Source organism: Ambystoma mexicanum, chromosome 7p (genome assembly GCF_040938575.1).
Source record: "Ambystoma mexicanum isolate Mex_15411 chromosome 7p, UKY_AmexF1_1, whole genome shotgun sequence".
Taxonomy (NCBI): Eukaryota; Metazoa; Chordata; class Amphibia; order Caudata; family Ambystomatidae; genus Ambystoma; species Ambystoma mexicanum.
Window position 1 is genome coordinate 12335738 of NC_090939.1, and position 576716 is coordinate 12912453.

At 48.2% G+C, this 576716-nt stretch overlaps 1 protein-coding gene across 4 annotated transcripts; it reads right to left on the minus strand.

The window, feature by feature from the left end:
- Positions 1-120611: 120611 nt before the first annotated feature.
- Positions 120612-471082, minus strand: U2AF1 (U2 small nuclear RNA auxiliary factor 1). 4 transcript variants are annotated; one of them, XM_069635669.1, is made up of 9 exons: positions 470927-471082; positions 444033-444120; positions 333575-333641; positions 221736-221807; positions 221088-221137; positions 195852-195950; positions 168537-168670; positions 153576-153668; positions 120612-120842 (listed from the first exon to the last, which is right to left on the minus strand). In XM_069635669.1, exons 1-9 carry the CDS (start codon positions 470968-470970, stop codon positions 120704-120706), a joined length of 786 nt encoding a protein of 261 aa, XP_069491770.1. In that variant the 5' UTR covers positions 470971-471082; the 3' UTR covers positions 120612-120703. The 4 variants fall into 4 exon arrangements, with proteins under 4 accessions (XP_069491770.1, XP_069491769.1, XP_069491772.1 ...); XM_069635668.1 differs by lacking the exon at positions 333575-333641 and adding an exon at positions 334816-334882; XM_069635671.1 differs by lacking the exon at positions 221736-221807.
- Between the last annotated feature and the right edge of the window lie 105634 nt (positions 471083-576716).

Sequence of the window (576716 nt, forward strand, 5' to 3'; positions counted from 1 at the left end):
GCCCAGCACAAGGCCCAGGAAGCCCAGCACAAGGCCCAGGAAGCCCAGCACAAGGCCCAGGAACCCCAGCACAAGGCTCAGGAGCCCCAGCACCAGACTCAGGAGCCCCAGCACCAGACTCAGGAGCCCCAGCACAAGGCCCAGGAAGTGCAGCACAGGGCCCAGGAAGCCCAGCACAAGGCCCAGGAAGCTCAGCACAAGGCCCAGGAAGCCCAGCACAAGGCCCAGGAAGCCCAGCACAAGGACCGGGAACCCCAGCAAAGACACATCCCAGCACAAGGCTCAAAAACCCCAGCACAAGGCTCAAGAACCCCAGCACAAGGCTCAAGACCCCAGCACAAAGCTCAGGGCCCCATCAAAGAAACAAATCCCAGCACAAGGCTCAGGAACCCCAGCACAAGGCCCAGGAACCCCAGCACAAGGCCCAGGAACCCCAGCACAAGCCCCAGGAAGCCCCCGCACAAGGCCCAGGAAGCCCCGCACAAGGCCCAGGAACCCCAGCGCAAGACCCAGGAAGTCACAAGGCCCAGGAACCCCAGCACAAGGCCCAGGAACCCCCAGCACAAGGCCCAAGAAGCCCAGCACAAAGCCCAGGAACCCCAGCACAAGGCCCAGGAACCCCAGCACAAGGCCCAGGAACCCCACCAAGGACACAAAGCCCAACACAAGGCTAAGGAACCCCAGCGCAAAGCTCAGGAACCCCAGTAAAGACACAAAGCCCAACACAAGGCACATGAACACCAGCACAAGGCGCATTAACCCCAGCACAAGGCGCAGGTACCCATGCACAAGGCGCAGGCACCCGTGCACAAGGCTCAAGAACCTCAGCACAAGGCTCAAGAACCCCAGTACAAGACACGGGAACCCCAGCAAAGACACAAAGCCCATCACAAGGCTCAGAAACCCCAGCAAAGACACAAAGCCCAGCACAATGCTCGGGAACCCCAGCACAAGGCTCAGGAACCCCAGAACAAGGCCTGGGACCCCAGCACAAGGCCCGGGAAGCCCGACACAGGGCCCGCGAACCCCAACACGGGGCCCGGGAAGCCCAGCACAAGGCTCAGGAGCCCCAGCACAAGGCTCAGGAGCCCTAGCACAGGCTCAGGAGCCCCAGCACAAGGCTCAGGAATATCCAGCAAAAGGCTCAGGAATATCCAGCAAAAACACAAAGCCCAAAACAAGGCTCAGGAACCCCAACACAGGGCCCGGGAAGCCCAGCACAAGGCTCGGGATCCCCTGCACATGGCTCAGGAGCCCCAGCAGAAGGGCGCAGGACCCCCAGCACAAGGCTCAGGAACTCCAGCAAAGACACAAAGCCCAGCACAAGGCTCAGGAACTCAAGCAAAGTCACAAAGCCCAGCGCAAGGCTCAGGAACCCCAGCACGAGGCTCAGGAACCCCAGCAAAGACACAAAGCCCATCACAAGGCTCAGAAACCCCAGCAATGACACAAAGCCCAGCACAATGCCTGGGAACCCCAGCACAAGGCTCAGGAACCCCAGAACAAGGCCCGGGACCCCAGCACAAGACCCAGGAGCTCCAGCACAAGGCTCAGGATCCCCTGCACAAGGCTCAGGATCCCCTGCACAAGGCCCGGGAACCCCAGCACAAGGCTCGGGAACCCCAGCACAAGGCTCAGAAACCCCAGCAAAGACAAAGCCCAGCACAACGCCCGGGAACCCCAGCACAAGGCCCGGGAACCCCAGTAAAGACACAAAGCCCATCACAAGGCCCAGAAATCCCAGCACAAGGCCCAGGAACCCCAGCAAAGACACAAAGCCCATCACAAGGCTCAGAAACCCCAGCAAAGACAACGCCCAGCACAAGGCCCGGGAACCCCAGCACAAGGCCCTGGAACCCCAGCATGGCACACAAGGCTCAGGAGCCCCAGCACAAGGCTCCGGAACTCCAGCAAAGATACAAAGCCCAGCACAAGGCTCAGGAACCCAAGCAAAGACACAAAGCCCAGCACAATGCCCGGGAACCCCAGCACAAGGCCTGGCTACCCCAGCACAAGGCTCAGGAACCCCAGTACAATGCTCAGAAACCCCTGCAAAGACACAAAGCCCAACACAAGGCCCAGGAACCTCAGCACAAGGCCCAGGAACCCAAGTAAAGACACATGCCAGCACAAGGCTCAAGAACCCCAGCACAAGGCTCAAGAACCCCAGCACAAGGCTCAAGAACCCCAGCACCAGGCACAGGAGCCCCATCAAAGAAACAAATCCCAGCACAAGGCTCAGGTACCCCAGCACAAGGCCCAGGAAGCGCAGCACAAGGACCTGGAACCCCAGCACAAGGACCAGGAACCCCAGCACAAGGACCAGGAACCCCAGCAAAGACACATCCCAGCACAAGGCTCAAGAACCCCAGCACCAGGCTCAGGAACCCCAGCACAAGGCCCATGAACCCCAGCACAAGGCCCATGAACCTCAGCACAAGGCTCAGGAACACCAGTACAATGCTCAGAAACCCCAGCAAAGATACAAAGCCCAACAAAAGGCCCAAGAACCTCAGCACAAGGCCCGGGGACCCAAGCAAAGACACATCCCAGCACAAGGCTCAGGAACCCCAGCACAAGACTCAGGAAGCCCAGAACCAGACTCAGGAGCCCCAGCACCAGACTCAGGAGCCCCAGCACCAGACTCAGGAGTCCCAGCACAAGGCCCAGGAAGTGCAGCACAGGCCCAGGAAGCCCAGCACAAGCCCAGGAAGCCCAGCACAAGGCCCAGGAAGCCCAGCACAAGGCCCAGGAAGCCCAGCACAAGGCCCAGGAAGCCCAGCACAAGGCCCAGGAAGCCCAGCAAAGACACATCCCAGCACAAGGCTCAAAAACCCCAGCACAAGGCTCAAGAACCCCAGCACAAGGCTCAGGAACCCCAGCACAAAGCTCAGGGGCACCATCAAAGAAACAAATCCCAGCACAAGGCTCAGGAACCCCAGCACAAAGCCCAGGAATCCCAGCACAAGGCCCAGGAACCCCAGCACAAGGCCCAGGAACCCCAGCACAAGGGCCAGGAAGAAATCGCACAAGGCCCAGGAAGACCCCGCACAAGGCCCAGGAAGCCCCCGCACAAGGGCCAGGAACCCCAGCGCAAGGCCCAGGAACCCCAGCGCAAGACCCAGGAACCCCAGCACAAGGCCCAAGAAGTCCCAGCACAAGGCCCAAGAAGTCCCAGCACAAGGCCCAGGAACCCCAGCACAAGGCCCAGGAACCCCAGCACAAGGCCCAGGAACCCAACGCAGGGCTCAGGAACCCCACCAAAGACACAAAGCCCAACACAAGGCTAAGGAAACCCAGCACAAAGCTCAGGAACCCCAGCAAAGACACAAAGCCCAACACAAGGCACATGAACCCCAGCACAAGGTGCAGGGACCCATGCACAAGGCGCAGGGACCCATGCACAAGGCTCAAGAACCTCAGCACAAGGCTCAAGAACCCCAGTACAAGACACAGGAACCCCAGCACAAGGCCCAGTAACCCCAGCACAAGGCCTGGGATCCCCAGCACAAGGTTCAGAAACCCCAGCAAAGACACAAAGCCCAGCACAAGGCTGAGGAACCCCAGTAAAGACAAATCCCAGCACAAGGCACGGGAACCCCAGCACAAGTCTCAGGAACCCCAGCAAAGACACAAAGCCCAACAACAAGACTCAGGAACCCCAGCAAAAGCCCGGGAACCCCAGCACAAGGCCCGGGAACCCCAGCAAAGACACAAAGCCCAGCAGCATCCCAGGGTGTGCACACAACAGGCGGCAAGGAAGCTGCACATACCATGGAAGAGGGGCCAATTTCTTACAGCCCTTGTTGTATATATGAGGTAGGTCACATCTATCAGTGAAGTGTGAGATAGACTTTTTGTTAAGGGAATTCTTGATTCACCTTGACGTATTAATTTAGACTTGGATGGGGCGGTGGTATAATTAATGGTATTTGGAGAATGCCACTGATTTTACTCTCCACCTAATTCAGGATTTGCTGAAACACAGCGATAATTACTGCTGCCAAAAATGTGTATTTTTACTCTCAGCTCAGAAGTGGAGGTACAAATTCCAATTGAGCCAGTTTGCTTTTCGTTTTATTTTCTGTACAGAAGGCACGGGAGGGGCTTCCCTACACTACAGCGAATCGGGTTGTTTTGCAATGGACCATGTGAAGTCCGGCATCTCTCTGTGTGGTGTAATGCATAACACGTTCCAAATGTACCCTTTTGTGCACACACAGTGTACAGTCCTGGCGAGAAGCACTGCTGCGCACTATCGATCTCCACTGTCACATTGACGGTGAGAATGTGGTGCAAAACCTGACGTACCTACTGGCAGCGGCAGTATTTCTGGAATACCATCTCTGCTGGTGGTAATGTGAAACAGCACCTGCGGGCAGGGGGTCTGGGGGTAACTTCCGCTTCTGAAAATCCACTCGACTCCATGTGACTATGAGGGCCTGAGTGCATGCACTTTAACAAGGATTTCCCAGCTTGGAGACTGCACCTTTCACAGCTACTAAACCAACCAGGTGCTCTTTTTCGCACCAATATGTGAATTTTAGAAAAGTAGTGCAGGCCAGTATTCCCAGTTCATATGCTACAAAGGAACCAGTGCGGCGCCCCTGTACTCCAAATGGGGTGCCCTGCAGTCCCCCAGGGGACAGGTATAGCCAGGACAGGAAGTTAGGAAAGGAAAGTTGAATTTAGAAGTGTGCCCAGTAGCCTCTCTATACAAAGTTGATTTTAGAAGTGTGTCCAACTCCTTCGCTGTGCAAAGCTGAATTTAGAAGTGTGCCCTGTAACATCTCTGTGCAAAGTCGAATTTAGAAGTGTGTCAAACTCCCTCTCTGTGCAAAGTTGAATTTAGAAATGTGCCAGTAGCCTTTCTGCGCAAAGTTGATTTTAGAAGTGTGTCAAACTCCCTCGCTGTGCAAAGTTGAATTTAGAAGTGTGCTGAAGTGGGAGAATGGGATAACACCTTCCCCCCAGTCTCATCCAGACCCTGGCCTAGGGGATGACGACCCAAGCACCCCCCACAAGAGGAGTTCGAACAATTCCCTTCCTTACCAGATGACAAAGTATCCTGTTTCAAAGGCATACACATACGAGGAGCATGCCCACTAGCACGCCCTGGTCAAGCCGATGCATGCACCACGGACCAGCTCGATTAGACATCAACCACGAAAATCACCATAGTTAGAGATGCCATGATGACATAGCCAATGGACAAGAGCACACGTGCCACCATGCACACTGGTCTCTCACACCCCAACCCACACGAACAATATACTCAGTGCTATGACGTAGCGGACTGACATACCCACGGACATGCATGGTTGTTATTTTTCACATAGGCCTTCTACAGCACCGCGGAAACGCAAGACCCCTGAAGAGCTTGTGTATATGCTTGCTGATGCTTTCTCGCTACCTATCACTATGAAGATGCCACCATGTATACCTAATGCTGCGTATGACACTTTGTCACCCCGCGACCTCCATAGTATGGATTATGTACCACCACCCACGAACTAGGCCCAAGTAGGCCACAAGCAAGAGTCCGCAGGCAGGAGCCTCGCAAACAAAAATCCTCCCAGAAAGAAAATGCAAGTGCTGACCATGCAGAACGAGCCCCCAACGAGACCCCACAGCCAAGGCCACGATGTTGCAACCCGCATGCTGCGCGCCCAGCGCCAAGGTTATACCTGCAGGTGCCAAGCCCTCAGAGGCAGAATACAAAATCTAATGCTCATAATTCTACTCCAGCTACGGTTTCCCCACTCGTGACCAAGCCAAACTGACAAGGTTCCAAGCTCACCAGACAGAGAACCGCCAGGGTCCCACGTCTGGGACACAATCTGCAACAACGAAGTGACAAGTTGGACACGTGCAGCGATCGGAAAGACATGCACACCAGCCCGTAAGCAGACCTGTCCATTATCTACCACAAACACATAGTTGCACATTGTTGCTAATGTCAGGTGCACCGCGAGCTGGGAACGGTGATGGTCCCAGGCTTGGGGGCTCGCGGGAGAACCAATCAGAACACAAGGGGCTCATCACTGACGTCATCACTCTTAGCCAATCACCAAGGGTCCCCTTGTAACAATTCCAATGTAGCAACTGTTATGGACAGCCCAAGTGTACCACCTGACCCGTCCTTATCCACTAACATTTCCTCCCATAGGGTAACTATACTAACCCTACTGCTCGGGGAACCAACCCGAAGTGGCGATAGGTTTTGTGATAATTTACCCAGGTGACGCAAGTAGCGCGTCATACTGCTGTAAAAAGGACCTGCGAGCCCCACTAACGACGAGAGCGTATCCCTGCCATTACTCTAATAAACAGCAGTAATTACCTTGCTCCTTGTGTGTGTCTCATACTCCTTTTGGGACGCGGGAGGAGTTGGGGCCTCCCCAGCCCCGGAGGTCCGCGGACGGCTCTGCCGGCCCCCGGGAAAGCACCCCAACAAGTTGGAGGCACTGCTGAGATCTGTTTGAGGTCTATTACCCTGAGAGCATCGTTCCATCGTTGCAATAAGGCTACCAGGCAGCGCGGCCCCCTCTGCCGTTGCCCCCCTTTGAGGACTACAGGACCATCACGGAACTGCGAGAAGACCAGACAGCGCAATCCAGATATTGGCCCTTGGGAGCCGACTTGAGAAGTATCCCGCCCGCGGTTGGCGAGTGTCCAGACGTGGTCCAGACGAGGGGAGGTGGCGAGCTACTTTGGAGGGGTGCACACAGTCGAGCGGCCCCGGCTCACGAGGACTTGGTGAGTATGACATACCCAACAAGCAATGTAATGTTGTGTGGGAGGGGGGAGGAATTGTGAAAAGGGTGGCGGGAGGTGTTTACAGTGTGTTGCAGAAGATTTGATTAATAAGTGATGATAGACGAGTGAGCGGTAGCTGGACAGGCACGAGGGCCGTCTTCTACCACATCACAAAGTGAATTGGGTGGAGCCGAAAGGTACCACATGTGGTTGTTAGAAGGCATGGATTTGTCCAGATCGCTGGCACCTGTAGGGGAGGGGTGTGGCTTTCCTATGAATTGGCGTTATAGATCAATGAGTAGTAGACGAGGATCCATACTAATTGAGTGTTGAAGCTCGTTAGGTAGATGAAGTTTCCCCGCAGGAAGTAGCTAGTTTTTGTTCCCGAGTGCGGAAGACGATTGGCTGGTTAAGCTCCCCGAGAGAGGGGGGCGTATCACACGCGAGGCGACGCAGTGTGCGCAGTCCGATTGTAATAAGTAATTGTTTGGTGTATCCTCCACTCCTGGCGAGGTGGGAAGACAGATGTGGGGTTTACAGGGGACAAAAAGGTTAAAACATATTGCGTGCTTTTTGATCTTATAAAGGTTTCTTACCGGTAATAGTTTGCAGAAGTTGGTGACGTCACCCTTAGGGCTTGTATAGGACACTGCGACCATCTCGTATTGATCATGGGGTGGCCAGGGATAGGAAGTGGGAAAAGGCAGGATAGAAGAGGTGAGGAGGCCGCGCATGGAGAACGCCAGCAACTCTCAATAAGGGAGGGGCGAAAAGGGGAGAGGTGGCCGCGCACGGAGAATGCTGGTCATGCTCAGCAAGCGGGTTGAAAAAAGGGGAGGGAGAGGTTTGACGAAGAAGGAAAGGTGGGGCGGCTGTAAAAGCATGCCACACTGGGGACGCAGCCACAGGGGGCTTCGTGCGCCACGGCCGCAGGGGGCCATACTAGTGACATCAAGGGGGACAAATAATAAAGGAGAAGGAACTGTATATTTGCAATTTTATTAATTTTCAGCGGACAGTCGGAAGTACCCGGTATACAGGGCCAGGTAAAGAAGGTTGATATTGGGAAAAAGAAAACTGTAACATGGCCACATAATACGGGTCGGGGTCTGGAGTGAGGGGAAACGCTTTAACTACATCCCTCCAGCACATTTGCACGTCGCTATCACCACACAAGGAGAAAATTATAAAGTACAGCATTGACTGGACACAAGGGACAGACAACAAAATACTAACACTGTGGCCGCCTAATGGCAGCTTTGACTCATACACCCAACACTCACTATTGACATACATACACAACACGTACAAAGGAAAGAAATTAGCTCACCATATAAAAATGTTTAACTTATGGAAGATGTTCCAGGGCGCCAGGCCAGGGGCAATGGGAATGTTTACTATGGAAGGGGCAACAGAGGAGAAAGGGAGCAAAGAAACGAAGGAGGGTAAAGAGGAGGAGGAGAACGGAGGGGGCGTGGACACGGCGAGCAGCAATGCACTATGCATAGAAGAGGGCAAGAAGGAGAAAGAAGGATCGGTTACAGTATTGGAAGCAAAGGTGAAAAAGGAAGGGACAGATGGTACGCCTCTGGCGAAGGTAGTAAAGAAGGAAGAAGGAGGGTTGTACCCAGTAACAGAATTAAGAGAACAGACAACAATTAACAGCAGCTGAGGGGTACTCAAACCCCGCATACAGCCCCCCACCATATGCCCCTATATCCAGCTACCAGAGGGAGGCGGCGGCGACAGGCACGATGGACTTAAACAACACACAGGCAGGCATGGGGGGAGGGAAGAAAAGTGGGGAACACATGGATAGCAGCACAGGTGCTCCTAAAGTTCTGAGGGACGACGCTGACAGGGCAAGAAGAGGACGCAGTGAGGAAGGTGAACAAGGAAGAAATGGACGACACACAGACAAGGACCGAGGTGAGTAAGACAAGAGAAGGCCAACTGTCACAGGTAGAGGAAGAAATGTTGGAGGAAAGGTTGGCTGAATTAAGAGAAGTGCGAAGCACTCTGATAAGACAGTTCGAGCAAGAAACACGAGGAAGGAAGAAGGAAAGAAAGGAGTGTAGGGATGAACAGGCGAGGATAAAGGAGCGAGGAGAAGAAAGGAAGAAGGAGGAGGAGCGGATAAGGGCAATAGCAGAAAAGGTGTCACGAGCGGAACTATGGGAAATGAAAAAGAAGGAGGAAGAAAAGGACAGGGAAATGGAACTGTGGAAAAGGAAAATACTATCTGAAAGCGCCAGGAAGTATGAAAAAGGTAAAGTAACAGAAAGCATACTAAAAAGGGAAGGGGGAAACTGGGGGAGAAAGGAAGAAGAAGAGAGGATATTAGCAAAGGTAAGTACAGAGGTAATGGAAGAACTACGCAGAAAGAAAGCGGAAATAGGTGGTGAAATAATGGGGAAAAGGAAGAGGAGAAAGGAGATAGGAGAGTGGAGCACAGGGTAAAAACATACACACGCCAGGACTCGGAGGTGGCTACAACGTCATCACAGGGGGCAACTGTTAAAGGAGGTGAGCACAAGGAAGCGGATTAAATAGATTTTTTTATTTTTTATTAAGTGTATTTGGTTTATTACAAACCTTTCACAATTTGAGAAAATAAATGTCATTTCTAACAAAGAGATCTAACTTAAATAAGGGAACAACATAAGAAGGTACAGAAGAGAGTTCAAACAAAGTAAGCAAACCCTTAACAAGGTAAATCATTTTAAAAAAGAAAATTTCAAAAATGTAAAATTTAGAATCTAACTTGAAAGAGACCTTTAAAATACACAACTGGGACTTAAATAATATTTAAGTATAAGTTTCAAACACATTTTACAGTAAAATAGTACATCTCTAGCTACACCCATTGATTCTTCCTCATCGCAAAGGTCCAGCTTTTTAAGGGTTTGTTCCAGGAATTTGACCGTTACAAAGTTTATTTTTGGGGTTCGACAGTCATATATTAGACTCCACCACTTCTCCGAGTCTAAACCACATAAGTCAACAATATTACTGTTTAAATACAAATTTTTGAGTTCTCTTAACTTAGGGAAGAAAGGTACCAAGTGACTGAGAGATTCTTCGCTTCTTTTGCACAGTCTACACAGTGTTCATACCTTTCCTTTGGTATATCTTGCCTTAGTGGTTTTATTTCGAAGGACATTCAATCTAAAGCGCAACAGCAGATCTCTTTGCTTGCAGTTTGGAAATGTTCTCAAGTAGTTCGGTATAATAGACATTACACCCCAATTAGTTTTTGAGAGTGTGTGGGTTTTTCACAGTGCTCTTTTTGTTTGTGTTTGAACAGTCTAAGGCCCATAACATTCGTTTGACGGCTGTTGGATTTTCTGCCAATGTTCGAATTTCCAAGGTTAGATTTTTTAGAATTTGTTCATTGTCTCTTTTCCAGTCTTCCACTACCTTTTCTTCGAAATTGGTGTTTTCGGAAAGTAATTGCGGAGGCATCAGGTTGGTCATTGTTTTTCTGTACAACATTAGCTTATTTTGGCAGATGTGTACCGTCATTGGTGTTGCTTTTGGTATCGGTAATATATTTTTCCAGAAAAGCCCTTCTAGGGTGTTCCAGAATTCTTCTGAGATATTCATGCAGGTTTCCGCTCCGTATGTTAATGTTGGTATGACTTTAAGCCTGTAGAATGTTATAACAGGTTGGAGGGAGAACTTTCCATATCTTTTGTTAATGATTTTTGCTTGAGCTGTTAGTTGTTTAGTTTTCGTCTTTAGCATCCTTTTCCAGGGCTCTTCATTTCTTATTCCACTTAATTGGATGCCTAAATATCTCATTTCATTGCATGGGTTTATTAGTGTTTTGTTCACCATCCATTGCTCATTCTTGCTTTTTTTCCATCGTTTGTCACCGAATATCAATATTTCCATCTTGTCTGCATTTATTTCTAGATCTTTTTGTTCTATATATTTTTCAACCTGATTTAACGCTCTTTGGAGATCAATTTGTATGTGGTCTAGTATTATCAAATCATCTGCATATAGCAGATGATTGACCGGTCTGCCATTTATTCTTGGTGGAAAAGTTCTACTATTTCCTAGGCAGTATTGTAAGTCTTCACTATAAAAGCAGAAAAGAGTGGCTGCTAGCGGGCATCCCTGTTTAAGGCCTTTTGTTGTTTTTATGTCTTTTGACAGGGTGCCATTTTGGTCTAGTTTTACTCTTATGGAAGTTTCAGCATGCAATTCTTTGATTGCTTTTAGTAGATCTATAGGACATCCTTTTGAGGCTAGTTTTTCCCAAAGACGATTTCTATTTACACTGTCAAAGGCTTGACGTAAATCAATGCTGGCTGTGTATAACTTTTGTTTGTTTGTATACAATCTTTTTTTCATCAGACCCAATATCAGAAGATTTAGATTACACGCTACTTTTTCAACGAAACCTGACTGCTGTTTATCATACATGTTTGTGTCTTCGATCCATTTTTTCAGTTGATTTAGCAGAAGGGTGGCAAAGATCTTCCCGACACAATCCAACAAGGCAATCGGTCGGTCATTTTTAGGTTCCATCCTATTTCCCTTTTTGAAAATAGGTACGATGATTGTCGACTTCCATGATTTAGGGATTTGTCCTCGCTTAACGATTCTCTTGAACAGTTTTTCACAAAAAATTGCCCCTTCCTCAGGATCTTCTTTTAGTACCGCATTCGATAGGCCATCTGGCCCTGGAGCTCTTGAGGAGCTTGCTTTTAAAATGAACAGCTTTATGTCTTCCTTATCGAATGGGATATTCCAGGCTCTTGTTTAATTTTCTTCTGTGTTATTTTCAGACTTAAGTTTTTCCGTCTCATTGAACAATTTTATGAAATGTTCCGTCCAAGCAATTTCTGATATTGGGTTCATAAGCGCCGTTGCTGTTAATTGTCTTTCGTTTAATAAGTCCCATAATGTCCTGCTGTTTGTGTTATTCTTTGCTTTTTGCATGATTTCCGCATCCTGTTGATACAGCTGAGATTTATGGGATTTCTGCCAATTTTTATATTTTTGTTTCCTTTTTCGAATCAGTTCTTTTATTCCCTCACTCTTTTCCGTTTTTAATGTGTATAGATCTTTTCTCAGTTGTTTCTTTTGTGTTATCACCTCTGGATCATATACATGTAGTTTTTTAACTTTTAGTTTTGTGAATTTTCCACTGCTTTGTTTGAATAGCTGTAGAGATGTATCATATTCTACAGACCTTTTTTCTTTGTCTTGCCACTTTTCCAGATTTTTCAGTACAGTATCAAAGTCACTTTTTTTCAGCCTTAAACGATTTAATCCATGTTCCAACTCAATTTTGGTATCCCATATTGGGTTTACTCTGATTTTCCAGTGAGAGATTACTGCGATAATTGGTTCGTGATCGCTATGAGTTGATGGTATTACTTTGAATTTCCGCTAACAGCTGTTCAGAGACAAACATGTAATCCAGTATGTTACTCACATTGCCATTAGTCCAGGTCTTGGATGGCGGTATATCTCCTTTCATGTTTCCATTTAATCTGTGGAATCTCCTCGCTTCCATTTCATCATTCCACATTTTCCCTCGTTTACATTTTTGATTTATTACATTTTGTGTTTTTTTTTTATTTTCAAAACAGTTAACATTGAGGTCACCGCAGATGATAATATTTAGATCTTGGTTTGCTTCTCTTTTGCTATCCACGCATTATTTGATCTATGAATTGTTCGCTTTCATTTGTTGCAGGCTTCCAATAAACATTCAATATTAGCAATCTTTGTATACATTTTGGAGTTTCCGACTCAAATTGCACTTCAGTGGCCTTATGTTTGGGTTGATGTTTATCGATTCCAACACCGTTATTCCAGACCCATTTTTAATTAAGATTAATAGACCTGCAGAAGGTCTTCCAAGTAGGCCTCCTTTAGCTGGGTTACATAGCACAATATATCCTTCTTTACAGGGTGCAATTTTGAGCCATGTTTCTTGTAAGCATATTATTTCAATGTTGTTTAAGGATGGATTGAAATCATTGAAAAGGTGACGGAATCCTCCAGTATTGCAACTTCCTATTTTCCATTGATCTGCTTGTGCATTTTTGGATGGCTACAATTTCGGTTTTATAGCAAGAATACCAGCTAGCCAATTCCAATACTTCGGGTCGTCTTTGGGTGTTTGTGTTGTGTGTTAGAATCAAACATTTTTTGGGTTCTTTTTATAGTTATTTTTATTTTATTTAAATGATCCTTTTCATGCTTTTGAATTTGGTCTTCATTTCCATCTTCCTTTGTTTCTCGATTCCTTGGTTCTGTGATTTGTCTTACTGGTTCAATGCTGCCAACCAAATGTTAGGGAGAATTCTCTCTTTAGGCTGAATTTCCTAACCTAGTGAGTCCCCGAGCAGCTTTGCTAGATTTCTGGAATTTGTTTTTTTCTCCTGACAAGAGTCAGACTCTTTTTTCCCACTCCTGGACATGATTTATGGTGTTCCTTTGACTGCTAATGTGTTTTATGGGCTATGGGGTCCTTTTCTCCATAGGGTCTCATGTGTTTTTACTATCTGTGTTACACAGCACCCTCCGTGCAGTGACACAGGGGTGTCATAGTGACACCCCACCATAGACTCCATACCCTGGGACTGACTACTGTCTCCCAGGGCATGTAAAGTCACCATTGGCTTTACTAGTCCCAAATTAATACAGAAACCAGTACAAACCATCATATTGTAGACGTACTGGTCGGGGCAATTAGATTGCCCCGGGGTCTGTTAGTCGAGGTGGCACGTCTCCATCCCCCCTGATTGAGTTTTGGCTGGTGGCAGTGGAAACTACTTTTTATATTCGACCGCGAATATATTCCTATGGGATTTTTCCATTGTTCGAGGCTACCAACTTTAATTATTTAATTCTCATAGCCTCGAACATACCGCCGGTTTATTTATTTAATATTAATTCGCCGGTTGGTATTTTTGGCCAGGACTCGATTCTAAAATGGCGTTTGTGGTCTCTTCTGTGACTCCAACCCAAGTCAAGCCCTTTGTTCCACCTTTTGGCGGGCTTCTAAACAGAAGCCTCCAAAAGTGGTGCCACTCTGTCTGGGTACCGCAGGGGTTGTGGGAGGGGGTTTAGGCACCCTGGACTGAGTTACCTTGGTAACTCAAGTCGCACTCTTGTGTGATTGGCCCAAGTGGTGAGCCGGCCGGCTCACCACTTAGCATGTTTGATTGATAGCTAGGCTGAGTGAATGGGGGTGTGCTGCATAAAAGCAGGGCTTTGGGGACTGGAACTTCAGAAGTCGCCACAGGACCTGAGAATCCGATGAGGGAGAAGCTGAGCCGACCTACCACGACGACACCACCGGTGGAGCCCTGCAGAACCGACTCACCACTTCCAGACGACAGAGAAGATCTCCCGGCTGGAGAGGCTTCTTCCCCTGACTGGTGGGCACAACCAGTTTACCTTCTTCTCTTCGCACCCCAGACCGGCTCGTGGTCGAATTGCCCGTGCCAAGCACCCCGGCAACCGGATATCCACTTACCACTGGACCGCGAATAAAAGGACCGCTCCTTTTACCTGAGAATTCCGCGGCTGGTTTCTTCCCTGGCAGTGCAACGGACTCCTGTCTTCCTCCCCGACGAGATCCTCTCTTCCCCCGGACGAAGCACCGACTTGCATCTGCTGCCAGGAACAACTGCCCCCGCTGGAGTATTCTCACCACTTTAAGGTACCGTGTCCGCCCGGCCTTCCTTTCTAAAGATTGCTACAAGGTAATAATAACCCCTTAACCTTCTGGACTGGGCCGGCCGCCTTGACCCTCTAACTGGTCCCTTTCTTTGGTCCAACTCCTTTTTGAACCTTTACAAGACTCTTGTGCACTGCAACCGTGTGACCTTGGACACATTTCGTTTTGATCCTCTTAAATTGGATCCGGCCTACTGACTCTAAACTCACGGTGTTTCTTTGCCTTCCTCTCTTGTTGTGTTCGTGAAAAAGTGTTGGGATCTGTTTCAATTTATTCTCTGCTTTTCTCTCCCTTTTAAAACAAATTATTAGAGTGCCATCTACGTTAAGCGCTCACCGCTGTCTGAAAATAAGTGGGGCTTTACTTAAGACTTGTCTAATATTCTGCTAAGGGAGTGTATATCTTTTAGTGACCGTGTTTTTGAATTTCTTATTATTAGTGCCTGTGTGTTGTTCTAGATGTGGTTTTAAATAAATAATTATATCTCTTTTACACCAAGCCCTGGTCACTGTTTACTTGTTCTACTGTGGCCTTTTGACCTATTGTGAATACTCTGTATAGTGCCTAACTCTTCTTGAGGGAAGTCTGACTACTCAGCCACAGCTACGAAGAGAATCTGTGTGGTACAGACTGCTACCAAGTGGGTTTACTGCCAAACACCTGTAGCCCTAAATCTTTTGCAGTGGTCCCAGAGGGAACTGCACCGGTTTCTGCCTAACACTGGTGGCAGCAGTGGGATTTGTATTGAGTATACACTTTAGAGTGCTTTTGAACACTTTAGGACAACTAACCACAGAGCTTAGCACTAAAAAGCTGATTTTCTAACTATGTCTGCTATGGAGAGTTATACCCTAGAATCATTGTCTGCCAAAACAGCCGATTGCTTAAAAGTATTGTGTAGACATAAGAATCTCTCTGAGAAGGGCAAGAAAATGGAACTTATAGAAAGATTGTTAGAAAACCAAGTCTGGGAGGTACAGAGGAATCTACCCCTCCAGCAAATGTAGAAAACAGTGATGGTATTGATCTGAATCAAAGTCTTGATAATGAGTCAGAAGAGGAAAGTGAACCTAATGAAGTTAGCCACTCTGAGCCTCTGTCTGCCTTGCCTACTGTACCTACTGGGCCTATACCAGGTCCTACATGTAACCCTGCTTATTTTGAACTTGAAAAAATGAAGCTTGAATTAGAGTACAAACGTTTTATTGCTCAATCTGAAAGAAACCAAGAGCTAGAGTTCAGAAGAATGAATGCCCAGGCTGAGCAGAAGCAAGCAGAGTTAAGACTCAGAGAAATAGAGCTTAATCATGAACTAGAAATGAAAAAGTTGTCTGTGGAAAATGCTTCTCTCTCCTCTGGTTCCTCTAGGAGTTCCAGTCCCCAAAGACCCCGGATGCCTAAGGAATTAGTGGGTATGTATGAACCTAAGTTGGATGTGTTGGATTGGTTAGAAATGTTTGAGTATAATCATGGGCTCCAGGACATCACAGGGAATGAGGTACTTCCCTGGTTGTTCTCTAGGCTTCCCCCTGTTGCAACTGATGTGGTAATGGAGTTGGGGGAGGTGGATAAGAAGGATTATGAATGTGTGAAGCTAGCTTTGATAGCTAGATTTGGGAAGACCCCTTCCCAGTACCTTAAGCGGTTTAGGACCCTCAAAAAGCATGATGGTACCCCTTGGGCTCCCTGGGTGAGTGAAAGTTTGAAAAACATAGAGGGATGGATTAAGGATTACAGAGTTAACACTTATGAAGGAATGAAGAATCTTGTAATGTTGGAGTCAATTTATGATGCCTGCTCTCCTGAGCTCAGACAGCACTTGGCTGATTCAAAGGAATTAGATTCCAGGAAGTTAGCTAAGGCTGCTGACTTGTGGGTTGCCAACAGGGCCACTCACAAGGATTCTGGGGCTACTCAGAAAAAGGATGAGGGGAAACAGCCAAAAAAGGACTCCAAAGAGAATTCTAATCATTCCAATTCCAAAGAGGGCCCCAAACAGAACCAAAAGGGTAAGCCACAAGGGAAACCAAATCAGGCTACTGTACCTCCTGGTGCCAAACCAGAAGGAGGTCAGAACAAGCCACCATTCCAGAAAGCATTTGGTAAATGCTTTGTTTGTGGCTCTACTGACCATGTGAAAGGAGATCCCAGATGTAAGGGCAAACCTTCAGGGGTCCAGCTTGTCTCCTTAGCCTTCGCTCCAGAGGAGGAAGTACAAATGGCAAGTGGAAACTTTCTATTACTGGCTGATGAACCCATCGGAGTCTCAGCCAGTGTTTCTTTAGTGTCTCTGGGTTTATGGGAACAACAGAACTTAGATGTCTATAATTTTATCCCAGATAATACTAAAGAGTATTATAAGGACAGTGTCCAGGTGAATGGTCAGGAGACTCCTGCCATTACGGACACTGGGGCCAGCATAACTGTGGTGGACCAATCGTTTTTTCAGGCTGAGGATGTTGCTAAGGCACCCAAACGCCTCACCAAGTTAGCTGGAGGGCCTGTGCAGATGCTTCCCCAATTACCAGTTCTCATCCAGTGTAATGACATGACTGTGAAGATACCTGTCAGCATACAAAGTGAGGTGCCAGGAAGGGTTCTGTTGGGTAATGACTTGAAAAATCTTGGAGTAGTGTCACATACCCCCAGACCTCCTAGTAAAAGGTTACAGGAGCTCACCAGACCTGCAAGGGAGAGAACCATGAGAGGTACTCCCAAGGAGATGATGAAGAAAGAGATCACTCCTGCTCCACTGGAGATGTCAGCTGCTGTCTCTAAGAAATTAGAAACCTAAAACTTCTAAAAAGAACCTCACAGCCAGCACTCCAGTGCAGCCAACAAGGACTTCCCCTATTTTATCCAAAGTTACACCAGTAACTCCCCCTCCAGCTGAGGCTGAGAGGGAGGTACAACCCTGTGTGGTTGAACTAGACTCTGAAGAAGAGCTGGTGGAAGGCCAGGAACTCATTGGAGATCTGGATCCTGTTGACCATCCTGAGCTGCAGTCTTTACTGGCAGAAGGTGGACCCAACAGGGCAGACTTCAGTAAGGGACAGAGAGAATGTCCAACTCTGGAAGGTCTTCGCCACCAGGCAGATGCTCAGGCTGAAGGGCAAGAGCCTGGGAAATATAGGTTACACTGGGAAGATGGCCTCTTCTACAGTGAACCAACAGAGTCTGCACCTGGGGACAACAAGCGACTTGTAGTACCCCAAGAGAACAGACCACAGTTCTTGCAGTTAGCCCACGAGATTCCTTTGGCTGGTCACTTGAGTTTCAAGAAGACTAAGGAAAGGCTCTCTCTCTACTTCTATTGGCCAAAGATGGGGGCCGAAGTAGAAAAACACTGCAGGAGCTGCCACACCTGCCAGACTTCTGGTAAGGTTGGCTCCAAGAATGTGGCACCTTTAGTGCCTCTCCCAGTTGTGGGAGTCCCATTTGAGAGAGTAGGGATTGACATTGTTGGTCCCCTTGACCCTTCAACCTCCTCAGGCAACAGGTTTATACTTGTTGTAATAGACCATGCTACTAGGTATCCTGAGGCAATTCCTATGAGGACTGTTACAGCTCCAGCTGTGGCTAAGGCCCTCCTTGGTATTTTTTCCAGGGTCGGATTGTCTCCATAGCTGATCCTATATCGATCATTTTGCTGTTCATTAGGGCAATCATCGTTGATTGATCTCGTAGGTTTTCATTTAAGCTTTCGTATAGTTATTGTTACTGAGGAAATGATAGCTTCCTGTGATTCGTTCAACCACCTCATTTCTTTCGGGGTCCTATTAACTGAAGAATTTTTAAGCCTTTGTGGATTATTCCCTTTATTTCTGATGCTCTCATTTGACCTATACTCCGTTGATGATGAAGAGGAGTCATCCGATGGCATAGTCTCCTTCTGGTGGTTATTCGTGTGAGGTAGAACATTTTTGATTTGTTCTTGTAAAGCTTTTATTTCTAGGGCACGTGTTCTATTTATCTCTCCGTCTTCAAATGACTGTAGCCTTAGACTTTCAGATTCAAAACTCATTTTGGTTATGATGCCAGTTGTCAAGCATCTGGGAGGTCACTCTGTGTGTTTGAAAAAGTGCTCTGGACAGAAGAAGATTTTCACGGGCGTTTGGGAGCCCATGACTCAATCAGCGACTCTTCCACACTTTGCTTTGGCAATCCTCCTTTTTGAGTTGTTTCATTTAAGATTTTTTCTGAATTAGCAATCTTAGTACTGTCTTTTTCTGGGGTCAAATTAGTTTTTTGCAATTCTATTATCTCAGCCGTATTTGAGAGTAAATCAGCATCTGTTATTTCCAAGGTGACATTTCCTTGTGAGATAGAATTTCTGTCATCTATGGCTATTATTGCTGTTGGACATTCTTGGTTTTGGTTTTCTTTTTGCATTTTGTCCTTGTTTAGGATTTTAATCGCATCAATTGAGGCTGATTTTCCATTGAAGTGCCATCTTAATGTTCCTATCTCGAAACTAGAATGGCACCTATTTTTCGCAAGTTTGATCTGCTTTTGAAATCCGGATAATTCCAATCCTTTAGATTGCACTCTTTCTATATAGGTGTTTTTATTTTTTGTACTGATATTTTTGGTGTTTTACTGTTCATAATGTCTTTTTCTGTTTGCATACATTTGACTTTGCTTTTATGTTTGCTTAAGGCTTCTTCTGTATATGTGTTTTCAGGTTTCTGCGAAGATACAGGCTGAGTTTTTATTGCATTTGTGAATTCGAATGTGGGTATATTTTCCTGGTTTTCCACACGCTCAGGCAGCGAGGCAGTGTTCTCCCCACTGCAAAGGCCCTCCAATGCCCGCTTTTCCAGAATAGCACACACACCAGCTTCAGCTCCACACAGCAGCGAGCACGGCCCGCTCTCCATGCCTGCAAGGGGCCGGGCTGACTCGCCTCCAATGCCGGCCCCTCCCACAACAGGAAGCAGGCTGCCCCTCGGCTCGGAGCACGGGATCACGCCGACAGCTTCCCCTCCATTGCTCGCCTCCCGCTCTCTCTCACAGCTCACCGCAGAGCGTGGACTCTCGGCGGCGCCCTCACCACAGGTCTCCCCCTCCCGCCCGCAGCACATGGGCCCGCAGCACGCCACAAATGGCGGGCCCCTCAATAGGTTTGCGGGTATCGCGGGCAACGCGGCCTCCATGGCCGCACCTTCACCCGCAGCATCCACAGCCCCAGCCTCAGCCCCAGGGCGCCCAACCCCGCCAGTGCACAAATCACCCCCCGCTCCGCCCACCCACGCCGCACCATCGGCGCCGCAGGGCGGACAAAAGACCTCCTCACAACAAGCCACCGACTCCTCAGAAGCCCGGCAAGGCACAAACACCGGAGAGGAGCAGATCTCAGGTAGGATTTTGTGATAGTGATAGCATTTGATTTATATGCAAAATGCAACCTTTATTTGAATGTAGCTTTGCATATGTACTTGTTTTTTTGATTTGCCTTTCAAAGCCTTTCTTGACAGTCTTTGATAAAGATATGGTAGGTGTTGGGGCTAAGGGCATGGCTAAAGACTGCTTTTCAACTGGGGTATCAGAAGTATCTAGAGCACGTACCTTACTCCGAGTTCTTGAATACATCTCTCCCGATATTTCATGGTCCATTTTCTCGCACATCAGCGAACACTCGGCAAACACTCTGCTGCGCTCCCCGTCTGTGAATAGTCTTTATGGGTTCCAAACAGTAGAAACAAAGAGCAGACTGCAACAGACTTTCTTCCTTCATGCTAAGGGTAAGAGAGCTTCTCCTTCTCCACTGCCAATAGATTTAAGGACGGTAACCGTGGGGGGAAAATGAACAGAGTGGGGATTGTCTTTTCCTGATGGATTTTGCAGTGAGGAGGAAGAATGTTTGGGAAAAGGTGGAAGAGATGGCAATAGGGACAGTTTAGATAAACTGTACATCACACGCACTAACTGCGAGTCACAATGGGCATGCGGAAGAAGAAAACACGTGAAGGACAGGTAAGAGAGGTAGCGAGGAGAACGCCACAACCATTAACACCGACACCAGTACAAACAGCACGCCCACTAACACCACGCCCACTGACACCCACCCCTGCGTACACCCCATATGTCAGCAGACTTTGGGACCTACCAGGACGCAGGCAGGAAGAACGGGCAAGCACGCCCACGGTGAGACAAGAGGGTAACAGGAGAGGGAGGAAGGATGAAGGAGACGATAGAACCAACCACTGTAATATTGATATAATTACAGAGTTACCTGACACAGAGGAAGAGGATGAATACACTGACATAACCCCACAGGCACTGGGGGAAATGGGGGGATACAATTTAATGCCACTTCTGGAAAGGGGAGGGGCCAGACCACAATATGTCCCCTGGAAGCATGCCGATAAAGAGAACATAAAATGCAGACTTCCATCACTAAATGGAGGAGCTGGGAAGTGGATATATGAGATGGAAAAACACACTGCGGGGCAAAAGCTAGCGGTGGGGGACGTCAAGGGGCTCCTGATCTCAATACTGGGGAACGCTGCAGATGACATTTGGAAAAGGGCAGGCTTCCCAGGGGTTACAACAACAGACACGTCACATGATGGGGCACCATTTGCTAACTGCAGACATGCGCTGTGGCAGGCATTGAGGGTCCAGTACCCAGACACGTCACACATAGGAGCAATAACGTCACGCAAAATGCGTGAGAATGAAGATCCTGTTGATTACATCCAGGAGAATCAGGAGAAGTGGCGCCTGGAAATGCAGGAGCCCTGGGACAAAACACTAGCAATTTTCTACCATATATTAATACAAGGGCTCCCAGACCAAGTGCAAAGGCAGCTGAAGAAAATAGTGGGAATGTAAGTTAAGGCCTGGCCAGAAATACAACTAACTATAGTTCACCACTGCAGGATGTGGCAAGAAAAGATGAAACAAAAGGAGGAAGATAGGAAGGCAGAGGAAGCAAAATTGGTACAGAAGAAATTGTCAAAATATGCCATGGAAGGAGCACTAATAACTACACCCGCCCCCATATAGGTTACGGCTGCACTAGACACAACACAACAACAAGCGGCACAACTACAGCAGCCAGCACAAATAATAACACAACAGATGCCCCCACCCCCACCATACACGGCATACACAGGAGGAGGATATATGCAGATGGGATATGGGTATTTAAACAACTACAGGGGGAGGGGCGGCATGATGACAGGGAGGGGATACGGCCGCCCACACAAAAAGGGGGTGGGTTCCGGGGCTACTACACAAACGGACAACAAGGATATCAAGACAACACGGGGGGTTTCCCATGGCAGACCAGGGAATCACCAATATGCTGGATATGTGGGATGGTGGGACACATGTCACGCACCGCAGGATGAGACAAATACACGTAGCATGGGGAGAAAAGGTGCAAAAAGGGTCTATGGGGGAACAACAAGTTTACCAACAACAACAAGAAACACAGCAATGTCTACCACAACAACAAGCGCCACTGCAACAACCCCAGCCACAAACACTAGCCTACCTACAACAACCACAAATACAGTAGGCACCATTACAGCCACAGATACAGGAACACACATACACACCACCACAGCAACAGGGGATAACAACACAACAAGTTCAAGTACAACCGGTACAGCAGCTCACAAAAATACAGGTCAATGTAGTATCAACAACTGATGCGCCCCTACAGCAGACACAGCTAGGGAAGGTGACAATATTGGGCCACAACCCTTACACAGGAAGCGGTCAGTCACTATATCCACAATAGGACAGCCCACAGATGTCTTTGATGTGTCCCATCCTATCGTTCACACCTAATAGTGCGGAGGAACCACGCATACAGGTGGCGATAGGTGACAAAACATTTTCCTTCCTAGTTGACAGCGGGGCCACTAGGTCTTGCATAAGGGAGGGTAAGTTTCAATTGTCAGGCAAAGCTATGCACACTCAAGGATTTTCTGGGGCTGGAGGGTTGGTTCCCTTCACTGATAACATCTCCTTATCTATAGGAGATCACGACATGTCTCTTCCGCTTCTGTACTCGAAGCAGTCACCAGTAAACATACTCGGAAGGGATATCATGAACAGGTTGAATATGACCATCTCCTTCATGGAGAAGGGCATAATTTGCTCTACACCAGGCATTAACATGCTCACAGCATGACAAATACTGCAGGCGTACTGTGGCCAAACAGTGGCCCGGGCTGAGCCAGTAGATGTAGACCTCTTCCAATATGGGACAGACATGGCAATAGCATGGTTGCCCGGCATTGAGGGCAACATTTGGAGGAGGCCAACAGCTTACCTATTCAGACCAGAGACACAGCAAGTGAAAACGAAGGAAAAATGATTTCAGTAAGCATAGAGAGCGTTATGGCTACTGCAGACTACATCGCAGTTCACGCCCAAGACAGGGAGGGGAGGGCCCGGAGAGCAGTAATAGCACTGGCAGAGGGATGCAGGCTTACACAGGTATCTGATGAGGAGCTCTTCTCAGACGACAATGGAGAGGGAGCGATGGTGTTTGGAATGAGCATCAACATCTGGTTGAAAGTAACATACAAGCAAGTGGCACAAATAATGGCTATGGCCCTAGAGGCACCTGCCTCTACGCCAGTGCCATTTTACGAGGAAGACATGGCAGCTGTACCAACATCCCTGTGGACCACCAGCCATATGACGTTGGCTGCATCAAAAGCATTGGAGGAGTACAAATAAAAGTGAAAAAAGGAGCAATGCTACAGAGGGTGAAGCAATACCCACTATCAAAAGAAGCAGATGAGGGCATATACGAAACAATAACAGCCCTAATAAACAATGGTATATTAGTACCATCAGAGTCACCATGCAACACAGCTGTGTACCCTGATCGCAAAGCAAAAGGGGGTCTTGGCATTTTATCCAGGACCTAAGACCTTTGAACCACATTGTAGAGGCAGAGTACCCCATAGCCGCTAGCCCAGCCACCATACTATGTGAAATACCAGCAGATGCATCACGGTTTACCGTGATTGACCTCAAAAATGCTTTCTTCTCAATACCTCTGCACCCAGACTCACAGGACCGGACAAGCTTCACATACCGCAACACAAAATGGAAACACACAAGGTTGCCCCAAGGGTACTGTGAGTTGCCATCCATCCTCAACAGAGTGATACAAATGGATTTGGGAAACATTGAGATGGAGAGCATGGTGCTGCAATATGAGGATGACAATCATCTGCAGCACCACAGAAGAGAGGTGTAGGAAGGACTCAGTAAAGATGCTTACAGTGTTAGCTGAGAAGGGGTACAAGGTAGACAAGGAGAAGTTACAGTACTGCCAAGAACAGGTGCTCTACATTGGTCAACTCATTTCACAGCATGGAAGGAACATTGCACCACAAAGGGCATAAGCCATAACAAACACACCACAACCACAGACAGTGAGAGAACTACAGCAGTTTCTGGGCCTATGCAACTACTGCAGGGCATGGGTTTTTGACTACAGCTCATAAATAGGACCCCTTCTAAAGGCCCTCAAGGAAGCACAGAAAGGGGATAAAACGTTGGGATGGACAAGAGAAATGAAAGAGGCATTTGATTAATTAAAACATGCTATCTCAACAGCATCAGTACTGGCCACCCCAAGCTATGAGCATCAATTGTTCATTTTCTCACATTACGACTCAGCAGTAATGAAGGCAGCACTGACACAAAAAACAAGCATGGGACACACCCCTGTAGCATTGTACAGCGGACACTTGGACCCGGTAATGTTAGGTCACTTCCCTTGTGAACAGAGCCTGGCCGCTGCAGCATTTGCGGTGGAAAAATCATCGTCAATAACAATGGGGTGGCCTACCACACTATTTGTGGAACACGCCCTCTTTGCCATACTGAGCAAGCCCAAATCGACATTGACCACACAGAGGGCATCAGGATATGAGATTATTTTGTCAAGACCAGAATTAACGATTGTTAGATGCAGTAATGTAAACCCAGCAAGATTTATAGCAGAGGTAGTTGCAGATGGTGACTACACTCATGATTGCACACAGGCCATTGACATTTACTCCAGCGCAAGAAAGGTTGAGGAAAATGCCTTAGAGGGGGGTGAGATAATGTACATTGATGGGTCCTCAACAATTGACCAGAGTGATGGGGTAAGGAGGACAGGAGCAGCAGTGGTCAGGCTGACAGAGGATTGGATGTATGTACCAGTTAAATGTGTCCAGCTACCACAACATTACTCGGCCCAAGCAGCAGAACTTGTGGCCCTAATTCTGGCACTAAAAGAGAGCAATGACAAAAGGGTAACAATATATTCAGACAGTGCATATGTCACATCGACAGTGGACTTGGGGATAATAAAATGGCAATGAAGGGGGTTCAGAAGAGCAGATGGAACCCCAGTACAACATGCACTCCTACTTGCTGAACTGATTGAAGTAATAAATGACCCTAAAGAAATAGCCTTGGTCAAATGTCAGACACACACTAACGGGGATGACCCTATCTCAAAAGGTAATGAAACAGCAGACGCACATGCCAAACATGCCTTGTATTTTGGCAAAATATGGACCCCTCCCAGAAAAACACAATGATAGGGGGAGGGCAGGGGCAAGACAAATGTTGATGAAGGAGGGGTACAAACATCCCTGAAACACAAATTATGGAATTACAGGCAGCAGCACCTATGGCAGAGAAGGAGCTATGGGTCAAAAGAGGGTGCACAATGTCCCCCACAGATGCATTATGGCGTCAGAATAATACAGGCAAAGTAGTGATGCCCCTAGCTCTATTGAAAACAGCCCTGGCTCAACTACACCATCCCCCACACACAGGAAAGGAAGTGATTGCAGCATGAATAAAAGAGGCCTGGTTCTGTCCCGAGCTCAATTCACACGTCACAAACTTTATCAGCAATTGCCTAACCTGTCAACAGTTCATGACCGGTCACACGCTGCAAGTGATAAAAGGTACTATACCCCGGACAGAAGGACCCTTTCTGCACTTACACATTGACTACGTTGACATGATCAATGTATGTCAAGAATACAGATATATGATTGTGGTGGTGTGCCCATTTTCAAGGTGGATAGAGCCAGGACCCTGCTCTCATGCAGATGCCTTCAGAGCAGCCAAGTTCCTGGTAAGGGAGGTCTTCCCTAGGTGGGGGTTTGCGAGGTGCTGCGGTCAGACAATGGCCCGCACTTCGCAAATGAAATGTTTGAACACATAACTACACTGCTTGGCATGAAACACAAATTTGCATGCGCATACCACCCACAGGCTAATGGTGTTTGTGAACGCCTGAACGGCCTCCTAAAGGAAGAGATTGCAAACATTCAGCAGACAACTAAGAAAAGCTGGTTGTACTGCCTCCCCTTGGCCCTGTTTGAATTAAGGAATAAGCCAGGGTCAGATCACCACGAGGTGGTGACTGGACGTCAGATGCTCCTTCCACTTACTCCAACATCAAGGGCCATGTCAGACTATCATACCTATGCTAATGTTTTTGGTGACGAAATGTATGAATATGTGTCTTCCTTGATTACCAGTGTCGCCTTTATCTCTCAACAGCTCGAGCGGACGCAGGGCGGGTCGAAAATCACCCAACAAGAAGATATAAACGAGGAACAGGAACAACCACTAAACTGGACTGTTAAGGAGGGAGACAGCGTTCTCCTCCGCAACTTTAAAAGAAGGTGGAACAGCCCCAGATTTACAGGGCCCCACCAGGTGGAAGCAGTAGCTCCTAGAGCAATTACATTGGCAGATAAACACGTCTGGAATCATCTGTATGACGTCAAGCCCTACAAAGGTCAGACCCGCCCTTGCGTTGACAACAGGGCCACCACAACAGAAGACAACATGACAGTAACAGCAACCAACAACAACTGCAACAAAGCCCCTATCCCCTCCCAAATAACAGACACTGCCAAAGGCTCAAATGAACAATTGCCCATAGCCCACCCCATGGTAACGAGATCCCAGAGCAAACACACTGCCCCGCCCAGCCCCGCCCATGCTACAACCCAAATGAAGGACATTGCCTAAACAAATTGTCACATTGCACAACACTTGTAGACACGTGCATGTTCTCTTTCTCTTTTTTGTCTCCCACATGCAGGCACCGTGCACTACTGTTTATGTATAAAGAAAAGTTGCGTTTTGCCCAGGGGTAAATGCTACCCACAGACGACAACACCCCTGAAGCACTGTCACACCAATTTGTATATGCTATAAAAAGACAAAAATATCTAAAAAAAAGAGGAGGATACGTGTGTATTACAACACGTTCATTTTGGCCATAGAACAATCATTCCCACATCTCCACGAGCACTTACCAGCTGTGAGAGATAGGTCACTGTGATTAGTGTGGGAACTGCTTTCGCCTGGGCATTAAACGACTACTTGATAGGTAGAGCTTGAATAAAAAAATACTAACATTAATGCTTATTTTTAGAAATTTTCAGGCGGGCCACTATAACATCAAAGACAATAAGCTGCAGGACTGCAGCAAAGGTTAGAGAAAAATGCCAGTGATATTAGCTATTGTAATAAAATGAATAGGTGTGTTGGTTATCACTGGACTATTGGCTGCCTCTGTCTGGCAGACACACTATGCTTATCATGTTATGGCTGCACCCAAAACTAATTTACCCCATCCCACGGCTACAACAGGTACGGTGTCAGGTGGTACAAGTAACACAAGAGGTAATGGGAACAGGGTTAAGCGTAGTACCTCTATGGATAACAATGGGGTGGACACATACCTCACAGCATCAGCACACGTCTCAAATAACATGTGGTGTCAGCACATGTCCCAAATTGGTAAGTAGACAACTAAGGACAACTGCTATGTGTGCTCGCTGATCCCATACGCCATGAGCGCATCGAGGACATTTGTAGCTACTGAAGTGCCAGCAAGAACAGTAGAATATCTGATATATCTGGCGATGTTCCAAACAAAAGGACGATTTCAAGGAAAAGTAGTAATTTTGCATTGGAAGACCAGGGACCCATACCCATATGAAAATAACTTAATCAAAACGCTTATGATGTACAATAGTTACTGCCAACATACTCAAGGGTTCTGGTATGTGACGGATGGTCCTGACAAAGGAGAAACGAAGAAAGTAACATTAAAATACTTACCGTGCGATTGGTATGCAAGCGAAATTGCTGGTGAACCAGGTTGCTGGGAAAAACCACTGATAGTAATATATGGGAAGATATATACGAATGATGGATGGACAGAGGGAGTTGTGGGGAGCAATAAGGTGACATCCGCAAAAGAAAATGTGGCCAGAATAAATGAAATGAACCACAAATGCTGGACAGAATGGGTACAGAGTGTACCACTATTAACATGGCTGGAGAAAGACGAAGACCCAATAACTATACTACCACTAATTGCACCCACGCTGTGCTATCAACACACCGGCGATGTTGATGTTGATGTTGGAAGTAACAACAATTGTAACAGTACAGTCCTGATACCTGAGGTGGGTGCCGGCGCAGCAGTTCTAATGGACCACTATTGGGCATGCGGAGATAAGGCATACCACAGCTTACCACCATCTTGGAATGGAATATGCACTATGGTACACGTCAATGTACCGTCTCTGGTTGTGCCTCAGAAACATGTCAACTTTGGCAACTTCCCTAAAATGGACGAAGGGAACAAAAGGAGGAGAAGATCTGTGATGATTGAAGACGGTGCAGGAAGAAACGGCACAGACATCTTGTCAAGAGTGAAAAGATAAGGAGAACCACTGATGGGAAACTACCTGTGTGGAAGATCGGAAACAGCACTAAGTGACATTCCTGCAGGACACAGACTGTTCAGCAGAGCAGCAATGTTCTTCTCATCAATAATACATACAGGACTGCAAGCATATGCAAATGCAAAATGGCTTCAAATAACCCGATGGGAGCTAATGATGGCAATAAATTCAACCATCAATGGATTTAATGCAATAAAAGAAGAATTGAGGGCAGTGCGAATGGTAGAACTCCAGAATAGATATGTGCTGGACCTCCTCACGGCAATGGAAGGAAGAGTTTGTGAAAAAATTGGAAAATCATGTTGCACATTCATCTCCGCTAACGAAGCGGACAATGGAACACTTACTGAGGCAGTATCACAACTCGCCATGGTGCACTCAAAAATGGTAGAAGAAGCCACAGGAGTAAAGAAAGATGGCAGTTGGTTTTCATTTTTATGGTCATGGATGCCTTCATGGCTGTCAGAAGGATTGAAAATAATAGTACGATGTATAATGCTGGGAATGGCTGTATTGCTTGGAATGAGGTTATGGAAAGCAAGAACAGCACGAACAACGGACGAAATGATGGAAATTATCGGCATGCCCCCCCTACTACCAGCTGATGATGACAAACACACAGACATCATTATAAAAGAAAGAGAAAGGTTGCGCAAGCAAATACTAGAAAATCACTTGGACCCACCATCTGTGAAGGTAGAGAACCCGAGGAACCCAAAGAGCTATGTTGGAAAGTGGGTATACTGCAAACCCAGTGGTGGCTGCGTCTATATGTATTGGTCATTTGAAGATCCTGTCCACCACAATGGACACCTGCCTGGAATAACGAAAATATGGAGGGTACGCCGAGACAAGAAAATGTACAATTCGACCAGAGTGGGGACTGAAGTGGGAGAATAGGATAACACCCTCCCCCCAGTCTCATCCAGACCATGGCCTAGGGGATCATGACCCAAGCACCCCCCACGAGAGGAGTTCGAACAATTCCCTTGCTTACCAGATGACAAAGTAAACTGTTTCAAAGGCATACACGTACGAGGAGCATGCCCACTAGCACGCCCTGGTCAAGCCGACGCATGCGCCATGGACCAGCTCAATTAGACACCAACCACGAAAATCACCATCGTTAGAGATGCCATGACGACATAGCCAATGGACAAGAGCACACGTGCCACCATGCACACTGGTCACTCACGAACCAACCCACACGAAGAATATACTCAGTGCTATGACGTAGCGGACTGACATACCCACGGACATGCAATGTTGTTATTTTTCACATAGGCCTTCTACAGCACCACAGAAACGCAAGACGCCTGAAGAGCTTGTGTATATGCTTGCTGAGGCTTTCTCGCTCCCTTCACTATGAAGATGCCACCATGTATATCTAATGCTGCGTATGACACTCTGTCACCCCGCGACATCCATAGTATGGATTATGTACCACCACCCACGAACTAGGCCCAAGTAGGCTGCAAGCAAGAGTCCCCAGGCAACGAATATGCAAGTGCGACCATGCAGAACGAGCCCCCGAGAGCCCACAGCCAAGGCCACGATGTTGCAACCCGCATGCTGCGCGCCCAGTGCCAAGGTTATACCTGCAGGTGCCAAGCCCTCAGAGGCAGAATACAAAATCTAATGCTCATAATTCTACTCCAGCTACGGTTTCCCCACACATGACCAAGCCAAACTGACAAAGTGCCAAGCTCACCAGACAGAGAACCGCCAGGGTCCCACGTCTGGGACACAATCTGCAACAACAAAGCGACAAGTTGGACACCTACAGCGATGGGAAAGACATGCACACCAGCCCGTAAGCAGACCTGTCCATTGTCTACTACAAACACATAGTTGCACATTGTTGCTAATGTCAGGTGCACCGCGAGCTGGGAACGGCGATGGTCCCAGGCTTGGGGGCTTGCGGGAGAACCAATCAGAACACAAGGGGCTCATCACTGACGCCATCACTCTTAGCCAATCATCAAGGGTCCCCTTGTAACAATTCCAATGTAGCAACTGTTAGGGATAGCCCGAGTGTACCACCTGACCCGTCTTTATCCACTAACATTTCCTCCCATAGGGTAACTATACTAACCCTACCACTCGGGGAACCAACCCGAAGTGGCGATAGGTTTTGTGATGATTTTCCCAGGTGACGCAAGTAGTGCGTCATACTGCTGTAAAAAGGGCCTGCGAGCCTCACTAATGACAAGAGCCTCTCCAGATGGATACGGTCTGAGCGTATCCCTGCCATTACTCTAAAAAACAGCAGTAATTACCTTGCTCCTTGTGTGTGTCTCATACTCCTTTTGGGACGCGGGAGGAGATGGGGCCTCCCCAGCCCCGGAGGTCCGCGGACGGCTCTGCCGGCCCCCAGGAAATCCCCCCGACAGTGCCCAGTAGCCTCTCTATATAAATTTGAATTTAGAAAAGGAAAGTTGAATTTAGAAGTGTGCCCAGTAGCCTCTCTATACAAAGTTGATTTTAGAAGTGTGTCCAACTCGCTAGCTGTGCAAAGTTGAATTTAGAAGTGTGCCCTGTAACATCTCTGTGCAAAGTCGAATTTAGAAGTGTGTCAAACTCCCTCTCTGTGGAAAGTCAAATTTAGAAGTGTGCCCAGAAGCCTCTCTGCGCAAAGCTGAATTTAGAAGTGTGACCTGCAACATCTCTGTGTAAAGTCGAATTTAGAAGTGTGTCAAACTCCCTCGCTGTGCAAGTTGAATGATCTCGTCCATCTTTAGTTTAATTGCATATAGGAGTGTGCCTAATAGTGTGCCCGGTTGAATTTAAAACTGTGCCTAATTTCCTCCCTGTGCAACCTTGAAGTGGAACTGTGCCTAAGAGCCTCTCTGTGCAAGACTTGAACTTAGAACTGTGCCTAATATCCTCTGGGTATAAATAAATAAATACATATTTTAGAATTGTACCTGGTAGCATGCCCGGATCAAACTGACTAGTGTCCCCAATAGCCTCTCTGTGCAGAGTTGAATTTAGAAGTGTGCCCAATAGCCTCTGTGTAAAGCTGAATGTAGAAATGCGCCTATTATAGAACAAGCCATAATTTCCGCTCTGTGTAAAATTGAATTTAAGAGTACACCGAACAGCCTCTTTTGTGCAAAACTTGAAGTCCCAAACGTGCCCAAATATCCCTTCTGTGCAAAGTTTAATTTAGAAGTGTACATAATCTCCCCTCTATGCAAAATTGATTAGCACAGCTATAATTAGAAGTAGACATAATAGCGCAGTACGCCCAATAACATACCCTAGTTGAATTCAGAAGAATCCCTAATAGCCTAGTATGGCACCTGCTTGAATCTAGAAGCTTGCCCAATAACGTGCCCTGATTGAATCTAGAACTACAATTAGAAAGTCCTAACTAAAATCACCCTGCTCAGTGAATCCCAGAAACCAAGACTAATCTCACCCAGTGATATTGCCAAATTTATAAAGTCCAACATAAAGTGTAAGTTGCACCTGAATCTTCGCCTAATAACACATACAAACCATGAGTGCACCCAATCCACCAGGATTGGCCGGAAACGTCCACAGTGATCTGCCTCCACTCTCCGGTCTGCCTTACCTCCCGCTGCACCCTTCCCAATTCCCTTCACCCTCCTTCACACCCCCCACCCATCCTCTGTCCAAACACCAAGCCAGAGGGGCAAGATGGCGAGCCAACCACCCTAAGACAGCCTCTCCCCTAAACCCCGCCAACGACCAGCCTACGCTGATCATGCCCACTCCCCTCAATATCATACCGGGCACGACCGGCTCTGCAATCATCCACCTCCCTCCTCTCCCAATAACCCCCGCCATCATCCCCTCCCGACTACACCCCTTCCCCTCCCTAAAAACCGCACAGCTTGCCCTAGCAAGAACAGAAGCCACATCCCTCTCCCCCGCTGAACCCCCGACGCTCTTGCACACATCAATCGCATCAAAGACACTAAAGAGGAAACGTATCTGGTCTCCCTCAATCCCTCAGCACTCATCGCCTCCCCTGTCTCGACTCACCACCTCTTTCCCCCATTCACCACCATCTCTCCCTGCCTCACCCTTCCTGAAACCCCTCTTCCTCGACTTCTCTCCATCTACAACTGAAACTCCTAACCACCCACACCCCAACCTCAAGTCCCCCAGGCCAAACCCAATCTCCCTAACACACGCATCCATCCACTCCCACCCGAAACCTGCCAACCTTGCTGCTCGCCCACTCTTCCCACCGATCATCAACCCCACCACTCTCCAGTTTCCACCCGCTCCCCCCAACCCACCTCGGTTGCAGCTCCGATACCAACCTCACCTACCGAAGTGACTTGCATCCTATTCAATGCCCGATCCGTAGCAAAAAACAGACACAGAATCTTTGACCTCCTCGCCTCTGCCAAACCAGACCTGGTTTTCATCACCGAAACCTGGTTCTCTGACGACTTTGCCCCAATCGCCAACGAAGCCTTCCCCCCTAACTATTCCCTCATCCCACTGAAACGACCCTCTAGAGGAGGGGGAACAGCATTCGTCTTCAAGTCTCATTTCCATGCCTCAATCATTGACAAACAACCTTCAATTCCTTCCTGCGAATCAGTCCTCGTTAAACTACCCCTCTCCCCGTCGTTCTCACACAGTTTCCTAATAATCTACAGACCCCCAGGCTACGATAGACAATTCTCAAACAACCTCTGCGACTCTATTGCCCCCATTCAACTAAACCATCCCAACCTCACCCTTCTTGGAGACTTCAACATATGGCTCGACATCCCCACCAACCCTATGACTCACTCTCTGGTTGACGGTCTAGACGGGATTAACCTCCAACAACACATAAACAGCCAGACTCACTATAAAGGACACACTCTTGATGCCATCTTTAGCACTCACAACCAGATACATCTAAACCCCCCAAACCCCATCATCTGGTCGGATCACTTTGTTGTCTCTTTTGCCATTCCCTCACCCAAACCGCTCCCCTTACCCAAACCTGAACCTCCGAATCTACGCAAATGCTGGAAAAAACGAATAATCGTTCCCAACCTAGCTGACGCACTCCTCCATTCTCCTCCACCTATCTGCCAACTCAATAAACAACTAACCCCTGACACCTTCGACTCATGGCTCAACGCCTCACTAATGCGGCTTACACCCTCTTGCAAACCATCTGCCCGCCGTGGCCTCTTCCCTGGATGGTTCACACCTGATTTGAAAACCACTAAACAACTATATAAATTCCTGGAACGTAAATGGCCAAAAGACAAAACTGAAGAGAGCAGAGCCAACTTAGCCCGACACCTTCATCAGTACAAGGCCGAAATCCGGAAAGCAAAAAAAGCCCACTACAACTCCCAAATCCTAAACTGCAAAAGCCCCAGCAAAGACCTCCACAAAATCATCGCCGAATTCACCAAACCGGCATGCACTACCACCGTCCCGACCCCCTCACAATCACTGTGCGACTCGCTCTCTCTCCACTTTTACGCCACAGCTCTCGAAAGAACAAATGCGCCAACCACCAAACTGGCTCTCTTACATCCACCAGACAACCCGCCCCCATACCGGCAAATCCACCGCCTGCAACCACTACCCAACCAACGTTGGACTCCTTTAGTCCAATATCACCCGACCAATTTCTCAAGGTTCTCTCTGCCCACAAACCATCCGGCTCTCCGCTAGACCTTTGCCCAGCCACAACCCTCAAAGAAATGTTCGCTTCTACCCGCGCAGGAGAACCCGCAAGATCTATCATAAATGACTGCCTTTCCACAAGTATTTTTCCCGATGCATTCAAAACAGTTCATGTCAAACCTATAATAAAAGAAAACCTTCCCTTGACCCTCTAGAGCCCAAAAACTACCACCCCATCTCAAACACCAGGTTCCTTGCCAAACTCATCGACCGAACCGCCTACACCCAACTAAATACCTTTGTCAAAGCCAACAATATCCTTGACCCTGCACAATCAGGTTTCAGGGCCCGGCACAGAACTGAAACCACCCTAACCTCAATCTGGGATGACCTTAAAATCACGGCAGACTCTGCGGGATGCGCAGCATGAATCCTTCTCGACCTATCCGCCGCCTTCGACACAATCAATCACTCAATCCTCCTTGACCGCCTCCACCCCCTAGGAATTTGTGGAACCGCTCTCAAATGGATAGCCTCATTCCTCAAAGATAGGTACCAAATAACGATACACTCCACCTATTCCTCTCAAGCCCAACCAGTCGACACAGGAGTTCCACAAGGAGCATGCCTATCTGCCCTCCTGTTCAATCTCTACTTGATCACCCACCAATAATTCGTTCTCACACCATCCTGTGTTACAACTACGCTGATGACACTCAGCCGATTCTAAAACTCCTGAACTCAAAACCCAACCACCGACCGGACCTCGCCGCCTGCCTCCTCGACATAGAGCTCTGGATGACCCAAAGCCACCTCTTGTTAAACCCCTCCAAAACCGAAATCATGGTATGTGGCAACTCCGAACTTCTTCCACACCCACTACCCTGGCCATCTGCCATGGGCAACTCACCGACTCCCTCCAATTTAGTAAAAAAACCTTGGATGCACCCTTGACTCCGACCTAACACTCTCGCGTCAAGTCAACAACGTCTCAAAGTCCTGCCACTACCACCTTAAAACTCTTAGGCGCATCTTTCCATATCTCTCCTTTCCCAACAGACTCTCCGCATTCCAATCAATTGTTATATCAAGACTAGACTATGCTAACCCCCTCTACCTCAGAGTCCACATTTACCAACTGAATAAACTTCAAAGAGCACAAAACGCTGCAGCCAAACTGCTACTAGCGCTCGGAACAAGAGACCACATCCCCCCAGCCCTTAAAACTCTGCACTGGCTTCCAGTGGCCCGAAGGGTGACTTTCAAAACCTTATGCATTTCTCATCGAGCAGTGCATTAAACCGGACCTCAATATCTTCAAGACAAGCTAAAACCCTATCACCCGCCACGTACTCTAAGATCAAGCTCAGCCGGCCTCCTAGTCATACCTAAAACAAACTCGGTCAGATTAGGCGGATCATCATTCTCAGCCTTGGCCCCCACACTGTTGAACGCAGTCCAACCCCGCATCCGCCTAACTGAAGATCTAATGTCTTTCTGCAAACTACTGAAAACTTGGCCCTTCCCCTAAAACCAACCCGTACGCAATCTAACCCAAACTGAACAACAGCATGCAAGAAAGTGTCAACTAATAACCGCTAATGTAAACTAAAAGGATAAACAGAATAGAACGAGTGAAGTTGATCAAAGCAGTGAAGTGAATAAAAAGAATAAATCATACAAAACAGTAATGAGGTTTAAATTATTATAATGGGTGCAACAAGTACAAAATGAACAAAATGGACAAAATGAATAAAGAGAAGAGGATGGAAAGATGAATACAAGAGACTAATGAGTGCTCAGACTGATGACACCGACTGTACGAATGCATCGCATAAATGGAAAATACAGAATAGACGAGTCAAGTACATAAGACAAGTGTGGGCATGAAAAAGATAGAGAGCATGGAACGGATCAAGTGCGTATGACGAGTGACATGGCCTAAAATCGATAATGCACGGACAAATGAATCAAAGTGAATGGAGCGGATGAAATCATTAGAATAAATGAAGCGCGTGGAAGAGATGAGTGCGCTGTGCAGATGAATCCATTGAGCAGATTAGTGTGTTGACCAGATGAGAGCCTAGAATGCATGAGTATGTTGTACGGATGAGTGTGCTGAGTGGATAGGGTGTAGAACAGATTAATGTGTAGATCGGACGCGTGTGTCGTGCGGATGAGTGCATAAGTGCAGAGGAGTGTGCAGAACGCAGGAGTGCATATAGCAGATGAATGTGCAGAGGGGACGGGTATAGAGCGGATGAGTGTGTAGGGCGGATGAGTGCGTAAGTGCGGTGGAGTGTGGAGAACGCAGGAGTGCATAGAACAGATGAATGTGCAGAGCGGATGAGTGGTTAGAGTGGATGAGTGTATATAATGGACGAGTGTATAGAATGATCGAGTGTATAGAGCAGATAAGGGTCTTGAGCGCGTGAGTGCGTATAAGCGAACGACCTGGTAGAGCAGATGAGTGCATACAACAGATGAGAGCGTGAAAAGAACAAGTACATAGAACGAATGAGTGCCAGGAACGTAGGGGCGCGTGGAGCGGTTGGGTGCACAGAACGGATGTGTGCGCAGAGAGTGACAGGTGCACAGAGAATGTTAAGCGCGCAGAGCGGAAGAGTGCGCGGAGCAGAAGAGTGGGTAGAACAGAGGAGTGAGTAAGAACGGAGGAGTGTGCAGAGTGGATGAACACGTTGAACAGACTAGGGGGTAGAGCAGACGAATGTATGAAGCAGATGACGCGTAAGAGAGGAGGGGTGCCTGAGAGCGGAGGGATGCATGACAGCGGGTGAATGCGTCGAGCGGGTGAGTACATAGAGCGGGTGAGTGCGTGGAACGGGTGAGTGCGTGGAGCGGGTGAGTGCTTGGAGCGGGTGCATGCGTGGAGCGGGTGAATGCGTAGAGCGGGTGAATGCGTAGTGCATGCAGAGCGGATGAGTGCCAGGAACGTATGAGCACGTGGAGCGGTTGGGTGCGCAGAACGGATGTGTGCGCAGAGAGTGATAGGTGCACAGAGAATGTTAAGCGCGCAGAGCGGAAGAGTGCGCAGAGTAGAAGAGTGGGTAGAACAGAGGAGTGAGTAAGAACGGAGGAGTGTGCAGAGTGGATGAACACGTTGAACAGACTAGGGGGTAGAGCAGACGAATGTATGAAGCAGATGAGCGCGTAAGAGCGGAGGGGTGTCTGAGAGCGGAGGGATGTATGACAGCGGGTGAATGCTTCGAGCGGGTGAGTACGTAGAGTGGGTGAATGCGTAGAGCGGGTGAATGCGTGGAGCGGGTGAATGCATAGAGCGGGTGAATGCGTAGAGCAGGTGAATGCGTAGAGCGGGTGAATGCGTAGTGCATGCAGAGCGGATGAGTGTGTAGTGCATGCAGAGCGGATGAGTGCCAGGAACGTATGAGCACGTGGAGTGGTTGGGTACGCAGAATGGATGTGTGCGCAGAGAGTGATAGGTGCACAGAGAATGCTAAGCGCGCAGAGCGGAAGAGTGCGCAGAGCAGAAGAGTGGGTAGAACAGAGGAGTGAGTAAGAACGGAGGAGTGTGCAGAGTGGATGAACACGTTGAACGGACTAGGGGGTAGAGCAGACGAATGTATGAAGCAGATGAGTGCGTAAGAGCGGAGGGGTGCCTGAGAGCGGAGGGATGTATGGCAGCGGGTGAATGCGTAGAGCGGGTGAGTACGTAGAGCGGGTGAATGCGTAGAGCGGGTGAATGCGTAGAGCGGGTGAATGCGTAGAGCGGGTGAGTGTGTAGTGCATGCAGAGCGGATGAGTGCCTAGAGCAGATGAGTGCCTAGAGCGGATGAGTGCCTAGAGCGGATGAGTGCCTAGAGTGGATGAGTGCCTAGAGCAGATGAGTACTTAGCGCCATTGAATGCCTAGAACGGACAGAACGGATGAAGTTTGTGGAAGAAATGCCTAAGAGCAGAGGGGTGCATGACAGCGGGTGAATGCGTAGAGCGGGTGAGTGCGTAGAGTGGGTGAGTGCGTAGAGCGGGTGAGTGCGCAAAGCAGATGAGTGCATAATGCATGCAGAGCGGATGAGTGGCTAGAGCAGATGAGTGTCTAGAGCAGATGAGTGTGCAGAACGGATGAGTACGTAGAGCGGATGACTACTTAGGGCCGTTGAATGACGGACAGAATGGATGAAGTTTGTGGAAGAAATGGTGACATGTAGACAGAACAAGTGATGTAAGTTGATGGAACGGGTGACGTATGTGGATGGAACGAGTGACGTATGTGGATGGAACAAGTAACGTATGCGGGTGTAATGGGTGAAGTATGTGGATGAAGGGTGAAATATGTGGATCAAAGGGTGAAATATGTGTATAGAACAAATTAAGTTTGTGGAAGGTACTGGTGTAAAATGTGAAAGGAACTGGGAGTATGTGGATGGTACAGGTGACATACGAGGATCGACTGCATAAAACAATTGGAGTGCAGCAGACTGGAGTGCGTGGAGCGGACTGGAGTGCGTGGAGCGGACTGGAGTGCGTGGAGCGGACTGTACTGCGTGGAGCGGACTGGAGTGCGTGGAGCGGACTGGAGTGTGTGGAGCGAACCAGAGTGCATAGAATTGAGCTACTTACATGGAATGGTTTGGAATGCATGGAACGTCTGATGAGCATGTAACCCACCATCTCACATCACCACGCTTACTCTCTTCTTTACACCACCATTCAACTAGAACACAGAGATACTATTGCACCATTCAGGATAACTGTTCTCATACCAACATCTGCCTAATACTCCCCATCACTCTAACTAAACACTGCTGTTACCCACCCCCAGCCAGGCGTTCTCTTCAGGCCTAACGCAGCCACAATCAGTCTGGATAAATCCTGCCAGAACGAGCACATACTCTTGACCTCTCAACCACCACACCTACCGCTAAGAAGCAGCTATTACACGAATACCGCACCAGCTGCACACATATCCGGTGCTCACATGCACCTTTGACTCTACTGACCTGAACTTCGGTTCCCAAGGGCGTTCAACCTACCAGCGCCTTCAGACCATACCAATGGTATGTAAGGTGTTATATAAATGCAAAATAACATAACATAAGTGGGGCGCCCTGCAGCCCCCCATGGGACAGGCATAGCCAGGGCAAGGGGGGCACCCTGCAGCCCCCCACGGGACAGGTACAGCCAGGACAAGCGGGGCAAGTACAGCCAGGGCAAGCGGGGCGCCCTGCAGCCCCCCACGGGACAGGTATAGTCAGGACAAGCAGGGAGCCCTGCAGCCCCCCGCGGGGCAGGTAAAGCCAGGGCAAGTGGTGCACCCTGCAGCCCCCTGCGGGACAGGTATAGCCAGGGCAAAGGGGTGCCCTGCAGCCCCCCACGGGACAGGTATAGTTAGGACAAGTGGGGCGCTCTGCAGCCCCCCACGGGAGAGGTATAGCCAGGACAAGTGGGGCACCCTACAGCCCCCCTCAGGACAGGCATAGCCAGGGCAAGTGGGGTGCCCCGCAGCCCCCCCCCTCCGCGGGGCAGGTATAGCCAGGACAAGCAGGGAGCCCTGCAGCCCCCTGAGGGGCAAGTACAGCCAGGGCAAGTGGGGCACCCTGTAGCCCCCGCGGTACAGGTATAGCTAGGACAAGTGGGGCGCCCTGCAGCCCCCCACAGGGCAGGTATAGTCAGGACAAGTGGGGCGCCCTGCAGCCCCCCACGGGACAGGTATAGCCAGGAAAAGTGGGGTGCCCTGCAGTCCCCCGCGGGACAGGTATAGCCAGGACAAGTGGGGCGCCCTGCAGTCCCCCACATGATAGGTATAGGCAGGACAAGTGGGGCGCCCTGCAGCCCCCCACGGGGCAGGTATAGCTAGCCCAAGTAAGGCCCTCTGCAGCCCCCAAAAGGACAGGTATGGCTAGAACAAGAGGGGACCCCTGCAGTCCCTCGCGGGACGGTACAGCCAGGACAAGTGGGGCACCCTGCAGTCCCCCACGGGACAGGTATAGCTAGAACAAGAGGGGACCCCTGCAGTCCCTCGCGGGACGGTACAGCCAGGACAAGTGGGCCCCCCCCCCTGGACAGGTATAGCCAGGGATAGTGGGGCGCCCTGCAGCCCCCCATGGGACAGGTATAGCCAGGGAAAGTGGGGTGCCCCGGTGCCCCGCAGCCCCCCATGGGGCAGGTATAGCCAGGACAAGCAGGGAGCCCTGCAGCCCCCCCACAGAGCAGGTATAGCCGGGGCAAGTGGTGAGCCCCGCAGCCCCCCACGGGAGAGGTATAGCCAGGGTAAGTGGGGTGCCCCGCAGCCCCCCACGGGGCAGGTATACCCAGGGCAAGTGAGGCACTCTGCAGCCCCTCGCGGGACGGTACAGCAAGGACAAGCAGGGAGCCCTGCAGCCCCCCACAGGGCAGGTATAGCCAGGGCAAGTGGTGCGCCCCGCAGCCCTCCACGGGAGAGGTATAGCCAGGGCAAGTGAGGCACTATGCAGCCACCCGTGGAACAGGTATAGCCAGAGCAAGTGGGGCACCCCACAGCCCCCTGCAGGACAGGTACAGCCAGGGAAAGTGGGGAGCCCCGCAGCCCCCCACAGGACAGGTATAGCCAGGACAAGCAGAGAGCCCCTCAGACCCCCCACGGGACAGGTACAGCCAGCTAAGTGGGGTGTCCCACAGCCCCCATGGGGTAGGTAAAGCCAGGGCAAGTGGTGCGCCCTGCAGCCCCCCGCAGGGCAGGTACAGCCAGGGCAAGTGGGGTGCCCGCAGCCCCCCATGGGACAGGTACAGCCAGGGCAAGTAGGGTGCCCTGCAGCCCTCCACGGGGCAGGTACAGCCAGGGCAATAGGCTTCCATGCCATGGGAGTCGGGCTTGACCTGCTCTCTGAGATGGACGGACCGCCAAGAAGCCCCTGTTTGCCAGGAACATTGCGACTCAATGGGGTCTCGTCACAAGCCCCCTCCCCACCCCCCAACCCGTGCCCTGATATTGACCTATATGTCTTCCAGAGCAGGGAGTGGAGGACAGCCTCAGCTGCCAGTAGCAGCTGAGTCCCTGTGTGTACAGCTGGGGAGGGTACAGAGCCCAGGCAACCTTCACCTGGCTGAGGGAACAGACCTCAGAGCAAATGCCAGCTCCCAGCCCGTGTAAGACACCCCCCGATGCAAGACCTTCTCCTAGCAGACACCAGGTGACTCCACGACATCCTCATAAAGAGACTAGAAGGACTAGGGATAACAGACACCGCCTTACTATGGATCAAATCCTTCCTAACTAACAGAACAGAAACAGTATGGATGAAACCTTGTGAATCCAAACCTAGATATTCCACGTGTGGAGTACCACAAGGATCCTCCTTCTCCCGCTTCTATTCAACATCTACATGTACCTATTAATCAAACTCATCAAAAAACACAGCCTCACATGCTACAACTACGCCGACGATACTCAAATAATCTTCAACATACAAGACACCCGAGAAGAAAACACCACACTAGAGAATTGCCTTCGTGAGATATTCAACTGGATGAACCTCAACCACTTCAAAATCAACCCAGGCAAAACAGAGATAATGATTGTTTCAAAAAAGGGAGAAGACATTAGCTGCATCCCTTGGCCAAGAGAGCTCGGCACCACACCAGAACCATCATCAACTGTAAAAAACCCAGGGGTCCTGATGGATAACATCCTCACTCTGGAGCCACAAGTAAACTAGGTAATCAAGAAATGTTTCTTCCTCCTGCGAGCAGCAAAAAAGGATCCTACCGTTCCTTTCGTTCACCAACAAAACACTTACCATCATCGCTCTCATCATGTCCAGAGTAGACTACGCCAATAGCCTATACCTGGGCATGCCCAAACTCATTCTAAAAAAAACTACACCGCATACAAAATGCAGCAGCCAGACTCCTCCTCAAGGTACCAAGAAGAGAACACATCACACCTTCACTAAAAATACTACATTGGCTACCATTAAAACAGCGAATAAAGTTCAAGTCCATGAGCATCACGCACAGAGCAATACACAACCAAGGCGCAGAATTCCTAAGCGATAAACTACGCCTACATCAACCGACAAGAACACTGAGATCAAGCACCGACATCCGCCTGGAACCAAAACCCTATAACAGAAGAATACTTGGAGGATCCTCTTTCTCTCACCAGGCCCCGGAAACCTGGAATGACCTACCTAAGAATATACAGAACACAACAAACCACCTAGCATTCAGGAAACTCTTCAAATGATGGCTCTTCACAGCGTAACCACAACAGCGACGCACTAGAATGGCCACCCCATTAAAACAACAACGAAAATAACACCAACCTCGGCCACTCTCAAATGGACAAACACTGAACCCAAAGAACTGACCACACGACAGACCATAAGATATCATGGGAAATAGCCACAAAAGGAGGCCTCCAGAGACTGATCACATACTGAGACCCAGACGAAAGCCCTAAATGACTCACCCACTCCCCCCAAGACTTACCCTATCCAAACCGGCAGACGCATTTAGATAGAAAGTTTGAGAGGAGTCCGCCACACCAGCCCAGCACCCAAGGAGGAGAATGGACACCCAACCACATTAATCAATCCATCGGCATTAGAACACCTACAGAGCTGACTAGAATAGAATGGTGAGGAGCAATCAGAACACTAACAAAGCGCGTTAGAACAGCACAGGGAGCGCCCCACACAAACAAAAACCCTGCCAGGCGTAGCCCATTTGCCCACCCCGATGAAATTGGGAGGATTGGCGAGTGCCACACTCGGACAGATTTCTGAACTTCTGTTAATCTTCATACAACCGACTAACAAAAAACTCAGCATTTCTGCAGACTTATCTCACACAACCATCTCTCGCACAACAAACCGCACGCACTTCACAACACTGCAACAACACATGAGCAACACCAACAGCACACGAGGACTGACATCGATCCAATACTCGCACCGAAGCTCAGCACCCGGTGTATACCGAGTTGGAGCTGCCAACAGAACACCACTCCTCTCACTATCCTACTCCCGCTCCACCTACTAACCCATCCCACCTTCTCGTTTGCAGATCTGCCAGAGCGCCTGGGGACCAACTCCGTTGGTGACAGTGCGCGGTACAAATACCTTTAACATTTAACAAACATGCTGCCTGCAGACTCCCGATGTGCTGAACTCTGTTCCCAGCAGACATCCAATACCCCAGCAGGTACCAGACACCAGCTAATGCATGCCCTGAGCTGACATCAGACACCCCCGATACAAGACCTCCTCCTAGAAGACACCCGATGTGCTGAACTCTGTTCCAAGCAGACATCCAACGCCCCAGCAGGTACCAGACACCAGCTAATGCATGCCCTCAGCTGACATCAGACACCCCCGATGCAAGACCTGCTCCTAGCAGACACCAGGTGACTCCCTACAATCAAACCTGCTGCCTTCAGACACCCGATGTGCTGGATTCTGTTCCCAGCAGACATCCCACGCCCCAGCAGGTACCAAACACCAGCTAATGTATGCCCTCAGCTGACACCAGACACCCCCGATGCAAGACCTCCTAGCAGACACCAGATGACTCCCGACACTCAAAGCTGCTGCCTGCAGACACCAGACACCCGATGTGCTGAACTCTGTTCCCAGCAGACATCAAACACCTCAGAAGGTACCAGACACCAGCTAATACATGCCCCAGCTGACATTAGACACCCCCGATACAAGATCTGCCCCTAGCAGACATCAGAACCCCGATGTGCTGAACTCTGTTCCCAGCAGACATACAACGTCCCAGCAGGTACCAGACACCAGCTAATGCACGACCTTAGCTGACATCAGACACCCCCGATGCAAGACCTCCTCCTAGCAGACACCAGATGTGCTGAACTCTGTTCCCAGCAGACATCCAACGCCCCAGAAGGTACCAGACACCAGCTAATGCATGCCCGAGCTGACATTAGACACCCCCGATACAACTCAGCTGACATCAGACACCCCTGATACAAGACCTTCTCCTAGCAGACACCAGAAGACTCCCGACACTCAAACCTGCTGCCTGCAGACACCAGACACCCAATGTGCTGAACTCTGTTCCCAGCAGACATCCAGCGCCCCAACAGGTACCAGACACCAGCTAATACATGCCCCAGCTGACATTAGACACCCCCGATACAAAACCTGCTCCTAGTAGACACCAGACACTCGATGTGCTGAACTCTGTTCCCAGCAGACATCCAACGGCCCCAGCAGGTACCAGACACCAGCTAATGCATGCCCCAGCTGGCATTAGACACCCCCGAGTCAGCAGTGTCTAAAGCTCGAGGTCCAACAGCGATTTCTTTTTCAACATAACTCTTAACATTGTGCAAGGCTTTTACTTATCTTCAAGAAGTGCCTCAGCTCCCCTAGACTTTGCTCAAGTGACATTGGCTGTCCTGGCTCCCTGAAGACTCTTCTAACCTCTGACTTTGTGTTTAACTAGCCCTCCAAAAAGTCATACATACCTTACTTGTATAGCTGGGAAATGGTTAATCTACATTGTATTGGGGGTTCAAAAGTGCTTACCTGTTTGGGAAACGTGTTAACCATTGTTTCCTTCCCTAACCTTTTATTTTTGCCTCCACTTCAGTATTACCATTTAGGTGTGAAAAGTGATATATACATGTGCAGAGTGTCCTAGTTATTGAAGTCATCTCAGGGTGGAGGAAATTCTGGGTGCCATCCCAAAAGGGTATCTACTTACTTTATTCAACTGAAGGAATGTATTTTGAAGTGTATAGTCTACTGTTGCTGATTGCTCCCTTCTAAAGAAGGCTTACTGTACTGACTGTTAAATTAATAAATAATGGTTTAATGAAGAAACCTTGAGTGTAAGTGTTATTTGAATACTTGTCACTGTGTAATGACCCTAGAGCTCACATTGACCCTTCTTGAGATAAGCCTGGCTGCTCTGTCACTCTACCAACTTGCGTAGTACGTGCTTATACGAAAGGTTGGGTTATCTATGGTCAAGAGGGCAAGGCTGGTGCAGTCTCCCACAGGGTACCGCATACAATCTCGCCTAACATTGCGTAACCCCTGTTGCGGTCCTGGTGTCCAGTTGACTATTTGGAATGGTATTTTCTTGCCTAGTCACAGTTTCCATGGAGTCTGGGCCCTGCCCACGGTGGCGGGCACATGCCTGTAGCGCAGTAGTGCTTTCTAGTCACCCATATGTGCAGACCAGTGCTTTGGGAGTCTGAGCGCCCATTGGGTTCGTAGCCAAGCTAAAGGGCGGCAGACTGAGACCAGTAGAATCTTTCACTGAACCTCACAGAGGAACCACCGAGAGGCGGTGCTCAATGCTTCGACTCCTCTTGTTCTTTTTGCACAGTGGGGGGAGGGGGGGTCGGGGGGTAAGGCCCTCCTCCACTTTTCAGACACAGGGCTCTAGGAGGTGGCTCCTTACTGGGCCAAAGCCCAGGGCTTCCTGGGCTGTTGAGTCTGGTGAGGATATTTCTCACTTCGTCTCGAAATTCTGCACGGACACAGGGCACTGTTGATTGCCTTCCGAGAATCCAAATCCCTGTCATGCCTGTGCGGCTTGGAACGGGCACCAGGGGACAGTGAATCGGGTAAGTCGTTTCTCCCCTGCGGTCCAATGGCTCGGGATGAACCTGGTGTTGTGTACTGCGTACACCAAGTACGCATGCGCGGGCAGCCACGGGGCTCGCGCATGCGCATTAGTTTAATAAAGGCGGTGCCCGGCAGTTCGCGCCGGAGACCGGAGCCATCACACGTCTCCGGCGTGTTGTCCTTGCATGCATGGGTTTGTGTGATTGTGTGCGTGAGTAACGGCTGGAGGCCGACACCAGCATATACAAAATTGGCGACGAGGCGGGATCGGAGCTGTTCTTCCTGTTTCCGATGACACCGGCGAAACGAAACACAACTCCGCAGTCGCGGACCCGCTCTAACAGCTAGCGGCCATTTTGAGTGCTCACTCACGACGACACACGCAGTGGTTGCGGCCCGTTCTGGGTGCTCATGCGCCATCTGCCCGCTGCAAGCAGTTGCAGTAATTTTTGGACACTTCACAGCCCAGCTGAACCAGGGCTGTGACATCAAAAGGAAAAAAAAAAAGGCAGAAGAGCCAACAGGTAAACTCTGCCACAGTTGGGAGTTGGATCATCCGTCAGCCTGCCAAGACAATACAGTGAGTACCTATCGTGATGGGTGAAGAAACCGATGATGAGGGCGCCGTTGCCCCAATACCGCGCAGAGTGCGCACCACTTTGGCTACCATGCCCGAATTTGATACTACGGGGCCCCCATCTAAGCTTGGCCCAAAATGGCTCACATGGGTCAAAAGACTGGAAATGATGTTCAGAGCCTCGGGGGAGACTGAAGACGAAGCAAAGATCGCCATCATGATGTACTCTGCAGGCACCGAAGTCCAGAAAATATATGACTCCCTTGACACTCCTGTGGCAACGTATGACGCTGTCAAGCAAGCACTTCGGGATCACTTCCTACCATTGGCCAATGTTGACTTCGACAGGTTTGTCATGGGGGCAGAAAAACAATGAAGCGAAGAGTCACTGGACCAGTTTTGTGCCCGTTTGAGACACCTAGCGAGCTCCTGCAGGTGGGTCAACGAAGAGGAAATGGTCCGCAACCAACTGCTGCAAGGTTGCTGCTCAGGAAAACTGAGGAGACAAGTCCTGAGGGAACCAGGGCTGACCCTCTGGCAAATCCTGGACATGGGAAGAGCGTATGAGCTGGCGGAGGCCAGAGGATCTAAAATGGACGCGGCCACACATTCCAAGAATGAGGAGGAGGCTCTAGCAGTCGGACGGTTCACACCTGGGAAGGCCAGATGGACACCGAAGAAGGGTGAAGGATCCACGACTTCAGGTACACCTCAGTCGTGCTCCTACTGTGGATATGACCTCCCACACAAGGGTGAATGCTCAGCCAAATCACGAACATGCGGCAGTTGTGGGATACCGGGACATTACGCAAGGATGTGTAGGGCCGCCATGCCCGTAGCAGCAAGCAGAGGACCAGAGAGGGCCGGTAGAGGAGGCTCTCGCACGGCAAGGGGCATATCCTCCCTTGAACAGGACGTGCACGACCTAAACATTGCCGAAGAAGAGGAAGAAGAGGAGGAAGAAGTTTTCTTCATTTCCAGCATCGCAAATGGCCCCGGCACCAGACGAAGGCCCATATGTACGGTGGACATTGGAGAGATTCCCACCCCAGTCCTCATTGACACGGGAGCTTCAGTCTGTGTACTGGCGGACAGACATTACAACGCACTGGCAGGCCCACCCATCCTGTCGCCCTCCAAAGCCCAGATATAAACTTTTGGTGAAGATACCCCGCTACCCATCCAAGGGGTATTTGTGGCCCCAGTGACCCATGGCCAAAACAGCATCAAAGCGAGGTTTTTTGTAACCAACGTCAGTCCGCACTCTCTTTTAAGCTGGGCAGCATCTGAAGCACTCGACCTGGTTTATTTCACGTTTGCTGTATATCACACAGATCTGGACAGCCTGCTGACACGCTTTAAGAAGCTCTTCAGGGGCATAGGGAAACTGAAGGCGGAGCCAATAAGGCTCCACATTGACGAGTCAGTCAGACCAACAGCGCTGAAACATCATCGCATACCGTTTCATCTGAGGGCTCAGGTGGAAAAGGAGCTACAAGACCTGGTGGAAGGAGATATCATTGAAAAGGTGGAAGGGCCCACCCCGTGGGTCTCTCCCATTGTAGTGACTCCAAAGCCCAAACAGCCTGGGGCTGTACGCATTTGTGTGGACATGAGACTTCCAAATCTAGCCATAAAAAGAGAACGTCATCTTACTCCCACTCTGGACGACATCGTTGGTGAACTTCAGGGTGCAAATTTTTTTTCGAAACTAGACCTGAGAGCGGGTTATCACCAGTTGGAGCTCCACCCAGAGTCTAGATATATTACAACCTTTACTACACACGAAGGACTGTACCAATGTAAAAGGCTCAGTTTTGGAATTTCCTCGGCGGCAGAAGTCTTCCAAAATGCCATCAGGGGGGCTCTGTCCGGACTAAAAGGAGTAATAAACATGTCAGACGACATCCTAGTCTTTGCCAAATCTGAAGCGGAGCACATCAAGCGCCTGGAAAACACTTTTCAAAGGCTCCACAACCTTGGCCTGACACTGCACCAAGAAAAGTGCGAATTCCTGAAGGACAGCCTGGAATTTTTTGGATTTGTCTTCCATGTGGGAGGCATATCCCCTGACCCTGAGAAGGTGAGAGACATTCGAGAAGCGTCACCTCCCACGTCCCCGGCAGAAGTCCGCAGTTTCTTAGGGATGGTGAGCTACTGTGGGCGGTTTATTCGAGACTTAGCATCTCTCTCCGAACCCCTGAGAGCACTCACGAGGAACGAAGTGGCATGGACGTGGACTGGCAAGGAACAGAGAGCATTCACGGCCATCAAGGACGCCCTGTCTGAACAAGACACCATGGCGTATTTCAACCCAGCCCGGGAGTCCGAAATCATAGTGGACGCCAGTCCAGTGGGACTTGGGGCGGTTCTCGTGCAGGCGGATCAACAGGGATCCATGCGACCCCTTGCATACGCCAGCAAGGCTCTGACAGACACAGAGAGAAGATATTCCCAAATTGAACGCGAAGCCCTCGCAATACTATGGGGCTGTAAACATTTTAGATTATATATTCTGCGGAAACCAGTTGTTGTGGTAACGGACCACAAACCCCTACTGCCCATCCTGGCTGGCGCTTCGTCCAAACCGCCACCTCGGATAGAGAGGTAGATGCTATCCCTCATGGAGTACGGGGTGAAACTGGTATACCGCCCAGGCACGCACAACCCTGCAGACTATTTGTCTCGCCACCCCGGCACAGGAAGACCCAGAGACACTACGGAGGTTGCAAACTGTACGGACACCATTCACATGGTTGTCGAGTCGGCGCTTCCCATTGCCCTGACAAGACAGGAAATTGCCAGCGAATCGAACTCGGACGAGGCGTTTCTGAGAGTAAAGGGGGCGGTAGCCACAGGAGCATGGCGGGAACTCCTTCTGAATAATGCCCGAAGAAACGCAGAAACGCAAAGGGACCTGCAATTACTCTGGGGCGCACGACACGAGCTGTCCGTGACTGCTGATGGTCTCCTGCTGAGAGGACACCGGATTGTGATCCCCAGGTCACTTGTGCCGAAGGTCCTTCAGTTGGCGCACAACGGACACCAAGGGATGACCACAATGAAGGCACGTCTCAGACTCAAAGTGTGGTTCCCTGAATTGGAAAAGAAAGTGGAAGAGTATGTAAGGGCCTGCATCCCGTGCCAAGCAACGAGCCCGGCGGAGAAGGGACCCCCGATTCAGTCCATGGCAAGGAGCGATTCACCCTGGGGGACAGTACATGCCGACTTTGGCTCAACCGGAAGAGGACTACACTTCCTAGCAGTGACTGACCAATGGTCCCGATATCCAGAGGTGGAACTGGTCGAGTCCCAGGCCACCGATCACACCACCCTGGCCTTGGACAAGATATTTGCTACCCATGGTTTTCCCCTTGAGTTATGTTCGGACAACGGGTCACCTTTCCAAGGACAATCATTTGCTCGATACTGCGAAGAGAGAGGCATAAAACACCGAAAGGTCACCCCACTTTGGCCAAGAGCCAATGGAGAAGTGGAGCGCTTCATGCGGACACTAAACAAGGTGTTTCGCATATCCGAAAATGGTGGGGAAGACCTCCGACGGAATTTGGACGAATTCCTCCGGGAGTATCGCACAACACCGCATCGATCAACTGGAATAGCACCGGCTGAGGCACTTTTCAAGAAGATCCCAAGGGGACTCAAACCGGAGTCAGAGGGGAGACAACCACCAAGTACAACTAGAAAGGTCATGGAGGAATGAAAATGAAACAGCGCGGAGGAGACTGCCAGAAAAACAGATCGCGGTCGGGGATACCGTGTTGGTACGAAATAGAAGAGCAGAAGGGAAGCTGTCGACAACGTATGAGACCCAACCACTGGGAGTAACACACGTGAAATGTACAATGGTCACCGCTGCCAATGCCAGAGGAACTGTCACCAGAAACGTGTCATTTTTCAAGCGCATCAAGGCCGCGAGTGACGAGGAAACAGCCGAACAAGTCCCGGAACAAGGGGAAGACACAAGGGTGGAAGAAGCCACCCCAACTGCAGATCACGAGACATCGGAGGCCCCTAGTGACGGGGCACCCCGGTACCCGAGCAGGGCCGGACGACGACTTCCCCAGAGGTTCAGAGACTTCATCATGGACCCTGCACCATAGATGGGAAAGGTGTCGTTGCAAATCCGAAGAAGGAACCAGGTTGTACTTCTGCAGTCCGTTGTTAATTGTTAGTGTTTCTGCAATGAAGTGTTAATTGTTTATTTCCGGGGAAAAGGAGGGATGTTGTGTACTGCGTACACCAAGTACGCATGCGCGGGCAGCCACGGGGCTCGCGCATGCGCATTAGTTTAATAAAGGCGGTGACCGGCAGTTCGCGCCGGAGACCGGAGCCATCACACGTCTCCGGCGTGTCGTCCTTGCATGCATGGGGGCATGTGATTGTGTGCGTGAGTAACGGCTGGAGGCCGACACCAGCATATACAAAACCTGGTAGGCCCCACCAATACAGGTGCAAAGGGACCGCCAATGTTGCAACTGGCTCATGGGCACACAGGCTAGTCAGACAGTTGCTGGGGGCACCCAGCAAGGACCCATATTGCTGTGGGCACACAGACATGGGCAGTTGCAGGCTCACCCCAATTGCCGTGTTCACGCGGCAGGAGGACATCAGTTGCCGGGGGCTCCCGGGCTAGCAACTGGCCTGGGGGCACCCATGTTACACACACTGATCTGGGGGCACCCAGTTCAGTGGTGGCCGCAGTACTGTGGTCACACTGCATCAGCCTGAAGCCCAATAAACGAGACGTGAGACAGAAGTGCCCTTCACGGAGTCTGCCACCGTTCTGGGGCGCATGGGAGCACCTCGTCTTGCTGACGGTTGTGATCTGCCACTCGGGGGGATGTTGGATACCGAGACTGTTCTCTGGTTGAGCGCCTAGTCGCGGTTTGCTATGCTTCTCGAGCTGTGCTCCTGGCACAGTAGAGGTGCTTTCACTGGGGGCACGTGCTGGCTGGGGCTCCTGTTATTGACAGGCAGTCATGACACACATTCTTAAAGGGGCAACAGCACATCCATAACCCCTCATGCATTGGCTGTAGGCTCCACAGGGAATCAATGCGATGTGTGAGGGGCAGGGGCGTTGCTAGGGGGGGGCTAAAGGGGCTATAGCCCCTGATCTTTTGGTTGTAGCCCCGGATAGAATCTCAGGAGCTACAGCCAAAAGACTAGCTAGCCCCCAGTCCCAACAGTTCTGACATCAACTTAGCCCCGGGTCTTTTCCAGACCTAGCAACTCCCCTGGTGAGGGGCCCTAGAAATTCAATCCTCACCGTCCACTTCTGGACTCACTGTGATAAGCCACGCGACATGCTGTGCAGGGGGCATGCTGGGTCACTGACGCCCGGATGCAACAGCTCTATTATGACTGTATTGCAAGAAAAGACCCCCAGCATTACAGGCACAGCCCCAACAAGTCTTGCTGACCATCAACTGCCCCAACATAGAATCCTCAGTGAAAGTAAACAAGCAAACATCACAGAATACAGAACAGCGAAGTGGTGTAACCTGCTGACATCCCTATATTCCAGCAGAAGCTAGAATGCACACATCAACAAAGCTAAACAAGCCAACACTGTAACAGGGCTCACCTCAGACGGCCCGCTAAGGAGGGCAAAGCAAGAAGCTGTCACAGGCTTCACAGGAGCCACAGGCTTCACAGCACGCAATGTGTGGAACCTATCCAAACAGGCTTCACAGGAGTCCCAGGCTTCACAGGCTTCACATGAGCCACACACTTCACAGGAGTCACAGGCTTCACAGGAGTCACAGGCTTCACATGAGCCACAGGCTTCAAAGCACTGCAATGCATGGAACCTATCCAAACAGGCTTCACAGGAGCCACAGGCTTCACAGCACTGCAATGCATGGAACCTATCCAAACAGGCTTCACAGGAGTCACAGGCTTCACATGAGCCACACACTTCACAGGAGCCACAGGCTTCACAGCACTGCAATGCATGGAACGTATCCAAACAGGCTTCACAGGAGCCACAGGCTTCACAGCACTGCAATGCATGGAACCTATCCAAACAGGCTTCACGGGAGCCACAGGCTTCAGAGCACTGCAATGCATGGAACCTATCCAAAAAGGCTTCACAGAAGCCACAGGCTTCACAGCACTGTAATGCATGGAACCTATCCAAACAGGCTTCACATGAGCCACAGGCTTCACAGAAGTCACAGGCTTCACAGCACCACAATGCATGGAACCCATCCAAACAGGCTTCACCAGAGTCACAGGCTTCACATGAGCCACACACTTCACAGGAGTCACAGGCTTCACAGCACCGCGATGCGTGAAACCTATCCAAACAGGCTTCACAGAAGCCACGGGCTTCACAGCACTGCAATGCATGGAACCTATCCAAACAGGCTTCACGGGAGCCACAGGCTTCAGAGCACTGCAATGCATGGAACCTATCCAAAAAGGCTTCACAGAAGCCACAGGCTTCACAGCACTGTAATGCATGGAACCTATCCAAACAGGCTTCACATGAGCCACAGGCTTCACAGAAGTCACAGGCTTCACAGCACCACAATGCATGGAACCCATCCAAACAGGCTTCACCAGAGTCACAGGCTTCACATGAGCCACACACTTCACAGGAGTCACAGGCTTCACAGCACCGCGATGCGTGTAACCTATCCAAACAGGCTTCACAGGAGCCACAGGCTTCACGGCGCTGCAAGGCATGGAACCTATCCAAAAAGGCTTCACAGAAGCCACGGGCTTCACAGCACCGCGATGCGTGGAACCTATCCAAACAGGATATGCAAAGAGTCTGTGGGTCCACGGAGGACACCCAGCACCACATTTGCAACAGCTGGGACGGTGCCATCAAGACGCGGCTGCAGTGTGGCGCCCCCTCCCGCACGCCCCCGGAGGTGCGCAGAGAACGTGCGGCACAGGACCTGCCGAGGCCGCACCTGTGCTGGTAATTACTAGAAAGTTCTACCTCTAGGCAGCTCTGCATTACGTGTAGGCGCTTTGGTGCGTGGCGAGTGTATGGACAGGAGTGCTAGCCCCGTTTCTAAGGGCTGTTTCGATTTTGGCAGGTCATCCATCAGAGGCGGGGTGGGTGAGTGAGTGGGTGTGTGCCAGATCTTACACCATTTGACAGAGTGAAAGCCTTGAGAAAGGGATTTGCCAAGAGCAAGCCACCTGGGTAATTGTTCCAGGGAAGGCTGCTGGGTGCACACTAGTTTACTGCCTGCGCCCAACATTATATAAGCATATACATAAAGTCAGTTCTACAAGCCAATGCCACCAACTCCCGACCGCTTGCACAACTCCTCCCCTGGGCCCCAGCCTCTTTCCCTGCTTAGCCCCTACCCCAGCAGCATTGACGGCAATGCTTCTGCTCTGCTGAAGGCAAATGTTCTCTTCACAGCACCGGTCCCTCCTTTTGTATGGGCTGCCACCTTTTTACTTTTATTTATTTATTTGACCTCATCTGTCATGGAGAAACTGACATGTCCGTCCAGCTGTCATTACTGGGAAACATAGTGTCCCCTAGTCTTAATAAATGGTTGCCACCTTTGGTAACGCGTTATCATTGTACAATGATACAATGCATCTTACAATGGGGTACACTTTTCTTCTGTTGCTCTAGACTAACAGAGGCTTTTTGGTTACTTTAGGTGTGCCTGAGGGAGCAGCTGGCGTATTATTTAGGTTTGGCTACCTACTGTGGCTAGTGTCCAAACACAGCCATGCCACAATGTCCCTTGGCCTTCTGTTCTGGTCACTAACCCTTCTTCCTGACCTTATAGGCACTTCCAGTGCCCTGGAAAGCAGGGGTTTTGGCGGGCTGCTGGGGGGGGGGAGGGGTGTGCGTTTGCTGCCAGGAAGTGGGTTGGGACTGTCTGGTCCCAATGCACAAACTGGTTTCAGTGTGTCCGAATGATATTCATGAGCTGTGCCACCAGTAATCCTGATTGGACCACTGCTGGGGTGGGGGTGTGTGTGAGCCAGATCTTAGATTGGCTAGTGGGAGTTTCGACTCTTACCTGCCTTTTGGATAGGAAGAGGACCCCTGCACCCATTCAAGAGACACCCTGGAGGAAACCTGAAGGAGCGGAGTATCCTGTACAACTGCAAGACGTGTAAGGAGACCGGCAACCCATTGGAAGAAGGCTTGGCAACCAACTTCCCTGTCTTGTAGTTGATCTCCAGCAGTCCTGCAAAGGAGCTGCGACCCTTGGAGTGGAGGGAACATCCATTCTCAACGTCAGCTCAGAGACCTGTAAAGAAGAACCTTCGGAAGTGCCCCTGGATCACCCAGTGGCTGACCAGCTCAGAGTTTGGGCTTCCGTGCTGCAGATGTCGCCGTTCTGCGTTGCCGACTCATCCCTGCAAAAATGTCTGGTTCCAGCATCCAGGGGACCAGAGACAGGAGGCCAGGTCCGACTGTGACAAGTGTGCCCCCCTACGTCCCTGTGCATCAGAGTCTGTCATCCAAAACAGTTTCTTGCATCCAGGTATGTGCCGAGTAGGCCCTGCATCAAGTTCTCCTGTATTCTTCATTCTGAAGAAAGTGCAGCAGCATTGGTCGCTGAGCGGAGAAGTGCTCAACCCTGCAACCCCCAGGCATCAGGGACCAGAGCTGAAGTAAGGAAACGCATCCTTGGACCCTCTTCTGTAGACCTGCCAAGTGCTAAGGAGAATCGGAGTATGGGGGCTGAGTTGTAACAGTACTTACCTTAACACGCATTCCAAAAGTGGAGGATACTTATTCACTAGAACAACGTGTCCTCTACCGCTTGAATTTCTTCATTGGACCCCAGAAACCCTCCACTGTTTCCTGCCTCACACATCTGTGTGGAACTTGGGTGGACTTTTGGGCACGAGGCCCCATACATTTTCGGGATGGACTTTTAAAGTTAGTTTTGTATCTCTGTGGACCTGGAGTGCTGCATACTAATATGTGCCTTCCTTTGCAGGGGTGTGTTATGTATTTTGCCCTACTCCAGTGACTGCAGATATGCATCTTTTAGTTTGTGTGATATTACATGCTAGTAGTCATTTCGCATAGCATTATATGTCCATAAATAAATTTGTATAACTGTTTGTCTAAGCGCGTTCCTTGACTTTTCACTGTGTGTACTTCCCAGGTTCACCACTCCCGAGACTTTACCTTGACCACTCGCCTCGTGTCCTTGACCTGGTTTGGCTACAGCTTCCAGAGTTTCTCTTGTCGCAATATAGGTTATCCTTCTATACATCTGTACACCAGGCCAGAGAATAGAAAATCAGTCCTAACCGCAGAAGACAGCTCCTTTCAGTCTAGTTGCAGCTCGCCATCACCACCGTGCTGCCTAAGAGCCAAGGCTTGCAATCCAGGCTCTCCAGATCCAGTTTCAGGATCTGGTTCACTCACATGGGGCCAAGCACTGGTGCCAATGAGGAGCCAATCAGGGCAGTGTAGCAGCACCACTTCGGGATGGCAGGGATGGAAATACAGAGCAGTGAAAAGCGTCCCCGAATCAGGCCTTATTAGCAACACAAGTGACATGGGTTTTGATGTTTTTATTTGTATATCTGTTTTAATGGGCGGGTTTTAATTTGAGTGGTTTTATTCGCTCTACTTTTTGCCCTAGATCTGTTCCTTTCTTTGATTATTATGCGTTTATACACAAGTGTTTCAAAGCGCAACCGTGCATGGGAGGGGAAAACAAGACAAACATTCTTACTAGGCATGGGACATTCAGATCATGAAGATGCACAGTACAGGAAGTGTGTGTGTGCGTGCGTGCGTGCGTGCGTGTGTGGGGGCGGGGGGTGGGGACCAAGTGCGCCCAGCCCCATCAGAACATGGGTTAAGTGCAGAGAGATACCACTCTCAAGGGTCATAACTGAAGTGCAGAAGTGATGCAGCAAGTGCAAGGCCTGGCGGCAAGTGCACAAGACTGGCGAGGAAGGCTTGGGACCTGTGAGGCTCTGAGGGTACACCAGGCAGCCAGACAGCAAAACTGAGCAGAAATAGAGGAGAGAGAGCAGAAAGAGGTGGTAAGCAGGGGAGGGAGAAGGAGGCGGCGAAGAGCAAAGTCTTGAGAAGTTTCCAGAACTTAAGGATATCAGGCTCAAGACGGAGAGAGGCAGGGAGGCTGTTCCAGAGGGAGGCATCTACAGCAGATAAAGATCTCCCGCCCCCCCACAAGTCTCTGCTTGGAGAAGCGGCTCACCTGCAGAGAGTTGGAGGAAGACGACCGGAGGGCTCGGGAAGGTGAGTATTTAGGAAGAGCGTGTTGCAGATGGAGTGAGCCCAGGGCCCAGAAAGCCTTGTGGCCAATGCAAAGGGTCTTGAACGTAATCCTTGCAGCCACGGGAAGCCAGTGGGGGTATTTCAGTGCCGGAGAGATGCAGTCCCTGGGCTTGAGGCCAAGGATATGTCTTCTGGTTCTGTTCTGGATGAGTTGAAGAGGACGGAGGATAGAAGGGAGGTTGAGAAAAGTGCTGTTGCAATAGTGCAGCCTAGAGAGGACCAGGGCTGTGGAGACAGTGAGCCTCTGAGGAAAAGTGAGAAAGGGTAGAATACCTCTGAGAAGGTGCAGTGGGACTTTTGTTGGGCTGGAAATGAAGTAGAAGTAGATGCATGGCACTAGAAAAGCTCATAGCCCTCGACTCCATTTTGTACTAGGCCCAGAGGGGATAAGCTGCAGGCTCGCGCTGTTCACAATCCTGGCTCACAAGGCTTCTCAGGAGCTCTGTTGCCATGGAAGTCCACTTCCCCCCTTGCCCCTTCAGTGTTGCGAAAATGTATTATCTTGAAAAGGAATGTCCCCTGCAAGAGCGTGAGACAGCACCAGGTTCTGCGCTGCATCAATTCATCTCCACTAAACGGCCAATAGGCCTCTAACCCCCACCCAGCCAGGTTAGAGCCAGCCCCACACCACTGACCCGACCCCCACACCTTTGCATACCCTGATAAGCAACCAACTCCCATGTTCCAACCCCCATCAAGTGTCCGGCAAAGATCTAAGCATGTGTGGCTGTATTTCTTCCTTGCAGCAACACATATCCCTTGTAACACGAGGCACCAGGAGGGATAAATTAAAGATCAAACACCGGGTGGAGACCTTGAGTGCGGGAACTGTGGTATCAATGAAGCCCTGAATGTGTGGGTCAGTGTGACTATCTTATCCTCCCTTCCCCCTGGCACCATTTCACGTGCTGCCCAGGTGCCTGCCACAATTCGTTAATATTCAGGCTTAGCATGTCTAGTTCAGATAGGAACAATGTATTAATGTGTAGCTTGACCTTCACCGTCAGGATGAGCCCAGCTGACCCATATGGATCCAGACTAACACAGAAGAACTAACCAATTACTGCCTGGCATCCCCTATGGAGCAGGCTCATGTGTAAGGTGGCACCCATTTTGTACCATATGTATGACGCGTTTGGGGTTAAGCCCATCTTTGTGACTAAGTGTTAGAGCGCTCTCGAGCAACAGAGCCCTTTGCTGACATTTGTAGTATGTACAATTAAACCTTCTTATCCTTGCAACACTATCTTGCGGCCTATTTCCCTGGCGGGTTGTCTTATTCTGGAGTGTGTGTAAAAAGGTACTTGCCTTCACTTTTTAGGGATGTCCGGGAGACGAGGAGAGTGTGGAGTCAAAGACGACCCTCAGATTTATTGCCTTGTTGGTAGGTGGTGGTCCAGGGCCAAGGCAGGCTGGCCAGAGAGAAAGAGGGAAGACGGGTGGAGGGGTCCCGATACGGACAATCTCTGTCTTACTGGCATTGAGGTGCAGGTCGTTTGCAGCATACATGACTGAATTGCAGACAGACGGTGAGGTGTATGGAAGAGGTCAAGGGTAGCCTGAAGGAGAGCTGCGTGTCATCCGCCTAACACTGAACGTTGGAGGTGAAATTGGCTATCCTATAGGCCAGGGGGGGGTATATGTAGCCATTGAAAAACCAGGGGGATATGTTAGATCCCTGGGGCACACCACACGTAGAGAGAGTAATGAGTGGAAAAAGCACCCCAATTCCACCTGCGATGGGCGGTCGGAGAGAAAGGAGGTTAGCCACACCAGGGCCTGATCAGTGATGCCCAGGGTATCACAGAAACGTGCAACCAGGGTGTTGTGGTTCACTGTATCGAAAGCAGAGGAGAGGTCGAGTCGAATGAGGACAGAGGGAGAGTTAGAATTAAGATTCGAGAGCAGATCTTCATGAGTGTTCAGAAGAGAAGTTTCTGTGCCTCTGCATGCTCTAAAGCCAGACTGGTGGTCATGGAAGCAACCAACAGATTCAGGGCGGAGGGAAAGCTGAGAAATAGCCAACTTCTCCAGGAGTTTGCCCAGGAAAGGAGCGATAGAGATCAGGTGATAGTTTGCCAGAATGCATGGGTCAGCAGAAGGCTTTTTGAGGAGAGGGTGCACAAGGGTGTGCTTAAGAGCAGTGGGGAAAACTCCAGTGGCGAAGGAGAGGTTGCAGAGGTCGGTCAAGGCTGGGGGGAGAGAGTCAATGTTGTCTTTGATGGTTTTGGAGGGACAGGGGTCCACCTGTTTGGATGAGGCTTTCATAGACCAGACTTGTCTAGTGACCTCCTCAGGTCTGACATGGGAGAGAAGAGGGACAACAAGGGAGGGGTGGGTTAGCCAAGGGGGGGGTTAACAAGAGATGTTGGTGTATGAGGTGGTGAGGAAGCAAGAGGATCGGATATCTTCTGTTTTTGAGGTGAAGTGTGCAGCCAAGGCCGAGGAAAGAGCCTGGGTGGGTGCAATGGTGCAGGAGGCTGCGGTAAGGGTGGCTAGTTCCTTGCAGACTTTGAAAGGTTTGGCCGTGTTATTGGATGCCGCGGAGATGCAGGCTTGGATAAAGACCCTTTTCTTGGAGCGGATGCAGAGTCTATGCTGCCTTTGGAGGAGGCGGCGGCAGTCCAGTTTGTCAGTGGGTGCGCCCGAGGAATCTCATTTCCGTTTGTGTGCCCTGCACTTGCGTTTAAGGGCAGCCAGTTTGGAGTTGTATCAAGAGTTGCACTTTTTGAAAGGCTTCAGTCGGACCCTCATGACAGGGGTAAGAATATTAAAAGTGTTGGAAACGGAGAGGTTAAGGTTAGAGAGGGCTGTGTCAGGGTGAGAGCCAGCCACAGGAGTAGAAGAAGCAGAGTAGGTAGAGGCAAAGGCAGCCACTGACACTTTTCACGGGTCGGATGACCTTGTAGACGGGAGGCAGTGCCGGGCTTACCGAAGAGGAGAAGAGAGCATCAAGTGAGAATAGAGTGATCAGTCAAGGAGAGACTAGTGGCGAGAGGGATAGAGGGATGTCAGTTGAGATTCGAACATCGAAGGTGTGGCCAGCGGTGTGCGTTGGGCCAGAGGGTAAAATGGAGAGGGGGAGAAGGAGAGAGGAGAGGGAGAGAGAGAGAGGCAAAGATTGCAGAAAGGCCCCGAGGCGTCAGGAGAGTCGAGGTGGATGTTGAGATCACCCAGGAGGAGGAGTTGAGAAGAGGAGCCTGGTTTTATGGTGTTTATTTTGAGCTGGCGTGCATTGCACTGCTTCTCCACATTTCTTTGGTCTGCTCCCGTTTGCTTATGGGCCAAAGTCGCAATATAAATGAATACATACATACATAATGGCTTGACAGCAGTGCAACAGCGGTGGCTCTTGGGAGCTGGACGCTTAATTGGCCATCACCGGCAACCTAGGAGCGGCAAAGATGATTTTCAATACGCAAATGGCTACTTGCCAGCCTTCAGCTCGAGCCTGGGAGCGGAAACGCAGTCCTCATTTCCCACCGTATTGTGGAAACAGAGAAATTGATATGAGGCCGGGAAGCCCAAAAGGAAACACACCAACACAGGTTACAAAGGACATACAAAGCGCTTTATTGCAAAGTTACAAAGTTACCAAAGTCAATTGACATACGGATAGCTATTCGGCCCTCTGACTAACACGCGAACCTTCAACGTAAGGTTCGCACTGAAAGTGGGAGAGACCGGTCATCGGGATGCTTGGGTTTTTATACGTTTTGTCCTGCATTGGCCAGCCCTCTCGCAAGTTAACCATTCTTGGAACCGTGGCTAGGGTTCGTAGCCAGGTCGAACACACAATTTACATAATTTGATCAGTTCCGCTGATACAGTTACATATTTACACACAGGTTAAAGAGAGGACAAGGTCTTAGTTCGTGACCCTAACAAGTGGCCTGCGGACATATTATTTATTCACGTGCGCGGAGGTCACCATGGCCGGAGTCTTACTCAAAATGTCATTCGGCCTCCATTTTGTGATTCAGGGTGACTTCCACACTGCAAGAGTACCTAAAATGGCGGCTAGATCCAAGATGGCGGCTTACACAATACATTAAGGTCAAAACCTTGCCGCGGAACCTATGTACATGGTATTCTTTAGACAGCTTGGCGTAGGCCAACATACATTTAAACAATGCGATTGGGGTCACAATATTATATCTATTTCCACAGACCCTCCTTTTTGGCCTATGCCAAGTGCTAATACATCATTTCCTACTACTTTCGAAAATAACTGAAGGCATTATCATCCATAGGTTCCGCATCATTGTCCGAAATGTCAATAGCCATAAAGTTGTTCATAAGAACTTCTTGCAACATGAACTCTTTAGATGCTGTCTTCGGGGTGTATATCTTATGCCCTATTGCGCTCATTACCTGAGCACAACATCCCCCCATCATTCCACATATACTCTGGAGGCATTGAAAACAACAGCAAAGAAATAACAGGATCCCTAAAATACCTAAAATGACAGAAAGCACCTTCCACCCCCAAGATCGTAAAGAATCCCAAAACCAAGTACTAAGGTTCCAGTCTCCTACAGGGATATGAACTTCAGAACTGAGAGTGTGTAAGTTCTGAATTGCTTTAAAAATTGTTGGCGAAGAATCCGGTACGAAAACACAACAAGCGGACCCCACTAATTTACATACTCCACCTCGTTCTGCCAAGATGACATCTAATGCCATTCGATTTTGAAGTGCTACCAATCTTATCGCCTTTTGCTCTAAGGTCATATTGTAAAGTATGTCCGTGGTCCGGTTGATCGTTTTCTCCAACACCCTCGCTAATCCCCTAATGTTTTCTGAATTTGCTATTTGTCCCCAAAAGGGCACTACTGATTTGGCTATATCCCCGAAAACTTGTCCAAGGGTGTCTCCATTACTATCCCGTCGCGGGCGAGCCTTAGATACCTCTAAGGTACTGGCTATAAATACACCTGGTAACAATATCCCTAAATAACAAGTCCCCTGCCAATCCTTGGGCAACCAGGGAAAAGCTAAACTACCACAAACAAAATGAACGGGTCCCCCTACATACAAAGGCCTATTTTCCCCAGTCAAGTTTACAGTATTTACACAAGGCCCGAAGTCTCCCATTGGCCTAGTGCCATTTCTTTGTACACAGAAAGGAACAGAATCAGGACTATGATTCACAGAATAAGAAGGAGGCATGGCATCCTCATTGCCTATCGGAGCCATCTTAAAAGAAACTAGATTTTGAAAAGGAAAAGATAGTTTATCAGACGGCCTAATAGAAGCGACGTTAGGTTTACTTCTATTTGCGAAAAGCGAGCATCCCAGGGGAGTCAATTCACGTTTTTCAAATTCGTTCAAATTAGTCCCATCGAAGTTCCCTGAGATGCTATCATTCCATCGGCCAAAGAAGAGTGCTCTAAGAGAGGCATAGCAAGAAGTTGTTAAAGGTAAGGGATGTATATACCATCCCAGTCCCTTGTTCCCATGTTGTGGTAAGTGAGTGCAGATCCAACAATTACTCTTATTAAAAATAGCATGCATAGCATTCATCACTATCATCAAAGTGTTATTATGATATTTCTGTCTATGCCGAGAGTACCTAGGGGACAGAGTGTGAAGGTGTACAGAGGGAGTCAAAACAGTTGGTACGATTTTGGTCGGTAACAGAGGCTTCAAAGGATACATTTCTTCAAAATACCAAAGTCCCACGGCAGCAGTTGCAAAAATGACAATAATCAGAACGAGAACACAACAGTACGTTTTCGGGGCCCAGGCACATTGTTCATTGTTCGATTTGGTCACCTCCTTATCTAATAGTTCAATACAGGGAACAGCGGTGAAGGCGGCAGGCATCATGGTCATCCCGATCGACGGCCCCAATGTTCGTTGCTGGCGGCACTTCGGCCGCGCGATTTCTGAGTCCTTCCCAATCCTAGCCAACAGAACCCTCCTTTTCTTTGTTCGAAAAGAGAAAGACAACAGTACTTCAATCACTCTTTTCCTTCCAGATGCACGACACTCGTGCGGTACTTCTATTTCCGTGGTCGAAGGTTGTACCTGATGGTACCCAAGTTTGTTGAATCCAAAAGCAAAGTATCGTCGCTCCCTGAGGGGAGCGTCGTGTCGGTGGCGACGGAAGTCGCAGAGCTCGAAACAAGATTTTCCGGAAGTGATTGATCAAGGGAGTGCGGAGACAAAATGGACGGCTCCCCGAGCTCCTCAGGCTCAGAGAACTTCTCCGACGCACTCACAACGCTGCCTGCTACTCCGAGATCAGAGATTGTAGCACCAGCGAGGGGTTCTGTTTCTTCTGTAGCGTGTGGCATCGGGTGAGGGATCTTCTTAACATGCGTTGCATGTATCCAGTTCTTCTTTCCTGCCACCCGCACTGCCGTCCTGGTGACCAATAATACCTGGTAGGGTCCGCGCCAGCGAGGCGCAAGACAGGAAGAACTCCCGTAGGCCTTCACCAGGATCCAGCTACCGGGTAGTATATCGTGTCCTGGACCCGTAAACCGTACAGGTAAGGCAGCATTCACCTGGTGGTAAATGAAATACAGATTTTTAGTCAATTGATTACAGTAATCTATGAGCAATACATTATCCACATCCCTCAGGGCTTTAGGCTTAGGGAGACCCCAGATATTAGCAGGCCTTTCCATTACCACCTCGAACGGAGAGAGCCCAGTTCTAGTCTGGGGTGTGGTGCGCATAGCTAAAAACACAATAGGTAAAGCATCGGGCCATTTTAGTTTAGTGTCGGCACATGTTTTCGCAAGTTTGTTTTTTAAAATACCGTTGTGTCTCTCTACCAACCCCGCACTTTGAGGGTGCCTAACTGAATGAAAACGTTTCTCAATCCCTAGGGCAACACATATTTGCAACATTACGGCTGCGATGAAATGGGGGCCGTTGTCCGACCAAATTATCCTCGGGAGCCCAAATCGAGGGAAGTACTCTATCACCAGGATCTTTGCGGTAGTCATGGCGGTAGCATCTTTGACAGGGAAAGCCTCGACCCATTTGCTAAAAGCACAAATGATGACAAGAACATATTTCAAGTTATTACATCGCTCCATTTCAATAAAATCAAGATGAATGGTTTCAAAGGGGACAGAGGGGGGCCCGAAACTTCCCCTTGGAGTCACTGTCCCTTTACCCACATTGTGCTGCAGGCAAATCATGCAATTCTGAACATGTCTCTTTGCAGTTTCCAAAATTTTATCATTCGCCCAAACCTGCTGTAATATCTTCGTAATTTGCTGGGCACACACATGCGTTGGACCGTGTGCCATTGTAATCATTGCTAACACATAAGAATCAGGAAGCAACCATTTCCCGTCGGATGCGTCCACCCAACACCCTTCATCATCCAATTTTCCCATCCCTTCAGCCCACTTCCTAGCCTCTTCAACTGAGGCATCAGTCTGCATATCTCGCACAGACCCAATGCCTTCATCTATTATACAAACATCTCTCACTTCCCTCGAGGTGTACATGTCTGTGCTAAGGTCTGTGGCTGTTTGTCTAGCTATCAAATCTGCAAAAGCATTTCCTCTGCCCACATTGTCTATGACCTTGCGATGTGCTGCACATTTCATGATCGCTAATTGTTCAGGGAGTGAGAGCGCTGAAAGCAGTTGTACTATTAAGGGACCATGCTGAATCTTGGTCCCATGTGAGGTCAGAAACCCTCTTTCCGACCACAGTTTTCCGAAGTTGTGAGCCACCCCAAAGGCGTACTGGCTATCCGTATAAATATTAACTCTATGCCCTTGGGAGAGCTCACAGGCGCGGGTCAACGCTATAATCTCCGCGGCCTGCGCGGAGTTATGCGGAATCCTTTTAGTTTCAACGATCTTGTTCAAAGTAGTAACTGCATAAGCAGCTGTAGATGTGCCATTCGGAAGTTTGAAGCAGGAGCCATCACAAAACAGCTCCCCTTCCGCATTCTCCAAAGGAGTATCTGAGAGGTCTATCCTGCCCTTTGTTTCTTGTTCGGTGGCATACAGGCAGTCATGTGATCCTTCATCACCGCGAACAATATTTTGCGGGAGAGGTAAGAGTTCAGCCGGATTGAGAACACAACACCTTTTAATTTGGATATGAGGAGCAAATAGGACTAATTCGTACCTTGTCAACCGGGCAGAGGTAAGGTGTTGCGTTTGAGTTTTATTCAATAGAATATCAACAGAGTGAGGTACTATCAAGATTAAATCGTGGCCTAGGACCATCCCCTCACTCTGTTTTACAGACGCAGCTGCAGCAGCAACAGCGCGCAGACATCGCGGCAAAGCGCATGCAACAGGATCGAGGGCGGAGGAATAATAGCCGCACGGCCTATTCTTCCCTCCATGTTCCTGTGTTAACACAGACAAAGCACATCCATCACATTCATGCACAAACAACACAAAGGCCTTATCGTAATTTGGTGTACCCAGAACCGGTGCTGAACATAGCGCGGTTTTGAGAAGCTCAAATGATCGTTGATGTTCCGATTCCCATGGCAGTGGCAGAGAAATGCCCTTCTTCGTCAAAGCCAACATCGGTTTTACCACTAGTGCAAAGTTCGGGATCCACAGTCTACAGTAGGACGCCATCCCTATCAGGGCTCTGACTTCCTTCTGTGTTTTTGGGACAGACATGCCAGAAATGTGTTTTATTCGTTCAGGTGCCAATCTTCTCCCCTCCTTTGACAGGAGGTAGCCTAAATAGGCAACCTCCTGGCAACAATATTGAAATTTTTTAAGCGAAGCTTTGTGACCATTTTCAGCTAGATGAACAAGCAACAATATAGTGCCTTCTTTACAAGCTTTCTCAGAGTCTGCAGCCAGGAGCAAATCGTCTACATATTGAAGCAGCGTGCAAGTAGGTGGCAATTCAAGGGTGTCGAGCTGCTCCTTTAAGGCTCTACTATAGATACTAGGACTTTCAGTATACCCTTGAGGTGCCCTTGTGAATGTAAACGAGCGCCCCCCCAAGGTGAACGCGAACAAATACCTGCTCTCCTCATGTATCGGAATACTAAAGAAGGCGTTTTTCAAATGTACGACACTAAAGTGTGTAGCCGTAGCAGGGATCATTGTTACGATCGTAGTTACATCAGGCACTATTGGAAATTGTGGGGCTACCACTCGGTTAATAGCACGAAGATCTATTATAAACCGGTACGGAATTGCATTGTCGCCTTTCTTATATACTGGCAAGATCGGGCTATTACATAAGCTACCTGTTATCTCTTCGATCACTCCACGATGTACAAAATCGGAGACAATGCATTTCAGAGCACGCTCACCTTCAATTGAAATTTTATATTGCGGAATGCGCGGTAGCTTAACCCCATGTTTCAAGACTATCTTAACAGGCTCGATGTGCAATATCCCGACATCATTGTCGTCTATTGCCCACAAACATTCCGGGACAGTGTCAAACTCGGGAGGTAGAGGTCGGGTCAAGTACTGGGAGTTAGAGGGTTGCTGTGGTGAAACTGTTAGTCTTATTCCGTCAGGGGAACAATGAATCACTGCATTCAGTTTCTTTAACAAATTCAACCCTAGCAAATTTTCTCCGCAGTTTGAAGTAAGAAGAAAAGGGCACTGGTCTGTGAAAGGACCCAAAGAAACAGATACCGGCGCAGAAACCGGACAAACAGTTGGTATACCAGAGAACCCTATAGAAATGTTTGTTTGCCCTGACAGTGGGATGTTTGGAACCCTAGAATGGTCAATGGAGCACTTTTGTGCTCCAGTGTCGATCAAGAACTGATGTTTCCTATTCCCCACCAATAATTCAACGTAGGGGCCCTTCTGAATAACGGGAATAGGTAAAGGTTCCAAACGCTGCTTCGGGCAATCCTAGTAAGACAGAACTTCGTCAAAGGGAAGTTCTTCAGAAAGATAGGCAGCAGAAGGGTGATCGAATATATTTCTCGAGTCCATACTCAGAGTCTGATTTTCCCGTGAAAAAGGTTGCTGGGGATCTTGCAGAAGCTGACCCCTATCAGGGCTCCCTGCTCCGGGGCGGCCCCTTGGTCGCCTACCCATACCACCAAATGTGCCTCCTGACCTCTGACGAAGGGCAGGGCACTGTGCCCGCCAGTGACCTTCCTGGCGGCAATAAGCACACTGATTAATATTTATAGAATTTGGAGGAGTATTTCCTCTTGGAATGTACTGACCTCTAATCTGTGTCGTACCTCCTCTGGGGTTTCTGACAATTTGCTGCAACAATACCTTAGTCTTTAAGTCACCCCTTCTTTTTTCGATTTTCTCTTTTTCATTATTAACCCGATTCTCATAGTACTGGGCCATATGCAAAACCTCCGACTGAGATTTTGCCTGCCAAGCGCTCTCTGAGGACATAATTTGTGACTGGATGTCGGGCAACAATCCACGTACAAATTTGTCCACAAACAACCTCTTCCCCGACTCTGTGCCTAAATCCTGTCCACTGAAGTCAGAGAACACCTGTTCAAATCTATTAAAGAATTCAGTAGTACCTTCAGTTTTCCCTTGGACGCAGGCCGTAAGCTTGTCCCAAATAATCCTTTTCTCTAGGATTATAGTTTTTAGTTTAGCAACTATTCTATCGGGTAAGGTAAGTATTACCTGGGGTGGTTTCTCACCAGCTGGTCGTTCCCCATCTATTCTAATCAGGTTTACCCATGTATCCCCTAGCCCCGGCACATCATCTACTGTCCGTACCTGTTTCCATACATCAACTGGCAAAAGCACTGGAAACAATAAGTCCATGTCACTTAAGGTGAACACAGAAGACTGTAAGACGGATTCTATTTCTTTATAAAACCCTGTCGGGTTTTTCCTAATATCAGGGACTGATTGTCTAATCGTGTTCACTTCCTGTCGAGAGAACGGGATGTGAACAAACTGCGATACGTAATGTGCAGGGATATCCGTTGCGGGAGTACCAGCCGCCGCGTCGGCGGGGATTTCTACTTTTGGGACAAGGGTCGGAGGGACCTCTCTCATAGGCAACTGAGATATAGGGACCTCTGACCGCTTACTGAGCAATAGGGCCAAATCGAGCGCTAAAGCAGCTGTAGAAGTGTCGGGCGAAAAAGCTCTTTTACAAATACCCAATAACTCTATGGGGCAACCAACCTTCTTCCTTATACATTCCTCCTGTAAGTGCTGTACCATCACTTGGATTACCTTTCTTTGCATCTCTACCGTGTATTGACTATATGTGTCATACACCTCATCTGGCGGTATCGATGAATCCGAAATCCATCGAATCGCGTCTTTGGTACAAATTCGTACTTCCTCAGGTGCTGATCTTCGGCACGAAAGGAACCGTTTCTGTACATATATCCTATCGTCCTCATCATCCTCATTTTGTAACCTTTCAAAATCCCTCCTAAACTCAAACAACCTATCAACATGTCCATATACTTTCTGCTCTGTATCCCTCGAAAGTGCCAAAGCATTCAGATCTCTCACCCCTTGTGGGAGATCCGAAGTCTGCAATCTACCCCACATTACACCCAAGTGAATCCCCAGTCCTTCAATAAAAACATTTTTCTCGGGAAAATCGTGCAAATTAGATAATGTTGAAAATACATCAGTTTGATCACCTTTTTCCATGCAATGCTTAGCCCAAGCAAATAGTTCCTGTTTCCTGTCCGCAGGAACAGTACTACGAGTCACAATTGTTGACCCTGCACCGGGATCTGTTTTAACGGACACAGGACTCCCCGGAATCGAAAGTGTAGGTGGACTTGACAAGGGTGCAGGGGAGAGAGGCAGTGTAATAGACAGAGGAGCGACAACCAAAGAACTAGGAGTAGTAGGCTGCGCAGGGGGAGTAGGAATAGCAACGGGAACAATAGCAGGAATGGGCAAGGTGCCCACAACAGGAGCATACGGAGGTGGCGCTGAAGAATCAGGCCTCCGTTCGTTCAATATTTTCTCAATAAACTCCTCGGAAACATGGAAATCTTTAGAGGGGTAAATTTTCTGGACCCCGAGCGAGAAAGCTCTATCCATTTTCTGGGCTTCTTCTAATCGTTTTTCCTTGTCGTACAACAATGCCTTTTCGGCATTTGTTTTATGACGACGTGCATGTTTATCCCTACTTTTAAGCTGCTGCAATGCTTCCTTTTTCCAATTTTGTAACACATCAAAGGCTGCTGGCCTAGCCTTTTTCTTAAGCAAGATCGATTCTAAGTATTCAATACGGGGGATCTCGAAACTACCATTGATTGGCCACTGAAATTCGGAGGCATTTCTGGTCTGTCTGTGCCAAATGTCATTAAATACAATACTACCAATGCCATACTTACAGTACATAGTACACGCCGGCGACCCCTCCTGTGGTGCCGGATGGCTAAATTCCAAAGATTGTCGATCGCTGCGGAACAGAACCCTAAAGCAGCTAGACAATTTCCCAGGCATTTCTCAAAGAATTGGTGTTACCTGGTCCAATAATTGTGTCTGCAGATACAATACGCCAAATTCAAATTGTCAGGGTTAAATTAAGAGCCGGGTCACGACTGCACCTGACCAAACCTAAGGAGGACCGTACGGTTTACAAAGGACTTCAACTAACGAATTTTTACCTGCGTTCGGTGGTTTCGGCAAATTTGCCCGCCTCGGAATTGGACCCTCGTCAAGATGCCGTGTCAGACCGCACGACTATCGCCCAAGGATCGGATCGTGCAGCGCTGCCGAGGTATCGCGTCTCGATCGGTCGGGCCCGCAGAATCACACCGTCCGATCCCGATTCGATAGTCTGCGTCAACCTTCGATGATCCGGCATCAATCTTGAGGGTCCCTATTCGGGCGCCAACTGTGGAAACAGAGAAATTGATATGAGGCCGGGAAGCCCAAAAAGAAACACACCAACACAGGTTACAAAGGACATACAAAGCGCTTTATTGCAAAGTTACAAAGTTACCAAAGTCAATTGACATACGGATAGCTATTCGGCCCTCTGACTAACACGCGAACCTTCAACGTAAGGTTCGCACTGAAAGTGGGAGAGACCGGTCATCGGGATGCTTGGGTTTTTATACGTTTTGTCCTGCATTGGCCAGCCCTCTCGCAAGTTAACCATTCTTGGAACCGTGGCTAGGGTTCGTAGCCAGGTCGAACACACAATTTACATAATTTGATCAGTTCCGCTGATACAGTTACATATTTACACACAGGTTAAAGAGAGGACAAGGTCTTAGTTCGTGACCCTAACAAGTGGCCTGCGGACATATTATTTATTCACGTGCGCGGAGGTCACCATGGCCGGAGTCTTACTCAAAATGTCATTCGGCCTCCATTTTGTGATTCAGGGTGACTTCCACACTGCAAGAGTACCTAAAATGGCGGCTAGATCCAAGATGGCGGCTTACACAATACATTAAGGTCAAAATCTTGCCGCGGAACCTATGTACATGGTATTCTTTAGACAGCTTGGCGTAGGCCAACATACATTTAAACAATGCGATTGGGGTCACAATATTATATCGATTTCCACAGTATCGCCCCATTTGGTGCAAAGCTTGCACGGAGCAGCCATAAGACAATGTAAAAAAGTAAAAACAGCAAAGGTGGAACAAAAAGGGAGAGAACTGATGATCAAAAGAAACCAAATGCACCACAAAGTACAAACATGCCAAGCACAGGAACATGGAAAGATCAAGAACTCCTAGATCAGGCGAGCAGAGGGCATTGTGGGGGCAGGCTGCTGGCCCCAGCAAGCAGAGCACGCCTCACTTTGCAGCCTAAGCCTTGTTTTTAAAAAGGGAAACCGGACTTATCTGTGTACACGCGGTTTCCCAGTACCCCGAAGGATGACGGTAGGACTCGCAGAGGGAAGCCCAGGAACAGGAGGACGACCCTGATGGGCGAAGAGTAGGGGATGCTGGTCATGGTGCGGATTGAAGTACCAGCCAGGACTGAAGGAGCACTGGTGCTGTGCCAGCCGAGGCCCCCTGTGGACACATTGGCATCATGCCATGGCTGTATTAGAGCCAGACCTAGCCAAGGCGCTCCAAGCATTAGAGCAGCTAAAACAGCTCCCAGACATCCTAAACCAGAACGCTGCATTGCCAGGGAGTGCAAATCTGCAATGAAGGCGCAAATCAGTGCAGCTGGACCCCATCAACATTGATCGCTTGGGCATACATGTGAATTCGCTTTTTCCTTGTAAACACGTCTCCATGTCCCTAATCCTTGGCAAACAGACTATCCTTAAGGTTTCCCTGGCGAATGCAGAAAGTGCTAGGAAATTGTGCCAGGTAGAGGTCTACACCTCCGCAGCCGCCTAAGCACTCAACCGAACTAGAAAAACTAGAGCAAGCAAAGTCTCTGCTACCACTGGAATCCCAGAGGATGCAACTTCCGGATTCAAAACCTTACTTGCCAAATATTTACGGAAACTGAAAAAAAGAGACGCTGAAAAGTAGTAGAACAAAATGGCAGCCATGGTGTAAAGCGGAGTGAGGACGACGAGTGTTGCAGTCTGTGGTCCCTTGCCCCAGTGCCCCTACACAACGCTGGCCCTGATTTCTTGCTTTGATCCCGTCCTTGGAGGGGGCTTTTCGGCAATACCGGAAGGCGCTGCTCTGCTGCCACATTATGGCGGTGGCTGGAGGCTGCAGCGCACATTTGCTGCTCCATGAGCCCACGACTTGCCCACTTGGGCCTTATGTATCCACATGGATCTATACAGCAACTGAGGGCCGCGTTTGGCGCCCTTTGATTTAGAAAAGCAGTGTTGGGCAATGCTGCAGGGTCTCCCAAAGCGAGGCAGGGTAACTGCTGGTACCACCCGGCAGGGCCAGGGGAGCTCCTTCCCCCAAGCCTGCTCGCCTCTCCCCCACATACACAGAGACACGCAGTCTCCCCCACTACAAAGCACAGGAAGGGTAAGGGGTGAACAATCCCCTGACCCTTCCACAAAGCAACAGGGTGCTAAGCACCCAGAGTAAACCAGCAGCCAGGCAGGGAGGAGCACAACGATCTGCTCCCCCCACCCTGGGGGGCCAGACAGTCGGCTACAGCCGGCCTGGGGGTTGGCCTCCACCCCAACAGCTACACATCAAAGACCCAGGGCTACCTCTGGGTCTTATAAAAAGAGCTGCACAGCTCACAAAGAAACACAAACTCAGGAGGTTCGCTGTGCACTCAGCATCTTCCCGTTGTCACCCAAACCTATTTGAGCAATTTTTATAAAGTTCACTGCAATCGCGGCGTCTTTTTAAAATCTGAACATAGCCCTGTTCAAAGTCAGAGCCAGCACGAGAGCGGGGAGCCCCATCCGGGCACTGCGGCAAGCCAGAGAAGAGGGGTTTCTTGGGCCAGACTGAGGGGGGAAACCAAAGCAGCCCCTGGGCCGGGCTGCGCGGCAAGGACAGGCATGCACAGGCATCCACAGGCATGCGCAGGCATGCGCAGGCATCCACAGGCATGCGCAGGCATCCACAGGCATCCACGGGCATCCACAGGCATGCACAGGCATGCACAGGCATCCAAAGGCATGCACAGGCATGCACAGGCATCCACAGGCATCCACAGGCATGCACAGGCATGCGCAGGCATGCACAGGCATGCACAGGCATCCACAGGCATCCGCAGGCATGCACAGGCATGCGCAGGCATCCGCAGGCATGCACAGGCATGCGCAGGCATCCACAGGCATGCGCAGGCATGCACAGGCATCCGCAGGCATCCACAGGCATGCACAGGCATGCACAGGCATGCGCAGGCATCCACAGGCATGCGCAGGCATCCGCAGGCATGCACAGGCATGCGCAGGCATCCACAGGCATGCACAGGCATGCACAGGCATGCACAGGCATCACAGGTATCCACAGGCATGCACAGGCATGCACAGGCATCCGGCCGCTCGTTTCCCCTTGGGAGCCAGCCCGCCCGCCCGCCCGCAGCAACGTGCAATGGGCTGAAACACGGGCTTTGCTAAACCTAACAAACGCGGGGGCCTTTCAGTTTAAAGCGCAACGATTGTTTTCACAAACCGCATTTTGCAAACGGGTTTAAGTGCATTTGAAGACACAAAGATGCATCGTGCACAGTTTCAAGGCATTTTCGAATGAACAAAAGACAAATACTTGCAGACCCACGAGTGCCCCATCAGTGAGGATATTAGGCGTGTACATGACAAGGGCAAATACATGTTTTGAGTAAGGTATAAATCCCAGATCTTGCACAAACGCACATACCAGCCAATTTGTGGCGGCTTCGTTAAACGAACCTGGTTACAAATCTCATACAAAGGCGGCACAGCTCGGCAAACAGACTAACAGTGCACGACGCCCGACACAAACACAACTATTTGTTTTATCAAAACGGTATTCGTAAATCTATATGAAACCCACAGCCTATAGCGCAGGGGAAAGAGAAGGAGATACCTGAAAGCACGTTGTATACACATGAAGGCAAGCAAACAATTCCAGGAGCATGAATACTCACTCACAAGACACAAAGATAAGCAGTACCACATAATGAAACACGGGCAAGAAAGCAATGGGTCAGAATGCAAACCCGTGCAGGCTGTGCAGCAAGCCTGCGGGACTGCACAATGTCACAGCGGCACTTTTGCTTGCAACAAACATGTTCTGCCTCATCGCAGCACGCAAAGCAGCACGCCACAAGAAGTTTAATACTTCGAATTCAAGGATGAAAGAAGCAAGCCACACAATAGTTTTGAACAAAAGCGTAGTGTCGTTCCTGAGTCAAAACGACACATTTTGCGAATTAAAGAACACACTCCTGCACGAGCATAAATAGGTGTGATGCATAAGCATGTTTAGCCCCCAACACAAGCAGCAAAACAAGCTTACCAAGGGCGCATCATTTAGAGAGTATCGGGAAACATCTACCCATGTCTCTCAGAAATGAAACAAGGCGAAAGCTCGGAATACACCTTGATACGGGGTGCAGCATATCAGTTACCAGCCGGGTCAGATAGCGCAGTGAGTAGAGCCCTCGTGGACATCAGTACAGAACCTATTGGTTGCAGTTTCAAATCCTGGCAGGTTACATAAATGAAAATACTGTTAGTATTAACTGTGGCCCCCACCATCCCAGAGCAAGCAGGTGAGGGGCAACCATCCATAAAAAACAGTCTTGCCCGGAAAAATAGCAGCAACAGTCGCCATATACAGAGTAGCGCACAAACTTCACTACAGGGGGGGGCAACACCGGCTACAGTGCGCCCCATTTGAGAAAGCTGGAAGCATGACCAGTAGCGGCAACCCAAACCTTCACCTAAAAGTGCTAGGGGGTTGCCGCCAGTCAGACCAGGGGTCAATCAGTACCATGCAGGTGGCAAGCCACCCACAGACAAAGGAAAGCAAAAATGACAGAGGAAGTGCAAAGTCCCAGCCATGAGACAAGTTTATACACACAAGCCAAGGCTATCAGCATCAGCCAGAAGAACAAGTTACTCTCTTACCTGGTAACGTTCTTTCGATGGGATGGTCCGACGAAGTATTGCATATCTTTGACAGTAATCACCACAGCCGTGCTTCTTTGGAAACATTTTCGGCGTCTGCGTCCACGACGTCGATGCGCCGTCCCCGAGGACCTCCTCCGACGGCCGCGTCACCCGATGTGATAAGTAGGATGCACGACGCCCGTAGCCTCAGTTGTAGTTTTTTCCCCCAGAACGTGTGACCAGTCTTCTGCCAGTCAGACACACAAGGCCTTGCGGAAACGTAAGCTGCAATCGCATAAGAAATTCTGCAGCAGGGAAGGTAGGGAGGGAGCGATATGGAATACGTCGTTGCACCATCCCATCGAAAGAACGTTACCAGGTAAGAGAGTAACTTGTTCTTCGAGGGGATTGGGTCCTCCGACGTATTCCATATCTTTGACAGACTCCCAAAGCAGTACCAAAGCAAGGAGGTGGGGAAAGAATTTAGAACACAAATTTAGCATGCCCAATCAAATTGCGGAATAAAGGACTGCCTTGCCAAAGGCCAGATCCTGTCCTCGCATGGAATCGAGGGAGTAGTGACGTACAAAAGTATGTACAGAAGACCAGGTGGCTGCATCACAGATGTTACGAATAGGAACACCCCTCTGCAGGGCAGTAGATGCAGCCATACCCCTGGTAGAATGGGCCCGCAAGCCAGCCGGTGGGTCCTTACCCGCCAAGCGGTAACACTCAGAGATAGCCAAAATAATCCAGCGAGACATAGTCTGTTTCGTCACAGCTCGTCCCAAACGCTTTCCAGCGTAACCAATGAAGAGTTGATCGTCCACTCTGACCCGGGACAAGCGTGAAATATAAAAGCTCAACGCTCTCCTAGGATCAAGCCTATGGAGCCTCTCCTCTTCCTTACCAGGATGTGGAGGAGGATAGAATGCCGGAAGAGGAACCTACTGGCCCCAATGAAATTCCAAAACCACCTTCGGAAGAAAGGAAGGACAAACTCGAAGGACAACCCTCTCCTTATGAAACACAGTGAAGGGTGGCTTAACTGAAAGTGCCTGTAACTCACTCACTCTGCGAGCGGAAGTGACCGCAACCAAAAATACAGTTTTCAGAGTTAACAGTCTCAAAGGGCAAGAATGCAAAGGCTCAAACGGAGCACCCATAAGAAACTTAAGAACAAGATTCAAATCCCAAACTGGCACAAGAAAAGGTGACGGAGGGAACACATTAGTGAGCCCTTTCAAAAACTGAGAAATTAAAGGAATCTTAAAATAGGAACATGCTTCGGACGAGCGCTTAAATATGGACAGCGCCGCCAGGTAACCTTTAATGGTCCCCACTTGCAAGCCCCTGTGGGCCAAGGAAAGCAAAAAAGACAGAACCATGGGAATGTCACATTCAAATGGATCCACATTCTTAACTCTGCACCAGTCGCAGAATTTACGCCAACGGCAACGGTACAGAGACTTTGTTGCCGGCCTTTCTGGCCGAGAGCAACACCTCCAACACGTCTTCAGGGAGGTCCCAATCCTTACACCTCAACCTTTCAGAAGCCAAGCGTGAAGGTTGAGGGATCTGACCTCTGGATGGAGAACCTGACCCCCCCTCCCGTGAGAGCAGATCGTCTCGGTAGGGAAGACGACGTGGAGGGCAGATGGACAAGTCGAGAAGGTCCGCGTACCACGTCCTCCGGGCCCACGCCGGAGCAATGAGGATCCTCCGGGAACCGAACCTCCGTAACCTCCGCAGTACTTATGGGATGACGGGGACTGGAGGAAACACGTACAGCAGTGGGAATGACCACTCCACCACGAACACGTCTCCTAAGGCTCCTTTTGGAGGAAATTCCCACGAGCAGAACCTTTTGCACTTCCGGTTGACACTGGAGGCGAAGAGATCCACTTGAGGGGTCCCCCAAAGGGCGAAGATCTCAAGGAGAATCTCCTGAGCCAGCTCCCACTTGTGAGAGATCGTGCTTTGCCTGCTCAGAGAGTCTGCCGTCTCATTGTCGTCTCCGGCCAGATGAACAGCCGAGATCGAAACTTCCTGCTGGATGGCCCAGATCCCGAGCTGCATCGCCTCCCTGCACAGAGGAAGTGACACTGCCCCCCCCTTTTTGTTGAGGTAGTGCATGGCCACCGTGTTGTCCATCAGAATCAGGACACTCTTTCCTCGCACAGTCGGCAGAAAAGCCTTCATGGCTCGCCTGACGGCCCTCATCTCCAACAGATTGATGTGGAGACTGGACTCCGACGGAGACCAACGACCGCTGACTGTCAACTTGTTGGCACGAGCTCCCCATCCCGTGAGGGATGCATCCGTCACGATCGTCACCTCCGGCCAGGGCAGCCAAAATGGGGCCCCCTTCATCAGATTGCCTTTGACGGCCCACCACAAAAGGTCCTGGGCGACCGAGGGCGGCACCTGAACAGGGTCCGACATCCTGCCAGAGGACTGAGACCACTGGAGCTTGAGTGCCCATTGCAAAGATCTCATCCGCAACCTGGCCTCTGGCACCAGAAGAATGCAGGATGCCATGAGGCCGAGCAGTCTCAAGAACTCGAACGCTGGGCGCTGGCAGAGTCTGGGTAAGTTGAAACTTGTGCACCATCTGCTGAATGTGAAGAGCCCTCACCTGGGGAGGAAACCAGCCCCAGGGATGTGTTGAGCACTGCTCCGATGTACTGGAGCCGCTGTGTTGGCGTCAAATGGGACGACTTTAAATTGAGGGAGAAGCCCAGCTTGTGAAGGGAGTGGCAGGTGACGGACAGATTATCCAGGACTTGCTTGGGACAGCTCCCCCTGATCAACCAATCGTCCAGGTAGGGGTAGACGTGAATCCCCCCCTTTCCTGAGATGCGCTGCCACCACCACCATGAGCTTGGTGAAAACCCTCGGGGTGGAGGTCAACCGAACGGCAGGACCCGAAACTGAAAGTGCGAGTCGGCAACCGCGAACCTCAGGTACTTCTTGTGCTTGGGATGGATCGGCACATGGAAGTAAGCGTCCTTGAGGTCGAGAGACACCAACCAGTCCTGAAGTTGAAGGGCCTGGAGGACTTGAGAAAGAGTAACCATCTTGAACTTGTCCTTCCTGAGGAGTTTGTTCAAACCGCACAACTCCATGATGGGTCTCAATCCCCCGTCTTTCTTCGAAATCAATAAATAAGGGGAATACCATCCCTTGTTCATCTCCGCTACAGGCACCAGTTCTATGATGCCTTTCTCCAGCAGGGCTTGAATTTCCTGCGCAAGGAGCGGATCCGGACTCTTCAAAGAGAGGTTCCCAGGTGGATTGTCGTGAGGCCTCTGCCGAAAGGGAAGACAGTAGCCGTGGGTTATGATCTCCAGAACCCACACATCTGAAGTAATGCCACTCTACAAGATGCTGCGCCAGCCTTCCCCCAACCGGCGAACCATGGGACCTGGCCTCATGACTGAGTGGTAGCGTCTGCGGCGTTGCCTGAGGGCAAAGAGGCAACTGCCCGAGCAGCCTTGGCACCTCGATTACCCTGTTTTCCACCTCTGGTACTCTTACGGTGGCCTCTTTGACTGACAGCTCCTCTCGCTTTACTGAAGGACGTGTAATAGTGAAAGTAACCTCCTCTCCATTGTTGTCCCCTAGGACGAAAAGGCGGAGGTTGTCGAACTGCAGCGCCCAACGACTTCACTGCAGCTTTGGAGGTCTGCAACTTCTCAAGGCTCTCGTCAGCCTTGCTGCCAAAAAGATGTTCACCGTCAAAGGGCACGTTGAGGAGCCGGGACTGCACATCAGGAGCGAACCCCGACTTCCGCAACCACGCAAACCTGCGTATTACGGTGCTCGCCGCCATGGACCGGCTGACACAATCTGCCATGTCCAAACCAGACTCAACGGCCTCACACATGGCATCCTTGCCATCCTGAACCATAGCAAGGAAACCATCCCGTTCGTCCCCTTCGGGAATATGTTCAGCCACTAATGCAACACAGTTCCACAGAGTGTGTGTGAAACGAGACAAGGCACATACGGAGTTGGCCGCCTGAAGCGCCATACCCCCTGAAGAAAACACTTTCTTCGCCCAGCCATCAAAACGTTTGTCGTCCCTATCCGGAGGGATGGTAGGGTACGACGCCTGCTTTGCCGGGGCCGTAGCCGCCTGCACCACCAAACTCTCCGGAGTGGGGTGCCTGGACAAGTAGCAGGGGTCGCTACTGGCTGGATGGTATTTTCGCGACAAAGACTTGCCCACTGCCGGGAGACTCTCTGGAGCAGTCCAAGCCACCGCCACCCTTCTCTGCAGAGCCATATGAAACGGCAGTACCGGGTCAGTGGGGGGACCAAGATCGAGGATGTCCGTGAGATCATCCTGGACAAACTCCCCTGGGGGAGCCAACCATCCCAAGTACTCGGTGACCCGAGACATAAGGCTCCGGTACGAAGAATCGGCATGAGTGCCAGGCTCAGGCCTACAAAACTCCACCTCCAGAGAGGTGTCCAGTCCACTGGCATCATGCAGTGACTGCCTCAGGTCATCAAATTGGCTATGGCCCCAGAGAAGCTCATCTGGCACCGTAACCGGAACCAAGCCCTCATCACCCTCTGAAATGTACTCCAGGCGGTGAGAGGAAGACACCTGGGAACCAAAGCTATGCCTGACCTTAGTCAGAGCCTTTCTAGGGGCTACCCCCGTGCCACAGGGCCCCTCCGACACCACCGCCTCGAAAGGTGTCGAGGGCGCCGAACGAGTCGGCGTTGAGAGAATCGGCATCAACGTTGCGTGAATCAGCGTCGATGTCAGCCGCAGCGCCGCCAGCATCGGCGGCGTCGACACAGGCCTCGAAGCCAGAGCTCCGAGCGTGTCCTTCCTACGACCTAGGCGCCGACAGCGTCAATGACCCCCTCCGAGGCGGAGCCTCGAGAGAGGTCGTCGACGACCTCGGCCCCACAGGCGTCGACGTCTTCCTCGAAGACTGCACAGGATCACGCGGTCAAGCGCGTCGAGGACCGGGACCTGGAACGGGCATGGCAAGAATGGTTACCCTTGTCCGAGCGGGACCTCTCCCGCGAACCGTGCCGAGCACCCGAGCCCGAAGGCGTGCGAGCGGTGTCTCTCGACCGATCACGACCGACCCCACTTGGAGGCGCGGACGGACATGTGCCCTGCGATTCGAGAATCGCTAACAACTCCTTCCCGAAGGAGGCCCATTCCTCCGGTGTCACTTGCATGGTGGAATAAGCGACCCACCGACGGGTGGAGTCCTCGGAAGAGGACGGGGAAGGCGACCGATGCAGGCGCTTCCGGGAATGCCTCGAAGAGGCAGAGAAGTGGCGAGACCGACTCCTGGAAGGAGACCCACTGGACCTCCGACGATGACGCGGAGAGTCACCTCTCGAATCATCTGTCGAAAGCCCCGCAGACCTCGACTTCCGGGGTTTAGACACCCTACCTACCGACAACAACTTCTTGCGCTCCCGCAAGGCCTTGGCCGTGAGCGACTGACAGTCGACACAGTCGTCTGTGTCGTGGGCCTCCCCGAGGCACCAGAGGCAGGCGTCGTGCGAGTCCGTTACCGACATCTTGGACCCACAGTCCCCGCATTTCTTGAAGCCCGGACGCGGGTTTGAAGACGAGGTAGACATCGTCACAAACAGGCTTTTCACAAAAACCGAACAGGTTCAAAGAACCGAGAGGAATACAACAGAACTCCAAAGAGTCGAGGCGTACCGAGATTCACGAAGCGAACACGTTCACGGAAAAAACAGAACTGAGGCTATGGGCGTCGTGCGTCCTACTTATCACATCGGTTGCCGTCGGAGGAGGTCCTCAGGGACGGCCAATCGACGTCATCGACGCAGGACGCCGAACGTTTTTCCGAAGCAGCACAGCTGTGGTGATTACTGTCAAAGATATGGAATACGTCGGAGGACCCAATCCCCTCGAAACAAAGGCCATGAAAAGAAGAACCCGTTGAACGGGATCTCCAACTACAAGCAGCTATCCAAAATGGTGCTTGCCAAATATTTCTGTGTATGCAGAAAAAACACAGAACCCTGAAACGGGGTTCAAAACACACAACTAAGGAAAACCTGTACTCAGGGGACCCAGTTGCAACAACACTGCTGAGGTAGTGCAACAGAACCAGACCACAGGCACGACAGGGGGCGACGACAATACAGCAAAAGAGCACAGAAGCATTCAGGACATCGGGGGCTAGTGGTAAGGAGCCAGGTTAAGAAGGGCCCATGACACCAAAGTCACCACAGCAGAGTAAGCAAGAGAGACCCCCCACATTGCTCCAGAAGACACAGATTCCGCACACCCACTGATGGTCACCCAACCAGCCAGGGTCCCAAATAAACACACACGCAGGCAGACCAATAGCAAGCCCTACAAACAGTTCCAAGAACTGAAACAAACAGCTAAGACAGGACAGACAACCAAACAGTCAGGTAACACAGCAAGCAGAGCGTTTTGCAGCTTAAAAACCCACACTAGAGGGTGGTTCCAGAGCCCAGCTCAGGCCATACCAAACACAGCACAACAGCCTGCATAGATCAAAAGAGTTATCCGTCTCATATGGCAAACCCGCACAGAAAAACAGAGCCGGGCCTATTAGCACAACTATCACCACATTTTAGGGGCAATAATAAATACGCATAACCAAAGTGAGAGCCGAAGGATTACAACAAAACCCAGAAACTAAGGCGCCAACAAACGAGAAGTGTTCTAGACCATCAGGATCCCCCCGCAACATGAAGGTAGTACACAAGTGGATGACCAGTTTCTCCAGTGGCTTGAGGTGGCTGAGACTGGAGCAGAAACAGCATCAACACAGGTAACAGGACAAACGAGCACAAACCAGGGGCCAGAATAAAAGCCCAGGCTTGCTGCCAGGCCAGCCTAGATAACAGATAGAGGATATATTTCCAAAATATAGTCACACCCTCCAAAACGGTACAGCTAGTCAGATACTGCAGCAAGTAGAGCGCTCACATTGACATCGGGGCAGAGCCTGTTGACGCAGTTTCGAACCTAGGCGGGGCCAAACCCAGCCTTTCATTTTCTCCAAGGTCGATAAATGAGCACCACACACCTTGGGAAATTAGCAGCGCTCAGATTCCTGAGGGTCCGTAGCGCCATATAAATACCAAAAAACAAAACAGGTGATGCATGTGCTTCCAGAACGCAATAGAGAAGGAAAACAAAAGAGGTAGCGGAACATACAAGAGAAAAGGGTGTATGTTGTAAGACCCAAGGAAAGACCATTAACACATGGGTAGCATCACAAGTCAGGCTGACAGTACACCAAGATGCCAGAGAATAAGGCGACAGCCCACCACGCAGCAAAAATGCACAGAAGAAAATACGAGCAAGAAATAGAAGAAGGCAAATAGCCAACCACCGAGGGCTGTGGACTGAAAACTGCAAAAATAATAAACAGTGGGGAATAAACACCACACAACACAACAGGCAAACGCCAGGCAAACGCCAGAAGGCCGGGGCCAGAGTGCTACAAGTAAACACGGAACCGGGAAACAGGTTCAACAAAATGAATAAGCAGTGGGGAAAAAGCTCCACACAGCGCAATACAACAGGCCAACAAACGCCCGAGGGCGAGGGTCAGGGAGCTACAACGGAACTTAAAGGCAGGTACAAAACAATATTTTGTTAATAAACAAGAGTATAACAGGGGTGGACCGCCCCCTAGAAAACCCGGGAAATTCCATAATGGTTACCGAACCCCGGGGCACAGGGGGGAGTTGCCCACGCATACAAGATAAAGGTGCCTCAATCATTGGAAACATGTCCCAAGGTCCAAATTGAACAATTAGTCCTAGGGCTCCCCTACCCCTGTTCACAAATCCACCCCGGGTGGATAAAACACCACACAGCACAGACAAACGGGCAAACGCCACAAGGGCCGAGGCCACGCTTCTAAAAAGCATTTAAAAACTCAATAAAGGTTTTTTAAGATAAATAATCAGGCCAAAGCCACAAAGGCCCAGGGCCACGCTTCTAGAAGCCCAAAACTATAAAGTTGTTAATAGATAAACAGGCCAACGCCACAAAGGACCGGGACCAGAAAGCAGCCAAACTAGCAGATTAACTTCAACTGTTTGGACGTATGAGCAAACACTGGAAAACAGGGGAACCAAGCAGGGCTCCCCGGGAACATGCGCAAAACACTAGCACAAGTTAGGAATCGAAGTATAAAGCAAAGCACAGCGTATGGGCCAGAAGGCTCTGCCAAACAGGGCTATATATAAGTACTGCACCAGGCACGATCAAAGGAATAGCCTAAACTAAAAAGGGAACAGACAAGGCAGCAGGGAAGAAATAAGCAACTTTTGGGGGAAACCTGGACAGCCGCTAGCCCATCCAGGTTGTGGCGGCATGAGCCAGAGGGGGTAACCTCAGGACCCGGTACCCAAAAGTATGATATTATTAGGATGTGCGATTATTGTTATTGTTTCCATAACCATATCTGTAACAATACAATCCTACGGCCGTTTATTGCCAACACTTGACAAACGTGTAGTCTAACCTTTCTCTGGGGAGGGACTCACAACCACCATCACAAAAAGCACCAAGGTAAGTTGCGTGCACCTGGGTCCAGCAGTTAGAAGCGCGTGCCACGCCTGCCGCCCATATAGCTCCCACCGCACTGTGTGGCCTTGCGGGGTGTCAGTGCGTGCTGCTAGGCCATGCCTCGCTGCTACTTTGTGGGGGCATTCGCCGTCTCCATCTGCATTGCAGGACTCTGGAACTATTGCTCTTACACGGAATTAGTCCACACACCGAACACCTGTGAGTGCATATCTGCGCATATGTCCATGCGTTGAGATTCTGCCTTGTGACGGTGGTGGAGCGGTCCTCAGCAGGCTGCGGTAACAGCCAACCCAGCTAATCCTCGCTACCTGGCCGGGGACTGTGACCCAGCTAATCCTCGCTACCTGGCCGGGGACTGTGACCCAGCTAATCCTCTCTACCTGGCCGGGGACTGTGACCCAGCTAATCCTCGCTACCTGGCCGGGGACTGTGACCCAGCTAATCCTCGCTACCTGGCCGGGGACTGTGACCCAGCTAATCCTCGCTACCTGGCCGGGGACTGTGACCCAGCTAATCCTCGCTACCTGGCCGGGGACTGTGACCCAGCTAATCCTCTCTACCTGGCCGGGGACTGTGACCCAGCTAATCCTCGCTACCTGGCCGGGGACTGTGACCCAGCTAATCCTCGCTACCTGGTCGGGGACTGTGACCCAGCTAATCCTCTCTACCTGGCCGGGGATCCTCTCTACCTGGCCGGGGATCCTCGCTACCTGGCCGGGGACTGTGACCCAGCTAATCCTCGCTACCTGGCCGGGGACTGTGACCCAGCTAATCCTCGCTACCTGGCCGGGGACTGTGACCCAGCTAATCCTCTCTACCTGGCCGGGGACTGTGACCCAGCTAATCCTCGCTACCTGGCCGGGGACTGTGACCCAGCTAATCCTCGCTACCTGGCCGGGGACTGTGACCCAGCTAATCCTCGCTACCTGGCCGGGGACTGTGACCCAGCTAATCCTCGCTACCTGGCCGGGGACTGTGACCCAGCTAATCCTCTCTACCTGGCCGGGGACTGTGACCCAGCTAATCCTCGCTACCTGGCCGGGGACTGTGACCCAGCTAATCCTCGCTACCTGGCCGGGGACTGTGACCCAGCTAATCCTCTCTACCTGGCCGGGGATCCTCTCTACCTGGCCGGGGATCCTCGCTACCTGGCCGGGGACTGTGACCCAGCTAATCCTCTCTACCTGGCCGGGGACTGTGACCCAGCTAATCCTCGCTACCTGGCCGGGGACTGTGACCCAGCTAATCCTCTCTACCTGGCCGGGGACTGTGACCCAGCTAATCCTCGCTACCTGGCCGGGGACTGTGACCCAGCTAATCCTCGCTACCTGGCCGGGGACTGTGACCCAGCTAATCCTCGCTACCTGGCCGGGGACTGTGACCCAGCTAATCCTCTCTACCTGGCCGGGGACTGTGACCCAGCTAATCCTCGCTACCTGGCCGGGGACTGTGACCCAGCTAATCCTCGCTACCTGGCCGGGGACTGTGACCCAGCTAATCCTCGCTACCTGGCCGGGGACTGTGACCCAGCTAATCCTCGCTACCTGGCCGGGGACTGTGACCCAGCTAATCCTCTCTACCTGGCCGGGGACTGTGACCCAGCTAATCCTCGCTACCTGGCCGGGGACTGTGACCCAGCTAATCCTCGCTACCTGGCCGGGGACTGTGACCCAGCTAATCCTCTCTACCTGGCCGGGGATCCTCTCTACCTGGCCGGGGATCCTCGCTACCTGGCCGGGGACTGTGACCCAGCTAATCCTCGCTACCTGGCCGGGGACTGTGACCCAGCTAATCCTCTCTACCTGGCCGGGGACTGTGACCCAGCTAATCCTCGCTACCTGGCCGGGGACTGTGACCCAGCTAATCCTCGCTACCTGGCCGGGGACTGTGACCCAGCTAATCCTCGCTACCTGGCCGGGGATCCTCTCTACCTGGCCGGGGATCCTCGCTACCTGGCCGGGGACTGTGACCCAGCTAATCCTCGCTACCTGGCCGGGGACTGTGACCCAGCTAATCCTCTCTACCTGGCCGGGGACAGTGTGCCTAGTGCCTTTACCCAGCAGCAGCGGCGGCTGTGCACCACTTTTAGGCAGTGGCTTGCTGTGTTTCAAGTCTTTGAGCCGCTCCGACTTGTGGAAATATTATAACACAAGCATCTGTTTTCCTGCCACTCTGGATTGGCGCATTACTTCCCTTCTTTAAATTGGTGTCAGGGAAGAAAGTCTGGTTCAGTACCTTAAGCTGCTCTATGCTTTAGGAGTAAGCAAAGGTTACTGCCCTATTGCTTCAATGCCTTAAGGGGATTGCCTACTGTGTGGACAGTGTAATCCCTAGTTGTGAGCAAGGTGGCGACTGTGGGCTCAGAGCCTTTGAGCCGCTTCGGACTCTGCAATCTGCGGATATTTTGTATTTTATTGTATAGCGAATTCCGCTGGCTATTAACAAGGAATAGCCCTGGTTTCACTTAAGGTACTCCAGTGCGCATATTGGGTTTTGCCCATATGTTGAACATGCTGTCTCTTAGGAGTGACACTGGTCAGGGCGCAGACTGTTGAATGGGGGTGCTTTTCCACTCCCAATTAATGATTAGGAAGGGGGTACTAAGGAGCCACCGCCACCTATCATGGAAGCAGCTCATGTGTAGGGGCCGTGATGGAATTGACAGATGTGCGGTGCTCAAGTGGTTTCCATCAGCAGCATCTATATTAGTTTCTAGGAAGGTGGTGAGCTTCAACGCTTCGACTGCTCAACACTTAGGCCAAACCAAAAAAGATATTGGACCTTTAGGTTCTAACCACCCCCCGTACTCATCTACCAAGGGACCCTGTAATGTGTTGAGAATCAATGGTTTCTTCCCCGCCTCCACATCACGTATATCCAACGTGTTTGTGTTTAGTAAAACCTGTGGAGATCCGTTGTCGAAACCCCAAAGATTGCTTGAGACTGGAGGATCCAGTTTACCCTGGTTTAGGGGGGCCAGGGGGTGAATGGGGAGGTGGAAACAAAAATGATGAACGGGAGAGTTTTTGTATAGAGGACTTATTTCATATAGCAGCAACAGCAGCTAGGGAGCTCCTAAAGGACATTATTGATTTGGACATGCCCTCTATTTTGGGTGAGTCAACTACCACAAGAAACTATAGGCAGAGGTCTGGTGCTGGTATGTTTGAAGGGTCAAATAACAGCTCTCCTTTGGGCTGTGGGGTGAAGGGGGGTCAATTCACCAACCCCAGTTAGGGTGTGCCTCTCCAGGGGGACTCTCTAAATAAAGGGGCTACTCAATTTGCGCACCCACCACCATTAGGGGAGGACCAGGCTGATCTTAACAAGGCATATAATGCTTTGCCTAATCCAGAATCCACTCCATGTCTATAATCCAGAATCCACTCCAGCACACCAGGTACTCCTGAGAGGAGGCGGGGATGTCTAAATCCACTCCAGCACACCAGGTACTCCTGAGAGGAGGCGGGGATGTCTAAATCCACTCCAGTACACCAGGTACTCCTGAGAGGAGGCGGGGATGTCTAAAATCCAGAATCCACTCCAGCACACCAAGTACTCCTGAGAGGAGGCGGGGATGTCTAAATCCACTCCAGTACACCAGGTACTCCTGAGAGGAGGCAGGGATGTCTATAATCCAGAATCCACTCCAGCACACCAGGTACTCCTGAGAGGAGGCGGGGATGTCTAAATCCACTCCAGCACACCAGGTACTCCTGAGAGGAGGCGGGGATGTCTAAATCCACTCCAGTACACCAGGTACTCCTGAGAGGAGGCGGGGATGTCTAAAATCCAGAATCCACTCCAGCACACCAAGTACTCCTGAGAGGAGGCGGGGATGTCTAAATCCACTCCAGTACACCAGGTACTCCTGAGAGGAGGCGGGGATGTCTAAATCCACTCCAGTACACCAGGTACTCCTGAGAGGAGGCGGGGATGTCTAAATCCACTCCAGTACACCAGGTACTCCTGAGAGGAGGCGGGGATGTCTAAAATCCAGAATCCACTCCAGCACACCAAGTACTCCTGAGAGGAGGCGGGGTGTCTAAAATCCAGAATCCACATATTAGTTACTAATTTGCACATTAGACCTAACCTAGCCTTAAAGACTCCGGCTGACACCCAGGATAATATGGGGTTGGGTGCTAACGGGGCAACTCTCTCTCTCTCCTAGCCATTCCCTTACCGTGGCTACTATCTATCAGCCACCTGGTCAAATCTCTGCCTTCCTCTCCGAGTGGGCTGACCTCTCCTCCTCACTCCTGTCCTCAACCACTCAACTCCTCTTTCTTGGAGACTTCAATATCCATCTCGATGCCTCCTGTCCTCCCTCCGGACTCTTTCGCGACCTCTGCGACTCTCTCTCACTCTCTATTCTCCCATCTGGGACAACCCATTCTGCAGGGCACACTCTTGATGCTCTGATCTCTTCTGACCTTCTCCTCTCTGTCCCTCTCTCCACTCCTCTCTCCTGGAGTGATCACTTTCTCCTATCCTCCCACCTCACCTTCCCTACCCCACAGGCAAAGCTACCCTCACCACTGCCACCCACCTTCACGGTTATCTGACCCATGAAGCGCGTGTCAGTTGAGGCTTTCGCTACCACCTTCTCGCCCCTTCCTCCCCCTTCGGCTGACTCCCACCCTGACACAGCCCGCTCTACTCTCCACTCTGCTATATCTGATACCCTCGATATCCTTGCCCCTGTCATGAGGATCTGCCTGAAGCCCAAAGCCAAATGTAACTCCTGGCATGACTCGGATCTCGTCACCCTTAAACGCAAGTGCAGGGTGGCAGAGAGGAAATGGCGTGCTTCATGTTCATCCTCTGACAAACTGGCCTGCCGCCTGCTCCAAAGGCAATACCGGCTCTCCATTCTCACTAAGAAGAGAGCCCTTATCCAAGCCCGCATCTCTGCAGCATCTAACAATTCGGCCGAACTTTTTAAAATCTGCAAGGAGCTGGCCAACCCTGCTGCAGTCTCCACCTCTCCTGTCCCCTCCCAGGCCCTCTGCACGGCACTGACCTCTCACTTCATTTCAAAAACTCAGGACATCCTGTCCTCACTCTCCTCCTATCACCTCCCCCCCCTCTATTCCCTGCTCTCCCTCTGGCCCTTCTGCAGCCACCCCTCCTCCCTCCTTCTCTGCCTTTCCCCTTTTATCTGCTGACGAGGTTTCAAGACAAGTCCGATCTATGAAAGTCTTGTCAAAACAGGTCCACCCCTGATCTTCCAAAACTATCAAGGACCACATTGACTCCCTGGCCCCTGCCCTGGCTGACTTCTGCAATCACTCCTTCGCCTCTGGAGTCTTCCCATCCCCCCTCAAGCACTCCCTTGTGCACCCCCTTCTTAAGAAACCCTCTTCCGACCCCTCCTGCCCGGCTAACTAACTCCTGGAGAAACTGGCCATCTCCCAGCTTAATCTCCACGCTGAATCTGTTGGTAGTCTTCATGACCATCAGTCTGGCTTCAGAGCCACCAGAAGCACGGAAACTGCTCTCCTGAACATCCGTGAGGACCTGCTCTCTAACCTTGACTCTAACACCCCTTGTGTTCTCATTCTGCTCGACCTCTCTTCTGCCTTTGACACTGTCAACCACACCATCCTGATTAACCGTCTCCGTGATAACCTGGGTATCCCTGGTCATGCTCTGGCGTGGCTGACCTCCTTCCTCTCCAATCGACCCTCCCAGGTCCAACTGGGTTCCTTCCTCTCGGACATCTTTTTCTCTACCTGTGGTGTCCCCCAGGGATCTAACCTCTCCCCCTGGCTGTTCAACCAGTACCTGGCACTTCTTGCCCCCCGCATCGCCGCTCTCTGCCCCTACTTTCAGTGCTATGCGGATGATACCCAGCTCATTTTCAGGCTACCCTCGGCCTCCTCTTCCCCTTCCCTCATCTCTGACGGTCTCTCTGCTATCCATGAATGGTGTACCGCCAATGACCTCTGCCTTAATGCCAGTAAGACTGAGATTCTACTCATCGGCACACCCACTCCCTCCTTCCCTGCAGCTCTCTGGCCGGCCTCCCTTGGCCCTCTTCCTGCTCCTACCTGCAAGGCAAAAAACCTTGGGGTCATCTTCGACTCCACATTCTCTTTCTCTCCTCACATATCTGACGTCTCTAAGAAGTCACACTACCAGCTACACCTCCTCAGAGGTATCCTTCCCTTCCTCTCCTTCCCCCACAAGCTCACTGTCTCCAGAGCCCTGGTTCTCTCGAGGCTGGACTACTGTAACAGCCTCTATCTAAATCTTCCTGCCTCTACTCTCTGCCCTTTGCAATTTATCCAGAACAGGACTGCAAGACTTGTCCTTGGTCTCAAGCCCAAGGACCGTATCTCTCCAGGACTGAAATCACTACACTGGCTCCCAGTGGCTGCGAGGATTAAGTTCAAAACCCTCTGCATTGTCCACAAGGCCTTCTGGGGCCTTGTGCCAAAATACCTTCAACTCTCTCTTGCGAAATATCTTCCTTCTTGAGCTCTTCCCTCATCCACCTCCAAGTACCTCAGGGTCAGCCGCTTCTCCAAGCAACGAGGTGGGGGTAGATCTCTCTCCGCAGCAGGGGCCTCCCTCTGGAACAGCCTTCCTGCCTCCCTGAAACTTGAAGAGAACTATTTCCGGTTCAGGAAGCACCTCAAAACCTTCCTCTTTGCCTCCGCTTTCTCTCCCTCTCTCCCCCGCTAAAACCACTGAACCTGCACTGAATCTGCTACCGGGCCACTCTCCGATCTCTATCCTTGGCCCAGCCACTCTTCCCTTAACTGCCTACCTGCACTACGGGACTGTCTCTGTATCCTACAGCCCCTTCTCCCGGCACTTACCTTGCACTTGCCACCAACTGGCCCTATTATTTATCTTGCATTCTACTAACCATGTACAGCACTTTCCCCCTCTCCCTTCCCCTTGCACTTGCGCGATCTGAATGACACCTGGCCTAGTAGGATCGTTGTCCGTCTCCCCTTGTCCCCCCCCCCCTGCCTCGTCGCACCTTGAAACACTTGTGTATAGGCGCGTTACAAATGCCATATCATATCATTTAACGAAATTATGTTAATGTTAAGAGACATTTGTACCATGCACTATCACCACCGGAATGATCCCCTGGCGCTCTGGCGGCTCTTAAAGAGGAAGGGAGGGGTGGTTAGTGGGAAGAAGCTGGAAAAGTGCAATAGAGCAGTGATGTGCTGTTGGCGGACTCAGCCCGGTGGGTCTGTTGGCTGGGCCTGGGGTGTTTTGCCGCCAGTATTCATTGTGTACTGTTGTGGGAGTCTATGTGTGTTTCTATTTTGTTGTTGCAATGTAGTGAAGTTTTTGCGGTTTGTTGTGCAGTAGGTTTGTGGTTGTGTTTGGTTTGGAGTTTGAGAAGTGTATGCTGAGGGGGAAATTGTTAGTGCAATTGGTTAGTTAGCATCTTTTATCCTGATTTGAGGCGCTGGGCTTCTGTAATCTCCCCAGGTGGGGTTCGGGAGCACCCCTGCACCTCTGTCCTGATCTGGGTCCGTCAGGCCTTCGAGGTCCCTTTCACATCTGACCCCCTCCTCCCCCAGTCTTCCCTTCCCACTCATGCGGCTAGCCCACCTGCCCATTTCCACAGCTCAGATAGTGGGGTGATTGCTAATATCTCGATAATTCCACTACACTGTGGTACCTGGGGCAACTAAGGGGTGAGTGCGGGTGTTGGGTAGGATTAGGGTGGGATGTTGACTCCATCTCAGTTTGGGTGTCGCCTGTGTTCCCCTCTAACCCGTGTCCTTCGTCGAGGTGCTGTGGGAGTTTCTCCACATAGGGAGATGTCCACAGTCTGTACTGGGCGTTGTCCGTGTCCACTCCAGTTTATTCATCCCTTTTCCTTTCTGTTTCGGTTTTCTGTTCGAGTCTGTGGTGTTGAAGAGCCAGGTTTTTAGTAATTTCCTAAATTTTAGGTGATTTTTGGTGTTTCTCATATCTTTTGGGATGTTGTTCCAGGTTTTTGCAGCTAAGTTGTAGAAGGAGGTGCCTCCCAGTTTCTTCTTGAGGTATGGTTTAGGTTCCAGGCGGATTTCATTGCTTGACCTTAGGGGTCTTGTTGGCTTGTAGATTGTTATTTTCTTTTGTAGGAATTCCACTCCCTGTCCACTGATTGCCCTGTGCATTATGAACATTGTTTTGAAGGTGATGCACTGTTTTACTGGGAGCCAGTGTAGGGTTTTTAGTGCAGGAGTGATGTGTTCTCTTCTTGATAGTTTGAGGAGTAGTCTGGCTGCTGTATTTTGGATCTGTTGTAGTTTCTTCAGGAGGTATTCTGGAATTCGAGGTAGAGGCTGTTTGCATAGTAGATATGAGGGCGATGATAGTGAGTGTTTTGTGCGTGAAGAAGAGGAACGGTAGAATCTTCTTGCAGTGTGGAGGAGGAAAAAGCATTTCTTGACTGTTGCGTTTATTTGTGGTTCTAAGGTTAGGACTCCCAGATTTTTTACTACCTTAGATGGTGATGGTGCGGTCCCCATTTCCGCTGGCCACGGGATGGCAGTTTCGTTCTCTTGGTCTTCGGATATGATCATGATTTCAGTCTTTCCTGGATTGATTTTCAGGTTGTTGGCAGTCATCCAGTTGAAGACTTCTTTTAGACACTTAATTAGGGTTCAATGATCAGCTTGGGCGTCATTTATTTTGTAGATGATTTGGGTATCATCTGCGTAGTTGTAGCATGTAATGTACTTTCTGAAGATTCGGATAACCAGAGTCTGGTAGATGATGAAGTACAGTGAGGATCCTTGTGGTACTCCACAGTCGTTAACTCTTGGAGTGGATTTGAAGGGTTTAATCCATACGGTTTCTGTTCTGTCTGCTAGGAATGATTTAGTCCAGAGTAGTGCTTTGTCTGTTATGCCTGTCTTCTAGTCCTTTTGTTAGGGTGTCATGACTGTGTTGAAGGCTGCGGAGAGGTCGAGTAGAATGAGGGCTGAGGTTGTGTTTGAGTCTGCGTTGGTTTTTAGGTTGTCCCAGATGGATAGCGGTGCTGTTTCCATTCCTCTTGCGGGTCTGTAACCGACTTGAGCTTGGTCTAGCAGGTGGTGTTTTTCTACGTATTCTTGGGTTAGTTTATATAACGTAGGTTTCTAGAAGTTTTGCCGGGTAGGGAATGTTTGAAATAGGCCTGTAGTTAGAGCGGTCTTCTGCGTCGCCACATGTGTTTGTTAGAAGTGGTTTGATATATGCTGATTTGAAGGTCTTTGGTACAGTTCCTGTTGCTAGAGAAAGGTTCATTAGGTTTCTGTAGTATTCTGCTGGCGTTCCTTGTGCAAGGATTGATTTGTAGATGTCCGGGGGACAGGGGTCCATGTGTGATCCAGCTTTCTTTTTTTTTTGTTTTAAAGAATTTTATAAAATTTATACAAACCAACAAAACAAAAAAAAATACAACCAAACACGCAGTGCAATTCTCAACCAATACATGAACATCAGTCAGTCTTTGACCACTGCCCCCGCAATCCCCCCCCCCCCATTACGAGCCTGTTTGTCCTCCACACTCCGTATCCACTGCATGAGGCAGGGTATCGCTTTCCTCGGATTCCGCTGGATCCAATGTTGTTCCACATACTTCAGCTATTAATGATTTCCATGCCATCAGGGTACCCATTTCTTCCTCCCCCTACATGCTACGTGCCTCCTATCATACCACAGTTTCAGCCTCTGCCCATTTCTGCAATTCCCTCCACCACACCTCCACCCGTGGTCCGTGACACTTTTCCCATCCCATAGCAATCCTCCGCTTTGCAAGCACATATGCCAAGTCTTTCAATTTCCCAACATGTTTAAGCTTCCGTGACCTGGGAAACCCTCCCAGCAGGCAGGCCCAGGCCGTGTCTATGACGAGCGTGACCCCTTTTCCAGCTAGTTTTTGTGCCACTCCTCTCCAGAAACACTCGATTACTGGGCATGACCAAAACATATGTGTCATGTCAGCGTTCTCCACGTCGCACTTAGGGCATGCCTGTCTCCCAGCCTTTCTAAACTTAGATATCCTCAGAGGGGTCATATATGCTCTATGCGTTACATACAGTTGAATTTGCTTCAATCGGGCATTCCTTGATACTTTATGGTATCCTAAGGCACGCTCCCACATCCCATCATCCATCTGGGCTCCCACCGCTTCCCAATCCAATCTCAAATGCGTCAATTCTTTCCCAACCTTAGTCATTACCATTTCATACAATCTCAAAATCTCATGCCCTCCCTCCGCTATGTCATGTATCGTTCCCATAATGGAGTCTGGTTCTTCTGCCAATACGGTCTCAGGCCACATTTTCCGAATTTTCTGCACCAACCTGTGATATGTAACATATTGGCCCCCATGCAATCCCGCCTCTTCCCCTAGTCCTTCAAAATCCTTGATGGTCCCCTCTTGCCAGATATCCCCTAACGTTACCAGCCCGACCTACTCCCAGTAGGATCTGACAATCACCCTTAGTTGCTTGTCACCCCCTGCCAAAGCAACTAGCGGTACTTGCGGGGAACACGGAAGCGGGTCCCCCATCATCCGGCATGCTCGGCGCCACATTTTCCACCCTAGCATCATCCTCCCCAGGCGCTCCTTCATTTCTGACTCAGGCAACCAGATAATTTCCTTCAAGTAGAACGGGGTACAGTCTCGCCCAAACAACCTAAATTCAGGGGTCGTTTCATCGGAGAGCCATGTGGCCACATATTGTAATTGACCTGCTACATAATAAACCTCAAAATTAGGCAGTTTGATCCCCCCTTTCTCATGGAAATTCTGCAACTTCCATAGCGCCACTCTGTTCCGGGTGCCATGCCACAGGAAGTCTCTACACAGTCCGTTCAGTTTAACAAAAAACCTCTTGGGAATCATAGATGGAATATTACTGAAATAATGCAGAAGCCTAGGCAGGACCACCATCTTAAGCATCGCCTCTCGTCCCATCATTGCTAAGGGCAGCTTCTCCCAAAACTTCATAGATTTACAGACTTTTTCAATAGCTATCTCAGTATTATGTCTAGGTTCCTCTTCCGCCGTATGATGCACATCTATTCCAAGATAGCGGAAGGAACTAACCGTCCATGGTATTGACAACACTGGTAATCTTTCTACAGGGGCTCTTCCCTTATAACTACCCAACGGGAATATGCTAGATTTTTGGGGATTCACGCTATGCCGGACAGCCCCGCGTACCTCTCCATCACCTCCAGAATATACTGAAGATTTTCTTCTGGGTATCTCAAATATAATAACAAATCGTCCGCATATAGGATACCAGGTGTCTTCCCCCCCCCCCCACCTCAATACCTATCGTGTCATATTGTTGCCTGAGGTATATCGCAAGGGGCTCCAGAGCCAAAATGTACAACACCGGGGACCAGGGGCACCCCTGTCTAGTGCCCCTACTAAGTTGCCATCTCTCAGATATCACTGCTCCCGTTCGAACCCTGGCTAGCGGCTCACTATACAGCATCTTCGCCCAGCTGATATAGCCTGGCCCCACCCCATACTCCCTCAGGGCCGCCAACAGCCACGGCCACCTAACCGAGTCGAAAGCTTATACAGCGTCTAAAGACACAACCGCCATTTCCCCTCCATTGTTACACCCCCATTCTACCACCCAATGGAGTCGCTGGTGATTGTGAGTTATATTCCTGTTCGGGACATAGCCCGTTTGGTCTGGATGTATTAATTTACCAATTACTTTCCGCAATCTGTTTGCCAGGACAGCCGTCAATATCTTGCCGTCCTGGTTCAGCATCGATACTGGCCTGTATGAGCCACAGCTATGCCCTGGTTTATTAGGTTTGGGGAGCAGTATTATGGCAACCGTCCCACTTCAAACCCCTCATTAAGCATTTCTAGCAGTGGGGGGAGGGAGGGGGGGAGTAGTCCTCTCTATATGCTTTATAAAATTCACTAGGGAACCCATCCGCTCCTGGGGTCTTACTGGTAGGCAGCTGCCCAACAACCTCCTCCAAAGTAATCGGTGCATCAAGCTCTTCTCTTTCTTCTGCACTGATCTTGGGCAATCCTATATCCTCCAAACTTTCACGTATCTCGTCCTGGCTGCCCCCCCCCCCCCGTCCTCATACAGTACCCTGTAATAATCCGCAAATTCCCTATTGACTCCCTCTTGGGTGTCTGCTACCTCTCCATCTTCTCTGGTTATTGTCCTAATCAGGGCCTAGGTGCTTCACTCTTGTACAGCCACGCTAAGAGGCGGCCCGTTTTATCCCCACCCGCATGCTGTCTCTCAACATACTTTTTATAATTCAGGTTGCAGAGCCTATCCCAGTGTCCTGCACACTGCTGCTGTAGTTTAAGCACTAGCTCCGTATCGACATTCCCTTTTCTTAATTCTCTTTCTAGTTCATCTTCTGTTCTTTGTAGGTCAGCCAGTACCCCACCCTGCAGTCCTTTTGATTTAGCGATGGCAATCCCCCGCATCACCACCTTGAAGGCCTCCCATAGTGTGCCCACCGAGTCAACACTGCCTGTATTCACCTCGAAATAATTGATAATCTCATCTCTGATATCCTTTCTAAAAACCGGATCTTTGAGCGCCTCTGCACGGAGGCGCCTTGTCGGAATCTGCGCCCTAGGGCGGCAATATTGCCACCCCAGGACCAGGGGCGAGTGATCCGAGAGGACCCTCGCTTCATATTCTACTTGTGTAATCTCTACCACTACATGTGGCGTGGCAAAAATATAATCCAGTCTCGTGTGCAGCTGCTGCGGGGCTGAGTAGTGCGAATATTGCTTCTCCCCAGGATGCTTTGTTCTCCACACATCCATCAACCCAAAGTCGTCTAGTAGCGTCTGCAATGCTTTAGCTGCTGGGGCGGGCCTATTAATCTTGTCATCAGATCTATCGGCCTTGGGGTCCAGTACATAATTGAAATCCCCTCCCCAAATCACCACACACCTACATAGGTTGGTGCACAGGGTCCTGAAATACGCCACTGTGTTCTGATTAGGGGCATACGTGTTTACAATGCACACCTCTTTATTGTCATGATGCCTACCTCCAAGGAGCCAGGTCCGACCCAGTGACCCCCAGAGGCAGGCATCATTTCCCCCAGGGGAGGGCCAGCGGGCCCAAGCTGGGGCCCTTTGGACGCAGTCCTGGCGCCTTAGGCGCCAGGCTCATAAAGCTAGACATGTGTTCAAATGTTTTAATGTGCACTTACCTGATGCAGACCATGCTGCCACATCCAGGCCCTCTTGAGGCCTGAATGGAACTACTTTACTTGTGGGACTACTTTCCACCCGGGTGTGGTCAGGGAAGGATACATACCTGATCGGAGGAAGGATACATACTTGGGACTTCTTCCAAAGCCATTTAAACCACACCCGATCAGCAACTCACGCTTCGCGTTGTTCTGCTCTTCGCAGCTGGACGCTCACCGTGTCAGCTCCTGCATCTGGACTTCAGCCACGCCTGTCAGCATCCTGGGTCACCTGCAAAGGGAGACAAGAGACCTACCAGCTAATCTGCACCACGGAGACATCACCGACGATCCTGAAAGGGAAGACATCATTTTTAAAAGCATTTTGTTACGATCGCTGCAGCGCTGCATTTCACTCACCTTTCCTGGGTTCCTCCATCTTCAGCAGCGATCATCCGGATACACAGCCACTTCCCAGAGCCTAGAGAAAAAGACAAGAATAAGAGGTGAGAGAAGGAAGGGAATAGGAAAAGCTCAGTTTCCTTCTAAGACTTACCTGTTGGGTCATTCCCATTTCATTTCGGGTCTTGCTGCTTCCAAGCAGGACCCCGGCCCCTATGGGGAAAAAAGACAAAGACATTAGATGAGCGAATGCAAAAACATTACCTGAGCGCTCATCTATGACTTACCAGATCTTTACTGGAACTGCACGTTTCACTTTGAGTCGGTGCCATATCTCTGGCATTCCAAACCCCGGCCCCTATGGGGAAAAGATATCAACATCAGCGCTTTATTGCAAGGAGTTTCCAAAGGAATCTTCATTCATCACCTGAAAAAAGACAATGAACATTATTATTTAAAGCTTGAACTTTTGAACTTGCAACAGAACTTTTACAGCGCCTTACCAGTATAATCAAGCTTACCTGAACTCCCATCCAACCTCAATCCAGTGAAGTAACTGGGTTCAACGCGCCCCTGCGTCAGAAGCAGGATGGAGAGCTCGTCCTTTCAGACCCTAAGGTGAGACTTCACGGGGAATCGTGGAAGGGTATCGTGGAGGGTTGGAAGAGAGTGGGCGGCTTGAGCATAACTCAGTCAGTAGGTAATACTCCCTTTTCACGCACAGGGGAATATTCCTGCGAGCCGGAGAAGCCAGAGTAGAGGGCCCTTCCTGTCCATCTTCAGAGTCCCGAAGCCAGACCTGCGCCTCCATGGGAATCAGGTGAGCGTTATAGAACGCGAAGCCTACCCACAATTTCCCACCCGGGCGCTATGGAGACTTCCGAGACTGACCAGCTGGCCCAGCTTTTGGGGGAATTACGGGCAGAGGTGCACTCAGCCCGCCAGAAGACTAACGCTCTCAAAAGAGAACTGATCTTATCTAAGGAAAGAACTGATGACCTAGCCAAAAGGTTATTACAGGCCCAGGCAGGGCACACTCCTTTACCTAATTCCGGAGACATTTCCACATCAATGGGTTTGAGTAACCCGGTACAAATTAATCTACCTGGACACATGCCTTTGGCCCCGCCTGAACGTTTTGCGGGGGATCCCAAGAAATATGCCGTCTTTATGAACCAATGTCGTTTACACTTTCCATGCAGACCCGGAGCCTTCCCTAACGACCAGACCAAGGTAGCCTTTATACTATCTTACCTCAGTGGCAGTGCTGCCGATTGGTCTATTTCATTGGTAAATCAGGATGATCCCATTCTCCAGAATTTTCAGGGCTTCCAGGCCAGCATGGAAAGATTGTTCGCTCGACACTCTCAAGGACAGGCCCTCGAATACGAACTGCTATCCTTACGACAAGGTAATCAGGATCTTCTGTCCTACATAGCCACCATTAACAGACTGGTTGTGGAAACTGGATGGCCAGAAAGCAAAAGGATCACATTGTTTCATCGAGGCCTGCGCGGAGAGCTTAAGGATGTTCTAGCTCAGATAGTAAACCCACCCATGGTCTGCGCAGACTACATTGACTTGGTGGTTCAACTTGATCACAGACTTCAAAATAGAAAAGCAGATCGGTTCAAGTATGAAAACCCGAGCACTGATCCAAACCCACGCTACCTCCAAGAGTACCGACGTATCTGAACCTATGCAAATCGGTGGTGTTAAAGGACCATTAACGCAGAAAGAACGAGAGAGAAGGCGACAAATGCAACTTTGTCTGTATTGCGGGACTTCCGGTCACTTTCTTCGAAATTGTCCAGTTAAACCACCTAAGAAGGTGGTTGGAGCTACTGATAACGAATAATTGACACCGATTCGGGAAACGACCTAGCCTGGCAAGCGTAGGGGTCAGCTTGCCGAGCTTGAAAACTAACTCTTTGACCTCGCATTTCGTCATGCCAATGGTGCTCGTGGACCCAAAACAGCCTCAGCAGTTGCATGCTATAAAAGCATACATCGACAGTGGAGCTATTGGAAATTACATAGACCGTGAATTGGCTTCCAGGATTAAGCTTCCTCTCCGCCCGAAAGTAACCCAAGATGTCATTACTACAGTAGATGGAACCGAAATAGCCTCAGGGCCTGTAACGCATTCCACTGTTGAAGTGACACTGGTGGGTCAGGATGGACATCGGGAAGCAATCGTGTTTGATGTGATCAAGGCCCCACAATTTCAAGTAATTCTTGGAATTCCTTGGTTAGAAACACATAATCCCAGAATTGACTGGCGAACAAAGAAGATAAGTTTTCCTGATTGTGAACCAACTTGTTATCCAAGAAATCCAGCTATGGGTCTAGCCACAGCAACTTCCACCCCTGTACAGCTACCGTCAGAATACCAAGAATTCCAAGACGTTTTTCAGAAAGAACAGTCTAACACGTTACCTCCCCATCGGTCTTATGATTGCCAGATCGATCTGGTACCCAATGCTCAACTACCTTGTAGTAGGATTTATGCTCTTACGGAACCTGAGAACCTGCATTTGCGTCAGTATTTAGATCAGTACCTAGCCAATGGTTTTATTCGCCCGTCCAAGTCTCCTGTCTCTTCAGCTCTGTTCTTCGTGCCAAAAAAAGAAGGCGACCTTAGAACGTGTATAGACTATCGCGCCCTAAATCAAATAACGATTAAGAATCGTTATCCTCTGCCCTTGATCCCTGAGCTTATCGACCAGGTGAAAGACGCTTGTGTGTACACCAAGTTAGATCTCCGAGGAGCTTATCACCTGGTGCGCATAAAAGAAGGCGACGAATGGAAGACTGCATTCCGCACCAAATTTGGGCTCTTCGAATATCAGGTGATGCCCTTCGGTTTGTGCAATGCACCTGCCGCCTTTCAGTACTTTATGAATGATGTTCTTCGGGAACTTATCGATGTCTGCGTCATTGTTTACATAGACGACATCCTGGTTTACTCTTCTTCAGAATCTGATCACAGAAAACATGTTAGGGCAGTTCTTGAGAAACTGCGCCAGCACAGACTATTTGCAAAACTCGAAAAATGTGTTTTTCATACCACAAAAGTTGAGTTTCTCGGATTCATCATGACACCTCAAGCAGTCCGAATGGACTCGCGAAAGGTGGACGCCATCCTCAAATGGCCATCTCCAAGCTCGGTGAAGGGAGTTCAGAGCATGCTCGGCTTTGCCAATTTCTATTGAAGATTCATCCCGGAATTTTCCCGAACAGTCCAACCCATCACCGCTCTCCTAAAGAAAAACAAACGCTTCGAATGGACTCTTGAGGCCGAACAAGCCTTCCAGGACCTGAAAACCAAATTCACCTCTGCACCTGTATTGAAGCACCCGCACCCAGATCTCCCGTACATAGTGGAAACCGATGCTTCCAGTTCGGCCATGGGAGCTGTCCTGTCGCAAATAGACCCAAAAACTAACCAACTACACCCAGTGGCCTTTGGTCCAGAAAATGTTCTCCTCCTGAAATCAACTACGCAATTACTGATAAAGAGTTACTGGCCATCAAATCTGCTTTCAAGGCTTGGTGCCACTACCTTCTCGGGGCAAGACACACCATCACCGTAATTACGGACCACAGAAACGTACAGTATTTAAAGACGGCCAAAGCTCAATCTTCACGACAACTCCGATGGGCTCTATTCTTTGCGGAATTTGATTTTGTAATTACCTATCGCCCTGGCTGCAAGAATGGAAATGCAGACGCCTTATCCCGGATTGGCATGGAAGAACCTAATTCGAGCTTAGAACCTGTGCCCATCATACCTGAGCAAAGAATCTTAGGCTTAACTTCATTGCAATCTATTGAGGATATTCAAATGCAAGTAAAACAACTTCTAGACTCTTCAACCTTACTGGAATGGAGTCGAAAGGGTCCTCATTACACCGTTAAGGATGACTTACCCTTCTTCCAGGAGCGGTTGTTTCTGCCGAGTAAAGAATTGCAAGAACTTGTTATTGCCCATCATCATGAATCTTTAATGGAAGGACACCCTGGTATCGCTAAAACGGAGGAAAAAATCAAACGCCACTTCTGGTGGCCTTCTTGGAGAAAAGACAAAGTCTTTTGTACTGTCTTGTGGAATTTGCGCCCAAAACAAGGCTCAAAAGAAAAGGCCAGCCGGCCTACTTCAACCCTTGGATATTCCTCCGGCGCCATGGCACACCCTGTCAATGGACTTTATAACAGATCTGCCTCCTTGTGCTGGTTACAACACAATCCTTGTAATTGTGGACCTATTCTCCAAAATGGCCCACTTTATCCCTTTAAAGGGTTTGCCTTCAGCTTCCACCTTGGCCAAGGAATTCCTGGAGAATATAGTTCGCATACATGGTTTCCCTTCCATATTAGTCTCGGATCGTGGAAGTCAATTTATCTCACATTTTTGGAAAAAGTGTTGCCAACTAGCACAAATAGATGTGCGGTTATCCACCAGCCACCACCCCCAGACCGACGGACAAACCGAGAGAACCAATCAGACTCTCGAGCAATATCTTCGGTGCATGTTACACCAATCTGAGTTAAATTGGAAAGACATCCTTTGGATCGCAGAATATGCATACAACAATTCAGTGCATTCAGGAACCGGACAAACCCCCTTTTATACTTTGTATGGTCACCATCCTCGGACCTCTGACCTAGATCCACCTCTGACCCTGGAAATGCCCGCAGTAAATAATCTGCATTCCACAATAACCCGAGCCTTCAAAGAAGCTGCAACTCATTTACAGCAAGCCAAGAAAAAGTATAAAGAAAACGCTGATTTGCACCGAAGTAAAACTCCTCTTTACCAAGTAGGAGACCAGGTATGGCTAGCAACTAAACATTTACCCCTCAAGGGCCCGCGAACCTTCAATCCCAGATTCATAGGACCTTATCCCATCAAAGCTATAATCAACCCAGTGGCCTTTAAACTGGATCTACCGTCCAACATGCGTATTCATCCAGTTTTTTCATGCATCACTTTTGAAGCCAGTACAACCAGGAACCCGATTGTCCAAGCCTCCAGATCCAGTTCAAATTGAAGGGGAATTAGAATTCGAAGTTAAAGACATTTTAGACTCCAGGGTGGTTAAGTCGAAACTCTTCTATCTTGTTGCCTGGAAGGGATATGGACTTCAAGAGAGATCGTGGGAGCCTAGTGACCATGTCCACGCACCTCGATTAGTACAAAGGTTTCACCGGAGATTTCTGAACAAGCCCAAACCCCCGGAGGGAAGAACCTTGGGAGGGGCCTTGAGGGGGGGGGGGGGTACTGTCATGATGCCTACCTCCAAGGAGCCAGGTCCGACCCAGCGACCCCAGAGGCAGGCATCATTTCCCCCAGGGGAGTGCCAGCGGGCCCAAGCTGGGGCCCTTTGGACGCAGTCCTGGCGCCTTAGGCGCCAGGCTCATAAAGCTAGACATGTGTTCAAATGTTTTAATGTGCACTTACCTGATGCAGACCATGCTGCCACATCCAGGCCCTCTTGAGGCCTGAATGGAACTGCTTTACCTGTGGGACTACTTCCCACCCGGGTGTGGTCGGGGAAGGATACATACCTGATCGGAGGAAGGATACATACTTGGGACTTCTTCCAAAGCCATTTAAACCACACCCGATCAGCAACTCACGCTTCGCGTTGTTCTGCTCTTCGCAGCTGGACGCTCACCGTGTCAGCTCCTGCATCTGGACTTCAGCCACGCCTGTCAGCATCCTGGGTCACCTGCAAAGGGAGACAAGAGACCTACCAGCTAATCTGCACCACAGAGACATCACCGACGATCCTGAAAGGGAAGACATCATTTTTAAAAGCATTTCGTTACGATCGCTGCAGCGCTGCATTTCACTCACCTTTCCTGGGTTCCTCCATCTTCAGCAGCGATCATCCGGATACACAGCCACTTCCCAGAGCCTAGAGAAAAAGACAAGAATAAGAGGTGAGAGAAGGAAGGGAATAGGAAAAGCTCAGTTTCCTTCTAAGACTTACCTGTTGGGTCATTCCCATTTCATTTCGGGTCTTGCTGCTTCCAAGCAGGACCCCGGCCCCTATGGGGAAAAAAGACAAAGACATTAGATGAGCGAATGCAAAAACATTACCTGAGCGCTCATCTATGATTTACCAGATCTTTACTGGAACTGCACGTTTCACTTCAGGTCGGCGCCATATCTCCGGCATTCCGAACCCCGGCCCCTATGGGGAAAAGATATCAACATCAGCGCTTTATTGCAAGGAGTTTCCAAAGGAATCTTCATTCATCACCTGAAAAAAGACAATGAACATTATTATTTAAAGCTTGAACTTTTGAACTTGCAACAGAACTTTTACAGCGTATAATCAAGCTTACCAGTATAATCAAGCTTACCTGAACTCCCATCCAACCTCAATCCAGTGAAGTAACTGGGTTCAACGCGCCCCTGCGTCAGAAGCAGGATGGAGAGCTCGTCCTTTCAGACCCTAAGGTGAGACTTCACGGGGAATCGTGGAAGGGTATCGTGGAGGGTTGGAAGAGAGTGGGAGGCTTGAGCATAACTCAGTCAGTAGGTAATACTCCCTTTTCACGCACAGGGGAATATTCCTGCGAGCCGGAGAAGTCAGAGTAGAGGGCCCTTCCTGTCCATCTTCAGAGACCCGAAGCCAGACCTGCGCCTCCGTGGGAATCAGGTGAGCGTTACATTTATTCTCTACCACCCCTTTCATTATAACCATCCGCCCCTCAGTGTCTTGCTGATGTCCAGTTGGCTCTGCTTTGGTCTGGTTGTCTTGTGGTGTTGTAGTGTGTGTGGAGGGCTGTCAGATAAAAGTTAGGTCTCTGTGGGTGGTATTTCCGGCTGATGTTGTCGACTCGTTTAGTTGCTGTCTAGAGGGGATAGGGGAGGTGGATTAGGGGCTTTATCGTTGGGTGTTCTCGGTAGCTCTCTTTAGTGTCTGTCGCCGTGGTTCACTGCAGTGAGCAAGAAGTGAGGGCTTAAGGAGGATATCTACTAGTTGAAGGGTGATTTAGACAGGCGCAGCTAGGACATATGCCTTATGAGGTGTTACCCGTAGGGGTTCAAGACTTAACGACACCATTAGTTACTAATTTACACCTTAGACTTAACCTACCCTTAAAGACTCTGGCTGACACCCAGGATAATCTGAGGGTTGGGTGCTAACGGGGCAACAAACAGCATTTAACGAAATGATAACGATCTACATTCTTGGAGGGATTTGTAAGGGGATTGGCTCCAACAACAGTGCTGACAAATCGTGGTTATAACAAATGAGTACATGGAAAGATTCCCTAGCCTTAATGCCAGTGTCTCTCTTGTTCTTGAAGAGTTCTCCATAAAAGAGAACACACAGCAAAATACTTTAAAGGATCCGAGTGTTGCCCTGGAGCCTAGGGCCAGGGATATTACATATCATCTGTAGGGTTAGCGCCTGCTGCCATTCAGCAGGATGTGCACGCTACAGATTTCCTCGATAGTCCCTCGGCCCTAGTGGAGGCTGCAGCATGTTTGGATGCCCTACAGGTCTACCCAAGGAATAAGATCTTGACGAATGATATTGCTCCCAATATAACAGCAATAAACCAATAGACTTGGATAGGAGATCTCCACCCAGGGTAAAAAAAAAACCTAGGAATAAACAATCATCTGAAAAAAACGAAAAATATGTCTCTAATTAAGCTTAAAGGGCAGAATTCTAATCTAAAGGCTATACGTCAAATATCACGGAAAGATTACTGTACTGATATTATTGACACTGGGAAAAGGGCTCAGGGGCCAGGATGTTCGAAGGAGTTGATTGATACCCATTGTACTCAATCAGTATTGCTTGTGGGTGATGAAGAGATTGAAGTGTCTCCTATTGTGCCTCATGGACCGGATGTGGCAGAGTCGGGGTGACCTTGCCTGAGTGTGCGTAGACTAAGCAGACCAAGTACATTGCTTTTGGAAAGTTCATTAGCACTACGCATGCTCAAGTCTCCACGGGCTCTTAGAATATGGTGAATCTTTTGGACAATGTGGGTGGAAGAGGAATTCAAGAAAATCAAGAGGTCGACCTCACGGTCCCTTGATGGTTATACAAACTAAGTACAAGGGACAAGGCAAACCACACAAATGGTTGGCCAGCCATGTGCAGCCTTCAGTTGACATGGTGGGCGAGGGCGTTGCTGTAGCCTCCATTCATTCCCCACCACGAGCATCAATGGAGGAGTCTACACAATTTGCTACCAAAATTGTAGGGTGGGTCATCAATAATCCTTCTGGCAAACAGACTAGGCTTAATAGATCTAGTGTTCTGCCGATTTTCAAAATGATCCCTATCTTTAGACCCATCACATCAGATGATATTGATGCCATTTCCTTGCCAATTTTGGATACCTATTGCATGGTCAGCTATTTCCATTCGGAAATAGTGGCCAATTTGCTGTGGGGTCAGAGAGAAAATCTGGGGTTTTTGGGGTATGATTTAGTGGGATTGAACCCACTGTATGGTCAACTATTTCCATTTGTAAATAGTTGACAATATGCAGTGGGGTCAGAGAGAAAATCTGGGGTTTTGGGGGTATGATTTAGTGGGATTGAAGAGTATTATGGGGACCAAGACTTTCCTGGTCCATAAAACAATAGATCTAATACCTAAAGAGGTTTTAAGGGCATCTACAGATTTGGCTTTGAGGGATCACAGGGACATGTTGACTTTAATCTCTAATTTGTTTGGTAATGGCCAAGACTGGTCATGGATAAAACCAGCGCCGAAAACATTTCTGAATATTAGACAGGGGTCAGGGCATACATAACAATAGCAAGATGGAGGTGTTCTCTTGGAACACGTGCAGAGGCACAAATTTAACAAAATGTATGGCTAACCACAATCTTCCGCACATTTTTTTGTTTCAAGAGACTATGCTCCAATCGCATTGCTCCCTCCAGGGTTTTCATGTCAACACTAGTCCAGTGGTTAGAGGAATGGCAGGCCGACCAAAAGGGGGCCTTGCAATCGCCATTGACTGCAATCTGGGGATTAAGTGGGATCTTATTTTCAGTAATGAATGGGTTTTGGCTATTAAGCTAGATTTAGGTATAGTACAACTGCCGGTTTTATTGGTCAACCTATATTGGAATCCAGTGAGTGTTGGGATAGAGAATATTCATGAGTGTTTGAACAAGATATTTCAAACTTGGTATATGATGGGTTGGGGGAAAGAATAATTGCTGAAGGAGACCAACTCCTATTGTGCGCAGGGTGCTCAGTGGAATGATGCAATGGTTACGCCTACTCTTTTGCATCATAATGTTTTACGGGGCATGGGGTGGGATCTCTTTCTTTCAGAATGGGATATGTTCTTGTTGGACTGTTGCCCATCCTCTCATCCTGTATACACTTGGAAAAGAGGTCTTCAATCTTCCAGGATCGACTTTCTAATGGTCTTGGTTCTTATTGCACTTATTTGAAACATACCAACAATGGTCTGGGGGACCATTTCTCTCGTTTACCCTGTTTCTTCCTTTCTGTACCTTCTCTGTAAGACCTGACTTGGTAGGACCCTCAGTGAATGGGAGGGGGACTGTCCTTAAGTGGAACCAAAAGTTGGTGGCCAAATTGAATAAATTGCTGACCTTATCTTTGTCTACTAAGACCTTGTTCTTCGCTGATTTAGGCTTGGCCGATGGCTACTCTAACTCCCATTAAAATATTATTTTGGCTTGTATTAAAAGAGTCACACGTGAATGTCCACATACTACTATCAAAAACTATTTGGGGGGTGACAGAATTGTGAAGTCCAAGGTTGATAAATGTAGGAAATTGTTTTTTCTGAGAAGACAATCCCTTGATGACTGTCTATTTGGCTATTAAAATTGAAATCTGCCAAACAAGAATTTGGTGAAATCACTTCAGATCGAATTTAGTCTTTGGAGAAACCAATTTACGTAGGAATCTCTCTGTAAGGGCAGGGATACTAGATTCTGGTCAATTATCAATCGGACCCTGAGTACTAGTGATGGATTGCCCGATACCAGAGAAAACCTGGGTGGACTTTTACGAGCGGAAATATTCTCTACCGGATAAGTTTGGTGGTAACAACCTAGGCCGCGTGGAGGAGGGTACCTGTCCGTGGGACAAAGAGGATATCCTGTGGGCTATCAGTAAACCTAAACCATCACGTGCTATGGGTCCTGATGGTACACCACCTTTCGTTTTGAAAGAATGTCTGCAGACTTGATCAGCTATTTTGAAACCTATGTTTGACCAGATATTTCTGACACATTCCATTCCACACTCTTGGACTCAATCTATCATCTTACCTATTTGGAAAAAAAGGGGACGTATTAAATCTGAATAACTATAGGCCTATCACCTTGATTGATGCGATTAGCAACGTTTTTGCTATACTCCTGAGGGATCTAAACCTAGTAGTTAAAAAGTATAGCATATTGAGTCAATTTCAGGTTGGCTTTAGGCCTGATCTGGGGCCTCTAATCTCACAATTCTGACCCATTTGAGACATCAAGTGCTTCATACACAGGTTGGAGATGTAATTATGGCATCACTTGAATTGAAAAGTGCCTTTGATGGAGTCATCAGAGCAAGACTATGGCAGTAATTACTGGAAATGAATGTTCCCAGAAAGCTGGTCCAACTCCTTGCCCTCCTACACCATAACACTTCTATTTGTGTACGCTTGACGAAGGAAGGCTCCCCGTCACAAGATATAAGAACGTATGTAGGGGTGAAACAGGGATGCACCTTAGCTCCTATTCTCTTTAACATGTACGTGTGTGATGTAGAAACCGTTTGGCAAGGACCTTCAATCACGCCAGCGAGGCTAGCTAACATCAAGCTGGATTAGATGGCCTTTGCAGAGGATTTTATTCTTTTTGACAGAACCCCTAGAGGTTTGAGACACAAGTTGAACTTATTCTAGGATTATGCTTTGGCCATTAACTTACTACCCAATGCCACCAAGTCTTGGTGTTCTCTGGGGGGCAATAAAACTAAAATCAGGACCTGGGTCATGGGGGAGGAAAAAGTAGAGCAAGTTTTGGTGGCGACATATTTGGGTTACAATTTCTCAAATAGGGTCTCCATGGAATCTTGGATAACTAGCCTCTGTGAGAAGGCGACTAAATTGGTTTCCCAATTTATATTTCTGTGAAACAGAATGTGCAAGGTTCCCTTGCTCCCATTAAGGCGTTATCTTGTCAAATTCAAACCTGTAATCCTTTATGGTCTCGACATTTCATTACATGAGTTGGGTAATTTGCTTAACTGTATCCAAGGAAAGCTCTGGAAGGAGGTACTGGGATTGCCTTTGGCAGTCAAACTCTGTCATTAGACATAAACTGTGACTCATCTCACTGAAGGTTCGGCATATGTGGAAACAACTATTCACTTTTATGAAAATTCTTGTCCCTTCTGCTAACTCGTTATATGAGGCTTTGCATCGGGTGATGGAGATGCAATCAGTTATTTCCCTGAATTTTTTTTAAATGAGGATGCTTGGCATACTGGACTCTTGTTGAGTCCATAAGTGGGGTCTACAGGTAAAGGATGCTGGAGGCCAGGAGTACTTCATGTTTCTTTAATAATAACCACCCAGGCTACATCATGTCAACTGCGGTGGGTGGAACACGTACCACACAGCATTCCACACAATCATGCCCAAAAAGTCCATTCAACAGTCGAAGTCATCGGAACTTCCCATCGAAAGAACGTTACCAGGTAAGAAAGTAACTTGTTCTTCGAAGGGATTGGTTCCTCCGACGTATTCCACATCTATGACAGACTCCCAAAGCAGTACCAACGTAAGAAGGTGGGAAAAGAATTTAGAATTTTAGAATGCCCAATTAAATTGCAGAATAGAGGGCCACCTTGCCAAAGGCCAAATCTTGCCCATGGATAGAATCCAGGGAGTAGTGTTTTACAAAAGTATGGACAGAGGCCCATGTGGCTGCTTCATAAATGTTAAGAATGGGAACACCCCTCTGCAAGGCAGTAGAGGCAGCCACACCCCTGGTAGAATGGGCCCGTAAGCCTACCAGAGGGTCCTTACCCGCCAAGCGGTAACATTCAGAAATTGTCAAGATAATCCATCTAGACAAAGTCTGTTTAGTAACAGCTTGTCCCAAACGCCTTCCAGCGTATCCTACAAAGAGCTGATCGTCCACTCTGACCCGGGACATGCGTGAGATGTAGAAACTTAAAGCTCTCCTAGGATCCAACCTATGGAGCCTCTCCTCTTCCTTACTAGGATGCGAAGGAGGATAGAACGCCGGAAGAATGACCTTCTGGCTTAAATGAAATTCCGACAACTTTTGGAAGAAAAGAAGGACGAACCCTAAGGACAACCCTGTCCTTATGGAACACTGAAGGGTGGCTTAACAGAAAGTGCCTGCAACTCGGAAGTGACCGCAACTAAAAAATACAAGTTCATGATGGGTCTCAATCCCCCGTCTTTTTTCGGGATACAGATGATCCAGGACTTGCTTGAGAGAGCGCGCCCTGATCAACCAATCGACCAGTTAGGGGTAGACGTGAATCCCCCCTTTCCCGAGATACGCTGCCACCACCACCATGAGCTTGGTGAAGACCCTCGGGTGGAGGTCAATCCGAACCGCAGGACCCGAAACTGAAAGTGCGAGTCGCCAACCGTGAACCTCGGGTACTTCTTGTGCTTGGGATGAATCGGCACATGAAAGTAAGTGTCCTTGACGTCGAGAGACCAACCAGTCCTGAAGTTGAAGGGCCCGGAGGACTTGAGAGAGAGTAACCATCTTGAACTTGTCCTTCCTGGGGAGCTCGTTCAAACCACGCAAGTCCATGATGGGTCTCAATCCCCAGTCTTTTTTCGGGATAAAAAAATATGGGAAGTACCATCCCTTGTTCGTCTCCGCTACAGGCACCAGTTCTATGTAAAGTACTGAGCAAAGATCCATCAGTTACAATCAAACAAGAAATCTCCGCGTGTACCAGATACGCATGCAAACGTGATTGGATTTCAAATAAGGAGGAACTTTTCCTTAATACATCAGAAGAAAGAATACCAGCTTTTTATGCACTTCCCAAGCTCCATAAAGACACCACCTCCCCTCCTGGGAGACCAATTGTATCTGGCTGCGGATCCATCCTTGAGCCACTCTAAGTTTATTGACTTCTTTTTAAAACCACTTTGCCAACTGACTCCCACCTATCTCAAGGACACAACATCCACTATCAACCTGTTTAAGCACCTAACCTTTGATAGTGAGACCGATCTCTTAGTGACCCTGGATATAAAAGCTCTGTATACCAGTATTCCACAAACGGCAGCCCTTAACTGCATACAGGATCATCTGACTCATCATATGGAACAAGAACGTGTCCCAGTCAACTTCATCCTGGAACTATTGGAAGTAGCACTAACCAAGAACTTTTTCATGTTTGATGATACTTTCTATCTTCAAGTTGCCGGGACAGCTATGGGGGCAGCCTTTGCTCCCAGTCTCGCCATAATTTTTATGGCAGAATTCGAAGCAATCCATGTCCTCACTCAGCAGAACCCTTTCTTCAACAACATCAATAGATGGTACAGATACATTGATAACATTTTTGTCTGGAGAGGCACAACGGACACACTTATGGCCTTTTTTAAATGGCTTAACGCCAGATCCACCGACATTCAATTCACCATTACCAGCAGTGCCACAACCATCAATTTTTTGGATCTTACTATCACCGTGGAGGAGGGTAAACTCACATGTACCCTCTTTAGAAAGGAAACTGATAGGAATTCCCTTCTTCACTACCGGAGTAATCATCCACAAAGCCTCAAGACAAATCTCCCATTCGGACAGTTTCTTAGGCTGAGACGCAATTGTTCAGACATTCGCCAATATCAATACCATGCAGACATTTTGGAATCTAAACTCTCAGCGCGAGGGTACCCAAAAAAAACTACTCAGAAACACCAGAAAAAGAGTTCGCTGTATCCTCCGCGAAACACTGCTTGAGCCCAAAAACAGACACAGAGAACACCAGAATTACTTGTGTTACTACTTTTGGACCAAATACCAATAGGATTAAGAGCATTATCAAGCAGTTTTGGCCCCTAATCCATCAAGTCTTATCTGGAGAACCTCTACCACGAATGGCCCTCAACCGCTCTAAGAACATCCGCGAATGGCTAACGCATGCCAGACTTCCGAAGAAGACCCCAAGAACAGGACTTTGGAATCTAAGAGAAATCATTTGCCATTACCCATGCGAGACCTGAACGGTCTGCCGCTTCACTGACAAGATAAAGACCTTCAAAATTCAAGGCAAAGATTGGATGTTACGCCAGCACACTAATTGCAAAACTCCTAATGTCATCTACGTCATCGAATGCCCTTGTGGCCTCCGTTACGTAGGCCAGACCAGCAGACCAATACACAAACGTATTGTGGAACATCGGTCTAGGATTAGATGTCGGACGCTTCCAGCACCACTGGTCCCACACTTCCTGGAACTACAGCACAACCAGGACCAGCTCAAATGGTGGGTACTTGAAAAGATACAGAATTCGGGGAATGTGACCAGTACCCTGAACTACAAAGAAGCGTGGTGGGTGTTCAAGTTACGTTCAATTGAAACAGGTCTCAATGAGGCAGCACCATTGGATAACCGGCACTACTAAGGGGTTGCCCAAGACTTTTCTGTCTCCCAACCTCTTTATAACATGCCAATCCCGGCAGTCCTCCCATGCCACAATTTGCTTCCCACCACCTCATTACCCTCCCTTCACGGTAACTAATGAGGGGCTAGGCCGACCAAATGGTTCTCTTACTCTCTAGTTGGGAACATGTGTCTGACAATGCTTTATCTGTTTATAAATGTGTTCCTCTTACCTAAACTGTTTAACTGCTTTCGTGTAGAGCCTACTATTTATTATTTATGGTGAATTCATAGGTGTACCACCTCATCTCACATTTGCAGCTTCCAATGTTTAGCTTTGTTGTTCCCTGTTCCCCCCCGCCCTTATCCCCTCCCCCACCCCCTCCTTCTGTTGGCAGCCCCTGCTTCCCCAGGGCCTCTGGGTACCCGGAGTTTCGGGCCCGTTTTCCATGAGCAGTCTTTCACACTGCTCATTGCCCTCCACACCGACCACAAGCCCCATGGGACTGTTTGAGACGCTGATAGCATTGGCCCTTCTTGCATTTCTGGGCGCTAGCACTGGCACCCATCCGGTACTTTTTCTGCAGCAAACACGCCTTGCTGCCGAGCCTGGCCTTCAACCCTTGTTTTGAGGTGTATTTCTGTGTCCTGAATGCTTCTGGACCCCCAGGATCCCCTCACCTCACATAACGACTGTGGTGTGCCAGGCAGCCTCCACTTGGTCCTTCTCCAACGCGCTGCGACCAATGCACGAGAACATTGGAGCAGCGTCACTCGCTGTCCTGGACTGCACATGTGCGCGGGAATAGTGCTATTTTATATAGCGATGCCATTGCGCGCGGGGGGGGGGGATCAATGCCGTTTTTCGCGATCCCTTCTATGCACGCGCACATGGGTAGTGTCTCGTTGCACGGCTCTTCCGTGCACTCTCAGCCCATGTAAACAGCCACCCACTGCCCATCAGCCCCACAGCTTTGACCACGGATAGCTGTTCCTTAACCTTGAGGTAACAAGCTACCCCACAGCAGAGGGCACCCGCTATTTTTGCTCTCATGTTTATTCTCCTGTGTGTATTTCCTTTTACACACCAGCCCAGCACACAGGCTTGCTCCTTTATCATGGCATTATTTCTGCCTTTCTTTGTTTGCCCTCTTTTACAGGACACACCACCTGTTCATCCTTACAGGGGTGCCTCTTTGGAACCATGGCCCCATAACTCATCTCTGTTGGGTCTACATTCCTGCAGCCCTCTACCTGCCGAGGGACTCAGTTGGGCCTCGATTTTTCCTGGGCCCCACTGGAAGGTTTTCAGTCAACACCTTTGCCAGGTAGGAAAACAACCTTCCTACCGTTTCTCAAATAAAAATATGTTTTCTAGTTTTCTGTCCTTATGGGCTTTACCAGCTCTGATATACACATTGGTGTCTTTCAGATACAAGGTGGGGATTTCTGCCGCCTTCCAGCCGCTGATTTATTACGGCTTTTCGAGACGGGACTGCTGCACTCTCCCCTCCGCCCTTTTCTTCTCTCTCTCCCCCCCCCGCCCGGACCCAAGCTTCAGGTTGGCCACATACATATTTTTTCTTTGGTTTTAATGAGAGCTCCCCTCTCTTTTAGCCATACAGGTCATCTATCTGTATGTAGCATACTGTTACCATTTTCAGGTACGGGTTTTCTTTGTGAGTCTAACACTTCTCCCCTTTCCTTGTTCTTGTTTATCACCTATAGGGAGATACAATCCTCTTTTGGCCCATATGAAGGCACCCACACTAGAAGCCGAAACGTTCTAGGGTCCAGAACCACCACTGTTGACCCAACATACATCTTTGGGAATTCTTCTGTTTCCTGACGTAGACCGACTGAGGATTGGTCACTTATAGATCTGCCTACTAGTGTACAACTATATAGGATTCACCATTGATATTTTGAGGAAAATTGTTCCCCGCCTATATGTAAATGTACACTACTCTACTAACACTCACCACTCTGTCCTGCTTTATTTGTGTTACAGAGCTCCCCTATTGGGAAAATAATTTGTTTAACTTTTTTTGTGACTAAAATTAGTGTAACCCTGTTGCTGGTAAAGAATCTTACCATGCAAATGATGATGCTATAAGCAATTTTGCTTTCAGGTTTGAGATTTATGCTCCATTACTGCCTCTACCTTTTTGCTTCTCCATCATATCAGGACACTGCATTTTTGTTTCTGTTGTTTTGATAAAGAAAATAGAGTGCAATAAAATTCAAAAAAACTGCACCATATAAAATTGGTTTCTTGTAATAGAACTTACCTATACAATACTAATCATACTGTCTTGTTCTCACCCCCCCAAGGGATGTTAGATTACATCACTAGGATGAATCAAAGGTAAATTTCTGCATAGACCAATTTCTTTTTTATAATATCCACCACATACACAAGTTATAGTATGGTGTAACTTTGTTAGGCGGCTACCCCCTTATGTGACACATTGCTTACTTCAGCCTTTGGTTCCGCCATTATGGGCTGCCCCTCTAGTGTACCTACCAGTTCTATGGCGACTTTCTCCAGCAAGGAGTGGATCCGGACTCTTCAAAGAGATTCCCTGGTGGATTGTCGTGAGGCCTCTGCTTGAAAGGAAGGCTGTCGCCGTGGGCTATGATCTCCAGAACCCACACATCTGAAGTAATGGCACACCATTCTACAAGATTTTGCGCCAGCCTTCCCCCAACCGGCGAACCATGGGACATGGCCTCATTACTGAGCTGAAGTGGCTGCAGCAGTGCCTGAGGGCAAAGAGGCAACTGCTCGAGCGGCCTTGGCACCTCGAGTACCCTGTTTTCCACCTCTGGTACTCCTATGTTGGCCCCTTTGACTGGCCAAAAGATGAGTATTATCAAAAGGAACCTCCCCTCCATTGCTGTCCCCTAGGACAAAAAGGCGGTGGTTGGCGAACTGCAGCGCTCAACGACTTCGAGGTCTGCAACCTCTCAAGGCTCTCATCAGTCTTGCTGCAAAAAAGATGGACACCATCAAAGGGCATGTTGAGAAGCCGGGCTTGTACGGCAGGAGCAAACCCGGACTTCCGCAACAACGAAAATCTACGCATCACGGTGCTCGCCGCCATGGACTGGCTGACACAGTCTGCCATGTCCAGACCCAACTGAACAGATTCACACATGGCATCCTTGCCATCCTGAACGAGGGCAAGAAAACCATCCCGTTCCTCCCCTTCGGGAATATCTTCAGCCGCCAAAGAGACAATTCCACAGAGTGTGAGTGAAACGTGCTAAGGCACAGGGGGTATGTAAAGCAATACCCCCTGAAGAAAACACTTTCTTCGCCCAGCCATCAAAATGTTTGTCGTCCCTATCTGGAGGGATGGTAGGGTACGACGCCTGCTTTGCCGGGGCCGCAGCCGCATGCACCACCAAACTCTCCGGAGTGGGGTGCGTCAAGTAGCAGGGGTCGCTACTGGCTGGAACGACTTGCTCACTGCCGGGAGACTCTCCGGAGCAGTCCAAGCCACTGCCACCCTTCGCTGTCAAGCCATATGAAATGGCAGCACCGGGTGGACCTTGGTCAAGGATATCTGTCAGGTCATCCTGCAGAAAGTCCACTGGTGGCCCAGACCACCCCAAGTACTCCATCACCCTCGACATGAGGCGCCTGTACGAAGATTCAGCATGCGTACCAGGCTCAGGCCTGCCCAACTCGACCTCCGGGGGGGGGGGGGGGTATCAAGACCACTGGCGTTGTGCAAAGACTGACGCAGATCTTCCAACTGGCTATGACGAGATAACAGGTAGTCAGGAACCTCATTCGGTACCAAACCTTCCTCACACCCTTCATCCACCATAGAGATATAATCCAGAGGCTGGAATAGATCCCTAGATGAGGGCACAGAAAAAGGTTCAAATACAGGCCCCACTGACTTCAGAGCCTTCCTCGGAGTTTCCACCGATGCACGGGGTACCTCCGGTAAAGCCTCCACAAAAGGCGTCGAGGGCTTCGATGGAATCGGCGACTAGCGTGGCGCCGATGGCTTCGACACATGCCTCAAGGGAGGCGCCCCGAGCGTGTCCTTCGACAGCCCTGGCGCCGATGACTTCCTCGGAGGCGGAGCCTTCATAGAAGACCTCACAGGTTCCGCCGGTCTCGAGGGCGTTGAGGACCTGGAGCGGGCATGGCTAGAGCAATCCACCTTGTCCGATCGGGACCTCGAAGGCTCCCGATGATCGCGCTGACCACCTGAGCCCGAAGGCGTGGACGGACCGGAGCCCTGCTATTAGAAAATCGCAATCATCTCCGTACGAAATGCATCCCATTTCGCAGGAGAGGAATGGCTTGTTGGGACAAGCAACCCGCCGTCTGGCGGAGTCCTCGGACGGGGAAGGCGACCAGTGACTGCGCTTCCGTAAGTGCCTCGGGGAGGCAGAGGAATGGTGGGAACCACTCCAGGATCAAGACCCCCCTGGAGTTACTCCAATGACGCTGAGAGTCGCTCCTCAAATCGGTCGAAAGCCCAGCGGATTTCGACATTCGGGGTTTGGAAACCCTACCTACAGTAAGCTTCTTCCGCTCCTGCAAGGCCTTCGACGTTAACGACTGGCAATCGTCACAGTCATCAGTGGCGTGGTCCTCGCCGAGGCACCAGAGGCAGACGTCGTGCGGGTCCGCAAGTACCATCTTGGAACCGCAGTCCAGACACTTCTCGAATCCCGACCACGGGGTAGAAGATGACGAAGACATGATATCTTCAAACACCAAGTTCGAAGAACCAATAGAAGTATACAGAAGAACCGAGGCGAGCCGAGATCTCGGAAGGGAACACGTTTGCAGAAAAAACAACTGAGGCTACGGGCGTTGTGCGTCCTACGTATACCATCCGGCAACGTCGGCTCGACGGAGGCCCTCGAGGACAGCGTATCGACGCAGAACATTTTATGAAGCTGCACAGCTGTGGTGATTACCTGTCATCGATGTGGAATACGTCGGAGGAACCAATCCCTTCGAAAGCAGTACTTCCAAACATAACTAACCTACAGAGGGCTGGACCCAACTGCCTCAACCACTCTCTCAAAACAACAAACACTGATCACCTTCCACTCCCCACCGCCACCAGGCAACCTCAAAGCTGCCACCTTTGAGCACAAATCGACCCCACCTTGGGCAACCACACAATAAATAAAACCCTCAACAAACTCTTTGCTCCTTTTATTTACCCCTGCCACGGGTAGATCCTGGGGCTGCCACCCCCAAGCTCAAATTCCCCACATTGGGATAAATCAGGTCCTGCCCCAGCTAAGCGGGAACAATCTGACTTACTAAACAATCAATCCGGGGCAATCTTACTAAGACACCAAAACCGCACACACTTGCCAAAACACAAACGCTCACTCACACCTCATTCACACAAGGGCCACAACAAACAAATGAATTCCAATCCAAGTACCCAAACACCAATTCCAGCTTGGCGGCCGGTCTAAACTGAGCCATCAGCAGTCAGGTCTCAACCCAACACCACAACTAACAACGGAGAAGACCTCCAGCAACCAGATGGAGAAGGAAATACATAGCCCTAATTTCACAGGTGTTTACCACTGACAATGACACTCCCTGCGAATTACTTTAACACAATAAGAAAAGCCTACCCAAGCAATATCATAACTTGGATGACATGACACTTGGTAAAATTTGGGGTAGCCTACACCCCAGAACTCCACGTCAGACAAGAAATGAGGTGGTCCCCACACTCTCGTGCCGCGAACAGCATGCAGGCAGCATCCTGCCAAACACCCATTCCTAAATCAGTTACCTCTAAACCACAACTGCAACATTTAGACATGAACCCAACATGCCCCTACACCTCAAATGGGTTACCACTAACCCTTGCTAATACTCTAAGGCATGAACCCACATGCCCAAACACCATCAATGGGTTGACTACAACCCATGCCAAGACACCACATGTCTTTACACCATCAATGGGTTGTCTACGACCCATGCCAAGACATCAGCATCTAACACTACTGTTCATGCAGCGCACTGCATACTACACAACCACACACTATATAAATCGGTCACCCTGCCCATGCACTCAACTGTATCTATCAAACAACTCATGCACTGAATTATACTAGCACAGCAAACACATTTCACAACAATGGTTACCCCATAACATACCAGGAAGTCCTGAAACTCCCCACCAATGTTTTACGGCATGTATACATATATCACATTTCCAAAAATGTACATTCGCTCACATCAGGTTTGTTCTTGAAATTAACCCTAAAAGTCCATGTTTCAAAATGTAGAAACCTAATCAACCTGAAATTCCTCAAAAATGTTATTCTAACTACAGTAAATATTGCTGACTAACTCACTCAGTAAACTGCACCCACGGCTCACCAAGTCCAGAACTAAAACATGTTGCAAAATTCAGTACATAATCTAAGCATTAAGGAGTCCATCAAAAAACTGCAAAGCCTCAAAACGTTACTCTAATCATGCAGTAAAACATTTTAAATAGCTCACTAGATTGCTACACACAGACCACACAGAATCATTCCAGATACATCTCTTGAAACCTCCACCCTTCAAAACAGTCACAAATCAAATTCACTCAATACTCATCGCCCATACTCCAACTAACGGAACCAGCAAAGCATTAAACTCTGGCATTTCTTATAATACCATAAGGCATCAGCAGATAACCTACCCAACCTCAACTGGATTGCGTAATTATTGCCATGATCAGACACAGTTGAAGTACTTAACCGTCACAGTACATTGCCGCAAAATACGCCAGACTTCCTGGGCGTTGCCCGTCCAGATGATTCACCTTACATTTGACCGTAGTCACTTAATCCCCCGGGCACCCGCCAGCTGATCGATCCAGCACCCGACCTTTCCTTGTGCGCAGCTCACCAGGTCATCCAACACTTCCGGATACATCCTATGTGAGCACATCGCGGCACAGGCCCTTTACTCGACGCCTCCCTCCTTGTATTTTTACCCACGCATCCGCAGCACAGCCAACGACCCATACACTGGGCTGCGACGGAGAGAACCTTCTCCAGAACACTGGAAGCTTCACGTTCCGGCAGCTCGCCAACTCCCCAGGCTACAACTGTGACGTCACCAATAGGCACCAGCCTTGGAGGGAGAAAGAGCTCCAGCTGCCAACCGTCACCTTGATCAGGTCTGCCCATGGTCCACAAGGCTCAAAAAGTCAAACATCATTTCTCCTTGCATCTTTCATATGTCCCCACAACCTCGATGCCCTTATACAACAACGGTACAAATTCCTTTACAGCCTCTGGCATATTTAAACTGTCTGGAAGCTCAATAGTCATTCATGGCCCTGGAATTCCTTACAACCTTACACGACTGGAAATCACTTTTAAAACTCAGTGAATTTTTGCTGCCACTGGCACACTACCACTCACGGATTCCAGTTGGGACAATCTCCAGTCAGTGCACTGCTGACTCCTGGAAGACTACCAGGAGAGCCTCCCTTGACGCCATACGAGGCAGTCTCTCTCTCTCTCACAACACTGGGAACCGTTCACTGCTTCATTCTGCTTCTCCCAGGGTGCTATACTCCTTTCACGGTTTTTCACTCTGAAAACCTCACAAGGCAACCTCTTCGCCCCTGGGTGGTGGGACAGCTCAATATGGGGGGGCAGTGGGGTCCCTCCTTTTTAAAGTCTCGCTTGATCCTGCGCTGCACCCCCCGCAGCAGTCTCCTCTTCTCTTTTCTCTTCACTCTCTCTCTGGCCCCAAACACACAGGTACCTTCTTTCCAGGGTTCTTCAAGACCAACTCGTCTCCAATTTATGTTGTGACCCCAAGTGGAGTCTACAGGTCAAAGGATACGCTGGAGGCCAGGAGTACGTCATGTTTCTTTAATCAGGTGACATCAGGAGGTTCATCAGATAGATACAGGATCAGACCAGAACCCACCAGCTCCCACCACCCAGGCTACATCATGTCAACTGCCCTGGGTGGAACACTTACCACATAGCATTCCACATAATCATGCCCAAACACTCCATTCATGACATCACCACTCAAGCACCCAGCATACATGCAGGCAGATAACTAGCAACCCTAACACCTCTCTTCCTTCAGCCAAGAACCCCCCAACTCCACCATAGGGTCATCTGCGCTCGATTTGATACAGCGTCCTAGGGTGGTTAAGACTCATCTTTACAGGGCTGACTGGGTCCAAACATTGGATGGCATATCTTATGCAACGTATGTAGAATATTCAAAGGTTACACACTCCAGGGAATGTATACCTCTTTATATCCAAAGTTTTCTGTGTGAAAAAATACGCACTGCTTACATGCATTTCAGACTCAATCAATTTCACACTGCTGAGAGGATAAAACATTGGAAAGACTACACTACATACCCACGAAAACATCTTGATTGTAGATTTTGTGGTGGAGAAGACACCTATGAAACTTTGAGACATCTGCTTACTATATGTCCATATTTTGTAAACATGTAGACTTTGTTTCAAGGAGCTAGGTTGTGGCTCCACTGAGGGGTTTACGAATATGCTTTGGTGTCGACTTATGTGGGGCACCAATGTTTCTCTTATTGTGGCTTTGAATAACTTTTTTAGTTTTGTATCAAATGTGAACTGGATATAACGAGTGAAACAAGTAATGTATGATTTTGTCATAAGTACAGAGTGTAATGCAATGGGTTTGTCTTGTAAATCTTTTTTGGTCAGTTTTAGCTTTTTATATATGTTATGCTAGTCTTTTATTATGTTGTGTAAGGTTTTCTGTAAACCATAAATCAAACCATATAAAATAAAAATAAAGCAGGGGTGTCAAAAGCCTCTGCAACATCCACAAGGCTTTCGGGGGCCGGGACCATACTACATCCAACTCTCTCTTCCTAAGCATCTTCCTTCTCGAGCGATCTGCTCATCCACCTCCAACTCCGAGGGTCAGACACTTCTCCAGGCAGAGTGTGAGAGGGGGGGGGGGGGGGGGGGTTTGATCTCGGTCCTCAGCCCCTCCTTGAGTAAAAATTGTTGCCAGCCCCCCTCTACACCCAAGAAGCCAGAACTGCTTAGATTGGTAATTAAAAGCAGTCACATACTCACTTTAAGAGCCTTGCGCCCCCCGTGGACATCCTTCTGGCCCCACAGTTGGTAGACTAACTATAGCATACTGTAAAAGTACATTCACAAGATAGAGGTCTTCTCTGCAGCTCTGAGAAAGGTAGACTAACGGAAGGGATCTAGAAGGTGGGAGAGCTACCTCCCTCAGGCATTCAAGCTCTGGGGGTGCAAAAGATCGCCTGAGACTGCTCTGTGAAGTCTTTTTAAAGTGTACTGTTTCCCCCTGAGGTACACAAGTGCGTGCAGGGGGCGACAGGCACATCCAGGCCTGTTGGACGCGATGGACGCAGTAAGTGGTGTGTGTGTATATGTGTTTTCTGTCAGTGCTTTTGTGTGAGTGAGGGGAGTGGGTAGTGAAGTGAACGGTAGAGCGGGAAGCAAAGTTGGGCGGGGAGCAAAGGTGGGTTAACTTCCCTGAATTAAGAGTAAAGGAGAGGGGATAGGTAGCTAAAGAGGTCCGTGGTGAAAAAACTGACATTCCAGAATATTGTGTGCTGCACCAAAATCGGCCAACAATAAACATTAATTTTTTAGCGCAACCATCAATATTCAGAAATTCACATAGAACCACTGTGGCCCCCGGCTATGGTACATACCAGCTCATCAAGGGCTCAAGGAGGTACTAGTATGGTTAATCCAGATGGCGGTCCAGATGGTGCTTTTAGAAGCAGCATAAACTGCCAAGAGAGGGACACCCCGCACCTTGTAACCATCTGTTCCTGCAACACTAGGAGGCCACTTGTATATGCTTATGCAAAACTAAGCCATCACAACCATGTTAAAAGAGGCCGGGTTGGAGGTTATACATTGAATGCCACAAACACATTTATGCTCAGAGCTACTAGTAAAACGGACAATGAATGATTGAATAATAACACCATTCTTTGTAGCAATTTTAATGCAAAAACGTATTAGAATACAGGAATGATTTAAAAAAATTCAAACAAGAAAACAAGATACACAAAAAGTACAGGATCACTACAAAGATTTTATTCAGAAGCCCATCTTAAAAAAAATATCTTAAACCCCACCCCCCCCCCCCCCCGCACCCATCCATTACCAACTGGTTTGATCATTGACTACAGCAACTTCTAGCAGACACACAGTAAAAATGAATTGGTTCAGAACCGTCCCGATCGCTCTCGAGACCGCCTTCTTTCTCGATCTCGTCCTCCGGCACCTCCCCCAATGCCACCACCTCCCCGGCCACGGTCTCTGGACCTGGTGCGACGCTCTCGGGACCGGGACCTAGTTCGATGCCTGTAAAGTTAAGAGACCTTTTAGTCAGCAGAAGATAATAGTACATACAACATTCAGGAAGCTTAGCATACATGAGGTTTAGAAAGATGCAGTAACGCATCAGGAATAACAGGCAGATATGGACATGAAAAGCATTGATAAAATATACAGCATGTATTCGCAACAGTAGATACCCCAACCCACCACAGCAACCCGAAGGCTAGGATTTCTAGGCAGCCACATACCAATCTAAGTCTTCGTCTCATAACTGCAACCTAAATTGTGGTCTCCGGCGAAGTCTGCCTTTACAAAATGACACAAATAGGATGGATCCGGAGCCCTGTGACCAGGGGTCTAATGTGGGCATGACCACACCCATGGCATCCCAGTCGAGTGCCCCATGCAACAGTCACCAGCCGGTTCTACAGAAGAGTACGAGTAGGAATCTGGTGAAAGGGCCCGTCGTCGATTCTGTCCCTCCCATAACAGAATTGCCCAATCTTTCTCTGATGAGCCCTCATTGAAGGCATCATCAGTTGCAACTGTGTGCCCCCGAGAGACCCTATGTCTCTTATGGTCAGGGTTCCCTAAGGCACCAGGTTTTCCTGGCTGCGGTGGCACTACTGCTTGGTTTGATGTACCGTGGGTGTGTCCCTACCGATAACCTGTATAAATTCAGTACTAAGTCCAACAGGCAGAAACCATTCGGAAAGAAAAAGTGGGATACGAATGTTTCCATATATAGTCACTGCTACCGCCTGCCTCGCGGAGAGAGAGGGATATATTGTCAGAACCAGGCATATAGTGTACATAAAGGGTGTATGGATTTCTGGTCTCAATGCAGCTCAAAGGATGCCCATGAAGAAGCAGCTACCGTGACCATAGAAAGCAAATCTGTAAATGGGCGGAGTTACCCACTCAGAACCCTAATTCCTATAGAATGAGGGTTGGCAGACTTGCAAAACACCTGGTAAAAAGTCAGCCGCACAGAAAGGGGTGCATACCCCAAGAAGGACCACGACCTTGGATGGTGAACAGCTTCCCTTCACCTTGTTGGCACACAGGGGGTGCACTAGCCTACAGGGAACGCTGGAGATTTCCTAGTAGGCCTCCACACCCTGGCCCTCTTGTGTGGTAAGCCATTTATTTTCTCATAGGAAAAGGATTGGGCTTTATGAAAATGTGTAATATGGGGCCACTTTAAAAATTATTTCCAGGGCCTCTTTTGGTTCACAGTCCGCCCCTGCTTGCACAAGTTGCAAGCACCTAAGGAGTCTCCCCACCCCCTCCCATGAAAACCAGCATTGCTGCCCAGTCCCTGCAAAGATCAAACACAGAAAAAGCACTGCACACAAAAAAGCTATACGCTTGTTATCCCACAATCCACAAACCCTAGAGCTTCAACATATGCCCCACCTCCAGCGGGGGTTCATACTGCACATCACTGGCATCCCTATAGCAGGCGTTCCTGCCAGGTCCACTGCTGTACAACTGGAAGCACCACTCTTGGCCTTGCCGCCTTTAGCTCTAAGTCAGAGTTGCAGAAGAGCTGCACTCTGCCTTCAGAAAGGCAACAGTCGCTCCAAAGCAGGGCATTTAGGCCTACATTCCCCAGTGAGAGACATTGCAGCATACAGACTGCAAACCGTAGACCTGTACATCTCTCCCATTGATGCCTCTGACAGAGTGAATTCGGACTAGAGAGGTACCAACTGTACGTGAAGGACGTGTCTGACATCTACTTTGGAAAGATCACAAGTAAAGCCTCAACCCAAAAACACCATTCTGAACCAGATTACCCAACTGTAAACTGCACAAACATCTTTACTGGCAAGCCACAGGACTATTTTCAATCAAAAATATCTGTGTGGGCATTCCATTATTCGAAGTAATATGATCTCCACCTATAATCCACCCCGATATACTCCAGAGAGTCGCGCTTGAATGCTTAACCGCAGGTACCACCAGGGTAGGTGTAGGTTTGGACAGTTCTCCCACCGCGCCCCCATATGCTGGTTACCAGACTGGCAGATATATTAAATGACTTCCTACGGGAAGCTGAGGGGACGGCCTACGGAATACAGTAGTCACTTTGTGGGGTACATATACCAGCCCCAACAGAAACCCCCCTACAACAAAAACCACATTTCCACATTTCACCCAAAAGCGGCTGTGCTTTCTTTCCCTGGCACAGGGTTGGCAAGCTTTAAACACTACCACCACAAAGAATCGCTGCATTTGCTTCTTTCATCTAAATCAAGCAGAAAATTACCTATGCTCAGAACGGCATCACCTTTTCTGTTCTGTCATGCTGAATACTTAAGCTGCACACATGGCACCCAAGACTGCTTTGAAATTTACTCTTGATTTCATTTTTCACAAAGTTATGCCCTTCATGGAAACCCCGCCCCGCTATATGTCAATTACTAAGAATTCATTTTCCAAGTACATCCCTGTGTACAGAAACTGACCAGAGCTATAAGAAGCCTCCAGAAAGCAAAAGAGAAGAAAACCGCATTTTGTCAAATGAACACGAGGAAAAAAAAAAAAAAGAAAATGAACCTGTGTAATCCTGCTTTTGCAAAGCAGTGAAATGACATTTTGAAAACTAAATGGGAAATAATATTGTAGCTTGCACAGGAACACAATAGTACATTTGGGAAGAGGGGCTGCAAAGATGAACAAGTTACTTACCAACTGGTAACGTTCTTTCGATTGGATGTTCCTCCAACGTATTGCTCATCTTAGATGTATTCCATCCAGCTTTGCAGCTCTTCGGAAATTTTTTCGGCAGAGGGCGCCGTGCGTCGATGTCGTCGAGTCAATGGTCCCTCGAAGGCCTCCGTCAAGGGTGACGTCATCGGGTATATAAGTAGCACGCGTGGCGCCCGTTGGCCTCAGTTCTGTTTTTCCCCTTTTTATCTTTGATCTTGTACTGTGTAGATTGTGCCGGCAGACAGGTATCAGCCTTGCGAGATTTGAGATGGCAATAACCCGGAAAAATCTACAGAGGGGTAGGCTGGGAGGGCGATGAATACATTGGAGGAACATCCAATCGAAAGAACGTTACTAGTTGGTAAGTAACTTGTTCTTCGAGTGGATTGTGTCCTCCAACGTATTCCTCATCTTAGATAGACTCCCAAAGCAGTATTTTGTATAATTTCTCTGGAGGAGGGGTTAGATTTTTTCAATGCCCTTAGATGGCGGAATAAAGCACTGCTTTTCCAAAAGTCAGTTCCTTAGACTGGGAAGCATTCAGGCTATAGAATTTTGAAAAGGTGTGTAGTGAAGACCAAGTTGCTGCTTCACAAATGGACCTTATTGGAACACCTCTTTGAAGGGCTGTCGAAGAGGCGATGCCTCTGGTGGAATGAGCCCTTAACCCTTCTGGTGCGTCTTTGTGCTAGTCTGTAGCATTCTTGCAAAGCACGATTCAGCGTGAAATTGTCTGTTTTGTCACCGATTTACCCAGTTTCCTTCCTGTGTAACCTATAAACAGCTGGTTGTCCACTCTAAGTATGGAAACTCTAGAGATGTAAAAGCTTAAAGCTCTTTTTGGATCCAACCTGTGTAATCTTTCCTCCTCCTCAGAAGGATGGGGTGGAGGATAGAATGCGGGTAAAACAATTTTCTGACTTAAATGAAAATCAGATATTACTTTCGGTAAAAATGATGGTTTAACCCTCAACACAACTCTGTCCTTATGGAACACAGTATAGGGTGGCCAAGAAGACAGTGCCTGCAATTAGCTCACTCTTCTTGCAGATGTTAAAGCAGCTAAGAAGGCAGTTTTCCATGTTAGTAATCTTAATGGACACGTGTGCATAGGCTCAAAAGGAGCACACATTAAGAATTTTAGGACTAAATTGAGATCCCAAATCGGTACTTGAAATGGGTGAGGAGGAAACACATTAGTGAGTCCTTTTAAGAATTGTATTATCAAAGGAATTTTGAAGTAGGAGCATTCTTCCGCGAGCGCTTAAAAATGGAAAGCGCCGCAAGGTAACCTTTTATTGTTCCAATATTCAGACCTCTATGTGCTAGGGTCAGAAGGAAAGATAGTACTTCCGGAATAGAACATAGAAAAGGATCGACATTCTTTTCTCTGCACCAGTTGCAAAACTTTTTCCAACGGCAACGGTATAGAGACTTTGGTTGCTGGCCTTCTTGCCGAAAGCAACACCTCCATTTCATCATCTGGAAGGTTCCAAACCCTGTATCTCAGCCTTTCAGATACCAAGCATGAAGGTTTAGCGTTTTGACCTCTGGATGGAGACCCTGACCCTCTATTTGAGAGAAAAGGTTCTCTCTCTGAGGAATACGTACTGGAGGACAGATGGACATGTCTAGAAGGTCCGGGTACCACGTTCTCCTGGCCCAATCCGGGGCAATTAGGATCGGCGGCTCCCGAAGCGTCTCAGCCTCCTGATGACCTGAGGAATGACGGGAATCGGAGGGAAATCATACAATAGCAGGAAATTCCACTCCACCACGAACGCGTCCCCCAGGGCTCCTCTCGGGGGAAATTCCCTTGAGCAATACCTTTCGCATTTTCGGTTGATACCGGTTGCAAATAGGTCTACTTGAGGGGTTCCCCAAAGGGCTAAGATCTCTTGAATGACTTCCTGTGCCAGTTCCCATTCGTGGGACACGGTGCTCTGCCTGCTCAGAACATCTGCCGTCATATTCTCTTCCCCGGCTAGATGAATTGCCGTTAAAGAGATTGCTTCATGAATTGCCCAATACCAGAGCTGCATTGCCTCTCTGCACAGAGGTAGCGACCCTACACCACCTCTTGTTTAGATAATGCATGGCCACTGTGTTGTCCGTCATTATGAGGACATTCTTCCCCCTGACAGATTGCAGGAAAGCCTTCAGTGCTAGTCTGATTGCTTGCAGCTCCAGAAGATTGATGTGTAGTTTGGACTCCGATGGACACCAACGACCGTTGATTGTCAAATCGTTGGCATGAGCTCCCCGCCCCATGAGTGAGGCGTCCGTCACTACTGTGATCTCCGGCCATGGTTGCCAAAAAGTTTCTCCTTTTAGGATGTTCTCTGTCCAGGTCCACCATAGAAGATCTTGTCGGACCTTGTTCGGAATCTGAAGAAGATCCGTCATTTGACCCGAGAACTGGGACCACTGAGTCTTTAGAGCCCATTGAAGGGATCTCATCCTCAAGTGTGCCTCCGGCACCAGGAAGAGGCAGGATGCCATGAGGCCGAGCAACCTTAAAAATTCGTAAGCCTGGAGATTTTGGGCATTTTGGAATTTGGAAACCATCTGAAGAATGTCTTGAGCCCTCGACTTGGGAGGAGAGCAATTTCCCAAGGATGTGTCTAGTGCAGCTCCTATGTACTGAAGCTGTTGGGAAGGTGTCATTTGTGACTTCTTGAAATTGAGGGAGAAGCCCAGTCTGTGGAGGAAGTGGCAGATGACTTTCAGATGATCCAGTGCTTGCTCGGCAGAACGCGCCCTGATCAATCAATCGTCCAGGTAGGGGTAGACATGAATCCCCCTCTCCTGAGGTGCGCTGCCACCACTACCATTAACTTGGTGAAGACCCTCGGGGCGGAGGTCAATCCGAATGGCAGGACTCGAAACGGATAGTGTGAGTCGCCAACTACAAACCTCAGGTATTTTCTGTGCTTGAGATGAATCGGCACATGAAAATAAGCATTCTGGAGGTCCAATGACACCAACCAGTCCTGAAGTTGAAGGGCCTGAAGGATCTGTGAAAGGGTAACCATCTTGAACTTGTCCTTCCTGAGGAACTTGTTCAAGTTTCTTAAGTCCAAGATGGGTCTCAGTCCTTCGTCCTTTTTGGGGATAGAAAAATACGGGGAGTACCATCCCTTGTTCTTCTATAGCACCTTTCTCCAGTAGGGTTAGTACTTCCTGCTGTAGGAGCGGGTTCGAAGACTTCAACGGGTGTCTCCCTGGTGGATTGCTTTGAGGTTGCGTTAGAAAAGGAAGGCAGTAGCCTTGGGCAATTATTTCTAGAGCCCAAACATCTGAAGTAACGGCTCGCCATTCTTGCAGATGCTGCGACAGCCTGCCTCCTACAGGTGTTTTGTGATGCAAGTCCTCAAAGTGGTTTTGTGGCGGTTGTTGCAGCCGCTGATGGCAGAGAGGCTGCAGCTGGCGCTGGCTTTGCACGTTTTCCTTGTCCACCGCAAGTGGCCTTTTTCTGGCCCCTTTGACTGGCCATTCCTCTCGCCTTTCCATATGAGGAGTAGTAACGATAGGATCGTCCCCTCCACGATCGTCCTTGCGCATGAAAAGGCCGAGGTTGCCTAATAGCAGCTCCTAAAGATTTGGCAGCTGCTTTTGAGGTCTGCAACCTCTCAAGGCTCTCGTCAGCCTTGTTGCCAAAAAGGTGAGACCCGTCAAAAGGCATGTTCAGAAGGCGGTTCTGTACGTCCGGTGCAAAACCCAACTTCCGTAACCACGCAAATCTGCGCATTACCGTGCTAGTGCCCATGGACCTGCTTACACTATCCGCAGTGTCCAATCCAGATTGAAGGGATTCCTGCATGGCTTCCTTTCCATCTCCAACGATGGCTAGGAACCCTTCCCTTTCTTCCCCTTCTGGTATGTGCTCCGTCGCCATTGCGATGCACTCCCACAGAGTGTACGAAGATTTTGCCAAGGCACATGTGGAGTTGTCCGATTTTAAAGCCATACTCCCAGCTGAAAATACCTTCCATGCCCAGCCATCCACACGCTTATCGTCCCTGTCTGGAGGGATAGAAGGGTACGCAAGTTTGTTAGAAGCTGTGGCTGCCTGTATGACCAGACTCTCGGGAGTTGGATGTTTTGACAGATAGCCGGGGTCGCTACTGGTCGGGCGGTATTTTGAGGTGAGGGATTAATTTACCGGAGGAACAGAATCCGGAGTTTCCCAATTCTTGGCCAGCCTATTTTGCAAGGCTACATGAAAGGGTAGTACTGGGTCTTCGGTGGGACCATGGTCCAATATATCTGTTAAGTCATCCTGGATGAATTGGGCTGGTGGACTAGCCCATCCCAAGTAATCTACTACTTTCGTCATTAATTGACGGTATGATGGACTGGCATGCTCTCCTGGTTCTGGTCTGCCAAAGTCATTCTGCCATGTGTCAATGCAACTTGCATTGTGTAAAGATTCCAACAAATCCCTCATTCTGCTTTCTTCTGAGATCAAGCATTCTGGGACATTTGGGGTGCCATATTCTAGCCCAAAAGGTACATTTTCCTCATCAGATCTCTCCTGTTCCTCAAAAATTCAGGGACTTGAAAAACTCCATCCTGGGGAGAGGCTTGAAAACCTTCTCTGGGAGAGGAGGAGGAAGAGGTGTATTACAGGGCTCTTAGGCTATTACAGGTTTTGTAACCTTATCCTTCTCTTTTCCTGGCTTGGCTGGAGCCTTTGGCGCTGAGGGCTTCGGCGTCGATAAGGGCGTCGACATAGTGGCCGTCGACAGGGTCTGCTTCGAGGGCGTCGAGGCGGTCTTCGAAGATTTTCCCTTCGAGGTGTGATGGGTCTCGGACGGCGTTGGTGACCTCGAACGGTCCACTCGACTCAAGCGTTTTTCGCTCAGCGTCCTGGAAGGTTCCCCTATCCTTCCTTTTTTCGATCACCCGGTGGCGCACGAGTGTTGGAGCGATGGCGCTCCCGGCCGGCTTCCGAAGAAGGCGCGGACCGAGGCTTCGCTTTCTCAAACACCGCCATCATTTTGACCCTGAATGCTTCACACTCTTCGTAAGACGAGTGTTTCGTGGGGCATTTCATTCTTTTCGGTGACTCGTCCAACGACGAGGTGGAGGGAGACCTGTGGTGTCGTTGCTTTGATTTTTTTGACAAAGACGACGAGCGATGGGAATCGCTTCGGGACCTAGATCGATGCCTTTCGCGTTGAGGAGATTTCTCCTCACGGGATCTCGACTAGACGCTAGAGGCTTTACGATCGTTTTTTTTACCTACCTCTAGCTTTCCTCTCCTTTCTCGCAAGGCCTTCCCCGTCATCGCCCGACACTTCGTACAGGTCTCCATGTCGTGGCCTTATCCGAGGCACCACAAACACTCTTGGTGCGGGTCTGATCGACATTTTTGAGCCGCACGACTTGCACTTTTTGAATCCCGATCTCGGGGTCGTGGTCGGCGTCGATGACGAGGACATATTTCGTTTATTATATATTATTCTTCACAGAACTCGAGGTGCGCCGAATGTCTGAAGCAACGTATACTGCGGGAAAACGGAACTGAGGCCAACGGGCGCCGAGCGTGATACTTATATACCCGATGACGTCACCCTCGACGGAGGCTTTCGAGGGACCATCGACTCGACATCGACGCATGGCGCCCTCTGCCGAAAAAATTTCCGAAGAGCAGCAAAGCTGGATGGAATACATCTAAGATGAGGAATACGTTGGAGGACACAATCCACTTGAAATATGTATATTGTGGTCTGTGTTTTCCTCCCAAAAATAAAAAGAACAGCCTGGCTGAGGCTCAGGCATTCCGGTCAGACCAGTTTGGTTTAAAGGCCAATGTTGCACCTACCCGTGAACTGATACTGCCAGGGCAGGGGCCCTGTTATATGGACCTGTGGAGTGTGATAATTACAGGTTGCCTCAGACTGCCTGGCAGACATGCTCCCAAGGACAAAGGAAGAGTCCAGCCCTGTGTTTGCCTCAGTAGTGCGAGTTCCGCTGCATTCAAACTGGAGGACTTCAAAAGGGAGAGCCATGGCCACCCCTGTGCCAGCTGACCATGGGAAGACATTTTGGCTGGGGGGTTGGAAAGACCGCCCACATTTGGGGACAAATCCAGCCCATTTGATTTAAAGACCTTTTACATTAAGGCATTTATCTGAATAAGCAGCAATGTGAGATTATGACCGCTTTAATGTACATTTTGGATAAGCAAAACAAGACTGTCTTTTCCTGGCATGTGGTGGACGTGAATGGCAGTAAAAAGGCTTTTCGGGGGAAAGTGTAAATGGCACAGATATTAAATTTGAAGAAAATATGCCAGATACTATTATGCATATATGGAACTATTTGTAGCATTTTAGATCAAATGTTTCTCGTGAAAAACTGCGAAATAGTGCCCAAAGGGTGAAGTAGCATCGCACAGACCTGGCGTTTGAACCGGCACATTCCTTGTAAAATATGGGATCCGACTACTGTAAATATAAGGGTTTTGGTACATAACTTATTTTGGTAAAAGTAACTGTGGTGAAACAAAGCAAGTCCAAAACTGCACACACAAACTGATGTCACTTCCCTGGAACCAATCCGCCTGCAGGGAGGTGGCGATATCCATAGCCTGACATGAAATTCAGGACATTCAAAAATGTTCCCTGTAAGATTCTGAGACTCGTTGCCCCGCTGTTCCCATAAAGGAGCGCCCAGCCGCTGCCCAAGTGACCAGATCCTTGTTCCGCTGTCTAGAGACCCGGTTAGCTGTCCAAACTACCCAACTCAAGTGCATTTTATAAGCATCACCCTCCCCAGTACCAACAACTGCATACCCTGCTCTGTTACCTTGCATTCTGTCCAAATCCTATAAAAACCCCATCTGAACCCTAGCAATTTTCCAAATTGTCAGCATCCTCTGTGTATCCTGTTCTTAGTAGAATCTGTGTTAGTCTCCATGTTTTAATTTAATTCTTGCAAATCATTTCAGCTATCTGTGCAAGTTCTTTGTACCATTTTTGAGAAAGTAATTCCCCAATAAAGAGGAACGCAGCGCAAATTGGTTAAAATTGCAAATTAACCTCCTTGCGTGCAGTGTCTTTCTTTAATAATCTAGCTGTTAAAAGATAGTCTCAGTAGAACCTGTCATTGTACCATTAAAACAGATTTTGCCTGTGAAACCCATACTGTCACCCCATAAGAGTCATCCCTTCACTTCAGTCTCTTATCTGTTGTGCTTTTGTACCTCACCAGAAAAAACGATTTCCAATTGACTGTTTAGCCCATTTCCTTAGCTGTTTGCTTTTTTGAATCTTTGAAAGGTAAGAAACTGCAATTCTGCCACGTGTGATTTTTGCTGCATTGCTTTCCTTTCCAAAGGTGATTTTCTCACCTATATTCGTTTTGTTTTAGTAGCTTGCATGCTTTCTTGCCTCTTTAGTACAGCCACATAAATTCCTGTCCTATTCATTCTACCGCACATGTAAACTGAACTCTAACCAGTGAGTTTTGAGTGCCATTTTGCTTCCTTTTCAAGGGTTTTTCATTTCGTATGGCCTCCCATTCTGGGGTGGTAAATCAACTTTAAAATGTTTCCCTCTTATCTGTGACCCCTTGCCACTCCTTCCCACCCACACAGAATTTAGCAGGTGTTGGGGGAGTGTTGCAGGAGGAGTGCATAACATCGATAGTATGACAAAGTGATCTTACTTATCTCTATTTAAAACCTCTGTATCTGATGTTAGAAAGTTACATTCATTGCATTATAACATTTTGCTGTTCCTCATCACCCCACTGGTGATTGCTACCCTGAATTTGATTTGTTTGATTTTGCATTTGAATTATAAAAATAAATATTTCATTATTACACAGCGGCCTGGTTCATGGTCCATTGCGACGCACGGTGTTTGTCAGGGAGGGTGGACGAGACTGGTTGGGTGCCTTCTCAAAGCAGAATCCGAAATCAATAAAATTAAAAGCGTTTGCTGCGCGCCGCAGCCCTTGCCAGTGGAAAGAGTCCTGGTCTGGAGTGTGACGTGTCTTTAAATCAGTTACATTTTTCTCTTACGACCCACCCCTTCGGACCACTCCATAGGGATACTTTGCTATGGGGAACTTTGTCTGCACCTAACAATGAATAGGAAGAAGCCATCTGCAGAGTGAGACCATGTCCTAGGTCACAGTCCCACCTTCCTTCCACAGTGCATGGGTGATCACGGCTGAGACTGGAAGAACACTTAGCTCTGCGTTGAAAACATAAAAGGAGGCCAAGGAGCGAGCAAGCATGCATGCTTGGGGGCGCAGCCTCTCTTTCCAGTCGCCTTCTGCTCACTGGAGGTTCCATTAAGAGGCAACTAGACCCAATGGGCAGTGTTGTATAGCCGCTTTCACAAGCAAGTGACTGGTTTGGAAGTACACCCTTCTGGGTCGACCTTTGTGGTCCACTCTTTTAGAGTACAGAAGGTATTCAAGACTTGGTTGTCGGACTCCACGCATTTCTCCAAAGCTGATGTGAACACTCTGTGCTTTCAGTACCTGTGTGATGCCAGAGGGAGCAGACTGTTGGGGAGAATTCTCAGAAATGTGCCAATTCCCTTCTACCTTAGAGACCCCCCAGCTCTTTTGCTGGACTCTAGCACTTTGTTTTACCTGGAGAGAGTGAGACCCTTTTTTCCCACTGTGATTTCTGAACTTTTGTTTTTCTTTTTGTTGTGGAGCCTGATAAACTCCATAGGCATCATCTTTACATTGTGACACACATCACCTTCAGTGCAGTGGCACAGGGAAGCCTTTTAGGCTGCCCCAAGGTTTAAACACCTTCTCTGGGATAAACTACTGTTTCCCAGAACAGTAAAGTGAAATGGACTTTACTTGCATTTGTAACTTTCTAGACCCAGCACACACTAGCTTCTAATAGGGTGCTGGAGGGGTTACCTAGTATCCCCTCTTCTCATGTAACATTTTGTATGTTACCCTATCCTCACTGAATGGCTGGTGGCAGTGGGTTACTTTTAACTACCGTGGTGTGCATTTACCACGGGCTGCGTTCGCAATAAAGCACCCAAGAGTGCCATTTTTGTCAAAATGGCCCGGACTTTTTTCGCCATTTCTTCTTCGATGTGATTTACTCTGCGCGTCAAACCAGGTTTGGTCCCTTTGTCGTTTTGTCTTTGGCAGTATTCACGAGTGAAGCCTGCCTCTGGCTCCAGGGTGTCTGGCGGGGGCCGGAAGCGAGGAAGGCACCCTAAACTCCCTGTGCTTAGTATCCTGGGAGACAGGATTGCACTCTTAGGTGATTGGCTGGCTGGCTGTCCAGCAAGGACAGCCACCCTGCTGGGTGACTGAATGGGAGAAACCTGCATAAAAGGCAAGCCTTTTTAGCAGAGGCGACCACTGGACGAAGGAATCTAAAGAAGAACTTGAAGAGGACACCTGCTGCAATTCCTGGACCGTTGGTTTGCCCGGTGAAGCCCTGCTGCTGTGCTGAAACTTTAATTTCGTTTCGACTAGAGAATCCCTGCAAGGACTTCTACCCTTGAGTTGGTGGGACTAATCAACACCAAAGTAAGCCACCTGGACATCCTCTCGGAGCTGGTTGAAATTGCACTGCAGTTGCTGCTGGAACCGAATAGCCAGGGAGAGAAACACCAGATTGTGTGCGTTGCTTTTAAGCTGGCCAAGAGCTCCAGGAAGATCCTCCGGACTCCCAGGAAGCAGGACTGACCAAGCCTGAACCACCTCAACAGAGTGCTGGGCCCCAGATGCAAGGAAAGCCCATCTCGACAGCCAGGAACCGCTATGTTGCTATTTGCGGTTGGTGACCGTCCCATTGCAGTGCAGGAGTCCCCAGACGTCCTCCCTCTTGTCCCCATGACTGAGGCCCAGGAACACCAGGACCTGCAGAGCTGCACAGGAACAGAAGCCACCTGCTACACTTTTCTTCAACCTAAAGGTACTGTACAGTCTAAGAGAACTTACCTCTTGTTGTGTAACCTCACTTGTCCTTGTTGACGATTTGTCTTGGTTGCATCTGTAGAGTTGCTAACAACTTCTTTACTTCACAAGCCTAAACAGCTTGCGGCCCTGCTTTGATTTCTTCTTTTCTACAAAGACTTCTAAAACATTGTGCAAGACTTTTACTTACCTGCAATAAGTGCTTCAGCTCACCTACACTTTTGCCCAATTGACTTTGGTTTGGCCTTGCTCCCTGAATGACGACTCCTCTCTCTGACAGTGTGTTTGGTCTTGCTTCCAAGGAAAGGGTTAACTTACTTTGCACTGGGAGTTACCAAAAGTACTTATCTGCTCCAGAATGTGTGTGTGATCTCTTGTTCTGTTCTAATAACCTTTTTCCTTTGGCTCTCTCCTAAGTCTGATTCTAAATGCAAACAGAGGTATATTAATGTGCACAGTGTCCGAGTTACTGAAGTCACCTGAGGGTGTAGGTAGTGTCTGTGTGCCATCCCAAAAGGGTACTTACTGATTTAGAAATATTAAGAGTGTGCATCTTTGTGTGTATTTATGTGTTGCTTTTATATTGCTCCATTCTGAAGAAGGCTTACTCTGTTAAATTAATAATTGTTTAATCAAGCAACCTTGTGTGTAAGAGTTTATTTGAATACTTGTCACTATGAATCTCTGTGCAACTCCCCTACCGCTCACATTTCCCCTCGATATATGCCTGGCTGCCCAACATGCTACCAACCTGTGTAGTACAGACTTATAACAAAGGTTGGGTTCCTAGTGGCAGGAGGCCACAGTTGTTGTAGTGCACCCAAAGGGTACTGCATACAATCTCGCCTAACAGACTAGTAATGTGATCCTAGTTGTGTGATGCCAGAGGGAGCAGACTAGTTGCGTCAGTACCTGTGTGATGCCAGAGGGAGCAGACAAGTTGTGTCAGTGCCTGTGTGATGCTAGAGGGAGCAGACTAGTTGTGTGAACTGATGGAAGTGTCCCCATTCGACAAGCAGTCTATTTTTGACTTGGCCACGAGGATTTGCAGCCCCAGAACAATTCTGGAGTTTCTTTTCCGGGAGAAATCAAACACCAGGGCAATGAAATGTGAAATGCTGCAAACGTCTGTATGAGCACATCCCAAATCCAGCGCACAACCAGGCACTTTTAGTAATTGCACTTTCGCTCTCAGAAAGATCCACTTTGCCTTCAGAAACCTCAGAAGTTACCTTCCTAATTGCTGCAATGCCGATCTATAGATCTACTTTGGCTGAATCGACATGCACCCAAGCTACCAAAAATACTATCCTCTTTCCTGTAACACGTTTGACACCACCCCCATTTGGTTTATCTTTGCCCTTTTTCCGTCACCACTTTAACACTCCCTTTTCCCAATACCCTACCGGGGTCACAACACGCCAACTTGCAGACAAGCCTCAGTGGTTTGAAACCACCATGGTGGTGATTTGGCACAGTATAAAAGATTACACAGACTGGGAAGAACACCAACGACAAACCACACAGACCTGGCAGAGGTAAGCTTAAGACACTGTAGAGGTGAACTTTAGAAAGAGAGCACAGGAGGCCACTTGCTGAAGAGGGGAGTGCCGAGACACACAGCAGCCTTCCTTAAAAGGAGTGAGGGGAACGAACCAAGATACTCTCAGGGCAGGCATCGAAGGAGGGAGAAAGCAGGCAGTGATCTCCAACATCCCATGCAAAGTCTTTTTGCAATGAAGGAACAAATAAGTGGGACATTCTTCCCCAAGCAGCCTGAGTGCACAACACTAGTGCTTATCATGCGATATGGGCAGCTTTGCAATCCCACCACTAGAAGCAAATGCGGAAGCAGTTAGTAATTTAGCACGCCCCGATAGGTAATGGAGAAACACATTCTAGTTTTAGTCATTACATGTAAGCCCAATGATGGGTCAGCACTAAAACTAGTCCATGACTGCAAAGCTCACATATAGGGGACAGAGGGCATCAGGAACATGTGCAAGGGGTGCTTACGGATTTCATGTGGACCCCTGCACTCACCCTAATGAGCATGTGCGAAGGGTGTGGAACCCTGCACTCACCTCACAAGAATGTGCGAGGGGTGTGGACGCCTGCACTCACCTCACGAGCATGTGCGAGGGGTGTGGACGCCTGCACTCACCTCACGAGCATGTGCGAGGGGTGTGGACGCCTGCACTCACCTCACAAGCATGTGCGAGGGGTGTGGACCCCTGCACTCACCTCACAAGCATGCGCGAGGGGTACTTACTGATTTCATGTGGACCCCTGCACTCGCCTCATGAGCATGTGCAAGGGGTGCTTACTGATTCATGTGGACCCCTGCACTCACCTCACGAGCATGTGTGAGGGGTGTGGACCCCTGCACTCACCTCACAAGCATGTGCGAGGGGTGCTTACTAATTTCATGTGGACCCCTGCACTCACCTTGTGAGCATGTGCTAGGGGCAGTGGACTTGTTAGAGAGAATTCTCATTTATGGCTAATTTCACTCACCTAATCAGTCCCTCAGCAGTTTTGCTGGATTTCTGGGGTTCATATCTTCCACCTGGTAAGAGTGTGCGCCCTTTTCCCACTCTTACATGTGTTTTGCCATGGGTCTTTCTACTTTTTGTCTGATCTTGGGCTCTGGAGCCACACCACTCCATGAGCCCACTTTTTTGTGCGTTACACAGCACCTTCAGTGCAGTGACACAGGGTTGTCTTTGAGACTTCCCAATGACTCAATTTTTCTGGGGCTGACTACTGTCCCCCAGAAACATGTAAAGTCGCCATTAACTTTAGGTAGTCTCTTAAAGACAACAGACCCAGTACACCCTATCTTACATATAGTATTGGAAAGGGTTAATTCCTACCCCTTTTTGTCTGTGCCTCTTGGAGCTTGGTTTCGCTCTCTTAACATTAAGACTTGGCTGGTGGCAGTGGTATCTACCCTAACTTTTCTACCGCGATTATACGAAATAAACGTGGTACTGTTTTAGGCTATTGTATTAGCCTCGAACATAAACCCGCTTGACCAAATACTTTTTATTTTGGCTCCGGTCGGGTTTAGTCGACATTTCTTTTTGTTAAAGTCCTTCTTGTGTTTTACTTTTCGCACCAAACCAGGTTTGCCTTCTTTGTTCACCGTCCTTTGGCAGACTTCTGCCCAGAAGCCCTCCTTTGGCGTCGGGGTGTCTAGGTGGGCTGATTGTGAGGGAGGGGTTTAGTCACCCACTGCACAGGGTCTCCTTGGAGACCCAAGTCACACTTTGTGTCGATTGACTGACGGGGTTGTCCAGGCCGGACAACCCCCCTGCAGAGTGATTGACAGCCAGGCTGTGTGAATGGGGGATTTTGGCATAAAAGGCAGGACTCTGACATCCAGCACGAGTCGCCACTGGAATTGCAAGAACCGAAGAGAAGCAGATAAGAAGACGACTGCTGCAACTCCTGAGTCCCGGTGAAGCCCTGCTGCAGTCCTAACCTATCTACCCTTCAACGACAGAAGATCCAGTCCGAAGTCTTCTTCCCTTGAGCCTGCTGGGATCAACTAGCTCACCTTCAACAGCCAGAGGATTCCCTTCTTGGTCGAAATCGCTGCACACAGCTGTAGTGGTCCGGATAGCCATTTAAAGAGCCTCTCCTGTTTTAAAGAAGGGCACATTTTATTCACTGTTGCTTCGCTGCTGCTGGCTTCATCCCTGGGTAGTGCAGATCGCTCCAGACGTTGTCCTTGTCCACACGACTGAAGCTCCAGGAACAGCGAGTCTGCAGGAACTGCCAGGAACAACTGCCGTAGCACTAGCTTTCTTCAAACGAATAATGAACTGTGTCCGACTTTGAGGAATTGGGGTGAACCCTTTTTCCTCACCAAAAAGGCTTGTCCTTTTATTCCTTCCCTCTTATAACTTTTGCTTCCCCTCTTGACAACATCCAAGTACACCTGGCAATCTCGAATCATGAACTGTTCTAACCTTGTGATCCTCGACAACAGGAATCCTGTTACATTTGACACTGGTGCAGGCCCATTGACTTATATACATTTTAGAAAGTGTCCTCTGATTCAAAAGTATTGCCTGTGATTTTTATCCCCGATTCTCTTGTGTGAATTCATGTGCTAAGTGTGTTTGACTTTGGTTACATTTCTTCCCGTGGGTACGCTTTTCTTTCGTAAGACCGAACTGTCATTACTGTCAAAAAGTGATCGCGTATTAACCCAGGGTAACGTCTTTGTTTCACAACACCGGTCTGTCAAATTCCAATGTACTTACCTTGAATGGATCTGCACAAGGGGAATTGGTTCTGTGTAGTATATTTGGAGTGTGGTTTTATTGTAATAGAAGTGAAGTGTTTTGTGAACAGATGGTTTAAAAATAAATGTACTTATATTTCTTTTAACCAGAAACCTTGAGTTAGTGTTTGCCTGAGTCACAGTAATTGTAGACCTTTGTGTAATATCTACTACTGCTCATTTGCTCTTGAGATAAGTCTGGCTGCTCCGCTATTGCTACCACTTTAACAGTGTAGTACAGGCGTGTACCAAAGGTGAAATTGTATTAATACTTGTAGTCTTAATTATGTGCAGTGGTCCCTAAGGGCACTGCATATGATTCTGCCTAACACTGGTGTACAGCGGTGGGATTTTTAAGTATAGTGATTACACTTAGAGTACTGCTATTACGTTGGGTCAACTAACCACAAGGCTAAACACCACAGACATCTATTAACTAACAAATCATGTAAAATATGGAAAACTACAGTGAAGAGAGCCTCTTAAACTACACTGCTGAGGTTTTGAGAGCCATGTGTAGAGGACTGAGCCTCTCTGGTAAAGGAAAGAAATCTGAACTTGTTGCTAAATTATTGGGAAAACAAAGTCTGGAGAGTGGGTCAGAAGGGCCGACCCCTCCAGCAAATGTGGATCCTGATGTTTCTGATTTTGAGAGTGTTGGATTAGAAGGAGTGGATGAGTCTATGTCAGAAGGCCCTACCACTCCACTACCTGCCCAGAAATCACAACCTCTGTCCACAGGGACCCCATCAGGTACTACACTCACTCCTGAATTTATTGCCCTTGAGAAAATGAGCCTTGAATTGGAAGCGAGACGTATTGAGGCACAAACTGCCATGAAACATCAAGAGTTAAGGCTCAGGGAAATGGAGATGAAGAAATTGTCTTTGGAAAATGCTTCTCTCCTAGAGTCTTCTATGTCTTTCAGCCCTAAGAGTCCCTGCATGCCAAAGGAAATGATTGGTATGTATGAGACTAAACTTGATGTTTTGGATTGGTTAGCACTGTTTGAGTACAATCATGGGATTCAGGGTATCACAGGGAATCAGTTGATTCCTTGGCTTCCCCCTGTTGCAAGTGATGCTGTAATGGAGTTGGGGGAGGAGGATAAGCAGGATTATGAGTGTGAAGCTAGCATTGATAGCTAGATTTGGGAAGACCCCTTCCCAGTACCTTAAGAGGTTTAGGACCCTCAAAAATCATGATGGTACCCTTGGGCTACCTGGGTATGTGAATGTTTGAAAAACGTAGATGGTTGGGTTAAGGGTTACAGAGTAAACACTTATGAAGGTATGAGAAATCTTGTTATGTTGGAGTCAATTTATGATGCCTGCTCTCCTGAGATCAGACAGCACTTGGCTGATTCAAAGGAAATAGATCCTAAGAAGTTAGCTAAGGCTGCTGACTTGTGGGTTGCCAACAGGGCTACTGACAAGGATTCTGGGGCAACTCAGAAGAAGGATGAGGGAAAGCAGTCAAAGAAAGATGATAAGGAGAATTCCAATAACTCCCATCCAAAAGTGAGCCCCAAACATAACCAGAGTAAGCCACAAGGGAAACCGAATCATGCTAGTGTACCATCTGGACCCAAACCAGATGGAGGCCAGAACAAACCCCCATTCTCAAAGTATTTGGGAAACGTTATGCTTGTGGATCAACCGACCATGTGAAAGGGGATCCCAGATGTAAGTAACCTTCAGGGGTCCACACTGTCTCCTTAGCCTTCTCCCAGGTGGATGAAGTACCTATAGCCAGTGGAAACTTTCAGTTACTAGCTGATGAGCCCATGAGAGTCTCAGCTAGTGTTTTAGTGTCCTTGGGTATTTGGTAACAGAACTTAGATGTCTATAACTCAATCCCAGATAATACTAAAGAGTATTACAAAGATAGTGTTCTTGTGAATGGTCAGGAGACTCCCTGCTATCAGAGACACTGGAGCCAGCATAACTGTGGTTGAATGTTTTTTCAAGGTAGAGGATGTTGCTAAGGCACCCAAACACCTAACTAAGTTAGCTGGAGGCCCTGTGCAAGTGGTTCCCCAGTTACCAGCTCTCATCCAGTGCAATGACATGACTGTCAGAACACCTGTTAGTGTGCAGGGTGACGTACCTGGGAGAGTTCTGTTGGGTAATGACCTGAAAACTCTTGGAGTTGTGTCTAGTACCCCCCAATCCCCCCAAGCCCCCCAAGCAGAAGGAAGCAGGAGCTCACAAGGTCTGCAAGGGAGAGAACCTTGAGAGGCTCTCCTGGTGACTTGATAGAAGAAGCTATCACCCCAAGTCCACAGGACGGACTTACTGCTATTGCAAGTAACCAAGAGACAAAGGGGAAACCCAAGTCTATCAGCAAGAAAACAGTAAGCACCCCTGTGCCTACAAGGACATCACCAAGACTGTCCAAAGTCACACCTGTGACTCCTCCACCAACTGAGGGTGAGTGTGAGGTTCAACCCTGTGTGGTTCCATCAGATACTGAGGACTCAGATCTGGAAGAAGATCTTGACCCTGTTGAACATCCTGAGCTGCAGTGTTTACTGGCAGAAGGTGGACCCAACAGGGCAGACTTCAGCAGAGGACAAAGAGTGTCCTACTCTTGAAGAGCTTCGACTACAGGCAGCTTCTCAGCTCGATGGGGAAGAGCCTGGGAAGTATAGGTTGCACTGGGAAGATGGCCTCTTCTACAGTGAACCGACTGAGTCAACCACTGGAGACTGCAAAAGACTTGTAGTACCTCTAGTTAACTGACTCCAGTTCCTACAGTTAGCCCACGAGATACCGGAGTCTGCTGCAGAGTCTTTGGCTACTGATACTGCAGGACTCTATTTTGCTTTGTTCCAGGAATTCAGAAGACTTTTTTTAGTCCTCTTTCTATCTCTGCCAATTCCATTCATAATCCCCAGGAAGCCGCGGAGTCTGCTGCAGAGTCTTTTGGTCTTTAGGCTCTGCAGGCTCCGCGGCGCTGCTCCGCTCCTAACAAAGAACAAGAGACTTCCATCAAAAGAAACCCCTGAGCCTGGCTTCAATAACTGACGAACCCTCTGATCCGCGTTGAGTACCGACACCTCCCCCTCCCACTTGCCTGCCTTCTTCCTCGTCTCCCCCCCTTACAGAAATGCACGTATTGAACTACAAAATCTGTCCTGCCTGTCACCCCCGCTGCCTCCCTTCGACTGATTCCATACTCCGACGTAAACAAGGGCAAACTTCCCCGCAAGTCTGTCTCTCCCTGCTTGAATTTTCCCGCTTCCACAACAAACGAATAGGAAACCCGCGCCCGCCCGCCAACTCTCACCTGTGTCTCTTCTTCGGAGCCCGGCCTGCTGCCCTCTGCCCACGCACGCCGGCTCCTCTGATTCAGCTGCGCGCGGACCAGCGACAAGCCTGTTCGCTCGCTGCCTGCCTGCCTGATCCGTGCCGGTGGACCCTGCACGCTGACAATTCAATTGCGGGCAAACAAGCCGCGGGCCTGTCGGCTTGCCGCTGCACGCTTGACGCCAGCAAGCCCTGCACACCCATACGCCTACTCCCCGGGATTCCCGCATAGCCTGCAGGCGTCTGATCTCCCGCGAGCTGCACAGGACGCGTAACTGATTGCATCCCAGCTCCTTACTGAGGCACCCCGTGAGCTGCGCTCCGCCATCCTGCATTCACGAGAAAGGCTCCATCTAGTGGCAATTCCTTGCCACTGACCAGCTGAAAGACCTCAATCCGATACACTGCTTAGTGTCCACCCAAACACCGCTGCATTGTGCCTCAATATATTTCCACACAAGCGGAGAGGAAAAAAAAAAAGACAAAAATAGAAAAGAAAAAAAAAGCTAGAATCTTGCGCAATAAAGATCCTTCCAGGACATCTCATTTAAAAATCCACCTCCTTCAAAAATCAAAGTGCCACACAAAGAGCCTCGCCTCCTAACCAAAGAAGCAGCCCTTTTTATTTTTAAAGAACCTAACTAAGAGACTGCCTGGACTCTTCTACCCCCCTTGTGCCACAATAAGAATATTCTAAGCTCTCACAAGACAAGAGAACACAGGGAGCAACCTCCTCTCTGCCTTGCATCACATGTTTCGCTCGCTGCAAGAACATCATAAATATTAACAGCTCAGGAGATCTCCTTGCCTCAACAACACCATAAACAACAGCACAAGTGATCTCCTCAGGGTCTCCCCCTTGAAACACTTGTGTATCGGCGTGTTATAAATGCCATATCATATCAGGGTGCCGAACTAAGAACCTTAACAACTAATACAAGGCAGGAGACTGCAGGGGCTTTCTCCCCTTTGATCCTGCCCACTCTACCCCGTACTAACGGACAGACGACCATCGAAAGTACACTATAATAACGACGATACTATCAAAAACAGGAGACTGCAGGGGCTCCCCCCCTTTGATCCTGACCAGACCTCTGTGCTGCAACAGACACCCTCCAGCGACCACCTGAACTAACCGGAACACAGGAGACTGCAGGGGCTTGCTCCCCTTTGATCCTGTCCTAGGCGCTACATCAAAGCAACTCCGATGACCCAGCTCATCACCCTGATCTGCACTGTTTTCATCTAAAGTGCTCACTCGCTCTTGAGCCTACCGGAGCACAGGAGACTGCAGGGGCCCACACCCCTTTGATCCTGTCCCGGGTGCTGTAACAAGGAAACCCTGACCATCAACAACCCTTCTAGCATCGCATTAAGAGACTCACTCACCTTGAAATGCAAACTGGGACATTTCCAACATCAAAACTTGCAAAAGCACTGGAGACGACAGGAAACCACCTGTCTCCCTCAATGCAAAAAAAAAAAAAAAAAGACCATGCGACCTAATACAAGGCTCAAGGCTCAGAGGAAAGCTGCACGCGGACCCCTCACAAACAACAATGGAACAGGCATTCCAAAAGAAGAACTAACAAACTTCTCACCGAAAATCGACCAATCCAAAACACCTCAGAACCACAAACCCAGGAGAATGAAATACACAAACAGTCTGAAGATATGGAACAGACCCTCTCAGAAAGTCTACGCGAACCTTCACCATAACCAGAATGTGGACAAACCAAAGACCTGATCCAAACAAATCAAGGAAAGCAAAGCATTCAAGACCATCAAATCCCAACTACCTGGGACCAAATTGAAAATCAGCCAATAACAGAACAAAACGACCAATCCAACCAACCAATTTGCAAAACCCACACAGAGGATAACGGGACTGTCCGAGCTAATAAACAACCAGACATGCAATTTGAAATAAAAGACACAAACGGAGCGAGATAACTGCAGAACCAATCCTCGCAAAAATCCAGCCAAATCCGCCAATGGCCGCTGCCAATGATCCAACTAGAGACACATGCCCAAACAAAATGCCAAATCTCCCATCAGCTAAAATATCAACGCCTACCCAGAGCCAAACTGACAACCCCAGGAGTGTCAATGGCAGGGATGACAAAAAAAGAAAACGCGAAACAGGCAAAACTACAGTGTCTACAAACCCACACTGCTCAAAAACTGGTAAATGAACATGTCACACACCCCCTGAATCCAGCGACAGGACAAGCAGCTCGTCTATCCTTAGACATCACTGAAATAGAATCTATCATGAACAGTGCAGAAAGAAGGAAAGAAATCTTTGGCGAGCCAACTCATTTGACAACTCCTTCCTGCACTTCGATGCCGCTACCAAAAAATTCTAGCCAACAGAATTGCGAACCCAATGGAAAACAAAGCCCACGCAGAGAACTACAGCCTCTACATCTCAAAATAAAAAAGGAACAAAAAACAACCAAATTTGAGTACGACGTTGAGGAATCCTTTCACACGCCAGCGCAAGGAAACGGCACAAACTACCCAACCCCAATATCAGGTGGCACAGGAAACCACTTTTCTCCAAATGACGGCAATCAAAACCAAAGACTTCCGACATCAATGTTAGAACTACAAAACATGCTGCTGGCAGTGGTATCCCAATCCATGGTACCCTTCCTCAAACTTCATGAAGCGATAAAAGATAATATACGAGACCAAGCCACTCTCCTGGCAATGATACACACCAAGCAAATACACACAGAAGACTTCATAAAAACAATCGGAAAACGTCTGGACTCTGAAGCAGAACAATCTCGCACCTGGCAACAAAGACTCTTTGAGATAGCACGATGCGACAAGGAAGAAAAGATTCAATTCACAAAAGAACTTATGATTTTACTCAAAAACAAACAACAGCAAGTGCCATTACCGCAGAACACACCAAAAGAAAACACACCATCTTGCATGATACCAGAAAAACTGAACCTTGATCAAGCTAGATCTACACCAAACAAACCCTCAACGTCTTAATCGACCCAAATAACAAACCCATCAAATGCGTGTAAAGAGAAAATAAAACCGACAAATGACTCAAACACCATGATCGGCAATGACACTTTTGGAATCTTCGGTCCAGCAAAGAAAACCGACAAAGAACCAGCAAAGAAACCCACCAAACACACTCAAAAGCAAACGGGGTCACCTGTCAATACCAAAGCTGGTCCCAGAAAAAACATTTAAAAATTCAACCACAGAAAAAATACCCAATAATCAACCAAAGAAGTCCATAATGAAACATCCGGACCCACAAGCAGAAAATCTAAATAAAAAACCAGTAGCTGCGACTACGCCAAAATACAAGGACTAAAGCTCGGAATCAGATCTACTCAACCTAATGACGCACGAGGACCTACCTACACAAAAAAAACAAAAAGCCAATTAAATGACTCAAGTCTAATAGTCATCAACGAATACCAACCAAATCACTCTGTTAGCTACACAATTTCATGCGAAGAAATTTCAGACAGATCAATGACCAATTTAATCGACGCTCCAAGTAAACAGTCAACCTATGATGAAATCTCCTCAACCTCACTTCTCAACGAAACAAGCAGTAGCACCAGAGCCAGCTACTCCCCAACCCATCCAACGAAAGAAAACTCTGGACTACAACACCCGAGAGCACGCACAGATCTGTCTGAAAACAAATTTTTCTAAATTCATTTCAGTCAACAGAATGCCACACAGTACAAATAGAAAACATCATTACTAGGCCTACCAAAATGGTCCTAAACAGAGTGAATATTCTAATTCTCTTTCAAGCAATCCCAAACCTCATTCAAGTGCGTTCCAGAGACATTGACCTGGTCATCTTTGTAGACGAAAACTCTGACAAAATGTTGCTAAAACTGCACAGCAAAACAACTATGGAGCGAATCTTAACTTCAAGAGACACGCTAGACAAGCTGGGTTTTAGCTGTACGCTCGACATCAAAGCGAAATACGAAGAATTCAACAGAAAGGAAAACCCCAGAAACGCCTGCACATCAAATCATAGTCAAGAACATCCGAGAAATCAGTCAAAGGAGAGACATAACTACTCAAACAACCTTCCAACTGTGTTCGACCACTCCAAGAAGATCACAGGGCATAACTCCAAAACTGAACATACTGACGCCACTAACAACAACGGCGACCGCCAAGTCAGACGACAGCATACTCTAGAAGACAGTATACACAACCAGGATGAAACAAGGATGAGCCACAACAACGATCGTCCGATCAGATGTCAGTATGCATCGGAAGACAGCCTAAACTACTCAGACACTACAGAGCTGAGCAATATCTCAACCATCAACCGACACATCAAACAGTTGGACCCTGTGCTCATGGAATACACGGGGAAACTCCCACTTGTTTAATGACCCATCACCCGAATTCGACTCATACCAGATCATTTGTTTTCAAGAAACCTGGCTCTCCAACACTCCATGCTGTGACGGCTTTCTAGCCTTCCTCAACCCAGCCCCGACAAGAACCAAAGGAAGACCCTCATCAGGTCTACTAACGTTAATCAAGATTGACCCTGCATGGTCTATACTGTACACAACAAACATCAACCCGTGGATACAAAACACAGTCATAAAAATAACCACAAAGGAAGGCCTAGATCCTGCTACATCGACAGCAAAGCACGAAAGAAAAACTGCAATCATGAATCTGTACTGGAATCCAGCGGCAATCAACAACAAAGCGTTCTTGGACGGTGTCTTTCTAACAGTCAACACCCTCATTTTCAAACACACAAGAATCGAATTTATATTATGTGGAGACTTAAATCTACACCTATGGCAAAAAGACGGACATCCAACTCCTAACGAAAAACTAACAATCCGTGCAAAAAAAATGGATCAAAGAAACCAACATCCGTAACCTCCTATCTATTGATTATTCTAAAGACGAAACAGGCAAGCCCCTTTCCACCTGGTCCTGAGGCAAATCATGTGCCATAATGGACTATATTTATCTTTCCAAAGAACTAAGAGCTGCAGTAGAAACAACAAGCATAATTGCAACAACAAAGAGCGACCCTAAGCAACTTGTCGTACATGGACAAGACATACCGCGTCAATCTCAGCCTAATCGTCCTACCCCGCTAGAAGTCTGTACAGCTGGGAAAAAACTTTGCATAACCCAACAAGTGACAGGCTCACTCACAAGACAATTTATGTAAACTACTCTACCTGACGATCAGAAATTAAACTATCAATGGTTACTTCAACCTCACTACAAACCAGCCAAACAGCAAACTTTACAGACTCACCGACACTCTTATAACAAGGAGCTTGCTGAAAGGAAAAGGGCACTGAGAAACACAGTGCGGCAACTGACAAAAAAAAAAGATAAGGAATTGTTCGGCAAAATAAAAGCGGTTAAACAAATCTACAAAAACTGGATCAAAACGCAGAACATGATGCTACTACAAGCAGACGCAGAAGCAATCTTAGAAACTTACAAAACACACAATCTCCAAGACTTATGGAATCTTCTGAAGAACAACGCAGCGCATCTACAAAAACTCACAGGAAACGTGACTGAACAACGATGGATTGAACACTACACAAAAATAACTGGAAAAAATTCACAAAGACAGAACATTAAGTGGACAGTAAACTGCAGCTATCAAGAAATCCTTGAGATGATTCAAAAACTCAATATATCTCATGCTCCAGGCCCTAACGGGACATCGAACGCAATGATAAAGAAAGATCCGCACTCTTGGGACAATCTCATGAGAAAAATCATGACACTCAAACAATCAGATACCTACATCATGGAAAACTGCGACCATTGTACCTATTCACAAACAAGGCATGAGGGACAACCCGACAAATTTCCGCCCAATTGCGTTACTCGATCCGTTAGGAAAGCTGTTTGAGTTTTTTCAAAAGAATCGATGCAATCAGTGGGCAACGGAAACAAAGTGATTTGCAACAAGACAAACTGGCTTCACCTCAAATGTCGGGACAAATAACTTACTATTGCTAAATCTGATAAAACACAAAGCAATCCATAAGAAAACAAAAATCTACGCGGCTTTCTTAGACCTTCACATGGCCTTTGATGGGATATCCCGGCAAAACCTCTGGAATAAACTTAAAAAATGGGAATGCCCCAACGACATACTAGGCCCAATCAAACAACTTTATTCAAACACCTCCATACCAATAAGACTAAAAGAGAAGGTCACACACCACCAAAAATTAAAGTTGAAAACGGACTAAAACAAGGATGCCCTCTAGCAGCTACATTGTACAATTTTTATACTGCAGACATCAAGACTCATCTACAGTCCGACGCCCTCAACCCTCCAAATATCAACTCAACACCGGTAAAAATCATGACATATGCGGACGATATCATCCTCCTGGACAAAACACCATCAGGCCTACAAAATAGCCTCAGTCAACTAAGTCTCTACATGAACCACAACAAACTCACCATTAATACAAAAAAGACAAAAATCATGCAATTGTCCAGACCGACCAATAACAACGGAAAACAACTAAAAATCTATCTAAATGACAACCAGCTTGAAGAAGCAACAACTTTCAAATACTTGGGCATCCATATCAACCAATCCAAATCCGAAAAAGAGTACTCTGAAACTGGAACAACGGATCCAATCTTTGGCAAAACAAGGATGTGTGATCCAGCGCAAATTTGGCAAATACTCTTTCAAACCAATAACATATTACAAGCAAAAGGTGATTCCGACAATAGTCTATGGAACAGAAGCCATGATACACCCAACAGACTATGGCTGGACAAAACTAGAAGCCCTCTTCTGGCATAAGATCCTGCAGCTGCCACCTTCCTTCCCAATGCCTAGGATCAGACACGAAATAGCAGTACAGTTCATCAGCTCAATTGTCTTATGGAAACAACTAGACCTATATCGCAAGCTCCTCACCGATGACAAAACACCAGCAATTCAAATCTTGAAGTCAATACAATCCTCGCCAAGTGGAAACACAATTTGGACCAACTCATGCAAATAGAAGAAATCTCACATGAAATGCTTACGCTGCGCCCTCAACATGCAAAAATAAAAATAATGGAAAATGACTGGATAAAAACCCTTGAGGAAAAAACAAAATACACCCTCAACTTACAATGTGAGACAGACATCAGATCCATTAACGAACTACCAGCCTACCTGACCATCTTTCCTGATGCCAAAATGCATGCAATATATCTGAAAGTCCGAACAAACACTATACCAACACGCTTCTACCTAGCCAAAACCAGACAAATCGCTCCAACAGAACATTTTTGTCGCTTCTTCTCAGACACTCAAAAATCTGAAACACTGTTCCACCTGCTAATGGAATGCAACGATCTCTCAGAACAAAGATCTAGATTTGGCAGCTACTATAAGATCGGAGAACAAATGATGGAGACTGAAGAGAGATGGATGGAGATGCTTAACGGCAGATCGCAAAAACCCATCTTGACAATATGCCAATTTCTACAGGAAATTCTAAGTCTTGGCAAACCTGTAGTAAGTTAAAAAGAAACCTTGGAAAACTGGAGGCAAATGGAAAGTTAAAAAAAATTAAACTATAACATTTAAAAAAAAAGACAAAAAAAGAAGACCAAGGAAAGGCTCTCACTCAACTTCTACTGGCCTAAGATGGGTTCAGAAGTAGACAAATTCTGTAGGAGCTGTCACACTTGCCAAACCTCTGGCAAGAGTGGAGCCAAGAATGTGGCACCCTTGGTGCCTCTCCCAGTGGTGGGAGTTCTTTTTGAGAGGGTAGGGATTGACATTGTTGGTCCTCTTGATCCTCCAACATCTTCAGGTAACAGGTTTATCATGGTTGTAGTAGACCATGCTACTAGGTACCCTGAAGCAATACCTATGAGAACTGTTATGGCTCAGGCCCTACTTGGTATTTTTACCAGAGTAGGTTTTCCTAAGGAAATTTACAGGGGATCAAATTTTATGTCCCACTACATGCAAACCACGTGGAAACCCTGTGGAGTCACTTACAGGTTCTCTACTGCCTACCATCCACAAACAAATGGACAGGTGGAGAGGTTTAACAGAACTATGAAGAGCATGATAGGCGCTTTAGAAGAACCCCTTAACAGAAAGTGGGACCTTCTACTGCCATGCCTTCTCTTTACATATGGAGAAGTCCCTCAGGAGGGAGTAGGTTACAGTCCCTTTGAACTTCTCTATCGCCATCCAGTCAGAGGTCCATTGACCCTGATCAAGAAGGGGCTGGAGAGTGCTCCTTCCCCCAAGCCAGTCAGAGTGACGGACTATGTGATAGGTCTCCGGAGGAGAATTTCGCACATGATGGCAGAGGCAAGTGATAACTTGAGGGCTGGTTGAGCTCTGGTCAAACATTGGCACGACCAGAAGGTTAACATGGTTGAGTTTACTCAAGACCAGCTTGTTCTTGTTATGGTGCCCACAAGGCAGAGGGCCTTGCAGGACAAATGGATAGGACCTTTCAAAGTTGTGGGTAAACTTGGAGAGGTGAACTATCTGGTGGACTTTGGGAGCCTCCTTAGGATTGCCTGAGTCACACCAACCGTTTGAAGGCTTATGTCTCTAGACCTGAAATGGGAGCTTTGCTTCTAGTTTCAGCTCAGGAGGAGGAGGATAGTGAACCTCTGCCTGAACTCCTCAGGGGCTTACCTTTAGATGAGAAAGTGGAAGGAGTTAATCTTTCTTCCAGTCTAACATCTGACCAGCAGGAGGAGTGCAAATTACTGTTAAATCAGTTTGCCTCCCTGTTCTCACTTTCACCAGGCTTGACCCCTTGGGGCCAGCATGATATCCTCACTGTTTGTCTGTGAAAAGCAGGGGGTACATAATGTCAGACAATGTCAAAACCCATATAAGGAATGAGGTAAACAAGAGGCTTGATCTCAGGGTTATAGAGCCCTCTACTAGCCCATGGTCTAGCCCAGTTGTGCTTGTACCAAAGGCAGGATCCAAAGAGATGAGATTCTGTGTCGACTATAGAGCTCTAAATGCAGTCACAAAGACTGATGCCCCTCCTTTACATAGGACGGATGAGCTGGTGGACAAACTTGGTGCAGCCAAGTACCTCAGCACATTTGACCTAAGGTCAGGCTATTGGCAAATAGCTCTGACAGACCAAGCCAAGGAGAAGACTGCATTCTCCACCCCAACAGGCCTCTACCAGTTCAAGGTAATGCCTTTTGGACTAAAGAATGCAGAGGATGGTCAATCAAGTTCTGAATGGGATGGAGGACTTCTGCATGGCATACTTGGATGACATTGCAGCGTTCAGCCCTACATGGAAAGAACATATTGATCACCTAGGATATGTTTTGCAGGCTCTTGTGCAGGCCCATCTGACCATAAAGGCAAGTAAATGTCAAATTGGCCAGAACAAAGTGGTCTATCTTGGACATGAGGTAGGAGGGGGTGAAATAAGGCCATTGCCTAGCAAAGTACAAGCTGTACAAAACTGGGCCACCCCTACTACTTAAACCCAAGTGAGAGCCTTCATAGGTCTCACTGGGTACTACAGGAACTTCATAGAGAACTATGAGACCATAGCTTCTCACTTGAATGTTATCACCTCTCCAAAATTTCCTAAAAAGATCAGATGGAATGAGGAGTGCACTCAAGCCTTTGAAGGCCTGAAGAAAGCCCTTTGTCAAGCTCCAGTCCTAAGAGCTCCTGCCTACCACCAGCCCTTCATTGTACAAACTGATGGTTCAAATGCAGGTATAGGTGCAGTCCTTAGTCAACTGGATGAGAAAGGTAGGGAGCATCCCATGTGTTTCATCAGCAGGAAGTTAAAGGATCCTGAGACAAGGTGGGCAACAATAGAACGTGAATGTTTTGCTATTGTGTGGGCACTGAAGAGGTTTAGACCATATTTGTATGGATCTACTTTTGTTATTCAGACTGACCACCAACCCTTGAGATGGCTGATGCAAATAAAAGGGGAAACCCCTAAACTACTAAGATGGTCAATCTGCCTGCAAGGGTTTGATTTTACCATTGAGCACAGAGCAGGAAGCCACCACCAAAATGCTGATGGTCTCTCTAGGATGTTTTTAACTGACTAGGAGGTACGAGATCCACCCAGGGGGGGATTAAATCCTCCTGTTCCTTAGTCTGGGGCGGAGGGCGAGTGTTAGGGAGACGGAGGACCCAATCCCCTCGAATTCCTCATTTATGGCTAATTTCCCTCACCTAGTGAGTCCCTCAGCAGCTTTGCTGGATTTCTGGGGTTTATTTTTTCCAGAAATAATCTCTACTACTGCTCTTTTGCTCTTGAGGTAAGTCTGGCTGCTCAGCCATTGCTACCACTTTACTGTGTAGTACAGGCTTGTACCAAAGGTGAAATTGTATTATCACGTGTAGTCTTAATTGTGTGAAGTGGTCCCTAAGGGCACTGCATGTGATTCTGCCCAATCGGACCCCTGCACTCACCTCGTGAGCATGTGCGAGGCGTGTGGACACCTGCACTCACCCCGTGAGCATGTGCGAGGGGTGTGGACCCCTGCACTCACCCCGTGAGCATGTGCGAGGGGAACGAGGGGTGTGGGCCCCTGCACTCACCCCGTGAGCATGTGCGAGGGGAACGAGGGGTGTGGGCCCCTGCACTCACCCCGTGAGCATGTGCGAGGGGAACGAGGGGTGTGGGCCCCTGCATTCACCTTGTGAGCGTGTGCGAGGGGTGTGGGCCACTGCACTCACCTCGTGAGCATGTGCGAGGGGTGTGGACCCCTGCACTCACCTCGTGAGCATGTGCGAGGGGTGTGGACCCCTGCACTCACCTCGTGAGCATGCACGTAGAGAGCTCAGTGGGTTCCCAGCTAGGCTTGCACTTTATACATCTCTGATTGAATTTTTATAGAGTGCTACATCGCCCATGGGACTCAATGTGCTGGAACAGACAATAACTGAAAACAGTCATACACCCCTATACAAAGTGAATCCAAGCCCTGAAAAAAAAGAACTCGTCTGGTTTCGTATTAAACTAAAGTCTTCACACCCTTTTTGAAATCAGCTAAGGAGCTTGCTTGCCTAAGCTCAGGCGAAAGTTTATTCCACATAGACGGCACCTGAAAATCAAACATGAAACCTCCAAAGGTTTTTGTTTTAAACCTTGGTTGTACGAGTTTGAGAGGATCACAGGATCGTAAACATCGACCCGGCACGAGGGTAACATGATTAGCCAGATACAGCGGCGCTTCGGCCATTATGACAGTTATAAGTGATGGAGAGTTCCTTATGAGTAATCCAGTGTTTAATCGGGAGTGTAGACCTCTCCTGCCCTCGGTAACATGTTCGCTTCTAGTAAGGCTACAGACGGCTCTAACTGCCCCATTCTGATCAACTTGCAAAGCATGAAGGTTAGCCTTAGCTGTGCCTATAGTAGTCCAGCCGCAAATATTAGGGCTGAAGCCAATAGAGAGCTAAGGGTGAATATGATAGAGTAGTTTAGTAACATTCCCACTGGATGCATGAACCTATGCAACATGTGGTTTCATAGACAAACTGGCATCTAAAATAATGCCCAGAGTCTTCACCTTCTTAGATACCTTAATCCTGTCACCGCTATGAGGAAACGTTAATAGTCTAATGCCATTTTACTGATCTTCTGCCCAGAGGCTCTAATCGGGAGCTCTGTCTTTTTTAGGTTTAATGCTAGGGAATTGGTGCACATCCATTCCTGAACAGCCTTATATACTCTTATTAATGGCAACTATATCTTTGCTATAACTGCATAGTTCAAAGACAACCTGGGTGTCATCTGCATAGTGGACACCCAGAAAAGGCATGGTGTAAAAGTTGAACAGTAATAGCGAAATACAGGATCCCTGTGATGGATGTAGGAAGTGAACTTGCACTTTGCACAGCCACTCTCGAGTCCTTGGCTCCAGAAAGGAAGCAATCCACTGTGTGCCTTATTGGAACAATGTGCCTGGGCACTCAACCCGGAGATCAACAAAGTGATCCACCAGGTCGAACGCAGAGGACAGATCCAGCAGCATAAGCAGCGCTGGCTTAGCTTGATCAGCAATACTAGCAATGATGGACTTAAGGTTCAACAACGTGTCTCTGTTCCATATCTACATCTAAAACCCGATTGTCTGGGGTTAAGCATGTTGTTGCTTTCAGTAAAACCCCCGAGTTGAGTGTAAGTAACAATGCAGAATTTTCAATAATATTTGAACCTTAGTGATTGGCTGATAATGTTTAGCAATATTAGGGTCCAAGTTGTTTTGCTTCAAAAGGGTAGTGATCCATGCTTCCTTAAGAGTCCCTGGAATCGTAATTAACTTGTTCAGTCACCCAAGGAGCGAGGGTTTCCATGCAAGCTTTAAAGATGCTGGCAGGGCAACTATACCACAGGCACGAAGTAGGCTTCATGACTGCCACAATTATGTCATACATTAAGATCCAAAAGCAATACCCCCCACCCCCTCCTTGGAATCTAACACTTCGAGGCCTTCAGTACTCACTTTTTCCGTCTGCGACCGTACAACTCTCGCCGAAGTTCTCTGGAAATTGGTTTCAGATGCATAAAGTTGCAGAAACCGCCACGTGTGCATTCCCTGCAGAGGAAAAAAAAAACATGTCCATCAGAAAACAATGAAATGGGGGTAGCAGGGGTTTGAGAGCTCAAATACCCTCCTTGCACAGAGGACTCTACACATCACTAACTGTGGAAGGCACTGAACCTCTATGCTCTCCTTCCAGAGACAAAATAAACAGACTACATTCAAGCAAGAAGAGGGGAAGGGATAGCAGGGCTGTCAGGGGGAGGGACAGGGAAGAGGTGAAAAGTGATGGAGAGCGAGGTAAGAGAGGAAGACCTGTGGGGGAGGGAGAAGTACAAGGCGGTGGAGGGCTCCTATTGCGAACTCCTTTCCTGGCATTAGGAATCCCCTTAACTCAGAATAGCGAATCACCCAGCTGAAGATACACACAAATCCTCTGCCTGCCCATGAAGGGCGACTGGCATCTAACCAAAGCTTAGCATGATCCTGCCCCACAACAAACCTGGAACCAGAAAAATACGTATATGCCCGTCATCCAATTAGGAAGCGCTCAAGTTTCCTGATTCATTTCCTGTTCAGTACCCAGATGTTCTTCTTTGAGAAAGCGTTGTGGGGAAGTAAGCAATTCAGGCAGTATTGTAACAATGTTATGTTGGTTGGTGCTGCCTTTAACAGCAGGAACATACATGTCACATGCCATCCCTGAGGTGCTCATCCAGTCCTAGCCTTTTCTATGCATCCCACGGCCTCACAAGGGACACAGAAGACTACTCCAGCCAGTGAGGAAGACCTTGCTGCAGCACCCGCTCTATAGGCCCCCAAGTCTAGAGGGAACCATGAAAGGAGTGCTCCTGATCTAGCAGGCACAGCTGGGGACCCCCCTCCTCCTAAAAAAGCTGCCTTGATACTTCACCAAACACAGCCTAACACAAGCGACGGGATTAAAGGAGGACCAGAGTGCTCGCAACGGATGGGAACTGCTTCAAAACTACCTCAAACTCAAAGAACCTTAATCAAAGACCCCAGGGACTCTGAAGAAACTACGGCGTACCTGACCTGTGCCACTAACTCTCCACCTGAAAGTTCTGATTGTTGGGCCTGGGAAGTCAGCTACCAAACAGCTGCACTATACCCCAGAATCAGGCCAGCATCAACCCCAGTGGCTCCAAACTACACAAGTCTTTTTCCCCCGCGTGAAAATTCAGCAGCTTCACAACATGGACTTCACAACTTCTCCCCAGTTCTGGAAGCTTGAAGCTTCATTGAGCCCGATGGGAGACTTTACAGCATAAACTTGGTCCTGGGATATGTTAGAAAAATTATTGTTTTGCAACTTCCCTCCCCCCAAATCCCCATTCCTGCGGCTGTGTCCATGTGTCTATGGAATGTCCATGTGCCCTGTTATTTCCTTTGGGGAACTTTAACCAATTCTACAAACTCCTGACATTTACTGGGTTCCACTTGGGAACCTGGAGTTTTATGCAAAGAGAATGGAATTTTACTTGTAACTTTACACCGCATTTTTAAAATCACTGCATTACACCCCTCCCTCCAGAAATGTACTAAGGAACAAGTTACTTACCTGTAACTGTTGTTCTCCAGCATGGGTCTGGCATGGATTCACATGCTCACAGGCCGGGAATCCTCGGTAATAAGTTTTGTTTCTGATCTGTCTTTCTTAGTAGTAACCAATTACTGGTCTCTGGGTCATACTGCCCCCAGCCAATGACTGCCCTCTCCCTAAACCCCTCCCCTGGCAGCCCTCCTCAGATTTGGTAGCACGTAAAGTGGAAGTATAACCAAGTGAAGAGCCGCAGAGGGGTAGGAGGGAGGGTTCATATGTGAATCCATGCCAGACCCATGCTGGAGAACAACAGTTACAGGTAAGCAACTTGTTCCTTCTCCAGCATGGGGTCTGGCATGGATTCACATGCTCATGATTATAAGAATACACAGCAGTACACACATGCACAACCACGGGAGGTGGCAAAGGCTCAACATTAAGCATTACATAAACTCAACATTAAGCACTCTTACCTCCTCACCAGGCCCACCCTCAGGCGAACAGGTTGCGCAGCACTGCTTGGCCGACTCTGGACTCCTCCCTGGAATCCCGATCGACGCAGTAGAATCTCGTGAAGGCGTGCGTCGACATCCACGTAGCAGCCCTGCAGATGTCCATCAGGGGCACACCAGACAAGAACCCCGTGGTAGCAGCGATCGCTCTGGTGGTCGAATGGGCTCTCGGACAGCCGGGCAACGGTCGGTTTGCCAACCGGTGACAGTGCATGATGCAGCCGGAGAGCCATCTGGAAATGGAAGCCTTCGAGAGAGCCTTCCCTTGGTGCACAGGTCCAAAGTTCACAAATAGCTGTGACGTCTTCCGAAAACTCTTTGTGCGGTCCACGTAGAACTTCAGCGCTCTAGCCACATCCAGCGAGTGCAAAGTCCTCTCGGCCGGCGACGAAGGCGACGGAAAGAAAACTGGTAGGGCTTGTTGAGGTGGAAGTCCGACGGCACCTTGGGCATAAAGAAGGGGTGCGTCCTCAGCACCACCCTCGTGTCATGAAAAGTCAAGTATGGAGGCTTGCAGGATAGGGCCTGGATCTCTCCCACTCGTCGGGAGGAGGTGATGGCCACAAGAAATGCTGTCTTCCATGACAGCAACTTCAACGAAGCCAAATGCAGAGGCTCGCATGGCGCCCCCATGAGCCTAGACAGCACCACGTTGAGTTCCCACGCCGGGGCAGGAGCCTTCACCGGCGGGAATGATCGGAACAGTCCCTTCATAAATTCCTTCACCAGGCGATGAGTCCACAAGGACGCCCGTCCCGTAGTTCTGGTGTATCGGGAGATCGCAGCCAGATGTATCTTGATGGAAGCGTGAGCTAGTCCAGCCTTGGCCAGCGACAGTAGGTACGGCAGTACTTGAGGGGCCGTAATCCGCAGAGGGTTAATCTTCTGTGCACGGCACCAGACAGAGAACCTCTTCCACTTATGTCCGTAGCACTTGAGAGTTGAGGACGCCCTGGCCTTTGCAAGAACCTCTCTGCAGTCAACTGGGATATCGTACCCTCCAAACTCTAGTGCTGCAGGACTCAGGCCTGAAAGTTCAGCGACTCCGGGTTGTGATGAAGGCTGGCACCTCCTTCTCTGGAGAGAAGATCTGCGTCCGTCGACAGCTTGACTGGTGGGGACACTGACAAGTCCAGAAGGTCCAGGAACCAGATCTGTCTCATCCACGCCAGTGCAACGAGGATCATTCTGCACCGGGACCTCTTGAGCTGGTGGATGAGTCGGAGCAGCAACGGCGGAAACGCATATAGGAACAGGCCGTCCCAGGGGACCGAGAAAGCATCGCCCATGCTCCTCGGTTCGGGAAACCTGCTGGCGAACCTCTGGCACTTGGAGTTCGTCGCCGTCGTGAACAGGTCGATTTGGGGTTTGCCCCATCGCTGAAAGAGTCGGTCCACTTGATCCTGGCGTAGTCCCCACTCGTGGCACGAGCGCAGCTCTCTGCTGAGTGAGTCGGCGATGGTGTTTTTTATCCCTGCCAGATGAAACGGCACTAGAAACATCCCTTGAGCAACCGCCCAATGCCACAGGTCCTGGGCCTCCTTGGATAGGGCCGGAGATCTGGTTCCGCCCTGCTTCCGGATGTAGAACATCGTGGTGGTGTTGTCGGTGAAGATCCTCACCACCTTGCCCTTGAGGGACGGGAGAAAGGACCCGAGGGCCCAGAACACTCCCCAGAGTTCCAGGATGTTTATGTGGAGCGGCTTCTCCTCCGGGAGCCAAAGGCCTCTCTCGCGTGAAGATCTCCGGTGTGGGCTCCCCACCCCTCCAGGGAGGCATCCGTCGTCACAGTCGCCTGGTGGACCGGGGTCTGAAAGTCTGTCCCCGCCGCTAGATGAGCGCGGGTGCCCCACCACCGGATCGCTCGTCGGAATGTTTCGTTGAGAGGGATCCTGTCCTCGAAGCTGCCCATCGCTTGAATCCAGCGGGCGTCGAGGAACTCCTGTAGAGGGCGCATCCGAAGCCTGCACAGGCGCACGAGATAAATACAAGAGGACATCATCCCGAGGAGGGACTTGATGGACCTCACTCTGGCCACGTCCGTGGCCAGCAGACGCTGCATCCCACCTAGGATGGCCTTTGTCCTTTCCTCCGACGGCGAGGCCAGACGCGCCACTGTGTCGAGCTTGGCTCCCAGAAACAGTGCGACTTGAGAGGGGACCAGGTGGGACTTGGGTAAGTTGATGGAGAACCCCAGGTCCGTGAACAGCTATATATATGATATGATATATGGCATTTGTAACGCGCCTATACACAAGTGTTTCAAGGCGCGACGAGGCAGGGAGGGGGGAACAGGGGGAAGACAGACAACGATCCTACTAGGCCAGGTGTCATTCAGATCGCGCAAGTGCAGGGGTAGGGGGAAGGGAAGAAGTGCAAGAGGGGAAAGAAAAAGTGCAGTACAAGGTAAGTAGAATAAAATAAATAATAAATAAATAAGGAGGGCCAGCTGGTGGCAAGTGCAGGTACGTGCTGGGAAGGGGGGGCTGGAGGGATACACAGACAGTCCCGCAGTGCAGGGGTTGCTAGGGAGGCAGTGCAAGTGGAGAGTGGCTGGGCCCAGGGTCGGGGAGAGTGGCCCAGTTGCAGATTCAGTGCAGTTTCAGCGAAGAATTAGCAGGGGAGAGGGAGAGAGAAAGCAGAAGCAAAGAGGAAGGTTTTGAGGTGCTTCCTGAACCGGAGATGGTTCTCCTCAAGTTTCAGGGAGGCAGGAAGGCTGTTCCAGAGGGAGGCCCCTGCCGCGGAGAGAGAACTACCCCGAGCACGTTGCTTCGAGAAGCGGCTGACCCTGAGGGAGTTGGAGACGGATGAGCAAAGGGATCGGGAAGGAAGATATTTAGGAAGAGAGAGTTGAAGGTATTTAGGCCCCAGGCCCCAGAAGGCCTTGTGGACAATGCAGAGGGTTTTGAACTTTATCCTCGCAGCCACTGGGAGCCAGTGTAGAGATTTCAGTCCTGGAGAGATACGGTCCCTGGGCTTGAGGCCAAGGACAAGTCTCGCAGTTCTGTTCTGGATGAGTTGCAGAGGGCGGATAGTGGAGGCAGGCAGATTAAGATAGAGGCTGTTACAGTAGTCCAGCTTCGAGAGAACCAGGGCTCGGGAGACAGTGAGCTTCTGGGGGAAGGAGAGGAAGGGAAGAATACCTCTGAGGAGGTGCAGCTGGTAGTGTGACTTCTTAGAGACGTCGGATATAAGCGGAGAGAAGGAGAGTGTGGAGTCGAAGATAACCCCAAGGTTTTTTGCCTTGCAGGTAGGAACAGGAAGAGGGCCACGAGAGCCGGCCAGAGAGCTGCAGGGAAGGAGGGGGTGGGTGTGCCGATGAGTAGAATCTGGACGATCTTCGCTGTGTGTTCTACGACGAGCTCCCTTGTCCTTGCGCGGATGAGCCAATCGTCCAGGTAGGGGTAGATGTGGATCCCCTGCAGGCGCAGCCGCACCGCCACTGGAGCGAAGCACTTGGTGAAAACCCTGGGTGCTGACTTCAATCCGAACGGGAGGGCCTTGAACTGGTAGTGCCGCCCTTGGACCACAAACCTGAGGAACTTCTGGTGCCCTTTTAGAATGGGAATGTGAAAGTATGCATCTTCCAAATCCAACGATGACAGGAAATCGCCCTCCTCCAGCTGTCCCAGTACGTGCTGGAGGGTGACCATCCGGAACTTCTGTGCCTTGATGTACTTGTTCAGTCGTCGCAGGTCTAGGATGGGTCGCCACCCTCCTGTCTTCTTTTTCACGAGGAAGTATCTTGAGTATACTCCAGAGCCCCGGAGCCTCTTTGGGACGAGCTCGATGGCACCTTTCTTGAGCATCACCCTTACCTCCAAGAGCAGTTGAGGGACGTGGTTTTCTTTCCTGTCCACGGGAGGAATGCGGGGGCACTTTTTTAGAAATTCGAGGGTGTGCCCCTGGGCCAGGGCGTCCAGCACCCAACAGTCGGTGGAGATGGACTCCCACACGCTGACGAACCTCGCCAGCCGGCCTCCCACCGGGGTGCTTCGGTGGGGGCCCCCGACGCCACGGTTGGTTCAATCTTGCTTGGAGGACGCCTTGCCGCCTTGGCCTCCCTGGCGACGACGGCGGGATCCACCCGACTAGCCTCGTCCTCTATAGGCTTCCTGCAACGAGGAGCGAGCCGCTTGGCGGTACGTAGAGGAGCCACCGCCGAATCCCTTGGAGGCACCCTGCTTGCCTCCGGAGCTCCGAAAGGACGGCCTTCGTTGCTGGAGAACTCCCAGGGCCTTAGCTGTCTCTGTGTCCGCCTTGATGGCTTGGAGGGACTTATCCACTGTTTTCCCAAACAGGTTGTTCCCGTCAAACGGCATGTCCAAAACCTTGGCTTGTACGTCCTGGCGGAAATCCATCGCCTTGAGCCACCCTCGTCGTCTAAGGCAAACGCAGTTGCCTAGCTGGCGGAAACCAGTGTCGGCAATGTCCGTTGCCACCGTTATGGCGTGGTCCGACGCCACCTCACCTTCCTACAAGATCTCCAGGGCCTAAGCCCTCTTGTCGTCTGGTAGGAAGTCCAACAGGGGGGCGATCTGGTACCATAACTCCCTGTCGTAGCGGGCCACGATCGCGAGGGCGTTGACCGCCTTAATCGTTGTTGCCACCGACGAGATAACTCGTCGTCCCTTTGCATCCAGCTTCTTTCCTTCGCCGTCCGGCGGGGAAGTTGACGTTGAGGCCGGTGCCCCCCGCCCCCTTCTTGGCCGCCGCTGAGACGACCGAGTCAGGGGTCGGTTGGGCCCTAAGGCTCAAAGGTGCCGCGTCGGGGACCCGGTACTTCTTCTCGTACTGATCCCTCTTGGCAGGCGTCGTAGACTGGTTCTTGAGAAGGGTGAGACCCTCGTCCCAGATGTCATCCAGCAGAGGCACAGCGAGGACTGTCTTCCTCTTGGCCTCGCGCCGTTGGTAAAGGAAACTTCCTTCTCCTCGGGGCAGAGCTGAAAAAGCTCAGATGCCCTGGCGATCATAGCGTGGAAAGGCCCAATCTCGTCGGGCGGGGAGGCCCGGGCTGGTGGTGATGGGAGCTCCGTCCCGTCATCGCCGCCATCATCCGTACCCGTCGTGGCCGTGTCCGTTCCCGTGGTACGGGGGACGTGGGCAAAGGCTGAGCAGGCCGCGAGGGCTGAAAAGGCGGGGCTGGATGGGTCCATCTTCTCTTGTTTGGGGGACTTCCCGACGGGCCTGGCTCAGGCTCCTCCGTCGGGCCTGGTTCCGGCTCCTCCGTCGGTGGTAGGGGCAATCTCGTCCTTATCTCCGAAAATAAGGATTGTATTGCCAACAAAATGGCCGCCGAGTTGTCCTGCGGCTCCGGAAGCTACGGGCGCGACGGTTGACTAGGAACCACGTCGGCGGCGCCGTCGCTCTCGTCGCCCCTTCGTCGGGATCCCTCCTGTGGGAGCGGGCCTCTTCGACGCCCTCGTCGAGGCCCTCCAAGACTTCAACCAGTTCCTCCTCGGAGGCTGTGTCTGTGTCCACAATGGCCACCGGCTCCCCCGCCTTTTTCCGCTGGGGTCTTCACGGGGGTCTTCTCGATGGGCCTGAAAGAGGCTTCCCTCTGAGGTGGCAGGGAAACTCTGGGCCCTGAGGTCGCCTCCACTGGTGTAGCCTTCTCCGGCTACGCCAGGGCTGCCGCGACTTCCTCGATAGAGGCCTTGGCCGGGTGAATCAAGGCCTTCACCACCTTCTGCGAGCCTGTGGCCTTCACCTTGGGGGGAGGGTCACCGCCTCGGTCCCCCTCGGCTGGATCCTTCGAGATCGACCAAGGCCTCTCCAGAAGCTTTGCCGGGTTCTCGGCCTTCCTCTTCCCTGAGCCAGAGCGTTGGCTTGTGGTTGATGGCGCTGGAGAGGATGCGCCCTGCCTGGCAGCCGAGGAGCCCGACCGTTCGGTGCTCCCGGTGCCCGCGGACTCGCTGTGCTTTGCCTTCTGTTGGGCCCCCGGCGCCGGGGCGCCCTCACAGGACTTAGAAGACCTCTCAGACTTCTCACCTGACGGGCTCTTTCCTTCCAGCCAGTTGGAGTGACGAAGGTGCCGGTCCCTGATAGTCCGCTCCGACATGTTCCCACAAAACACACAGTCCTTCTCCACGTGCGTTTTGTCCCCATGAAGGTAGTAGAGACATTTCGAGTGCTTGTCCTCCTTGAACACATTCTGCAGCTGGCATCCAGGGCAAACCCTGAACAGCTTTCCGGGCGCCAGCTTCCTTTCTCCTGAGCCATGTCCCATGTCCGGGTAGGCCGCAGAACTTCTGGACTCCTCCAAGAAGCGTAACTCGACGAAAACTTCACCCTTGAGGGGCGTAGAAAATCCGAAACGGGTCCCCGTTGATCGGATGTAGAAACAGTGGAGCTTTAGGCTCTATTTGACCGAAAAATTAGAAAATCTCTTTGAAAAAGCACGAAAATGCAGCAAAAGCTCGAGAGCTAAACACAAGGACTCCCAACATTTGAGCGTGCAGTAAAAATCTGAGGATGGCTGCCAGGGGAGGGGCTTAGGAAGAGAGCAGTATGACCCAGAGATCAGTGATTGGTTACTACGAAGAAAGACAGATCAGAAACTAAACTGATACTGATTTTTTTCTTTACTGAGGATTCCCGGCCTGACGACAGGGAATATTCATGAGCATGTGAATCCATGCCAGACCCCATGCTGGAGAAATTACTTTGTAAACTGTGCATTACTTTTCTATCGCATTTCTAGAAGTAATTTGAGAACTTAGATAAAGTCTAATAGTGGGGCGCGTGTTGATTCCCTTGGTGATCCTGCGCCTGCATCCTACAAAAATATTTCAGGCCTTGCAAATTCTTAAAAATCCCACTAGACCTGCAGTGAGAGTTCCTTAGTTTACATACTCAACCTAAGAAAAATGGACTTGCCCCACGGATACTGTGAAACTATTTACAGGTGTTTTTTTTTAATGGTGGATGTCGCCAGAAGCACACTTCATATTTGGTGCAATGCTGTCAGGTATGCACAGTGAAACTTGTATTTGCCATTTACTGCAAACAAAGTGTGTTTGCAGTAAATGTAAAATAAGTTTCTAACATCCCCATCCAGGCAAGCAAGGTCGAGTATCATGCAAATGGTACTCGCCCTTCATAAAAACTACTAGTCAATGCTAGTGGGCTAGTAGATTTTGTTTGAGGGAAGTTTGAGTCCCTGCATATATTTCCTGCAGGAAGGAATGAACTTTACATATAGAACATAGAGGGAAGTAAAAGGGTTTACTTTTAGCATACGATGCCCAGAGGACAATCAAAAGCTAGGATAAAATTGGACAATACCAGAAACATAACTTCTCAAAACACTCCTAGAAATGACAGAAAAGTAATTGCACTGTTATACAAAGTAGGTAGTAGTGTAATGTAGTGATTTAAAAATACATTGTAAATTAAAGATGCAAGCTAAAATTCCAATCTCTTGGCACTGTGTGTGTGTTGGGGAAGTAAGGAGTCAGCGTGCACACAGTGGGGCCGCGGGAGGACATAACATGCATCATTCTTTATCTGCCGCTGAACTGCAATTATGTTCCTTTAGTGCATAGGGCTATAGAAAATCATGAGGTTTTTATCAATGGCTTTGTCTGCCGAGTGATGGATTGGAGGGATTTATTACAAGGCAAAATGCTGTAGTAATTGACCAGGACAGCTACACAGGTGGATGTGGTGGGTCTGTGTGTAGCGTGGGAAGGACCCACAAACTACTCACCCTTCCACCTCTCCCAACACAACCATGCAATGTGCAAGAGGCAGGGGCGCACATTGCCCCCTTCACTGTTACCGGTGAATCCACAGAGCCAGCCTTGCATGCACACTTTGCTTCCATCGCGTGGGCGCATAAGTTGCAGCAGAGGGACCAGCACCTTTATCAACTGGCCCACCATCTCACACAGTCCCACACTCGGACCGAAGACTGGTTAGGCTACGGTAGTCCACCCCGATGGCAGGGCCAGGGTGTGGCAAACAGACACCCATCAAACGGGAGGAAGCACCCAAACCCAAAGTACCCCATCAGAACCATAAGCCAATCCTCATAGCTGCTGCATAGGGAGTACACCAAAGTTACCTTATGGTAGAGAAGACCCGGTAGGTTGGGCCGAGGACAACCCTATAAAAGGAAAGATCTGTGACAGAAGGTGTGTGAATCTGGGGAAGGAGCTCATTTGGAGACAGCTGGCAAAGAATACAAAATGAGCTGGAGCAGGAGGCCAGAAAGAAGACTCAAGAGGCTGGGTAAAGGAGGGGGGCGGCGCTCAGAGGAGCAGCTGAAAAGGGGGGGCAGCGCTCAGAGGAGCAGCTGAAAAGGGGGGCAGCGCTCAGAGGAGCAGAGGAGAGAGGGATTGTATTGGTACAGTGTATAACTAGGACACCGAGAGGCAGTCAGGCTACAGGGTTGCCTGTAGAGGAGAAAGCTTGTGATGAGGTTACATAGGAGAGAGAGAGCTTGTATTGGTAGACTATCACCTGTAACCTGACTGCCACCGAGAGGCAGTCAGGTTACAGGGCTGCCTGTAGAGGAGCGAGCTTGTGGTGAGAGGTTACTCAGGAGAGAGATTGTATTGGTAGACTGTACCACTAGGACACCGAGAGGCAGCCAGGCTACAGGGCTGCCTGTAGAGGAGCAAGCTTGTATTGGTACATTGTATAACTAGGACACTGAGAGGCAGCCAGGCTACAGGGCTGCCTGTAGAGGAGCGAGCTTGTGATGAGGTTACACAGGAGAGAGAGATTGTATTGGTAGACTGTACTACTAGGACACAGAGGCAGCCAGGCTACAGGGCTGCCTGGAGAGGAGCGAGCTTGTGATGAGAGGTTACACAGGAGAGAGGGAGATTGTATTGGTAGACTGTACCACTAGGACAGAGAGGCAGCCAGGCTACAGGGCTGCCTGTAGAGGAGCGAGCTTGTATTGGTAGACTATCACTAGGACACAAGGCTACAGGGCTGCCTGGAGAGGAGCGAGCTTGTGACGAGAGGTTACACAGGAGAGAGAGAGAGGGAGGGAGATTGTATTGGTAGACTGTACCACTAGGGCACCGAGAGGCAGCCAGGCTACAGGGCTGCCTGTAGAGGAGCGAGCTGAGAGAGTAATGTCAAATACTGGACCGGCCTATAGACTCCACTCTTAGCTCCAGATCTGGGAGGACACCAGAGACTGAAGTGAAGGGACGCTGCAAAGTCGCTCGAGGATTCGGGAGACACATTTCACGTGGAATACTTTAGGTTTTGTTTGACGTCTCCTGCACAATCGTCACATCTGTTGCGTTGCATCAATCTGAGTGAGAGTGAGCAGGAACCCGGTTTAAGCAGACCTTGGCTTTTGCACACTTATTGACTGAACGGATTATATTCTGCCAAGGACCTCCCTGGCCATGAATCGCTTAGCCCTGGGAGACCTGGTTTGCTTTCCCCTGTAAGATACCGCAAGAAAGCGGTGTGTCTGGCGCGCCCTAGATCCCACTCTTCTTTGGGACAGGGTTTTGTGGGTATGTACTGGTTTGTTTTAGTAATATAAGGGTCAGAGGAGACCACTGTTAGGCAGCACGGGTATTGGGAGCAGGGTGCAGTAAGTGATTGGCTGTTCATGGCGTAATTTGTTGTTCTTATACTTTTCACTATTAAAATAGACATTAATTTGTTTAATTTCCCTCCCCATGACCCCATCCATGCCTTTTATCCTTAAATGCCTTTTGCAATACACAGAAGGCAAAGTGACTTCACTTTTATTTCAGCTTATCGTCTCCCTAGAGTCGCATGCCTTGGAGACACCTGCCATCTAGTGGTGCAATTCAAATAGTTTAACAAACCTGAAAAACTATGTATGAGCATCAATGTTATGTACATCCACAATGTGTATATGTATATGTATGGTATACATTGTGTGCCACTGTGCAGGAAAGGTGAGACAGACGCTAAGTAGCAATGGCGGGGGGGGGGGGTTTGGTGGTTGATCGCAGGCATCTATGCGCTAGCTACAGCATGTGCAAAGTGAAGGCCACTCCGAGGCGACAGAACACGGGTGATCTGGCAGAGCCCCGCGTGGGACCATGGGGCTCCACCGTCACCAGCCTGTGGGGGCGCCACAGGGAGAGTAAACATGGCACATAAAAGTGGCATGAAAGGGGAGAAGAGGCTACCCCGCACTACTCTGCTTATGGTGGCTGGTAGTGCTTTACCATCGACACTACACGTGTAGCCTTAAGCACTGACCAATGCCTCCGACACAAACACATTCAGCCAGGGAGTGACTTTATAAAATACCTCACTCTAGAAAATTACTCAAGGATCACTCAGATCTTCTGCAAATGTGTTGGGGTCCAACTGAAAGAGACTTCTCTTTTTGCAGGTTCTCCTCCAACAACTACAACTTCCAATAATGCAGGGTCAGGAGAATATTCCACTGGGTAAACACAACTCTGCCAGTCTCCCCACCTTTATCCTAGGAGAGGCCTGGCAGTGGTCCCTCGGGAACCCCACCTTCACCAAACAGTCACTGTGAGCTGAGCAGAGTGGAGTGTAACTCAACCCTATCCCCACCCTAAACCACCCCATCCCAGACTCTCTGACTCCTTTTAGCTTCTCTCCACTCTCCATTTCCGAAGTGGAAAAGATCATCACCAGCCTTAAACCGACCAATAGCCAAGGCGACCTCTGCCCGGCAGCTATAATCAAGGAAGCAGCTCATGACCTAGCGCCATTCATTGCTACGCTCATCAACTCTTCCTTTAGGCTCTGGGATCGTACCTGACAATCTAAAGGACGCGTGGGTCATCCCCCTATTGAGAAAACCTACCCTGGACGCTACTATACCCACAAACTACAGGCCAAAAATCCTCGACCGTGCAGCATATCTACAAATTCAAGATTACCTTGAATCTAACAAACTCTTGGGATTTAGGCAATCTGGGTTCCGGCCACGTCACGGCACTGAAACTGCCCTCATAGATTTAAAAACACAGATTGAGGATCTAAAAGACGAAGGCAAACTTGCTCTCTTACTCCTGTTGGACCTTTCGGCGGCCTTTGATCTCGTCCATCATGAAATCCTCTGCCACCACCTTAAATCAGCTGCACACTTCTCTGATAAAGCTACAACCTGGATTAGCTCCTTTTTAGACAATAGATCTTTGCGCGTGTTCTCTCCAGTAGCAGCCGCCCCACCTGCACCTGTCTCTTGTGGCGTGCCACAAGGATCTTGTGTTTCACCCACGTTGTATAACGTGTTCACCAAACCGCTCTTCGATATCTTGGACTATCTGGGTGTCACTTCCACCAACTACGCCGACGACACCCAGATACTAATCCCTATCTCAGGTGACTACACGGCTGACTCCCTCGCTATCATTGTCATCTACCAGGTCATCCAGGCGTGGATGGCTCAACACGGACTCTGTCTTAATGATGAAAAGACTGAGCTCCTTATTCTTGGTTCGCCACAAAAACTTACCAAACGCGACCCAGCGTTCAAGTCCCTCATCATCGATGGGAATATTATCCCAACCGCCAAGGACACAAAAACCCTAGGGATCTACATTGACTCGACCCTATCCCTGACCAGAAAAACTAACTCAGTCTCTTCCGCAGCGGCATATACCTGCAAGCTTATTACAGCCTGTCGCCCTTTCCTCTCCGCAACCAATTGTGTCACCCTGGCTAGAACTCTTGTATTATCCAAGATTGATTACTGCAATGCACTGTACCTAGGCCCCAATTGCTGCAACCTAAACAAGTTGCAAATTGTCCAAAACAATGCTATTAGAGCTGCCCTCAACATTCCCAGGCGCCAACACATATCCGACACCAGACACAATATTCGCTGGCTCTCAGTCCCACACCATATCTCCCTGAAAACCCTGGCTCTTACCCACAAATGCCTTCATAATCAAGCTCCCTGCTACCTGGCCAACCGATTTGCCCTCCACAACTCCATTAGACCCTGCAGAATGGCTCATTTAAACTGCCTTGAGGTTCCACGTTTCAATCTCCAAGGATCAGGTGGAATTAGCTTCCCTATCTTGGCAGCTAAACTCTGGAACACGCTTCCTAATGAGCCTAGAGCAGAACCCCCTTTCCCGAGATTCAAACACCTTACGAAAACCTGGCTGGCCGCCCAGGACATTTAGCTCTGGGTTCTCTGCTTAATTTTTACATGTATATATAATCTGCTTGTCCTCTCATTGCTATTATTATACCTGTAAATTCTGTATTATACTTGTAAATTTTGTAATTATGGTTCTGTCTGTTTTTCTTATGTTGTAACTAAGTGATGCGCCCGGTTGCCCCTGGGCCTGGAGCGCTATACAAATAAATAAAATACAAATAACTTGCAAAAAATGGTATGTTGCCCTTTCATGTACATGAAGAACGTACCTACCTTTTAACGAAAAGAATGTTTAATTTTCCTGCATACATATCATAGCCTCTTTTTAAAATGATAACTTTTATCCTGTAACTCACTTACCTCCCAAGAGCTTGGTCTAGCAATCGGGAAGGCGTGGGAACCCCCGCCTTGCCTACACCAGCAGCCAACGTACCCCTTAATGGGGTCCTGGGGTCTCAGGAAACATCCAGACATGAGGAAAGGCATGAGAGTGGCCAGACGTGCCTATAGTGCTCAGGAGTTCTGCAGCTTTGCTTAAATGAGTAGGAACGGGGCTAGGGGCTAAAAGAAGTCTGGAGTGAGTGGGTGGGCTCTTCACCTCTATGGGAGATCGAGGGCTGCTGGGAAACGGCAGGATTAACACTGCCCCCCCCCTCTCCAGTGTGCAAGCCTCGTAAGATGCCACACGATGCTCCCACGCCACCCGTCTCCCCGCATGCAAGGCTGAGCAGTGCCATACTCACCCCATCTCGTATTGGCGGCAGCAGGCTTCCCTGAAGTCTGTGACTGGGGAGAGTTCTGCGTGGATGGGCTGCGCATTGAACCAGCGATTGTTCAGGTCGTTGACTGCCTTTTCCGCATCTTCCTCTCGGCGAAACTAAACAGAAGAAATGAGATTTGCAAAGGCATACAGGCCCAGTTAATAACGAGTAGGAGGCCTCAGCCATTCAGCAATCATGTCCATGAGGCTGGGAAAGCATTTCATTCAGCAATCATGTCCATGCCCTGCGAGGCTAGGAAAGCATTTCATTCAGCAATCATGTCGCAAGGCTGGGAAAGCATTTCATTCAGCAATCATGTCCATGCCCTGCAAGGCTGGGAAAGCATTTCATTCAGCAATCATGTCCATGCCCTGCGAGGCTGGGAAAGCATTTCATTCAGCAATCATGTCCATGCCCTGCGAGGCTGGGAAAGCATGTCATTCAGCAATCATGTCCATGCCCTGCGAGGCTGGGAAAGCATTTCATTCAGCAATCATGCCCATGCCCTGCGAGGCTGGGAAAGCATGTCATTCAGCAATCATGCCCATGCCCTGCGAGGCTGGGAAAGCATGTCATTCAGCAATCGTGTCCATGCCCTGCGAGGCTGGGAAAGCATGTCATTCAGCAATCATGTCCATGCCCTGCGAGGCTGGGAAAGCATTTCATTCAGCAAACATGTCCATGCCCTGCGAGGCTGGGAAAGCATTCCATTCAGCAATCATGTCCATGCCCTGCAAGGCTGGGAAAGCATTTCATTCAGCAATCATGTAAATGCACTGCGAGGCTGGGAAAGCATTTCATTCAGCAATCCTGTCCATGTACTGAAAGCATTTCATTCAGCAATCATGTCTATGCACTGCGAGGCTGGGAAAGCATTTCATTCAGCAATCATGTCCATGCCCTGCGAAGCTGGAAAAGCATTTCATTCAGCAATCATGTCCATGCACTGCGAGACTGGGAAAGCATTTCATTCAGCAATCATGTCCATGCCCTGCGAAGCTGGAAAAGCATTTCATTCAGCAATCATGTCCATGCCCTGCGAAGCTGGAAAAGCATTTCATTCAGCAATCATGTCCATGCCCTGCGAAGCTGGAAAAGCATTTCATTCAGCAATCATGTCCATGCCCTGCCGAGCTGGGAAAGCATTTCATTCAGCAATCATGTCCATGAGGCTGGGAAAGCATTTCATTCAACAATCATGTCCATGCCCTGCGGGGCTGGGAAAACATTTCATTCAGCAATCATGTTCATGCCCTGCGAGGCTGGGAAAGCATTTCATTCAGCAATCATGTCCATGAGGCTGGGAAAGCATTTTATTCAGCAATCATGTCCATGCCCTGCGGGGCTGGGAAAGCATTTCATTCAGCAATCATGTCCATGAGGCTGGGAAAGCATTTCATTCAGCAATCATGTCCATGCCCTGCGAGGCTGGGAAAGCATTTCATTCAGCAATCATGTCCATGAGGCTGGGAAAGCATTTCATTCAGCAATCATGTCCATGCCCTGCAAGGCTGGGAAAGCATTTCATCAGCAATCATGTCCATGCCCTGCAAGGCTGGGAAAGCATTTCATCAGCAATCATGTCCATGCACTGCGAGGCTGGGAAAGCATTTCATTCAGCAATCATGTCCATGAGGCTGGGAAAGCATTTCATTCAGCAATCATGTCCATGCCCTGCAAGGCTGGGAAAGCATTTCATCAGCAATCATGTCCATGCCCTGCGAGGCTGGGAAAGCATTTCATTCAGCAATCATGTCCATGAGGCTGGGAAAGCATTTCATTCAGCAATCATGTCCATGCCCTGCGAGGCTGGGAAAGCATTTCATCAGCAATCATGTCCATGCCCTGCAAGGCTGGGAAAGCATTTCATTCAGCAATCATATCCATGAGGCTGGGAAAGCATTTCATTCAGCAATCATGTCCATGCCCTGTGAGGCTGGGAAAGCATTTCATTCAGCAATCATGTCCATGAGGCTGGGAAAGCATTTCATTCAGCAATCATGTCCATGCCCTGCGAGGCTGGGAAAGCATTTCATTCAGCAATCATGTCCATGAGGCTGGGAAAGCATTTCATTCAGCAATCATGTCCATGCCCTGCGAGGCTGGGAAAGCATTTCATTCAGCAATCATGTCCATGAGGCTGGGAAAGCATTTCATCAGCAATCATGTCCATGCCCTGCGAGGCTGGGAAAGCATTTCATCAGCAATCATGTCCATGCCCTGCGAGGCTGGGAAAGCATTTCATTCAGCAATCATGTCCATGCCCTGCAAGGCTGGGAAAGCATTTAATTCAGCAATCATCTCCATGCCCTGCAAGGCTGGGAAAGCATTTCATCAGCAATCATGTCCATGCCCTGCGAGGCTGGGAAAGCATTTCATCAGCAATCATGTCCATGCCCTGCGAGGCTGGGAAAGCATTTCATTCAGCAATCATGTCCATGCCCTGCAAGGCTGGGAAAGCATTTCATTCAGCAATCATGTCCATGAGGCTGGGAAAGCATTTCATTCAGCAATCATGCCCTGCGAGGCTGGGAAAGCATTTCATCAGCAATCATGTCCATGCCCTGTGAGGCTGGGAAAGCATTTCATTCAGCAATCATGTCCATGCCCTGCGAGGCTGGGAAAGCATGTCATTCAGCAATCATGTCCATGCCCTGCGAGGCTGGGAAAGCATGTCATTCAGCAATCATGTCCATGCCCTGCGAGGCTGGGAAAGCATTTCATTCAGCAATCCTGTCCATGCCCTGCGAGGCTGGGAAAGCATTTCATTCAGCAATCCTGTCCATGCCCTGCGAGGCTGGGAAAGCATTTCATTCAGCAATCCTGTCCATGCCCTGCGAGGCTGGGAAAGCATTTCATTCAGCAATCCTGTCCATGCCCTGCGAGGCTGGGAAAGCATTTCATTCAGCAATCCTGTCCATGCACTGCGAGGCTGGGAAAGCATTTCATTCAGCAATTCTGTCCATGCCCTGCGGGGCTGGGAAAGCATTTCATTCAGTAATCATGTCCATGCAATGCGAAGCTGGGAAAGCATTTCATTCAGCAATCATGTCGCAAGGCTGGGAAAGCATTTCATTCAGCAATCATGTCCATGCCCTGCGAGGCTGGGAAAGCATTTCATTCAGCAATCCTGTCCATGCCCTGCGAGGCTGGGAAAGCATTTCATTCAGCAATCCTGTCCATGCACTGCGAGGCTGGGAAAGCATTTCATTCAGCAATCATGTCCATGCCCTGCAAGGCTGGGAAAGCATTTCATCAGCAATCATGTCCATGCACTGCGAGGCTGGGAAAGCATTTCATTCAGCAATCATGTCCATGAGGCTGGGAAAGCATTTCATTCAGCAATCATGTCCATGCCCTGCAAGGCTGGGAAAGCATTTCATCAGCAATCATGTCCATGCCCTGCGAGGCTGGGAAAGCATTTCATTCAGCAATCATGTCCATGAGGCTGGGAAAGCATTTCATTCAGCAATCATGTCCATGCCCTGTGAGGCTGGGAAAGCATTTCATTCAGCAATCATGTCCATGAGGCTGGGAAAGCATTTCATTCAGCAATCATGTCCATGCCCTGCGAGGCTGGGAAAGCATTTCATTCAGCAATCATGTCCATGAGGCTGGGAAAGCATTTCATTCAGCAATCATGTCCATGCCCTGCGAGGCTGGGAAAGCATTTCATTCAGCAATCATGTCCATGAGGCTGGGAAAGCATTTCATCAGCAATCATGTCCATGCCCTGCGAGGCTGGGAAAGCATTTCATCAGCAATCATGTCCATGCCCTGCGAGGCTGGGAAAGCATTTCATTCAGCAATCATGTCCATGCCCTGCAAGGCTGGGAAAGCATTTAATTCAGCAATCATCTCCATGCCCTGCAAGGCTGGGAAAGCATTTCATCAGCAATCATGTCCATGCCCTGCGAGGCTGGGAAAGCATTTCATCAGCAATCATGTCCATGCCCTGCGAGGCTGGGAAAGCATTTCATTCAGCAATCATGTCCATGCCCTGCAAGGCTGGGAAAGCATTTCATTCAGCAATCATGTCCATGAGGCTGGGAAAGCATTTCATTCAGCAATCATGCCCTGCGAGGCTGGGAAAGCATTTCATCAGCAATCATGTCCATGCCCTGCGAGGCTGGGAAAGCATTTCATTCAGCAATCATGTCCATGCCCTGCGAGGCTGGGAAAGCATGTCATTCAGCAATCATGTCCATGCCCTGCGAGGCTGGGAAAGCATGTCATTCAGCAATCATGTCCATGCCCTGCGAGGCTGGGAAAGCATTTCATTCAGCAGTCTTGTCCATGCCCTGCGAGGCTGGGAAAGCATTTCATTCAGCAATCCTGTCCATGCCCTGCGAGGCTGGGAAAGCATTTCATTCAGCAATCCTGTCCATGCCCTGCGAGGCTGGGAAAGCATTTCATTCAGCAATCCTGTCCATGCACTGCGAGGCTGGGAAAGCATTTCATTCAGCAATTCTGTCCATGCCCTGCGGGGCTGGGAAAGCATTTCATTCAGTAATCATGTCCATGCAATGCGAAGCTGGGAAAGCATGTCATTCAGCAATCATGTCCATACCCTGCGGGGCTGGGAAAGCATTTCATTCAGCAATCATGTCCATGAGGCTGGGAAAGCATTTCATTCAGCAATCATGTCCATGCCCTGCGGGGCTGGGAAAGCATTTCATTCAGCAATCATGTCGCAAGGCTGGGAAAGCATTTCATTCAGCAATCATGTCCATGCCCTGCGAGGCTGGGAAAGCATTTCATTCAGCAATCATGTCCATGCCCTGCGAGGCTGGGAAAGCATTTCATTCAGCAATCCTGTCCATGCACTGCGAGGCTGGGAAAGCATTTCATTCAGCAATCCTGTCCATGCCCTGCGAGGATGGGAAAGCATTTCATTCAGTAATCATGTCCATGCAATGCGAAGCTGGGAAAGCATTTCATCAGCAATCATGTCCATGCCCTGCGAGGCTGGGAAAGCATTTCATCAGCAATCATGTCCATGCCCTGCGAGGCTGGGAAAGCATTTCATCAGCAATCATGTCCATGCCCTGCGAGGCTGGGAAAGCATGTCATTCAGCAATCATGTCCATGCCCTGCGAGGCTGGGAAAGCATTTCATTCAGCAATCATGTCCATACCCTGCGAGGCTGGGAAAGCATTTCATTCAGCAATCCTGTCCATGCCCTGCGAGGCTGGGAAAGCATTTCATCAGCAATCCTGTCCATGCCCTGCGAGGCTGGGAAAGCATTTTATTCAGCAATCATGTCCATGCCCTGCGAGGCTGGGAAAGCATTTCATTCAGCAATCATGTCCATGCCCTGCGAGGCTGGGAAAGCATTTCATCAGCAATCCTGTCCATGCCCTGCAAGGCTGGGAAAGCATTTCATTCAACAATCATGTCCATGAGGCTGGAAAAGCATTTCATTCAGCAATCATGTCCATGAGGCTGGGAAAGCATTTCATTCAGCAATCATGTCCATGCCCTGCGAGGCTAGGAAAGCATGTCATTCAGCAATCATGTCCATGCCCTGCGAGGCTGGGAAAGCATTTCATTCAGCAATCATGTCCATGCACTGCGAGGCTGGGAAAGCATTTCATTCAGCAATCATGTCCATGCACTGCGAGGCTGGGAAAGCATGTCATTCAGCAATCATGTCCATGCCCTGCGAGGCTGGGAAAGCATTTCATCAGCAATCCTGTCCATGCCCTGCGAGGCTGGGAAAGCATTTCATTCAGCAATCATGTCCATGCGGCTGGGAAAGCATTTCATTGAGCAATCATGTCCATGAGGCTGGGAAAGCATTTCATTCAGCAATCATGTCCATGCCCTGCGAGGCTAGGAAAGCATGTCATTCAGCAATCATGTCCATGCCCTGCGAGGCTAGGAAAGCATTTCATTCAGCAATCATGTCCATGCACTGCGAGGCTGGGAAAGCATTTCATTCAGCAATCATGTCCATGCACTGCGAGGCTGGGAAAGCATGTAATTCAGCAATCATGTCCATGCCCTGCAAGGCTGGGAAAGCATTTCATTCAGCAATCATGTCCATGCCCTGTGAAGCTGGGAAAGCATTTCATTTAGCAATCCTGTCCATGCCCTGCGAGGCTGGGAAAGCATTTCATTCAGCAATCATATCCATGCCCTGCGAGGCTGGGAAAGCATTTCATCAGCAATCATGTCCATGCCCTGCGAGGCTGGGAAAGCATTTCATTCAGCAATCCTGTCCATGCCCTGCGAGGCTGGGAAAGCATTTCATTCAGCAATTATGTCCATGCCCTGCGAGGCTGGGAAAGCATTTCATTCAGCAATCATGTCCATGCCCTGCGAGGCTGGGAAAGCATTTCATCAGCAATCATGTCCATGCCCTGCGAGGCTGGGAAAGCATTTCATCAGCAATCATGTCCATGCCCTGCGAGGCTGGGAAAGCATTTCATCAGCAATCATGTCCATGCCCTACGAGGCTGGGAAAGCATTTCATTCAGCAATCATGTCCATGAGGCTGGGAAAGCATTTCATTCAGCAATTGTGTGCATCAGCATATCTGCTTGTTTTGTATGGATGCCATTTGATTTTTGGGACTCTTCTGCTTCAGTCGTTTCGTTTGGGGTGCTGTGATTGGTCCCTATGGGTAAGAGTGCAAATTCCCCTCCATTATTTTTCATCTTTGCTTTTATAGCGCCGCACAATCCGCCTTCAGTGAAGCGCTTAAGGAACATGCTTCTCTAATATCACAGATACGTTTGTGGTGCGCACTGAACCAACGGTGGTGATTTTTATTTAATTGGAGGGGTGTAAATATTCTCCCCAAATCAGAGAGTGACTGAGTTAGCAGGAGAGCGGGACCCACCATGGGCGCTTGTGGGACTTATCCCCTTCACCCTCCCGAGAACCTTTCTTGAATAATGAGGTAAAATGGTGCATTATGCAGCACACTGTGTGACAAATTGGGTAAAAGGCCAGACAGCTTGCAATCGGTTTTGAAGGGTAAATCATGAGAAAATCCAATAATGCAACTCACCAGTACTAAACAGGAGCATTTCCATGATGCCTTTACCCACAATATTTGCCAGTACAAACACGTCCACGTTGGCTGTGCCTATACATGTCCATGATGGCTCTACACCTATACATGCCATTATGAGTGCTTCCGGCATAATGCCAGTATCTCCCCCCCCCCCCCCGAACGAACATACTCTTGTTAGCTTTGCCATTAAAAATGCCAGGCCAAAAAAAAAAAAAAAGAAAAAAAAAGAAAAAGAAAAAAGGTCATAGGCACACTTGCTGCACCAAAATATGCCAGTCTACCCACATAATAGCATTTTTGTTTGCTCATAGTTCTCCAGAAACAAATGGCATGCGAAGGGAAAGATTATAGCTAGACTAGCTGCAGCAAAATATGCCAGCCATGCCACGTAATGACACTTAACAAGCTTAACAAGCTTATGTTATAGATTTCCAGAATGAATGCATACAAAAATGCCACAGTAAGAAAATGTTTTCCTGCTCACCGCACGCAGCCAGCAAGAATATATGTTTTCTTACCTTGGTACTGTGCCCTGCACCAATGACTCCTCCAAGCACCAGTCTTCCCACATGCGCACATTCATACACACAAGTAGTCACACACTGATTCAGCTTCTCATTCATTTGATTTGATAGGCATTTGTATAGCGCAACGTTCGTCTGAGGCCATCTTGGAACTGGCCTAGCAAGAGGGTGACGAATCATCAACTAAAAAAAGCAGTCTCTTCAAAGGTTTATGAAAAGCAAGGTGGTTGGTTGTAGCTCTGAGGGAACGAGGTACAGCATTCCAGAGGCCGACCGCTGCTACGGAAAAGGCACGGCCACCAGTGCAGCAATATGTCACCGTAGGGACGAGCAACAGACAGGCATCGGCGGAGCGCAAAGCCTGTCTAGGGACATAGGGCCGGAATTTAGCCTGTAGGTATTCTGCACGCCATCCATAAAAGGCAGGGTGAACCAAAAAAAGACTTAAAATGGATGCGCTTGCTCACAGGGAGCCAGTGGATTTCAGTCAAAATCGGAGAGATATGGCAACAGCGAGGAGTGGCTGTGGCTAACCATGCAGCAGAGTTTTAAAGAACCTGAAGATGCTGCTGGATGTAAGCAGCTTGAGCCAGAAGTACAAGTTACTTACCAACTGGTAACGTTCTTTCAACTGGATGTTCCTCCCACGTATTCCTCGTCTTTGATATATGTATTTCGTCAGCTTTGCTGCTTTGGCAAAATAATTCTCGACAGAGGGAGCTGTGCAAGATGTTGTGGCGTCGATGTCCCTCGAAGGCCGCTGTGGCGTGTCAATGTCATTAGTAGTGAAAGTAGCTTGTGCCGCGCCCGTTGGCTTCAGTTCTGTTTTTTCCATTCCATAAATGGAGGAACTAATTAGGTGTACCCCAGACCGTAAGATCTCAAGAAGCGCAGAGTGTAATTCATGTAAATTGTACAGCGGGGTAGGCGGGGAGGGGCTGTGAGGAACACTGGGGGGGACCATCCAGTCAAAAGAACGTTACCAGTTGGTAAGTAACTTGTTCTTTGAATGGATTATGTCTTCCCACGTATTCCTCATCTTTGATAGATTCCCAAAGCAGTGACAATTGAGGAGGAAGTACTACTTGGATTTATAGTGAATAGTATGAAGGACTGCCTTAGCAAAAAGGCCTTCTTGAGAAGAGGAGTCTAAGCACGAATGCTTAACAAAAGGTATGCATTGATGCCCAAATTGCTGCTGAGCAGATGTCAATTACAGGGACAACCCTTTCAAGAGCCGTGGAACTTGCCACGCCCCTCGTGGAATGAGCTTGAAGCCCTTCCAGCGGGTCCTTTCCAGCAAGTCTGTAACACTCTCCAATAGTCTATGTAATCATCCGGTAAATAGCTGCTAGTCCTAATTCAATGTCCAAACTGGCTCCACCAACATAGGTCAGTCTAGGCATGTAATAACACTTACCATGCTTGCTTTACCCTTGATGCCCAGTATAAAATGCCATGCCAAACTAAGAAGTCATAGGTACACTTGCTGCAACAAAATATGCCAGTCCACCCACATAATAGCATTTTTGTTTGCTCATAGTTCTCCAGAAACAAATGGCATGTGACTGGAAAGATGATAGCTAGACTGGCTGCAGCAAAATATGCTAGCCATTCCACATAATATGACCAAAAAGCGGGTCATCATGGCAAAAGTTTGCCATTCAGATTGGCCACGTGTAACAGAAAAGAAAACACCATAGGAGTGCCACATTGAAAAGGGGCCACATTCTTGTCCTTGCACCAGTTACTGAATTTATGCCAACGACACCGGTACAAGGATTTCATTGCTGGTCATGTGGCTAAAAGCAAAATCTGCATTAGGTCATCCAGGCGGTCCCAATCCTTATATCTCAGCCCCTCAGAAACCATGCGTGAAGGCTGAGTGTCTTGACCTCTGGATGGAGAACCCGACCTTCCTCTCGCGAGAGAACGTCCTCTCTTTGTGGAAGACTTATTGCAGGGCAGATGGACAAGTCCAGAAGGTCCGGGTACCACGTCGTCCTGTCCCAATCCGGAGCAATTAGGATCATGGTTTTCCTGAACTTTCCCAACCTCCCGATTACGTGAGGAATCACGGGGACTGGAGGAAATTCCCATCAGCAGTACTGAACGCACTTCCGGTTGACACTGGTCACATACAGCTCCACTTGAGGGGTTCCCCAAAGGGCAAAGATCTGCCTATTCTCAGATCGGGCAGGTCATTCTGACCCCAACCCTGGCCTGACAGGCAGAGGTGGTGTGAAGATGCCTTCAGTATGCTTCATGTCCCAGATTTTCCAGCGCTCCCGAAGCATCCTGAATGGCATGGCGACACCGGTGGTCGCCTTAATGCCTTTCATAGAGCTTTACATGGGTGATGGCATGGGCATTTTATTCGTTAAGTGCTGTGTGGAGCATAAGGGGCACCACCAGTTTTTGCATTTGCAAAGAATTTAAATGTTTTTAGATTCTTTGCGAATGCATTTGAATTGCTATGGAGAGTTCAAATCACTCGCTCCAGAATGCAAATTCATTTTTGTTGGGGTCTGGGCATCTTCAGGGGGTTCCAATAATTAAGGGGGAGGGGGCATTGCTTTAGCTCCCCCAATGGTTGAGCCCCCACTGGAACTGAACCAATCCATACCTTTTTCCAGGTACACAGCCAAGCACCTTTGTTTACTGCAATAATGCCATTTTGATTATCATTTACGCAAAGTGATCGTCTCATGGACATATAAGCCCTGATCTTGGACCAGCCTGGTCGGTTATATTCCTGCCTCTCCAGGTCGAAGATGCCCATTATGGGAATGCACTTACACACACACACACAGACACACACACACGGGATAGTCATGTGCATAAAAGTCAAAATAATGCCCTAAGAGCTGCTACTGGCACCTCGCGCAAGGAACACATCTCAGGGATCAAGAGGCAGGTACATTGGCTTCCCATCAAGGAAAGGGTGGTCTTGAAAACCTTGTCATCTGAGGAGGAAAGGGGGATAAGGCAGAGGTGATGGTGTTTTTTTTCTTTTTTTTTTCTCTTCGCCCCACTTGTGTTGTCTCTTGTGTTGTTCTGTGTATATTTGTCAGTTTGCGGTTATGTTTCGCAGGATAAAGCTATTATGACAGATTGAAGATGTATGATGCTTATATTGTTCTGTAAATTAAGTTGTGACGCTTTACTGTGAGACATTGTTTACTTTATTGGTAGTTGTTGTTCATTGCAAACTTAATAAAGTGTTTAAAAAAAAAATAAAGAAAACCTTGGCCCTTACACATAAGTGTCTTCACGATCAGGCCCCTCCCTATCTGACAGAGGATAACCAGACAAACAGTCGCCAGACCTTCAAGGGCAGCCTATGCTAACCACATTCACTGTCTCGTACACGCGCAGAGTGCGCGCAGGAGGCACCAGCTTCCCCACTATGGCGGCAACCTTATGGAACAACCTCCCAGCTCAGATTAGATCAATCGACTCACACACAGCCTTCCGCAAGGCCTTAAAAACCCAGCTCTTTATCTAAAGAGCCCTTCATTCTAGGTATGCACTACTACTGTATCACCATGTATAGGATACGATCTGTTCTGCCACCTAGACAAGAATATGAGTAACCAACTGTAACGATCAATGTGTATCTTCTGTAACCATGCAAATGTACCTAAGTGAATGAATTTAAGTATACCTTCTGGGGGCACTTATTGTAACCCTCAAGCAAGTCTTCTTAAAATTTCCTTATAGCGCCTTATTGCCTGTGGGCTGTAGTGCGCTCTACAAATACTAAATATATAAATAAATGTGAAGTGTATAAATGGCCTCAAAACACTATCCATTAGGCGTTGGAAAGGGGCAGGCTCCCTGTGCAGTCCGAATGGCAAGACCTTGAAGTGGAATAAAAACCTGAGGGGGTTGTAAAAACTGTTTTCTCTCGGTCTGAGGGATTAAAAGGGACCTGCCAACACCCTTTTGTAAGACCAATCGTGGAGATCTACTTTCCCCACCTCATTTGTCGATTAGATCATCTATCTGGGGAAATGGATAATTATTGGACAGGGAGATAGAATTGTGTTTTCTAAAATCAATGCCAAATCTCCAGGATTGATTGGGTTTTGCTACTAATATGCTTGGCGAAGACAAAGGGCTCTCTGGTGGTTCAATAAGATCAGCTTTGTTCATACCCTCCACCTCTTTCTATTTTTATTCCTGGATCCGGCAGGGTCTTAAACAGAGGTCAAAGGTGTTTTTGCAGCAGCTATGGTAGGCGGTACAGCTAGATCATGGAGAAACATTGTTTACTGTTTTCATGTTCACATTTCACTTTGATACAATTATTATAAGGGATTTGGGGGTAAGCACTCAAAGAATATAAACATGGAACCTGAACGACATTTAGGGCTTGGCTTTAAACGTTACAGTCTGCATGCACTAGGGAAACGATGTAGGTCCAGGCTCCAATGATTGATGCTACACAGAGGGGGAGCCAGACAAGTCCTGTCTTTTCAAGCTCAAGCCCGAGCCGCTGAACAACAAACAAGTACGGAGATGTTTGCTTCCACATCACACTAAACATATGATTAAATATTTATTTTATTTGGCTCCTAAAGAAGAGGCAGCTGATACATGGTTTTAGACATTAGTCGGACCATGAACAAACAACACTTAAACAAGTGCAATACTATCCCAATAAATGGGCATGTAGTGTGCATGCAGCATAGTGGTTTAGAGTATTACTGCAGAACCGCTTCCCAGTTAGAACTGGTTCCAGCCAGGCATACTTTACTTCCTGCCCTCCAAACCACACTGGAGCCTGGGCGGAAGCCCACCAAAGGCAAAACTCACAAAGGACTCAATTCTATTCTAAAGGATAGGGTAAAAGCTCAGAAGGAATTGACAAATGAAAAACGCTGAAAAAAGAAAACAGGGGACATTTTGAGAAAATGTCAACAACCATGGGTGCTGTACTGCAGCTGAGAATCAGCCTGCTAGTAACCTGCACAAAAGGTAGTCAAAAAGTTACCCCTACCACCAGCCATTTAAGTTAGTCAGTGTAACGAACAAGTTACTTACCAACTGGTAACATTCTTTCGATTGGAGGTTCCTACAACCTATTCCTCATCTTAGATGTATTCCATCCAGCTTTAGCCGCTTTGGCAAAAAAATATGGCAGGGGGCGCCGTGCGATGATGTTGTCGAGTCGATGGTCCCTTGAAGGCCTCCGTCGAGGGTGACGTCATCGGGTGTATAAGTAGCACGGCACCCCTTGGCCTCAGTTCTGTTTTTCCCCCTTCATTATTGATTTTTCACTATGTAGACTGTGCCGGCAGACAGGTATTTGTCTTGCGAGAGTTAGAGTGGCAATAGCCCAGAAAAATCTACAGAGTGGTGGGATGGGAGGGCGATGAGGAATACATTGGAGGAACATCCAATCGAAAGAACGTTACCAGTTGGTAAGTAACTTGTTCTTCGAGTGGATTGTGTCCTCCAACGTATTCCTCATCTAAGATAGACTCCCAAAGCAGTATGGGCAATTTCTCTGGAGGAGGGATCAGATTTTTTCGATACCCTTAGATGGCTGAATATAGTACTGCTTTACCAAAATTCAGCTCCTTAGACTGGGAAGCATCCAGGCTATAGAATTTTGAAAAAGTATGCAGCGAGGACCAAGTTGCTGCTTCAAAAATGGACCTTATAGGAACACCTCTTTGTAGGACTGTCGAAGAGGCGATGCCTCTGGTGGAATGAGCACTTACATCTTCTGGTGGGTCTTTTTGTGCTAATCTGTAGCATTCTGAAATACAAAGCACAATCCAGCGTGATATTGTTTGCTTTGTCACTGCCTGACCCAACTTCTTTCCTGTGTAGCCAATAAACAGTTGATTGTCCACTCTAAGCTTAGAAAGCCTAGAGATGTAAAAGCTTAAAGCTCTTTTTGGATCCAACCTGTGTAATCTTTCCTCCTCCTTACTAGGATGAGGCGGTGGATAGAATGTGGGTAAGACAATTCTTTGACTTAAATGAAAATCAGATCGCACTTTTGGTACAAACTAGGGTTTAACCGTCAACACAACTCTGTCCTTATGGAACATAGTATAGGGTGGCCCAGAAGACAGTGCCTGCAATTCGCTCACTCTTCTTGCAGATGTTAAAGCAACTAGGAAAGCAGTTTTCCATGTCCGCAATCACAATGGACAAGTATGCTGAGGTTCAAAAGGGGCATACATTAAGAATTTTAGGACTAGATTGAGATCCCAAATTGGGACTTGAAAAGGGTGAGTCCTTTTAAGAATTGCAATAGCAAAGGAATTTTGAAATAGGAGCATTCTTTCGACGAGCGCTTGAAGATGGAAAGCGCCGCAAGATTACCTTTAATGGTTCCAACATTTGGACCTCTATGTGCTAGGGACAGGAGGAAGGACAATACTTCCGGAATAGAACAAAGGATCGACATTCTTTTCTCTACACCAGTTGCAAAACTTTTTCCAACGGCAACGGTATATAGACTTTGTTGCTGGCCTTCTTGCCGAAAGCAACATCTCCATGATGTCATCTGGGAGGTCCCAATCCTTGTATCTCAGCCTTTCAGATGCCAAGCATAAAGGTTGAGCGTTTTGACCTCTGGATGGAGAACCTGACCCTCCATTTGAGAGAGAAGGTTCTCTCTCTGAGGAAGACGTACTAGGGGACAGATGGACATGCCTAGAAGGTCCGGGTACCATGTTCTCCTGGCCCAATCCGGGGCAATTAGAATCATGCGGCTCCCGAAGAGTTTGTTTCCTGATGACCTGAGGAATGACTGGAATCGGAGGGAACGCGTATAATAGTGGGAAATTCCACTCCACTACGAACGCGTCCCCCAGGGCTCCTCTTGGGGGAAATTCCCTTGAGCAATACCTTTTGCACTTCTGGTTGATTCCGGTCGCAAATAGGTCTACTTGAGGGGTTCCCCAAAGGGTGAAGGTCTCTTGAATGACTTCCTGAGCCAGTTCCCATTCGTGGGACACAGTGCTCTGCTTGCTCAGAGCATCTGCCGTCATTCTCCTCCCTGGCTAGATGAGCTGCTGTTAAAGAGATTCCTTCTTGAATTGCCCAATATCAGAGCTGCATTGCCTCTCTGCACAGAGGAAGTGACCCTACACCACCTCTATTGTTTAGATAATGCATGGCCACTGTGTTATCCCTCATTATCAGGACATTTTTTCCTCTGACAGATGGCAGGAAAGCTTTCAGCGCTTGTCTTTGCTCTCAGCTCCAGAAGGTTGATGTGTAGTTTGGACTCCGATGGAGACCAACGACCGCTGATTGTCAGATCGTTGGCATGAGCTCCCCACCCCTTGAGTGAGGCGTCCGTCACTACTGTGATCTCCGGCCATGGTTGCCAAAAAAGTTCTCCTTTCAGGATATTCTGTGAACAAGTCCATCATAGAAGATCTTGATGAACCTTGTTCGGTATGTGGAGAAGATCCGTCATTCGAACAGAGAACTGGGATCATTGAGTCTTTAGAGCCCATTCTCAGACTTGCCTCTGGCACCAGAAAGATGCAGGATGCCATGAGGCCGAGTAACCTTAAGAAGTCGTAGGCCTGGAGATTTTGGGCATTTTGGAATTTGGAAGCCATCAGAAGAATGTCTTGAGCCCTTGACTTGGGAGGCGAGCTCTTTCCCAAGGATGTGTCTAGTACAGCTCCTATGTACTGGAGCTGTTGGGAAGGTGTCATTTGCGACTTCTTGAAATTGAGGGAGAAGCCCAGTCTGTGGAGGAAGTGGCAGGTGACTTTCAGATGATCCAGTGCTTGCTCGGCAGAACGTGCCCTGATCAGCCAATCGTCCAGGTAGGGGTAGACGTGAATCCCCCCCCTCCTGAGGTGCGCTGCCACCACTACCATTAGTTTGTTAAAGACCCTCGGGCGGAGGTCAATCTGAATGGCAGGACTCGAAACTGATAGTGTTAGTCGCCAACTACGAACCTCAGGTATTTTCTGTGCTTGAGATGAATCGGCACATGAAAATAAGCATCCTGGAGGTCCAATGACACAACCAGTCCTTGAGTTGAAGGACCTGAAGGATCTGAGAAAGGGTAACCATCTTGAACTTGTCCTTCCTGAGGAACTTGTTCAAGTTCCTTTAGTCCAGGATGAGACTCAGTCCTCCATCCTTTTTGGGGATAAAAAAATACAGGGAGTAACATCCTTGTTCCTCTCCGCTGCAGGTACCGGTTCTATAGCACCTTTCTCCTGCAGGGTTAAAACTTCCTGCTGTAGGAGCGGGTCTGAAAACTTCAAAGGGTGTTTCCCTGGTGGATTGCTTTGAGATTGCGTTAGAAAAGGAAGGCAGTAACCTTGGGCTATTATTTCTAGAACCCAAACATCTGAAGTAATGGCTCACATTCTTGCAGATGCTGTGACAGCCTGCCTCCTACAGGTGTCTTGTGATGTAAGTCCTCAAAGTGGTTTTGAGGCGGTTGCTGCAGCAGCTGATGGCAAAGAGGCTGTAGCTGGCTTTGCACGTTTTCCTCGTCCACCGTGAGGGGCCTTTCTCTGGCCCCTTTGACTGGCCATTCCTCTCGCCTTTCCATATGAGGAGTAGTAACGATAGGATCGTCCCCTCCAAGATTGACTTGATGCACGAAAAGGCTGAGGTTGCCTGATGGCAGTTCCCAAAGACTTGGCAGCTGCCTTTGAGTTCTGCAAACTCTCAAGGCTCTCGTCAGCCTTGCTGCCGAAAAGGTGACACCCGTCAAAGGACATGTTTAGAAGACTGTTCTGCACGTCTGGTGCAAAACCAGACTTCTGTAACCATGCAAATCTGCGCATTACTGTGCTAGTGCCCATGGACCTGCTCACACTATCAACAGTGTCCAATCCAGATTGAAGGGATTCCTGCATAGCCTCCTTTCCATCTCCAACGATGGCTAGGAATCCTTCCTTTTCGTCCCCTTCTGGTATGTGATCCGCCGCCATCGCAATGCACTCCCACAGAGTGTACGAAAACTTTGCCAAGGCACATGTGGAGTTGGCTGATTTTAATGTCATACTCCCAGTTGCAAATCCCTTCCGTGCCCAGCCATCCACACGCTTATCGTCCCTGTCCGGAGGGATAGAAGGGTATGCCTGTTTGTTAGAAGCTGTGGCTGCCTGTCTGACCAAACTCTCGGGAGTGGGATGTTTAGACAGATAGCCGGGGTCGCTACTGGCAGGGCAGTATTTTTAAGTAAGGGATTTATTCACTGGTGAAATAGAATCCGGAGTCTCCCAATTTTTGCCCACCCGATTTTGCAAGGCTTCATGAAAAGGTAGTATTGGGTCTTCAGTAGGACCATGATCCAATATGTCTGTTAGATCATCTTGGACGAATTGGGCTGGAGGTCTGGCCCATCTAAATAATGTATTACTTTTGTCATTAGTTGACGGTATGATGGACTGGCATGTTCTCCTGGTTCTGGTCTACCAAAATCATTTTCAGGAGACGTATCAATACCACTTGCATTGTACAGTGATTCAATCAAATCCCTCATCCTGCTTTCTTCTGAAATCAGGCATTCTTGGACATTTGGAGTGCCATATTCTAGCACAAAAGGTACCTTCTCCTCATCGGATTTCTCCTGTTCCTCAAAAATTGAGGTCAGGGACTTGAAAAACTCTTTCCAAGGAAGAGGTTTTGAAACCTTTTCTGGGAGCGGTGGAGGAGGAGTGTTAATGGGTCCTGAAGGCATCACAGGCCTTGTAGCCTTCGCTTTCCCTTTTCCTGTCTGACCTTGCCGAACTGGAGGCTTCGGCGTCGACGTAATACCGTCTTCGACGGCGCCGGCTTCGAGGGTGTCAAGGCGTTCTTCGAAGACTTGCCCATCGAGGTGTGTTCGGTCTCAGACAGCGTCAGTGACCTCGAGCGGTCGACTCGAGCGGCTTTTCTCGTTCGGCATCCTAGAAGGTTTTCCATCCTTCCTCTTTCGATCACCCGGGCTCGAGGGCGCGCAAGTGTCGGAGCGATGACGCTCCCGGCCGGCTTCCAAGGAAGGCGCAGACCGAGGCTCCGCTTTCTCGAACACCTCCATCATTTTGACCCTGAATGCTTCCCATTCTTCGGATGATGAATGTTTAGTGGGACATTTCATCCTTTTTTGGGATTTGTCTGAGGACGAGGTGGAGGGGGACCTGTGGTGTCACTTCGACAAAAAAATCGACGAAGACGATGAGCGATGGGAATCGCTTTGGGACCTGGACCGATGCCTTTCGCGCCGAGGAGATTTCTCCTCACGGGACTTCCACTCGACGCTAGAGGCTTTACAGTCGGATTTATGACCTACCTGTAGTTTTCCCCTCCTCTCTCACAAGGCCTTCCCCGTCGTCGCCCGACACTTCGTACAGGCCTTCTCCGAGGCACCACAAACACTCTTGGTGTGGGTCAGTGATCTTCATTTTTGAACCGCACGACTTGCACATTTTGAAACCCGATCTCGGGGTCGTGGTCGGCGTTGATGACGAAGGCATATTTCGTATTTATTCTTCACAGAACTCGAGGCATGCCGAATCTCCAAAGCAACGTATACTGCGGAAAAACGGAACTGAGGCCAACGTGCGCTGCACGTGCTACTTATATGCCCGATGACGTCACCCTCGACAGAGACCTTCGAGGGACCATCGACTCGACATCGATGTACAGCGCCCCCTGCCGAAATTGAGGCCTTCGAGGGACCATCGTCTCGACGACATCGACGCACGGCGCCCCCTGCAGAAATTTTTTTCCGAAGCAGCTAAAGCTGGATGGAATACATCTTAGATGAAGAATACGTTGGAGGACACAATCCACTCAAAAAAAAGTGACTTGAGGAGTGGGAGTTACTATGCATCCCCTCGAGCACCCCACATAAGGTGGTGTGTGCTGGACCCACAAAAGAAAAGAGAAGATAAAATATAATATCTTACTATTCTTGGGAACTGTAGTTCTCACAAGAAAATGTATTTAAATATTAAGAGAAGTCCAAGGGACTTTGTTAGTGACACTGCACATAGGGTGCGGTGTGACACAAAGCAAAAAGCAGAGGCCTGTATTTAACACATGTAGTTTACCAGACTCCAGAAAAAATCCCAGTCAGAGAAAAAGAATGAGTGAGTGACAAAAAGTTGCACTCACTCAGGAGTTAAGAATCAAAAAAGTCCAGAGACCAGCAAAAGTGCTGGGGGTCTCTCGGGTTAAAGGGAATTGGCACAGAAACTAAAAACCCTCCCTAACAGGAGGGAATCCTAGAACAAACCGCCATTGCCCACAGGTAGGAAAGGGTTGGGAATGAAAGAATGGGTATACTCCCAATTCCTCATTGGAGGAGTTACCTCTAGAGCAAGGCTCCAGTGGCCACGGGTAGGAAAGGGTTGGGAATGAAAGAATGGGTATACTCCCAATTCCTCATTGGAGGAGTTACCTCTAGAGCAAAGCTCCAGTGGCCACGGGTAGGAAAGGGTTGTGTAAGGGAGTAGACTTTACACCTATGCAATCTTTATGAAGCAAGGGAGGCACAGAATGGTGTATAGACCTGCACCCCAAAGTCAGGTATTAGACAATCATTGAAGCCACTTACTTGCCATTGGTCCAGTTGCAGGAGGTCTATGGGTATCAGGTGCAGTGGCTGAAGTAGGTATTGGATATAGGTTGGGCTAAGCAGCAATTGATATGGTGCATGCGTGGTTACACGCCTAGTATACAGCAGATGAAGGGGATCAGTGAAGAAACCATGGTCAGAAGTCGGCATGGTCAGCTGGATGCTACAGGAAGGCCCCTCTTAGAGAACAGCAGCTTAAAGGCACATGTTCATGGGTCACAAGCTGAAGCTTCACCAAGTTCCAACTCTGGACAGGTCTGTTGCAGCAGAGGTGCCTTGTCGATGAAAGGCCTCGTTTTCTTATGTATATTGTTCCCTCTGTCCACAGTTCAGGGGATACCCATCGCTTTTGTTTTATTTAACAGTATAGTCCAGGACACATCCTGAGTCCGACGGCAGAACAATTATGTTAGACACAGGACGGCTTGATCCCACCACTCCAGGGAAGGAAGGCACCAACAAAGGTCTTCCGTAGTGACATGAGAGGAAGCAGAAGATCCACCTGGTGATCAGCTTTGGCAATGCGAGATGCTTCTTCTACAGCCCACTGGGTATTCTGGTCTTCAGATTCTTGGGTCCAACGGGCAACCTGCAGAATGGCTCTAGAGACACCATGCTCTCTTACTCCATAGACATCCAATAGGAAGGAGGATCTACACCATTCATACTGGCAGTGGCTGTCCAATCATCAACTGCCATTTATCCCACATCTGCCCAGCAACAGACTTCCACCGGGAGAAACGTGAATTGGGACCATACAGTCCCAATCCCATTTTCCACCCATTCTACTTACAGAAAGCACGGTGGGAGCGGCGGCAGGACCCTGTGCATGTACGTCCTTATTTGGAGGTGTCCGGATCGAGGGAACAAAACGGCTAAAAAAAAGTGTGGCCAGCCATTTCCAGTATACGCAATAAAAAATGGCAGTATCGCATTATAAAATAAAGACGGTGCACGGTACTGCACTGGAAAAAGTGTAAAATATGGTTCCCTGTCATCATGCATGCATACAAATGTTGCCAAACAAAAAAAAGGAAAAAGGGACACAAAAGGTCAGTGAAGATGGTGTGTGTTACAAAATATAAATACAGGAAAACAAATAGGAGAACTAGTCTTCCTGCACTGGTAGCCTCAGGAGCCGACTAGTGCTCTGAAAATAAATGGGTTGACTAGGCGAGTGAAGCTGAAGCAGCTGCATTCCCCTCAAAACTTAGCCAGGATTCCAGCAAATGCATATGCGGGCCTTCCCATCTAAATCAATGGTGGGCAAGCTTCAAAAAGACAGCTTTGCAACTCCTGCAAACTCAAAACCTGCACCTATCTGACGCTGAACATTTTCATCGATCCTCATTGACTTTATGGAAATCTCTACAAAAGACTAGAATGTTAGAAGCCGCCAGCCCTTCATTAGGGATTTTAATGTGACAAATAACGGAAGCCCTTTAACATCCCCTCCTTCCCATAGCAAGTGACGGTTTTACAGTCACTCCATTGGATTGATGACTTTGCCTCTGCTCATTCTCCTAAGGTAAACTGCGACCATCCTGGCAGCGTGTGGTCTATGTGACTTTTGGGTGCCCTCTGGGCCTGGTTTCTAATTGCTTAACACTTTCACCTACTCTAGGGAATGCATAATATTTCACTTCAAGGTAAGTGTACTCTATAATGTATTAGCCACTGTAGGGAACAACTGTTCAACCCATGTACTGGCATGGTGATTCCAGGATGAGAGTATGTGCGTGCATGTCTGCCCCTTACCATTGGAAAGGACTGAGTTTAATGCCAAGTATGGACCATCTATTAGCTTAGGAAGGGGGAGGATCTACATTAAGGCCTCACCCTGTTTTATATATACACTGGTTTTACTGAATGCTCAGTCATTTATAGTACTCATTTGAACTGCTTATTTTAAAATGTTCTAATTCAATAGTATGCAGTATATTTTTTCAGCAACTGTGTGGTCAAGTTTCTGGGGTTATATATTGAGAATAACTGCACGTGACAGTCAGTGAGATTGTTCTAGAGTCTTCTGTCAAGGGATAAAAAACCATACATCCTAAAAGCAAGGCAGGGGTTTCAAGCAAAAGCAAGGCTCCTTTGAAAGTGGTAGCAAAACACTGCACTGGTATACTGAAGGAAATATACAATTTATCATAAAAACTACACAGATTATCTAGAACCCAAACACAAAGTATGACACCTTGCATGTATAAAAACAGTAAGGGCCATAGACTTACCTCCCAGTGCCAAGCTAAACGCAGGCCCAGTTACTGGTGGTAGGCACAACAAAATGGCGGCTAAAGGGTGGAGAGCAAAAGGGAACCGTAGACAACAGTAAAACACATGTATAGTCCTAATTGGGGTCCAGAATGGCACACATGAATAGCCACAACAATCCCTACCACTAGTACATAAGATTAATGAATCCAGAGGGCACTATCTATTACATATAGCACCTAGCGGCAGGAGCAATAAGCCAACAATGCTGAGAGGATCATCAAAAGCAAAGATTAGTTTAGTCTCACAGTACCAGACACATAGTGACATAGCAGTGACACACAGTGACAAGGAGGCCCATTTCAGTCAACAGGACTGTAGTATGATGATATAAAAATACATAATAAGCAGTCTAGAAGTTTGTCTCTTGATCTAAAACTCCACTAATTCAAGGGGGGCCCAGAAATAAATCTGCTTTACAGACGAGCACCTTCCAAAGCTATCTTTGCAGGAGTTAGAAGAGTTAGTAAGAGTTGACCATAGGATTCAACAGGACAAATCAAATACGAACAGCTGCAGTAATGGGGATAAGTCAAGTTAGTCTCGGTTCTGCCCCATTAGTATGGAAAAGGTAGCAACTACCCATAGGGTACGCCAGAGGAGACCCTTGAAACGAGTTACAAGTCTCAAGTTCAAGACCCAGAGGCTCTGGGAAGAAAGGAAGCAAAGCAGGATTCAGGCCAATGTAAGCCAATGGCGAACTGTGGTACAAGAGGACATGCAGAAACCCACGCCCATGGAGCCAGGGGAACCCAAAAGGTAAAGCTGAAGAATAACCCATCACCCCAAGACCCAGGGCCAAGTGCCCCCACCACCCCCCCACCTGTGCCACTTTCTGTGAACTTGGCCCAGAGGTAACAAAACTCATCAAGTACAAATCTTGTTAAGTTACAAGATCCGGTCACCCAGTGCCTTGAACCCTGGACCAATTTTGACACAGAATACCGAAAAAGAATAATCTGTCTTCCTAGGAAGATAGCCCAAAAGCCAGCAGCGAAAGGCTGATCCAGACGGAGACTGAGCAGCCAGCCAGCCAGCAGAAAATGATCTTGTGATGGGAGGCAGTAGGAGCGCGGCCCAGACAAAATGCAAAGACGGAGTAGTAGCATTCCACCACCCTTATTGACAACCAGGCTTCCTACATAGGAGATGCTATGACCAGGAGGACTCTACAGACGGCCCAGAAACAGTCACAGCACATGACATCCAGCCCATAAGATAAGCATAATTAAGGGAGGATGAAGGACAGCCCATGCAGAGCGTCCAGAAGAAACTGGAGCAAAGGGATAGTATGGCCAAACCTGGTCCTAAAAGTGCAGCAGACTTGAGGAAGAGTCAGCGACTCCCTTGGCTATAGCGATTTACTCATGGGTGGACTCCCTAAGATACACAAAGACAAAGACAATCCTCCTCTTAGACCTATTGTAGCAGGAACGGAGAGTATATTTGACCCCTTGGCTATTTACATCGATAAACTACTGCAACCGATCATACAGGCAACATCCACCTACTTAAAGGACACAACCGACTTTTTGAACGGCCTCAAAGATTTTTCAGTTATCAGTGAAGAATGTATTCTATTTAGTCTTGACGTCTGCAGTCTATACACCTCGATCCCCCATGGCGACGGTCTGGATTCTGTCGAATGGCTACTACTTAACAACTCAGAGATTCAGGGCAATCCACAATTTGTCCTAGAGTTGCTCAACCTCATTTTATTTAACAGTTACTTCAGATTCCAGGGTAAATACTTCTTACAGACTTCCGGAACCTCGATGGGATCATCGATGGCACCTGTCTATACAAATACATTTATGTTTCAGTTTGAAAGCCAAAATGTGTTAGAACATCCCACATGGTCCCCTTACATCCTGACATGGAAGAGATTTATAGATGACATTTTCGGCATATGGTGTGGCACACGTGCAGAATTGGATCTGTTTTTTGAGTACATCAATTCAATACATCCTCGTATCAAGTTCACCATGGAAGTCGGTAATCCATATCTCCACTTCCTGGATGTTAATTTGAGAATTAGTAACAACGTAGTCGCTACATCCATATATCATAAACCAACTGATGCAAACAACCTGCTACATTACTCTAGCTTTCACCCCAGAGCTATGCTCCAAAGCTTACCGTATAGCCAAATCCTAAGGCTCAAGAGGATCATTTCTGATCCAGAAGTTCTAACACAGGAATGCAACAACCTGGTGGATAAATTTGAGAATAGAGGCTATCTTTTGGAAATTGCTAAAAACAGAGCATCAGAGATTACACGCACCGACTTGTTAAAAACAAAACCAAGTGGTAAGGACACACCGTTGTTATTTATATCGAAATTCTCAAGACAGAGTTTTCAAATCACAAGGAGCATCAAGAAGCATTGGAACATTCTTCACAATGACCAAACTTTGCTAGAATTATTCCCAACCCCACCAATGATGTGTTACAAAAGGGGTAGGAACATTAGAGATAAACTAGTAAGGGCAGAAAAAATACAGAAGGATAAGCAACTGTTTCTGACCACTAAAAAATTGGGCACCTTCCCTTGTTTGGGATGTACACACTGCAACAACGTCATCAAAGGTGATGTAGTAACCCACCCGAGAACTCGACAAAAAATTAAACTTAGAGACTACTCCACCTGTTTGTCATCAGGTGTAATATATTTACTGAAATGTCCCTGTGGGAAGGTATACATTGGCCAGACAAAAAGACCCATAAAACTAAGACTAACAGAACACAAATCAAACATACGATGTAAGAACCAATATTCACCAGTAGCCCGACACTTCAATTCTGAGAAACATTCCATTGCCCAAATTAAATTTTAGATACTTGAAGTTGTTAAACACCCAACAAGGGGCGGGGACTTTCAATCCCTCTTACTACAGAGAGAAGCCTATTGGATCGACAGAATGGGCTCTTTGCAACCTTGGGGCCTCAATGAAGATTTTACCCTTAATTATTTCCTGTGAATAGGGTATGTTTGACCTCTAACACTAGCATCTTGTTGTTTTTTTGTAAAGATCAAAGTTACGTCAAGTTTATTTTATCTGGAAATTTTAACTGCCAACAAGTAATATCCGATTGTATTTTGCAATGACTTGTATTATTCTCTTGATACCCTTTTAATACATACTCCACTGAAGGTTGAACTAAAATGTATATATATGTATATACATATAATGAACTCTTGTGTTATATGTTGGACGACAACTTATGTATACAAACTGTGCTTATTTTCTTTTGTCCATCCTTCAGCCATACATTATGCGAATTAACCTTGTGAGTGGTTAAAATTCCCTCTTTCATTTGGACTCTGGCGGATGGAACTTGTTTCATTTTGACGTTTCTGTATTTCAGTGGCACCTCCTAATCTGTCTACTTCTCCATTGAATAGTCTCTTTTTGCTGACTCTGCAGGATTTCTCATTAGTATTGTTTACATTTTCTCTTCATACTTTTTCTATTTTCCCTTTATTTTTTATCTTTATTTTCATCAATTTTATTATTTATTCCACATATACTTTCACTCCTCTTGACACATTGTGGTTTACCTCGGCGGGCTCAACCGATGACTTCTTACTCCATTCTAAGATGGCCGATCCTTTAGGTGACTGCTTTAGTCCCTTCTCTATCTTCACATTCGCCAACCTTTTTCTTCCACATTGCGCGCCGTTCCCATAGCTGCTACGACGCATTGACCGGCGGCAGCTGTCTTTGCGATTGGTTTCCTATTGTGCAGGTAAGCGCACGTTACCAGGCATTGTCTATCCCATTGAGATCTCTTGTTTAAGTACTTTTTTTAACCTCGATCCGGGTTAATTCTCCGTTACACTTTTTCACATATCATCATCTGCGCATTGAGACTCGTAGTGCACAAGTGCACTGTATTTGTTTTGCCCGAGTTCCTATCCCTACAAACCGCCCACTGAAGAAAGCACATTGCCAGCACGCTGTGCCTGACAGCTCGCGCACCTTAACTGCTAAGCGTATACCGCAAGGTATTTTTTTCATCAGCTAACACTTTATTTGTGGATAGTATTGTATCAATATATGTTGTTTTAGTATTCCTCTCAAGCTCACACTTATATCGTATGCTCTAGAGTGCTTTGCTGACTCTTGATGAACGTTGAACAGAAGTTACACAGTGTTTAACGTGAATTAACCCCGAATATATCAGGCTTCCACGCCGTTCGATTATTTTCTCCAGCACTTGCCACTCCTCTTGTACACTCCACAGGTACTACATTTCGTCTAGTGCCTAGGGTTGAACTTACCTTTCATCAAAGTTTGATTTCTACTCACTTGCTCCTCATTTTTGTTGCAGCTGTGTCTTCTTCTTGACTACAGCAAACTATATTTCCCGTGGGGGATCTACACATCGCTTGATTCACCACCAAGGTCTCCATCTGCACCCGATGCCCTCGAACACTTTGCTTACTGGTAATTATACTTTCTTATATCTTGTCCTATATGGCTCCTTTACCTACCTACATTCTTTCTAAACACTTTTGAACGACGAATTCTCTTGCACTGGACTAGAAACATCTCTCTGAACCTCTTCTCCTCCCCTCACCCTGAATTTAACTGGGAATGAATGTGCCCTTGTGGTACTAGATTAATTACAATTTCTCTGACAATGTAGTCTGTTCTGGCTCACAGATGAGACTGAAATGTACAGCATGAGTTTAATGAATTACCTCAAGGTATAAAAAACTTGTACAAACTTTCTCACCTTTGTTTTTTTCCTTTTGTATGAAAAATTCAATTTTGGCCATATGAAGAAGAGGAAAGTATCCTCGAAACGCGTCGCCACATGAATTTTATTCCACCATTGTTTCATTGCTTCTTGAAATTGTAAATGTTTCTCCTTTTGAAATATTGTGTATTTGACACTTTCGATATAAACTTTTGCTATAAAAACACACAACTGAACCCTTTGGTTTATATGTTTTTTGTATTAATATGAGAAAACAGTAGTGGACTTAGTCCAAACATCCTAAAGTGTGCAGGGGACGGGAGGGTTCCCTTGTTGAATCCTCATTCCAATTGTCGCCTAAGCCAATCCTCCAATCATGTAATAGACAAATGTTTGAGGCCGGCCAATCAGGCTGGGCCTAAAAACTGCCAAACATTCAGGTCCACCCACCAAAACTACTACAGAGCGTGCAGGGTAAAATGGCCATTGTAGCCTGCCTTGTGTTTCCCTAAGCAGAGTAAAGGCCCAAAGGTTAAAATGGCCTGGAGCAGGACTTAAAAACATACAATAGTACCCCAAAACCTAATTACAATTGAAAATTGGCCTGCTCCACATACCATTGCTGGGTGATATAATCACCCCACGGCCAAAACAGGGTTATTTAAAGGCACCTTTGTCCTAGGCGCTGTGTGTGCTACTTTAGTGTTGGCAGCCCGTGCTAATGGGTCTAACTCCAAAGCAGCAACAGCTAAAGCCAGACATCAGTGTCAGGGATCGTAGCTTATGGGCGGGGGCGAGGCAAGCCGTGGAATTCCAACCATTCCAGGAGCCTACACTCTCAGCTGCTCAAGGCCAACCTTGTCCACTGCAGTGGACAGCAAGCTGAATCCTCCCCCTTATATTCAAAAGGCGGAAGTTTGGCAGGGTAACCCTGCCAAGTTTTAAACCAAGGTTTTTTGATAATAAAACTGTTGTACCACACAAATATATTATGTCAATGCCTTCCAACCAACCTTTGGACATGTACCGCCATGAGATGCGAAGGAGGCACGCCTCCACATGCTATTGGCAGTATGCACCAAGATATCACACACTGACTGCACAAAAATGTCTAACAATGTAGTGCACCCACGTCTCCTCTATTGGAGGAGCGTCTATATTCCGAGATGAAAGTGATCGATATTATGCAATACCTTCACATAGACGTTCCCTACAAGATGGTCCCCAAGGTTATCGCAAACATTCATCTCTTCCACTTCCCCATATTTCTCCTCCATCTCTGTGAAGACTTCCTGTGAAGAAAACAGAAGACACAGGCATCAGATACTTTGATATACAGCTTTGCGAGGGTGAATCAAGCTTTTTACTGTCTCTCAGTGTGCACATTTACAGCATTAAGATCCCAGCGGAATCCTGCAGCAGCTACCCTGTAACCACTCAAGACATTTGCTCTGGGTGGTCGGCAAGAGAAGGTACCAGCCACAGCCCCCTAGGTTTGCCTTGGTTGGGAGGGATTTTCAATACCACGAGTGCAGGTATTAGAGACCAACCTGTAGTGGACTTGCACGGTTTCACCAAAAGTTTGACCAACTCTCACAAGCAAACATGACTCTGAAGTTAGGCTTCACTCTTAGGAGGGGTAGACAATGGTAAGGAGCACAGGAACACACAAAGGGGACCCAGTAAAAGATATGTCTCACACTATATGCTGACAAATACATATAGGTGTGTATTGTAAAGGATAAAGTGAATAGCGTAACAACTGCTAGGTAACAGTAATATGTGTGCGTGTTTAGATATTTTCACAAATACTAATATTTAGTAAGGTGTCCAAAGGAGACACCACCAAACTTCATATAAAACAGTTACACAATTTTATCAGAATAAGTTATACTGTTGCAATGGAAAAGTGGAGAGGAAAACAATGGTTACAAATATTACAGTTCTTTTAAGTTAGAAGGTACACAAGCAGAATAGAAATGGACTGGAAGTAAGCAGAAAGGATCACACAGAAGATAAAAACATACGACAATGGCAACGTGAGGCGGCTATTCCATTATTCTATACAGTAGTTAAGCATCCTCAACTCACAGGATTTCAGAGGAAAAAGAGAGCATCCACCAACCACTGGGGAGTCAGGGTGACCCTGCAACAGATTCCTAGGAGCAGCCTCCACCACCAAAGACGAGGCCTGGGGTGGCTGCAGGCAAGGACTTTACCCTACGGGGAAGTTCCAATGTGATGGCAGCAAGCAAACACAACATCCCCATGCAGATGGCCAGCAACTCCAGGTAGATCAGAAGACTTAGGGAAAACACTCCATTCATTGCATGAAGGTGTCCTGGAGGCAGATCTGAGTTTCAGGATCGGAACTCTGTAGTGATTCAACTCCCCGTTTCAGGAAGATCACGAAAGGTGCCAAAATCTGCACATCAAGAGTCTGCACAAAGAAAGGCCTCTGTAGGAGTGCCACAACGCTGCAAAAAGGCAGTACTCCAGTGACCCAGCAAGGGCCTGCTGGTAATAAGGAGGGAACAAAGGACTTCAGCAGCAGAGCCACAAATGTGATATCCCTCGGCAGGTAGCCAAACATAGCAGCTCAGTCCAGAATGAAGATCTGGTCCACCCTAAAGAGAGTGCAGACTTTCCAAACTGGAGCATGGTGCATGTTCTACAAGAGGCAGCGTTAAGGAGAATTCTCAGAAATGTGCCAATTCCCTCCACCTTAGAGACCCCCAGCAACTTTGCTGGATTTTGAGGACTTGTTTTCCCACTCTCTCATGTATTTTAATGTGATTTTCTACACTGTGTTTCTTTTGGTTATGGAGTCTAACAAACTCCATAGGCATCATCTTTTACAATTGTGTCCCAAAGCATCTTCAGTGCAGTGGCACAGGGAAGTCTTCCAGATTTACCAAGGTTTAAATACCTTCTCTGAGATAAACTAGTGTTTCCCAGAGCAGTAAAGTGAAATTGACTTTACTTAGCATTCTAACTTTCTAGACACAGCACCCACTATCTTACAATAGAGTGCTGGAGGGGTTACCAAGTATCCCCTTTGTCTAGCTTCTTATGTAATATATATTATGTTGCCCTTTCCTCACTGAATGGCTGGTGGCAGTGGTTTCGTTTTGAACTACCGTGGTTTGCATTTACTGCGGCTCCGGTAAAGCAACCACGGGAGACATCTTTTTCAAATTGGCGCAGAGACATCTTTGATAAAATGGCCTCTGGTCTTTTTTCGGCAAGTCTTTGTAAAAAGGTCCTTCCAGAGAGTTTCTCTGCGTGCCAAACCAGATTTGGTCTTTGTTCATTTCGCCTTTGGCACGGTTTGAGTGAAACCCACCTCTGGCTCCAGAGTGTCTGGGGTAGGCAGAAAGTGAGGGTGGCGCCCGAAACTCCCTGTGCTTAGTCTCCCGTTAGTCCTAGGAGACCCAAATGCACTCTGTGGTGATCCGGCAAGGACAGCCACCCCTCCTGGGTGAGTGACAGCTAGGCTGGAATGATTGGGAGAGAACTGAATAAAATGCTAGACTTTTGGCTTGGAAGGCAGAGTCGACCACTGGACGACGCAGAGCTTGAAGAGGGTGCCTGCTGCAACTCCTGGACCGTTGGTTTGCCCGGTGAAGCCCTGCTGCAGTGCCAACTTGCCAAGTTCATATCGACAGAGAAGCCCCTGCAAGGACGCCTTCTCCCTTTGAGTTGATGGGACCAATCAACTGCAAAGTAAACCACCTGGACATACATCTCAGAGCTGGTTGAATTTTCTCAGACTTGCTGCAGGAAACCAAATAGCCAGGGAGAGGAACACCAGATTGTGTGTTGCTTTTAAGCTTTTGGAAGATACTCTGGACTTCGACGAAGCAGGACTGAACAAGCCTGAGCCCCCTCAACAGAGTGCGGGACCCCAGAAGCAAGGAAAGTCCACCTTAACAGCCAGAAACCGCATTGTTGCTATTTGCAGTAGCCGCAAGAAGCTGAAACACGAAACAGCCACTCAAAGTGAAGTTTGCTGGTTGCAAGTTTTGACAGTGCCAGTACAGTGCAAGAGTCCCCCGACGTCCTCCCTCTTGTCCCCACGACTGAGGCCCAGGAACAGTGAGATCTGCAGAGCTGCACAGGAACAGAAGTCATCAGCTGCATCTTTTCTTTACCAAGGTGAATTTACCTCTTACTGTGGAAGTGCTTGGAACTTCTGCAACTCACAAGTCTAATCAGCTTGTGGCCCTACATTTGATTCTTCTTTTTTTTATCAAAGACTCCTAAGAACTTGTGCAAAGATTTTTCCATTTACTTACCTGAAGTGCTGCATCCTATACAAAGACTTTTGCCTATTGACTTTGGCTTAGCCTATTGAATTGTATGACTCTTCTAAGAGGATCTGAAAGTATTTTCCCTGCTTAAGAATATTGGTGAACTCTTGTGTTCTAATAACCTTTGCCGTTTACCACCTTTTAAGGGTGTTCTGAATGCCAACAGTAAGATATTAATGTTGCCAGTACCCTTGTTATTGAAGTCACCTGTGGGTGTAGGTTGTGTCTGTGGGCCATCCCAAAAGGGTCTTGGGTAGTGCATTCAAACTTTGCCTCACAGGCAGGAGTGCGGCAGATGAAGACCAAGACTAATAATCCGCTGTGCAGCAATGGCTCAAGGGATGCAGACATCGGTGGCAGGCTTCCCATGCCTCTCGGGAATTAGCTTAGCCAATGTCTCTTTCAGCAGCCACCCTAGCATCCTTTCATGGCTTTTTGGGGCTTTCGAAAAACAAACTGTAATACTCCGCAGCTTCCACTAGATGTCGGCCTATGCACAGCATGTGATCTAAGCAGATTCCACAAGCCTCAGTAATATATATATATATATATATCTCCATTTCCTACTCCTGCCTGGAGTAAAGACTGCCAAGGGCTTAAACAAGGGTAGCCAAAAGTCCTATTTGCAGTACAAATAAAGGTGCACAGTAGAGCCCAAGTAAAATATATAAAAACAAACATACACCACCACCAGCCTGCCTGTCAAGAAAACACAAAAAGGGATGATAGGTACACTTTAAAGAAAAAGAATGGGAAAGTCAAGGTACCCCGTACTAGTCTTCAGCAGGGAGGTGGTGAGCTGTCCAAAAAGGGGCTGCGAGAGCAGGGTACCCCCTGCACTGGTAGCCTTGGGGACTGACCAGTATTTGGCCAAGAAGTGAGTTGCAGTGGGGCCAGTAGGGTAGACAAAGCACTTAACTTGTGAAAAGGGGCAGGAAAAATAATAAAGAGCCAACAGATGTGCATGAATGAGGATAAAATACAGCAAAAACTAACATTTTTCATAATCTCCTCAAACTAGGAAGAATGGCGTCTGAACAGTTTCTCTTTCCAACCCTAACCTTGGCCCAAGTACTTGGAAATATGGATGTGCCTTTTAGTTGTACTCTCGAGTTGCACTACTGCTTGATGTTTTGAGACTTCCGGACAGACTTTCTCCTCCATAGTAACAACTACAGAACTCTAAACCGACAAGGCAGAGAGCAACCCAGGCCCCCGCATGAAATCCTGAGAGCGCCATCATGTTGGCCAACCCAGAAATCAAGCGGCTATGAAGGCGTAGCTCTCAACCAAAAGTTTCATCCAGGATGGCCTTCAGCAGGAAGACCATCCCTTATTTCTACAGTGGGTGAAAAAGCTGGAAGGAGGGCTGCTCCATGGTTAGGAAGAGCAAGCACCTTCCCAAACCACAGAAAACGGGTAGCTCGCCCCAGGGCCATCAAAGGCAGTTCAGTTCTCAGGAGACTAGCAGGGCAGGATGATTGTTAGTTGAGTATTCTGTAGACACATTTGAGGTGTGTCCCCTGTTATTAGCCAGTCGTCTAGGTAAGCCTGCGCAGGTGCGCTGCACTTACTGCCAGGACTTCAGTGAACTCCCTTGGTGTTGGTTATGCCGAAGGGTAACACTTTGAACTAGTGATGTGGCTTCACCCACTTCGAACCTTCGGTATTTTCGGTGCGCTGGTGACATTGAATAGGAAAAATGCATATTTTCATGCTTCAATGCTGCCATGTAATCCCCCTGCTTTAGAAGTGTGAATTACCTCCTGCAGCCTGGTTATCCTGAATGTTTGCGGTTTGACATACGTATTTGCAGGACGCAGGTCTAAGACTGGGCGCATGGTTAAATCCTTCTTTGGGACAAAGAAGTAAACTGAATAAATACCTTTGTTTACCTCTAACAGTGGAACCAGTTCTATTGCTCCCTTTTGAAGTAGCGTCTTCACTTTTTGTCAAATCAAATGTTTGACATGTTCCTTGATTTTGGAGGATAGTGGCACGGTTTTTCCCCCAGACCACTGTTGTCAAGACCCCTGGTCTGAAGTTACTCCGTCCCATGTGCGGGCGAGAATAGTGATACAACCCCGTACTGGGGTAGCATGGGAGGGGACATGGACTAGGACAGCATTTGGTGCAGTGGCAGTGGAGCCTCTGGAGGCTGCACTACTTCCCTGGACTTTACCTCTTCTAAACCCACCGTGTGGTGTGAAAGTAGGAGAACTGACCTTGAGGGGAGTACCATGTGGATGAGGAAGACCCAAACCCAGACTGTGAGGCTCTTGCGAACCTTGGTTGTGAAATGAGCGTTTTCTGCACTCTTTCAGGCGATGCCTTAGTGTTTGATAATGGCACGTCTGCCCTCTTTCTCGTTGTAGTGACGACCAGTGAATCTGTATGGAGGGTCTGTAGGAGCAGGTTTGAATACTTTCTCAACCCTGGGGTTTACAGCTCATAAGAGACGGTAAGTAGTGACGCAGCAATTCTCTTTTTAAATTGATTGTAGAATAGGAATAGACTGACTGCCTTTTTTTCGTTGAGGTCAACGTCAACTAAATCAGTGTCTTGAACTGCTGCTCGAATCTGATTTTGAAATATTCTGCAACTCTTAAGGAGATTATTAAGCAAGAGTTGATGATCAATGGGGGAAGGATGACCAGTCCCAGTAGAAATTAAGGGGACTGTAAAATGGTAAAATCTGGGTCTTCTGGATCATAGCCAGCCGGGTCATCGTACCAGTGCATTGGTTATCCTCCCCTTGGCCGTGATAGTAAAGAGTATTTTGGTCATCATAGTGTGTCTCTTGTTGGTCTGTAACATCAACAATCATGTTTGTTGGTGAAGTATGAAGAGTGTGCAACCTGCGTGATTTAGGTTGAGGTTCACCTATTTTTAAGCCTAATGTCTTTTGCCTAACAGGGCAGCGCTCAATGAAGCCAACAAAAGAATAGGCTTTGTCCAGAGCTGTTGGAGAGAATTTTCATTTCTGTGCTAATTCCCTTCAACCTTAGAGACCCCCCCCACAAACTCTTTTGCTGGACTTTAGGACTTCATTTTTATCCTGGAGCGAGTGAGACCTTTTTCTCACAATCTTGGGAATTTTTGATCCGATTTCGATTCTGTATACTCTGTTTTTGTAGTCTGACTAACTCCATAGGCATCATCTTTTGTGTTGTGACACACAGCCCCTTCAGTGCAGTGGCACAGGGAAGTCCTTTGGATTTCTCATAAGGTTTAAATACCTTTTCTTGGGTGAACTACTGTTCCCAAGAGCAGTAAAGTGAAATTGACTTTACTTACCTTTTCTCTCTGTAGTCCCAGCACACACCATCTTATGTGGCGTGCTGGGGGTTACTTAGTAGCCTTTTCGTCTACTTACTCATGCAACATTTTTTATGTTACCCTCACCACTTTTAATGGCTGGTGGCAGTGGTTTAATTTTCCTAACATGGTGCGTTTTTACCGCAGGCTGAATACTCAACTGCAGTATTGAACCCATGTGTGTCCATTTTGCCAAAATGGCCTTGGTCGTCTTTTTTCAACATTTCTTGCTTGTGAGGTTTTTCTTGGGTTTTACTCTGCGCACCAAACAAGGTTCAACCCTTTTTGTTTGTTTTGCCTTTGGCTCGCTTCAGTGCTGAAACCCGCCTCTGGCTCCAGTGCGTCTGGCAGGGCAGGAAGCGGGGGAGGTGCCTGAAACACTGTCCTTAGTCTCCTTGGTTACCTGAATGCACCTAGTGGTGATTGGCTGGCTGGCTGCCCTTGTAGGACAGTCACCCTGCTGTGAGCGACAGATAGGCTGTGCATGAATGGGAGAAACCTGCATAAAAGGCAAGGTCTCTTGAACCAAAGACATTCGACCACTGGAAGAAATATCTTACAAAAGAAACTGGAAGAGAAACTTGTTGTAACCTCCTGGACTGTTAAACTGCCTGGTGAAACCCTACTGCAGTGCTGAAGCTCCAAACTCTGCATCAACTAGAGAAGCCCGGAACGGACGACTTCTTCCCTTGGGTTGGAGGAAAACCTCACCCTGCTGGCTGTACTTCTTGCAAGTTGCTGGAACAGAGTGCCAGGGGTCAGGAAAGCCAGAATCGAGTGCATCATCTTTAAGCCGGACCAGAGCTCCAGAAAGATCCCGATGACCCTCCTGATGCAGGACTAACCAAGCCTGAGGCACACACCAGACCAGAGTGCTGGACTCCAGAAGCGAGGGTAGCCCATCAAGTGTCCAAGATCTGCAGTGGTGCTATTGACCGGTAGCAGAAACCTTGAAGTGCCACCGAATTGGAAACAGTCCGTAGCTGCCGCCGACCTTCAAACCGCAGTGCAGGAGTCCTGAGACATCCTACCTCTTGTCCCCACGACTAAGGCCTAGGAAACCAGGATCTGCAAGAGTGCAACAGGAACAGAAGCCAGCTGGATCTTCCTCTTCCAACCTAAGGTACTGCCTTGACTAAGGGGTAATTACCTCTTGTGTCTGTAGCTTGCTTGTTCCCACTGGAGACTTGCAGTAGCTGTTTTTTTGCAGAGTTTATTCTAGCTCTGCCCTTCACAAGCCTTACAGCTTGTGGCCAGCAGTGATTCTTTTTGCTACAAACTCTATAATAACATTGTGCAAGACGTTTGTGCTATCTGAAGAAGTGCTGCAGCTCCATAGACATTGTCAAATTTGCTTTGGCTGTCCTGGCTCCCTGCAGACTCTTCTGACCCACTGACTTTGATGCTAACTGTCCCTCATAGGTGGTACATAAGTTTAACTTCTATTGCTGGGAAAGATGTAATCTAGACTTCATTGGGAGATTGAAAAGTGCTCACAGGCTCTGAGAATCTGTTAACCTTTTCCTTCCCTGACCTTTTCCACAACCTCAGTATTTCAAACAGTGATATATTAATGCCAAACATTGTCCTAGCAATTGAAGTCACCTCAGGGTGTAGGAGGTGTGTGTGAGGCATCCCAAAAGGGTATCTACTTGTTGATTTTCAATCTGAGAACGTGTCACGAAGTGTATTTTTAATTGTTGCATATTGCCCTTTCTAAAGAAGGCTTATTTAAGACAGATTGTTAAATATTTTACTAGAAAACCTTGAGAGTGTCATTTGTATACTTGTAACTGAAACTCTGCGCTACCTCTACGGCTCACATTCACCCCTCTTAGGATAGGCCTGGCTGCTCAGTCACTACCAACTTGTGCAGTACAGACCTGTACCTATTATCAAGAAGACACGGCTGGTGTAGTCTCCCACAGGGTTACTGCATCCAATCTTGCCCAACAATAGTGTCTTCGAAGCGCTCCCTAGTCCATGGGCCTGTTTGGGGAGTGGGGGATACATGACTGCCTCTGGATCAGGCCACCATCTCTTCTTATAAAGTGAATGAAAAAGGGGAGAGTTGGCCCTAGTGTACTGGGAGTCCCCCTGTGGATCAGTAGGGGATGAACATGAGGCAGAAGAAAGTACAGTTGCCTTAGAATGGGGCTGTGAAGCTCCCCCAAGCGTATTTTTCTCACTAGTAGCTTTTTGCATTTTCGATGGTTGTTTCAGCGTATGGGAAACATCAGCTTAAGATTTAGGATGCACGGTGGCTGTCGCCGGTTTCTCGCCATGCGCTGAATGCAAAAGCGCAGCGGGCTTATGGCGCTGGGTTGGTAGGCTTGGAGGAACCTTCTGCTGTTGTGCGGCCTGCTTTCAACGCATCCGTCGAAGAACGGCTTTGGGTTGTAGGTTTATGGTGTTTGTGTAAGTGTGTGCCACTGTTGGGGGAAATCTTCAACATAAGAAACGTGCTTTGGTCAGCCGACTCCAGTAAAATGTCTTCGGCATCCTAACCGCCTGTGCTCTTCCACATCTGATTCGAAGGCGCTGGTAGGAGTCAGACTCATCATGGTGTAGGCCACCCAGCGTTCAGTATGTCTTTCTTTGAGCGTCTTGGGCCTAAAGAGTTTCCACGACGCATGCCGCCTTCCAGAATGGTTGAGAGGAAGGCAGCGATTACACACTCGAGTGTCCGTCCAAGGGAATTGTCCGTTGCAGGACGGACAGAATTTAAATGAGTTCTTTCCATTTCGAAATATTAATGTAGAGAGGCAGAAAGACAAATACAGTGTAAAAGGAAAGCAAAAGGATGCATTCTTTAAAGGAGATTTAAGAAATCAGTCCCCCCACTCACCCTACTGCAAGGCCAAAGCCTGATGGATGTGAATCCCGTCGCCAAGCTGCTTAAGAGATCTTCAAATAAATCTGCAGTTGATGGATGTTGGCAGCGCTCGTCGAAATGTGCATTGAAGGAGATGCATCTAAGACGTGAGTAAACTATTAATATCGTTATTAAGTAATAACCAGGTAGTGAATGCTACAGACTCTGCAGAAAGCGAAACCGGCCTCAAAGGCAGAAAAAAACAATCTGGTGGACCTCGACGCATGAGGGATCATGGGTACAGTACACGTCAGACAGGCCCAAGCTGTGCAATACTCTGCACCTGCCACTAGATGTTGGCTTATGCAAAGCATGTGATAGTAAGCAGATTCACAAGCTTCAGATACATGTATGGTGCAATTCGTTTCCTAAATTCTATTGCCAACAACTTTTGAGGACGGATTTGATGGAAACGTTCTAAAAGAAATGTCTGCCATGGGCCACTTGAAACTGGACATTTAGGGGAAAATGTGTTCAACTGGACATTTAGGGGAAAATGTGTTCAACGGTTGAAATATTATTAAGAAATGAAACCCACAGAGATAAATGTGCTTCCGTTGAACACCCGTATTGTGGAAAATGCTGGACAAATCCAGGCCAAATAAGAAGTAAGCAGGGCCCAAGCATTGCAGCTATTGCTTTTGGTTTGGTGTAAATCTGTCCAGTAGTTTAGAGAATTTGACAAAACCTCATCTCTTCACCATGGTGCGTATCAGCACAGAGACTTTTCAGAAATGAAAATCTACCATACCCATGATAATCCTGCAGAAAGGCAAAAAGGACAATGGCTCAAACGATGATTGGAGTAAGGAAAGGGGTGGCTTCACATTAGGGTAAAAGCGGGCAGAAGGAAAGCCGACCACATGGGAAGTTGGAGGCTGCAGTCTGTTTTGAAGTAGATAGTTTGTCTTATCGCAGGAATCCTGTGATTAGAAGAAAAAGAAATGCATCAAAAAACCGGCAGATGAAAGGAAATAATAGGAGAGCATCAGCGAGGATTTACACAGTGCGGGGGAAAGGTGCACATGGTGCATGGCAGTAAGGATGGGGTCGAATTCAATGTAGCTGCATTGGTAGCCCTGAGGGACACCCTGAGGGATACCAGTGCAGGGCAACGCCGTCCCCATTGCGAGACTACTTTGTTATTTTACTGTAGTGCACAGCGCCTGACTGAAGTGATATAGGACTGGCTGATAGCAGCAGATATTTATCAACCAGGTTTTGTGTTTTAATTGCGTGCACTTATGCTTGACCACATAATGCCATTTAAAAAACCATGTACTTTGGCCGGCTTTCCGCCTTCTCACGTCAGAAAATGCAACACATCATAACCCCTTTCCTGGGGGAAATGGCGGTGTGTGCAACTTGAGCATCTAGTGCCCATCAAGATTTCAGCTAAGGGAAGTATGTTGCTGGGGATCTATGCGTAGACCGCTTGAGGGCCTGTGGAAGATCACAGCCTGAATTTCTTTAGTTTGTTATTTCGAGACAAGAACCCTAAGTAAAAGCAGCAGCCCGATGGAGAGTGCAGACAACAGCATTGCCTGTAGCCAAGTCCTGGTGAAGCCGTGCCTCTCTGCAACGATCGACAGAATACTTTTCTTGGTACTTCGACTCTCAGGCTGGTGGCCAAACCAGTCCAGACCCCTGAACGAAGAGCCTGCATTCAGAAGCCTTCGGAAGTATCTTGGGACAATCCTTTGAGCTGACCAGCTTCAAGGCATCTCCAGTGCATCGGTACCGGCTCAAAGTTGCAACTTGGAGCTCCAGAGATCTACCTGTGTTAGGAAAGATTTCGTAATTGTAGGGAATTTTCCTTCCATGTGGCAACCCCTAAACTTTTTGCTATTATTTTTAACCTTGTTCTTGACTTTGCCAGAGAAGTACAGCCTTCTGCCGCACTTCTCTGGGCTTTCGCTCCTTTCTTACGGGGAAACTGACATGCCCTTAAGACAGTCAGTACCGGGGAACGTGGTTTCCCGTAGTTTCTTTTATCGTGTCGCAGCTTTAGTGCAACACGACACAAGAGGGCACTGTAAGCTAAGTTACAGCTCTCTTGGGTCTCTAGCCTTCTACAGGCCCTAGATACTCTTTTAGGATGGTATTTGATCGGTGCAAGTCATTCAGGGACTGGACTGGTGGCAGCGATCGTTTTGTTTATTTTGAGCTCCTTTTGGCGTTCTGAGCACGTTTTTGCACTGAACCCAAAATGGTGGCCTGGCTACCAAAATGGCCAGGCCGCGAGGCTCCTTTGTCCTGTCCACTGTCCGTCTTGCTCCCTTCACCTTCCCCAGGTCCGGCGACCCGGGGCCTTCCTTATTTGGGCATGTACTTTCCCGCGAAACGCAGTTGCTTTCGCGGGCTTCTACATGTCGTTTGCGTGCCTCCAGGGTGTGGGCTGGGATGTCTGGTCCCAATACACATCCTGGGTGCCAGAGAGTCTAGGGTGGTGTGAATGCCTGGGACCACCGTGGTCCGTGATTGGTCCACGTATGGTATGTGTTTTGATGAGCGGATCTCCCATTGGCTCCCCTCCGTTTTGGCGCGAAGGGAACCGTGGATAAGAGGGGGCTGGAAACACCACTACCATGTCGATCTCCTGAGTTCCCACGAACGAAGGAATACAGGAGCCAAGTATCCTGCAACTACGAGGCTGGACCGAGGAATCGCTGGTGACCCGCTGAAGGAATCCTCCTTTGCACTGCTGTCGTCCGGAGAGCCCCTGTCCTCCTTTGATCGAACCAGAAGGCCTGTACTGGTGCTTCGACCTTTGGAATAGCAGGAACAGCTATTCCCGGCATCTTCAACCATCTCCTGCCAAGTAAGCCTTCGGAAGCGTCTCTGGGCCATCCAGTTGACTGACCAGCTTACCAAGGAGTTTGGCTCTGCAACCGCCGCCAGGTTGTGTTGTATTGCGAGTCCTTGTCCCTCTCCCACGCTTCGTACGCTTGGCGTCCCCAGGTCTGAAGGGAGGAGGGTTCATTTGGCTCGAATACACACGGCCGCTCCGTTGTCCTGTGCGGCAACAAAACTGTGCCGGTTTCGTCGATTGGGACGTCTTTTTGCTCTACACGACTACAAAGCGTTCCCTGCTCTTCTGAACCTGCCAGCTGCTGAAACTATCGTGGAGAAGCCTGGGTCTGCTTGCTTCGGGGACCGGTGAGTAGTATATCTAGGATCTGGTCGCCCTCCTGCAGTATCCCATTGCTTTTCCCTGCTGTGTAAAAACAGCACCCTTTTGCCGCGCTCGCGCTCTGCTTCTGCCCGCTGTGGAGGCTGCGCTTGAGCTGCGGAACCTGTTCTTCTTCTGCTGTGCACTAACGTGAACCGCCTGACTTCCTCCAAAGAGCTTCCCCTTGTGCCCGTCGGCACCGGCGTGGCAGGTACTTTGAGCACAAGGCTCCACTCTTCGCAGGGCTCGGACTTCCATCTAGTTAGGTGCCTATGAAGGCGAACTGAGTCGAAAGCATTATCGCACTGCCTGTTTTCCTTCCCTGGCAGGTGGACTACATATTTCGTGCTTTAAACGCTTGCGACTGTGTATTTGTATATATATTGTGTTGATATGGTATGTGTTGGTTTAATATTGTGATATTGTGATTTTCTCGCTACGGTCATTATTTTAAAGGCCTTAAAATAAATGTGTATCTATTTTTGATATAACAACTGTTTGGAGTAGTTTGTTAGCGCTCTTGCTTTGTGTGCTCATTGCGGGCCTTCAGTCACCCTCACCCCTCTTGAGACCTAGTCTTGACCGCCGCGATCGCTACCTTGATTGGTCTGGCTTGTCCAGGGGTTACCCTGTTCCAAGTAATTAGGTTGGCCTTCTGAACTTCTGCGCCACCAGGACAGAGTTCAGAAATCCGTCTTAACAAATTGGTGTACAGCGGTGGGATACGACTGAAGGTATCCAGTGTTGCGCTCGAACTAAGGCATTTCAGGTTATTCCAAACAGTACACGTAGTGAATTGTTATAGTATAACTTTAAAAAGGCCATAGTCCTATCAAACAGTATGGAAACAAGTACGTTGTTAACTTTAAATGCTTCCAAATCAGAAACGCTGAAAAAGATGTGTGCGGAGAGAGGTGTTTCCTCTCAAGGCACGAAATTGGAAATGATCCAAAGAATCGTGGCGTGGCAAGAAGCGCAGCTTGACGCTATTACTTCTGAGGACAGTGCGGAAGGTGGTGGGGCTGCTCTCACTGGTAGAACCGACGGTTCTGCCGCCGCACTGTTCCACCGCGACCACGAGGACAGGGAGGACGAGCTGTCTAATGTTTCCTCTGCCAGTGCTGATGGGGAGGCTATGCTTGAATTCAAGAAGCAAGAGCTGCGGTTTAGGCAGCAGGAGCTTGAATTCAGCATAGCCAAACTAAAAATCGAACAGGCAGAAAAACAAAAAGACAGGGATCACCAGTTGGAACTGGCCAAGCTTCAGGTTGCAAATGGATCCAAGGGTCCTGGACATGGGTCTGGGGCCTCCTCTCATCCACGGTTTCCAAAAGATCTGCTCAGTGTGTATGAAGAGAGGAATGACATTATGGACTGGCTGGATGCGTTTGAGTATGCATGAGAGGTCCAGGAAGTTGACAATGCTGATAAGATTGCGTGGTTGCTCAGTAGACTGCCCCATTCTGGCTGTAGTGCCATTATGGAAATGTCGAAGGCTGAGCGGGCTGATTTCGCAATGTTAAAGCAGACTCTCATTTTAAAGTTTGGGAAGACTCCGGCCCAATATTTAAAGCGTTTGAGAGTATAAGAAAAAGGAAGGTGGTACTTGGGTATCTTATGTCGCTGAATCTTTGAAAAACTTAACTGGCTGGGTCGAAGGCTATAAGGTTTCTACCTTCGACGGCATGATAAATCTTGTCATGCTGGAACACATTTTTGCTTCTTCTTCCCCGGAGCTTAAGCAGCATTTGGCCGATTCGAAGGAGATAGATCCTAAGAAGCTGGCCATTGCAGCAGACTTATGGGTGTCACATCGAGTGTCCCATAAGGACAAAACTCATCCTGGTAAGCAGGAGGAGGGGAAAAAGTCCAAAGATATGGAGGGTGGGGAATCTGCTAAATCTTCTTCCCAAAAGGGCCACAAAAAGAAAAACAAGGGTAAGACACAAGAGAACTCACAGGGTAGTGGAGGTGCGCCTCCGAAACAGAACTCTGGTTACAATAAGCCTCCCTACGTAAACAGACCCACTGGGGCTTGTTTTTCTTGTGGAGCAACTGACCATGTGAAGGGGGATCCCCGTTGTAAGGTTAGACCTTTGGGGGTCCACTCCGCTAATCTGGCCTTCTCCTCCTACGAGGAAGAAGAGATTACAGGAGCATCCTTCTCCTCGGACTCATTTCCCAGCGGAATAAAGGCCGAGGTAGTTTTAGTGTCCCTGGGTTCCTGGGAGCCTAAAGTCGCAGAGGCGTATGCTAGGATTCCGGATAATACCAAGCACTACTTTAAAGACAGTGTGCTGATCAATGGAGTGGATACTCCAGCTCTTAGGGATAGTGGGTGCAGTCGAACTGTAGTGGATTCTACCTTGGTAGACTCAGAGGAAGTTGCCAGAGCTACTCTGATGCCCACTAAGTTGGCTGACGGCCCCCTCCGTATGTTTCCCGTGATCCCTGTTAATCTAACTTTAAATGGTACAGCAGTCAGGATTCCAGTGAACATTCAGAGAAACGTCCCGGGAAAGGTCTTATTAGGTAATGATCTCAGAGCTTTAGGGCTCGTAGGAGACACTGCCGAACGACCCTACACACGGTCTCAAGCACGGGCAGCATTGGCCAAGTCCAATACGCCGCCCCAGCCGAAGGGGCAACCCAAGGCGAAAGGAGTCTACAAGTCAAGACGGGGGAACGAGAATATTCCCCCGAGCTCGCCTACCACTGCGGTGGAGGAAGTTGGTCAATCGCCCGGGCCTGACGAGGAGGTGGCGATGCCTGAAGTATTCGACCCCAACGATCATCCTGAACTAAAAGACTTGTTAGTTGAAGGAGGTCCTGATAGGGACGAATTCAGTAAAGGCCAACTTGAGTGCCCATCTCTGGAAGGCCTAAGGAGACCGGCCTGCTCCCAGCTTGAGGGTGAACCTCCTGGGAAGCATAGGATTTATTGGGAAGGTGGACTCCTGTATACTGAGCCCACAGAGTCTACAGAAGGAGACCATAGGAGGTTGGTGGTTCCCCTTGCTGTTAGGCCCTTCCTCCTGCAGTTGGCGCATGAAGTTCCCCTTGCTGGTCACCTTGGCATGAAGAGGACCAAGCAAAGGTTATCCATGCACTTCTACTGGCCCAAGATGGGGGTGCAAGTAGAAAGTCACTGCAGGAGTTGTGCCTCCTGCCAGTTGTCTGGTAAGGTTGGCGCGACAATCCAAGCTCCGTTGGTACCGCTCCCAGTTGTGGGGGTACCATTTGAAAGGGTAGGGATCGACATCGTTGGTCCCCTTGACCCGCAAACATCCTCGGGCAATAGGTTTATCCTGGTGCTGGTCGACCATGCAACCAGGTATCCTGAGGCCATCCCATTGAAAACTGTAACTGCCAAGTCAGTTGCAAAAGCTTTACTCGGCATATTTACTAGGGTTGGCTTCCCTAAAGAAGTTGTGTCGGATCGTGGCAGCAACTTTATGTCGAAGTATATGCAGGCTATGTGGAAAGAATGTGGGGTCACCTACAAGTTCTCTTCTGCATACCACCCCCAGACCAATGGTCTGGTGGAACGTTTCAACAGAACGTTAAAGAGCATGATTGGGGCTCTGGAGGAGCCTCCGAGAAGAAAATGGGATCTTCTGTTACCATGCTTACTGTTTGCCTACCGAGAGGTACCACAGGAGGGTGTTGGCTTCAGCCCCTTCGAACTTCTGTTCGGTCATCCCGTACGGGGACCCTTAGCCATCGTCAAAGAGGGATGGGAGATGCCCACTCCCCCTGTTACTACCAACGTAGTTGATTATGTGCTAGGGCTCAGAAAACGGATGGTACTTCTGATGGGCTTGGCTAGTGATAAATTGAAGGCAGGGCAAGCGCTGGTGAAACATTGGTACGACCAGAAAGCTTCCCTCATCAACTTTACACCTGGTCAGCAAGTCCTGATCATGAATCCAATAAGGCCTCGCGCTTTACAGGACAAATGGTCAGGCCCTTACACAGTGGTGGAGCCCCTGGGTGAGGTGAACTATTTAGTGGACCTTGGAAGGCCTGGACAGGCTCCAAAAGTGTTTCACGTGAATAGGCTGAAGGCTTTCGTCCCAAGAGTCGAAATCGCAGCACTGCTACTGGCGTCAGACGTTGAGGAAGAGGAGTCTGAACCTCTCCCCGACCTGTTCGAGCGGTCCTTCAGATAGCTCCGTTGAGGGTGTCCGAGTGGCCCCTCACCTGACTTCTGATCAGCAGGCTGAGGTGAAAAGTTTGCTTAGGCAGTTTTCCCCCCTGTTTTCACAGTCCCCTGGTTTGACACCTTGGTGCAAACATAACATTGACACAGGAGACAGTGTACCTACCAAAAGTAGGGGATACAGGATGTCAGATAAAGTACGGTCTTATATTAAGACCGAGGTCAACAAGATGTTAGATCTTGGGGTGATTGAACCCTCTAGTAGTCCTTGGTCCAGCCCAGTGGTGTTGGTTCCAAAAGCAGGCACTTCTGAATTGAGGTTCTGCGTGGATTACAGGGCTCTGAATGCTGTCACCAAGACAGACGCACACCCCTTGCCTCGAACAGATGAGCTGGTGGATACTTTGGGTGCCTCCAAGTACCTCAGCACGTTTGACCTCACTGCTGGCTATTGGAACATGCCAGGGAGAAGACGGCATTTTCTACTCCAGACGGCCTTTACCAATTCCGGGTAATGCCGTTCGGGTTGAAGAATGCACCTGCCACTTTCCAGAGGCTTGTGAATCATGTGTTGAATGGGTTGGACGAATTCTGTCTTGCATATCTGGACGATATAGCAGTTTTCAGTGCCACCTGGGAAGACCATGTGAAACACCTCGGGATTGTGCTCCAGGCTCTTCAGAAAGCCCACTTGACCATAAAGGCGAGTAAATGCCAGATTGGACAAGGCTCAGTGGTTTACCTTGGACATGAAGTAGGTGGAGGGAGGATACAGCCTCTACCCAGTAAAGTACAAGCAGTACAAGACTGGCCTACCCCCACTATGCAAACCCAAGTGAGAGCCTTTTTAGGACTCACGGGGTATTACCGCAATTTTGTGGCAGACTATGGCACCATAGCTGCTCCTCTGACTGCCCTCACAACTCCGAAGAAACCCAAGAAGGTAACTTGGACCGACGAGTGTGAGAAGGCCTTCAATGGCTTAAAAGACTCCTTGTGCCAGGCCCCTGTCCTAAGGGCCCCTGATTATCAAAGACCTTTTATCGTGCAGACGGATGCCTCCGACACTGGGATAGGAGCTGTACTATCACAAGTAGATGAGAAGGGTAAGGAACACCCTATCGGTTTTATTAGTCGCCAGCTTAAGGACAGAGAGCTCAGATGGTCCACGGTAGAGAAAGAATGTTTCTCTGTTGTGTGGGCCCTAAGGAAGCTGAGGCCCTACCTCTATGGGACCCACTTCACTGTGCAGACTGACCATAAGCCGTTAAAGTGGCTAATGAACATGAAGGGGGAGAATCCAAAGTTGCTTAGGTGGTCCATAAGTCTTCAAGGCTTCGACTTCACTATTGAGCATAGACCAGGTGTCCAACATAGCAATGCTGATGGGTTGTCCAGAATGTTTAACCGACCTGAACAAGAAACTCATCCAGGGGTGGATTAGTTCCCCCTGTCCATAGTCTGGGAGGGGCGAGTGTTAGGAAAGATTTCGTAATTGTAGGGAATTTTCCTTCCATGTGGCAACCCCTAAACTTTTTGCTATTATTTTTAACCTTGTTCTTGACTTTGCCAGAGAAGTACAGCCTTCTGCCGCACTTCTCTGGGCTTTCGCTCCTTTCTTACGGGGAAACTGACATGCCCTTAAGACAGTCAGTACCGGGGAACGTGGTTTCCCGTAGTTTCTTTTATCGTGTCGCAGCTTTAGTGCAACACGACACAAGAGGGCACTGTAAGCTAAGTTACAGCTCTCTTGGGTCTCTAGCCTTCTACAGGCCCTAGATACTCTTTTAGGATGGTATTTGATCGGTGCAAGTCATTCAGGGACTGGACTGGTGGCAGCGATCGTTTTGTTTATTTTGAGCTCCTTTTGGCGTTCTGAGCACGTTTTTGCACTGAACCCAAAATGGTGGCCTGGCTACCAAAATGGCCAGGCCGCGAGGCTCCTTTGTCCTGTCCACTGTCCGTCTTGCTCCCTTCACCTTCCCCAGGTCCGGCGACCCGGGGCCTTCCTTATTTGGGCATGTACTTTCCCGCGAAACGCAGTTGCTTTCGCGGGCTTCTACATGTCGTTTGCGTGCCTCCAGGGTGTGGGCTGGGATGTCTGGTCCCAATACACATCCTGGGTGCCAGAGAGTCTAGGGTGGTGTGAATGCCTGGGACCACCGTGGTCCGTGATTGGTCCACGTATGGTATGTGTTTTGATGAGCGGATCTCCCATTGGCTCCCCTCCGTTTTGGCGCGAAGGGAACCGTGGATAAGAGGGGGCTGGAAACACCACTACCATGTCGATCTCCTGAGTTCTCACGAACGAAGGAATACAGGAGCCAAGTATCCTGCAACTACGAGGCTGGACCGAGGAATCGCTGGTGACCCGCTGAAGGAATCCTCCTTTGCACTGCTGTCGTCCGGAGAGCCCCTGTCCTCCTTTGATCGAACCAGAAGGCCTGTACTGGTGCTTCGACCTTTGGAATAGCAGGAACAGCTATTCCCGGCATCTTCAACCATCTCCTGCCAAGTAAGCCTTCGGAAGCGTCTCTGGGCCATCCAGTTGACTGACCAGCTTACCAAGGAGTTTGGCTCTGCAACCGCCGCCAGGTTGTGTTGTATTGCGAGTCCTTGTCCCTCTCCCACGCTTCGTACGCTTGGCGTCCCCAGGTCTGAAGGGAGGAGGGTTCATTTGGCTCGAATACACACGGCCGCTCCGTTGTCCTGTGCGGCAACAAAACTGTGCCGGTTTCGTCGATTGGGACGTCTTTTTGCTCTACACGACTACAAAGCGTTCCCTGCTCTTCTGAACCTGCCAGCTGCTGAAACTATCGTGGAGAAGCCTGGGTCTGCTTGCTTCGGGGACCGGTGAGTAGTATATCTAGGATCTGGTCGCCCTCCTGCAGTATCCCATTGCTTTTCCCTGCTGTGTAAAAACAGCACCCTTTTGCCGCGCTCGCGCTCTGCTTCTGCCCGCTGTGGAGGCTGCGCTTGAGCTGCGGAACCTGTTCTTCTTCTGCTGTGCACTAACGTGAACCGCCTGACTTCCTCCAAAGAGCTTCCCCTTGTGCCCGTCGGCACCGGCGTGGCAGGTACTTTGAGCACAAGGCTCCACTCTTCGCAGGGCTCGGACTTCCATCTAGTTAGGTGCCTATGAAGGCGAACTGAGTCGAAAGCATTATCGCACTGCCTGTTTTCCTTCCCTGGCAGGTGGACTACATATTTCGTGCTTTAAACGCTTGCGACTGTGTATTTGTATATATATTGTGTTGATATGGTATGTGTTGGTTTAATATTGTGATATTGTGATTTTCTCGCTACGGTCATTATTTTAAAGGCCTTAAAATAAATGTGTATCTATTTTTGATATAACAACTGTTTGGAGTAGTTTGTTAGCGCTCTTGCTTTGTGTGCTCATTGCGGGCCTTCAGTCACCCTCACCCCTCTTGAGACCTAGTCTTGACCGCCGCGATCGCTACCTTGATTGGTCTGGCTTGTCCAGAGGTTACCCTGTTCCAAGTAATTAGGTTGGCCTTCTGAACTTCTGCGCCACCAGGACAGAGTTCAGAAATCCGTCTTAACAACCTGTGACCCAAGACCAGTCCTCTTACAGCTGCTACTCTCCTACCGAAGAAGGGGCCTTCCGGTGATGGTCTCTGCTGCACATCTTCGTTGTCTGGGGATACTTATGGTCTCGTGCATAAGGGATGTGACCTAGTAGTTTGGGCTTGAGTGCCCCTTTGGGGTGGGACCAAGCCTGATCTGCAAATGGTCTTTCCCCGTTTGTAGTGGCTTGGCAGGCAAAGCACAATGGTCTGGAGGGTTGCACAGAGCAATGCCAGAGGTTAAGATTAATTCTAAACTTTCCAGCCATCACCTCTTGTTTTGCACATCTTAGTTGTGTCATGACCGCCTCCTTCCATCAGGGGACCCGTAGTAATATGATATGGCAATTATAATGTGCCTATACCAAAGTGTTTCATGTCATGTTAGTGGTCATTGTCCAGAGGTTTTTGGTCCATCCGCCTTCAAGACATCATCTGCAGCCATCACGCCAGAGCGCAGAACACCCCCCCGCAGCATCCTCCCCCCACCCCCCCATCTACCAGAACACAATCATGATGCTGAAAACTACCACTGCACCTGCGGCCCCTGGACTTCCCACAACCAGATCAATGGATGAAATAAGGGGGCCCAGCGATTTGGACGATCCTAGCAGTGGTCCAGCAGAGCACTGGAATAATGGGTAGGAGTAGATGCCTTTTCCCACCCCCATCACTCTCCTGCCATAGGTATTGTATGGGCGTAAAGTCCACTCCCAACTCTCTGCCTGATCGTGATCAGTAGAGTTCTGGTCAAGGATCCCCCAAGGTAATCCCTAGTGGTGTGGGATTGGGAGAGTACGGGTAATATATTTGCAGCTACCTTCAATTCCTTTACAGGGACAATTATTTTCCTCTTGATGTTGCGACTACTTGCTCTGACTCCAAGACGTCCACCTACCTCCATTAGTAGAATGCCGGAGCACTTAATCTTTCTGAGGCATGAGGCTGCCTTAACTGCCAGGCACAGACGTCTTGAGTTATACAGTACTTATTTTGTATTTGTTTTATTTACAGTGCGCACCTTGCCCAAGGGCTTCTGGGCGCATGTTTAGAGAGCAGTTACAGGTTACAACAAATGGATGCAATATACAATTTACATTGAACCCGAATTACAAAATGTTCATGATAAGGTAAACAGCTGAAGAAGAGGATACAATTACAGATCCAGCAAATAAATATAATAAACATTTTACACATATAAACAGAGTACAGCATAACAGATAAAGAATTCAAGTATAAACAAGTAAAGGGTGCATCCAATCTCAGTGTGTGGTCTGAACAGACTATAAACAGCCCGGTAGGTGATGGGATTAGCAACTGTAGGAGTGTTGTGTGGGGGCTAATGCATCCTGTTCATGGAGCCACAGTTTAGTTTTAGCTTTGAAGGAGTGGCAGTAAGGAACATTTCTCCGAGCGTTAGGAAGGGAGTTCCAGAGTTTAGCTGCGAGGACTGGGAAGCTATCACCCCCAGCTGTCCGTAATTTGAAACTGGGAATAGCCAGTGTGTGAGCCTGGGCAGATCTAAGTGGTCTGGAAGCTGTGTGTTGTGTGAAGCGCGTGGATAGGTAAGCAGGGGCTGCGTTGTTCTGGGCCTTCTGGGTTAGAACGAGTGCTTTGAGAGATATACGATTAGAGATGGGTAGCCAGTTCAAATTGCGTCTGGTGTTGGAGATGTGAGAGCGCCTGGGAATATTGAGAGCTGCCCTTATGGCGTTGTTCTGCGTGACCTGGAGTTTGTCAAGGTTTCTTTGACTGGTCCCCAAGTAGAGGGCGGTGCAGTAGTCAATTTTGGACATGATGAGGGTTCTGGCGAGAATCAGACCGTTGCCCGTTGTCAGAAAGGGGCGACAAGCTGAAATCAGTTTACAGGTGTAAGATGACAAAGACAACTGCATTGGTTTGTCGATTGAGGGATAAGGTGGAGTCTAGATATATTCCTTATGTTTATAAAACAGAGTATATGGTTTTAGTCTGCAGAGTTTCTCTCACTTTACTGCATACAGTTTCACTGTTTCTGGACTGTCACTACTGTGCTTAGTGTAAAGTGTGGGTGATCTTGCGTTGAGAGGTGTGTACTTATAGGGTGATTTGGGAATATTTACTTACTTTTGACTTCACTTGCTTAGAGTATTTAAAGGCCTGAAAAATATAGTAGTGCTAATCTACGTTACTTACCTTCACAATCTTATTTATTTTTTATTTATTGGTATTATTAAAGCGCTCACACAGCCCACGGGCATCGAGGCGCTGTTACAGGAATTCGTTTTTTGTTTTTGTTGCATAATTGTTTTTATTTGTTGGTTTTAGTTACGTATTTATAACACGCTTTAATACCCAGAGGTTTCTACGCGCAGACCAAGGGATCGAACCTGTGTTGCTTCGTGTCGTCCTGCTTCCAAGGCGAACACGTTGCCGCTGAGCTATCCTCCCGGGATCTTCAACGTTTCTCTTCTGGAACATTCACTTACCTGGGACTGACTCTGAGGCACTCTGCCTTCTTACCTCTCAGTGAATTTCTAAACTGTTATTGCTGTTTATTAGTGTAATGTGCTGGTGATCTCCAGTTGAGAGTAGGAGTTTTACTAACTCTGAACTGAGTTCTAAAAAGTTATGTTGCAAGGTGTATACTTGTAACAGTGTTGGTTTATTAAGAGATTTCTAAGCTGAGTGTCACTGCATAACGCACAGGGTCTACTACCCTTGAATTACTGACTAGTCAAAAAGTATACGTAACCTGGCTTTACTCTCAAAGAATAGCTGATTGCATTCTGAACGTGTAATAGGTTTGATTCACCTTGAATTGTTGATTGCTATTCTTAATAAGGTTAGACTTTGGGTTGTATCCCTTAAGTATTGAGTTGGTTTTTTATCATTGTGCTTATATTATGTGATAGTACTTACAAAAGATATATCTGGGCTTACTTGTATTTAAAATAAACCATTTATGTTGACAATACATATTGTTTCAGTGTTTCTTTGGACCATATCTATGCTACAATTTCCTTGTACCAAGCTACAGCCCTCTCTACCGCCCAAGATAAGCCTGACTGCTCTGTGCATGCTACCAACATTCTCAGGTGGTACAGCCTTATACTAAGAGTGGAGCTTAGTGCTGCCTCAGATGTATGGTTTTATGAAGTTGGACTTTACCCACGCCACCGCCTGCCTCTGATGTTCACAGATGTTGCTGGGGGCTCGATGTTCCGCCCTTTGTTCCGGTGACAGGTGCACAGGAGTTGCAGGTTCAAGAATTCTTGATACAGGTACAAATACAAAATGCAACTCCTGTCAGTGAAAAAATACAGAATCCAACAATGCAGTCGTCCTTTGGATACTTTACAGGATGGAGGAAGGCGAATTCCAGCGACGATCACCGTTTGCAGGCGACAGGTGTCCTAGCCACAGTCACAGGAAATGCTCCAGGACAAGTGCCCTTAAAGATAGGAAGCTGGGATTCAGATAGAACGAGACTTGTGGCACAAGCTGGCGACCACCAAAGATCCGGACTGAATCGCAGAACAGCGACGCTTCTGGCAAGGTAGCCTGGTCAGTCCTCCGGCTGTCCAGGAATACTTCCAAGGATCTGAAGGGCTGGCTCCTTGCAAAGTCGTTGTGACTAGTTGGTCACACTAGTCCAAAGGCAGAAGCACTGCACAGGGTCTTTGGAGATCAGGTAGGAGGAGCAGGGCTTCACCGGGCTGGACAGCTACTGGAAGAGCTTCTGGGACACTTCAGGAGTCTCTGGGTCTTCAGTGGTTTGCTCTTTGAGGGATTTGTGGCTCCAACATAGATCTGAAGAATAGCTGCAGAGGTCCTCCTTTTATCCAAGATTCAAGCTGTGAGCAAGTCCAAGCCCCCCAATGGTAAGGATCTGCACCATTCAAAGAGCCAGCAGTGGTCCAATCAGGGACAACTTCTGGCTTCACATCTGCCCCAGAAGCAGACTTTCTGGCACAAAGGATGCGGACTGGGACTAGACAGTCCCAACCCCTTCCTGGGCCAAACACACAACCAAAGTTCACCAGTCCCCGGGAGCCACCGCTTTCCCGGGTAAGACCATGACCTTTAAGGACTTTCCTAACCTGGGAAGGCACGAAGAAGGCCAAACTACAAGCAAAACTCTCACGGCACGATCACTTCAGGCCATTAGCAACATTTAGTGGCCATACGCAGTAACCACAAATGTGCTCACCAAAAATAATAGTCCAAAATTCTCTTTGTCAAAAGCTAGGGAGATACAAAGTATCACTCTTGCACTGCAAGATGCTGTGTGCAACTGTAAAAATGCCAACTAAAAAAGGGACACAGTTTCCCAGTATTGATAGTTTGAAGGACTGATCAGATTCCCCGTAACATGAGCAAAAGTGAAGTGAAACTGAAAGCTTTACTTCCCTTCAAAAAGTCAGGACAGGATCAAAAACAAAGCAAAAAGTATGGAGGTCCAGAGGAAACTATGGAGGGAAAGTTGACAAAAGAAAATCTTTCCTAACAGCCACAATGAGGGAACAGCAGCACAGCACCGTAGATGGTCCACCAAAAAATTTACATAACCACTTTAAGAGAAGCAAAAATAGAAAACTCAAAACTATGCAAATAAGCTCTGCTATCAGCGGAAGCTAAAGACCGAAGTAAAGGAAACCGACAGGGACATATAGGGGGCAGATTCTAGGAGGCTGCATATGGACCGGACTACTTTTTTCCATTTCTTGTGCTGTGATACTAAAAAAATACTAAACTAAGAAGTCTGGAGGAATACTGACTGGAATTACCAGCATGTTATCAATAATGTGTTACAACGATTGGAAGCACTACCGTACAAACTACCAAATGACCGCGTATGAGAGACTGCCAAGTTGTTTGTGCATTAAAAGTGAACGGATCCAAGATGGAGCGAGCTCTACATTAGGGACGGGCCCTGGCATTCCAGGACACACAGGATTGAACTCTCAATGTCCCTGCATTGCCGTGGCAATTTCCGGGTGTGCTGGTGGCAGCTTACCTCAAAGAACTCGTCATAGTGTTCTTGCATCTCCACATCACTCACCGCACCTGCAAACACAAGACAGGGACTGGTTATTCTCTATGAGACAGAGATGAAAACACTGGTAACTCTACAGCCAAACCCCTCACCCCAGCCCCCTCCCCCCACACACACACAGGCCAAAGCTCACATTAGTAACACCAAGTCCAACAAGATTTCCATCCACCCATCTCCCCCCAACCATGCAAGGCCAGTCTGGTGCCTGCAACCAAATGCCACAGACCCAGGCAGGGCCAATGCTTTGAGGTACAGCGGGCACCAGTCTCCCTCCCAGCAAGATAGCCACAAAGCTGCAAACCTCACCACCACCACCCACACAGAGCCCATTTATTGCTAACAGTCTGCATCAGACTTGGCACCCCCGGCATGGCAGATGTGCCAGCAAAGATTGTGCACTATAATCAAAGGTCTAAGCAAGGCAATATATTGATGACCGACACAGGTGACTCCTGTCATAAAGCCAGGGTGGTGGGGCTTGGCACACTACTGGTGAATTCTCGGGAAACAAAAAAATTACGTTGCATGAGCAACTCATGAGACAACCTCTAAGCAGCATCAATTGTCATTGCCAAGTTCTCAGTACGCGCCCGGCCCGCGCAGTCTTACCAGGGTTTAGCCGCGTCCAGAGCTCAGGGCAGAGACTTTGATTCCTCTCTGTAGTGACTGGCCCATCAGCGGCTGAAGCATAGAAGTTGAGAGCTTGTCAATATTTTCAGGCACCCAAAGAATATGTGTAGTGCTATATGTTACTATGGCGTTTTGCACAATTCGTATAATTTTTGCACAGTATTTGAATATTTTTACAAGTGGAAAAAAACATCAAAATTATAACTGTGCATATTCATTTTCCATGTAATAAATTATTGGCCATTTTGGAGCGAAGCCTCTGATGAAACAGAACGACTCAGAGGGGAAGTCAGAGGGAGACTACATAAGACCCACGCTGCATTGTATGACCTGGCATCGCAAGCTGCGTAACTCTCCAAACAGAGGGCTCTCATGACCTGATGGATCGCACTGCTGGCTGTTGCCACAATAGCTTTTGGAGATCGCATTGCGTATCCCGAGAGATTAATCGCTGCCTGTGAGAGACATCTACTGTTCCCTGGTGGATCACCAGCTGCCTATAATCCAACACTGTAGCACTGATCCATTTGGACATCGCTCTGCTGTCTAAAGACCTTGCTTTCTAGCCACTAATCAATATTTTCAGTTGCCACTGTCATCTGCTTATTTGCTCACTTGTGAGACAATCTGAAGGACCATAAGACATTTGGAAACACAGGTGGACAGTGGTCCAGAGTGGATCCAGTCTGCAGACCTTTACAACCTGGAAGAGAGCTTAGCTGTCTTTGGCAAAAATCCATCAACTTGAGGTGGTGGACCATCAATATGGTAGACCCCACTACATGAAACCACCTTTTTAGTGGTTGCTTTGGTGTGGATGGTCATCAGAAGCACCTCCTTTTTCCGGGCAGTGCGTTTTAAGGAACCAAAGAAGGGTATTGACAAATTAATGCAGGATGTCATTAGGTTTTGCCAGATTATACTTAGTTGCTGGGGCCTTACTATAGACACAACTAAGTTACAGTCTTGAAGGTGAATTTGGTATTCACGGAGTGGGCCAGTGTATTGGTTTCAGGGTCAGCCAGATGGAGTCCCAGTGCTACCATTCCTGCTCCAGTGTTCTGGGTCTCTTGGAGATGGGTGACAAGGCTTTGGCAAGCTGTGGTGGAGCGAGTTGGCATAGTTGAGGCAGGAGTTGATGGTGGTCCCCGGCAGAAAGACACGCAGAGTGCTGAGCTGCAGAATACATCGGAGCAGGCCACAGGTGAGAAGGCAGAGGTAGTAGTAGGATGTGCATCAAGGCTAATGTTTTAGTACAGGGCGATTGCCACACTGCTTATGACTGATTTGCATAGTATAGAAAGCAGGGTTTGCAGTAGAGGAACTGTATGTCACTTTTGCTTCCATTGAGTTTCAGGAAACTCAATGTCAGGCAGGATTCAATTGCAGCCAGAAAGATGTTGAGGGTCTGTTGCTGAACTTTGTTGAGGATATGTAGCTACCGTTGAATGTCCTTGGCATAGAAGTTGTGGAGTACTTTCTGGCTATGGTCTTCGGGCGATGGCAGTGATTTTGATGAGAACGATGAGGGTGATCCAGATCTGACTCCACACTAGACCCAAAGGAAATGAGAGACAGCATCCAAGCGAGCAAAGGAAAATATTCCTGCCACCTCAGTGAAGACTGAGCAGGATTCCATTGTCCTATGTGTTGAATGCCTTGCTGATGTGGTAAAATAGTACTGGCAGTTTAAAAGTCATCCCCCTAGATTAGGAGGAGAGCTATTTGCGTGCCATTCCCTGAAATTAGATAGCATTGCATCGAGAAGGCAGAGATAGTCAAGGTTAGCCTGACGTTGCCCCACTTGTTTCTCTAGGATCTCTGGTGTTGTGGGTTGGTCAGCAATGGTTGTGTGGTAGTTGAAGGTGGTTAGGTGAAGAGTTTGTGCAGTGTGTACCAATGGGTGTGAATAACTAATTTAAGGCATAAGCTAAGAGTGAGGCCAGGATGTTCAAGTCTTTGATGGCCACTGTTGCTGTGTTGGGGGGGGAGAGGTGGTTGAAGGTGGTTAGGTGAAGAGTTTGTGTAGTGTGTACCAATGGGTGTGAAGAACTAATTTAAGGCATAAGCTAAGAGTGAGGCCAGGATGTTCAAGTCTTTGATGGCCACTGTTGCTGTGTTGGGGGGGGAGAGGTGGGGTTACAAAGGCTTTTATTATTGTCATTTTGTGGGGATGACTGGTATCCATGCGAGTGGGAAGTAGATCATGGTTTGTTTTTCTCAGTGTCTGTTTTGGGGAGTTTTGGCAGATAAAAAGAACCATTAACAAGAGTTGGGATTGTAAGATCGCAGGATAATCTGCACACCTGAGTGAGGGCAGCCTTTTGATACTGGTTTTGCTTTTGTACACCCAGAGAGAGCATTCGAACAAGTCCAATATGTACACTGTGAATGTTTAGGTCTTCGTACACCATATGAGGAAGTCTAAAACTCAAGAGAGCTTGAACATCTCCAGAAGCCAAGTACAGCTTCCACAAACCTAGTGTCTGGAGGTCAATCCATCCGGACAAACTGCAATGTCGTCTCACTTTGAACATGCAAAGGCATAGGTCAAGCCGTAACACATGGGCATTCTGCTAGAGCAAAAGCCGTGAAGCCCTGACACCAGTTCATGGAAACCGTGGCCAAATCACAGAAGCAGAGCAACCTGGAAGAACTCCAAGGTGGAAGCAGGACATCCTTTGAAGGCGCTCTTAGGTCTTGGTGCCAATTAGTCTAAGGGTGAATTTGCGGAAGCAGGGCAACTCGTCGGATCTCTAGGTCTAGAGGCCAGATTGTGGAAGAAGTCTGTTCTGTGAATCAATGTATCCAAAGAACCCCATCTCTGCAGATTTACTTTGGGCAAAGCTATATTGCATACTGCTGGGGTGAGTATGCCAATGCTTTCAATTCAATCCACGCAATCCCAAAAGAGAATGGCCAATTCACGGTATCGGTCATTTCAGGGAGAAAGGACTTCCTATGGCCAATCCTCTGAAAGAAAGCACACACGTCTGTGTTCTCATTCCTCGAATATTCAAATTCAATCTGCACATTATAGGAGCTCCATATAAATACAAACTACATCTTAATAACCCCCCCAAATACTCTACACCATGAGAGTTGGGTTGTGTAAACGATTCAAGCAATAACTTTCAAACACAGAGAAGAAGCTTTTTTTGGGGTCCGATAGACTGTGTGCTACAAGGAGCAAAGCTCTCCCATTACACATGGCGAGGGAGTAGCAACAATAGCAAACCAGTATAGCTAATTGGGTGTACTCTAAATGTAATAGGAATGCATTAATGAATCTGAAAACATTGAGAACCAAGCCACTGTAGCCACATAGCGAACAGAGCTAAAATGCAGTCAAGTGCACTCATCTGTGATAGTAACTGCCGCACATCTAATCCGAAGACTCCTCCATTCGCAAGCAGTGGAAATAAGGCGCCCTTGTGGAATAGAAGGTGGTGCCGTACAGACAAGCTAAGAGGCCAGAGCCGCCTTCCAGGTGAATTTCTTTATGCAGACTTATCGATCCACTGTTATGAAGAATAGCTCATTGAGAATCGAAGGGGCAAAAGGAGTTAAGTGTAAATAAAAAGTAAAAAGTGTACTGAAACAGGTGAGTAACACTACAATTCCTACATCTGGCATCCTCCTATGCAAATGCAAAGAAAGCTAGCAAAGCAGCAGCTCTGACCACCGATGGGAAGCAGGTGAAATTATCGGGTGGCCTACCTCTCCATAGCAGCCTTATGTCTTGAGCTTGTGAGAAGTAGCACTTGCATGAAGTAGGCGAGGCACTCAAATAGAGGCCTTGCAGATGCAAGCAACAGGCTCATGAATAGGGAGATCCATCAGAAGTAACAAAGATTGAAGTAGATTGAACTATCTTTTCGGCCACTTGTGCCTTGACTTCAGTAGATGATGTTGGGCAAGATTGTATGCAGTACCCGTTGGGTGCACTACAACAACCTGGACCTCCTGGCTATAGGAACCCAACCTTTGGTAGAAGTCTGTACTACAGAGGGTGGTAGCGTGTTGAGCAGCCAGGCTCACCTCAAGAGAGGGCAATGTGAGCTGTAGGGGGAGTTACACAGAGATTCACATCGACAAGTATTCAAATAAACTCTTGCACACAAGGTTCCTTGAGTAAACAATTATTAATTTATCAGTCAGCTAGAATAAGCCTTATTCAGAAGGGAGCAATATACAAGCAACACAAAAATACACTCCAAAACTACACACTCTTAGCTTCTAAATCAGTAAAAACCCTTTTGGGATGGCCCACAGTCACACCCTAAGGCGAATCCAATAGCGAGGGTGTTGTGGACATTAAAAGCTTACTATTGCATTTAGAATACTCTTAGAAATTGGTCAAAGGAAAAGGGTTATTAGAACAAACAGGAGATCACAAATATTCTTAAGTAGGCAAATACTTTTGGATCTCCCAAGCAGAGTCATTCAGTATAACAGGTTAAGCCAAAGTCAATGGGCAAAAGCCTATATGAATCAAATGTAGGGCCATACGCTGTTGAGGCTTGTGAGTAGTAGAAGACCCAAGCAACTCTACATTAAGAGTGAAGTTCGCTCACATTTTACGGTACCTTTGGATTGAAGAAAAAGTGCAGCAGGTAACTCCTGTTCCTGTGCAGCTCTGCAGATCTCACTGTTTATTTTATTTATTTATTTATATAGCACTGCAGTCCGCAGGCATAAGAGCGCATTACAATGAGACAGTGGACTTTGTGACAGGACGACAAGTAGTGAAGGTTAAAGTTCGATACCTATGCTTTGATATTTTGATTTTAATTAAAGAGCTGAGTCTTTAGTTTCTTAGGGAAACGTAAGTAATGTGTTTCAGTTCTTATGTTCAAGGACAGTTCATTCCATTTGGTGGCAGCCTTGGAAGAAAGATCTGCCTAGGCTATTTGTTCTTCTTGCTGGGTTGACACGCAAGTGTCCTTTGTCTCTAGATCTCAAATTGCGATTGGGCTCATACCAAGAGTACTGCGTCTTTAGATATTCTGGGGCCTTTCCGTAAAGGCAGAGATGGACTAATGTCAACGATTTAAATACAATTTTGTCTTCTATGGCGAGCCAATGGAGGTTCCTCCTATCACATGTAATGTGTTCCCTTTTGGTTTTACTAGTTATTGTTCTTATGGCATTGTTTTGTATTATCTGGCACTGTTTTATACTCTTATTTCTGGCTCCAAGTAGGATGGAGTTTCCGTAGTCAAGTCGAGAGAGAATAGCGGCCGTAGCTATTGTTGTACTGTTTTGTTTGTTGAGTAGAGGTCTCATGTTTCTAGGGAGTCTTTGGTGGTACTGGCAATTTCTTTTGAGGTAGGCAACTTGGGCCTCTGCCTCAAGTGATGGCTGTAAGTAGATGCCCAGAGTCTTTACTTTTTCTGAAACTTTGATTACCGTCTTTGATTTTGAATGAGGAATAGGCAGTGTCAAGCTTTTTTCTGGCGCTGGGGGAGCGAAAAGTCCTGAGCTCTATTTTGGTGCCATTAAGGCACATCCAATTTGCCTTCATCCATGTTTCTATGATATTGTATATGGTTGACAGCTTTTCGCTGTCTTGGCTGTAGTTTCCGCTGAGCTCAAGGAACAGTCGGCAAAGTTGGTAAAGAAAACACCTAGTTGTGTAAGCAGGGTACATAAACAATGCAAGTACAGGTTGAAGAGCAGCAGAGAAAAGCTTGCCACCGGTGTGACGCCACAATCTAAAGGCCTGGTTGATGAGGCGTACTCGCCCCATATAATCTTGGAATGTCTATCTAGGAGGAAAGAGGAAACCCAGTCAATAGCCTCCTGTGAGCAGTTCCCTGATGATTCCAGGGCCTCTCGGAGCGTTCGATGATCCAGCAGATCGAAAGCTGCCAAGAGGTCCAGGAGGATCAGTAAAGCTGACTTGCCTTTGTCCAGGATGGCCAGCATTTACGATTGGAGGTCGAGCAATGCAGATTCTGTACTGAACAGACTGTTGTGGGTGAAGGAGGTTGTTATCTACATAACTCTGGAATTGTTCTGTGGTGATCTCATCAAGAATTTTCAAGAGAAAATTACAGTTGGTGATTGGCCTCACTGTTCCTGGGCCTCAGTCATGGGGACAAGAAGGAAGACTTCTGGGGACTCCTGCACTGCAATGTGACGGTCACTGCTCGCAACCGGCAATTTTCAAAGAAGTGGCACTTTGGTCTTTCAGCTCCTCGCGACTACCACAAATAGCAACACTGTGATTTCTGGCTGTCGAGATGGACTTTCCTTGCTTCTGGGGTCCCGCACTCTGTTGAGGGGGCTCAGGCTCGGTCAGTCCTGCTTCCTAGGAGTCCGAAGGATCTTCCTGGAGCTCTTGGACAACTTGCAACGTACACAATCTGGTGTTCCTCTCCCTGGCTATTCGGTTTCCAGCAGCAACTGTGGAAATTCAACCAGCTCTGAGAAGATGTCCAGGTGGCTTACTTTGGAGTTGATTGTCCCACCAACTCAAGGGGAGAAGTCGTCCTTGCAGGGGCTTCTCTGTCGATACGAATTTGGAGTTTCAGCACAGCAGCAGGGCTTCATCGGGCAAACCAACGGTCCAGGAGCTGCAGCAGGCGTCCTCCTTCGTCCAGTGGTCGACTCTGCCTTCCAAGCCAAAAGCCTTGCCTTTTCAAGTTTCTTCCATTCATTCCAGCCTAGCCAATCAACCCAGAGTGCATTTAGGTCTCCTAGGAGACCAAGCACAGGGAGTTTCGGCACCTCCCTCACTTCCTGCCCCCGCCAGACACACTGGAGCCAGAGGCAGGCTTCACTCGTGAAACCTGCCAAAGGCAAAGCGGACAAAAGGGACCAAACCTGGTTTGGCGCGCAGGGTAAATCTCAAGAAGGACCTTTCAACAAAGAAATGGCAAAAAAAAGACGACCGGGCCATTTTGACAAAAACGGCACCCTTGGGTGCTTTGCTGCAGCTGCGTACACAGCACGTAGTAAATGCACACCACAGTAGTTAAAAGTAAACCACTGCCACCAGCCATTCAGTGAGGAAAGGGTAACAGAATTGTTACATGAGAAGCTAGACACAGGGGATACTAAGTAACGCCTCCAGCACCCTATTGTAAGATAGTGTGTGCTGGGTCCAGAAAGTTACAAATATAAGTAAAGTCAATTTCAATTTACTGCTCTTGGAAACAGTAATTTATCCAAAAGACGGAATTTAAACCTTTGGGAAATCTGGAAGATTTCCCTGTGTGACTGCATTGAAGGTGCTGTGACACAATGTAAAAGATGACGCCTATGGAGTTGGTCAGACTCCATAACCTAAAGAAACACAGAATTCAAAAATCACATTAAAATTACATGAGAGCGGGAAAAAAGGTCTCACTCTCACCAGATAAAAAGTCCTCAAAATCCAGCTAGGGGTGTCGAAGGTGGAGGGAATTAGCACATTTCTGAAAATTCTCTGTAACACTTGACAAGCCTCTTTCGTTTGAATGCACATGTGATAATCAGGCGCCAAGATATACAGAAAGAACCGATAAGGTGAGACACTTGACATCGTACATATGGAACAGATTTAGCAGCTTCTAAAGTCTATTATTCTGGGTTTATAGCAGACCAAGAGAAACTGCCAAACTGTATTTCAGGCCAAAATCCTACAATTTAAAATGTGTCGACAAACAGCGCCTTAGAAACATACATCCACACCAACATCACTACAAAGAAACTTCAAACCTCTGGTGGGGACATCCTTCAGTCCTCGAACCAGAGAACGTGTCAAAAGTTAAACCAAGATTACCAACCGGAAGAAAGCCTGGTCATTCAGTCACCCAGGAAACATGTGTATTAAGCCTGTGTTCAAGACTCTGTGCTACACATATGCCTTCTGTATCGGGGAAGGGGGAGTTCTCTGGCTTGGCAGCGCACCCTTAAGAGCTCAGGTAAGTAGTTTCCACCAGACCTCTGTGGGGGGGGGGGGTGCCAACCCCATAGCTGGACCTCCGGCTGCTACTTTGGCATTAGATGCCAAAGTTCCTTTTGATAAAAATGAGTGGGCAATTGGATCTGGAAGGGCAGCAAAGCAATTGATAATGCAACTGGACTGCCTTTTTAGTCGAAAAAGGAGCTGTTGCCTAACTAAATGGAATTAATACTCTCCAATTGCATGAAGCCATGCTGTGGCTTGCATTCAAAGTAAGACGCATTGATGTCTCGTGTTCTCCAAGCTAGTGTCGACCTTACCTGAAGACTCCTTTTTAGAACTGAAGCTACCTCAAGAGCATGGGTTCTGTGTGCCTTCCTTACCACCAGAAGGCCCAAAGGGACTTACTGTTTTATCATTGGGTCAGCAAGCATGGTCGCTGTGGGGTCTGGCCCGTCAGAGCCTGTTGGTGGAAAGTCCATCAGTTGAACACTGGACAGACAGACACGTGAGTTTGTATCAGATCCCTTTCAAGGCATAGGTTGCTGTCCGAAGTCGCTGTGTGAAAAACACAGGAGAAGAGCTAAGGTGGCACCAACAACATGTGCACAAGGACAAGCATGGTCTTTCAAGTAGAGTAATTTTGTGGAAAAGCCCAAGTAAAAACACTTTAGAAAAATACACACCTTTCACACCCCTGACAGAGCACCCTGTGGAGCACAGGCAGGGACACCAACTTTCTTGGTTTGCTTTTGAGCCAGCATCCACTCAAGCTTATCAACCACTTTCAAAATAGAACCTATGCAGAGAAGCAGCTACATGTGGCTGGGGACTTTCAAGGGGCCAGCAATGTGTCGCCCCTTTAGTAGGAGTGGGAACCTCTAGGAGACAGGTAGAGCCACGTTCTCTGTGATGCGATCCCTGGAGGGGAACATGGAGCAACCCCCCTTACCCCAGCCTCCCCAAGATCCATAAACCTCTCTGGGGATCCCCTTATCAGTCGGGGGAGATGAGTGTTGAACAGTGGAGCAGAGTGTTAACTCGTGAACCTAGATCATTTGTTGGTTAAGAGTGGGAGAAAGTCGCAAAGGGGGAATTTCTCAATCTGGAGCAGTCCATTGGTCGTTTTCCTCCTCCGTGATCCGATCGCAGATCCATGCAGGAATCAAGGCCTAGTGATTAGCATATAGAGTGTGGACCAACGGAAGTAAATCTCGATTTTAAAAACGACTTACAAAGGGCGATGGCACTTAGCACAAGGGCAGGAGACAAGAATGGGGAAAACCCCAATACATATCAGGGAAACAAAAGGAGGGTGATCAAAGAACCACCAACACAGGGATGCCTGATCCTTAGTTGGAAACAGGCCCGTTTCCCTCTGTAGATAATCCTCCCCATTGGATCCTGTTCGGGAGAAGAACAAGTTACTCTCTTACCTGGTAACGTTCTTTCGATGGGATGGTCCGACAACATATTCCATATCTATGACAGTAATCACCACAGCTGTGCTGCTTCGGAAAATCTTTCGGAGTCTGCATCCTGCGTCGATGACGTCGATACGCTGTCCTCAAGGGCCTCCGTCGAGCCGACGTCACCGGATGTTATAAGTAGGATGCATGACGCCCGTAGCCTCAGTTGTAGTTTTTACCCAGAACGTGTGGCACCAATCGTCTGCCAGTATGACCACAGAAAGCCTTGCGGAAACGTAAGCTGCAATCGCATAAGAAATTCTGTAGCGGGGTAGGGAGGGAGCGATATGGAAAACGTCGGACCATCCCATCGAAAGAACGTTACCAGGTAAGAGAGTAACTTGTTCTTTGAGGGGATTTGGTCCTCTGACATATTCCATATCTATGACAGACTCCCGAAGCAGTACCAACGTCAGGAGGAGGGAAAAGAAGTTAGAATATACAAATTTAGAATGCCCAATCAAATTGCAGAGTAAAGGACCGCCTCGCCAAAGGCCAGATCCTGCCCATGGATAGAATCTAGGGAGTAGTGTCGTACAAGAGTATGGACCGAAGCCCATGTGGCTGCATCACAGATGAATAGGAACACCCCTCTGCAGGGCGGTAGAGGCAGCCATACCCCCAGTAGAATGGGCCCGTAAGCCCACCGGAGGGTCCTTACCCGCCAGACTGTAACATTCAGAAATTGCAAAGATAATCCATCCAGACAAAGTCTGCTTAGTCACAGCTTGTCCCAAACGCCTTCCAGCGTAACCAATAAAGAGCTGATCATCCACTCTGATCCGGGACATGCGTGAAATGTAGAAACTCAAAGCTCTCCTAGGATCCAGCCTATGGAGCCTCTCCTCGTCCTTACCAGGATGCGGAGGAGGATAAAATGCCGGAAGAATAACCTTCTGGCTTAAATGAAATTCCGACCACCTTCGGAAGAAAAGAAGGACGAACTCGAAGGACAACCCTGTCCTTATGACACACAGTGAAGGGTGGCTTAACTAAAAGTGCCTGTAACTCTCTCACTCTGCAAGCTGAAGTGACCGCAACTAAAAACACAGTTTTCAGGGTAAAAAGTCTCAAAGGACAAGAATGCAAAGGCTCAAACAGAGCACCCATAAGGAATTTCAGAACAAGGTTCAAATCCCAACCGGGCATCTGGAAAGGTGGAGCCCTTTCAGAAACTGAGAAATTAAAGGAATTTTAAAATAAGAACACTCCTCGGACGAGCGCTTAAATATGGACAGCGCCGCCAGGTAACCTTTAATGGTACCCACTTGCAAGCCCCTGTGGGCTAAAGAAAGCAAAAAAGACAGAACCACAGGAATGTCAGATGAAAAAGTATCCACATTCTTAACCCTGCACCAGTCGCAGAACTTTCTCCACCGGCAACAGTACAGGGATTTTGTTGCCGGCCGTCTTGCCGAAAGCAACACCTCCATCACGTCTTCAGTGAGGTCCCAATCCTTATACCTCAACCTTTCAGAAGCCAAGCATGAAGGTTGAGGGATCTGACCTCTGGATGGAGAACCTGACCCCCCTCCCGTGAGAGCAGATCGTCTCGGTAGGGGAGACGACGTGGAGGGCAGATGGACAAGTCGAGAAGGTCCGGGTACCACGTCCTCCGGGCCCATGCCGGAGCAATGAGGATCATCCGGGAACTGAACCTCCGTAGCCTCCGCAGCACTTGCGGGATGACGGAGACTGGAGGGAACGCGTACAGCAGTGGGAAGGACCAATCCACTAAGAATGTGTCTCCTAAGGCTCCTCTTGGAGGAATTTCCCGCGAGCAGAACCTTTTGCACTTCCGGTTGACACTGGAGGCGAAGAGATCCACTTGAGGGGTCCCCCAAAGGGCGAAGATCTCCAGGAGAACCTCCTGAGCAAACTCCCACTCGTGAGAGATCGCACTCTGCCTGCTCCAGAGCGTCCGCCGTCTCGTTTTCATCTCCGGCCAGATGAACTGCCGAGATCGATATTTCCTGCTGGATGGCCCAGAACCAGAGTTGCATCGCCTCCCTGCACACAGGAAGTGACCCTGCCCCCCCTTTTTGTTGAGGTAGTGCATGGCCACTGTGTTGTCCGTCAGAGTCGGGACATTCTTTCCTCACACAGTCGGCAGAAAAGCCTTCAGGCCAAGCCTGACGGCCCTCAGCTCCAACAGATTGATATGGAGTCTGGATTCCGACAGAGACCAACGACCGCTGACTGTCAGCTCGTTGGCATGAGCTCCCCATCCCGTGAGGGACACGTCCGTCAAGATCGTCCCCTCCGGCCAGGGTAGCCAAAACAGAGCCCCCCCCTCATCAGATTGCCTTCAACGGCCAACCACAGAAGGTCCTGGGCGACCGAGGGCGGCACCTGAACGGGGTCCGACATCCTGCCGGAGGACTGGGACTACTGGAGCTTGAGAGCCCATTGCAAAGATCACATCCACAACCTGACCTCTGGCACCAGAAGAATGCAGGATGCCATGAGGCCCAGCAACCTCAAGAACTTGAACGCTGGGAGACTTTGGGCATGCTGAAACTTGTGCACCATCTGCTCAATGTGTTGAGCCCTCATCTGGGGAGGAAAACAGTGCCCCAGGGACGTGTCGAGCACTGCTCCGATGTACTGGAGCCGCTGTGTTGGCGTCAAGTGGGACTTCTTTAAGTTGAGGGAGAAGCCCAGCTTGTGAAGGGAGTGGCAGGTGACGGACAGATGATCCAGGACTTGCTCGGGAGAGCGCGCCCTGATCAACCAATCGTTCAGGTAGGGGTAGACGTGAATCCACCCTTTCCTGAGATACGCTGCCACCACCACCACGAGCTTAGTGAAAACCCTCGGGCAGAGGTCAATCTGAACGGCAGGACCCGAAACTGAAAGTGCTAGTCGCCAACCGCAAATCTCAGGTACTTCTTGTGGTTGGGATGGATCAGCACATCAAAATAAGCATCCTTGAGGTCGAGAGACACCAACCAGTCCTGAAGTTGAAGGGCCTGGAGGACTTGAGAAAGAGTAACCATCTTGAACTTGTCCTTCCTGAGGAGCTTGTTCAACCTGCCCAAGTCCATGATGGGTCTCAATCCCCCTTCTTTCTTTGAAATCAAAAAATAAGGGGAATACCATCCCTTGTTCCTCTCCGCTACAGGCACCAGTTCTATGGTGCCTTTCTCCAGCAGGGATTGAATTTCCTGTGCAAGGAGCGGATCCGGACTCTTCCAAGAGAGATTCCCTGGTGGATTGTCGTGAGGCCTCTGCCGGAAAGAAAGACAGTAGCCGTGGGCAATGATCTCCAGAACCCACACATTTGAAGTAATGGCACGCCATTCTACAAGATGCTGTGCCAGCCTTCCTCCAACGGAAGAAGCATGGGCCTCATGACTGAGCTGAAGCGGCTGCGGCAGTGCCCGAGTGAGGGCAAAGAGGCAACGGCTCGCGCTGCCTTGGCACCTCGAGTACCCTGTTTTCCACCTCTGGCACTCCTACGGTTGCCCCTTTGACTTGCAGCTCCTCTCGATTTACTAAAGGACAAGTAATATCGAAAGGAACCTCCCCTCCATTTCTGTCCCCTAGGACGAAAAGGCGAAGGTTTGCGAACTGCAGCGCCCAACGACTTCGCTGCAGCTTGGGAGGTCTGCAACCTCTCAAGACTCTCGTCAGCCTTCCTTGCTGCCAAAAAGATGCTCACCATCAAAGGGCATGTTGAGGAGCTGGGCTTGCACATCAGGAGCAAAACCAGACTTTCACAACCACGCAAACCTGCGTATTACGGTGCTTTTCGCCATGGACCGGCTGACGCAATCAACCATGTCCAGACCCGACTGAACGGATTCACACATGGCATCCTTGCCATCCTGCACAATAGCAAGGAAACCATCCCGTTCCTACCCTTCGGGAATATGATCAGCCACTAAGGAAATAAGAGTTCCACAGAGTGTGCGTAAAACGAGACCAGGCACAAACGGAGTTGGCCGCCTGAAGTGCCATACCCCCAGAAGAAAATACCTTCTTCGCCCAGCCGTCAAAACGTTTGTCGTCCCTATCAGGAGGGATGGTAGGATACAACGCTTGCTTTGCTGGGGCTGTAGCCGCCTGCACCACCAAACTCTCCGAGTAGGGTGTGTGGTCAAGTAGCAGGGGTCGCCACTGGCTGGGCGATATTTCTTCGGCAAGGACTTGCTCACTGCTGGGAGACTCTCCGGAGAAGTCCAAGCCGCAGCCACCCTTCTCTGCAAGGCCATATGGAATGGCAGCACCGGGTCAGTTGGAGAACCTTGGTCCAGGATATACGTCAGGTCATCCGCTGAAAATCCCCAGGGGGGGTCCGACCACCCCAGGTAATCCGTGACCCTTGATATGAGGCGCCGGTATGAGGATTCGGCATGCGTGCCAGGCTCCGGCCTACCAAACTCCACCTCCAGAGAGGTGTGTAGACCACTGGCGTCATGCAGTGACTGACACAGGTCCTCAAGTTGACTATGACCAGAAACAATGTCATCAGGAACCTCACCTTCCTCAGACCCCTCATCCACCTCAGAAATATAATCCAGAGGCAGGAAATAGGGAACTGAAAAAGGAACAGACATGTTTTGCCTTAGCCAGAGCCTTTCTGGGGATTCCCCCGTACCATGAGGCATCCCCCACAAAGCCGCTTTGAAAGGCGTTGATGGAATCGGCGTCCACGTCGAGCGCAGCGCCGACAGCTTCGACGGCGTCGACACAGGCCTCGAGGGTGGAGCCCCGAGCGTGTCTCTCGACAGCCTGGGCGCCAATGGCGTCGATGACTTCCTCGGAGGCGGGCCTCAAGAGAGTCCATCGACGACCTTGGCGCCACCGGCGTCAAAGTCTTCCTCGCAGACTGCACAGGTTCTCGCGGTCTCGAGGGCGTCAAGGACCGGGCATGCCTAGAGCGACCATCCTTGTCCGACCGGGTCCTCGAAGGTGCCCGGTGGTCGCAACGACTGCTCGAGCCCGAAGGCGGACGAGCGGTGCCTCTAGCATGGCCAGGACCGGCGTCCTCAGACGGCGCGGACGGACCGGATCCCTGCGATTGAAAATCGCCAACATCTCCTTTCGGAAGAAATCACATTCCTCAGGAGTGGAATGCATGTTGGGACAAGCAACCCGGCGACGGGCGGAGTCCTCAGAAGAGGACGGGGAAGGAGACCTGTGACGGCGCTTCCTGGAGTGATGCGATGCCTTCGATGTGAGCGATTGGCAGTCGGCATAGTCGTCCGTATCATGGTCCTCCCCGAGGCACCAAAGGCAAGCGTTGTGCGTGTCCGTTAGCGACATCTTGGACCCGCACACCCAACACTTCTTAAACCCGGACCGTGGGGTGGAAGAAGCCGAAGACATTATGCTTACAAGTAGCAACGAAGAAACAGGTTCGAAGGACCGAAAGAACAGGATTCAGTAGAATCGAGGCGCGCCGAGTTCTCTGAAGCGAACACGTTCGCGGAAAAAACGGAACTGAGGCTACGGGCGTCGTGCGTCCTACTTATAACATCTGGCGACGTCGGCTCAACGGAGGCCCTCGAGGACAGCGCATCGACGTCATCGACGCAGGACACCGAAAGAATTTCTGAAGCAGCACAGCTGTGGTGATTACTGTCAGATATGGAATACGTCGGAGGACCCAATACCCTCGAACGTTCAGTTTCTGTGCTAATTGCCTTTAAACAGAGACCACCAGCACTTTTGCTTGACTCTGGGCTTTTTTTTATTTTAATCTCCTGAGTGAATGGAACTTTCTACCCACACACTCACTCATTCTTTTTCTCAGATGGGTATTTATTTGTATTTTGTACTGTTCCATGGAGTCTGGTAAACTCCATAGGTTTAATACATGCATCTGCTTTTTGCTTTGTGACACCCAACACACATTGTGCAATGTCACTGAAAAGTCCCTTGGACTGCTCTTTGTTTAAATGCATTTTCTTGTGAGATCTCCAGTTCCCAATAATAGTATGATAAGTTATCTTACTTCGCTTTTCTTTTGTGAATCCAGCACACACAATCCTATGTGGGGTGCTGGGGGGAGGGGGGACTTAGGGGGTGGGGGGTTTACATTTATTTATTTGTAATGCGCCAAACAGCCCGCAGGCATCGGGGCACAAAACGAACACAAAGGACAACATCGGTACAGAACAATGGACAACAATGGTGGCCCCTGGGTGTTATATGGGCAGAGGATTAAAGCATAGATCCCAAGAACTTTACCTGAAGAGATACGTTTTCAAGGTGCTTCTGAAGTGACTTAGATAGGCAGTCTCTCTGATAGTTAGGGGCAATGAGTTCCAAAAGGTGGTGCCGTAGCCCAGAAGGGCCTACTTAGGCCCCTGGCTCTTTTAACTCGGATTCCCTGCAGTAGGGCGAGAGAGGATGATCGCAGATTTCTGGCTGGTTTGTAAGGAATAACCTGTGATTTAAGGTATTCTGGGGCCTTACCATAAAGTGAGCAATGTATTAATAGGCCCATTTTTAACTGGATACGTTTCTGTACTGGTAACCAGTGTAGCTCTAGCTAGTGTTGGATATGTGACATTTTCTTGGGATTGCCATCGCTACGCGAACTGAGTCATTCCGGATAGTCTGGCAGATCTGAAGATTAGGTTTTGAGGCTCCACTTAACAACATGTGGCAATAATCTAACCATAATATAACCATGACAGAATCATTGCACACGCGATCGTCACTGAATTCTTATTAAGAAATGGGCATATAGCCCGAAGGAGCCTGAGATGATAGTTACAGGTCTTGCGAATATTTTGTACTTGGGCGTCTGAGTTCAGGGAGGCTTCTAGGAAGACACCCAAAGTCTTAACCTTCGATTGGGTCAAGATCTTATTACCTTATAGCATGAAATGTGGATAGGCAGGATCCAATAACTACTAACAGTACGGTGCGCTCGGCCTCTGAATGTTTTATTCTTAGTAATTACTGTTTCCTTTTAGGCTACAGGTTTAACCAGGTGCCGTGGCACGTGACTGGGCGCCTCTCCCACTTGCACGTACGTTAAATTTAATAATTCTAATTTTATTATTTTTATTCTTATTTCCTTGTAAAGCCAGCTCCTCTGGCGGAGGGTGCCTGGCCTCAGGGGACTCCGAGGCTCGGCTCGGGACATGCTGGAGCTTTTCTTTCTAACTACATGCACCGACTCATTGTAGTCTGCTTTCACTCAGCGAAGCCAACAGATTGGCTAAGGCAATAGCATGTCTCAGCTATTAGGAAAGTGGCACCGACAGCGCAGCAGGGGAGTGCCCCCCACTTCAAAGTCGCGCCAAAGTGAAGCCTGTCCATGCCCATCCGGGGTAAGGATGGACTGACTTGTCTCTCTCTGGTAAACTTATGGCCTACCGACACTATTTCCGGTGAATGTTAAGCACCCTGGAGGCAAGATGTACTGACGTCTACTACAGGAACCTCTCCACTGAATACGCTTCTGCTTATTGCTTGATCCTTAATGGCTAACTCGGCTTCTATCTATGGTCTGACTGAGCACCTGATGCACCGTGTCTGAGGGAAACTTGGCTCTCCAAAACGTCAGCCGTACATACTGTATACTGCTCTTCTTCCCGATAACAGTATTGTCCGCTTGAATAGGGAATCTCCGCACCCTGGAGGTGGGCTGGCCATTTCTGTCAAGTCACCGTTTGCTGTCACTCCTATTTCCACATCACATATTAAGATGGAAGCGCTTTTGGTGCGTCTAACAGTCTCAGACACCCATGCGCGCCATCTGTTAATTGGGTATTGGCCTCCGGGCATCTACTCTGACTTTGTAGACCCTTTTCTAGACTTTATTGCAGCCCTCCAATTGAAATATCCTAATATATTAGGCCTTGGGCCCGGCCCAGTTCTTTGAATCAATGGCTGATCTGGAGTTAAATTAGCTTGTCTTGCAACCTACCCATTCACAGGGAGGTATCCTGGACCTCATTCTCTGCTGACCCCAATATCCAAATTGCCTACCCTAGTCCAGTGACATGGTCTGAGTACTACTTGATACCTTTCTGTATTTTGCCCACCATAAGCCCTCCAACGCCCAGACCAGCTGCCATCTTACGCCGTAATTTGCGAGGAGCTGATCGGAAGACTATGGTTACCATCATGTCTGAAAAATTTAAATCTCCCCCTATACCGGACCACTCCTTCCTTGCACAGACTCTTCAAGAAGCAGCAGATAGAGTTGCTCCCCAGAAGCTCATCAACCCTCAGACTCGCCCCTCTGCGCCCTGGTTCTTGGCAGAGCTGAAAGCCGCACACCTTGAACTCAGACAAGCAGAGCGCAAGTTTCGTCAAATCTATGTCCTGTTGGAATAAAAACGCATTCAAACTCCCACCTATAGCTGTCACAGGGTTATTAAGTTAACAAAACAAGCGTTCTTCACTGGCAAAGTACTCTCAGCTCTTAACAAAATAACAAATTGTTTACTTCCACAGCCCAAATTACACCCAAGATTGCCCCTTCCCAAATTCTTTGCGACTCTTTAGCAGAGTTTTGTATTACTAAAGTCACTGGCATTCACGACCAGATACACAAGAATTCCTCTAAGAATGCATATTCTAGTACGGGTAAGACCTATGCTGCTCCATTGCATGTATGGTCCCAATGCCCTGAGTTTTGTACGTCAGTAAACTGAAATCAGAGGCTCCTGCTGACCCCGTTTTGGTTACAACACTGAAGTTAATCCTCCCCAAGGTCCTTTTGTGGGTTACACCCATGCTTAATGGCTCCTTTCAGCGGGATGTATTCCCCCCACCGAGCTTAAGCAAGCCACTGTCCTTCCACTTCTTAAAAATCCCTCATTGGACCTGCGGTTCTGGCTTACTATCGACCTATTTCACTTCTTCCCCTTTCCTTCCTTGAGCACTCGAATAGTCTTGGATATCTCTCAATCCAGATTTCGACCAGGACGGGGTACCGAGGGTGTGTCAGTTATGGACGTTTTGACCATGCTGGCAGATCAGAATGGTGTAGGAGCCCTGATGCGTCTCGATCTGTCTGCAGTCGACCACGCCATCTTGCTTAGCTGCGGCAGGCCACTCAGGAGCCGTGCTGGTCTGGCTTGCCTCCTTTCCGTAAGATTGACAGACACCTTCACTCCCCCCCCCTTCTATTCTGCATCTCACGCTCTTTCCTGTGGTGTACACCAAGGGTCCGCCTTGTCCCCCCTTTTGTTCAATATCTATGTTCAGCCGCTGGTTGCACTCATCCGCTCTTGCGGCTTCAGGTGCTACTGTTAGGGAGAATTCTCAAATCCATGCTTATTCCCTTCAACCTTAGAGACCCCCAGCTCTTTTGCTGGACTTTAGGACTTTTTAATTTTAACCCTGGAGTGAGTGAGCCCTATTTCTCATTCTCCCATGTGTTTTGACCTGATTTGGAATATGTGTTTCCTTTGTTTTTGGAGTCTGACTAACTCCACAGGCATCTACTTTTTGTATGATAACACACAACACCTTCAGTGCAGTATCACAGCGAAATCCTTTAGATTTCTCATAAGGTTTAAATACCTTTTCTTGTGTGAACTACTGTTCCCAAGAAAAGTAAAGTGAAAGTGACTTTACTTACCTTTTCTCTTTGAAGGTTCAGCACACCCCATCTTATGTGAAGTGCTGGGGGTAGGGGGGTTACTTAGAAGCCCCTTTTCCTACCTACTCATGAAAAAAATGTATGTTTCCCTCACTACTCTAAATGGCTGGTGGCAGTGGTTTCATTTTCCTACAATTGTGCTTTTCTACCACAGGCTGAATCCTCAGCTGCAGTATAGCACCAATGGGTGACCATTGTGTCAAAACCGCTGTCTTTTTTCGCCATTTTCTGTTTGTGAGGTCTTTGTTGGGTTTTACTCTGCGCGCCACCAGGTTGAACCCTTTTGTTTGTTTTGCCTTTGGCTGGCTTCAGTCCTGAAGCTCGCCTCTGGCTCCAGTGTGTTTGGAAGGGCAGGAAGCGAGGGAGGTGCCCGAAACTCCCTGGTCTTAAGTCTCCTTGGTTACCTGAATGCACCCATTGCTGATTGGCTGGCTATCCTTTCAGAAGGCGACTACTGGCCCGTTTTATTGAGCCAGATAGGTTGATTTCGCCGAAACTGTTATGATATTTGAAGATCATGTATGCACAGTAGGCACCCAGCACTTTTTTGCATTCGGCACCTTGCACTTTTTTGCATTCAGTACTTTATTCCTTATTAACAATTTGGTACTTAGCACTTGGTTACATTCAGCACTTTATCCAATTGTTAACTATTCGCTTTTTCCACAGCATTTCCACTATTTGAATGAAATTTAAAAATGAGACAGTGGTATTTTACCTTGAGTAATACGAGGTTATGAACTGTGGCAATCAAATTGCGATTGAATGGTGTAAAGCATTAGATTTGATAAGTATTTTATACTATAAATTAATTCACCCATTTTATTTTTTGTTGTGATGTTTGTATATTATGCTATTTTATAATGGTAATAAATTAAAAATGAAAACGTGAATATTTATGACTGGGCTTCCTTCTCTTTTTCGCCTCTATTCTCCACAATTGAGTACTCAAACTAATATAGTACTCTTCCATGTGAACTCTTTTTTCCCCTTTGGGATTTTCTTGTGATATATTGTTGTTCCCCAGTTCCATGGTTTAGGGGTTACCCATCCGCTGTGACGTATCCTTTCAGGACAGCCACCCTGCTGTGTGTGTGACAGCTAGGCTATGCATGCATGGGAGAAACCAGCATAAAAGGCGAGGTTTTTGGGATTGGAGGCAGAGTCTACCACTGGACGAAATACTCGACTAAGGAATCGTGAAGAAAAACTTGCTGCATCCTCCTGGACCCTGGAAGTGCCTGGGGGAGGCCCTACTGCAGTGCTGAAACTGCTTTTTCAGAATCGATTAGTGAAGCTCCAGAGAAGACTACTACTTCTCTTGGGTTAGTGGGACCAACTAACCCCAAAAACGAACTTTGCTGGAAGACCTTCCCTAACTGGCTGTACTCCTTTGCTGCCGCTGGAACCGAGTGCCAGGGGTCGAGAAATCCGTAGTCGAGTGCATCGTCCTTAAGCCGGACCAGAGCTCCAGGAAGATCCTGGGGACCCTCCCGAAGCAGGACGAGCCAAGCTCGAGTCACCTCACCAGAGTGCCAGACTCAAGGAGCGAAGAAAGTCCATTAAGTGTCCAAGATCCATTAAGTGTCCAAGATCCACAGTGGTGATATTTGCTGGTAGCTGAAACCGTGAAGGGCAGCTAAACTGAAAAGAGTCCGTAGTAGCAACCAACCTCTGAACTGTTGTGCAGGAGTCTTCTAGACGTCCCCCCTCTTGTCCCCATGACTGAGGCCCAGGAACCCAGGATCTACAAGTCTGCAACCGGGAAAGAAGCCAGCTGGATCATCATCTTCTAACCTAAGGTACTGTTCTGACTCAGTGGTACTTACCTCTGTTTGTAGCTCGCTTGTCTCAGTTGGGATTTGCAGTAGCTGCTCTTCTAGAGTTATTCTAGCTCTAACTTTTCACAAGTGTAACAGCTTGTGGCCCAACAGTGATCTTCTACCATAAACTCTCCAACTCTGTGCAAGACTTTTGTGCTATCTAAGAAGTGAAGTGCCTCAGCTTCCTAGACATTGTTCAAATTGACTTTTGCTGTCCTGGCTCCTGGCAGACTCTTCTGACACATTGACTTTGATTCCAACTGTCCCTCATAGGGGGTAACTTGTTTGAAACTGTTATTGCTGGTCAAGGATTTTAGCTAGTGAGAGCTAGGGAGATTTTAAAAGTCCCCACATGCTCCAAGAACCCGTTTAACCTTTTTCCTTCCCTTAACCTTTCCTTTCTACAAACCTCAGAATCAACAAAGCGTACTAGTGATATGTAAATGCCATGAATGTCCTAGTTAGTGAAATCACCTCAGGGTGTAGAAAGTGTGTAAAAAGCATCTCTAAAGAGTATCTACTAGCTTTGTGTGGATTCTGGAAAAGTATTTTAAAATGTATTTGATTGCTACATATATTGCCTGTTTTAAAGAATGCTTATTTAAAAACTTAAATAATTATTTATAACATAAACCTTGAGTGTAAGTGTTATTTGGATACTTGCATTGGTGGATTTCATTGCTACAACTCTACAGCTCACATTTACCCCTCGAGATATGTCTGGCTGCTCAGTCACTCTACCAAGGGGTTGTGTAGTCTCCCACAGGGTTACTACCTCAATTCTTGCCTAACAGCTATACCTATGCGGATGATACTCGGTTTGCCTGGATTGCAGCCAACACGTAGTGTTGTCCAGTTTATGCAAGTGTGTGGGCCGTGAAGAGCTGGACAACAGCAACTGGCTTAAACTGAACGGGGACAAGACAGAGGTGATGGTGGTGGGTCCTTCTTCTAGAGCCTCTCTTTGGACTTCTTTCTGGCCATCTACTCTAGGTGATCCCCCTTCACTGGTGCCGTCAGTTAAGAACTTGGGCATGTACCTCTCGTCCTCATTATCGATGGCCCTACAGGTGAGCACCATGTGCAGGACTGGTTTCTATTTCTTGAAGCTACTTCGTAAGATACTTCCCTTCTTACCGGTGGCCCTTCGCCCACAGGGGGTTGCCTCTGATTACCAGTCGCATCGACTGCTGTAACATCCTCTACTTGGCCCAACCTAAAAGGTCTTACCCAGCGCTTACAACGGCTGCAGAAAATGGTGGCAAGGGTCGCCACATGTACTCCCTATGGCGCTCATATTAGTCCGGTACTCCGTGCTCTTCTTTAGCTCCCGGTGGCAGAGAGGATTACATTTAAGGTTCTATGCCTGATACACTGGTCCTATCATCATCTTGGAGCCATGTTCCTTCAAGACAAATTCATGCCATACACTCCTGCCCGGGTTCTTCGCTCTGAGACAAACTAATTAGTGATTATCCCGAAATTTCGGATTGCATGATTGGGCGTCCGGTCATTTTCTGTGGCGGCAGGGAAGCTCTAAAATGAGCTGCCTATTGCTCTAAGGAAGCTTAAGGATCATCTTCAATTTCGACACTCCTTGAAAACTCTCCCTATTCTACAGTGGGTCGCTGGGCGGCTTTCCCGTGATATCCTAGAGCCATGGTACCCTTGTGGTGTACGTGCCCTTTAACAAGTTTGGCTAACATAACTTAACACTCATGTAACTTTTTGTTACAACTGACTAACTTAAATGGCTGGTTGCAGTGGTTACATTTTACTACCTTTTGTGCAGGTTACTAGCAGGCTGGTTTCTCAGCTGCAGTACAGCACCCATGGGTGACCATTTTTCCAAAATGGCCCAGTCTTCTTTTTTTGCCATTTTTCAATTGTCAGTTCCTTCTGGGCTTTTCTTCCATCCTTTAGAATACATTTGAGTCCTTTGAGAGTTTTGCCTTTGGCGGGCTTCAGCCCTAAAGCCCACCCAGGCTCCAGTTAGTCTGGGAAGGCAGTAAGTGATGGAGGAGCCCAAAAGCTCACTTGACTTTGTCTGTAGGTATGCTTGGCTGAAATAATCTGGGGGTAGGCCAAGGACAGCCTACCCCCAGATTGACAGCTCCATGGGAGTGAATGAAGGGATTCCAGGATATAAGGCGAGGATTTGTGGATTACAGGCAGATTCGACCACTGGAATAAGGAATCCGAGGCAGAAGACGCAAAGAGACGCCCGCAGCACCTTCAAGAACCGCTGAAGTACCGGTGAAGCCCTGCAGCTGTGCTGGCCCAGTTTCCATCTCAACATTGAAGACCCGCAGAGGACCATTTCCTCCCTTAGGCTGGTGGGACCAACTAGCCTTGAGACCTTCTTCCTTTTGGGCCTTCCCCCGACTTGCTGCAACTTTTCTGAGCTGCAGAATCCCAATACCCGGTGTACCTGGACCATAATGAGTTCATCGCCTTCCGAAGATCGAAACCGGCTAACAACTTTGCAGGCATCCGTATGGACCTCCAGAGCCAGGAATCCTTCACCAAAAGTCCCCTCACCAGAGTACAAGACTGACTAATCGAGGAGAATTCGACCAGCAATATTTGTTTCTTCTTGGCGCTAAGAAAAAGGCACAAAACCACAGAGTTGCTGGGGTGAGCTGAATCCTTTGCTGTCCAGCCCTTCTCCAGAGTGCTGCTGCAGAAACCTGCCAAAGGTCTTCCCTTTCCTCACCATGATCAAGGAGCAGGAATCAGGGTCTGCAACATTGCACTTAGAAGGAAGTCATCTACAATTGCTTCACTTTTTTTGTACTGTGCTGCTTTGGTTGTAATTACTTTGTGCCTTTTTCGGTGCTTCCTGGCTTGGGAAGTGCTGTTTTCTTCAATTGCGAGTTGACCTCAACTCCTTTGTGCAGACTTTGCAGCTTGTGTGCTATCAGGTAGGCTCCCCTTGACCTCCTAAGTTTCTTCCAGTCATTGGTTCTGGTTAACTAACTTTTCATGTGAAGATCTTCATCAGAACTGGAACTGTCCATTTGACTTTGGCTGTTTCCCAAAGGTCCATCTTCTGATCCTATTGGCTTTGGCAATGATGGTTCCTCTACAGGTTTTAATTGTGAACACCTTTATTACTAGGAAACAGACTGCCTATATGCCTTTGGGAGAGTGCATTTCTTATTTACAGCTGCAGGGTGTGTCCTGCCCAACTTTGAAACTTCCCTCCCATCTCAGATATATAAGTGCCGATACTGACCTTTATTGACATCACTGTGCTGGACATGTAAAGCGTAGAAAAAGTTACTCACCTGAATTATTGTTTTTAATTGATTCCATTTCACATTGATTAGTAGTTGCTGCATTTTAGACTTGCTTGTGTGCCTTGTGCATATATAAATATATTTTAATATAACGTTAATGAGTTTACTTGAATACCTGTGTGAACTGATTTAATTGTACTGCTCTACAGCGCTCATAATTCCCCAAGATGAGCCTGACTGCCCAGCAACCCTACCGGCTTGTGTAGTACAGGCCAATATTAAGAGTTGGGTTCTTAATACCAAGAGAGAAGTCTTGTGTGTTAGGGAGATTTATCATGTATACGCTTCATCCCCTCTCCTAGTGAGACCCCCAGCACTTTCTGCTGGACTTCTGGACCTTTTTCCACTCATTCATTCTTATACACTCTGTATTTTGGAACTTTATTCTTGGTATTCTACCTGTACTATGGAGTCTTGTCTGCTCCATAGCATTTAAAGGCATCTGTGTTTTACAGCTGCAGCACACAGCCCCCTATGGGGAGTGTTCCTGGGGACCACTAGAGTGCTCCTTTAAGATTATTGTCCCCATATCCTTAGGTAAACTACAGTTCTTATACTTGGAGTCTCTCCCAAACTCTATAGTCAGAGATTGGCACACACCACCTTCAGTGGAGTGTCAAAGGGATACGTAGTATCCGCCTTCTCTCTACTCCTGCGACTTTTTAATCACAGATAATCGCCTAGTTATGGTTGGTGGCAGAGGACATTTCGCGAGTGTCTTTCTCTCAAACGCCCCTTTCTGTAAAATGCTGAGCGAGATTGCAGTGGAGTGTGTGCTGGAAATGTATAAAAGGCGAGGCTTCTGGAGTGTGAAGCAAGTCGACCACAGGAAACAGAAGTAACCGAAAAAAGAATAATACCAGAGATGCCTGCAGACCCTTTGCAACACTGAAGCGACCACTGCTACCCTGACCACGTTTTCTATGCGACAGACGAATCTGTCCAAATCTTTGCTGAACCCGTAAGGACACTCCAGAGTTCCGATCCAACTCGCCCAGACATCCCGCTCCAGAGTGTGGGACTGCAGGAAGCGAAGAAGATTGACCATCGATATGCATCATTTGATGGTGCTGCTGAAAAGGCACCAAAACCACAGAGTGAACCAAGACGTTGCTGAAAGTCGTGCTACAGGTCCTCCCTTGAAACTGCAGCTAAAAGACATCGTCCATTGTCCTGCCTTTCGTCTCCAGACCAAGGAATCCAGAGGTTGGGACCTGAGCTGGAACATCGGAGCATCCAGCACGAAAACTTTTTTCAAACCGAAGTGCTGTGGGGAAAAAGGTATTGCTTAACTGATTCCAAGAAATCGCTCCAGAGTGTTGGAGTACACATAGAGGTGTCTAGGACAACCGCCACTTACCTCTGACCCAAGCCGCTGCTTGTGTTCCCTTCTCCAGTCCGTTTTAAGGTCTCCTTTGGTTAGTTGCTAACTTGCTGCTGCAATAACTTTTAGACACTGGAAGAAATCCGCAGGAGCTCATTATTCGCAGTTTGTCAAGATTTCAGGCCTCTCCCAACTGCCTTTAGCTAGGGTTATGTTTTTGGACTTTAAGACTTGCCCAGCGAATAGTCTCTAGAACCTTGAATTAAGCTCACGTTGCACTAACCACTTATTTTCCTCACTTTAAGTGACTTTTCTATAGGCGTTTGCAGAATAACTACATTAACGTATGACCTGTTGAAAACCGCATGAGTGTGCAATTACCGATAAAACGATAACCTCGTCTTTTTCCCTTTCTAACGTTGCTACAAATGTCGCAAACGAACACAAAAGTGAACGTGCCCTTAGAAGATTATCTAGTGTTCCTAAGTGTTCTACTGTAAACATCTGAAGTATTTGAAGTGATTCTGGTGTAAATATTACATTTATATAAATATATTAAGTGCTTCTTTGTTGTGCCTGTCTAACTAAGATTGAGGACTTACCTACAGCTCACATCTTCCTCTTAAGATAGTTGCTCTGCCACACTACCAAGGTCTTGAGCTAGTACAGACTGATACTAAGAGTTGGTGATCTCCAACACCTGGGATAGCTTACTAAAGTTTTACTACCAGAGGGCTTTAGGAAAACTCCCCTAGCATTATGAAGTCTCACACCAGTTGGACCCCAGGTAGCAGCCAAGCATAAACACATGGGTAGAATGTGACCAATTTGAAACCATGGTTGCCTTGGGCAAAGGGACCCCAGAGTCACAACGCTCATTAAAGCCACATATATTCATGGAGGCAGAATGCGCTCAATGGCAGCGCTACAGAAGCGAGTTGTAGAATAGAAAAAGTGCAGAGAGAGAGAGAGACACACTGTGAGAGTGCATACATGCCAAGCTGGATGGCCAAAGAGTTCAAAGTAATGGTTGGGCAAACAGTGAAGCAGACTAGGATGTGGGGAAAACTGAGCCCCAGAAAACTGCAGAAAAGCCAGAGTATAGAGCCTGGAAGGAGTATAGCATTGAAGCAGGCTCTAAAGAACCTGCACTTTCTGCACTATCCCAGATTTGGGTAGAACCTGCAACACCAGCACCTCAGCTAAAAATCTTGCTGTGCTGTTTCCAAGTCCTTGATTGTCGGGGTGGGTACTAATACTATCCGCAAGCACCCTGGTAGGGGAACACATTCTTATCAAGAGCATTTTTGCAGATCCTAAAGCAGGAAGGGAACATTACAGGTCTTGGCCAGGTAGGAGCTTCCAGATGACCACTCTGTTCAGACGTCAGTGCAAGGGTTAGTATGCTGCACTGAGAGAGACAAAAGGCAGGACCCACAGCAATAAACAGGCATGGGATACAAGGCTGACAAGGCAACAGCAGACCGACGCAACAATTAGAAGGCGATCAAGGCAATGCCACAGATGAAGTGTGCTGGGGAACTTCAAACCTTCCTATGACGGACTGCAAGGTTGAGCATAGTCTTGGGCAGACCCACAGGACAATACACCCTTCTAGATCAGGACCCTGGCTGGATTTGTTTCTCCCGCTTCCCTTTCACTGTGCCCTTTAGCAACTTCCTCTTGTTTTGTTAAGCATCACAAAAGGAGTTATCCCAACCTGTTCCCTAGGATTAAGGAGGTGTGAACGCCTTACCACAAAGGGTGCTCCTTCCGGCACAACAGGGTAGGCATTTGCGCATTGGTTAGGAGGCCCTACTTTGTGTTCATGTACCCACACAATAAGCCAAGGAGGCTCACAGCATTTATTAGGTTAGAGTTCCACCTTGTGACTGGACCTTATATTCTGGTTTCATTTCGACAAGCGTTTGCTCCTGCTCAGAGCACTCAATTCATAGACACCTACAGAGGTATTACTGAAGCTCAACCAATACCATTGACCCGACACAGCCCCTGCACGAACATTTGTGGTTCAACAGCAGGCCAATCAGGAGATGGGTGGGCATCGCCCACATAGAGAACTTCAATGACTGTACAGAATTCTGCAAGCCATGCAGATGGTGTGCCACCACCTTTAATTTATTTTCATATTCTAATCGTAGAGACCAGATATATCAATCTACTTGGCTTGTTACTGACTGCCAATCAAAGAGTGGCTCCCTATCAAAGAGCGCATTCTCTTCAAAGCACTAGCCATCACACACAAATGCCTTACACTCAGCGCTCCCCTACCTATCCGAAATAATCACCCTCTGCACTTCCTCCAGACCCATTAGAGCCCACCTCTCCAACCAGATCACCATCCCTACCTTCAAAAGATACAAAGCGGGTGGCGCCAGCTTCCAATATCTAGCCTCAAAGAACTCCAACACACTCCCTACAGGACTAAGAAATAAGAAATCCTATATTGTGTTCAGAAAAAAGGTTAAAACAAAACTGTTTAACTAATTACACTGCATCTACAAATGTACTTAAACTGAACTCGGACCATGATCAACTGTTACCGTCTAATCAACACGTCACTATGTAAGCAGACCAAGAGCATGGCACAGCCTGTATGCAACTAATCTATGTAATCAACAAGCATTCTGTAACAAGCGCTACGATGCCCCAGGGCCGATCGGCGCTATACAAAACCAAATAAAATTTAAAAAAAGACTGTGCAAAGGGTAGTGACCCGAGCATTCAAGACAACTCTTTAGAAAATACGAAATTGTTTAAAGGTGAATACTTGAATTCTAACAGTTAGGAAAAGTGCAATCAATAAGGCTATGCATACAGCGGTACTTCCAGGACTATAGAATATCAACAGAAGTCTAGATGGACTTTTTCAGGAGGCACCCATGCCACAGGAATACAATCAATCCCTAGTTCCAAAGTGATTTCTATGGGCCCAGAGAAATCGATGGGCAAATGTGAAATTGCGGAGTTTAGTATGGGATCTGCACTCGGGGGCACTCAAAGATATTCAGACCCAAAGAAGACTCTCAGAAGGATCAGAGGACCCATCAAAATAAGACATGCATTACTCACCGTAAAAGCATTTCTGATGGTTTTATCTGCTTAGATTCACATGCTGTGCATAGTCTCACATCCAGTGGTCACCGCAGAGTATTGCATTTTGTTTTTTGTAGTCGAAAAGGGGACGTCGACAGAGGCGTGTCTGTAATACTATCCCTATAGTGACGTGTAGTGTACTCAAAATCCCTCACGCGTCAAGGTCCCTCTGTCTGTATTTTTTCTGCCCTGAGAACGCCTTCTTAGATGTGAGCGAGTACAGAAAAGAGAGAAAGTAATAAGATGCCTATGTTCCTTCCATCCGAGCGGGGAGGAAAGGTGGGTGCATGTGAATCTAAGCAGATACAACCATCAGAAATGCTTTTACGGTAAGTAATGCATGTCTTCTGATGTTTGTTAATCTGCTTAGAATCACATGCTGTGCATAGACTAGCGAGCAGTACCCGGAGTTGGAGGTGGGTTGTGAGAAGGAACAGTAGAGAAAAGATGTCTTAATACTGCGTGTCCCACCTGAGAATCAGACTTAGAATGAGTGTCTAGGCAATAGTGTTTTGTAAAGGTGTGTACAGAACTCCAGGTTGCCGCTTTGCAAATGGACTCAAGAGGGACATTTGCAATAAATGCTATGGAAGCCCCAGTGCCTAGAGTAGAGTGTGCTCTTGGCTTGAAGGGTAGTTCTCTCTTTGCAAGAGTGTAACAGAGTGATGCATTGGACAATCCATCTAGATATAGTGGATTTTGAAACTGCATCTCCTCTTCCTGCCGCCACCGACACAAAGAACTGATTAGTCTTTCTCAGTGGTCTAGTTCTTTCCATATAAAACATGACCGCTCTACGCACATCAACTGTATGAAGGCTTTTTTCTCCCAAGTTTGATGGGTTTTGAAAGAATGTTGGTAGTTCTATAGACTGGTTGACAAGGAATTTAGAAATGAATTTAGGTGCAAAGCTAGGATGCGTGCGTAGAACCACCTTATCCTTGTGAACTGTTACAAAGGGGTCTAATACAGAGAGCGCTTGTAGTTCACTTACTCTCCTAATGGAGGTGATCGCTATTAAGAAAGCAGTTTTAAGAGTGAGGTTCTTAAGTGTTGCTTTGTACATGGGTTCGAAGAGGGAGCCCACGAGCCTGGTTAGTACCATATTTAGGTCCCATCCGGGAGCTGGGTTAGATATAGGAGGGTGGATCCTTTTTACTCCCTTCATGAAAGCTTTGATAACTGGAACTTTCCACCATGACACTTTATGTTGAGACGTGGTGTATGCAAAAAATTAAAGACTAACCCAGAGTCTAATAGGTGAGTTAGGTAAAGAACAATTTGTGTGGGAGAGCAGTCAACGGGGTTGATGCTTTTTGCCCTACACCAGATGACGAACCGTTTCCACTTGCTAGAGTAGCAGTAACGAGTGTTCGGTTTCCTTGCCTCTTTAAGGATGTCCATGCATCTTTGAGGGAGTTGCAAATGTCCAAATTATATGACCTCAGGAGCCAGGCTGCTAAGTTGAGTGTCTTTGGGCATGGGTGCAGCGTTCTGGCCCTGTCCTACGACATGTTGTACGGGCAGGGAAGTGTCACAGGTGGAGACAGTGACATCTCCATTAGGTGAGCGAACCAGGGTTGCCGGGCCCACATAGGGGCCACTAGTATCATGGTAACTGGTTTCTGGTGCATTTTGTGCACTATCTTGTTGAGCAGGGGAGTCGGGGGGGAAAAGCGTAAAGAAATTTCCCTGACTATGGTATTCAGAGACCGTTCCCCTTGGAGCGGTTCTGGGGGTACCTGGAGGTGTAATCTTGGCATTGGGTGTTCTCCAGAGTTGCGAACAGATCTATTTCTGGGAAGCCCCATTGTGTGAAAATGTCAGACGAGGTCTTCTCGTAATCGTCATTCATACTCTGCGGGCAGAGGGGAGTCTCTGCTGAGTTAGTCTGCCAGCAGATTGAGTTCCCCGGGTACATGTGATAACAGGAACATGTGTCTGAGAGCCCATTTCCAGATGTTCTGGGACAGCTTGGACAGTCCTGGAGAGTGAGTGCCCCCTTGCTTGTTCAGGCAGTACATAGCTGTGGTGCTGTCCGTGAGGACCAGCACTGTCTTCCCTTGACGGTGTGCCTGGAAAGCCTTCATTGCCGTGAAGACCGCCAGTAGTTCCAGCAAATGTATGTGTTCGGACGCTACACTCGGAGTCCAGACTCTGTGTGCCGTCTGATGGGATAGGTGAGCTCCCCATCCTGTGAGGGATGCGTCTGTGGTTAGAGTGGCTTCCACTGCGGGGGTGGTGAATGGTTTCCCTATTACAAGGTTTTCCTTCGACCACCACCGCAGCGAGAGAACCAGGGCCTGCGAGACCACCACTAGATCGTCCCATTGGCCGCTGGCCTGACACCACTGGCCGTTGGACCACTCTTGCATTGGACGCATGCGCAATCGCGCGTGAGGTACCAAATATATACATGACACCATCATTCCTAGCAATCGCATTGCTTTGCGTACCGTCACTTCTCGACCGGCTACATATTGAGGGATCTGAAACAGCATATTCTGGACCCTCTCGGAGGGGAAGACGAGGCCGTCCTTTGTTCGAATTAGAGCCCCTAGGAATTGCTTGACTTGGCTGGGGTCTAGGCTGGACTTCTCGATGGAGAAGCCCAGTTGGAACAAAAGGTCTACAGTCTTTTGGGTATTTGAAAAGCATGTCTCGTAGGAATCCCCTGTTATGAGCCAATCGTCGAGGTAAGGGTATACTGGGATGGACAACCTGCGCAGGTGGGCCGCTGCCACTGGCAGTACTTTCGTGAATACCCTCGGCGCTGACGCTATGCCGCAGAGTAGCACCTTGAACTGGTAGTGTTTGCCCTCCATCATGAACCTGAGGTATTTCCTGTGCGCTGGCAACATTGAAATATGAAAGTATGCATCTTTCATGTCCAGTGTTGCCATGTAATCTCCCTGTGAAAGCAGGGGAATTACCTCCTGTAAGGTCACCATACGAAATTTTTGAGGTTTGACAAATTTGTTCGCTGGGCGCAGATCTAGTACAGGGCGCATGGTTAAATCCTTTTTGGGTACAAGGAAGTACAATGAATAAATACCCTCCGTTACCTGTGATAGAGTCACAACCTCTATTGCTCCTTTTTCTAGTAGCAGTTCGACTTCTTAAAGAAGGATGGCGAGGTGCTCTGGTGATAGGCGTCTTCCCATTGGGGGTCTGAACATAGGGGACCGACTGAATTCTATGCAGTAACTGCGGGCTATGGTTGACAATACCCAGCGGTCTGTTATTCCCTCCCAAGCTGGTAGAAAAGATGTTAACCGGCCCCCGACCGGCGATGCGGGTCATTTGGTGTTGGTAGCCGGGGAGCCTCTAGGAGTGGGGCCCCAACCTCTTCCCTTGCCACGACGTTTTCCTCTTTGAGCGTATTGTCTGCTGGTTCCTTGAGTGGAGGACCAGTTGCCTGCTGAGGAGTATTATTGTTGTTGCTGGCTTTGTCGTTGGCCACGAAAAAAGCATCTGTTTCCGTAACCTCGCTTATTGGGAGGCCTTGAGATCTGGTCTAGAGTCTTTAGGGTATTGAAATCCTTCTTAGCCGTCTCCAGTGCGTCATCCACCGCCTTACCAAACAGGTTTGAGTCCTCAATTGGTTTGTTGATGAGTGACGTCTGGGTCTCTGGCTTAAAACCCGAGTTCCAGAGCCAGACATGACGCTTGAGAAGTACCCCCCTGAACTAAAGATCGGCCAGCCGTCTCCGCAGCATCTAGCGTGTTCTTAATGATGCTCTGGTTAACCAGCGTAGCTTCTGTTACAGTGGCTAACAAACAAGTTCGTAAGGGCTCAGGGACTTCGAGGTCTTGGCATAACTTTCCCCATTGGGCATCAGCGTAGCTTGCCAGTAAGGTATAGTTATTGGTAATTCTGGTGGAGAAAGCTGCTGAGGCTGTAATCCTCTTTCCCAGGGCGTAAAGCTTCTTTCCCTCCTTGTCTGGGGGTGCTTCGCTAGTAGATAGCGGAACCCGTGCCCTTTTCCTTGTGGTGGTTACTACCAAGGAATCCTGTATTGAGTGACCCTTAATGTATAATGGGTCCGAGGGTGAGGGACTAAAATGTTTCTCAATTCTTGGGTTGACCCCCTCTAACCAACGCAGGTGTTGATAAAGATGGAATAAGTCGTCTCTTGACTGAGGCAAGAAGGGGAATGGCCTGACTAATAGGTGGTTTCTCCTTAATGATTTTCTCCACAAAGTCTATTTCTGGGGCAATTTCCCCTGTATCAATTTCAAAATGTGTTGCTGCTTTACGTAGTAGCGCATTGAAAGTGGGTTGGTCGTCTATAGGCGACTGGTTTCTGACTGGTGTGGTTTGAGGTGAGGACAGATCCAGGACATCTGGGTCTGTTGACGCTTCTGGAGACTGCCAAGGCTGTGAGCCACCTCTGTCTGGGTCTTCTTCGAAGCCCCCTCCACCCATGTCTGCGTATTCCTCAAAACCTTCTTCAGGGTTTTGTTGATCCTCAATATTTAGGAACTCTTCATCCTCCTGAAAGTGAGAGTCTTCTTCAGTGAAGTTATCTGTATTAGCCTCCTCTTGAAGTGGGTCAAATAGTCCTGGGTATTTGGCCCTGTGGTCTTCCTGAAGTATCTCTCTTGATCTCTTGGGTGTTACATGTTCAGGGGTGGACATAAACCTATCTAGTTTGTCCATACATGACTGAAATCTTTCTAAAGTCCTCTGGGGTAAACCAGAACGGTCTGGAGGTGTAAAGGGAAGCTCTTCCACCTGTAGCCGTCGAGATCTCTCCCATAGCTTGGAGGATATACTCCCTTTGCCCTCTGAGAAACCTTCTCGTGGGCTAGGTCTTTCCTTCAACGGAGTGGGAGGTTCCTGCCTGCCTTCCGTCTGCTTCGGCATCTCCCTGGCCTTGTGAGTGGGGCTCGGCGACTCTTTCGCCGTCCGTCTTTGAGCGTCAGTGGAGACTATTCGAGCCAAGCTCTCAACGTCTAAACTCTCCGTCGAGGGTTCGTCTCGCACGGTATTAGGCGGTGCCGAGATATTTTCGCCGACAGGCACTCTCTTACAAGGCGAGTCATCTGGCGGTTTGGTGGTAGCGCCCTTATTTGTGGATGGCCCAGTCGCGGATGCGTTTGCGGGGAGGGCTTGCGACCCTTACGGTCGGCGGAGGCTGCCGGTAGGCCCGGCGTCTCCGTTGGCGCTAGGGCTTTCTTCGGCTTAGACGAAGGAGTGCCGTGGGTTGTGTGTTTATCTTTATGTTTATGTGCGTCAGCGTCGCCGGGGTGTACATCCCCTTAAGTAGGGCGTAAGTCGAACTTGTCGGGGCTGGGGACAGACGTGCGGGAGCGCTCCTTAGAGAGGTCAACAAACGCTTATACGGAGGTACTGTTATCACTGTCCCCCTCGTCACATTCGGCAGCGGCGGGTGAGGAATCAGCTCTAGACATAGCGTAGCCCTGCGGTCCTTTAAAGTTTTTGGGCGAAGAAGTTTACCGGCCGCACAGCCATCCTCGTTGTGGTCGAGGGGTAAGCAGCGGTTACACCGCTTATGCTTATCCTTCCACGTGAATTTGCCTTTGCAGCGCGGGCAAAATCTAAAAGGAGTCCTCTCCATAGCTGAGGATACAGTTATAAGTGATAACGACCCCAAAGGAAAGGGGGGTGAAAGAGAAAGGCATTCTAGAAAGAAACAGAAGTGTCCCTACGACCCCCACTCTCCATACTGTATAGGCCGGCGAGGCCGGGCCACGTGTTCGGCAGCGGCGAAGGATCGCCTTCATCGAAATCACCGCCGAAGATCTTGGATCAGCGGTGAAACAGCTTAGCCGTTGAAGGAGGGTTAGGATTTATCGATAACTTTCAAAAAACAACCAAGGGTCGAATAAATGGTATTGGCAATTTGTCTCCAACGAGCTCCGCATTATGGCGACCAGTATTCTGGGCGGAAAAAAACAATATGAGGGACCTCGACGCGTGAGGGATTTTGGGTACACTGCACATCACTATAGGGGTAGTATTACAGACACTCCTATGTCGATGTCCCCTTTTCGACTACGAAAAACAAAATGCAATACTCCGCAGTGACCACTGGATGTCGGACTATGCACAGCATGTGATTCTAAGCAGATTAACAAGCATCAGAAGTACAGATTAAGAGTGTCACTATAAAGGATTGCATGTCACCAGCATGGAAAGTCGCATTTTGGTTCTGGATGGACTAGATCAGAAAAGGAGCCTAACGGCCACAGAAGAATAGAACAAACTCCAACAGCGACTGAGGGGACTACCAACAGAAGGCCTCAGCGAAAAAAGTGAAAATGCAGTAACTCCAGTGAAAAGCCTGCAGAGTGGACAGAAGCACGAACGGTCATGGTTAACAGATGGGCAGGGTCTGTAACTGATGACCCCCCCGCCCTGAAAAAATTAGATGTAAGAGCCCAGCAGAAGTGAAGTTGGAGGAACCAGCTGAACAGTATTAGGGGTCTAAGGCAACAACCTCAGGATATGGTGCTCAAGCTTCTGGGACAGCTGACAGAAGGGCGCAGGCAGTTCAGAGGAGAACAAAAACACCTTGCAGTGGTGGTCATCCGATTGATCGCAAGAGATGCAGAGCGCATAAGTCTGGTTTTCAAGGTATCAGGAGATGTTGGTAGAGATTCAGTGGTCATCCTCTAGTTAGTCCTCATCTTCAGAATCGAATTCCAACACTTGACACAAGTACTGGTGCAAAGCGTCTGCTTGCCAGGTTACTGAATGAAAAAATAAAAAAACAGAAGCTCCATTGTAGGGCTCACTCAGAGAGAAAAGCTTTCTGTATGGAAAAATAAGTGAACACTGCCAGCAACCAGGACGTGGCCAACTTTCCCTAAGCCCTGTGGCAAGTGTCTTTAGTTATGCCATCCTGATTTAGGTACTAGTAATTCCCAGGTGGTCACCAGGCTCTCCAAGTAGTAGTCGTGACAGAGCAGCAAAGGCCTAGCTCAGAAGATGTGGAGTGGGCTGGTTAAAAATGAGAATGTCCACACACTAAATTTTTCTAGAACTATAACTTTTATATACAAAAAGCAAGAGATAAATAGCACATAGATAGGTAGATGAAATGTATTTGAAGGTAACTGCAGTAGCAACAAACCATTCCCAAAATAGTGGAGTGTTGAATAGTCTTTCCTAGAAGACTAAAGGCAATCACGGGTCAGTAAAACATTTAAGCTATCTAGGATAAAACATCTGATAGGAGACAACGGAGGACCAGTTGTGCATATTTTGGCAGTCGTTCCCTTCTGCGCAAGTGTGCAAAGGACCAGTTTCTGGAATTCTAGTTGAGTTTAGGCCACAAAAGACACTTGGTGAGGAAGAGGGTACCCAGAGTTTTAGATTCCAACAAAGAAACAGCTTGACAGTAGCACCAGAGTCAGGAAAGCAATTCTCATTGCACGTTGCTTGGTGCCCACCATAGGTTTCAGTGATGCACAGCAGTTAAGGAGCGGTCTGACCCAGAGGAGGTTAAAGGGGAAGAAGCTGCTGTTGGCAATGCCGGGTTCCTCCGTTCTCCCCACTGACAGTATTGGCCTTAGGAGAATGGGCTGGCTAGAGAGGACCACGGGGAAGAATGACTATTGACTATTTGCTCAAGAAGTCACACTGGAAAAGGGCCAACCACAGGAGGAGGACCAATAGGCATGTTGGTTGCAGAATTAAGTAGCAGAGGCCTGTGAAGCTTGGAAACAGAGTGCTTGCCTGATGTCCTGGGATGGTGGAGAGTCTCTTCAGGGTCTGAAGCCTCTGGTGGATGTTAAGAAACCAAAAGCCCAAAAAGGAAGAGTTGGAGACTTTTAGAAAACCCACATATGGTGGTTTAGGGGGATACACCCAGAGGTAACTAGGTATGGGTAGAGAATTACTACAAGCAGCTGTGAAGAAACCACAAGGGACAGCAGAGTTCAATACAGGGATTGCCTTGCTCCAAAGTCCAAGACAAAGGTCAGGTGAAAGGCAAGGCAAATACAAAGGTAAACAATGCTAAAGAAGTGTGCTGGGGTACATAAGAACCAGGGGCGGATGCTCAAGAGATTGCACTCTAGACACTAGGTCCATTAGATTGGGCCCTTGACCTCAACCTGCTGTATTCCTCCCTCCTCCCGCCATTGCGTTCCTTAGACTCTACTCGAGTTGTATACCCATCCTATAGGCTATCCTGCAACCTGCCGCTGTTACAATCCACATAATGTAATTGAAACCTATCGGTGCATGTCGTGTGGCAGCCACACATGAAGCACCTTTATCAAAAGCTCTTTAAAACAGCTCATGGCCAAGCAGTCATCAGCACAGACCAGGTAGCCGACTGGCAGGAGAAGCCACTGATGCTAGAAAACAGGAGGGGGGGATGCTAGCCCAAAACACTGTCAGTTCCTGAGCCCCTACCCCCAAAACTCTATGGCCCTACGAGAATTTACCTTATATGCCTACGGCTAGGCACTGCAGAAGTGGAGAAAGAATGCCAATGAAGTCCATCAATGCATGTCATGCGCAGATTAAGCGGAGATCTTAAAAAGAGAAGTTGGTAGAACAAGGAACCGAAAATAAAAAGGCGTAGAGAGGACATCCCAACAGGACAGCAAAACTGGAAGAGACTCTAGCAAAACTGCTCACTCTCAGGCAGGACACAGTCAATTACAGCAAAAGGCCCATTATCTACGTATGAAAGGCCCACCCCAAGGCAATAACAGAGGGCCTCGTGTAATGGAGGGACAGAGTCAATGGGGACGGATTTTCTTGGCCACCACTGGTTCTCTTTTTTGTTCGTTTTGATCCACTTGGACATTGCTCTTCGAGTTGTGGGTTTCAACTCGTTAACAGATGGATGAAGAAGTTCCCTCCATTCTGTTATCTAGTGTTCGGGAGAATTTTCATTTTAGTGCTAAATTCCTCCCACCTTAGAGACCCCCAGCTCTTTTGCTGGAATTAGGACTTTTTAATTTTAACCCCCGAGTGAGTGGGACCTTTTTCTCCCTCTCTCATGTGTTCTTACCGGATTTAGATTTTGTGTTTTTACTGTTTTTTGGAGTCTGACAAACTCCCTAGGCATCTACGTTTTGTAAGGTGACACACATCACCTTCAGAGCAGTGTCACAGAGAAATCCTTTAGATTTCTCATAAGGTTTAAATACCTATTCTTGTGTGAACTACTGTTCCCAAGAATAGTAAGGTGAAATTGATCTTACTTACCTTTTTTCTTTTGTAGGTCCAGCACATGCCATCTTACGTGGAGTGGTGGGGGGGCTTACCTAGTAGCCCCTTATCCTACTTTCTCATTTAACATTTTTATGTTACCCTCACTACTTTAAATGGCAGGTGGCAGTGGTTTAATTTTTCCTACTATTGTGCTTTTCTACAGCAGGCTGAACCCTCAGCTGCAGTACAGCACCCATGGGTGACCATTTCATCAAAATGGCACCAGTCTTTTTTTTTGCCATTTTCTGTTTGTGATGTCTTTCTAAGCTTTTACTCTGTTCGTTGAGACAGGTTTGAGCCCTTTGTTTGTCAGCCCTGAAGCCTGCCCCTGCGCCTCCAGTGTTTCTGGAAGGCAAGATGTGAGGGAGGGTCCCGAAACTCCCCATGTCCTTTGTCTCTAGGTGTGCCTGAATGCAACTAGTCCGGATGGGCCAGCTTTCCTTTCAGGACAGCCACCCTGCTGTGTGATTGACAGCCTAAGCTGTGCATGAATGGGAGAAACCTGCTTAAAAGGCAAGGGTTTTGGGACTACAAGCAGAGTCGACCACTGGAAGAAACATCGGAAGAAGAAACTGAACGAAGCCCGCTGCAACCTCCTGGAACTTTGAATCGCCCAGTGAAGCCTGCTACTGTGCTGACCTCCTTTTTCACCTTGACAGAGAAGTTGCGACGGAAAGACTTCTCCCCTTGGGTTAGTGGGACCAACTAATCGAGAGACGAACTCCACTTGTGCCATCCCCGACTTTGCTTTGCCTCTCCACTGCTGTAGAAGCCCAATGCCTGGGGTCGAGTATCCCTAATTGAGTGCTATGTCTGCCGTGGAATGAATCTCGCTAAAAGCTCTGGGAGCCCCCTAAGGACCCTCCCGAAGTAGGAAATCCTGATCCAGAGCCCCCTCACCGGAGTGCAGGACTGAGGGAGCATGGAAAGTCCAACCGGTGTCCAGCATTCTGCTTCAGTGCGCTTTACAACTCACTGAAACGGCAAAGTGCTGCAGAAACGAAAAGAGCCGTAGCTGCCGATGACCTTCCTCTTGTCCCCATGACTGAGGCTCAGGAACCAGGGTCTGCGTGGCTGTAGCAAGATGGAATCCAGCTTGACCACCTTTTCTTCTAACCAGAGGTACTGTTTGTGCTCGGGGGTACTTACCTTCTTGCCATAAGTCTTGCTGTCTCACTTGAGGCTTGCACCTACTTTGAGTCGATTTCAACTCCCCTTGCACAGGCTTCACAGCTTGTGGCCCTACAAGTGATTCTTTGAACTCCCTAGCTTTGTGCAAGACTTTTATCCAAGAAGTGTATCAGAACTGTAGACTGATGTCCAAATGACTGGCTGGCCTAGCTCCTTAAAGGCACTCTTCTAAATCAATTGACTTTGGCATTGCTTGTCCCTCCATAGGTTGTAGCTTGTTGGGTACTGTTACTGCTGGGAAAGGCTTATCTAGACTTCATTGGGGGAGTCACTTGTCTGCACATTTTCTGAGAAACAGTTCTAACCTTTTTGCTTCCCTTAACCTTTCCTTTCTGCGACTCTGAATCCGCAAAGCATGTTTCGTGTGATATATAAATGCAAATACTAGCCTTGTGATTAAAGTCACCTCGGGGCGTAGGAGAAATGTATAAAGCACATCCAAAGATTATTCACTGGCTTTATTGATTCTGGAAAATAATTTCAAAGTTCATTCATATGGTTACAATCTTTTGCCTTTTTAAAGAATGCTCACTTAAAACGGACATTAAATAAATTATTATAACTGAAACCTTGAGTGCAAGTGTTACTTGGCTACTTCCGTTTACGGATTTCATTTGTACAGCTCTACAGCTCACATTTATCCCTCTTGATATAGGCCTGGCTGCCCATCACACTACCAACTTGTGTAGTACAGACCTACACCAAAAGGTGGGTTACCTAATACCAAGCAGATAAGTATTGTGTAGTCGCACAGTGTGACCACACCAATTCTTACCCAACATCTTGTTTTGTACCACGTAATGCAGCACACCTTATGTGCACATTTTCCAATGTGAAAACCAAAAAAGAATGATTCAAGTCTTGCATGCTGTGGGCCCGGTTGGCCCTTCCTATAGGTCAGTCACATGGGTCGATAGCATTAGATTACAAGTCTTTGAGGAGGATTGCTGGAAAGGGAGATTAGCCCCCATATGGATGCTTCAGCTATTGCGTGCCAGTGGCTACATAGTGGGTCCAGGAAGGGGATGGATGGTCTTTTTTTATAATATTTCTCATCCACTGTATTCTAGAATCAGGATGCGCCAAAGTATGTGCTCTTTATTGGTTTTAATATTGCATTCGACAAAACAGGCCACAATTCTGGGAAAACTTGTACAGTGGTGGCCTGTGGAAATGTTGATAGTTTTAAGCCCTGGGTAAGAGAAAAAAGCATTGGGGAAGCAATAGATGGGATTCCCTGTGTGAGGTGGTTTAAAACAAGGCTCTGTTCTCACAATTATTGTTAAACATATAAACTGCTATTCAAATGCAATGTTTAATGGCCTGAACATAAAAAAGGGTACAGATGTTCATGTTAAAGGATATTTGTACCATACACTATCACCACCGGAGTGGTCCCTTGGCACTCTGGAGTCGCTGAAAAAAAGAAAGGGAAGGGGGGTGAGTTAGTGGGAGTAAGCTGGAGAAGTGCGAGAGAGCAGTGATTTGCTGTTGGCGGTCTCAACCCGGTGGGTCCGTTGGTTGGGCTAGAGGTGTTTTACGGTCGGTAGTCGTCATGTGCTGTTGTGCAAGTCTATGCGTGGTTTGTTTTGTTGTTGTAATGAAGCTTGTGGGGATTGTTGTGTTGAAGGCTAGTGGTTGTGTTTGGTTAGAGAGGTGTATGCAGAGGGTTCGAAATTGTTAGTGGATTGGTTAATTGGCCTTGCTGTCCGGTAGTGAGGTGTTGAATTTCTGTAATCTCTCCAGGTGGGGTGCGTCCCTGTCCTGATCTAGGACGTCCGATCCTCGCCGTCCCTTTCACACATGGCATGCACTCACATTCATAACCTTATCCACTTTCAGCCTCGGCCATCTATGTGACACCTGTCTGTAAGCGGGGCAGGCAGGCGTATGTGCGTCCCTTCAAATCTGGCCCAGAGAGCATTCCCAATCCAGTCGGTGCGGGGCATTGGCTAGACAAGGCTACTCCATCCATATGTGGTGGGTGGTTGGCATTCATCATCTTATTCAGTTTATGCAGGCCATCGCTCCCCGCCCCTTCGAAACGTGGAGCATGTCAACGCTTGCAACTGCGTCCAGGGGCGACACCTGCCTTCAGATCATTGGGCAGGATAAAATGGTGGTCATGTTCAGCTATAAGGATCTCAGTTTGCAGTTCAATAGGAGGTTTGATTTCAGAAACGCCGAGTAGCGACTCCATAGAAGTGGCTACTGACTAGGCCTTTTTAGTCCCGTTCATCAAGTTTTTATTTAGAGTTATCGGGCAGCATTGGGGCATAATACCATTTGTGGATTTGTTTTGTCTGACGTGGGGCCCCCTCTTTTTGATGAATTCCTTGGATTTTGGCTCCCCTTTTTTCGCCTAGTAAGAATTAATCCAAAGCCTGACAGTGTGTGGCTCTGTCTTTTTGTGCTCCACCATCAGAATCCTCTTGGCTCCAAACGCAGGGGCACCCAAAGACCTTTTTGCCTGACCTGGCTGGGTGGTTTGCCTCGAGGGAGTCGTATGACTCATGTGTCCCTCTACATGCGTGTGTGAGGAAGTGGGTATGCTTGTGTCCCAGAACTGGGGGCCACAGTCAGCCTGAAACCATTGAATTGGGTCAATGCTGACCACGGTGGTCTCCTCGGTGTTACCAGAGCCATCACTGCGGCTCCGTCAGGCCGTCATTGATCAAAATGTTCAACGCTACCTGGCTTGTTTGAGACACTGCCTGCACCTTCTGTAATACTTACTGCTGTTTTCCGTTCAGGCTGGCTGGAATTGTCTAAAAATCCTGCATTGTATACTGCGGATGCGTTGAACTAATCTATCTACGTTGGAGGCTACAATCCCATTTCACCCCACTCAGGGTGAGTCCTTCAATATACCGCTTTGGGGTTGTGGTGCAACTACCGACGTGAGATGTGGGATTGGCGGCCGCTGCCCTCAGTGCCTTAGCGTGGTGGCAGATCCTGCTGGCCACTTCTCGCAAGATACAACCCGGCCTGACTGCTCTATCGCCAATCATAATCAGCACCTCTATGGCACTGAGGACGTGGCACAATGTTAGGGATGTTAACAGTCTGTACCGCCTAGTGGCAATAGAGTCGATGCCCGTCGACTGCGGTGGGGGGGTGGGGGGATTGGGTCCCGCCTTCGTCACCAACTTTGTATATAAAAGGCAAGCCGCCAATCCTCCTAATTCCTTGGACTTCCGGGTCGGTTACCTTGTGGGTCCCCACCACCAGGTGAGAATCCTCTACATGGTTGTGTCTTCCACTGGTTCACACCCAAGTGACTCCATTCGACTTGAGGGTTGCAAACTTGCTATATGAGAAATAACTATTAGCTTTATCCCTCTCTACGGTCAGTCAGTCACCGGGTATAAGCAGAATACGGTTGACACAGCCTGCAAGGAGAACATGTTGATTCAACGACTGCATTCATGTTTCAGGGATTGGATGGCTAGCATCAGCTGATTGTGACGGTAGGATCTTATCCCCGCTCATGTCACAAGCCTGCAAACAAAACCGAAACTGCCCTCCTCCTACTCCCCTGGCGCCTAGTTTGGACACTTTGTGGATTCCCACCACCAGGTGACCTCCATGCTTCCGCCCTTGCTGGACCCCCTTGCATCTCTCTCGGTGTGTGGAGTTTTCCGATCTGTTGAACTGGTTTGTCCGTGTGGCTAGCGTTACCACTTCAAACACTACGGGGTGGGTTCACTCACCTTTGTTCTCCACCTTACCAGCTACACTCCCTCCCGCTGCATTGCTCTATCGTGACTGCATATATAACTGAGCTCTGCCAGGACTAAGGGAGTCAACAAAAAACAGAGCTTGATCAATATGTTCGCCAAGTCAGCACCGAAGGCTGGCGAGCCCAGCCAGAGGCCGAAGCCCCCCCCCTGCAGTATCCACAGAACCCATGGAGCTTCAAAGAATTATGGAGTATATGCGGGAGGCGTTTACCACGCTTCACACAAAGCTTGATGATATGAGCGGGACTATCAGTTCTATCAAAGCCTGGATGGAGAAGGAGGATACGCGGGTGACCGAGGTGGAATCCAGGGTCGGCATGGCAGAAGACGGTATCATGTCGCTCTGGTCGGAGGTGGCCTCATTGTCTAGACAAAACGAGACGGTCAGCAAAAAAAATTAAGATCTAGAATCTAGGTCCAGGCATAATAACCTGGGCATTATTGAAGTTCCGGAGGAGAAAATCTATGGTCCCCTGGAAGATTATGTGGAACGAATACTTCTATCTTTACTCAACACTCCAAAACTCTTGCCACAATTTGGGATCAAACGGGCCCACCACTCACTAGCTGCGAAGCCCCAACCTGGGCCCCCCCCCGTCCTAGAATAGCCAGAGTGCTAAACTATCGCTGCGCACGGCTAGCGTTAAAGGAGAGCTACTACTGGGCTCCGCCAGGATCCATTTGTACCCAGAATTCTCTGTCGCTATCCAACAGGAACGAAAAACCTCCCTAGCCGCCAAGAAACGGCTCCAAGGATTAGGGGTTAAATACTCCATGATGTATCCAGCAAAATTGAGGATTGAGCATTCGGACAGGGTCTACTTCTTTACTATCCCGGATGAGGCATTTAAGTTTATCGATGAACACTTTCCTGGCTAGGGGCTATATACCCTTCTCTTTGTTGTCACTGATTCCTTTAGATACAGAATCCTCCCTAGCTACCCAGGAGATCAGTGCGGGGCCCGCCTGTGTGATACCCTCCCGACTTTATTTGATACTATCCCATGTTCTTAAATTGATTCGAGGTCCATACCAACTTTGTTTAAGAACCATACAATGACTATGTCAATGTTTTGAAGTGTGCAAAATATTATGCTTCCTTACGCCCTGCTTCAGTGTGGACGCCGTCCTTGGCTAGCACTCAGCCCCCATGCAGCATTGCTATCGTCGTTTTTCTGTTTCTTGTTCAACTGGGGTTTCATCCTTCTGATTGGGAGGGGTTGGGGGCAGAGGGGCGGCACAAACGTTAGAAAAATTGCTTGACTTGCGACTGTGAGGCCAAGTTACAACTTACCTTCGAGCTAAATGCACCAAGATTCAACCGTTTCCAGTCTTGTTGGGTCCTTGATGGGCAATATATCACAGGGTTACCCTTCCACTGATGCAACCCTACCGTCCTGATGGCAGGTGAAGGCATTGTATGTATGAGCTGGAACATTAGGGGTCTGGGAAGCACGGTTCAAATGCGCGAACTACAACTGTACATTGAACGCCACAAGGTTAGGGTGCTTTTCTTACAGGAAACTCATGCAGTGGCCAAAGGGTGTGATATGTTCGCCAGATCATGGGGCCCTCAGCGCTACTACACCACTTATTCCACCCAAAGTCGTGGAGTTATGATCCTCATCCATAGGTCCCTCATTTTTACCCACAAGGTTGCACACATAGACCCTCTTGGACGCTCTGTACTACTGTTTGGCTCACTTCTTGGTCAAGAAGTGGTTTTGCTCAAAATACATGGTCCCAATATCGACAATCCTGATTTTTTTCTCCCACCTCTCCTCTCGCTTGCCTGGGTTTCCCCTCATTCCTATACTGTGGGGCGGTGATTTTAACACTATAGTCGACACTGACTTGGATAGGTCAGGCACGAAACCTTGCCAACTCGCCCAAGCTGCTAAAACAATTATTGAAGTGCAGGACTTGGTGAGGGTGGATGCATGGAGACTGATGCACCCCGATTCCCGCGCCCTCTCCTTCTATTCATCTGTACAGGACTCTCACTCTCGTATTGACAGAGGCTCATGTCTGACATTCTTATCAGAAACATTGATCAAACGACCATACTATCTAGGACCTTCTCGGATCACTCCCCAGTCACTTTCGTTTCGATGGGGGGAGGGCAGTCGGGGGACACATACATGGAGACAGAAACCAAATGCCTTGTTAGATCTGGTATTCAAATCAGAGCTGGGAACCAATATAGACTACATATTTGAGCTTAATGCTGGGTCAGTAGAGACCCAAGTCACCTTGTGGGAAACTTTCAAAGTCTACATCTGCGGAATGGCATTGGCGAAGGAGGCGGGGATCCTCAAAATTATCCGTAAATCCATCATGGAGAGTGAGCGCCTACTTGCTAGACTAAAAACCCAATACTCATCCTCACCGGCTGCAGTCTCCTGGAAGTATCTCTGGTTGCTATTGGAAAAAAGCAATTTTGGTCCCTGTTTCGTGTCCTGGGTAAAATTATATGCGTCCCCTGTTGCCAGGGTCCGCACTGAGGACCGATGCTGCGCTCAATTTGAAATAGCCAGGGGCACCAGGCAGGGCTGCCCCTTCTCACCTCCAATATTTGCATTATCCATCGACCCCCTGGCGGGCAGGTTTCGCCAGCGGCATGGCCAGAAGGGTATAAGACTCAACGGGAACCCAGAAATCATCTCACTCTATGCTGATGACACATTGCTCTACATCCGCCGCCTGAGGATAATTTGGCATCAATACTAGAAGACGTTATTCTCTCTAGCTCCTTATCCGGGTTAAAGGTCAACTGCACTTAATCTACAATGTTTCCTCTAACTGACGCCACCACAGCCTCCCCGTGACCTCTGCAGGTTTACTTGGTCCCAATAAGATGAAATATCTTGGCGTGGTGGTCACGCGACACCAGACTTCACTATATGATCATAACTACGGTAACTACCTCACCCTACTTCCCCGAAAAATCCAAGGCTGGTCTAAAATAATGATTACACTAGCGGGATGGGTGGCAGTTCTAAAAATGGTGATCCTCCCACAACTCCAATACAGATTTCTGAACGTCCCGTTCTGGCCCGGAAGGGAATTCTTCAAATTACTGACCTGACGATAAATACATTCTTGTGGCACCTAAATCTGGACACGCTATCTATCCCATTTGCGCAGGGAGGGTTTGCTGCTCCCAATTTTTAGCGATACTGAATTGCTGCCCAAGCCCACTTCGCAGCGTTCTGGTTTGACCCTGACGGTCCCCCTAACGTTACACTTGAACGCCTGGCAGCTGGTAATCTCAATGTTCGCTTCACGATTCTCCTCTCCCCCAGCCTGGAACTAGATTCAACTGATCCTACCGGAGTCACAATGTTGGCTTGGAGCAGACTTTGGGAACTGGTAGACGCCCCTCGCCCATTTCATGGTGACTTCCCCCTCTGGGACTGCCTCCCTGGGTCTCCTCCTGTTAATGGGGCGAAGGTTCTCCTCTGGGATGGAGCTGGCTTTGGCTCTATCAGAGATGTCTTTGTTATGGGGTCCTTCACTTAATGGTGGAACCTGCAGTTGTCCCTGAGAGGTCGCCCATCCGATGGTTACAATACACTGGTCTGCGCCGGAACCTCAAAGGCAGATGGCAGAAATTCCCCTCGATTCCCTCGGATGTGTTGTTATGCGAGATTATGAGTGGTTCTGGAACAAGGGTGGTGGTTCTTGGGGGAAGAGGGAGGTTGCCAGATTATATGGTCTTATCCAAGGTAGAGCGGGTCTGTGGGCTTGGAGTAGGGACTTTGGTATCCATATAACCGACCAGATGTGGGAATCCATGTGCACCCGTACCCGAGAAATCTCCTTTAACACTAGGTTTAAGTTAATCCAATTTAAAGTTCTGCACAGATACCACTATACCCCAGCAAGATTGCACCGTATGACAGGGGATCGACCTGCTGAGTGCCCGAGATGTCAAACTGACAAAGCAGACTATATACACATCTGGTCCTGTCCTAAAATCACTTCTTTCTGGGAGGAGGTTTGTAAGGCTGTATCCCTAATAATGGAATGCACTATTACCCCAAGCCCAATGACCTGCTTATTTCATGAATTCCCTCGCACCGGTGGTGACCTCATGAGGCTGGCCGGTCGTTGCATGTTGCTCGCAACTCGTTGCTTATTGCTACTCTGGCTGTGCCCTGGGGCCCCCACCTTCGACCAATGGCTGTGGACCGTCACTTGGGCTGCTGACGTGAAGGAGCGCTGGTCCGCCATACAGCCCACACAGCGTCGACCCAAGAACATTTGGGCTCCCTTCCAATCCTATATACCCGACTGCTGAAGATGGATGATAGTGACAGTTCACTAGCCCCTAACCCTTGACCCGGTCTTGAATTTCCACGAATGTCTTAAGTAACTACCATCATGTTGTAAGGTTCATGAGTTCGTATCTGGACCCTGCGTGGTCACTCTGCTTTGTTATATATTTCAATGTCATCGTTGGTCGGTTGCCTAATGCTCTCTCTGTTGTGATGTCAAGCAAGTTAAATAAAGGTTTTAAATAAAAAAAGAAAGCATACAGTATTAATGAATACCTGTCCCATTGGGTGCAATTGAGGGTATTTAAGAGGACAGTAAAGTTTGGATGCTAGTGGCGGTGGAGTCTAAAAGAAATCGATTGCTGCAGGTGTGGCATAAGGTGTTCTATGCCCCCATTTAAGCTGGTGACCTCATGAGGCTGGCCGGTCGTTGCATGTTGCTCGCAACTCGTTGCTTATTGCTACTCTGGCTGTGCCCTGGGGCCCCCACCTTCGACCAATGGCTGTGGACCGTCACTTGGGCTGCTGACGTGAAGGAGCGCTGGTCCGCCATACAGCCCACACAGCGTCGACCCAAGAACATTTGGGCTCCCTTCCAATCCTATATACCCGACTGCTGAAGATGGATGATAGTGACAGTTCACTAGCCCCTAACCCTTGACCCGGTCTTGAATTTCCACGAATGTCTTAAGTAACTACCATCATGTTGTAAGGTTCATGAGTTCGTATCTGGACCCTGCGTGGTCACTCTGCTTTGTTATATATTTCAATGTCATCGTTGGTCGGTTGCCTAATGCTCTCTCTGTTGTGATGTCAAGCAAGTTAAATAAAGGTTTTAAATAAAAAAAGAAAGCATACAGTATTAATGAATACCTGTCCCATTGGGTGCAATTGAGGGTATTTAAGAGGACAGTAAAGTTTGGATGCTAGTGGCGGTGGAGTCTAAAAGAAATCGATTGCTGCAGGTGTGGCATAAGGTGTTCTATGCCCCCATTTAAGCTGCCTCTTCAATCAGGAGGAAGGAGGCTTGCACAACTTTCACAGGTTCAATAAATCAGTGACTAGAATGGATTGGTGGGTGGGCTAGAGAGAAAAAGGCTTATGCCGTTTGTGTAAGAAAGGAGAAGCTTTGGCAGGCGTGCTCCCGATTTGTACACATTTGTGTGCAGATGATTCTAAAAATGTGAAATCCAATCTATCTAAAGCACTGTATTAATGAAAGGCACCTGTGTGCTGGCTAATCTGGATTTGAAAAGTTCTTACTTTTTACAAGTTCCCCTCGTTTGACTTGAATGGGAGCCACAATTTGCCTTTGTTTTCAGGTTAGTGGGGACATTTCAGCCTCCCTCACCTGATGTACTCATGATGTTTCAGGTGCCCTGGACAGTCGTAACTTATTGACTGCAAGCTTCCCCTATTCATTTGTATCTGCCTTTCTTTTAATGTAGCAGCACCCACCTCCAGTGGAGTGCTGCTGGAACAAACACTTCATTTTTCATGTAGGTAATTTTTCTTACCCTTTTTGATGTGCAAGGAACAGGCTGGTAGCACTGAACCCATTATTACTTCTTTTATGGTACAGCCATGCACAAGGGCTTTACAGCCAGAATGCCTGGTCTAGTACCATCACTAAATTGGCTGCTACTGGTAGTAGAAGATGTGTTTTTTGTGTCACCTTGAGTTTTGTCTGTTTACATGTCTTTTTAGGTCAGAAATGGCAATATTTGGTCATGCACGTTTGTGGGGTCCGACCAAGGGCTCCTGGACAGTGTTCTATGTGTATGAACTGGCTAGAACTGGGTCTTGGGGCCGTCTGGTCCCAATCCACATTCCAGCAAGAGCAAGTGGAAGAGGATGTCTGTTACTGGGAAGAAGTGTGGTGGTTAGCTGTTCGTAATTGGACACTCAACCAATCATTCTTACTGGAGGGCTGTGATCGCTCCTGGTTCTGGGATGTACAGAGAGATGGTCTGGAGCAATTCTGTATGTCAGACACCATGCAAGTGTGTTAAAGGTGCCAATTCAGCGCCAGATAGGGGGGCACACCTACCAGATGCACGGTGGGGCTGGCCACATGGGGAATAACACAGATACTCTGAAGCACACACAACGTATAAAGGACTTCACCGGGAATGCTAGGGGGTAACGATACACTGGATGTAAACACATTGCTCTAGGACTGGCTAAAGGAGGGGAGGGACAAAAATAGTACAAACACAAATACGTGTAGTAGGAAATCCCTCAGAGCGGGCTGGATCTGGGAAACTTTCAACTTAAAACACGTGACCAAAGACAGGGATGTGCAAAGGGGGCTGGAGGCTCCATATTTCGTCATATGGAAATCAAGCCAACCGGAACTGGGCAAGGTAACTGCAGGGCGGTCAGCCAAACCGGCTGTCCTGCATGATAGTGGGGAGGGTGGCACATGGCCGCAGAGGCCCATCAGCAGGCGGCAGTGGGAAAGGAACACTGGACAAGGAACACTGGATGGAGTGGTGTTCCTGGGAGGACTAATCAGATGATAAGTTCCTAAGCTCTGGCGAGGGGGCCAGCCCTCGGTATCTACCAAAGTGTCCGCCAAGGTCATTATCTAACAGGTATTATGTGAATGTCCCCTTTCCCACCAGCTGCAGGGTGTCTTCTGTCCCGTTCTCATTGGTGCTGACCAATGGCAGTGCATTAACGTTCTGGTGGTCAGCACAAATGTTGCTTCATTGATAAGATGTTCCGGGGTGGGTTGTGAATAAAATATGGAACCACATGGGGAGGTGAGGTGATGGGAAACTATTGAACTATTTGCTCTAATGACACTTTCACTAATGAATGATCGAGGAGGAGATTGCAAAACAATCAAATCCCCTGGAAGCACAGCAAAAACAAATCCTCCAACTTGCAAGTGTTTCTCCAGACTTCCGACTATTGCATTTCTCGTTATAAAACTGATTTTCATAGTCCAAATCCGATGTCAGCCTCTCGATCAGAGCTAATCCACTGTTCCGTTTCATTTGTGCTCACACAGCTGAAATAAACACTTGCTTCTTGACTGGTTTGTGCTACATTTTTTGAGTATGTGGTTTTTATTATGCACGAATTAGCAGACCACTGACTACACAAGAATGCCGTAGGGTTGCAGAAGCCATTGTAACATCCAGATAGCTTGCGACGGGTGAAAGCCTCCGCCGGTGCCTTTCTCACGTAGACTGGTGGGCTTAGCCCGTGTCAAGTCCTGCACAGCCGTCCTGCTCGCTCTGGGCCATGGAAGTATCACTGGAACTCCCTAGGTCTCGGACACCGGACACCACTGCTTCTCTGACCCCAGACTTGTGTGAAGATTGATACTCTGCAGACCAATCAGTTGAGTGAGTGAAACCTGGTTGCCTGCTACTGCTGCTCTCCACCCACCATGTAAAGGAGACTGTCTGAAGCGTGTCTCGCCCCCTGCGACCTGGGGCCTGTCTGACCCTGAACAGGATCAACGCTACTTACTGTGCCTCAAATGTCCTTGGGGGGCAGTGGGAAGTCAAACCAGTTGAATTTCACAGGGGTCTGTCCTCTCCTCCTGGAACCGTTTGTGCTGCGAGAGACCAGAATCTCTTCTAGTTCAAACCAAACGTGAAGCCAAAAATGACCAGTGCACTTGTAACTCCTCGACCGGACCTACAGCACAAGTAGTTGTCCCCAAAGACCTCTACAATATTTTTAAAAACGCATTTGTGTTTTCTCTGCGCTAGCTGTGTATGTCTTATTAGGGTGCTGTTGCATGGCTGCCTTGAAGAGGACACTGCGCGCTGAGTCAATATTGTTGAATCCTACGTGAAAAAGGAACCCCCAAGTTTTAGTTGCCTGCACTACCCTAACAAGCAGTACATAAGTAAATAAGTACATAAGCAAACACAAAATGTCTGTTCCTAACATTAAAAAGAATACCCAACAGGATCCAATACAAGCATTTCTTGTTCAGGGTGCAAAATGTCAAGTTGCAAGGTTGGAGCCAGCCATAAAGTCACACTCCAGCTCAATTCTACACATGTAGATAAAGACCATTCCTTACTCGTCCTGAGTCCTACGCCTACAACTACCCTTAACTAGGGTAGGTAGCAGAGTTCTACGAGAGGATGCCTTTCTGGGGAGCCATTAGTACTTCTAAATTGGGAGTTGCACTGTACTTTTGCGGGGAAATCCTTCACTTGAGTCATTACCTAGTGTGTACTTAATGCAAGTGTGTTATTTAATACATTTTATCACTTAACTGCCCCCAAACCAATGATCTCCTCCTGGGGAGGAAGGATAGCTCAAGGGAAACGTGTTTGTCTTGAAAGCAAGAAAACGCAGCACAACACAGGTTCGAATCCCGATCCTGCAGTCGTTGGTATTAAGCGCGTTATAAAAGAACAATTAAGTCTCAACCTTACTGCTCAATTTAGGCTGCCCCAGTGAGTTTGTTTGGAGCAAGAGCGAAGGCGCTTGCAGGTGCACTAGGACAGTTTCCTATAACCCCATCAAGGTGTTGGGTCTGACAGACTACACTCGGATATAATTTTTGAAGGTTTATTACACAGCTCAATAGTTCACAGTACAATAAAATCCAGGAGACTCAGGACAATTAGTCGGTACTAAAAGGTTTCCTTCAGAAAATAAATGCCTAATTCCAGGCTTAGCTGATCTGTGCCATCTGGCTCCTGTACCTGCGTAGTTTGCTACCAGACAGCCACACCATACCCCCGCCATCAGACCACTTTTGTCTCCGACCCAGAAACAAACCTAGTAACGTTTTAGATCCCTTTTCTGCGGTGAGTCCCTGGTCACTTTGGTCAACTGGAAATTGACAGTAATGACCTTTGAATTTTCAATTTCAAAGCATTGGCAGCTTGTGGTTGCTTCCTATAACCACCAATTGTCTCCTGTCGGTACACCACTGCAGTGACTTTATGGACGAGGTTTATACTCCTTTTAAAATAAAGCAGACTTTGTGGATTATGTCAATCTTAACGTGGTCAACCTTTATGTGTATAGGGTCTTGTTGAGACAACTCTCCCGTTAAGCCTCACTTGGCAGGGTTGTGAACCTAGACACTGACCCATCAACTTTACAAAGTAACAGCAAATCTCCATCACTCTTCTGTATAACCAAAACCAATATGTTTTTCATTAACTTGTTCTGTGGACAATCCCTTATTGAATATTGTTGAGGACTTGCTGTAACTTTGAGCTCCATGCTCCGCTCCTAAGAGTGCTGCCTTGGGTGTTTCACCATTACCACTGGGAGAGTCAGGGGGACTGCTGGTTAATCCTGCTCCCTTTCTGTGGATACACTACACTCATAACCAGAACAAAAGGACAGAGAAACCCACCACTTATGAGTTACATTTCATTAGCTGGTCATTTGTAGAGCCTGGAAGAAGCTCTCTTCCATCCAAGGGAAGATGAAGGCCCTTCCCTAAAGCCTCCGGAACAGGCAAAGACAACATTCACAAAGCCAAGCCAAACAGGACATGTCCCGCCCAGATGCACTCTTGGCAGCAGGAGGAAACATGCCAAAGTCAAGCTCTTAACCAACACACATGTGCTTGCTATGGTAAAGTGAGAACGGACTCCAGGGAAGAAGTACACTTCCCATACACAACAGTACATGTGAGAACAATGCCTCCCTGTGACAGCATGAACTATATAAAATGAGCTTCCTAGGTACATCAGGTTACAAGAGAAAAACTGACAGGTTTGAAAGCTTGCAACCCAAACTGACGATGCACCAGTGCAGTTTACTGTGTTTGCTGGCTTACCAAACAAGGGTATCATTAAAGTGGTTCAATAAAAGGATGGGGTCTCTAACATATTTGCTAGCTTGGTGGACGAGGCATTACCCAATGGTAAGGTAAAGCCGGCTTATATAGCCCCACCTGCTAATAATGTTGGCCTTGCTGAACGTGCTTCTGCATCAGAGTTGGGCATTGTTAGTTGGATAGAAGTAAGGCAGATGAGGAAAACCTGTGGTGTTAAGTGCAGCTCGCAAGTACCTGTTACCTATGGGCTGAAGTGGTGTTCGTTTTTGGGAGTTCTATACAGGCAGTTATTTTTGTTTTGCTTATAGAAGATTAATAGGGCCTGGGTATGTTTAGTGAACTAGAACTGGAGGGCTGTCTGATGGAGAGTGGACGAGGTGGAAGGTTGGAGGATTTTAGTAGGAAGGGGTTAGATATGGGGGGGGAGGTGGGGTTGTGGCCAAGTAGCTTCCTGGGTCTTTATTGTAGAGTCTTTCCTTACGTGGAGGGAATCGGGACTGACCCAGTGCAGTGCCACTGGGCTCTCTGCTTCATTAGATTTCTTTTGTAGGGAGGATGCAGAGCTTTGCATGGTTTGCCAAACTGGAATCAAGCTTTAGGTGAGGGTTGGTTGAGGCGGTCTAGAGTTCATGAGATTGAAGATTCTGATATCAGAAACCAGATGCCCAAACAGCTTTAGAATGCACCGAGACACCCTCTAGCAGTGTAAAAAGATGAAAAGTGAAAAGTACTCAGTTTGGTGAGATATTGGGCGGAGACTTGCTGTGCAACTCTTGGTCCATTCCTGTTTGAATCAGCTTGGTAAATTGAAAAGCCATGTTTTCAGTGGTTTCCTAAATGTTAAGTTGGCTCTCTTCCATTCAGAAATGTTTCGGTAGGGTGTGTATGTGTGTCGAAGAAGGAAGCTGACAACGGTTGCATGTTTGTGGTTATAGACTTTTATAGATGAGATGGGGACAGTGATGGTTATTATACTAAGCAGTCACACTGTAAGAGACTAGATTAGGTAACCCACCTTTTGGTATAGGTTTGTACTACACAAGTTGGTAGTGTGACTGAGCAGCCAGGCCTATATCAAGAAGGGTAAATGTGAGCTGTAGCAATGACATTCGTCAATACAAGTAACCAAGTAACCAAGTAACACTTGCACTCAAGGTTTCAGTTATAAAATAGCTGTTTAACATACATTTTTAAATAAGCGTTCTTTTAAAAGGGCAAGATATGCAACACTGTAAATATACTTTTCAGAATCAAACAAGTTAGTGGATAATCTTTGGATATGCTTCTTACACAATTCCTACACCCTGAGGTACTTCATTCACAAGGAAAGTAACGGCATTTATGTATTGCACTAGTTATACTTGGCAGATTCTGAGGTTGCAGAAGAATAAGTTACTTACCAACTGTAACGTTCTTTCGATTGGATGTTCCTCCCACGTATTCCTCATCTTAGATATATCCTTACCTTTAGGTTTCGCCTCGGAAATGTTTTTCTATTTCTCCAGCAGAGGGCGCTCCACTCAAGGTTGCGGCGTCGATGTCCCTCGGCGGCATCCGTCGAGTATCGACGTCATCCCTTGTATAAGAGCCTCGAGCGCGCACGTTGGCCTCAGTTCTGTTTTTTCGTTTGATATAGTCCATGGATCTTACTTCGTTTAAGGTATGCCTTTTTTGACCCAAGCCTTAAAAGAGTTTAGTGTGCAATACACGTAAACTGTACTGTGGGGTTCGGATGGGAGGGTCGATGAGGAATACGTGGGAGGAACATCCAATCGAAAGAACGTTACAGTTGGTAAGTAACTTGTTCTTCAAATGGATTGTGTCCTCCCACGTATTCCTCATCTTAGATAGACTCTCAAAGCAGTTTTGTCTCAGAGGTGTGAGTACAGTATCATTTTTTAATCACATACAGAATGTAGTACAGATTTTGCAAACAGACCTCCTTGAGAAGAAGTCGAGTCCAATGCATAATATTTTATAAAGGTGTCCATAGATGACCATGTGGCTGCTGCACAAATATCTTGCACAGGGACACCCCTTTTTAATGATGTAGAAGTTGCCATGCCCCTGGTCGAATGAGCTCTTAGTCCATCAGGTGGTTCTTTTCCTGCCAATCTATAACATTCTGTTATGGCGAAGATTAGCCATCTGGATAAAGTTTTTTTTGTTACCGGAAGGCCCAGTTTACGTCCAGTGTATCCCACGAAAAGTTGATCACACTGGTGAATCTTTGCAAATCTAGAGATGTAAAAACGAAGAGCTCTCCTGGGATCTAGTCTATGAAGTCTTTCCTGTTCCTTGCTTGTATGAGGGGGGAGGATAAAACGTAGGCAAAGTTATCTTTTGTGACAGATGAAAATCCGAAACAATTTTTGGCAGAAAAGAAGGTTTAACCCTATAAAAGATGGTGTGAGGAGGTCCGCTCGAAAGCGCCTGCAAAACACTTACCCTGCGGGCTGATGTCAATGCTACAAAAAGTATTGTTTTTAACGTAAGGAGCCTTAGTGAGCAAGAATGTAAAGGCTCAAATGGAATACATGTGAGAAATTTTAAAACTAGATTTAGATCCCACACCGGAACCTGGAAAGGTACTGGGGGGAAAAACATTATTTAAACCTTTTCGGAATTGAATTATCAAGGGTATTTTAAAGTAAGATTCTTCTTCAGAAGAGCACTTAAAGATGGATAGCGCTGCTAAATATCCCTTTATTGTCCCAACCTGGAGCCCCAGATTGGCCAAATATAACAGAAAAGATATAATTGTGGGGATATTACACTGAAAAAGGTCCATTCTTTTCTCTGCACCAGCTACTGAACTTGTTCCAACGACACCGATACAGAGACTTAGTTGCTGGCCTTCTGGCCGAAAGCAAAATCTTCATCACGTCATCCGTAAGTCCCAATCCTTGTATCTCAGCCTTTCAGAAGCCATGTGTGAAGGTTGAGTGTGTTGACCTCCGGATGGAGAACATGACCTTCCTGTCGCGAGAGAAGATCCTCTCTTCTTGGAAGACGTATTGGAGGGCAGATGGACATGTCGAGAAGGTCCGGGTACCACGTTCACCTGGCCCAATCTGGAGCAATTAGGATCATGGTTTTCCTGAACATTCTCAACCTCCGGATTACTTGAGGGATCACAGGGATTGGAGGAAATGCGTACAGTAGTTGGAACTCCCATTCCAACATGAACGCGTCCCCCAGAGCTCCTCTCGGGGGAAATTCCCTTGAGCAGTACAGTTCGCACTTCCGGTTGACCCAGGTCGCTAACAGATCTACTTGAGGAGTTCCCCAAAGGTCGAAGATCTCTTTAATGACTTCCTGAGCTATCTCCCACTTGTGAGAGACTGTGCTCTGCCTGCTCAGAACGTCCGCTGTAGTGTTTTCGCTCTCCGGCTAGATGAATTGCCGATAGAGAAATCCCTTCTCGTATTGCCCAGAACCAGAGTTGCATCGCCTCTATGCACAACGGTAGTGACCCTACTCCTCCTCTCTTGTTGAGATAGTACATGGCCACTGGATTGTCCGTCATTATCAGAACATTCTTTCCCCGTACAGAGGGCAGAAAGACCTTCAGCGCTAGTCTGATTGCCCTCAACTCCAGAAGCTCGATATGTAGTTTGGACTCCGATGGAGACCAACGTCCGCTGATTGTCAGGTCGTTGATGTGGGCTCCCCACCTAGTGAGTGAGGCGTCCGTCACTACTGTTATCTCCGGCCATGGTTGCCAAAAAGATTCTCCTCTGAGGATATGATGTCTGCAAGCCCACCATTGTAGATCCTGTGCTACTGGGCTGGGACCTGCAGTAGATCTGACATTTCCCCCGAGAACTGGGACCATTGAGTTCTGAGAGCCCATTGAAGAGATCTCATTCTCAATCTGGCTTCTGGCACCAGGAAAATGCAGGATGACATCAGACCGAGCAACCTGAGAAAATCGAAGGGCGGAAGATGCTGGGCATTCTGAAACTTTGTCACCATCTGCAGAATGTGGTGAGCTCTCTCTTCGGGAGGCGAGGCTTTGCCCGAAAAGGTATCCAGGACTGCTCCTATAAATTGGAGCTTCTGTGATGGTATCATGTTTGATTTTTTTAAATTCAGAGAAAAACCTAGTTTGTGAAGGAAGTGACAAGTCTTGGACAGCTGATCCAGGGCTTGTTCTGGAGAACGTGCTCTGATCATCCAATCGTCCAGATAGGGGTAGACATGAATCCCCCTCTTCTGTGACTCGCTGTCACCACCGCCATCAACTTGGTGAAAAATCTTGGGGCGGAGGTCAACCCGAATGGCAGAACTCGAAACCCATAGTGAGAATTGCCAATCGCGAACCTCAGGTTCTTTCTGTGCTTGAGATGGATTGGCACATGAAAGTAAGCATCCTGAAGGTCCAATGATACCGACCAGTCCTGTAGTTGGAGAGCCTGAAAGATCTGAGAAAGTGTGACCATCTTGAATTTGTCCTTCCTTAGGAACTTCTTCAAGTTTCTCAAGTCCAAGATGGGTCTCAGTCCTCAGTCTTTCTTTGGAATAAGGAAGTATGGGGAATACCAACCCTTGTTCCTCTCCGCTACAGGTACATGTTCTATTGCACCTTTCTGTAGCAGGGTTAAAACTTCCTGCAACAGGAGCGGATCCGGACGCCTGGTAGAGTTGTATTCCGGAGGATGATTCTGAGGTTTCTTTAGAAAAGGAAGGCAATAACCTTGGGATACTGTTTCCAGTGCCCAAGCATCTGAAGTAATGCCCCGCCATTCTTTCAGATGCTGTGAGATCCTGCCTCCCACTGGGGTCTTGTGGGTCAAAACCTCAGAGTGGTTTTGCGGCAGCTGTAGCAGCGGCTGATGGTACAGATGCCGTTTCTGGGTCCGATCTATCACCTTTTCCTCTTCCCCGAGGAAATTTTCTTTGACCTCTTTGATTGACCTGCCCTCTTCCTTTTCCAATTGAGGAATAATAGCGAAAAGGACGACCCCTCCTAGAATATGAGCCTGTGTAGGGGCGTTGCAGAGGATGTCTTATAGCGACACTTCGAGATTTTGCTGCCGCTTTGAAGGTCTGTAGCTTCTCCAAACTTTCATCTGCCTTGCTACCGAACAACCTCAAGCCATCAAAGGGCATATTAAGAAGTCTGGATTGCACATCAGGAGCAAACCCAGATTTTCTTAGCCACGCAAATCTGCGTAGCACTGTGCTAGTCACCATGGACCTGCTGATACTGTCAGTTGTGTCCAGTCCTGATTGAAGACATTCTCCCGAAGCCTCCTTTCCATCCCTTATAATAGCTAGAAAGCCATCACGTTCTTCGCCTTCTGGGATGTGTTCAGCTGCTGCTGACATACAGTCCCACAGGGTATAAGAGAACCTTGCTAAAGTACAGATTACATTAGTAGACTTCAAAGCCATACTACCCGATGTAAAGATTTTCCTGGACCATGCATCCACTTTATCGACCCTATCTGGAGGGATTGCAGGGTATGCAGCATTTTTTGTGGAAGTAGCTACCTGTACTACTAAGCTTTCCGGAGATGGATGTTTACTGAGGTATTCCGGATCAGATGTACAAGGTCTATACTTTGCCACAAACTTTCTATTCACAGCCCCTATGGCTTCAGGATGTTCCCATGCAAAACTAACCCTTCTTTGTAATGCAATGCGAAAGGGTAAAATGGGGTCTTGTTCTGATGAATCTCCCACATATGGATGACATGGTCCTGAAAAACTCATGTCGACTTTCAGGTTGAAAAACCTTTTCAGGCATTACAGGTCTTTCCTTCAATAGAGGTTTGGGCGTCGACGAAAGCGTAGACAAAGTCTTAATCACTTCCTTCAATATCAAAGTAACTTTCGACGATCGACGTAATCGTCGAGGAAGCTGTGGAAACTTTGTGGTCTTAGAGCGCAAGCTTGACGTAGCTTCCTTTGAGTGAGTTGTCGACTGGAGGAGCTTTGAAGTCTTCGACGGCGTTGATGTCGACTTCGATGGCGTATGATCTTTCGATGCCATTTTGTTTCCCTCTGCCTTCGGTTTATGCACCGAGGGATCGGTCTTACGAGGTGATCGAGAAGAATCTCTCGATGACGTTCGACGTCTTTATGAGCCTTTCTTGTTTTGGACCTTCCTCTTGTCACCTTTTTCGTGAGCAGGAGCATGGTGGTCTTTAGCTATTTTTGAGGGGGTCTGGGCCTCGTTCTCAAAAATGTTTAACATGGATACTCGAAAGGCTTCCCATTTTCTAGGAGAGTCATGTTTGGATGGGCATGTTATAACCTCTTCCGAAGATGTCGAAGAGGATGAAGGAGATGGATGCCGTCTTTTCTTCGCCTTCTTATAAGACGAAGATTTCCCCGATCTACTTCTCGAATGTCTTTTACAATGAGATTTCGAAGACTCGTCCGAGTCTTTCTTTTTTAAAGTAGGCTTCGATAAACCCTCATCGCCAGTTTACCTCTATGCTCTTTTAGGGCTTTGTGGGTCATCGACTGGCACGAACCACAGTCTTCCGTTCAGTGGTCGGGGCCGAGGCACCATAAACAGTTCTTATGTGGATCCGTCAAAGACATTTTCTTGCCAGATCTTAGGCATTTTTTAAAGCCTGTCTTCCGCGTGGAAGGGTTCGAAGACGACATCGCTTTTTGTCACGAAATACTGAAGCGCCGTTTTACTCGATCCGAAGCGAAGCTAACGGGAAAACAGAACTGAGGCCAACGGGCGCGCTCGAGGCTCTTATACGAGGGATGACGTCGATACTCGACAGATGCCGCAGAGGGACATCAACGCCGTGACCTCGAGTGGAGCGCCCTCTGCTGGAGAAAGAGAAAAGAAATTCCGAGGCGAAACCTAAAGGTAAGGATATATCTAAGATGAGGAATATGTGGGAGGACACAATCCAATCGAAAGGAAAGGTTTAAGGAAGGAAAAGGTTAAGCAGGTTCTCAGTAAATGTGAGAACAACTAAAGCTTCCAATGAAATCTAGAGAATCCTTTCCCAGCAATAACAGTCTAAAAGAAGTTACCACCTATGAGGGATAGCAATATCAACGTCAATGAGCCAGAAGAGTCTGCAGGGAGGTAGGACAGCCAAAGTCAATTGGATCACAGTCTATGGAGCCGAGGCACTTAGATAAAAAGTCTTGCACAAAGTTAGAGAGTTAGTAGAAAAATCACTTTTAGGGTCACAAGCCCTTAAACCTGTGGAAAGCAGAGTTGGAATCAACTCTGAAGGTAAGCCACTGCAAATCTCAACTGAGAAAAGCAAAGCTCGAAGACCTGAGGTAAGTATCCCAAGTCTAAACAGTGCCTCTGGTTTGAAGAAGAGTGGCCCAGCTGGATTCTGTCAAGTTACAGTGGTGCAGACCCTGTGTTCCTGAGCTTTCGTCGTGGGGACAAGAGGGAGGACATCTGGAGGGCTCCTGCGGCAGTAGTTTGGAGGTCGTCTGCAGCTACGGGCTCTTTTCAGTTCAGCAGCACTTTGCGATTTCAGCGCTTAGTAAACAGCACCGTCGCGGATCTCGGATACCGGTTGGGCTTCCTTCACTCCTTGGGTCCTGCACTCTGGTGAGGGGACTCAAGCTCGAGTTGTCCTGCTTCTGGAGGGTCCTTAGACTCCCCGAGATTCTGGCCAGATTTCAGATGTTGCACTCTACTATGGATTTCTCGACCCCTGGCACTCTGTTCTTGCTGCAGCAAAGTAGTACAGCCAGTCGCGTTAGATGGTCCAGTGGAGTTTGTCTCGGGATTAGTTGGTCCCACTAACCCAAGGGAAAGAAGTCGTCCCTTCCAGAGCTTCTCTCATCAGAAAAAGGAGTTTGAGCATAGCAGCAGGGCTTCACCGGGCAATTCAAAGGTCCAGGAGGATGCAGCAAGCTTTGTTCACGGTTTCTTCATCAGGTATTTCTCTCAGAAGTCGACTCTGCCTCTAGTCCGAAAACCCTCATCTTTTAAGCAGGTTTCTTCGATTCATGCATAGCCTAAGCAGTCAATCACACAGCAGGGTGACTGTCCTGAAAGGGCAGCCAGCCAATCAGGACTGGTTGCCTTCAGGCATTCCTAGAGAAAAAGGACAGGGGAGTTTCTGGATCCTCCCTCACATCTTGCCTTTCCAGACACACTGGAGCCAGAGGCAGGCTTCAAGACTGAAGCCTGCCAAAGGCAAAACGAACAAAGGGCTCAAACCTGGCTTAACACAGTAAAACCCAGGAAAGGCATCACAAAAAGAAAATGGTGAAAAAAGACGAGCAGGGCCATTTTGACAAAACGGTCACCCATGGGTGCTGTACTGCAGCTGAGGATTCCGCCTGCGGAAGAAAAACCCAGTGGTAGGAAACTTAAACCACTGCCACCAGCCATTTACAGTAGTGAGAGTAACATAAACATGTTACATTAGGCTGTAGGATAAGGGGCTACTAGGTAACCCCCAGCACTCCACAAAAGATGGTGTGTGCTGGACCTACAAAGAGAAAAGCTAAGTCAATTTCACTTTACTATTCTTGGGAACAGTAGTTCACACAAGAGAAGGTATTTAAACCATTTGAGAAATCTAAAGGGTTTCTCTGTGACACTGCACTGAAGGTGCTGTGCGTCACCATACAAAAAGTAGATGCCTGTGGCGTTTGTCAGACTCCAGAAAATAAAGAGTAAACATAATCCAAATCAGGCCAAAACACGAGTGTGACAAAAAGGTCTCACTCAATCCAGGGTTAAAATTAAAAAGTCCTAGAGTCCAGCAAAAGAGCTGGGGTCTCTAAGGTTGAAGGGAATTGGTACAGAAACGTGAATTCCCCCCAACAGTTTCCCTGCCTCAAACTAATACTAAAGGATCTGTCAGAATGTCCGTCCAAATCAAAGTCCACTGTCCTGTGTCACAACCTACTTCTAGCCTTTACACTACAACTAAACTAATATAATCCAACAGAGCTTTCCTTCCCCAGGAGAAGGAATCCCTCTTCCTTGTATACGGGTGGTGTTCCCTAAAGGTCCTCTTATAAACAAATGCCAGGGGTGGTGGGGGTGGGGGATTTACACCCTTCTCCTGGCTGCTAGTTTCAGCACTTTGCACAGTCAACTTTATGTACCAGGAGAATAGCTCCCTTCTACTGGTCTGAACTTATCGCTATAGTTCACAGCAAGGCCATGGGGAATGACTCCCTTCCCTTGGTGTCTATTCAGTTTACTTTAAAGGATTCAGTTTTCTCACCAAGAGAAGGAATCACTTCTCCTGGTGTTTGAGAGTTCTTTTCCAACTTGGGTTTTACCTTGACATGCTTTCGTTAGATCAGCAAAGTCTAATTATATTGGAGTCCCAGACCATTCTCTGGTGGTCAGTAGGCTTATCTCTGCCACTGGTACAAGGAAGATTTCCTTCGAGGTACACTCTGTCTTGCTCTGGGTCCCGACCCTTTATGCTTATCTGATAGACCTTACGTTTGCCCCGGTATGAAGCAGAGGCCTCTCTACTCCCCCCCACGTCCCTACCAGTCCACCTGTGCTTCCCGTTCCCTTCTGGGACTTGCATGCACTGTGCTGGTCTCTCCAGAGACTGGGGTCGGTCTCCTACCCGCTTCTCGCAGCCGCCGTCTTTGTTACTGCTTCTGCAGTGGCTGTGCATGCTGTGGCTCCTTGCAGTCTCAGTACCATTAAGGGGCCATACGGCCCACTGCCTCGCCCGTTTCCCGCTTGGCCCAGTCCTGCCGACTCAGGACCCGAAACGGACTCACTCAGCCATCGCCAGCATCCTCTGCAGAACCCTCTCTTCGGGTCGAGTGTGGGCTTCGAAAGTCGCAGGCTCTCCGACAAGGAGAGAAGACGCTGAGTCCTATTTCCACTTTGTAGGGCTTGCTACGCCCCAGCGTAACATCAACACCTATTGTCAGTGTCTCCTTGGTATGCCTCATGCCTTCTGTAAACCACCTCATTCTCAGTACAAGCACTGTCCGTATTCCTCATGTTTCCTGTGCTCTTCCTCGTTCTAGTATTGTCTGGCTTGGCTCTACCCCAGACACTACAGAAATACATTGTTTACTCTCAATTTAATTGTCATCAAAATAAGTTTATTCGGATATAATCCATTAAGTATTATACAATAAAAACATTAAAACATTGTGATAAAACCAGATGGGACACACAGTCATACAATAAATTGCAAGGGCAGTATTGAACAGTAAATTACACTGCATTAAGAACATTCATATTCACATGATCTGTTAGGGCTGCATTCTACAGGCATTTGTTTTACTCTCCAGGCCCTCCTTAACTTAAAAATGCCCATGCAACAAAGAGTGGCTGAACCTATAATAAGAAGGTTAGCGCTGGTAGTCATTCAATACATTTCTCTTGCTTCAATTTCGGGAGGATTGTTTGCCTTCTTAATTCCACCTATCAGGCCTCCATTGGCCCCCTTCCCTTTGCCTCCTACTCGCCTCTTTCTCCCCCATATCACCTGAAGAGGCTAATTGACGAATCTGCTCTATGCAAGTCTCATCCAAACAGGTGCCCCCCTTGTTCGTCTAGAACTATCAAGGATAACAATCTCCCTGGCTCCAGCCTTGGCCGATTTCTGCAATCACTCCTTTGTCACTGGATTCTTCCCCTCACTCCTCAGGCACTCCCTTGTGCACCCTCTCCTCAAAAGCCCTTCTGCCAATCCCTCCTGTCCAGCTAACTACCACCCTATCTCCATTACCCCCTTCCTGGGCAAACATTTGGAGAAGCTGGTTATCTCCCAGCTTATACATCACACTGAATCTGTTGGGTGTCTCCACGACCACCAGTCTGGCTTCAAAGCTGCCGAGGCACGGAAACTGCTCTCCTGAACACCCTTGAGGACTTGCTCTCTAATCTCGATTCCAACTCTCCTCCTGTTTTCATTCTTGACTTTTTCTCTGCCTTTTAAACAGTCAATCATGCCACCCTTATAAATCGGCTTTGTGATACCCTTGGCATCACTGACCTGGCTCTGCTCTGGCTGACATTCATCTTAGACCGACCTTCTCAGGTTCATCTCTGCCCATTTTTTCCTCCTCATCTCACTCTCCACCTGTGGTGTCCCTCAGGGCTCTATCCTCTCCCCTTGGCGTTTCAACATCTATCTGGCTTCCCTAGCCCACTTGATCTCCACCTTCTCTCCTAACTTCCAGTGTTATGCGGATGACATGCAGCTCTCCTTCAAGCTTCCCTCCTCTACCACCTCCTCTCTCATTCCTGACTGCCTATGTGCTATTCAGGCATGGTGCACTGCTAACGATCTCTGCCTTAATGCCAGTAAGAGAGATTCTTCTCATTGGGTCCCCTGCTCCCTCTTTCCCTACCACACTCTGGCCACCCTCTATGGGCCCCCTCCCCTCACTGTCTTTTGAGGCAAAAAACCTGTGTGTCATCTTTGACTTCTCTCCTCACATCACAGACCTTGCCAAGAAGGCCCACTTTCAGCAGCAGCTCCTCGGAGGCATTCTCCTTTTCCTCACCTGCTCCCAGAAACTCAATGTCTCTAGAGGGCTGGTCCTCTCCAGGCTGGACTACTGCAACAGCCTCTTCCTCAATCTGCCCAACGCCTCCCTTCGCCCTTTCAACTAATCCAGAATAGGACTGCAAGATGGATCCTTGACCTCAAGAGCAGGGACTGCATCTCTCCAGCCCTAAAATATCTCCACCGGCTCTCGGCTGCTGTGAGGATCAAGTTCAAGACCCTCTGCATCAACTACAAGGCTTGTTGGGGCCTGGGACCCCACTAAATCCAACTCTCCCCCCTAAATACCTTCCTGCTAGAGCCCTTCAGTCTCCTCGCTCCAACTCTCTGCAGATCAGATGATTTTCCAAGTGGCGAGTGGGGGTTGGGGGGATTTAGATGGTGCCTCCCTCTGGAATGGCCTGCCCCTCTCAGACTTGAGCTGGCTCTCCTTAAGTTCCGTAAGCTTTTCAAGACCTCCTTTTTCTCTTCCTCCTCCCCTGCTAATGTTCCTGTCTGCCTCTTGACTGACTGCCTGGTTCCTTCAGATTCTTATAGGGCACCAGGCCCTCCTCGAACAGTCTACCCCTGCACTTTTTCTCCCATGATCCCCCACCCCCTTTTACCTGCACTGGCCCTTCCAGGCCCCCTACCCCTGAACTAGCCTGGCCGGGCCTGCACCCCTGAGCCCTTCCAGCCCCTTACCTTGCACTTAGCTGGAGGACCTTTCTTCCCCTGCACTCTCTGCATTCTCCTGGTTCTGTCCACCTGGCCTCCCCTGGCACTTGCTTTCTTACAGGTCCTTCTGCCCTGACCGGCACTCCCCTGCTCCTCCACCCCCAATCCTCTGCACGTGCACGATCTGAATGTCACAAGGTCTAGTAGGATCACAGCATAGGTCTTCAGCCCAAGGAATCCTAGAGCGAGGGGTCTGAATGTTGAGGGAGGCACCGTATTGCTGTCCACGTCCATGATGGGGTCACAGCGGGCGTTGGACTGCTTTGAGAGAAGCTGTGGTGACCTTGGGCTGGAGATCAACACTAGCAAGACCAAGTCGTAGGTCTTCAGCCAAAGGAATCCTAGAGCCAGGGGTCTGAATGTTAAGGAGGGAGGCACCGTTTTGGAGCAGGTACAATTGTACGATTACTTGGGTACTCACCTTTCATAGAGGGGCAGGTGGTTAGCACAGCTTTCGAAGGCCAACACCACGTTGGAGAAAACTAGTTTGGCCCTGAGAAGTTACTATTTCAAGCATGATGGAGGAGCAGTTAAGCCCGTCCTTGCAGTGTACCATGCTCAAGCAAGAGCTTGCACCAGTGTTCCACAAATTACCCCAACAGCAGTAGTGAGGATGGAGGGTGACACAGGTTCTATAGGTGATGAAGGGGAAATGAGATCCGTCTTATTGTCCGAGAGTATGGGGCACTCTACCATGGGGCCTGGCTAAGTACTGAGACGCTCTCATTTAGGCCATGTCCCTTTGGGGAGCTCGCTAAGTGCCCTGGTAGCTCCATGGGAGGAAATGGCTTTCTGTGCTGCGTTTAAGCATATTTTGGGAAAGCCCACAAGCTATGCCTTCGACTGTCAAATTATTGGTAAAAATGGCTCATCTAAGACACAGACGAAATAAAGTCACCTTAATGAGCTCAGCACTGGCTAGTGGATCCCAGTACTTGAGTTATAAACCGCTGCTAGGCCATGTCTCGAGAGGATAGCTCAAGGGCAACACGCTCCCCCTGGAAGCAAGATGACGCGGAGCAACATAGGTTCGATCCCCGTGTCCGCGTTTAGAAACCTCTGGGTATTAAGCGTGTAATAAATAACCAAGGATTATTTGGATGTCATAGCTTCATCCTATACTCTGCCATTATTAGGATTCGTTTGGGCACTTTGCCATTGAGGTCTTTTACTGCCAGCTGGGATAAAAATCAGAATTAAAGATGTCCAATTTGCGATGGTGAGAATGAATTTAATGGAGCTTAGGAGAAAATATCTGTTTACATTAATCCTTCTCCTTTGGGATACGTACCACTGCAAATCTGTTGAAAACCTGAATGCTGCATTTTATTCTTTTCCTGTATATTCGACGAGCATGGCATAAGAGGAAAAACTTTATCAAATGTTATTTGAACTGCTTTTTGCACTAGCACTTTTTTACTTAACCCGTCTCTTTATGGAGTCTGATATTGGTTTGGTCTTCATGTGTTTTAATGATGTTTTATTTGTACCTGATGGCTCGCTGAATAACCGCGTGTCCCACATGTGGGTCTGCTCTGGTCTGCGTGTCTACTGAGCAGTGACCACCATGCTGTAGCTTTGTGTACAGTTAGGAGTGGTACGTGTGGCAGGAAAACAAGTGTTGCTCCAGTTATCCTTGTTGAATGGGCTCTTGGCTTATCCAGCAGCTGTCCATTTGCCTGCATTATACAATCTCGTATGTTATTCCTGATCATAATGGGATGGATTCGTTTTTTAAAACAGCTACTAAGATTTGACTGTTTTCGTAATAGGCTTTGGTCGGTCCATATAACATCAATGCACAGTGAAATCTAGCATGTGTAGACTTAAACTGAGGCTATCTGGAAATGGACGCGATGAAATTTAGCCGTGACTCTAGGATGGGTCCCAAGGACAACCTTATCCTTGCTGAATGTAAGGAAAAGCGCTTCTACAGATGGGTCTGCAAAGCACTCACCCGTTGTATTGTAGTGTTGCTTAGATCTGAGCCCAAGAAAAAGAAATTAATACTAATCACCCTAACACAACCTGCTTAGGTTTATAGGGTGTTTCTTGGAGTAATTCTGAATTCCAAAAAAGGTAGTTTGGCTGACAATCCTGGCTCACTCTTTGGAAGACAGGTGGTTAAAAGGGTACAGTCAGCACTTTTAGGATACACAATAAGGTAAGGTACACACACTCTTAGCAAAAATAAATTAATGGCACAATCTTTATGTATAGAACTACAAATATACAGGGAAGTGATCAATTTTTAAAACTGAAAACCTCCAGAAACCCAGGCCAAACATGGGCATAAAAATGTTCAGTACTCCAGCAAAGTCCAACTTTGTTGTCAGGTCTAACGGGAGACTAATGGCTCCCTTTATAATTCAATCCCCACAACTGCAGCACAGGGCTCATTGCTTTTAGAACACAGTTACATTTTGATTTTATGTCAAGACCGAGCATTATGCTTCACTTCTTTAAATCTACTCTTCAGCAGTTTCAACACTTAACAAAACTGGAAATGAACACACTTGACTTCATTTTCTTTTCTTCAAAAAACTACATTTCCCTCTTTTCGGATCTACTTTTGTAGTCCTCGCACGCCCGGTCTCTGTAGCCCCCTAGCTAGCCGCCTGTCTCATCATATTCTTTTGCTGCTCTTCAGCAAGATAAGTACTATCTTTTACTGTGGAGCGTGTGGTGAGAACATATGTAGAAACAGATCACTATATATCATGATGCATGCTTTGTTGAGTATGCACATGCGTGTGGTAGCGTAGGCAGCTCAGTGCGCTTCTTAAATTAAGCTTTGGAGTTTTTCGGTAGTAGGCAGCAAGCGCTTTGCTCAAGGAAGCTGGGCGCGCTGTCGCACAACACGGCAAACCCGCATTTGGTGGAGCTTCACTCGCCAAAGCGGGCAGCACCACCAGAGCCGAGCTGGGTCCCATGCTTCATTACGAGCACACTCGGGGACCCGCTGTTTGATAGTGCCCAATAAGACAGTCACACATCACTCTACTAGGATGCCAAAACACCCAAACAGCAGAAAAATATAACAAAAATTAAAAACCTCTCCAGCCAGACATTGTATTTGTAATACACTGGGAATTGTAAAGGAGCATGCCTGGAGGGCCTTAAAGTCACTAGCTCATCACCAGTTGATCCCAGCGGGCGTGCACTTCAACCTGCTATGGTTCAGGCACTGGCACACAGCACCTCTAGGAAGGTCCTCCAACTACCAGACATGTCAGAATACAAGGGGAGTGAGGAGGAGCAGGCAGAGAGCGACCTGGCACGCAGTTTTAAACAGGTGCTTGGGAATTCATTGGTGGAAGCCGTGGCAGACGGGGTCAGGCTGATACAGAAGAGACTGGCCATCCTTGAATCTATCTTGGGACACAGCGAAGGCACCGTTCAAGACAGGAGCCTTCAGGGGAGTAACACGACCTGAAGAGAAAAATCTCTTCTACTCCCCCGGGTCCACGTTATGGTGTCGATCAACAGGCCCAGAAGCGGCTAACGCATTTGGTAAGCTGAAAAAAGCAGTGCCAAGCCTCCTGACCCCATTCCAGGGGAAGACTATATGGGCAAGAATGACAGACAGTCATCAGAAGCAGCTGCTTCCGCGCAGGAGGAAGACAAGCTAGAACCCCCCGTGAGTGGTAAGAGAGCCAGGAAAGAATAAAACGTGGAGGCCCTGGACATAGATGTCCGAAATGTTCGACCCCGATGACATCGGGAACACCAAGTCCTCGTATTGGCAGCCTTTGCTTAGAGTGGCAAAATACATGGCACAGACGATCAGAAAACCATTAGATAAGGATACCAAGTTGTGCATGAGGGCGGAATGCCCTCATCTAGATTTGGCAGGCAAAGTTGCTGGAGCCCCCGAACTTAACCCCAAGAAGAATACCTTGTCATGAAAACGTCAAATGATCTCAGGAAGGGGATGGATAGGTCCTGCAGGAGTTGCCAGGAGAAGCTGCTGGACCTCACCGGACCCACAGCTATGATTATGGACTTGGCTGAGCGCACCAGAGTTATGGGGGAAGAAATGGACGTCAAGACACTGGCTAGCTGGGCTCAGCGTGCAGTTTGTTTATTAGGCACTGCAAACTGCGCCATTTCCTATGAGAGACGGAGAAGGCTCCTCTTAAAGTTTGACGCCAAGCTATCTGGCCACCTACGAGGCTGGTGAAGCAGCACAAGGACTCCTTTTCGGGGAGGCATTTGGCAAAGAGATGGGGAGGATTATTGGCACGTATACCTCCCTGGAGAATGCACAAGCCTCAATTAAGAAGATCTTCCCAGGCAGGATATTTTTTCCGGGACTGGCCGCTATCGAGGTTAATCAAATCAGCTGGTTGCTTTTCATCGTCCCGAAGACTTCAGAGCGTGTCAGGTTCTCACATTCTGTACCTCACATTGGCAAAATTCCTAGGAGAATAGAGTGTTGCAAATACTATTTCAGGAAAGTTGGAAGGGGAAGGTGGTTTAAATAGTAAATAGATTCTATTTAGAGAGTATAACAATTCCTGTAATTAGTTCTATTTCATTGTTATTTATTTTTTCCCTTAACTAACTTTCATTTAGAAAGATGAAAATGCCCCAAGCCAAGATGGTGGAACACTTTCTCAGCAGTGATTCGTGTAGTTAATAGCAGGCAGCATTGTGATGTCATTTAGAATGTTTCCAATAACTATCAACTGCCTTTCATTAAAGTTTTCACCAGGATAGGTCATGTTTTAGTTCTCTCCAGTGATTAAAGTTATAGTTCCCACTAAACTATAGTAGAGTACTTATCTTTTAGTATAAATATATATTAGGATTTAAGTAGTAGTTCCAGTTATTGTGAGGGAAGATCTACAGAAGAAAGAAGATTTCAAGAAGCTTTGGTCGGCTGAGTGGCAGATTTTTCAAGTGAAGATGAAGCTAAGTTTTCAGTGTTGTTTCTTAAAAATTCAAAGAACTCTTTATTTTTGTCATGAGAACTATATTTGAACATTTGGTTCAGTTTATTGTACATATATTTTATTTTTTAAATTCTTGCTTAACTCTTTCTCGTGAAAATGTGGATTGTTCAATTAATGTGAGCGTTTTTGTTTTCGCTTGTTTTTAGTTAACATATATATTGTAACAATACTAACCTTTTTCTTACGCGCGCAAGACTAATTATTGCGCGCGTATTGTTTGTTTAACCGCGCGCTCTGAGAAAAGGACCCAATTGCGTCGCTCGAGCGTCGCAGCCATTTTGGAAATGCGTTGAGCGTCGTGGCCATTTTGGAACTGCGTTTTAGCATTGCGGCCATTTTGGAAATGCGTCGAGGCCATTTTGGAAGTGCGTTTTAGCATCGCGGCCATTTTTGGATTTTCTTCGTGCTTGCGTCGCGGCTATCTTTTGGATTGCTGAACTTTGTGAATCTTCGTTACGCTTCACACATGTGAATTGAAAACTTTACAGAATTTATATGATTGAAAGAATTTTCCACTAATTAAATTCCTGAAGACTTCATGGTGAAATTAATCTTCAGCTAAACCCACACCAGGTATTTTATATTAAACATTTTCTATATGAGAAAGTTGTTTAACCGAAAAAGATAAGCTAGTAATAATTTTGGGAATTATTTCCAGGACACTATAGTAAGCAAGGAATAAGAATTCAGTGAAGAAACGAAGTTAATAAGAAGTTCTTCCTTGAAAATACGTTTAAAGTTTGGTCAAGAAAAGACAATTACAGATGTCTCCTGTTTATGAGAAAAAGACTGAAGAAAATAGCATATTAGCTATATGGGCATAGGCTTCAGGTATGAGAACAGAGTTATAAATTGTTTAGAATAGAAATTGAGATTAGCATAATATTTAAAAAGAGTGCCTTTTATTTTTAGGTTCTCTATTGCTTAATACCAGAGACATTCCTGTGAAGACAAACAGAAGTGCCAGAAGCAAGAGTTCCTGTGTTTGTTTATCCATTCCCCTTTCCCCTTGGGTTTGCCTGGCCAATAGTTTTATGTTATAGGATTGTTGAGCAGGCAGGCTTTGGGTGCTAGGTGGGCCAGCTTCACTCCTGCAGGATTCAACTCTTCAGCTCCCTAACAGGGCGCCAGAGTCCACTACTGGGAATCAAGGCAACACAATTCCTTCTTCCCAACCAGAGGAAGGAACTTCAGAGGTCGCAGAGGAGCAGAAAAGAGGTTTGGCCGATTATAAAACTGAAAGAGCTGAATATCTGGGTGATTTACAGGCACTTCAAGATGGAGGGCATTCACCAGCTAAGAGACAGTCTCAGGAAATATGACTAGCTATCCAGAATAGATTTGAAAGACGCACACCTGACGATCCCAGTAGCAGCAGAGTATCTCCCATTCCTAGCATTCCGCTGGAAAGTGCAATAGGTGGCAATGCAAAACGCACCCTTTCGGGCTCACTTCGGCCCCTTGGACCTTTACCAAGCTGATGAGACCAGTGGCCATCAAAGAGAAAGGCATTCACATAATATATTATTCTTCTAGCAAACAAAGAGACCCTGATATCTCAGATAGGATGGGTAAGAGACCTCTTGTCATCCCTGGGATTCTTTGTCAATCGGGAGAAGTCGGACATGTCGCCAACAAGGAGACTAGACTTAGACACAAAGAAAGTGACAATGGAACTCACCAAGATTCGGGATATCAAGGAGGAGATAAAGACATGCCTCGACAAGGAGGTCACCTGCCTTTGCTCATTGACGAGACTAGTAGGGCTGTTATACACAGGCCTCTACACTACAGAGACTGAAGGTCAGGCATCAGCAGCAGGGTCTGAGATACAGAACAATTGCTTTAGATCGAGAATCGACCACCGAGTTGATATGGTGGCTACAGAACATGGAGGTGTGGAACGGCCGCACCATTTTAGGAGATAGGCCAGGCTTAGTCATAGAATCAAATGTCAGCAGAGGAGTTTCGGGAGTCCATTTCCGGTGCCCTGGAGACAGGGGTGGTGGAGTAGGCAAATGGGCTCCTAAAGAACTATATTTACATATCAATTTTCTAGAACTGTTAGCTGGGTCTTTTGCTATCCAGGCATTTACAAAGGACGGGGCGAACTGCTGCATCCTCCTAAAGATGGACAACATATCAGCTGTCCGGTACATAAACCACCTAGGGGTGCTAACCAAGGTACACTCTGAGGTCTTTGTACCCAATTATAGCCCCCCCCTCCTTAGACTAAGCCTGGCTGCTCGCCACTCTACCGTTCCCTTGGGTAGTTCAGGCCGATCCTAAGAAGTGTAATCCTGTTCACCCTTGGTGGGCTTTCCCAAGTCCTGTCACAGACAGTGACTTTTGTAAACCCTCCTAACATGAGACCGAATTCTCTTTTCACTTCTCAGAAATACAGGACACACCAAAGGCTCTACCACCTTTGTCACGGTAACGTAGCTACTTTTAACTTAAGGACTTTTTTTATTTGTATTGCGCACCAGACCCAAGGGTATCAGTATGCAGCAGTTACAAGTAGGTACAAGGCTTATCTTACAGATATTCATAATACAGAAAACGACATAAGTTAGAAGCTTACAGCAGGTAGCATGCAGGTAGATACATGAAGACCGCATAAAGGAAGAGTACATATTTACAACAAGCTATTATAGATTGCAATTCTTTGGTGGAGGGTGTGGTCAGGCCTAAATTACTATAATACTACCATATTGAATAAGGGTAGTGATTAGTAAAGGTGGAGGTGATGACAGTCAATGCTGGTAAGAGGATTTAAGCCAGACGATAGTGTTGGACCTAAAGTTCCGGTATGGTTGGTCTTCTCGTAGTGTGTGGGGCAAAGTGTTCCAAAGCTGGCCCGCTTTAACAGGAAAGCTGCATCCACCAATTTTGGAGGGCTTGAACCTGGAAATAGTGAGGCAATTATAGTTGGCTAGTCTGGAGGGTCTGGATGAAGTCCGTCTGTGGAATCTCTCAGCTAGGGAGCTAGGAGCTGCATTTTTCAAATCTTTGTGGATAAGCGACACTGATTTTAACTGGATTTTGTCATGGGTGGACAGCCAGTTATTTTGTCGTCTAATCTCAGAGATGTGTTCTCTTCTAGCTACTCCGAGAGCCGCTCTAAGAGCATTATTTTGGAGAGTTTGAATTCTCTTAATGATGGATTTATTGGAGCCTATGTAAAGTGTGTTGCAGTAATCTAACCTGGACAGAATGAGGGCTCTAGCCGGGATGATGCAACTATTGTTGGATAGGAAGGGTTTACCAGTTCTGATAAGTTTGCATGTATACACCATTGTGGAGGCCAGAGTGTTGACTTGTTTAGTGAAGGACAGTGTAGAGTCAAGATAAAATCCCAAGGTTTTTACATCCTTGTCCACTTTTATGAGGTTGCCATCGATTATGAAGGTGGAGTATTCAGGGCCTAGTTTTTTTAAGATTGGAAGGTGTGCCCAAAATGAGGAGTTCTGTTTTATCATCATTCAGGCATAGACCATGTGTAGCCATCCATGCCGAGGATGATGATGATGTACACTTTATTTACCAAGGCTTTTTTAATTTATGGCCAACACAAGTGAATGGGGGTAAGGACGCGCAAGGAAATGAGGTAGCATCAGCCCCAGACTCAGATTTGTATCAGCACAGATCTAATGGGACAGGGATTCCGTGGGGATATCAAGGCAGACACTAGGCTCTGCGGTACCAGGATCACAGACAGAGTTGCAGCGTATTTTCGAGAGGAATCAACTCACTGAACTAGCGCGTGAGACTGAGTTGACAGACACCATCTCGGCTTATCTTGATTATGCAGATGACCTTGTGCTAATTGTCTGCACTCCTATCTGCTTGCAACGTTTGATTAATGCTCTTTAAAAACCTACCTGATGAATAATCATTTGGAGGTTAACTCTGGTAAATCCAACATCTTTGATCTACAAAGTTGAATTGGTACCTAAATGGTGCTAAACCTAAGGTGCTTAAATAACTAACCTATCTCGGTCTCCTTATTGGCGTTTCAAAATCACTTCACTTCCCAACACCTTTCTAACAAACGGTTTCTTTTAATCACTCAAGCGAAGAGGATTCATTCCAAATTTGGAGGTTTTTCTTTACTTCCTGTTTTAAAATTGTACAAAGCTAAAGTCATTTCTGTGATTACTTGAAGGAATGTTTTGGAGATCTGCTCTAAAAACCTCCTGTTGGTGTTTCTACATCAGCTATACGCTGTGAGTTTGGTTTGTTATCTCTAGCGTGTTTAGTGAATTGGATAATGTTATGCCTTTTTTAATACGTTTTTGAATCAGCCAGTAAAGAATTTATTCCCTAGCTTTAATCTATTCCAGGATGTGTATCACGAGTCAGAATTGATGATCTGCATTACTCATTGTCCGCAACTAACTCATCTACTGACACACTCTTCAATAGACCAAGTGAAGTACAAATGAAATGATTACTAGACGGGTGTAATACGCAAAGTTCTAAAATGCAAGCTATTTAGTCATATTGCACTTACGCAGTCTAAAAAGCAGCAGCTTCCCCCCGGCAAGTGCATGACCGTATATGGGATTTCCGGACCCGGCAAGGCAGGAAGATGGCTAAGCTACAATATGGTCAAAAAACAAAAGTAACATTCTCGTGGCATTGCCATTTCAGGGCACTAGCCATGGTTAGTAGCCATACATGGCAAACACGAATGTACACACTAAAAAGAATGTAAAAATGTACCCATCTGCAGTTTGTCTTTGGGCACATATAAAAGTAACCAAAAATTCCAAGGGTACAAAGCGAGGATGATACCAAATCATCCCCATTGAACTGCATTGTAAGATGTGTTCAGGGGTAAAAAGTTACAAAAAAGTAAAAGGTAAAAAGGGAAACAGGTTCCCAGTACGGATAGTCTGAACGGCTGATCACTTTCCAATAATAATTTAGCAAAAGTAAAACGAAGCTCAAAGCTTTACTTCCCTTCGTAAAGTCAGAACAGGTACAAAAACAAAGCAAAAAGATTGGGGGTTCATAGAAACGCTGGAGGGAAAGTTGCCAAAAGAGAAATCTTTCCTAGCAGTCAGGATTCAATAAAGCAAAGGAACACAGGGGTGGAGGTTAACAAGAAGGGGAGTGCTGGGAAACTTGATTGTGTGGCACAAATGTAAACTGGATGTAAAAACATGGAAGAGCCTAGAAGAAAAGGTTTTGATAAGTGATTCTAGGGGACTAGCCACCAGTCCACGATGGACTCGGGACTAGCCACCAGTCCACGATGGACTCCAGATTAAGCATTGGCAATAGAATCGACACAGTACGCCTTACAAGGTCTCGACTGAAAATAAGCAGAGATTTGGTTGGAATACTGCTTGGTGGCGGTCTCCCAGTAGATCTCCTTCCCGGCCTTCAAAGCAGCACCCTCTTGCTTTTCCACAGATGTTGCAATAGATTTACACCTTACTCTCTGGTCCACGGTCCATTTGAAGTTTCTCGGATTCCCTCTTTGCTCATTCTTTCCCTTTGCTTCCCCACATGTTCGCTTCCCCTGCCATAGGACTTCCCCTTAGGTGACCCTCTAGCATCTCCCTGTTCTTTGGTACAATTCCACGCTTGCTATCTGGCATCCTTGCCCGAATCGAGGGTTACTGTGCTGCCCTGGTTCGGTCCCCCAACCGTGCTGCATTGCCCGGTAACTTCGATCGAGTCATTCTGTACGTCCTTTCTTCCCTTACAGTCTGTCCACTCACTCGCTGTTGGGCGACCTTTATTTCTCTGCATTTCTCGCATGTCGAGAATCTGCATTGCCCTCTCCAACTATGGAGCAATCCTGGAGACAGTTATTGCACACAAGAATTGTGCCCTGTTCAAAGCTACTCCGATATCTAATTTCTGTCATTTACGAAACAAAAGAACCTTCCCTTGTTTTATCTCCCCTTCTTCCTCTGGGCAGTGGAATTTGGGGGGGTGTTCACAACCAGATGTTTTAGGGTCTGGGGAAGGAATAGGTTGCCAACATGACAGAAGTGTATGCAGAGCAGTATTTATTCGACTTGAGAGAGGAGGGGTTTGGTGTAAAGGTATAGTTAACACAGACTGCCAAGTATTCAGATGCACACAGATGTCTAATACTATTTATTAAGAAACCAAGGAATCAAGACGTAAATATATTACACAAGCATATATTAGATTTGTGATATATGGCATAAATTACATACCTTAATCGTATTTAATGCTCGTAGCTGCGTACATTTACATGATTTGCATAGGCCCACCATCTAGTGGTACATGCAGAGTATTGCATGACTTGTTTCGAAAGATGAAAAAGGACGTCGAGAGGGCGTGTTTGTAATGCTATCCCTAGAGTGACGTCCTTAGTACCCATGTTCCTTCACACGTCGAAGTCCCTCCGATCGTTGTTTTTCTGACATGAGGGAGCATGAAGTGTTTGAGTACATAAGAAGTGTAAGGTATTTGATGTCTATGTACCTTGAACTCCAAGAGGGGAGGAAGGGTGGGCATTTGTTAATTTAAGCAGATACAAGCATCAAAAATACAAGTAATGTTGGCCTTCTGAGGCTTGTGGATCTGGCTAGAATCACATGCTGTGCTTAGACTAGCGAGCAGTGCTTGGAAAGGTGGTGGGATGTTTGAAGGTACAGGAGCAAATATATGTTCATAGTGCTTATCCCACTTGAGAATTTTGTTTGGAATGAGCATCCAGCCAATAATGCTGCGTAAAGGTATGTATGGAACTCCAAGTAGCTGCTTTGCAAATGGTGTCTAATGGAACATTGCAATAAAAGCAAAGGTAGCCCCTGTGCAACCTGTAGTGCGCGCTCTGGGTGTGAAAGGCAGAGTCTTGTTAGAAAGAGTAGCACATTTGTATTTGACCATCCACTTTGAGATAGCTGAGTTAAGAGACAGGATCCCCTTTCTCTTCCAGTTGTTATGGACACAGACAATTGCAGTCTTTCTGATTGGCTTTGTCGCGTTGCGGTGTAAGATTTTGATACCAATGATAAGTCTTCCTGACCTGTGTCAACTCCAGAACGTTTTGCTTTGACTAGATAACTATTTTACCTTGTCCCTAGGTGAAGGGGAATCTTCCCCCCCCCTCATAGTCTTTTACTCTTTATGGGCAACCTTTTTATGTTTCTCCATAGAGCACGGTTGAATATTACTAGCGCTTTTGGCCTTAAACTGGGTTGCCCCTATGGGCTCCCCTGTTAATTTCTCTTTCAAGTACTTGGGTGAACTACAGTTCCCAAGCAGTAAAGAGGGATTTTCATCCCCCCTTTACATTTTATATAGTGAGCCAGCACACCCCACCTTATGTGGCATGCGGGGTATACAATGTATCCCCTTTCATACTTACCTGGTAACATTTTGTTCCAATTTTGAGTTGTTCATGAATAGCTGGGGGCAGTGGTTTTACCTTTATGACTTAGTCTTTATTGCTCACAGACTGTTGATTCAGCCTCGGTAATGCACAGAGGGGCCACCATTTTTCTAAAACAGGTGGCTCCTTTTTTCACCATTTCTTGTAGTTTTGCTGTTTCTGAGGTCATCCCCTGCCATTCGAGGTAGTAACGACCTCAGTGCCTGTTTGGTCTTCGGCGGGAATCCTTTGGATGCCCCACCCATGCTCCAGAGTGTCTGGAAAGGCAGGAAGCGAGACAGGAGAACACATCTCTGCATCCCTTTGCTTTACACCTTGCCTGAACAGAACAAACTACCAGTGGGGGGCTGGCTGTACTGACTGGACAGCCAGACCGCACCTTGCTGTAAAAAAACGGTGGAGAGAAGGCAGAGGTTGTGCTGCAGTTCCAGATAAAAACTCTGAACCTGGAAGCTGCTGACCAGTCGACCATAGCAAAATGAACATAAAGGCTGTAGCGATTTTCAGCGACCAGAGAGCCTGCTGTGTAACCGGAGCTTGCTGTAACCCTTCCTTCCAATCAACCCGAGGGTCCCAAATATGACTCAGAGCCTGCTGAGATCCACTAGACTCAGTAAGACCTGCATTTTGAGTAATCCCACGTCCTGCTACGACCAAGAATGGCTGCAATATTATGGGACCTCGAGCCATTGTGCGGTGGACAGTCTTCTGCACAGCGAGAATCCAAGCAGGGTGTGCCCCTCCCCTCACTCCTACCCCTCCTCCCAGGGGAAAATTGCTAAAGGGTACGATTGGGCCCTCCTGGCTTCGGAGCCTTGCCGTAAATAGATAGCCATTATCTGTTTGAATGGTGCTGCCTCTCCCCATTGGTGTACTTAAGTTCCCAGCATTGAATTAGATTAAACAGTTTCAAGCCATTCTGGAGGTCCTCACTAGAACCAAAAGTCTGAAGAATGAAGACTATGCAGGAGCGAATGACTGCTGCTGAGGAGCGGGCATTGTGGAGGCCAGCCACTGAGACACTTCTGAACCTTCAAAAACCAGACTTCAATCTGGCGCTTTCGTTCCATAGACTGGTGGGCATAACCAGTCTTGTGTCTTCTCTTGCACTGCTGTCTTGCTATTGGACTTCAGAAGCATCCCTGGCGCATCCAGTAAGTTACACACCCGCTGAAGGAACACCATAGTTGCACCAGACACAACCTCACCCTACAGGCCGACACATGGCAGATCTCTTCCTTGTGGGGCAGGAACCTTTGTTGCCTGCGGTGGTAGCTCACCACTGGGGAGCCTGTCTGAAGCCTCACTTCTACTGCCCACAAGAGTGGAGCCTATAAGTGGGTAAGAGGGGCTATCCTGCCATCTCATCACACCTGCAGATTCCTCTGGGTGGTCCTCCCTTGTAGGAGTTGCAGTGGTCCTCTTTCATCATGGTCTGACCTGTCCAGCTGGTGGATCACTAGAATCATGCCTCCTTCGTATGATTGGAGCCGTTGCGAGCCAGACTAAAATCCAACACCAAAAATAACCTCTGCACCAATAACTCCTGCATCACCTGCACCCGGACCAAATGCAAGCAGTTGTCTCCAGCGATTTTTATTTGCTTGATGCCTCTTCCTACCCAAGGTCCATAGGGATTTCATTGGCATACTAGGTTGGGACCTCTCAGTGAGCTGGAATTGGGAGTTAACCCCTTCCTTTGGGGAAACCTGATTTTTGACTGAAGTTTGTTTCGACTCTTTGAAAACATACCGGTTTGCTTAAGCCAAGTTTTGTTGCAGGTGGACATTTCTACTTCCTTGACATCTTTTGAGATACTTGCCTGTGAACTACCTCATTAGAAGAACAAGTTACTTACCAACTGTAACGTTCTTTCGACTGGATGTTCCTCCCAGGTATTCCTCATCTTATATATATTAGTCAGCTTGCTGCTTCTTTCGGAAATTTTTTTGCCAGAGGGCGCTGTGCTCGAGGTCACGTAGCTTGGTCCCTCGAAGGCCGCCGTCGAGCGTCGACGCCATCCGTCGTATAAATGGCTCGAGCCGCGCCAGTTGGTTCAGTTCTGTTTTTTCGATGTTAATGGTCGCATCAGTTGTATTTTGTGTTGGCAGATGTCAGGCTCTTAAGGAAGTACAAGTGCATCAAGCGTAAGAACTGTACGGAGGGGTAGGTGGAGAGGGTCGATGAGGAATACATGGAGGAACATCCAGTCGAAAGAACGTTACAGTTGGTAAGTAACTTGTTCTTCGAATGGATTGTGTCCTCCCATGTATTCCTCATCTAGATAGACTCCCATAGCAGTTGTAATTTAGAGGAGGGAGTACTATAGTTCTTCAATTATGCACAGAATGAAGGACGGCTTTTGCAATAAGGTCTCCTTGGCAAGAAGTGGTCTCTAAACAATGTTTTGCAAAAGTGTGCATTGATGACCAAGAGGCCGCAGCACAAATGTCTTGCACTGGGACACCCCTCTGAAGAGCCGTGGAAGTTGCTATGCCCCTGGTTGAATGAGCCCTTAAACCATCTGGAGTCTCCTTCCCAGCCAATTTGTAACATTCAGATATTGCTAGGATAATCCATCTGGCTATAGTTTGCTTGGACACACCAAGTCCCAATTTGTGTCCAGTATACTCGACCAACAACTGATCTGTTTGTCTAAATCTTTCTAGTCTAGATATGTAGAAACTGAGAGCCCTTTAAGTGTCTAGTCTGTGAAACCTTTCCTCCTCTTTACTAGCGTGCGGAGGAGGATAAAAAGATGGTAAAGTTATTTTCTGTGACAGATGGAAATCCGAAACTATTTTAGGTAGGAAAAAAGACTTGACCTTTAAAACAACTTTATCTTTATGGAAAACCGTGTGAGGCGGCTTGCAAGAAAGCGCCTACAACTCACTCACTCGGCGGGCTGAAGTAAGAGCCACTAGTAGAACCGTTTTTAAAGTTAGGAGCCTTAAAGAACAAGAATGTAAAGGCTCAAAAGGGGCACACATTAGAAACTTTAAAACTAAATTTAAATCCCAAATGGGAACTTGGAAAGGTGTAGGAGGGAACACAGTTGTTAATCCTGTAAGAAATTGGACAATTAAGGGCTCAAGATCATCCACCAGGAGCCACCTCTGTAAAAATTCCAGACCCACTCCTTGTGCAGATGATTTTAACCCTGCTAGAGAAAGATGCAATAGAACATGTTTAACCATATAAGAAATTGGATAACTAAAGGCATTTTGAAATATGAAACTTCTTCTGAGGAGCGCTTGGAGATGGATAGTGCTGCCAAATATCCTTTAATAGTTCCAACTTGGAGCCCCGAGTTGGCTAAATGTAACAGAAAGGAAAGCACCATGGGAGTGGTACATTGAAAAGGATCCACATTCTTATCCCTGCGCCAGTTACTGAATTTCTTCCGACACCAGTATAAGGATTTTGTTTCTGGGCTTCTGGCCAAAAGCAAAATCTCCATAACGTCATCCGGGAGGTCCCAATCCTTATATCTCAACCTCTCAGAAGCCATGCGTGAAGGTTGAGTGTCTTGACCTCTGGATGGAGAACCTGACCTTCCTCTTGCGAGAGAAGATCCTCTTTGTGGAACACGTATTGGAGGGCAGATGGACATGTCCACAAGGTCCGGGTACCACGTTCTCCTGGCCCAATCCGCGGCAATGAGGATCATTGTTTTCCTGAACTTACTCCACCTCCTGATTACTTGAGGAATCACAGGGACTGGAGGAAACGCAAAAAGGAGTGTAAATATCCAGTCCACTACGAATGCGTCCCCTAGAGCTCCTCTCGGGGGAAATTCCCTTGAGCAATACAGTTCGCACTTCTGGTTGGCACCCGTCGCAAGCAGATCCACTTGAAGGGTTCCCCAAAGGGCGAAGATCTCTTGAAGGACTTCCTGAGCTAGTTCCCACTCGTGGGAGACTGTGCCCTGCCTGCTCAGAGCGTCCGCCGCTGTGTTCAGCTCCCCAGCTAGGTGAACTGCCGACATATTCCTTCTTGTATTGCCCAGAACCAGAGCTGCATTGCCTCTCTGCACAGTGGGAGTGATCCTATGCCTCATCGTTTGTTGAGGTAGTACATGGTCACTGTGTTGTCCATCATTATCAGGACATTCTTTGCCTGTACAGATGGCAGAAAGGCCTTCAGCGCCAGTCTGATTGCCCTCGGCTCCAAAAGGTTGATGTGTAGTTTGGACTCCGATGGAGACCAACGACCGCCGATTGTCAGATCGTTGGTGTGGGTTCCCCACCTTGTGAGTGAGGCGTCCGTCACTACAGTCATCTCTGACCATGGTTGCTAAAAAGGTTCCCCTGAGGATATTTTCCTTGTGAGCCCACCAAAGGAGATCTTGAGCCACCTTGTGCAGGACTTGTAGAAGATCTGACATCTCCCCTGAAAACTGGGACCATTGAATCCTGAGAGCCCATTGAAGGGAACTCATCCTCAGTCGAGCCTCTGGCACCAGAAAAATGCAGGATGCCATGAGGCCTAGCAACTTTAGGAAGTCGAACGCCGGTAGATGTTGGGCATTCTGAAATTATGTTACCATCTGCAGAATGTGGTGAGCTCTTTACTCGGGAGGCGAGGCTTTCCCGGAGGTGGTGTCCAGGACCGCTCCGATGAATTAGTCTTTGGCTCGGAATCATTTGTGACTTCTTGTAATTGAGGGAGAAGCCCAATTTGTGAAGGAAGTGACAGGTCATGGCCAGATGTCCCTGGGCGAGTTTGGGTGAACTTGCCATGATTAGCCGATCGTCCAGATAAGAGTAGACGTGAATTCCCCCTCTCCTGAGACTCACTGCCACTACCGCCATCAGTTTGGTGAAGACCCTCGGGGCAGAGGTCAGCCCAAATGGCAGAACTCGAAACGGATAATGAGATTCGCCAATTGCGAACCTCAGGTACTTTCTGTGCTTGAGATGGATTGGCACAGGAAAGTAAGCATCCTGAAGGTCCAATGAAACCAGCCAGTCCTGAAGCTGAAGAGCCTGAAGGATCTGAGAAATGGTCACCATCTTGAACTTGTCCTTCCTGAGGAATTTGTTCAAATTTCTCAAGTCCAAGATAGGTCTCAATCCTCTGTCCTTTTTGGGAATGAGAAAATAAGGGGAGTACCAACCCTTGTTCCTCTCCGCTACAGGTATGTACCTGTAGCTAATTTTGTTGGAAGAAATTCAGTAACTGGTGCAGGGATAAGAATGTGGATCCTTTTCAATGTGCCACTCGCATGGTGCTTTCCTTTCTATTACACTTAGCCAACTCGGGGGTCCAAGTTGGAACTATTAAAGGATATTTGGCAGCACTATCCATCTCCAAGTGCTCCTCAGAAGATGTTTCATATTTCAAAATGCCTTTAGTTATCCAATTTCTTATAGGGTTAAACATGTTCTATTGCACCTTTCTCTAGCAGGGTTAAAATCATCTGCACAAGGATTGGAATTTTTACAGAGTTGGCTCCCGGTGGATGATCTTGAGGCCTTTGATGAAAAGGAAGACAGTAACCATGGGTCACTATCTGTAGTGCCCAGGCATCTGACGTAATGCCCCGCCATTCATCTAGATACTGAGTGATTCTGCCTCCCACCGGGGTCTTGTGGGTTAAGGCCTCAAAGTGGCTGAGGCGGTATTAGCCGCTGATGTGGCTGATCTAGCACCTCTCCCCTTTCCACGAAAGGGTTTTCTTTGTTGTCCGCTCGGACCGGCCTGCCCTCTCCCTTTTCCAAAAGAGGAATAGAAGCGAAAAGGGTGACTCTTCCAGGAAGATGACCTTGTGTAAGAGTGAGTGCTGTTGAGGTTGCCTTATAGCGGCACTGAGTGATTTTGCTGCCGCTTTCGAGATCCGCAGCTTCTCCAAGCTCTCGTCCGCCTTGCTGCCAAACAACCTCAAGCCATCAAATGGCATATTAAGTAACTTGGATTGTACATCAGATGCGAAACCAGATTTTCTTAGCCATGTGAATCTACGCAAGACTACGCTAGATGCCATGGATCTGCTTCTACTCTCTGCAGTATCCAGTCCTGACTTGAGGCACTCCGCCATAGCCTCCTTCCCATCCTTTACTATCGCCAAGAAACCATCCCGCTCCTCACCCTCCGGGATGTGATCAACCGCTGCATCTAAACAGCTTCACAGGGTGTAAGTGAACCTAGCTAATGTACAACTCACATTAGTAGACTTAAGGACCATACTACCAGAAGTAAAAGTCTTCCTCGTCCAGGCATCAATCTTTTTATCGTCCCTGTCAGGTGGCATAGAGGGATAAGCCGGCTGTCTATTCGCAGTCGCAGCTTGAATTACCAAACTTTCAGGCGAAGGATGCTTGGATAAATATTCTGGATCCGAGGTCTATACTCTCCTACAAAATTCTTATTTACAGCTGGTAGAGATTCAGGTGTCTCCCAATTTGTCATAATTCTCTTTTGAAGAGCTTTGTGGAAGGGAAGGACTGGGTCTTTGAGGTCCTTCATCAATAATGTCTGTTAGGTCGACCTGGTCATATCTTGGGGACACTGACTTCTACCCCATGAAATCTATCACTCTTCCCATGACTCTCTCCTGTGATCAGCCAATCGTCCAGATAGGGGTACACTGGGATTGCTTCCCTGCGCAAGTGCGCCACCGCCAGTGCCTTGGTGAATACCCTTGGAGCTGATGTTATTCCAAAGGGTAGCACCTTGAATTGGTAGTGCTGGTTTGCTACTTTTAACCGCAAGAGTTTTCTGTGCGTTGGGAGCATTGAAATATGAAAATAGGCATCTTTCATATCCAATGTTGCCATGTAATCCCCCCGTTTTAGCAGGGAAATTACTTCTTGTAGCGTGTCATGCAGAACTTTTGTTGTGGCTTTACATAAGAGTTTGCAGGGTGCAGGTCTAATATTGGGCACATGATAAGATCATCTTCGACACAAGGAAGTATGTTGAATAAATACCCTCTACCTCGTTGTACGGCACGATCTCGATGGCGTCCTTGAGGAGCAGCGCGTTGACCTCTTCTATTAAGATGAGTTCTTCTTTGATGTTTTCCTCTGGGGCGGAGGGAGGTTTGATGGTGTTCCTATGAGCTCCACGCAATAACCTCCCGCTACTGTCGATAACACCCACTTGTCCGTGGTTATTCCATCCCATGCGTGGCTGAAGTTTGAAATTCGTCCCCCTACTGGGGAGGCATGGGAGGGGACCAGTAGCAGGCTGTCATTATTTGGGAGGCGTGCCTCCACCTCTGGAAGTGGAGGCTCTCCCCCGGCCACGGGACCTGTGCTGGTCTCTAGGATAGCCCTGGGATGCTTGACCCCGATTGCTGCTCCATGAAGAATTCTGGTTTTGTCCATAGCCTGAGCCCCTTTGGGAGGTTTGTCCATGAAAATTGTTTCTGCCCCTTTGCCCAGTTTGTTTATTGGTAAGTTGGCCAAGAGATTTGAGAGGTTCATACTCCACTTTGGAGCACCCTCCACTGCTTTGCCGAATAGTACATTTGGTTCCACTGGCATGTTGAGCAACGTTGCCTGTGTCTCCAGCTTAAACCCGGATTGGTGAAGCCAAGCATGGCGCTTGAGAATGGTTCCTTCTGCAATTATGCGTCTGGCATTGTCTGCAGCATCAAGGTTCTTTTTTAGCAGACATTTATTGCAGTCATAGCTAGCCAACAGTGTGGAATTGCTGGCAATCCTAGCTTGGTACGCTGCCGAAGTTGTCACCTTTCTGCCCATGGTGTAGAGCTTCTTGCTCTCCTTGTCTGGGGGAGCTTCTGAAGAGGCTAGAGGTATACCCGCCCTCTTACGGGTAATTGTGACTACTAGTGAATCTGGCTTAAACTGTCCTCCGATATATAAGGTATCGGATGGTGCCGGCCGGAATAGTTTCTCTATTCGCGGATGGACTGCCATGGTCTGATTGGGCGTTTCGAGTGCGTGTTGGATCGTCCTTTGAACTGACTTCAAGATGGGTATAAACTGGGTGGCTGCCTTTTTGTCCCCCAGGATATCCTGTGCAAAAGCTTTGTCCTGCTGAGTTTCGTGGGTCTTAATTCCAAAGTGCTCAGCTGCTTTGATTAAGAGATCATTTAAGAATGGCCGATTATCCACTGGGGAATCAGGTAAAGGGGAGTCTTGTGGGACTGGAGAGTCTATAGTGTAAACCTGACTCATCGTCGTCATTATCACCATCCCAATCATAGTATTCATCCTCCTCCTGATCTTCCTCAGTGTCTGCATGCATGTCATAAAGGTCTGCAGCGCAAGACCTCTTACTTGGCAGCTGAGAGGAAGACAGGGGCTGAATAGTGGAAGACCTGGGCTAAGAGCTTGAGGCCCGATGAGTTGGAGGTGTATTTTGAAAACTTTCTAAAGCATTAGGATTTTTTTCAAATAAATCTGCAAAGAAAGACATTCTAGACATAACTATCTATGTCTTCTGCTGACCACTTAGCTGAGCTGGGAAGACCCCAGAGTAAGGTATAGCAGGTGTTTGTGATGGGGTAGGTTTTTATTATTTAGGGCCTCACATTTTGGGCCCTCCCCTTCATCTTGTGGGCCATACTCCCCCCTCCTCTTGTGGGGCAGTTACAGCGTCCTCCACCCTTTGAGACTTTTCCTTATGGGTTTTGGTCTTCTTGGATTTGTCTTTATGATTTGGGCTCTTAGAGGAAGATTTCTGGGAATTAGAACCTCTAATCACTGTAGGCTCCCTCGACGTCCATGGCGGCCTCAGCCTGCATGGCGTGATGGGCCCAGCGTTTCGTTCTGCGATCCTTAAGGGTCTTGGGTGGAAAGAGCTTACAAACCCGACAGTGCCCTTCGTCGTAGTCGCGGTTTAGACCGAGGTTACAGACGGCGTTTGTCGATCCACTGACATTTTTACAGTGTGGGCAGAATTTAAAGGGCGTCTTATCCATGTCTGGGGAAGGCAGCCAGGGGTTAAGGGGAAGGGGAGGAAAAATACATTGTATAATGACGGCGCCCCACTCTCCTTCCAAGGCCAAATGAGGTCAGTCGAAAGTTGACTTCATCTGACAGTGTCTTGTCCTTTTTCTTGATCTTCACTGTGTCGGGTGTAAAAGGACAGAAAGAGAAACGATCTTAAACTTTGCAAAAGCAAATGGCGTTAGCTGAAATTGAACACTGCTTAATGCGAATTCTCACGTTGGCAGAAAAAAACAATCTGAGGGACCTTGACGCACAAAGGACCATGCGTACAGTGAACGTCACATTAGGGATAGTATTACTGGCACGCCCTTTCCACGTCCCTTTTCGAGTTTTAAAAACAACAACTCTAATACTCTGCAGCTTTTCCACTAGATGTGGGTCTATGCATAGCATGTGATCTAAGCAGATTCCACAAGCCTCAGGAAAAAAAATAAAAATTATATATGCGGAGTATTACAGTTTGTTTTTCGAAACTCGAAAATGGGCGTCGACACAGGGCGTGCCATTAATACTATCCCTAGTGTGACGTCCACTGTACCCATGATCCCTCAGATTGCATTTTTTCTGACATGAGGTAGCATGAGGAGTAGCGCAAGTACAGATAATCCAAGCAGGTAGATAGAAAGGTAAGATACAAGCATCCATGCGCCTTCTCTCAGAGGAGAGGAAGGGTGGGTCGCATGTGAATCTAAGCAGATACAAGCATCAGAAATACGATTACAGTGAGTAATGTATCCCTTCTGAGGCTTGTGGAATCTGCTTAGATCACATGCTGTGCATAGATAAGCGAGCAGTACCTGAAGGAGGTGGGATGTGAGAAGGGTCATGGGCAAATAAATGTCTTAGAACCGCTTGTCCCACTTGTGTATCCGTCTTGGAATGGGTGTCAATGCAGTAGTCCTGAGTAAAAGTGTGAATAGAGCTCCAAGTAGCTGCTTTGCAAATGGTGTCAAGGGGTACATTTGCAATGAAAGCCAGAGTGGCCCCAATGCCTCTTGTATAGTGGGCTCTCGGCGTGAAAGGCAGAGTTTTTTCAGAAAGGGAGTAACACAGCTGGATACAGTTAATAATCCACTTGAGATGGCACCTTTAGAGACACAATCCCCCTCTCTGCCTGTAACTACGGAGACAAACAGCTGGTCTGTTTTCCTTAGCGGTCGGGTCTTGTTTACATAGTAGAGGACCGCCCTACGCACATCTAGGGTGTGTAGTTTCACCTCAGCCGAGCTTCGTGGATCTTGGAAGAAAGCCGGAAGCACGATGGACTAGTTCACGTGGAATTTAGAAATAAACTTAGGTGAGAACTAGGGTGTGTGCGTAAAACCAGTTTATCTTTATGGACAGTAAAGAAGGGATCTTGCACTGACAGAGCCTGAATTTAACTGACCCTTCTTATAGATGTAATTGCTACTGAGAAGGCCGTCTTATAAGTCAGGTGTTTGAGACTGCTTTTATGCATGGGCTCGAATAGGGGGCCCATGAGTTTAGATAGCACCACGTTAAGGTACCATCCTGGTGGTGGGTTTGAAATAGGAGGGTGAAGTCTCTTTACTCCTTCCATGAAGGCTTTAACTACTGGTACTTTCCACCACAACACCTTGTTATGGGAAGTGGTGTATGCCTACAGAGCTGCCAGGTGTACTTTCAGTGAGTTAAAAACCAGTCCTACATCCAGCAGGTGGAGCATGTATGTAACAATAGTGGAAGGAGTGCGATCAACTGGGTTAATTTGTTTATTCTGGCACCATTTGTCAAAGTAGCAGTGCCTCGTGTTTGTCTTCCTAGATTCTTTTAGGATGTCCATACACCTCTGTGGTAAATTGAGATGTCCGAACTCTATGACCTCAGGAGCCATGCTGCCAGGTTCGTTGAGTTGGGTTGAGGATTCACTGTTTGACCTTGGTGCTGGGACAGTAGGTTGTACCAGCCCTGAAGTTTGATGGGTTCCCACACCGCTAATCTGCGTAAGTGTGGGAACCACGGTTGTCTCGCCCACATGGGAGCAACCAGGATGAGCATCATCGATTCTCTGTTCAGCTTGTTGACCACCTTCCTGATGAGTTGGTGGAAAAGCGTACGCAAACATTCCTGACCAGTTCATCCACAGGGCGTTCCCCTGGGAGTCTGGTTGGGGGAACCTGGATGCAAATCCTGGGCATTGTCTGTTTTCGCTTGTGGCGAATAGGTCTATAGTGGGGAAACCCCACTGAGAGAAGATATCTTCTACGACTTCTCTGTGTAGACACCATTCGTGTTCCTCTGGGAGGGGATCTCTGCTCAGAGCATCCACTCGAGAATTGAGATCCCCTGGAACATGTTGTGATGACAGGAAGATGTTCCGTCTGAGTGCCCATATCCAAATTATCTGGGCAAGCTTGGACAGATTTGGCGAACGAGTCCCTCATTGCTTGTTCAGGTAAAACATGGCTGTAGTGCTGTCCGTCCGGATTTGCACTGACAGATTTAGCAGGTAGGGCTCGAACGCTTGAAGCGCTCTGAATATTGCCAGAAGCTCTAGCAGGTTGATGTGATTCTTGGCCACTGAGTGAGACCAGAGACCCTGAGTAGTTTGTTTGTTTTTATTATTTGTAAAGCGCACCTAACCCATGGGTAGCAGGGCGCAAGCAGCAAGAGGGGTGTACAGCTTAAGTAACAGAGCACGCAGCAAATGAGTCCAACTAGGTTACAATGTTGGAACATCCAGCATTTGGTCCAATATGTCAAAGTACAAGTTATAGATGCGTATACATAGTTTACAAAGTTGAGGATGTATCTAAGCATATACAATATACAATTCACAGTGAGCTCCCACCCTGTCAGGCATGCATCGGTTGTGACTACCGCCTGTATCTCGGTATCGTAAAAGGGTTTCCCCTTGGACAGATTTTCTCTTGTCCACCAGTGAAGGCTTTGTACAAGTGTTGGCGAAACGACCACTAGATCGTCCCACTGACCACTTGCCTGAGACCACTGTTTCGCCAACCATTCCTGCATGGGACGCATGCGCAGGTGCGCGTGGGGGACCAGGTAAATACAGGACGCCATCATGCCCAGCAAACGCATTGCTTTGCGTACAGTTATCTGGCGACCGGACTGATATTGCGGAATTTGCAGCAGTATATTCCGAATGCTTTCCTCGGAAGGAAAGGTCAACCCCTCTTGAGTGTCTAGGATAGCTCCTAGGAACTGTTTGGAGGTGCTTGGCACCAGACTTGACTTTTTCTCGTTTATTGAGAAGCCCAATTCAAAGAGGAGGTTGATTGTCCTTTGAATGTTTGTTCTGCAAATTGCTGGGGTCTCCCCCGTGATGAGCCAGTCGTCCGGGTAAGGGTACACCGAGATTGCCTCCCTGCGTAGGTGTGCTGCCGCCACCGCCAGTACCTTGGTGAATACCCTTGGAGCCAAAGCTATCCCGAAGGGCAGTACCTTGAACTGGTAGTGCCGAATGTCCACCTTGAAGCGCAAGTACTTTCTGTGCGCTGGGAACATGGAAATATGAAAATAGGCATCTTTCATGTCCAATGTTGCCATGTAATCCCCCTTTTTTAGGAAGGAGATTACCTCCTGGAGAGTAGTCATGCGAAACTTTTGGGGCTTGACATACTTGTTTGCAGGCCGTAAGTCCAATACTGGGCGCATTGTAGAATCTTTTTTTGGCACAAGGAAGTAAGTTGAATAAATACCCTTGTTTACCTGGTGTCCCGGGATGAGTTCTATCGCGTCCTTTGCTAGCAGAGTGACGATCTCCTTGAGGAGGATCTTCTGGTGGTCCAAAAAATGTAATTTTTGTCGTGGAGTATGGTTTCGGCGACGCTCTAACAGTTCTTTGCAGTACCCTGCGGACACTGTGGACAGCACCCATCTGTCTGATGTGATCCCTTCCCAAGCTTGGGTGAAGTTGGAAATGCGTCCCCCTACTGGGGTTGCGTGAGAAGGGACCCTGAACAGAGCGTCACAGTTTTGGTGGAGGCGTGCCGCCTCCTCTACTGGGGCTGCCTCTACCTTTACCACGTCCTCTTATTACCCCTGCCGTAACCCTGGGTAGACTGTTGGTTATTATTGTTCCATGGTGTACCCTGTCCCTGGGAATAGTTGGATCCTCTCTGGGAATTTTGGCCGCGTGGGCGACGAAAATTGCCATTCCCTCTCTGATTAGGGGGTTTATTGGTTAGTTGGCCTACGGATTTGAGTGTCTCATACTCGTCCTTGGCATTTTTCAGCACGTCCTCGACCGCCTTACCAAACAGATCCGGCTCCACCGGTTTATCCAACAATGACACTGCCTACCACTGGAACCGTTTTGTTCATGTGTTTCCATAGTGCCCAATAAATGGCTATAAATGGCTATCAAGATGGGTGCTTTTTAGGACCCCTATTTTGGCCCTAGTTCAATTCTATTACCCTGTTGTGGAGTAGGAAGGTGGCAGCTGTAATTTAATTTGGGCTTCACCAGGTGATGTGAGAAACCAAAGGGTGTCTCACCCCCTAGTCCCCTGGAGGTCTCTCTCGGGTGGCCAGGGCACAGCCATTGCCTTTGGATCCAGACCCTCGGGGCGGACCAGTGCTGGGGGATCACCTGTGTTAGGGGTCTTTAGGGAGTGGGGGTGAGGCAGCTGATGACGAGAAGTGGTATTCCCCCCTCTTTGTTCACCTAAGTGTTAGGGAAAATCTTCATTTTAGTGCTAAATTACTTCCAGCTTAGAGACCCCAGCTCTTTCGCTGGACTTAGACATTTTTAATTTTTACCCTGGAGCGAGCAAGACCTTTTTCTCGCTCACTCATGTGTTTGACCTGATTTGGATGATGTGTTTTCACTGTTTTTGGGAGTCTGACAAACTCCATAGGAGTCTACTGTTTGCATGGTGACACACAGCGCCCTCAGTGCAGTGTCCCAGAGAAATCCCTTCAGATTTCTCATAAGGTTTAAATACCTTTTCTTGTGTGAACTACAGTGTAATTGACTTTACTTTCCTTTTCTCTTTGTAGGTCCAGCGCACATCTTATGGGGAGTGCTGGGGGGGGTTACCTCGTAGCCCCTTCTCCTGGTCTAATTTTTCCTACCATTTGTGCTTTTCTACCTAAGGCTGAACCCTCAGCTGCAGTACAGCACCCATGGGTGACCATTTTGTCAAAATGGCCCAGACCTCTTTTTTCACCATTTTCTGTTTGTGAGGTCTTTCTTGGGTTTTACTCTGGGCGTCGAGTCAGATTTGAGCCCTTTGTCTTGCCTTTGGCGGGCTTCAGCCCTGAAGCCCGCCTCTGGCTCCAGTGTGTCTGGAAGGTCAAGGATGTGCGGGAGGTTCCCGAGCTCCCCTGTCCTTTGTCTCTAGGAATGACTGAATGCAACCAGCCCTGATTGGCTGGCTGGCTGTCCCTGCTGTGTGATTCACAGCCTAGGCTGTGCATGAATGGGAGAAACCTGCTTAAAAGGTGAGGGTTTTGGGACTAGAGGCAGAGTCTACCACCGGGAGAAAGACCCGATGAAGAAAACGTGAACAAAGCTGGCAGCATCCTCCTGGCCCTTGAAGACCTGCTGCTGTGCTGAAACTCCTTTTTCAATTAGACAGAGAAGCTCCGGAAGGGACACTTCTTCCCTTGGGTTAGTGCGACCAACTAACCCCGAGACAAACTCCACTGGACCATCTTCCCGACTGGCTGTACTACTTCGCTGCGGCAAGAACCGAGTGCAAGGGGGCAAGAAATCTGTAGTCGAGTGCAACGTCTGAAATCCGGCTAGAAGTTCCAGGAGTCTCCTAAGGACCCTCCAGAAGCAGGATGACCAGAGCTCGAGTCCCCTCACCAGAGTGCAGGAACCAAGGATTGAAGGAAGCCCAATCGGCGTCCGAAATCCACGACAGTGCTGTTTGCCAAGCGCTGAAACTGCAAAGTGCTGCTGAATCAAAAAGAGCCCGTAGCTGCAGACGACCTCCCAAGTACCGCCACAGGAGCCCTCCAGATGTACTCCCTCTTGTCCCCACGACTGAGACTCAGGAACATGAGGTCTGCACCGCTGTAGCAGGATAGAATCCAGCTGGACCACTTCTTCAAACCGGAGGTACTGTTTAGGCATGGGGTACTTCTTTTAGCTGTGCTTTTCTCAGTTGGGAATTGCAGTGGCTTACTTTTAGAGTTGATGCCAACTCTCTTTTCACAGGTTTAACAGCTTGTGACCCTACAAGTGATTGACGTTGATTCTAAGAAGTGCCTCTGCTCCATAGGCTGTTTCAAATTGACTTTGGCTGTCCTGGCTCCCTGCAGACTCTTCTAGCACATTGACTTTGATATTGTTTGTTCCTCATAGGTGTGTTACTGCTGGGAAAGGCTTGATTTCATTGGAAGTGTTAGTTCTCCTCACATATACCAAGAACCTGTTTAACTTCTTTCCTTCCCTAAACCTTTTCCTTTCTGCAAACTCAGAATCTGCATAGTAGAACTAGTGTGATATATAAAGGTCATTACTGTCCTTGTGATCGAAATCACCTCCGGGTGTAGGAATTGCGTAAGAAGCATATTCAAGGATTATCCGCTAGCTTGTTTTGATTCAGAACAGTATTTTTAAAGTATATTTACACTGCTAAATGAATTGCCCTTTTAAAGAACACGTATTTAAAAATGGATGTTAAATAAATAACTATTTGTAACAGAAACCTTGAGTGTAAGTGTTACTTGGATACTTGTATTTGTGGATTTCAATTGTACAGTTTTGCAGCTCACATTTACCCCTCTTAATATGTAATGTTAAAGGATATTCGTACCACGAACTATCATCACTGGAGTGGTTCCCCTGGCGCTCTGGCGGTTCTGAAAGAAAGGCGGTGTGGGGGGGGTTAGTGGGAATGAGCTGGAGAAGTGCAAGAGAGCAGTGATGTGCTGTTGGCGACCTCAGCCCAGAATTCCATCGGCTGGGCTTTGGGCGTTATACTGTCTGTGTGTGCTTTGTTGTTGCAGTGTGGTGAAGTTTGTGCGGATTGCTGTGCTGCAAGTTTGTGGTTGGTTAGAATTTGAGAGGTATATGGAGAGGGTGAAGTCGCTAGTGGGTTGGTTAGTTGGCATTCCTGTCTTGAAGTGAGGCACAAAATTTCCGTATTCTAATCAGGTAGGGTGTGTGGGCGTCTCCGTGTCTATGTCCAGCTCAGGGTCTGTACGACACTCACAGTCCATTTCCAATATGGCATCCGTTCATATGCATAACCTTGTCCAAGTTGGGCAACCAGCTGCCTGCGTGGCCCCTGTTTGCATGCGGGGTGGGCAGGCGTATGTGTGTTCCTTGCAGTCTAGCCGAGGAAGCATTCCTAATCTAGTAGGAGGGCAGCATCGGTAAGTCCAGGTTTCCTCCCTCCTAGTGTTGAGGCCTGCTCGGCCTTAATCATCTTATTCGGTTGCTCATTCATATTACCGCTCCTGCCCACTTTGGTAAGCCTGGCTGCTCAGTCACGCTACCAACTTGTGTAGTACAGACCTATACCAAAAGGTGGGTTACCCAATACCAAGCAGGTAATTCTTGTGTAGTCTCACACAGTGTGACTGCATCTATTCTTACCCAACAATAGCACGTGCAGCGCCCGTTGGCTTCAGTTCTGTTTTTACATCTTCCTTTTGTAGAATTACCAGTATCAGTGAGTTCTGGACAGCACCAGACTCTGAAAAAGCGTGAAGTCTAATCCCTGGAAATTCTACAGCGGGCTAGGCTGGAAGAGGCGATAAGGAATACGTGGGAGGAACATCCAGTCAAAAGCAGGTTACCAGGAGTAAGTAACTTGTTCTTTGAATGAAGTATGCCCTCCCACGTATTCCTCATCTTTTCATAGACTCCCAAAGCAGTGTTAGGTCTTGGAGGAGGGAGGAAGAATGTTCAGTATTTAAGATTTGCCATGGATTGAATGCAGGACAGCGTTCCCAAACCCTCCTTCCTGGCCCGAGGATGAATCCAGACAGTAATGCTTTGTAAATGTGTGAATGGTGGACCAAGTGGCTGCCGCACAAATGTCCTTTATAGGCACCCCTCTTTGAAGGGCATTAGATGTTGCCATACCCCTTGTGGAATGGGCTCTTAGGCCTTGTGGGGGATCTTTCCCAGCCAATCTGTAGCATTCGGTAATAACAAGAATTATCCATCTGTACAAGTTTGTTTTGTAACTGGAAGCCCCAGTTTGTGTCCAGTGTATCCGATGAAAAGCTGGTCATGCTAATGTATTTTCGCCATCCGTGAGATATAAAAACTGAAAGCCCTTCTGGGATCGATCCCATGTAGTCTTTCCTCTCCCTTGCTAGGATGAGGAGGCATAAAAAATAAAAAGCGGTAGTACAATTTTCTGGGATAAATGAAAATCTGATACAATATTTGGCAAAAAAGAAGGTTTTATCCTAAGGACAACCTTGTCTTCATGAAAAATAGTAAATGGAGGATTACTAGATAAGGCCTGCACCTCACTCACCCTGCAGGCTGATGTCAATGCAACTAACAATGGTTTTAAATGTTAGTAGCCTTAAAGGGCATAAATGGAGTGGCTCAAAGGGAGTGCACACTAGAAATGCCAACACTAGATTGAGATCCCAAACCGGCACTTGAAAAGGTGTTGGAGGGAACACAGTGAGCCCTTTAAGAAAATGTATGATCAACGGCATCCTGAAATAAGATAACACTTCAGACGTGCGCTTGAAGATTGAAAGCCCTGCCAAATAACCTTTCATTGTTCCAATCTAGAGCCCCAGATTTGCCAAGTGTAACAAAAAAGACAACACTATAGGTGTATTGTATTGCACTGAAAAGGATCCACATTCTTTTCCCTGCACCAGCTGCAGAATTTGTTCCAACGGCAGTGGTACAAGGATGCCGTTGCTGGCCTTCTGGCCGAAAGCAAAATCTCCACTACGTCATCCAGGAGGTCCCAATCCTTATATCTACTAATTGGAGGGCAGGTGGACATCTCCAGAAGATCGGAGTACCACATCCTCCTGGCCCAATCCGGAACAATTAGGATCATGGCCATCCCAAACTTTCTCAACCTCCTGATCACAAGAGGAATGACAGGGACTGGAGGAAACGCATACGAGTGGAAACACCCAGTCCACTATGAACACATCTACTAGAGCTCTGCTTGGAGGAAATGCCCTAGAGCAGAACAGTTTGCACTTACAGTTGGCACTGGTCGCAAAGAGATCCACTTGAGGTGTTCCCCAAAGGGTGAAGATCTCTTGAAGGTCTTTCTGAGCTAGCTGCCACTCGTGGGAGACTGTACTCTGCCTGCTCGGAGCGTCCGCCGCTGTGTTCTCCTCTCCGGCTAGGTGAACTGCTGATAGAGAATCCTTCTTGAATTTCCCAGAACCAGAGCTGCATTGCCTCTCTGCACAGTGGTAGTAACCCTACACCCCCTCTCTTGTTGAGGTAGCACATGGCCACTGTGTTGTCTGTCATGATCAGGACATTCTTTCCCTGTACAGAAGGCAGAAAAGCCTTAAGCGCAAGTCTGATCGCCCTCAATTGGAAATGATTGATGTGTAGTTTGAACTCCGATGGATATAAACGACTGCCGATTGTCAGATCGTTGGCATGGGCTCCCCACCCGGTGAGTGAGGCGTCCGTAACTACAGTTATCTCCGGCCATGGTTGCCAGAAAGATTCTCCCTTCAGAATATTGTCTTTGCAGGTCCACCACAGAAGATCCTTGCGATGCTGCTTGGAACCTGAAGTAGGTCTGACATCTTGCCCGAGAATTTAGACCACCATGTCCTGTGATCCCACTGAAGGGATCTCATTCTCAGGCAAGCCTCTGGCACCAGGAAAATGCAGGAAGCTATGAGGCCGAGCAACTTCAAAAAGTCAAATCCTGGAAAACACTGGGCACTCGAATTTGGTGACCATCTTCAGGACCGCTCTGATGAATTAGAGTCTTTGAGATGGTATCATGTGGGACTTCTTAAAATTGAGGGAGAAGCCCAGTCTGTGGAGAGAGTGACAGGTTATGCTGAGATGTACCAGTGCCTATTCGAAAGAATGAGCCCTGATCAGCCAATCGTCCAGGTAGGGGTAGACGCAAATCCCCGCCCCTTTTTCTGAGGCTCGCTGCCACAACCGCCATCAACTTGGTGAAAATCCTCGGGGCGGAGGTGAGCCCGAATGGCAGAACTCAAAACTGATATCGGAACCACCAATGGCAAACCCAAGGTACTTTCTGTGCTTCTGATGAAAAGGAACATGAAAATAAGCATCCTGAAAGTCCAATGACACCATCCAATCCTGAAGCTGCAAGGCCTGAAGGATCTGAGAAAGGGTGCTCATCTTGAACTTGTCCTTCCTGAGGATTTTGTTCAAGCATCTTAAGTCCAAGATGGGTCTCAATCCTCCATCCTTCCTGGGGATTAGGAAATAGGGGAAGTACCCCCCTTTGTTGTTCTCTGTCACAGGTACTGGCTCTATAGCACCTTTCTCTAGCAGGCTTAAAATCTCCTGCAAAAGGAACGGATCCAGAACTTTGAACGAGTGGCTCGCCAGTGGAAGAGCCTGAGGTTTTTGTAAAAAGGGAAGGCAGTAACGCTGGGCTACTGTTTCTAACGCCCACACATCTGAGTAATACTGCACCATTCTTGCAGATGCCTTGAGAGTCTGCCTCAGAGAGGTTAAAGCCTCAGAGGTTTTGAGGTGGCTGAAGCAGCGGCCGATGGCATGGTAGCCGTTGCTTGGGCAGACATTGCACCTCTCCCACCACCTGGGAATCTTCTTTGGCCCCTTTGACCTGCGAGACCTCTCGCTCTTCCAACTGAGTAGAAGCTAAAGGACCTATCCCTCCAAGATGGTCCACAGGGGTGAGGTGGTTGTGGCTGTCTGATAGCACCAAGTGATTTGGCTGCCGCATTCGAGGTCTGCAGCTTCTCCAGGCTTTCGTCAGCCTTTCTACCTAACAGCAGAGGGGTGTCAAAGGGCATGTTGTGAAGCCTAGATTGTACACCTGGTGCAAATCCTGACTTCCTCAACAACGTAAACCTGTGTATTACAGTGCTTGCCGCCATGGCTCTGCTGATGCTATCAGCAGAGTCCAGTCCTGACTGAAAAGACTCACACATTAGCCTCCTTACCGTCTCTTACAATATTCAGGAAGCCGTCTTTTTCTTCCACCTATCAGCCGCCATTGCTATACAGTCCCAGAGGGTGAAGGTAAACTTTGCTAAGGCACAAGTGGCGTTTGCACATTTAAGAGCCGTGCTCCTGGTAGAAAATACCTTCCTAGCCCAATCATCGAAACGCTTATCCCTGTCTGGTGGGATGGTTGGGTATGCAGCCAGTTTAGAAGATGATGTCGCTGTCTGAACTACCAGACTCTCTGGTGTTTGGTGCTTAGATCGGTAGCTAGGATCACTTCTTGAAGGTCTGTACTTTCTGGTGAGGTTCTTATTAACCGCTGGACTAGATTCTGGAACGTCCCAATTTACCATAACCCTTTTTTGGAGGGCAAAATGAAAAAGTACAGGATCCTTCTGTGGACCTGTATTGAGAATGTGCGTTAGATCGTCTTGCTCGAATGGTGGTGCAGGTCTGCCGAATCCCAGGAAATAACCCTCGTCATAAACTGCATCAGCATGGTCTGCCGGGTCTGGCTTGCCAAATTCCAGCTTGGGTGATGTGTCGATCCCACTAGCTGTTTGCAGATTTTTCAGATAAATATTTTAGCCTACACACTTTTGAGATAAGAGCATCTTTGACATTAGGAGTGCCAAACTCCAAGCCAAAAGGAGGAGTGTCCTGGTCCGACAGCTCGTGTTCCTCATAAATGGAGGTTAAGGATTTGAAAAAAATCCTTCCTTGTCAAAGGTTTAAATGTCTTTTCAATTTCCTTAAAAATTACTGGTTGTTTTGAGGGCAAAGGCACCAATGGCGTCGATGGCTTCAATGGCAATGGCATTGATGGCCCTGGCTCCGGCCCTGATGGCGTTTATGGTCTGGACGCTAATGTAGTCGATGGCTTCTATGATTTATGCGCAGAGTTAGGTGTCGACAGAACCCTCGAAGGACTGGACCTTCGATTCGATGGAGTCTTAAACGGTTTCTCGTCGTGTCGAGACCTCAACCGGTCACAAGGGTCGGCAGCTTGCATCCCAGGCTCAAGAGCTTGCAGGATTTGGTCTTTGCTCGTTCTCTGTCTGAATTCCTCCCACTGAGCCGGTGTGGAAGATTTGGTTGGACAGGTTATTCTTCCATCGGGAGAAGATTCAGAAGGCGGCGATCTATAGCACTTTTTCTTTGTTTTCCTCGATGAAGACAAAGAATGGTGCGACCCGCTTCTCGAGCGTGAACGTTTCATTGATCTCTTCCTTCGAGGAGAGACGTTGCTTGACTCGCTGGACGATCGTTTCTTCAACAAAGTCGTCGAGGGGGATTTAGAGCCTTACCAGTAATAGACTGACAGGCCTCACACTCTGTTGTCCTACGCTCCACTCCAAGGCACCACAGACACAATCGGTGGGGATTCGAGAGAGACTGCTCCTTATTGCAAATTGCAGCTTTCACCCTGCTGACCGCCGCGAAAAGTCACTGAAACATCACAATTTACTTTGCATGCACCCGATCGCCTGGAACCAGTTTTCACTCCACTCCAAGAAACGCCACTGGTTGCCTATCAGTGTTTTGGGGCACCACTGTATGCCACGAGGCCCAGCCAGCTAAAGATTGCCGTTCGCCACCATGAAACTGCAGCCTGGTATTGACTTCCTACCAGGACCTGCAACACGCAGTGATTGGTCACAAGCTCTTCTTCAGAGCCTATCCCCCGCCGGCAGGCGAATGCCGGGCCATCCACGAAGGCACACACAATAAGGCACATCCGCTGTCCTGGGCTTGTCCAGAGTCAACAGAGGCCAGGAACTTTGCATCTCTGCCTTCGGGATAGTTGTGCCACCTCCACCTGATCACTGGTCACCCACTCACCATCTAGTAAGCGCCATGAACGTCTGCGTGTGTTACATTCGACTTGGTGTTACTCATTCTACCTGTATCACTCCAGAGCCAGCATCTCACGGATCCCCTCCCAGCAACCTTCTAACCATCCTCCTTATGATTGGGTCTTGCACCCCGTAACGCACGTTGTCTGATTATACCCAGGCACTGTATCCTCGGGCATTATTATTTCATGCCTACTAATGCCTGCCTTACTTGGGTCTTGCGCTCCGGCATTACACCGACTAAGTATTTGTCCGCCACCATACTTACTGCCAAACGCGATCCGGCCTATTTTGTCTAATCGCTCGGCAGGTGAGCCGTTCTGCACTATTACCATATTTTGAGAATTGTCTCAGCTATCTGTTACCTTGTACCACTCTGAATAATCGACGCTGATGCAACGCCGCTCCCTATATTCACTGCGTTCAATGACCTGAATAACCTTTGCATTTCGTTGCCTCTACACCATTATGATTAGCAACTTTATCGTGTTATTAAACCACTGCCTGTGCTGCTTTTGCAATACCTCGAATATTTGTATCCGATTGCCCCCTACCTCATGACAGGTGTGCTAACTTGATCAGACCTAGCCTTCTGTTACTTTGCATTTCGCTGCCTATGTACTTTTTATAAATAGCAAAGTCACTGTTACACAACAGCTGCTATTGATGCCTTGGTAATATTTTGATTTTTCGTACCGACTTATCTGTGTCCTAATGTGAACAGACCCAGCCTGCTGCTGTTACCATATTGCGACCTGTTGATAGTCCATAGCTACTATACTTGCCTGTCAGCATATACTATTCCTCTCTCAGCCACTACCTCCCAGCGGAGTTACATTTGCTTTTTGTGCACTTCTAGACCCTGGAGCACCTCTGCTCTTACACTCTCGCACGCTCAGTTCGTAATTGTCCCCAAACTATCAGTCCTGTACTGCGCTCCCTTTACGCCTATCCTGCCATACTGCTGCTCACTATGCTCATGCACCATCGATCACAACACTCTCAGATGTTACTCATCTTGTTAATATCCTTGGCCTGGACACTCACCCATAGCCACAGCACCTTTCCACCTCAGCCCACCACCCCCGAGATATTTAACCTCATGATGTCTAATCCAACTAGCTGCCCTAACTACAATTGGCCACTATGCCAGAGAGCTCCCATCCGTGCCCTTACCACTGGAAGGCACCTCAACAGCAACACATTGCAGATTACCATACCTTAACAATCTTATCCTTATCTGAACTCCCCTGCCTTATGGCTAGAACACTTTGCTACCAAGCCCAAACCTAATCAAACATGCACCGAAGGAACGTTAGACTGGGTTCCAGTTTCCTTTGTGCAGTTTGCCATTCACAGAAGCCCATTACTACATCAAAATCACCACCACACAGCCAGCTACACGCTGATTCCATCAACTTCTCTCCCCTGCCCACTTCCGACCTCACTTCCCACACTCCGAAAGAAACACTGATTAAGGGTGACTTGGTCAACGCCAGGTCCCTCCCTGCCCATCGTCGATTTTATCACTGCTCAAGATCTTGACTTCCTGGCCATAACAGTCCTGCTTACATGCAGTCTCTGGACCATTATTATCCCGCGCCATACCTACTGGCTATTCTATCATCAGATGCGGCTATCACCAATCAATCAGTAGGCGGTGGAGTTGCCTTTATCCACAAAAGTTCCCTCAGCCTCAGAGCTATCCCCAATCAACAGATTCCATCAGCAGAGTTACTATCAGTCAAACTTCCCATCTCCCCTAACCAAACTGCTACCCTGCATCTCATCTAAAGGCCTCCTGGACCTGTCACTACCTTCACTGACGACATCACGTCCATACTAGTAGATAAATCTAAGACTAAATATCAAATTATCCTACTTGGTGATTTCAACCTTGGTTTCCAAGACCCCAACGACCCTAAAGCATCGGACATTGCCAACACTAACCGACCTGGGCTTCTCTCACCACATTTAAGATCCCACTCATATCAAAAGGGAGAACACTTGACTGGTTAGTCGACTTAAACTGCAGCATTAACCTACAGTCTAACCTACCCTGCGCTTGGTCAGACCATCATACAATTACCTTCACTATCAAAGCTAACGACCAATGCCTCAAACATGATATTGCTCCCTCAATTCGTACTAGAAACAAAAAGGGACATAAGCGAAAAAATGCTCCCACTTATCCTACCCATTCTAAACAAAGTGTCATCTTGCACGGACCCCACAGTATTAGTTGATATCTTCAACCGTACTATGCTCAAAGCAATGAACGCCATTGCCTCAATCAAATTTAGGAAACCTAAACAGCGTGCACACATCAATTCTTGGTTCACGCCACACCAGAGATTGTTACGAAAAGAAAAACGAAACGCTGAAGCCAGTTGGAAAAGTCATCCTTCCGATGTCAACAAGGACAGCCTCATTATAGCGTCCCTTAACGCATTATGCAAGCGGATTTCAACACCATAGAGTTTTTAAGATTCTGAAAGAACTCAAATCCCCCGTAACTCCCCCTGACACTTGCAGCAAAGACAGCACATGTGCTCAAATATACCAAAAGCGCTCCTTGACAAAATCGCCACACTCCAAGCCAAAATGAACGCCAAACAAAGTTGCCTTCAAATAGACCGGCAGTTCAACCCTCCCACTAGTACAACCACCCCCACCTCTCTCACTTATAAGCCCTCCAGCTTCTCACCACTAACTATCCCTGAGGTTGAAAGCATCAACAAACGCAAACCTTCCAACTGCCAAGGCGACACATGCCCATCTCCTATTATTAAGGAGGCCACACACGAACTAGCCCCTTTTATCACTGCCTTTATAAATTCGTCCTTCAAAACAGGCATCGTCCCGGATAACCTTAAGGATGCATGTGTCATCCCCCTTCTTAAAAAACCCACCCTTGACCCGCGCATACCCATGAATTACAGGCCCATCACCACGCTACCATTCCTGCTTAAAATACTGGACCCAGCTGCTTATCTGCAGATACAGGATTACTTGGAATCTAACAAACTCCTTAGCTTCAGGCAATCTGGCTTCCAGCCTAGGCACGGTACCGAAACTGCCCTCGTTGGTTTAAAAACTCAAATTGAGGAACTGAAAGATAATGGGAAACTGACTCTTCTACCATTACTAGATCTTTCAGCAGCTTTCGATTTGGTTAACCACCAAATCCTCTGCTGGCATCTCAAATCAGCTGTCCACTTCTCCAACGCTGCCACCTCCTGGATTAGATCCTTCCTGGATAATAGATCCCTGCAGGTCTTCTCCGCTTCAGCCTCAGCTGAGCCTTCACCCATTTGCTGCGGTGTCCCTTAAGGATCTTGTGTCTCACCGACACTCTATAACGTATTCACTAAACCACTCTTCGATATTCTTGATTATCTGGGTGTCGCCTACACTAATTATGCCGATGACACTCAGATACTCATCCCTACGACCAGTGACCATTCAGTGGACACAAAAATCTTGAATGATCTATACCTGGTCATTCAGGCCTGGATGGCAAACACAAGCTTTGCCTTAAGGATGATAAGACGGAACTCCTTATCGTGGGGTCCCATCAAAGTCTTAATTAACTACATCCCTCATTTAATTTGTTCACCATCGACGGCAATACCATCAAAGTATAAAACTTTAGGCATCTACCTTGACTTTACCTCATTGTCTAGACAAACCAATGCTGTATGCTTAGCCTCTGCCTACACGTGCAAACTTATTACAGCTTGTCGAACCTTCCAGACTGCTGCTAACTGCACCATTCTAGCTAGAACACTCATTATGTCAAAGATTGACTATTGTAATGCCCTCTATATAGGGACATGCCAACGCAACCTAAATAAACTACAAGTCACTCAGAACAACGCTATCAGGGCAGCCCTAAATATTCCTAGTAATCAGCACATCTCCGACTCGACACAATTTACGCTGGCTCTCGGTAGCTCAGAGAATCTGCCTGAAAACGCTTGTCCTCACCCACAAGTGTCTGGCCAACAAGGCTCCCATCTACCTGGCCAGCCGATTCACACCCCACACCTCTACTCGACCTCAGAGTGCTGCCCAAGCCCACTGCCTCTCCCTTCCCAGGTTCAAGCTTCAGAAAGCTGGTGGGGTTAGTTTCCCAGTCCTATCCACCAAACTGTGGAATACCCTGCCCAACCCGCTTAGATCAGAACCTTCCTTTTAATCCTTCAAGAGCAAAGCCAAACTGTGGCTCAAGACAATCTGACTACTTAATGACTCTGCACCTTGATGCTGCCATTGTCCGGCATGCACTGATTGCAACACTGTATATAACCTGTATGTAATTTTGTAACTCTGACTGTATATATATTCTACATCCATTTATTGTATCTTATGCATTGTACATTATGCATTGTATATGTATTCTGTACTATGTCTGTAAATCTGTCATTGTAACTCAAGATATGCACCCAGATGCCTTTGGGCCAGGCGCGCTATACAAATAAACAAAATACAAATACATCTTGTTGCCGCGGTCACTCTTTAGACATTTTTTGAACCCGGTCTTCGGGGTTGATTGTGTCTGAGACAAAGTTATTGTACTCGATCGCAGTTCTGACAAGAACCGAAGTGCAGTGTATTTCTCGAAGCCTTAGCTCTCGTGGAAAAACGGAACTGAAACCAACGAGCGCTGCACGTGCTATGTATACCGACGATTATGTCGAACCTGGGATGGAAGCCCTCGAGGGACATTGAATCGACAGCACAACGCCCTCTGCCAAATTTATTTTACGAAGCAGCTAAAGCTTGAAGGATCTCTATCAAAAGATGAGGAATATGTGGGAGGACACAATCCATTTGAAAAGGATTTCAGAAGCCAAAGATGAAATTGGGAGCAATGACAAAGTGGCCAGGGCCGAGCAAATATGGACAAAGCTCGTTGTTAGAGGCAGGAGCTCATCTTCTTTGCAATGCTCTAGCAATTCAGGTACAAACCCTCAGGTCAGAGGAATGTACGGGGTCTCGCTAGGTAAGCGCACACACACACACACACAGGGGCTGGCTTAAGTCAGCCATCCAATTGCACACCAGGCAGGCAGGCAAAGGTTTTGGCGGCTTATCTAAAAAGTGCTAAACACTCTGCGGCATGTACAAGTGAATCAGTAGCCATATAGTCACAACACTGCTAGGTTGGGTTACAATGTGGTAAGAGGCTACACCAATGATGCAGCCAAAACTAAACCACAGCTGCCACCTGATCACACACTTAAGAATCACTCTGGGACCAAAATGTATCCGTACGGGCTACCAGGGCAGTATGCCAGGGAAAGGGTTTCAGTGGCTCGGCACATCAATAGAAGACCCTCTGTTCACAAAAAGTAAGTGAAAGACCTAGGAAAACAAGCAAGCAAAAAGCTTAATGTTCAGGGGTCCCATAAAATGGGACAACAGAAACTCAAAAGTAGACTTTGTCCTAATAGCATGGAATAGCCAAATGGGTATATGACGGTAGGCATCCTTGGATTGCACTGCAGAGGTCCAACCACCCATGGTAGGAGTGTGCAGTGACGAAATGATCAAGTGGAACCTTTCATGCAGCATAGAACTAATGAACGTTAAGAGATTTCCCATGGTAGACAGGCCAGTCTGGTTCGTGATCACCAAGAAAATCCGTAAAAGAACCCTAGAGAGCTCAGAGCATGCTATAAATGTCTAATCAACCAAACTAACAATGAAGCTGTCCTGTGTTGCTTTTGCCTCTAGTAATTAGAATAACTATTCTGTTGCGATGTCAGCAGTTCTAGAGGTCTTGAAACCTGACAAACTGCGTGATATTCCTTAGGCTGAGGTGGGAACGGATTTGCTGGCTGGCTGGTGAGTTTGACCCGATACTGCATACAGGTCTTATTTTCTAAGGCAGTGCCACATTGGCAGGTGAGTGGAAGAGATGAATCCCAAATGGGAGAACAAGGACTTGGTTTTCATTCTCCAGGAAGTTGGTAGCCCTCATACAGACCAGTCTCCACACATCAGTCCCAATACACCTAGAAGGTTCAGAGGTGAAGGAAGGATTCCCATTGTGTCCATTGCCTCCTAGTTAGCCACTATGCCAACAGTGCATAAATGACAATTTGTTGTAAAGGTTTGGATTACGGGCAGTCCGGACAGCATCAGAGATTGACTGTAGCAACTAAAAGGCAGAATTCTGCTGCAACCAGCTTACCAAGAGTCCAGTTCTTGTGCCCAATACCTACTGTTGACTGAACTTAACTCTCAGCTTTCTAGTTTCCCCAAGCCATGCATAAAGGGTCATCCAGTCCCGGTGTTCTCATTTGCCTTCTGGGATATGGTCTACATTTAAAAGGAGAAATGCAAAACCACTAGACCCACAATGTAAATAAAAAAACAAGGACTAGGTGGCTTACTTACACGTGGGATGGGGAAACATGAGCGGTATGGTTGATGTTGTGGAGGAGGTAGACGGGGCGAATTGACCTATAAAATAAGTTACTCATTTTTTCAAGTAGATATTTTGAGAGAAGGCTTGTTGCACAGCACGCTAACTTACCAAAAATACTGTTAATAGTACAGACTACTGTTATTTCTCCTTTTCAATAGACTGCAGTCTGTGTCCGCTCCTCTAGACATCCCAAGTGTCATCACTTAAGGGACTTGCTGTTCTATAATGGCATGTTTATTAATTAAGACAAACTACTTACAAACAAATCCATTAATCTAAACAATATCTGGTCTACAAACCATCATAGATATGGGACTACTGGAGAGCAATGTTCCAGACTCTAGCACAGCAGTCTATACATTGAGAATAATTAAATAATTTTAGCAAATGGAATTAAACATTTGCTACTTTGAATCTCATACAATAGACAAGAAAGAGAATGCAGATCGGTTTGAATGGAAATATGAACACATTAACCTTGTAGTGAAAGGCGATGAACATTTAGCTCGGTTTCCTGCCTGGGAAGCAGGCTCGATTACTGCCCAAGATATGTTTCTTTGTAGGGGAGGTTTGACTCAAATGGAGTAGCCTGTGAGGTGTGGTCCTCTCCCTTGACTAGAGAGGGATCATGGATTGGACAATTCTCAAATGCAACACCAACTAACTGTACAAAGATTTGGCACTCAGAACAGAGGTGTACCGATGTGTCACAAGGCAAGTCCCTTTTCCAAATGTAGGGCACCACCTAGGCTTGAGCTCCGGTGGAGGGCCATCATGGGCAGCCCGTTTGTGCACCTTTCCTACCGTTTTGACAGGCAACCTCAGTGTGCCCCTGGTAGCAAGAACAGTGGTCAGCCATTACAGAACGATAAGGACCCCTCCCAATCTCCCCGCAGGCCATGGGTATGATGGAATTTATAACAGGGGTGAAGTGCTCTGGAAAAAAGTAGGAAACCAGACCAACTCAGATGGCCCTTCTATGCCTTCATGAGCACTGAACGAAGCGAGAGCGGGACTCCATAAGAGTGCTACCAACAACAAACACAGTCCTGCACACAGTCCTGCAGAGACAGAGCAGAGGTCTCGGGATCATGCCTAGATTAGTCTAATCCCAGGTTGGGGGTCAGACACCGAAAGATAACTCTTGCAGGGCAGGCAGGCAGGAAGAAAACCCTGCAACGGAGGGAGAAAATAAGAACATGTGTACAAGAAAAGGCATCCAGTCTTTCCGACAAGTACAAAGGGACTTGGATCCAGCTTCACTTTCAACATTAAAGGGAATAACTCTGGAAAAAATCTCCGTCCCAGCTGGCGAAGATATTCCGCCCCTCCCCCACCCATACATTTAAGTCAGAGGAACTTGCACCAAAGCGCATGGTAAGAACAACAGTTGACACAATGACAAGCAAAGCAAACTAGGTTTCACACATTCAATTAAAAATAAAGAATTGAGGTTATTGCATCAGTGTGACAAGCAAAAACAAGGGACACTTTTGTCCAGGATGTTGATTTGGCAGCTTGTGTGTTGATGCTGAAAGTTTCCTTCTATAGATTAACACAAGGTTCCCCGTAAGAGCACAAGGTAAGGCTTAGATTTTGATCATAGCGTACAATACAATAGAATCTGATCCATTTACATGAACCGAGGTGGACCTCTGGTTATAGGGACTCTTACACAGGATAAATGCAATTTTGTTACACCAAAAGGGTTTAAAAGCAGAGCTCAATCAGGTTTCGACATGTCAGTGCTTGTTGTTTCCAGAGAATTGATGTGCATCACTTCACAAACAGTGGCCATTTTGCAGTATGTGCATTGTCCGGTGGAATCTCTTGTGGTTTGGCCTAAGCAAGCCTACCACCCTTTCCAAGTGTCCTATGGGTGCATGCAGGGTCAATAGCGTGTGACCCCAGGAGTGCAAATGGTACTTTAACCTGGCTCTTGGCAATCTCGGAACCAGATGTTTCACAACTTTTAATTCAACCGGGGAATCAAGTGTGCAACCAATTGGTTGTGAAGGATGCTCTTGAGTCTGCGGTTGGCCCAATGTTAAACATGGACAAAGGATAGAGTTTCGGTTCGCTACAACTATTTCCACGAGAAAACGTACACAGAACAATACGGGGTACGTGAGGTAACCTGAGACACCGGGGAGACACCGGGGGCTATCGGGACCACATTACCATTGGTGTTCCCAATGGGTGTTCAGGATAAGGCGTATCAGGGAAAAGCTGAATGACTAGTGAGTATCACGCCAGAGTTTGAGTCTAGAATCTTTGATCTAGAGAGGTTTTTCGGTAATGCTGCCTCACTTATGAGACTGAATTAGAAAACCTAGGACACTACAAATGGAAATCATTGGCCCCACCCACTTAGATGAAGAATGTAATGGAAAGAGAAACATCACTGGTTCGTACCAGCCTTGACGTGTGCATTTGGAGAGATTTGCTAACCCAATCAAAAGGAGAGCAACTGTTTGATGCCTACATGGAAAAGGGGATCTTTTCCTTAAAGCCCTGTGCTCAGGGTACTCTGGTATTTCTTCCTGACTCAGGTACTACTGATGCCCTCAAGCTCACAAGGGCCTCCAAGTACACACTTTTCGTTAGATACCCAATAAGATACGTTCCACACGCACTTTAACAAAATCTATATATATTAAGAAAAGGCAAAGAGAATAATACGCTAATAGGCAAGTAAAACTATGTAAAAAGTAAAAATGAAAACCTTTAATAAAAAGAAGGTGGTCACAGTGAAGCAAATATTTTTAAGCAAGTGTTTTCTAGAGTAAAAGTTCTTCCTGAAAAAGGTAGGTAAAATGCTTTCCCGTTCAGGTAGTCAAGTTCACAAGAGGACCAAGAGGGTATTGAGCATGGGGGCAATTTTTGGTTTGGGGCCAGTGTGAAAGCAAACCCAGCAGGATCTTGAGTTTAGTTGGGGGACAAGGGCTAGCTTGTGAAGAGGAGGCCCAGGAATGGAAACGAAATGACCACATTTATGCAGATAGGACCACCAAACAACTGTGACGGTTCTTATTCTAGATTTGGAGATTCCCAGGTCAGGGCTCTGAGCCATAGGACCACCAAACACCTGTGACGGTTCTTATTCTAGATTTGGAGATTCCTAGGTCAGGGCTCTGAGCCATAGGACCACCAAACACCTGTGACGGTTCTTATTCTAGATTTGGAAATTCCCAGGGCAGGGCTTTGAGCCAGAAGAGCAGACAAAACAGACTACTGCGGTTAGTGGTTGCTGGCGATGTAGAGTCTGCACATCGTCCTCTGGTACAGGGCCCGGCTTCCGAGGAAGGGGGTCTACTTGGCAATAGCAGATAATTAAGAAACGTTGAAAAAAGGACTCTGGAAAGGACAAGCCATGGAAGATGGACCGGGAAGGCGAGTTTAGCGGTGCGTTCACAGGAATGCTTCTGGAGCTTGCCGGGTGAGGGGAGGCTGAATCAGAGCACTTGCCTATTGTAAAGATGCTCAGGTCGGTTCAGCTTAAAGAATCTGCAGGGTCTTTGAAACAAATGGCACCCGTTTCTGGGTGTGGCGATGCTGGCACAGTCAGACGCTTCAGGAACACGAGCTCTTTGAGCAGAGCATGTCCAGAGAACCAGTTGCCCCCACTGCATCAGGGGAAAGGTGTGCTGCTGAGGGCTCCTTCTGGTCTTCGTTGCAGAGGCAGTGCTTTGCAGTCAGATTATCTGGGAGTCAAAGGGTGCTGCTGAAGAACTTCAGTCCTTTCTCGAGCAGTGGGACTTCCAGTGTGCAGGTTCTGAGATCCAGCAGCAGATAAGATGAGCAGGCCAGGAGGTTTGCTTTCATGCGCCTCAGGAACCAGTGATTGAACACTGCACCCAATCATACACCAAGCATAATTCAAAGAAGGGGGGAGGGGTGATCAGACAACGGCAAACCATCCCCTCCAAGCATTCTTTAAGGGTCTCGCACAAAGGAATAATCAACACTGTTCCAGACAGGCATCTGAATATGCCAGTTATAACTTTTACAACTGGCTACCGCCCCCAGTCCTGGGGGGGCGCACACACAATGGCCAAAGATGGTCACCCCCCTTGCACACACAAAGTGCGATAAGGGATGTCATGTTACAATGAGGATGGGGGGGCGGGGGTCAGAAAGGACCCAAGTGACCATGCATCACCAGCCCAGCCATGTGACTAACAGGGAGAGAGTACCCTCTCTAAACGATAATCTGAACCCTTAAGGCAGAGCACAAACACAGATCATTACTCTGTCAGTCTTGAGATTAAGCCTGGCTGGACGAAAAAGCCAAAACCAAGGAATCCGTCAAAAATGGAGGCAGCCATACAAGCCAGGCCAAAGAAATCCAAAAGTGGAATTCTGCTCCACCACACTTGGGTCTGTGGATACCCAGAGGAGTGCGAGCATGAGGCAGGGTCAGCTTCAGCCCTCTGGTTATTGATTAGCAGCGGATATGAGGGTGGAGTGGCAGCTACAGAGGTAAGCTGCGTCATATCTCTTAATGTTGACGTGGTAACAGATTAGTCGGAGGTTGCAATGTACCAGGTGGATGTGTATGTGTAGTTTAAGATGGATGAAGTGGCAATTACATTATTCTGATGTCTGAAGAAGCGGATTATGGGTTTCACATCGTGCCAATAAAGTGGCAGCTTCTAGAAAACAGTCCATTATCCGGAAAGGGGTTTGAATTCAATGTTTTTTTCTGAAGCTACATACTGTTCACATTCTTTAGCAGGGCTATCCAACTGCAGGCCTGGAAATGTTTTATATTTTCAGGATACCCCTCATTAATATTCAGGAGGTAAATTTGTATACAATGGTTCTAAATGTATGCAATTGTTTTCTCATTAATATTAAAAGGAGGGGTTATCCTGAAAACCAGTCTAGATTCCGGCCCTCGAGGCCTGGAGTTGGACAACCCTAATGGACACCATTCTAGCCATGAATTGCGAGAAAGGCTATCTGTTTGAGGATTTAGTACTGTCAAAGTTGCAAATGATTGCAAACAATCCTATCCGTGAATATTTCTAATAAGGGCCACCTTCTGCATGCATCCCACCACCTGAAGGAGGTTGATGTCACTCGGGGCCATGTGTGCGGATTTCTTGACTTCCAAGAGCACCTTCTGCATCTTTTCAATATACCCTGGCTTGTCTGAGCCCACTTAGTTGGTTCATGGTTATAGTCATCGGACGGCTGCTTTGCAGAGCCAGCTGTCCTGGTTTAGCCTTTCTAAAGGGTCATTAGAATTAGACAGAGTGGCTGCATTAACTGGTTGTTTAGAGGCAGGGATTGTATTAGCATCAAGTCTCAGGTGCCGTTTTAGATTCAGACTGCTGCTAAAGGCTGAAGTGGTTTGTTTTATTGATGGCGTTGGCATCCCATCTACGGTATATTTGTCTGGAATGGACGCCCCTCCAGTGTGACTGCATGTAGACCATTGCCTCACAAAGATGGATAATGATTTACACTCCAACTGCATGATCCAAATGCTGCTACTGCACGATACACTTTGCCAGTCCCATCTTTCTGAATGATACAGCCACTGCTTGTGTGGGTCACTTGTTTCCATACTTGCATATGTCCACAGGTGCACGCCTCTTTAATGTCTCCATGGCGAATGGAGCAGTCCCAGCTTTGCCAGGGCACCAGAGTGTGCAAGGAGCTATGCATGCTCTACCACAGGGGTCTGCCACCTGCATTCTCTGGATTCTTTGGACTATGCTGGGTAGGACTGATGGGAAGGTCCCTGCTCCACAGTGATTCAAGACAAAATGTGCCCTGTCAAAACGACTCCATGTGAAGACCGAAAACAAGAAGGCTCGGAATTCAGCATTAGTGAAAGGGCCACTGCAACATCCTAAGGAGAGCAAACTGATGACCGAGAAACTGGTCCAACCTCCTAGAAGTCATGCGTAGAAAACTGTCCAATCAAAACGTCAATGGTCGTATAATGGGAAGAAAACATCTGAAGATAATACTGGGATGACCATTACAGAGTAGGCAAGACTGCCTCAAAAGGCAATACTTCTTTCACCTTTGGCACACAGCTGGAGCACAGATTAACCATGAAACGCGATCACTGGGCTACGGGGATGGAGGGAAGTCACGAACAGGTCACATCAGCTTTAGCAGGTGTATAGGAATGAACGACGCAGATTTCAAAGCACATAAAATGAAAAACAAAATCAAGTCGCCCCCAACCCCCTAAAAATACATTTGTCTAACTAGATGAGGGTGGCTCAGTTGAACCAGAGTACGGTGGGGGAATGCGTGAAGGAATATGGAGGAACTTACAGCGCAAACTGTCGCCAGTCTGGGAAGCGTTTTGAGGGTTACGATATATGTTCAAGAGCGCAATAGTCTGAAATACAAAACGCAACAACTTTATATTACGGTAATTAAAAAGTATGAAATAAAAAGAACACTTCACCCATCTTCCGGCAACATATTTCTAGATGGCCTCTGGTGCTGAAAGAGAACAGGTTAATCACAAATTGCTGCAGAGTCAACCAGAATGGGTGGCCCTGCCTGCCCTTGTGACAGAGCCAGAGAGATCTCAGCACCACCCAACCATGCATCGAATTCAAACACCCAAAAGCAATGCCACAGGCAGTGGAACACTCAATGATTCCACCCTCCAATAATACAATATAGAAAGCCTTTGCAAGCAGTTCCAGATACCCATCCCTTCATCGGTGTCCCAGAGATCTCCATGGCGTCTTTCACAGAAGACAAGTAGCAGGGTTGCCCCGTGCGAGAGACTTACCTTATAAGTATTGCATGTGCAAAAGGTACAGATATCAGGAACTTGACAAATACGGAGGGTCCTCTGCAAATGTGCAGTCACTGTGGCCAGGGAAATGGGCATTCATTCTAGGTAGCTGCTCACTGTAGCCTGCAACTCGGCCAATGCTATCCCTAGACATACAGAGACCCCATCCCTCTCCCTCCTCCATCCATCCATTCATCCATCCATCCATCCATGACATGGACTTACATTGTGGCCTATGGAAATAACCCACTTCCACCCACGTTCCAGGGGATCTGGACAATTAACCTATGGCAACAAGCTTCTTAAGAGCAGATGAATGCTCATTCACCACCCAGCCAGCATTCAAGGAACCCAGGCCAATGGCCTCCTGTTTCAGTTTGCCAGTTATGTTAAGGCCTATCCTGAGGTCTTGGAAGTGGTAGAACTTCATGCATCAAGACACTGGTTTTGGGGCCCGGCCCTGCCACTCCCTGATCATGGACACATGGAAAGCATCCCTCACATTTCACATACATGGCTCTAAGATATGCACACTCACCCCACAAGCATACATACCCTTCTATTCTGCCCTTTCCCCAGGTCCACCTACACTGATGGGGCACTGAAGGCAAGTGCAGATCGGCCCTTTGTCAGGTTCCGGATATTCACTCAGTACTGCATTGAACATCTGTTTGCAGCTGCTCAATGTCGACAGCACCGTAGAGGAGGGTGTCTCTAGCATCAGAATCGCACATATAAAGTCTCCACCTGCATCAGGACTTACAGTGAGAGCCGTCGGCCGTCTGTGCACTGTTTTGGGGATTACGATAGATGTTTTGGATCAAGATGGTCTGCGGGGAGAAAAAAATAAAAAGGGGAATTCTACGGGCTGTTCTGCATAGAGAAGACAATTAAAAAGACAGCTCGCAAAAGAGACAGTCTAAAAGGCGTGAAAGGGGAAGATGTTCACTGCAAAAGCAACACCTGAAAGCACTCAACATTTATTTCAGAAATATTGCAAGGAGGATGAAGTTGGCCAACACGGACCTGAAGAATCCCCCTTCCCCGCCATCCCACCTGCACAGAATAGTAGTCCCCACCCTCCTACGACAGTAGCCAGGCAATCCTTTCTATAAAAGGTGCCTGTGACAAATACAACAGCCACCCAAAAACAGCCCCACAATCCTCGCCAACCAGCACTGCACTAGCCTTGCAAGAGGAGGAGGAAGGTCTGGTCGGGCAGTCTCATGGTTTTCGACTGTGGCCTTGGCAGAGACTCGAGACAAAACATGGAAGAGTGCTTAAAAATTGCCAGCCAGACTTCAGGTGGTGGGGGAACAAATGGGCAGAATGAAAATGTTCGTAGGAATCTGTGAAGCAAAGAGGACCTTTCTAGCGACTGGTTCTTCCACAAAGCAGGTTTGTCAGCCTGAAGAAAAGGAGTGTGCTCAGATCTCGTCCCCCCCATTTCCACACACATGAAGAAAAGGTGGCAGCTCGTAAGACAACGAATGCTGTGAAGATTCAAAGCAAACAGTTGGGCAAACCAACACTAGCTGGGGGCAGGAGAACGCTCCCGGGGCTCCAATTGCAAACCTGTTTCTGGCTTGATGAGTCCCCTTAAGGCTTCAGCGATGAGAGGTCTGTCCGTCTGTCCTGAGCAATCCCTTCAACCTAAAAATGATGGCAGACAAACGGCAGACCGCGTGGACGTAAAGGAAACAAGAAAGGGAGGTTTGCATGTGGAATATCTAGCTTTAGATGGCTGCTTGAGATTTAAATGGGCCAATGGGATTTTCTATGGCACGGGAAGCTGTAAAAGGATAAAGAAAACAAAATACCGACAAAACAGACATCAGTTTACTGTGACCTAAAGAACATATGCAAGGTATCATCCTGAAACTGGCATACCATGGAAGAGCTTCAGTACACCATGCGGAAGGGAATGAAAGCGAGCCTCTCAAGCAGGTTACATTGTAAAGATAGTTCCATGCATTTGGGGCACACAGTCCTTTTGGAGAATAGTGAAAAAGTGTCCAATTGATGGGCAGAGCAGTTCTCGGAGCAGTTCATACCACAAGAAGGAAACTCGCCAAAATTCTCTTTTGAGCTGCAGCCAGAATTACTTTGCAACATTCAATTGCCCTGGTCACTGGTACGTGCGCTATTGGGTTGCACCCTTCTCGACTGCGAGTAGGACTACTCAGAGGTGATCGCCCAATACAGTAAGCAGGGTGTGCAGAATGCACCCACTACCAGCCTCTGGGTAGTGATAACCGACTCGTGGCAAGTAAGACACTGTGCACTATCTGTATGTGTAGAATTGAAGTGGCGAGGGATTGTTTATGGCTGGCTAGAAGTTTGCTACTAGGAGTAAGGTTCAGAAGAATTGCTGTACAGTAAATACTGATGGTTGAGGGTGCCTACTTGCTCACCTTTCAAATAGGACAAACCGGTTAAAGGCTACACTGCCCATCAACCTTTTTACTTTTGAAAGCATGGTCTCAACTGTGGTTATTTGGGTAGCTATTAATCTAAACTTCCAGATTTATTGAAGGTTGGGGACATTTCTGTAATTTGGTGTGACAGTGATCATTTGGACAAGACGCGGCTTCTGTGCAGCATCAGCATAGGGGTTGAAGTGGGAGCTTCTGGCAGAGATTAGAACACTTGCTGCAAAACTCTGGGCTGCTGCAAGTGCACAGGCAGGTGTAGACATTCTGCAGCGGCATAAAGAATGGAGCAAACCAGGTCTTCTGGGAAAACACAAAACTGAGTGCGGACTTAACGGGACATTTTAAGTGACATTTCTCTGGTGGCAAAGTTTCACACAGTCTGTGAACCCACAAAAAGATGACTATATCGGCACAGTGCCGATGGTAGCTGGTGAGCAAAGGACACCACCATTGACTGTCGGCTCATACCCTGCTCCACCTATGCATCAGCAGAAGCATCAGAGCTGAGGCCGACACTCTTCTCCAGTTATTTAGGGAGCAGGGAGACCGCAGCGTGAGATGAGCAATGCAGGCCTTTTGTGTTGAAATGGTTTTGCAGAATTTAGTAGCATGTCATCTGTGCTCAGGTGTGTTAGAGTCAAGATCTTCTTTCTAAAGGATTACTTGTATTTAGACCCCATAGCATCTTACTGGTTTTATTTAGGTTCCTTATCAAGAAAGCAAGAAGTGCACGTGTTTGTAAGTGTGTGTGTGTGTGTGTGTATAGAGAGCCACCTCTGGTTCTTCTTCGGCCCTGGCCTGGAAGTCAAGGGTGGAGGCGTCCAGCTGTCAGTAGGTAGTCCGGGGTCTCAGTGCAAACCGATAATGGCAAATATGGAGCTAAAACAAGGGACCTCCAATTTCACTGATACAAAGCGGTGCAACATGCATGAAAGAGGCGAGACCGCGACTGACATATCTAGAAGCAGCGCATGTCAATCTTTGGAAGATTTGCAGAGGTGGTTAAGGGAATAGGAGTAAGTTAGGCTTGCAACCAGTATAACTAATAGAACTAAAATCATGCGTCTCATCTGATCCAGGGGACAGATTGTGGTCAGATTTTGCTCCAAAAGGCAGCAAAGTAATAACTATCCCAGACGTCATGCAACAAAAAGCACTCACAGTGACTAGTTACATGAAAATGCGCTTTACGGCCATGTTGCCAATCTATCGTCTCTGATCGTCTGACTGACTGGGGAAGGGGTGCTTGTGGACAGTCTTGCACTTCTCAAGTCTTCCTAGGGAGCGTGGCACTCACTACTTGTGGAAGGGGGGGGCTTGTGCACTGTACACTCTGGGCGTATCTTAGTGTGCATAAGAAGCCTGGGTGCCTAGCCTCTTTTCTCTCTGACCAGGGTTCTGCTTTAAACGCCTCTGGATACCCAAAGGGCGGATCTGTCAGTGAATAAATGCCCAGTGTGTTCAATGAACTGGTTTGGGCACCTATTTTTAAATGCCTTATTTGCAATTGTAAGAAACAGATATGACAAGAGTTAAATATTTAAATTCCATGGTATTTGATTGGCTAACCTTTCCTGGCAGACGCAGGAGATTTTTGGGTGTACACATCTGTCAAAGCGTGCAACGACATACCTGTGTGCGTGCAAGTCCGTCAGGCTGCCGTGTCCCCTGGGGTTGGATCCAATATAAGGACCGGAGCACAGACCGCAGAGCGGGATCTGCAGCGCAAGGCAGGGAGAAAATCTGGTCAGGATGAATGCTCCATTTCTCTACTCCTACAAACGTGGGTGCAACTGGCATGGGAAATAAATGAGCAGGATGCCACCCCACCCAAACGCCTGGGCAAACACCCATCACTGGGGTAGAAACAGGGCACAATCTCTCACACCAGGCTGACAAACACTGCCATTCACATGGACTATACAATGTAAAGAGTACACACAAAAGTTGGGCTGCCCCGTGGGAGTGCTAGAAAGGCTCTCCTGGTTGAAGTCCCTGCAGACATGCCTTAGTATTTGAGAGGCTCTCAAGGGCCCCCCATTTACAGGAGCATCTCTGATCGCAGAGCCTGCAGCTCATTCCGCCATTTCATAGCTACCAAGAGACGTGCCCATAATGACATGGCTGGCCAGGAGGGACTGGAAAGTGCTGCCTGCGAGGCTGGGAAACTAGAAACCCATGCACTGCGACCCTGGACACCAAGCAAATCCGCCCCAGTAAGAAAACTACTGCTGGGAGCACCAGGGCAATGCCAAGAGTCTCCAGCACACATGGGAATGTAGGGTATGTAATAAATACTCTGAGTATTGCATACCTCCTACATACAAGGCATGTGATGAACACTAGCCTTGGACTGCCTGAAGGGCCTCATTTAGCAAGGTAGCCACCGATCCTGCTCTCCAGGTGGCCTGCTCTCCAGGTGGCCTGCTCTCCAGGTGGCCTGCTCTCCAGGTGGCCTGCTCTCCAGGTGGCTAGCTATCTCCTTATAATGCCCATACTAACTCCATGCAACATCAGCACACCCCTACACTAAACCCTCACCTCAAAAGAGCCCTCCCATTTCACCATGCCCATTGCCCCATCAGCAAATCAGTTAACATCTTACCCCACCCCAAAGATACTCAGTGAAGGCACAACCCACAGTATTCCCAATACTTCAGGGAAAACCCTAACTGCCTTACCATCCCCTGTCCCTTGATTCAGGCAGACCGAAAGCCTTTCCCGTCGTACCAATCATCATACACAATGCAACTGGTGGCTCCATTGGAGAGCAGCCATCTAAAGTATGGTTCAAGACCTGCCCGTAGCCACATGATGGCGTGCTGAGCATTGCTCAGGAGGGACATTAAACTCAGGAGTCACGAGACAGACTGCCCATGTTGAATGAACCCTACCGATGTGTCTGATCCAAGGCTTCCGTGACAGCTGCATTTGCTTGAGTAACTGCCCAGCTATCCTAAAACCAGCTACTTGCTGCCAAAAGTGGAGGAAAATACCTTCCATTGTGGGGGCAGCAAATAACCCAGTGTTGCAGCACTGGCCCAAGATAGGAGCACTCACTCGTCCAAGCATTAGGAGCTCAAAGGCTTTACAATCAAGTTACACTTTCCCCACTCTCCTGCTGCAGTGGATTCCCATATTGCCCTAGAAGAACAAGTTACTCTCTTGCCTGGTAATGTTCTTTCGATGGAATGGTCCGACGTATTCCATATCTATGACAGGTAATCACCACAGCTGTGCTGCTTCGGAAAATCTTTTGGAGTCTGCGTCCTGCGTCGATGACGTCGATACGCTGTCCTCGAGGGCCTCCGTCGAGCCAACGTCACTGGATGTTATAAGTAGGACGCCTGATGCCCGTAGCCTCAGTTGTAGTTTTTCCCTCAGAACGTGTGGCACCAATTTTGTCAGAATGACTACAGAAAGCCTTGCGGAAACGTAAGCTGCAATCACATAAGAAATTCTGTAGCGGGGCAGGTAGGGAGGGAGCGATATTTAATACGTAGTCGGCCCATCCCATCGAAAGAACCTTACCAGGTAAGAGAGTAGCTTGTTCTTCGAGGGGATTGGGTCCTCCGACGTATTCCATATCTATGACAGACTCCCCAAGCAGTACCAACGTATGGAGGAGGGGAAAAGAATTTAGAATATAGACATTTAGAATGCCCAATCAAATTGCAGAGTAAAGGACCGCCTTGCCAAAGGCCAGATCCTGCCCATGGATAGAGTCCAGGGAGTAGTGTCGTACAAAAGTATGGACCAAAGCCCAAGTGGCTGCTTCACAGATGTTACGAATAGGAACACCCCCCTGCAGGACAGTAGAGGCAGCCATACCCTAGTAGAATGGGCCTGTAGTCCTACCGAAGGGTCCTTACCCGCCAAGCAGTAAAATTCAGAAATTGCCAAGATAATCCATCTAGACAAAGTCTGCTTAGAAACAGCTTGTCCCAAACGCCTTACAGCGTAACCTATAAAGAGCTGATAGTCCACTCTGACCCGGGACATGCGTGAAATGTAGAAACTTAAAGCTCTCCTAGGATCCAACCTATGGAGCCTCTCCTCTTCCTTACCAGGATGCGGAGGAAGATAAAATGCCGGAAGAATGACCTTCTGGCTTAAATGAATTCCGAGACAACTTTCGAAAGGAAGGATGAATTCTAAGGACAACGCTGTCCTTATGAAACACCGTGAAGGGTGGCTTAACAAAAGTGACCGCAACTAAAAACACAGTTTTAAGGGTTAACAGTCTCAAAGGTCAAGAATGCAAAGGCTCAAATGGAGCACCCATTAGGAATTTTAGAACAAGGTTCAAATTCCAACCGGGCACCTGGAAAGGTGACGGTGAGAACACAGAAACTGAGAAATCAAAGGAATTTTGAAATAAGAACACTCCTCAGACGAGCGCTTAAATATGGACAGGCCGCCAGGTAACCTTTAATGGTACCCACTTGCAGGCCCTTCTGGGCTAAAGAAAGCAAAAAAGACAGAACCACAGGAATGTCACATGAAAAAGGTTCCACATTCTTAACCCTGCACCAGTCGCAGAACTTTCTCCAACGGCAACGGTACAGGGACTTTGTTGCAGGCAGTCTGGCCGAAAGCAACATTTCCATCACGCCTTCAGGGAGGTCCCAATCCTTATACCTCAGCCTTTCAGAAGCCAAACGTGAAGGTTAAGGGATCTGACCTCTGGATGGAGAACCTGACCCCCCCCTCCCGTGAGAGCAGAACGTCGCGGTAGGGAAGATGGCGTGGAGGGCAGATGGACAAGTCGAGAAGGTCCGGGTACCAGGTCCTCCGGGCCCATGCCGGAGCAATGAGGATCATCCCGGAACCGAGCCTGCGTAACCTCGGCAGCACTTGCGGGATGACAGGGACTGGAGGAAACGCGTACAGCAGTGGGAAGGACCACTCCACCACGAACGCGTCTCCTAAGGCTCCTCTTGGAGGAAATTCCCACGAGCAGGACCTTTCGTACTTCCGGTTGACACCAGAGGCGAAGAGATCCACTTGTGGGGTCCCCCAAAGGGCAAAGATATCCAGGAGAATCTCCTGAGCCAACTCCCACTCATGAGAGATTGCGCTCTGCCTGCTCAGAGCGTTCGCCGTCTCATTTTCGTCTCCGGCCAGATGAACTGCCGAGATCGAAACTTCCTGCTGGATGGCCCAGAACCAGAGCTGCATCGCCTCCCTGCAGAGAGGAAGTGACCGTGCCCCCACTTTTTGTTGAGGTAGTGCAGGGCCACTGTGTTGTCCGTCAGAATCAGGACACACTTCCCTTGCACAGTCGGCAGAACAGATTGATATGGAGACTGGACTCCGACAGAGACCAACGACCACTGACTCAACTCGTTGGCATGAGCTCCCCATCCCATGAGGGATGCATCCGTCACGATAGTCACCTCCGGCCAGGGTAGCCAAAATGGAGCCCCCCGAATCAGATTGCCTTCGACGGGCCACCACAGAAGGTCCTCGGCGACAGAGTGGCACCTGAACGGGATCCGACATCCTGCCGGAGGACTGTGACCATTGCATCTTGAGATCCCATTGCAGAGATCTCAACCGCAACCTGGCCACCGGCACCAGAAGAACGCAGGATGCCATGAGGCCGAGCAACCTCAAGAACTCGAACGCCGGGAGACACTGGGCATATTGAAACTTGTGCACCATCTGCTGAATGTGATGAGCCCTCACCTGGGGAGGGAAACACTAGCCCAGGGACGTGTCGAGCACTGCTCCGATGTACTGGAGCCGCTGAGTGGGCGTTAAGTGGGACTTATTTAAGTTGAGGGAGAAGCCCATCTTGTGAAGGGAGTGGCAGGTGACGGACAGATGATCAGGAATTGCTCAGGAGAGCGCGCCCTGCTCAACCAATCGTCCAGTAGGGGTAGACGTGAATCCCCCATTTCCTGAGATTCGCTGCCAACACCACCATGAGCTTGGTTAAAACCCTCGGGGTGGAGGTCAATCCAAACGGCAAGACCCGAAACTGAAAGTGCGAGTCGCCAACCGCGAACCTCAGGTACTTCTTGTGCTTGGGATTGATCGGCACATGAAAGTAAGAGTCCTTGAGGTCGAGAGACACAAACCAGTCCTGTAGTTGAAGGGCCTGGAGGACTTGAGAAAGAGTAACCATCTTGAACTTGTCCTTCCTGAGGAGCTTGTTCAAACCGCTCAAGTCCATGATGGGTCTCAATCCCCCGTCCTTCTTGGAAATCAAAAAAACAAGGGGAATACCATCCCTTATTCCTCTCCGCTACAGGCACCAGTTCTATGGCGCCTTTCTCCAGCGGGGATTGTATTTCCTGCACAAGGAGTGGATCCGGACTCTTCAAAGAGATTCCCTGGTGGATTGTCGTGAGGCCTCTGCCGGAAAGGAAGACAGTAGCCGTGGGTTATGATCTCCAGAACCCACACATCTGAAGTAATGGCACGCCATTCTAAAAGATGCTGCGCCAGCCTTCCCCCAACCGGCGAACCATGGCGGCTGCGGCATTGCCTGAGGGTAAAGAGGCAACTGCCTGAGCGGCCTTGGCCGCTCGAGTACCTTGTTTTCCACCTCTGGTACTCAGATGGTTGCCCCTTTGACTTGCAGCTCCCCTCGATCTACCAAAAGAGGAGTAATATCGAAAGGAACCTCCCCTCCATTGTTGTCCCCTAGGACGAAAATACAGAGGTTGGCGAACTGCAGCGCTCAACGACTTCGCTGCAGCTTTGGAGGTCTGCAACCTCTCAAGGCTCTCATCAGCCTTGCTGCCAAAAAGATGTTCACCATCAAAGGGCATGTTGAGGAGCCGGGCTTGTACATCAGGAGCAAACCCCGACTTCCGCAACCACGCAAATCTGCGCATTACGGTGCTCGCTGCCATGGACCGTCTGACGCAATCTGCCACGTCCAGACCCGACTGAACGGATTCACACATGGCATCCTTGCCATCCTGAACCAGAGCAAGAAAGCCATCCCGTTCCTCCCCTTCGGGAATGTGTTCAGCCGCCAACGAGACAATTCCACAGAGTATGAGTGACATGTGCTAAGGCACACACGGAGTTAGCTGCCTGTAAAGCCATACCCCCTGAAGAAAACACTTTCTTGGCCCAGCCATCAAAACGTTTGTCGTCCCCATCAGGAGGGATGGTAGGCTACGATGCCTGTTTTGCCAGGGCCGTAGCCGCCTGCACCACCAAACTCTCCGGAGTGGGGTGCGTAGTCAAGTAGCTGGGATCACTACTGGTTGGACGATATTCCTTCGGCAAAGACTTGCTTACTGCCGGGAGACTCTCCAGAGCATTCCAAGCCGCTGCCACCCTTCTCTGCAAGACCATATGGAATGGCAGTAGCGGAACAGTTGGTGGACTTTGGTCAAGGATATCCGTCAGGTCATCCTGCAGAAAAACCACTGGTGGCGCAGACCACCCCAAGTATTCCGTTACCCTCGACATAAGGCGCCGGTATGAGGACTCGGCGTGGGTGCCAGGCTCAGGCCTACCGAACTCCACCTCCGGAGAGGTGTCCAAACCACTGGCGCCGTGCAACGACTGACGCAAGTCTTCAAGCTGGCTATGACCAGACAAAATCTCGTCAGGTACCTCAACAGGAACCAAACCCCCTTCCTCAGACCCTTCTTCCATCTCAAATATAATCCAGCGGCTGGAATGGGGGCCCAGACAAAGGGACAAAGACATTTTTAGACTTGGCCAGAGCCTTTCTAGGGGGTTCCACCGTCCCACGGGGTACCTCTGACAAAGCAGCCTCAAAGGTGTCTACGTCGAGCGTGGCGCCGACGGCTTCAACACAGTCGGCGAGGGCGGAGCCCCGAGCCTGTCCTTCGACCGCCTGGGCACCGATGGCGTCAACGGCTTCCTCGGGGGCGAAGGCTCGAGAGAGTCCCTAGACGACCTTGGCGCCAAAGGCATCAATGTCTTCTTTGAAGACCTCACAGGCGCCGACGGTCCCGAGGGCGTCGAAGACCGGGACCTGAAGCGGGCATGTCTAGAGCGATCCACCTTGTCCGATCGAGAACTCGAAGGTGCTCGAGGATCGCGCCGACCACCCGAGCCCGAAGGCGTGCGAGTGGCGGCTCTAAAACGGTCACGGCCAGCGTCTTTCGACAGCGCGGACGGACCGACGGAGCGGAGTCCTGCGACTGAAAAATCGCCATCATCTCCTGTCGAAATTAATCCCATTCCACAGGAGTGGAATGCTTGTTGGGACAAGCAACCCGCCGACGGGCAGAGCCCTCGGACGAGGAAGGCGACCGATGACAGCGCTTCCGTGAGTGCCTCAAAGAGGCAGAGGAATGGCGGGACCTACTCCGGGACCGAGACCCCTCCCCCCCGGACCGACGACAAGAGTCGCCCCTCGAATCGTCAGTCGAAAGCCCTGTGGATCTCGACTTCCGAGGCTTGGCCACCTTACCGACAGAAAGCTTCTTACTCTCCCGCAAGGCATCGACGTAAGCGACTGGCAGTCAACACAATCATCCGTGTCGTGGCCCTCAACGAGGCACCAGAGGCAGGCGTCGTGCGGGTCCGTCAACGACATCTTGGACCCGCAGTCCCAACACTTAAAACCTGGCCGCGGGGTGGAAGAAGCCGAAGACGACATGGATAATCTTCACAATGAACACAAAGAACCGAAACAACAGAACTCAGAAGAACCGAGGCGCGCCGAGATCTTCGAAGCAAACACGTTCGCGGAAAAAACGATACTGAGGCTATGGGCGTCGGGCATCCTACTTATAACATCCGGTGACGTTGGCTCGACAGAGGCACTTGAGGACAGCGTATCGACGTCATCGATGCAGGAGCAATCAGGGCAGCAGTACTCCCAAGTAAGTGCAGCTAGGGAAGCGTGACTCTGGTTAAGTGCAAGGAGGCAGGGGACTGTAGGGTTACAGATACAGCCCCAAGTGCGCGGTAGGCCCAGTGGCAGTGCAGTGGCTATTGGTCGTGGAGAAGCCTGGTGCCCATTGAGATTCTGAGGGTAGCCAGGCAAGTGGTCGGTGCAGCATACGGGTAGTCAGCGGAGGAAGAGAGAAGGAGAAAGCAGAAGCGAAAAGGAAGGTCTTGAGCTGCTTCCAGAACCTCAGGCGGTCCAACTCAGGTTTGAGAGGGCCAGGGAGGTTGTTCCAGAGGGAGGCACCTGCAGAGGAGAGAGATCTACCCCCACTCTCTGCCCGGAGAAGCGCCTGGAGGTGGCTGAGCAAAGGGCTTGAGAAGGAAGGTGTTTAGGAAGAGTTGTATATAGTGCGGGCCCCTGCACCAGAAAGCCTTGTGCACAAATGAATGAAGGCAACAGTCTGCAGCAAAGGTTTACAAGCGAATAGGCTGGGAAAGAACAGAAATCAGATGCGGAATACAGAGTACTAGAACTGCATGGTCCTGGGGCACCCCAGCGGGGTCCCAGTCCCTCCAAGCAGGGAAAAAGCTCTAGTGCACCCCAGCTAGAGCTTCAAGATGGACGGGGTGCTGCCCCCTCCCATGGATGTCTGCCAGGCATGTGGGTCGACAGTCCCCCTGCTTAGGAGATCGCAGGGTGCCCTGGTGCATACCTGAAGGGAAAAGCTCTAGCGGGCTCCAGTCAGAGCTCCAAGACGGCCTGGGGTGCTGAGCCCTCCCTTGGGGGCCTGCCTGACACGTGGGTCGACCGTCCCCATACGCACTATAAGCCTGCCATTCCTTTGCCAGGGTCCCTTCCTGCCAGGCCCATTGGAATGCATGCCACCAGCACGTTCCATATTCTGGAAGAAGATTCTAGGATACATCAAAGAAGTAACTGGGGTAGAATTGCCTAGGGACCCGTTAGTGGTAGTGTAAGGCGTGGTTGCAGAAGGGAGTAATGTAGCCAGTGGGGCTTGGTCGACTTTGATCACACATCTACTGACTGTAGCTAGAATGGTTTTGGCCCAGGGCTGGAAGATGGCTGAGAGACCGATTGTAGCTCTATGGTGGGTGAAAATATGGGAGGTTGTGGCCATGCAGAAAATGTACGTCCTGTCGAATGGTAGTTACCATAACTTTCTAAAAGTATTGGGGCCCTTTTACAAACTGATGAAAGAGAAAGAATGCCACTTTTGTAAACCAATGCTACTAAAGAATGTTTCCATATTATGAGAAGAATTACTGGGAGGTAAGTTTAGATCGGGTAGGGGAAAAGGGTACTGCGGATGAGGGGATATCTCTAATTCGAGATGTGAGCAATGGGGGGGTGGGGATAGATGAAGATTGTGAGCCTTCGTCATGCCACCTGAATTGTTTTTATGTTTTACTAAATTGTTTAAACTTCAGAATCAATGACACATTTAAATGATAGTATGTAATTGTTGCCTGCAGATCACCATTATTGTCATGATTGTGATATTCATGGAATACAAATAAAGCTTATGCATTTTTTTTTTTAAAAGCTTGTAGTGGATCTTGGGATCAAGATGGCAGTCTGCCACGAGGCAAGTAACCGCCAGTCCCAGCCCCTGCCTCTCCGAGCCCCCTTGATGCACTTGGCCGAGTGTCCTGGGCGGATCCAAAGCATTGATTTTCAAAAAATGAGTTTGTTCAAAGCAGGCCAGTCACCTGAAAACTTCAGCTAGGAAAAATGCAATAGGACTCTGGTTCTATTTTGTTGGTTTTCGGAACTGGGGCCATGATTAAAAGGGATGGCCAGGGGCATTCGCATTGTGGCGCTACAGGTGAAATTCTTGGACCGGCGCAAGACTAACCAAAGTGAAAGTATTTGCCAAGAACGTTTTCATTAATCAAGAATGAAAGTCGGAGGTTCAAAGACTATCAGATGCTATCATAGTTCCGACCATAAACTATGCAGACTAGTGGTCCGATGGCATTATTTCCATGACCCGCCAAGCAGCTTCTGGGAAAACCCAAGTCTTTGGGTTCCGGTGGGAGTTTGATTGTAAAGCTGAAACTTAAAGAAATTGACAGCAGGGCACTACCAGGAGTGGAGCATGTGGCTTAGTTTGAACCGACATGGGAAACCTCTCCCCCAGCTTGCCCCCCCTCACCCCCAAGAGGGCCTCCCACTTATCCTACACCTCTCACATGTCTCTTCACAGTGCCAAGCTAGAGTCAAGCTCAACATGGTATTTTCCTGCTGATTCTGCCAAGCCCGTTCCATTGGCTGTGTTTTTGCTAGATAGCGGGTAGTGGCAGTGGGAATCGTGTTCATCCATTGGTGCACGCCACTAATAAGGACGAGGCATTTGGCTACCTTCAGAGAGTCATAGTTTCTCTCGCCGTTCACCCGCGCTTAACAGAATTTCTTAATTTTGACATTCAGAGCACTGGGCAGTAATCACATTGTGTCAACACCTGCCGCGGGCCTTCACAATGCTTTGTTTTATTGAAACAGGCAGATTTCGCCTGTTCCATAGCAGTTCCAACTCTGAGGCTAGGCATCGGCCAAGGCAGAATGGCGCCCTGAACTACAGGAAGGGAACGGAGAGAAGTGACCATTGCAGCTGGGATGGTCCACAGGTAGGGCCAGGCTCGCATCCAGAGTCTGCGCCGTCTCCGGAGAGAGCGGAAGACACCTCATCCAGCTGCGGCGCACACTCAGCCCCACCGACCAACCCAGCCCTTAGAGCCAATCCTTATCCCAAAGTTACAGATCTCACTTGCCGACTTCCCTTTCCTACATTGTTCCAAAATGCCAGGGATTATTCACCTTGGTGACCGGCTGCACATATGGTAACGGCCCAGCATGAGATTTACACCATCCCCTGGATTTTCAAGGACCAGCGGGCGCTCACTGGAACATTGATGCTTTCCAAGGTCCCCTTTCGATTGCCTAAGGGCAACGTAAGCCATTGCCCCAGTCCCTACCGAACGGCACTCGCCTATCTCAGAGGACCAAATGACCCATGTTCAACTGCTGTTCACATGGAACCCTTCTCCACATCGGCCTTCAAAGTTCTTGTTTGGATATTTGCTACCACCACCATGATTTGCACCTGTGAAGCCAAGTACCCCCACTCCACCTGCCCTGCCGACATTACCTGAGACGTATGAACCAAAACATGCGACGTATCCTGAACAGGTGAACCAGCAAAGAGAAGAGAGCAGACTATGTGCAGTACCCATAAGAATACCTACACCTAAGAATATGGGAGGTAAAGTACCCATTGAGGAAACCATACTTGCATCCAAGACAATATGATGGCCATTTGAACGAGATTCCTGACAAAACAAAGAAACTGAAGGACCAGGATGAATGGTGACGTCATACAAAGCTGAATCGACACCCATATAGGAAGATAACCAGACCAGAAAGGGAGACGATTTATAAAAAACAGAAATACCAAAGATAAGTGACATCTTGGGATCAAGATGAAGAGACTTATGCCACAAACCTGATGAAGAAACTGAGTTTAAACATGTACAGATGCAATGAAACGCAAGCAGCAAAGCAAACATGAAGCTAGCCACATGCTTAAGTAGATCAGACCGCGGCAAGCGCCAACATATACCTATATACCTCATGGATACATATGGATTAAGTAAAGAATGAATGTTTTCACTACGTATAAAGCAGTACTGAACAACGCAAGAAGGCCTCATTTAAGCGTTGCAGTTACAAACAGCAATTGAATTTAACAGGATACATTTTAGCTAAGGAGTTCACTGAGCCAAGAAAGCCAAGGACTTATGAAACTAGGAGTAGGCTGACATTAGATTTAATTAATGTGAAAGAACAGAAGCTCCTATTCAGAGAGGTCAAGAAAAAACAAAAGACGTCAGAAGACTCTCGAAAATAGAATCAAATACATAGAAAGACTTAATTTCATGGTGTCCAGTCACGTGATGGAAGAAAGTTGGACGGATGAGAAGATCACACCTACGCACGGAAGCCGGACATTACCCATACTCCTTAAAAATTCTCAGAGAACAGTACAGACTCAAGGCCATCTTCAAAGTACTAAATGACATCGAGGTGATGATGGATCACATTTTTAATTGGTGGGAAGCTGGTATCAAGACAAGCTCACCCGCACCTGGTTGTTCGGGCTGCATGCTGCTCACGTAGGTGGAAAATTACTGACGGGGTTAGTAGCCAACCAATTCTAAGGGACCACGTTGTTTGGGGTACTATAGTTTGTGCAGCCAATGGGACGTCGTACATTTAGTGACATTCATAGTGGCCATTTTGAAGGGAGGGCTTAGATGCCCCACCTGATGTTAACTATTCTATTACACCTCTCTGTTACTCCATACAGATATAGAACCTATGCTTAGTTATTCACTTAGAACCAATCCCGCTTCCCGATACGTTTCTGTAGTTTGCCACGTAGGATGACGCTGGTAATGATGCAAGTCAACACGTCAGCTATGACCAATTATGGGTATAAGAACTCATCTTTTTTATGAAGTAGTTAAGAGTCAGAGTATCGAGCAATTGCGGATGTTCATTGTACTCCCCGTTTTAAATACTTGCATTAAAACAGACAAACCTTTGCCAAACTATGCGTCGTCTTGATTATTGATGTTTGATTAAAATCTGCATCCCCATCTATCTCAAGCGTACCACTAATCATCTTAAAGGGCTGGAAGCCTCCAGTTCACCTGCGGCGGAAATCAACCGGGTCTTAGCCCTGGGCTTCCGTGTGCACCGCAGAAGCCCTCCCCCTACACGTTGAGGCTTAGCCCCCGCGGCTCTCGGCGCCAGATGGATATGGGCCAGACGCTCTACCGCCATCCATTTTCAGGGCTAGTTGAATCTGCAGGTGCAGATTCGAACTTCCATGGCCACGGCCCAGTGTTCAGTTCATCCCGCAGCGCTAGGTCTGCTTACCTAAGTGGCACACTGGGCATTCACATTCGATGCCTGGCTCCATGCCAGTGAGCTGGGCTCCTACCCTTTTCAAGTTTGAGAATAGGTTGAGATTGTTTCGGTCCAAAGACCTCTAATCATTCATTTTACCAGGTAAAACTGGGGTTTCCGAGCACCAACTACCCTGAGGGAAACTTCGGAGGGAACCAGCTACTAGATGGTTCGATTAGTCTTTCGACCCTATACCCAGGTCGGATGACCTACTTGGATGTCAGAAATGCTACAGACCTCCACCCGAGTGCCTTTTGGCTTCGCCCTGCACAGGCATAGTTCACCATCTTTTGGATCCTATCACACACGCACATGCTCCACCTGACAACAGTGCGGGGGAGACTGGCCGGTGGTGCGATGGCTGCAACAGGTTCTCACCTCAGCCAGCTCACACCGGCCCTCACCTTCATTGCGCTACAGGGTCTCATTTGGCCCTCTAACTTGCGCACCTGTTAGACTCCTTGGTCTGAGTTTCAAGACAGGTCGGGTGGGTAACCAACAAAACCGCAGACCGTTGGTGACCTTCATGGGCCTCCTCGCCCAGCAGCACAATGTGGTCGGGGTGCACTGTAGACAGTCCACCCCAGTCTATAGTCGCACAGTTCCGGCGGACCGACCTGCCCGCTGGTGTTGAATTGTCCGGGCAGACTGTCCAGCACACACCCATTTACCCCAGCGGTTTCACGTGGAACCTAGTGCTAAATCATTCGTAGATTACCTGATTCTGGGTCAGGGTTTCGTAAGTAGCAGAGCAGCTAAATCGGTGTGATCTACTGTAAGTCATCCTATAAGCCGAGCTTCTGTCAAAAAAACACTGCAGCAAAGCAAAAGGGTCTGCGTCCTGCGTGCTGCAGGACGCATAATCTCCCACCGACCCAGGATACACTCGCCAGGCAGCGGGCAAGCCGGGCAGCGCTCCATTCTCGCTTTCTGGTCAGCATAGCAGGCCTGATGGTCTTTGCCCAGCTGGTCGCAGAGTGGCAGGACTCAGGCCATGGGAGGCAGGGAAGAGAGGCTGGGCCTTGGTTTGTGGATGGCTGCTTCATTATTGGCCCCAGGGAGCGGAGCTGGCCCCTCAAGCCCCAGACGTTGGCCTTAAGGCAGGCACGATCTCCCGGCCACCCAACCATCTGGTCGGCTGGGCCTGACTGGCCATCTGGCCGGCACGGCACAGTCAGACCAGATGGCCCGAGTCGGGGCTGGCCTGGCTGACTTCTACATTTGTCCTCAGCCGGACTCCATAAAAAGTGGGATTAATAGTCAATGTGAAGTGTCGTACTGAAGGGTGGCTGTGTGGCACAGACGGGGCACCGACTGCGCACCCGAACCGGTGCCCCAGGAAGGAGGCAAGCCCACTTTCTCCCACCTCCCTCCGAGGTGGCCTCAGTGCAGGCGGTGCCCAACGGGCCTGAATGCAGGGTGAGGCTGGTAACTGAGGCACTGGGGTCTGGCAGGAGTCCCAGGGGAGAGCTACCAGGGCTCTGTGAGGCAGCATGGGGCTCCCTGGGTTTCATCCCAGAGCACAGGGCCCAAGCCGACCTGCCCCAGAGGGCTAGAGCAGAATGAGACTACCACCAAGCACAGCAGCTGTACATCCAGTTGTATGGGAAGGCAGTGAGGGCGAGGCCCATGTCCTTGTCAGGGCTCCAAGAGGCCAGCAGGGGAATTACGGGTCTGCACCCCACAAGAAATAAGCCCGAGTGCTCCACACCCATCTGGCCACGGTGGCGGTCCAGGCACACCCTGCCAGTGGCCCTGATCCCGTCCAGAAGGAAAATCTCTAAAGTGCCCCAGCTGGCCAAAAGTGCTGCTCCTGCCCTCGGGTGTCCCAGACTTCTACCAAGGGCTCAGCTCCAAAACATAGAGGGCAGAGGCCCAAGGGTCCCCCACATGTGCTGCAACTCTCTTGCCCCAGCAACAGATGTGGGCATGAGGCCCACCCGACCCTCCCAGCCAAGTTTTCAAATTCCATGCTTGCCACCTGGTGCCAGTCCTGGTTTCTGCTTCCAATTGCATGCTGGAACTTGTTGTCCTGGGGACCAGATTCAGGAGGAGCTTTTGCAAAAAGGCTAAGCTCCCTTTGGACACCCACCCAAGAGAATATTGTCTACGCCCTATAGGCTAGAACCACCCACCACCCCCCAGATACAGCAAGGTAAATGGACTGAAGAGGGTAGTTCCCTGCACACAGCTCAAATGCTAACACCAGGTGTCTGAAGAAATGAAAGCTTCTACTTCCACCAGGACATACTGCAATCTGTGGCGAATGGAGGGAATTCACCTCTTTGCCCCAGGGGGGGAGCCCCCCCTCCCCTCTGTGAGGCTTGAGAGATTCCCGTTCCTGTGAAGAACTCCACACGTAATACCCGATGGTGGCATACATGGGAATATCATATGCACAGAATATACAATCCAATTACCAACAAGAAAAAGGATCGGTCCTTTTATGATATGATATATGATATGGCATTTGTAACGCGCCTATACACAAGGGTTTCAAGTGTTTCAAGGCGAGACGAGGCAGGGGGGGGAGAGAACAGGGGAAGACAGACAACGATCCTACTAGGCCAGGTGTCATTCAGATCGCGCAAGTGCAGGGGTAGGGGGAAGGGAGAAAGTGCAAGGGGAGGGGAGGGGGGAAGTGCAGTACAAGTTAAGTAGAATAAAATAAATAGGGCCAGCTGGTGGCAAGTGCAAGGTAAGTGCAGACAAGTGCTGGGAACGGGGGCTGTAGGGATACAGAGACAGTCCCGCAGTGCAGGGGTTGCCAGGGAGGCAGTGCAAGTGGAGAGTGGCTGGGCCCAGGACCGAGGTCGGCGAGAGTGGCCCAGTTGCAGATTCGGTGCAGATTCAGCGAACAATTAGCAGGGGAGAGGGAGAGAGAAAGCAGAAGCAAAGAGGAAGGTTTTGAGGTGCTTCCGGAACCGTAGATGGTTCTCCTCAAGTTTCAGGGAGGCAGGAAGGCTGTTCCAGAGGGAGGCCCCTGCCGCAGAGAAAGATCTACCCCCAGCTCGTTGCTTCGAGAAGCGGCTGACCCTGAGGGAGTTGGAGACGATGAGCGAAGGGCTCGGGAAGGAAGATATTTAGGAAGAGAGAGTTGAAGGTATTTAGGCCCCAGGCCCCAGAAGGCCTTGTGGACAATGCAGAGGGTTTGGAACTTTATCCTCGCAGCCACTGGGAGCCAGTGTAGAGACTTCAGTCCTGGAGAGATACGGTCCCTGGGCTTGAGGCCAAGGACAAGTCTCGCAGTTCTGTTCTGGATGAGTTGCAGAGGGCGGAGAGTGGAGGCAGGCAGATTAAGAAAGAGGCTGTTACAGTAGTCCAGCTTTGAGAGAACCAGGGCTCGTGAGACAGTGAGCTTCTGGGGGAAGGAGAGGAAGGGAAGAATACCTTTGAGGAGGTGCAGCTGGTAGTGAGACTTCTTAGAGACGTCAGATATATGAGGAGAGAAGGAGAGTGTGGAGTCGAAGCTAACCCCAAGGTTTTTTGCCGTGCAGGTAGGAGCAGGAAGAGGGCCAAGAGAGGCCGGCCAGAGAGCTGCAGGGAAGGAGGGAGTGGGTGTGCCGATAAGTAGAATCTCAGTCTTACTGGCATTAAGGCAGAGGTCATTGGCAGCACACCATTCCTGGATAGCAGCCAGACAGTCAGAGATGAGGGAAGGAGAGGAGGAGGCCGAGGGTAGCCTGAAAATGAGCTGGGTATCGTCCGCATAGAACTGAAAGTTGGGGCAGAGAACGGCGATGCGGTGGGCAAGGAGTGCCAGGTACTGGTTGAACAACCAGGGGGATAGATTTGATCCCTGGTGGACACCACAGGTGGAGAAAAAGATGTCAGAGAGGAAGCACCCCAGTTGGACCTGGGAGGGTCGATTGGAGAGGAAAGAGGTCACCAACGCCAGAGCCTGACCAGTGATACCCAAGTTATCACAGAGACGGTTGAGCAGGATGGCATGGTTGACAGTGTCAAAGGCAGAAGAGAGATCGAGCAGAATGAGAACACACGGAGTGTTGGAGTCAAGGTTCAAGAGTAGGTCCTCACGGATGTTCAGGAGACCAGTTTCCGTGTTTCTGGCAGCTCTGAAGCCAGATTGATGGTCATGAAGACTGCCAACAGATTCAGCATGGAGGTTAAGCTGGGAGATGGCCAGTTTCTCCAGGAGCTTGCCCAGGAAGGGAGTGATGGAGATTGGGCAATAGTTAGCCGGGCAGGAGGGGTCAGAAGAGGGTTTCTTAAGAAGAGGGTGCACAAGGGGGGATGGGAGGACCCCAGAGGCGAAGGAGTGGTTGCAAAAGTCAGCCAGGGCAGGAGCCAGGGCGTCGATGTGGTCCTTGATAGTTTTGGAGGAACAGGGGTGAACCTGTTCAGACGAGACTTTCATAGATCGGACTTGTCTGGAAACCTCGTCAGCAGAAAAAAGGGGAAAGGCAGAGAAGGAGGGAGGAGGGGTGGCTGTAGAAGGGCCAGAGGAAGAGCCAGGAAGAGAGGGAGGGAGGTGATAGGAGGAGAGTGAGGACAGGATGTCCTGAGTTTTAGAGATGAAGTGAGAGGCAAGTGCAGTGCAGAGGGCCTGGGAGGGGACAGGAGAGGTAGAGACTGCAGCAGGGTTGGCAAGCTCCTTGCAGATTTTAAAGAGTTCGGCCAAGTTGTTAGATGCCGCAGAGATGCAGGCTTGGATAAGGGCTCTCTTCTTGGAGAGAACGGAGAGACGGTATTGCCTTTGGAGCAGGCGGCAGGCCAGTTTGTCAGAGGATGAACATGAAGCGCGCCATTTCCTCTCTGCCACCCTGCACTTGCGTTTAAGGGTGACGAGCTCCGAGTCATACCAGGAGTTACATTTGGCTTTGGGCTTCAGGCGGATTCTCATGACAGGGGCAAGGATATCGAGAGTATCAGATATAGCAGAGTGGAGCATGGAGAGGGCAGTGTCAGGGTGGGAGTCAGCTGAAAGGGGAGGGGGGGGGGTGCGAAGGTGGCAGCGAAAGCCTCAACTGACACGCGCTTCATGGGTCGGATGATGTTAGCCCACTCAGAGGAAGGAGGAGATTTGACCAGGTGGGCGATAGATAGTAGCCACGGTAAGGGAATGGCTAGGAGAGAGAGAGAGACAGCAGACAAGGCATTCAAAAGAGGAGTAGGACTGCGTAGGAGTGACAGTGGCAGGAATCCACTCAGGGAAGATAAGGGCTACACCCCCCCCCCTGCACGGTTGGGCCTGGGCACGGAGAGGATCTTGTAGCCGTCAGGTAGGAGTGTGTCAAAGCTGGTGACAGAGCTGTCCGTGAACCATGTCTCAGTGAGACCGAGGACATTAAGGTCCAGTTCCTCAAGAAGGTGACATCAGAAGAATGCTTGATTGCAGAGCGAGAGTTAAGAGTGGCAATGTGGAGAAGGTTGCCATCCTTGAAGGACTTCCAGGGAGGGGTACAGATCAGAGGTACGCCCTGTGGAGGTGTAGAAGAAGGAGCAAGAGAGGGGGCAGGGAGGGAGGGTAGAGGCAAGGTAGCCGAGGACAGAGGAGGGGGGACAGCAGGAGAGGAAAGGAAGTTAATGAGGCATGGGAAGAGTCTATCAAAGAGGTGAAGGTTGGCCTGAGGGCCTTGGACCAAGACGGTCCCGTTAGCGTAGGCATTAATGATGGCCTTAGAGGAGTGGAAGGAGGCCAAGAGGACATCCCAACGGGTGCCACCATTAATGGGAGAAGAGGAGAAAGGAGAGAGCACAGAGACCATATGAAGGGTCCATAGGTCAGGCGAAGGCACGAAAAAGAGGATGTCAGTGAGAGTTTCCTTGGAGCAGGCACTAGTGTAGGTGTCAGCGATAGGGAGGCCTGGGTTGGAGACCAGGATGACCTTTTTAAACTTTTTCCTACCAGATTTAGTGAGGAGATTTAAACAGAAATCCCCATTTAACTGGGACGAGACGACTGGAAGAGGAGGACACAGCGAAGGGAGTTGAGGCAGAGAGATGCATATGCAAGCAGGGGAGGCCCCCTAGCATCGCAACACCTGAGAGGGGAGGAGTCACTGAGAGACACGGTGCCTGCGAGTTTGCAAACTGCTCTCGGAACGAGAGCAAAGCACCGGACGTGCAGCGTCCACACAGTGGGAGGGAACGAGGAACAGACTGATGTGGCGTGAACACAACAAATTTGTAGTGGGCAGGGTGCCCACAAAATGGCGTAATCACCACGCTGCAAAAGCAGAAAACCCTCCAGATACCCGCAGCATTACCAGCACACACGGAGAGGGAACACAGAGTGGGACCCCCGAGAAGACAACTAATAAAACAGAACAGAGAGGCCATGGAGAAGTTTCCCAACAGAATCCAAGGTAACAGGGACAACCGGGAGGCCGCAGGGAGGGGGGGGAATCATTATCTAATAGCTGGAACTCCTCTCAGTAGAACGGACGAGACAGTAACATGGAAGTTGATGAAGTGGAACTATAATAATGCAAGAGAGCGAATCACGATAAATGCTGGAAAAGAGATCAGTAAGACAGAGATACAAATGACCTGGGAAGGGGAGAGTACTCCATATGTTAAGAGACCGACTGGAAAACAGAAGGAGAATCCTATGAGGGGAAGGTAAGAGAGAACCACAAGAGTAAAGATAAGCCAAACAAACCACCCCAGGAGAGGGGGGAACCTTAACTATTCCAGAAAGCATACCACAGTTTAGGAAACATATGCAAACAAGTACAAAAGGCACTTCACTGTGAAGGAAAAGAGGAGAGAGAAAAGGGATTCATGGAAAACAATCCCTAAAGAGGGGAGGATCCTCACAGAGCTTGTGAAAGTTTCAAGAACTATGAAAAGAGTGACAAGAGACTATTTGAAAAAAAACTACTAATAAGAAGCTTGAAGCCAAGGAGGAAATATTGAGAGAAAAGAATCAGGAGAAGGGAGACCTGACCCTGTTTTTATTAAAATAGTGGTAGGGTCAGTTAAGATTAGTTTTTAGACAGCAGACCTTTATTTGTGTTTTAGTACTTCCCTGATGATGGACAAGCACCTTAGGTTTTTATATAGGCAGGGAACAACCACACTAGAGAAGGTTAAGCCTTCACTTATTTAATAAACATCCAAATAGAAATGTCAACACTGTGTCCGTGTCCTTTGGACCCTCCACAAATCTATTAGAAAACCACGATAGCTAAAAACTCCTGTTGCCCTAAATCAGACACTTAGAAAAGCCTTCACCACATGCACTATTGTCCCTGCCTAGAGCAACACCAAGTAGTGGGGTCAAACCTGATCAGCAGGGAGACCACTGGGGGGCCAGGGGGTGTGGAGAAGATGGCTGCGTGAAAGACAAGCATTATTTGGACTGTGGCACCACTGAACAGCAGAATTGGATCGCTTTGATGGCGGCAGATTTCTGATATCCTGGGTGCGACCGAAGGTGTGTTTTTGGATCGGCAGAGCTGAAACGCGGACGATAGATGACCGGCACACATGGCGGGGATGTAGCAGCTTTGACAGAAGGCTTGAGGTGTGCGAGACCAGGAGGCCCGGTACAGTGTCACGTAACTGCAGTGGTAGCCTTGGGATTGACCTGGGTGAGAGGGATTGAGTAGGATGAGCCGCAGCAACGTGAAGCGTGCTACGGGCTCGGCAGAGGTGTGCAAACGGCGAGGCCTGGGCCAACGTGCGTCGCCCTCCTAGTCATCAAGATGCCGTGCCCAAGCAGAATACAGAGAGGACGCTTGAAGATTGCCTGGAGAGGTATGTCCAATGAGCATACCCGCCGTACATGTTTGGGTACAAAATGTCTTATGTGACCTCGAGGGTGGTGTGCCCCTAACTATATAACCATGGGCCTGGTGAGGCCCCATTGGAGATGGCCTGGCACAAGCAGGTTTTGAGGGCTCAGCATCAAGGCCAGATACTGAAGGGGAGTGGTGGGCAATCAGCCTTTGTGTTGGGCAAGCGAAAAAAGGCCCTTGTTTTTTTAAGTTGCTGACCCCAGGGTTGGAGGATTGGGCGGTAGACTCTACTCATCACATCGCAGGGGAACAGAGCCTTTTGCCCTGGCAGAAGGCAATCAGGGTGGGGGTATGGAGGCCCTCCAGTCTGACATTCATTGCCATATCTTCGAGATTAAAGTCCTCCTGGCAGAGGTACAATCGTCCAAAGCAGCACTCTGCAAAAGGTTGGCAAAAGTGAAAGATGGGGAGTAGGGGGCCGAGGCCTTGGAAAATAACCAGATCTCGACAGAAATCGGACTAAGAAGTTGGAGCACGGATTCAAAGATGGCCAGCGGCACGGAGTAGACATGCGGACGGCTGCTTCCGGGCTCTACAGCCTCTGTTTTGGCGGTCCCACCACCCCCCAGCAGATAGAAAGCATGGCGGATCCCGGGTGAAAGAGAAACCCCAAGAAGGCAGTCACCTTGGTAAGTGATCGAACTGAAACAGCGGGTGAGAGGAAAGTGGCGCCAAACAAGACCCATTCAAACAGGCTAGCCCAGAGATCACCAACAAGAGTAGGAAGGACTCGGGGCACGCAGACGGCCCACCGCAGGAAGAGGCCACGAGGGCCAGACACAACTACCCTGGAGAAAGGCAGCAGAGCGGAGCACAGTCGAGGAGGGAAGAACCCCCGGGGTCACCCCGAGCAGCGAAGAGAGAAGTCTGGAGCCGCTGCACTGTGTACGGTGCCCGCAGCAGAGGAAAGTGGAGACAGAGTGCCGCGGATGGGACGGGAAGAGGTAACACCTCCCTGTGAGCCACTGCGGCATCCCGGATCCCCAGACGGAGAGAAGCGAGGAGCCGGCAATCTGGTGCGAGCCACCGGAACCAGCGTGCTGTGGAGTGGGAGCTGGTGCAGGGAGGGCGACCGTGGTGCTGAGAAGCAGGTATGAAGAGCTCCAGCTAGGAAAGGGGGCTTGGCAACGAAGGTATCAGGCGGGCAGCCCCAGTGAACAAGCGTACGCAGGCGGGAGAGTAGCCAGCACAGCGCGGGACACCGAACACCCTCCCACCCCCAAAGTATTGCAGGTGCGTGTTAGCCTCGCGGGGGACAGCCCCTGCTTGTCTGCAGTGCGGCACACTCGTGGGGTGTGAGGGGCCATATCAGAGGACGGACCCCACAGAATGCCTGCCCCAACGATATTACAGGGACCAAATTGCGGCATTACAGCGCCCGATGAGGTGAGCACAATAAGGCTCTCACCAGCACAGCGGAGCATGCAGTGGAAGCATCTGCAGGAAGCTGAGGAAGCGAGAGGCACTAACAGCCACAGCGGTGAAGCCGCCCACGAGCAAGAGGGAAAGGGGATTCAGAGGCAGTCCCACAAGAACCATAAGCAGCAGGTTATACCCCGAGGTGGTGCCACGGCTGTGTAAAAGGAGGCTGTGAACTGGAGACACAAGAGGATCTTAACAGGCAGCAGGGGCCAGACAGCAAATGACAAACCCCAAAGAGGCCACCTAACAAACTACAGCTCACAGAAAGTACAGATGCAGGGCTGATCAGACTTTTTACCCCCTGGCAGCATGAAGAAAGAGGGGGCGGCGAAACAGAGATACACCAGTGACCCGGGGTTCAGATATCCCAAATCTCATTAGTACCCAGCACAACCCATAACAGAGGCATACTGCCCAGAGGCCCACCAGGCAACCGAAGCGGGCAGGGTTAAGGGCCCAGGGAGAAGGGACAATCCACCTAGAGTCAATGCTGCAAGGCATTAGAGTGGGGATACCCCCACAAAGGAAGGACCAACGGGCCCAAGACAAAGCCACTGTGACATCGGGCCTGAAGGGCATAACCCGGGCTGGGACAAGCGGGGAGCGCACCGCGACGGCGGGAACTGCGACGAACATAGATGACTTCCAAGGCAAGGGGCAAAACGGCAAAGGCTGGCCAGCACGCAGGAGACCCCGTAGGAACTCTCCCTACGCTCTGGCCCGCAACGGAGGCCAGAGAGCCAAACAAAGTTAACAAATGAAGGAGCGGAAGGACCACGACGTAGATGATGAATCAGCGCAGATGACGAGACAATATCTCAGAGGATTGATTGATATTTTATTTCTATCGTGCTCATACACAAGTGTTTCAGAGCGTGACAAGGCAAGGGAAAGGGAACAGGAGAGAACAAAAACAATGATCTTACTAGGCCCAGTTACATTGAGAGCGTGCAAGTGCAGGGTAGAGGGAGAAGTGGGAGATGTGCATGGAAGGGGGAACAAAATGAGAGTGCGGAGCGAGAAGGAAAAAACTAAAATAATAAATATAAAGGCAACAAACAATGGGAGTGCAGCCAGCAAGTGGCAAGTGCTGGGTTTATGGCAGCAGGCCGTGTAGGTCTGAAAGTGCAGGAAGAAAAGTGGAGGGCTGCATGGGTACAGATACAGATCCCAGTGCAGAGGGTGGCCCGGAGGCAGTGCGTGAGGGTGGCAAGATGAGCAGGTACCTGGGCCCAGAGGACAGATGGTGGTCAGGTGCATGGTGCCGAGGGAGAGTAGAATCAACAGGGGAGAGGGGAGAAGGCAGAAGCAAAGAGGAAGGTTTTGAGGTGCTTCCGGAACTGGAGATGGTTCTCAAGTTTTAGAGTGGCAGGGAGGCTGTCCCAGAGGGAGGCCCCAGCCGAAGACAGATCTACCCCCAGCTCGTTTCGAGAAATGACTGACCCTGAGGGAGTTAGAGGTAGAGGAGCAGAGTGCTCGAGATGGGAGGTATTTGCAGAGGGATAGCTGAAGGTATGTTGGACCCAGGCCCCAGAAAGCCTTGTGGACAATGCAGAGGGTTTTGAATGTAATCCTTGCATCCACTGGGAGGCAATGGAGAGATTTCAGAGCTGGAGAGATACGATCCCAGGGCTTGAGGCCAAGGACAAGTCTCGCAGTCCTGTTCTGGATAAGTTGTAAAGGGCGGAGAGTAGAGGCAGGTAGATTAAGAAAGAGGCTGTTGCAATAGTCCAACTTAGAGAGAACCAGAGCTTGGGAGACAGTGAGCTTCTGGGAGAATGAGAGGAAAAGAAGAATACCTCTGAGGAGGTGCAGTAGGTGGTTTGACTTTTTTGATACATCAGAGATGTGTGCGGAGAAGGAGAGTGTGGAATCAAAGGTGACACCAAGGTTCTTGGCCTAGCAGGTGGGGATAGGAGGAGAGCCAAGGGAGGCCGGCCAGAGAGTGAGGGGAAAGGAAGGTGTTGGTGTGCCAATGAGGAGGATCTCGGTCTTGCTGACATTGAGACAGAGATCGTTGGCGGGACACCAATCTTGGAGGAGAAATGCAAACCCTGAGAGAAACCCCAGCAAAGACCTTTCATGACCAATTTTAGCTGATGCGAACTGACCGCCGCACGACGCTGGGAGAAATGAGACAAGAGGTGGCCCAGCTAGGAGAAAGGACAGACCTGCCCAAGAGGTCTCCAGGAAACCGAAAAGGACACCACAGCGAACAGTGAGGCCATAGGACCGGTTGGATAGCGCAACACGGAACATTGAAACACAAGTGGAGGACCTAGAGAATAGATCCTGCAGAGTCACTATCAGGATCAAAGTTCTGCTGGAATCGCTGTCGGACAGGGAACTGAAGGAGGAAACCGAGAATCTCTTTGCGCACCTCCTGTGTGGGCCCCTGAGACAATAGAATTAGATAGAATCCACAGAGTTGAATGACCTTTCAAGGGCCCCAGAGCTAGGCCCTGTGATGTCCTAGCTGCATTTGCAAGATACAGCCAGAAGGATGCGGTGTTGCGGGTGGCCAGACAGCGGGAACTGGTACTCTACAAAGGCCAAACGATATCCCTATTTCAGGACATTGCAAACAGTACACTAATAAAAAGGAGGAACATGGGCCCAGTGGTGAAAGAGTTGACCAGGAAAGAGATCAAATACAAGTGGACTTTCGCAGACTGCTGTTCGAGTGGGAGGGGGCACAAAGACGAGCAACTACGCTCCAGGAAGCGGCAAGCTTAATACATCTGGAACTCTAGGACCAAAAGGGAGGATCAAGGAAGGGAGGCCCCAGCCGCACCAGGGCAAAGGGCAAGGTCCAGACCATGGGAATGGTCGACCGCAGGTTAAAGACGCAGGAGAAGAGCCACCGTGAGAGGCCCCCGAGGTCGGAAGAGATCAGGTGACAGAGAGGGAAGCAGGGAACGGCACTGGGCTGACTCGGGTGAATCAAGCCCGACGAGATATTCATATCTGGTGGGCAAATGGCCTGTGCATGGGGCGTAGGAGGGGGTGGGTGGAGGGTGGAGTAGAAAACATGTTGGAACAAGTAAGGGCGGGTACGTCCGAGGGATGGGGAGGGAGCGGTCACACTCCAAAGTTGGGGGAAGGGTGAGTGGGGGGGAAGGGGTGGGAGGGCAGGGATGAGGGAGGGACCAGAGTAGCCACATAAGGATAGGGGAAACAGAACAGGAGGGAAACACAGAACCACAACAGGAGCGACAGAAAGTACACAGGGCGAGGCACCATGCTGTAGGAGGGAAGGCACATGCCGGAGGGAGGTCTGAGAACGGGGCCCGAGCAGAAGAACCAATCGGGAGCCAGAGGCTTAATCCGGGTTCAGATGGATAACGCATAAAGTGAGGGGGCACAACACACACCTCAAACTGACCAAATTGGAAAGGTTCACAAAGGAGCATGCCCCAGATGTCCTTGCCTTACAAGAGACCCACCTGCTGAGGAAAAACCAGGGTCGGTTACGCCTGAGGGACTTCTTACAGATACTCTTCGCATTAGGCCCCACTGGAGAACTTCGCAAGGGGACAAGTCATTATAATGGGGGATATCCACCTGGCATGTGACAAACACTTGGATAAGACAGCACACAGAGGTGGAGGGGGAGATGCTGTGGCCTCCCCCCAACTCCAAGAACAGGTGGAGGGAGCAGGATTGAGGGATGTGTGGAGGGCACCATGGGGCCGGCAGGAAGGTCATACATTCCTTTCTGGGGTCCACGAACCCAATCAAGGATAGATGACATTTGGGTCTCAGCAAGCCTGGTGGGTAGGGTGGAGTTGGTCAAGGTAGGTCCCCATGGCATAGCTGACCATAAGATAGTGCAGATGAAGATGGGACTAGGGGGGGTGAAGACCAGGGGTCTGGAAATGGAATTTCCCAGAAGAACTATTGAGAGACCAGGTGATTCGAGAAGAAATAGGGGACAAAATTGGAGCTTTGTTTGAGCAGAATAACGGCACAGACACGAGCTTAAGCACGAGGCGGGACGCATTCAAGGCCACACAGAGGAGAACTCGTAGCCCTGAAATCAAAAAGAAATAAACAAATGAGGTTATTGGAGATACAATTTGAAGGCGAGGTGGAGGCCTCACGACAGAGGATGCGGAAGGCTCCCACTAGGAAAGCTTTGAGGGAGTATAGACTAGCTGTGGGCCAGCTAGGCGTCCTAAGGACAAAAAAGCAGAAGGGGCAATGCTCTTCATTAGGCAGAAATACTACGCGAAAGCTAATAAGGCAGACTCACTTCTGGTGTGCCTCCTAAGGGGGGGCTAGGCAGCAGAATGTAATCACGGCCATGAAGGACGAGGGAGGGAGCCGACTCACCCGGAGAGAAGTAATTAAATAACACCTAGCTAGATACTATGCAACACTATACTCTTCACAGAACCCACCAATCCAGTCACAGAGTGACTTCCTAGACGCATTGCCCCTCACCAGCCTATACCGGGAGACCAGGGGGGAACTGGGACAGGAAATTACAGAAAACGAGGTGAGGGTTAACATAATGAGACTACCCTGCAACAAGGCCCTGGGCCCAGACGGGTACCCGTATGCATTTTAGAAGGCCTACTCCCACATACTGACCCCTCATCGAACAGTTGTTGAATACATTCAAGGTAACCGGCCACATTACACAGACTATGGAAGAGGCGAAAATCACACTAATCCACATGACAGGGAAAGACCCAAAGACTGCACTTCCTACAGGCCCATAGCACTCGCTCATTAACACAGACGCGAAGATATATACTAAAATACTGGCAAAGAGGCTGTAGGGGCAACTCCCTTCACTCATCCACCAGGATCAGGCAGGGTTTGTGATGGGAAGGCAGGCGGCTGACAACATTAGACGGGTGGCCCACCTAGTAGAAAAAACGCAGAAGACTGCCACTCCGGCGGCCCTCCTGGCCTAGATGCGGAGAGTGGAGTGGTCGTTTCTTTTCATAGTCATGGAGAGAATGGGCTTGGGAAGGAATACATCAAAATGGTCCAGGCTAACTATAATAACCCCTCCTCATGCCTCTTGGTCAATGGGACAACATCGAAACCAATTAGCCTAAGGCGGGGGACCAAGCAGGAATGCCCACTTACCCCTTTGCTCTACGTAATATACCTGGAGCCCTTACTCCAGGCGATAAGGGAGGCCGAGGAAATCCAGGGTAAACATTTTGGGAAAGACAGCATAGGGTGGCAGTGTTCGCCGACAACATGCTCCTCACTTTAACCCAGAGGTGTCAATCAAGGCGAGTATGGAACTCCTGACAAAATTTGGGGAGGTCTCGGGCCTACGAGTCAACCTGCAGAAATCAGAACTTTTGAACTTATCGCTGGAAGACAGAGCAGTCGCAGGGCTGAAAGCAGGATCCCCATTTAAGTGGAGCCCTGGGAGGATAAGTACCTGGGGATCAAAATTACCCACTCTCTGGCAAGCTGGTATGTGGCTAATTATATCCCCATGATAAAAGTTATTAAAAAAGACCTCCAGAAATGGACCACTCTAAGAATATCCTGGCTAGGGAGGGGGCAGTGCTCAAAATGGTGGTCCTACCCTGGCTACTTTACCCGTTTCAGGATATCCAACTGCCGGTCCCATCGGGCTTCTTTAGAGAACTCACAATAGCAGAAAAGGAATAAAGGAATTTATTTGGGAAGGCAAGTGGCATTTACTAGCAGCCCCAAAGAAGGGATGGGGGCGGGGGGTGGGGTGGGAATTAGGCTTACCAAACGTCCATCTGTACTATGAGGTGGCACAACTAAGGGTAATCCGGGAGTGGTTAACGGGGAAAGATGAGGAACAGTGGGTACAAATGGACAGGGCAGTGGCCCAGCACCACTTAGGGGAGGTCCTTTGGCTCCCACGACACCATGGGCCAACACACCTATACCTAAGTGCCATAACAAAGGGTCTGGCTGACATCTGGGAATGGGACAGTGAGGAAACTGGGGATCAAAACATACCTCTCGCCATTTACCCCGATCTTCGATAATAGGGATTTTACCCCGGGGATGGAAAAGGGGGCGTTCGCAAATTGGGAGGGGGGAGGGCCTGCAGGAAAATTAGGGACATGTTCTGAGGGCAAAATGTGAAAACGTTTCAAGAGTGCAAGCAGGATTTTGACATAGGTGAAGGGGAAAGACAGATATTTTCAGATTAGGCATTGGGTGATGAACCCAGAGATTAGAAATGCGGCCACTCGCACCATAACGCAGTTCAAACGGTTCCTTCTAACGCACAAGGGGACTAAAGGGATAATCGCAGACCTCTAAACTCCTAGAGAACACCGCCCCAAAGGCGAACTGGGCATACATGAACAGTTGGGAACAGCTACTGGGGAGTAGAATAGAGAGGGAGGATTGGGAGAGGTTATGGGAGGAGGCAAGGGCGGTACAACTTCAAGAGGCCTTGTACAAGCATATTTATGGGTGGCACTGCACCCCAGCCCGCTTACACGCTATATATCTGGCAACGTCCAAAGATTGTTGGAGGGGATGCGAGGAAGAAGGCACAGCATCACACATCTGGTGTCAATGCCCCAAGATCAAGCCTTTCTGGGGTGAAATCAAAGGGCGCAGGACCAGGTGTTTGGCGAGGGGGCAGGCCAAGACCCCAAGATGATTTTGATGGGAATACAAGGAACTGGAGGCGGGGGGTGGTAGCGAGGGGGCGAGTAAAGGCAAAGGTCATTCACGCTGGCAGCAATGGCCCTCATCGCTCAAAGGTGGAAGGGGCCCCTGATTCCAACAGAGCAGGACTAGCTGGGGAAGAGTAGCTATGGAGTGGGCTACCTACACGGTTAACAACAATCTCGAGATCTTTGCGGCCGAATGGGGAGACTCTTACCTTCCTAAAGGGAGACTTTGGGGCTCAATGGTGCCCACAAAGACTATACCTTCTGAACCTTCATTGAGGACTCACCTGTGGTCGGGAGAGAGGGGTACGAAGGAACACTGGCGCTCTGGCGAATGATTTAGGGGGGATTTGAGGGTGGGAACAGTTTTTTGGTTTCTTATGTTGTAAAACAAAAAGAAGTTATTATTAAAAAAAAAGAAGAAGTTGGAGCACAGAGAGAGCGATTCGGCATAAGTTGGACCATCTTGAGAACAGAGCGCAAAGAAATAATAGACTCTGGGGGTCTTCCTCAAGCTGCTGGTGAAAAGTCAGGAGACCTGGAAAAGAGTGAGCTCCATGATATACGATATGAGAAGTCATTTATAAAGCACCTGTACACAAGAGTTTCTAGGCGAGACAAGACAAGGGGGGGGGGGGGTGGGACAGAAGGAGGACAAAACAACGATCTTACTAGGCCTTGTGTCATTCAGATCGTGCAAGTGCCAGGAGGGACGAAGTGCTGGGGGTGGAGTCAGGGAGTGTGTGCAGGTATTCCAATAAGTGCTGCCGGAGGGTGGCTCATAAGTGCAGAGAGACAGGGGAATGTGTGGTTGCAGATCCAGACCCTTAAGTGCTGGGGGAGCCCGGAAGCCGTGCGAGGGCAACTGGACATGCAGGTGCCTGGGCCAGAGTTTCAGTGGGTGGTCAGGTAACCAGTGTGCAGATCAGTCAGGGGCATCAGCAAGGGATAGGAAGAGAGAAATCGGAAGCAAAAAGGATGGTCTTGAGTTGCTTCCGGAATCAAAGGCGGTTTTGCACAAGTTTGAGAGAGGCAGGGAGGCGCCAGCCGAGGAAAGAGATCTACCCCCCTACTCTCTGCTTGGAGAAGCATCTGACCGTCAGAGAGTTGGAGGTGGATAAGTGGAGGGCTCGAGAAGTAAGATGTTTAGGAACAGAAAGTTGGATGCAGTGCGGTCCCAAGCCCCAGAAAGCCTTGTGGACGATGCAAAGTGTCTTGAACTTGATCCTTGCAGCCACAGGGAGCCAGTGGAGAGTTTCAGAGCTGGAGAGATACGATTCCTGGGCTTGAGGCCAAAGACAAGTCACGCAGTCCTGTTCTGGATACGTTGTAAAGGTCGAAGAGTAGGGACAGGCAGATTCTATGCCATTTTTCAGTCATTAGGACTTATGTTTGACAGAATACATAAGAGGTGCTGGTGCTAGAGAAGGGCCTAGATCCATTGTGATCAAATGCAATTACTTGAAGGATAAGGAGGAAATTCTGCGGAAGGCGAGAGAACTGAACTCCCTTGAGTTGAAGGGAGCCTTGGTCCATTTATACCAGGATATATCTACATATACCTTGAATCAAAGACGTCAATGCAGGCAGTTATCTTGGTTGCAGTCTGAGGGGATTAGATCTTGATGGAGGTATCCTTCTGCCCTATCCTTTGATACGATATACGGGATGGAGATGTGGCTGATCAGCTGTTACAGGACTTGCGGGAATCCCATCAGGGGTCCAATGCCGAAGAACAGTTGCATAATAGGAATTCAAGATCATGCTCCGAAATGGGAGAATTAGGGTGCTAAAGGCCCAGAATAGGGATAGGGTGGCCCACGATTGGCGGGACATGTGGAGGGGCAATCATGTTAGTCCAGGGGATAAACATTCTATTCACCACCACACAATTCATATAGCAGGACTGATATGCTCCTGATCAGTAGGGAACATATTGGATTGGTGTCCACTTATCAGGGGGAAACCTTTGCATGGTCAGGCCACAATATGCTACTTGCACGTTTGTTCTGGGCAAAGTGCGCTTTAGGTGGCACTGTAATGACTCTTCAGGGATGCAGTTAGAACTTTATGGAACAGGAAATTGAGTGTTAGGGGAGGCCCAGCAATGTTATATTTGGGAGGCGGCAAAGGCCACATTTCGAGACTCCTCATTGCAGAAGGTACGAGAAAGAAGAGAATAGTATGTGGTGAAAAGTAAGCTGAAGGAGGATATTACTCTTATCTGACGGATTATGCCGCCTCTCAGTTTCCCATCATTTCTCTGGTTCTCTCAGAATCGAGTGTGCCAACAACATGTATCTGGGTTTGCCCGACTATCCCACAAAAAACTACAATGGATTAAAAACACAGCTGCAAGACTATTACTAAAACTCAACAGGAGGGAATACATATAAACACAAGCTTTAAGAGCATTGCACTGGGTAACAGTCGAAACAGAATTCACTTGAAGGCCCTCTGCATCACGCACAGCGCCATCCAAGGTGAAGGAGCAGAATTCCTCCAAAACAAAACCTCACATTGCCAGCCAACTAAAGATTAAAGACCCAGAAATTAGATGCCAATAACCAAGAGATTCTGCAGAGAACACAAAGAAGGTTCTGCCAGCTCCTTAACATTGGAACATGCTACCATGGGAAACCCGCACGTTATAGGACCACATGAAATTCAGGAAAAATCTACAACTGGCTTTTCAGAGCACAATGACTGTAAATTTGCCTCGAACAGCGGAACCAACATCTCCCAATCGACCAACTCCCACACCAACCAACACATCTAGCCCCCAGCCAAAGCACGCCCACACTGCAAGCATAAGGTTCCCCCTCTATGGACACAGCGCTTGATGCATCAAACACATCACAACTAGAAGACTGTCACAGGCAGAGATCTGGTTACTTCCAATTTGCACCATCAACACAAAGCACCGTAATCTTGCCCCTTCCCCTCTCCGCCCAACTAAGCAAACCCAACCACTCATCTGCCAGAGCGCCTTGAAATTAGGCAAATGGCAGCAGTGCACAGTACAAATCCTAACATTGCACTTCTCAAGGGGCTCGGAAATGTCAAGAACATGGGTGACTCAGCAGCCAACGAAGGTAGACCATGCTGACACCGAGTGAAAACCCATTACTGCATTTATCGACATAATACTACAGGCAGCAAAAGTACTCAAGGCCCTCAAACACACCCTGGTCAGAACCACTGCGGAAAGAACCTTTGATCCCAAACATCAACAATTACTGCCACTGTACGGCTTCTGTGGATCTCATGACTTGCAGAAGTCATCACTGCACAACTCCAGGCGCGCGCCCGCACGCACGCACACAAATTCCATGGCCCCCACCATGGAACAAACAGCACTGGTCTTTGCCTGGGATCACCTACTAACCTAGTGGATGAAGGCCCGCTCAGCATGTTGAACATGTTGGACCCATCTGTAGCCCTCAACTCAGGGAACTACACCACCCTTCTACAGCACACTACCAATGTCTCGCCAAGAAGCAATTTCTTTATAAAGTGAACACTCTACAAACACAAACATATGAACATAATCGGATCAAATCTATGACAGCAATCCTAGTCCAAACTTCTAACCACAGAGGCAGCCATACCTGGAGTAAATAAGGGTGTGGCAATACTGGGCAGCGGCACAGTACCCATGCTATGGAGGGCATCTTTCTACAAAGAGGCCTGCACTAGAAGGGAGAAGATTCAAGCATGCAGGTACAATGAGCACACACCATGGGAGAAGTGCATTCAGAAGTCACCAATGAGGAGAGCATGGATTGTGTAACTTGTTTGTTAAGTGCTTAAGATACCAACATAAAAATGCACTTTGCTGCTTTAACCTTTATTGTCTGTTAAATTACTGATTTTGAAACATTGCCCGGTTCAAAAACCAGTGAAAGGCTAGAACACAATCCAAAGTCCAGCCCACATTTATGTAAAGTAAAAGCAGCACCACAAACCCCACCCTCCTCCTATTTGGCCTTCATAGAATAGTGAGAACGCACCCAGCATTGCAAACCTGAAAAGAGGCCTTGCTTCAGACACAGACCCTGGTACCAAACAGCTCAGCTGGAAAGGTGGGCAGAGCGGATCGCACTCCTGGCAGAAGACTTGAACTAAAGGTGGAATCTGAACACAGGTGTACGCTACTTCCTGCCTGAATCATTGCCCTCAAGTGCTTTACTGCTATGAGCAGACTCACATGCTGCGGATGGAAGTGCAATATGAATCAGGACACACACACTTTCTGAATCTACACCCGCTAGCATGCAAATGCATGGAGGCATCAGAAGGCAGCCCAGAGGGTGTGGGGGAGGTTACAGACTTGCAGCTTGACCAGCCCAGCATTCCGAGCGAGATGCTTTGCGAGTCCGCTGTAAAAGAAGCACATGGCAACAATCCAAAATGCAACAGTGATGTTCACTTCTACCGTGGGTACGAGAGCATCGACCTAGGCTCTTCATGGTAATCGTGGAGATTTGGGCATCTCTGCACACTCCCACCGTACACATCATCATTAGTAGGGTTATTGCAATACAGAATGCGTCATAATGAGATTTCTTGGTGCAATTCCACCATAAACATGAGTTGGTGGTTTTCTGGCTAGAATCCTGCCCAATTTGTTTAAGAAATTCCTGAGCTGAGAAAATATTGCCTGGAAAGACCATTATCTTAGTCTCTTATTTCTGTATCTTTCAGGTTTTGGGAACCAGTCCTTTGCCATCTAGCCGGGCCTGGCATGTCCAACAGTTTTTCTTTATTCGTACGCGCCTCCCCCCCCCCCCCCGGCAAGGACCAGATCCACAAAACAGGCACATCACAAGTCAGCAATATGTAGGAGGGAGGTTTTATGAAGGACTGTTCCTCTGGAGAGTCCTTGGTACAACTCACCAGGTACATGTAACCTGCTCATGATGTGGCTCTAGTCAGTACCTACTCAGGAACGGCCTGCTAAAGGCTATGTGAATGCAAACTCATTTAATGAAAAGTTGTTAGACAGCTCCTCCTAACGCCAACAACTCTTATATCAAGCCTCGAAAGTTGCTCTCACCAATGGTTAGTGAGAATGGACTCTTAGCTAGTAAGAAATGGAGTGCTGTGTATGGGTAAGTGGAGAACTGGGGAGAGGAGTGGGTTAGGGGTGCGATTCATTATGCCCGTCGAGTAGCTTGAAACGTGAAACGTTTAACACCTGCATCAACAATCACAGAATGAGGGGTACAAATTCAAGCCCAAGTCAAGGTAAAAATTGACGGTTCTCCATTGGTTCTCTTCTTGTTGAGACACAGAAGTAAACTAAGACTTCAGGGATTAAACAATCCTAATCTGAGCCTCACGTGTATGTTGCTAGATCCATCTTGGAACCTGGAGACAGAGTGCAGATCCTCTATGCGTGGACACTGCAAACATGGGCCTCTCCCAACACCAGACTTTGCAACCCAAAGGCTTAAGAAACAAAGCGACTGATGTAGGAAGAATAAAAAAAGTGAAGGTTTCTCACCATAGTAACTAATTTAGTCTAGTTTGTAGTCCCCTTTCCTTCATACTTGGTGATTGTAGCCTGTAAAGGGTAGCGGCGCAGACTGCACCTTTGCGTCGGCATCTCCTCCTTATGCGCTTTGCTCCCTGCCATTTGTCCTTTTTGCAGTGAGTGCTAACCCAGGAAGGGCTATCACCGAAGGAGATGTGACTGATGCATGAAGAAGATTAGCGAGTACAAGTCCAGTATTAAGTATAGTGACTAACACCAACTTATGGGAACCAATGAAGCAAGAGGGAAGATGGCAACCAATCTAAACTGCAGTTACACAAAAATAGTCTGAACAGCATGGCCGAACCCAGCATCCACCTTCAAAATGGTGTCTAAGCAGACGGCCGTGGAGTACACCAGGGAAGGGCCTTTAAGATCTCCTCCAGTGTAACATGCCACTTGCCGCACCTAGAAACACTTGTGTACATGCGTGTTATAAATGCGCAATCATAGATCACTGGAAGGGCATAAAAGGGGCAGACATTCCAGTTGAAGGAAGGAGGCAGCTTTCTTCCAGAACACAAGGGGCAAGCCACCTAGCAACAGAAGCTTTTAAAAGGCTACCTGCAGAGGTTGGTCTCACGGTGAAACAAGCTGGCTAAGAGTGATCAAGAAAGAATGCTTGCATCCTTCTAATGTGAAGGCTTAATGACCCTTTCTGGCTGTTGTATTTGGGTTTCTGTATTGAGTCGGAGATTTCATGGTGGAAACGTCATGGTATATCATTCATCCCATCCCGTCAGAGCTTATATAGACTAGACCCAAGAAGGGTGGTATTGTTCATTTTCAGAGAAAGCCGTAGTACTGATGGGCATTGATCCCTCCCTTTACTGGAGTAAGACAAAGATAAAATGCATCTTTGAGTCACATGCTTCTTGTAAATCGGACACAGTACCATCTGCTCTGCTGGGGTCCAGATATTGTGCCTTGCAGAGTCTTGCATTGGGGCTTCCAGTCCTGAAAAGGAAAAGTCTGGTCGGAGAGCTTGAGGGGACTGGCTGATGCAAGGGTACACACGCTGATAGGTTGTACGGTTAAGTTCACAGTCTAGTTCCTTTAAAACTAGTAACAAAGTACCTTCATGACGATTCTGGTACTCCTAGTCCTTACCCTCCCTCCTTGCCAAATGTTTGGACATCCTGCTCCACAAGCGGGTGGGATAAAGCTTCTGCAAAAGACGGCACTGTCAAGATGTTTAGAATAGCACTCAGTATGCACAGCATACATCTGCACGCATGCCCCTACCCCTACCCGTGCATCACCATCCGACACCTGCAAGTTCCGCTGTTTTGTCCACTGTGGAGGTTGTGATCTTGTATATGCACATATGGGTACAGCTTGGAGGGCATTGTGCAGCAGGCAAGAGCGAGGACTAGGTGTACCTGAATCACCATGAAGCGCAATGTTTGTACTCCAGCATCTTGCACTCCCTCCTTCCAAACTTATGGGGAACCCACACTGTGCATACATATGAAATGGGTGGAAGAGACTGCGTATGCCCGACCAGGTTCAAGCAAAAAGATAAAGTAGTAAAGATGGAGTAGTACTTGTTGGCCAAAGCATCCTTCCTGGAGGAGGCATCCAAATAATAGTGTCTAACAAAGGCATGGGGAGTAGCCCAGGTAGCAGCCTCATATATATCTGCATTGAGGACAAGTTTGCGGGGCATATTCTTGGAAGGCTACCAATGCTGGCTTAGTTAGCTCTGGGAGAATGGGAAAGATATCTCCCAGGAACCTAGAGACCAATGAAATATTTAGCAATACAAGACACTATCCACCTAGAGATGGTAGCTTTACTCGCACTGCTCCCAGCGGAAAGGCCACTGTGCGTAATGAACAGGCAGTTGGATTTCCTGAAAGACGCAGTTCTTTCGGTTACATGTGATTGTATCGAATTATAAAACAAAGAATGAATTTTGAACAAACACAAAACATCTAAAATAAAAAAAATGTTTTCATCGTTTTTGTGGGCGTTGCCCAACCCCCCTTTTTTATTTTTTTTAAATAAATTTGCCCACCCCAAAAACTACTATTCCCACCTACATTGGTATGTTTATTGTAGATGTATTCTTTTTTCAAAAATGTTGTGTTCGTTTAAACCTCCATTAGTTGTTTTCTATTCAATATCACTGCATATCATTCTTTCCGGCTAGAACTCCCAAGGTCCTTGCCACACCAGATTGTGCAGAGGAAACGTGAGGTCTAAGGTGGAAAACGGGCAAAACAATCTCCCGATTTAAATGAAAATCCGACCAAATGTTTGGAATAAAAGATGGCACAGCCAAGCAGACGACTGCAGCTTTGGAAGACAATATAAAAGGTCTTATGAAGAAAGAGCCTGCAACTCCCTTGCCCTTCTTATAAACGTAATGGCCACCAAAAAGGCCTTTTACCACGTAAGAAAGTCCAGGTCACAAGAACATAGATGTTCAACAGGCCTAATATGAAAGCATGCCAAGAAAATCTCTCTTCAGGCGAGTGAAGTTATGCAGATATGGTAGACAGATAACGCTTGCATGATTGGACTTGAAAGCCCATATCTACCAAAGAAGTCAAACAACAAAAGATTGTCCAATGAGGCTTGATTGATAGCTTTCGATAAAGACCAGTAACCGAACCTTAGCCATTTGCTCCTAGATTGGCTTTGTCTGGAATTCTTCCTGGCTGCTCGCAGGACCAAATTGTTTTTGCTAGAGATCCCAGGCATTTCCACTAGTAGTTCTTCAGGAACCAGTCACTCATGCTCAGCAATGGTAGGCCAGTATGAAGAACCAATCCTCCCTACTGTCCTAGGTGGTCATGGGGAAGGATATGAAACCTTGAGAACCAGGTCGGTCGAGCCATTATAGAGCCACCTAGTTTAGGCTGCATTTGTGTGCCTAGATGAAGGTGCGAGTCCAGCAAATTAGACTAAAGGGGGGCATAGAAAAACTTCCCTACCCAATCTAGACTGAAGGCGTCTACCAGGGAGGGGAAGCCCAAACCCCGACGAGAGGCATACTCCCGACACCGACTGTTGCTCTCCGTCATAAACAAGTCTGCCAAAGGATTTCCCCCAAAATGGCATGAGTGGCACGAAACAAGCTGCTTGAGGAGTACGATTTCATGTTCATCTCCTCCTGAACATGGGATGCAACAGGATGAACATGGGATGCAACAGGATGAACATGGTTAAGGGGTCACCACTACCTAAGCTTGCAGGCTACGAGGAAGAAGGAAGGAGATTTAATTCTTCCCTGCTTGCTCAGGTAGACCATCACTTTCCCCTCAATCAGAGGGAGGAAAGACTTGAGGCTCAAAAAACTGGCTCAGAGTTCCAAATAGTGTAAATGAAGACCGGTCCTCCTGAAGATTCCACAAACCGAGATAACTTTTGGCCGTGGCCTCCCCAACCCAAGGAGGAGGACTCGGTCATCACGGAAACCTGGATGAGGAGAAAAGGGAAACCCCTTGAAGAGATTCTCATCCAAAGTTCACCACCTCAGAGAAATGTGAATTCCTTTGTGCCTGCCAGAGGATCCACTAGAACGCACAAGACCATCAGTCCCAGAAGCCTCTGGAACCTGAATCCCGATGGTGAAGTGGTAGATTGTTTATTTCAAAGCCTCAATTCTGTCGGCAGTGGGGAAAGATACCTAGAGAGGTGTCCACAGCCGCCCCTGTGCACAAAATCCTTTGGACTGTGTGGCCGATCAGAAGGAGGACACAGATAGACATTCTACTCATGATTTTATTAAAGAATATGAAGCCCATTTCTCCCCATTCTACAAGTCTTCCCTAGCTAAATGAACTAAGGTGCTCATCAGTCGGCATTGAACGTCTATAAATTAAGAACCGTCCACTGTCCAGCTCTAACCTATCTGACCCTACAACTATTCTTAACTTAAGATAGAAGAATGCCTCCCTTGTCCTGAGATTTCTTGTCTTTTGATCACTATTTAATAAATGATCTTCAGATAGTCTTTAGTAATTACTGTTACCAGTTCATATTGTTCGTTTAGTGAGGTCTTGACTTTGTTTTTCTTCCCCGGATTTTCCTTATGACCGATCCCTCCCTCTCTCGCTTGACTGTTTCTCCAAGCATTACTTTTTGCCTCAGGGATATTTCTACAGACCATTTTTCTTGAATATTTTATTCTCAGCTTTCTGTGGTATTTTCACATGGTTGGATGTATTATTAAATTCCTTTCTTATGACTGACTCTTTTCGGTTTCCTGTGGCTTTTTGGTTTGCTTTATAATCCTTAGGATAATTTCCAATGCATTGGTCTTTCAGGCTTCTCTACAATTGCGATTGTATTTTCTCTTTCATAACTGACGAGTGGGAGTGTTACAATACAGATTTTCATCATCTCTTGGCATGCTTTCTTTCTCTTGACTGATGAATAAGAGCATTCAAATAATGATTCTGGTTCACTCTTATATCTTTACTATTGTAACCAAGACGAGAAGGCGCAATCCAGTAATGATTAACACTCCCTTCCCTGGGTCTTCAGTTATCCCTTTTACCTTCTGTGACGAGAGTTAACGTCACCGGGTTTTACCTTGTCTGCATTCCTGGCATCTCACGTATCTCTGCAGTTTATCTTCTCTTGCTTCTTCCTGGTTGGCCGATTGCTATCTTGGGATTCCACTCTTCCCGAATCCGTTGTGTAAAGGGTCTCGGCGTTGTTGTTTGGACCTCTGGTACACCACAGAGCTCCCATGGTCATGTCACCACTCTTTCTCCTCCTCGGGACACAGTGCTTCTGCTTTGTCTCCTGGTGTGTTTCTTGCGACCGACCATAGAACGTCTGGCATCAGCTGCTCGTAGCTAGTGTGTGTGCCCTTTTGAATCTTGTGGCCCGTCTTATCACTTCCCCAGTCTCCTCCCCTCTCTGGGATGACGTCGTAGCTGAAGGGTCTCCCCTGTGCAAGAAGCCATTCCTTTTGCCTCGCTTTCCTTTTGATCCTTTTTCGTCCCAGTATAATGATCTCCTATTGCAGGTTGGTATTAACACATTTTAACTTGTTCTTCAGATGTGTTGTCATCAGAAAGATGTCCTGGTTGTCTTGAAGGGTTCTCTAGGGAGTTCCTGCTGACAGCGGCAGACCTTGTCCCCAAAGGGGGAGCCTCTCTCAGCGAGTTCCTGCTTAACTCTACCTCTAGGAAGGTATTGCATAGCGGGCTCACCTCGCTAGCTTCAAAGGGAGGGTGATTTCCCACTGGGGGAGAAGGGACAAATTGCCACTATTCATCAGAGTTGGAAAAAAGGAGGACTTTTTCATGATGATCTAAAAACACAGAACGTGTAGGATGGTGCACAGGTCTGCGAGGCTGTTCAGATTTTCCTCCCAAGAGGAAGCATTGAGCTACCAATTGGCAAGGTAGATATAAATGTGGAACGTCGGAAGTCGAAGGTGAGATGCCACCACCAAAAACACTTTGTAAGCACCCAGTGGGGCCACATTCAGACAGAATAGTAGGGAAGGGTACTGTATTGGTAGTGCAGGCCATCCAGAATGAACCAGAGGTACTGAGTGTTCCCTCCAGAGGAGGATGTGGAAATAGGCATCCTGAAGGTCCACAGACGTTAGCCAATCCCTTAACAGAGTGCCTTCAAACATGTGCCAGAGTTATGTTAAACATCTCCAGACGGAGGAACCAGTTAAGCTGCAAGCGATCTAGGATTGGTAGAACTCCACCTGCCTTCAACATCATGAAGTAACGAGAGTGGAATACTAGGCCTTTTTCATTCTCTGGGGCCAGGCATCCAACTCTTGCTGTCTTCAGCAAGAGCAGATTTTGAATCTGTGCAGAAGCAATGGGAAGACCTCTGAAATATTGGTGGAGACGATGGGAGGCAGAGAAGAAATGTTTAAGGCCATAGGCTCCTCAATGATGGTAAGCACCAAAAAATCTTGGGTGATGCCAAACCAGGCTTTGTAAAAGCAGAAAGGCTACTAAGGGATGCATGATGCCTGGAAGAGCAGCAGCTTGGCTGCTGGTGGAGGAGATGCTGGCGTGGAACTTAAATTAAATCTTATTTTGGCAAAAGCATAATACTATAAGACTAAGAGGAGGACGCAGGAGACTTGCCCTATGCAGATTGTCTTTCCTTCAAAGCACCTTAAGGCAGCCTAGGCTTGGAAACCCAACCTTGCTAGTACAGACATGGCACTTAATGACTTCGGAATAATGACACCAAATCTTACAAGTTTCAAGAACCTCATCAATGGTGGGGGGGGGGGTATGTTTCTCCACCAAAAGGGATAGGGTGGCTTTTTAGTCAATTTATTTTTCCCAGATATTCCCACAACTTAGAATCTTTGTCCAGGACAGATGTTGGATTCAGAATGGGGTCTCTTCCTTGCTAATGCCAAGCATCTACTGTGGGGGCAAATTTCGCATGACTATAAAAGGCTCATCCTTAGCAGTTTTATATTTGGAATGCAGGGATTTGGAAACCGTAAGTTTCAAGTGAGGTTTTGGCCAATTGTCATTAGCTGTTCCATTAATAAAAACACAGTTGCTAAATGATGTGTATCTGATGTAGAGCAAGATGAAAGCCTTACTAATGGCTAGTGGCAAGACCACATTTTGAGTCCCGAGTTAATCATCTTGGAACCCCCTTTATACGTGACAATTGTTCTAGTTCCATTTAGTTGGCAACATTGGCATTTTTGCACCTCTGCATTTTGCTGAGACAGCATGAAAGACTTAAGTGCGCAGTTCCATGTATGCTTCAGGGATCCCAGATCTAGTCAGAAAAAGTATTGTCAATATTTAAAACACATGACGGCATTCAGCAATTGTTCGACGTTTCCTTTCAATGGTGTAATTTATGTAATGTTTGACAATTATTTATTTACAGTAAATTATGACACATTGGAGCACCATCAACACCTTTATTTTCTATTACTGCAGTCATTCACATTTTCGTTTAGACAGCTCAGGATTAAAGGGCATACCACTCCAGCCACTGCAAGTATTAACGTTGTTTAGATTAACTACATTACATGTACACATCTACTTACTTTAGGAAACGAAACAGTTTGGTCCTCACATAATGTTTCATCATCACTTGTTTCAAATGCCGCTCTAATTGTTACAATGACATTTCACAAAATGGCCACTCCTTCAAATTGGCTTGCTGCCAACCTTCCTGAATTTTGGCGAAATGCAGCCAGCAGTATGGGAAATGCAAAAATAATGATCTTGTGCTTTCCCTCAAGCCCATGATCAAAGCACCTAGAAGTGTTAAGACTGATAGGTCTCCCCAGAACAGTTATATCAATCTGAAGTCTTACTACACTCCCCACCCTTGCAGATGTAAGACGTTGGAGATCTGTTTAGTCGCAACTGTCTAAGAGGTGATAACACGCCTGGAAGCTTGCATTTCATAGGTTAGAAGTAGCCATGTGATAGTGTGTGGAGATCTCAAGAGTCACAACAAACCAGATTTTGAAAGGTTTTTCTGTGGTATCTGGTGCCATTAGAAGCAGTGCTCTAGATAAGAATATGAAGCAGGAGTATTTAAATATATAGATATTTATCTGCAAAACAAATGTTATTGAAAGATATAATACTTTTTATCTAGTTATCCATTCTGATTAAAAGAGGCATAATTTTTACCTCTTCAGATCAGACAATAACAGTTTCTTCCTATGTGCACTGCATGTAGTACTATTCTAAATAAATACATTGAGCTGTGGGGGTGAAAGCAGGGGAAGATTTAGCCCCTATTTTTCTTATTTGGGATAACGTGCCTATTATTAGATAGTAAAAGTGCCCAACACCCCCCTTATCTGTAGGGCTGGCCGGCTGCCCAGAGAGTCTCCAGGGAAAAGGAGCTAGAAGGCAGATGTCTGGACCGCATGCTTGAAAGATTTCCACTTTTCGGAACTCTGAAGCATTTGTAAAGCTCATGAGCTCTTTGGGCTTTTCTAGATCTTTTTGGACAGGAAACACGCGAGAAGGAACTTTGTTTTTAACCAATGGATCATTGTGTGTGCATGTTTTATGTACTAGAGATAGGACAAGTGACCTGACACCAATCAGAACACTTATTTTGAATTTTAACTGTCTGGGCCGGTCAGAGTGAGATGTGGAAAGCATTCTGTCCGTTTCCCTTCTGCATTACCCACTATTGCGTCTGTTGATGGTCAAGGAGAGGAGCATTAAGCATCCATATTTATGTTCCCAGCATTTTAGGATATTAACAGTTACAATTGGGAAGCATCTAGTGTAACAAGGAAATGATGCTTTTTCAGTAGATGCTGCTTTCATCGCACGTATTTTTAAAGAGTTCCTGTGCTGTGTGCCTTCATCATCAAAATGTATCCATGTGGCGTGTGCATGTGTAGGAGCCCGTTTTCCACAAAGTAATTGTTTTAAGCCAGATCTATTTGCTACACAAGTAGGTTGTGTCTAACGTTTTCCATTTTAAAGGTTGGGCATGGTTTGGCTGCCGGTTGCATATGTTTCAAACTCCTGCAAAGGAGACAAATTATTTTTACTCTTAGAATTTCGTAAACGCTCCAATTATAAAAAACTGTGTATAAAATACTCCCACCTCAAAACGTTATCTGGGGCATAAATGAGCAGGAAATGTCTAGTTTAGAACACCCACTCATCAGGTAAATGGTACATGAATGCTCAGCAGAGCCCTGTCTCATTACACCAATCACGAGTGTCGCAAACCTCAGTCTAATCTTTAAACACTACAATTAAAACATTTGAAACTGGACTCTGTTTTACAAAATAACATTTTTCTTCTTTTTTAACATTTGAAACTCAAATAGAAACTCAGCAAAACATGTTCCTGGAGTGGTAATCCAGATAGGAATTTAACTTTTCTGTAGCTCTTCGTGCAGGGTTCCTCCCACTTCTAAGCACTGTCCTCCTCATTACCTCAGTCAGTAGTCACTTTATGGACCTCTGAAGGAGGAAGGATTTTTATTATTATGGTTTTTGTTGAGCACAGACCTAGCTTTGAGAAGCAAATGAGTGCTTTACAGAGGTAACAGAACAGATATACCGCGGGGGTAGGACACAGAGGCGGCGGAGAGGGGCAGACAGCGTCTATCAAGTCCGATGGTGCAGGGGCGACATGATGGCCTAGGTGTCGAGTATGAAAGGCTATTTGAAGAGGTGGGTCTTCAGTTCTTATCTGAAGTGTAGGAGTGTGGCAGCGAGTCTGATGAAGACAGGGAGGGGTTCCATACTCTGGGGGTCTAGGCAGAGAAAGCTCGTTTTATGTTACTTTTATTTTTGCAGCAACAGATTTCAAGTCTGCATGTGTCCTGGGTTCTGGTGGTGCGCTGTCTGCCAGCGATGCAAAATTTCTCTGCGAGATAGCTGGGTGACTTCAGGGCGACTGCCTTACAGACGAAGCAAAACTTGATGCCGATTGGTGCGTGCAGTGGGAGCCAGCGATGGTCGCGGAGGGCCTGGCATCTATCTGCATAGACCTTTGATGAGGCATGCAGTCGCGTGTGGGACACTTCTCAGGAGCACAAGGGAGGATGACTGGAACCCTTCGAGGAGGGTATTGCCCCATCCAGGTGGGATAGGACCACTGCTTGAACGGTGGGTTTAAAGCGGTGTGAAGCCCTAGTTCACGATTGATAGCCAGGTCTGTATGTCTGGGTGTTCAGTGTTGTTGGTGAAGAGTAGGAATTTGGTCTTGGAGGAGTTGAGCTTCAAGTATGAACTGGTCCTCCAAGACTCAGCAAGAGGCAGGTTTTGAGCCTATGGATGTCCTTGATGGAGTCGATCTTGAGGTATAGCGGTGTGTTAGCGTATTGGTGGATGTTGTGTGCAGCTAGGACTGAAGATCACTGGGGAGAGGATGGACTCCTGCAGGACACTACAGGTGACAGGTAGCATTGGTGATCTCGAGTCGTCCAGCTGTACAAACTGCTGGCAGTTGGCGAGGTAGGACTTGAACCAGGGTAAGACAAGGTTGCTGATCCCCATGGGCCGATGCAGGATTTCTGTGAGCTACTGTGTTTAAAGCGGCTGAGAGGTCGAGTAGAACCATGAGGCAGAGGTGACCATCGTCAAGGATGAAAGGCTAACATTGGACCGTGCGATTAGATACAGCTCCCGATTACAGCAGCAGCACACCATTACTCATTACTTTAAAGGGGAAAGGAGCACTTTTATAAATCATCAAAACACAATTCTGCTATCAAACCTCAAAAGACAATACAAGGCAGCTTTGTTTTACCGTGCCGCTGGCCAGGTATTCTGGATCTTAAAAAGTGTAAACATGCTCAGAAGAGATCAAAGGTGTAGGCCTTTGCAGACGAATAACGAAAGGCGTATTGAGCGAGTCATTCTCCTCCGTAAAATTAACCTCCCATTGGAAGTGAACCCGTTTAAAGTGGCTGGGTATTGGTAAACCAATAATTGGTCGTTATAAGTTGAATTCCTTCCATTTATGGTTTACTGAATTCCTACTATGTTTCCAGTGTTGCTATGAATGGCACCGGGGTTCTGTCTGTGAGGAGCTTGCACTGCAGAGGCAATGAATGGCTCCTGGCCTATGTGGGAGGTGCCCCCCCAGCTACGGCTATGCTGTACCTACGCTACATGAGGAGAACTGGAGCGCGGTGGCCTATGCTAGGGATATTCTTTTGGTCTATGTTGTTCCCATTCTATGCACGTGTAGCATGATTAAAGCTTTTATTGCTGCTGCCCGAGTCACCTTTTCTGCTGGTAGGAGGAAGTCTTGCACAGCTAATATTAAGACTGAAAAGGTTAAGAAGCGTATGCTGCTACTGCACCCATTCCTTGCATGCAGGGGAAGCTCATTAGTGCTCATCGGTTCCATTTGGGAGGGGGCGCTTGTGCTACTGCACCTATACCTTGCATGCAGGGGAAGCTCATTAGTGCTCATCGTTCCATTTGGGAGAGGGTGCTTGTGCCACTGCACCCATTCTTTGCATGCAGGGGAAGCTCATTAGTGCTCATCGGTTCCATTTGGGAGAGGGTGCTTGTGCCACTGCACCCATTCTTTGCATGCAGGGGAAGCTCATTAGTGCTCATCGGTTCCATTTGGGAGAGGGTGCTTGTGCCACTGCACCCATTCTTTGCATGCAGGGGAAGCTCATTAATGCTCATCGGTTCCATTTGGGAGAGGGTACTTGTGCCACTGCACCCATTCTTTGCATCCAGGGAAGCTCATTAGTGCTCATCGGTTCCATTTGGGAGGGGGTGCTTGTGCTACTGCACCCATTCTTTGCATGCAGGGGAAGCTCATTAGTGCTCATCGGTTCCATTTGGGAGAGGGTGCTTGTGCTACTGCACCCATTCTTTGCATGCAGGGGAAGCTCATTAATGCTCATCGGTTCCATTTGGGAGAGGGTACTTGTGCCACTGCACCCATTCTTTGCATGCAGGGGAAGCTCATTAGTGCTCATCAATCAGTTGTTTCCATGACCATCAGTCTGGCTTTAGAGCATCCAGAGGCACGGAAACTGCTCTCCTGAATACCCATGAAGACCTGCTCTAAAATCTTGACACTAACACTCCCTCAGTCCTCATTCTCCTTGATCTCTCCTCTGCGTTTGACACGGTTAACCACAGGTCAGGCTCTGGCTTGGTTAACCTCTTTTCTCCCCGGCCATCCATCACAGGCCGAACTTGGAGCATTTCTCTCAACTATCACCCTCTCAACCTGCGGCGTTCCCAAGAGCTCTAATCTATCCCCCTGGGTCAATGTCTACATGGCAGCCTGGCACGTGTGATTGCCACGTTCAACTCTAATTTCCAGTGTTATGCGAAGACATGAAGCTATCCTTCAAGCTACCCTCAGTCGCCTCCTCGTCCTCACTCATTCCCGACTGTCCGCTATTCAGTCATGGTGTGCTGCAAACTACCTTTGTCTCAATGCCAGTATAACAGATTTGCATTGGGCACCTGCTCCCGCTTTCCCCCTCTCACTCTGGCCGGCCTCCCATGGCCCTGCGCCCACCCCCACCTGTGAGGTTAAAAACCTTGTGGTCATCTTCAACTCCACTCTCTCCTTCCCTCACATTTCTGACATTTCAAAAGTCTTCTCTTTAGGGGCACTCTACCCTTTCTCACTTTCCCTTGCGGCTCACTGTCTCCAGAGCCCTAGTTCTCCCCAGGCTGGACTACTGCTACAGCCTCTTCCTCAACCTCCCTGCTACTGCCCTGCACCCTCTACAACTCATCCAGAACAGAATGGCAAGACTCATCCTTGGCCTCAAGCCCATGGACCGCATTTCTCCGCCGCTGCAATCCCTCACTGGCTCCCCGTGGCTGCAAGGATCACATTCAAGACCTTCTACATTGTCCACAAGGCTTTCTGGGACCTACTTACCTTCAACACTGTCTTCCTAAATACTGTCCCTCTCGAGCCCTCTGCTCTTCTACCGCCAACCTTCTGCGAGTGAGCCGGTTCTCCAAGCAGAGATTTGGAGGGAGATCCCTTTCCTCAGCAGGTGCCTCCCTCTGGAACAGTCTCCCTGCCACCCTCTGTCTTGAGGCTGAAATTCTCAAGTTCTGGAAACTCCTCATGACCTTCCTCTTCTCCCTTTTCTTCTCCCTCACGCTACCATGCTAACCCAGCTCTCTGCTCTTTCTTCTCTCCCTCCTTCCATACTGCTATTGACTGGCCATGTGGTGTACCTCAGTCTCACAAGTACCGGGCACCCTTGCCAGTCCTTCTGCACTTGTCGCAAGGCCCTACACCCCACTTTACTTGTACAAAAAAACCTTGAGAGCTCTTCTCTCTCCGCACTTCACCAGGCTCTACTGACTGAGCGCACTTGGTCCCCTGCCCCTCCTTTACCCTCCGCACAATCTGTATGCAGCCCTGCCTGAAGATCATTCCGTCTGTTCTCCCTTGTCTTCGCCCCTTAATGTGCACTTGAAAAAACCTGCGAATCGCCTGGAGGCCTATTTGCTGTATCTAAACTGTTAAATGTATAATATTCACTTAATCTGCCTGTGCAGAACGTTATCGTCTCAGAAATTCAAGGGCTCTGAGCGACTGTTTTTCCCCCGTGTTCCTTCCCTCCTTGAACGCTTTGAAACACTTGCCTGTGTATAGGCGCTACCATACCAAATGTCGCAGGCGGTCACATACCTTTTATTCTTTTAGCACAGGAGAAACATATACCCTTCAAAAATCATTTACTCTCAAAGTATAAAAATAGGGGGAAAAATACTCCCACCTCAATATCTGTTCTGGAGCACGGTTAGTAGATAACTTTAATTCTTGTTTCAGCAATTTCTAGTTTTAGTTTCCAGTGTACTTGTATATTAGTGAATTCTGGGGATTGGTCGTAGCAACTGAAGCTTAAACTATTTGTTTCTCAATGAACTACAAACAGCAAAACCTTTGGCTTTTGGTCACAGTAGTTAAAGTTTCAACCATTTGTCTGCCAATTAACGAGCATTGGTAATGCCAATAGTTTGTGACGTGTGTGGTTATTTTGAAAATGTTTACACATGTGATTGGATGCAGTAATTGAAGGCACGGCCATTTGCCAATAACCTTGGATGTGTCAGTGCTTGTCTTTTCATGTACAGTAGTAATTGCATTTCGTTCTTCTTAGCAAAGGGCACATTGTGAAGCATTAGAGGCGTGCACGCGCTGTGCGATGATTTCAGGGGTTACAAGATGTGCAGATGATGAGCCAGGTCCTGGAAGGAGGTCTCGTCCTTCAATCTCACCATCCAGGGAGTTCGAGAGGACACCTTGAGCAAAGGCGTTAAGGAAGTTTTTCAGAACCTACCCTGCTAATGGGTTCCGGGAAACCATCTTTGTGGTCCAAGGAGCTTTACACTCAAGTCTAAGGGAAGTATGACTGAGCAACCAGGCTCAAGACTCCGGAGGAGGTGGGCTTGGTGTTCAGAATAGCACAATTCTAAAGACTGGCAAGTAACAGAGGTCCACACAGGAAGGGTTGCATCAAGTTACCAAGATAAGACAGAAGCCATAGACATGATTCCGTGTCTGGTTACAGCCATGTAGGGCCTACATCGCTTCTGGTGTACATGCAGACAGTGCAGCAGGGGCAGTAACTTTTTATGCTTGGCTAGTAGCTTAGAACCTGCTGTACAATGTACAGATGCTAAAATGTGGGGGGGGGGGGGTTACTTTTACATCCCAAGCTTGTAAGCTACAAGGGCTTCAATGCACACTTAAACAGTCCTTAGACAGTCCAGACCACCTCTCTTCCCAAAGTCCTGATTTGTTTCGAGTGAGTAACCCTAGGCAACCAGGTAGATGTGACAAGTCAAACGCACAGCAGGTCTCTCATGGTGAGGGACATCATCAACAGGTTGGCATGGTGCCTTTACAGCCCCCAGGCTAGAAGGTGCCCATGCAGCAGTGCAGTCGAGTCCCAAGAGGGTGCAGGTGATTGCAGACCGCTGGCTCTTCCGACAGCAGGGAGGTGAGGCAGGGGTTCAGACTGCTTATTCCCTCCAGTTCAAACAGGGGAACCCGACTGAAGTCTCCCCACACAAATTAAAGTCTGAGGGCCACAAGGCAGGGGGTTGGTTTAGCCAATGCTGGTTGCAGCAGCAGTCCACAAGCGTGCTAGTGTCTCCTGAATGGGTCCAGAGCTCTTCCTTTTATACCAAACTGAGGCTGGGGATACGCCAGCCCACAACATTCACAAAGGCAGAAGCTGTGCAATCATGGAGAGCCAGCTAGCTACTGAGGTTGGGGATACGCCAGCCCACAACATTCACAAAGGCAGAAGCTGTGCAATCATGGAGAGCCAGCTAGCTACTGAGGTTGGGGATACGCCAGCCCACAACATTCACAAAGGCAGAAGCTGTGCAATCATGGAGAGCCAGCTAGCTACTGAGGTTGGGGTTACGCCGGCCCACAACATTCACAAAGGCAGAAGCTGTGCAATCATGGAGAGCCAGCTAGCTACTGAGGTTGGGGTTACGCCTGCCCACAACATTCACAAAGGCAGAAGCTGTGCAATCATGGACAGCCAGCTAGCCCAGGAACAGGTCCCAATCCCCACTTCATTCACACACAGCATCCACACTTCAGTCTCACACAGCACCGACTAGGAGTTTTGGGGAGGCATCCCAGGAGATACAAAGAGCAGGGCTTGGACCACAAGGATTAGCCCTTTTGAGTATATGGTACTCAAAAGTACATCATCGCGATACAAAATTAAAAAGCGTCACAAGAAAGAACAATTTTTAAACACGAATTCTGATCACTGCTAGCAACCTATTGTGCATACATCACAAAAGTAACAAACCTTTCCTAAAGATCAGAACCTGGGACACGAAGTATCCCATTTAATGTGGGTTGCGCTGGGAAACCAGCATTGGCGATGCCGGTAGTTTGGGCTTTTGACAGGCAGCACTGCCGCAGCGATGCTTACTGGCCATTGATGGTAGCAGCTGCAAAATGGCGAGAGTACCGTGGCATATGAAAGCTGTGCCTTGCAAATGCCTAATATTTAGACACAAAGCTAAACTGTTGGCTTTGCCAATGCTCGTTTTTAACAGGACTTCAATAAAGGACAGCATAATGCCTATAAATCAAGTGGCTGAAGGCAGACCTTGTCAAGACATTTGTATTACACCAGTACAGTGTTTACTGCTCCAATTAAGTTATTAACTCTCAGAAGACGGCTTTGGAACAACACTGACGGGTACTTAGAGCACAACATTTGATGGTAAGGCTCCATTAAAGCTAGCTCAGAGTTGGGGGGGCGCTAGTGAGCCCGACCAAGATGGCCGCAGGCCCGTGAAGCTCTCCAGCACCTCATAAATACGGCCTGCTATCCGGCGGTCTCTGATGTAAACCACGACCACGCTGTAGAATTTGAAACTTGCCTGTACCTGGCCCTTATTCCTGGGCAAAATCGGCGACGCCACGGCGGAAAACCAACACGACGAAGTTGCAGCAGTGGGCCACCCTGGAGAAGAGTGGTTGAGGTGCGGCCCCGCTTGCAGCATGGTGCGGCGGTGCTCCGTACTTGCCGCCTGAGGTGAGGTCTGTCTGTGCGGAGGGTGCAGCGGAATACCCTGAATAGGGAGACCGCCGTCTGGAGTGCACGCCCTGGGTTCAAGAATCCTGAAAACGCCGCCGGAGGGGCGTTTGGTCGGCGCCTGTAGGTGCACCCTCTCCCGGCGAGGGATAAGGAGGTATCGGGCTGCGGGGCACGCAGGGAGTAACGGTGACTCAGCCTTGGACGGCTGATGTGTGGGACGCCTCACTGGCCGGCGGCGTTGGACAGACTGGACATCCTCGGAGGTTGGGGCGAGGTGGCGGCCATCTGCTCCGGGAAGCTCTGAGCTGCAGGCAGACGTTGAAGGGCCGGTGTCCCCTGGCCAGGCTGTGCGACGGGGAGAGTGGAAGTAAACCTGACTCCTCAGGCACACAATAATTGGACATGCGAGCACTATGGAGGTGCAGAAAAGAGGAGCAATACCCGAGAGACATTGGAGCGGTCCTGAGGTGGGTGCCCTGGTTCGGCGGAGTGATGCTGTGCCGCAGAGCCGCTGCCCTAACCCTGGGCGGGAACACCGCCCGCCAGGGCCATCAAAGACATTGCTTTCATCACTCCGCCTATACAAGGAGTGGTGGGTGGCCAGAAGACATCCGTGCAGCCCGGTGGCAACGGTTGAGAAGGAAGGGGATTGGCGCACTCCACCTAAAGCGTACGCACACCCTTGAATCCAGGAGGGGCGTACAAGCTGGGACGCCCGGCCCGTGAGTCTTGGAACGGACCTACACCCACTGAAACTGCACTAGGAAGCTGATAGTCATTGATTGTGCAGCGCTGAGCTGAGTGGGGGCAGCGCGGGTGGAGGGCCCTTGGCATGTGGGTGGTCCTGCCGGCGCCCCGGCCATAATGAAGACGTAGCCCAGAGATTTGCCCCACGCAGCCAGGAACTGCTTGCCCTTGGGCTGGCGAGAACTAGGTACCCCGGTGGCTTGCGCCCTAGGCAACGCCTGGAACGTATTGGATCCCACACGCTTGGGGATGCACAGACCGCGTGCACTGCCGGGGTGTCGAGATAACCATAGCGGGTCGGTGGACCATTTCCCCATTGTCTGGGTCGGGTGAAGCGGAACCTGGTGTTGGCCGTAGGGATAGGGCCTGGACCCCGGTGGGAAAATGGGCGAGGGTTACAGGGGCGCTGTTAGCCCTGGCCAGCACATCACATCGGTGGCCCGCCTATCTCTCGTGCCATGTCTAAGTCGGGTAAAGGGGGTAAGCAGCAATCCAAGTTAAACTTTGAGATGCCCACACAAGTCAAAAATAGTGGTGTGTTGGACGATTCAGCTGCGTCGCACACCTCAGGGTTGGAGCCGGATCCTGCAACCGCTTTCCAAGACATTAAGACCATGCTAGCACAGCTGCAGTCAGGAATACAGTCTCTGGACGGTAAACTTGATACCTTGACCTGCAAGGTGGACCACATGCTGGTCGGTTTGGACAAGCATGGGGAAAGATTGGACGAGGCAGAGGGGCAAATATCCGGAGTCGAGGATGCGACAGCCTCAGTCTCGGGAGAAATGGCTGCGGTCAGGAAGGCCCTGAGGGAACTTAAGGAGAAGCAGGAGGTCCTCGAATCGAGGTCCCGTAGGAATAATATTAGGATTGTAGGTTTACCCAAGTCGGAGGGCCAGAGGAACATGGAGACTCTGCGAGAAGTACTGGGGCCTGAGGGCTTCTCCCCGCTATGCGTTGTTGAGAGAGAGCATAGAATCCCCAGCGGCCAAAGGCCGATTCCGGGGGCCCCGCGCGTCCACTGATCGCCCGGTTATTGAATTAGCGGGATAGGGCTACGGCTCTCAGGAAAGCTAGAGAGAAAGGCACGGTGTCCTATAAAGGGGATGTAATCAAGTTCTTTCCGGACTTTTCTGATAAAGTGCAAGCTGCCAGGAGAACGTTCCTGGACGTCAAGAAGAGATTGCGGGACAGAGACATGAAATATGCAATGTTATTTCCGGCCAAGCTGCGGATCGTGCATGAAGGAAAGTCGCTGGTCTTCCAGACTCTGGAGGAGGCTGGTTTATAGTCATAAAATCGAAAACCAAAATGTCAAAAGTAAAAAAATAAATAAATCGAAAAAATAATGTTGAACAAAAAAAGTCGAATTTCTTTTTTATTACGTTTTTTTATTCGAAATAGGGGGTCCCACAACCCCCTTTTTGTAATTTTCTTTTTTGTTTACCTTTTTTTACATGCGGGACCCAAAAATAAATATACATATAAATCATTCGCCTTTTTCTGGACATTTTTTCAATTTTTGTGTAATTCGACATTTTTTTTCGATGTTATGACTGCACACCGAGGAGACCACCCTAAGTCCCCCAGATCACGGAAGAACAATGACTGACGCTGCCAAACCATAGATGTATGGGTGGCGTGGCTTTACTCGGCAGTTGGTGTTACACATATGTGAAGAGACAATAATCCTGGAGTGGTGCACTGGAGGGTCGGGCTTGTAGCCGCCCCTCGAGCGAAAGCAGTTTGCATATATGCTAAGGTTAACTGGGGAGCTGGAAAGTTGGGGTCTCCAGCATAGGTGGGGGGTGCTCCTGTTGGGGCTGGTGGAAGGTGGGACAGCATGGGTGAGGAAATCACCGACAAGTTGGGGGGGTTGTTGGTAGAATGAGGGGTGGAGTGGGATGGGGGACTTGGTGGTTCAGAAGGTATGGATGCATGTGGTGACAAGAGGCAATGGGAAAGTACGTGTCAAGATACTTCTGAATGGCGACACTGAACCTTATGACCTGGAAAGTCAGGGGCCTTAATAGCCTGCCTAAGTGTAGGAAGGTTCTGCAATACCCGAGACGGCATCGGGTGAGGGTGGCTTTTCTCCAGGAGACCCACTTGACAGCGGCTACTAAATCGAAGTTTGGCAAGAGCTGGGGGTGGAATAGGTACTTCTCTTCCTATTCTTCCTACTCCAGGGGTGTATGCATTTTGGTGCACAGTTCGGTGGGAGGCCGACTAACCAAAATTCTGAAGGATCAAGAGGGCAGGGCTTTGATGGTGCAGGGGGTTATTCAGGGGAAGCTCTACACACTGGTCCCCAACCAGGACACGATAGAGTCTCTTGACTGGGTGGAAAGGCAATTGGCGGTACTTCCTGAAGGGGAAATTATATGGTCAGGAGATTTTAATTCAGTTCTAGACCCGTCCCTGGATAGGGTGGGCAATGCTGTGCGTCTAGGTATTAAAAGCGCTGCAAGAATTCGGGGCATGCTCACAGTGTGGGGTATTGAGGACATTTGGAGGGTGAGAAATCCAGGAGTGAATCAATTCACACACTACTCTGCACCGCATGGCTCGGCCGCTCGTCTGGACTATTTCCTGGTGTCCCGAGCAATTATGGGCCGGTCCGGGAGGGTGGATATTATGGCCCGCACTCTTTCGGATCATGCTCCCGTTCTGTTATCTATCCAATCAGGGGTAAAGGGGGGGCAAGACCTCCTTGGAGGTTTAAGAGTGAAGCGCTTACAGATGTGGTCTTCAGGGAAGAACTGGCGAAAGCTATAGATGTGTATTTTGAGGTTAATGATGGGTCGGTGTCATCTGCTGGTATCGTGTGGGAAGGATTCAAGTGTGTGATAAGGGGAGAGTGTATAGCCAAGAAGTTGGGGATCCTGAGGAGGATACGGAAAGACTAGGCTGGCGCAGAGGAGCAGCTGCGTGTCTTGCAAGAGAGGGCCCACATCCCGACTAAAATCCAGCAGCGGAATATTATGCGGAAACTGCAGGAGTGTTATGCTCTTGCCCAGCGGGAGGTGACATTTATGTGGGATAGGGTAGCCCCCTGGAAGTATGGAGCGGGACAGGCCCCAGGGTGGCCAAGAAAACAGGGTGACAGTGATTACGGATGAGCGGGGGTTGATCACTTTGAGGACATGGGGATAGTTCATGAATTCCAGGAATTTTATAGTCAGTTGTAATCATCCCATTTGAAGGCGGTACAGGCTGATATTGAGGCCTTCCTTGACGATGTGGGGCTGTACTGGTGCTCGCAGGAGCAGAGAGAGTGGTTGAAATGGCCGGTGACACTGGAAGAGGTGGTTGAGACCATTAAATCGCTGCCGGGTGGGAAGTCCCCGGGCCCAGACGGCTTTACAGTCTAATTTTATAAGTGCCATGCAGATAAACTGCCACCGTATTTACTGCAAATGTACCAGGAGGCGGTGTCTGAGGGTCGGCTGCCAGATTCCCTCAGGGAGGCAGTGGTGGTCGTGTTTTTAAAACCCAGAGGGGTGGGGGGCGGTTGACCTGCTCCTCGTATCGCCAGATTACGCTCATCAACCATGATGGCTAAAAATGTAGTGACAAGGCTTGCACCGCTGATGCCAATTATAGTAAGGTCGGATGAGGCAGGGTTCATCCCTGGTCGGTCGACCTCGTTTGGACTGAGGACGACATTTGGTCTGATGGCGGCACTGCCGACAGATGACCCGATGGTGGCGGTTCTATTAGATGCCACCAAGGCATTTGATTCAGTTGAATAGTCGTTTTTATTTACGGTTCTGCGCAGGATGGGTCTGGGCAGGTTTTTCACCTCCTTGGTGTCATTATTGTATACCAATCCGGTGGCTAGGGTGAGGGTGAATGAGCTGACCACCGAGTTCATACCACTTGAGCGTTGGACAAGGCTGCCCGTTGTCTCCCCTGCTATTTGCCCTGGCGATAGAGCCTTGGGCTGAAAGGGTTAGGGAGCTACACCTGCACTGGGGAGTACAGTTGCATACTCAAAGTGGTGATCTCGTTGTACCCAGATGACATAGTCCTGTTCATTTGCCATCCTGAGGTTAATCTGGACCCGATTATGATGGATCTTCAGCGATTTGGAGAACTTTCTGGGCTTAAGATAAATACCAGTAAGTCGGTTATATTCCCATTGACGGGTGGGGCATCTCAATTCCAAGATAATTGGGAATTCCAATGGGACCTACTCAGCACTCGATACCTGGGGATCACCACAGCAAGAGAGGAGGGGGTGGTATATAGTGCGAATTACAGGGAGGCACTTGAGTCGGCCAAACGGGCGATGTTAGGTTGGGACTCACTCCCGCTCAACCTATAAGGCAGGATCTCTGTGGTCAAGATGACCATTCTTCCCAAGCTTCTGTACGTGTTTCTTAATGCGCCCATAAAAGGTCCTCAAAAATATTTTCGGGATCTCTGCTCGTTGGTAGTGAAATTCATTTGGGCTGGTAAAAAGGCTTGGGTGTCCTGGAGGAAGCTCACAGCACCGGCTCGGGAGGGAGGGAGGGGGGGGGGGGGGTTTAGGATGGTTCTGCCAGATTTTGAACTATACTATATGGTGCCACAGGCTAGTTTCCTCAGGTATTGGTATGGGATGGCGGCAGAGCATAGACACGTGGAGATCAAGAGGTCAATTGCATCGCCTGCATTGCTACGGTCGGTCATTTTAACTGCCCCGAGGCGCTCGCGGATACCTCGAAATTTGGTGGAACTTACATGTAGGGCTTGGTCCCTTCTGGAATGTGCGCCTATGGGCAGTGTACTCTACTCGCCAGAGCTCCCGACTATATTCATTCCTGGTGTTCCCCTGACTAGTGAGGCACACTATGTGGCTATGATGAAGAGGTTAGGTGTTACTAAATTTGGAGACCTATTGCCGAGTGGAACAGGTCTCCAAACAGTGGAACAGCGGCTGTTCCCGTCCTTTCCCGAACCACCCCCAGTTGCTGGGATGCTTGATAAAATGATAGGAGGGTGCATGGGGTGGCGAGTACTCTCGGAGTTGTATGCGTTGGCTCTGAAGGGCAGACCGGGTACTGGGACGTCATCACGGGAGCTGTGGGAGAAGACACTAGGAAGGGAAATACCTGCAGCTACATGGGATTACTGCTGTGAGATGACTCGGAGGGGGGCGATCAACACAAGTTTCAAGCTGATCCATTTTAAGTTTTTGCATCAATGCTATTATTCCCCGGCTCAGCTAAAGGAATACTTCCCTCAAAGGTCGGGGGCTTGTATGAGATGTGGGCGGGAGGCGGCGTGATTTCTTCATGTGGCTTGGGAGTGCGAGGAGCTGGTGCAATTCTGGGGGCAGGTGTTTGTGGTGATTGGAGAAATTGTGGGGCAGCAGCTCACACCAGATCCCGTGATGGCCTTATTGGGGTACACCAGACAGATACCTAAGGGGACTAGGAAGTTGGCAAGTCTCCTTTTACTTCTGGCAAAACGCAGAGTGGCTATGGGGTGGGGTAGGAGGCGGAGCCCAACAATTGCCCAATGGTCCGAGGACATTTTGTATTGCAATGACATGGAGACTAGATGGGGTTGTAATGAGAGGAAACTGCTGGGGCGATGGGATGCATATACGCTATACCTCCTCAAGCAACCGAGTGGAGGGGGTCCCGAGTGCCTTTCTATGCAGGAATCTCCACCTCCTCGTAGGGGGATACCCGCCTACTATCTGATGTCCTACTCAAGGATTAATGCAAACAGGGCTATGCGGCCTCACTGGCACGGAGAACTGGGACTATGCAGAAGCTGTGATCAGACTCGATCATTTTAGGAGTTTTCGCTACAGGACGTTAGATTTGTCACCCATGCGGCTTATGACTTATTTAGTTGTTTGCCACATTATAACTTTTTTTTTTCCATTTCCGGAACGCCTTGCCAAGGAACGGCTCACTACCTTCATAAATGTACCGGGGTGGGGAGGGCTTGTTGTTTGTATTGTTAAGTGAAATGCAAATAAAGAAAGTTAAAAAAAAAAAAGCTAGCTCAGAGTTCCCATGAGGTTTTTTTGGGCAGGGAGGGGCAGGAAGTAGGTGGGAATGACAACAGTGATTTGCATAGCCATGGGCAATCAATGGGTGGGCAAATAACCAAACACCTACCCCCTTTCGGTCCCTCATATGCCATTTCCCTAGCTGCACTTTAATGCAATAGTTGTGGCTTACAAGTGGCACTGTGGAGCCTCTGAATAGCCAAAACTGAAAAGGAGTGCTCTCCCTGCAATGGGAACCAGAAAAGCTACCAAGTGCAGCCCAAATGAAAGGAGGTCTCGGTCACCCCATGTTCAAGCTGGAGTCTTAATTAGAGATATATGCTGGGGGCCCTGTAGAAGTGAATATGGAAAATAATTCATTCATAAGACAACGGTTTCCAAAAAACGAGGATTACACCTAAGCTCTTGAAAGTAAACTTCAGCCCTTACCCATCAAATTGAAAAAGCAAATCCATGCCCGAGTGAACGGGAACACGTCTCAGGAGGCCACACATTTGCATTGTTGGCATCCAGTACAAGTTGAGGGGACAATGACGTCGACTTCGTATAAACGACACCCCCCAAAAACGTCATCTCATTCCAGGCTAGTGATTTACAATTTCTGGACATTTTGAAATGATGGGGAAAAATAGAAAAATATACAATACTTCTTTTCCAAGTACCCTTTTACAGGTGTACAACCACTGGGCTGTTTAAATGACAAATTGTGTTACGTCCAACTTTGCTTCTTGAAGGGTTTCTTAAAAGGTCGAAAAAAGGTGCAGTTTAGAGGCTATCTGCTATAGTGCGACCATCGCCACACTAAAGTAGAGTATCAAGCTCAAGAAGAAACCCCGAAATAGAATTGCTACTAATGTTTGACTCGCACAACGGATGTGGCTGATATTTTGCAAACAAAGCGTTTGGAGGAGGGAAAAGGATGAAATGGGCATCGGGGGAGAAGGGGAAAGTGGACACCATTCAGAGTGTGGGTGTTGGAGGTGGGCTTGGGAGCCAGTTGCAGGTTGAACGTTTTTGCACGATAATTACCACGGTAATAGTGGCACAGTTATTTTACAATAAAGGGACTACATTCCACAGTAATTGTCATTGGATAATCGCTGCATTTACTGCGATAATTATTAGGGTAACGTAAACTGACAAAAACATAAATGGGGAGACATCTATTGTGACCATATCTACTAGGCAGGGGGGAATGGGACTGGGCCAGTGGGCCCCAAAGAAACATATTGGTGCAACATGTAGAGTGGCCACAGCCAAACACTGTGGCTAGAGGGCCCCAAGGAAACCTATAGGTGGGTGGACATGGCCACTGTCCATGCCCAAAGGACACGGCTACAGGGCCCGAAAGAAATCCTATTGGTGCAATGTGTCAAAGGCCATGGCCATTGGCCATGGTTAGTGGGCCCAAGGAAACCTATAATCGGAACATGTACTGTGACCACAGCCATTAGGCCCTAAAGGAATCCTATTGGTGCAACGTGCACAGTGGCCACGGTCGAAGGCCACGACTAGTGGCTTTGGTTAAACTATGGTATAACAAAACCTTTGAAATTCACTGACTGAAAATACCTTAGTTAAGGTGCACAGATTTGACGCAACAAAACTCTTGAAATTCAGCGGTTGTGAGACGTCATGACCAGCTTAACTCGGGGCGCTCCCGTGGCAAAGCTGAGCACATACATTGTTGATCAGGCTGTGGCCTGGCTGACTTCTTTCCTCTCTGACCGACTCTCCCAGGTCCAACTTGGGTCCTTCCTCTTCTCCATCTCGCTCTCCACCTGTGGTGTTCCCCAGGGGTCTATCTAACCTTTCTCCATGGTTGTTCAACCAATACCTGGCACCTCTCGCCCACCGCATTGCTGCTCTCTGCTCCAACTTCCAGTGCTATGCGGATGACACTCAGCTTGCTTTCAGGCTCCCCTCTGCCGCCTCTTCTTCTCGCATTCTGGATTGTCTGCCTGCAATCCAGCAGTGGTGCACCGCCAACAGGGGTGTAGCCAAGTCTGGAAAAGATCAGGGGCTAAGCTAATGTCAGGACTGGCGGGATTCTGGGCTAGCTTCGGTTGCAGTCCCTGAGCTCCTATCCGGGGCTATAACCAAAAGACCCAGCGCTATAGCACCCTCGGCCCCCCCAGCACCACCCTGGCCACCAATGATCTCTGCCTGAATACCAGTAAGATGGAGATCCTTCTCATCGGCACACCTGCACCCCTCTTTCCCACCACTCTCTAGTCGGCCGCCTTTGGCCCTCTTCCTGCTCCCACCTGTGAGGCCAAGAACCTTGGGGTTATCCTCGACTCCACACACTCCTTCTCTCCTCACATTTCCGGCGTCTCTAAGAAGTCAAACTACCAACTGCACCTCCTCAGAGGTATTCGCCCTTTCGTCTCCTCCTCCACCCCCCCAGAAGCACACTGTCTCTAGAGCTCTGGTTCTCTCTAGGCTGGACTACTTTAACAGCCTCTTTTTAAATTTGCCCGCCTCTACTCTCCGTCCTCTGAAACTCATCCAGAACAGGACTGCAAGACTGGTCCTTTGCCTCAAGTCCAGAGACCGTATCTCTCCTGAAATCTCTCCATTGGCTCCCAGTGGCTGCAAGAATCAAGTGCAAGACCCTTGCATTGTCAACAAAGCCTTCTGGGTCCTGGGACCAAAATATCTCCAGCTTTCTCTTCGGAAGTATCTTCCTACTCTAGCTCTTTGCTCCTCCACCTCTGACTCGTTGAGGGTCAGTCACTTTTCCAAGCAATGAGTTGGGGGCAGATCACTCTTCGGCTGGCGCCTCTCCCTGGTACAGCCTCCCTGGTTCTGAAACGTGAGCAGAACCATCTCAGTTTCCAGAAACAGCTGAAGACGTTCCTCTCTGCGTCTGCCTTCTCTTCCTTTTCCCTGCTGATCTCCTGTCTGATACTGCACTGGTTACCTGGCTACCATCTGAACCACGGGTCCAGGTCCCTGCCCTCCCAGTTGCACACCTGCACTGCCTCTGCAACCCTACAGCCCCCCATTAGCTGAGCCTATCAAACACTTGTTTTCTGCACTAAACATCTGCACTGCCACCTGCTGGCCGCACTACTTGTTTTGTTTCGATGTTTTGATCCTAGGTCTTGCACTTACCCCTCATCCCCTTCCCCTGGCACTTTCCCCGCTTCCCTCTCCCCTGAACTTGCACGGCCTCAATGTCACTTGGCCTAGTAAGATCGTTGTCTTGTCCCCCTTTGTTCCCCTCCCCTGCCTCCTCGTGCCTTGAAACACTTATGTATAGGCACACTATACATTTCATCATACATATTAAAAGAGAAGGGATTTACAATGACATACAAAATGGCATTACAGGGGACATAGCTTTATGGGGGACATCAACGAGAGCAGGCAGAGTTCAGCTTGTCACGACTTCCCACATGCGCTTAATTTCAAGGGTTTTGTTGCATTAAACATGCACAACTTAACTGCACCTTAACTAAGGTTTTTTCAGTGAATATACAGTTAAGTACAGCTTTTCCTGGAACACCTCTCAGCAAATTATGTGACACATAAGCGATTTCCACCTATTGCACTACTGCAAACACTTGTCAATGAAACCGACTCATTCAACTATTGTAGCATAGACAAAAAGTCAACTAAATTGGACACTTCAAGCAAAACACGCACCTGTGAAAACAGTCCAAACTGGAGTCATAAATGATGTACTACTTGCCCGTTAGCCGCACATTCGAGTATTTCTTTTAGTTCTTAATATTTTTAGGGTAGAAAGTAGAAATAACATTTTATTCATCATTCCAATAGAAACGATTGTTCAGAATCTCAGTGCTGGCAAATAACCCATCAACCTCAGGCCTCTCTTTACAGCCAGTGTGCCTTTCTTCATGGCAGCCGCAAAGCCATCACGAGGGCACAGCAAACCTGAAGGCAGATACACTGCTTTTGACTATACAAGAGGGCATTTAGTGGGCAATTCATCATTTCCTTTTCATCTATATTGAAAACCAGGATGCAGTTTGCAGTACAAAAAGGAGGAAAACATGCTAGTGCTTCATTCTGTGATGCATATTATTTAAATGTGTTTGTTTTTTTAAGCATTTATGAAAGAAGCGCGCCATGCCCTTGGGCATCTAGGCACTGGTTACAGTCAGAAAGCAATATAAACACCGAGTAAATGCAGGGGTGCAAGTGGAGGAAAGTCAGTGAAAGAAGTGGGTTTTGAGGTTCTTCCTGGAGCTGTTGTAGGATGGTTCATCTTGAAGGTCTGCAGGAGAGGTCGTTGCAGAGTGTGGAGGCATTGACCGGGAAGCTGCCCCCGGTCCATGCCGGGGGCTGCTTCAGGCATGGACCGGGGGCCTTTGAGGTTGAATTTCAGGGTGATGAGGCAATGTTTGGTGGGAGTTCTCAATGGTCTTGTCATGGTGTGTTTATTTTAGATTTTGACCAGGGCAAGTTGAGGCTTTATCAGTCAGACAGAGACGAGTGCTGAATAGGATCTTGAAGTTGATTCGGTTCTTAATGGGAGGCTTTTCTAGCCTCAGTGACGTGTCCATGCTTCCCAATGTCTAGGGCCGCTTGCAGTGCATTGCTCTGAACAGTTTGAAGTTCTCAGTTTTTGGCAGAAGTGCCACAGAGCAGTGAGTTGCAAAGTTCTGAGCAGATAAGGGAGTAGTTTCTTACATGTAACTCATTTCTCCAGCGTTGGTATCTCATGGATTCACATGCTTTGAATATTCCCTGTCAGGCTGGGAAACCATGTTAACAAACTTAATTTTCCCATGGAAAAAACTGTGTGATATTGAAAGTTGGATGGACCAAAGGCTACGAAGAGTTGTGAGGATCTAAACGATTTTGTGCTATCCAAGTAATATTTCGATGCCCTTTTGACATCCAACCAGTGTATTGTCTTCTCTGCTGGAGAAGAGGCATTTGGAAAAAATGTGGGAAGAGCGATTGTTGCATTTGCATGAAATTCAGATGGTACCTTTGGAATGAAAGGCGGGTTCTTGGAGAGAACCACTTTGTCTCTCATTAACCGAAGAGAGGGAGGATCAATAACCAAGGCTTGGAGCTCTGAAACCTGTCTAGAAGACGTAATGGCCACCAAAAAAGCCACTTTCCAAGTGAGTAACTTGATGTGGGTTGTTGACATAGGTTCAAATGGAGACTTCATAAGTCCTGTCAAAACCAGGTTGAGGATCCATACATGTGGTATCCTTTTAGGTACGAAAGAGAGCCTTCAAGAAATGTTTAATGAGCCTGTCACTGTAGAGCGGAGAAGATATTCTTTTCCGTGTAAATCTGGATATCGCTGATAAGTGCACCCTGGTGAAAGACATCACGCTGACCTTCTGTAGCTAATTTCAGCAGTTAAAGAAGGAGCTGATGTCTAGCTAGCAGCTGCAGATCAAATTGTTGTTCACACCATGGACAAAAATTTCATTTTTTGGCTATATGAGATGTTGGTGGATGGAGCTCTTGCTGCTGCTAGGATGCGACGGCAGTCCTGATGGATATTCAGATTTCCCAATTCGGAGTGGTCAGGAGCCACGCCGTCAACTGGAAAGAGCCTGGATTGTGATTAAAGATCATCACATTGTTCTGGGACAGAAGATTGGCCCGAGATCCTATATGAATTGGATTGTCCACTGCCAACTGAAGCAGGTCGGACAACCATGCCTGCCTTTGCCAGTATGGGGCAACCAAGGTTATCTTGCAAGGAGCCTTGCGCATCATTAGTATGTTTGTCTTTATGGGAGGAAAGGGAGGAAATGTGTAGGCCAACACCCCATTCCATTGGAAGGAGAACGTGTCCCCTCAAAGAGTCTGAATGCAGAATCCTGCAGACGAACTGTTGACATTGTTGTCGGGGCTGGCGAAGAGGTCCAAGGGGACATATTGGCTATCTGGATGCTGTACAGTTGCCACTCGTGTGTCTGGCAGGAGTCCCTGCTGAGGGTATCTGCGTGCTTGTTCTGCATACCTGGTGAGTGGAGATCTGAATCCGAATGTTGTGCCGGATGGCCTAATGCCAGATGGTTTGTGCTTCCTGGGATAAGGCGTACGAACGCGTCCCACCTTGCTTTCATAGGTAAAACATTGTGCTTGTGTTGTCGGTGAGGACATGTACCACCAAGTTCTCGATAAGGGGGAGAAAGGAGTTGAGTGCCCAGTGTACTGCTGGTATGCAGGAAGGTTTCTTCGGGTTACCAGAGGCCTTTCATCTGGTGCTGGTCTAAATGAGCACCCCATCCCATTTGGGAGGCATCGGTCACAATGGTGAGCTGGAAGTTTGGCTCCACCAGTGGAATTCCTTTCATGATGTTGAAGAGGCTTGTCCACCATTTCAGAGAATCTGACAGAGACCAGGAGATGATTACCTTGTCTGACCAGGAATCATGGATTTGGGACCATCTGGTTGCAAGGAATTTTTGCACTGGCCGCATGTGAAGACGACAATGGGGAATCGGAGAAATGCAAGAGGACATGGTTCCCAAAAGAGCCATGTACAAGCTGACAAACTAACTTGTTCTAGTTCAGTGTAAACTAGCCCGCTAGAGTAAGCAATGTCTGGACTCTTTCCGCAGAAGGTTTTTTTTTACCAGATTGTGGCTTGTAAGGCCTAGGAAGACCAAGTTCTTTGAGGGAATTGTGCAGGATTTCGTATAGTTGATGGCAAAGCCAAATTGCTGGAGCAGCATCTCTGTTTTGTTCAGACGATAAGGCTTGTTGGTACAGTGATCCCCGAACTAACCAATTGTCCAAGTCTCGGGAGGATAGCTCAGGGGCAACCTGCTCACATTGGAAACAAGACGACACAGAGCAGCACTGGTTCGATCCCCGGGTCCACGCTTAGAAACCTCTGGGCATTAAGCGCATTATAAATAACCTATCATATCATATTAAGTATGGGTAAGAGTGGTGGCCTTGCTTTCGGAGGAAGGCTGTTACTGGCCCCAGGCACTTGGTGAATGTCCTGAGTGCTGATTTCAGGCCGAATAGTAGAACACGAAATTGATAATGGCTTTCACAGACTACGAACCTGAGGTATTTCCGGTGCCTTTGGTGTTTTGGCACACGGAAGTATGCGTCCTTGAGGCCTAGGGCCGCAAGAAATTCCTGCAGCTGCACGGCTCTTATTACCTCTTGGTAACGCTCCATTTCGAATTTTTGTTTTTTGATGTTTTTGTTCAGTACGCGTAGATCCAAAATTGATCGCCACTTGCCATCTGTTTTTTTGACCACAAAATATCTTGAGTACTCTCACTTTCCTCTTGCTGAGAGAGGCACCTTTTCAATGGCTCTTTCCCTTAGCATGTGACGTATCTTGCACCGTAAAACACGATGGTGTCAGTGAGATACCATTATGGGGGCCATTGGGAACTGTGGGCGCTTGAAATCCAACAGGTGGCCGTACTGGATTACATCTAGCACGCATCTGTCTGTAGTTATAGATTGCCACTTGGAGGTAGAACAGCACATTTCCTCCCACTCGACTGCCCTTGCGGCTGTCACTGCTGCGTCTTACTCTGCCAAACTCTGGCAGGTGGATAATCTGCGCTAACTTTGTCCCTTGTAATCCCTATTGGACTGGGTGGATTGGTAATTGCGCTTGTAGCCCTGAAAATAATATCCAGGTCTACTAGAGCCCTGGCTGTCTCTGGAGTCAGACTTTTGAGTTATGGAAGACTCCTCGAAAGGAACTAAAGAGGCAAAAGGATCTCCTGCTGTGTAGAGTTGCAAGAGATTTAGCCGTGTCTGAATCTGCCTTCATGGCCTTAAGGTCTTCCATCTGTTTTGTCGCTGAACAGATTTTCACCTTCGCACGGCATATCAACAACTCTGTGCACTTAAGTCTGTACAGCGAAGCCATGCCTGGTGTCTGAGGACTACTCCATTGCTGATCTGTTTAAAGCCCGTTTAGGACATATCTACAGCTATATTGATGCCGTGATTTGACGCGGCTTCTACTCGCACCAACAGCATAGCCTCCTTTCTTTGTTGTTCTGGCAGGTGTTCCAATAGGGGGGCTAAACAATGCCACATTTCACGGTCATATCGTGCGACAATAGCTAGTGAATTGGCTGCATTAAACGCTGTTGCTCCAATGGTGAGAACCTTCTTACCAAAGGCATCCAATTTTCGATTGTCTTTGCCAGGAGTAGTGCAACACTTGTGTTTGCGCTTTTCAGCTTTCTGCAGCCGAGACCGACTGGCGTTGGTTGTGAAGTTAGGCATTTAGGAGTGGAATCTGGAGCCTTAAATTTCTTTTCCAACCGGCTCCGTAAATGGATGCTTCATGGTACGGTGGCCCTCCTGCAACACATGATCGAGAATAGGGATGGAAAAAAACTGCTTTCCTACTTTTTCCCATATGATCGAAGAGGAAACAATCCTTTTTCTCTTCCTCCAGAATTAGGCCAAACTCTTCCCAGGCTTTCGCCATCATGGAGCGAAATGCTCTGATATCGTCCTGGGGAGAAGGTTGAGCTGGGCTACCCAGTCCATCGTGGTCCGGATCTGTGTCCCATGTGTCAGCTCTCCTTGGCGAGGAGGATGCGGTGAAAGTTGTGTCTCGTGGATCAGTGTCCTAATCCATGTCGGCCAATTCACACTCTTCTTGTTCCCTCCTTCGTGGACTAAATGTACGTGGAGGTGGTGGTCTAGGAGAAGATTGCCTTCAAGGGCGTGCACCCTGGTCTTGAAAGGGATAAGATGCCTCGTTTTCTAGAGGGATAACCTGTGGGTCTCCATAAGGATAGATTTTTGGAGCCTGTGTCAGAGAAGTCTGGTGTCCAGCTGACCCAGAAGAGTTTGTAGTGTGGAAAGGACCTGCATGGATAGCAGGGGTTGAGGATTTATGAGAGAGTATTGTGTTGGCATACCTCCTATGTCTGCCGATGTAGACGATAGAGAAGGTGTTTGAGACCTTTGAGTTAAGTCCAACAACGTAGATGGTTCCTGAATGGGAACTGTGACCTTTCTTCCTTAGTATCCGATTCAAACACCTTGGCATTCATATGGAGAGGGCTCGAAATCAGGCGTGATCTTGTGCTGCAGAATCTCTTCTGGCATGACAATTGGAGACATTTCCAGGGAAGGCTGGTCTTGTACTGTGTCCCCAGATAGGGTTTGTAATATATCTTTTGGGGACAATACATTGGTTTCCATTCCTGAAACCGCCTTCCCGGAGGACGATGTATGCGTCTGCTTCTCAGCCGGCAATTGTTTGTCATCGACGGGATGGTCGTCGTCTAGGTGGTGGTCGTCGACAGGAGACGAGAAGTAGACCGTGCCGAAAATGTTGTCAACGTCAGTCATCAATGCTGTCATAGATGATGTTGACGACGGTTTGGACGACGATTTCGTCATCGAGTGATGTCTTAAAGAGTTCTCGTGGCCGGAGGAAGATCTGTGTGATCCTGGCGACAAGTGGTTTTTTTGGGGCTCGAAGTACATTCTTTCACCAACGAGGTTGAGGGGAATGTTGTAGTCTGCCTAGATTTATGCTGGTCAGTCAATGATTTTGAGAATGGGTGCAAGCCCTTCTCTCTTGGCTGGTCCAATGGCGACTTCGATGAAGCACTCTTAGAAGAGTGCTTGGACCCTGCATTGGACTTTTCGCCACTAGACAGTGGTTTCTTAAGAGGCAAAGAGTGTTTGGCCATGTCATGGCCGAAGACGATTTAGCCACACCTGCCCTCTGCATTTTTGCCACCAGCTCCTCAGACTTGGACCTCTGATGTGACAGTGACCTCTTGTCAGAGGGAGTGGTTGCCCTCCCACTCCGTGACGAGCCAACCTCCGACGCCAGTAAGGCCCCTTCATTGAGCCAACAGATAAGGCATCCATGTCTGTCTTTAAGAGTCTTCTGAGAGAAACCTTGGCAGATTTTGCATCTGTCAGCCAAATGGTTTGGGTAAAGACAGTAAAGGCACTCTAGTGCCTGTCTCTCTCAAACATTCTTCTGGCCGCAGGTCACACATGGCCTAAACAGGTCCTGAAGTTACCATAATGGAGCTGGAAACCGAAGTATTTTCGGCATCGAAAGACTGGAAAGCCAAAATTTGAAGAAAATATTTTTCTTGAAGAAATGTAAATATTCTCACAGCAGAGAAAGGAGAGGAATCCCAACAGCTTGGAAGACGGTTGAAATCTGAGGGGAAGCTGTTGGGGCAGAGCTAAACACGCCGCGTCCCACTGGTGCTACCAAAAGCACCCACAACAATGTTGATGGGACACTAAAGGTGTCAATGTTTTTTCCATAGGAAAATTACTAAGTTAAAGTTACCAGGGTTTCCCAGCCTGACAGGGAATATTCACAGCACGTGAATCCATAAAGATACAATGCTGGAGAAGGGCTCATGCAACTTAGAGCCAGTTGTGAGCGGACAAAAAGTTTGCAGGGAGTGATTAGCTTAGTTGCGTATCCCGATGGAGGCGATATGAGAGAAGAGTCGAGGTAGACGCCCAGCGTTTTCACTGATGTGGCCACAGGAATAGTGTGACCATCGATGCTGAAGGCTTTGTAAGATTGGTGTAGTTTAGCTAGGCGAGAAAGGGAGCCAACGAGGAAAAGCTCCGTCTTCCAAACTATAATGGTTAAACTGGCACTATACAAATGACAAGTACAATAAAATAATCGTGGAGGTAAAGGCTGTGCGTAGCCATACTTGATTGGATGTTCTCTTATATGGCATTTACTCGGAGGGAGTCCTGTGTGTGGTTGTCGTTGAGGGGGACAAAGATATTAAGTGAAAATGTAAGAGTAATGCACATTAACCTCCATATACATCTGGGATAAAACGAGAGCAGAAGGCATCCTGGCAGGGGCATCAAACTGTGGGGTCATTGAGACGCAAGAACATCCCTCACAAGGTTTAAGCATCAGATTCAAATCTGGGATGAAATCAGAGCATAAGGCATCCTGGCAGGGGCATCAAACTGTGGGGTCACGGAGACGCAAGAACATCCCTCACAAGGTTCAAGCATCAGATTCATATCTGGGATGAAATGGGAGCAGAAGGCATCCTGGCAGGGGCATCAAACTGTGGGGTCATTGAGAGGCAAGAACATCCCTCACAAGGTTTAAGCATCAGATTCAGGGGAGTGCAGAAATGACTGTCCCGGGAAGTGGGATGAACAGTTTTTCCTCCTTCAGGCCCTCATCACTATGGTGATAGAGGGGACCCAATATGCCTCTACTGCTAAACCTACTAAGGGGAGGAGAATACCCCTAGAATTGTGAAGTTCACCTGGAGATTTAGTATGAGACCAGGTCAGTCACTCGGTGGGTGGGGGGACATGGGGTGGGTGGGTTAAAGTCGGTAGTCATGTTTTTCAGTAACTTCAGTAGGGAACTTGTTAATAGGTGGAGAAAGTTAATCCACACCCATGTACAAATTGGTAGTGGATGGGGGTAACTTCTAGCTTTGAGGGCCCAAGACAGGTGGAAACCTTTCATCCGTGCCATATATGTGGATCTTATGGACCAGAGCACTCCTCTACAAAGCCAGGAAAGGTGCAGACAAATTATTAAACAATTTGGGTCTAGATTTGGGTCTAGTGTTGCCACCCTGCTGGCCTCCTTTCACCACAACCCCAATATTTAGATGCTTGGTCATGCTCCGTTTTATAGGAATTACCTAGCTTAGGAAAATACAGCAGCAACGGCCATGCTCCCTCTCATACACAGCTTAGTAGTTGGTTTGTGATGCATTTGATGCTAACTTAATGCCACTTATTACTGTTGTGTTTCATGTTCAACATTCATTTACTGTGCTGATGGGTGTGCTGCCTAGCCCCAAGCAGGTGGCTATGCAGTGGCTTCCCCACTGGTTAGATCTTGTGTTGCAGGTTTGTTGTTCCCCTGTAACCAGTGATTTCAACAAGAGGCACCTGAATGTAAAAATGGCAACGCACGGCTTCATGATTAATCGCCAACTGGGCTCTTTATATCCTATTTATTTGACCCTGGGGCTTACTTCTATTCTGCCTTAGACGACGCCTGGACGCCCTGGTGTCAGAGGAGAGGGGGCTTGTGGGGGGTTGCATGCTCAATGAACACTGCTCTTATTGCAGGGCTCATTGCTCCTGCTGTGAATAATGCTCCTGCTCTGCACAAATGCAGACTGCATTAAGCACACACGATCTTCGCCTGTCTCTGCCAAGACAGCTAATAGACTGGGCTACCACTATACCTCAGATTTATCCAACATTCCATGAAATGCTATCACTCACTAGTGAGAATACATTTTATATTGGATTACAAAAATAACGTGCATTACAAGCCGTAAAGTAATAACTATAAGACACTCCCAGTAGCCCTAATAGTATGCATGGACGCTATTCTAGAATTGGGCACTCGTCCTACCCAATTACTAGCTCTTAACTGTGTCACGCTAGCACTTTCAATGCAGTTAGCCAAGCTCCATAAAAAACGGTTCATTTAGAAGAGCATTGAATAACCCTTGTGAGGCATTATTGGACAGTATCCCAAAGATTGGTATTCATAAATACCTTTACGAACCTGTCTTACAAAATCACATCATCCATCACTACAAGAAATTGGTAACAGTGTTTTCATATTCTTAGAAGAACCTATTTTCACCTTCAAAAAGAGCACCTGCATACAAAATATTATCATGCGCATTACATCTAATCCTTGTACGCAAGCCACCATCATAGAGATCTGGGGTACAGATCCCATGCAAGGACATTACCCAGTTGGATCGTGTAACAGGCTGCGATTAGACGGGTGCTATGAAACCCACTTATTTAGGGTTGTCCAACTCGTGGACACTATATGACTTACTAATGTGATCGATATAATCACATGTCCCTGTGATCTAAGATATAGTGACAAGACCAACAGAAAATTGCTAAAGCGCTATTGGTGAAACATGACCGTTAAGTAATAGTTTTCAAACTATTATTAGATGTACATTAGTGAATATACATAATTCACTATTATTTGTATTGTAAAATGTAGTTGATTCATAAAATGATTAACTTGCTCTTTTCTTGTTAATGGCGCTCGTTTTTATGAATAAGGAATTACATGAGGTATAAGCCAGCTAATAACTATTGCTCCACTTGCAATAGGAAGGACATGACATTCTCCCATTGTTCTTCGAGTTTCGAATTTTAGGACACTCCTTTATGAAAAAATAAAAAGCAAACAGACAAATATATGCTCAATTGTTTAAGACACATCACCACAAACAGGTTTCTTACTGAGATTTCCCCCTACTTAAGAGGGCAGTTTTGACTATCCCAGTGTCGGGACATGAGGGCTTCATAACATGAAATGTTCTACGGCTGTACCACGAAATACATTTTGAAAAAAATAACACGGCAGCGCCAAGACAGCTTTGCCCAGTTGTTGTGCAGGCGAGGGTTACTTTTTCACACAATGAGACGCATGCAGTACTTTCTGGGCCTATATGCTACCACGTCTAAGGATTAAAATATATGAGGGGAGTATAAATAAATTAGCAATTATTTTTTCCCTCATTACTGCATCGTATCTACTTTATCTGGACATCTTCAACTAATGTATTTGCTTCCAACTCTTTGCAGATAAGGAACACTTGTGAACAGACAAGTATTGCACATTGGAACCTTTAATATTGACAATTTGAATATTGGACCTTTTAATGACTTGGAAGTGATCAGGTATGCAGTTTAGTTATTAATTTTCTTCACTTACTAATGATTTGCAATTTGACGTTTGCATAGTCTGCACACTGTTTTTCAATAAACTACTTTCTTGCAGAAGTATCCGATTCAGGTTCTTGAGAAAGGTGAATTGATGACTAAAACTAGTAAGTTTGTAAGATCAGATGTGTCACTTTATTTCTCTTTTCATCACACAGGGAAAGCGTTTTGTGTATATAATAGACTAGAGATTCAAAACAAGTTGCACCATGTATTCATCCTGAAGAAATCCTAGAACAAAAGAAGTGTGTGTGAGAGATCTACTCTTCCTAGCACAAGATCTCAACAGGAGACCAATTAGACTAGAGCCCTGAGGAATGTTTAGGATAGAAAATGCTGGGTGATCACATTGGAGGTAATACGTCTGGCAGCTCCATCAGGTTGATGTTGCCCTGGTGTCGTTACATCTTCTAGGGATTTACTAAGACGTTATTGATGAATTTGTATGTTTACATTCACATGTGCTGTGCTCCTTTTGAAACATGTTTGTGATTAGGAAGCATCTCATTTTTGTAATAGTGTGCTATTTAATATTTATATAATATTGCAGCTCCCGCGATACTGTTTCTAATTTACAATGATTGTGTGTTGTATATTTGTGTATTCTGATTTTAATTAAAAATATTTTGGGAAATAAAAACAATGAAATGGTGATGAATATATAATTGTGACGTTAGACTCTACTGTGATCCTTCCCTTTAGTTCAGTTGAGTCCTTTCAAATATAGAATTGTAAAGCGACACTTTTACACTGCTGGTCCAGACACAAAATAATCAAAACATTCTCTTGGAGAAAACAATGGCGCCATAAAGAATATTTTCATTAGTGTCAAATGAACCCAAAAAGCACCTCTAAAAATGGCCCAGAAAATATACTAGTGGCAAGAGTCAAAAAAGCATACAATTAAAAAAGTCCAGGCTTTTTGGAAAACTCAATAAGTGAGCGTATACTAAAAAAATGCAATCTAGATTTCTGTTTTATTCCCAGAGTTAGTCCATCTGGTCACCTGCCAGCCCTGCTCCCAACGTGGGGTCTCCGTAGTCCCGGGTGCATCTTATAAACTGTAAGTGGGCTAGCATTCGCAGAGCTTCCCTGTAATAGAACATGGCTACTTCTAGACTATCAGAAAAAGCAAGCTCCTGTGGGTGTATTCAGCTCCCAGACAGCTGGCATCTCTGGAATGTTATGACTAAAGCCACTGGCCACTTTTTACACGTTCATATTCATGGGGCGGAGTGCAACGTTACAGGGCGACAGAAGCAGATGGCTGTTCGAGTCACCGTCCAGTTCTTCCAGTTACTTAAAGCTTACATACATTTTAGGATCATAAACTCAAGCGGAGAGCACAGGAACATTGTGTAGCCTTCAGTCTGCATTGCTCATGCACATGCATGCATTCAACAAAACGTCAGGAAGGTTCAAGGCCAGCCAATTTATTCTGCTTCCATATTGTGAACTAGAATATTCTGACAAATTAACTAAATTCAGATACAAATGGCTCCACCAGTTGAAACATTATGTAATCCCCTACTTGTTTCATATCCAAGAAATAGAGGACATGTAATGTATTCAATAATAGAAGAATCATAAAGGGGATTGTGTGTGTGGTCTGGAATGTTTGGCTTGGAGCATTTTTCTAAACTAGAGCCAGCTGAAATATACTTCAGAAAAATGAAAATCATTGAGCATAAGTGATTCTCCAAAGTCACTCTGTACTGTAAACTCATTTTGTCAATTGTTATTGGATCTTCACTGCCACTGACAGGAAACATTAAAATTGCTGAATCCAGGAATGTAAAAATGGGTTTTAAAATGTGCAAATAGGAAACCCTGAAGCGAAGCTACTGACCAAAATATCTGGCCATCACAGAAATATATAACATACACAACCTTCTGGTTTCTTTTTCCATTAGCTTCAAGTGAAGACTGTACATTATAGATGGACTCTGTAGCCCCACCGCAACATCTCCTGCTTCACCCCCTTCTCCCTTTTGTTTCCACTTCTCCTGTCCTCTTCTCTCCCCCTGCAAAATAAGGTGGGGCACAATAGTACAAGTGGGGGCACAATACGCCACACTACAGCCCAGCCCAGGTGCTCCATTAGTGGCGATGTGGTGCACTTACAAAGCATATCAACCAAACTAACTACAGTTGGCTTTTTAACCAAGTCATAGTCACATTTGGGGTGGCAGGAATTCAGATTTCCAAGATTAGAATCTCTTGATAAGACTCTCAGATTGGAAGCCTACTTAACGGGCGGTCGTCTCCCCCAAGAGGACCTAGGCTTCAACATCTGGCCACACTGACAGGTCTAACCTCTTAGACTGTTGCTGGGCTAGAAGTGATTTTCTGAAGCTGGAGCTGAAGGCTAAGCTTGGGAGGAGTTCAGGGTGGGGGGAAAGAATGAAGTTCTACTAGGTCAATAATCAGCTATGAGAGGATGTATTCCCTTACAAAACATGGACTAGAAGTGGAAGGTCTTGCACTGCCTGCTGGATGTATGCACACACACCAGAGAAAGGGTGGAAAGTATTTGTACTAATATGAATGCCCCCCACCCGTCCGTAAGAATAGTAATTCTTGTGATGAATGCCCGACATGCAACTCTGAGCCCAATTCCTTGCAGAGTAGAATAGTTTACCGTTGAATTTCACCAGAACGGTTACCTCAGCAGTCTCCACATCAGGCAGCAGAAACACATACAAGTCGAAAACCTTTGCACCAGCAAACATTCAGTTCAGAGACAGGAAATTGTTCACACAAAACAATCAAATTGATAACATAACAGATGCATACAACAACAGCAATTTATTGCTCATTCTGCACACTGACGAATCAAGGGAATTTGTCCCTTTCCCCCCCCCCCCCCCCAAGTCGGAGCTTCCCCCCCCTTTGGGGCTATGGAGGCGAGACTGCTCCGCAAGACCCTGGAGGCCCTGGAGACCCAAGAACCAGGAGGCTGCCAGGGAATCGTTATGAAACGGGAAAAACTTGTCCCAGTGGAATTAATAAGATACTGAATATAAAGTCCTTCGTCGGATCACCACATCCTCTCCACCTCCCAAGACCTCCAAGCCCCTTCCGCCCGTGAGGAAGCGCAGGGCCCGAATGATAACTAGGGAGACCATTTCCCCCACCTCACTCCCATCTGCTGGGATTTCACCCCGTGCTCAGCCCCTAAAGTACTAGCAGACCTCTACTCCGACACCTTGACCAAAGCACTGAATGCTGTATCCCCACTGGCCTTGCGAAAAGTGAAACCTATTGCCCATATCAACGCATGGTTCTCCCTAGACCTCCAGGCCCTATGCACTAACAAACGACAAGCAGCAGCAGTTTGGGGAAAAGCACCAGATCAAACCATTGGACTGGCTTTCTACAAGATTGCCAAAGAATATAAACGTGCCATTATTGCAGCTAAATCATGTTTATAACACCAGAATGGTGAACGTCACTTCACACGCACAAGAAATATTCTGCATTCTTAGAGAACTGGAAACCCCAGCTGCCCCTCCTTCCACTCTCAAGAAAGATGAGTTGTGGTGTGCCAGCATCCAAACTGCTATGAAAGCCAAAGTACATCTTCTACAGCACAAAATCACCATGAAACAAAATCTCATCAAGGCCAAGACACCTACCAGTGGTATCCCCTTAGATACTCTCCCCCCCAACCCCCCTCCAATTAGTCTGCCTACAACATCGTCGCACTTTAGAGAGATCTCGGTCAAAGAGACTGCTAACATTAGTTAGAAGCTGAAACCCTCAAGATGCAAAGGTGACATCTGCCCAGCACCCATTATCAAGGACTACATAGACCTCTTAGTCCCCTTCATCACCAGTTTCATCAATGCCACCTCTGCAGCAAATTGTGTTCGTACTAGCCCAAAAGAATCCTGGGTCCTCCCATTACTCAAAAAGCCCAACTTAGACCCTGCAGCCCCCAACAACAATCAGCTGATCACCATAGTGCCTTTCCTGCTAAAGATCTTGGATAGGGTAGCCTACAACCAAATACAACCCTTCCTGGAATCGAACCAAATTTTAGGAATACGCCAATCTGGATTACGACATGGTCATGGAACCAAATATGCACTATTAGACTTGAAAAATCAACTGGATAAATTCAGAGACGGAGGCAAGACAGCCCTGCTGCTCCTCCTTCACTTATCGGCTGCTTTCGACCTGGTTGACCACAGAACTTTCTCTCACCACCTCACAACAGCAGCTAATTTCTCAGAGGAAGCCATGACCTGGGTTGCACTGTTCCTAGAAGTTAGATCCATAAGAGTATTCTCGGACCTGGCGAACGCCCCTCCTGAACCCATACCTTGTGGCGTCCCACAAGGCTCATGTGTCTCCCCAATCTTTTACAACATTTTCTTTACAAATCCCTCTTCAACCTTCTGGATCACCTCGGCATAGTCTACACCAACTATGCCGATGACACACAAATTCTCCTATCACTGTCAGGGCCACATGAGAGACTCCACGATCAATGAAATCTACCTCACCATCCAGTCCTGGATGGCCATGAAGAATCTGTGCCTAAACGATGACAAGATGGAAATTCTGGTAGTAGGATCTCCGGCAATGCTGACAAAATTACCCCACTCTTATTCATCGTTCCTGATTGACGGCATCAAAATTCCTGTCGCCGCTTCTGTGAAAACTCTGGAAGTGTACCTCAATGCCACCCTCTCACTGACTAAAACGTTAATGCCATCGCTTCATTGGCGGCTTATACGGCCAAACTTCTCAATGCAGCTAGGCAATACCTCACACCGGCTAGTTGTCTGACCATTGCAAGATCGATTACTGGACAAGACTCGACTATTGCAATGCCCTTTTCGTGGGTACCTCTAAGAAAAACATATGCAAAATGCAGGCAAGTAATCCAGAACAATGTGCTACGCTCTGCATTTAACATCTCCAAAGGAGATCACATCCCTGCAGCAAGATGGGTGCATTGGCTCCCTATCCAGGAAAGGATTAACTTCGAAATCCTCACCATCTCTCACAAATGCCTTCTAAACACAACACCTGGATACCTAGCCCAAACAATTGTTAAAGCTAATGTGTCAGTTCAGAGCCTCCCACGCCCACCGGATCATCCCACTGAAATACAAGCGTGCTAGAGGAGGAGGGGCGAGCTTCCCTTCCATTGCGGCATCCCAATGGAACGTCTTGCCACCCTCGCTAAGAGCTGAAAATTCTCACTGGGCATTCAGAACATTACAAACTTGGCTCTTTGCCCAACTTTGTCATCACAGACTTCTGAAGTGACAAGCCCATCCTGTTGCCTACCTCATGCCCTCCTCTTTCCTCCCAAATGTTAAGTGCTCAATTCTCCAAGTATATGTACTGTGGAACTAGCTCGCAACAGCGCCTTGATGCCTCTGGGCTTAGGTGCTTTACAAATGCAATTAAAGCCATTTAACGGGGCACTCTCTTAATGCAAGAAAGAGAAGAACGAATAAGCCTGAAAGAAAAGTTAGAGAACTGGGCACAAATACCCTGGGAAAAGGGGAAAGCACTGCATGGTTTATGAAGGAAAAAGTGGAGCAAACCAGAGAGAATTCTATAAATAGGAATGTGAAGTGAAACCAAGTGAAATGAATAGGAGAAAAGATAATCCAACTGAGCAACCCCAGGACAAAGGGAGTACAAGGGGGTCATGTCACAAGAAAGAATACCACGCTTAAGAAGGGCTGGGTTACAAGAGTCAGAAAGGCATACAAGCCTAGGTCAAAGTACAAGAAAGAGTGCTAAAAAGGAGTTTAAAAAACTGTCCTTAATAGAGGGGATAAAACCCAATAGTATGGTGAAAGTTACATAAACTATCAAGAAGGTGGCAAGAGACTATTTAAAGATATCTGGAGTAAAGAAGAGACATTGCCATAAGAGACAACCAGGAGAGGGGAAGATGTTCTCCTGGTCTAATTTAGTTTAGTTAAGATAGTGGTCGAGTCAGTTAGAACTCATTTTGGACCGTGGACATATTCCTTTGGTACTTCCTGGGGACTGACAAGCACCTTTAGTTATTTAGATAGGCTGGGATACCCCTCTAGCACCTGTATAACTGTCCCTCAAGTGTCTGCATCATTCTTCCAACCCGCCACAACACGCAGGCATAAAAGACAGACAGCACAGATGCATGTATGAACGTATAAGCAGTGAAGACAGTTTAGAGAATGTTCATCTCAAATATTGCAGGAATCTGAAACCTAGGGCTCCTGCGGCAAGGCTTGCATTGGATAGTCATCACAATACCCATACCATAATCATACTTCTGCCTGGGCTGCCGGACCCCAAGACCCCAACCCAGGAGCTTGTTGCCACTCATTCCCCTGGAACTCGCTGGCACCTCTGCCTTCAGCGGCTGGATGCATGGATTGCACTGTGCCACTCCCTCATTCCCCTGGGACACTCTGGCACCCCTGCCTTCCATAGCTGGATGCATGGACTGCAGCCCAGCGGCTTGAGGAAATGTGCATCTCTGTGCCACTCCCTCATTCCCCTGGGACTCTCTGGCACCTCTGCCTTCAGTAGCTGAATGCATGGACTGCAGCCCAGCGGCTTGGGGGAAATGTGCAGCTCTGTGCCACTCATTCCGCTGGGACTCTCTGGCACGCCTGCCTTCCGTAGCCGGATGCACAGGACTGCAGCCCAGAGATTGTGTTCAAAGTGGTTATCGTTGCTGATCTTCTTTGCACTGGAACAGCCCACCACAACACATCAGTGTACCTTTTCAGAATAACTTTAGCACTCGTTGCTAACAACCTTCAATGGATTCGTTTTCTTGTAAAGTGAACAGCAAAGGATGTTTAATTAGTTTAGTTGGACCTTGCGGGGTGCTTTAAAGGACCATAAATACTAAGCTAGCCACAAGGCAGTTCTAGGCACTACCATTTCGCTCCACAAGAGGACTTCAGCTTTGCCATTGTGACAGCATGTGATTTGAATAAGGGACAAGAAGCCCAATGAATTATGAGGTCTTGAATGAGCTTTAGGGGAGCTGGGTGCAGAATCTTGGGGTTTGTCAAGCCAGGTAAAGACCCTCACACTTACATTTCCTGTGGACCGGAAGGCACCGCTGGTCGCAGCCAATAGAAGCCTTGCAGTTCTGGAGCTGGGCCTGTCTTTTTCCACGTATTCAGAGCAAGTGATTCCACATGCACGGACAGTGGGTCAAAAGGGTGGTCAGTGAAGAGTCACTGGCGGATGGAAAGGACAGGGGTGACCTTGTCCACTCTTAACCATGGCGCTGGAACCATTTGCTCAGAGAAATCTGAATAAACGTGAAGATCACACATTTGCCAATGACATCATAGAAATGGTGCAGGCCCTAAGAACGACGCAGCGCAATAGAGAACGACCTCCAGTTTCGAAATAAATTAGGCTGAGACTGAAACTGAGGCCCTGTACTTCAAAACACCCCAAAGGTGTGTAATATGAAACCCTTCATATCTAATACCTAGGCATACCCCTCACAGGGCATAAGAATGCTCTATGCTACATTGCACCTCAGATTTCAGAGTGGTACCTTAAGGGCATTTGCAAAACTAGAAAATGGCAGACTGCAGAGATGCACAAACGGATCTTACCAGAAGGGGGGTGGGGGGATTGGGGGGGGGGAGATCTGGCTTAAAGCTACGAAAGACGTCTGCCTATAGACAAAGGAGCGCTTTAGAGTACAAATCCGAGATAGATGGCAGGCGACTAATAGTTCTGCTTGTATGATGGGACAACTGTAGGGGAGGAATGGCCACGAGGCCCTCCTCACCTACAGCTCCCTCCCCAGGTGAGGACCATGGCTCGGTGGGAGCACCCTCATGCCACCCGGGCCCAGGTGGAGGGGGTTCACCCGCCGACGACATTGCCCACACGCACCCTGTCTTTGCATTTACCGAAACTTAAGTTAGGCCTAGACGCCATCGTGCACAGCAAACATGGTGTGAGTTCAGCACACTGTAACGAGGCCCCCACCTTTGGAGGGCCTTTCATGCATCTCTGCCGCCTCAGCAGCCCTGGCAGATCCGCTGCGAGCGCGTTCCCATGAGAAAGTCGGAGATGAGCTAAACCCGAGATGCCAACACGGCAACATTATATTAGTAACAATGTGATATTGCACCCCGTATGACCCGGACCGCAAGGCCGGGGCAACGGGGAAAAAAGCTGAAGCATCACTATCTGAAGAAGGTAGAAAATAGTTCAAGTATTGGTATTAATGAACTACCTCTGTTTAAAATGTGAACGAACCATAAAAATGTAACGTTATATGATATCCCTCCAGGTCTGGACTAATGCTGCTATAACCACGGAGAAAGATGTTGACCAAACGTGTAACCTCTATTTGTAAAAGTGTTTTTCAATAGTATGTAGAAACTTGAACTCATATATGTTTTGAATCACCCAAAGCGGCGAGCATCAATCTCTGTAGGCCATAACCTAGATATCCCTCGTATAACGTCTAATGTACATACAATACGCACACAATGTAGTGAACATAATGTTAGGTAATGAAAAGGTACTGGAACCGACTGTATTAAAGAAATGTGTAACGAAAATGAAATATATATATATATATATGTGTGTCTGAATAACGTTAAAATAAGGCAGAACAGTATAAAACTTCTGCATTCACTGATCAGCAACGCACGAGGAAAATACCTTTGTGAGTATATGCAAGGTCATTCCCTCTCCCACCCCACCAAGCCTGCCAGATAAAAAAGCTAAGACTTGTGCTGCGCTCCCTCACCTCCCCCAACCAAGCTGGCGTTACTTCAGAGAGTCAGAGGCCCCGGCGCCGCAACCAAGGCCACAGCCCGCCACCTGTGTTATTTACAGCACGGTAATAAACCCACGGATGAACCCACTGATCTACCAGCACCCTCTCATAAATCCCCACGAACCCCCCCAAGAATCCTGACCCCGTGTAAGGACGACCCCCATCATTGGGACAAGACACAGAGACCCATCTATATAATAACTTCTAACGCAGCAGACAGACATGTATCACTCGGCCCAGGTCCCAGAGCCCCGTCCCGTGACCTAAAATACCGGTCAATAAGACACAGGTAAATCTCACCCCAACCAACAACCACCAGACCTCTCACGAGGTGCATTCCTCATGTGTTGTGTTTATTTTATAAGATAAGCTGGTGAAGCGATTTATTAATGAACGTAAATGTCATTTTCTGAATAACTGTAGTGTGCATGGCCTAGGGCAAATGAGACAGGAAAGGTATTCGTTATTGTCACAGGCTGCCCCAGCACATCAACACCGCATGGATGACCTCAAGCCGGCCTGCCAGGCCCAACCCAACCCACGAGGCTGACCAGTGACGTCGTCCCGCCAAGACCAACCCCGCGCCAGCAACACCTATAGTTAGTCGACACCACCCAATCCCAATTGACTTGTGCCCCCTATAGTGTTTAGGTGTTGATGACGTTTTTTGTATTAGAAATACGCCTGTCTTTGCTATTGTCAGGCAGAGCGCTCTCGTAGGTTGCAGAGTTCTTTGCATGCCTTATCCTTGGATAAACTCCCACTTACGCTCACCCGCACTCTGTCTTGGTCTTATTCCCACTACGGGAGAGTCCCTTATTGTCTCTCATTGCGGGGAGGATCGTGCTGAATTGGGGGCGCTTCCTTTCAGTGGTGACCCCGATAGCGTGATATCTCCAAACTATTTTTCCTAACTCCTTCTTAAACGACCCCCTTGTGGCACGAGAATCTCCGGTCGAGAAGGGATACGCACGGTGAGCCGTCTCCGGGAGGCCGCCCGCCAACGGCGACCGGCACAATAAGAAGTGCGCACTCAATGAGAAAGGGTACGGGATCCCGATTGGAAAAAAATCCCCTTTGAGTGCCGCTCGCCGGAGCCAGGGGCTGACCGTTGAGTTACCGGTGACGCCGCCTGGACGGACCCAGTTTCGGAGAGTATCGGTTCAAGACGGGCACGTGAGTACCGAGTGCGAGTGATCGTCAAGGGGAAAAGAAAGGGAATTGGGAATAACAGAACGGGGACAGGTAGAGGAGAAGAATATCGGGGGTCTACTACAGACGGGTCTTGAAATTTTCTTTATTCTTTCTTTTGCATATGGCCATTAGGAGTAAGAAATAAGTGACGTGGTAGAAGTGACGGAAACCTAGCTCCGAGAGGGGGTGGAAGGCGGCGCCGCATAGTGCTATCTAGACTAGTACTGGGAATATATGAAGAAGTGAGAAATAAGTTATTGGTGTCTAGCAAAAGGAGACACCGGGAATATTTTTTAGTGATTGTGCTCTCTCTCTCTATTTCTTCTTTTTCCATTTCCACGGGGTAGGGGGCGAAAATGAGAAGGGTATAAAGAAGTTAGAACATCTTAAAAAGCGGGGACTCAGTAGTGGCACGTACAGACGTGAACACAGTAACCTTAGCAGGAAAACAGGGACAGCTGGTTAGGGAGGAAAGGGAGGAGAAAGACAAAGAGTGTGAGTGGAAAGCATTGTGAAGGGTGCGCGCACCGTACGAGTGTGAGAGACGAACGGGTGGCCGCGAGGTGGTGTCAGAGAGTGTGGCCATAACCAGTACTTGATCAATTACAAGTGAGATCACATAAGAGTGCCTGGGAATGGGAAGGAGATGAGATATGGTGAGTGAGAAGAGATTTGTGCAGTGAATAACGGTGGGTGATAATTTTAAGAGGTCCGCTCTTGTCTGTGCCATAAAGGAATACATACGCATATTTACAGCTAATAAAAGGTAACGAAAGCGAACGTGGTAGCGCTAGCGATTTAAAGGATGGGGGCTGAAACTCCCTTGTCACACATTTGCAAGAGCTTGCCGGGATATGCTGAACGCATAAATAAATATCATGATCAATGGTTAACAGAATTGAAAGGGGAGGGGTTGCCCCAGATTTGGCCAGAAGGAGGGTCTTTTGACAAAAGCGTTCTTGATATGGTATGTACATGTATTCGCCTTAAGTATAAGGGAAAACAATGGCAGAACAGGAAGGAGATATTAGATCTTTGGAGATTGTTTGAGGAAGTACCCCCACCCAAAGCTCCAGCTCCAAATATTGATTTACCCTCCACCACAGACAATCCACTAATGATCCCGCGAGAGGAAAAGGAACAGTTAAGTACAGAACAGCCTGCGGAAGTGGTTATGTTGTACCCAATATTACCTAAACCAGCCCCTGCAGCAGGATATAGCGACCCGATTTATGTGCCTCCCCCTTCAACCAGCACGCCACAAAGACCAACTGCACCCCCACCATACGAAAACACCAGAGAGCGCACCCAGGGAGGCACACAGAGAGTGGACATAGAGAAGTTAACGAGTGACTTAGAGTCGAGGCTTACAGTGGCACGAGATGAGCTCTCAAGAATAAAAGACATATGTGAACGCACAGCGTGCGCCCCCACACAATCTGGACGCACGTCTAGAGCGTCGAGCGAAAGTAGACAAATTGAGGAAGGATGGAAAAAGGGGGAAATACTGTTCAGAATTGAGGAAGAACCGACCAGGATAATAGAAGTAGGGACAGCAGAAGGAAGCATTGGTGATGTCTCGCGAGAGAGAGGGATCAGAGAGGATTTGTTATGTGATGTCAGAGGAGGGGGGGATGAGAGTGATAGATTGAGCATGGCAGTAGGAGGAGAAGGCGAGGAGCTAGATGGGGCATGTTCACTGGGGACTATAGAGGATGAATGGATAGGACGACTAAGAAATAGGGTGGGGAAGATGGCGTCATTAGAGTCAGCAGTGACTAAGGAAAAGGAAGCTGCAACGGCAAAAGGGAAATTACAACTACCATTACTCCACAGGGGAGGTGGGAGGCCGAACTATATACCGTGGGCTCAGATGGACAAGGCTAACTTAATGAAATTACTACCACAGCTGTCAGGAGGGGCAAGCAAGTGGATATATGCATTTGAGAAACATACCGCGGGTATACCGCTGGCAGTAGGCGATGTGAAAAGCCTACTAGTGTCCGCAGTAGGGGATCAGGCAGACAGAGTGTGGGCTAAAGCGGGTTTTCCAGCTGTAACTTTGGAGTGTGATCGCCATGATGGGGCTTCTTTTAACACCGTGCGAGCAAGGGTGTGGGACGCACTGCGGGAAACCTTCCCAGATACCCCTGATCTGCAGTCAGTAATGCAATGTACCATGAATGATGGGGAGGACGCTATGGATTACATTCTCCGGGTGCAGGAGATGTGGAGAGCGGAAACGGGTACGCCCTGGCACCAATCCACGTCTCTATTTTACTTCATCATTAAAAGAGGGCTCCCAAAGGAAGTGCAAAAGGCACTAGATAAAATAGCAGGTGTTGAGGCAAAAGGCTGGCCGGAGATCCAAAGCATAATAGTACACCATTGTAAACGGATCAAAGAAAGAGAGAGGGAAGTAGCACAGAAAAGGTTGGCGGACGAGGCGAAGTTGGTGCAATCAAAATTGGTGAAGGTCGCAGCCGCGGTAGCGGGACTCCCACTCATACGGGAGGGAGAGGAAGGAGAGGAGGGGCAAATAGCAATACAAGGAAGAATAGCAGCGAATTGGGCAGGACAAGGGCAACGACAGTGGACAGAGCAGGAGCAGAACGGAGGTCCAACGTGGCAAGAGTGGGCCCCAAGAGGAGGAAGAGGTGGGTACAGGGGGCGAAGAGGAGGACAAGGGTATGGAGGAATGGGAGGAAATGGGTGGCAGGGTCCCAGAGGTCCACAGGGGAGCTGTTGGAATTGTGGGAGATGGGGGCATTACTCAAGGGAATGTAGGAGCAGACAAAACAACGGTTTCCAAGAGATAGAACAGTACGGACACCCCCATCCAGGAAGCCCCTACGGCCTCCCCATGGGACAATACCAGCAACCAGACAATGTAGTACAAAGGAGTAACGCACAACTACACGGACATCAATACCGAACACAAACCAGCCCACAGAATAATGACAATGTGCACTACACGCCTGGTAATACTTTCGCCACAGGAGCTAATGGGGCACCAGCCCCCGCACCTTACAGTGGAGTGTCAGTAGTTTCGGGGAATATTTTCGATCAAGGGGGGGCAATGAGACACCCCGCATAGGACAGCCCACAGAGAGCACTTGCGTGTCCAGTACTGTCTACGACCCACAATGCATCAGAGGAACCATTGATAGGAGCGCAGATAGGAGACAAGCAATTCATATTCATGGTGGATTCGGGAGCGGAGAAATCATGCATTAGAGAGGGCCGGTTCCCGTTATCTAATAGAACGTTAGAGACGCAGGGGTTCTCTGGGGCTGTAATTGAAGTTCCTTACACAGAGGTATTGGATGTGACAGTGGGGGGTAAAACAGTGAAAGCACCCTTACTGTACTATGAAAACTCTCCCATCAACTTACTGGGGAGAGATCTCTTGAGCAAACTAAACATGACCATATCATTCACAGGGAGCGGCATCGTATGTTCAACGCCAGGCATATGCCCCCTCCGTATATTAGCAGTAATACACGGCCACACAATAATAAAAGAGATCAGAGGGGTACCAAGAAATGAGGAGATGTTTGTTGAAGGCATGAGAACATTGGCTCTCATAGTACCAGAACTAAAAAGGGTGGAGTGGAGAATACCAGCAGAATTCCTTTTTCGTCCCATAGCAAGCCCTGACACTGCTCTTGGGGAAGTACTATCATTGGATTTGCATGCAATACATGTATCAGCAAACAGAATATGCGTGATTGGTATTGACATGGAAGGGTGTGAGTGGCGGACAGTATTGTGTACAAATGCAAATATCCCCCTGAGAGAGCTCTCGGACGAGGAGCTATTTTCTGACACTGAGGGAGATGGTGAAGTAGTGATGGAACTGGCAATGCCCTGCGACATCGTAGTTACAGCCAGACAAACTAAAGTTGAACTAATGGCGGTAGTAGGAGCACCGCATACATTTTTTGATGAAGACATGAGTTCAGTACCCGCTAACTTATGGACTAATGGCCCCCACGATGTAGGGTTGCTACATGAAGTTCAGCCTGTGGTGATAAAAGTAAAACAAGGAGCAATACTACCCCGGGTGAAACAATATCCACTGTCGCGAGAAGCAGAAGAAGGGATCAGAGAGACAATAGAAGCACTGCTAGCACAGGGTATAATAGTGCCCTCAAACTCCCCATGCAACACATGCATTTACCCAATCAAAAAAGCGAAGGGGGGTTCATGGAGGATGATACAAGATTTACGCCCATTGAACGATGTGGTAATGAAGGAGTTCCCTTTAGTCCCGAACCCGGCGACAATACTGTGCAACATTCCAAAAATAGCATCACACTTCACAGTAATTGACTTAAAAAATGCATTCTTTTCGATTCCCTTGGCAGAAGAGAGCAGGTACTTGACAGCATTTACATTGGGAGGAAGGAGGTTCGAACACTGCAGACTACCACAAGGATATTGCGAGAGCCCAAGCATATTTAACAGGGTACTACATGAAGATCTGGGGAATTTGTCTGTAGAAAGCACAGTGATTCAGTACGTTGATGATTTATTGGTTTGTGCACAGGCTGAGGAAGAATGCAGACAGGACTCAATAACACTCTTGACATTATTGGCAAATAAGGGGTACAAGGTGGACAAGGGGAAGTTACAATACTGTCTGACGGAGGTCCTATACTTGGGTCAGTTGATATCAAAGGATGGCAAGCGAATTATACCAGACAGGGCACAGGCGATTAGAACAATTGGGGAGCCCAAAACAGTAAAAGAGATGCAGAAATTTCTGGGTATGTGTAACTATTGCCGAGCATGGATATTGGACTATGCGGCGTACACAAGGCCCCTGCTACAGGCACTGAAAGAAGCACAACAAGAACACAAACACATAGAATGGACAGAGGTGATGAACACAGCATTTAACTCACTAAAAGAGCTGATATCAAGCGCTCCAGTACTAGCAAACCCAGATTATGGGCGCGAATTCTTCTTATTTTCACACTGCAAAGGAACATTGATGACAGCAGTACTGACACAGAAAACATCCTTAGGGCACAAACCACTAGCTTACTACAGCGGCACCCTAGACGCAGTAATGCAAGGTCATTTCGCCTGCGAGCAATCCCTAGCTGCAGCCGCGTTCGCAATTGAAAAAAGTGCCACGATAGTAATGGGCTGCCCGGTGACACTGTTTGTGGAACACTCACTTTTTGCAATATTAGAGCGAACAAAGAGCACATTGACAACACAACGCGCCACAGCATATGAGATAATACTGTCCAGCGCTAACATCCATATAGTAAGATGTAAAACAGTGAACCCAGCCACATTCATCACAGAGGCATGCACCATAGAGGACATGCAAAACCACAACTGCGCCACGTACACAGGTGACGAAAGTAAGGATCAAGTGATTTTTGAAAATGCCCTGACCGAGGGTGAGGTGTATTTTGTGGACGGGTCAGCATCAATAGACATGGAGACAGGAGAAAAGCATGTGGGTATGGCAGTGGTACGATTAGAGGAAGATGAATATGAGATACTAGTACAACACCGCCTCCCATCACACTATTCAGCGCAAGCAGCAGAACTAATAGCGCTAATAGAAGCATTGCATGCCGCCAAGGGGTGCGCAGTGACCATATATACAGACTCAGCATACATGACAACAACAGTTCACGGCGGGTTGGCCCGGTGGGGGCGGAGAGGGTTTCGGCGAGCAGACGGAACGCCAGTCCAGCATGCAGAATTATTGAAAGAACTGATTGAGGCCCTGCAAGACCCCACGGCAGTGGCCATCGTAAAATGTCAAGCTCATACCGCAAATACAGATTTTATATCTTTGGGGAACGCGGCAGCAGACGCCGCTGCCAAAGCAGCTTCATATCTACAAAAAGGTGAAATAGGAGAGTACATGTTGCACCACACAGCAAGCCAAGAAGTCCCCACAGGATACAACATGATGTCCACACAGGAGATAATAGAGCTGCAAGAGGGAGCTAGTGCAGAGGAAAAATTGCTGTGGACTAAGAGAGGATGCAGCAAATAACCGACTGATTTATTGTGGCGACAAGAGAGTTCAGGAAAAGTGGTAATGCCAATCACGCTGTTAGAAATAGCATTTCAACAACTACACTTTCCTGCACACAACACAAAGAAACACATAATGGCAGAGATACAAGAAGATTGGTTTACACCTTGCCTCCAGGAACACGTCACAAGGTTAGCTCTAGAATGCACGACATGTCAAATTTACAACTCAGGTATGACATTGCGTACACTAAGGGGTACGATACCAAAACCAAGTGGCCCATTCAGAGAGCTCCACATTGATTATGTAGACATGGGAGAAAGGTGTAACGGGGCTCGATACATGATTGTGGTTGTATGTCCATTTTCGAGGTGGGTGGAGGCAGGCCCTTGTGCCCGCCCTGACGCGAAGGGCGCCGCGAAGTTCCTAGTGCGGGAAGTGTTTCCGCGCTGGGGAATTTGCGACGTTATTCGCTCAGATAACGGGACGCATTTTGTTAATGAACTCTTTAAAGAAGTGACTACATTATTGGGAATAAAGCACAAATTATGTTCGATTTATCATCCTCAAAGTAATGGCGTCGTAGAAAAGATAAACGGCCTGTTAAAAAGCAGATTATCAAAACTTTGTTTTTCCCTTAAAAAGACTTGGATGTACTGCCTGCCTTTGGCCTTGTTTGAACTACGAAACCAGCCAAGTAAGGATCACCATTTGTCCCCGCACGAGATCGTCACGGGAAGAGGAATGCACACAGCGCATTCGCCTCTCCGTGAGCGTTCTGATGCACACAGAAGCGCAGCTATATTGGGGGAGGAGTTCACAGAATACCTGCGAAAATTGACACGGGCAGCGCGCGTAATTTCAAAGCAACTAGCCCCCCCCTCGACAAGAGAGGAGGGGAACGCGACTGAACCAAACGGTTTGCCTGAAAAACCACTACAGCTAATGCCTGGTGACCTTATATATGTTAGAAGTTTTGTGCGGAGGTGGAACGCACCACGCTTCCATGGCCCCTATGAGGTAGTGTTTTGCACGCCTACAGCAGTAAAGGTTAAGGGCCTGCGATATTGGGTGCATTTGACAGATGTACGTAAAGCTTACAGCGCTGCGGAGAGTGAGGTGCAGGATGAGGCACAGGCAACAGCGGACGATGAAGTTGTGCGGAATGAATGATTGGAATTTTGTGTGCTTCATGAGATGAACAGTGAACACAATTAGCGCGCAACAAATGTCCTGGACTAAAACATGTACACATGTATATGTAAATTTTCTTTTTACAATTTTTGAAAGTTTTGCGTGGGGTTCTTTTTTCCCTTCCTGTACTCTTTAAGATGTTTTTTATTATTGTTGTTTTTAAAAATGTCATGTTTTTTATTATTTATATATATATATAGTAAGGTACGAATAATATTGACTGAAAGCTACCTTGTCTGTCAACAAACCCCCTTCCTCACCCAACCCTATATTTTATCACCGAAACGTTACAATGTGGAAATGTTTACATGTTTGTATTTAATGAACTTTTGTGTCTCAAACAGGATTTATCATGGCATCGAATGGGCAGCCTGCAACTAATAGATATGTTAGATTTAGAGAAATGTTAGTGGCTAGATTAACATATTCATTTGAATGTGGTTTATCAATGTGTGCTATCGTGTTCTTCATCTCAATGTTTTGTCTGGTGTTACACTGGATTATAGCGTTCATCTCTACCGAGATGAACGAGGGGGGAGGGGGGAACAACACCACCCTTGCTCCTGGAACGAAAACAATTCCGACTGTAGGTATCAAAGAAGGTGATTTCTTGATCTGGGATGGATCACACTTTGTGTGGGGATACTATACTACACCACCCACTGCTGTCCTCTCACAATGGAGAACCAAAAATGTAGATAATGACACAATGTCCCAACCTGGAACATACAACAACCACACGATCCCTCCCGCCCCAATTTCAAACAACGATCTCTTGTTTATTAATGAGGATGGAAAAGTGATTATGATGACAGAACACAAGTCCCTATATGAAGAATTAGAAAAGGGGGGCGGGAGGGAGGAAGGGGGGCCTGGTTCTTCACCTCCTATAACGAAAAGGTACAGAAGAAGGGAGAAAAGTAGGCGGAGAAGAGAGACTGGTGGAAAAGGGTATGATGAGTATTATGGGCTAGGGTTAGACAAAATGGAAGACCCACGACACCCTCACCAAGCAAATAAATGGTATGCAGATATGAGCACAACAGCTAAACAAACAACCAATGAGAGCTGTTATGTCTGCTCACTTATCCCCCATGCATCAGGCACACCTAAAGTATTGTTGCCACGAGAATTGCCCATTGTGGATGCCCAATGTCTCCTTCATCTCACGCTGTGTAGAATAAAGAACACTTTCCAAGCACACGATGTCTCTTTCAGAATGGTACAGAACAACAAAACGTGCTATTCGCAAGCGTCTGGAGTGATCTGCCTTAAAGAACCTTTCTTTGCAATACAAGGGACACTGTTTTCCGAAAGCAAATGGAAAGACGAAGAAGTGCTGTGCAAGGCAGAAGCACTGAAGGGTGTTCAACCGGAAAAGTTGCGGTGGATGGAAAGAACGTGCTTGCCAATATGGAAAGAACACATCCCTAAATTAACATGGGTAACAGCGATGGAAAAACCCTTTAAGCTACAAAGTGAAATACAAAACAAACTATGTTTCAAGGGAGAAGGAAAAATGGCAATAGGAACGAACAAGAACTGTAACAAAACTCTCACCATCCCAGATATGAAAAAAGGAACAGCAGCACTAATGGACACCTACTGGGTATGCGGGAACAAGGCGTACCTGCACCTTCCCCAATCATGGAGTGGTAGCTGCTCAATGGCCACTTTGCATTCAACACTAATGGTGATTCCCGAAAGCCATATTGACAGAAGTAACACGATGAACGAAGGCTTGAACCAGAATGCAGCGTCTCCAACTACACAAGCGCACCTTTATGTCCTGTCCTCCGGAGGGAAAGGAGAAGAGCTCTCAAGGAACAAGCGAGCCTCGAACTACATATCACAAGCATCATCTGATTTATTGGCACAGATCCCAGACAAGTATCGCCTGTTCAGCTCCGTGGAAACATTCTTTGCTTCACTAGTATCAAGTGTCCAAGCAAGAGCAAATGCAAAATGGCTCCAGATCACACGGTGGGAACTGATCCAGTTGGCCAATGACACTGAAGAAGGGTTTAACATAATAAAGGTGGAACTACGAGCTCTGCGATTAATGACCATGCAAAACAGGTATGTTCTAGACCTGTTAACAGCAATCGATGGAGGTGTTTGCCGAAAAATAGGAAGTGCATGCTGCACGTTCGTACCTTCCGAAGACGCAGAAAATGGGTCCCTGTCCCACGTTATTGAAGCAGTACATAACCTGGGCGAGAAGATGAAAATGGAAGGTGGAGCTGAGGATAGCTCGTGGTTCGACAATATCTTCTCTTGGGTTCCCTCATGGCTTGGAGTGACAATGAAGTTCCTGATACCAATAGTGGTGATCATCCTTGTGATGTTCTGCCTGTGCCAGGTGGGCCTCCGATGTTGTGCTAATGCAGTCCCTAACGGTGCAATGATGATGGTGACAATGGGCAACTCCGGTGGTACAATTAAAGCAACACAAGAAGTACATGTGCAGACAGGAACAGACAACACCCCCAGGTACCAGTTAGTGCCTATGTGCCGTGACAAGTACATAGTAGATAAGCTATGGCACACCACGATTAAAGAACCACGAGACGTAGAACTGGAATGGTATGAGGAGGTCTGGGTAGATCTGGAAGAGACCGGCGACTGTATATATTTGACATGTACACCAGACGAGTATGCTAGGAGAGGTGAGAGCTTAAGGGGGGTGTGCAGAGCATGGATGCCTATAAAAGGAACCCCTGCATGGGATGGTGCAGTGTTAGAAGAACAAGAATGTAGAAGATTAGAAGAGCTAAAGAAATTCGTTACTTTAAGTAACGAAAGGGGGGAAATGTAGGGGAGGAATGGCCACGAGGCCCTCCTCACCTACAGCTCCCTCCCCAGGTGAGGACCATGGCTCGGTGGGAGCACCCTCATGCCACCCGGGCCCAGGTGGAGGGGGGTTCACCCGCCGACGACATTGCCCACACGCACCCTGTCTTTGCATTTACCGAAACTTAAGTTAGGCCTAGACGCCATCGTGCACAGCAAACATGGTGTGAGTTCAGCACACTGTAACGAGGCCCCCACCTTTGGAGGGCCTTTCATGCATCTCTGCCGCCTCAGCAGCCCTGGCAGATCCGCTGCGAGCGCGTTCCCATGAGAAAGTCGGAGATGAGCTAAACCCGAGATGCCAACACGGCAACATTATATTAGTAACAATGTGATATTGCACCCCGTATGACCCGGACCGCAAGGCCGGGGCAACGGGGAAAAAAGCTGAAGCATCACTATCTGAAGAAGGTAGAAAATAGTTCAAGTATTGGTATTAATGAACTACCTCTGTTTAAAATGTGAACGAACCATAAAAATGTAACGTTATATGATATCCCTCCAGGTCTGGACTAATGCTGCTATAACCACGGAGAAAGATGTTGACCAAACGTGTAACCTCTATTTGTAAAAGTGTTTTTCAATAGTATGTAGAAACTTGAACTCATATATGTTTTGAATCACCCAAAGCGGCGAGCATCAATCTCTGTAGGCCATAACCTAGATATCCCTCGTATAACGTCTAATGTACATACAATACGCACACAATGTAGTGAACATAATGTTAGGTAATGAAAAGGTACTGGAACCGACTGTATTAAAGAAATGTGTAACGAAAATGAAATATATATATATATATATGTGTGTCTGAATAACGTTAAAATAAGGCAGAACAGTATAAAACTTCTGCATTCACTGATCAGCAACGCACGAGGAAAATACCTTTGTGAGTATATGCAAGGTCATTCCCTCTCCCACCCCACCAAGCCTGCCAGATAAAAAAGCTAAGACTTGTGCTGCGCTCCCTCACCTCCCCCAACCAAGCTGGCGTTACTTCAGAGAGTCAGAGGCCCCGGCGCCGCAACCAAGGCCACAGCCCGCCACCTGTGTTATTTACAGCACGGTAATAAACCCACGGATGAACCCACTGATCTACCAGCACCCTCTCATAAATCCCCACGAACCCCCCCAAGAATCCTGACCCCGTGTAAGGACGACCCCCATCATTGGGACAAGACACAGAGACCCATCTATATAATAACTTCTAACGCAGCAGACAGACATGTATCACTCGGCCCAGGTCCCAGAGCCCCGTCCCGTGACCTAAAATACCGGTCAATAAGACACAGGTAAATCTCACCCCAACCAACAACCACCAGACCTCTCACGAGGTGCATTCCTCATGTGTTGTGTTTATTTTATAAGATAAGCTGGTGAAGCGATTTATTAATGAACGTAAATGTCATTTTCTGAATAACTGTAGTGTGCATGGCCTAGGGCAAATGAGACAGGAAAGGTATTCGTTATTGTCACAGGCTGCCCCAGCACATCAACACCGCATGGATGACCTCAAGCCGGCCTGCCAGGCCCAACCCAACCCACGAGGCTGACCAGTGACGTCGTCCCGCCAAGACCAACCCCGCGCCAGCAACACCTATAGTTAGTCGACACCACCCAATCCCAATTGACTTGTGCCCCCTATAGTGTTTAGGTGTTGATGACGTTTTTTGTATTAGAAATACGCCTGTCTTTGCTATTGTCAGGCAGAGCGCTCTCGTAGGTTGCAGAGTTCTTTGCATGCCTTATCCTTGGATAAACTCCCACTTACGCTCACCCGCACTCTGTCTTGGTCTTATTCCCACTACGGGAGAGTCCCTTATTGTCTCTCATTGCGGGGAGGATCGTGCTGAATTGGGGGCGCTTCCTTTCACAACCCAGAGGTTATCCAGAGGATTGGACAAATTACTAGGCTTCCAATAGCAATTGACAGCAAGTCTTTTTATAGGAATATCTCAGACAGGGGTATGCAGCCTCTGGTGGCTCGACAGCTCCCATCAGCCCTAGATAGCGAGTTCTAGTCCGAGAGCCAGTTTGTAGACCCCTCCCCCCACCCAATCTAGAGGCATGCTGCCACTAGAAATCAGTATGTTCATTAGGCAATAACTGTTTGCAACAAAACAATCCATTGTGAGGCTGTGGTCCCAAACAGTACCAAACACTTCTCTCGATAAGCAGGGCACGGGAAAACTATAGTGATTGGGCAGGGCACGGGAAAACTATAATGATTGGGCAGACTCCTGTGTTAGGAAAGATTCCTCTTTACTGCACCCTTCCTTCATTTCTATGGACCCCCAAACCTTGCTTTTATTTTTTATCTGACTTGCTCTTTTTGCAGAGCAGTGAAGCACTAGGCTACACTGCACTTGCTTTTGCCCATATGTTATGGGAAACTGACATGCCCTTCAGGCTGGCCGTACTGGGAAACATGGTCTACTTACTCTGTTACTTCTTTTTATCGCTTGTGGTAACTTTTTATCATTGTACAATGGAGTACACATTTTGTTTTGCCCAAGACCAACACTAAGAGGATTTTTGGTTACTCTAGGTGTGCTAAATGGTCAGGCTGGTGGGAAGCAATGGCTTTTTACCATTTTTTGGTCCATTTCATTTTAGCCTTAGTGAGTTTGGCTACTAACTGTGGATAGTGGTCAAACATGGCCAGCCCATGATATATTTCGCTTGTTTTTGGCCATCTTCCTGGCCTCTAAGGCCAGGAAAATTCTTATATGGACTTCCAGTGCCCAGGAAAGCAGAGGGCTTTGGCGGCCTACTGGGGGTGTGCGTGCGTGTGTGTTTGCTGCCAGGAAGTGGGCTGGGTCCCAATTCACAAACTAGTACCAGTGTGTCCGAGTAGCATGCGTGTGTTTTGCCGCCAGTCATGATTGGAGTATAGAAAATCAGTCCCAACATACTTCCACGATTAAACGAGTTCATCAGCACACAGACCTACATAGTTAAGCAAAGTATGGCATTTTCTAAGCTTTTAGGTCAGCGCATAGGCTGATGGAATTGTTCTTTAAAAAGAGCACCATCCAGTTATAAGCTCTGCTGAGTCTTACTTGCGACATCCAACTACAGGGCTCTGGCTGCTTGCTTTAAGGTGGCCCACAAACTAGCCATCATCAAGAAGCCCTCTGCTCCCCCAAGCCATCAGGCTTATACCAATTGGTCCTACCACACTGTGCCACCTGTGGCCGCCATGGGTCTGACCATATCAAGTGGGAGAAAAGGACCCAGGAAGTGGTCTGGGAGAATTGAAGGGGCACAAAGAAGGCTCCCCAGTATGAGTGGAGCCTTATATGAGCCTTGGTACATAGGTCTCTATCTGATGCCATTCAGCTGCTGTGCTGGCCATGATCTTTCAGGTGGTTTCCCAGAGTCATGGAGTTCAGAGAGCGTGGCGTACCAACACAAAAGACAGACTACAGCGACTAGCACGCACCAGGCTCCTCAAAATCCGGAGATGGATTGTGAATCCTGGGAAGCAGCGCTACATAAAGAACCCCTGGCAATACAAGTACTTGGGCCCAATGGACGAGACACGGCCCAGAACAAGAGCAATGGACTGGCTACTGAATGAAATGGACTAACGTCCCCATCCAGGAGCCGAATGAGAAACCCAAAGCACCCACCAGAGCGTCTCCAGGATCACTACAAGGGGAACAGTGGTGGGGCTAAGCTGGAAAGAGCAGGGAACTGCCCAGAACTAAGGGAGACCAGGGAACCCTCCTCAAAACCTTTGTAGGCAAGGACTTACTTGATCAAGGAGTGGGAACAGCAAACAATTAAGAACAGTGACCACATGACCAAGATAGCGGCTGGAAGGTCCTTATGAAGTTCCAGGGGGATAGAGCAGACCGGGATTGGCACAGGGAAGCAGCCGACTCTGGCACTGAATGGGTGTGGAGAGAAGCTACTAGGCAGAAGAGGACGGCTATAAAAAGCCAACAGTCAGTTGACCGAGGCGGGTGAGGTCAGAGTGGGTGATGGAGGGCCAAACGAAGGAGGAGTGTGTAGCACTTGGAGGAGACTTGAGCATTTACAGAGAGAGGTGGTGCTGTTGGGGGTGGTGAGACAGCGGTAACAATTTGGTCTGAGTGGGAGAGTTGTTGGGAGTACTTTTGGAGGGAGAGGAGGTGGGTTGAGAGTAAACGAGAGGTTTAGACACAGAGGAGGCAGGAGAGCAGAGGCACGGTAGCGTGGGGAGGAGTGACTTCTTGGGGGAAGCAGATCAGGAGGAAGTTTGAGTGTAGAGATAAGAGGGGCGAGGGAAGAACAGGAGACTGAGTGAGGGGAGAGTGAACAGACAGGCGTAGGGAGGAGTGTGAGGAAAAGGTTGAGACGGTCATCTGGAGGGAAAGGACAAAGACTACCCCGATATGTCACCTAGGAAGTCCATGAGGTAGTCAGGAGAAGAAACCACGTCCTTTAGGTCACATGTAGGACAGGGAAAGGCCAGACAGTGAGGGTAGCCTGGCTCTAGCAATACAATCTGCTTGTCGGAGTCCAGCAAGCTGGGCAACCCCCTATGATTCCAGGGCTTCATAAAATGTGGATGGGATGCCTTTTGTAGGGTCAAATGCCTTCCGATTTCTGACTGCCTCACCTTTATTAAGTGGCTGCGGGCCCCAGTGACAGTTGCCAATATGTGTTTAAGACAAAAAGCTATTTTGCATATAAGGATTTTAAATCTTGGCCGGACAGGGTCCAATCTTCACACATCCCTTCCACCGTTAGCCCACTCCTCAAGATTAGATTATAAATCAAGGATACAATTGATCTTTCCTCGGATTGAAGTAAAGGGCGATGGGAATGTTCAATTCTAACTTTCAGCACACATATCCCAGACCTCTAAAACAACCCTGCTAAATAGGTTTCTAAAAAATGTGCATTGGAAGCCATGGCTGGGGCCAGAGGAAATGTCCTCCGACAGTCTGTTCCACAAAGAGCCAGTGCTTTTCAGGATGGGGCTTCACCCATTCCGTTACTGCATGGATTTGGGATGCCAAATAATATTTATATAAATCCAGGCATCCCAACCCCGACTTTGAATATGGGGGCCATTAGGACCGATTTCCCACCACTTGTGAAATGCATTAGTAAAGACGATCAGATTTTAAGCTTGTTTGCAAAATATGGTATGGAAATTGTCAGAAAGAAGAATTGGGAGTAGGATTTCATAACGGAGGAAGTTTTAGCTCACATTATGCCCAACAAGACCACCACCTGCGTAGGAGAAGTTCTACCGTCCAAAATCATTTTGAACAATCAGAAATTGTTCCTCTCTTTTCTCACCGGCCTTATTGATGGCAGTTTTAGGGATGGTTGTGTCCCTGAGGCATTGAAGAAGGTATCTGTCACCCTCTTACTAAACAAATCCGACCTAGATTCGAAAGATTACTCTAATTTTAGGCCCGTTTACAATGCCCCGTTTTTGTTGAGGTTTCTGGATAAGGTGGCCACACTGCAATTTCAAGAATTTTTTGAAAATTCTGGAGCCCTTCACTTTAGACAATCAGGTTTTCGGGCTAACCACGGCACAGAGAGTGCCTTGTTGAACATGAAATCAGAGATACTCCAGGTCACAGACCAAGGCAAGGTCGGCTGCTGAGGTTGGACTTATCAGCAGCCTGAGGACCTCGGGGGGCATATCATGTACCGCACTGACTTGGATTAAGTCCTTCTTGACAGGTCGTATGTCTAAAATTGTTTGAGCAAATGTACGGTCATCCGAGAAACTGGGGCGTACCTCATGGTACGTGTATGCTCCCCTCCCTATTTAATGTGTACTGCTGCCCATTGTGTGATCTCTGGACGGGCTGGGTGTCCATTTCATTAATTATGCTGATAACACCCAGCTCATGTTCGAATTAAGCAGCAAGTACACAGAGGACTCTGACCTAATACGTTTACATCTCCATCCAAGAATGGATGGAGAACAATGGAATGCGTTTAACCGCCAAGACAAGCGAGATGATGCTCTTCGCCTCACCTCAGACAAGATCTAAGCCTGATCAGTTATGCCGCTTTCTGTGAAGGCATGCTATTGAAACTGTGGCTAGGGTCAGGATATTGGGAGTCATTTGTGAACCATCCTTGAACATTAACGCTAACACGCAGCGTTGCAAATAAGGCACAGTACATACTACAACTCCTTACGCTAGTTAAGCCCTGTTTCAAAAGCAAACTGTGCCAAATGTTGGGGGCCACAACTTCAGGTCTTGCAAAACGACGTGTTACGCATTGTTAGGAACATACCCAGACACGAGCCAATATCCTCTCACAGGAGAAATCTTCACTGGTTCCCGGTGTAAGCAGGGACACAGGATCCCATTTGTTCCCTTTCAGTTGGGAGTATTTTAATGCCCTATTTTTGTTTTGGGAGTACTTGCCTATTTATAGAGAACAAAAGTGTTGATGGACCCCTTATCTGTAGGGCGGGTCGGTCCCGAGATAAAGAGTATTTTGCATCAGACAGAGAATGATGCGTGACGGATCGAGGGTATTCACCCCCTTCTGCCCACAGGGGGGGGGGGGTCTACTCCCTTTGAGACCAAGGAGGAGAACCCACATCTGCATCTGCAAGACTCTCCCCCTAGGGGTATGGGCAAGTGGGACCTCAATGGCAGTTATACTCCCCATTAGGAGAAAGCTAATCCCATTCTGATGGGGAATTCCCTAGACCCAATACCATATATGGGGCTACATGCTATAAAGAGCAATCTGCCATCAGTATGTTTGGCTTCAGGCAATGTGAGAACAAACAGCCATGCCAAGGAAAAGGAAAAGTCTCTTTAAAAGGAGACGTGTATAGAACTGGGACGAGTAGCTCTTGTGACGGTATGCAGGGGAAGCCCCCTTACGTGATTACACCTTGGAAAGGCGGAGAAGAACAAAGTCGTGCAGCCTGTGACTTTTGGAAAGGCGAGGAATACCAAAGTAAGATGCAGAAGAGCAGTCAAATGCTGCAATGGGAGAACCGTTGCCCGAACCGGTATCCATGACCACGACTGCTTCGTGGTGGGCGAGATGCCCAACGAACGACATGGAGACCAGCGTAGAAGGGAGTCCTGCTAACTACCTGCAGCCCGCGACCATAGACTGCACACAAAGTCAAAGAAGCCTGGCACAGAGAACAGCAAGCGAGAAGCTGAATACCTGAGTTTGCGCCGAGCCCCGTAAGGTTCCCCTGTGTTAGAAAAAGGAACCCAAGAGAGGTGGAAGGCCATCGAGGCAGAGTGCTGGGAGGACAGAACACTCAAGAGTCAGAAATATGAAAGTTGAACATTAAGTGAACAGAATTGGAGATGTCAAACCAATACAGAGTGCGACAAACAACGCTGTTTGGGAAATAGAAAGTTTAAGCAAATACTCTGGGAAGAAGGGAGAAGCCCCAAGGTACTGAGGCTTGGAGAAAGACCACCGCAAATAAGTAACAAGTATTGTGAAATCAGACTGTCTAGGTAACAATCATAAAAGAGAGAATGCGATACCAAAAACCCAGGAGAGGGAGACTCATAATTTGGGTAAGGTCATACAAAACCCAGGGTTTGTGAACCCTCAAAAAAATAAGACATGCAGGTAAACTATTTCAAGGAACGCTGTTGCAAAGCAGGCATTAAAGAGAATGCGAGGCCCACAAGTATATGTGAAGAGCTACATGAGCTCATGAAGGAAACATCAAAAGAATAACACGGAATATAACAAACAATCCTATATTCTAAACAGAGATTTGTGCATCAATCACATGAGATAAAATACAGCCTTAAAGAGGAAGTCTCTGGGAAGGAGGCAGATGCCCAGGACAAGAGCGACGACCAGGACAAGAGCGACGACCAGGACAAGAGCGACGACCAGGACAAGAGAGACATTCTCTTGGCCCATTTCTTGCTATTCCCATTACTGGCAGGGTCAAGTAGAGTTAGGTTTGGAACTGAGGACAAACTATACTTTTTAACTTCCAGACAACAGACGAGCACCTTTCGTTAATTTAGATAGGCAGGGCAATCCCTTTAGTAATAGGGAAAGATAGGCCTTTGTCTTATATTTCATTAAAGAAAGGTAACATGTCCTCAATGTGTCAGACCCCTCCTTCCGACCGGCCACAGATGTCATCAGTGAACAGATAGATCTTGTGCTGAAAACCTCTAAACAAGGCTCCTTAAAAACGTGGGGTTTATATCTTATGATCTCAGCTAAGACTCCATATACAAGGAAAAAAGGAGCAGAGATAATGGACAGCCGTCCCTAGTTCATCTCCCTAGGAGCATCTCCCTAAATAGATATGTTCAGTTGGACATCCATGTATTAGTATATCTGAAATGGGAGTTGTATCTTTCGTTACAACCACATGAATCATAATGGGGCAAAAGTAGCTATCCCCTAACGACCTTAACAAATGCTTTTCCAGCATTGAGTCAGAAGTCGGATTGGAACATCCATTTGCCTTGTACACCACTTCCAATATTATCAAATGCATTCCTTTTGGGAAATAATCCCAACTGATCTGGTTCGACAAGATAAAGAATGCATGATTCAAGTCGATTAGCATGCAACTAGTCAGAATGAAGCACAATTGTAAGGGTCTTTTCCCAGTTTTGGAATTCAAGCTATAAAAAGGATGGGCTAGAAGTTTGCCACCAAGGAAGACATTTATTTTATAGAAGATAACCATAGGCCGTTCACATCTTGGCTCTTCTTTAGCTTATGTGTTTTAATTACATCTATGGCCTCCTATACATGCATCATGTTTTTAAGGGATGCCTTTGGGTCATCGGTGAGACTGGATAAATTGAGGCCATGTAGATAGCCACATTATAGCAATCACCTCCCTCATCTGTGGCGTACATGGCAGGCAATAACCTTCCAGCCTGAACCTAGGTAGACCCCAGCGATGGGAAGGCCTCTGCGAGAACTCATGGAATGTACCAGCAATGTACCACCCAAGCAAGTGGTTGATCACCATTCGCACTCCGGGGTTCCCTCCAGGGTGTAAATAGTGTCAATATTTGTTTTCAAGATGGGAGACTGGCCCAGAATGAGCCTCATCTCCCATCAACAAAGAAAATTTGGTCAACAACCATAGTAAATAAAAAAGGAAAAGTTCTATTTTGATTTCCTTCCGTTGCAAGTCTCCGAGGACCGACTGAAAAAGGAAACGGACAGAATCAATCATGTTATTTGTTTCAGAGCCTTCAAGAAATGCAGAGTGCAGGGTCTCCCTTCTTGCTCCATTTTCAAAATAGTCAAACTTTAATTGTAGTCAGTAGGTGGCTTCAAGTTCTTTGTTTTCATCAATGATTAGCAGAATTTTATTTTCCAACAATAGGTATCAAGCTGTCCACCAAGTTCCTAGTTTCTGCGATGGCTGAAGACAAATAGAACTTCAAAGTGGAGCTCTCGTTTTAGAAGTCATTAATTAGATCTTTAAGGTCTTGAAACATCCTTGTGAAGGCATCCTTCCACATCAGTGTGACGTTTTCTCTCCAAAGCCTCTGCATCTGCCTGGGAATCCAATGCCGTAGCTGAGCACTAATTGGTTTAAAAGAGCCAATCTTCAGCGGTCGAAAAAACATGTCCAAGTATGTGCCTTTTGGGTCATAGAAAGTATATTGTAATGCATATACACTGTGGACATTGCCTTATTGTGTGTTGTTGTATTCTACCATTTAGCTTCTTTCCACTGCTCCCCCTAAGAGTAGCACCTTAGCTGCCCTATCACGCTCACAGCTTGGAGACGCAGGCCAATATACAGGGAAGCACTGCAACTGAGGCATGGATTGATTTTCCTAAACCCTAACCATATAATAAAACCGTTTGTGTTTTGTGTAAAATGTAATTGACAGCAAGGGGAAAAGTCAGTTGTAGAAGCAGAACAAAACTAAATATTTTAGGTGTTAAGGTCATTGCACATTGAAACAACCCAAAAAGCCAGTGAAGCGTGGCAGATTAACAGTTATTACCTGGCCACTTGACATCCCAACAGGACCTGGAGATTAGATACATGCCAGGAGGTTTCTGGCACCTTTCCAAATTTCCATGCCATGGGATATTTTTGTAAAAAACAAAGGATTGATCAGCCAACGAGAGCAGGGTCTCTGACAAGTGGCGACGACATGAATGCCAGAGCAAAAACACACACAAAGGAAGTGAATGCGGACATGCCACCACGAGCGAATGCTCTCACTTTCATGCAGGCGCAGTGCCACTTCAGAGGGGGCAAGGGCATCACACATCAACATAACCACCACACATGGCCTTGAAGTCACATCCAGGCAATAGAGACAGGTCAATAACAGATTTATTTACTCGCACAGATTCGTTCTAAAAATAGTTTACATACATTAACAGAGGAAATAAATACTAAGCCAGCGAATGGAGGAATCACAAATAGTAATCCAAAGCTTTTGACTGTCCTAGGGCAAAGTATGCCTCAAAATCAGAGCAGCAAATGGAGGAAGTGCAGGAGCATTAATGAAAGAGGAAAGGACCACAATCAGAGCAGCAAATGGGGGATGTACAAGTGCAGGAGCATTAATGAAAGAGGAAAGGACCACAATCAGAGCAGCAAATGGAGGATGTACAAGTGCAGGAGCATTAATGAAAGAGGAAAGAACCAAAATCAGAGCAGCAAATGGACGAATAAAAAAATAAATAAAAAACACACGAGTGATAAAAAGAAGAGATACAGGGAACAGCAGTGAGAAAGCCGAATATGCTGGTGAAGGAAACCGGCTGGGGGTGAAGCAACAAGTGTGATAATGTTGTAAAATCTGGAACGTGGGTCTTTGGAAGTTTAAAGGGAGGCGGGGGAACCCATAAAAATCATTTAAACGTGATAAAGATGCCATGCAAATCGACTGGTAGTCAAAGGGAACACGTGTGGTTGGGGTGTGTCTAAGCAAGGGATTGTCCAATGTGCAGTGCAGGAGAGGACAAACCATGATAGAGGCAAATGGCACAACATGTGCGCAACAAGCAGTTGTGAGGACTGAGCGCAGATGGAGAAGCAGAAGTTGAAAGCTGGAGAAGACGTTTGGTGAAAACCTGACAACACAGCGAGCAGAAAGGCTAGAGAAAACAGCAAGAGCACAACAACAGCCAAAGTTGTGATCAAACAATAGGGCCCACCAACATTCCCCCATATGGACCACCACAAACTATCACCAGGCCAAGACTACCCCTACCAAAGCAGAAATATCCTTAACCCAAGCTGCGATACCGAAAATGTGCTCAACAAACAAGAGAGCAGACAGAGATGAAGTGGTACGATCAGAACATTCAAGAAGGTACTGCAGATAAGCAAAGCACAAAGAAGTCTAAACAAGACTGCGACAGATAAAGATGGGGTAGCATGGCAAAGGCACTGCAATTGGCCCCACTAAAAACACCACCTCTTACAATACCATATGCTCATTAGAGGTCAACAGAAATTTCATTAGGATTTACAGTATCTGAAAATACTCATGGGCAAGAAGCAACACGTGAACGAGTTTGGAGACAGACACCCTGTGAACATTTATCAAGTCTTCCATGTAATATCAGAAACAGTCTGTGTTCGTCTTATATGCTCTACATCAGGTGGTACTTGTGCTAAAGAGTACAATGTTCGTAAGCTGGGCATGTCTTCTTTTTTCAGAGTTCCACAATCTAATACAAACAATGACACAAAAAAGCAGATGGTTTGTTTCAGTCTTTGTACACATGATAACGATGCATCCTACCACAAATGGGCCATTGCATGAACGGGATGAGGCACACAAAGGGTGGATGAGGCCAGGTAGCGCATCCTGCCAGGTGACAAATGGCAACAAGGCTTTGTCCGAAGCAGACTATTCAACTTCAGGAGCAAACCATTCATATGTGTGTGTGGCCATCACTTCCTTACAGGGAGGAGGAGTGATATTGGCAGATTTCGTGTGGTCCGAGAAGAGGCTTCAATACCTGCCCCCTTTATCATAACACAAATTACCCCCATCCTTCTAGGTCAGCAAACGGCAGGAGTCCTTCAATATGAAATACCATATAAAAGTTGAGGAAAGGTAGTCCAGTCACCTTCAGACTTTAGATGTTTCTGCCCCCAAAAGTGAAAACAGCAGCTCCAAACACAAAATGTGTCCCAGCAATACTCTGAATTGCAGACATGCCCATATTAAAAAGCAGACAAAAATGTAGCAGACCTGTCTGTCAGTTATTTGCTGGAGCACCTGCCTTAATCTTAAATACAAGCTCATCAAAATTACCCTTTCTGTGTAACATCAATACACAATGATAACATAAGCACTGTATTAAAAGAATCCAAGCTGGAAAATGCAACATTCAGCGTCCAAGGCGAGGTGGGGGGCATCAAAACCAGGGGGAAGCCGTGCCCTTCACAAACCCTTAATGGACAGCGTTTATGGTTCAATAGAGCATATTGATTGGATGGTTCTATGATATATTTTATTTATATCGCGCCCGTACACAAGTGTTTCAAGGCGCGATGAGGGAGAGGTACAAGGGAGGACAAAACAATGATCTTACTAGACCCTGTGACATTGAAAAAGCGCAAGTGCAGGGGAGAGGAAAGGGGGGGAAGTGCAAGGGGCAGGGCAGGGGTGGGATGTGCTGAACATGTGATCAAAAACAACAACAGGTAGTGAGGCCAACAAGCGGCAAGCGCAAAAATTAAGTGAAGACAACGTGTGGCTAATAAGTGCAGGTAAGGGGACTGTAGGGTTGCAGATACAGAACCAAGTGCAAAGGGTTGCCAGGAGGCAGTGAGGGTATGCAGCTGGGTGGGCAGGGATCTGGGCCCGAATTCAGAGGGTAGCTAGGTGCCCAGTGCAGAAAACAGACAGATCAGCAGGGGAGAGAAAAGGCAGAAGCAAAGAGGAAGGTCTTGAGGTGCTTCTGGAACCGAAGATGGCTCTCCTCAAGTTTCAGGGCGGCCGTTCCAGAGGGGGGCCCCAGCCAAAGAAAGAGATCTATCACCAACGTGTTGCTTGCAGAAGCGACTGACCCTGAGGGGGTTGGAGGAGCAAAGAGCGAAGAGCTCGAGCTATAAAAACACTGCCTTTGTGCCGATGCTGCATAGTGATGAGAAATGCAATGCTTGGATATAAAAAGAAAAATAAAACAAAAAAAATAAAAGTAGGAAAAACTGGTTTTGCCTTCCACCAGATGGTCTGCACGGCCATGGAGAAGCTCTGGCCCAGTTGAGCTATGCCAACTACGCAACCGCTCACAGACATGGCAGGTTTTGTGTAGAAATATACCTGGTAGCATAAAACTTGGCAAAAGGTACCCACATGAGACAAGAAACTCGGCACATACAGGGCAGGAGTCCAGGAAGACGAGGCAGTGCACTAAAATAGCACAAAGGCCAGCAAAGTCGAGCTAAACACCTGCAAGAAATGCTGCACACACATTCAAGTGCAAAATCACAATTGCAAGCACTCACAATACAGACTGCTGAGGTCATCGAACACAGAAATGCAAGATGCCTGGCAGGGCATAACCCACATAAGCAGGGAACAAATTCAAAAGGCTGCTCAAAGCAGCACAGGAATCCACCACAGGCCTACACAATAAGGAGGAAGGCCGGACGGAAGGATTGCAGTTGGGAATTTACTCAAACCTGCAGAGCTTCATTAATGCGGAATACAGGTTCCGCGGGTCCTATCCGTGGCCGACAGGAGCACCAAGAGAGAGATACACCAGCTGCACCCTACAACATGAGCAGATCTTTTCATGCGTGTTTATTTTAGAACTAACATCACATGATCAACATGCGTCAGGAGCCGGAAACCCTTTTATGGTCTTATTTACATTGCTTAGTAGAGCACTGACATAAATCCATCCATCCATTCCATGGATATTTTAATGTGAGGGTGTGGACTATCAAGTGAGGTCAATGGGATCATAAACATGTTTCTAATTCCCAATTCATGTGGAGCCTCCTAGCTCTTCAGGACAGAGGTGTGGGTGGCTTTTAAGAGCCGCGGCATGGGTCATACCCCACCCAACATTTGGGTTCCTTTAGGGGAACCAACGAGATTGGGAGGAGGCGATTGAGGGAGGTGGCTGAAGGTGTACCTCGACATAAACGTTAGTGAGATTTCCATCACCAGGACTACCCCCCAAGCCCACACCATTAGCACACACTCGGGTACAGGTGATGTTAAGAGGCCGTTGCAGACCTCAGGCACTGGCCATAGCATGATCCAGACATTTGCCTAGAGCGCGAAGCATAGGAGCACATTATTGAAAAGAAAGAGGACGCTTGCTCTACATCCAACTGATTGACCCTTTGCCAGAGTACTGCCCCTCTGCCTAATAGGTTTGTAAATCTTCTAGGTTTGGTTAGGTTGATGTTTTTTATTTTAATGCAAACACTTCTATCCGCACGATTTTTCATCAGGGATACCTTGAGAATGAAGTAGGATTAGAGTGAAAAAATGAAATGTTACATAATTTCGTATATTGATAGCTGTACGTTGCCAGTCAAAGGATCGAATCTAAAGGGTCGACAGGTCAAAGGATCTAAAAAAAAAAAGAAAAATGTAACATATTTTGTTGTTTTGGGGGTCCCCCCAACCCCTTTTTTTTTGTTGCTAAAAACCACTTTTTTTTCTCTAAACGAAAACCTAAAAAAATATATATAATTAAAAAACAATTCGATCCTTTGACCTGTCGACCCTTTGGTGTCGATCCTTTGACCTGTCAACCCTTTGGTGTCAATCCTTTGACTATTAATGATTATACAGTATTTATGGTAAAAAGAATCTACATTTTTGGTCTGAAGTATTTTCTTTTCACTCGGTTGTGCAGAGTTTACCCACAAACAGTCTACCTTCTCTGTCCTCTTATCCAACAGCATGAGCAGTCAGATGCCCTTTGGTGCCATCTTGGAGAATAGGGATGGGCCCCGAAGGGAAGCAGTAGGGATCAAGTCAGACAGCTGAAAGCAAGAGGCAGTCCCGTGCCAGCAACCTGTACCCCTACCTGTAACCCTCTGCTTCCTAGCTAGGCTGCTGCTCTAGAAATGCCAGACATACAGAGAGCAGAACACAGTCAGGGATTCAGAAGAGCGGGCAGGGCTCCAGATAAGAATCAAGAGTATTTTACTTCCTATTTCTGCGCCCCAGTCCTGTAAAGGAGGAAGGATGTTCATCATGCAGGGGCACAGCAGTCAACACCATCTCCAAGATACTCTTCAATGAAGGAGCTGCTGGTGTCACAAGTCCAACACATCACCTCAGATTGGAAAACAGAGCCGACCCCCGAGTGCTAGTTACTCCCCATTTCTCTTTGCTGGGAGCATAGACCCGATTTTGGGAGTCAAATGGGGAGAGGGACAGATCTGGAGCCCTGACAATGGTCCGATTACACAAAACCTACAGAGCCGACAGCGGCATTATAAGAGAACCTGGGCCACTGAAGCGCATGCAATGGGAAGCACTGGACCAAACAAAGTGTGGGAAACCTGGAATGTCCAGCACTGGGTTCTACTTTTCTTTACATAATGTGTGGAGCTGGGTCCTGCAGGGAGCTCATCAGGTGTCAGGAATGATGCCACATAAGACGCATCCTAGGACAGGAATGTCCATGCAGGGAAACCAGTTACAGGCAGATAAGGCAAAATAAGCTTGGTGACTGGAGTGGATTAACAAGGAATGGATCTACAGACACTAGTGCTCCAGGGGACACATTCACAATTACAACAGTCGTCCTACGGTAGAAGTGTTGCATCACATTAAACTGTCCATGTGCATATTCGCCTCGTTCCTTCCCAAACACATCCTCAGGGGCTCCACCCAACAAACGAACACGACAATACGAGCACAGAGACATGCAGGAGAGACTGACCTGGCTAAACGTGGGCTTATTGTGTAATCGTGAACATCGGTCTCCATGACGACAAGCTCCAATCTTGAAGTAAAACGAACAGTTAACTCTGAATTGAGAAGATAACAGAAATTAGAGAGACTTCAACTGAGCAGCTTACAACAAATGAGCTCAAAAGGAAACAGTAAATATTGAACGCTGATCTGCCACCACGACACCCTCAAAACAATACAAACATTCGCACACATGCAGCAACTAGTCACCCGATACACCCACTGACCTGCTAGTTCACCTTCATATCCGACGGCAGTCTCCCACACATCCATGATCTGTCATAATACACCAATAATCAAACCCAACTCACTCCCCGAGGTGTCTACCCTACAGCAACCAACCTCCCACGCAGGCCGTCAGGAATCCCAAACACCCAAACATACACTTACCAGTCGCCAAACACGCGGCAAACCTTTCAAGCAGGACAACACATTTTCATCTCAAAGTACTGTTAAGATCATTCAAACACACCGTTTGGTTTTAAGTTTCATAGGCAGCAGAATTTTTTATTGGAACTCTGTTCGCCCAGATACTTGAACGATGCACGTTTATTATTAACAGGGGTCAATCAAGTTGCAAGCCAGCCATTAAAAAAAATTTAAAAGAAAAAAAAAAAAAATTAAATAAAATCACTGACCACCTCAATTCTATAAACACACAGAGCACAACATTTCTTAGTAGCCAAGAGTCAAACATCACTAGCCAAACGCTAGTAGAGAATGCACATTGTGCACCCGGTTATTAGCAACCAATTTCATCAAGCAAAAGAAATAAATCGAAAAAAAAACAAAAAGCGTTCATAAGCGGCCCTGGTTGCCGTGGCTACCAACCTGGACCATATCAAAAAAGGGCCTCCATGTTTCAACTTCTGGCCAGCATGAGAAAAGCGGGACAGTGCTCTTGCAACAAACAGAGTGGAGGGGAGTGGGTTAAGCTGGAGTGAGACATGCAGCTAGGGGGTCATGTGGGTGTCCAGTGCGCATAAAGAGGGTTGGTGGAGTGAACGGGGGGGTAGAGGGGGGGTTGCTAAACTGGGGCAGGTGTAGAATCCCCAGGAACAACAGGAGAGCCAAAGAACGAAAGTGCCATTGAGAAAATATACTGCTGTGACCACCCAATAATGGAACAGGACTCCAGTTACGCCATAATGCGACAATGCAGTAACTTTGAAAAACATGAGGAAAAAAAATACTAGTTGTGTTATTTTTTTACAAATGCTAAGAACACTGGCGGTACAGATGGACATTCCTAGAACAGAAATAACAGGGGGAGCCTAAATAACGAAACGTGGCAACAGTGTAGCAGCTCCTCCACCATTCCCAAAAAGCCATCCTATTAACAGGGCTATCTTGCAAGGGGACAGGTTGCGGCCACTTATTCTGCCCTTGACCTCTCCTCCATAGCGTACAGCTGTTGGATGCCATTACCCACAGCACCCATGAGAACCTCCGAATTTTAACTTGCAGATCTGATCAGCGTTAAATTCAGTACCCAGCTAAAATGTTGGCAGAAAAAACAAAACGTAGTCAGTGAGAAAATACCTCTGCAGTGAAAAAGTTGCCAAGCATAAAGTAATCAAATAACGCAACTGACAATTAGTCACAAATGTAGAGCAGAAAGGGTCATTGTTAGGGTTCAGGAGGGTTGAGGGCTTGTGATTGCCTGGGTTAGGATAAGGGTAAGAGTCATGATTTTGATTAGAATTAGGGCAAGTTAGGGTTAGGGTGGTGGCTGCAGGGCTTTGGTTGGTCGTTAGGGTAGATCAAGTGTTAGGGTAGTGGTTACGGTAAGGCTAAGGCTATTAGAGTAATGGTTTGGGTAGGCGTTAAAAAAGGGATTGTGCAGAGGGCTAGTGATGTTGGTGTAGAATAAGGATTAGGATAAACCTAGTGGTTAGTGCAAAGTAAGCATTAGGGTTACACTAATGTTAGGATTCGAGCAAGGGTTTGGGTTAAGGCAAGGGCTATGTCATTTGTGATGATGAGGTTAGAGTTAGGTTCGCTGTTCATTTCCCATTGATTTTGTATTGAGTATTCTTAGGTAAGATTGTCATAGTAATAATAAATCTTCCTGACCAGAGTCAACCCCAGAACTTTTTGCTTTTACTGGTCGATTATTTTTCCTTATACCTCAGCGAGTGTGAATCTTTGTCCACACTCACAGAATCTTTTACTCTTTTTATGGGTGTCATTTTTAAGACTTGCCATAGCACCTTTTAAAAGTTATCCTCTTTGGCAACGTTTAATGCCTTTTGTTGCTGGGTTGCCCTAGGGGCTACCCTTTTAAACTTTCTCTGGCTAACCTTGAGAGAACTACAGTTCCCATGGGTAGAAAGGATCTTTGGATCCCTTTTAAGTGTTATTTAATGTGAAAGGGGATCCATTGTAACAATTCCGATACAGGGACAAGCTTAACTTTAATGGCTGGTCGCAGTCATACCCTTTATTAGTTTGGTGCACCTTTACCGCGGGCTGCACAGCCCCGGTAAAGGCACCCACGGGTGCTCATTTTACCAAAATGGCCAGTTTCTTGTTTTTTTGCCATTTTAACGTTCTTTGTCCTTTCTTGTTCCTTCCCTCGACATCCAGGGCAGGAAATTCCTTTGTGTGATTTATATCTTCGCCGGGAGTCCTGTGGACTCCACGCCCAGGAGCCCAGAGTGTCTGTGAAGGCAGGAAGCGAGGGTGGAGTCCAAAACTGTCTTCGAGTCCAAGTGCGAGATTCCAGTTCATACTGGAAGGCTTGCCAATCCACCCCCAAATCCCCCTTCACCCCCACCTAGTTTGAAGGTTTCAAGGTTGTTTGGCTGGGTTTCTGCATAAGAGTCCGATCCTGAAAGCTGAAGAGGTAGTCGACCAATGGAACCAAAACCAAAAAGGATGATGAAGGAAAAGCAGCCGATACGATTTCCAGCGACCGGAGAGCCTGATGTGTAACCAGAACCTGCTGTAGCCCTTCCTTTCAATTGACCTGGAGATCCCGAAACAGACAACCCAGAGCCTGGTGAGACACACTAGACCTGCATTTTGAGCCATCCCACACCGTGCTCGATTTACGGGGCTGCAATACCCCAATACCCTGGTACCTCGAACCATTGTGCGGTGCACAGTCTTCTGCTGGATCTCCAGAGGCACGATTCCAGTCCGAAAAAGTCCCCTTCCCAGAGTGCTGGACCTTTGTAACGACGAGAATCCGACCAGCGATATTCTGTCTTCTTCTGTGCTCCTGAAAAGGCGCCAAATCCACAGAACAGCATCCAGACGCGAGGAAAACCCTGCCTAGAGCCTTCCTCGTGATCACTGCTGCAGAGGTCCTTCCAGTGTCCTGACTTCTGTCTTCTTGATGAAGGAATTCAACTACCAGGTTTTTGGCTGCAGATCCTGAAGCCCTCCTGCTGCATAATCTTCTGTGGTGTGGTACACTGCTGACTGGTATTTCACCTACCTTAAGCCTTTGCAATTTCTGTATAGCTTTGGGGGTGTTTTCTGTGATTGGGAGGCCACTCGTGCAGATCAGCCCGGACCCTGCAGAATCCTCCTAGGGTGTCTTCTTTCCCCAGGACCCTAAACTAACTCTAAAGTAAAATACTTGTTCTAACAGTCTTCCTTAGGAACTCTGACTTTTGCTACTTAAGAACCTATCCCGACACTGCCTGTTGGTCGCTAGACCCTAATGATCCCCCTTCCGCCACTGAGAACACTCATGCCCCAAGAATAAGGGAAAGACTTTTAAAGGATTGGGCCTTCAGCCTAGAAAAGAGAATGCATGTTTAAGTTAGTTACCTGCAAAAGAAGTTGGTAACTGTAATTCTCTGAGAATGAACAGTTACAAACGTTCTTACTTACCATGAATGTGTGTTGCACTATTCTGAAAAGTATATATAAGGTTACATTACTCACCTCTGAACTGGTTGTTGTTACGCTCACCTGGACCCCACAGGGGTGTCGATCGGACCCGGACAGCTGCGGTCTCCTTCAACGTGATGCGTAGTGCAGAGATGACTGTCTGGACTGGCCCGCCTAGTCTTGTCTGCTGGACCCGAAGAAGTATTTTTCTGCTAGTGGAGACAGGGATTAACCACCTGTGGGTTTTAGTGATGGCCTCCCAACTGTTCTCGCTCTCCCCCACTAATCACCTCCGATATCCCCTTAGTAACCTCACCTTATGTTCGTAAAAGAGGAGCTCTCCATCCTGCGTGTCTTGCAGGGGCGCGTAGATACCAGTTACTTCACTGGTTTGAAGGCGTTGGGAGAGTTCCGGTAAGTATTGACTCTGAAGTCCCTGGCGGGATTGGTAAGTATAAAGTTCAAAGAGTTCAATGTGCCCGATGTTCACTCTTGGCCCCTTCCTTCCTTAAGTTGCAACTGAGTTCGTGAGAAGAAGGTCTCGTAGCTGCTGCTGGCGTTCAGGTAAGAGTCTGTTACCCAACGCTGTCCGGTAACTATTGCATGCGTTAACGTGTTGTTTTTCTCCCTCTTTACAGATGCGGCATATGAAAATGTGGAGAGTTATGGAATAATACCGCCGGTGGTAAATCAGTTAAGTCTATGGTGGTAAGAGGTTGTATTTGTTGATTCCCTTGGCTCAGCTTGTTTTTTGTTGTGTCCCCTAGGTGCCGGATTACGGCGAAGAAATGATGGAGACAGTGCCGGATCGAAAGATGCTGTGAGAACTGGCGAGTATGGCGCAGTGCTGGAGCTGGCGAAGCGACGCGTGCAGGACTGATGTACTTTCCAGGTCCGGAGATGAAATGGTTCCAGAATTAGGTGAGGAATTTGAAATAAGTTCGTTTTCTAACCTTGTCCTTTTCTTCTTTATTCTAGGAGCTCCGGATTCGAGGGGGGCGTGGCAGAAGACTGGATGCTGGCTGCAGGCACGCGGGCGTGGCAGAAGACTGGATGCTGGCTACAGGCACGGTGAGCGTCACGCTGCTGGATGCAGAATAACGCGAAGCACGTGCTGCTGTTCGGGTGTGGTTTAAATAGCCTCCAAAGTAGTTCCAGGTAAGAAGTTCCCTAGAGCCACGGCCGAGTAAAAAATAGTCCTTGTAACAAAATAGTCCCATCCAGGCCTCATGTAGGCTTGGACTCTTTTGCAGCATGGTCTGCATCAGGTAAGTATCTATGAGCCTGGCGCTTAAGGCGGCAGGACTGAACCCAGACAGCCCCTAGCCGGGGCTGCTGAGGTTTAAACAAATGTCTGGATGCCTGCTCCCAGAGCTGAGGGCCTTAGTCCTGATGCCCGGGGGTAGGCATCATGACAGCTGTGCCTCTTCCCCAAAGGTAATGCTGTTGCTTTCACTTTATTATTCCTGTTAGGATAACTGTACGAGTGTCCCCCAACTGGGTCTTGCTTCCCCCGACTTGATGTTAACCTGCCCAGAATAGGTCTGCATTAGGTTTTACCTGCCTAGAATAACTGCGTCATTCATAAAGTGTAACACTGGGTTTTGCTTTCCCTGGTCTGTTTTAGACGGACACCAAAAGAGTGTTAGGTTTACACCTGCCTTTAAGTTGCTTATAGCTCCAGTAAAAAGTCTATAGGTTTTACTTACCTTGCTTAGGACTGTGTTATCCTAAAATAAGTAAAACGTTACTGCTACCCTTAGTCTGAACTGAAGAGCAACTGTAATTGAATATTACACCCCACGGTCCAACTCCCCTAGAATAACTTATGCTGAATCAGGTTTATACTGTTCGTAGAATCTGTGTGTCACTAGATCAGAAAAGTTAAATTGTCCAGTTAATAGTACTATACAATGTGTTGCTGAGCTTTACGGTACAACCAATGGTATTACTGAAAGTAATCTAAAAGTAACTGTTGGTTTTGACTTCCCTAGAACTCCTGTTGGTGTTCAGAATTAGGTTATATGCGTTGGTCTGTGTACCTTCAAGCATAGTGTGTTTTTCTATAATTGTGGTTATATAATGTGATAGTACTTATACCCCCCCCCCAGATTTATCTGGGCCTACTTGTATTTAAATAAAGCATTTATTTGTACAATGCATAGTGTTTGTTTCTCTTTGGATCATTTATATTACGATTTCATTCTACAGCCCTCTCTCCCTCCTAAGATAAGCCTGGCTGCTATGTCTACGCTACCCTATACTCAGGTGGTACAGACTTATACTAAGAGTGGAGTCTTTTACTGTCTCAGTTGAATGGTTTTACTAAGCCCTTACACTGTCCTAATAGGTAACATGCAAATAAAATGCTTTAGCAGACTGAAGGGTTCTGTAAGAGTAGCAATTAGTTAGGGGAAGGTTTAGGAACAGAGGTAGGGCGATTGTGGAGGTTTTATTAAAGATGTGGGTCATTGTTAGGGCTACAGCCTGAGTGCTTCTCTTTTTTAAAAAAAACAAAAATGTGCCTTTTGGGCAACCTTATTACTGACACTTTGCATTGAATGATTACATTTTGGAAAAACATTGCTACATTTTCACATGACTACATTTTCCAGAGGACATTTTCACATAAAACCGTAAATTCCAAGTTTGGGGCGTACGTCAATGCCATTTATTTATGGAGACATTGGTCTCAAGAACTAGCACCTTAGGTAATGTTCTCATTAAACATTGCACCTTGTTCCCAGAAATTTTTTTAAAAAATGTTTTTATGTTAAAAAGAGCATTACATCTGCTTTTTCCTGTTTTTAAAAAGCATGCCTCAAGGGCAAAAAAGCCAAATGGGCGGCCCTTAGGATAACCTGGCCCATGAACAATGCTTGTACAGCACATTCCAAAATAACGGTTAGGGGGACGGGGAGAAAGCAGTTTAGGCTCCCCTATGCATGGAAAAGGGGACACCTAGCTTAGGATTCTGCAGAGGTAAGGACTCTCCACCAGAGAGAGCGTGTTAAGAGAGCACATGGTCCAAGAAGCAGTTCTGCAGCAGGGTTCTTCAGGAGCAGTCAATGTGCGTGTGATTTGGGCACCACTGAGTGTTCCAGAGACGATCCGCTAGGGACCCCAAGACAAGTGGCAAGGACGTTTTTTGAAGAGTCAGTACCCCCTGGGATGATGGTCCAAGGAAGCGAAACATTCTAAAACTGCAGCCAGCAGTATTCAGTGGTACAGGGGGCCTCCATTTTAAGGATGGGGTTTGCTTGAGAAGACCCAAGATTCGCCCACAGAGACACACCGGAGCAGGCAAGCCATGGAATTAATGTTTGTATATGCAGTTCAAGAACAACGGGCAGCACAAGACCCTGGTGTTTCTCAGAGGAGGGATTATAGAACTGGGCTGCTTGGCCGATGCCCAGGGAAGAATCATTTCAGGTCTCCCATTTCTGGTTCCGGCAATACAGGCATGGTCAGGAGCTTAAGGAATACTGGATCTTTGAGTTGGAAAGGTGCTCTAGTTGTCACCACCAGATCGGGGAAAGGAGCGCCACAGTGGGTGCCTTCTGGAGTGGCAGAGTTTCACTTTGTCAAAAAGGTGCTGATACACAGCATTGGTCCTTCCTTGCAGTAGCTGACCTTCCAGAAGTGCAGGTTCAGAGCCCCAGCAGTAGACAAGGCAAGTGGGTAAGAGGATCTACTTTTATGCCACCCCCAGGAAGCACTCAACCTGCAACATTCATAAAGCGCTGGTCAGTCAATTGCAGACCATCCCTCTAAACACACTCGGAAGAGTTCACACACACAAAACGAAAGGAGTCTACGCTATCCAAGGCAAGGCATCTGCACATACCAGTCAGAACTGCATTCAAGGTGTCCTGGGACACAAGAATCCGGTAACCAAATAGGGTTACTTCCTCTCCAACACAAAGGGGGGACAGTGGATAATGTGACCCCCTCAGAACTTTGAGAATGTTTGGGACATTTTCCTTAAGCCGTGTGGTCTGGGTCTTTAGGTGCATCTGCCCGACTCAGGTACTGCTAGCGATTCCCTCGTGCTCACCAGACTCCAAGTGATGGTCTCGACAGTGGAGCTCATACGAAGGTGGTTCACAGGTACAAAGCACACTTTAAAAAAAGATAGATCATGTCTGCACACTAGTTACATAAAAAATATACTAATTTTGTGAGAAAATGCAAAGAAAGAAAATCTACAACGTACTCTTATGTAAACCCATGTTGGAGTCAATGGAGAGTCTCTCCTAGAAAGAGCAAGGCAGCGACAGACGAAGGCGTTTCTATCTAGGCAGGCCAGGTTAAGATGGCGCCAAGTAAGACCAGTAGTGTGAATAGGCAGAGTCTTTGGCGGGAAAGACTTACCTTTGTGCAAAAGCGTTCCTGGAGTTTCATTGGAGGCAAGTCCTCAACCGTGCATAAAAGGTGAAAAGGCCCAGACATGAAAAAACGTATGATGAAAATACTTGCCAGCAACGCCGAATTTAGTTGAGCATTACTCTGGGCGGAAGGTGCAGTTCTGCAGGATGCAGTTGGAGGTTTTCAGTGCCAGTTTCTGTGTACACTGTTCAGCGACCATCAAGGACTCCAGCTATGATGGACTGGTGCAGGGGGGACCCCAGGAGCATTGAGAAGTACAAGTGATCCAATGATTGCCAAGTCAGGGTCAGTCAGGGGAGGAGAGTTGGCTGAAGTCACCGGTTGACAGTGAGGCAGGGATCCCGCGTCACCATTCGGCACAGGATTCAGCAACTGAGGAAGCAGTCGGCTTTGAGAGACCCCAAGGAAGCAAGGATGTAGAATGTTTGAACAAGTCACAAATGAGGACGACGACCCGGAAGCACAGGCCTCTGGAGCTTCCCAAGTGAGAGATGGTAGCAGAGCGCGTGCACGGTTTCCTGTGATTAACATTCTCTGGTCAGTCCGACACAGAGAATTCAGAGTCCTAGCAGCAAAGTGGCACTCACTCACGCAGGAATGGTCAGCAGCTTCATGGTGACGAGGCCTCACAGCAGGAGCTGGATTCAGTTGTTGCCACCGGATAGGCAAATGGCTGTGGTTTCCTTCTGGTCTTCCTGGAGAGGCATAGCTTTGCGGTCTGATTCTTTGGACTATGAAAGAATGCTTGTGCAGAGTTTCCTTCCTTGCTCGAACAGCAGGCCTCCCAGAGAGCCGGTTCAGGGTCCCATCTGTTAACCAGAGGGTCTGCTTTTATCCACCTCTGGAAGCAGTGAGTGAGCACAGCATCCAATCGCACAAAAAGCATTGTTCAAACACGAGGGAGTGGTTGGCCAATAGCAAGCCATCCCCCAAAGAACGCCCATGAACGCAGGGGGGGGGCTCTCACAGAAAGGAGGTCCCAGAGAGGCCTCTGCATAAGTCAGAACTGGCTTCAAACCGACTATGGCTCCCCAGTTCAGGTACACAAATCCACTAGCCAAAGATGGCCACCGTCTCTTACATATAAAAAGAAGGACATGTCTTCGAGCAAAAAAAAAAAATAACGTCTGCTTTGAATGAATCGAGGGGGGGGGGGGGTCAAAAAGAGAGCCAGGTAAGAAATTCCACTATGTAGAACCATTTTAGACCAAATTCAAAAAAGCCACCAGATAAGAGAGAGGACACACTCTCTGGGAGACTAAGGGGTATGGCTTCAGGGCACCCCCTACCTTAGGAGTCAGAAGGGCTCCTAAATCAGAGCACATAAAACAGAGCCACATTCTCTAAATATTTGGATTAGAGTTGGCGGTGGAAGGGGGGACAACAATACAAATAAAACAAATGAGCAAAAAGACGGGGACTCGAGCAAAATACCACCAAAATTACATTCTTCCCCAACACAGGCAACCAAAGACTACCTGAAGGGAATAGTGGATCAAACAATACCCCACCCAGATAAAATTGATTCCGTTAGAAGCCATTAAAATAAGAAAAAGCTGCCACCAGCCTAGGCGCACGCCTCCTACAGATACACTCTCTGGGCACTACAGGGTCCATTTGGTGTATGACTTCCTTAGGAGTCACAAGTACTGCTGCGACTGTAACAAAAAGGGAAAATCCAGCCAAGTACATAGGCCTACAAGATCAGGTCAAAAGTGGCCTTTCCACCAAACATGATTAAACAGTGAGGCCATACAACAGCCCAATACATTTTCCAGTTATCCGGTGAAGTGCAAACTAAAAGTCTTGAATGGTGGAAGCATTCAGAGGCGTTGCTAGGGGAGCTGAGGGGGCTATAGCCTCTGGTATTTTGGTTGTTGCCCTGGATATCTCAGGGCCTACAACCAAAAGGCTAGCTAGCCCAAAACCTGACAGCCCAGACATTAGCAGAGGTGAATTTGTATAGCTCTTCCACTAATGCTGCCTTGGACAGTGATAAACCTACAACCCATTTGAAGGCACAACACAAGATGCTTGATCCTGTCTCAAGGCATGGAGGGGAATATGCGGACCGGCAAAGCCGGCCTACAAGGCCTCTATGCTCTAGCTGTGGGCTACATGGAGGCAATAAAGTGGTGGACTCTTTCCTAGTCCATGACACCTCACCAAGCCCAACAAAATTTCACTCAAAGACCCAAGCTAAAATAATGCTCCTCTTCCCCTGTCTTTAAGGGTAATGGATGAAGTTGGTGGCAAGTTGTATTAGTAATAGCATTCGGGTCGCAAATCAGCAGGACAACAAGGCAACCTCTTTCAAACAGCCCCTGCACATGTTACACGCCCTTCATAAGCTCTACTGGACTATGCAAGTCGGTGAGTAGACTCTGCAAGCTCTGGCCGAGTGTCTGTAAAAGGTTAGCTGCATAAACGGACACACAAATAAATAGATATGATGAAAAGGCTCTGCCAGCTCTCTCCCACAAGCGCTAATATATAATGCAATCATAATCAGAGAAGAGTGAGCTCTGGAGGCTAACTACTGTGTGTGGTATTGCAGATGTGTTGATGTACAGTCTGGATAGAACTGTTGATCATTCTTTTGCATAAACATCTAGTTAGCCTTGTGTATTCATTATGTAAGAGGAAAGAAAGTAAGACCAAGCAGAGCAAGATGGCGTGGCAGAAAGAGAACTGGTCAAACTATGTGGAATAATGTAGATTTCTGCCATCTCACTGTGAGGGTAACTGGTATAAAACCGCACATGTGCACAGATAAATGCAACCAGCAATTCACATAACTAGATGTGCCATTTAAAGCAGTTGGCTGTGTGATCATGTCCTTTTTCAAAGGTGTTCACTAATCGATGTGCTGCATCTACTCCAACAAACAAAAAATCCTTAAACTTTACTGTAAGGCATGGAGATAATGCAGCGTTTAACAGAAGGAATAATGTAGTTCTGCATTATGCAACAACTTCAATTGTTAGGAATGGAATTGCATGACTGTTTTTAATAAAGTTACACATACTGGTGCCAAAGAGAATATATCTATGCCATAGAGGATATAGTTGGCTTAATAAAAGTATCATACAGATTACATCTGGTTTTCAATTATTTGAAAAAGAAATCATGTCTAGCACTCCCACGCTGGCCTTTGGCACTAAGAGCGAAGCAGATTATTATTGCATTGTCTCCCCATTAGCCCCTTTAAACTTGTAGTGAACAGAGAAGAGGGTGACGAGAGTCCGAGAGGAATTCAGGGTGAGCAGTGCTTTTATTGAACAGAGTAACCTAAATAGCTAACTTTGCTACACAAGTGTCAATTTCATTAGCAAACCTACATAATTGCATAGCAAACTGCTATGCAACGCTGATTTTATGCCTTGACCTTTCAATGCAGGATCCAGTGTGCCCGTTTGGACCCTCTCAGAAAATCACAGAACCAAGGGTGCTGCAAAGAACTACTGAAGAGTCACCTCAATTACTGCAGACTCCGATAGGTTTATTTTTATTTATGTGTTACAGTTTCAATTAAACTTTCCATCCTAAAGCACATTCATACAAATGAATCACAAAGTATTATCTAAAAACCATCAGCTGTTCCATCAACCAAACACCAGTACTTTTACCTACAGTAGAATATCCTCATAATAGCCCTGTGAATACTTTTGCCTGTACTGGTGCAATGATTTTCTCTAACCAGAGCAACCAGGAGGTACTTTCTTGGCTAGCCTGCTCTCAATATTTACACACAGATTTAACAAACTCAGTGCCAATTGTGTACTAGGAACTTCCTGTTTTTGTTTATAGTATTCAATGAGCAAACAAACTTTCCTAAATATTGAAGATGTAAGGCGGTTACATCGCAGCACATGGTGAACACATGTTGAGCCGTCTCTGTGGCCGATAGTTTGCAGAGTCAAGTTTGTTTGCAGTGAGATATGGGCCCAATAACACCATGACTTGCAAATAGTAAAAGCGCAATTTCATAAAAGCTCTTCTATATTTAACAGCCAAGAATTAAGTGATATACTTCCAAGATTCAAAATTAAGAGATTTGATGAGCAGGAGCTAAAACTAGCTCCTGGGTGTCATGCATCACCCAGTAGGTGGACGCTACCGCTGGGGAACCAGGAGCGAGGACATAGCAAATCTCACTTCCACATGCAATGCACACTGTCACTTTTTACCCATTATGGATGATCCATTTTGCTTACTGTGTCCTAGATGTGTCCCAAGTATTCTATATTTACACTCTAAAACACTCAAAGTTAAGACACCGGTAAATATCTCCCTGCTCCAAGCAATTTCGAAGCCTGCAATTCTGAAATTGACAAATGTTTAAATAGTGTCCACATAATCCGCAAAGGACTTTAAATCCTTGACATTCATAATTACGCCAAAAATCCTACAATTTTGCTTTGGCCTTTAGCAATTGCCAGTTAATCGTGAAAGCAATACCGCCAAAATAATTCCTTATTCTGTTTTTTACATTTTTATCAGAGTTGTCAAATGACCTGGTTTCATAACTTCCCCCACTAGATACAATAAAGGGCAGATGTAGGCAGGCTTTCAAGTATAACTGTGCTCTCCTCACTGCTTAACAAGCCCCAATTTAGGTAGGTGTACATTGTGATAGGCCTAGGACTGTTCTCCATATTTTCCCCTCAGTTAAGTTCAGCCAGTCGCAACCGATTATGAAATCTGCTTCAATGCCATAAAATAGAAACGGCACAACACTGGGTGTGCAGCAACAACATACCCTTCAAACTGAAACCTGCAGTTCATTGGACCAAATTCATAAGTCATAAGAGCCACTGCTCCCGCGCCCTTGCTCCTTTTAAGACTACTGTTCTTGGTATTGTTGCTTATCTCAACTGCCAGATATATTTATTTTCACATTTGTAAAGCGCCTAAGCTCAGGGGCATCAAGGCGCTGTTGCAAACCAATTACATTGTACGTCAGCTTTCAGGAACAGGACATAGTAACCATTGTATATCAATAGTCAAAGTGAGCGCCTCAGAAGTTGAGTGCCCAGGAAGGTCAAAGATTTAAAAGAGGACCAACGTTTTTAGGGCTTTCCTGAAGGCACAATGTGATTCTTCTGCTTTTAACGTTGGGAGTTCGAGTGAGTGTCAGCTACTGAAGGGAAGCTGGCACCCCCACCTCCGACCCTTTTGAACTTCTGTAGTCCAATGCAATGGGCGTGGATTGCTCTTACTGGTCCGAGGGTGTTGGATCTGAAAATCTTTGAGAAAGGTACTCAAGCGCTTTGTCCGAGAGGCATGTGTGCGTGATAGTTACGATTTTAAAGATGATCCTTTTCTGGATCGGCAACCAGTGCGCCTCCTTTCTTGCTGCCGAAATGTGATCCCTTCTGGGGATGTTGAGCGCAGAACGTGGCGCAGTGTTTTGGATTACCTGCATTGTATTAATGTTCTTTTTAGACGTGCCAGCAAAGAGGGTGTTGCAGTATTGCTTGTGCAATGGTGACGCAGCTAACTGCATTGAGGAGTTTGGCTGTGTAGGCAGCTGATGAGGCGATAAAGTTAACTTGCTGGGCGAGGGAGAGCGTGGCATCTAGTTTCACTCCAGAGTTTTGACGGAAGCAGAGACAGGGATCGTTATGCTGTCAATCATGAAAGAGGATTATTGGGGGGGGGGTAGCTGTTAGACAAAAATTGTATGCAGTACCCTTTGGGTGCACTACAACAACCCTGACCTCCTGGCAATCGGAAACCAACCTTTGGTATAAGCTTGTACTACACAGGTTGGTAGCGTGTTGAGCAGTCAGACTTCTCTCAAGAAGGGTCAATGTAAGCTGTAAGGGAGTTAGAGAGATTCACAGTGACTAGTATTCAAATAAACACTTACACGGTTTCTTGAATAAACAATTATTAATGTATTTATCAGTCAGAATAAGCCTTCTTCAGAAGGGGGCAATATAAAAGCAACACACAAATACACTTCTAAATTCCACACTCAGTTTCTAAATCAGAAAAAACCCTTTTGGATGGCCCACAGTCACAATCTACACCCTCAGGTAACTTCAATAGCCAGGGTGCTGGGGACATTAATATCTTACTGTTTGCATTTAGAATACTCTTAGAAGTTTAATTATTAGAACAAACAAGAGACCACAAATATTCTTAAGCAGGCAAATACTTTTGGGCCCCTAAACAGAGTCATTCAGTATAACAGGTTAAGCCAAGGTCAATGGGAAAAAGTATATGGGCTGAAGCACTTTTGGTGGGTAAGTAGAAAAGTATTTGCACAATGTTTTAGAAGTCTTTGAAGAAAAGAAGAAACAAATGTAGGGTCGCAAGCCGTTTAGACTTCTGAGTAGTAGAAGATGCAAGCAACACTACGAGAAGTAAGTTCTCTTAGACTTTACAGTACCTTTGGAATTGAAGAAAAAGTGCAGCAGATGACCCCTGTCCCTGTGCAGCTCTGCAGATCTCACTGTTCCTGGGCTTCAGTTGTGAGGACAAGAGGGAGGACTTCTGGGGACTCCTGCACTGCAATGGGACGGTCACTGCTCGCAACCGGCAATCTTTCCAACAAGTGGCACTTCGGTGTTTCAGCTCCTCGTGACTACCGCAAATAGCAACACTGCAGTTTTTGGCTGTCAAGATGGACTCCTTGCTTCTGGGGTCCCGCACTCTGTTGAGGGGGCTCAGGTTCGGTCAGTCCTGCTTCCTGGGAGTCCGGAGGATCTTCCTAGAGCTCTTGGCCAACTTAAAAGCAACGCACACAATCTTTTGTTCCTCTCCCTGGCGTTTCGGTTTCCAGCAGCAACTCTGTGGAAATGCAACCAGCTCTGAGAGAATGTCCAGGTGGCTTACTTTGGAGTTGATTGGTCCCACCAACTCAAGGGGAGAAGTCATCCTTGCAGGGGCTTCTCTTTCGATACGAATTTGGACTTTCAGCACAGCAGCAGGGCTTCCACCGCTCCAGGACTTGCATCAAGCGTCCTCTTCAAGTTCTTCTTCGGTTCCTTCGTCCAGTGGTCGACTCTGCCATCCAAGCAAAAAGCATCGCCTTTTATTCAGTTCTCTCCCATTCCTTCCAGCCTAGCTGTCAGTCACACAGCAGGGTGGCTGTCCATGCCGGACAGTCAGCCGGCCAATCACTAGAGAGTGCATTTAGGTCTCCTAGGAGACTAAGCACAGGGAGTTTCGGCACCTCCCTCACTTTCTGCCCACCATAGAGCCAGAGGCGGGCTTCACTCGTGAATCCGGCCAAAGGCAAAGCGAACAAAGGGACCAAACCTGGTTTGGCACGCAGAGTAAATCCCTAGAAGGACCTTTCCACAAAGAAATGGCGAAAAAAGAAGACTGGGCCATTTTGACAAAAATTGCACCCTTGGGTGCTTTACTGCAGCTGCGGACTCAGCCCGTGGTAAATGCACACCACAGTAGTTAAAAGTAAACCACTGCCACCATCCATTCAGAGAGGAATGGGTAATTTAAAAATGTCACATGAGAAGCTAAACAAAGGGGATACTAAGTAACGCCTCCAGTACCCTATTGTAAGATAGCGTGTGCTGGGTCAAGAAAGTTACAAATGCAAGTATAGTCGATTTCACTTTACTGCTCTGAGAAACAGTAGTTTATCCAAGAGAATGTGTCACTGCACTGAAGGTGCTGTGACACAATGTAAAAGATGATGCCTATGGAGTTTGTCAGACTCCACAACCAAAAGAAACAGTGTTCAGAAATCACATTAAAAGACACGAGAGCATGGGAAAAAGGGTCTCACTCTCTCCAGGTGAAAAAAAATCAAGTCCTCAAAATCCTGCAAAGTTGCTGGGTGTCTCTAAGGTGGAGGGAATTAGCACATTTCTGAGAATTCTCCCTAACAATCGCTTATTTATTTTATTTAAATGTATAAAGCGCACAGCGGCGCTGAGGCACTGTGGCGCTGTTACAGAAGGTTCACTTGCTGACAGATTACTAACGAACAAAGCTGAGAAGAAGAAAACAGTACATGGTTTGTTGCAGTAATACTGTAGGTATGTTTGAAGTTACAGGGGAACTCCCTCAAGTACAATCTAGTTGAAGAGCTTTGTTTTCAGGGCATTTCTCAACACAGAGAAAGAAGTGCAGTTTTTAGGTGCCAACACTGAGAAGCTGGCACCACCAGCTTGGACTCTTTTGAAGGCCGAGATTGAAATCTGGTATGAAAATTGGGACCGTTTAGGTCTGTTTACGGGCATCTGGTGAATACGTTCCGAGAGGTACGGGGGTGCAGACTGAGAAAGGCATCTGTGGGTGAACAATGTGTGCTCTTAGACTGGGAGCCAGTGGGCGTGTCTTCTTGCCTGAGAGAATGAGCAGGGTACATGGGTAGGACTACTTAGGTCCATACAGAATAGGATCACGAATTATGGCAGAGTGCCCAGTAAAGGAATGCATTTTATTACAGGTTAGAACTTGCTTTCGTGAATTTGATGAAAGATCAGTCTGATATTTACTTTTTAATATAATAAGTATGTTACCCTTGAGAGACCAAGAAATAAGAGTATTACTTATTGTAGGTCACAGAAGAATATACAAGATTTACAAACAATGAAAGGCCAGCTTATAGCCCCGAAGATGGATAGCATGAAATATCCGTAACGCGCTGGCATTTGAATGTTCATTTCATATTCGACATTCTCACAAAATAAACTATACTGTTTTTTAAAGTCCTTTTAGGTTTATGCATCAACCTTGGAACTCAAGAAACTGTTTTTCTTATAAAATATATGAACCCCAACGTTGGGAATCGAAGTATGACAATCTCTGTGTTTTGTGAATTTTGTTTTATGACATTTTGATTAAACTCTTTAACGAATATAGACTGGCACTATGCTGTTGCTCCTCCTTTTCATCTCGTTAAGGATAAGTCTGGCCCAGAAGCTTGGTGTAACCAAGTCGGTGATGACTAGCAAGTCCAGGTTTTGTGAGGTGATCAGGTCATGAATGTCAAGGGCGTGGGCAGGGATCGATCTACCATTAATGGCTGCCTGGTGGGTGGGTGGATGGAGGAGGGCAGGCGGTTGGCTGTAATTTCAGCGTGCCACCGGTGCTTCTGGGATTGCGAATGGTGGGAGCATCTAAGGTTGGTCTGTTGGTGGTCATGGAATGTAAGGTAAGATTCATGGTTGTGGTAAGCCATATGTTGCCAGCGTTCTTGGTGGGGGGCTCGTTTTTGGGGAGGGTCTTGTGCATGTCATACCCTCACTGATTACTACAGAATGATCTACAGTCTAGAGATAGTAGTGCTCTATTCACCGAAAGACCGACATGTGATCATGAGCCTAACTTATGATTTCTTTCCCACATAGTGGCTGGGAGACAAGGAGGGTCAATTCTGCTATTTATGGAGCCCCATCTACAGTTCCTGGCTGTTACAGAGGTTGGAGCCCGAGGGACTCTCCTTTAACTGATGTGTAGATGCACAAGCAAGGAGCCGTATTGTGGTAGAAGGCAGCATCATATGTCACAGGGGGCCAGTGCTGGGAGCATTCAAAATGCAGTCATGAGTTCCCCGAGTAGTATACTCATCTATAGGCGATTGAATCTTGAGGCTGCGTAATTGTAGTGGAAACTCATGTTCTCTAGGGATGCGAGAGCTTGGGGTGTCGTCACTGGTGTGATAAAGGGAGATTGCGACTTCCGGCCTGTGATTTTAATGGTGAGACAACAGTGGCGTCCTTCAGGAGGAGAACGTGTTTGCGGGCCGTGTTGCCAAGGATCAAGTGCAATCTGGTGGGCACACAATCCATAGCAGCAGCTTGAGGAAGCACTATAGTAGCTTGTGACAGGCTATTACCTTGATTGGGGGCAGGGCTCTGCACCCGAATGTAACGGTGGAGAGACTCAACGTGGAGGTTAAGCACCGGGTTTGCGGGCCAACAGCTGGGCATCTTTGCCTGAACTGCTCTGCGAGCTACCTACTGGTAGCATCCAAGTTGGGTGGCTGCGTTATGGAAGCAGCTGGAAGGATGGTGGAGGAGGGGTAGGGTAGAGGATGTTTAGGACACATTGGGGGTCATTACGACCTGGGAGCAAAGGGATACTGGACACCAGTAATGAGACCGCTGCCGGTAATCCCTTTGCGCCCTTTTCCGAGGTCCCTTTGCGGGTCCTCCCTTAACGCCTGGTTTTACCAGGCGTTATGGATGGGACCGGCAAAGGGATACCAGGGTCAATAATGATACCGCAACTTGCGGTACCGTTATTGACGCCTTCCCCCTTCTCATTGAGCCCTATGGGGGCTCAAATGGGAATGGGGAATGGAAAGGGATACCGGGGTCAATAACGGTGCTGCAATTTGCGGTACCGTTATTGACGCCTTCCCCCTTCCCATTGAGCCCTATGGGGGCTCAAATGGGAATGGGGAATGGCTTTTCAAATGGGGACTGTCTATTCCGACCTTTAAGGGATCGGTAAGTCCCCATACCATCAAGTCGGTGGCGGTACTGGTATTGGTGCTAGTCATGGCGCCAATAGCGCCATGACTAGCACCAACCTCGGAATGAGGGCCATTGTAGGTTAACTGAATGAGGTGTGCCTGCATCAAAGGGGCCCTTAGTCACAAGCAATACATCAGACTTACCTTCCGTTCTGGGAGCATCAGTGCGGGTGTCGCAGCATGACGGGCAGCTCAGCTGATAGCATCAGAGAGCTCCTGCGGCCTTAGAATACGGCCGGCTCCACCATCCGGCGAACTGAAGGCACGGCCATAGGAAGGACAACTGGCCAATCCGGTCTATAATCAGCATTATTGTATGTTTTTATTTATTGGGTTTTTATAATACGCCTATACACAATGTGTTTCAAGGCGCAAAGGAACTTGGCCAACTAATGATAAAGTTCCCAACTCTTTAGACAAATCAATCTTTTTACCAATACACATTACTGTGGTCTTCGTAGAAGAGTCCTAGCAAGCCCAAAAGGAGTGTGGTCCAGCACACATCATTCGCACAAGCCAACCAGGGCACATGAATTGATCCTAATTAGGGGGAAAAATTCTTGACCTTGGTGAGGGCATCTGCCCAGGAGAGAACAACATATCCCTCCAGCCCTGAAGCCTCTTCACTGGCTGCCAGTGACGGTAAGGATCAAGTTCAAGATCCTCTGCACTATCCACAAGGTTTTTTGGGGCCTGGGACAGCACTACCTCCAACTCCCTCTTACTAAGTATCTCCCATCTCAAGCTCTCTGCTCATTCACCTCCAGCTAAATGCCATCACATATAACATGCACTACCAAGAGCCACCCCTACGTACCGCCCTTTCCCTCTCCTATTTCACGGCTGCCACCAATTGCTCTGCATCTAACTAAAGATGCCTCAACACCTTTACCCCGCCCCACCATGGACCTGGTTTTTGCCATCGCCCCAGCCCTCCCCACCCCATCTGTCAGCCCCAGACCACAACTATGTTGCCTTTACTTCTGTCACGAATCTTACTACCAAATCAGCCTGCGCCTCTGGCCTGAGCTGCCATTGGCCCCCTTCTACCAGTCATAGGACAGAACAATGCTCCCCCTGACCCCCACTTTACCACTGAACCAGCCTACACCACTGCCCCAAGTCGCCCTGCATCCCCTACCAGCCTTAGGCCAGAACAATGTTGCCCCGGCAACTGCCCTCTGCTTTATAGAAGAGCCAGTCCACGCAACTGCCCTGAGTCCCTCAGTACCATCTCTGCCAGCCTCAAGTCAGAACTATGTTGCCCTCAACACTGCCACCAGCCCCACAACAGAAGTGGCTTACACCACTGCCCTCAGCAGCCCTGCTCCTCCTCCCACTTAGCCAGAACTATGTTCACCCTGCTACTGCCCCCTGCATAGCAACCGACCCAACCTGCAACTTGCCCTTTGGCTTGCATAATGATGCCCCCACGACCACCATCAGTCTTCCTATTGATTCACTCAACACCACTGCCTTGAGTTCCACACCCCTCCTCCTACCTTTCTCTTGCAGCATCTTGTCAGTGCAAAGAGGGCACAGCCCTTGTGCTCCACCGTGCGCCAGTGGTGCCCCCTGCATCCCTTCTCACTTCCACCATCTACGACCTTGCCAAGGCACCTCTAGGATTACCAATCTATGCTCTAGAACTTCAGCCCTGAAATTCCTCCACACTACCACAACTCTCTCCCCATTTTGGGCCCAGTGAGAACCAATCGCATCTCCTCTCGTACCTCTCCCCACCCCTCCACACACCCCCCACCTTCCCTGTACCCACCAGCCCACGAAGGACATATGCAAGCACCTCAACGGCGCACTGATCAATGCCAGAGCACTGTGCACCCACGCCACCAACACCCACGACCTTATCGACGAAAAACTACCTTGACTTCCTAGCGATTATCGAAACCTACCTCCCTAGTCCCCCAGGACCCTCCCTTGCACTTGCTATGCCCCTTAACTACTCTATCCTTCGATCAGATAGAAGAGACAAAATAGGATGGGGCGTTGCCCTCATCGCCAAATCCTCTCTAGCCTCTAGGGAGATCCCCTCCTCTCCACCCCCCCTGTTGCCTGACTATGAACTCCTCCTAACCAAACTTCTTCTCAACCCTAACACTACTATCAATCTTACCATCTACTGCCAACCTAACCACCAGAACAACCCAGAACTAGACATCCCCTTATTCCTCTGACCCGTGATCAACCCGGCATCTAAATTCCTTGTCCTAGCGGGACTTCAACCTTGGATTTATGGATGCCCCCGACACAAAGGCCAACGACATTACCACTTCTCTTATTGGTATGCAGTTCTCCCAACTTGTCCACTCACCTACCCTCTCCAAAGGACACACACTGCACTCAACACAGCTGCTAACATCACAAGAATTTCGACTCTACCATGGTCTGACCACTGCTTCATTGAGTTTGAGCTTCCTCTAACTCATCAGCCACCCCAAATCTGCCACTACCCAAGCTCCTACCTTTAGCCATAATACCAGTAGGCTCACTTGAAACCAGCCTCTCTCCCAGCCTCAACAAACACCTTTCTGGACCTTCCCCTGCCGCCAATGACTTCCAAGCCCATGCCTCAATGATTCTCTTTGCCCTTGCTCACACCATGGACCTATACGCTCCATTGAATCGTATTACACACAAAGTAGGAAGGAGGCCTAACAAATGGCTCTGAGATTAACATCTCGTTTCGACAATGCACACGGGCCCTGGAACACACCTGGAGGCAATCCCCTTTACTAACTAACCTTGCGGCCTACCTCACAGCCTCCAAAACCTATCTCATCCAGGCCAAAACAACTTCTTCATCACCAGAATCTCTGAGGCAAGCTCAGGCGCAAAAGAACAATTCTCCATTCTCATGCAGCTAGAAACCCCCTCTCCCACACCTCCTCTATTACTCATTGACAAATCCTTGTGTACCAACATTCAAAAAGAACTTTCCAACAAAATGGACTCCCGAAAAGCCAAAAATCGATGCCAAAAAACATTGTGTTGCGAATACATTCTCACTCACAAACCCAGATTCCATTTCTCCCCGGTCACCCCAGACGTTGTCTCCTCCAACAGTCTACCCCTCAAACGGTCCAACCGTAAAAGGCGATGTTTGCCCTGTGCACATCCTCTAACTCTGTGCAACCACACTACCACCTGTGATAAACCGATTTTGTGAATGCCCCCTTCGCCTTCAACAATGTTCCCACCTGCCTCAAAACTGCCTGGGTCAAACCCCTCATCAAGAGACCCTCACTTGACTCTTCCCTCCCAACTACCGACCCATTAGCATTCTACCCTTCCTCCACAAAACCCTCGACCACATGGCCTACTCCCAAATCCAACTTGAACACCACCAGCTTCTTGGCGCTAGGCAATCGGGATTCAGGCTTAAACACAGCACTACTGGATATCAAAATCCAACTTGACAACATCCGCGACTCAGGAAACACCGATATCCTGCTCCTCCTTGACCTATCAGCGGCATTTGATCTTGTTGATCACGGCATCCTTCGCAACACCTCCTTACCAACTTCCCCTTTTCACACCCGGCCTCCCAGTGGATCAAAACATTCCCGAGTGAACGCACCTCGAGGGTCTTCATAAACAATTTTACTGCCGACCCTATTCCAGCTCCTTATGATGCCCCCTAGGGATCCTGCATCTCGCCTGCTCTCTACAACGCTTATACCAAGCCACTCTTAGACCACCTTGACGCACTGGGTATTCCATACACAGGTTTTGCAGACAATACGCAAGTGCTACTCCCACCATAGGAGACTATGCCAAAGACGTTGCAACAATCAACCAGACATACAGTATTATCCAGAACTGGATGGCTACTCATAACTTATGCCTCAACAATGATAAGACCGAGCTCATTATCATTGGCTCGGCCTGTCGCCTAAGTGCCTTGGACTCTGCTTACTCTTCCATCCCCATTGATGGGAACAACATTCAGGTGTCCAAACATGTTAAGACCATGGGGGTCTACCTAGATGCAGAGCTTAATGTGTCCCGTCACATCAATGCTCTTGCCTTCACTACTGCCTTTACCGGCAAAGTGATTTCCGTTAGCAGGAAATTCATCTCACCCCAAAACATGACACTTGCCCAAGCTATTATTGGCAGTCCCTCGACTAGTGCAATGTGCTGTTTTCAGGTACCTCGGGCAAAAACCTTGCAAAACTGCAGCTCCTGCAAAACACAGGCCTTGAATCAGCCCTGGGACTAAAACTCTCAACCCACATCTCATCAAGAAGGGAGGCTCACTGGCTTTCCATAAAAGCAAGAATTGAATTAAAAACATGACCATCACACATTGCTGCCTGCACAAGAACGCCCCTTCCTACCTCATCCCACGTATCTCACCAAAGCCGGTAACACGCTCCCTCCTTTCCTCCTCTAAACTGACCCTACAGACACTCCGCTTCAAACTCAAATGAGCAGGGGGGCTCCAGTTTTACGAGCACTGCTCCCACGCTGTGGGACTCCCTCCCAGGTCACATCCTAAATGAACCGTCTTTCACTGTCTTAAAAAAAAAAAACTCTTAAAAACATGGCTAGCTCGTTCCCTTTTTTTTGTAATCACTTACTCTGTACAAGCAGGGTGATAGCTATATCAAATGAAATAAATAATATCAGAAATATAAAGATTGAATAATAGTGGTGTGAGAACCCACCCCCGTTCAAGACCTCACTAAGTATAGATTTTTTTCATTAACAAGAGTGAATAATTCTGGGGCAAGATTCCACCCTGCCAATTTCTCGCATAGCACCTCACGATTCACACTATCAAAGGCAGCTGTAAAATCGATGAAAACAAAGTAAAGTGGTAAATTGCTCTCTTTTTTGAAAATTCAGTATCAGAATTAAAGCCGAGTTAAAGCTGTTTTTGATTAAAAACTAAGAAATGGCAATCCTGTACCAGTGCACATTGTATGAATTGGGATGACGTTGGTTGTACGCACAGGGGCCTGGGGCATCCTTTATGCTATCTGGGACGCTGTTGGCTAAGGCAGTTGGGGTACCACAATGAAAGCGATTAAGGGTTTAGTGTATACTATTCCTCTGGCAAGCTTTTCATAGCATCCTGCCATAGCCTATGCCAGAGGGAGAGCAACATAGGTCTCTGAGACTTGCTCAATGCCCTCTGCACTGGCAGCCCATTGCCCTTCTATGCCCATAGGTGTCTGAGACTTGCCCCATGCCCTCTGCACTGGCAGCCCATTGCCCTTCTATGCCCATAGGTGTCAGAATTGCCCCATGCCCTCTGCACTGGCAACCCGTTGCCCTTCTATGCCCATAGGTGTCTGAGACTTGCCCCATGCCCTCTGCACTGGCAGCCCATTGCCCTTCTCTGCCCATAGGTGTCTGAGACTTGCCCCATGCCCTCTGCACTGGCAGCCCATTGCCCTTCTAGGTCACACCATGAATAGACTCCAGCCAGGGCAGAGTGTCAACAGTGAAGGGTGGGCAGGGACTCCATGAACAAAAAAGAGCAGGAAAGATGTGCATCAAGCCAGCACTGAAGAGGTAGATTTCGGGGGTTCCCAAGGAAGAGACGGGGGGGGGGGGAATGGGGGCGAAGATGAACAGGGAACATGCGCTTATAAGGCGTCCAGTATTAAGGGGTGGGGCCATTTACTTCTGGGGCCAGCCTTGGGGTTTCATTCATTCCCTGGGTGAGCTGCGGCCACAGCCTCTGGGGTGCATGTGTGCATCTTTCCTTGCGACCCCGGGGTCTTCTGCCCCCTATTGTCAGTATTAGGGGGGGGCTTTATTTCTGGGGCCAGCCTTGGGGTTTCATTCATTCCCTGGGTGAGCTGCGGCCCCAGCCTCTGGGGTGCATGTGTGCATCTTTCCTTGCGACCCCGGGGTCTTCTGCCCCCTATTGTCAGTATTAGGGGGGGGGCTTTATTTCTGGGGCCAGCCTTGGGGTTTCATTCATTCCCTGGGTGAGCTGCGGCCCCAGCCTCTCGGGTGCATGTGTGCATCTTTCCTTGCGACCCCGGGGTCTTCTGCCCCCTATTGTCAGTATTAGGGGGGGGGGGGCTTTATTTCTGGGGCCAGCCTTGGGGTTTCATTCATTCCCTGGGTAAGCTGCGGGCCCAGCCTCTGGGGTGCATATGTGCAGCACCTCCTGCTCCTTCCTTGCCCCCCGGGGGTCTTCTGCCCCTATTGTCAGTATTTGGGGGGGGGATTTATTTCTGGGGCCAGCCTTGGGGTTTCATTCATTCCCTGGGTTAACTGTGGCCCCAGCCTCTGGGGTGCATGTGTGCATCTTTCCTTGCGACCCCGGGGTCTTCTGCCCCCTATTGTCAGTATTAGGGGGGGGGGGCTTTATTTCTGGGGCCAGCCTTGGTGTTTCATTCATTCCCTGGGTGAGCTGCGGCCCCAGCCTCTGGGGTGCATGTGTGCATCTTTCCTTGCGACCACGGGGTCTTCTGCCCCTCTTGTCAGTATTAGGGGGGGGGCTTCATTTCTGGGGCCAGCCTTGGGTTTCATTCATTCCCTGGGTAAGCTGCGGCCCCAGCCTCTGGGGTGCATGTGTGCAGCACCTGCTGCTCTCTCCTTGCCCCCCCGGGGGTCTTCTGCCCCCTATTGTCAGTATTTGGGGGGGGGGATTTATTTCTGGGGCCAGCCTTGGGGTTTCATTCATTCCCTGGGTGAGCTGCGGCCCCAGCCTCTGGGGTGCATGTGTGCATCTTTCCTTGCGACCCCGGGGTCTTCTGCCCCCTATTGTCAGTATTAGGGGGGGCTTTATTTCTGGGGCCAGCCTTGGGGTTTCATTCATTCCCTGGGAGAGCTGCGGCCCCAGCCTCTGGGGTGCATGTGTGCATCTTTCCTTGCGACCCCGGGGTCTTCTGCCCCCTATTGTCAGTATTAGGGGGGGGGCTTTATTTCTGGGGCCAGCCTTGGGGTTTCATTCATTCCCTGGGTGAGCTGCGGCCCCAGCCTCTCGGGTGCATGTGTGCATCTTTCCTTGCGACCCCGGGGTCTTCTGCCCCCTATTGTCAGTATTTGGGGGGGGGGCTTTATTTCTGGGGCCAGCCTTGGTGTTTCATTCATTCCCTGGGTGAGCTGCGGCCCCAGCCTCTGGGGTGCATGTGTGCATCTTTCCTTGCGACCACGGGGTCTTCTGCCCCTCTTGTCAGTATTAGGGGGGGGCTTCATTTCTGGGGCCAGCCTTGGGTTTCATTCATTCCCTGGGTAAGCTGCGGCCCCAGCCTCTGGGGTGCATGTGTGCAGCACCTGCTGCTCTCTCCTTGCCCCCCGGGGGTCTTCTGCCCCCTATTGTCAGTATTTGGGGGGGGGGATTTATTTCTGGGGCCAGCCTTGGGGTTTCATTCATTCCCTGGGTGAGCTGCGGCCCCAGCCTCTGGGGTGCATGTGTGCATCTTTCCTTGCGACCCCGGGGTCTTCTGCCCCCTATTTTCAGTATTAGGGGGGGCTTTATTTCTGGGGCCAGCCTTGGGGTTTCATTCATTCCCTGGGTGAGCTGCGGCCCCAGCCTCTGGGGTGCATGTGTGCATCTTTCCTTGCGACCACGGGGTCTTCTGCCCCTCTTGTCAGTATTAGGGGGGGGCTTCATTTCTGGGGCCAGCCTTGGGTTTCATTCATTCCCTGGGTAAGCTGCGGCCCCAGCCTCTGGGGTGCATGTGTGCAGCACCTGCTGCTCTCTCCTTGCCCCCCGGGGGTCTTCTGCCCCCTATTGTCAGTATTTGGGGGGGGGATTTATTTCTGGGGCCAGCCTTGGGGTTTCATTCATTCCCTGGGTGAGCTGCGGCCCCAGCCTCTGGGGTGCATGTGTGCATCTTTCCTTGCGACCCCGGGGTCTTCTGCCCCCTATTTTCAGTATTAGGGGGGGCTTTATTTCTGGGGCCAGCCTTGGGGTTTCATTCATTCCCTGGGTGAGCTGCGGCCCCAGCCTCTGGGGTGCATGTGTGCATCTTTCCTTGCGACCCCGGGGTCTTCTGCCCCCTATTTTCAGTATTAGGGGGGGCTTTATTTCTGGGGCCAGCCTTGGGGTTTCATTCATTCCCTGGGTAAGCTGCGGCCCCAGCCTCTGGGGTGCATGTGTGCAGCACCTGCTGCTCTCTCCTTGCCCCCCCGGGGGTCTTCTGGCCCCCTGTTGTCGCGGCCCCCCCACTCACTTGTCCTTCTCGGTCCCAAAGATGGAGGCGAGGTACTCCGCCATCTTGCTCCGCTGGCCCCGGACTGGTCCAGGCACCGCCGCCGCGCGCGCGACCCCCACGTCATCAACGGCGGACCATGCGCAGGGTCACCCGCGAGCACCGACGTCACCAGAGGGCGTGGCCCAATGGGACGTCTCTCTCGCGGAGGAGCGCACGCGAGCGAGCACGCCGAGCAGATGTCCAAGCACGCAGCGCGCGTGACCCGTCGAGACTGTAACGGACACGAGCAGGTCTCAAATTAGACGACATTATTCAAGCGCAGGTCTTATTCTTAAGGGCACAACCCAATATACGGGGCAATGTCAGTATCGAGGAAGGAACAGTGCGTGTGGAATGAAAACAGTGACCTGAAGAAGTCTAATTAACCGGTCTTTGCCACAGCTGTTACTCAAGTAGAACATTCCCCATTCTAAGATGGCCGCCATGACGGTGTTCAATAGCTGCGGCTGCCATGTTAGATTGGGGAGGCTCCTAACTCTACAGGGCATTCGACTTCCGGGGACGCTACTCTCATACGCGACACACCGTGCGTCGCTAGTGGGGCCCGCTGTGATCAGCGTCCCAGAGAGCATAAAGGCAGCCCCAGGCAGCTGGCTCTGGTCCCCCTTCCACCTTCAGCTGTCTCTGGCACTGCAGGTTAATTCTTAATGACGATGCAAACTGCTTGTTAGGGATTAGTGCGTCAGGTGTAGCCAATGTAAACGCCTGGAAGGCAGACAAGAGTGCCATGTTTCCTCTAGTGTACATTGCACTAAGCAAACAAGCATTGCTTGTAATGTTGAATTCTCTATAATGGCAATGCCCCCTTTGTTCAGGCACGTCTACTGTGCACAGAGAACTGGTGTAAGGGACAAGTCGAGGAAGGGAGGGGCTCACGCCATACTCTTCCTCGTCGCCGTGTCTTAGGTGCTGTAGGTAGTAATATGCCCCGTGGCACACCCAATATCCAGGCCCGGTCCCCAATACCTTAATGAAAGCCACAGGCACACGTCAGCCTGCTACGGGCTCCCAGTAGCAACTGGTGCGCACTGGCCCCCCTTTATTTACTGCGTATGCGCAACCCTCGGGCTGAGTCGCGCGTGCATGCTCCTTGCGGTTCACTCCGTAACATCTCTCCTTTTTCATAACAAACAAAACATTGTCAAAACTTAACAGGGTATATGATGTCAATGTGACACATTCATTATTAGTACACAGCATATAATTCAACATATGGCCCAACGTGGGCTGTTACTGTCCTTTCTGACCCTCAAGAACTAGAGTCCAGAATGTAGTCACTGAATCTGGTTGGGCATCTGCGGCCTTCGTGACGGGGGTACCGCCATTCATCATTCACCTGTTCATGGAGAGGCTCCTCTTGTGTCATTTCCCCGGGGTCTTCACTGAGTTCCAGCCCTGTGCTGGATTGGTAGGGCAAGGCTCTGCCCTCTTGAGGTTCGTCAGAGGCGAGCTTCTGATGGTCCCTCTGTGGTCGGATGACGTCACCATTGATCCATTGACATGAGTCACGCCTATGGGACTGGGCTCATAGATGAGGGATAGCTTCCCTTCAGGGTGTCGATTGCGCACAAGAACGGTGTCTCTTACTGCAATTTTTGCCAGCTTGAGATGTCTCCGGGCATTGTCGCGCTCATTGCGCATCCGCCGTTCTTCCACTGTCCTTTGCTCATTGATGACACCAGGGTCTCGTCCTTCAGTTTCGGGCTGTGCCCTGATGACCGCTGTGGGTCAATTCCAATACCCTGTTCATCAGTGTTCGAGGGATCACAATCTGCCTTCCCCTAAATAACAGGCCTTCGTCAGCCAATTCCGCGAGAGTCAGCGCAACAACATGGCTGCCTCCACCACATGCCGAATTACTTCGGCACAGTCCACTCCTTGCTGCCCGGTCGGCGAGCCGCCAATCCTGGGGTGGCAGGACAGGTAATCCGCTGGGTTGTTCATTCCGGGCCTGTACTAAAAAGGTTTGCAAATCTTTTAGTGATACACTGACAGCGCGAAGTGTACTAAGTTCAGGAGTGAGTGCGTACTGGCATTAGTCACAAATAACTTGGCCTTGATGGAGCGGTTGGCGTGGGTGATGGATGTTGTGAACATTCCTTGTAGTGGAAGTGGGTGGTCACCCCCAAACAAGTATATTTTGGCCTTGGTCTCAGCTAGCGGTGGTGGTTCCGGCTGCGCCTCGTAATGTCTCACGGCCATCACACACAACGATGCACCCGTATCTATCAATACTGGGGTGGGGATCTCGCAGATGTCTACTACACGTGGGTTGGCTGCGTTTCCTGGAGAAAGTGTCAATGTTCGATATAAGGAATACTTCTAAGTCTTCCTCCTCCAATTCAGCAATGTCCAGCTCCTGGAGTTCTTGCTCCACAGCAGCTACACTTATGTGTTTGCTCGGGCCACTAAAGTGGGATCTTGCTGGGCCTCGCAAGATGGTCACTGGAGTGGCCGCTCTGCATATCTGGGCAAAATGTCCTGCTGTGCCACAGCGCTTGCACACTCTCGTTTTTGCAGGGCAGTCGCTGGAATGCGGAAGATCATACCCGCACATCTGACACAGTTGTGGTGAGCCCGACTTCTGTGATGACCTCCTTTGGGTCCACTTTGGGCGTTGGGGCACATCATATGCTGAGCGCCTGATGGCGTAGGCCTCTTCACCCTTCCCCACTGTGACGACTGCGTCAATTCTGGTGGCACGACTGTCAACCATTCATAAGACCTGCCCATGTCCAGGATCTGTGTCAGCATAAGCCCCGGTTCGCGGAGCACCTGGTGTCTGAGCTTCCTCGAGCTGCAGCCCTGAATAAGCTGATTCTGCACCATCCCCTCTTCATTCTCCCATTGGCATGTGCTGACCAGGTGTCGCAACCTCCCGCAGAAGTGATCAAGTGACTCGTCTTCCTGCTGCCTCTCGCTGCACATTACAAATCTATCAAAGTCTTGGTTGGCCAAGGGTAAGAAATGTTCTTTGAGGGTGTCCTTTACTGCCTGGTACGTGACAGCAGGAGAGTTCAGTGACTCAAAGATCCCATGGACTTCTGAACCAGCGGCATATAGCAGTGTCGCCACCTTTGCATCATCCTCCGTCCCCCCGCAGCCCTGAAGTACATCTCCACTTCTTGACCTACAAAAGCCATTTGGGCCCGAGTTTTGAGGGAGGATCGGACATGTCAAATTCTGGCATGGCTGCCAGCATGCCCTGTTGTCTGGGAATTGACCTGCCAGGAGTCAACTATGGCTGCGGACCGCACAGGCACCTCTTACGTCCACAGAGGCTGCAAGTGCGCACCAGCCAAGAGTGCAGGAGTCTAAACTGGTCCTAGCGTAGTTGTCTGCACTATGCCCAGTGCGAGGCGCGTCCCAGCCTTGATGTGATGTGCATAGGCAATGGCACTTGGAATCTACCCCCTTTGCAGGGATGGAAGGCACTTTAAAGTCTGGTGGCACCTATGCGGGGCGATGGCGCTGAAAACTGACCCTATACAGGGGTGAAGGAGTCTTTAACAGGTCAGCAAATCCCCTGCTGCTGTGCAAAGGATGAGCAATGAGGAATGGCTGTGACTCATTAGAAAAAAGGAAAATCTTTCAAGATGGCAGGATTCTGGTCAACAGAACCTCTGGAGGGTCCAGAAATGGCCCCAACGACGCACAAGCACCCCGTGAGGGCCGCAACCGTTAGGCAAACACAAATGGCGGTCGAGCATGCACCGCGCGGGTGATGCAGCTAGTGGGCGTCAGGAAACTGCTCATGAAACGAACCATTCCAATCTGAGAATCCCTCCCACTTCACAGCGTCCTCGTCACCAGTGTTGTAGGTAGTAATATGCCCCGTGGGACACCCAATATCCATGCCCGGTATCCAGTACCTTAATGAAAGACACAGACACATGTCAGCCTGCTATGGACCCCCAGCAGCAACTGGCGCGCACGGGCTCCCCTTTATTTACTGCGCATGTGCGGCCCTGTTCCGGGTCACGCATGCGTGCTCTATGCGGTTCACTCTGTAACATTAGGGTGACCAGATTTTAAAAGTAAAAAGAACAGGACAGGGCAACTAATGTACAATTAGGACTAACTCTTGAAAGTGGCTGTCAAGGCGCTACACTTCAGTAGCGGTTTGAGAAGGGGGTGTAAATCTTACTGTTCAAATAAACACATATATTATAATTAATTCATCACAAACTAACAATATCTTAAATTGTAAAATTAAGCATTTCTTCCTGGCTAGCTGTGCCTGCCAGCTATGAAGACCTACTACCAAAAACCGGGACTGCCGCAGTTTCCAATGGAAACACAATCTTGACAAAGGGGGATAGAGCTCCAATTTCCGGGACAGTCCAGGCAAAACTGGGATGTTGGGTCACCCTACGGTGTATACATGACAACATGTTGGGTCACCAGGAGCAGTGGCGCAACCCAGTTGAACTGACCGGGCATGAGCCCCATGCCCTTTTGTCAGACATTGCTCCTCCGTCCTCGTCGATATACTTGGGGTCAACTTCGGACCCCTTGAATTGTTGGGCTGTGTGGACTGGACCTGGCTGACCTACAAAGCCGTGGCCGGGCAGAACAGAGCACATATGTTAAACAGCGCCTGGGTTTCGCTGTTAACAAGGGTACAGCAATTACTAAAGTAAAGCATTTCACTGTTAGCTCCTTTTTTATTTTTATTACATTTTTTACATGCCCAGACCTTGGGGTATCACGGCGTAGTTACATTGGCAATGGAATATACAAAGTTACATTTACAATAGTTATTCAGAGGCATTGGTGAGAAAGGGTAAAGTTGCATAGAGTGAGAGGTGTTAGAAGGTTCCAGAGAAAAGGCTGAATACGGCTGGGATAATACATGTCCATATTCAGACTAGAATTTATTAAAGAGCCAGGTTTTTAAGCTTTTCTTGAATTTGGGAAAGGAATCTTCCTTTTTGATATGAATGGGGAGTGAGTTCCAGTGCTTAGGGGCGAGGACCCAGAAGCTGCTTCCTCCTGCTCTGGCATAATTGAAGCGGGGGATTTCCAAGAGTTCATCGTTATTAGATCTTAGTACCCAGGTGGGTTTCTTTTTCTTAATGGCGTTAAGGTAGATGGGCGCCCATTGTAAGTGCCTTGGAAGTGTAAGGCTGTTGGGCTGAGATGCTGCTACTTCGTTTCCCTGTGCCTTTTTGCTGCCTGACCGAGGTCGTAAGGACAAGAGGAAGGTTTCAACATTCCACAGCGGCGAAACGTTACTGCCGTGAGGACTTGGACTGCTTATGCAGAATTGGACTTCATAGCCCAGAATCCTGTGCGTGCTGTGGTCCCGCCTGTGAGAGACGGGCCTCAACGACCGGTGGGGGGTGTCTGTATTTCTGCTCCCTATATGGTGGAGGAGAGGCACAGAAGACCCCAGCCAAGATTCTCTATTCGGTAGCAATGGTCGAGCAATCAAGGCCTAGCTTCTCAGGAGGTGATGCAGGCTGGTTCTTAAGTACAGTGTATCCCCCAAGACCCCACAAAGGAATATCCACACTCTGTATTGGTTAGAACACAGTCTTTATATAATCAATATTCAAGGTTATGTACATTTATCATGATAACTCACTTTGTACTCCGGCAAAATCTACAATGGCAAATATATACAATCCTAAAGTGGTACCACCCTAGATCTCATTACAGTGCATTAACAATACTGTATAATGTCACACAGACCAATAGAGGGAAACCAGCAATAGAGAGAGGAGAGAAAATAAGATGGTTGAGCAATAGGCAGAATACTGGCCCCTACCACTAGGCACAGTTCGGTGTGGAGATCCCCCCACCTGGGCAACCTGTAAATAAAGATATAGCACAAGCCCAGTCCATATATTGCTCTGCAAGTCTTATTCTCTCCTATAATGTTTTTACCCACCCAATGTACCTGGTGGAGTCGAGCTCCTCGAAGAGACGTCGACAAACGTCGAGGAACTCGCTGTTCGGCGACGGGGAATCGACGGCCCTTCTTGAATGCCTTCCCTTTCAAGCGGGAGGCACGGGGCGTCGAACGTCCGTCGACAAACGAGGTAGAACGATGTCGATGAGGCGGCAGCTTCGTCCGAGCGGTGCTCGTCGGCGTCGGAGCGTCGGCGTCCTGCAAGGCGGAGGTGTGCGGGGCACCTCGATGACAATAGTTCTGGACCGCAAAGATTGTAGAGACGGAGGCCCAGCAAGGGCGTCGAGTCGTCCGAGTCTTTGAGGTCGTCGGGTGGCGGGAAACCCACCGGCAGGTTTCTCCTCGGCGCGTTGGTCGTCCTTGACTTTCTCCGGCAGGATAAGCGGCCGACGATGCGCTCGAGAGAGTCCTTCGATTGAATGTTCTTAAGCAAAGGAGCGGACGGCTCCAGTCGTCGGCGGCACGGCGTCAAGTGGTTCCCACGGCTGGGCAACACAACTTCGACGGGCCTCCAGCGGTTACACAAACCTGCGAACCCTGGTCGACGGCAATGGACTTCGACGGCGTCGATGTCCGGGTGCTTCACCTCGATCTCCTCAGCGGTCCCGTCTCCGGTCGACAGCCTTTCGAGGGTCTGTCTTCCAGGGCGCTTCGGCGAAGATGGAGCGGTGCTCAATGGTCCCTCGGAGCACGGGAAGAGGGCGCCTTACCAGGTCCTCTCTCGGGTCAGCCCTCGACGAATTCGTCAACCTTCGGATCGGTCGAAGCAAATGCCACAGCAAGTCTTCTTCTTCCAGCTGGACGTCGAGGATCAGCAGTTCCAGTTACTCGTAGAGTGGAGACTCAGCTCCCTGGCTGCTTTAGGAGCACAATGGTCGCTTCTCAACCAAAGGTCCCTTCTGAACACTTTCCAGTGGTGAGAGGTCCCCAGATATACTATCCTCTCTCTCATCCACGCTGCTGGCACACACTCAGCAGCCAATCATATTGCAGGGCATTCATGCAGTCAGTCAGCCAATCAGGCACACAGTGCATTCAGGCCACACTCCTCCCTTCCAGACACTCACAACAAGAAATGTGGATTGGGACAAGTACCCAGCCATTCAACACTACACACTGCATTCAGGCCAGTTTCGGGCAGGGCTGTCTCAGTCTTTGTCTCTCATGCCAGAAACCAGACAACCACAACAAGAAGTGTATATTGGTCACACACTCCATTCACCCAGGTCCCACCCACAGGAGGTACCCACAACATACAGTCACTGGGAAGGCTCCAGTCAGTCTAGCTGGGCCTTCACAACAATACCATACATGGAACTTCCACCCAACAGCCAGTCAGGGGGAAGGGACAGAGACAGGGCTTCCCAGGACTTTGGGAAAACAAGATAACAGGCAATAGAAAGCAAGAGGCCACAGGGACCATCTTGTTTCCTATCAGGAATCAACAGATCCCAATGGCAGGGCCAGGGTATCCCAAAATGGAGGACACCCGGAGCACCTGTCAAATTCAGCACAGAGCTGCCACCAGCCCATACCCTGCTCTGGGGACACCCACAGGTGCCCAAAAACATACACTAGGGGCACAGGGTTGTACCCCTACCCATGGGTGCCATAAGGGTATCCCATGGGTCTGTTCACCAAACCAAAAGAGAGAGCTGCACTGCCAGGAGTCCCACATGGACTCCGGGGCAGAAAACATAACAGATCACACGGTAAAAACAGTAATAGGACAATGATTCAGAGGCCCTGTCCCTCAGATGCATTTCCAGCATCACAGTCGCTCCCCCCAGACTGAGGTGGAGGGTGTCTAATCTCCCACGGGATAGACACCCTCATCCAGACGGTCAACATACCTTCTGGAAAGGCCATCTGCATTATCGTGACTCTTCCCTGGTCTGTGCTCTATGGTGAAGTCTAGCCCTTGCAGGCTAATGGACCACCTGAGCAATTTCGGGTTCTCACCCTTCATCTGCATAAGCCACTTCAGGGGCTTATGATCTGTTTGGACCTTGAAGGTAGACCCCGTAAGGTAGGGCCTAAAACACCTAAGGCTCCAAACTATGCTAAAACACTCCTTTTCAACAGTAGCCCACCTAAGTTCTCTACCCTAGAGTTGTCTACTGATGAATATGATAGGGTGTTCTCTCCCTTTGTCATCTAACTGGGACAAGACAGCTCCAATTCCGGTGTCGCAGGCATCCGTCTGGACGATAAAGGGTCGGCTGTAGTCAGGCGCACACAACACAGGTGCCCTACACAGACTTTCTTTCAAGCCATCAAAGGCCCTCTGACAGTCTTCGGTCCAATTAACCTTCCTAGGCTGCTTGGGTGACATTAGAGCTGTCAGGGGGGCAGCTATGGTCCCATAGTCTGCCATGAAATTGCGATAGTACCCAGTGAGGCCCAAAAAGGCTCTCACCTGGGTTTGAGTAGTGGGAGTCTCCCAGTTCTGTACATCCTGTACTTTACTGGAGAGAGGTTGGATTTGACCCCCTCCTACCTCATGACCAAGATAGGTAACTTTCCCCTGAGCTATCTGGCACTTGGTGGCCTTGATAGTGAGGTTAGCCCTTTTCAAGGCCTGCAACACCTTATCTAGATGTGTCAAATGCTCTTCCCAGGTGGAACTGTAGATGGCAATGTCGTCTAAGTAAGCCACACAAAAGGCTTCCAGCCCACTGAGCGCATGGTTGACCAATCTCTGGAAGGTGGCAGGGGCATTCTTCAACCCAAAAGGCATGACCCTAAACTGGTAGAGTCCCTCAGGTGTTGAGAAGGCCGTCCTTTCCTTGGCATGGTCCGTCAGAGCTATTTGCCAATAGCCTGAAGTAAGGTCAAAGGTGCTCACAAACTTGGCAGCACCGATGGTGTCCACGAGCTCATCAGCCCGGGGCAATGGGTGCGCGTCAGTTTTGGTGACGGCATTGACTCCTCGGTAGTCCACACAGAACCTCCAATCCTTGGTACCCGCCTGGGAACTTGCCTTGGGGACAAGGACCACTGGACTGGACCAGGGACTGGTTGAGGGTTCAATAACACCCAGATCCAACATCTTGGCGACCTCAGCCTGGATGTGGTTCTTGACGGTATCTGACATACGGTAGCACCTGCTTTTGACAGGCACACTGTCACCAGTGTCAATTTCATGCTTACACCACGGTGTAAGGCCTGGCTTCAGTGAAAACAGAGAGGCATACTGTTGGAGCAAAGGCCTACAGGCCCTCTGTTGCTCTGTTGTCAAATCTGGAGAGAGATGTACTCCCTCCACTGAGCCATCCTGAGGGTTGCTATGCAGCAAATCAGGAAGGGGCTCACTCTCATCCTCTTCTTGCCCGGAAGCTAGCAAGAGACATGAGACTTCTGCTCGCCGGTGGAAAGGCTTGAGCCTGTTGACATGGAATATCTGAGGGGCTACCCCAGCGGCTCCCATATCAACCAGATAATTGACTTCGCCCATCTTGGAGATGATCCTGAAGGGTCCAGTCCACTTGTCTGCCAAAGCTCTAGGCTTGGTAGGCTCCATCACAAGGATTTCCTATCCCGGAGTCCAATCCACTTGTGAGGCTTTAAGGTCATGCCAGTACTTATTCAATTCCTGGCTGGCCTTGAGATTTGCTGTTGCCTGACCCATCATCTGTGTCATCCTCCGTCTGAGGCCTAACACATAGTCCCCCACTTGCTTGGCGGGACCCGGAAGGGTGGCTTCCAAGCCTTCTCGGATCAAGGCGAGGGGCCCCCTCACGGGATGTCCAAAGAGTAACTCAAAGGGGCTGAAACCAACACCCTCTTGAGGTACCTCCCTGTAAGCAAACAGCAGGCATGGCAGGAGGAGATCCCATTTCCTCCTTAGGGGTTCTTCCAAAGCCCCTAGCATGCCCTTGAGAGTTTTATTAAATCTCTCAACCAGACCATTGGTCTGGGGGTGGTAAGAGGTGGAGAACTTGTAGGTTACCCCGCACTCTTTCCACATGGTTTTCATGTAACTAGACATGAAGTTGGATCCTCTGTTAGAGACAACCTCTTTGGGGAATCCAACACGGGTGAAAATGCCCAGGAGAGCCCTGGCAACCACCTTGGCCGTAACAGTCCGAAGGGGTATCCCCTCAGGGTACCTGGTGGCATGATCTACCAGGACCAGGATGAACCGATGTCCACCTGAAGTGGGAGGGTCAAGGGGACCAACGATGTCGATGCCCACCCTCTGAAATGGGGTGCCAACCACTGGCAACGGCGGCAGTGGGGCAATGACACTGCCTCCAGCCTTGCCAGACAACTGACAAGTTGGGCAGGTCCTGCAGTGGGACTCCACCTCTACTCCCATCCGTGGCCAGTAGAAATGGGCAGAGAGCCTCTGCTTAGTCTTCTTGGTCCCAAGATGACCAGCCAAGGGCACCTCATGTGCCAACTGCAGTAGGAAGGGCCTGTAAACCTGGGGTACCACCAACCTCTTGCGGGCACCAGGTTCAGGCTTAGTGGGCTCACTAACAAGGAGCTCACCCTCCCAATAAATCCGGAAATTCCTAGGCACCTCCCCTTGTGCCTGGGCCAGGGCCTGTTTCCTCAGTCCCTCGAGAGAGTGGCACTCTCTCTGTCCCTTACAGAAGTCCGCCCGGGAGGGTCCCCCTTCAGCTAACAAGCATTGAAGGTCGGGATGATCCTCCGGGTTGAGAACCTCTCCCACAGGAGAGTCTTCTGCCTCTTCTCCCAAAGGAGTTGAGTTTGGGTTTTCCACTGGACCCAGCCCGTCCGGAGCATGGATCCCAATGGGTGCTGTCGGAACAGCAGGAAGAGAAGGTGCTCCCTCCACAGAGGTGGCCTTCTTGGTCTTCCTTCTTCCTGCCTTAGGCCTCGCCTTTGGCTCGGGTACCTGACCCACAGCCAGACCCGGTGTCACCTGTGACCTAGTGACTGCAGCAGCAGCCATGGGAAGACCATCCGAGATCAACCCCAACTCTACTAGATCATTCCCTAACAAAATGTTAGCAGGGACATTGTCCTGAACCAGGACAGGAAGCTTCGCTGTCTTGTCGCCAATCATGAGTGTGACTAAGGCTACAGGTGATAATTTGGGAGGCCCACCAGCTAACCTGGTGGTTTGCAGAGGAGCACCCTCATAGTCCTCTGGCCTGAGCAGGGTCCTGTCCACCACTGTCATGCTTGCCCCAGTGTCTCTCAAACCAGTAGAAGGCTGGCCATTCAAGAGGACACTTCTCAAAAACCTACGGGTGTTCTGTGGGATAGTCGCCAGTACTTCCGCATACTGGTCCCAGGCTCCAAGGGACACTAAGGAAATCTCCACCGGAGCACCAAATGTGATCCCGGCAGAGGAGGGGAGGACAGTGGCCTCCACCTCAGACACGGGGTAAGGGTAGGTCAGGCTGACAGCCTGTACTCCAAGTGCCTTACCTTTACACTTGGGGTCACCCCTTTTGTGATCCAGAGCCCCACAGTCCCAAAAAGCGCCAGGAGTGCGGGGTACGGTACTGGAACCACTGGGAGCCTGCTTTGCAGCAGGTGGACCACTACTCTTATTCCCACCCCCAGATGACTTATCCCCACTAGAATTTTGGGTCTTAGGAGAGGAAGGTTTTGGTTTACCCGACTGTGATTGCTTGGGGGACTCCTCAGCTTTCTGAGAGGCCCCCTTCTCTTTGTCCTTGTCCTTCCCACTGGAGTCCTTAGGGGACACCCGGTGGGAGACCCACTTGTCAGCCAACCTAGCCAGCTTAAAGGGGTCCAAAATGTTCTGGTCAGCCACATACTGACGCAGCTCTGGTGAACAGGCTTCAGAGAAATGCTCAAAAAACAAGAGGTGGGACAATTCAACAAAAGTCTTAACCTTGTATCCATCGATCCACCCCATCATGTTCATGTGCGCAGCACTCACCCAGTCAACCCAAGACATATTCTCCTTTTTCTTAAAATCCCTGAACCTTCTAAGGTATTGGGTAGGTGTCTTGCCGAACTTGGCAATCAAAGCAGACTTCATACACTCGTACTGACCCCTTTCTTCCACACTCAGCTTCAGAATACAGTCATACCCGGTTTGAGGCACTCTGCTTAACAAACACTTCGCCCAATCTCTTTTATCCACATCATGAATCGCACAAGCCATTTCAAACGCTTCAATCCATTGGAGGATATCCGAACCCTCCACAAACACACCAACCAAATCTTTCATAAACTTGGTGGCTGGGGACCTGACACTCTCACTGGTTCTAGCTGAAGTCTCCACTCTAGCTTTCTCTAGCTGGATCCTCTGACATTCAGTGTCCTGGCTCTTGAGTTCAAGGTCCTTATTTTTGAGTGCAACTTGTTGAGCCAACTCCTCTTTCTTAAGCTCAGCATCTATTTCCAACTTGCGGTATTCAAAGGCCAATTTCATCCTTAATAACTCAAGCTCTAAGGAATTGCTGGAGTTTGGAACAGAGGCAGCAGGAATGGCGGCATTCCCAGAAACAGATTCAGCAGAAACCCCAGACCCCAGGGGCAGAGTCCTCATTGGTTGCATTCCCCCCCTCATCAAGAGTTTCACTATCAGTCTGGTAGTCCACCAGGGCAGCTATCAGCTCAGCCCTAGACTTATCCACAAAGTCTAACTCCCTAGCTTCACAAGCACTCTGGAGAGCCTCCAAGCTCATCCGAGTTAATTTGCCATTCGCAATAGACTCCATTGTTTGTAATGCAGTTACCTTGTAAACAACTAAACCTTAATTTAATAAAGGGCAAATATCCTTTGTAAGTGGCACGGTTATACACTGATTCTTAAAACCATAAGCATCCCACCGCTGCCACCAGTGTGAGAGACGGGCCTCAACGACCGGTGGGGGGTGTCTGTATTTCTGCTCCCTATATGGTGGAGGAGAGGCACAGGAGACCCCAGCCAAGATTCTCTATTTGGTAGCAATGGTCGAGCAATCAAGGCCTAGCTTCTCAGGAGGTGATGCAGGCGGGTTCTTAAGTACAGTGTATCCCCCAAGCCCCACAAAGGAATATCCACACTCTGTATTGGTGAGAACACAGTCTTTATATAATCAATATTCAAGGTTATGTACATTTATCATGATAACTCACTTTGTACTCCGGCAAAATCTACAATCGCAAATATATACAATCCTAGATCTAGAAATATGTACCACCCTAGATCTCATTACAGTGCATTAACAATACTGTATAATGTCACACAGACCAATAGAGGGAAACCAGCAATAGAGAGAGGAGAGAAAATAAGATGGTTGAGCAATAGGCAGAATACTGGCCCCTACCACTAGGCACAGTTCGGTGTGGAGATCCCCCCACCTGGGCAACCTGTAAATAAAGATATAGCACAAGCCCAGTCCATATATTGCTCTGCAAGTCTTATTCTCTCCTATAATGTTTTTACCCCCCCAATGTACCTGGTGGAGTCGAGTTCTTTGAAGAGACGTCGACAAACTTTGAGGAACTCGCTGTTTGGCGACGGGGAATCGACGGCCCTTCTTGAATGCCTTCCCTTTCAAACGGGAGGCACGGGGCGTCGAACGTCCGTCGACAAACGAGGTAGAACGATGTCGATGAGGCGGCAGCTTCGTCCGAGCGGTGCTCGTCGGCGTCGGAGCGTCGGCGTCCTGCAAGGCGGAGGTGTGCGGGGCACCTCGATGACAATAGTTCTGGACCGCAAAGATTGGAGGCCCAGCAAGGGCGTCGAGTCGTCCGAGTCTTTGAGGTCGTCGGGTGGCGGGAAACCCACCGGCAGGTTTCTCCTCGGCGCGTTGGTCGTCCTCGACTTTCTCCGGCAGGATAAGCGGTCGACGATGCGCTCGAGAGAGTCCTTCGATTGAATGTTCTTAAGCAAAGGAGCGGACGGCTCCAGTCGTCGGCGGCACGGCGTCAAGTGGTTCCCACGGCTGGGCAACACAACTTCGACAGGCCTCCAGCGGTTACACAAACCTGCGAACCCTGGTCGACGGCAATGGACTTCGACGGCGTCGATGTCCGGGTGCTTCACCTCGATCTCCTCAGCGGTCCCGTCTCGGGTCGACAGCCTTTCGAGGGTCTGTCTTCCAGGGCGCTTCGGCGAAGATGGAGCGGTGCTCGATGGTCCCTCGGAGCACGGGAAGAGGGCGCCTTACCAGGTCCTCTCTCGGGTCAGCCCTCGACGAATTCGTCAGCCTTCGGATCGGTCGAAGCAAATGCCACAGCAAGTCTTCTTCTTCCAGCTGGACGTCGAGGATCAGCAGTTCCAGTTACTCATAGAGTGGAGACTCAGCTCCCTGGCTGCTTTAGGAGCACAATGGTCGCTTCTCAACCAAAGGTCCCTTCTGAACACTTTCCAGTGGTGAGAGGTCCCCAGATATACTATCCTCTCTCTCATCCACGCTGCTGGCACACACTCAGCAGCCAATCATATTGCAGGGCATTCATGCAGTCAGTCAGCCAATCAGGCACACAGTGCATTCAGGCCACACTCCTCCCTTCCAGACACTCACAACAAGAAATGTGGATTGGGACAAGTACCCAGCCATTCAACACTACACACTGCATTCAGGCCAGTTTCGGACAGGGCTGTCTCAGTCTTTGTCTCTCATGCCAGAAACCAGACAACCACAACAAGAAGTGTATATTGGTCACACACTCCATTCACCCAGGTCCCACCCACAGGAGGTACCCACAACATACAGTCACTGGGAAGGCTCCAGTCAGTCTAGCTGGGCCTTCACAACAATACCATACATGGAACTTCCACCCAACAGCCAGTCAGGGTTAAGGGACAGAGACGGGGCTTCCCAGGACTTTGGGAAAACAAGATAACAGGCAATAGAAAGCAAGAGGCCACAGGGGCCATCTTGTTTCTATCAGGAATCAACAGATCCCAATGGCAGGGCCAGGGTATCCCAAAATGGAGGACACCTGGAGCACCTGTCAAATTCAGCACAGAGCTGCCACCAGCCCATACCCTGCTCTGGGGCCACCCACAGGTGCCCAAAAACATACACTAGGGGCACAGGGTTGTACCCCTACCCATGGGTGCCATACGGGTATCCCATGGGTCTGTTCACCAAACCAAAAGAGAGAGCTGCAGTGCCAGGAGTCCCACATGGACTCCGGGGCAGAAAACATAACAGATCACACGGTAAAAACAGTAATAGGACAAGGATTCAGAGGCCCTGTCCCTCAGATGCATTTCCAGCATCACACCGCCCCCCTATCCCTCCACCCCTTCACCCAGCCTACTTACACTCGGGCATGTGCGCATTTGGCGCGCGCATTGGAAGTGCCTGGGAAGTGTAAGGCTGTTGGGCTGAGACGCTGCTACTTCGTTTCCCTCTGCCTTTTTGCTGCCTGACCGAGGTCGTAAGGACAAGAGGAAGGTTTCAACATTCCACGGCGGCGAAACGTTACTGCCATGAGGACTTGGACTGCTTATGCAAAACTGAACTTCATAGCCCAGAGTAATCACATCTTTTTTTTATCATATTCACTTTTACTTTGTGCTTACATAACTTGTGCATTACTGGTGTGGAGCTTCTGGGGTTGGGGGTGGTTTGCTCCTCCTCCTTGTTGTGCTGGTCTAGCTTGCTTGCGATTGCGTACTATTACGCTAACATTAGGTTCCCTTTTTGATTTTTTCTGCAGATCCTGTGCGTGCTGTGGTCACGCCCCCTATCCCTCTACCCCTTCAGCCAGCCTACTTACACTCGGGCACGTGCGCATTGGAAGTGCCTGGGAAGTGTAAGGCTGTTGGGATGTGGGTGAGTCCTAGTTTATGTTTTACATCTTAATGCATTTTTGACCGTAGAGAGTCTGTGGCTCTCCAACTAGGCTGTTGTTGATTCTGTGTTGATGCAATTGATATTATCTCGTTTGTGATCAGTCTACTGCAATATGTTGCTGTGTCTAACTCTCTAAACACTACCAAATTATTTCACAAAGCGCTTTCACTGCTGTTAATTGCGCTGAGGGTTAATGCTGTTTTACCATGGTAAACAGTCTGCGTAGCGGACAAAAACTTGTTACGGTTATACCTAAATCTACTTTAACCGTTAACTTTGCTTGCACTACTTTGCCCGCGATGTCTGGTGTCCATTCTATTGCTCCCGAGGCTACTATAGTTACTATGTCCAAAGAGCTAGTCCCGACTCAAACTGATGAAGTTTCCACCTTTTGCGCACCCTCTCAGTCTGGGAATACTGGCCCTATTGTTAATATGCTGACAGACGAGCCCTCATGGGTTCTTGTCAACACCACGGAAGTCCCTATCTGTCTTGCTTCTGACCAAATTTTGTGCCACGGGACACACATTTGCAACAAATGATTGATAGTGATTTAGTCGCCTTATCAGATATGGGCGCACAAAATGAACATAGTAATCCCGAAGCTTGTGTAAAGAATGAAGTGCCCTTGCAGCATTCACTTCATTTGGATAGGAGTGTCACCCCGGGAGTTTGTATAACTGCGTTTGACGTCCATAGTGTAGTTCCTATTGTTGCTGAAATATGTCACCCTAAGGTAACAAGTGAGGCTATATATGTACTCTTCCTGCGCAAGTAAATGCAACTCCAGGGAACCGCACCATTCCACAAGTTTACAAACATGCTTTAGGCTCTATCCCTATAAGAAGCAAACAAAATCTCGCCCATACGATGGGATAATGAGGATGAAAAGCTGGAGTGCACTGCTGAAAGGGAAACCATTAAAAGATTAATGGGAGTGGAGGGTCGTTTTACCCATCATGCTGATTTTTCAATGCTTGCTCCTGCAATTGAATCAGAGCTAGGAAAGCGTATCAGGCTTTCTAATGAGCCCTCGACTGTCGTTACTCAAAGGAAATATGGCATGGAAAATGTTTTCCTGTATAATAACTTGCCTAATTATTCATATAGCGCTCCATCGCGGAATCTCTCATGTAGTGATGGGCGCGGTATCAATAGTATTTTTACTCCTAGAAATTCATTGATACCAAAATCTTAGAAATTTGGTTAGCGAAATAGTCGAAGCTTGGCTCTGTCCCCCCATACATCTTTGCCACAAGGTTTCCCTGCTCAACTCTGAATCAGAGAGCAAATAATCCCCCAATATTCGCTTTCTTTTGTATTCAAAGAATGGGCAGTAGACTATCAGATGTTTTAGTGCTTCTAGAACATTTATATGTTCACAAAATCTACATTGTCCAGTATATAGTTTAGGTTTATCAGGGAACCAATGCATTCGTTTTTAGTTAGTTTGAATTAGGTTTAAACGAAAGTATGTCTTGCTTTGTGGCAAGGAAAGATCTCGATAACTTACATGTCCCCATAAGCGAGTGAATTTCACATATTCATAGAATGCCTTAGATTTGTTAATTTTGTGAACCAAAGTGCACCAATAGAATCTTTGGTACTTCAATTTACACGACGGAAGACCTAATATTCGATCCTCCTTTGCTATCGTTGTTTCAGCCAAATGGCATCCATTTTAACTCTTTGTAAAAACGTAATTTTAAAATTTTGCAATCGAATGTGGTAAATTTTTAGAGATCATAATGGCCAAGTCTTCATATAATGAGGCCGATGGTGGCAACACTATTTTGGCATAGTTCGATAGACGCCAGTTCCATTTTACTGATAATCGTACAAAAACTCAGCTCCCCTATATTTGAAAAACCTGAATTTCATCATCCTAACACTTTTGAACAATCATTGGCTCATCACCTATCTGATGCTGAACCTTATAATAACGACCCTGCACCTGAAACAACAGGCAGTCTAGAAGAGGTTCGAGTGAGTCCTGAAGCATTTCCCGTTCTCACCCGAATACTCAACTTACTAGACAGGGGCCATAAACAAACACATGGTGAAGTTAGGATGCTCCAAATGCAGATGTCCGAACTGATTGGTAAACTCAGCAAAATTGAGGGGATGCTATTGACCTGTGATGCTATTTCTGTCCTTACCCAGAAGCGCGACAAGAAGCCAGAGTCTCATTCTATGGCAACTCAGACTAAAACATTTGCTGAAATAGCGGCGCATGATCCCCACAATGGGCTTCCTTCAGCCCAAAGTTTGGACTCGCAACTCCCCCAACTTATTGCAATGAACGCAGCTAAAATTGCAGAATTGTCATTGAAATTTGCTGCGCCGGGTCCAATTCAGCTGCCCAACTCTTGTTCCGAAGAAACGGGACTTGTAGGGCCAAATAACTCTCGAGAGATTGAAAACTTGGACAGCCCTTCGGCTCTCACAGATCATAGATCTTTCCGATGACCTCATAGAGCCACCAGTAGTACCGGATCTGTCTGAGAATGCCTATTGTATTATTGAGACCTCTAAACCGGTATTGATGCGTAAACAAAAAACAGCTATTGCTAGAGGTGAGAAACGCAAGCTTTTGAAAAGAGATCTAAGATTAAAACAGAAAAAAAAACAATTTACCATCAGAGAAAATCGACAGACATAATACTAACATGAAGGCTATTTGTAATCTGTCTAGTGGTAGTGCAATTATTGACCTGAATCAATTAAATGCAGAGTCAAATCTATCGGTGCCCCAGCCACAGGCTCAGTTATCGATCAATCCTGTAACTGACTCAAAAACAAGAAAAAAAAAATCCACCTCTGCAAGATACTAATGGTTTAACAGATTCACCTATTCAGAGCTCAGGCTTTAATGCTAACAAAGGCCTACACAAATCATCCAGAGGGGCTAGTCTTGTCTCTAAAGGGTTTGTTAAAGGAGTCTCTCCACCTCGTGGGCCCTCTGAAACATCCAAAATAAAGCAATCTGTTCTCTCAAATTAGTACCCAATTTTGGGCATCAAGAAAACTGAAAAAATAATCATTGATGCATCAAAAGAACAAAGTTGTTCTGTCTTGATGGTCGTGCAGATATAAAATACCTCCGTCCCCAAGTACCACACGAGTAGAAGGAAAAAAAACACTACTCATGCAATCTTTGAGGCCACAGGTGTGGAGTGTCGTAGGCCTGGAACCAGGAAAGCCGGAAGAACCCCCAACCACTGTAAGGCAAGGAATGATGATTAAGCAATGACAGTGGCCTTCTATGAGTAACAAAAGGACAGTACCAGGGACTTACCTAGTGGAAAAGGAGGATGGTAATGAATAACAGGGTAGCAGGAATACCGGCAGAAGCAGCAGGCTAATGATGTCTTGTGGGCACTCTGGAAAAATCACCTGAAGCAGGAGCAAAGCAAGAACGTGACTTGTAACCAGTCCGTAAAGCAGTCCGAGGTCGAAAACAAAAGCGGCAGCCAGAGTCCTGGGAAAATCCGAATGCAGAATCAGTAAGCAATCCAAGGTCGGTTACCAGAACAACAGATGAGCAGTGTGTCAAATCCAAGGGCAATCCAAAGACAAATCCAAAAACGTTCCGTTGTTGTGAAAGGAGCAAAAACAAGGTGCAAACCAGACGCTGAACATTCCTCCAAGGTAGCAGCTGTGAAGCGAGGCTTCTGTGTTACCTCGATTCATTTGAATGCGAGGGTTGTCACGTGAAGCGGGTCACGTGACCGCAAGCAACGTGTTATGTGTCCCGTGTAGAGTGCAGTGATTGGTGTTGCTTTGCGTGCGTCCGTTGTTTCTGGGTCATGTGAGACCGCTTCCTGATCACATGACATGACCGTCCCCGAATGCTCGCACGGCACCACTGAGCACGGGGGAATCGCCATGGCAACTGCCAATGCAAGAATGGCCGCAAGTATCCCGGATTGCCAGCAGGTAAACCCTGCTTCCGACTAAGCCACTGCTGCTGCCATTGGGTACATGAACGGGACTGGGGAATACCAGGGTTTTGGCGGGCGGTGGGTAAGTGTAAGGGCAGAACAAAAGTGCTAAAAGTCCTGCCAAAATGGCACCAACCAGAGCAAACAGTGCATTAATATCCTCTGCTGTCTGTATTACAAATACTGGTGGGGACGGTCTTAGTAATGGAGGAGTACTCATTGGGGAAGTACCTCCATCTGCTAAATCCGATGTTCAGGTTACTATCTCCCCCCCCCCCCCTACAGGTGTAGTGTAGATCAGGAACAAGGTATAGGTTGTAATGATCCTCTTCCTACGCCTATAGAGCTCAATTCTGCCACAATAATGGGCTGACAAAGTGATCCGAAATGTCACGGAAAATCCCGTTTGAATCGGATGTTTCTCCTAAATGCTTTGCAGGAGATCCCTGCACTACGCATAATAAGATCTAATGACTTAGCCTGGATCAAACTAGCCTCAGTGAAAAACAACAGAATGATATGCAGATGGACTTCTCATTTTATTCTCAAACTCATCTGGGAGTATACGGAAGATCTGATTCCTATTGGTCTAATGCCACACTTGTTCAGAACAATTGAGGATGCTACTGGCTTTGTTGAAACCCCACTACCTCCTGTAGTCACGACAGCATTAGGAATGTCTCAGGGTAATCCTGCCACCTTAAATGAACACACTATGAAACAATGTATGGCTTTTGTTACAGCCATAAAAGGGATTCCATGGATGGATCCTTGTACTGTTCAATCTGTTTCAAAATCTGATAAGGTAAACGACTGTTAGCCCTGCTAACTTTTCGGTCATTTCCTGGAATTCCTGCTGTTTAAATAACTTTAGATACTGGAACAGGTGTGAAAAGAGAAAAATAATATGAGGCCGGGAAACCCAAAGGAAACCCACCAAACACCGGTTACAAGGAAACATACAAAGTACTTTATTTTAAGGTCAAGCAATGACAAAGTCAATGACAAATCAGATAGCTATCGGCCCTCAGTACAACACAACGAACTTCAACGGGGTTCGATGTATTCAGTGAGAGACTGTACATTGGGACATTCAGGCTTTTATACATTTCTCCAGCCTGTTGTCCAACCCCTTCGCAGGTTATCCATTCCATGAATGTATTACTGGTCTAGGGTCTCTGCCAGGGCAATCTTCTAATATATATACATCAGTATGTGCATAGATCAGTTCCGTCGATATAGGTAATACATTTACACACAGGTCAACAGAAGGACAAGGTCTCAGTTCACAACCCTAACAAGTGGCCTGTAGGCAAGTTATACATTAGCTGTACGGAGGTCATGTCGACCAGATTCTGTTCGGAATAGCATTGTCCACCATTTTGATGTACAGGGTGACTTTTACACAGCAAGAGAACCTAAAATGGCGGTTTGATTCAAGATGGCGGCCTACATCAATTTCTAAGGTCAAGACCTTGCCGTAGAGAGTTATTCGCGTACAGTTTTAAGCAACTTGGCGTAGGCCAAAATACATACAATCGTTTACAATAGGAGGCATAATTTAATATCCAGTTTGACAAACCCTCCTTTTGGCCTATGCCAAGTGCTAAGACTACTTCTGATCTCCTTGCAAGTAACTCCATACGTCATCGCCCATACACCCTGAATCTCCGTCAGAGATATCTAAGGCCATCAGGTCATTCACTAAGATCTCTTTTAACACATACCCCTTGGAAGTTTTATCCGGGGCATATACTTTTTGTCCTATCGTACCTATCGCCTGAGCACAACATCCCCCTAGCATCGAACATATACTAGGCAGACATTGGATACAACAATAAAGGAATAACAGAACTCCCAAAATGATCAACAAAACTGAAAGTACCTTCCAACCCCAAGATCGCAAGAAATCCCAAAACCAAGCACTAAGATTCCAGTTCCCCTCGGGAACATGCACTTCTGAGCTAAGAACGTGCAAATTCTGAATTGCTTTGAAAATGGCTGGGGAGGAGTCTGGTACGAAAACACAGCAAGCGGACCCCACTAATTTACATACTCCACCACGTTAGCCAGAATGACTTCTAATGTCATCCGGTTCTGGAGTGCTACTAATCTTATCGCTTTCTGTTCTAATGTCATAGTATAGAGTATATCTGTGTTCCGGTTGATGGTTCTCTCCAGTACTCTCGCTAGTCTCCTGATGTCTTCGGAATTTGCTATCTGCCCCCAAAATAGCACAACTGATTTCGCTATATCTCCCATCACTTGTCACCATTCTCGTCCCGTCATGGACGAGCCTTTGAAACTTCCAAAGTGCTTGCTATGAATACACCAGGTAACAGGATCCCTAAATAACAGGTTCCCTGCCAATCCCTGGGCAACCATGGAAATGCTACATTACCGCAAACGAAATAGACAGGTTTGCCTACATACAAAGGTCTGTTTTCCCCAGTCAAATTTGCAATGTTGGCACAGCCTTTAAAATCTCCCATTGGCCGGGTATCATTCCTCTGTATGCAGAAAGAAACTAAATCGTGGCTATGGTTAACAGAGTAAGAAGGAGGCACAGCATCCTTATTGCCTATCAGAGCCATTTTAAAGGAAACCAAAGATTGGAAAGGACGGGATAGTCTATCAGAAGGCCTAATTGAAGCAACGTTGAGTTTACTCCTATTTGTGAAAAGCGAGCATCCCAGGGGAGTCAAAACACGTTTTTCAAAATTATTCAAATTAGTTCCATCGAAATTCCCTGAGATGCTATCATTCCAACAGCCAAAGAACAGTGCTCTAAGAGAGGCATAACAAGCAGTCATCAAAGGTAAGGGATGAATATACCAACCTAGCCCCTTATCCCCATGTTGCGGTAAATGCGAGCAGACCCAACAATTGGTTTTGTTAAAAATAGCATGTGTCGAAATTCATAATCAGCATCATAGTATTATTGTGATACCTCTGTCTATGCTGAGAGTCCCTAGGTGACAGAGTATGCAAATGTACAAAAGGAGCAAAAACAGTAGGTACAATTTCAGTTGGCAAAAGAGGCTCTAGAGGATAAATCTCCTCGACGTACCAGAATCCTAAAGCAGTTACTATAAAAACCCCAATTATTATCATCAAAACACAGCAATACGTTTTTGGGGCCCAGGCACATTGTTCATTGTCCAAGTTGGTCACCCCCTTATTTATACGGGCAGCAGCGGTGGCAGGCATTGTAGTCTTCGGAGGGAAACCCCAATGTTCGTTGCTGGTGACCCCCCGGTCGCGCCGCTTCGTAGTCCTTCCCCAACCCTAGCCAACAGAGCACTCTTTCTCAAAATATGGGCAAAAGCAAGCCCTTGATGATCCTTTCCTTCTTTTGAATGCACAGTCGAACCGTGCCGTAGGTCTATTTTCTCCACCGAAGATTATATCTGGTGGTTCCCAGTACTGTTTGATCTGGAAATAAGGTAACGTCACTCCCTGAGGGAAGCAACGTATCAGAGGCAACGGAAGTTGCAGAATTCGGAGCAATGGTTTCCGGAAATGACTTTTCCAAAGAGTGTGGAGACAAAATGGACGGTTCTCCAAGCCCAACGGGCTCAGAGAGATTCTCCGACTCAATCACAGTGCTATTTGTTGCTTCAGGATCATTGATTGCAACGTTAGTGAGGGGATCTGTTTCTTCTGTAACGTGCGGCGTTGGGTGAGGAAGTTTCTTGACATGCGTCGCATGTATCCAGTTCTTCTTTCGAGCCACCCGCACTGCCGTTTGGGTGACCAACAAGACCTGGAATAGTCCCTGCCAGCGAGGCGCGAGGCAAGAAGACCGCTCGTATGCTCTCACCATGACCCAGCTTCCAGGCCGGATGTTGTGACCTGGGCCCTCATAGCGTACAGGTAAAGCTGATCATACCTGATGATAAATGAAATACAGATTTTTAGTCAACTGGTTACAGTAGTCTGAAAGCAATACATTCTCAACACTTCTCAGTGCTTTAGGTTTTGGAAGACCCCAAATATTGGCAGGCCTCCCCATCACCACCTCAAATGGAGAAAGCCCAGTCTTAATTTGAGGGGTAGTATGCATGGCAAGTAACACGATCGGTAAGGCGTCCGGCCATTTTAGTTTGGTACCGGCACACGTCTTAGCGAGTTTGTTCTTTAGGATACCGTCATGTCTCTCTACCAACCCGGCACTTTGAGGATGTCTAGCCGAATGAAATCGCTTATCAATATGTAGTGCCGTACATATCTGTAAAATTACAGCAGCAACAAAATGTGGACCATTGTCTGACCAAATGACTCTTGGCAACCCAAACCGCAGTCAGTACTCTTTTATCATAATTTTCGCAGTGGTCATGGCTGTAGCATCTTTGACAGGGAAAGCCTCAACCCATTTACTAAAGGTACAAATGACCACAAGGACATAGTTTAAGCTATTGCACCGCTCCATCTCAATAAAATCAAAATGAATCATTTCAAACGGGACAGGAGGAGGCCCAAAGCTACCCCTTAGAGTTACCGTCCCCTTCCCCACATTGTGCTGTAGGCAAATCATGCAATTTTGGACATAATGCTGAGCAATTTTCGAAATCTTATCATTTACCCAGACTTTCTCTAACATTTTCGTAATCTGTTGAGCACACACATGTGACAGACCGTGTGCCATAGTGACCATCATGACTATGTAGGCATTAGGAAGTAACCATTTCCCTTCAACTGTGTCCACCCAACACCCGTCATCTAATTTCCCCAAGCCTTCAGCCCATTTCTTAGATTCTTCCATTGTGGCATCAGCTTGGATATCCCGCACAGACCCAATATCCTCGCCCATTACATAGACATCCCTAGTTTCTCTTAGAGCATACATTTCTGTGCAAAGATCTGTGGCAGTTTGTCTGGCTATCTGATCAGCGAAAGCATTCCCTTTTCCTACATCGTCTGTGATCTTTCGATGCACTGCGCATTTCATGATCGCTAACTGACTAGGGAGCGCGAGCGCCGAGAGCAATTGTACTATCAGGGGGCCATGCTGAATCTTGGTCCCATGTGAAGTTAGAAACCCTCTCTCTGACCAAAGTCTCCCAAAGTTGTGAGCCACCCCAAAAGCATACTGATTGTCAGTATATATATTCACCGTTAGCCCTTCGGAAAGCTCACAAACTCGGGTTAATGCTATAATCTCTGCGGCCTGCGCGGAGTTATGTGTAATTCGCTTGGTCTCTACAACCGTGCTTAATGTAGTGACTGCATAAGCAGCTGTGGATGTACCATCCGGAAGTTTGAAACAGGAGCCATCACAAAATAGCTCCCCTTGCGCATTATCCAAAGGAGTGTCCTTAAGATCAATTCTGGCCTTCGTTTCTTGTTCAGTAGTATACAGGCAGTCATGTGACTCATCATCACCGCAAACAGTATTTTGCGGGAAAGGTAGGAGTTCAGCCGGATTAAGAACACAACACCTCCTAATTCGTATGTCGGGAGCAAACAAAATCAATTCATATCTCGTCAATCGTGCGGAAGTGAGGTGTTGCGTTTGAGTTTTGTTCAATAGAACATCTACAGAGTGAGGCACCATCAGGGTTAGATCATGGTCTAGGACCATTCCCTCACTCTGTGTGACGGACGCGGCAGCAGCAGCGACAGCTCGCAAACATCTTGGCAAAGCGCATGCGACAGGATCAAGGGCGGAAGAGTAGTAACCGCACGGCCTATTCTTCCCTCCATGTTCCTGCGTTAATACAGCCAAAGCACATCCATCACGTTCATGCACAAACAACACAAAGGCCTTGTTGTAATTTGGTGTACCCAAGACCGGTGCAGAGCATAATGCAGTCTTGAGAAGCTCAAACGATTGTTGATGTTCCGATTTCCATGGCAGTGGCGAAGAAATGCCCTTCTTTGTCAAAGCCAACATCGGTTTTATCACTAGTGAAAAGTTCGGGATCCTTAACCTACAGTAAGAAGCCATACCTATTAAGGCTCTGATTTCCTTCTGTGTATTTGGGACAGACATGCTAGAAATGTGTTTTATTCTTTCAGGTGTCAATCTTCTTCCCTCCTTTGACAGGAGGTATCCTAAATAGGTGACCTCCTGGCAACAATATTGAAACTTTTTAAGCGAAGCTTTGTGACCATGCTTAGCTAGATGGATGAGCAACAATACAGTACCCTCTTTACAAGAGCTCTCAGAATCTGCTGCTAAAAGCAAGTCGTCAACGTACTGAAGCAGCATACAAGTAGGGGGTAATTCAAGAGTATCAAGCTGTTCTTTCAAGGCCCTACTATAAATGCTAAGACTCTCGGTGTAACCTTGAGGTGCACGAGTAAATGTGAACGAGCGTCCCCCTAAGGTGAACGCGAACAAATATCTACTGTCCTTGTGTATAGGAATACTGAAGAAAGCATTCTTCAGGTCCACAACACTAAAGTAAGTAGCCGTAGCTGGAATCATAGTTAATATCGTCGTCACATCAGGCACAATTGGAAATTGTGGAGCGACAACTCTATTGATGGCACGCAAATCAATTATAAAACGAAACGGAATAGCATTATCGCCTTTTTTGTACACGGGTAGGATCGGACTATTGCACAAACTTCCTGTAATCTCCTCAATCACCCCACAATGCACAAAATCGGAAACAATGCTCTTCAAAGCTCGCTCACCTTCAACCGAGATCTTATACTGCGGAATGCGTGGCAGCTTAATACCATGTTTCAAGACTATTCTAACAGGCTCAATCTGGATAACACCGACATCATTGTCGTCAGTCGCCCACAAACACTCCGGGACATTACTGAATTATGGTGGCAAAGGTCTAGTCAAAAATTGTGAAACAGAAAACTGCTGTGGTGAAATCGTCAAACGCACTCCATCAGATGAACAATGAATTACCGCATTTAATTCCTTCAACAGATTCAACCCCAACAAATTCTCTCCACAATTCGAAGTCAAAAGAAATGGACAATGGTCCGTAAAGGGACCCAAAGAAATAGGTACCGGCGAAGAAACCGGACAAATGACTGGTGTGCCAGAAAACCCTACGGAGACATTGGTTTGCCCTGACAGTGGAATGTTTGGAACCCGAGAATGATCAATGGAGCACTTCTGTGCTCCAGTGTCTATCAAGAGCTGATGTTTCCTATTTCCCACTACCATTTCAACGTAGGGACCTTTCTGACTAACAGGAATAGGTGTAGGTTCCAAACCCTGCTCCGGGAAATCCTAACGAAACAGAATATCATCAGAAGGAAGCTCCTCAGAGAGGTAAGCAGCAGAAGGGTGATCGAATATGTTTCTAGTATCCGCACTCGAAGTCTGATTGTCCTGTGAAAAAGGTTGCTGAGGATCCTGCGAAAACTGACCTCTACCAGGCCCCCCCACCCCGAAGCGACCTATGGGTCGTCTACCCATACTCCCAAATGTGTTATTCGACCTCTGTCGAAAGACGGGGCATTGTGCATGCCAATGACCCTCCTGGCGACAATAGGCACACTGGTTAATGTTCACAGGACCCAAGGGCACATTCCCTTGTGGAACATACTGACCTCTAATCCGCGAACTACCCCCTCTCGGGCCTCGAACAATTTGTTGTAACAATACTTTAGTCTTTAAGTCTCCTTTTCTCTTTTCTACTCTATCTTTTTCATTATTGACACAGTTCTCGTAGTACTGAGCCATGTGCAGTACTTCTGATTGGGATTTCGCCTGCCAAGCGCTCCCGAAGACATAATCTGTGACTGGATGTCAGGCAGCAATCCACGCACAAATTTGTCCACAAATAACCTTTTCCCAGATTCTGTGCCTAAATCCTGTCCACTGAAGTCCGAGAATACTTGTTCGAACCGATTAAAGAACTCGGTGGCACCCTCAGATTTTCCTTGGACACAGGCCGTAAGCTTGTCCCAAATAATTCTTTTTTCCGGAATTATAGTTTTTAATTTCGCAATGATTCTATCAGGCAAAGTGAGTATCACCTGAGGCGGTCTCTCACCTGCTGGCCTTTCCCCGTCAAGCCTAGTTATATTAGCCCACGTATCTCCCAACCCAGGTGCATCATCTATTGTTCTAACCTGTTTCCACAAATCTACGGGCAGGAGTACAGGTCAATATCGCCTAGGGTGAACACTGAGGACTGCAAGACGGACTCTATCTCTTTATAGAATCCTGTCGGATTTTTCCTAATGTCGGGAATAGATTGCCTAATAGTGTTTACTTCCTGTCGCGAAAACGGGACGTGAACAAACTGTGATACATAATGTGCAGGAATGTCCACAGCAGCTATACCTGCTGCAGCATTAGCAGCAATCTCAACTTTTGGGACAAATGTCGGAGGTACCTCTCACATAGGCAACTGAGATATAGGCAACTCCGTACGCTTACTAAGCAACAGAGCTAAGTCGAGCGCTAAAGTAGTCGAAGAAGTGTCAAGTGAAAAAGCTCTCTTATAAATACCCATTAACTCTGTGGGACAACTAACCTTCTTCCTCACACATTCATCCTGCAGGTACTCTACCATTACCTGAATCACCTTCCTATGCATTTCTAGCGTATATTGACTATATGTGTCATATACCTCAACCAGAGTTATCAATAAATCCGAAATCCATCTAATCGCATCTCTTGTACAAATTTGTGCTTCCTCAGATGCCCATTTACAACACGGAAGAAATCGTTTCTGTACATACATACTCTCTTCTTCGTCATCCTCATTTCGTAACTTCTCCAAATCTCTCCTATACTCAAACAACCTCTCGACATGCTCATGTACTTTCTCCACAGTATCTCTTGATAGTGCTAAAGTATTCAGATCCCTCAGCCCTTGTGGGAGATCCACATTATTTAATTTACCCCACATTACGCATAAATAATTCCCTAAACCTTCAATAAAAACATTTTTCTCAGGAAAATTATCCATACTAGACAGTGTGGCAAAAACATTAGCTCGATCATCTCTCTCCATACAATGCTTAGCCCATGCAAACAAATCCCGCTTTTTATCTGTAGGGACAGTATTACGAGTAACAACCTTCGACCCCGCACCCCGATCAACTATAGTCGGTACAGAACCACTCGGGAGTGGAGGTACAGGCAGATTCAATGGAGGTGTTATTACTAGTGCAATGGGAAGAGGTAGTAGAGCAGGCGAAGGAACAACAGCCGGAAGAATAGGAGCAACAGGTTGAGCAGGGAGAGCAGGAAGAGGCAAAGCAACAGGAAGAGGATCATACGGAGGTGGTGCAGAGGCACCAGGCCTTCGCTCGTTTAACAATTTGTCAAGAAACTCGTCAGAAACATGAAGGTCTTTAGAAGGATAGATTTTCTGAATACCGAGTGAGAAAGCCCTATCCATATTCCTAACTGACTCAGACTGTTTGTCCTGATTATATAACAACGCCTTTTCAGCGTTCGCTATATGACGGCGCGCATGTTTTTCCCTACTCTTAAGCTGCTGCAACTCTTCTTTTTTCCAATTCTGTAGAACATCAAATGCTGCGGGTCTGGCCTTTTTCTTTAACAAGACCGACTCTAAGTATTCAATACGAGGGATCTCAAAACTAGTGGCCACTGCAGTTTGGAGGCATGTCTGGTTTGCCTGTGCCAAATATCATTAAATACTACACTTCCAATGCCATGTTTATAATACATAGTAAACGCCGGCGACCACTCCTGTGGTGCCGGGCGGCTAAATTCCAAAGATTGTCGGTCGCTGCGGAATAATGCCCTAAAGCAGCTAGACAATTTCCCAGGCATCTCTCAAAAACATGGTGTTACCTGGTCAATAATTGTGTCTGCAGATACAATGCGCCAAATTCAAATTGTCAGGGTTAAATTAAGAGTCGGGTCACGACTCACCTGACCAAACCTAAGGAGGACCGTACGGTTTATCAAAGAACTTACCTAACAAATTTTACCTTGTGTTTGGTGATTTCGGCAAATCTGCCCGCCTCAAAAGTGGACCCTCGTCAAGATGCCATCCCAGACCGCACGGCTATCGTCCAAGGATCGGATTGTGCAGCGCTGTAGAGGTGTCGCGTCTCGTTCAGTCGGGCCCGTAGTATCACACCGTCCGATCCCGGTCCGATAGCATGCGTCAACCTTCAATGGTCCGGCATCAATCTTGAGGGTCCCTATTCGGGCGCCAACTGTGAAAAGAGAAAAATAATATGAGGCCGGGAAACCCAAAGAAAACACACCAAACACCGGTTACAAAGGAACATACAAAGTACTTTATTTTAAGGTCAAGCAATGACAAAGTCAATGACAAATCGGATAGCTATCGGCCCTCAGTACAACACAACGAACTTCAACGGGGTTCGATGTATTCAGTGAGAGACTGTACATTGGGACATTCAGGCTTTTATACATTTCTTCAGCCTGTTGTCTAACCCCTTCGCTGGTTAACCATTCCATGAATGTATTACTGGTCTAGGGTCTCTGCCAGGTCAATCTTCTAATATATATACATCAGTATGCGCATAGATCAGTTCCGTCGATACAGGTAATACATTTACACACAGGTCAACAGAAGGACAAGGTCTCAGTTCATGACCCTAACAAGTGGCCTGTAGGCAAGTTATACATTAGCTGTACGGAGGTCATGTCGACCAGATTCTGTTCGGAATGGCATCGTCCACCATTTTGATTTACAGGATGACTTTTACACAGCAAGAGAACCTAAAATGGCGGTTTGATTCAAGATGGCGGCCTACATCAATTTCTAAGGTCAACACCTTGCCGTAGAGAGTTATTCGCGTAGTTTTAAGCAACTTGGCGTAGGCCAATATACATACAATCGTTTACAATAGGAGGCATAATTTAATATCCAGTTTGACACAGGAACAAAAACAATCTTAAGCCAGATAATGGGCCTCATTACACGGATGGCGGTAAGGATTTACTGGTACCGGTAAAATACCGGTACCGGTAAATCCTTACCGCCTTACTACGAGGTCCCTTTGCGGGTTGGGGGATTTAACGCCTGCTTTTTGCAGGCGTTAAAATCCAACCCGCAAAGGGACCTCAGAGCTAATTAGGGCACAGCAAAATTGCGGTGCCGTAATTAGCGCCTTCCCCATTCCCATAGAGCCCTATGGGGCAGAAATGGGAATGGGGAAGGGCAATGGTGGAAGGGGGATTTACCACCCCTCCAACCTTGGAATGGGGCGGTAAATCCCCTTGCCGCCAAGGCGGTGCCGGTATTTTACCGGCATGAGCCATGGCGCTAATAGCGCCATGGCTCACCGGCTACCGTGTAATGAGGCCCATTATCTTCCTACAAGAAACCATGTGTCTGACCTCTTTTACAGTTGAGGGTTATTATACCTTCAGTGAGGCAGCCAAGCGTGGCTCCTTGGGAAGACCCTCAGGAGTACTGGCTATTTTAATCAACACCGCATCTAGATGTTCTACTAAATTAATCGGTACACAAAGGGGGTCTGCTCTGACGTCTGAAAGTTCTGGGGACTACTTATTGACTGCAGTAGGCCTAGATTTATTCTGTCATGTCATATACATGCAAAAACACTTTAAATGTGGTAGTGCTCATGAAGTTAAGAAATTCAGACAAAAATAGATGTCAGTATTACAGCTTTTGTTTTATTTTGCTGTTAAATGCATTTCATAGTCATGCATTTATAGTTTTTTTTTAGATTTCTTTGAGAAATAGAAAATACATAGGTACAGTGTATTAAGGGTGGTTAATTTATAGTCTTAACCAATCCTTAATATAGCTGGTTTAGCAACTGAATTGCAAATATCCAAAGATAAAACAAAGCAGTGCTTTGGTAACAATGTGTAACCACCACCTATAGTGACAAGTGATAGTATAGATATTCAATACAAGACCACCAAACTGAAAACAATAAATTATATAACAATAGATTGTATGTAGCCAGGCTAAAGGGTGACCTAACACGTGGTTGATTCTTCTTGAGATCTTGTTGTATTTTCATATGGATACGTTGTGCTGTTGTTATGGTGAGGGCCATTAGGTCCCTACTACATTTTGTTGAAATTTTACTGAAACCCAACATATATTCCTTGTCCTCTAGAAATAGTGCTGGTTCGTTTCTAACTAATAAACCCATTGGTACAAGATTTGCTCTGAGAAATTCTCTGAGAAAGTGTCCGTGTACTTCTGTCCGGAAGCATTTTTTCTTTAAATTTAGTAGGAAAGCAAAATAACCTTCATTGTGAAGTGTTGAATGAACAAATAAGAAAAATTAAACAAGCAAACAAAAACAAAACTAAATGGTTGCGTACACAACTATACATTACTGATAACCAGAATATGATTGGTCATCTTTTAAGACATGACACAAGGCATGTATGGTCATTTTTGCATACATTAACCTCATCCCCTGCCACTGTAGTGGAGTCGGTAATTTCTGCTGAGAAATGGTCAATCTTTATAAAGAATGAATACTATCTGCCTGACCGTTTTAGAACATTCAAAGGCTCCGAACCTAAGTTACCTCTGGATATACAATCTCTGTGGTCCTGTGGAGATATTACATCTGCCATTGGGCAACTAAATAATTCTAGGGCCCCTGGCCCTGATGGTCTCCCACCCTGTGTGTACAAATTTGATCCTAATTTTTGGGCTCAGATACTTAAATTTCGATTTGATTTGATCACAACAACTGGGACTGTTCCTTTGTCCTGGTGCTCTGCACATATTCCAATATACAAAAAGTGTCACCCTGAATTCCCTCTTAATTACCGCCCAATTGTGCTTACTGATGCTTCCTCAAAGATATGTTCGCTTTTATTGTTGAATCAATTACAAATATATATTGTCCAAAGAAATCTGCTCTCGCCAAATATGGTAGGATTTCGCAAATACATATGGTGCCCCCTGAATGCTACTATTTTAGCTCACCTTCAAGCTCAAACTACTTCATCTAAAATGGGGCCTGTTTATATGGCCAGTCTCGATCTCACTGCAGCTTTTGACAGCGTCATCCGAGAAGTTCCCTGTCCAAAATGCTAAAATTAGGAATTCCATCTTATCTGATAGCTTTAATTGCCTTATTACACTGCAGGCCGGAGGTGATGTTCCCGCCTGGTCTGACCTGGCGGGTTTAACACCGCCCCTCACATTCAACCCACCTAGACACCCAGATGCCAAAGGAGGGCTTCTGGTCAGAATCCTGCCAAAGGTCGGCGAACGAAGGAGGCAAACCTGGTTTGCCGTGCAAAGAAAGACCCAAGAAGGATGTTAACAGAAAGAAATGGTGATTGAACCCAACCGGAGCCGAAATAAAAAGTATTTGGGCAATCAGGTTTAAAGTTCGAGGCTACTAAAATAGCCTAAAACGTTACCACGTTATATAATATAACCGCGGTAGGAAAATTAAGGTAGGTACCACCCCCACCAGCCAAGTCTTATGTTAAGGGAGCAAAACAATGCTCGAAGAGGCACAGATAAAAAGGGCTAAGAATTAACCCTTTCCAATACTCCATAATAAGATGGGGTGTACTGGATCCATTGTAAAAAAGTGACTATGTAAAGTTAATGGCAACTTTACCCTTTTCTGGGGGACAGTAGAAAAGGGTAAAGTAGTATATAAGAAAATAGAACTAAAAGGGCAGGTCAGTGAAATAAACTGTTTAGATATTTTAATAATACAATGACATATATAAAACCAATATTAAATCGAATATATTCACAATACAAATTTCTAATATCCAGCCAATTCATAGGTTAAACCTCAATTTGGAGCATAGAAAAAATGCTAAAAAATGATACATCATATTTCTCAATCATTAATCACTTTTACAATTGATGTCTCTATTCTCACTCTGTTCTTCCACAGAGATAACTCATCTCGACATGTTTCAGTTCTTTATGTCTTGAATACAGAACCTTCGTCAGGATAAATAGTGTGCATCCAGTTCCTATTGTGCGTCCAGTTTGAGTAAAGTTAAAACCACAAACAATGCACGGCCTGTCCAAATTTAAAAGAAAAAGAGCACTAGTAAGCTATAATTGCTAGAATAAGTCTCAAGAACGTTCATCAATGAACTCAGAACCCACCACCTAAGATCACCAAATTACCTCAGGGGGCTCTTGCGGGGGCGAATAATCCTTGCAATGAATTGTACTGGGGTACAATACTCTTCCCTCTAAATGGCAGATACAGAAATAAAGCACAAAGTCTAGATTAGCCATACGCAAAATGAAAGAAGAGGCATGCTCAAGGCATATTAAGGGAAGCCAGGTAAAAAAGTGTCAAAAAACATCCACCTGTATCAATCGTTCTAGTAGTCTAGGAGAGTAGACAAATAGTTATCCTGCTCCGAAAGCAGGGAAAGGCGTTGCAGTACTTGTAAACACTGGTATCTAAGGGCGTGTAGCTTTTCCCACACGTCCTGCCATCATCTAATATATAGAGAAGAAAAGTTAGAAATTACCCAACTACCGCGGGAAACCTAGGACACACGTGTACCAAGTAAAGACCGAGAGCCGTACTACAAACTCATTAGCTCTATGTTGACCACGGCCCTGCACTACAATGAGCGTAATCACTCGTTTGGAACATAGCAATGGCAGGGGTATTCAATAACAATTACCTGCAGTAGTTATTCCCACAAACAGCCAGAAGTCAGAAGGCAGATGGTAGTCACTAAATCGCTGCAGGAGCGTCACTCCTCCTACACAACCAAAGAGAAAGAATCCCTCAATATGTACAAAAAACATACACATAAACCGCTCGAGCCTGTAACCCTATGGTTAAATAAATATATCAATATACGTCTTTAAATACGTCATGAAAGCAGGGTTAACTAACTACAAAACGTTCGTTCCCACTAGCACCTTAGCACATAAACAAACTCTAGAGCAGTATGGTGTACTAGCTCTACACGACCCACCTGTGCTATAAAACAGGGGTCTCTAATAACTGAAAAATAAACTGCAAAATAAGCCATTACCTGGATAGAATCTCCGGGCCAGGTCCTAGAAATCCACAACTTCGCTTCCACGCCTGCGTCGAGTCAAAAAATCACTCGCGTGTAGCAAAGGAAGACAGACCTCCGTTTAATAGGGCGCTGTAAATTGGACGTCCCGGTTACCATAGTAACCCTGCAGGCACGCGTCTACCTCTACTGCAATCTCCTGGTAGCGTGTGGGATGCATAGACCTGGGCGCCATATTGGAACAAAGCCCAGCGCCTTTACAATGCGGGCATACAGGCTTTGCCCACCTGCCACCAACTATCCAAAACTTGCGTAGGGGTCACTATATGCAGATAAATCAAACTAAAATGAAGTGTTCAGCCCTACATGGAAGGAACATATTGATCACTTAGGATATGTATTGCAGGCTCTGGAACAGGCCCGTCTGACCATCTGGGGTGGAAAATGCAGTTTTCTCCTTGGCCTGGCCTGTCAGGGCTATTTGCCAATAGCCTGACGTGAGGTCAAATGTGCTGAGGTACTTGGCTGCACCAAGCTTGTCCACCAGCTCATCTGTCCTTGGTAAAAGATGGGCATCAGTCTTAGTGACGGCATTTAGAGCTCTATAGTCCATGCAGTATCTCAACTCCTTAGATCCTGCCTTTGGTACAAGCACAACAGGGCTAGACCATAGGCTAGTAGAGGGCTCTATGACCCCACAGAGCAAGCATCTTGTTGACCTCATTCCTTATGTGGGTCCTTACATTGACATTCTGTACCCCCTGCTTTTGACAGGCAAACAGTCACCATTGGGCATATCATGCTGGCCCCAAGGGGTCACGCCTGGTGAAAGTGAGAACAGGGAGACAAACGGATTTAACAGTAATTTGCACGCATCCTGCTGGTCAGATGTGAGAGATTAACTCCTTCCACTTGTTCATCTAAAGTTAAGCCTCTGAGGAGGTCAGGTAGAGGTTCACTCTCCTCCTCCTCCCCCTGAGCTGAAGCTAGGAGCAATGCTCCTATGTCAGGTCTAGAGACATAAGCCTTTAAACGGTTGGTGAGAAAGACTCTAGGAGTCTCCTTAGGATTGCCAGATAGTTCACCTCTCCAAGTTTACCGACAACTTTGAAGGTGTCATGACGCGCGCTCCATGGAAGCTATGGAGCCAATGGAAGGGCTGATTCCGTGCCTCCACCAGCGGTCTAGTCTCCCACGCACTGCACGTTACCGTCATGACGCATATAAATAGACGTCACACGCGGTAGTCTATGCGTTGCAACCTTGCTTTCATCGCCAGGTTCGTACGCTAGTGCTCCTCTCTGACTCCCCTTGTGTATTCCCGCTTGCTCCCTCTTGTCAGTCCGCAGTGATTGCCCGCTCAGCTCCTAGCCCTTGATCTCTCAGGGTGCTTCCTCCTCTCCTCTGTTCCTCCCGCTTTGTAGCCCTTGTACCTTCTTCCGCACTAGTGCTTTTCTCTCCCTTGTTGGGCATACCTCTACGATTGTATGCTCCTTCCCACCGCAGTCTTCTGCAGACCTCTTCCTCATTCCTCGGCTACAGTATCCATTCAAACAGCGCTCAGGATACGCACGCTAACCCGACTCCTGCAGTGTCTTCTGGGAATTGAAGTCCTCTCATCTACTTCAACGGAAAGCCTTCAGCCTTGACATCCGTAGTGCTAACTACATCCAAGCACACCAGGGTTTTTCAGCCACGCTTTTCCCTGGTATTGGGAGCGGACTCCCGGAGGGCCCCCTCTGCCTTGCTGTCTGCCAGCAGGCAGGGTGGCTTCCAGTGGAGCTCGTCCCAAACTCAACAGGAAAGGACTGGACCTCTGGAGAGAAAGGAGGGCCATAGACACAGACAGTTCCTCAGAAGAACTCAGTACAGGTGAGGAGGAGGGAACCAAGGAGGGTATTTGTCAAGCAACCAATACTTCATCGCATGACAGTTTGCAACGCCTAAGGATGGCTAGCTTAGAGCAGTATCAAGAACTGGTTAATGCCATACAGGGGATAACTGCTGAGCTCCAAACCATGAAGGTAGAAAACACCGCCCTTAAGGCTGACAATGCCGCTCTGATACAACAAATGATTCTGAGAGAAGAAGTTCGGGAAGATCTCCCACCTATGTCCTTACCTTGTGGGAAGTATGAAGGGAACCCCAAGATGATTAAGTAATTCCTCGACGCCTGTAGGGTATACTTCACTTTTCGCCCAAAGATGTATGAATTCGACAAGGCAAAGGTTGGCTTCCTCGTCTCAAACCTTGGGGGTAACGCTCTAGCATGGGCCACCCCGTTGGTTACAGAAACTGATGCTGTGCTGAATGATTACAATGCCTTTGTACTACGATTCAGAGAACGCTTTGAAAGGACCGAGACTTTGTACGCGTCTTATGAAAACATACTAGACCTCAAACAGGGTCTTTTTGATGTACAAACCTATGCCTCGAACTTCCAGAGGATAGCTTGGGAGACAGGATGGCCTGACTCAGTTAAGCAGACTCTCTTCCGGAGAGGGCTACATGAAGATTTGAAGGACAAACTCTCTCGAGTAGCAAGACCCTCCTCCTTCCAAGAACTGGTCGCTCTGGCCCTCCAGATGGAATTTCGAATTTCCGAGAGACGAGCAGAAAGAAGGAAGACCAGACCCAATCCGCCTTCTACACCATCCTCCTACTCGCCAGCCGCTCCAGACAGATCTCTTCCCCAGACTGAAGAGCCCATGCAAATAGGTGCAGCGAGGGGTCCCCTTACCGCAGCAGAAAGAAAGAGACGAAAAGACCTGAGCTTGTGCATGTATTGCGGTTCTGAGAAGCACCTTCTAAGAGACTGTCCGGAAGTACCTCCCCGAAGATCGGGAAACGAAAGACCCCGACCCTGAGCAGGGAGACGGAAGGGGCTTCTCTTGCTAATCCCTGTTTTACAAGTTCACCTATACCATGTACCCCCTCAAACCAACTTATGGTCCTAAAGATCGTCCTGGAATGGACCTCAACCCAAGCAGTTGAGTGTCTAGCAATGCTTGACTGTGGTGCAGCTGGGAACTTTATGGACGACCAATGGGCCAGTAGATACGCCATTCCTAGGAGAGAAAAACCTCAACCCATACCTGTAGAAGGAGTGGATGGTACCCCTTTGTCTTCCGGTCTTATCCGACAAGAAACCACGGAAGTCATGGTTAAGATGAAGACTCACCATGAAACCGTGATATTTGATCTGATAAAGGCTGCCCACTTTCCAGTGATACTCGGGATACCCTGGTTAAGAAAGCACAATCCGGAAATTGACTGGGTAACTAACATTATAGAGTTCAGGTCAGACCTTTGTATGCAGTCCTGTTTGAAGGAGGAAGGGCAACATTCACATCAGGGTGACACAGTGCCAGCGAGGAGTATTAACTCCATTCCTGTTACCTATCAAGATTATACCGACATCTTTGCAGACACTCTTCCCAGACCTCTTCCTCCACATCGAGCCGAGGATTGTACGATCGATCTCATACCCAATGCTGTGGTTCCATTTGGGAGAATGTATCCCTTATCCCTCCCGGAGAAGGAAGCATTAAGAGACTACCTAACCAGCAATTTACAGAATGGCTTGATACAAGAATCAACTTCCTCGGCTGGAGCTTATACCAAAAAGGGGAACCAAGGAACTCAGACCTTGTATTGACTTCAGGGGCCTAAATAGCCAAACCATACGAGATCGATACCCGATGCCTCTGATAAAGGAGATCATGGAAGCAGTACAAGGGGCAAAATGGTTTACCAAACTAGACCTCAGAGGGGCCTATCATCTCCTACGAATCAAACAAGGGGACGAATGGAAGACCGCCTTTCCTACTCCATTAGGTCATTTCGAGTACAAGGTAATGCCCTTTGGGTTGGTTAACGCGCCAGCCCAGTTCCAAAGATTTATGGAAAAGATCTTGAGTGATCTTCTGTTTAAGTCCACTGTAGTTTACGTGGATGACCTCTTGGTTTACTCTCACACTTTAGAACAACATCGTCTACACTTAAGAGAAGTGCTCAAGAGACTCCGAGACCACCACCTATTAGTCAAGCCAGAAAAATGTCTTTTTGAGGTTTCTACAGTTTCGTATCTGGGCTTTATTCTGTCAGAAAACCGCATTGAGATGGACCCTAACAAGACTACATCTATTAACAATTGGCCTGTTCCCAGCTCAGTCAAGGACATCCAGAGGTTCTTGGGGCTGACAAATTTCTATCGGAAATTCATCACGGGCTTCTCCAACACAGTCCTACCTATCACAGCTTTACTCAAGAAAGGGGTGAAGTTCCATTGGACGCCAGAAGCAGATTCCGCCTTTCATCAGCTCAAACAAGCATTCACCTCTGCACCTATCCTCAGGCAGCCTGATCAGTCTCAACCCTTTATCGTAGAAGCTGACGCCTCACAAGGGGCTATTGGAGCAGCTCTACTACAAAGGAAGGAGGATCAACTCGAACATCCCATTGCCTATTATTCCAGAACACTTACCTCCAGTGAAAGAAACTATTCGGTGATTGAAAAGGAACTGTTAGCAATTAAACAGGCGTGTGAGGAGTGGCGCCATTTGTTGCAAGGAGCGAAATACCCGTTTCAAGTACGAACAGACCACAGGAACCTAAGTATTCTCCAACAGATGGAATGCAGGAACTCTCGTCATGCTCGTTGGGCTTATTACTTCTCCCAATTTGATTTCATACTCACATACCTACCGGGTAAAGACAATCACTTAGCTGATGCTCTCTCCCGCAGTCACCAAGAAGGATCAGGGAATTACCCCGAACAGGAATGTCTGCTCAATGGGAAGAGATTCATAGGAACAGTAAATAAATATTTACAACAGGTTCTGGAAGCCCAAAAGACCACCTCTCTTCCAAGAGACCCCTCTCTAACCTACAAAGGAGAATACCTGTTTAAAGATGACTTGCTTTACCTGCCCACCCAAGATCTCCAGAACCAAGCCCTTTCGTGGTGCCATGATCTGCCCATGGCTGGTCACAAGGGACGTACTGCTACACTGGAACTACTGAAGAGGAATTTCTGGTGGCCGAAGATGAATAAGGATGTTGTGGAGTACGTCTCTTCCTGTCCCATATGCGCTCAAAGCAAACACAGTTCGGCTAAACCATTGGGGCTTCTACAACAGGATGAACCACCTGCCGGGCCTTGGCAACATATATCTATGGATTTTATCGTGGAGTTACCCAAATCGGGAGGAAGTTCTGCTATCATGGTAGTGGTCGACTCCTTCAGTAAGCTGGCTCATTTCATTCCTCTTAGAGGCACTCCTTCTGCCACTACCACAGCAGACGTGTTATTAAAGGAAATAGTCTGTCTCCATGGTCTACCTTCCTCAATTGTGTCTGATAGAGGAACACAGTTCACCTCAAAGTTTTGGACAACCTTGTGTAAACAGTTGCAGATTCAGAGAGCGTTGTCTTCTGGCTTTCACCCAGAAACAAACGGACAGACCGAACGCCTCAACGCTACACTTGAACAGTTTCTGAGATGTTTCTGCAACCAGACTCAGGATAACTGGTATCATCTCTTGTCGGTTGCAGAATTCTCGTATAACAACACCAAGCATACTGCAATTGGAATGAGTCCTTTCAAATGTACATATGGGTACGAACCCAAACACATCCCATTTCCTACTGTTCAACCCACTAATGTCCCTACCATAGACCTACTACTGGACACTCTGAAACAAACTCATAAGTCTGCTCAAGAAACCCTGTTAGCCAGTCGCCAGACTTACAAGAGATGGGCTGACAAAAACAGAAGACCTAATCCTGATTGGAAGAAAGGAAGCAAGGTATGGTTGTCCACTAAATACCTTCCCTGGAGAGTCCACCCAGGTAAATTCACTCAGAGATATATCGGACCGTTTTCCATACAACAACGGATCAATCCTGTGGCCTTTCGGCTAAACCTCCCGCACTCTCTTCGAAGAATACATCCAGTATTCCATACCTCGCTTCTTAAGGATTATAAACCTGATCTTTTTTTGAGAACCTCCAGAAGAAAGATACCCAGTGTGGATGATGACGCCCGAGAGTATGAGGTTTCACGCATCTTGGACTCTCGTTACAAACACGGAGTCCTACAATACCTCGTACTGTGGAAAGGATACCCTTGGACGGAAAGATCTTGGGAACCAGCCAAAAATCTACATGCCACCAGACTCCTACGCATATTCCACAGACACCATCCAGGCAAGCCTGGAGGAAGGTCTTGGCGAAGGGGTTATACTGTCATGACGCGCGCTCCATGGAAGCTATGGAGCCGATGGAAGGGCTGATTCCGTGCCTCCACCAGCGGTCTAGTCTCCCACGCACTGCATGTTACCGTCATGACGCATATAAATAGGTGTCACACGCGGTAGTCTATGCGTTGCAACCTTGCTTTCCTCGCCAGGTTCGTACGCTAGTGCTCCTCTCTGACTCCCCTTGGGTATTCCCGCTTGCTCCCTCTTGTCAGTCCACAGTGATTGCCCGCTCAGCTCCTAGCCCTTGATCTCTCAGGGTGCTTCCTCCTCTCCTCTGTTCCTCCCGCTTTGTAGCCCTTGTACCTTCTTCCGCTCTAGTGCTTTTCTCTCCCTTGTTGGGCATACCTCTACGATTGTATGCTCCTTCCCACCGCAGTCTTCTGCAGACCTCTTCCTCATTCCTCGGCTACGGTATCCATTCAAACAGCGCTCAGGATACGCACGCTAACCCGACTCCCGCAGTGTCTTCTGGGAATTGAAGTCCTCTCATCTACTTCAACGGAAAGCCTTCAGCCTTGACATCCGTAGTGCTAACTACATCCAAGCACACCAGGGTTTTTCAGCCACGCTTTTCCCTGGTATTGGGAGCGGACTCCCGGAGGGCCCCCTCTGCCTTGCTGTCTGCCAGCAGGCAGGGTGGCTTTCAGTGGAGCTCGTCCCAAACTCAACAGGAAAGGACTGGACCTCTGGAGAGAAAGGAGAGCCATAGACACAGACAGTTCCTCAGAAGAACTCAGTACAGGTGAGGAGGAGGGAACCAAGGAGGGTATTTGTCAAGCAACCAATACTTCATCGCATGACAGAAGGGTTCTATCCATTTGTCCTGTAAGGCCCTCTGTCTTGTAGGTTCCATAACAAGAACAAGCTGGTCTTGAGTAACCTCAACCATGCCAATGCTTGACCAGCCTTAAAGTTATCACTTGCCTCTGCCATCATATGTGACTTTCTCCTCTGGAGACCTATCACATACTCAGTCACTCTGACTGGCTTGGGGGGAAGGAGCACTCTCCAACCCCCTGGATCAGGGCTAATGGACCTCTGACTGGATGGCCATAGAGAAGTTCAAAGGGACTGTAACCTACCCCCTCCTGAGGGACATCTCTATATGCAAAGAGGTTTGTGGATGGTAGGCAGTAGAGAACCTGTAAGCGACTCCACAGGTTTTCCACATGGTTTGCATGTAGTGGGACATAAAATTGGATCCCCTGTCAGATATCACCTCCTTAGGAAAACCTACTCTGGTAAAAATACCAAGTAGGGCCTTAGCCACAGCTTGAACCGTAACAGTCCTCATAGGTATTGCTTCAGGATACCTAGAAGCATGGTCTACTACAACCAGGATAAACCTGTTACCTGAAGATGTGGGAGGGTCAAGAGGACCAACAATGTCAATCCCAACCCTCTCAAAAGGGACTCCCACCACTGGGAGAGGTGCCAGGGGTGCCACATTCTTGGCTTACCTCTTGCCAGATGTTTGGCAAGTGTGACAGCTCCTGCACAATTTGTCTACTTCTGAACCCATCTTAGGCCAGTAGAAGTAAAGAGAGAGCCTTTCCTTGGTTTTCTTAAAACTTAAGTGACCAGCCAAAGGTATCTCGTGGGCTAACTGCAGAAACTGGAGTCGGTTCACTAGAGGTACTACAAGTCTTTTGCAGTCTCCAGAGGTTGACTCAGTTGGTTCACTGTCGAAGAGGCCATCTTCCCAGTGCAACCTATACTTCCCAGGCTCAGTCCCATTGAGCTGAGAAGCTGCTTGTAGGCGAAGACCTTCAAGAGTAGGAAACTCTCTTTGTCCTCTGCTGAAGTCTGCCCTGTTGGGTCCACCTTCTGCCAGTAAAGACTGCAGCTCAGGATGTTCAACAGGTTCAAGATCTCCAACCAGAGTAAGATCTTCTTCTAGATCTGATTTCTCAGTATCTAGTTGAACCATACAGGGTTGAACCTCACACTCAGCCTCAGATGGTGGAGGAGTCACAGAGGTGACTTTGGAAAATCTTGGGGATGTCCTTCTGGGCACAGGAGTGCTTGCTGGTTTCTTGCTGGCAGACTTGGGTTTCCCCTTGGTCTCTTTCTTTCTTGCAATAGCAGTAAACAAGTCCTGTGGACTTGGGGTGATAGTTTCTTCTTTCAAATCCCCAGGAGAGCCTCTCAAGTTTCTCTCCCTAGCAGACCTTGTGAGCTCCTGCTTCCTTTTGCTGGGCAGCCTGGGGGTACTGAACACAACTCCAAGAGTTTTAAGGTCATTACGCAACAGGTCCCTCCCAGGCATGTTATTTTGCACACTGTGAGGAGGTACCAGCGACGGACTTGTGGAGGGACGCTAACTCGCATACAACAGACGAGCACAACGAACCTGACGGGAACAGAAACGCCGCAGCGGAACGCTACGGCGGGTTTAGCTACCCACCTTACCGGAGTCGACAGCCCAGACTAGGAAGGGGGCGGGAACCTTTTCAGGAAGCAGTCCACGGCGGCCGCGGCCCGCGGCCGAGGACGAGAAAGAAACCCGACATCAGGGACCACCTATATGGCCCGAGTCCCGGCGCTGCATGGATTGCGCTGATGGAAGTGCCTTAGGAACTATCCCCATGCTGCAGGGGCAGGTGGAATTGACGGCAGGGTAACCTGGTCTTAAGGGAGGCGGGACCAAAGCTTCCCAACCAATAACAGATGAGCTAGGCAGGACATCAGCTCATTGGTGGGGGTTTGAAACCAGTGAAGATTACAAAAGCCCGCCTTTCCTAACCAACACTGTCTGTTACATTCACAGGACGCCGAGAAGGAGCACGCAGGCAACCCCGAGTGGTGGGCCTATCCAGACAGCTCGAGTTAGAGGACAACAGCCTTATCCCAAAGGCAATTGGGGAAGGAAAACCTCACGGTGAAGCAACCGCCAGAACCTTCAGTTTGTTATTGATTCGCCACAGCTTTCAGTTATTGACTTTTTGTTGATCAACCATACGGCAATAATAAATATTATTGCAGCACTTGTCTTGTCTCCAGCCTTTATTTCCACAACTGGCGACGAAGGTGGGATATACGGCGGCACGATGTAGGCATTAATTAAGACACTGTCGGAAGGACAGCAACAACTGCAGCAGTTGGTTCAGTTGCAAAACCAACAAGCAGCTGCCGACCGCCAAGCCTTTCAGCAGGCATTACAGTTACAAAGCATGGTGCAATCTACTGCACAGGATAAACATCATGAAACTATTTCGAGGCTAACAGATATGGTGGCTAGCTCTAGGACCCAACCAATTTTCCCGTCCGCATTACTGCAAAAGTATAAAGATGGCGAGGATCCTGCTTTCTTTTTTACGAGTTTCGAAAGGACAGCCAGGAACGCACAGTGGCCCCCCGAACGATGGGGACAATATGTCGCCCCCTTGTTATCAGGCGTCATGCAGGGAGCCTACCAGGCGGAAAACCCCACCGGTAATACTCCCTATGGTGAAATGAAGGCAGCTGTACTGGACCGCCTTGGCCTTGATGAAGAGGCCTACCGAATTCAGCTGAGGGACACCAAGTTACGGCCTGTGGAAAGCCTGCGGCAGTTGTATTACCGAATAAAAGACCTGGTGGAAAAGTGGCTGTCAACTCCGACGGCCGTAACCCAACCGATACTTGATATAATTATCCTTGAGCAGTTCGTAGAAGCCCTGCCAGGACAAATGCAGAGGTGGGTGAGGCAACATCACAGACCCTCCCTAACCGAAGCCATGGACATTGCCTCGGCGTAACCCAACCGATACTTGATATAATTATCCTTGAGCAGTTCGTAGAAGCCCTGCCAGGACAAATGCAGAGGTGGGTGAGGCAACATCACAGACCCTCCCTAACCGAAGCCGTGGACATTGCCTCGGCGTATCAAAAGGCAGGATACCACAAGTTACCACCCACAGGGATAACAGCACGCATAGCAGTACCGATAACTGACGCCCCACTAACCAGAGCGGTCAGACCACAACAGTTGAGATGGAGACAACCCGATGAGGGTACCCGGAGACCAGAAGATAAGAGATCTGGAGTCGAAGACAAGCCTGCTGGGGCCAGTCCAGGATCTCGGCAACCTCAGTGCTTTGAGTGCAACGAATGGGGCCATATAGCCCGATTCTGTCCCAGGAGAAGACCCGCTGAGCCAATGGATATTGGATACCTGCACGCGCTACAAGAAGAAAGCGTACCCGGTCCTTACATCGTGGACATACGAGTCGACGGCAGACCCACACGTGGACTACTTGACAGCGGCAGCCGGCAAACCACCATATCACCTACTGTAAGTAGCAAACCCAACTTACTTAATGTATCCGTACCTATTAAATGTATACATGGGGACATAAAACAGTATCCGATGAAAAATGTGGCTATTGAAATAAACGGGGAACTGTCACCCTTGAGGGCTGCCGTCCTACCTTTACTGCCTGCCCCGGTAGTCATAGGGACTGATTTACCTAACTTTGACCAGGCACTGATGACGAGGGAGGGGAGAAGGGAACTAGGACCCGAGACGGAACCAGGAAGGGGTACGCCTAGTCCAGGAACCCCCATCAATAAAAAGAGACAGACCCGTATGGACTGGTGTCAGGCTTATTATATGACTAGAGCCATCGACTGGAAATTAGAGGATAATGAGGATAGCATTAGGGCAGAAACCCTAACAGACAACACCCGCAAGGTAGCCCGAGAAAGGGCAACACAAGCAGGGGATCCAGATCTTTCCAAGGGACCAGGATTTATGCTTCGGCAAGGCCTACTATACTGAAGATATAAGGCTGATGATGGGACTGTTAAGGAACAACTAGTCTTACCAAGAAAACAACGCACCATAGTACTGCAATTATCCCACAACCATCCCTGTGGAGGCCACATGGCCTCACTAAAAACACAGCAAAATATACTCAAAAGGTTTTACTGGCCAGGACTCTATGGGGAGGTGGCCCAGTTTTGCAAAAGATGCCCTACCTGTCAACTAACGAGCGGAGTGAAACCAGCTAATGCTCCTCTACAAAAGATGCCCCTTATTACAGTACCATTCCAGAGGATCGGCATGGATATAGTCGGTCCATTAGATCCAGCCAGTAGAGGATATAAATACATACTGGTGAAGTCGACTACGTTACCCGCTATCCTGAAGACTTTCCCCTTAAAGGGACGTCAGCCAAAACACTATGTGATCAACTCATACCCTTCTTTGCCCGAGTTGGCTTACCCTTAGAAATCATCACTGACCAAGGGACGAATTTCATGTCGGCTCTACTACGACAGGTGGGCGAACGCCTACAAATCAAGCAGCTAAGAACCTCTGTGTATCATCCTCAAAGCGACTGCTTGGTCGAAAGATATAATAAAACGATAAAGAAAATGTTAAGAAGGGTGACAGGACCAGATGCCCAGAATTGGGATAGGGCGATACCTCTTGTTCTAATGGTCCTCAGAGACACACCCCAGTCCTCCACAGGATTTTCCCCCTTTGAGCTACTGTTTGGGAGACAACCCCGAACGATCCTAGACCTGGTTAAGGAAGAATGGGAGGCCTCCGAAGAAATGACCCTAACCGAATATACCGAGGAACTGAAGGAACATTTAAGCGCACTGCGTGCTTTGGCGGAAGCCAATCTCTCTCACGCCCAGAACATGCAAGAGAAAAACTATAACAAGGGAAGCAGAATGAGGTGTTTCAACCCAGGGGACCAGGTACTCGTACTCTTACCTACCAGCACCAACAAATTATTGGCCAGATGGAGAGGCCCATATAAGATCACGGATGTTCTCAGTCCCGTGACCTATAGGGTGCACCAACCCGACCGAACCAACCCGGACCAAATATACCACATCAACTTGTTAAAAGAGTGGAACAAACCCCTAGTATCAGCACTAGGAACCATCGGCGACATAGAAATCTTGGAGACCACGAACCCTGACACCGGTTCCCTGGACCACGTCCAGTGGGGGAACACCCTATAACCAATCATGAGAACGGAGTTAATAGATAGGTTGCTACCCTACAGAAAAGCCTTTTCCATCTTACCAGGGAGGACCAAAATACTTGAACATGAAATAAAAACGGAGTCCGGACAGGTAGTACGACTCAGACCCTATCGGATACCCGAAGCCCAGAGACGCATCATAAACACTGAGGTGGATGAAATGTTACACCTAGACATCATTGAGCCTTCAGTCAGCGCTTGGTCATCACCCATCGTTCTCGTCCCTAAACCAGATGGCTCAATCCGCTTCTGCATGGACCACAGGCAACTAAACGCCGTGTCTAGTTACGAAGCTTATCCGATGCCACGGATGGACGAGTTATTAGAAGGACTCAGAGCTGCCTGATATCTGAGCACCGCAGACCTAACGAAGGGATACTAGCAGATCCCTTTGTGACCCCAGGATAAGGAAAAGACCGCCTTTTCCACACCGAGGGGACTGTATCAATTTAAGGTTCTTCCTTTTGGCCTACATGGGGCACCTGCCACCTTCCAAAGACTTATGGACATCATCCTAAAACCACATGAGGGATATGCAGCGGCCTACCTTGACGGTATCGTAGTATACAGCAAGTCCTGGGAGAATCATCTAAGTCACTTGGAAACGGTCATAGCCGACCTACATATGGCAGGTCTTCACATCAATCCCCGCAAGACCACGATGGGAACTCGCGAAACCAAGTACCTCGGTCACGTGGTGGGGGGTGGAATACTAAAGCCACAGATGTCCAAAACTGAGGCCATACATCGCATCCCAACACCTGTGAACAGGAAACAAATACAGCCTTTTTTGGGGTTCATTGGTTATTATAGGAGATTTATTCCCGATTTTTCTTCCATAGCCGCGCCACTCACTGATTCGCTGAGACTCAAGGGAAACCCGAACCTGACAAATAATGAAGCCGCCCTAAGGGCCATAGACCTCCTAAAGGAAATGATCACATCTGATCCTGTATTGTGCTGTCCCGACTTTCAGAAACCAGAAACCAGATATCTGATACCGTGCTATCTCAGGAACAAGAAGCGGAACTGCGGCCCATATGCTTCATCAGCCGAAAATTACTGCCCCATGAGTCGGCCTACTCCACGATTGAGAAAGAATGCCTGGCTGTCAAATGGGCGATTGAATCACTCAAGTACTATGTAGTGGGACGCCGATTCACGTTGTTCTCGGACCATGCACCTCTGCAATGGCTTGCCCGACACAAGGATACCAACCAGAGGGTTCTCCGCTGGTTCCTCTCCCTACAGCCCTTTGACTTTCTGACTCTGCATAGACCAGCCAGATTTCAGCTAGTGGCGGACTACCTGTCCAGGTGCTCTCACTGGCCCGATCGGCCAGAATCCGGGGTGAGTATGTGTGAGGAGGTACCAGCGACAGACTTGTGGAGGGACGCCAACTCGCATACAACAGACGAGCACAACGAACCTGACGGGAACAGAAAGGCCACAGCGGAACGCTATGGCGGGGTTAGCTACCCACCTTACCGGAGTTGACAGCCTGGACTAGGAAGGGGGCAGGAACCTTTTCAGGAAGCATTCCACGGCGGCCGTGGCCCGCGGCCGAGGACGAGAAAGAAACCCGACATCAGGGACCACCCATTTGGCCCGAGTCCCGGCGGCGCATGGATCGCGCTGATGGAAGCGCCTTAGGAACTATCCCCATGCTGCAGGGGCAGGTGGAATTGATGGCAGGGAAACCCGGTCTTAATGGAGGCGGGACCAAAGCTTCCCAACCAATAATAGATGAGCTAGGCAGGACATCAGCTCATTGGTGGGGGTTTGAAACCAGTGAAGATTACAAAAGCCCGCCTTTCCTAACCAACACTGTCTGTTACATTCACAGGACGCCGAGAAGGAGCACGCAGGCAACCCCGAGTGGTGGGACTATCCAGACAGCTCGAGTTAGAGGACAACAGCCTTATCCCAAAGGCAATTGGGGAAGGAAAACCTCACGGTGAAGCAACCGCCAGAACTTTCAGTTTGTTATTGGTTCGCCACAGCTTTCAGTTATTGACTTTTTGTTGAACAACCATACGGCAATAATAAATATTATTGCAGCACTTGTCTTGTCTCCAGCCTTTTATTTCCACACACACTTAGAGGTATCTTGACAGTCATATCATTACACTGGATGAGAGCTGGTAACTGGGGAACCATTTGCACAGGGCCTCCAGCTAACTTGGTTAGGTGTTTGGGTGCCTTAGCAACATCCTCCATCTTGAAAAGACATTCATCAACCACAGTTATGCTGGCTCCAGTGTCTCTGATGGCAGGGGTCTCCTGACCATTCACAAGAACACTATATTTATAATACTCTTTAGTATTATCTGGGATTGATTTGTAGACATCTAAGTTCTGTTGTTCCCAAAGACCAAAGGACACTAAAGAAATGCTAGCTGAGACTCTCATGGGCTCAACAGCTAGTAACTGAAAGTTTCCACTGGCTATAGGTACTTCATCCACCTGGGAGAAGGCTAAGGAGATATTGTGGACCCCTGAAGGTTTACCCTTGCATCTGGGATCCCCTTTCACATGGTCAGTTGACCCACAAACAAAGCACTTACCAAATGCTTTATGGAATGGGGGTTTGTTCTGACCTCCATCTGGTTTGGGACCAGATGGTACACTAGCCTGATTGGGTTTTCCCTGTGGCTTACCCTGGTTATGTTTGGGCCGTCTTTTGGATTGGAATTATTGGAATTCTCTTTGTTGTCTTTCTCTGACTGCTTTCCCTCATCCTTCTTCTGAGTTGCCCCAGAATCCGTGTGAGTAGCCCTGTTGGCAACCCACACGTCAGCAACCTTAGCTAACTTCTTAGGATCTATCTCCTTTGAATCAGCCAAGTGCTGTCTAAGCTCAGGAGAGCAGGCATCAAAAATAGACTCCAACATTACAAGATTCCTCAAACCTTCACAAGAGTTCACTTTGTAACCCTTAACTCAACCATCTAAGTTTTTCAAACATTCACACACCCAGGTAGCCCAAGGGGTACCATCATGCTTTTGAGGGTCCTAAACCTCTTAAGGTACTGGGAAGGAGTCTTCCTAAATCTAGCTATTAATGCTAGCTTCACACACTCATAATCCTGCTTATCCTCCTCCCCCAACTCCATTACAGCATCACTTGCAACAGGGGGAAGCCTAGAGAAAAGCCAAGGAATCAACTGATTCCCTGAGATACCCTGAATCCCATAATTGTACTCAAACATTGCTAACCAATCCAAAACATCAAGTTTAGTCTCATACATACCAATCATTTCCTTTGGCACATGGGGTCTCTAAGGGCTGGAAGACATAGAAGACTCTGGGAGAGAGACATTTTCCCAAGACAATTTCTTCATTTCTAGAGCATGAGCCATCTCCATTTCTCTGAGCCTTAACTCTTGATGTTTCATGGCAGATTGTGCATCAATACGTTTCACTTTTAATTCAAGTCTCATTTTCTCTAGTGCAATAAACTCAGGAGTAAGTGTAGGGCCTGTGGGGGTCCCTGTGGACAGAGGTTGTGGTAGCTGAGCAGGCAAGGGGTTGGTAGGAACTCCTATCAAAGGGTTATCTACTTCTTCTTCAACACTATCAGAATCTGAAACATCAGTATCCACATTTGCTGGAGGGGTCGGCCCTTCTGACCCACTCTCCAGACTTTGTTTTCCCAATAACTTAGCAACCAGTTCAGATTTCTTTCCTTTACCAGAGAGACTCCTCTCCCTACACATGGTTCTCAAAACCTCAGCAGTGTAGTTTAAGAGGCCCTCCTCAGTGTAGTTTTCCATATTTGACATGATTTCTCAGTTAATAGAATTAGTGGTGTTTAGCCTTGTGATTAGTTGAACCCAAGCAATAGCAGCACTCTAAGTGTAATCACTGTACACAATCAAGACTATAAGTGGTAATACAAGTTCACCTTTGGTACAAGCCTGTACTACACTGTTAAAGTGGCAGAGCGGAGCAGCCAGATTACACAAAGGACCACAATTACTGTGACTCAAGCAAACACTGACTCAAGGTTTCAGGTAAAAAATATAAGTAAATTTATTTAAAACCATCTGTTCATAAAACACTTCACTTCTATAAATTCAAAACCACACGTAAAATACACCACACACAACCACTTCCGCTTGTTCCAGCAAATTCAAGGCAAGTACATTAGGATTTGACAGACAGGGGTTGTGATACTAACGCGTATCCATGGATAGAAATGCACACGAAGTTAAAACACACTTTGTACTTTTAGAATTTCAAACAAGGGAAAAGGGGATAACATCACAGGCAATCATTTTGTCTAGTCAAGGGAATCGGAGGGCTTGTTCAAAGATACAGATTAAAGTCATTAGGCCTGCGCCAGTGTCAATGGAGCAGATGCTCAGTTGCAGAGGATCACACGTTGAACAGTTCGAGATTCGAAATGCCAAGAGTACTTAGATATTGTCAGATGGAAGGAAAAGTTATAAGAGGGAGGGAAGAAAGTATAAATCTTCGTGGAGGAAAAAGGTTCACCCCGATTCCGGATGGTCAGTCGGAGAGAATGACCAAATGTGCACAGTACCTTATTCCGTTGGAGAAAAGCTGGTGCCACGGCAGTTGTTCCTGGTAGTTCCTGCAGACTCACGGTTCCGGCGGCTTCAATCGTGGGGACAAGAAGGAGGACGTCTGGAGCAATCTACACTACCCAGGGATGAGGCCAGCAGCAGCGAAAAAGACAACGATGAATAAAAGGTGTGCTCCTTTAAATCAGGAGAGGGCTCTTCTGATGGCTATCCGGACCACTACAGCACAGCAGTGATTTCAACCCAGGAGAGGATGCTCTGACTGAAGATAGGGTGAGATGGTTGATCCCACCAGGCTCAAGGGAAGAAGACTCCGGACTGGATTTTCTCTTGTCGTTGAAGTGTAGTTAGCTCAGGACTGCAGCAGGGCTTCACCGGGATCCGGGGTTGCAGCAGCTGTTTTCTTCTCCGCTTCTCTTCGGTTATTTGCAGTTCCAGTGGCGACTCTGACTTCCAGCCCAAGAACCCTGCCTTTTATGACAAAATCCCCTATTCACACAGCCTGGCTGTCAATCACTCAGCAGGGTTTTGTTCAGCCCGGACAGCCACCTCAGCCAATCAACACAAAGTGCGACTTGGGTCTCCAAGGAGACCCTGTGCAGGGGGTGACTACACCCCTCCCTCACATTCAGCCCACCTAGACATCTAGACGCCAAAGGAGGGCTTCTGGGTAGAAGCCCGCCAAAGGTCGGCGAACAAAGGAGGCAAACCTGGTTTGTCGCGCAAAGAAAGACCCAAGAAGGATGTTAACAGAAAGAAATGGCGATTAAACCCAACCGGAGCTGAAATAAAAACTATTTGGGCAAGCGGGTTTAAAATTCGAGGCTACTAAAATAGCCTAAAATGTTACCACGTTATATAATACAACCGCTGTAGGAAAATTAGGGTAGGTACCACTCCCACCAGCCAAGTCTTAATGTTAAGGGAGCGAAACAATGCTCCAAGAGGCACAGATAAAAAGGGCTAAGAATGAACCCTTTCCAATACTCCATATAAAATGGGGTGTACTGTATCCGTGGTTAAAAAGAGACTGTGTAAGGTTAATGGCAACTTTACCCTTTTCTGGGGGATAGTAGTCAGCCCCATAAAATGGAGTCGGTGGGAAGCCTAAGAGACAACCCTGTGTTACTGCACTGAAGGTGCTGTGTAACACACAGAAGAATGGGGCTACTGAAGTGGTGTACTCCAGAGTCCACAATCACAAAAACAGTCAAACTACATATGCCAAAACACATGTAAGAGTGGGGGAAAAGCTCACACTCTTACCAGGTGGAAAAAATAAACTCCAGAAAGCCAGCAAAGTTGCTGAGGGACTCACTAGGTAAGGGACATTAGCCATAGAATGAGAATTCTCCCTAACACACCAAACCAGTGTCCATCCCCGTTCAAGGAGTGGACGGAAGCCCTCTGATTTCAGGTCCCATCAGAGAACAAACCCAGGAGCTCTCATGCAAGATTGCTTCACATACGGAACTGATCAGCTTTGACATTGTAAGAGCAGCACACTTTCCTGTTATTCTGGGATTGCCTTGGCTCTGACTTCATAACCCTTATGTGAACTGGACGGTGGGAAACTTATTTCTCGGTTCAGAGTATTGTGTACATCATTGTCTCACCCAAGGAGCCATTGGTAACCGAACGGTACCTACTTGCCTTCAGGGGAATAGACCCAAGATATTGAGCCATATGAGCAATATCCGTCCGTGTTACTCAGATTTCATGGACGTTTTTTCTACACCTCAAGATGCTGCTTTACCACCGCATCGGAGCGACGATTGTCACATAGAATTGATGCCAAATCAGCCTATCCCCTTTGGATGGATGTATATGCTCTCTCAAAAAGAAAAGGTGATACTAAAGGAATACCTACAGACGAACCTGCGGAATGGCCTGATATCTGAGTCCACATCTCATGCAGGCGCCTCCTTATTTTTTATACCAAAGAAAGACACAGATGAGCTTCGTCCTTGCCTGGATTACCGTGGACTTAATAAAATTACCATTCTAGACCGCTATCCTATGCCCCTTATACCGGACATTTTGGAGGCTGTGAATGAGGCTACGATTTATACTAAACTTGAACTACGAGGAGCCTATCATTTAATATGCATTGCTGAAGGGGACGAGTGGAAGACTGCCTTTCGCACCCCATTTGGACATTACTAGTATCATGTAATGCCCTTTTGTCTGTCCAACGCACCCGCCATATTTCAAAGATTTATGGATCACTTGTTTGCCGACATTCTTTTAGACTATGTGGTAATTCATCTCGATGATATTCTGGTCTTTTCCCTGAATGAAAAGGAACACGTTCAGCATGTGCATGTAGTGTTGGAGCACCTACAGTCTAATCATTTGTACTACAAGATGGAAAAATGTGAATTCCACCCACCTAGTGTGTCCTATTTGGGATATATATTATCAGCCGTAGGTATCACCATGGATCTCTCCAAGGGTTCTGCCCATATTATATTGGCCACAGCCCACTTCGGTTAAAGAAATACAATGACTTGTGGGGTTCGTAAACTTTAACAGATGGTTTATTCCTGCCTTTTCAGATATCATTTTGCGCCTAACACGACTGTTAAAGAAGGGAATACCTTTCCAGTGGGATTCTCAAGCACAAGCAGCCTTTGTCTACCTGAAACAAGCATTCTCCAAAGAACCCATCCTTATAACACCCAACCAGAATAAGAAATTTATCCTGGAAACTTATGCTTCACTTCATGCTATAAGAGCCGTTTTACTACAAGAACATGAAGCCGGAATAGAATCACCAGTTTCCTATTTATCCAGAACACTAAACCCATCTGAAATGAACTATTCTGTACTCGAAAAAGAGTTCTTGGCAATAAAAAAGGCCTTTGAAGAATGGAGACATCTTCTGCTGGGATATCACTTCCCAATTGAGGTCGGTACCGATCACCAAAATCTGAAGGCTCTACAGCATGCTCACACTACAAATAGTAGACAGGCCAGATGGGCTCATTTCGTCTTACCTTATAACATTCTGTTCACTTTCCTGCCAGGTAGGCAGAACTTAAGAGCTGACGCTTTGTCCTGCAAAGACCATCCTACCATCAAATTCCAGGCAGAAAAGATCTTTCCCAAGGTCAGATTCACATACCTTGTTACTGACTTCCTTCAAGCCGTCAAGCTAGACACACAATTACATCTGGCACAATACCAAGATATAGCTATACAGTACAATTTGTCCTCGGAAAAGGGATGTTTCTTTCATGGCCACCAACTGTTTAAGCCTTCCCCGAAACTCTGTTTGGAAACCTTGCACATGTGTCACGATTCCCTTGCTGCAGGTCACAAAGGCATTTCCAACACCCTTGCCCTGCTTAGAAGACATTTTTGGTGGCCCAATATGACTAAGGAAGTACGTGACTATGTGTCCTCTTGTTCCGTTTGCCTTCAGGCCAAGACTCCCCATCAACACCCTTGTGCACTTTTAGCACGCATGCCTATTCCAGACAAACCCTGGCAAGTAATTTCTACTGATTTTATAGTAGACCTACCCCCATCAGAAAATCATACTGCCATTATGGTGGTTGTAGACTTCTTTACCAAGCTGGCTCATTTTATTTCACTGCCAGGTGTTCCCTCTGTTGCCCACATGGCTAAGATCTTTATTAGATCCATCTTTGCCCGCCCGAAGTCATTGGCCCTCATTACAACAACGGCGCTTAACCATGGCGCTATTAGCACCATGGTTGGTGCCGATGTTGTAACAAGTCCACCATGGTGAAATGGGGAAATACCGCCCCATTCCAAGGTTGGCGGGGCGGTATTTCCCCATTTCCCCATGGCCTTCCCCATTCCCATTTTTGCCCCATAGGGCTCAATGGGAATGGGAAAGGCGGCAATTGCGGTCCCGTAATTGCCTGCGAGGTCCCTACTTTAACGGCTGGTCCAGACCAGCCGTTCAGGTTGGGTCCCGCAAAGTGACCTTGTAGTAAGGCGCTAAGTGGTTGACGGCACCGCAGCCTTTTACGGCGCCGTTAACCACTTAGCGCCAGGGTCGTAATGACCCCCATTGTCTCTGATCGAGGCTCTCAATTCACCTCGCAATACTGGAAGATAATATGCTCCCATTTACACATCAGACGTGCCCTTAGCTCAGGATTTCACCCTCAGACCAATGGAAAGACCGAGCGTTTGAATTAAACACTGGAATGTTACCTGCATTGTTTTTTTTGCTGCCCAGGACAACTGGGTTGATCTTCTTCCCTTGGCCGAGTTCGCCTACAACAACTCACGACACACTGCATTAAAGACTAGCCCCTTTTTCTGTACCTATGGTTTCCATCCAGCCTTTGCTCCGGTCTTTGCCTCGTCTCCTTCTCGGATACCAGACGTTGAGGCTCTTATTGCCGATATTCAGCCGGGCCACCGATCAGCCCGGATCACTCTTAAGGATGCTCAAGACCGTATGAAGCAGTATGCGGATCGTCGTCGATCATCTGCTCCTTCCTATGCTGTTTGGTTGTCTTCTAAATTTCTACCTCGCCACTTAGTTCCTTCTAAGTTGTCTCCCCAATATTTCGGCCGTTCAGAGTCCTTCAATTGGTCGGCACTGCAGCCCTACGTCTTCAGCTCCCTCCTTCTTGGTCCCGTATTCACCCTGTATTTCATCTCTCCCAAGTCAAGCCTGCCCCCCCCGGACCGTTTTCAGTAGAGAGTGTTTTTTCATCACCCTCCTGTATCTACTGATACAGTTCCGGAGTATGAAGTCTCGGGAATCTGTGACTCATGCTACCACAGAGGTCGCTTCAGTATTTGGTGGACTGGCGGGATTACTCTCCGGCGGATAGGTCCTGGGAACCCGCTTCTGGGGTTCATACGCCCCGCCTTATTCGCCAATTCCATCGGCTCCATCCCGGTAAACCGGACGGGGCACCTCTGCGAGGGGGGCATACTGTCATGACCCCATATAGGCGCTTGTCTTGTTTGCGCAGTATGAGAATGCATCACATTTATTCTCTTTGCAGCTTCCCTCACAAGATGGCCACCACTTTGCCTCCCTTTGCTAGTACTATATGCATGTTAGCCATTTGAGAAGCGTGCTCACGAAGTTCACAGCTTCCAGTTTATCAACAGTGGGGAGCCGTGAAGCAGTGCGTCGCTACTCCAGCAATTGACGCTTCGAAGTACGTGCTTAGACTATCAGGGAAGTTCTGTACGGTTTCCTTCTTTCTCCTCCCCCCTCTACGCCGTATTTCCTGTTACTTACCACCCATTCTGTTCTGTTAGGAATCTTACGTCTGTTACTCAGCAGGATCAAACGGCCGCTACAGACCTCCCCTTGTCATCTCCATCCGCCGCTCAGACGTCCTGCAGAAACCTCCACTTGCACGAACCGGAAGCGTTTCCCCGCGCTATCGGCTCTCCCTTTCAAGTACTTCTCAGACTAACACTTTCTCCCTTTATTTCCGATGGCAACCTTACCCTGTCTTCCAGAACGTGATACAGACACTCCTCCTGGCAGACTATATCAAAACAGACACTAGCGTCCATACAGGTTAGGATTACTTTTCCCTGCTCCCTCTATCCAGCCTCTATCCCGTTCTTTATACTATCTAGTGTCTCCCTATCATTTAGTGAGCTGGTGATTTAAAGACCAATCCAGATACCTTTCATCAAGATGCAGGGATTCTTCAGCGACTTCGTGACATTTGCTATCGGCTGAAGAACAGAAGACCGGGCACCCAAATCCAGTGTCCAGGGTTTTTTACCCCAGAGGGTTTCTCTGCGGCCCCTGCTGCTCTCTGTACCTTTTATATCAGGCGAGAGAGGAAGGGGTTTCGGGGGGATATCTCAATTACTGCTGCTTCATTTGATTCAGGTTAGTTGTGTCCAAATATATTAGTGTTTGTATGACACGCGGGGGGGGGGATGATAGAGCGGACTTTTGGACTGCTGAAGGCCAAGTTCTGCTTCCTCAGCTGATCCGGTGGGGCGTTGCTGTACAGCCCCGTAAACGTTGGCAAAATAGTGCTGGCATGTGCCATGCTGCACAATATGTGTATACGCAGTAACATTCCACTGCCTGCGGACATGGAGCCAGCAGATGAGGATGAAGATGATGATGGGATGGGTATACAACCAGGGCGGGGTGCCAATGATGGACTACATGCACGGGGAGCACTCATTGACAGAAAATAACAAAAAGGAACAGGTGGAACGAGAAGAAACACCCACACGTAGCCTCCCACCGCACAAACGTACGCACCCACTGCCCAGGCCCCTACTACCTATTCCCACTATGGACCACCCCCACCTCCCAAACCTACCCACCCACCGCCCAGCCCCCAACTACCTATTCCCACTATGGACCACTCCCACCTCCCAAATGTACCCACCAACCGCCCAGCCCCCAACTACCTATTCCCACTATGGACCACTCCCACCTCCCAAACGTACCCACCCATCGCCCAGCCCCCAACTACCTATTCCCACTATGGACCACTCCCACCTCCCAAACGTACCCACCTCCGCCCAGCCCCCAACTACCTATTCCTACTATGGACCACTCCCACCTCCCAAACGTACCCACCCACCGCCCAGGCCCCAACTACCTATTCACACTATGGACCACCCCCACCTCCCAAACGTAAAGGCCCAAGACACAATATGGTAACATGTGAACATTTTGTATCTTAAAGTACACTATTTCTTCCCACGCTTGGGCCCATATATATCCCTCAGAGGTGGTCCAGAGAGCCGCGTGGACCTCCTCCTGGGGCTGCCTGCCTGGGAGTGGTGCTGGTGGAGGGCATAGTAAGGTTCTGTGGGGGTAGGTGGTTCATGATGGCCTGCAGGGCCAGCAACATTGTTTCTGCAATGTTGGATTGCACACTGTTGCCCTCACAGACCCTTCGGGACATCAACATGTTCGAGGTGGCACAACGGCCAATGGCACATGCTACCCTGTGCCCTATCTTCTGGTTGCTCTCCCGCTGCAACCGTGACTCCTCGCCTTGGAGCCTGGACTCCTCCAGGTGTTACTCCACCAGTGTAGCCAGCGTGTTCTGCCGTTGTTCTATGCGCTGGAGACAGCAGGTCAACTCCTGCAGTAATGGTGTTGGGGAGCACATTGAACTTCTGAGCCCCATTGGGCTGAATGTGCCCAGTTGCTCAGGGGTAGGTGAATACCCCTCATTTCCTGATCCAAGTGACTCACTGGCATGAGGGTCTCGGGTGCTATCTGCACCATCAGACTCAGACAGGTCTGGTGGTGTTGCTGTACCTTCCGGTGTACTTGCTGTGGCAGCAGGGGTATTTTGCTGAGGTGCCTGCTGGGCTGCCGACGCTGCAGGGGTGGTGGTTTCCTGAGCGTGGTGCCCTTGGGCCGTCATTACACCACAGGTGTCCACGTTGCCTGCACCGGATGTCAATCAACATCTTGACGATGGCCACGTCCAGTCCCCCTTTACGTCCCGGATGACCCCCGTCGGTCTCAGATGATGTTCCTGTAGGAGATTGAAAGGCAAGCAGTTAGTGGTGTCACAGGATGTGTATGGTAGAATTACATGCAACACACTCCTCAAGCTGCATCAAAATGCAGTTACATGCATTGATGTGTGCTGCAGTCACGTGGGTGTGTATGGGGTTCCACTTTGGTGCATGCCATCGGCTGGCCGGGGGGGCTTATGGGGGTACTGGGTGTGCTAGGGCTGATGGGGACTGTGATATGTGGCTCTTTGTGCATTGCTGGGGGTGATGGGGGTACTGGGTGTGCTAGGGTTTTTGGGGACTGTGATATGTGTCTTTCTGTGCATTGCTTGGAGAAGGGGCAGGTTTAGCTTGATTCACATTAATGTCTACGTATGTTCTGTATTCACCAGCCTCGCCAGGTGTCACTGCTCCAGCCTCTGCTCCACCGACTCCCTCAATGCCTTTGAGGTGCAGCATGCTGCTACACCTTTCTTCCCACGGTAGCAGCTTCAGTGGGGAATGTGGTCCACCTCCTGTAGCACTGCATTGCTGTCTGTGGGCTGGTAATATGTTCCGCACCCTGAGGCTCAGGTCATCCCACCTGGCAGTCCTTGACCGAACAGGGTGTCACCCCCACAGCTGACACCTTCTGGGCAGCTGCAGCCCATATGGCCTTGCGCCTCAGCTGCGTGCTGCGCCTCTGGTCTGCTGTGAATAACTCCCCAGCATTGTTGACCATGTGTTCGACAAGCAGGGTGAGTACGGCTTCACTGAAGTGGGGTTTGCGCTGCCGGCTCAATGGAATGCTGGAAGACATCTCCCTTGGTGTTTTGTGACTGTCACAGTAGCTGTGGGCCTTCTGGTACCAGACGATTGCAGTGGATTTTGATTTATGTAATGGCCGCCGCTCTCTTTCCGGTTTCAGCGATAACGGCATTTCCCGCTCCGGTATTTCTGCAGACATTTGTGGTGGTGCATCTGTCTCCACTGTTGTTACCGTACTGGTGGTGGCACTGGTTCCGCACTTTGCTGATGCGCGTGGCCGCCAAGCCGTAATTCGATCTTGTTTCCGCCACCGCGCGGTGACAGAACCGGTGTTACCACCATCACAGTAACACCTGATTTTTACCGCCGAAACTTGTAATGAGGGCCATTGTGTCTCTATTATTATTTTTTTTAAATGTGTTTATTGGCTTTTTCAACTACTACAGTCAAAGCACACTGTTAAAACTTGCATGTACAACATAATGCAGCCCAGTCCAATAAACCTAAAGTGATATAGAGGGAGGGGCAAAGAGGACACGATAAAGAGGAAGAAAACAACTGAATACCCAACCAGGTTAGAAGCAGTAAAGTTGACATTGTTTGTTGCTTACCCAATACAATAACTCAGCTTTTCTTGTTGGGCGGTCAAGTGTACAGTACACTATGGGACGTTTAGCAGGGGGGGTCTGGCGCAACATATGAAGGTCCAGTGTGAAAGGAGGTGACAGATCTAAATCCCATTACAGCTTTGGGATGAAGTCACGGTGGTCTATCATCAGAGGGGTAGAGGGCAGAATTAACTAGCGACTTCCATGCCCCAAAATTGAGCACCACATCCCCACCATGTACATTTATTGAGTGTCCCCAAGCCATGGTCTCAGCCTTGCACCAGCGCTGCATTTCCTTCAGCCATGTTTCGTAGTGTGGGCCTTTACGTGATGTCCAGGTCATAGTTATGCATCTCTTAGCCAATATACAAGCTAAGTCCCCTTAAGAGATATGTTTGTACTTGCTAGTCCTAGAGTACACACCTAGCACGCATTCCAGAGGATTATATCTCTTGATCCCTGCTGTTTCACAGACATGTTTAACTCGGGACCAGAATCGCTGCGCTACGTCGCATTCTCAGATCATATGCGTTAAGTGGGCGTTATCTTGACCACACCCGGGACAGTTGAGTAGTGCAGCTCTTTTAAACCTAGCAACTCTGGCAGGAGTCATATACGTGCGATGGAGCACATTAACTTGAATAAGTCTGGATCTCACATTCCGCAACACATTTTTCACTTAGCTAAGTGCTCATGCACGTTGCTCATCAGTGATGTCTACCCCTGAATCTGTCTCCCGTTGTGTCTTGAGCTTCGTGAGCATCATCTTTGTATTATCTATGAGGTCCCTCTACAGTCTAGACACTGGCTTCTGGCCATTGTCTAGGTCATACATTAGCATCAAAAGGGTGTTTCATTTGGGTTCTGCGGGCCAATCCGGCCAGGTGCACCTAGCAAATCTGGTTACTCTCATATATCTTACAAACTGCCTTCCCGGCAGACCTTCCTTTAGCATGAGATATGAGAGTTCTCTGTAGCTTCCGTTTTCATACAGGTCTCCCCAGGTTGCAATACCCAATCCCTTCCAACATCATGCAGCTTTCAGTTCCTCTGGGTCCCACTGTGTACTAATCAGGATGGGGGTGTTGGGAGAGGAGGGATGCCGCAGCCTCAGTGCTCTCTGTGTCCTCACCCAGACCAGTATGCTCACCCGTAACAACAATGGGTGAGTTGCACTTTTGCTTCCTGGGTGCTATCAGATTGCTAAGCAACACATGTTTTGAGTGATTTCGTCTGACAACCATTTAGCAACAAAACTAAGTTGAGCCGCTAGGTAGTTATTCTCCAGTCGTGGCTGTTGGACTCCTCCCTGCTCGAAGGGAGAGACAGAATGGGAGTGGCCAGTCTGTGCCTCCTCAGGCCCCATGAAAAGGCTCTTAATGTGCTTTCCAGTTCTCGCAAGAAGGTGACTTCAATTTAGAAGGAAACGTTTGTGAAGCTATATAAGATCCTTGGTAAAATGATCATCTTCGTAATAGCCCCCCCTAGCCATAAGCGAGAGTGGCAGTCGGGACCAAAACACCATTGATCTTTTAACACCCTCCACTGCCCTGAATGTGTTCAAAGCGTGTATCCTCTCTGGGGTATGTGCGATCCGTATGCCCAGATGCCTAAAGGAGTCATGCTCCCACTTGAGGCCCCAATCATGCGTGAAGGTCAACTTAGTGTCATTTAGCCCCGCTAGGGGAAATAGGCATGATTTATGTTTGTTGAAGGTAATCCCCGACAACCTTGCGAAGGCGTCTAGAACCTCTAGCAGTATAGGTAAATTATGATGCGGCTGGCATAGTTACAGCAGTACATCATCTCTGTATAACAAGAGCAAGTGTGTGGGGCCCCCTATTTGAATCCCCGCCTCCCGGTACTCTTGCCTTAGATAAGTCGCTATTGATTCTAATGCCAATGTGTAAGGCATCAGTGAGAGTGGGCACTCTTGTTACATCCCCCTTTGTATGGCCCACTGTCTCAATAAGTGTCGGCCTGTTTTGACTCTAGCAGTAGGGCAGATGTACAGTAATTTAACCAATTGTGTGAAAAACGCTCCGAAACCAAAGCACCCGCAGTGCCGCCTCTACCCACTCCCAATACACTGACTCAAAGACTTTGACCGCATCTAGTGACGCTACCACATATTGTTTGGAGCGCCCGTTAGTTTGATCGATTACATGTTGTAATCTGCACAGGTTTGAAGTGGTGCTATGACCAAGTACATACCCGCTTTGGTCCGAGTGTATTAGTGCTGCAATGCACCGACGAAGCCTTGAGGCCAGCATGGTGGTCAATAGCTTGACATCATAATTGAGCATGGCCAGGTGTCGGTTCAAGTCGCACATTTCCACTGGTTTCCCAGGCTTGAGAATCGCATCGTGTTTGAGAGTTTGCCTGTGTCAAAGGCTTCTTCAAAGACTTTTAAGAGCGTCAGAGCTAATGTAGTTTGAAACGTTTTGTAAAACTATCCCGGGAGGCCATCGCCTCCCGAAGTCTTACCTGAAGCTAATGTGGCAATCGCTTCCTTCAGGTCCAGTGAAGTGAAGGGCTGGTCTAGAAGGTCACGCTGACTGATAGTGAGATGTGGAAGGTCAATCTGTGCGAAGACCTCCGCAATGTCATCAGGTGGTATTTGAGTGCTATGTCTATATAGTCTGGCATAATAGGTAGCACATATGTCGTTAATTGCTGACTGTGCCCTCTAGGGCACCCCGCATTCATCTTGTAGAAGCATAATAGGGGCTCTGGGGTATTCGTTGTGGCACAGCCAGGCGAGCAGTTTCCCTGACCTGTCCCCCTCCTCATGCGTGCGCGGTGTCTTAGTGACATAGTCAAACCTTGACAACCTCTCCCAGGTGCCCCGGCAGCTTGACCGAGCCTCCCCGAGGGTTCGCCCAACGGATGGTGTGTGTGATTGCAGCTTCTCTAGCTTCCTGACCCTGGCCTCCGAGACCTCTAGCTCCGCTCTGAACTGTTTGCGGATGCCACCTGCCCCAGCAATAATCTCAGCCCTAGTGACCACCTTAAGGGTTTCCCAGACAGTCACCCAATTTTTAACACTGGCAATATTTTCATTCAGAAAAAGGTCTAATTTGATGCAGAGTTGTTCCCTGAAAGCTAGATCTGTCAGTGCATCCATGGGCATGCGCCACATCGGGACAGGGGTGTTAGGCATCCCTCGATTCCATGAAACAATAAGTGGGGAGTGATCTGATATGACGCTACCCATGTACTCAGGATTCAGGAATTCATGCAGATGGTCAGTGCCAACAAAGATGTAGTCTATCCTGGTGTGGTGAGTATGTGGGGAGGAGTAAAAAGGGTATTCCCTTAATTCCGGGTGAAGTTCTCTCCAAATGTTGACCAAGGTCAGATCCGTTAGGGCATTGTTAAGTGCTGTTGTGACAGGGGAAGGAATGCACCTTGGTGGTATGGTCCCATCATATACTATATCTCGAACACAATTGAAGCCCCTCCCCCACCAGATGAAGAAAGCATCTCTGCATGGGGTCATTTGTGCGCACAATGTATGGATGTGTGCTGGTATTGCATGGTTTGGAAAATAGAACCTGACTATGACCAGTTCTCTGTTGCCCAGGTAACCCTGAAGGAGAATCTATCGGCCCTCTGCATCCCTTTCGTGGTTCAATAACTGGAATGGGAGTGAACTGGTGATCCACAGGAGGACTCCTCTGGCATACTTAGAATATGGGGACCCAATGTACCATGCCCCCCCAGCTTTTCACCACTACCTCCTGCTCTGCGGCCTTCAAATGGGTTTCCTGCAATAAGGCTATTGAAATCTTTTTGCACTGGAGATATGAATTGACCCTATTCCTACGTATGTATGTGCCAAGGCCCCTCACATTCCATGTCGTGATCTTAATCTGCGCCATAACCTATTTGTGCTTTCTTAACTATGCGGCCGTGGAGCGCAGTGCCCCAAGCTACATCTGTATGTGGCGCCAAGAGTAGCGCCTTGCAGGTCTCATGTACCATGTTTTCCTTGTTGTTGCGACTATCACACCATAGCTGACGTCGTGTGACCCACGACTTGGTATAGGTGATCAGGTAGTAAGCAGAAGGTCTAGCATTAATTGGGTAAAGAGAACTAAGCATAAACAACAAACCCGGAAGATGGGGTACAAACAGTGCCCAACATGTTTAACCTGTTTGGGCCAACTGGTGGCTACATACGAACATGACTTTGGCGGGCACCAGTTTGATGGGTTGACTAGCATCTTGTGTCGACTGTCTGGATGGATCAGGGTAAGTCCCATTGGAGCTCAGCGGGTTTGGTCGCAACAGTTTCCACTGTGAGTAGTTGTTACGATCCGCGCGGCACCATCCAACTCCCAGCGCAGCGCAGCACCGCCCACCTCCCAGCGCCGCGCAACACCGCCCACCTCCCAGAGACATCTTACCTGCGGCGGTGGCCTTGGCCGGGCGCTCCCCTTCAGAGGCCATGGTGCCGGGCTCCCCGGAAGAGGGAGGCGGCGCACGACAGCTTGGAGACTGTGGCCGCGATGGCGCTGGGGTGGGTTGAGCCTCACCACCCGGCGTCCTGGTCACATAGGCAACGCCCACGTGTTGCCGTAGGAGCGGTCCGCTCATCCAATCATGTTGCTGCTCCCCGGTTGCGAGGGTCACGTGATACGCTGCGTCGCTCACGTGACCCAGTGAAGAAGCGATCACGTGACCCGAACACCGGTTCAAAAGAACACGGAAGCTGAGTCTCCGCGCTTCTCAGCTGTTCTCAGCAATTTCGAGTGGCGTTGTGTTTTCTTGGATCTTGAACCTCCGGCTTTTTGAACTCTGGCTTCTGATTTATCTGGACTGTTTTTGCCTGCTCCTTGGATTTGGTTGCCTGAACTACTGTCTAAACGGAATTTGGGACTCTCTGGCTTGCATCATTGGACCTGCTTCTTACGGATTTCGGACTTGGCTTTTGGAACTTTCAAGTATTATCTCCCTCGGATCTTGGACCCCTTTTGCTTTGGACATTTCTTGGAACTGCTTCTGAAACTCCCTGGCTCAAGGGTGTTTGGTTTGGACTTCGGCTCAGCATCACGTCCAGCCCCTAAATGTGGGGGTCCTGAACACCAACTTCCCCGGCTGTCTTCCCGGCCTGGTTGTCCTCCCTGTTTGGTAGGTCCCACTCCATTATCTAGAGTATTGATTATTCCGAAATGTATTGCCTTGTATTTACACTCACCTGCTTTTCCTTTGCAGCACCTGGTGCCCGTGTCCCCGACCCTTTTATCACCTGTGGCCTCAATAACTGGCGAGGGAGTTATTCTCTCCTTCGCTGGTGCTTGGGGACGGAGGTACCCATAGGCATCGCAGAGGTTCGTGTGACAGACTGAGAAGCCTTCTCTGCCTTGGCTATGGATGCCGCCGCCGGGGACCAGGTAGCTGCTCTGGTACAGGCTATTACGGTTCTCAGAGCCGACATGTCTGCCGCTGCGGCCGCTATTCATCAGCGGCTTGACACCATACAAAGCGAACGTCATGCACTCTCCCTCCAGATCCGGAATTTGGGGATAGCATTCCCCAGATGAGCCCACCAGCCCCTGCTCCGACTCCTACCCCGGTCTATGTTCCCACACCGTTTCCCTTGGCCCCCCCTGAAAAGTTTTATGGAGACCCCAGTAAATTCCGTACATTTATTAATCAATGTAAACTTCATTTTTTATGCCGCCCCCTAGCCTTTCCCGATTCCACAACGAAGGCGGCATTCACACTCTCACACCAGGGAGGCATAGCAGCCGCCTGGGCCAACCCACTGTTAGAAACAAACAGTCCCGTATTATATGATTTCGATTTGTTAATCATGGAAATGACAAGAGTGTTTGATACTAGACACAAAGCACAGACCAGGGATCTAGAATTGTTAGAATTGGTTCAGGGTAAGAGTCCACTAGTGGATTACATTTCTCGCTTTAATCAATTATCAGTAGAGACAGCATGGCCAGAGAATAAAAAAGCTGTGGTGTTTTATCGCGGCCTAAATGAGGCAATGAAAGATGCACTAGCAGTAGTTCCTTCACTACCAGCTCAATATCCCGAACTCGTGGATCTGGCACTACAGGTCGATGCCCGAAGGGCTGAGAGAAGAGTTGAAGCTAAACGAACCGTTCCCTTTTCAAATCCCAGTACCAGCGATTCCCCTCCTGAGCCTATGCAAATCGGTGGGGTACGTAGTCCCATCACGGCTACCGAAAGGGAACGCCGTCGAACCTCCAACGCATGTTTTTACTGCGGGTTGAACGGCCATTATGTCCGGGAGTGTCCTCGATGTCCTAAACCTAAGGCAGAGGTTTTTCGGAAAGCCCGTCCCTAAATGAGGGGGTTCGGACGGGTCCACCCTTTTCTTCCTCCTTGCCTGCAACGTTTGCGGGACCCATGCATATTCAGGCCCTTCTCTTTTTCCCTGGCAACACTCCACATCAGGTGTGCTTGGCGATCGATTCAGGAGCCACGGGGAACTACATCGACATCGCCCTCGCTGCCTCGCTTAACTTACCCGTCCTGAACAAACGACGACCGGAAACTGTGCAAGCCGTTGATGGTTCATCGCTCGTCTCGGGCCCCATCAAGCAACAGACAGCTCCATTGACCCTGGTCATCCACGACAAACACAAAGAAACCCTGTCATTTGATCTTATCACAACACCACAGTTCGGTCTCATCTTGGGTCTTCCATGGTTACGAACCCACAACCCATTCATTGATTGGACCCAGAGTAAAGTGTTATATATCCCCATACTGTCAAGATCATTGTTTGGTATGCCCTGAAACGGTGACCTCCCCTTCCCAAGTGTTGGGTGCTTTGGCCCAGTTGCAGCTCACGGATGAGCAGGATATGGAGTCAGATCCTCCTAACCATGTCATAGGAGTCGCCGCTTCTGGCATACCTGCAGAATACAGGGATTACCTGGATGTTTTTGACAAAGGAAAAGCTGAAGAACTCCCGCCGCACAGACCTTATGATTGCCCCATCGACCTCGTCCCGGATGCCGTAATTCCCTGTGGTCGAATCTATTCCGTGTCACCCACGGAAGATCAGGCTCTCAAGGACTACTTACAGACCACCTTAAGAATAGGCCACATTCGCCCATCACAGTCCCCTGCTGCCAGTCCCATCTTTTTCGTTCCCAAGAGGGAAGGGGACCTATGTCCATGTGTAGACTACCGCCGTCTCAACCAAATCACCATTAAGAATCGATACCCGATTCCTTTAATAAACCCCCTTCTAGACAATCTTACTCACGCTGTACTGTTTACCAAGCTCGATCTCAGGGGGGCCTACAATCTTATCCGAATAAGAAAAGGGGATGAGTGGAAAACCGCCTTTTGTACCCGACACGGACTCTTCGAATATACCGTCATGCCTTTCGGACTCTGCAATGCCCCTGCGACATTTCAGAGATTCATAAATGACATCTTCCATGACATCCTAGATATATTTGTCATAGTTTATCTAGACGACATTCTGATATACTCCTCTTCTTTCTCTTTACACGTAACTCACGTTAGAGAAGTACTCCAGAGACTCAGGACCAACGCCTTATTTGCCAAGCCTGAAAAATGCCTCTTTCATGTCACAGAGGTGGATTTCTTGGGGTTTCACATCACTCCTAAAGGTCTGTCCATGAATGCTACCAAGGTTGATGTTGTTTTGAACTGCCGCGACAATTAAGGCGTTGCAATCATTTCTCGGGTTCGCAAATTTTTATAGGAGATTTATTGCGGGGTTTTCCTCCATAGCTGCACCACTTACCCGCCTGACCAGTCCCCGAGAGTCATACACTTGGACGAAAGCACAGGATCTGGCCTTCGAGTCCTTAAAGGCAGCCTTCACTTCCGCTCCCATTCTGCAACACCCAAACCCGGAGCTACCTTTTATAGTGGAGGCAGACGCCTCGTCATTCGCATTAGGTGCGGTGTTGTCGCAACATTGTCCCATCTCTGGGTTACTACACCCCGTCGCCTATCACTCCTGCAAGTTCACCACTACAGAACTACATTACACTGTAACCGAAAAAGAGTTGCTCGCTGTCAAGGACGCATTTCAGGTTTGGAGACACCACCTGTTGGGAGCAAAAAACCAAATTGTTGTTTATTCTGACCACCGCAACCTGCAAGATCTGGCGAACCTGAAATGCGTAAACAGTCGACAAGTCCGTGGGCACCTGTTTTTCTCCGCCTATGACTTTGTCATACGACACCGTCCTGGCATCGGTCATGGTAAAGCAGATGCTCTCTCACGCCTACAAGGTGGAGAGTCTCTTCCTGTGTTCCCCGAACACATCTTAGAAAAAAATCATGTCATCTGTCGATGCACCCCTTCAACCGACCTAGTCAGTGCCATTCGCACTTGGGCTTCTACGCATTCCGATGAAATGAGTGAATGGGATTTAGTGTATCATGAAGAGGACTTTAAATGGACTGTACTAATAGCCCTTAAAGTTATTATTCAGCTCGTGAAAAGAAACTGTTGAGGATGGAGCAAAAAATGATATATACTTTGCACAGTGATGTGACTGGTCTCAATGAATCTATTGAGTGGCATAATATTTAGCCACCTTTTTGCTTTGGTCTAACTCTACCACAGTGACGTTTGCACGTTTCCCATCTAGACTTACGTATGTCGAGTACACTCTTGTGTAGACCTTCTGTCATTCTCCATACCACTACCGACCCACACGGTCATCTACGGACCATTTCCTCTCCGTTCATTCCCCTTTCCCTCCACCTCTGTTAACCCTTGGGCCACTGTCTTGCAGGCACCTACTCTACTTCTTAAGATGGCCGTCGTTTTGTGCCATGTTTTTCCAGGCACACGCCACTTTTCCACTAAAGATAGTGGAAGGAATACCAGGTAACTATGACTACCTGGTAGCATCGGCGGTGGCGAGCCTCCTGAGTCATTCGCGGAGCTGTTCCCGCTGAGCACAGAGCTCCTTTCCTCTGGCGGTTATTTAGCACTGGGTAAGCAAATTTTTGAATGCGCTCATGAACAAGTTCAAGCTAGATGTGTTATGAGCGACAATTAATGCTAGCTCCGCTCGTATGTTTCACTTTCCTTCCAGTGCCGAACGAAGGATTCCCTTTGATCTTTTGCCATTATGGGCTCTTCTAAGGTATACCAGTTTTGCTATGTATTTCACAGCAGCACATCCCTGGGTGTTACCTTCGGGTTCGGGACATAATTGACCTCCACAGTCCACTTTACTTTTCGAAGCGACGTATTGCCCTCATAGTAATTTCGAGCACTGTTGAGCTTCTGCATTTTCACTTTGGGCATAGCGTTTCTCTGATTTACATTACTTCACCGGTTATGTAATGATTCGACTAACTTGTTCGGTGATCCACCCACACGTACCTTCGTATTTCTGGTGAATCCTTGTGACGTCAGCAGCACAGTGCTTGACGTCTGCACATTGGTCTCCCTTTCTGCTGTGTGTGAAACACAATCTCTGCTTTTCTGTAAGCGACTTATAACGCTTATAAGGTATTTTTTTATCTCTTGTAGGATTGACCAAATGGTCTTCTACCTCCTACTATTCTTAGTAGCGAGCACCCACAGGCATCATTTGAGGTATTTGTCCCCTCTTCTTGTATGCCTCTGTTCATGGATTTTGAACTGTTCAAACATCTTGCTACTCATGAGCTGACTATTTGTTTTTCTGTTTTATCCTTACAGATGCTAGGAAGTTTTCACTGTTATTTGTAATATTTCAATTGTAACTGGGTTACATCAATGTTTTCCTCCTGATGAATGTTCCATACTTGTTTTAGGAACAGAAACATGTCGAGATATCTCTCTGTATTGTAACCAGAGATCTAAATTTATGACACATTGATTCCAACTGAAGTAGGGTACTACACAATTTGTTTAATAGGTACCCTCTTGTGCTCTTTCGATACACTGGTTTTGTAACTAGCTAAACAAGTTTGTCACGTAATTTCTGTTTTAGTTTGTCTTTTATTGGATATCGTATGTTTTGTACTGTGGACCACTTCATTTAATTGGTTGTTTTAATTTCTATTATTTATTATTGAAACCTGATTTTAATTGTGACTGGTCCCCGATGTGAAAAATTGTTTTCTATTATCCTGTACCTCTGGCATCTGCACTTTAGCTTTGTCTCTCTTTATATATACAGGTCTACGTGAGCGCCACCATCCATGGTACTTGTTCTGCCCTCTGTTGGGACTGATGACTGTGACTTCCCAAGGCCCACGAAAGAGTCTGTGATGGTGCCCTTTTGTTTGTTTTTAGTTAGGGGGATGATGGTTGATCTTGGAGATCTGGGTGTGCGACGCCTTCTGTGAGCACGCTGTCCCTTATGCTTGACTGCGTTCTTGCCTTAGTGCCCATTGTAGATTTCACATTTGCAGGGCCTTGCTAGACCTCCAAGGATGAAATTACAGCCTGAGCCTGTCCTGCCGCCTATCCCCTGAGTCCGGCGGCATCTGGGCCCACTGCTTCCCAGTAATGCCGCCGTCCAGACGATACCACGGTGAGGGAACTGCACCGGGTCCAGCGCAATGCAATAAGATGCAATGCCATGCAGGACCCCGGGCAGGGCAGTACCCGGCACAGAGATGCATTGGTCCAAGCAAAAGTGTTGGTGTGCAGTGCCGTTGCGTTGTAAGCACCTCTTGTCTTTACCACTCTGAGTGTGCAGCAAGCTGCAGGTGAGCTTATGGCGGATAGGCCCCACCGCTGATCAGTGTCCAAGCAGGAGTAATGTTTGCATGGCTCAGCCGCTCCTTGACTTATCCAGCCGTGAACCTAGTTGTTGCCCCTGTACACTACCATACTGCCCAAGTACAGGCTCAGATAGGAAAGGTGGGTGCCAGCATCCAAGGGCCACTGACAGGAGTAAGAGTTTGATGTGCAAGTACTGGTACACAAGCAGCTCTACCTGGACTCTGGCTGGCCACAGCACAAACCAGACCCAACTTTAGCCCAGGGGCCACTTCCACGACAGAGATCAGATGCGTGATGGGGCAGGGGCTTGCTCATGCACACCAGGTGGGCACAGGCTCCACGCAGGTGGGTCCCGCTGTGGAAAAATCCGGCCACTGCCTCCCCCACCACAGCGTTCCACCGCAGGTCCACTGCATCAGCCGCACACTGCCTCCTCCTCAAAGTCAGGGCCGGGACCATACAATGCAGGTAGGCTCCAGCCACCGCACGAGACAAGCAGCAGATGGGCAACGTGGCCGGGATCCGGCCAGGAAGTTATGCACTCCCGCTCTGTGGGGGTGGAGGCGCAACTGCCCCTCCACCCTAATGAAGGTAAACTGTCACTGCTGTGACTCGGGCGCGCAAACCGCCGTGCCGCTTACCGGATCTTGAAAGGCGATTCCACAATACAGGCTCCTTCCAGCCTCTGGCTACGTTGGGCAGCCTGCCCGCAGCCACTGCATCACAGGCTCCGGATTCTGCAGTGCTCCCTTGCTGACCGACTTGGACAGCGGCCTGGTATGAGTAAGCATTTGATGGTGCTCCTCCTCACTCGCCACATGGATGAGGGTGTGCCGACACCCCGCAGTCTAGCTGTGCTTGACAAGCAGCGCTGTCCATGCCGGCAACAGACCAGCCCAACGGCAAGCCAGTGCAGGCAGGGCTTTGTTCGCTGTGGCGGCTTGTCTATTTAAAGTGAGCGCTCACTGTCCTCGCCATGTACCCAGCACCATAGGACTACTGACTCCTCTAGGAATGACAAGGGGGGCCTCTGCTCCATCTTCAATACTCGGTTTCCCGCAGCGCAACCACCAGTGCTCCTCTCCCGCACAACAATCACACAAGTTGGCACTCTTAGATCGGGCCGCGTGTACCAGCCACCATTTTTCCTGGTGTCTCTCGCTAGGTCCACTGACCTGCACCTCCGCTCCCTCTGCTGTATCTCAGCCAACGACTGGCACCCGCAGCCTGTCACACATCCGTTGCTAGCTGAGGTTAGTCGTTACGTGCTTCAAAAAACACAGTAAAGACTGTGTTACAGGATCATTTACCGGATGGCCACCGAAGCTCAAACGAAACGCAGCCTCACAGCAAGAGCTCCAGGCCAAGCCCTGGCATTGTGTCTCTATTATGGGTACTTCTTGTATTACTAAAACCTTGGGTGCCCCCGATGCGTGCAGTATTAAGGAACAGATGTAGCAACTCCCATTAGTCGTTCGCCCTCCCATTGCACTCATGTTGGAGTACCAACAGTTTGAGTGTTCGGGATGACGGAGGTCTTCCACTGCATCTAATCTTAAGCCATGATATGCATCATATTCATGTTGGCGCGTTTGCCTTTTCTTTCTGTTACTGTGCAACGTGGGCTTTCTTCCCACTGACATTGCATCTCCAGTGGTGTTGGTATTGCATAAGGATCGTTTTGCACCTGCCATTAGTAATTCAAACATTATACTATTGCATATGGTGGTTTGGGAACCGCTATAGGTTGGATAGGTGTCGTTCTACATTGTTCCATTGGTTGGTATGGTGGGAAGTTCAAATGCTGTTAGTGGTGTACTTTCATTCATTCTTTCATTCGTCTTCAGGTTTGGGCTGGAATTTATTATTGTATCAGGGAAGGAGGTAGGGGTTTGGACGGTTTTGGTCATAGTGGAATGCATAAGGATCGAACTAGCGGCAATGGACGGCACTTCAGTTACATTTAAAAATAATGCAGTAATATTGGAGGGTATTTCAGTTCCAATCAAAACTAATCCTGTAGCATTCAAGAGTGTACTCCTTGTTCCAGGTCCCTTTAGACCCCTCGCCCCTTCTTTTCGATGGCCAGCCCAGATAAATATGCCCCCCCAATAAATTCATAATACAAACATACAAATTGTAAAGTGGAGGCCACAGTCATAGCTGTAGGCCCTAGTGATACTAATTCTACTCCTAGTACTATCTGCATTTAAAGAATCTCTTAATGGTGTCATCTCCATCATCGTTGCACCTGCGGAAATAAATGAAAATGGGGGAGGGTAAGAGAAGTGGAAAATAGGAAGAGATAGAGAGGTTCTGTAGCTCGTGCTCTAGCAGCAATGCATATACTGTACTGGTTTTCACATGCACAAATATGGTGAGTGCACAGCTACTGATTTCAGGTAGTGTTGTTATTTTCAGTGTGGGTGTCTGATGCGGTACCCTACGAACGTCATAGAGGTGTATCCAATATCTCAGCCCATTTACTTTCACGGCAAGAGGGGTGGAGAACACCACTTCATAGGGTCCAAGGAACCTGGGGATGTACATTTTCGGACAAAACTTCTGACATATATCCATTCCCCGGGCAACAATGGTTGGGCCGGGGTGGTGTCTGCCAGTGAGGCAGTTGTAGTTTCTCTGTCTTCCATTGTGAGGTTTGTCTAACACTTCCTGGTCGCCGCTTATCCCAATATCACCCTCCTCCTCACCTGTGTCTTCAGATGAAGTGTACTGCCGTCATCCCTTCCTCTGTTTATCCTTTCATTTTGTACGGTAGAGATATGGCCATCCTCGGATGGAAGCCCCCCTGTAGCCTTTCTAATGAAGGCGGGTAGGGGATCCCCTCCCGAGAACGCCAGAGAGAGAGGAAAAAGCCTCACGGCAGAAAAAACATCTCAGGGATGTAGTTCATATGAGGCACTCCAGGGGAAGGGCTCGTCTTGGTAAGTAATGGCTTGAAGTCGTTGCAGGCAAATTACGAGATGGTAGAAGTCCTTGTAGACAAAGGGCGAGTCGCTATGTGTCACGACTACAGCCCCTGTAGCTCACTCACACACATCCACAGGCCACAGGCTAATGCCACATTATCACCACTTGGTATCTAAGTATAGAAAGGGACTCGATTGAGCTCAAGCATGGCACACTTGGCACCATTCCCTGAACTCAGTATAATTCTGATCACACCCAATATGGAGGGTTCCATTCTGCCTCATTCTGATCACACTCAACATGGAGGTTCCTGCCTCATTCTGATCACACCCAACATGGAGGGTTCCATTCTGCCTATTGGGAAGCGGTCTAGTCTCTGGGTGTGGCTGGCTATTTAAGCCACACCGAGGCGTGCTCCACCGCTTCGCGTTACTCTGCTCAATGCAGCTGAACGCTCACCGCAGGCGTAGGGGTCCGCTTGTTGAGTAAGGAGAAGGACTTACAGACCTCTCACCTTGTTGTTCCAGTGATTCTGATCAGTCAACGGCAGCCATCTCGGATGCATGCTCTCGAGGCATACATAGACAGCGGTGCAATAGGCAACTATATTGATCAGGGTTTGGCGAGCCACATCGGTCTTCTCAGGCAGACAAAAGCAGCTTCGGAGAATGTCACGGCTGTAGATGGCACTCAGTTGTCCTCTGGACCAGTCAGCCACTGCACCGAAAATGTTACTCTCCTCTGCCAAGATGGACACAGGGAAGACATTGCCTTTGACCTAATAAGTGCCCCCCAGTTTCGGCTGATATTGGGGATCCATGGTTGGAGGTTCATAACCCGCTAATCAACCGGCACACAAGGGTAGTAACCTTCTCCGAGGATTGCACCCGTTCTTGCTACAGCACCTCAAATCTCCAGGAAGGGGAAACGCCAGTCACTAGGAAGGAGGTTATGATTGGTCTTGTAGGCGTCCTACCTCCGGAATATGCAGAATACCAGGATGTCTTCCATAAGGAGTGGGCTGATATGTTACCACTGCATCGTACATACGATTGCCAGATAGATCTCGTCCGGATGCCCAGATATTGTGTAGTCGCATGTATGCACTAACCGAGCAAGAGAACACTCACCTAAAAAATGTACTTAGAGCAATATCTGGCAAACAGTTTTATCTGCCCATCTAAATCTCCAACAGCCTTGCCCCTCTTCTTCGTCCCAAAGAAAGAGGGAGATTTGAGGGCATGCATAGATTATCGATCTCTGAACCAGATTATGGTAAAGAACCGCTACCCTCTACCCCTCATTCCGGAGCTCCTCGACCAGGTTAAAGATGCACAGATCTTCACGAAATTAGATCTACGAGGGGCGTATCATTTGGTATGGATCAGAAAAGGAGATGAATGGAAGACAGCCTTCCGGACCAAATACGGCCTATACGAATACCAAGTGATGCCCTTCGGGCTGTGCAACGCCCTGGCCGCATTTCAAAATGTTATGAATGACGTACTAAGAGACTTACTAGACGTCTGCGCCATGGTATACATTGATGACATCTTGGTATGCTCATCCACTGAACAAGACCACATCAAACACATGCGTGCTGTCCTGGACCGACTTTGACAACACCAGCTCTACGCTAAACTGGAAAAGTGTTCCTTTCAGGTATCCGAGGTAGAGTTCTAAGGGTTTATACTAACCCCTCAAGGTAACCAAATGGACAACAGAAAAGGGGATGCAATTCAGAATTGGCCATCACCAACTTCCACTAAAGGCATCCAGAGTTTTCTTGGCTTTGAGAACTTTTGTCGCCATTGTATACCAGATTTCTCCCAAGTGGTAGACCCAATCACATCTCTGTTACGTAAAAACAAGCGGTTTGAATGGCCCGTTGAAGCAGAAGCAGCCTTTCAAACACTCAAAATGAAGTTCACTTCAGCTCCGATTTTGCGACACCCAAAACCCGACCTTCCTTACACAGTTGAAACCGATGTCTCTAACACCGCTATGGGAGCGGTCCTCTCACAGAGAGACCCGGAAACCGGCCAATTGCACCCAGTCGCGTTCTGGTCCAAGAGGTTTTCTCCGGCCGAGAGGAATTATGCCATTACCGATAAGGAGCTTCTCTCAATCAAGGCAGCCTTCAAGGAATGGAGACACTACCTCTTGGGGGCCCGGCACACGGTAACGGTCATCACAGACCATCGTAATTTGCAATACCTAAAATCAGCAAAGGCACAGTCATCGCACCAACTCCGATGGGCCTTATTCTTAGCGGAATATGATTATGTCGTCACATACCGCCCGGGGGTTGCGAAATGGTAAGGCGGACGCATTGTCACGTCTAGACAGTGAAGACCAAGCACATGAAGAAACGGAACCAGTGGCTATTATTCCCGAAGGTAGAATCCTAGGGGCCCTAACAGTTACTTCCCTTGACAATCTAAAGACGGAGGTGCTTCAACACATGAGTAAAGAAGAGCTCAAAACATGGACTTCCAAGAGCAGTCAGCACACGATCATCAACCAATTACCTTGCTGCAAGGGTCGGATATATAGTCCCACTGTAACACAACAAGAGAAGATCATTGCAACCTATCACGACTCCTTATTAGAAGCACACCCTGGCATAGCCAAAACTATGGCTAAAATACAAAGAGCCTACTGGTGGCCCACATGACGAAGAGATATAGCTCAATATGTTCTTTCCTGTGGCATTTGCGCACAAATTAAGTCACAAAAACAAAAACCAGCGGGTCTCCTACGCCCCTTAGCAGTTCCACCCATGCCCTGGCATACGTTGTCTCTTGATTTTATTACCGATTTGCCTCCATGTAATGGATGCAATACGATACTAGTCATTGTAGACCTTTTCTCAAAAATGTCCCATTTTATCCCTCTGAAGGGATTTCCCACTGCAGTCACCTTAGCAAAAGTATTTTTGGAACAAATAGTACAGTTACACGATTTCCCATAGATCCTAGTATCGGACCGAGGCAGTCAATCCATTTCAAAGTTCTGGCAAAAGAGAAGCAGATTAGCACAAGTGGACGTCCAATTGTCTACCAGTCACGATCCCCAAACCGACGGCCAAACCGAACGGACAAACCAGACACTCGAGCAATACCTACAATGCTTGCTCCATCAATCTGAAAACTCCTGGAAGGATGTACTATGGGTTGCGGAATATGCTTATAACAACTCGCAACATTCCGCTACAGGACAAAGCCCGTTCTATGTCTTGTACGGACGGCATCCACGAACCTCTACCCTTGATCCGCCAGAGACACTCGAAATGCCGGCTGTAAAGATTCTGTATACCACCATTAAGCAAGCTTTCAAGGAGGCGATAAAGCATCTAAACCAAGCCAAGGAGAGACATAAGAAATTTGCAGATCAGCATCGGAAGGACGCAACAACTTATCAAGTCGGAGATAGCGTATGGTTAGCCTCGAAGCACATCGCAATGAAAGCATCTCGGACATACCTAGGCCCGTACACCATCAAGTCAATCAACAATCCAGTGGCCGTAAAATTGAGTCTTCCCACGAAAATGTGCATCCACCCAGTATTCCATGTCTCTCTTCTGAAACCTGTTCAACCTGGCACTCGATTACATGAACCCCCATCACCAATAATTGTGGATGGAGAGCTGGAATACGAGGTAAAAAACATACTAGATTCCAAGATTGTGAGTTCCAAGTTATATTATCTAATCGAATGGAAGGCATATGGGCCACAAGATGCATCCTGGGAACCCAGTGAACATGTTCCCGCCTCTCGGTTAGTGAAAAGATTCCATCACACTCACCCAACCAAACCTGGCCGCGGGGCGGTCACTTTAGGAGGGGCTTTGGTGGGGAGTACTGTCACGACTACAGCCCCTGTAGCTCACTCACACACATCCACAGGCCACAGACTAATGCCACATTATTAACACTTGGTATCTAGGTATAGAAAGGGACTCGATTGGGCTCAAGCATGGCACTCTTGGCACCATTCCCTGAACTCAGTATAATTCTGATCACACCCAATATGGAGGGTTCCATTCTGCCTCATTCTGATCACACCCAACATGGAGGTTCCTGCCTCATTCTGATCACACCCAACATGGAGGGTTCCATTCTGTCTCTTGGGAAGCGGTCTAGTCTCTGGGTGTGGCTGGCTATTTAAGCCACACCCAAGCGTGCTCCACCGCTTCGCGTTACTCTGCTCAAGGCAGCTGAACGCAAACCATCGCTCCGCAGCCCAGCCTGTGGACCTCCGAGTCGTCTCGCCACTCCGGATTCATCAGTCCTCCAGCAAACCTTACCTTTGCGTACCACGGCGGCTCCTGCGGTCCGGATTTTCGCCGTCTCCAGTCTTTGTTCCACGACGGTCCTGTCCTCGTTCCGCATCGGCTCCTGACTCCTCCTCTTGCGGCCCGCGGAACTTCCAGCTCTCGGTCTCCTGTTTCCACAGCGCACGCGACCAGGTACGGAACCCAGCAATTCGGCGGCCCTGAAAAGAAAGAGAAGAGTTAGCAGCAATTCGATTGCGCGTAAGGGCTAAGCATGTAAAAGAACTTGATTACAAAGCAGTGGTCGTATTACACTCGAACTTACCAAAAGACACTGAACATTCCATTGTTGTGGTGCATAGACTGAAATCCACTTGAGTGAAGCAACTCAGGAGGATTGGAGCAGCCCACGTTTGAGAGTGCAACACGCTAAGGGCATCTGAATATAAGATCCCCTGGAGACATCATTCCAGTGAAGTAACTGGTGTCAGCTGAACATTGCACCCCTGCTGTCCAGTGCAGCAGGACAGAGAGCCCCCTAACCCATAACACAAGGTGAGCTCACGTGGAGGGGTGGGACCACGGGTGTGAGGAGGAGGAGGAGGGGGAAGAGATTACCTACTGAAGCCCACATAGAGTTCTAACACTCGGTACCCAATCTGTATTCTGTTCATAGACACCATTGTCCTGGTGGAGCAGTCAGGATCAGTCAGAGATTCCCCACGGTCCGGCATTGAGGTTCGAGGTGCTCCTGCAGAGTTAAGGTGAGCGTAACTCTATGCACCTTCCAAGAAGAGTTCAATATGGAAGGCACCCATAAATCCTTAGGTGGTAGGTACCAGCTGAGTACCCAGGAGGAAGCAGGCAACCAATGTAATGTCCGAAGGGTAGAGAAACAGCAGGATGCGGTTGTGAATCGTACCGGAACAGATTGAGGAAAAATCTGACTGTAAGGAGGCAGACCGGCCCGAGGATATCCACAGCAGAGCAGTGAAAGAAGGACCGGACCGGAGCGGCGGAGAGCAAAGGGTAAGTAAGCAGGAGGTAGAAATGTAGGATAGGCAAGAAGAGGGTAGCAAGGAGAGAGGTAGGAAATTCCAGGCAGTAGGACGGAATCAAGGTAACAAAAAGAATACAGGACGGGACCCGCAAAATGAGCTGCAGGATGCAGCAGTGATTACAAGCCGAGACTCGCAGTAACCGCGCAGAGGAACCAGAAACAGAAACAAACATGAGCAGAGAGAAAGAACGCACAAGAGGACATAAAGGAACAAAAAGTAATAAGGCAATAGGGAGCGGAATGAAGCGAAAGTGAGAGGAAACAGCGTGTAGAACCAGAAGCGAGAGCGAAAGGGTTGCAATGCAACGTTGCTAGGGATAGGCGTGGTTAAGTAGGAAAACAAAGAGGGCTGTCAGAAAATCTAGACCTGTACCACAGGAAACGGACAGTACATGCTGGGATACTCTAATAGCGTCTTACTGTCATGTGTTCCACAAGCGCCAAGAGGGCAGGTGCGTGACATTATATCCCCTCCTAAGGGGTGGACCGCCCGGTTTTGCAGGATGGCAACAGTGGAATCTCTGCACAAGTCGGGGAGCGTGAAGAGGAGACTTTTGCTCCCAGGAGAGTCCTCTGAATGCAGATAGCCTCTCCAATGGGTCAAGTACTCGAGACAACCCTTTTTGTACCTACAATCCATCACCATAGCAACCTCGTATTCTTCAGGCGGTAAGCCAGTGGGAATCTGTACAGTTGGAATGGCCCGTAGGTAGGGATCGGTGTGATGTTCTTTGAGCAAAGACGAGTGAAAAACAGGGTGTATGCGTCTCATATGTTTGGGCAACTGCAAACGGTAGGCCACTGGGTTAATGCGTTCTATGATGGAAAAAGGCCCAAGATACCGCGATGACAGCTTGGATCTCCGCAACCAGCATGGCAGGTATTTCGTTGAGAGCCATACTTTGGTACCTTTTTCCCATACAGGAGACGATTGCCTGTGTGGATTGGTTTGGGTACAATAGCAAAGTCTGGCGTCTAAGAGACTCCTCTTGCAAAATCATGGGCTTCAGTGATGCTGGAGAGAGAGGCATCCACTGACGGAATAGGAGATGTCTGTTTGTTCTCAGAAAGAAGGGCACAGGGATGGAAACGATAGGAACAGTAAAATGGACTGAGTGTGGTGGCGCTGTGTTTAGAGTTATTATAAGAGTACTCCGTAGTAGGGAGCAAGCCCACCCAGTTGTCCTGTTGGTTATTGATGTAGCAACGAAGATACTGCTCCAGGGAGGCGCTAAGTCTCTCGGTTTGCCCATTAGTCTGGGGATGAAACCCAGAGGATAACGCCCTTTCAATACCCAATCTGTTGCATAATGCCTTCCAAAAAGCATGAAGTGTACTGACTTCCTCGGTCAGATATAATTTTGTCAGGTAAACCGTGGAGGCGGAATATATCTGTGGGAAAAACAGCGTCCATTTCTACTGCAGAAGGTACACCAGGCAAGTGAGAGAAATGAGCCATCTTAGTAAATGCATCAATAGTGACCATATTGCAAGTGCAGCCCTCCGAGGGAGGAAGTTCCACAATGAAGTCAGTGGATATGATGCCTCATAGTCTGGTGGGTAAAGTGTTGTGTTGAAGCAGGCCTATGGGCCTTTGAGTGTTGTGCTTGGCACGAGTGCAGATTGGGTAGGAGCAAACGTACTTGAAAACATCAGATGGCGTCCCAGGCCACCAGAACTGTCTCCTGAGAAGCTCCGTAGTGTTAGCGGATCCCTGATGGCATGCTTAGGGATAATCATTGCACCTTCTTAAGTACCACCGTCGGGAAGGATTAAACGCTAGTTGACAAAAAGCAGACCGTCTTGCCTGCGAATGGTGTCTTGTTGTGAGGTGGTAGGTGCTGTAGTGGTAGGTCTGGTGGCATCCTTCACTTTTTGGAGGAAGGTGGTAACTTGACCAATGACTTTGTTTGAGGGAATAACTAACTCAGGCAGGTGGTTGAGTGTGACGCCAGGTATGTGAATCCGAGGGAGGGCGTCGGCCAGTACATTCTTGGATCCTGGTATTTATGAGATGGTAAAATCGTACTCGCCGAAGATATGCGCCCATCTAGCCTGGCGAGAGTTGACACACTCCATTTGCTGTATGACCTTTAAGTTCTTGTGGTCAGTCCTCAGGAGAAATGGATAAGCGGCCCCTTGGAGGAGGTGGTGACATTCCTCACAGGCGGTCTACATAGCCTGCAGTTCTTTTTTCGATAACCGAGTAATTAGCCTGGCTGGGATTAAGAGTCTTAGAGAAATAGGCCAATGGTTACTCCACTCCTTCGAACTCCTGCAGCAGAGCTGCTCCTATGGCGGCTGCAGAGGCGTCGGTCTCAACTATGAAGGGCTGTCCTTGATCGGGCTGACGTAAAATCGGAGCAGAGCAGAAAAGATGTTTCAATTGCAGAAAGGCCTCCTCCGCCCACTTCGTCCAGCTAAACGGAAGTGAAGACTTCTTAACTAGCGAAGTGATGTTTAGCACAGTCTCACAAAATCCAGCGATAAATTTGCGATAAAAATTGGCCAAACCCATGAATTTCTGCACATCCTTGATCGAGGATGGAGAGGGCCAATCCAATATCGCCTTCACCATCCTGGGATCCATCTGAACCCCAGCACCGGACAATATGAAACCCAGATAAGGTGCTGTTAAAGCATGGAACACACACTTATCAGGATTAATAAGAAGGTGATTATCCTTGAGACGTTGTAGAACCTGGTGGAGATGCTTCTGACGTAGTTGGGGTGAAGCAGAGTATACCAGGAAATCGTCGAGGTAGATGAAAGCACTGTGATAGAAGAGATCAGAGAATGTGCGGTCCATAAACACTCAGGGGTCTTCTGGTGATCCCGATCTGCATGTGTTCTTCCCTAGCTGGTCAAGGTGAGGAGGGGATTGGTACAGGCTGGCCTGGAGGAAAGAGTGGACCACGTCCTCTTCTTTGCTCAATGCGTCTCTTAGAGAGACAGAAATCCACTTGTAGGACAGTGGATAGTAAATCGGAGAATGTGGCAGGTCTTGGGGAGCGGGCCAACTAATTGTTAAGTTCTTCCCACAGCCCTCTGCGGAAGATGGTGCATTGTGCTACTTCAAGCCATCCGGTTTCGGCAGCGACCCTCTTGAAATGGGAGATGTAAGTCAGTAAATCAGATGAGCCCTGACGTATGTCTAATAGTTCTTTCGCTGGCCAATTGCGCCGACTCCTGCCTTTTGAAGGCCTGTTTAAACTGCGCAGTGAAGGTACTGTAGTCCTGCAACAGGGGACTGACACTGGTTACCAGGGGGGTTGCCCAAGCCAATGAGTTCCCAGTAAGGTTTGAGATTAGAAACCCTGTGTGTGCTTGATCAGAGGCATAGGTTTGGGGCGAAAAGTGAAGTGTATTATGCAAACCTCCATAAATTCCTTAAATCGCTGGGGTGAGCCATCATACTTCCCGGATGCTGGTGACATAGGGGGAAGTTCAGCTCGCTGTTGATCACGATTGGCCATCATCTGACATAGAGTAGCGTTCTCCGTTTTAAGGGTCTGGACTTCTTGAGAGAGACCTTGGACAGCACTCACTAAATCTTGTATTTGTTCAGCCGTTGCCATGCTAGGGAGTCTATGGCATTGCAAACTGTCAGGTTTGTCTAACACTTCCTGATCGCCGCTTAGCCCAATATCACCCTTCTCCTCCTGCTCACCTGTGTTTTCAGATGAAGTGTACTGCCATCGTCGCTTCCTCTGTTAATCCTTTTGCTTTTTACGGTAGAGATACGGCCGTCCTCGGATGGAAGTCACCCTGTAGCCTTTCTAGTAAAGGCGGGTAGGCGACCGAGAACGCCAGAGAGAGAGGAAAAAGCCTCACGGCAGAAAAAAACCTATCAGGGATGCAGTTTGTATGAGGCACTCCAGGGGAAGGGTTCATCTTGGTAAGTTCTGGCTTGAAGTCCTTCCAGACAAAGGACGAGATGGTAGAAGTCCTTGTAGGCAAAGGGCGAGTTGCTATGCACCTTGAAGAAGAGTTCAATATGGAAGGCACCCATAAGTCTTTAGGTGGTAGGTACCAGCTGGGTACCCAGGAGGAAGCAGGCAACCAATGTAATGGCCGAAGGGTAGAGAAACAGCAAGATGCGGTCGTGGACCATACCGGAACAGATTGAGGAAAAAGCCGACTGTAAGGAGGCAGACCGGCCCTGAGGATATCCACAGTGGAACGGTGAAAGAAGGCCCGGACCGGCGGAGAGAAAAGGGTAAGTAAGCAGGGAGGTAGAAAAGTAGGATAGGTAAGAAGAGGCTAGCAAGGAGAGAGGCAGGAAATTCCAGGCAGTGGGAAGGAATCAAGGCAACAAAAAGAATACAGGACGGGACCTGCAAAATGAGCTGCAGGACACAGTGGCTATTACGAGCCAAGACTCACAGTAGCCACGCGGAGGAACCAGAAACAGAAACAAACATGAGCAGAGAGAAAGAACGCACAAGAGGACGTAAAGGAACAAAAGGTAATAAGGCAACAGGGAGCGGAATGAAGCGAAAGTGAGAGGAAGCAGTGTGTAGACCCAGAGTTGCTAGGGATAGGCGTGGCTAAGTAGGAAAACAAAGAGGGCTGTCAGAAAAGCTAGACTTGCACCACAGGAAACAGATAGGACGTGCTGGGATACTCTAATGGCGTCTTACTGTCCATGTGTTCCACAAGCGCCAAGAGGGCAGGTGCGTGACATCCGTGTGGGGCAGTGCGATTTGTTTCGAAATGCTTCTGATCGCACGTGGGAGTTGGGTTAGGTATTGTTTCAACTCTTCACCCAGAATCGTGGCTGCTGTTTGAGAATCTGATGCTCTTCCTACTGGCGACAGGGGTGTTTGCATGTGTCGACCAGTTACTATTTCATGGGGGGACAGGTGGTGGTCCTTACTGGGCTGTGTGCACAAATGAAACAGTGCCAGGGGCAGACAGTACACCCAATTATTTTTTAGGGTGTTATATAATCTGGAAAGTCTTCTTTTAAGGAGTCTGTTTATTTTCTCCACCATTCTGTTTGGTTGTAGGTGGTAAATGGAGCACATTTGGTGTTTAATCCCTAATAGAGTAGTCACTTCCTTGAACAGTTCATTGGAAAAATGTGTAGCATTGTCCGATCGTAGGGCACAATCCCCATCTCGGGAATACCTCCCTGACAAGAGACATTTTTCACCACACGTGGTGTCTGGGTGGGCACATGGGACGGCCTCAATCCACTGGGAAAATGGACACGCCACCACAATTAGATATCGTACCCCATTGCATCTTTCTCCCATGTCTACATAGTCAATGTGCAGCTCACGGAAGGGACTGACTGTCACGCTCGGCCGCCGTTGGCGGCTGTGGAGATGCTGGCGATGGGGTGGCCATTGATTCGGCCGTCACGCTGCCGGCGTCTGCATGTAGCGGTCTAGTCTTCCGCCCCTCCTCTGCGGAGCCCATTTAACGTCATCCAACCCGGAAGCCCGCGCGTTGCAACCTTCGCGTCAGGCTCCGGGTTGGTACGCTGCAGTTTTCCGTTCCGTGGCTGCTGCCACCGTTCTCTCCCTTTCCTTCTCTTCCCTTCTCATGCCTTCTCCTTCCACTCCTCATTGCCTCCCACGTCCTTCTCGTTCTTCCTCTCCCTCGTCTTGGCTAGCGTGTGTTTTTTCCCCGTGCACTCTCTCTGTGCCCGGTTTCCTGCTGGCTCTCCTCTTTGCTTAGCCGCTCTGCTTTGTGAAGTAGGTCCTCCTGCCTTTGCCCTGCCCAGTGGTCCTGCCAAGCTCTACTACAAGACCTGCAACAAGGGTTTTTTTGTGCTTGCTCGACTTTTTCCCCTACACCGGTCTACCCCGGTTCGGGGGCCCCCTTTGCCCCGAGTTAGAGGGGCCGGGTGGCTTCCTCTCGGGATAGGTCTTATCATCAAACAAGAGAGCAAGCGGTCTGGAGAAGGAGATTTGGAGCAGAACCGGAAGAGATATCCCCAGGTGAGCAGGAAGGAATTAAAGAAAGACGGGGAACAGGGGTGAAGTTGGGAGAAAGTAGGAGTTTATCTGACACTGACAGGGCGGAGTAATGTCCCCCTCAGAGTCCTTAATGTCATTCCTGTGCTGAACCCTTGGCCCGTTGTACACTGGACCACCATTTTTGCCAGGTGTTCCTGTAGACTGGGGATAAACCAATGTCCCTGAAGGACTACTGCAATGTGTTGCTCGGAACTGTGAGACAGAAAATGCAGCTGTTCAAATGCCATGTAGAGTAAATCCACCGACATCACTTCTCTTCCCGTGGCTTGCTGTCTCCACAAGAGATCAGTGGATGATTAGACACACCCACGCTTGTGCCATAGATCCTGTTCTTCTGCGGTTGCCTTGTGCTGCAGTTTGGTAATTTGGGCTAGAGGGAGGGCTGTGTATGCATCTGCATGTTGTTCTGTAGTGGATGTGGTCACAACACATTCTGCTGATATAGGGACTGGGAGGTATTCTGCCTCCTTGGCTGCTGCATCAGCGGCTGCGGTTCCCAATGATATTTTGTCCGTGTTGTGGGTATGGGCTACGTATTTAACGACCGCCATCACAGAAGGTTCTGCATTAGCTGAAATTAATGCGTTGAGTAAGTCAGCCTGTTGCACTGGTGAGCCATCTGCTCGCCTGAAACCACCCCTTCTCCAGCGTGACAGACCTACTTGCACCATTGTGGTGACATAGGCAGGGTCTGAATAAATGGTTATATAGCACCCCTTTGAAGCCCGCAGGGCTTCTATGAGCGTGACATGTTCTGTTGCTTGTGCAGAATTATGCCTGGGTAATTGTTTCATGACTAGTGGTTCATATTCTCCCTCTTCGAGGCACACCACTGCTGCCCCAACATGTTTTTCACCCGTGTCCTGGTCAATGGATGTTGACCCATCAATGAAAAGTACTTCTCCTTTCTCTAAGGGTCTGGCTTTGGCCTTGGGGAAATCGTTACCTTCACCTTCATATGATGTGCAGTAATGCTGTTGTATGTCCTCTGCCGTGCATGGCTCAGTGACGAATGTGGCAGGATTTCCGGTTCTACACCGCAGCCCTCATTACGATACTGGCGCTAAACCATGGAGCTATTAGCACCATGGTTGGTGCCGGTATCGTAACGAGTCCGCCAATGTTCAATGGGGAATTACCACCCCATTCCAAGGTTGGCGGGCGGTAATTCCCCATTGAACATTGGCCCTTCCCCATTTCCATTTTTGCCCCATAGGGCTCAATGGGACTGGGGAAGGCGCTAAGTACGGTACCGCAAATTGTGGTACCGTACTTAGCACCAAGATCCCTTTGGGGGTCCCTACTTTAACGGCTGGTCTAGACCAGCCGTTCAGGTCGGGTCCCGCAAAGGGACCTCGTAGTAAGGCGCTAAGTGGTTAACTGCACCACAGCCTTTTACGGTGCCGTTAACCACTTAGCGCCAGGGTCGTAATGAGGCCCCATACAACATGGATGTGAGGGCTGGAAAGTATTATCTCATATGCAGATGCTCTTTGTGTAGTAAGTGTGGATTTCGATCTAATATTGCAAACAGTGAGTGCTCAACGTAAATGTTACTGAACATCCCATAGCAACCGTGGAACTCTTTTCAATGATGAAGGCTGCAGCAGCGAGGGCTTGTACACAAGAAAACTGTCCCTGCATGACAGAATCAAGCGTGCCATTGTAGTAAGCCACAGGCTTGTGGCCCATTGAACATTTCTCCGTGAGCAGTGCTGTCATGAGGGTACCATTTGAGTGGGGAAAAAAATGTAGAATTCCTGTGTGTAATCAGGGGTGGCTAAGACAGGAGCTGTCGAGATTACTTCTTTTAGGTCATCAAGGTTGGTCATCATTTCTGTTGTCCTCTGAATCGGGTTGCCCTCTTTCTGTGCCTCCTTGAGGCCTTGTAGGAGCGGCCTGATGTATGCCACATAGTCTAAAATCCATACTCTACAATAATTACCGAGCCCTAAGAATGTTTACATGTCTTTCACTGTGAGTGGTTTGGGAGTGGCACACACTTTGGCTGCTCCATCTGCAATTATCCTCTTGCCATCCTTGGAGATGAGTTGCCCCAAGTAGAGCACTTCCAATAGACAATACTGGAGCTTTTTCCTGTCCACCTTGTACCCTTTCTTTGCTAGCAACGGTAGTAGTGCAATGGAATCCCTCTGGCAGCTCTGTTCGCTGTTGTTGCAGACCAGTAGGTCATCTACGAATTGAATGATTGTGCTGGGCACTTGAATGTTCCCTAGATCTTCATGCAGTATCCTACTGAAAATACTGGGGCTTTCACAATATTCATAGCGCTTTCCTCACAGGGTGAATGATGTGAGGTACTGTGAGTCTGGATGGAAGGGCACTGAGAAAAATGCATTCTTCAAGTCTACTACTGTGAAATGCGTGGCCTGTTTGGGAATGCTGCACAAAATAGAGTCCGTATTAGGAACAAGAGGAAACTCTTTCTGCACAGTGTCATTAAGGGGGCTAAGTCCTGAATCATCCTCCAACTGCCTACCGTGGCTTTTTTGATCGGATAGATAGCCGTATTACATGGTGAGCTAGAGGGCACTATAATCCCTTGCTGCAACAGGGCCTGCAGTGTTTCTTGTATTCCATCTTCTGCTTCTCTCGATAGGGGGTATTATTTGACCCGTGGGAGAATAGTGCCTGGTTTGAGGGTCATTTTATGGGTGTTACTTCTTTTAGCATGCCCACATCATGGGATTTCATGGTCCACAAATGTGGTGTGACGTACTGCAAATCACTCTCACAGAAGGGGGTGGCCTACTAACAATGGCCATGAGGGGGCTCTGCACTTTTCGATACTGTACCATGATGTCAGAAGGTATACAAATCTCAAGAATTATTTCTCCATCATTATTGTCATCTTCAAAAAGGTCCTTGCCTGTCACTTCTCATAGAGGTACATTGGGGTCACAACACTGTGCACCATTAGCACCACAGGGGTCCGTTCCTAGTACTACAATCCTTCTAGCAGACATAAGTAAACCTTCCAGATCTAATGACAAGATCTAATGACAAGATTGTGCCAGCAACCACTTCAGGAACCACCATAGGTCGGAAGATGAAATCTGCAAGTACTCTCCATTCATTCCTGGTAATCTGGGGGACAGCTCAGGCAAGTACTCTGATACCATAAACAAACATGTCTGGGATGACAGGGATTCCCCTCACTACCATCTCACTGGCCACAGCATGTATTACTAGCATTGCCCAGATGGAGCACATGCCAGGGGGGGAGGGTGCAGACAATAACCCTGTCTGTGAAATATATTGTCATGTTCAGTTTACTAAATAGATCCCTGCCCAGTAAGTTGATGGGGGAACTCTCAGAGTAGAGGAGGATTGCTTAAACAACCTTCCCTCATACCTGGATGTCTAAATCATTTGTTTATGGAACCGTTACTACAGATCCATAGAATCCCTGCACGTCAAGAGTTTTTCCTGATAACGGGAAGTTTCCTCCACTAATGCACGACCTCTCCGCTTCCGAGTCCACCATAAAGATGAATTGTTTATTTCCTATCTCTGACCCCACCAGTGGTTCCACTTCTGGATGTAAGGTCATTGACAGTACTGGATACACAAGTGCTCTCTGTGGGCTGTCCTAGTCGGGGTAGGTGTCAGTCCCCGGGAACGAGAAGGGGTTCCCCACCACCACCGTTGCTCCCTGGTCTAGGGCTGCTGCTCCGTTGGGCGAAGTAGCAAAGGGGGGCCTGAGTCCCGTGGCCTGTTGGTTGGTGTGGGGTTGCAGCGGTTGCACTGTCTGTTGCTGGTGTGTTGGGTGGTAAGGGCCGGGGATTTGGGGAGGTAACTGCATATATGCCTGATGTATTTCATGGAGGATTGAGGACGTCCCCTGAATGGGCCCTTGGGGGCTACCTGGGAGGGGTTATCCCTAGGGTTGTTGGTTGTAATTATAGTTCCCTCCCTGTCTGCTGCAGAATTCTCTTGAGAAGTGCCCCCACCGCCCGCACGACCAACACTGTCCTTGATCCTTGTCCACTGAATCCCTATCCTCTCGGCCCTTGGAACACACCTCGTCCTCGTTGTGGCTCTGCTTGCCACTGGGGCCCCGAGAAGTGGTGGTTTCCTCCCCGCTGTCCTTGTCCATTGTCTGCCCATACCGCTGCCATCCTTGCTTGTGTTGCGACGGAGGCACACTCTTCCTCTGCCATCTGTTCTGGGGATGGTGCTGCGGATACTGCCGCTACTTTCCCTAGTTTATTTTGAACTAGTTTTGCTTCCTCCGCCTGTCCTCTCTGTCTGTCATGCTCTTTGATCCTTCTGCAATGGTGTACTATGATGCTTTGAATTCCACCACAGCTATCTTATCTGGTGCCTTCTGCACCTCCTTAGGCAATCCCCTTTTCACAATAAAGTAAAACAAAGACGTTGATTGGTGCCAGGCACTGCCCGTTTCTGCTCTCCACATCTCTTGGACCCTAAGAATGTGCTGCGCAGCGTCTTCCTCATCCCCCACTGTGCAATGCATTATTGATTGTAAATCTGGGGTGTCCGTGAACGTCCGCCGCAGTGCATCCCACACTTGCGCGCAGATCTTATTGAATGATGCCCATCATGTGCATCATTACTTAGTGTTACTCCCGGGTACCCCGCTTTAATCTACACTGTCTCTGCCTGATCTCCCACTGCGGCTACTAACAAGCTCTTAATGTTCCCTGGCTAGGGGCACCCCTGCAGTGTGTTTCTCAAAAACATAAATCCATTTCTACTGTTAGTTGGGGGATGGTCTTGAGGAGGTTGTTTTTGGCCGCCTTTTGCTTTTTACGGTAGAGATACGGCCGTCCTCGGATGGAAGTCACCCTGTAGCCTTTCTAGTAAAGGCGGGTAGGCGACCGAGAACGCCAGAGAGAGAGGAAAAAGCCTCACGGCAGAAAAAAACCTATCAGGGATGCAGTTTGTATGAGGCACTCCAGGGGAAGGGTTCATCTTGGTAAGTTCTGGCTTGAAGTCCTTCCAGACAAAGGACGAGATGGTAGAAGTCCTTGTAGGCAAAGGGCGAGTTGCTATGCACCTTGAAGAAGAGTTCAATATGGAAGGCACCCATAAGTCTTTAGGTGGTAGGTACCAGCTGGGTACCCAGGAGGAAGCAGGCAACCAATGTAATGGCCGAAGGGTAGAGAAACAGCAAGATGCGGTCGTGGACCATACCGGAACAGATTGAGGAAAAAGCCGACTGTAAGGAGGCAGACCGGCCCTGAGGATATCCACAGTGGAACGGTGAAAGAAGGCCCGGACCGGCGGAGAGAAAAGGGTAAGTAAGCAGGGAGGTAGAAAAGTAGGATAGGTAAGAAGAGGCTAGCAAGGAGAGAGGCAGGAAATTCCAGGCAGTGGGAAGGAATCAAGGCAACAAAAAGAATACAGGACGGGACCTGCAAAATGAGCTGCAGGACACAGTGGCTATTACGAGCCAAGACTCACAGTAGCCACGCGGAGGAACCAGAAACAGAAACAAACATGAGCAGAGAGAAAGAACGCACAAGAGGACGTAAAGGAACAAAAGGTAATAAGGCAACAGGGAGCGGAATGAAGCGAAAGTGAGAGGAAGCAGTGTGTAGACCCAGAGTTGCTAGGGATAGGCGTGGCTAAGTAGGAAAACAAAGAGGGCTGTCAGAAAAGCTAGACTTGCACCACAGGAAACAGATAGGACGTGCTGGGATACTCTAATGGCGTCTTACTGTCCATGTGTTCCACAAGCGCCAAGAGGGCAGGTGCGTGACATCCGTGTGGGGCAGTGCGATTTGTTTCGAAATGCTTCTGATCGCACGTGGGAGTTGGGTTAGGTATTGTTTCAACTCTTCACCCAGAATCGTGGCTGCTGTTTGAGAATCTGATGCTCTTCCTACTGGCGACAGGGGTGTTTGCATGTGTCGACCAGTTACTATTTCATGGGGGGACAGGTGGTGGTCCTTACTGGGCTGTGTGCACAAATGAAACAGTGCCAGGGGCAGACAGTACACCCAATTATTTTTTAGGGTGTTATATAATCTGGAAAGTCTTCTTTTAAGGAGTCTGTTTATTTTCTCCACCATTCTGTTTGGTTGTAGGTGGTAAATGGAGCACATTTGGTGTTTAATCCCTAATAGAGTAGTCACTTCCTTGAACAGTTCATTGGAAAAATGTGTAGCATTGTCCGATCGTAGGGCACAATCCCCATCTCGGGAATACCTCCCTGACAAGAGACATTTTTCACCACACGTGGTGTCTGGGTGGGCACATGGGACGGCCTCAATCCACTGGGAAAATGGACACGCCACCACAATTAGATATCGTACCCCATTGCATCTTTCTCCCATGTCTACATAGTCAATGTGCAGCTCACGGAAGGGACTGACTGTCACGCTCGGCCGCCGTTGGCGGCTGTGGAGATGCTGGCGATGGGGTGGCCATTGATTCGGCCGTCACGCTGCCGGCGTCTGCATGTAGCGGTCTAGTCTTCCGCCCCTCCTCTGCGGAGCCCATTTAACGTCATCCAACCCGGAAGCCCGCGCGTTGCAACCTTCGCGTCAGGCTCCGGGTTGGTACGCTGCAGTTTTCCGTTCCGTGGCTGCTGCCACCGTTCTCTCCCTTTCCTTCTCTTCCCTTCTCATGCCTTCTCCTTCCACTCCTCATTGCCTCCCACGTCCTTCTCGTTCTTCCTCTCCCTCGTCTTGGCTAGCGTGTGTTTTTTCCCCGTGCACTCTCTCTGTGCCCGGTTTCCTGCTGGCTCTCCTCTTTGCTTAGCCGCTCTGCTTTGTGAAGTAGGTCCTCCTGCCTTTGCCCTGCCCAGTGGTCCTGCCAAGCTCTACTACAAGACCTGCAACAAGGGTTTTTTTGTGCTTGCTCGACTTTTTCCCCTACACCGGTCTACCCCGGTTCGGGGGCCCCCTTTGCCCCGAGTTAGAGGGGCCGGGTGGCTTCCTCTCGGGATAGGTCTTATCATCAAACAAGAGAGCAAGCGGTCTGGAGAAGGAGATTTGGAGCAGAACCGGAAGAGATATCCCCAGGTGAGCAGGAAGGAATTAAAGAAAGACGGGGAACAGGGGTGAAGTTGGGAGAAAGTAGGAGTTTATCTGACACTGACAGGGCGGAGTAATGTCCCCCTCAGAGTCCTTAATGTCATTCCTGTGCTGAACCCTTGGCCCGTTGTACACTGGACCACCATTTTTGCCAGGTGTTCCTGTAGACTGGGGATAAACCAATGTCCCTGAAGGACTACTGCAACTTACTTAGCACCAAGATCCCTTTGGGGGTCCCTACTTTAACGGCTGGTCTAGACCAGCCGTTCAGGTCGGGTCCCGCAAAGGGACCTCGTAGTAAGGCGCTAAGTGGTTAACTGCACCACAGCCTTTTACGGTGCCGTTAACCACTTAGCGCCAGGGTCGTAATGAGGCCCCATACAACATGGATGTGAGGGCTGGAAAGTATTATCTCATATGCAGATGCTCTTTGTGTAGTAAGTGTGGATTTCGATCTAATATTGCAAACAGTGAGTGCTCAACGTAAATGTTACTGAACATCCCATAGCAACCGTGGAACTCTTTTCAATGATGAAGGCTGCAGCAGCGAGGGCTTGTACACAAGAAAACTGTCCCTGCATGACAGAATCAAGCGTGCCATTGTAGTAAGCCACAGGCTTGTGGCCCATTGAACATTTCTCCGTGAGCAGTGCTGTCATGAGGGTACCATTTGAGTGGGGAAAAAAATGTAGAATTCCTGTGTGTAATCAGGGGTGGCTAAGACAGGAGCTGTCGAGATTACTTCTTTTAGGTCATCAAGGTTGGTCATCATTTCTGTTGTCCTCTGAATCGGGTTGCCCTCTTTCTGTGCCTCCTTGAGGCCTTGTAGGAGCGGCCTGATGTATGCCACATAGTCTAAAATCCATACTCTACAATAATTACCGAGCCCTAAGAATGTTTACATGTCTTTCACTGTGAGTGGTTTGGGAGTGGCACACACTTTGGCTGCTCCATCTGCAATTATCCTCTTGCCATCCTTGGAGATGAGTTGCCCCAAGTAGAGCACTTCCAATAGACAATACTGGAGCTTTTTCCTGTCCACCTTGTACCCTTTCTTTGCTAGCAACGGTAGTAGTGCAATGGAATCCCTCTGGCAGCTCTGTTCGCTGTTGTTGCAGACCAGTAGGTCATCTACGAATTGAATGATTGTGCTGGGCACTTGAATGTTCCCTAGATCTTCATGCAGTATCCTACTGAAAATACTGGGGCTTTCACAATATTCATAGCGCTTTCCTCACAGGGTGAATGATGTGAGGTACTGTGAGTCTGGATGGAAGGGCACTGAGAAAAATGCATTCTTCAAGTCTACTACTGTGAAATGCGTGGCCTGTTTGGGAATGCTGCACAAAATAGAGTCCGTATTAGGAACAAGAGGAAACTCTTTCTGCACAGTGTCATTAAGGGGGCTAAGTCCTGAATCATCCTCCAACTGCCTACCGTGGCTTTTTTGATCGGATAGATAGCCGTATTACATGGTGAGCTAGAGGGCACTATAATCCCTTGCTGCAACAGGGCCTGCAGTGTTTCTTGTATTCCATCTTCTGCTTCTCTCGATAGGGGGTATTATTTGACCCGTGGGAGAATAGTGCCTGGTTTGAGGGTCATTTTATGGGTGTTACTTCTTTTAGCATGCCCACATCATGGGATTTCATGGTCCACAAATGTGGTGTGACGTACTGCAAATCACTCTCACAGAAGGGGGTGGCCTACTAACAATGGCCATGAGGGGGCTCTGCACTTTTCGATACTGTACCATGATGTCAGAAGGTATACAAATCTCAAGAATTATTTCTCCATCATTATTGTCATCTTCAAAAAGGTCCTTGCCTGTCACTTCTCATAGAGGTACATTGGGGTCACAACACTGTGCACCATTAGCACCACAGGGGTCCGTTCCTAGTACTACAATCCTTCTAGCAGACATAAGTAAACCTTCCAGATCTAATGACAAGATCTAATGACAAGATTGTGCCAGCAACCACTTCAGGAACCACCATAGGTCGGAAGATGAAATCTGCAAGTACTCTCCATTCATTCCTGGTAATCTGGGGGACAGCTCAGGCAAGTACTCTGATACCATAAACAAACATGTCTGGGATGACAGGGATTCCCCTCACTACCATCTCACTGGCCACAGCATGTATTACTAGCATTGCCCAGATGGAGCACATGCCAGGGGGGGAGGGTGCAGACAATAACCCTGTCTGTGAAATATATTGTCATGTTCAGTTTACTAAATAGATCCCTGCCCAGTAAGTTGATGGGGGAACTCTCAGAGTAGAGGAGGATTGCTTAAACAACCTTCCCTCATACCTGGATGTCTAAATCATTTGTTTATGGAACCGTTACTACAGATCCATAGAATCCCTGCACGTCAAGAGTTTTTCCTGATAACGGGAAGTTTCCTCCACTAATGCACGACCTCTCCGCTTCCGAGTCCACCATAAAGATGAATTGTTTATTTCCTATCTCTGACCCCACCAGTGGTTCCACTTCTGGATGTAAGGTCATTGACAGTACTGGATACACAAGTGCTCTCTGTGGGCTGTCCTAGTCGGGGTAGGTGTCAGTCCCCGGGAACGAGAAGGGGTTCCCCACCACCACCGTTGCTCCCTGGTCTAGGGCTGCTGCTCCGTTGGGCGAAGTAGCAAAGGGGGGCCTGAGTCCCGTGGCCTGTTGGTTGGGGTGGGGTTGCAGCGGTTGCACTGTCTGTTGCTGGTGTGTTGGGTGGTAAGGGCCGGGGATTTGGGGAGGTAACTGCATATATGCCTGATGTATTTCATGGAGGATTGAGGACGTCCCCTGAATGGGCCCTTGGGGGCTACCTGGGAGGGGTTATCCCTAGGGTTGTTGGTTGTAATTATAGTTCCCTCCCTGTCTGCTGCAGAATTCTCTTGAGAAGTGCCCCCACCGCCCGCACGACCAACACTGTCCTTGATCCTTGTCCACTGAATCCCTATCCTCTCGGCCCTTGGAACACACCTCGTCCTCGTTGTGGCTCTGCTTGCCACTGGGGCCCCGAGAAGTGGTGGTTTCCTCCCCGCTGTCCTTGTCCATTGTCTGCCCATACCGCTGCCATCCTTGCTTGTGTTGCGACGGAGGCACACTCTTCCTCTGCCATCTGTTCTGGGGATGGTGCTGCGGATACTGCCGCTACTTTCCCTAGTTTATTTTGAACTAGTTTTGCTTCCTCCGCCTGTCCTCTCTGTCTGTCATGCTCTTTGATCCTTCTGCAATGGTGTACTATGATGCTTTGAATTCCACCACAGCTATCTTATCTGGTGCCTTCTGCACCTCCTTAGGCAATCCCCTTTTCACAATAAAGTAAAACAAAGACGTTGATTGGTGCCAGGCACTGCCCGTTTCTGCTCTCCACATCTCTTGGACCCTAAGAATGTGCTGCGCAGCGTCTTCCTCATCCCCCACTGTGCAATGCATTATTGATTGTAAATCTGGGGTGTCCGTGAACGTCCGCCGCAGTGCATCCCACACTTGCGCGCAGATCTTATTGAATGATGCCCATCATGTGCATCATTACTTAGTGTTACTCCCGGGTACCCCGCTTTAATCTACACTGTCTCTGCCTGATCTCCCACTGCGGCTACTAACAAGCTCTTAATGTTCCCTGGCTAGGGGCACCCCTGCAGTGTGTTTCTCAAAAACATAAATCCATTTCTACTGTTAGTTGGGGGATGGTCTTGAGGAGGTTGTTTTTGGCCGCCTTTATGTATTAAGGGCATTTGTAATTTCATCTTTCCTTTCCCACTTTTGACAACACTTCGCTTTTTCTTTGCCAGTGCTATCCTACCAAAACCTTTCTCTTAACCTTTCGTCCCCTAGGCTTTCCCCTCTCTGTGTGGTCGTGGGTGCCTGCTCGGCCCCACCCTCTGCACCTTCTTCTGTGTCAACAAAGTCACTCCAATACTCTTCACCCCCTTTTCGGGATCTCACATTCTAATACCCCAGGCTGTTGGTTTCTCCCTTCCGTTCCACATGAACAGCTCTTATGGGGGCACTGTCAATCCTGAATAGAAAGTCACCTGACTTCCACTCATCCCTGGGCGGCTGTGGGGGTGTTCCTGGGGGCAACATTGAAACATCTGCCACCTGTGTTGTTTCACAAGCTGCCCTCAACCTGGCCAATTCTGTAGGTGTAATGGCCAATGCTACATCACGGTCTCTTGCGCTTACCCCTATATGGGTGGACACCTCAGGGGGTGCAATATATGCCGGGGGAGGGGCCGTTCTTGGACCGGCCAGCATCGTACCCCCGGATACATAGGTTGGGTTAGTGTACCCTTCTGCAGGTCTGGTGGCAAGCGGATAAATCCCTTTTCTTTTCTCCCCACTCTTCCCAGTCTCCTCAGTCCTCATTTTCTTATTATTGTCTGATGTCGCCTCATTCGGGGGCCTCTGTTTCCTCAACCATTCTTTAGAGGTCCAATAACTCCCTTCTATTCTGTAATGGTCTCCCCTCATACTTTTCAGTTAAGTAGTGTTAGGCAGAATCCTGTGCAGCTCCCTTAGGGACCACAACACACAATTAAGACTACAAGTGGTAGTACCATTTCACCTTTGGTACAAGCCTGTACTACACAGAAAAAGTGGTAGCAATGGCTGAGCAGCCAGACTTATCTCAAGAGCAAATGAGCAGTAGTAGAGATTACACAAAGGACTACAATTACCGTGACTCAAGCAAACACTGACTCAAGGTTTCTGGTTAAGAAATATAAGTAGATTTATTTTTAAAACATCTGTTCATAAAACACTTCACTTCTATTAAAATAAAACCACACTTCACATACAATACACACAACCAATTCCCCTTGTGTAGATAAATTCAAGGTAAGTACATTGTGATTTGACAGACCAGTGTTGTGAAACAAAGACGTTACCGGGAGTACATACGCAATCACTTTTTGACAGTAATGACAGTTCGGTCTTACTAAAGATAAGCGTATCCGCGGGAAGAAATGTAACCGAAGTCAAACACACTTAGCACATGAATTCACACAAGAAAATTGGGGATAAAAATCATAGGCAATACTTTTGTCAAGGTAGATAGAATCAGATGGCACCTTCTAATCAGTAGATAAGAGTCAATAGGCCTGCACCAGTGTCAAATGTAACAGGGGTCCTGTTGCCGAGGATCACACGGTTAGTACAGGTCATGATTCGAGATTGCCAGGAGTACTTAGATATTGTCACAAAGGGAGGCAAAAGTTATAAGAGGAAAGGAAGAAAAGGACAAGCCTTTGGTGAGGAAGAAGGGTTCACCCCAGTTCCTCGAAGTCGGACACAGTACCTTATTCGGTGAAGAAAGCTAGTGCCACGGTAGTTGTTCCTGGTAGTTCCTGCAGACTCATGGTTCCTTTAACTTCAGTCGTGGAGACAAGAATGAGGATGTCTGGAGCGATCTGCACTACCCAGGGATGAGGCCAGCAGCAGCGAAGCAACGGTGAATAAAAGGTAAAACAGGAGAGGCTCTTCAGATGGTGTTACAATGAACCTCTGCAATGTCTATGGGTACCTCCGTCCCCAAGCTCCAGCGAAGGAGAAGAGGGTTGTGAATACGGGCACCAGGCACTGTAAAGGAAAAAGCAGGTGAGATTAAGTACACGGTAAAGAATATGGAAATAACCAATAATCAAGATAATGGAGTGGGACCTACCAATCAGGAAGGGTAACCAGGACGGGAAGACAGCCGGGAAAGAAGGTGTTCAGAACCCCCACAATTAGGGGCTGTACGTGGTGCTGAGCCGAAGTCCAACCAAATCCCCCTTGAGTCAGGGAGTTTCCAAAAGCCAAGTTCCAAGAAGTGTCCCACGAAGAACCGGGTCCAAAATCCAAGAGATATGATCCTTGAAGTTCCAAAAGCCAAGTCCGAAATCCGTAAGCAGGTCCAATGATTCACGCCAGAGAGTTCCAAAATCCGTGTAAGCAATAGTTCAAGCAACCAAATCCAAGGAGCAGGCAAAGACAGTCCAGAAAAACCAGAAGCCAGAGATCAAAAACCAGATTTCCAAGATCCAACACAACGCCACTCGAATCGCCGGAAACAGCTGAGAAGCGCGGAGACTCAGCTTCCGCATTCTTTTGAACCGGTGTTCGGGTCACGTGAGCGACGCAGCGTATCACGTGCCCCTCGCAACCGGGGAGCAGCAACATGATTGGATGAGCGGGCCGCTCCTACGGCAATACGTGGGCGTTGCCTAGGTGACCAGGACGCCGGGGTGGTGAGGCTCAATCCACCCCAGCGCCATCGCGGCCACAGTCTCCAAGCTGTAACGCGCCGCCTTCCTCTTCCGGGGAGCCCGGCACCATGGCCTCTGAAGGGGGGCGTTCGGCCAAGGACATCGCCATAGGTAAGATGTCGCTGAGAGATGGGCGGTGTTGCGCTGCGCTGGGAGGTGGGCGGTGTTGCGCTGCGCTGGGAGGTGGGCGGTACTGCGCGGATCGTAACAGATGGCTATCCGGACCACTACAGCTGTGTGCTGCAATTTCGACCAAGAAGAGGATCCTCTGCCTGTGGAAGATGAGCTCGTTGATTCCACCAGGCTCAAGGGAAGAAGACTCCGGACTGGATCTTCTCTTGTCATTGAAGGGTAGACAGCTGAGGACTGCAGCATGGACTCGGGAGTTGCAGCAGCCGTCTTCTTCTCCGCTTCTCTTCGGTTCTTTGCAGTTCCAGTGGCGACTCTGACTTCCAGCCCAAGAGTTCTACCTTTTATGCCAAAATCCCCCATTCACACAGCCTGGCTGTCAATCACTCAGCAGGGGGTTGTCCGGCCTGGACAACGCCTCAGCCAATGGACACAAAGTGCGACTTGGGTCTCCAAGGAGACCCTGTGCAGGGGGTGACTAAACCCCTCCCTCACATTCAGCCCACCTAGACACCCAGACGCCAAAGGAGGGCTTCTGGACAGAAGCCCGCTAAAGGTCGGCGAACAAAGAAGGCAAACCTGGTTTACCACGCAAAGTAAAACACAAGAAGGATTTTAACAAAAAGAAATGGCGATGAAACCCGACCAGAGCCAAACTAAAAAGTATTTGGTCAAGCGGGTTTAAGTTCGAGGCTAATACAATACCCTAAAACAGTACCACGTTTATATAGTATAATCGCAGTAGAAAAGTTAGGGTAGATACCACTGCCACCAGCCAAGTCTAAAGTTAAGAGAGCAAAAATAAAGCTCAGAGAGGCACAGACAAAAAGGGGTAGGAATCAACCCTTTCCAATACTCCATGTAAGATGGGGTGTACTGGGTCTGTAGTTTATAGTGACTGAATAAAGTTAATGGCAACTTTACATGTTTCTGGGGGACGGTAGTCAGCCCCAGAAAAATGGAGTCAGTGGGAAGTATCAAAGACAACCCTGTGTCACTGCACTGAAGGTGCTGTGTAACACACACAAAAAGTGAGGCTCATGTAGTGGTGTAGCTCCAGAGCCCAAGATCACACAAACAGTAGAAATACACATGGAAAAACACATGTAAGAGTGGGAAAAAGGCTCACACTCTTACCAGGTGGAAATAAATCAACCCCAGAAATCCAGCAAAGCTGCTGAGGGACTCACTAGGTGAGGGAAATTATCCATAAATATGAATTCGCCCTAACACTCGCTCCCCCCCCCCAGACTAAGGGGCAGGAGGATTTAATCCACTCATGGATGGATCTCATACCTCTAGTCGGTTATAAACATCCTAGAGAGACCATCAGCATTTTGGTGGTGACTTCTTACTCTGCGTTCAATGGTACAATGAAAGGTTTTCCTTTGTAAGCTATATGACCTACACGCCCTTTGAGAGACATATTTCTTTTTAAATCTATAGGGGATCTGGTTGACCAGTCCCTCAGAAGTTGGTACAACTCCTGAACCTGTGATAGGCATTTTCAAGGGGTCCTTATAAAGGATTCCCTTAGAACTAGAGGGGCCTCCAGGTTTCCTCACCACCTCTCTTTTGGGAGCAGGTTGGGTCTCAGGCATCTTGGTTGGAGGGGGTGGGGATAAGCAAGGTACATGCTTCCCCTTCCTCTTATATCTAACCTTACCTATTTTAGGAGTTTTTCTCCCAACATTAGGGTTTGGGTTGGAGTCTTCTCTAGTAGGTCCAACAGTCTGAAGGATTTTGGCCTTAGACTTGTCTTTTCTGGTTTTCCACCAGCACTGAGAATTACCAGTTCTCTTAGGGCTAGAGCGTGGTCCTGTTGGTCTATCCACCTCTTCCTCAGAAGCAGGGGAAGTCAGAGACTTTAAAACTCAGGGAACAATGATGGAGCTTGGTTTGGGCTCCCATTAGCCTAACTACTAGCCTGAAATTCGCCTCGGTTAGAGGTCAATTTACTAACACCAGGGCTTGTAGTGGGGTTCTCTGTAGAGGTTCCCACAGGTTGAGAGTGGTCCCTTAAGGTGGCCTCTCTAGACAATTTGGTTTGGTTCTGCTTCTGCATACTGGGAGGCTGTCAGGAAACTGATTCAGCCCCAGCCCCGACACTTGGGGAAAACCAGAACTCATATGCAGGCCAAGTTTCCAATCCCTAGTTCCCGCTCCCGTTCTCACTCTCAGGTAACTGTGCCACGTAATTCTAAGTCCATGAACATCCGCCGTGTAGCAGTTAGACAGTGTTGGAAGTTACCATGGAAACGAGGTCCTTCCGCGTTCATTCACTCACGTGTCTTTTTACGTTAAGCCTTGTTTCCCCCTGTCACATGAACTATGGTTCCTACTAATGCCCGCCCATCCTTGAATCACTGCTTCTGAATTAGTTTTCTACGGCCATTGAAACTTTGTTTGGAACTGCTTTCTTGGTTATCTACCCGGCTACGTCCTACGGAAATTCCTTGTCTTGCTCCCTGTCTGTCTGGTCACAAAAACCCACTTACGACCCTTGGAACGCCTTTTGACCTGCTACGCCTGCTGATTCTCTCAACGTTGTGCTCATTCAAGCAATAGATCACTGCCTCCGCACTCCTTTACTTTGAGACTCTCACCATCGTGTGTACCTGGACTGCCTCCAGGAATACTTTAGGCGTCCACGTGACGGTGGGTGTTAGGAGGAGCATTTCTTCGCCTCACTGGAACTTGGACTGTTTCCTGGGAACTCTGCTAGGCGTCCTCGTGCCGGCGGGTGTTAGGTGGATTTTCTTCCTTTCCATCGACCTGGGACTGCCTTCTGGGAACTTGCTAGGCGTCCTCGTGTCGGCGGGTGTTAGGAGGAGCATGTCTTCACTCCATTGCTGCAAGGACTGTGTAACAGCGGGTAGGTCTTCCCATCTTCCATGCTGCTCAAAACCTACTTCGATCTGCAGACCCCACTCTTGGACATATGGTAAGAGGTTTTGTCTTGTTTTTTCATGTTGTTTGTGAGCCTGCTACTCTTCTTGGTTAACTAAACCCACTCATTATACTGTTATCCACTTCATAGGGTATGCCTGTTTACTTATCATCAGGAACACTGATCTAGTACTGGAACGTTATCTGCTAGTCCAAAGGTACTATTTTCTTGATCTTGCCTTGTCATTTGTTCACATGCATTCATTGGTATTAACCTTGACCTTCCTTTGCAGGTCAGCGGTATCCTGTGGGGTCCATCCATCTTTGGGTCAATTAACTCCTCAGCCGATTATTTTTACATCCCTGAGGGGTACATTGGCAGAAAGAACTCGTTGACTACACGACGGGTTCAACTGCCGGAGCAGAACTCCAACCAGGAATACTACAGAGTTCTGACAGAGGCCTGGGGGTACTGGATACTACTCCTAGAGTTTTTAGATCATTCCCCAACAGGACTCTCCTAGGCACCTCACTCTGAATACTGACAGGAATCCTCACTGTCATTTTGTTATACTGAATGAGAGCTGGTAGATTAGGAACCATTTGGGCAGGGCCTCCAGCAAGTTTGGTGGGGCCTTTGGGTGCCTTAGCAACATCCTCAGGCCTGTAAAATCTTTCGTCCACAAATGTTCTGCTTGTCCCAGTGTCTCTCATGGCAGGGGTGTCCTGGCCATTGACAAGAACACTGTCCACATAATACTCCTTAGAGTTCTCACGAATGGAGTCATACACATCACTATGTTGTTTCTTATCCATACCCTTGGACTTTAAGGATACAGTTGCTTGAAGAGCCAAAGTTCTTCAGCAAACAAGTGAAAGTGAGCACTAGCCATCTGTACTTATCCCTCTGGGGAGAAGGCTAAGGAGGTAGTGCAGACCCCTGCAGGGCTACCCTTACATCTGGAATCTCCTTTCACATGGTCAGTTGACCCAAAACTAAAGCATTTACCAAATGCTCTCTGGAATGAGGGTCTGTCCTGACCTACCTCTGGTTTGGCACCAGGGGATACACTGGCTCTATTTGGTTTCCATTGGGGCTTACCCTGGTTATGTTTGGGGACCTCTTCTGGATGTGGGGTATTTGAATTCTCCTTGTCATCTTTCTTTGGCTGATTTCCCTCCTCCTTCTTCTGAGTTGCCCCAGAATCCATGTGAGTAGCCCTGTTGGCAACCCACAAGTCAGCAGCCTTAGCTAACTTCTTAGGATCCATCTCCTTTGAATCAGCCAAGTGCTGTCTAAGCTCAGGAGAGCAGGCATCATAAATTGACTCCAACATAACAAGATTCCTCAAACCTTCATAAGTGTTTACTTTGTAACCCTTAACCCAACCATCTAAGTTTTTCAAACATTCACTCACCCAGGTAGCCCAAGGGGTACCATCATGCTTTTTGAGGGTCCTAAACCTCTTAAGGTACTGGGAAGGGGTCTTCCCAAATCTAGCTATTAATGCTAGCTTCACACACTCATAATCCTGTTTATCCTCCTCCCCCAACTCCATTACAGCATCACTTGCAACAGGGGGAAGCCTAGAGAAAGCCAAGGAATCAACCGATTCCTTGAGATACCTTGAATCCCATGATTGTACTCAAACATTGCCAACCAATCCAAAACATCAAGTTTAGTCTCATACATAGCAATCATTTCCTTTGGCACATGGGGTCTCTTAGGGCTGGAAGACCTAGAAGACTCTAGGAGGGAAGCATTTTCTACAGACAATTTCTTCATCTCTAAAGCATGAGCCATCTCCATTTCCCTGAGCCTTAACTCTTGATGTTTCATGGCAGTTTGTGCCTCAATACGTTTCACTTCCAATTCAACTCTCATTTTCTCAAGGGCAATAAATTCAGGAGTGAGTGTAGGACCTGATGGGGTCCCTGTGGACAGAGGTTGTGGTTTCTGAGCAGGCAAGGGAGTTGTAGGGTTTCCTAACAAGGACTCATCTACTTCTTCTAATCTAACACTCTCACAATCAGAAACATCAGTATCCACATTTGCTGGAGGGGTCGGCCCTTCTGACCCACTCTCCAGACTTTGTTTTCCCAATAACTTAGTAACCAGTTCAGATTTCTTTCCTTTACCAGAGAGGCTCTGTTCTCTACACATGGTTCTCAAAACCTCAGCAGTGTAGTTTAAGAGATTCTCTTCACTGTAATTTTCCATACCTGACATGATTTTTCAGTTAGCAGATATAGTGGTGTTTAGCCTTGTGGTTAGTTGACCCAAGGTAATAGCAGCACTCTAAGTGTAATCACTATACTTAAAAATCCTATCGCTGTACACCAGTGTTAGGCAGAATCATATACAATGCCCTTAGGGACCACTACACACAATTAAGACTACAAGTGGTAGTACAATTTCACATTTGGTACAAGCCTGTACTACACAGAAAAAGTGGTAGCAATGGCTGAGCAGCCAGACTTATCTCAAGAGCAAAGGAGCAGTAGTAGAGATTACACAAAGGACAGCATTTACTGTGACTCAAGCAAACACTGACTCAAGGTTTCTGGTTAAAAAATATAAGTACATTTATTTTTAAACCATCTGCTCATAAAACACTTCACTTCTATTAAAATAAAACCACACTTCACATACACTACACACAACCAATTCCCCCTGTGTAGATACATTCAAGGTAAGTACATTGGGATTTGATAGACTGGTGTTGTGGAACAAAGACGTTACCGGGAGTACATACGCGATTACTTTTTGACAGTAATGACAGTTTGGTCTTACTAAAGATAAGCATGAATTCACACAAGAAAATTGGGGATAAAAATCATAGGCAATACTTTTTTCAAGGCAGATAGAATCAGAGGGAACCTTCTAATCAGTAGATAAGAGTCAATAGGCCTGCACCAGTGTCAAATGTAACAGGGGTCCTGTTGCCGAGGATCACACGATTAGTACAGTTCACGATTCGAGATTGCCAGGAGTACTTAGATATTGTCACAAAGGGAGGCAAAAGTTATAAGAGGGAAGGAAGAAAAGGACAAGCCTTTGGTGAAGAAGAAGGGTTCGCCCCAGTTCCTTTAAGTCGGACACAATACTTTATTCGGTGAAGAAAGCTGGTGCCACGGGAGTTGTTCCTGGTACTTCCTGCAGACTAATGGTTCCTGGAACTTCAGTCGTGGATACAAGAAGGAGGACATCTGGTCTGATCTGCATTACCCAGGGATGAGGCCAGCAGCAGCGAAGCAACGGTGAATAAAAGGTGTGCTCCTTTAAAACAGGAGAGGCTCTTCAGATGGCTATCCGGACCACTACAGCTGTGTGCAGCGATTTCGACCAAGAAGAGGATCCTCTGGCTGTGGAAGATGAGCTGGTTGATCCCACCGGGCTCAAGGGAAGAAGACTCCGGACGTGATCTTGTCTTGTTGTTGAAGGGTAGATAGCTCAGGACTGCAGCAGGGCTTCACCGGGACTCGGGAATTGCAACAGCCATCTTCTTCTCCACTTCTCTTCGGTTCTTTGCAGTTCCAGTGGCGAGTCTGACTTTCATCTCAAGAGTCCTGCCTTTTATGCCAAAATCCCCCATTCAGACAGCCTGGCTGTCAATCACTCAGCCCGCTCAGCCAATCGACACAAAGTGCGACTTGGGTCTCAAAGGAGACCCTGTGCAGGGGGTGACTAAACCCCTTCCTCGCATTCAGCCCACCTAGACACCCAGACGCCAAAGGAGGGCTACTGGACAGAAGCCCGCCAAAGGTCGGCGAACAAAGAAGGCAAACCTTCACTCGCTTCACGCTCCCCTGATGCACCAACACACACACACACCATACAAGCCCCTCCTGGGCCTCCTCTGTACATATAGAAAAAAAATACACTAACAAAATAAACTAAAATGACAAGCTAAAACAACAATCACTACTTTTCCAGAGCTCTCTAATTATATGGAGCTCCTAAATTTCCTCTTGCATTTATCTCCCGCACTAGTCGAGACAGTGCACTGTGGCGCCACCCTCTCCCCTCGCTCAGGGCGGCTCCCATATTCCTTTTCTCCTTATCCTTAATATATCTTAAAAAAGTAAAAATGAATACAGAATGGCCACAAAACTTCCACAATCGCCAAAACAGAACATGCATTTGCTTTCATTCACTGCATGCTCACCTGTTTCACACTGCTCTACTTAGGTGCACATGATCACACACTGAATGGCCTGTTAGTCCTCATGTGCTTTTCATGTCTTAGTGTCTGTGTGAGGGTGGATAGGCCAAGAGGCCTTTAGGTGCACAGGATCACACCCTGGATGGACTGCTAGTCCTCGTGTGCTTCCTATGCCTTGCAG

Excerpts from the sequence above, each read along its gene's own strand:
- U2AF1 (XM_069635669.1), bottom strand. The coding sequence starts at position 470,970 with ATGGCGGAGTACCTCGCCTCCATCTTTGGGACCGAGAAGGACAA. Across the intron at positions 221,808-333,574 it reads GACTGGCGACAGTTTGCGCT|CCGCTGATGGGCCAGTCACT; the intron begins GTAAGTTCCTCC and ends TCTATGCTTCAG. Across the intron at positions 221,138-221,735 it reads CTGGACGCGGCTAAACCCTG|GTGCGGTGAGTGATGTGGAG; the intron begins GTAAGACTGCGC and ends TTGTGTTTGCAG.